At 45.3% G+C, this 576,716-nt stretch overlaps 2 protein-coding genes across 4 annotated transcripts; both read left to right on the top strand.

Moving 5' to 3' along the window:
* The first annotated feature begins 40,870 nt into the window (after window positions 1-40,870).
* Window positions 40,871-290,326, top strand: TFPI (tissue factor pathway inhibitor). 2 transcript variants are annotated; one of them, XM_086955454.1, is made up of 9 exons: window positions 40,871-41,249; window positions 101,070-101,197; window positions 123,079-123,279; window positions 124,774-124,812; window positions 165,885-166,061; window positions 197,604-197,696; window positions 201,104-201,196; window positions 238,926-239,105; window positions 289,166-290,326. In XM_086955454.1, the coding sequence occupies exons 2-9, from the start codon at window positions 101,089-101,091 to the stop codon at window positions 289,243-289,245; spliced, it is 972 nt and encodes a 323-aa protein (XP_086811580.1). In that variant the 5' UTR covers window positions 40,871-41,249; window positions 101,070-101,088; the 3' UTR covers window positions 289,246-290,326. The 2 variants fall into 2 exon arrangements, with proteins under 2 accessions (XP_086811580.1, XP_086811581.1); XM_086955455.1 differs by having other exon boundaries at window positions 40,871-41,262.
* Window positions 290,327-299,746: 9,420 nt separating this feature from the next.
* Window positions 299,747-576,507, top strand: CALCRL (calcitonin receptor like receptor). Of its 2 annotated transcripts, none has more exons than XM_086955451.1 (14): window positions 299,747-299,980; window positions 401,135-401,237; window positions 405,555-405,708; window positions 427,305-427,415; window positions 430,891-431,003; window positions 433,629-433,720; window positions 437,446-437,572; window positions 475,505-475,658; window positions 477,358-477,418; window positions 477,508-477,574; window positions 533,116-533,334; window positions 561,250-561,291; window positions 570,292-574,624; window positions 574,908-576,507. In XM_086955451.1, exons 2-13 carry the CDS (start codon window positions 401,187-401,189, stop codon window positions 570,505-570,507), a joined length of 1,407 nt encoding a protein of 468 aa, XP_086811577.1. In that variant the 5' UTR covers window positions 299,747-299,980; window positions 401,135-401,186; the 3' UTR covers window positions 570,508-574,624; window positions 574,908-576,507. The 2 variants fall into 2 exon arrangements, with proteins under 2 accessions (XP_086811577.1, XP_086811576.1); XM_086955450.1 differs by having other exon boundaries at window positions 299,753-299,980; window positions 401,045-401,237.
* Window positions 576,508-576,716: the final 209 nt, after the last annotated feature.

Raw genomic sequence — 576,716 nt, 5'->3', positions numbered from 1 at the left:
TCATTTGGGATGGGGTAATGTTGGTCTCCACTGGGGCGAGACTAATGTCCATGATGACTGGCTTATCGTCATCCTCCTCTTCTACATCTACCTCCATAACTCTAAGGCTTTCTGGATCCTTCCTTTTCCCTAGCCTTCGCTTGTGGTGTGTCTCACTCTCAGACTGTGATGGGGGCATCAAATTGACATTTAGATCATCAGAAGGGGTGCTTGCAGAAGAACTCGATGGACTAACCCTCCTTTTCCTTGCTGGGGATCTGTAAGACAATAGATCTTCTGAAAGAGTGGCTTGCTCTTCTTCCTGTGCAGGAAGCTCTATATCCTGAACTGCCCCTTCCGCGGGAGCACCAACTACTATTGTGGGTGGTGGTTGCGGCGGTATATAACTGTTACCACGGATTTTTTACAACGCATACCATTACAACGGATACTATTACAACGCAGGTCATTTTACAACGGATACCTTTACATCGCATTACACTACAACGCACATACTATTACAACGCATACCATTACATCGTAAGTATAATTATAGGTAAGTTTATCTTTTTTTATGAACATTGGGTTTTGGGGTACAGGGGTATTTTTAGGTTTTAGGGTTGGGTTTGGGTTTTGGGGTACAGGGGTATTTTTAGGTTTTAGGGCTGGGTTTGGGTTTTGGGGTACAGGGGTATTTTTAGGTTTTAGGGCTGTGTTTGGGTTTTGGGGTACAGGGGTATTTTTAGGTTTTAGGGTTGGGTTTGGGTTTTGGGGTACAGGGGTATTTTTAGGTTTTAGGGTTGGGTTTGGGTTTTGGGGTACAGGGGTACAGGGGTATTTTTAGGTTTTAGGGTTGGGTTTTGGGGTACAGGGGTATTTTTAGGTTTTAGGGCTGGGTTTGGGTTTTGGGGTACAGGGGTATTTTTAGGTTTTAGGGTTGGGTTTGGGTTTTGGGGTACAGGGGTATTTTTAGGTTTTAGGGCTGGGTTTGGGTTTTGGGGTACAGGGGTATTTTTAGGTTTTAGGGCTGGGTTTGGGTTTTGGGGTACAGGGGTATTTTTAGGTTTTAGGGCTGGGTTTGGGTTTTGGGGTACAGGGGTATTTTTAGGTTTTAGGGCTGGGTTTGGGTTTTGGGGTACAGGGGTATTTTTAGGTTTTAGGGTTGGGTGTGGGTTTTGGGGTACAGGGGTATTTTTAGGTTTTAGGGTTGGGTTTGGGTTTTGGGGTACAGGGGTATTTTTAGGTTTTAGGGTTGGGTTTGGGTTTTGGGGTACAGGGGTATTTTTAGGTTTTAGGGTTGGGTTTGGGTTTTGGGGTACAGGGGTATTTTTATGTTTTAGGGTTGGGTTTGGGTTTTGGGGTACTGGGGTATTTTTATGTTTTAGGGCTGGGTTTGAGTTTTGGGGTAGAGGGGCATTTTTAACCTATTTTAACAAATAATAAAATTAAAAATAATTTAATTAATAATTTTAATAAAAAATATATAACAAATAATTAAATTAAATAATACATTAATAAATATTTACATTATATTTTAAAATTATTTATTATTATTATATACTTACCTATACTTACGTTGTAATGGTATGCGTTGTAATAGTATCTGCGTTGTAGTGTTTTGCGTTGTAAAGGTATCCGTTGTAAAATGACTTGCGTTGTAATAAATCCGTTGTAATGGTATGCGTGCTAAAAGTACGCGTTGTAACATCATATATCCGGTTGCGGCTATTGTTGCGGCTGTTGTTGTCCACTTATCTCAGTTTCCTGCATTGATTGGGTACTACTTTGCGATAACGATAAGTCAATTTCAACATCCCTGCTCGCCGGCGTTGTTGTGATTAGACTGACTGCCTCTGCGACAGAAATGGGTTTGGGCCACTTTGCAACACTACAGGCTCTTTTTAGAACTAAGTAGGATCAGTAACCCACCAAGCCCAAAACTTTTCGCCATCGACCTGGCTACCACCAAAGGTACTAGCAAAATATCTCTCTTTGCACAGGTGGCAAGATTCTCGCAGTTGAATGGGAGAGAAGTCGTCACATATTGGCTTTGAAGTATAACGTGTTCCCTATGGTCCTGCAGGAGTCAATCAAAGTGCATAAGCAGCCTTTGAATCAGAGCAACGGGTTCCTCTAACGGTCAATTTTGTCATAGAGTGATTCCTGGAGCATACTGAGGGCCCCTAGAAAAACATGATTGTTTGTATGAGCATTTTATGTATAAATATAAATTTGTAGTACTCTCCACATAACACACTACCTACGGCTTAATTTTCCGATTTTTACCCCAAAAAATGTTTCTATCTCAAGTGGATCATAAGTTATTAAATACTTCACACGGCACATGCCTTTGTGAAAGTTAACTGGTTATATCCACAGTTGATTGCTGCAATTATTCGTATGAAGAGGTTGCACCCAGAGTGGAATAGGCGGGGAAAGGGCCTTAAGAATTTAGATGTAATTTAAACAGGGTGGATAGAATGATTACTTTGTAGGCATTCTTTTTTTTTTGTTTCACTATCAACACAAAGTCATATTCACATCAGTTGTTCACATCACTGACGGAAACGTTAGAAGAATCCCAAAAATCGTGCATCTTTTTTAAGATGTGAAACACTTTTTAATGGAGAAACCTCAATTTTTGCCACAGAATTTAACTTTCCTTTTAATTTAACCCTGCAGCATAATTTGCTTCCGAACTGCTGAGCAGTCATCTAAAATAGGCAATTTTGCCTGCTGTATCAGAGAGGACGCTTCGACTTTGGACTGCTCGGTGGGTGCTCAAAGAGAAGCACTTTGGAGATAAAGGAAGTATACTGAACAGGATCAAGTGCTGGTAGATGCAGTGAGATGTGAAGTGGTCAGGCTCATGAAGTGTTTTCATGAGGTAAGTTATTTTGTGGGTGCCTAGAGTCTTTGAGCTTCACAACTGCTGGATGTTATCATTGCCTGAGCTCAACAAATTTGTGTCAGAACAGTCTTTCATTATACATTTGAGGCCAGTGTTTTCATTGGCCCCTCCTGCCAAATGACAAAGCCCTGCTGATAACTTATCTCAGTGCTAAATCTACTGGTGTAGACCTGAATATTTAGTCTACCTAGAGGCAATTACACAGGGCTTCTTGTGGACTCTCCCCATTGCCGTCCTTTAAGGGCTCAGAATACAAGTCTTTCCTTTGTGAAGAGTGGAACTGGGACACTACACCTGCCAAGCACTTGTATCAGTGTTAGCATATAGTGCATCTCTCAGGCCTGCCATGGCGGAAATCTCTTTAGCTAGCAGAGGATAGGCTGTTCTGTTCTCCAAAGATGGTTTTGTCTAATGGAGCATGGGCTAGCACTGTACAGAAAGATTCAGCCCTCATCAGTGGGATTTCTACCACCCCAGGAATCCAGTGACAAGCAAATGTGCGTTCCAAACCATAAAGCCAATAGTAGCATTGAGTGGAATGCATTCCCATGGAAGCTATCTGAATCTTCCCAATATATCTTCACCAATCCAGACGGATGCGCCTTCTGGTAGGCTTTGACCTAAACACCAAAGAAGTACCCCCGAAAGCAGGTGAGCAGTGGAAGGATACAGGGCGATTCCAGGAAGCGATGCTTGGGCCTTGCTCCAGGAGAAGAACAAATACACTAACAGAAAGTGAAGCCGGTAAGTGCTGACCAAAGAGAAGAAAGGAAATGAGAGTGGAGATGAAGCCAACCAATGTTATGCAATCTGCGTGCTCCATTCCCCCTGTAAGCGCATAAAATGTTTCACAAGCGCCAGCTGTCTCAGGGAAGACAAAAGCAGTCATGTGCTTTATAACTTCGTTTACCTTGGGATCCGAACAAGCCTGCATTTTTTAAAACTGCGTTCATATGTTGGTTTTACTGATAAGGTGTGACTCCCAGCTCTGGAATGCTGCACAGGGTCATTCTTTGTTTCAGCAGGGAAGGAACACAGGTGGTACTTTGACTCAGCCCTGACTGTCAGTTCTTAACATCCTAGTTCATAGACCAAGATAAGCAAAGTCAGTAAAACATTGTCTCAGCATGAGTTACACTGGAGACCTGTGCTCCAGTCAGGAAAGAGGTCTCAATATTTCCAAAGGAGGAAGCCTGTTATTTAGCATAACAAGTTAATACATGTCATTAATCGTAATAAATATTGGGATTTACTTCATTTTCTTTTATATTCCGCCTCACTGCACTCGATGTATCTCTACTCTACTATAAACCACTCCACATTACACTGCTGCACTCAACGCCACTGCAATCTACACTATGTCACTCCACGTCACTGCACTTTATGCCAATGCACTTTACACCATCTACTCATAACAAAAGCACTCTATGCCAAATCACTCTACTCTACCCAACTCTGTTCCACTTTACGTCACTCAATGTGACTCTTTACGCCACTCAAATCTATGCCACTCCATTCTAAGCCATACTCTGTACCCCACTGCTAACATTTAGCCATGCTGAATAGCCGCCATTCTGCTCTACAACATAGCTAAAAGACATTGGCACAGCCAGAAACTCTCACATAGGCAAAATCTATTGACTTTGTCAATCCTTGTTGTTAGACCAGGCATGCTTAGTGTGGTTTTACCCCTAGCTTGTTGCTTCAGACCTCCTGTTTTACTGACTTTGTTTTTTTGCTGGCCTTAGGACTCAGTGCACCTTACCACTGCTAAGCAGTGCTAAACTGTGTGTGCTCTCTTAATACATGGTGATCGTGGCTTATAGCAAATTGGCATATTTAAATTACTTTTAAGTCCCTAGTAAGGTGGCACTACCTGTGCACAAAGCCTGTAAATTAAATGCTACTAATGGGCTGCAGCACTGATTGTGACACCCACTTAAGTGCTACCATTGAAGCCTTTGTGTGCAGTTTTAAACTGCTATTTTTACCTGACTAAATAAGCCTTTTGCCAGGCCCAAACCTTCCTTTTTAATACATATAGATCATCCCTAGGCTCAAAGGGCAGTGTGCAGTGTATTTAAAAAGTTGGACATGCACTTTAAGTTTTACCTGTCCTGGTTGTGAAAAACTCTTAAATTCATTTTTTACTGCTGCAAGGCCTACCTCTCCCATAGGATAGCTTTGGACTTACCCTATTACATTTAATAAGCTGTAATTTCCAAATGGGAGCAGGTAACCAGTTCATGGTCGGTGTCTTTGCAATTGTAATGAAAAATCCTTACTTTGGTGAAGTCGGATTTTAAATTACAATTTCCAAAATGGCACTTTTAGAAAGTTGTCATTTTCCTCTCTTAGCCATTTGGTGCCTGCAGCCTGTCTCTGGGTCACATAACTGGGTGTAGTTGACATTTGGGCTTTGTATATTTCTATTAGACACCAACGAACAATATAGAGCTTAGGTTGCCTGGATGAGCATTCTCTGGCAGGATGGGAGGGGGGAGCTTGGCATAGCCCCTTTTACACTTGAGTAGGCTGGCTCCTGCCTCAACACAAAGGGTTGTAGTTAATCTGGAGCCAGGACAGGAAAAGGCAGGGCACCTGTGCATTTCAGAGGAATACCTCTATGTGTCTATGTTTATGTTTATTTATTTCTATAGTGCTGAATCACCCATGAGGGTATCTCGGCGCTTGGGACTAAACAGCGTAACAGGACCAGAAGTTAAAAGAGATAAGTTTTTAGCATCTTTCTGAATTGGGTCAGATTGGAACAGGCCCGTAGATGTAGCGGCAAATGATTCCAAAACACTGGAGCCAAATAGGAGAATGCTTTGCCTCCACTGCGCTCCTTTTTGATCCTAGGAATAGTGATCAACAGATCCGAGCTGGATCTGAGTTAGCGCGTGGGGGATTAAGGGGCTAATTTACAGGTCAAATATATTGGCCCTAGCCCTCTGAGAGCTTTATGAATGATACATCCTATTTTGAATGTTATTCTTTTTATTACAGGGAGCCAGTGGAGTTGATTCAGGAGAGGTGCTGAGGGCGTTCTGGCTGGTGCGTCGACTGTAAGGCGAGCAGCAGTATTCTGGACTACCTGTAGTCTCTTTATGGCAACCTTGTTGGCTGAGAATAGTAGGGCATTGCAGTAGACTATCCTGCTAAGTACCAAGGCCTGCATCAGCGTTTTCTTGGTTGAGTTGGGAAGAAGGGGGAAGATCCTGCGCAAAAGGCCAAGTATGTAGTAGCAGGACCCCGCCGTGCTGTTAGCATGTGTCTCTAGAGTTAATTTACGGTCGATTCTGACCCCAAGATTTTTGACCGCATCTTTGGGGGTGCTTTTCCACACAATTGGGTACAAATACTGGACATTAGGCACAAACTCTTCAGTACACTTCTGAACCTGTGGATACTCTGCCAGGAAGGAGGACTGCTGTGTTGCTGAAAGGACTATATACTACAAGAAAACCTAGGGGTCTTGGCTATGAGGAAAAGATGAACCTCATATTCGGGGTAACGATATCTGTCCAGTCTATCGAGTACCAAGCACACTTGCTAAAAGAATTAAGCATTCAAACGTTTGACACAGACCAACAGTGATTGTGGGTGAAACCGATAAATGCATATTGGATTCCCATCAAAGTCTTGTTGTGATCAATACTATCATCTGGTCATCCCTCGTGGATGGTGTGTCTCTAGATCATTGAGACGTTTATACCATACCCACGGTCGAAGTTGGGTTCTGACCCACAATCACTCCGGGACCATGTAGACATTGATGAGAAAAGGTGCAGTGCAAAAAACCAAAAGGGAAGTGTTAAAGTGGTGAGTTTTAAAATAGGATAGAGGACAACAAGAGAGAAACTTTAATGGGGATTGGCCTCTTCCTAATTAAAAACAGGAACAGTGCAAATAAGGACAGTTTCAAACAAATAACTGCATAGGGGCTGAAAGGACTGCCACTCTGCTGGGCTGCCTCTCTGAAGAATTGCTTTGATAACCCATAGGACTTCACACTGCAGCCTCGCCGCGCCTTGAAACCGATGCAGTGCTTTTATTGCGCACTGCATCTTTGATAAGACCCTCTCAGTGCTCTGCAAACTAAGATTCGAGGTTGTTCAATGGCCCTTTCTGGGTCCCTGTAGCTGACCTGCGATCAATCGCAATCAGTTTGAACTTGTGAGTTTGTCACAGTCCTGGTGTGACCAGATATCCACAGTTGACGCATTGTGCTTTTGGTGCTATTTTTTACTAAAACCTTTAAAGTTGCATATATCAGGTTCTACTGACTGGACTTTTGTAGTTTTGGTCTTGTTTTATTAATTAAAAATAACTCCACTTTTCTAAAGTAATGTGGGATCCTTTTTGTGTGGCGTTTTTCACTTTATTACTGTTTGAAGTGTTGCACAAATACTTTACAAACTGCCTCTAAGCTAAACCTGACTGCTCTCTGCCAAGCTACCAGAGGGTTGATGTTGTGTACAAGGATTGGGTTTGATTCTTGATCAGGGCTCACACCCCAGTAAACCAACACTCCAATTTCTTACACTTGTTTTTATTTTTGTTGTCGCACTCAATAGGAGTGCATGTTTTTGCAGGCTGTTTTCTCCTTCCCTGTATTTTGACTTGCTCTACTTTGAGGTGGGTGGCATTCCCAAAGTGATGCAGGCATACGACGACCTAAACACCCCAAATTCTGCACTGAATTAAGGTAGAAATAATGATGTCACTCCGTTGTGGCTCCTCACACTAAACAATCAACACGTAGTGGATGTGCATTGGCTCAAAGTCATTAGTGGTACACCTCCCCCACCATCAGCACCTAAAACACGTGCATGCAAGACATTTCTGTGCTCCGAACACCTAGCACATTTTCATTATAAATATGTATAGCCTGTACATGTAAGAGACCCCTGTACTCCCAACACCCAGAATTCTAAATGCATGTTTTCAGGACTACTGGTTTTCTTGGGTATGGAGGCTTGCTGCAGCACCTAGTGTGAAAACCTGAAGAGATAATATGAACTAGGCTGGCTTTAGGGAGATGTGACCACTGTCACTACAATGGACACTGAGCTCCAGGGGCGTTGCATTTTTAAATATTTTTCGGGATTAAAAGCACAGTATTTACTGTTGATTTCTCTGATACTAAAACAAACATTTCCTGCAGCAGGCTCAAATCCATGCAGTCTTTCATATCTAACGAAACAATTATATAGCATATCTTTACAAGTTCCAAACTTCCCCAGTTTGCAAACATGGACCACTTTTATAGCTTTCAAAGTCATAAATAGGGACCACTTTTATTTTTTAGTCCCAGTGCCACCCTGTTCGCATATTTGATCCAACACCAGCTAGGTCTTGTGATTCTCTATGACGTGCCATCTGCCTGTATGCCCATAACTGCACAGTTTACACTTATTGTCTCCAGGATTGTATGCACACAGAGTACCTGGACCAGAAGGAGTGTGAGTCCACTCCAGTGGTAATCACTGAAACTAACCCAAAGAAATTCATAGTTAGAATACAATGAAAATCAAAGCCTTTGCGTGTTTTTATTTATGATTTTGATTTAAGGAAGCGTACCACCAGAACGAAACATAATGAACATGAAAGAACATTTTTCGAAGCATTCTGGTAACAGATATGTCTCGATCAGTCTTGCATCCCTGCTAAACATCTTCCTCTATTAATACATTAAACAATATGTCCAGAATAGTATAATTCCTCTCAGTGGGCTTTACTAAAGGTTTAATTCCTAAGTGACCGATATTCATTATACTAAAAACACACACTGTTTATCTGAACTCAGCCCACAGTACCCATTGTAGGCAGGGCTCGAGTCATGGGTAGACACCATCTACCCATTCTTTTCGGAGGGTAGACAGTCTTCCCTGCTGCAAAGCTGCCCGCGTTCAGCGGAGTGCCACGTTACTTTCCTACTTCTACTACATTTACAGAAATGTGCTGAACTCGTCCCAATGTGATTTTCTGACAATGAAACACTTTCAGCAGTGTCTGTACATTGTCTGTTTTTGTTCAGAGCAGCAACGTGCAGGTGGGTAAGATGCATAACAGATGCTAGCTGGGCCCATAACAAAGGCAAAGTTAAGGGGCTATTTGGCCTCTTTTTGTTAGGTCTCGCCTAGGCTGAGCTTGCGCTGTTTCTTTGAGATAATCGCCTAGGCCGAGCTTGTGCTTCAAGACATGTTTTAGCTAGGATATGGGCTTAAAAAAACGCCCATCTTTTCCATTTGTTACAATTGTTGTCCTTTAGAAAGGCTGAATTTTCATTGGCGAATACACTTAGTAGCCCTTCCTTTGCAATTTTGTATCTTCCCATGAGGACGGTCCCTCTTATAGTGTTCAGGTTATATATACTTAGAGAGAACTTTTTTTTAGTTGGCCTGCCTCTTTGCTGTTAATTATTTTGTTGCTTCATTTGTTTGCCGTCCCTTTATACCTCGCCCTCACCCCTCCCACAACACTGTTTCAGTCACTTCATGTCCCTTAATCTCACTGTACCTCCCCCTCACCCCTCCCACCACCCTTCTGAGGCCACTGCTGTTTTGCTTGTTTTTTTGTTTGGTTCCTTTAGGCATAATTTGCAGTGCAGTGCCCTCGTTTAATATCCCTTTGCAGTCTACCCCCATCTCCCTACAGGCCCTGAGATCGCTATATTAAATTCTCCCTGCATTAAATTGCTTTTAATTATGTAGCACACCTAGCGATGGGCTCTGAGGAAATCCAACAATAATTACACATTATCACAGGATATTGTGTCAACACCATACTCGAACACGGATCCTCAGCTCACTAGTCAGCAGCTCTCACCTTTGCGCCATATCCTTTCCCTATCCATGTTGCAGGGTACAGTACCATATGTGTCCAGAAGAGGTCCCAAGGGACACCTAGTGACAGCCTGTGGTCCTGCACCCTCACAACACTGCCTGTTCTTTCTTCTACATTGGAACACCCAGTTCCTGTTGCCTAAGTGATTTCAGCCACTTGTAATTCTATCTTTGGGTGCTTCGCAACGGGGCCCCATTACTTGATGTGCATCAGCACCATTTTATTTACATCCAGCCCTTAAAATGACACTTGATATAGTCCCCCATGCAGTCTTCTTGTCCAATCCAAGTTTTGGGGCCTTCAGACAGGGCTCCACTATTTGCGGTTTACTGTTACCATTGCATTTACATTCAGCTGTCACGTTGACACTTCAGAGATTTCTGTGTGCAAGCTCTAGGTGTAGTTGTACCTTAGGGGGCCTCCAACGGGTTTCCTGTGTCCACCGTGCGCAGGCTGTTACGTACAGTCACCTGTTTTATTTTATCTTTGGAGGCCCTAATTGCTTAAGGTGCATAGGCATCATTTTATTTATATTCAGCTTATGCACTGACACACTAAATAGTCCCTTGTGTAGTCTCCTTGTTTACTTACACCTTCAGGGGCTTACGATGGGGCTCCGGTATCTGTGGTGCCCGTCACCATTTCACTTACATTCAGCATTCATAATTCCAACATAACTGATGGGAAACTTAAGGCAGTGCCTTCCGTTTCACTGGTTTCACATCCACCCGCCCCCAATTAAAACAAGAAACAAGGAAATGGAAACGTATGCTCAGCTGCATTTTTTTATGTTTATAATTGCATTAAGGATGCAGTACCCTATGTTGCTAATAGAGGTTCCTTTACAACTCCACAGGGACACTCAGTAACAGCCTCTGGTACTGCACCCTTTCCTTTCTTCATGGATTTTCGTTTACTACTAATGCTACTGCTGGGATATTTTTTGGGAGAAAAAAAAACATAATTTGCAATGTCAATAGCTCACACTTTCACTAATGCAATACCTATTGCATTGCAAATGCTTGTTGGCGTATCCTGGCTGGGCGCTATTGGAAGCCTCAAACCTAGATGCAATGGAGGGGAAACAAAGGCATCACTTCATAGGTATTTAAGAGAGAAATACTTTTGACTTTGTTCAGTCCATGTATATAAGAGATATATATGCATGCATTGTAAGAATGTCAGATCTTTTGGTCGCCTCAGTATTTATACAAATATCAATTTAAATACCACTATTTAGTTGTATTTCTTTTATAGCGCTTTAGCACTACAGTAGTGTACATTATCAATAAATCATATGTTTGTACATAAATATAAAGAACGTGTTACATAAGACAGTGAGGGTTACAAGGTGTGCAAGCCACATGTCCTTCATACCTTCCTGTGCTATATTAGTAGGATTACAATTTATGAACTGTTAGTAACAAAAGGATCTCTGTCTTAAAAGCAGTAACCCACTTAGCCATTTACATAAAATAAAAATCTGTCATCTGCCTATTACATAATATGCTTTGCAGGAAACATATTAACCCTCTATGCTACTTCGATTCAAAAGGAGGATTAGGCAAAACACAGATCTCTCCAGCAAATAATTATTATTTCCAGCGATTTTAGCTAGCACACAAAGATCTCTGCAGCAGGTGGCTTAACTCCATGAGATATTTTAAAATGCAGACATTGCAACTAATTAAGCAGAACCGATTTACTGCTACATGTCTCCTTGTTACCAAGTTCTTTGTGGCAGGGTTTATAAAAAAATTAAAGTATAAATTGGGGCTCAGGTTTTGCGTCTGGGTTGAGTCATTATTTTGGCACAACCCCAATACAAAATCTAATTTGTTAAATATTGTAATGCACTCAAATTTACTCATAATAGACCTGCTAAACATATATAAGGTCTTAAGATCTGATGTCCCGTCCTGTGATGTCATGCGTGATGATGTCACATCCATTCTGCCTAACTTTAAAAAAAATCTTTTTATTAATGACAATACTAATATAATACAAACATAATCATACATCTTCATACACGGCATTACAATAATAGAAGGTATATATTGGATTCCACCCAATTCTGTCTTTTCCCTTTGAACTTGTGATTTTATGGTATCTTGCTTATTCTGTAACTTACGTTATGATTCCCTGGTACTAATTCCATTTACCCATACTTGTTACCATTTCCTAGATCAACCCCTCGATTCATATACTGTTTACTCCATCAACATACACCAGTCTAGATCTTTCTTCCATGCTGTAATTGTTGGTACCTCCTGTGCGCCCCATAACTTGGCGATGTTGCGTTAGGATGCTAACATCCCCAACGTCACCCAGGCCCTTGCTTTACTACCTAGGGCAGCGGGTTACCAAATATTTAGGAAGCATAATCCTATCTTATGTTCTATTTGGTTTCCCAGGACTTCCCCTATACATCGGGTCACGCAAACCAGTATCGCTCTATGTGTATACAATCACAAATATGTATGAACATTCCCGCCCTGCAGCATTTTCGGCCAGTTAGAGTATTGTCTATATCCCATTTTTATGAGAGTTGGACATGATAAATATACCCTATGTGGAACTTTGAGTTGCACCAGCTTTAGTCTGGAAGAGATCGCCGCTTCCTGGGGGGACACTAAGGCTTCCTACCAGTCCTTTTCTTCCATAATCCCCATGTGAGTTACCCAGTGTTCGCGCAGCCGCAGGAGGGGATCCGTCATGGTATTAATTAACTTCTGATTGGTCAGTGTAATGGCTTTTTGTGGCATGTGTCCATCAAGGAGACTATCCTCCAGCAGGTTGGATTCTGAAAGGGATTCCACTTTAGGAATAACTGTTCTCAGAGCGTGTCTTATTTGTAAGTATCTAAAGTATTCTTTGTCCACCAATTCGAATTCTTTCTGTAGCTGCGTGAAGGGGACCACATCTCCCTTTTTCCATAGGTCTCTCACCCTTGAGATTCCAATCATATACCATCTATCAAAACCCCTGGTATTTCTGAAAGTGCAGAATCTGTCTGAGTCCCACAATGGGGTCATCTGTGTGGTTTCCCTGTCCCTCCCAAGCTTTTATTTGCAGTATGCCATATACGGACTGCATGATCGGTGGGGACAGTCAAATGTAGTTTTGCTGGGTTTGAATACAGCACTTTAGTACAATCAATGGGAGGAGCCATTGGTCCATATTGTACCCAGGGTCATCGCGGGGTCTATATATGCCTTTGTTTATGACTGCTAGATGGGCTGCCCAATAGTACCTTTGCACATCCTGTAGTCCTATACCACCGTTGTACCAGCCCCTTATCCACTTTTGTGGTGCAATTCTGGGCAGTTTCCCTTCCCACAGAAGTTCTTTCTGTTCCCTTTCAATGGCCCTCAAATAATCGTTCGGTTCGGGTGCGGCATATTTTGCAAAGTATATAGAAAACGCAGCAGAAACATCATCTTAAATAAAGTGGCTCGGTCAGTAAGGACAGGGGAAGAGTTTTCCAATGTTTGACATCGCTTTTTAGTCACTGCAGCGGGGGCAAGAGGTTACATTCATAATATAATGCAGGATGTTTGGTGACATACACCCCCAGGTACTTGAAATTCTCTTGCGCCTCTTCTATCAGATAGTTTTGGGGGTAAGGAGGAGAAACTCCCCCTCAGCACATATATGACTGATTTGTCCCAATTTATGGTATAGCCAGAGTACTTTCCAAAATTGGTAAAGATATGGAGTGCTCTATTTATCAAGCCCCTTTGTGAGGCAAAGTACAACAGTATGTCATCAGCATACAATTAGATGTGATCCTTCAAGCCCTCCGACCATCGTAGGCCCCTCATAATAGGATCTTTCTGTATCCACCACGCCAGCGGCTCCAACATCAGAGCGAAGAGCAGTGGGGATAGGGGACAGCCCTGCCTAGTTCCCCTCTTGAGAGTGAATGTTGGTGATTTTTGGTTATTTACCACCAATTGCGCATGTGGCTTGGCATATAGAAGTTGGATCCAGCTTAAACATTGGGGGCCAAATCCCATTCTTTGGAGTACAGCATACATATATGGCCATTCGATAGTATCAAATTGCATGGTGGTGTCTAAGGACACCACCACTGCATCTTCTTGTAAGGTATCAGTTCTGCTCAGTACTCCGTCTAGACGTCGGAGGTTAAGTGAGGCATTTCCTTCTGGCATGAAGCCTGACTGGTCTGGATGCATGTGTTTGGTGACAACTTGGAGAAGCCGGGTGGCCAGTAACTTTGCCAAGATCCAGACTTCGGCGTTAAAGTAGCGATATTGGTCTGTAAGAGGAACACTTAATTTTAGGTTTGCCACTCTTGTGAATGACCAAATTGGTAGCTAGTCTCTGGTCTGCTGGGAGCTTTCCCTGCTCCTCGCTCTCCAGAAACCTATTGGTGAGGTGGGGCGCTATTTTACTAGGGGCAAGTTTATGCAGTTGGATGGCCAAGCCTTTGGGACCCATCGCCTTTCTGGCTAGTAGGTCTCCTATGGCCCTCTTAACCTCCATGGTGGTGAGCTCACTGTCCAGTGTCTCGAGATCTTCTGGTGAGAGGATTGGTATTGGCATATTCAATAATAGGGACTCTGACTCTTCCTCTGTGGAGACTACGTGGGACTTATAAATCTGCTGAAAATGGCTCGCGTATTCTTCCGCGATCTCCTGTGGGTCTCAAATCTGTCTATCAGAGTCATCAATTAGTTCAACTACCAGCCTGTTGACTTGCTCTCTACGGTCCAGCCAAGCGAATAATTTCCCTGCTTTATCCCCGACCTCATACATTTCACAGCTTGTAGCTCTATGTTGGGCCTGCGCAGCATCTGTGGCTAGATTCTTATATTCCTTCCTCTTTATTTTCAGTAAGTGTTCTTCCTACTCTGAGCTTTCCCTCCTTCACCCTCTTTTGAGCCCTAGGATGTCAGTTTCTAGCCTGGCAATTTGTGCGTTTTCCTCCTTCCGGGTCCCAGCGATCTGAAAGACCACCTGTCCCCTGGCTACTGTTTTAAATGCCTCCCAAAGCGTCAGGACGGAGTCCACCGAGCCTTCATTTTCTTGAAAGTAATGTTCCATTTCTAGTGTCAGTTCATTCTGCCTAACTTGGTTAGTCACTGCCACTTCTTTTCTTTTTTTGGGACTTAAGCGCTGATTGTACCGTTGTATAGTGTCGCAACATAACTGTACTGCGAAGACACTAGTTTGTTTCTAAACAGAGTCACTGGTCACATCCTCCACATTTGGGGCCAAGCATCTCTGACCTTTACCCCCACGCCATCAATATTACCTGCTTGCAGCCGTCCACCCCTCACTGACAACTCCAGTTCTCTGCTCAGGCTGCATCACGTGGTCAATAATGATCTCAAGTAAACGACACTTGGAAGGATAACCATGCAGTTGTTCTTAAAAAACGAAACAATGATGACTGTAATATAGCACCAGGAGTACAGAAAAAGGTGAGCAGGGAGAAAGCGGCGTGTCAGGTCAGCACAAAACGAGAACTATGCACAAAATGGGAAATTAATTGCATCCCCGAAAAGATTTGCAGAAAGTGCTTCGAATGATGTTCGAAGATCATTTATGAGAAGTACAGAAAACACATGTAAATGTACAGACTACAAAAAAAAAGCACTCGAAGTATTTGCACAGGAAATAAAAGGTGGAAGGAAAACAACATGTTTTTTGCACAAAAATAGAGAAAGTGCTCAAAAATAGAATCAACTGCACTAAAAACAAGGGTACGGACAGACAACAGCACTAAACTAAAGACACAACTCCTGTAGTAAATGTGGTGTGCTGAAGTCCTCCAACTATGTTTCTGGAAGTGAGACCTATCTCCTTTAGCCCTACACTTGCAAGGTGTTAGTGGGGGAAAGTCCCAACACCATGGCTGTATGCATCTGCAACAGGGGCGCAACTAGGTCTTAATTTCGGGGGGGGCTAACATGGCAAATGAAGGGGCGTGGCTAATGTTAATCAATGGGGCGGGGCTAAAATGGCAGCTAATCAGGATCGATTAATGCTCAGGTCAAGTGGAGAAAACATGTGATGAATTCTGCATTTGAAACTGGACAACAATTAGAGCACACATTTGCTAGTCAAACAATGGGCATGGGATGCTCTATATTATTCTTTGTTTTGCAGGTAACCTCCTCTAGCTCCAATAGCTCACACTTACAGTAATGCAAAACCTATTGCATTACAAATGCTTGTTTTAAAAAGGCATCAAAGTATAACATATCATATACAGTGATGAAAAACTATTAGGGGGATTGCTGTGAGCTCTACTTCATGCAAAGGATGTTGTTTGACTACAATGAGCATGTAGTCAAACAGCTTGTATGTCTTGTTATGTAACATGGAGGAAGTCTAAAACTGCCACAGAGTTAGAGTTTGGTTCTTTTCAAATGATGGGACAGGTAACATAAGTGGAAACGTTTACAACCTAAGGGCTATGTTTAACATTAGACTTTATTGTAATGATACTGTGGGACTCCAAGCTCGACGATGGGGAAGGTTCAAACATGTGAATCCATGAAACTTCCAATACTGGAGAACTGTCCACACAGAGGCATCTGCATCTGGGACCAAAGGCAGAGATGGTACCCTGTATCAGGACAGTGATACCAATTGAGTCCGCTGCCCTGGGACCAAAGGTTGATCTCAGGAGCTGCATGGGTGACTGCGAGAGTTGCACCAAGGAAAGTGGGAGTTACCAGGTGCTGTGACAGTTTATTGGGCCAAGGGGTGTCTCCCAGCCTTTCAAATTTGCATACAAAGCTTCCAGGAAGGAATCTGTGAAGGATGACAGCATACAGGCAAATCCTGCAGCTGGATCAAGGAGAAACAGGGAGTGTTGAAGCAGCAGCTACTTGCTGTCTGAGAGGGTTAAGATGAATCTGGTTGGTCTGCCATGGAGTCCACTGCCCTTGAAGAAGGGATTGCTGCTGGTGACTGTGTCCTGATGCAACAGGCTGCAAATTCCAGATAAGACTCCTGAGAGGCAAATTATTGTGCAGTGTTGGTGTCTGCTCCTCAAGGAAGTGGACCAATGAAGTAGATTGTGCGGTCACGTACACTTTGGTGCATTGCTCCTCTAGAATCAGGGCAACTTCCAAGCAGGACTGCAACTGAGTTTTCAGACATGGCAGTGCCTCCAAGTGCTTTCGTTTTGTGCCTTCTGTACCTTGGTTGGGTACTGGGTGTGTCTGAGCACTGAGAGGCCTGCCTTCTGCACTGATTGTTGAGAAGAGTTCATCCCAGGAAGCCAGCAATCATTTGCCCAGGACAGAAGTTGGGTTAAACCACAGGGTAGAGGCGGGTCAGGAGAAGGGATTATGCTAGATTAGGATTGCAAGAGAGCCTGCATTTATGAGGAGCGAGGCTCAACTACCCGGCCTTCGGACCATGGAGCGCCAGACCACTGTGACCCCAAATACACACTCAGGGAGTGAGATGGACTCAATGAGGGATATGGAGTCAGTAACTCAGTGCAGTGTGCCTGGGAGGTGCTCTTTGGAGGGACTGGCTCTATCTTTTAGTGCAACACTTGCTTATTGCTGAAAGCATAAGAGGCATAGAAAGAGAACATGAGTCTGCAAGGCGCAAGTGAGAGCCACAAGAAAAAGCTAGAAAGGATAGTGATTGTGGCCCTAACCTCCAGTATAGTAGAGTTTGTGGCCCCCACTGTTTTAGCTTCTAAACTGGAATGAAGGGGGAAATGGGAGAAAAGTAAAAAGAGGAGCAGCAGAAATGTATCTATACAGGTTTGTGATGTTGGAGAGAAATATTAGCAAGTGATATTTTGTGTGTGTGAGAATGAATCCATTTGGTTCCCTAATCCAATTGCCAACATTCCGCCTATTTAGAGACATGGTGTTTCTCTCTCTCTATCTCTCTTCTCCCCCTCTCGCCCCCTCCTCTCTTTCTCTCTCTCTCTCTCTCTCTTTCACTTCTCTCCCTCTCCCCCCACCTCCCTCCCAGATACCTGGACGTGCAACAAATTGATTTAGTGCATTGAAGCCACGTGGATGCTCCAGTACAGATACCAGTGTGCACTGCGACATGTGCACGCAAACATAACTCCACTGCCATCACAGCCTGTAATTAGTTCCTGCGAAAGTCCCTATGCTGACACATTGACACCCGAATACAACCTTAACCAAAGTTAAGATGGGAGATGAGAGAACCTCTTCTTAACACAAACATTCATTTCCAAGCCTAATACCGCACCCATGTCTATTTTCAACATACACAACAATGACATCACTACTGCTCAGCCACAGACCTCATTAGTCGTGTCGGCTTAAGCAGCACACCTCAGTGGAGCGTCAACTCTTTGCCCCTGGCCTTCGGGCTATGCTTAAATTACTCTTGGATGAGACGTCTGTCCCCATTGCATCCACTAACTTGGGCCCCAGCAGCAGAGGAAGGCAGCTGGGTAAAGCACAACTCGCCGCTAGGACACTCTAATCAGATGACAAGAGGTGGGGGCAGGGGGTTCCCTGAAACTGTTCAGAGGCTGGCTGGCTCCGGCTGCTGGGCCTCTCAGAAAGAAAGCATCATGAAAATGATTTTCTCGGCTCCGATGCGCAGCCTTCTTTCACATTTCAGTGCGTGTCAAATTAGCCCGGGCTGGAGAAGACGACGGGGGGGGCTGAAGCCCGGTGAGCCCAATGGGTGTTGCGCGCCTGATCTGCAACCATTTTAAAGAACGGTATTCAATTGTAAGATTGCCTCCTGGTTTTTAGGTCTCGCCTAAGACAGAGCATGTGCTGTCGCTTGAGAGACATTCTGTAACCTTACTCTGGGCTTAGACCCCACCTTTTACTTACCATCGGCTGGCTTCATTGTTTCTTGCATCTCTTTGAATGCACGTACCAGCTTCACTTCCTCTTCATGTGTTTATCACGTGGTGCATCACCCAAGAACTTGTGTACTTTCATTGCTCGTGCTTTACGTGGGAACTATTTTTTACTTTCAGTATAAGTGCTTGCTCCATAGGAGTCCAAATGTTTACAGCCATTTTCCCTTAGTGTTCGAAGTGGGTGGGATCGGTGGGGCATGACGCCCATACTTTTTTGATTAAACAAAAAACGTTCCCCTACTTTTTGTAAAAAGACAACCGTCCCAGGACAGTTAATTTTGATAGATACTGAAGCCATACTGATGATCTGCAGTTGGGAGCACAAGTGGACCGGACTGATACACAGGCACTGCTGGGTAGTGTTGCGGGACTGGCTGAGAATATTTGATTAGTATTGGATATGGTCTAGGAATTGTTGTGTTACTATGTTTAAGGGTGGTATCCTGTGGGCACCCCATGATACATCCGAAGAGTATATCTATGCATTTTGGAGACTTTGCTTGTGCTTTGATGCTAAATGTATGTATGTTTAGGTTTTTCATAATCACCAGCATTGTGTCTATGCTCCAGATATTGAGGCTTAACAACAGTTGCTCTTTACATAACTCGTTACTACCCCTCTAAATTGTGAATATATCTTTTTTTTTGTGAGGATCGGCCCTACGGGGGCAACTCCCTATGTGCGGCTGTTTGTACTTCAGCCCAAGTATATGGACGATGGTATTGTGGGCTGAGATATCCCATGTTTTCAGTATAGTTGTAGGGTATATACAGCTGGGAATCACTTGTCACAGTATTTCTTATTATTGTTATTGTTGATTGATCTTGGCTGATGAGCTGCTGATAGTCACTCTTTACTTGTTAGTTAACATTCAGGGTTGAGTGATGCGGGGAAACGCCTAATGTTCCTGTTATGTGTTTACCTGGGGAAGTTGACTATTGCAGTGCACCAACTAGACTTCTGGTACCCCTGTGGAGAACTCAGTATTCCGAGAAGAAATCGGGAAGTGATGGATGGATATTTTGAGACAAATTGGGGATCAACACCCACCATAGCTAATGAATGGGATGCATTCAAAATAGTGGTGATGGGCCAATTCATCGGTAAAGTGGTTTGAATACGCCACCAACTTAAAATGGAGCTGTCGCAGCAGAAAAAAGTGGTGTCCTGATTGCCCAATAGAGGGTATATGGATACTGCAGCCAGGGCTGAGCTGTTAACTGTGACAAATAGCTGAGCAATAAATGGGATGAATTAGATAGGTTTACGCTTAGGGCATATAGACAGAAAATCTACGGAGATGGGGACAAATCAGGTAGACTTCTAGTATGGTTGTTGCATGGAAAGCTGCCACATCCCCACATATTATAATTTACACAGCTGGACGGCATGAGGGTGTACTCACAGAAGAGTATCAGTGCTACATTGCAACATTAACTAGAGAAGGTATGCAAAAACCCTCTGAGGCTACAGGATCCTATTCCAGCGAATTATCTGGCATTGATCTCAGGCCCGAAATTCACAAATGCACAATTGGAGTAGCATCACGTAGACATTACAAAAGAAGAGCTCCTGCAGCGTTAAAAGATATGCCTCATAAGAAAACGCTGACAATAGACTTTTTACCGCTGGCGTTTTATCAAACATTTGCACATTTACTACCTGAAACACTCATAGAAGTGTATGCAGAAGCAATAGCATTGGGGGTGCTCCTGGATCCAATGCAGGAAGCAATAAGTGTACCGGTGCCCAAGCCACAGAGGGATCACATGGATATGGGGTCATATCTGCCCCTTTGCATGATCAACACTGATGTTACGCACCTGGCTAAGAATCTAGCCAATAGGCCCCACCCTGTGGTGAGAACATTGATGCATAAATAAGAGTGTGACTTTAGCAAAGCACAATCCATACTATTGCTTACCAACTTGCTACACTCTATCCAAAATATGGACATGAACGGTGCCCTGGTGACACTGGATATTGAAAAGGAGTTTGACACAATCAATATGACTGGGTAGGATCATATGTTTACAGTATTGCAGAGGATGAGCTTCATTCCTGTCTTTCAAAAATGGGTTTGACTCCTTTGAATGTAGCCCACAGCTAGGGTGTGCCAGGGTAATGTTGTCGCACCTAAATGGGATACTGAGTGACAAACAACCTTTTTTGTCTTCGCTATTTGCGTTTGAATTGGAACTACTGGCAATTAGGCTCTGGGAGGTGATACTTGAGTAGGTGATCAAAATAGGAAAGGTTACACATATTGATTCAATGTATGCGGGTGGCCAGTTAGTCTGTATAAAAGACCCTTACATATCGCTACATATTCTGTTGGCCATACTAAATACTTTTGGTGCTGTCTTTGGTTTGCATGTCAACTGGGCAAAGACAGTGGAATCCCCTTGGGTAGAGTGATTGGCACTGCACTTGACGCACTCCTGAATATAGACATATGATAGGAAATGGAACAGCCTCCCAACCTAGGTGTGCAGGTGGCTCATACTTCATTGTTGAAGCGCTTCAGCAATATAGATAGAATCATCCAGGGACTGCAGAACTCTATTACCTTTTGGAATACCTGGTGCTTCTGCCCCGTTGCCTATGCCACTTACAAAACACTCTATGTGAGATCCCACAATTTGCATTCAAAGACTGAGATACTCTCCTGATCTCTTTGTTTTGTTACATCTTGATACACTAAACTTAGAAGAAGAAAGAGGTTTGGGGCTCCCCGATTTGGAGCTATACAATATGGCAGTGCAGCTCCAATATGCAGCACCATGATGTAAAGAAGAAAGGACCTGGGAGAAGAGACTATCACATGGATGTTATGAGGAAGTGTTACTCCCAATGTTGATAATGAAGAGGAAGGTAGGGCCAAGTAATTGCTTTAATCAATGAGAGAGAGAGGACTAGATAGGCTAGACCGTATCCCCTGGGTTATATGTATGTATCAATAAGGACTAGCTAAGGTTAAGAGAAGTGGGAGACTCAGAGCAGTACGTCAAATAAGGAGAAACGTTGTTTTCCTAATAAAGCCCTCACCCACTGACCTAGTCGGTGGCATGCTTCATCATCGGGCCCACCGCAGTGGCACCAAATGTGCCCCGGGTGTGCTTCAACACCAGGTGACTGCGGAGCTGGTATGTTGCTGAGTGTGCAGTGAGTTGGGTGAGAAGGGTGAAGTTTAGAAGCTATACAGCTGGTCCCAGTACCCGAGTGCCAAGTAATTACCCTTATCTGGTTCAGAGTACTGCTGCTATATGAAATGTTGCTGTGTGTAGGGTGATCAGGCATTCTCCATTCTCTCTCTCTTTGGAGATGTGATGGCTGCACTCATTTAAGAAAATTGAGCCAGATAGGTCTTTGATTCAGGTGTTGGAGGGAGGGTGCTCCACATTGGTGACCTTTAGCCTGGGGATACGTTTCTATCATTTGAGGCAAGACACCAGTTTGAGATGGGACCAGGACAGTTCCTTCCATATGGAAGGATAGCTAGGACACGAGTGAGAGATCTTGTTGGGTTTTCTGGAGGCTCCTACCACATCAGTAGTACTGACTGAGATTTTTGACTTTGGTCAATCGGCCCATACATTGCCCTAGCTGTATAAGCCGCTGAAGGCTGATGCACAAATTCTTTTTTACCGGTCCCACATATATGATATAATGAGCTGAAGACACTATTGACAAACGGAGGGTGTACTCAGACGCACGGCCATGTTAGTCGATTTCTAGTAATGCTTGGTTTAAGCTTGTACATTTACATTATCTGCATCGTATTTATTTAATCCTCTGAAGCTATCTAGAATTGTTCCAGGTTGATTGCTTGAGTGCGAACAAACTGGGTGCCCCAGATGTGGGGAGGGACGGGCAAAATTTCTGTATATGTCATGGAGTTCTGACCAAGTGAAGTAGTGTGGCTCACTGGTTAGAGGCGGCAGACCCGAGAGCAGAGGACGGCCCGGGACCAGGGTTCGATTCCCGGCGTGGCAGGTTTCTGGACCAGGGTCAGCGGACTCGATAATTCTCTCGCCTCGGTGCCCACTCTGATCAGCGATCACACTCGGCAACTCTGGGCATTAGCTTGCCTCATCTTCACTAACGGCCCCACCAGACCGCCGGGGATGCCTGGTCTCACCCTGGAGATACCCATTAAGGGACCATCTCTCAGGGAAGCCAGGAAGGGTTTCGCAGCGGTCGAAGCGCCTTGGGACCCTACGGGTAAGTAGTGCGCTATATAAATGCCTATACATTTACATTTACATTTACCAATTGTAGGGGCACAGGCAAGATGTAATTGTAGGATTGCAAAACACTGTGGCTCTGCCTCTTGAACTGTCCATCTGACACTGCCTCCTTAATATTATACCTAACCCCAATGGGTAGCAAATTATATATAGGTTTGCTCTACTGGTATTGGTGTTAGCAAAACTCTTTACCACCATTGACTGGCTTAAGCAGCTTAGCCTAACGATGGCTTGTTGGAGGAAGGATCTTTTAGAATGGGCAATTACACAGGACATAAGGATAAAATTAATCAAAACAGATGATAAATTGCATAATGACTTGGAAACCTGGTATGTGATGCTATGTACATTGCTATGTACATTGCAAGGGTTGCATCCGATTGAATTGATTGTGTTGATAAGTCTTGTAAGGAAGGTCCATGCTTTATATTGTTTTGTATTCAATATTTGTCACCATTGTAAATGTTACAAAACTACAAACAAACTTTTTTTTAAAACATGGGTTGTGAACACAGGATCTTGCTATACACAACCGAAGTTAATTTTCATTATAATATAATATTAAACTTGTGTTGTTTCGATAGTGGTTCAGGACTTGCTGGGGAAGAAGTCACTAATGAGACTGTCAAACGCCATATTTTTGCCCAGATTGTATGTGTGCTACTAGCAGAGAAAGGATTAAAAATAATTTCTGATTGTTCAAAATGTCCAGATCTTCCCAAATTTCAAACTGGACAAAAAAGAAACCCAGCTATAATAGTCTTTCCCCTTGGTACATAAATGCTTCCAACCATTCATATTCCATATATTCTCCCACATCATGCTCACTTTTGTTCTTTAGTTTTCTGCATTGTTTGTCAAAGTGTTATAGGTGGCTGTAATTGCATAATATTCAATTTTCACGATCAAGAGGCAATTTTCCTACATTGCATATTCAGTTTGTGCCTCGCCCTGCTTAACATATCATCCAACCATGTCTCAACCAGGATCTGGATATCTCATATCCCAGTCATATTTTTGCAAATGGCAACATTACATCAGATTTCCATACATCTCACACCCTTGATATACCTATTAGGTTGCGCTCCTTAAAACACTTCAGTTCGCTCACCTCTTTTATACCTTCACCGTCCCATAATGCAGTCTGTCTCCTAATCCTGCCCCTCCGCCCCACCACATTTCATTAACAGCAGCCCTCCAGGCTTGTACAGGCACCCCTGTTGAGGAGAGATGGCCAATCAGGCTCCCACCCATAAAATGAAGGAAGCCTTTGTACTCTATTGTCGACCTAGCATCCTTAACAATGGTTCATCCTGGGACAGGATGGTCCGTTCATTGATTTCCTCTAGTTGTGAGGCTAAATAATATGTACATGTATTCTGTAAGTCTCTCCTTGTTTCATACACTCCTCTGCACAATGTGACCAGTGAGATCCCAGGGGCACCCCTTTCCCAATGGATGGTTCATTAAACATCATCCATCCTGCAGAAACGCCTGTCCGGGAACATCAGAGGGTTCCTTCTACAATATGTACTAAAGTTTAGAGAGTTCACTCATTTACAAAAGTACAGCCCCGCCCTGCGGTGATCTCAGCAGCTTCCTCCACAGTATTAGCTCCATGTGAATGTAAATCAACAGCCACTCATGGTTATAACTGCTTGCCCTCTCATCATCTACAGTTATGTAGGTGCCTATCTGAGTTTCAGCCATGATGGGTCGGATGCAGAACTGATTTTTACCAGTTGATCCAGAGAAACTATCATGGGTTTGAGGAGTCTTTGAATTGTTATCAGTATATAGGGTGATGTTAGTATCCCAAATCCAACTTCAACAAGAGCCCCCACTAATGCATCCCACCACATTCTACATTCCCGGATTCCAGCACCCAGCAAACAACATAGAGGATGACCTCTTAAAGTAAGGGGCAGGACATCACCCCATGATCCTTAACGCTTACCAGGTGTGATCCTTACAATAATTTAATCTTAGCACTTTCTTTACAAAAAGGAAGAGACTGACAGATGCCACAATCGTACAGGTATCCCCATCTCACACACACTCATCTTCCAGCGCCTTTTCATGGTCCATGCAGGTCAGCCTCTGCATTAATTCACTAGAGTGACCAGCATTGGCCTTGTGACACTTTCTTATTTCCTCTATGCCAATAGCAATGTTGATAAGTACAGTCGTAACTGCTGCCTTGAATGTTTGCTCCACATCTGCTTGCCAACTCTCTCTTCAAGGTGTGGCTCTGAAAAGGAAAATGCCAGCTGCTCAAACTTTAAGGACTTTAACATGTTATCAGTCTTGCATAACTGTGGTGCCCATGCATGTGTAGTTGCCAGTTAGGTCATATGTCCCAAGCATGCATTGACTTGTTCATATTGATTTAATTTAGTTCAATACAAATAGAAGCTCCTTAAGGAATCCTTATGCTGCTCTGTATCCTTCTCTGCTACACAGACAATGTATATGATATCTGAAAGTATGTATTGCCAAATGTACGTTTATGAGTGGATGAGTGTGAGATTGAGCATATGCATTCATGAATGTATGGCTGAGTGATCACAAGGATGCGGAATGAATGACTTAATTTATCAACAACCCGAATAACATAGCAAATAATAGCAGTTCAGTGAATTACCATTAAATAAAAGTTGCATCTCGTTTCTAATGTGCGTAAAATCAAGATGTGAAGGCACTCCATTCGCACTTGCCTTTTGGATTTTCAATCAGTATGAAATGGTTTCCACAGGTCACCATGCCATGTCATTGTGTCCCTGGATAGTTTGTGGTGCATGGCTTCAGGCCCCATGAAGATGTTAACCCTATTGGCGTTTCCAAAGCTTGTTTTACTTTGTAAGGGGCCAGTAGCAGCTCAGAAAACCTTTGCGTGCAGCCTCGGCACATCCCCATGGGTTCATAACAAATTATAACAAAAACAATTGCAAGATGGCCACCAGTCTGTCCACAATCTTTTTCCTGTGCAGGGGAACAGCTTGTAAGGTTTTTGCTATACTTAAGAAAAAGAAAGTGAGGGTTTAATAAGTCAGTAGCTCGGCAGCCAAGTCCAGACCTATTGACCTTCTCAATGCTTGTTATATGAGGGGTTGAAAAACATTGACTTGGAAATAAGAATTGGCAAGCGAGGAAAAAGCTAGTTGTAATTAGATATAAATAACATAATGGTTAATTATGAGCACCAAATTAAATCACTGGAAACAATAGGTGACCTCTTTCGAGTGCTCATGCTTTTCAACCTCAGCATGATGAAATGCGGAGTCAAGCTTTCACAAATTAGGCTAAACGTTCAGTCTGGAAGTGCCAGACAGGGGAGGGACCTCAACATAAGATTTCCATCTGTTAAACTGTAAATTACGTTCTTATCGATAGACAAAACAACAAACGCATATAATTATATTGATAAAGTAACTTAGCAACAACAAAATGGTGACAAACGAGGCAAGCAAGGATCGCCATGCCAAAAACCTCTGACACTATTACTCTGCGCAGCAGGGCAGAACTTCTCGTTACCTTAAACTTGAAAAGCGGGAGATTTGCGGGCGAAATAGGTTCAAAAGCAGGTAGGTTTCACTTGAAAATACATTAGACTGGATTCACGTTGAAAGAAAACCACGGGAGAAATGGACAATTCAGAGTTAACAAACTGATGATATGACCTTCCGAAAAAAAAGAGTAGTTTGAGGAGACATTCCAAGCCGGAAGATGGCTGCATGGGGGAGCGGAGCCGGAGACAGTGAGTCACCGGAAGACTGTGGTGTGGCCTTGAAATAAAAACGCTGTCGTCCTATTTAGCACAGTTCAACGGACTTTGAGCCTCGTCATACAAAGTGCGCCCCAGGCAACCACTGCTGCCGCCAAAAGTACAGATGTACTCCTGAAAGTCCATTCATCAAAATGGCTGGTAGTAGAGGTGACATCACACACTCTTTGATCCCTGATGACATCAGAGCCTTAACCAGCCTCCTATTTACTACAAGGGTAATGGAACAGGGCGAGCCAACAAATTAACAAGGAGAGTCGAGCCGAGGGTCTGGCTTGGATCTTTGAGCCCCTGCACGAGCCGAGCCCTGAAAACGTTTGCTATATAAATCATGAAACAATCTTCACACGAAACATGATAAAGTCTCTTCAAAGTTCAAAAACGTGTATATTTCTTTAAAATGTGGAAGCGTTAACAATAGAACATCTCTTTATGCACTGAGGTGTTATTAATAGTGATAGAATTCAGACATGAACCATTAGTGAACTAAGAAACAAGATCATTGTCATGTAAACCTTGTACCCCGCCAAGGTTGTTCAAGGGCAACCTTATAGTACTCTTGAATTAAACCCAATACGTTTTTGTACAACTGGTATTTTGAATTCATATAGTTGAAAGTGCTCTCAGACGCGATAATGAAGAAAAAAAAAGGAAATATTTACGTAACATCGCACAATGTAAGCGGGGAAGCCACTATTTATCCAGGTTTTCTGGTTTCAGTTTGTACAAATCAGCCAGTAAATGGGTATCTATTTGTCTTTCCTTATGTTAGGGCTTTGTTTTTACCTCTGCAATTTTCTGCAGTTTTGATTTATAACAGGATTACCAGTTACGTTAGGACACATTCATTGTCAATGGGAGATTAAGTGCTTTGCCTGGAATCACAGGATGATGAGCTGATGCCAAGAGTTGAACTCGGTTCCCCGGTTCCTAGGTGGACAGCTTTGGCCAGAAGTCCACATCCTGGGTAGAGGGAAGGAGGCAAGCAGAAGCCCTATGGAAGCTCAGCTCGTTATGGACTCGAGAATCCAACAGGACCTTGAGCTAAGACAGAGCCTGGCTGCAGGCTCGAGCCTGGCTAGACCTTTCAGTGGCTTGCCCGCCTCAGACAGGAAGGAGTGAAAATGGAGTGAAAACCACATGTAACATAGTCTGGTTCTGTCACAAAGCGCTTAAACGCACTGGTTCCAGGAAAAAAACTGCAAAATAAAAGTCAACTGCAAAATAAAAGTAAATATGGTCTTTTAGAGACCTCTTTACTTCCTCATCCTGTCTTTGCTACCACAAGATCGCACTGGCAAGGGGTGCTACAGGGTGCCAAACAAGATGGCCTGATGTGAAATGACTCCCGATGCTATAAAAATCTGTTATATTTATGCTCTAAATGCCACAATTTGGTGCTGAAATGCAGAGAATAAAGCGTATGGAACTTTGGTAATCCAGTTGCAGCGATATGCACACACTGCTGCTCGACTTGAATGGGGTTTGGCAGCAATCAACACTAACATAGACTCAAACACTCGTTGGCATGATGATATGAAGGAAAGCCTGAACAGAGAGCATGCAGATTAGACGTGGAGAGCGCCGCATTTCTGTCATTGGAGACCATGAAGTGCCGCAGAGCAAGATATGAATAGATCTGCAAACAGAACCAGGTAAAATAAAAGCAAAAAATTAGGGTTTTAAGGACCACTCCCACAGAAGGAACCAACGTATCATGGGTCAATCCACTCTGGGCACGCAGGGCCGGGCCTTCATCGTACAGGTAATGCAATTACCATCTCAAGTCTTGGCTACACCTGCTGTGCTGCTGCCCCGACTTCGCCAATGATCAAGGCCGCCTTCTAATTTCACCTTGCTGGGGTGATGCCCACAGACACTGCAGGGAAGCATCAAATCTGTGTTACACTAATAATACTGCACAAACTCTCATAAGGTTAGGGAAACACCAACATCATCCACGCTGCACTGCACTGCACACAGCCTAGCTCGGCAAACACAAATAAAGGTTGTAGTAGGGACACCCTTTGGGAAGACCATCCAAGTACTTATCTGCACCAGTCGAGATGCATATCTTGATGTACTTTTCTGTTAAACCCGTCGAGCCTTATAACTTCACATGGACCGTCCAAATTGCAGTTTACACACTTTTTGTTTCCTTTAGAGAAAATGTCTTAATTTTATAGTTTTAGCTACAAAAAACCTACCCTAAATGCGGCTAACGGCATGACGTGCTTTCCTCAAAAATGTTCTTTTAATGATTGAGTGGCAATCTGTATTTATGGGTAGCGGTGTTATCCCGGTTGCCCGAATGTAATGATTTTAAATAATCAAACATGAATAAACAAACGAGTTTTGTGGGAATCCCCGAATCAACCCATATGCAGCGCATTGAGGGTTAAATAGAAAATTTGTGGATTCATATCTTCAGATGCAAACAACTATCTGCTGTGCGTATAATAGAAAGGGCCCATGATCACTGTCACCTAGGCGGGTCCAGGGAGCCCCATCACCTCCGGTGATTGTAAAGTTGCTTAAGTATAGAGATGGAGATACACTCCTTTTGGCAAGGGACAAAGAAAATATCACCTACGAGGGTTCGTTCGGCTGTCCCTTTCTTCCCTGATTTCATTCAAGTGTTGTAGGACATGCGCAGGAAGTTTAATCCTACCAAACAAATTATATAAGACCTGGGAATGCAGTGTGGTATGTTATATCCTGCCAGATTGAGACTTGTGTATAAAAGTAAGATCCAAGTGTTTGTGTCCCCAGATGAGACTTCTTCCTTCATAAACAACATGATTTGCCCCACCACAAATGCTCCAGCCAAGAGGCTAGTGTAGATAAATGTGCAATCAAGTTTTCCTTTCCGACAAAGCTTGGCAGTCATGCATAAATGTCCATGATCCTGTCTGTTCTCTCTAAAGTACATTGATCCTTACTGTTGATGTCCAGGCAGCTGGTTTCTATTTCTGTTTGCAATGTAGCTGGAAGGTTGATTACTATAGTTTGGCCAATGTGCTGAGCGCTGACGCCTTACTGGTTGATGTTAAATTGCTTGCACATCGGATTATTATAAACTGCTGAAAGGTTCATTTCCAGAGGTCCAGAACAATTAATGATCTTATTATTTAGGACACTTTAATAGCATTATAGTGATGAGGGTATCCCTGAAAGTTCAATCTCAGGCTTCTGGCAAAATGATCACAGCTGTTGGGAGGGGAAACACTTTGTTTGTGAAGCACACAACGTCTGCCCAGTCAAAACATGTAGTGCTGGCTCAGCATGTAGTCCTGGCTCCCAACATGTGGGTAGGGCCACAACCCCTCTAGAAATGCTCACATAATTGTCTGGCGACAGCTGCACTGTTAAGCCGGACCATAAAAAGGATATGCAGCTGGTGGTGGGCAAGGAGACTGCCAAGCACTATGCAACTATGCTAATATCTATGCAGCCTGGTGTAAAGGTGTGTGTGTGATGTCTCGCATAGATTTTCACTGATAGTATACCCTTCCAGTACAAAACATTTCACATTTTGGGTGTGTGCTGTACAATGCAGCACATATCCCATGTGTGAAATGCTTGAAGAAATAAAACCATTCCTCCACCTTTGCACCACCTCAAGGAGGCGTTATTTTTGTTACTAGACCTGGTCTGACCTTCTTAATAGATTGGCTTGATACCAAATACATGCCTGCATGTGCTGAAACCTCTAAGTGCCACCCATTTAATGCCTCCATGACATAAAGTGGCACACATACCTACATGCGCTAGAAAAAAGGCACATTTCCAGTGTAAAATAACTTCCACTGGAAAGTCAATACCCATTCAAGACTTTGCGCTTCGTTCATGACTTTGTGGTAGCACAGAATCTTGATAGATCTTTCTCTATGTTTGGTGTGTGCATTACAGGGCACCACTAGTACACACTGGGTGTAAGAGTGGAATGCACAAATGGACATGCATTGCCTTGGCACCACACAGTGTGCATGAGACTAAGGCAGGCATGCATGCACGCACAGAGCAGCTCATCACCAACCATACCCACATCGCAGGACACATGCTCAACCCCATCTTCACCTCCAGCGACCAAGTCAGGTACATCCAAAGAGGAAGAGGTGTGGCGCCGCGGCTAGGGCGACTGGCTCCGGAATCTGGGGGTAAACGGTTCGATCACCAGCGGCAGATTAGCCCAGCACCATGTGTCTCTGGGCAATAGCTTGCTTAATCTTCCTGACGGCCCCCAGTGCCATGAGAACCTTACGGGTGATTGTGCGCTTTACAAATGTGGATTATTATCCACACCACACCACTCACTAACACAGCATACACTTCATCATCTCAGGACCACAGCGTACACTTCACAATCTCGGGACCCACCCACCCCGGAACCATGCCGCACAAATCCACACAAAGAGACTGGAAAGAGGTGTCAGGAGGCCATTGGAATGACGGTCTCAACTCACAGACTCTACACACAACCCAATACAAGCAGCTAAGAGCTTCTCCCAGTGGATCACAGACTGTGCCCATGCCATTGCCCCCACCAAGACAGCCACGACCAAAGAACAAAGCAAAAGAGCATGTTTGTTCACCGAGGAACTGCTCCCCTCCAAATGCAACTACTGACAACTTGAAAGGAAGTGGCACATCAGCAAAAACACAGAAGACCACACTGCCTTCAGGTCCGCTCTGAACCAGTACCACTGCCTCCTGAAAGAACCAAGAAGAACGCCCTTGCAGATAGCATCAAAGCTAGCACAAACCACAGCAAAGAACTCTTCGCCATCCTGAAGGAGTTCACCAATCCCGCAGCCACCGCAGCTTGGAGAAAGCGATCAACCAGCAACTCACCCAACACCTAAAAGACTGCAACCTCCAAGGCCCCTCCAAATGATGATTTCGAGCAAACTACAGCACTAAGACAGTCCTGATCCCAGTCAAAGACGACATCAGAGTTCTCCTGGACAGTGGGGAAACAGCAAACCTCCTGGATCTGTCCGACGCGTTTGACACCGTCTCACACCACATCCTGATCAATAGACTCCAGCACACTGGGATTCAAGGAAAAACCTGGCTGTTTAACATCTAAAATCTGAATCTCTCAATGCACTGGATCATCAGCGCCGGGAAACCCTTTGTTGGGTAGCTGTAGCGCTATAAAAGTGAAATAAATAAAAATAAATAATAGATCACCTTGTACCGCACTTGCAGAACCCAACGGATCCACCTCCCACCAGTCACCTCAGAGCACAAGAAGATCATCTGCAGAGTCATCCACGCATTGTCCCTCAGCCCGACCCTCTTCAACATTTACATGATCCCCTGGCCGCTGCCACCAAATCACACAGACTCAACATCATCTACCTACGCCGATGACATACAGTTCACCCTCTCACTGTCCTAAAATCCCTCCACCACTAAAGCTAACTTTTACAGATGCATGATGAGCGTTTCGGATTGGATAAAGGGCAAATGTCTCAAACAACACCGAAAAAATTGAAGTCTTCATCTTTGCAAACAACACCTCACCATGGAACGATGGATGGTGGCCCACAGAGCTCAGCACCCCTCCCACCCTGACAAACCACGCCCGCAACCTCTGCATCATCCTGGATAGCAAGCTATCCGTAGAGAAGCAAGTCAACGCAGTCTCATCCGCCTGCTTCCACACCCTTGGGATGCTCCGCAAGATCTTCAGATGGCTCCCAGCAGACTCCAGAAGGACCGTCACGCAGACCCTCATCACCAGCAGACTGGACTACGGAAACAGGGTCTACGTAGGAATCACTGCATGCCTCCTGAGGAGACTCGAGGCAATACAGAACTCAGCAGCAAGACACATGCTCGACCTCCCCAGAAGGACCCACATCACACCGCATTTCAAGAAACGACATTGTCTCCAAATTCAGAGACAATGCCAGTTCAAGATGCTGACCCATGCCAACAAGGCTCTGAACAGCGAAGGCCCAACATACATCAACAAAGGCCTGACCCTCCACCAACTGACCAGACAACATTGATCAGCTTCCCTCTCCTTCACAGACATCTCACGGATCAGTCTGGCAGCCAAGGCTTGGAACAACCGCCCCCTGCACCTCAGGACTGCACCATCACTCTAGTAATTCAGAAGAGAACTATAGACCTGGATGTTCGAATGATCAAACTACCTCGAAGAACAGCTCCTGCGCCTCGAGACCCTCACCGGTGATTTGCTGCGCTCTGTCAAGGGGGGCTTGGGGGGGGGCAGCCGACCGCAGGGAGGTCCCCACCCCCGGGCTGATTGGGAGGGGCCAGTGGGGGGGGGGTTGTGCCAGAGCGCCAGCCTTGGGCTGGTTTTGGGCTGGTTTTGGGCTCCCTCGGTTCCTACTGAGGGAGCCCAGCTATATATCCCCTTGGCTCCGCCTCCCGGCCACCATTTTAGGTTGAATGACCTGGTGGCCGGGAGCTCATAGTTTAATTGAAAATTTTGAAATTTTCGTGTGGTGTTTTACATTCCGACTTTGTCATGTCTGGCGAGGATTATCGTGTTTTGGAGGCGATCCGCCTCTTGAGCGAAGCGGGACGCCTGGACTTGGTTCTGGGGGATGTGACTGGGCCGTCGCGTCCTCGGCGACAGGCCTCGGCTCGGGTTGCTGCAGTGGTCGCGGCTTGCGCGTCGCCAAAGAAATCCCGCCGGGAAGGGGTAAGTGACAGGGGCCGCCAGCGTGCTAGAAAGGCGGCCCCTGGAAGTATGGCGCATGTGGATTTTGTGGCGGCTGTTCGGCGGGAGGCGGGTTTAGAGGAGGGTGAGGCTTCGGCTCCGCCGCTTCCAGTGGGGCCGCCGCAACGTTCGCTTTCGGTCCCCGCTGCCAGGGGCAAGCGGGCCGTCAAGCGGGGAGGCAGAAAGCGTTCCGCTTCTGTCTCCGTCGGTCAGGCCGAGGAATTGGTGGATGCGGTGACGGCGGTTGGCGCGCATGCGCATTTTGAAGCGAGTGCGCAGCGCGCCAATGTTGAAGATATTTTACCGTCGGCAGTACCGACTGCTGTAGCTTTGGAACGCTCGGTTTTGGGGGCAATTGGTACTAGTCGGGAGGCGGATTTGCCTGTGGCTGGCAGGGGGCTTGGGAGTGACAGAGTGTATACGCCAGCTCGCGTTTCTGGGCCGCTTTTGCCTGAAGGTGTTGAGACTCAGCCTGGACAGTTAAGGGCAGGGGAGGTTTTTGTACCTTATAGTCCCCTGTTGTTTTCCCCCCCTGTATCTGATCGTGGGGAGGTTTATTCAGTGCTCAGTGGTTCTGTGGGGGAGGGGGAATGGGCGCAGGTTGAGAGGAGGGAGAAGGCTGTGTTGCAAGGTCAGGAGACTGGTGTTGGTATGTTGTCTAGCACTGCTGTTGTTTCTGAGTCGAGTGGGGGGTTTATGGATCCTGCGGGGGGAATTGGGGTTTGTCCTTCTGTTCATGGCAGTGGTGATAGGCAGGTGGGTGCTAGGTCTTGGGAGGGTTTGGATGTTTTTCCTTCATGGGCAGAGGGAGTTCGTGATGCAAGCAGGGTTGAGCCCCTCCAGGGGACTGATATGCGGAGTGGTTTTGGGGGCACTTTGAGTTTTCCAGGGTTACCTGTCAGGGGCAGATCGCTTGGGAGGATGGAACAGCCCCGCTCTGATGTTCAGCAGAAGGGGCAGGGTGGACGGGCGTTGGGGTCTGCGTCTAAGATTGTGCAGGAGTTGTTGGACTGGAGTAGTGGTGATGAGGACGTGGATCCTTCCCCTCCTCGTGGGGGGCTGTCGGTTCTCTCAAGGAAGTCTGTTTCTCGGGAGGTTGGTCCGGTGCAGTTTCAGGATTCTAGTTTTTGTATGGCTAGTGGTGTTGGCAGTTTTGGCCGTTCTGGTAGTAAGGGTCCCGGCACATCAGTTCAGCCTTTTTCATTGCAGGTCGGAGAGCGTCGTGGAGAGGCTGACTTGGTAGGGTGGAGTGCGGCCCGCTTGCACCGAGGAGAAGGGAGGGTGGAGCCTGGCGCGGCATACCCCGTACCGGCGAGGGACCCCGGCGCGGTCAACGTAAGCAGGTCAGGCGCGACCTCGTTGGCCCCAACGTCCTCCTCTCTGGATCTCGGCGCGGTCAGCAGAAGCAGGTCGGGCGCGTCCTCGCTGGCCCCAACTTCTCTTTCTACAGGTATAGGTGGGGTTGGCAGAAGCGGACCAGGCGCGTCCTCGCTGGCCCCATTGTCAGGTTCTTTGGATGTCGGCGGGGTTGGCAGAAGCAGGACCGGCGCGTCTTCGCTGGCCCCCAGTGTTTCTTCTCATCAACGAAGGGATTCATCGTTGGTTAAACTGTCTAAAACTGGTCAAAGTCTGGGGGAGTACAGGCGGGTTCAGTCGGCTCCCCCGTCTGAGGTGTCCGTAAGGGCTGGTAAGGCCCAGGTTGGTTTCAGAAGTCCGTCAAAAGTGGTGGCCCCTCCTAGGTTGGAGGAATCTTTGGTTTTGGATTACGATGAGGAGAGCCCTGAGGAGGGCGAGATACGTGCTGAGGGTGCAAGGGGGGGGGCTTTTTCACGCTTCTGATGATGTTTTGCAGGCACCGGTGGTGGTGCGTCCGAGAACTACAGTCTCCAGACCAACCCGGGAGAGCGGCCCCGCGGTGAGGGTTCCTCGGTCAGGCGACGATGTTGGACAGATGACATGGAGAGAGAGGCCGGCCCAACTGCCCTTATTGAATCCAGGTGAGCTTGCTGGCACACGGGACAAGCCGTTGATGGTTTCTGTTGGTACGGGGGGGGATCCTTCTGCAGAGGGTGTGGATCTTAAACTCCACAAGGGTCGTTATGTTAAGGATCAGGGGGTGGGCACGGGTGACGGGGGTGCGGGTTCTAAGGTGGATTCCGGGACTGTTACGGAGCCCGTGGAGGTAGGTAAGGATCCACCACAAAGCAAGGAGCTTAAAATAAAGAAATTGCCTTACATGGGCGTCACAAAACCGTTGGGCGCTCATTTAATGCTGTCCACTAAGGAGAGGATTTGGAAAGGGGAGTACGTGGAATTATTGAAGCTCTTACATAGGGAAGTTAGGTCTAAGGAGGGGTCTAAGGAGGAGGAGTACGAGTTGGCCAAGCGCCCTAAGGTTCCTCTGAATATCGAAAATTGGACTGCGGCATTTCTTATATATGCTAGCGTGTACTGTGAGAAATTCCCGGAGCGCTGTGTGGCCCTGTTTAAGTATATGGACGTGATTAGAAAGGCACAGATTACTGGTAGTGGTTATGCCTGGTCTCAGTACGATGAGGAATTCCGGGCTCGGATGGCTTGGGATCCTGAGGCGAAATGGGGGGAGTTAGATAATGACCTGTGGCAACACACTATGGGGGCATCAGCGGGTGGTAATACTGTTTTCACAGCTAGTGGTTATCCATTACCTTCACGGCCCTTTCAGGGTAAGCCCACTCGGGGAGGGGTGGGTGCAGCTGCGTCAGTTCAACCTGCCGATGGGACCTGTTGGGATTTTAACAGAGGATATTGCCCGAGAGAGTACTGCAAATTTCGACACGAATGCTCCCAATGTGGTAGAACGCACCCACTGTCCAAGTGTTGGGGGCCTCGGGGTACAAGGGGCAGGCAGTGGTCACATCAGTCAGCCAATGCCCCTGCTCCTGCGCAGCAGCCTCAACCTAACAGGGGGGGGAAAAACACTTCTGGGACTGGGCCCAAGGGCTCATACGCCAGTTAATCCTTTTCACTTGGCTGTGGCTCTGAAGGGTTATGGGAATGTTGAGGCTGCTAAGTTGTTGTTGAGTGGTTTTCAGGAGGGTTTTCGTCTTGGTTACACCGGGCCGCGGTTGCGGAGGTGGTCAAAGAATCTTTTGTCAGCAAGTGAACATCCGGAGGTGGTACAAGCCAAATTGGATAAGGAATTGCATGAGGGAAGGATGGCGGGTCCTTTTGATGACTGGCCCTTGGAAAATCTTATTGTCTCCCCAATTGGTGTGGTTCCTAAAAAAGAGCCTGGGCAGTTTCGTTTGATACAGCATTTGTCATGGCCGGAGGGCTCATCAGTTAACGATTTCATTGATGGTGAGGCCGCTTCTGTGTCTTATTCTTCAGTGGATGTGGCCATGGCATTGGTTGTATCTGCCGGCACTGGTGCGGCAATGGCAAAGTGTGACATCAAATCTGCATTTCGTTTATTGCCTGTACATCCTGAGGATTGGGATCTCTTGGGGATTCAATTTCAAGGCAAGTGGTATGTTGATAAGGCTCTTCCAATGGGTTGTTCCATGTCCTGTGCGCTATTTGAGACCTTTAGCACATTTCTCCAATGGTTTTTCACGGACACGTCAGGACACCAGCTTGTGACCCATTACCTAGATGATTTCTTTTTTGTAGGCGCTCCCAACTCCTCGGCATGCCGGAATGCCTTGCGTACATTTCAAACTCTGATGGAATTTTTAGGTGTGCCCTTGGCACCCGAAAAGACAATGGGCCCCTGCGCGACCATGTCCTTTTTGGGGATTGAAATTGACTCTAACATGATGGAGGCACGCTTACCGGTGGATAAAAAAGCAAAAATGTTGGACCTCTTACATGTGATGTTGAACAAGGCAAAGGTGACAGTGAGGGAAATTCAGGTACTGCTAGGCCATCTTAATTTTGCTTGTAGGGTGGTCAGGGCGGGTCGAACTTTTTGCAGGCGTTTGGGTAGAGCTCTGTCGGGTCAGTTTTTACCTCACCATCATGTCCGCTTGTCTGCAGGTGTCAAGGAAGATCTGCGGATGTGGGTAGCCTTTTTACACTCTTTCAATGGCATTCCTTTGTACAGAGAAGAGAATTGGATTTGGGACGTCCAGGTTTTTTCAGATGCTGCAGGCAGTGATGGTTTCGGTCTTTACTGGCAGGGCAGATGGTGTGCTGAACAGTGGCCTGCTGCGTGGAAGAACGGAGGCAGGAGTATTGCCTTCCTTGAGCTTTTCCCGGTGGTGGTGGCGTTGACTCTGTGGGGTCAGGAGTTGGCACACAAAAAAGTGCTGTTTCGCATTGATAACAAGGCTGTAGTGGACGTTATCAATCGGCAGTCGGCCAGGGATGCTCACATCTTGAAGCTTTTGCGAGTCTTTGTGTTGGGGTGCTTGACGTATGACATCAGTTTTAAGGCCTTACACATTCCTGGAGTGGACAATGACATTGCGGATGCTTTGTCTCGTTCACAGTGGGAGAGATTCCATGGGCTAGCCTCGGATGCGGACAGGACGCCGACCCGCATGCCAGAACATCTGTGGACTGTAGGCGAGACAGGGTTTTGCAGTTGGTGGTAGGTTCGCTCGCACTTTCCACTAGGACAGCGTATGAATTGGCATGGAAGGAGTTTTTGGACTCTGGGGCCGACTGGCGTGCTCCGGGCTGGAGACGATCTGAAGATGTGGTACAGTTCATTCTTCGCTTGATAGACAGGGGCCTGACACGTGTGACGATTGCTGGAAAATTGGCTGGTATTGCGTTCATGGGCAAATTACTGTGGGGCTATTCTCCTTCGGCTGGGGAGGTGGGTAAGCGCATGCTGGAGGGCTGGTCTAGGGAGAGGGGTAGGGAACGTTTGGTTCGCCGACCTTTGTCTTGGCAGACGTTAGCCCGAGTTTTGCAGGTTTTGTCCTCAGTTTGTTTGAATGAGTTTGAGGTTTGTCTGTTTTCTACTCTTATGGTTTGGATGTTTTTTGGGGCTTTCAGGGTTTCTGAGTTGCTGGGGTCGAAAGTTGCTCTTGGGGTGGGGTGGGAGAATGTTCGATTTTTGGAGACGGGGTTGCACGTCTGGTTGGCTCGGTCAAAAACCGATCAACACAGCAAAGGGAGGGGCATTTGGCTGGAAGCTTCTTCCCCTTCTGAGACGTGTCCTTTTAGGTGGGCCAGGCGTTTGAGGGACTGTTCGGGGGCCGCCTTGGAGGGCCTTGTTTTCCGACATAGGGATGGTTCCAGGGTGACGGAGTACCAACTGCGCATGGTTTTGCGTAAAGCGCTGCGATTCTTGGGGTTGGATGAGACACAGTATGGTACGCATTCCTTCAGGATTGGAGCAGCAACAGAAGCTCATAACAGGGGTTGGTCGCAGCAGGACATTATGTCTTTAGGGCGTTGGTCCTCCAACTGTTTTAGGCGCTATGTGCGGACTGATCCTGTTGTGGTGCCTGCGGTTGATAATTTTTCTTGAATTTGATGCTGCTTTTCTTTTTCAGGTTCAGTGGCCGGCCCCCGTTCTACTGTCATGACGATCTGGATAGTGGGACATTCCTTCATTAGGCGCGCGGAAGATCAAGCTATAAGAAGCTACTTTGGCTCCACTCTTGGTTTTAATTCTCGCCTTTTTAATGTTGTGTGGAAGGGGAAGGGAGGTATGATTTGGAGGGAGCTTATCCCAGCCTTGAATTCTTGGTTGGTGGGAGGTGTTTGTCCTGACGTGTTGCTCTTGCACCTTGGGGAGAATGACCTTTGTGGAGTGAAGGGAGTGGTTTTATTGCGAGCAATGAAGAGGGATCTTTCTCTTATTCGTCAGCAATGGGCAGGTTGCCATGTTTTGTGGACAGAATTGGTCCCTAGAAGAACCTGGAGGGGTGCGATCAAGCCTAGGGCGGTTGATAAGGCGCGACGGAAGTTGAATCTGGAGGTTTCCCGTTTTTGTAGGGATTTAGGTTTTGGGCGGGTGTCCCATAAGGACATCCGGTATGACAATGTGGAATTCTTTCGCGGCGATGGTGTTCACTTATCTCGTATAGGCATGGATTTATATCTATTGGAATTGCGAGAGGTGCTCTCCAGGTGTTTGAAGATTCAAAATTTCTTGGGTTGAGGTTCTGGTTGGTTGGTCTTGGGGGGCAGAAAGAGAGGAGGGTAATTCCTTTCCCCCTCTTTTCTGGGTGGCGGAATTTGGGCGTTCTTGGTCAGCTGGGACATGAAGGTTGTTGGGTTTTGATAAAGTTGGGCTATGGCTGTAAAGTTTAAATAGTTGTTTAGTGGGGTGGTTACAAGGTTTTGGGCAATGTACGTTGTTGGTGGGTAAATTTTGCAATGTGATGTTTGGCGGTGGGTTGGGATGATATGTAAATGATTATCAGGTTTTGGTATTGTTTGAATTGTAATTATGTTGTGCTGGGTGGGGGCGGGGTTTGTGACGTGTTAGGGGCGGGCCTGACGTTTGGGGTTGTAAGGTAACATCTTATTTAGTGAGGACTAGTTTTGTTAGGCGGTTGCCAGGTTTGTATTGTTGTAAATATGCACCTGTTTCAATAAAAGCGGCCTTTTGCACACTCTCAATTTGGTTTGGTGTCTGCTCACCCCCCCTCACCCCTCCCTCCCAAGGGGGGGTTGGGGGGGGGCAGCCGACCGCAGGGAGGTCCCCACCCCCGGGCTGATTGGGAGGGGCCAGTGGGGGGGGGGTTGTGCCAGAGCGCCAGCCTTGGGCTGGTTTTGGGCTGGTTTTGGGCTCCCTCGGTTCCTACTGAGGGAGCCCAGCTATATATCCCCTTGGCTCCGCCTCCCGGCCACCATTTTAGGTTGAATGACCTGGTGGCCGGGAGCTCATAGTTTAATTGAAAATTTTCCCTCCCTCCCCCCCCTTTTTATCGGTTAGCTCTCTAATTCTTTCAGGTTTTTATTTATTTCTCCATTTGCGTTATTTATTTATTTATATTCATAATTTTGGGTTCTTTTGTCGGAACAGGTGGATATGGGGTAACTCAGAATGTTGTTCATTGTCGCTTGGAACAGGTGCCGTGCGGAATTTGGGCGTTCTTGGTCAGCTGGGACATGAAGGTTGTTGGGTTTTGATAAAGTTGGGCTATGGCTGTAAAGTTTAAATAGTTGTTTCGTGGGGTGGTTACAAGGTTTTGGGCAATGTACGTTGTTGGTGGGTAAATTTTGCAATGTGATGTTTGGCGGTGGGTTGGGATGATATGTAAATGATTATCAGGTTTTGGTATTGTTTGAATTGTAATTATGTTGTGCTGGGTGGGGGCGGGGTTTGTGACGTGTTAGGGGCGGGCCTGACGTTTGGGGTTGTAAGGTAACATCTTATTTAGTGAGGACTAGTTTTGTTAGGCGGTTGCCAGGTTTGTATTGTTGTAAATATGCACCTGTTTCAATAAAAGCGGCCTTTTGCACACTCTCAATTTGGTTTGGTGTCTGCTCACCCCCCCTCACCCCTCCCTCCCAATGTTTGCTAGATTGAGCAGCTGAACCACCCGTTGTACAAAAGGCGAGAGCACGTGTGCGTTCTTTGCACTTGGCACTGTGCATTAGACGAGGGCAGGCGTGCACAAGCAGATCCGTGGCTGTACTGAGTGCACAAGGCAGGGGCACGCCCCCGCAGACGCATGCATCTTCGGTGGTGAGTGGAATTGTAAACAGGAAACCCCTCGTTCACCTATCAGCAGGGCCGAGCCCCGCGCTGCATCACTGGGAGATAATTACTCCTTCGCAGAACATTTTATCAGACTGGCAGGAAAGTTTTACACCCAGCTGGGAGGATCATATTACGTTCCTCTTCCCAGCCCGCCCCGAGGCTTCCTGCCTCTCGGAAAAGGAACACAGCTCCAGCAAGACCTGAATATACCCCGAGAAGTCTGCGGAGAAAATATCTTGGACGCGATTTGGTTTGGTATGTAGTGCATGTGAGTGTTTAATTTGTATTTGTATCACAGTTACAATGTTAAGCTCTCTAAGAAGGTAACGTGCAGAAAAAGTTGCTTTGCACGCGCCTTTGCAACGCGCAACATGTAGGCACGTGTAAATGTTATGCGGACTGCACCATTCATTTAGATTTTGTAATATGCTGAGTGACGTTTTTATAAATCGTTTGGCTAACTATGAGTGAACCGTTAGTGAACGACTCTCGGTAATTGTTGCTCGTCGCGTTGGTTTTTTTCATCTTTCTTCATCTTTCTTGTTAAACTTTTGTCTACTGCAGCTTGAGGTATTTTTTGTTCAAACAAAGGCGGTTCTCGTGAGAGGAATGGCATTTACTAAAAATCCCTGCTGTCTTTTCTTTTAATTTGTTTCTGACAACATAACCTGAAAATATATAAGAACACATAACATCCCTCGCAAACACCACACAGACACCTAAATGTAAGACAATTAGTAGTGTTGAAAAAATAACTATATCTTAATAATGTTTGCTATACATACTTCTTTAGCAACACGCTTAAAAAAAATATTACGTTTATCTGCTATTATGATATAAGACAAATATAAGCACAAAAACATCAAACTTACAATGCTGGTTCAATTTCTCAGCCAAAGAGTCCAATAACTGTGTTGCCATATACATTATTGAAAACGTTGCTTACAAATATGAGGTGGATGCCAGTGGCGTAACGAAACTTGAGCCCCCCCTTTCAAAGTGCATGCAAGCCCCCCCACGATCTGAACCTTGTCCAGAGCTCTCAGTTTAGGGACCTGCCAGTGCCAGAGGGGGCCCCCGGAGTTAGAGGGCACCCCTCGCACCGCAGGGAATGCGGGTGCTTTTGTTACACCACTGGTGGATGCTAGGCGTATTTACACCTGCAATCCAACAAGCCTTCAATGTGCTTCAAATTCCATATTCAACTATACTAATTCACCACTAATCCTATATGGGTTCCGAAGAGGCATACTACTCGCCAGAAAAACGCTTCAACACCCATCAGGGGTAGCAAGTGCTATATGAATGCAAACCTTTCTTCCCCTTTTATCCCGCTGCTATACTTCTCGCTCCTAATAACCGACTAATATCCACCACTGAAATGGCTTCATATTTCACCATATTAATTCACCACTAATCCTTCCTGAATAGCGTGCGTCAGCATCCCATCAGGGGTAACAAGTGCTATATAAATACAAACCTTTGTCCTCCTCTATCCTTCTGCTCTCATTCCAAATCCGAATAACTGACTATCCTATCCACCACTTAAAATGTACTTGCATGTTTCTCTGTACTAATTCAACACTAATCCTCTATGGGTCCCGGAGTAGCGTGCTACTTGCCGAAAAAGTGATTCGACTCCTCGTCAGGGGTAGTAAGCGCTATATAAATGCAATTACAATACAATACAATACTTCTTTTAAATAACGCAAACATGGTACAACCAATCATTGAATACATGCCAGCATCCTAAGACATAGTCTAATTACTGGAGTTGTTCAGTGTCCTTGCTTAACCATACCTTGCAACCCAGGCACTGATGCATTCATTTTGACCTGTCAACACAACCTGGACCTAGTTCACCTTTACCTCTTCGACCCCCTTCTGCCTCTCAGTCCTTACTACCTAGAAAGTGAGTGCCAGTAATAAGTGACACCTTTGCAACTAATGTCAAAATTCAGCAGAATCATTTATGTCCACTCCCAACATAACTCTTCCTCTCCTCTCCATTTTGTATGTCATTTTTGTGGGAAGTAGGTCCTTCCTCGACTTTGAATCATCGCGAGATCAATTCAAGAACCAAATGTTGATAAATAAAAAAAATCGATTAATAAATGATTGATAAGATAAACAATAAGCGATTCTGAGCTAGACTGCATGAGAGTGCAGAGGAATGTATCCAGATATGACAACATAAGTATTGACGTGCGGAGTGTCAGGACGCTAGCCTGGATGCACCAAAATATTTCCACAGACACGTAAATAAAGTAAAAACAACTACACGTTACTAAACTGTAAGAGTGAAACTGAGGAATTTAAAACGAAATTAGTATCTGTCGATCTCAGATGAGGTGGGCGACAGTTGTCAGCGGAACTGGGGTAGAGTATTCTTCAAGTTCAGTTTCCTGTGCAATGGCCTCTTTTATGCCGATCCTTTCTGGTAAGACGCCTACAGTTCTAGATATGTAAGCTGAGACAGCAAGCAGGTGTTTAGAAAATATGTTTTTTTCTAGGCGTTTTGCACTAGCTTATCCGCAGTATAATACTTCACGCTGGGCTACTGCTCTGATCTGTTGGACGGTTACTGCTATTCCCTTTTGAAATATAATTTATTGGCAGTTATTCTCTTTCTGCAAATTCTTTTTAGGGTGGAGCTAATGTGTCTTACTTGAGGGCTCAAGTTACAGCCCTGATACAATTTTGAGATTTTTGGGGTCATATGAACAGCGTTGATCAACATGTGCGCTTGATTCTCCATAATTTTGAGATGGTTGATACCACTAGGCAGGTACCTACTCCTTCATGGAACATTAGCTTGCTTTTAGCAACTATATAGGGTCATGCTTTTAAACTTTCCCCAAAGGTTTAAATACATTTTCTCAGTATATCTGTCTGTTAGGAAGTACCGCTACAGTTCTATTAAAGTTATATGTGATGGTTAATTTATTTTTTAATTGACTTTTTTTTATAGTTAGCACATGGCACCCATGTTTAGGCAGGGGCATTCTTTCCTTTTTTTATCTTAATTTTTGTGACATATGCTTGAAATAAACCTTTTAAAAAATGCTTCAACTTGCTAAGGGCAGATCTACTAACTTTGCCAACGCTTCTTTGTTCTATGGTCAACCCATTTTACTAATTGTTAAATTCAAATAGAAGTAAGGACTATGTTGAGGAAGAGGAATGATAAGGCATTTTCCTATTTACCCTAAAATCCCCACCATGCCTGATAATGTAATCTGTTTCGACCATTTATTTGCTTGTTTCTACAGGGGTAAACATATGCTTGGTCCACACTGTGTTTATCTTCTGAGCTTAGCAAACCGTTTTAGTAATCAGGATTGAGACAAGGAAGAGGCGATCGTGGTGCAACGGATTGTCAGTAAATAGTGAACTCGTTATACAATACCTGAACATATATTTTAAAGGCACAATGTAATCTTTGCCAATAAAAAATGGTAATTCCTTATCTTGTATTGTAAAACTGTTGAAAAGCCAAATTTAAATATCACGTTTATGAAACCATGACTATCTGAATAAGGAAATGCAACATTTGGAAAATAGCTATAACTTTCAACAATTCCTGAATGGTACAAATTAAGAGAAGGAAATAATAGGAAAAGAAAATGGAGTAGCAGAAGTTTATTTTCTTTACTATTAAAACTGTAAGTGGAGTTTCAAGGCAGAAGAGAGGAGGGCGCAAAACTGGTGTGCTGAGACAAAATAAAAGGAAACAGCCAAAGCAGTTGATGGTGGGGAGGGGCACACATTAATTGAACTATAAAAACTAAAAAGAATCAGTCACAATGCCAATAGGTTTGTCTTAAAACCAACACTTCGCCTTCAATAATTGTTTTTTGTGTGTGTATGTATGGTATTGTGGGTGACCAAGTGGATGAAGGCAGCTGAACTTCTCATCATGGCCACAGAACGAGCCTGGCCCCTGACCCTGTAGCCTCCCTTCACCACTGGCAAAATCGTGGCTACCATGAAAACTATCCACTTGGGTCCCCATCTGACAATTACCCCCACCACACCTTCACCAAAGGACTCCTACAGATCAGCAAACTATTAACACTCATCCTTCATGCCTCCTTCAACTCAGCCACATTCCTATACATCTGGAAACATGCCACTGGCATACCCCTGCTGAAGAACCCTCTGGCTGACCCAGCCATGCTCTCCAACTACTGACCCATCTTGCTGTCAATATAGCCGGCCAAGGTCCTAGAGAAGCTAATCAGCTGCCGCCTCACCAACCACCTTAGTAACCACCAGCTCTTCAATGGCAAACAGTCCGGATTCAGGTCCAACCACAATACAGAAATATCACTACCACAAACAACATCTGCATGAACCTTGACAAAGGAGACATGGCAGCCCTCATTCTCTTGCACATCTCTGCAGCATTTGACACTGTCTTACACTCCATTCTCATCAAGTGCCTGCTCGAGATTGGCATCCAAGGACCCACTCTCCAATGGATCTGCTCCTTCTTAAAGGATAGAATGCAAGCTGTCTGCCTGGCACCTTATTTCTAGGATGCCTGCAAACTCATCTGTGGCGTGCCTAAAGGTTAATTTCTCAGCCCCACCCTCTTCCACACATCCATGATACCTGTGGTCAATGTCTTCCGTGCACACTACATCAACATCATCTCCTCCACATACTACATGCAACTCACCCTCTCCCTCTCAGATAAGACTCCCAAAACAAGAAACAAGTTTAATGGCCTGCACATATTTTGGATATCCTGGTAAACGTAGAGGAAGCCAGTCTTTGACATTTTCTCTCAACTATGGTTACCTCAATCCCACTGCCGTCATTCGTGTCCTGAGCTCCAAAGAGCTTGAGGAACACCCCCTGATAACAGTAGTGAGTGCAGAGACACTATGGAGATTCTTGCAGTGGAGGTGCTCAGCTATGTGTTGTGCCAGGTGTCCCAAAGCACATTGCCTGACAGCACGATGAATCACTTCTCTTAGGCCCACATAAGTCCTCCGGTAACCTCTCAACTGCATTCATAGCACAGATGTAAAACATATGTCCTTATGCATTTAGCAAACAACTGCCTTCTCCCTGAGCTTTCAGAAAACACCTCCCTCAGACATCAGCCCACAGACACACTTAACCATCAGCAGATATCTCTACTTACCTCAGCAAATATCTAATTTCACTACCAACATACATGCAACTCAGCATTGATCATTAATCTTTAGCATGAATATAAATATAGCTAAGCCTTCATCATAAACGGTGAATACAAAGATCACTGAAGCTTCAGCATACGTCTCCCCCAACCTTTATCCAACATTTCCCTCAATGATCTGTTCATCTCCATTTAACCTTCAGCACCCATCTACCTGAACCATGAGCAAACACCCTCCTTTAAGCTCATGCTTTACCTATGCTTCAGCACACATAATCCTCAAACCCATAGGACACATGTCACTCAAGACTCAGCACACACCCAAATAACATTTATCAGCCACACATCAATCAGGCTTCTGCAAGCTTTGACACAAGTTTATCGCATGCAGTTACCTGAAACAGTATTTATATCCCTCCACCTCTAACACACACTTACACCAACCTTCAGCACACATGTACCTCAGTGTTAGAACCGGCTGTCTCTAGTTGGCAGAGGTATACACTTCTGACAAATAGGGACACACCTTTTCTAGTCAGGGCAAGGGGATCACACCCGTCGATAACCCCTGCTCACCCCCTTGGTAGCTTGGCAGAGCAGAACAGGCTTATCTCAGAGGCTGTGTGTTAAGCAATTATGACCACGTACAGTAATCCAGTGATTACACTACAAATGGACACGACACAGTAGTATTATAAAAATAAGTATTTTTATATAAGGCTTAGCACAAGACCAAATAACGACAAAACTGTACACAATCGTATTAAATACTCTGGGAAGGGAAAAAGGATAGTTCAAAGGTAGTTTCTTCTTTAGCACAAAAGTCTTTAGTATCAAAGTAAATCTTCTTCTTGGCAATACAGTTCTTAGCAACAGGGTAACCCACACGAGAGCTACACGACGTCGAGGCAAAGTTAATCCAAAGGTTCGGCGTCGACCGCGAGGAGCGCTACGTCGAGCCCGGAGTTACACGGACCCCCAACAACACAGTACCTTTAGGAAAATGAAGCACACGATGATCAGCGGCGTCGAGCAATCCGGCGTCGCGTCTTCGGTGTCGATGAGGCCTCAGCAGGCGTCGTCGATGATGCGGTTGCACAGAGTGAGCAGCGCTCACGGCGTTGAGGGGGCACACAGTTGATGCGATCAGCAGCGGTGCAGACACGAGGTCCTCTGGAGCTAGAGCCGTACTCCCACTCACTGGCGTTGCTGCTGGCGTCGGTCGGGCCCGGCGGCCGGTCGTCGAGGAAGCGGGACACTGGGGCCGTTACCCACTGCGTCGAGCTGGATTCGGCGACGTCCGTCGGCGTCGAGATTGCTGGTTCTTTCAGAGGTGCTGGATTCACGATTCCAGCAAATAGCACTTTAGCAGATGAAGTCCTTTAGCCCTGTGACTTCAGCAGGAGACTGGCACTCTTCCAGTCCTTGGAGATTTTCTTAGCAAGCGTGAGAGTACACACACAGTTCCTCTCTCCTGGTTCCTTGGCAAAAATAAAGAAGCACTGCAGGATTCCCCCCAGCAAACAGCACACTGGCAGAAGGGGTAGGCAAGTCCTTAGATCAGCAGGCCTCTTGTCCTTGGTTACAGGGTTCCTTGTCAGAAGTGATCTGATTTCTTAGTTCAGGGGTCCTTCTCTTATACCCCTTTTCGGCTTTGATCCCTTTGTCCATGCCGGGGACTTTCCCAACATCCTGGGTCTGTTGTGGGTGGAGCCAGGCAGAAGCACCTGGCTTATTCACTGAGTAGGGCTGGGTCCTCAGACGCCCAGCAGGAGGTGGAGCCAGCATTGACACTGGCAGGAGCAGAGCTATCGGCCTCCTGGCAGGAGGTGGAGCCAGCATTGTATCAGGCAGGGCAGGCTATCAACAACTACTCTCCCCCTACTCTCAACGCAAATGTCCCACTCATCCCACACTGACTCATCCAGACCTGTGGAGCCACCCAGCTCCTGTCACACACACGCAAGACCAGCAGAAACCAGAAATGGTTAGACAAGAAAATAGACACTTTCTAAAAGTGCTATTTTCAAACCCAGAGTCCAAAAAAACCATCCACACCAAAGGGTGCGTAATTAAACCCCGAGTTAAGGGATACCAAACTCGACATTGCACCATGCTCCCCGAGCCAGCTAGGATCATAGCATTAATAATCCCGGCGGCCCATTCTAATCAATGGAGAGCAGGCTACCTCGCAATAGTGAAGAACGAAGATGGCGGTAATTCACTATTAGGACATGCTAACTTGGTCAGGCGTGTCCTACCTTATACTTACAATGCACCCTGCCCGCGGGCCTACCATAGGGGTGACTAACATGAAGTCAAGGGAAGGTTTGAGGGGCTGGCAGGTAGGTATACTTGCGCAGCCTGCGTGACAGCACTAGGCTGCACGTGGGTCTCGCAATGACCGACCCGTAGACATTCTTTTACGAGGCCGCTCCTGTGGGTGGCACAACACGTGCTGCAAGCCCACGAGCGGCATTTGTATTTACAAGCCCCGGCACTCCTGGTGCACTAGACTAGGGACTGACAGTAAACCAAATAAGCCAAACATGGATACAATAGATACATTAATTTAACATAGGGAGCACTTGCGCTGTGGCACTGATCAGCAGTGACACCGCGCCCAAAGCATATACCAGCAAAACATCGTAAAACAGTGGAGGCAAACAGAAAAAATGGAGGAGGGACTCAAGCCAATGATGTCAGGTCTAACACGTGTCCCCTCCAGCTGAAATGTGGGGAGAACTACCCTTGACCTAGGGAGTCCTTATCACTAAGGCGGAAAAATCTGGACAGACCATCAGCATTGGCGTGATCGGTACCAGGGCGGTGTTCCACTGTAAAGTCCATCCCCTGTAGGGAAATGGACCACCTCAACAGTTTCGGATTCTCACCCCTCATCTGCATCAACCATCTGAGGGACCTGTGGTCTGTCTGAACCCGGAAGTGAGTCCCAAACAGGTAGGGTCTTAGCTTCTTCAGCGCCCAGACCACAGCAAATGCTTCTCTCTCTATCGCACTCCACCTCGTTTCCCTGGGAAGTAACCTCCTACTGATGAAGGCTACAGGCAAGTCTCGGCCCTCTTCGTTCACCTGAGCTAGAACAGCCCCACGCCATGCTCTGAAGCGTCCGTCTGGACAATAAATTCTTTTGAAAAGTCGGGTGCCTGTAGTATAGGTGCTGTGCACATTGCAGTTTTCAGGGTGTCAAAGGCCGTTTGACAGGCATCAGTCCAGATCACGTTTCGTGGCTGCTTCCTGGAAGTCAGCGAAGTCAAGGGGTGCACAATGTTACCGTAATCCTTGACAAACCTCCTGTAATAACCCGTGAGTCCTAAGAAGGCTCTCACCTGCGTTTGGGTTTTGGGCGGCGCCCAAGCCAGGATGGTATCAATCTTGGGTTGCAGGGGGGCAACCTTGCCGCTCCCTACTTGGTGCCCCAAGTACACCACCGAACCCTGCCCAATCTGGCACTTACTGGCTTTGATTGTGAGGCCTGCTCCGCGCAGGGCCAACAACACTTCCTGGTGGTGGCGCAAGTGTTCCTCCCAGCTGGCGCTGAACACTGCGATGTTGTCCAGGTAGGCGGCACTGAAATCCTCCAGTCCAGCCAAGACCTGGTTGACCAACCTCTGGAAGGTGGCAGGGGCATTCTTCATCCCAAAGGGCATCACCCGGAACTGGTATAGCCCATCTGGTGTGGAGAATGCGGACCTCTCCTTTGCCCCATCAGTCAAGGCGATCTGCCAGTACCCAGACGTTAGATCAAACGTACTAAGGTACCGGGCAGCCCCCAACCGATCTATGAGCTCATCAGCTCTGGGGATGGGGTGCGCGTCAGTCTTCGTGACCGAATTGAGTCCTCGGTAATCCACGCAGAACCGGAGTTCTGGTGAAGCACCAGGCGCTGCAGCCTTCGGGACCAAGACCACTGGGCTGGCCCAAGGACTGCTAGAGGACTCAACCACCCCTAACGCAAACATCTTGGAGACCTCCTCCTTAATGTATGCTCGAACCTTGTCAGTCACCCTGTAAGCCTTGTGCTTCACAGGAGGGCTGTCTCCGGTGTCAACGTCATGGACACACCAATGAGTGACACCCGGAACCAAGGAAAACAGATCCGGGAATTGTCCCAACAGGTGGCGACAATCCTGTTTCTGCTCAAGGGTCAGTGTGTCAGAGAGGACCACACCATCCACTGACCCGTCTTGCTCTTAAGCACACAGGAGGTCAGGAAGAGGCTCACTCTCCTCCTCCGTTCCAGCATCTGTAGCTAGGAGCATGCCCACTTCGGACCTCTCTAAGTGGGGCTTCAAACGGTTGACATGCAGGACCCGCAAGGGGTCCCTGGGAGATTTCAAGTCCACCAAGTAGGTGACATCGCTCTTTTTCTCCACAACCTTAAACGGTCCAGTCCACCTGTCCTTGAGCGCACAAGGTTCCACAGGGGACATGACCCACACTTCCTGACCAGGCTGAAGCTCTACCAGAGTGGCATTCCGGTCGTACCATCGCTTCATCTCCTCCTGGCTGGCCTCCAGATTTGCCTGAGCAAGTTCTCTGAAGCGCCGAGTCTGGTTCCGAAAGGCCAGCATGTAGCTGTATACATCCTGGGGAGGTTTCCTGGGAGATTGCTCCCAGCCTTCCTTGACCAGACTCAAAGGCCCTCTTACCGGGTGACCGTACAAAAGCTCAAAGGGGCTGAACCCTAGAGACTTTTGCGGCACCTCTCGGTAAGCAAACAGCAGGCATGGCAAGAGGACGTCCCATTTCCGCCTCATTGGTTCTTCAAGACCCATGATCATGCCTTTCAGGGTCCGGTTGAATCTCTCAACCAGCCCATTTCCTTGAGGGTGGTAAGGAGTGGTGAACTTGTAGGTTACCCCACACTCCTTCCACAGAGACTTCATATAGTTCGAAATGAAGTTGGTCCTCGGTCTGACACCACCTCTCTGGGGAACCCCATCCGGGAGAAAACACCCATCAGTGCCCGTCCCACCACGGGGGCCGCCACTGTTCGGAGAGGGATGGCTTCCGGGTACCGTGTGGCATGGTCCACCAAGACCAGGATGAACCTGTTGCCCAGGGCTGTCTTGGGGTCCAGGGGCCCAACAATGTCAATACCCACCCGGTCAAAGGGGGTACTGACCACCGGAAAAGGTTGGAGGGGAGCCTTCTGCTTCCTTCCGCTTTTCCCACTTGCCTGGCAAGTGTGACAAGTCTTGCAATGGATGTCTACATCCCTTCGCATCTGAGGCCAATAAAAATGGGTGACAAGCCTGTCATAGGTCTTGTCCTGCCCCGGATGTCCAGCTAACGGAACGTCATGAGCCAAACCCAGTAGGAAGGCTCTGAAGCGCTGGGGTACCACCAGCACACGGGCTGACCCAGGCTCAGCAGCCTTAGGCTCGCTATACAGGAGGTCGTTCTCCCAGTACACAAAATGTGACCCTGACTGATCACCTGAGGATTGGGCTGAGGCCTGCTGCCTCATGCCCACAAGAGAAGGGCACTCCTTCTGTTCCGCACAGAATTCCTCCCTGGAGGGACCACCGTCCTGCTGCCAATGGGTCAGCTCGGGCAGATCTCCCAGTTCGGCAATTTGTTCCCCTGTGGGCTCCAGGGCATCCCCCTCGGGGTCTACCTCCTCCTGGACCACGGGAACTACGGGGGCCGGTTTCCCGCGCCTCCTGCCTCTTCTCTTCACAGCTGGGTCCTGGGCTGTACTTTCAGGCTCCGGGACCCCATCAACACCCTTACTTGCTGTCATCGAACGTGTGGTTGCACACACCCACTCTGGCACGCCCAACATTTTCAAGTGCGCCTCTCTCTCCACCTTCGCCCAAGGGGAGTCTTCTAAATCATTGCCCAGGAGACAATCGACAGGCATGGCGGGCCTCACAGCAACCTGAAGAGTACCTGAAACTCCCCCCCATTCAAAGGAAACCTGAGCTACCTCACACTCTTTCTGGGAGTTGTCAGCAGCTATCACATGGTAGAATGTGTGGGGAACCACCTGCTCTCTGGACACTAAGTGACACTTGACAGCTGTCACACTCGCTCCTGTGTCTCTGAGAGCTTCCACTCTATGGCCATTAATGGTCACCCACTGCCTATATTTACTAGTGTTACTAGGCAGAGGGGGTGGAGGGACCATTTGCATGTCTCCTAGCGAGACCAGGGACATTTCTGCGGGACCCCTCCCACCATGGACAACCATCTCCTCCCCTCCCAGGGCTACACTCGCCAACTGACGGGGGGGGTGCACGCGGCGGTGCATTCGAATCCTTCTTGGGACACTGGGGGTCATTAAACCGGTGTCCCACCTGCCCACAACCGTAGCAGGTTAGGGGGCCCCTATGAACAGGTTTACCCGTCGGGGCCCCTGGCTTCTTCTCAGGGGGAGGCTGGGAACCTTTCCCTTGGTTCCCTTGGGGATTACTTTGGGGCCCTTTCTGAGACTCCTTCTGTTTACCCTTGTCCCCCCCACTCTTCTGCTGGGGACCCTGCCCACCTTTGGCTGAGTCTCCCACTGGACCCTTGTGGACCCTGGTACTGACCCAGCGGTCCGCCTCCTCAGCAAGTTTTCTAGGGTTAGATATCTTGCTATCAATCAGGTGCTGGCGCAGCTCTGGAAAACAGTTATTCGACAAGTGCTCCCAAGCAAAAAAATCATAAAGAGCTTCATAACTTTCCACTTTGCTGCCCTTTACCCAACCATCCATGGCTCTGCAAAAATAAGACACATATTCAACCCACGTCGTACCAGGCAACTTCTTACATTCTCTAAAAGCTTGTCTGTACTTCTCGGGGGTTAAGCCATATCGCAACATTAAAGCATCTTTCATATGAGCATACAACATCCTATCCGCAACAGGCATGTCTAACAGGGTATCTCTCCCCTCATTCACAAAGCGACCCCACAACCCCGCTCCCCAATTCTTCTCAGGGACCTGGTGGGCCAACAATGCTAACTCATATGCTTTAAACCACTGACCAATATCTTCGTTTCTATGATAATCCTTTATCACATCTTTGGGAAAGTAAAACTTACTTTCTGCAGGCCCAGATGGAATGCTGCCACCAGAGGGATTCAATTCTAACTTCTTAGCTTGGATATCCAGCTCCCTCAACCTGGCTTCACGCTCCAAAGCTAACTTCTCTCTTTCAAAATCTAACCTTTTGGTCTCCAAATCAGCTTCCCTTCTACCTCTTGCATTTTTTAACTCCAACTGCCCATTTATCTTTAGCCTTGCCATTTCCATGTTGTATGCTCGCTCCTTCGCCCTTTCTTCTCGTTCTTCAGGGGAAAGACCTTTGGAGGAAACACTGCTTCCGGGAGAGGACTCAGGCCCATTCGCTGGCGCCTCCTCATCCCCTTCCACTGGCGGTACCACCACCGGATCAGTGGGATCTCTGGATTCCAACCAGGCCTCCAAAGCTTTGAGATATTCCTCCTTCAACGAGAGGCCTTTGGTAGGAACTTTAAACTGCTTGCAGAAGGATTTTAGTTTCTTCAAGCCGTAGTCGTTTATCTTCGCTCTGTCGAATTCCTCCACTTCAACAACAACAACAGGGGCAGTGACTTCGTTGTCACTCATGGTCAAAACTGGCAGTGTTCAAAAAATCAAGCTTCAGAAAAGCGGAGGACAAAAATAGGATCCTTCCAAATTAGATTGTGACTGCGTTATGGTCTGCTTTCACTATGTAGCGTACACTAATCACTGCACATGGGTCATAAATGCAAGGTCCAAATCCTCACCGCTGCATCCAATGTTAGAACTGGCTGTCTCTAGTTGGCAGAGGTATACACTTCTGACAAATAGGGACACACCTTTTCTAGTCAGGGCAAGGGGATCACACCCGTCGATAACCCCTGCTCACCCCCTTGGTAGCTTGGCAGAGCAGAACAGGCTTATCTCAGAGGCTGTGTGTTAAGCAATTATGACCACGTACAGTAATCCAGTGATTACACTACAAATGGACACGACACAGTAGTATTATAAAAATAAGTATTTTTATATAAGGCTTAGCACAAGACCAAATAACGACAAAACTGTACACCATCGTAATAAATACTCTGGGAAGGGAAAAAGGATAGTTCAAAGGTAGTTTCTTCTTTAGCACAAAAGTCTTTAGTATCAAAGTAAATCTTCTTCTTGGCAATACAGTTCTTAGCAACAGGGTAACCCACACGGGGGCTACACAACGTCGGGGCAAAGTTAATCCAAAGGTTCGGCGTCGACCGCGAGGAGCGCTACGTCGAGCCCGGAGTCACACGGACCCCCAACAACACAGTACCTTTAGGAAAATGAAGCACACGATTATCAGCGGCGTCGAGCAATCCGGTGTCGCGTCTTCGGTGTCGATCAGGCCTCAGCAGGCGTCGTCGATGATGCGGTTGCACAGAGTGAGCAGCGCTCACGGCGTCGAGGGGGCACACAGTTGATGCGATCAGCAGCGGTGCAGACACGAGGTCCTCTGGAGCTAGAGCCGTACTCCCACTCACTGGCGTTGCTGCTGGCGTCGGTCGGGCCCGGCGGCCGGTCGTCGAGGAAGCGGGACACTGGGGCCGTTACCCACTGCGTCGAGCTGGATTCGGCGACGTCCGTCGGCGTCGAGATTGCTGGTTCTTTCAGAGGTGCTGGATTCACGATTCCAGCAAATAGCACTTTAGCAGATGAAGTCCTTTAGCCCTGTGACTTCAGCAGGAGACTGGCACTCTTCCAGTCCTTGGAGATTTTCTTAGCAAGCGTGAGAGTACAAACACAGTTCCTCTCTCCTGGTTCCTTGGCAAAAATAAAGAAGCACTGCAGGATTCCCCCCAGCAAACAGCACACTGGCAGAAGGGGTAGGCAAGTCCTTAGATCAGCAGGCCTCTTGTCCTTGGTTACAGGGTTCCTTGTCAGAAGTGATCTGATTTCTTAGTTCAGGGGTCCTTCTCTTATACCCCTTTTCGGCTTTGATCCCTTTGTCCATGCCGGGGACTTTCCCAACATCCTGGGTCTGTTGTGGGTGGAGCCAGGCAGAAGCACCTGGCTTATTCACTGAGTAGGGCTGGGTCCTCAGACGCCCAGCCAGAGGTGGAGCCAGCATTGACACTGGCAGGAGCAGAGCTATCGGCCTCCTGGCAGGAGGTGGAGCCAGCATTGTATCAGGCAGGGCAGGCTATCAACAACTACTCTCCCCCTACTCTCAACGCAAATGTCCCACTCGTCCCACACTGACTCATCCAGACCTGTGGAGCCACCCAGCTCCTGTCACACACACGCAAGACCAGCAGAAACCAGAAATGGTTAGACAAGAAAATAGACACTTTCTAAAAGTGCTATTTTCAAACCCAGAGTCCAAAAACCATCCACACCAACGGATGCGTAATTAAACCCCGAGTTCAGGGATACCAAACTCGACATTGCACCATGCTCCCCGAGGCAGCTAGGATCATAGCATTAATAATCCCGGCGGCCCATTCTAATCAATGGAGAGCAGGCTACCTCGCAATAGTGAAGAACGAAGATGGCGGTAATTCACTATTAGGACATGCCAACTTGGTCAGGCGTGTCCTACCTTATACTTACAATGCACCCTGCCCGTGGGCTTACCATAGGGGTGACTAACATGAAGTCAAGGGAAGGTTTGAGGGGCTGGCAGGTAGGTATACTTGCGCAGCCTGCGTGACAGCACTAGGCTGCACGTGGGTCTCGCAATGACCGACCCGTAGACATTCTTTTAAGAGGCCGCTCCTGTGGGTGGCACAACACGTGCTGCAAGCCCACGAGCGGCATTTGTATTTACAAGCTCCGGCACTCCTGGTGCACTAGACTAGGGACTGACAGTAAACCAAATAAACCAAACATGGATACAATAGATACATTAATTTAACATAGGGAGCACTTGCGCTGTGGCACTGATCAGCAGTGACACCGCGCCCAAAGCATATACCAGCAAAACATCGTAAAACAGTGGAGGCAAACAGAAAAAATGGAGGAGGGACTCAAGCCAATGATGTCAGGTCTAACACTCAGCCTTATTCATGCACCTCAATGTAAGCTTCAGCACACGTCCCCTTCAACCACACAACATATAACACACATCCCACTCAACTTTCAGCACCCATCACTATTCTACTCAGTATACACCTCACTCAGGCTTCACAACACACTCTTAAGAACCCTCCATACACACACTTCAAACTTTTTTTTTACATATTTGGCAAACTTCTCAATATACCCACACACAGTCACTCAGGCACGTTACATTCAGGCTTCAGCAGACATTTTTCAAGCTACAGCCCACTTCACATGAAACCCTCATCAGATACCTCTGCACACATCTTCCTCAAGTGTCCACATGTGCACACACTCAACCTTCAGCTCGCTTCTCCCTCAACCAAATGCACACACCCTTTTAAACCTTCAGCAGACATGTTCTAAAGGCATGTCACTCAAACTTGAGCACACCTCCATGTAATCTTTATCATGCCCTCCCTTTTCGCGCAGTGCACATTTTCATTTGGCCTTCAGCACACATCTTCCTCAGACTTCCGCCCACGTTTCCCTCTGCCTGTAGTACCCCCAGGCCTCCATGGTATATCTTGCTTTAAGTGCCCCCGCATCAGGGCTTAATTTGAGCCAGTGGTTGCCACTGGGGCCCAGCAGCACTCATTCTTGGGGGAAGGGAAAAACACCCAAAGTGGAAAAACGGAGGAAGAGAAATATAGAATGACCGGCACAAAGGGAGAAAGCAGGAACTTGCGAGAGTGAGATAAAGGGGAAGGGAGTGTCTTGTAGTGGATTAAAGATGAATAAAGTGCATTAAAGACTACTCAGCTTTGGTATTCCCAACATATGCCTTTTAATAGCACTAGTCGCTGCCTTCTGAGCAGAGCTTTGTGCTCTAGCACTTGTTCTTTTACAAACCAAACCAAACCAAACCAAACCATTTTACAGGATGTCTTCTCATAAGGGGTGGATATACCATTGTGGGTCCAGCTGAGTACTTTTAGTTTGGCAAACCTTTAATTAGCTACTTTAAAGTTGGTGTTTTTTTTATTTGTTTGGAAGGTGAGACCATATCACATATATTAATGATGCTTGAGTGAAAGATCTGTTTTGCATTTTCTTAGAATATAGTGTTGTTTGCTTTTTCAAAGGGACCCAATAGGCGTCAAGCTTTGTCCTAGGTAGTTGATTTTTCACACTAGACATTCATGATTTTTTGTTTTTGTTACCTGCTCAGGCTTGTCTAGTGGTGTACTGCCAATGTGTATGCTGTTAATACAAGTTTACAATTTGGCACGCTCACTGTTTTGGGTTGGTTCCTGACTAGTATCAGGGCATGTGCTTGGCAACTCATTGCTTGCCTCAGGCCTCAGCACTGCCTGTTTGTCATTTTATTTTAAATGCTATGCAGTTTCTTTTATTTTAGAATGTTGACATTCCAAGATTCACAATAATATTGAGCCTATTTAATAAGATGTAAATGCACACAGCAAAACATGATGTATACATAGAGTAAAACCGAAAGTCGGTGTACAACATAGGAATAGGTAAACATAAGGAACTGAGTCACAACTTGTCCTAAACATACTGATAATAGTTAAAGTAAAAAATGCAGCTCCTGTCTGAACACCTGGTGAGCCAGACTACAGGGAGAGAATAGGACATTCTGGAGGCGGGGTTTAGCTAACAGAAATGAGGCTAAAACCCAGAAGGAGAAGGACAGGACAGAAGCTGAAGACTAGCGAAAGTTGAATCGGACGCGGATCGGAATGCTGGACAGAAACCGGCGATGCCTATAGGAGACTAACTGGACAGACTACATAAAGGAGAACAACAAAGGACTAATGAGCACATTTATGAAACTTTGGCGCGGCGCAGCAAGTCATCTTGCTGCGCGCCCCATGGGGAAAGGGCAGGAATGCGGCATATTTAAAGGAATACGGCACATTCCTACCTTTTCACTCACACTGGTGCACTTAGGCAGCCTAGCCCCAACGCAGGCACGCGTGCACCATAGTGCAAGCGTGCCTGTGTTGTAGGCAGGATTGTTTTTGTGCAGAAGGTACACCTTCCTGCACAAAAACAATCCAGGGAGGCAGATTCCTCTATCTATGTGTGCTCCCCTGGGAAGGCGTAAGATTTTGGCACATTCCCAGGTATACAAGTTCTTGTAAATCTCGCAATGCATCAAAATCCATCGGAGATGCGTGGGAATCCCCACCACAATGCCCATGGAATGCCTACCCAGGGCAGAGTGAGGCAACGCAGCGATTTGCGCTGTGTTGCTCTGCTCAAGATTTATGAGTCACTCAGATCCACACAAAGTGGCTTTGCATGGCTTCTTAAATCTGTCTTAGAGGATTGCATCGCACATTATAAATATGCCCCTATCAAAAACGATAGCTTGTAATCTCTGTTATTCTGGAATCCGCCAAGCCTTCCTGTGGAAGAAGAGCGATGGGCGAATCTGTGCATGGCGCCCTAAGCCCCAGAACTCACTGGCAGCCTCAGGTAGTAATTACTAAGATTCGAACATAAACACAAGCAAGGACAAATGGAATGAAACAAGTTGGCATAGGAAAAGCAGATCTGAATCCTAACAAACATGGAATCATCAAAGCATGACAGAATACAAAAAAGCGTGCGGACCAGCCTAACCAACAAACTAGAAAACAAGACAGATGGAGGAAATTGGGAAAGGCAGATAAACAACGGGAGCGGGGCTAGTGAGCATCAGACTAAACAAGGAATTCTATAATACAGGAAATTGCAATACAAACAGCAGAAGCCATGCCAGGAAGTATACAGACTAAAAATGAACTCTGGCGTGTAGAGCAAAGACAGAACTGGTATCTACAGCATCAGAGAACAGGAACAAAGCCAGAGCTGATGTAGCAAAAAGAAGACCCTCTGAAATCATAATCATCAAAGTTTAAAATCATACAAACTGGGAAAAGTCTTTTCAGCAGAGCAGCAGTGTTCACACAGAGTCTCAGAAAGCTGGGCTGTAGATGTAGCTTGCATTTCATGAGAGGAGCACAGGTGCAGGGACAGGGAGGTGAAATCAATTAACCAAGGCACTGGCAGTCAGAGCTCTACCTCCTGAGGGAAACGCTGCACTGGGACTTGAAGAGAGAAAGGCTTAAGGAGCCCGAAGGGATATCAAGGGGAATAGAAAACAGGCGCAGAGTGCAGATCAGAACTGAGACAGAGGAAAATAACCAAATCATATATGTAAGTGACCGAAATTTATGATAACGAACAGGACTCCACCTCCAAGAAATGGTCTCATCAAGAAATAAGGAACATGGGGAAGAAGGTGTCATTATTGTAGTCTGAACACCAGAACTGGAAAGATCAGCCAGGCAAGGTTTGAAGTGTGAATGCATGACCATACTGTATCCTCTTGAGGGCCTCCTGTGCCTGGACAGAAATTGGGCTGAGGTCCTAAATAATGCTTTACAAGTGGGCAATGTAGGGACTGCAATTGTAATTTAGGATATACTTTATTTGCAGAGTGTTGCCCCTCTGAACGTATACGTCAAGTGCTAAGAAAGTAAGGAGCGATACAGCTGCAGGCTTGTAAACCATGTCAGTATCATGTATTGTTGAGGTAGTCATTGTTGTGTAAACTGCATGAAATGGTTTCGGTTTTTGCTAACTGTCCTGTGTAAACTGATTATACATTTATTTTTTGAAAAGCTAAAGCATTCAAGATTGCACTGCGCCTGCCGATTCCCTGCAATTGCCCCAGTGTTATAGACAGATCCTGGTCATGCATCAGTTTCTTCTCCTGAACCCTGGCTGCCTCTTGCTGTGGCACATCTCCCTCAGCCTGTCACTCCTTCGGTGATATCATGCAAAGCATGAGTCCTAGGCAGTAGATCAGTCTGGTGTTGATGTATTATATTTTTGCTCCCTTACATCCATCTTTACCTCTTTATTCTCAATGAGGGCCAACAAACAGTCTTTCCCAAATAATTCTAGCGTTTGAGACCATTAGAGAGAATCTTTTATTCATCAAATAGTAGATCTACTTGCTAAAATTGGGTACACGAGGTGCGTTTTGAGAGATATATACTGCACTGCCAGAGTTGCCTTGTTCTTTTGAGATCACAAGTGTCTCCACTTCAAGAGTTTAGGTTAATATAACCGGGGGCACTCATGTGGAGGTTGTTTGGTTTTCCTGACTCTGCAATGGATGGACTTAAAGTCTGAGGTGCTCCATCAATTCTGATTGAACTCCTGGATTGCGCTATGTCCAAGAACAATCACTATATCGTCATCTGCAAATCCAATAGACAGCAGCTGGGGTGTTTTTTGCTGACACATTGGCTCTGAGAAGCTTTACCTTCATTCCACTATCAAGGGATACTCCAGCGATTACCGCTCGACTTCCAATAGCATAGAGTAACGAAGTCGAAGAAAAAGAAGTTGTTAAACAGATGTAGAGGGCATGAGGTTAATTTTATAATCATGGAGATGTATGGTGAAGTATTATAAGTGTCTTCCTGGCAATATACATATTTTATCCAGTGCCATCATAATGCAGCACATTTCCTGATATTATTTTGGCATATTCCCCTGAAGTTTCCCAGAGAGGACTAAGATAGATGAATAGCAACTCTTCTTAGAGGGCAATAGAAGCGCCTCTCTCCGTCGCGACCAATATAGTCTTATAGCCCGAGGTAGCAAGTTATATCAGCCAGCGTTAAAGACCCGAGTCAAAGGCTTGGGCCTTTAACAAGGGAGCAAGCCTTTAATGCTAGTACAGACCAGTTACGGAGGGCTATAAAGCTATTAGAACATCCCGCCACTAAAGGGCAGAATGTTCTCAGAAATAAAACAAAGAACTCATGGAGCCCAAGGGGATTGAAAAACTCTCAGGCTCCGTGGGTCCTTAGTTTGCAGCAACAGCTGTGAACAACATCATTGGAATGTTGATGATCCGGGCTTCTACCAGCCATTAGAATGCTCTAATGATGCTTAAGGAACAATGCTCGAGGTTGAATGCAAGCGTAGATTCATGGGCACCTCACTACTCAACAAATGTATACTGCCTATAACACCAATACCATTGTTTCATTAACCTCCGGTAACTGAGAAGATATGATGCTGGAGCCCTGTTTATTGACACCAAGCCGGTGCTTCTAAATGATGCAAGAAAGCTCCCTAACTTAGAGCTCACAGCCTTTCAATCAGCTGCAAGCAGCTGACCATCATCCTTTTTAGTGATGTAACTATGCAACCATAACTATCTTTCTTATCTTGTAGCAGACGTCTGGGTGAAAACCTGCTCTGTGCTGCTGCAACTTTTAGGTGTAGTGCTAAATCTATCTTGGTCAAAGCCACCTCTGGTCCTAGGCAAGCTGAGCAAGAGTAACAGGCTGTTCTATGACTGGTTCCTGTAAGTTGCCCCTAAAAAAGAATGTCAACTTTTGCTCACATTCTGGCACATCAGGGAGAGGGGGAAAAGCAAGGAGAGATAGACATGGACTGTCCAAAATGTGCAATGTTATTTTATGTCAATTGTTTTGTAAAACGCATAAATGCCCAAATGCATATTGGCGCTAGGAATCATAGAGCTTACGAAGTTACGTAGGGCAGAAGAAAGGAGTACTGGGATAGGATTGGCTAGTAAAGAGCCTAGTCTTTAGGTTCTTCCTGAACCTGAGCAGAGTGGTCTGTGATTTTAGGTACATAGGGAGGCTGTTCCAGGGTTTAGCTTTACTGCCAATGAAACTCCTGTCACTCCAATTTGCCAGCTTGCATCGAGGAATGATGGTGTTTTTTGCCTGAGACGGAGTTTAGTGGTCTTGTATGGGTGTATCAATGAAGGTGCTTTTTAAAGTATTCTGGTCCAGCGTCATGCATGACTTTGTGGGAGGTGCATAGGGCCTTGAAGGTGAGATGCTTTTTTACAGATAGCCAGTGAAGTTTGTGGAGGGCCAGGGAGGCTCCCCGGAACTGTGGAATCCCAAGCAGCATCCGGGAAGCTACGTTCTGCAGTGTCTGCAGTTTTCTTAGCAGTCTTTGCTGCATGCTGAGATAGAGGGTATTGCAATAGCCGATTTTTGATAGGACTAAGGTAATGACCACAGTTATTTGAAGTTCATGGGGAATGGAAGATTGAATTTTTAAAATTGTTCTAAGAATGTTGAATGTGGAGGAAATGAGCGCATTCACCTACGCTCCGAAAGTCAGTTTGTTGTCAAACAGGACACTCATGTTTTTGACCTTAACCGGAATCAGGAAGGTCCCCATATTCTGTCGCCACAAGATAGGTGACCAAAAGGGGGGATCGTTACCAAAAAGAAAGACCTCGTTTTGCCTGAATTTAACTTCAGCCATTTTTGTTTCATCCATCTTCCTATTTCTTCCATGCATTTGTGAAATCTCCTTGCTGCTTCAAGCATATCACTGTATATTGAGATGATGATTTGAGTGTCATCGAAATATTACACCAGGGAGAAACCATATGATCTAATAAAATTTGCAAGAGGTGTGACGTAAATGTTAAAGAGCATTGGGCTCAGGGATGACCCCTGGGGTACACCACAAGCTAGAGTGACAGTGGCAGGGACATACCTGTTTAGTGAAACAGACTATTTGCTGTCAGAGAGGAATGAACGGAGTGTGGCTAGAGCCATGTCTTTTATGCTTATATTGTTTGGGCGGTTGAGTAAGACCTTATGATTGACTGTATCGATAAGTTAAGAAGGATCAGGGTCGTTTTACCTCCATGTTCGATGCAGGTTCCAATTTCCTCCGTAGCGAAAATTAGAGCTGTTTCCGTACTATGCCTGCTTTTGACACCAAACAGGGATATAGTCTAGGAGATGGTTGTTTTCCAGGAATGAGGTAATTCCCCTAATTATTGCCTTTTCCAACATTTTGGCTGAAAATGGGAGGCGGGATATTGAATGGTAGCTGCTAATTTCGTGGGGGTCGAGTGAAGGTTTTTTCAAAAGGGGTAAAAAGGTTGCAATTTTCCAGATTTTCGGAAAAGATCCCACCGTAAACATCTCTTTAAAGCTCTCTGTGAGGTGGGGTTGGGCAATATTTAACGGCAAAAGTCTCACGGAAATCTTGTGATCACACAGCACAGCCGCTCTTCCATTAAATCATGGGCAGCCTCCTGCAAACTGTCATGCGCATTTAACAGCACTACCTACTATACGAGGAGATGTTTCTGTAGTCATTGTTACTTTTAGAGGGCAGGCCAATGTCTCAGAAATCATTACAGCCTATGAATTTGTCATCTGAAGGCCGAAATGAAACTTTTCCTAGTGTGTGCCCCAAGCGTTTGGTGTGTATGAGGACAACCAGTCTACGTAAAGGAGAGCGTTCAGTATCAGAGTTTATTTATTAGTCTCTCTTTCTACCTTCCAATATTGGGGATACTGCTCAAAACCACTCCAAGGCACTGGGTAAATGAATTAAAGCAGGTCCTACAAGCAGGATATCAGGACTGAGCTCAAAAAGAGAATACTGAACTCAAAAAAGCACATAAGACTTTGCAGCAAAAAACATTTATCCCTAGGTAGTAATGTACTCGTGTAATAAACTAATATTTCTAACACAAATAGTATTGGTAGTAATACAAAACAAGTTAAAATATGCGATAGTACTGAAGATAGGTGGGAGGCTTGGCTATACATAAATGCAATCATGAGCCAGGTAAAAGGAAACTGAAGGAAGAGACCCACATGAACATGCAGTAAAAATAAAGCCTCCAGTAGACACCAACACACACCAGAGCACACTGGAGTCCTTCTTCAAGGAGTTTTACCTCAGAAACAAGACACAGACACAAGAAGCAAATATGCATATTCTCATTACAGGACACCCTCAGCCGCTTCAGTGATTCAGAGTAGTTGATCCTTATGTCATAGTCCAAATCCTAAACCTCTTTAGGGGTGGCTTTGTCAGCTAAATATTTAGATGTGTCAAAGATATGGTTCCTCAACAGTGCGTTTCACACTACTATCTGGGTTGTCCATGCACTGCTGGTGATTTAGCTTTGCTTTAAATAAGCTGTGGTGCTGGCTTGCTTGTCTAACACCTTCCATTAATTAGTCAATTAAATATCGAAAAGAAACATGAAAAACAACATCTGAAAAAAGCCATATTTCTTCTTAATGCAATCTTTCTAATGTTTGCAGCTCTGTAGTTCAAAAAGGATAACCCTTTCAGCATTTACCACAGCCAGAGATTTCAGTAGCGGCTGGCAGGAAATGAGGGTGGAGGGCGAGGGATGGCAGGTGGGCCAAACTAAAAAAAAGAATTGGAAAATTTCGCTTGACCTTTTCTGCGTCTTTCCTACACTTCTCTGTCTCGAAAAGAGTAAGCATCCAGGCTCCCCAGAGCCAATCACAACGCTGCAGTACAGCATTGTGTTTGATCTGAGCACCGAGGATCGGCACTCAGATGGGGACAGGGGCCAGTGCATGTTCCGCATCAAGCTGTGTAATGCAGCCTGGCAGGGAACATGCAAAGTGTACATGACTGTTTGGCCGAACCAAGGCGGCTGGACAAGCAGTCGTGCACACTTGGAGTGTGAAAACCACTCCTTTTTCTGTGACTCCAGACCCGCCTTGCCCAAACCCAGGCCCGAACCGGCCAAAAATAAAATGTTAATAACTTTATTATCATTTAATTTTCCTGCTCAAAGAGCAGTGGGGCGACGCTCCTCCACCTTAATGGAGGAGCCACCCCTGGGATATTTTCAGTTACAGAATCGTCACATACAAATGCCAAGATATTATTGGAAATGTAACAACTGTCTCCTTTTTTAACTTATTTCCAAACCATGACGTTTGTATTCCACCTCCCTTAGAAAGCAGCTAAACATTGGTGCATGTGGTCACACATTCAATGCTCATAAAGAGCTACACCTCTTGTTTTTAATTTTAAATATTTACTATTTTTGTCTTACTGGCATGTAGGAAGCTGGCTCTGTATATACCATACAGTGGAATAGTGTGCACAGAGTCCAGTGGATCCCCAGAGGCTAAAGTAGATAATACCCTACTCTCTTTTGTGGTAGTGTGGTTGAGCAGTCAGGCTCATCAGAGAGTTGTGTTAAGCATTTGTTGTACACACTCAGGCAAGAAATTATGTCACACACTCAAAAGACTGAATCCAGACCAATTGTTTGTGTAAAAAGTTGTTACTTTGTTATTTTCATTTCTAGAACCAGGATTTACTTAGTAGCAGGTAAGTAATACTTTCAATACAATTACATTTTGCAAGATACAGTGTGTATTGGTTTTGTAGAGGCATACAAGTTGCTTTGCAGTCGGAGAAATAGGTTGTAAGCACTTTAAAAATACTTAAAATTACTTTTGAATACTTTTGGTTACTTTAGTTACTTTTCTAGTTTGGCTTGAAACAAACTCCTAAGCATTACAGCACAGCAATAAGCAGGTTAACTTTTGTGAAGACACTAATGCCCACATGCATCAAACTCCCGTTTTGCGATTCAAAATTTGCGATTTTTACCGAATCACAAATAATCGCAAAACGGGATGCATTATTGAAAGTGCATAATATTTGCGATTCGGTAAAAATCGCAATTTTTACCGAATCGCAAATATTATGCGAATTCCAATTTGCGATTTCGCAATTCCCATTGATTCCTATGGGCCAAAAGGCCTATAGGAATCAATGGTAATTGCGAATTCGCAAATTGGAATTCGCAAAATGTTGATGCATTCCATGGGTGCAGGGGGGGGTCCAAAGGACCCCCCCCCCTGCACCCCAGAAATGTATTTTAAAATGGATGTTTCACACACACATGTCCTAAGGACATGTGTGTCTGTAACATGACAGTGTTTAAAATGCTAATTTGAGCATTTTAAACATTTTTCGCAAATTACCACGAGGTTCAACCTCGTGGTAATTTGCACTTGCAATCCATTGCAATCCATTGCAATCTTTAAAATCGCAATTTTTTAAGAATGATGCATTGCATTTAAGGAATCGCAAAATTGCGATTCCTTAAATGCAATCGCATTTTAGAAAATCGCAAAATTAGCGATTTTCAACCCCGATTTTCAACAAAAACAAATGATGCATCTCAAAAAGCATTTTTGGAATCGCAAACGGCCGATTTTAAGGAATCGCACCGTTTGCGACTCCAAAAATGCTTGATGCATGTGGGCATAAGTTACTTTTGTTGCAGTACCATAGGATTGCATGGTGGGTTTTCTCTGAAAAATCTTCTGTGAAGAACTGTCTGGTGATGTCACTGACCATGTCATGAGTGATGTAATATATGAAGTCATCAGCATTGCATTGCGGGCGCGCGAGTTATAGTTAGCTGAAGTAACTATAACGGGGGAATTTCATTGGTTTTATATGAGTAAAATATCCAGCTAACTATAACATGTGTCAAACCTATGGTTTTTTCAGTGAATTTCATAGGTTTTTTAAATGCAACTTCCTAACTATAACGTGTTTAAAACCTATGGTTTTTTCAGTGATATATATATATGTATATATATATATATATATGTATATATATATATATATATAAGGCCATGTAAAGTCACCCTGCGTGACTTGTTATGGCCTTGTAAATATGGGCCCCTTTCACACATTACGCTGCGTGAAAGGGCCGTTCCATGGGTGTTGCTGTGGGTGTTCTCACGCAACATCTATGGAACCTGACACATTCCTAGATTTACAAAGTTTTGTAATGCTGGGAATGAGTCAGAATCCTACGCCTCCCCAGGGGAGGTGTAGGAGTGGCGCAATGAGGAGAAATACTTGTTTACTTCTTGTTTTTTCCTCTTTCTATGTGTGCTGCATAGAAAGAGGAAAATGCTGTCAATTATTGTTTTTGTGCAGGAAGGTGTCCCCTCCTGCCTGGTCCGGCTTTAGCGCTGGTGGCACCCTGTGCTGGTGCCCCCCAATGACCACCGCTGCCATGTATTCCCTCACTACCACCCTTTAACAGTGCCCCTCAAGTATTCTAAACCGCACTCTCTCAGATGCATTTAATTAGTTTTATAGTGCCGCTCAAACCAGTGTAGGGTGTCAGAGCACTTTACATCGTACATACTACACAAAGACAGAGACGTAACTCAGTGTATAGGAAATGTTACGTTAGACAGAGGACTACAAGGTGTAGGAGTCACATGTCATCCATACTGGTAGGCAGTATCGTTTAATAGTGCTTTGTCCGGAGAAGCACAAACTCAGAATTTAAAATGTAACTCCATGGTTGGGGGTTCTCTTTAAAAATCAGAACTGATTTCTATCCAAATGAACCATTTTTCTCACATTGGGATAATGAAAGAGTGGGGAAAATCAGAACACTTTAATCTTTACCTTGCAGTTTGCATGCAGCTCTTTGATGACAGTTAATAGATCACTGTTCCATATTAGGATTCTAACTTATAAACTTCAAGTGACAAAGGATCCCTCTGACAAGCAGTAACCTAGTAACGTATTTCAATTATTTGCTCTTTGTGATCAGCATGGTACATCTTCTTTGCAGCAGGCATTTTAACCCTCTGTGCTACCTTGCCTTGAGCCAAAACGTCCACTACACAAACCTCTGATCTCTCTAAGAAGAACAATAATCACCTGAGTTATTTGGACATTTTTATTGTTGCCTGATAACTGCTGGAGGCCAGGAATGTGGCAGCAGGTGCTTTTAAAATCATAAGATACTTGTAGACAGACGCCCACACCCAAAGTCCGTGCCCAGAATGGTCGCATCAGGCGCACAGCCCTAGAGCCAACCCTGCTTCCTGCACTAAAACAATCATCCCGCAATGCGGGCACCATTGCAACAAGACGCAAGGGTGCATGCGCTGGCGCATGGCAGCCAATTGTGCGCCAGTGCAGGGTAAAGCACACAGATGCTTTGTATTTTTTGTTCATACAATCCATCCCTGTTCTTTTAAAATGACGCAGCTCGGCGCAGCAAAATGGCTTGCGGCGCCATGCTGCCTCATTTTTTAGGTTTTGCTTACGCAGCTTGCAAGTGCTGCTTCGGAGTGACCTTTTGGAATCACTCCGTACTTTTTGGAAAACTCGTGCATGTACTGCACTGTTTCCAATGAGCCCTGGTGTATGTACAACAACCGCGCAGGTCATCGAGGGTTTGGCAGAGTGGGTGGACCGCTGTAAATCGGAGACCAAATGTGTGGTTATTCCTCTCTGTTTAAAGTTGTTAATAATGCTGGGCTTCAATGGTGGAGCCACAGCTGGCTGTGCCCTTGGAAACATCTGGCCTGTCTGCCAGAGGGCCGTCTGTCTTAGTGACAATTGTCCCACCACATTTACGGCAGGGTGGACAATTATATCCATCAATAGATCTCCCCAGCCAGGACCTTCAGGCCAGGCTTGGCGGTCCCGGGCAGGTATATCACTCAATGCCCCCCAAGTACAGGAGGAGAACACCTTGTGTTGCGATGTCATTGAATTTTTGTTTTTAAAGAATAAGCAAGAAAAGCAAAAAAACGTGCTGAGATGACTCACCAAACATGGTACCTGCTTGGCAAAGATTCACTTCTTTCAATGGGGCCTCTTCAGTGATGGCACCACTGAAGGCTGAGAGATGCCTGCTTCAGGGTGCAGGAGCTCTCAAAGTACGGTGGGAATCTACCACCAGGAAGGTGGCGGCCATAGCCTCTCCCGACCTGCCAGCGCGGAGTAACGACAACCATACTTCAAATTACCCCCTCTTGTATTTGCAGAAAACAATTTACTTTTTATTGGAGGATAATTTGTTCGTTTACCAGGATTGATTTTTTTCTATTTGAGATCAAATTGTGCATATTTTGAAAACAAAGCTGATGTTTCAGAAAAGCCAGTGCAAGGCGGCCGGACTGGGATCGCAAACCGGCCCTGGCAATTACATCCGACCAGCCTCCTGGGGGCGTGGGGGGGGGGGGGGCGCCGATTTTGCAGCACTGCTGCAAAACCGGCCCCCAGCAACAAAAACGGCCGTCACCGGTACAAAATCGGCCCCCACCCTTCCAGCCCACCGGGAAACGCTTGGTGCCCGCTACGGCCAGTCTGTCCCTGAAAGGTTTGCTTTTTTGAGAACATAGCACAATGGTATTTGAAGATAAATATACTTTTTTACCTAAAATGAAAGATTATATAACAAAAAATTTGAGTATGTTCAGAAAATGCAAACTAATGTTTCATAAGAAATTGTGCATCTATCCAATCTCCAGCTAATATTTTAATATTAAGTCATCCTCAGTTAACTCCTGGGTCCAGTGGGCACGTGCAGCAACAGTCTTTATTTAATGGCTCATTTTGAGGCATTTCATCAGTAATATAGTTTTTTTTATATTTCTTTTTTATTAAACCAAGGAATCAAAATGAGTGCATAGTACAGAGGGTAAACATTCCCACATAGCATTACATCATATCAATTATAAATGGGGGGATGGCAAAAGAAAGGGGGGGGCGAAATACTTTTACATGCAGTGGTCACAAGGACATAGGTATATCCAAACTAGAGTCAACTGGTGGTACACAAATCTCCTCCCTGTATCGATTCCACGACCCCCAAACAGTTACCCATTTACAAGGTCGGCCTCTTGCCAGGTAGGCAGTCTTCTATCGGAACATATACCAGTCCATGCTCTCTTTCCATTCCTCAAGTGTGAGCGGTCTCTTGGATCCCCACTGTTGTGCTATATTTCGTTTCGCTATCATTTCCCCTAGAGTGGCCCACCTGGTATGTGCTGTGTTTAGATCTGTAGGCTCCCAGATATTAAGGAGACATCTCCTCGCCTCTGGTAGCACCGTCACCTCCAGTACCTCTCGCATAACATCATGTATTGCACTCCAATACTCCACCATATAATGACATTCCCAGAGGATATGGAGGAATGTGCCTACCCGACCACATCCTCGCCTGCACAAACCTTCTTCAGATAGTCCCATCCGGACCAAACGTGGACCAGTGACATAAACCCTATGCAGTATTTTCAACTGAACTAGCCTCAATCGCGCTGGGATCGCTACCTCCCTCGGGGAGGACACAGCCGATTGCCAGTCCTCATCATCTAGTTCAATACCGTCCCATGTCCATTTATCCCTCAACTCTACAAGGATGTCTGCTCTGTGGTTGATCAATTTCCTATAAATCAGGGAAATAGTTCTATCCGGCAAATGCCCATCCAATATTCTATCCTCCAGTGGCGAGGCTTTCGGGTATCTCCTCTTCTGCCGATACCGCCGATTTTAGCGCATGTTGAACTTGTGCATAGTGGAAATACTCGCTCCATTCAACTCGAATTCTGTTTGTAATTCAGCAAATGTCTTATTCCTGCCCTTGACCCAGATATCGCCAATAGTAGCAATCCCTATCAAGTCCCACTTATCGAAGCCCTTCATGTTCCAAAGCTTGCCCAGTCTGTCCGAGCCAAACAGTGGGGTGGCCAGCGTAAGTCAGCCTCTCCATCCCAAAGAGCTAGTGGCGTCGTGCCATATCCGCACCGCTACCTTCGTTGGTCCCGTCAATTTTTTCCCCGCTGACTTGGCATATAAAGCTCTATTATAATTTCCATCAGGGAGCAGCCACCTATCCATCGCATATCCGGGGTCCAAACTCGGCCAATAAGTACCCTGGTTTATGGCAGCCAATTGAGAAGCCCAATAGTATCTCCTGATGTCAAGGAGGGCGATACTACCGTCATACCACGGCAACGTCAATTTAGCCAAGGCAATACGCGGTCTACCCTCCTATAACAGACTGCACTGCACCGCCTCCACCTCTCGGAAATAACTGGCCGGGACTATATCTAATGTATTCTGGATGGCGTAGAGAAAACGAGGCAAGAACATTATCTTAAAGAGGGCCGCCCGCCCCAACAGGGAGAGAGGCTGCTTCCTCCAGCTGTTTACGTCGCTTCTTAATCTAACCAAAGGGGGAAGGAGGTTTCTCTCATATCAGACTGTGGGATCCATTGAAATAAAGATACCCAGATATTTAAACCTATCAGTAGCGATTTGAATCGGACAATTTTGCGGGGGAATCGGGGTGTCACCACTCAGAACAAACAAATAGGATTTCCCCCAATTTATAGTAAGCCCCGAGTTCCTACCGTAGGCAGCCAAAACATCACAGACGACAATTAGGGACTTTCTGGGTGAGGTCAAATAAAGAAGAATGTCATCCGCATATAAAGAGATCCGGTCCTCTAACTGAGGGGACCATCGAATACCCCGAATTGAGGGCTTCCGTCGGATCCAGGCCGCCAAAGGCTCAAGTGCCAGGGAAAATAGAAGGGGAGAGAGCGGAGATCCCTGTCGGGTGCCTCGCCCAAGACAAAATGTTGCTGAAACTCGGTTGTTTGCTACCACCTGCGCAAGAGGTTCAGTATACAACGGACGCACCCAACAAAGAAACTCTGGTCCAAAACCAAACTTAGGCAAGACTGCCCACAAATACAGCCATTCTACCGTGTCAAAGGCCATAGTTACGTCGAGCGATGCTATTATAGCCTGTTCCTTCAGGGTATGAGCTCTGGCCAACACTCTGTGTAACCTGCGAAGATTTAAAGCCGTATTTCTATAGGGGATGAAGCCTGATTGATCCGCATGTATCAGTCCACTAATGACCTTAACAAGCCTGTTAGACAATAGTTTGGCGAGAATCTTAGGCTCCGCATTCAGTAACGAAATAGGCCTATACGAGGCACAGTTGGTTTTTGATTTCCCCTCCTTATGGATAACTACGATAGATGCCACTCTCTGATCATACGGTAATACTCCCTGTTCTTGTGCTGCGACAAACATACCCCTAAGATAGGGGGCAATCTTATCAGGCCTAAGCTTATACAACTCGATCGGGAGTCCGTTAGTGCCCAGTGCCTTAACAGAGTTCAAAGAGCGCACTGCCAGGGCCACTTCATCCACAGTTAGGGCACTGTCCATAAAATCACGGTCTTCCTTAGTCAGGCATGGGAGTTGGATATCTCTCAATAGCAAGTGACAATCCTCCTCTGGCCGCCCCGCGACTGAGGTGTACACTATTTGAAAATATTCCGCAAAACTATCCACTATACCCTTGGGGTCTGTTATTCGCACTCCCTCAGCCGTCTCAAGTTCCGGGACGATCTGCTCTATCTTTCTTATCTAACCAGGCAATAAGCTTCCCGGGCTTATCTCCGACATCATATAACTGGCCCTGCTGCTCTCTACTTAGGGCTCTGGCGCTATTAGTGACTAACGCTCTGTACTCAAGCTGCTTGAGACTCAGGACATGCAGTTTTGCACGGGTCACCTCCTGCTCCAATTCCGCCTCAATACGAGTTATCTCAGATTCTACTTTTACAATTTCTTCGTTCCGATCCTTCTTTGCTCCTGCGATCATTGATAAAGCCTGGCACCTTATGACTACCTTAAAAGCCTCCCAAAGCGAAAGCGGAGATGACACTGATCCCTCATTCTCCTGAAAATAATGCTCCAATGTCCTCAGCAGGTCTGTACGGATTTTAGGATTGCGTATGTACCAGGGATTAATAGGGGCTTTCCTACCACCCCATCCCGAAGTTATATCGAATCTGAACCAGAGTGGCGAATGATCCGATATGCCCCTAGCCAGGTGTGTGGCCTCTGTGATTGAATATGCTTGGGCAGCCGGCACTAAACAGTGATCAATACGTGAAAGACTACCATGGGCACCAGAGTGGAAGGTGTACTGACGTTGGTCCGGATGAAGCAGTCTCCAACCATCGACCAAACCTAATGCATCCATAAATGCAGGAAGCCATCTTTGCGCCCGCCCCGTATCTCTAGGTGGATGCCTATCTATAGTGCCGGAGACCGCAGCATTAAAGTCGCCTCCCAAGATCAATAGACCCCTCGGGAGGTCCAGGAGGACTTTTCCCAAATCTACGAAAGTGGTTGCCTGCAAACCTGGGGGGATGTAGACCGACAACAAGGAGAGGGTGTGCCCCTCCCAGCGACCAGACATCCCTATATATCTGCCCCTATCATCCTCAATAACTGAGTCAATCACAATCGGGAGTGTCTTTCTAATCAGAACCCCCACCCCCCCTGGACCCTAAATTGAATCCCGCAAGCGCCAACAATCAGTACCCCATACTGTGCATCACCTTGCATGAGTTCCCCACAAAATGTGTCTCTTGAAGCAGGACTACATCAGGGGCGTGTCGTTTAAGAAACTGAAGAACCACACTACGTTTAATTTTGTCCCCCAACCCATTTACTCCTGCACCTTGAACATGCTATTATTCTGTACGAAGCCTTGAAATGCAATGCCTATACCAAACAATACAAAAAAATAACAAAAAATGCCACCCCAAACAAATCCCGTTCACCACCCCCTCCCTGCACCCCTGCTCACAGTGTTCAGCCGCCCCCAACTCGCAGTGTGCCTGTCGCCCCATACTCTAACTACTAAACTATCAAAAAGTAACTCTGAGAAGGAGTGCGACCCCCGATTCCCCGCCAAAACACCATACATTTTATCAGACCTGTTCAAACAATTTCTACATCTGACTTGTCTACGAATTCTTTTCAGTCAGATTCCACCCCCCCTACTTGGTGCAACACCGGTTTCAAGTGATTGAGAATGATGTCTTCAACAAAAAGGTCAGCGGCCAGTCCCTCCGCTTTTTCAGGCACTCCAATAATACGCACGTTATTTCTACGGACCCACCCTTCATATTCATCCAACTTGCGACTCGCAACTTCACTTGAGGTTTTGAGATTGCAAACTTCCTGTTGTAACAGAGCCACATCGTCTGTAAGACTGGTTGTCTTGATGTCGAGTGATTTTACCTGTTCAGTGGTCTTTGTGAGGTCCGCTCGGATTAGATTGACCTCTATTGTGACCGCATCAAGCTTATGATCTAGGGACTCCATCTTCTTGCCAAGGGAGGTTTTCACCCCGTCGATCGCGGCCATCACATCCTGTAGCGTAGGCTCTGTTGTAGCGGCCGAATCCCCGCACTCCCACCTTGCGATTTCCCGAAACCAGTTGGCGACCCTCTGGGTTGCATGTAACGATCCAGTTTGTTAGCTTGGGTGTATCTAGCTCCTCTAGCCGTCTTGGATTGTTGTTTTTCGGTTTCAGGTTTTGTCGCTGTTATGGCGGGATTTTTGATCTCTTATCTGATCACTATAGATCTAGATCCCAACTCAGGTCGACTGAACCTTTGTTACCTGTCATAGAGTAAAAAGCAATCCTCTACTAGGTTAAGCAACTCAAGACTTTACACGACTCTGAACAACCACTTACCACAAATAAGTTTTAAAGTTTTATTATAAAGCCAAAGATAACTGGAGATACAAACATCTCAAGATAAGGTTCAAAAGATATACTGGCATCAATACAAACATGAATTCTCTAAATGCTCTTAGGCGACAGAAGAATATCACCAAGACTAATTCAAAGATCAGCAAGTTTGCAAGAATAGACACAAGTTGTAACTTGAGCGTCATTTACAAAAGGGAGAAAAATCCAGATTAGACTGTCCCTACACTAGACTAAGTTACATCCCTACTTAGCAGGATCTTAACCTAAAAAGGTGTCAGCCGTGGTGACTTCCAAGGAAGTTCACTCACTTTCCCTTAGTCTCTGTTGTAAATCTGTGCATCGCAGTTGCCCTCTCTGCCTACCCATCTGCTCTCTAAGGTTCCTCAGGCCATCTGCTATAACTCCACCCAAGGGTGCTGTCCCTAATACAAAATCACAATTACAGTTGAAACGCCCCTCAGAGACGCCCCTCACGTACACCTCTCACGTGGTGTTGGTTCTGGCTTTTTCCATGCTGATACTCCTCTGGGCTTCTCGTTAGCGTTGACCTTGCTTCTCAGGCTCTTCTCGGCACGACGGTACCCCCAGGAAATTCCTGAAGCCTCCTCCAGGCCTGTGCCTGTCTCCCAGAACAGAGCTCTATTCATCACTCTCCTGATTGGAACCCCCTCACACCTCAAAGCAGACACCCATGAATTGGGCCCCAAATTCCGGCCTCCAGCTTATCTCTCAAGTCGTAAAACTTGTGCATGGTCCACAATTTATGCTTAACACGACCTGAATTTTAACTAGCACATGCAGATCAAAAAAACGACTTTATCTCTCCAGGCCTACTAGGATTACATGAAACAGGCCTGTGCACTCTATGAACCATTATTTCTCGGCCTAAAACAGTATTCTAACTTATTACACTCTGATTATAGGAAACACTTCTATAAAACATATATTCAGTCTATGATCGATAATACTTTGAATTATAACAACATTAATCTATTTTATGTGGGAAATGTAAAGGCACGCTTTCTTTCTCAGTGAAATGCCATGAGGCCTACACATTTCTACGTTTGTCAGCATTACATTCTCTTCTGCATCAGCCACATAACATGGAAGTTAATAACATTCTAACGTCTCTAAACATTACTACATTAGTTTTTCACACCAAGATATACATTCTATATTAATTAAACACTCGTGTGTATATGTATATATTTGACACTCTTGTGTGTTCCTTTAACTAAACTCGTGCAACGTGCTTGTAAATATGGTGCACTTCTACATTTTACTCAAATTGGGCTCTCTCATCGCCATTTTGAGAAACAGAGGTGAGCAAAGCAAGGCGCGACGGAGAGCTCACGACGAGGCGCTAGATAATGTGCACAGCTACACTGACCACACTGTATGCGCTCCTGCTCAGTCAGCGCAGTCCTTCATCCGCCGCGTAAACCCGTTCTCCAGGGAGGGGGTGGTAACCAACCAAGCTGCACCAATCACCCAGTATAACTCTTCGACCTGCAATATCCAACTTGATGGCCACTCAGCAGGGTGCCCTCTTGTCTTGACGGCCTTTCATTGAGTGCTCATGGTCCTCAAAGTGAGACATTCGCCACACTTCCGACACCGACCACAGCCGTTTTATTCCCTCCGTCTTCCGTGCCCCAGCTACCACACCTTGTCAACACACACCATGTTGGGGCCCTCCAGATTGTCACAGGCACACCAACTTACAGTCTTGGGCTCCCGGCTCTCCCAGCAACTCCATAGCCCAATGCAGCGGGATTTTTGGAACCTGCGTTGTGGCTGCCATATCACCCGGGCCTCCGATGTGGGCCGCAATGCTCCACACCCCCCCACGGCGTGCACGTCTCCGCCTGTGCGCCCGTTCGTAAAGCACTGCTGGAGGCAGCGGGGGGTGGGGGGGGAGGGAGCAGTCCAGTATACGCTGGGAGCGCGGTCGGGGCTTTCACGGGGCCGAGCCGTGTACTTCCGGTTTCGGCCCCGGTGTTGATGCACTTAGATCGGGGTCTGCTTCCAACCGGGGGCCCTGCTTCAGGGCCTACAGGCCTCGATTTTCAACGTTCTGTTTCTCCAGCTCTCAAGGGCTGATCGGGACGCAGCTTGCAACTCCCGGCACCGCTTCCCTTCGGCGACCGATTTTGATTGACCGATCTCAGGATTTAGTTCAGGATACACCCCGGGGCGGCGGGGGTCTCGGCAGCCCGGGACTCAAGCGGCCATTTTGGACTCTCTTGTAGCTCCTCCCAGTGATATAGTTTTAATGAATGTTCAGAGCATTTAAGATTGATGTAACTTAACTATTGTTTGGTCTCCGAACCTTTAAGGTCTCTAAGCTGAGCTGTAGATGTGCTGTTTGAGACCGTAATATTTGTTGGGCTTGCAAGGTTTCCGTGTGGTCTAAAGCCTAAGATTTAGATCTGTATAAGTTTTCATTTTCCCATTCTGACATAGTAGATTTTCAGTCACATCATATGACTAAAGTCTACTTTCTACTTTGCAAGGGCACGCTTGGAAAATGATCAGAAGTAGAGAGTAGACCTGAAAGAAGATGTCATATACATGTAATAAAAATGGTAGGAGGGAGGCCCTATCAAATTACATATCAATATATTTGAACTGCCTGAAATACTTATGGCTTTGCTGCCAATTTATTTAGGAAAATTGTTCTGAAAAATCAGCTTCTGGCCTTTTTTATCAAAATGTCATTGCATGGTGGGACGCACATTTCAAACAGCTTTGTTTAGGGTTAGCACACTGCGGACGTACTGGAATATATCTTGAATGCCTCTCGAAAATTGTGTGTACAACACTGCATCGCTGGAGCTAATGAGCTTTCCTGAAATTTTCGAGCAGTCTCTGGTAGACTTGAACTTTGTATGTGGGTGGGCATGTGGCATAGAGTTCTAACCTGAGCTAAAACAAGCATTGTCTATTTTTAATTAAGAAAGATGTATAAAAAATAGCAATTCATTACAAATCAGAATCTCTAGTCTATTCCAAGTTTGTCAACGCCCACTAGATCCAACTGCAGCAGGGTCACCACATGTGCCGGAGAGTTTCAGCACATTCGGCAGAGAAACGCGGCAGCCCCAGCTGATGAAGGCAGGGCAAAACACAGCCTACAGCAATGAGTGCCCTCCCCCCACACAAGTAAAGAGGGCAGGACTGCCTGAGGAGGCCCCCAGTAAAGACAGGTATGAAACACAGTAGTCAGTAAGTCAGCTGGCCAGGCACAGCACGCACTATCTCTTTTGCGCCGCACCCTGCTTCCCTTATCCGACCGGCTATGGTCCTGGGGGATACATTGTCACCCTGAAGAACCCCATGTCTCTGATCGGCTGAAGAGGTCAACAAAGACTCTATTTGTGAGGTCCCTTCATTAGGAGCGGCCATTTTAGGTGCTCTATGTGAATAAAATCATCTAACATCACTAGAAACTAAGAGTCACTACCCTTCATACAGAGAGGTGGACTTCTTAAATTGGTCAGCCACTTGCTACTACTTCACAGCCCAGCTGTACGAATCAATAACCAAAACTATCATTCAGTACTATGAAACTATACAAAATGTTATTAGTGAAAACAACACTTCAGCCTCCCCTCTCATGAAAGGCCGCTTCCTATAGACAGATCAGATCCACCTGAACTCTATGGATAATGCAGGAAATCTCCTGGAACCCCAAAAGGCGGGCATCTGGGACTGGTCTGTTTCCAGTTTCGTACCTCATTCTCAGGCCAAGCACTAATACTTGAGCCTCACTGACTAAATCCCAATTTGCAGACATCCCAAGATCCATCACAAACAGGGAACATCCCATACTATCCTCAGCGACAGAGCTCTAACCTAAGTTCCACAAACTACCCTGTCTCAGGCAACATCCCTGAAGAAACTTACAGCTCTTTCCACCAACCTCATACCGACTCCTAGAGAGGTACCCCTCTTATAACTAGGAAGAAGTAAAAAATTACAGGCTACCACAGAACCCCTCACCCCTCACCCCTCTATAACTAAACAACCTTAAACCACGCGGTCTGAACACTTTCTCCATCAACCTTGCAGGTAATCCCGCCAAAACCTTCAAACATATTCTGCTCAAACAACACACTGAAACACTTATAGCAAATTTCTACCACAAGACATCCAAAGGACAACAGAAAACAGATTTCATTTTCTAACCACCCAGCAAAATATACAACTGACCTAGAAAACATCCTACGAATAACAAATACCACCAATATCTCATACTGCCAAAAACTGTTGATTTCTAACTCACTCATTTTCAAAGGCAATGCTACTATTACAATATAACAGAAACGGTAATGGCATCATACAAGCTTATGGTATCAATTTGCGCTCATTTGAATACATATTCCCAATGCTATGCAACTCCATCTCCTACTCCTCTAACAATTCTACCACAGCACAATCTGCTCCCTGGGGCACAATGCAGGAAGCAATGAACACAAGCCACACCAGAAGCTCACACTCCACCACTACGACTTCCTTACACCCTGTCCTTGCGATATGTGCCTCTGTTCCTGCTACCTCTATCTCTCACAACTCAATTCCAACCCATTGCTCTAATGCAGATTGCTCAGTCATCCCAATGTCGTCGGCTAGTACTGTGCCTAGCTCCAACGCCAGTCCAGTCCTCAGCCTATGAACCCCCTGAACAACCGCCCAGGTACCCCTTCCTCATTCCTAACCCCCACCCTCTCACACCAAACAGGTTACCAACCAGAAGTCATCAACGTCCCAACTCACCGCCCCAACCAAACTATACCAAAGAAAGCACAAAGGTGCACTCAGAACACCGAAGAAGAAACATGTGGCAATGAAACTTTCACCCCAATGACCTTCAACCCCCAAGTCCTGAACAACACATACATCATAACGTCAGATCACTCCCCAACATCTCATCACTCTCTCCATCGAACATCATGTACACGATCAACCTAACCGAATGTCTAATTCACATGAAAACACAACTTGTGACACTCTCTCCATTGAACCTCATGCCCACGTATGACATCACTGATTGTCTCAATCACCTGAAAATACAACTCGACATAGTAACACAAGGTGTCAGCAACATTCTTTTGAACCTCAAAACCTACTCTGAAAAAACACAACACTCACACCTCCCCCTACATCACCCGACAACCCCTACAGTGGCCCAAAATCCAGCCGAACATGGCACACAACCTCTCTCAACTAATCCCACAGGCCGAAAAGATCAGGCTTCAAGATCTCCCTGAGTGAAGTGACGGAGCTAGCAAAAATCTATGACCTTACGTCAACTCCGAACCCCCCACCTCCAATATCAAGGTGATCACTAGAATTGGCAGAGCCACTAACCCGCCTAGAGCTGCTAGGCCACCCACTTAGTGATCGAAATACCTAGGGCTCCCATCGTCCAGACGCACTCCAGCAGCAGCAGTATAAACTGTATGCTTGTAAAATGTAGGTCAGCAACCAAACATGCAACAGAGCTGGCAGAAGCCATCCTGTACCACAACATTGACATTGTGTTTTTCACAGAGACATGGCTAAATGAATCCTCCTATCCAAACCTTGATCTTCTATTTCCCCCAGGTTTCTCCATCATTAAGAAAGAAAGGGATGACCTCTGCGGAGGTGGCAAAGTCATCATCCACAAGAACAGCATCATAATTGCAGAAGCGAATTCCCTGTTTTATCCCAGATTTGAATATCTCAGTACCATCTTAACACTAAATGACAAAGTGACAAAATATCACGTCCTCTACCACCCACCTGCAAACATGCTCATCTTTGGTGAACAACTGTCAGATCTGATAATGCAATGCTCTCTCTGTCTAACACCAACAACGTAATACCAGATAACTTCAACCTCCATTGGAATAACAAGAAGGGCACACTAATTCAATCGTTAAACAAACTCTTACTCAGCAAAGATATCACCCAGTACTGCAAAGGGTAAACCTACAACAGAGGTTCAACCTTATATGCCATTATAGCCCAAAAGGAATCAATACGCATAGAAAACATATTTCCAAACTCACCAATGGTCTAGAATTCTCAATCAGATCCCCTTAACTGACCTGGAAGAAAAAATGGCTTATCTACTCCCCCCTCTTACAGATGAGCTCACAATTCAGTATAACACAATGATTAAAACGGCCCTGGACCATATAACCCTCCTGAAATTAAAAAGGGTCAGATACACTCCCTCAAGATCCTGGCTCACCAAAGACATCAAAGCGGAAATAAGACAAGTATGAGCTGCTGATAGACTCCGGAGAACGAGCCCATCCACAACCGACCTCTAGCAGCTCAGAAGAGAATGCATGAAATACAAAAATCATATCATAAAATAAAAAGCTACCTTCTTCCGCAATGCACTAGATAAAGGAGGAAACCGCCCCAAAGAGCTTTTTAACATCATTAGCAACAAACCTCCAAATTACCCAAAGATACTTCCCCAATCTCAAAGGAACATTGTGTCACAACTTGTAATGTTCTTACCAGTTGTGGTGTGTTCTTGAGGGTTCTGGTCTGTCTAAGGTAAGGGCGACCCTTTCTGGTAGCTAAGGTGCTGCCGACAATAAAAATTCAGAGCAGACTGCCTTCCAAAAGGAGTCCCAAAAGGGAAAAACCCCGTAGGGAAAAACCTCTGTTGAAGGCGGGAATGGAACGAAAGGAAAGAACCTACAAATAAGAGAAAACACTAACAAGGAGTGGGGAATAGAAGGCAAGAATTCCAAATAGGAGTGGAAGTTTAAAAGTAATCCAAACTGTAGCAGGAACTATAAACAAAAGTGCGCCAACAGAAAGCTAAAATATGGGCGTGGCCAAGGAAGCCAACCTGGTGGACGCAGTTTAGGAGACCTCGTCCCGCCGTTGCATTATCCGCCTAATTATCCTGCTTCTCCCTCGCCCGGAGACGTCCCGACGGGGTGTCCCGATACCCACGGCGGCTGGCAGGCCCTGTGTGAATTTTGTCCGACTTTGAGGCCCTGGGGGCCGTGGACCGCGACCCGGGGCGAAGTTACCTTCACCGCGACGAGACGCCAGGGACCTCGAGTTTCACGGGTCCCGGCGGCGGCGCGGCCGCGTTGGAGCTGGCAGTGCGCGGACGGCCATGGCCGCCTTCCGCAGACAACAGGCACCGGAGAGCTCCGGAGTGCAGCGACCGGGTGGCAACCCGGGGACGTGGCGGCAGTGCGGCCCTGGCAGCAGAGTGAAGCCGGGGACTAAATTTTGGAGCCTGTAACGCCGATGGCCGAGACACTATCCCCCGGGCGCGACCGTGACGCTGTGAAGATGCCTATGAGGTGAGCGGGCCCGAAGAGTGTGGAGTGGGGACCCCGTGGAGCGGCGGACATTGTGGGGCGGGCAGCACTTGCTCGGCGGTCATACCGGACCGTGGCGGCAATGAAGGGCGGACAAGTGTGGTCCCTACCCCAAAAGAGACAACTGTGAGCCCCGACCCCCCTCCCAGTTACACAGGAGTGTAGAGGGCAGCCCACGCCGGGGCACCGGCCACTGAGGGGGACCCCATGCTAGGCCGCCTTGAATGTATGACTCATTAGGATCGTGGCACCTCACATTCGGCGGTTGAGTCGGACCGCGGCGTAAGCCTGGGGGGATCGTTCATACGTGGTGGGGAGAGTCTACCCGGGACCCTGGCAGCAGAGATTGGCAACAACGATCCAGGGCGTCACAGCAGAGTTGGGGTCCACCGCAATAGGCCCCTGACTGCCGACTGTCGAGGGCAGCAGGGGCCACTAGATGATCCACTGAGCAGGCCCTGAGTTGGAGCCGTACCTACACATAATGCTGGGAGGGGAGCTGAGTGGCACAGTAGGTGTTTGCAGCGGAGGATAGGAGCAGTAAGACGTGGCGGAGAGACACTGAGCGCTATATTGGAAGAGTGGCGGGCAGGCCCTCTGGGCCTTGGAGATCGGGTGAAGCCTTGGTGAGCGGCCCTCCTCCGGTGGTACGGTAACTACTGGGGATACTCAAAGCGGGGCCCGGAGCGGGGATCCCGGCCGCAACCCATCATGACCAGAGGCGGGAGTGGTGGAGGGGCCTCAAAGCAGGGACCCATAGACAAATTCACCCGGCCGAGTGGGGGTGCGGGCGCCTCGGGAAGCCACCAGGCGCCGGGGCCGGACAATGCAGCTCTTATGGCGGCGATTACACAATCCATAGATATGCTGGATGCAAAGATCAGGGCAGTGGGGACAGACGTCACACTACTACGCCAAGACCTGCGAAATGCCATGGCCCGTATCACAGAGGCTGAGACCAGAATATCGGGAGTGGAGGATGATGTGGCGATCTTGAAGAAGTTGGCCAGTATTGAAGGGATCCAGAAGGGCCTTGCACTCCGGGCGGAAGACGCGTAAGGGCGGGCTCGGTGGAACAACTTGAGATTTGTTGGTTTTCCGGAGGGCTGCGAAAAGGGCAAAATGGAGGCCTTCCTGACCCAGTGGTTGGAGGGATGGCTCCCGCTAGAGTCCCTCTCGCGCTGCTTTGTGATTGAGCAGGCACATAGAGCTCTTAGCCAGAAGCCGCCAGTCGGCGCTCGCCCCCGACCGGTGATAGCCAAGCTGCTAAATTACCATGACCGGGACACTATCCTGTGAAAGCACAGGCAAAGGAGCCCCTTATGTGCTACAATCAGAAAATCCTGATATTCCCAGACTACACCAGGCTGGTGCAGTAACAACGGCAGTCCTTTACAGCGGCCAAGGCACACCTGCAAGAGATTAAGATCCCTTATGCCCTGCTCTATCTGGCTCGCCTGCGAGTGGTCTATCAGTCCCGTACCCTCTTCTTTAACACTCCAGAGGAGGTATTCACCTGGACCGATGAGACTGTAAGAATCAGGGTGCACACTCCGCCAGGTCGGGACTCAGATTCATCCTCAGCGACAGCGCCGCCGCGGACCCCCCGACGATCGCGGAGCAAGAGCAACTGGAGATCCCTACCTCGGGGACGCTCTTCCTCCAAGGAGGCAGGGGTTGAGACGGCAGATGCTCCCGACACTCAGATGTCAGATCCGTGAAGGCTCGATATGGACAGATCAGAACTTTGGCGCACAGCTACGAGTGGGATGCTTGAGAAGCCCGGCGATTTCCAGCAGAGGGTTGATGAAGACATCGGGAATCACCATCAGAATTGTTTGGATGGTTATGGGTTTGCTGACATGGGATGTGTGTGGGTGGGGGGGGTGCAGTACTGAGGGCGGACGCATTCCCCGAGTTCAGAGGACTTCATTCCTTAAGGGAGGGTAGGTTAGGGATTGGGTGGGCAGTTAATGGGGATCCATTGGGATAGATGGTCTCCGGCCTCCCGTTGGGGGTCGGCGACAACCTATGCTGCGACAGGTACTTCAAAGGTGCTGAGGTATGGAGGGGGGAGGTTGGGGCATAGAGGGGGAGTTGGGGGGGTACGGGGATTGGAGTTTGGGGGAGGGGGGTGTGGGCCAGGACGAGGGGTTGGGGGGGGGGTTGGGTTCCACTGCACAATGTCGTTCAGATCTTCATTCCTGATGTGTACATGCCCACTATGCCCGTTGTCGGGCCCTGTGATATGCTTGCGCTTAGGTGGTGGTTGATGGTCCCAGATTGATGACCTCTAGGGCCTCTGTGCGAGTTTTGAGCTGGAATGTGCGCGGGATGCGTGACAAGATTAAGAGAGGCGCAGTTCTGAGGTTGGGGAAAAGGGAGAAAGCGGACATTCTGTTTCTGCAGGAGACGCATTTGTTGGGCAACAAAACGCTTAGCCTGAAGTGATACGGCTATGACCAGGTTTACCATGCTGGGTTTGTGAGGGGTTTCTCGGGAGGTGGCCATTTTGGTGCACCGTAGATTGTCCTATGTCCACTCGACACAGTGGATTGATCCACAAGGCCGATATTTGTTTATTAGGGGGATGATTGGTGCAGAGTCACTTGTGGTTGGGAGTGTGTATGCCCCGCCCCCATTACAGTGGTCACTGGTTGAGAAGTTGTTTGCGGTGTGGGCGGAGATTTTTGAGGGACTGGCTGTGGTTGGGGGCGATTGGAATGATGTTATGCATTGCCAAATGGATCGTTGTAGACCCAGGGGTGGGCAAGTTGCTGACCCACCCACTAAACTGGGAAATATGGTGCAGGGTATGGGTTGGGTAGACCCGTGGCGTTATCTACACACACATAGTCGGGAGTATACGTATGTTTCAGCGGTCCATAAATCATTTTCTAGACTTGACTATATCTTTGTCCCCAGTGCAGTGAGAGGGAGAGTTGACTCGGCATCCATATTACCACAGGGGCTATCTGATCACTCTCCGGTCACAGTAGATATTATACTGGATAAGGGGAGACAGCCTTTTCGATGGCGCTTGTCAGCATGGAACCTGCAACAGGAAGACTACCAGAACCATATGGGGGAGGCCATAGGTCACTATTGGGAGGATAATGTTGGCTCAGTGACGGATGTGGTGACGCTCTGGGAAGCCCTAAAGCCCACGCTTTGTGGAGTGGATATCGCCTGGTGTTCGGCAGCCCGTAGGAAGCGTAAGGAGGAATTAGTGAAGGCCGCGGTACCTGTGGAGTTGCTTGAGAATCAATGCGGAGAGGCTCGGGAAGGTAGAGAGGTGGGGCAGCTGCTGTTGGCACAGCAGTCTTATGCCTCCCTGCTGCTCGACGAGGCTAGGCAAGTGTGGTTGGCGACACGAAGCAGAATATATCAATGGGGCGACAAATCGAGTACAATGCTCCATAGACTCAGCCAAAATACCTTTCAGGCGCAGGTCTTAGAGACGAAGCTGGGGCCTTGATCTCGGCCCCAAAGAAACTGGCGGACAGCTTCGCTCAGTATTATGCAGCTCAGTATGCCCAACAGGAGTGTCTTCCTGCGCCGGATATTGATAAATTTAATGCGGACCTCCCACCACGCGCACTCCCGGAAGACGTGCGTGAGCGCCTCGAACTTCCGCTGTCAGCCGAGGAGCTGGGCATGGCTCTCAGGGAGCTTAACACCGGTAAGGTATCGGACTGAGATGAAAACTTGGTCCCGTGTGCCCCTCAATGTCTACGGCAGATCGGCTATTTTCAAAATGGTTGCCTTCCACGCCTACTGTACCAGTTGCAGAACCACCCATATTCGGTCTCACCGCAGTGGTTTCAGCAGGTTAATTCGGCCCTGGGTCAGTTCCTGTAGGTGGGGGGTGCTGTGCGAGTGGCTTTGCGCACCTTTTTTTTGTCCACATACTGCAGATGGCTGGCAACATCTGATATTCTGTCTTACTACCAGGCGTCCCACCTCCTAATTCTGAATGAATGGTGGTATGGGGATACGGGGGACCCGGCGTATGCCCTTGAGAGATACCTCATGGAACCCGCCATGGGGCACACTATCTTATACTCAGCACGGTTGAGGAAGGGGTTGCCCAGGGTCACCCAGGTGGTCTTCCAGATCTGGCGGCAGGCGCTCCGTCGCATGGGATGGTGGGGTAGGCCAACTGAGGAGACCCCGCTCTGGCAGAATGGTCGGCTGCCGGCATTGGCGTCACTGCAGGGCTTTCGAGGCTGGGATTCTATAGGAATCTCCACACTGGGACACGTCCTGAAGGGCACGTCGCTTAAATCCTTTCAGGAGCTCAGCGAGGAGTTTTGCATGCCTCGAACGCAGTTCTTTAGGTACTTGCAATTCCGCCATGCCATTACTCCTACCCTGGAGGGACTGGACTCCTTGCCAGAATTTAGTCTTCATGGGAGACTTGGAAGAAAAGAAAATATCTTGCATCTACCAAACCCTGGTTATACATTGCTCCTCCTCGCTGCAGAACTTGCGGGAATCCTGGGAAAGAGACGTGGAGGAGCTAGAGGAAAAGGATTGGCGGGAAGCCCTCGAAGCCCCAAGAGGAGCGGCTATTGCCATGCGCCTACACTTTATCCAATTCAAGTACCTGCATAGGGCTTACTACACTAGGGAGAGATTGTGGCGGGCTGGTGTGATTGAGTCTCCTGAATGCTTGAGATGCGGTCACAAGGTGGGCACCTTCCTACATACGGTGTGGAGCTGTAGTACTTTGGCTAGATTTTGGACAGGGGTGTGGGATTGCTTATCCGAAGTGTTGGGTTGGGACCTTCCTCGTACTCCCAAACTAGGCCTTCTTCATGTCTTCGAGGGGGTAGGTGGTAATCTATATAAGAGACATCTGTTACTGCTGGGTCTTACTGGCACTAAGAGGGATGTAGCTCAGGCCTGGAAAGACCCCCGGGCTCCTAAGGTTGTGGTGTGGAAAAAGGACCTTGATTTTTGTATGGGGTTGGAGCGTCCAGTTTTTGAAGCCAGGGAAACATTATAAAATATGGAAACAATGGGCGGACTACAGGGGACTATGGCTGGAACCGCCAGTGCTGACAGGAGACACCGCGGGGCTGATGTGATGGGGCCATGGGGGCGACATAGTACACATCGTTTGATGTATGTAACCTTCTTCTTTTTTCTACAGGAGAAGTGGAGAAGTGTGGCTCAGGGGTTAGAGGCGGCAGACCCGGAAGCTGAGATCGGCCCTGGACCAGGGTTCAATTCCCTGCCTCGGCGGGTCTTGGGTTAAAAAAAAAAATCCACGGACTCGATAATTCTCACTCCGGTGCCTTCTCGACTCACGGGTTCACACTCTGCGACTCTGGGCAATAGCTTGCTTAATCTCCACAACGGCGCCTCGCGGCGGGATGCCTGGCTTTCACCTTGTGGATACCTTGCCGGGGTTATCTCACAGGGGAATACCAGGACCGGTTCCCTAAGCAAGCGCTTAGATACCGACCTCGGTCAGTGATTTGCGCTATATAAATACATGTACATGTACATTTACATTTACAGGAACGAAACGGCATTGTGCGGGAGGTGAGGCGGGATCCGGGAGGGGGTGGGTGTTGGCAGAGGGGGTGGGGTAGGCGGGCGGAGGGTTATGGGTTCTATTTTAAGATGCTGTTTAGATCGCTGTTTTAGCCAAGGCATGCTTGTTTGCAGTTCCTCCGGGGTATGGAGTGCTGCATCTTTTGTGCGATCTGTCAATAAAAAGAGTTGTTAAAAAAAAGAAAGCAAAAATACACCAAGCTGGAGCAAAGGTCACCAACGGGAGCGAGAACACACCAGTAGGAGCAAGGAGTGTTGCAATGCACGTCAATGAAGGATTCAGCCCCTTAAATACCCGTAGGCAGGAAGTGATGTAACAGGAAGTGATGTAACATGAAATAGGCAGTTGCCATCTTGGATAGGGAAAAGGAAATGTAAGGAATAGGAAAGGTTCCCATCTTGGAAAAGGTAAAATGAAGAACCTTCCCAAGGCCCTCTGGGAATCAGGACTGGGGACTCATGGGAAGTAGAAGTAACAAGATGTCCACAGGAAAATGTACTGGAAGCCGCAGTGAAATGTGCAAAACAAAAGGTGAGTGAAAATATGCCCCATAGTTGTACTGGAAGCTGCAGATCCCAAATTAGAGCTGCAGTGTTCCTACTGTGTATTAATGAGCATTAACCGGCCGCCGCGTGGTATTGTGGCATACCCCACTAATCATCAGCCTTGAAGAGTGTAACCGAAATGCTGAAACAGCGGGAAGCCATGCACCACTGTGATGCTCCCGAGATGATGGAGGCACGAGTGGGCATCTCAGGCTGCACAACAGCCCGCGAGGATGAAGCAGGCAGCGCCAAGGACAGCTCCATGGGCTGAGCCATGGCCTGCGGTGCAACACATTGCAACAACTTCACCCCATACTTCAACAACCAAATAACAAAAATCAAACTCTCTCTCGACTGCTACACGTGAACTTCCAATAGCAACTTTTCACCCACAACAGGGGTTAACATAGCCCCAGCACACTCCTCAGCCCCTAAAACAAAGACTTCTCCCCCAGGGATGACCGGACCAAACCAGTGCCCAAGGCCCTCCACAGCACCCAAGAGATGGAAGGCATTCAACTCACTCACAGAGAAGAATATCTCCATGGGGATTGCAAGATGCAAACTCTCTTCACACTACGCAGACCCACTTCCAGCTTTCCTGGCAAAAAACCTTAACCACGCCTTAATGCCTCAATGGTCAAAGATAATAAACAGCTCTCTGAGTAACGGGCCCATGCCTTACTGCCTCAAACAAGGCCAAATCTCCCCCCTGCTAAAAGATTCCAGGCGCAGACCCTGAAGACTTCAACAACATCCGGCCTTTTTCCAACCTTCCTTTCCTGGCAAAAATCATCAAGAAATGTGTTTTCTCACAACTTATCCAACACATTGAAACCAATAACCTACTCCATTCATACCAATTGGGTTTCAAGAAGGGATGCAGCATGAAAGCAGCTGTACTAAATATAGCAGATGACATACAAAAATCCCTAGACACAACCAGATGCTGCCTGCTCCTCCTCCTAGACCTATCATTGGCATTCAACATGGTTGATCATAAGCTACTTTTGGAATTCCTGCAACAATCGAATTGGAGCAGAAGACACAGTTCTGAAGTGGTTTACCTAATTTCTGCACAACTGCTCTCAACTAATAAAAATAAACAAATCTACGTCCGATATATCGGCCAGCACCCAAGGTGTACACCAAGGCTCAGTCCTCTCACCGACACTCTTCAACATCGAAATGGAGCCCCTCACCACAATACTCAATATCGCCTACCACCTTTCTGTAAACGACACACAGTTTTACTGGAAATATCCTCCCTGAATGACATATGCCGTCTCAATACCACACTCAGAAAAGTTCAAAACTGACAATCGCACAATCACCTCAAACTTAACCAAGAAAAGATGGAAAGTCTTATTTTGTCCAACCCCGGCCAATCACCACAGATACAAGAATGGCTAAATAACCTGAATGCCCTAAACTGCAAGCTGACTCTGGCAGAGTATGCCAATCACTGGGCATCACCCTAGACTCACTTTTGAACATGCGCACACACATATGGTCCACTTCGAAGTGTGCCTCCTATGACCTAAAATTCCTCAACAAAATCAAACCCTACCTCCCTCCAAATGACCTAAAAACTGCCACTCAAATACTGGTTCTGTCCAGACTAGACTTCAAGAATGCAACCCTCAAAGGCTCACCAAAATCATACCTAGCTACCTTGAGAGGCACTCTAAATGCATTGGCAAGGATGACTACTGGAGCAAAGAAATACGATCACTTCTCCCCCTCACTAATAAATCTAAACTGGCTACCAATCGAAGCACGCTGCTGCTTTAAAACTGCTTGTCTTACCCACAAAGTTCTAAACATTGATATACCAGACTACGTAGCATCTAAATTCACAAAAGCAGGCCAGACGAAAAATCTAAGAAGCTTCAACACACACTCTTTCTCAGTCAAAGCTGGAACTCCCCCCTACTCCATATGAGAACTAATTCCTCCTTCATGAGCTTCAGGAGACAACTAAAATAATTTCACCTAAACCAGCACATTAACCTACTTGGAAATAACTCTTAACACAACCTAGAAACACCCCCTCGTGATAAGCAAATCCCTCCCAATGTCTGTACTATGACTCAACACCGACACTACAATTAGACTATATTGTTATGAACTGATAGTGACTCGACTCTTGGCACCACAACTATACGGTTTTGTGAGTGACTGCAGAGGCAGCTCCTCCATCTGGGCGAAGAAGCGTTGCCTACAGCTTTCTCACAGTGCGAGAAGCAGAAAGATAAAATGGTATTATAAATACCATTTTATGTTTCTGCTTCTCGCACTCCGATAAAGCAGAAGGATTTGGTTGGGGCGGGCGGGTGGTGGTTCCTGCTCTAGGGCAGGGGAGGAGTCGCTTACCCACACTGAGGGCGCTGACTGTTTGGTCGGCCCCAGGGCCGACTATACCAGTCATACGCACTCTGCCTTTTCTTGGAGAAAATGGCCTCCCCATAGATGACTTTGTGGTCGGCATCGCAACCGATCACAACGCTGCCATTGCAGCGTTGTGATAGGCTTAGGGGAGGGGAGGGAGGCTGTCTGCTTCCTGTGAGGAGCAGAGATGACGCGAGACCGGGCCAGGACGGCAAAGGTAAGTTAACTTTTTATTTTTGAATTGAACTCCCCCCATGCAACCCTGTCCCTGCGCGACTCCCCCATCCGCGAGTCATGCCGGCCGGGACTGATTGACTGTTAATGCCTTAACGATGCTGTAAATTGCTCTCATACCCTTGAGTCTTGCCAGTGCTATATGAGATATAAAACTCTTTAAATAAAAAAGAAATAAACGTATAACAAACATCTCTAACCTACACAAAATTATACATTTGTAACATCATTCCCTCATTGTGAATGGATTCCTATCAAGCTATATGTTAGAAATCTGTAAAAGAACTACAATAAATGCTCCAAATATAATTCCCATATGTCTCCGTGGGGAATCAATAGAGGATCCTAGTAGTATTGCCTTCAAATTGATAAAAATAGGAAATACACAAAGTTTACACAATTCTTGAAAGACTTGTTTCCAGTAAATCTGAATTATAATGCAAGTAAAAATGTGTGCAATATCTGCTTGTGTGCTATGGCAGCGTAAGCAGTTGGAGTCAGTACCCCATACAACCTTTTAGGAGTAAAATGTATGTCCTATATCAGTTTCTAATGATGGATTTTGAGACGAGATCCATTCAAAATGTTGTGACTCATGTTTATGGTTTGTTCTATGTCTGAGAGAATTATTGGCTCCATAAGGCTATCTACAATGAATTTTAAATTAAGCTGCTTCACACGCAATAAATGGTAAATTTGATCAAATCAAGATGTAAGTCTGATATCTATATCTTCATTACACATATACTTGCCTCTTTTGAAACAAATTCTACATAAGGGGATGTCACTGCCCTGCTTAAAATTCTGTTATTGATCATACTTCTCTTTGAGTTTGCCACAAGTAGTAGGACTATTTGTAACTCCATGGCCCCCACATAATATACAAGGATCTAACTTTTGCACAAGGTGTTTTTGAAACTGTATAATGTAGGAAAGCTAGATTCAAGGCACACTTAGTTTACTCACAAATATGGTAATCTATCATGCGCAAATTGCTTATTCCTTGCTATATCACATTATGGCATAATCCATCCTTGCGGAGCCTTTCCCATGAATTATATGCACTAACCTGGGCCCTGCAAATTTCCAAAACTTGGGACAGATATTTGAGGATTCAATTTTTATGTCCTTCTCCACACTTTCTTCTTTTTTGTAATCCCCAACCCAGGATTTTTCAAATAATTACAGCTATGTGCATAATGTATGCGAGCGATCTGCACACAATAAAGAAGGTTTCATCACACTGTTCGGTGTACTAATTATTTTAATAACCACATCAATGCTGAGGCAATTCTTCTTAGGTGCTTACATTTTTCAAATCCCATTGTTCATGACGAGCTCAGCTCGTCGTCAGCACACGACCAGTGTACTGCATGACGAGCTGAGCTCGTCATGAGCAGCGAAGGGGTTATCTTGGTTGCCAGTGAGTAAATCACTCACCTGAGCCCAACAAAAAAAGAATATGACTACCTATTGTCTCACATCCTTCTTTCTTTTTTATGACACTTTTATTTTCAAATGATACAATACGAGAGGTATTGTGATCAGATTACGTGGGCAAACACCCCTGTCTTGCCCCATCTTGCATGTCTTATTAAGTATGTAAGCACTATATGAGACCGCGATTCAATATGTGTGATACAGCTGCAGGAATGGAGATGAGCCTGGAACACTGGCTATCAATGACTTTACATTTTTTTTTCTTTTTTTGCATGTTCTTGCTAAATGCCATTGGATACATGCTCCGTATTATTTGCTGTTGAACTGATTGCAGCTGGCCCTCCCACAGGGTTGTAGGCACACTGCTGTGTACATGTATTATTTGCAATAAAGGTCTTAAAAAAAAAAAAAGTATGTAAGCACTATAAACCTGGTCCTGAATAAAGTCACATTGACCTACATGGGCTAACAAGGGTGGCTTAAACATGTAGACCATACCCAGGATGACCACACCCAGGATACTTGGTACCAATTAACTATCACCACTCTTTTTAATATTGTCTGAGAGTCCTCCAAATAAAAATACTTTTGATAAGAGGGATTCACGGGCCAATTTTAATCAGCATTTCATAGTCACTGGATCACCCAAAACAACCAGTTCCTCTGTAATCAGGCGTTGCAGCACTCCCTGGGAGCATTCGACAACCAGGATGGGAACCCAATGATGTAGTATGTCGCCTGCTAGGTTGGTGAGTGAGGGTTCTTTTAAAACACCATGTGAGTTCCAAAACTCTAAAATGCCAAAGAGATGACTATCCCCACATAAACCTATCGGGTTGACCAATTAGATAATTCCAGTAATAATTGTTGAATTGTTGCTGGACAATCTGTATTAGATGCATTTATGCCACAAATCATTACAGAAACTGAATCTGTAAGAATGTGAGCAGTAAGTCATTGTCACTGGAGAAAACATTTAGACATCTACAATTGCCATGTGTGATTTTTAGCAAGTAGGGCAATCACACACTTAAGGGGTTTTCTGGTTTCTAAAGGCTTAGATTTTGAAGCTAGTTGACATAATTTCGCTCTTTCATGCCCCAGATAGATGTGTTTCGTGTAAACAGGGTATCAGAGGCGTTAGAAAAGTAAGTTCTTCCTGTACAATACAGGATTTGGGTGTGGACCAAAGCCCATTGATATTCCATGTTATGATCCTAATACAATTTGAGAGTTATTGTTTAGTCTGTCTAGTCTGGGCCATTATTTAATGTTATTGTGATATTATTGCGCTTGAAATATACATCTTTCTTTTTTTTAATATACAACCCAACCACTCCAGCCACTCCACACCACCGGACAGTCAATACCACCTGCAAATCCATCACTGAAGGGACAAAATACTGTTCCTTTTCCCTGCTAACCACTTATCTCTGAAGAAACAACAGTAATATCTTGCAAGGCCATCCCTTAGTGCCATGTCTATGCCACAAGCCAGGGTAGCTGTGGGGAATAAATGTAGTGCGAAAGAAAAACAAATCTAAAAAAACCTAGAAAGATTAATATAAAACACCCTCAACATGTGTGTGTCTTTAGCTTTAGACAACATGGCAAAGGGTGCAGAAAATTAATTTTTCATTGAGTGTTGATTAACCGTTCTCCAATTTTGTACAATAGGATAGAAATTACACTTGAATCATGTTTAAATCCCTCTAATCACTATCAGAAAGCCCCCCCCCCCATTGGCCCCTGGACCAATACTCCAGCATAATATTAGCAGGCTCCTCAGATGTGAACATTTAAGTGTGTGATTAATGAATAATTTTAAGTCCCGCTAGTTCTTGGAGCTACACCAAAGCAAAGTGTTTGATACTTGGTATCATTTGCCGTACTTGCCGTAATTGTACAACTGTATGGTGACTAAATTCTGACTGCCCCAAAAATGTGTGAGTACCGTCTTTGGCTCGATCTTTAGGCAGGGTAGTCGTGTAGTCTGAAAAAGTAACTGATGAAAACTAACATCCCCTCAATTGATAAGAGTTGCCCTGGGATGCGAATTTGTTTGATTTTCTGTGGATTTCTGAAAGAGAAACTGGCCTGCACCTTAAATTTCATAGTCCATGTCCTACTTCAGTAGATCGGTAAAGGCAAACAAAGCCAATTGGTACAAGATAGCCAGTGGATGAAGTGTTCTACCCATTACCCTGTATTGTGGTGGGCGCAAGCTAAACGTGAATGACACTTTAACAGACCAGTGCATAAAGATGATTGACGGAAAGTCCTTGTATGGGTACGGACATTCCTTGTATGGGTATAAAGTCCATTTATATGTGCATATATATATATATATATGTATTTTTATTATGGCTATTTTTTAAAACAAATTGCTGGCCAAATCTAAAAATGCAACAAAAAAATGTCTTTGTAAGTAATCTTGGTTTCTCCACATAACAGTCATCCTCAGTGTAAACCAGTACTCTCCGTGGCGGTAGAATAATTATTATTTGCATGTATTAGATATATTGATGAACAGAGGAAAAAATAAAAGTAACCTTGCCTTTGAAATACCATCTAGTGCAAGAATATTTCTCTATTCTTAGGGCCTAATTTAATTGTTGGTGGGTGGTCAGTTTCTCTGCGAGGGCTACAGAGCAAACTACTCCGTCACCCTGACGGAGATGTCACCCACCAAAGCAGGCGGTCATTTCTAAAGCATTGTCAGTAACCGTTGTCTCTGTCATGCCATGCCACACCATGGGCCCATCCTGTATGCCATTATGATGTCAAAACAAACCCGAGACATGTACTGTCCTCTATTATCCTCCAACATCCGTTGCGTCTCGGAACACTTTCCAGTGAGGTTCGGACGATGAGGCTATGCTGGAATCGGAGTCAGCGAAGGGCCATGATTAATCGGCCTTAAGCCCCGGAAATACCTTTAACTATGTGCATTGTATTTCCGCATCAATCAATCAATCAGTAAATTTGTATAGCGCGCTACTCACCCGGAGGGTCTCAAGGTGCTTGGGGGAGAGGGGACCGCTACTGCTCGAACAGCCAGGTCTTGAGTTGCTTCCTGAAGGAGAGGTGGTCTTGGGTCAGACGGAGGTGGATGGGGAGGGAGTTCCAAGTCTTGGCTGCCAGGTAGGAGAAGGATCTTCCTCCCATGGTGGTTCTTCGGATGCGTGGAACGGCGGCGAGGGCGTGGCTGGTCGAATGCAGCTGTCGGGTGGGAGTGTAGAAGGTCAGGCGGTTGTTGAGGTACTTGGGACCCAGGTCGTGGAGGTCCTTGTGTGCGTGGGTGAGGAGACGGAACGTGATTCTCTTGCTGACGGGGAGCCAGTGCAGGTCTCTCAGGTGTCCGGAGATGTGGTTGTGTTGGGGGATGTCCAGGATGAGTCGTGCGGAGGCGTTCTGGATGCGTTGGAGTCTTTTCTGGAGTTTGGCTGTGGTTCCGGTGTAGAGGGTGTTGCCGTAGTCCAGTCGGCTGGTGACGAGTGCCTGGGTGACCGTTTTCCTGGTTTCAGTGGGGATCCATCGGAAGATCTTACGGAGCATGCGTAGGATGTTGAAACACGATGATGAGACTGCGTTGACTTTCTGGTCATTCAGAGGGAGGAGTCCAGGATGAAGCCCAGGCTGCGTGCGTGGTCCGTTGGTTTGGGTGCGCTGCCCAGGGCAGGAGGCCACCAGGAGTCATCCCAGGCAGAGGGTGAAGACCCGAGGATGAGGACTTCCGCCTTGTCTGAGTTCAGTTTCAGGCTGCTGTTCTTCATCCATTCGGCTACTTCTTTCATCCCTTCGTGTGGGTTGGTTCTGGCGGTGGCGGGATCGTTCGTGAGGGAGAGGATCAGCTGGGTATCGTCGGCGTAGGAGATGATGTTGAGGTTGTGTTGGCGTGCGATGGTTGCGAGGGGGCTCATGTAGACGTTGAAGAGGGTGGGGCTGAGTGATGATCCTTGTGGTACGCCGCAGATGACTTCGGTGGCCTCGGATCTGAACGGGGGGAGGCGGACTCTCTGGGTTCTTCTGGCGAGGAACAAGATGTTCCACTCCAGTGCCTTCTCTTGGATTCCGACGTTGCTGAGGCGTTGTACTAGGGTGCGGTGGCAGACAGTATCGAACGCTGCGGAGAGGTCCAGGAGGATGAGGGCCGCTGTTTCCCCGTTGTCGAGCAGGGTTCGGATGTCGTCAGTGGCTGCGATGAGGGCGGTCTCGGTGCTGTGGTTGGCTCGGAAGCCGGACTGTGAGTGGTCGAGGGATCCGTTCGCCTCGAGGAAGGCTGCACGCTGTCTGTTGACGGTCTTCTCGATGACTTTGGCCGGAAACGGGAGGAGCGAGACGGGGCGGTAGTTCTTGAGGTCGGTGGGGTCTGCTGAAGGTTTCTTCAAGAGGGCGCTGAGTTCGGCATGCTTCCAGCTCTCTGGGAAGGTGGCAGTGTTGAAGGTGCAGTTGATGATGTCCCGGAGTTGGGGTGCGATGACGGAGTCAGCCTTGTTGAAGATGTAGTGGGGGCATGGGTCGGTTGGTGATCCGGAGTGGATGGTGTTCATCGTGTGGATGGTGTCCTCGGTGCTGACCGGGGTCCAGGCGCGGAGGGTGGTGGTAGGGGGCGTTGGTTCTGAGGTAGGGTGCGTGGTCTGTTTGCCGAAGCTGTTGTGTATGTCTGCGATCTTGCTGTGAAAGAACGAGGCGAGTGAGTCCCAGAGGTCCTGTGAGGGGGTGATGTTGTTGTTTCCGGCGCTGGGGTTGGATAGCTCTTTGACGATGCTGAAGAGTTCCTTGCTGTTGTGTGTGTTGTTGTCTAGTCGATCCTTGAATGCTGACTTCTTGGCGGTGTGGATCAGCTGGTGGTGTTTGTGGGTGGAGCGGTCATGTTTTCTGTGGTTGAGTTTTTTCGCCAGGCTTTCTCGAGGGTACGGCAGTTCTTCTTGGAGTTCATGAGGTCGTCGTTGAACCAGGAGGCTTTCTTGCTTCCGGGCCTGCTGGGATGGTTTTTCAGGGGTGCGAGGTCGTCCGCGCAGTTTGTGATCCACTGTGTGAGGTTGTTGGCTGCTTGGTTGGGGTTCGTTGATCTGGCGGGAGGGTTCTGGTTCAGTGATGTGGTGAGCTGGTCGGTGGTGATCTTGTTCCAGCTCCAGCGGGAAACCTGTTGCAGGAGGTGGTGAATCGTGGTCTTTCTGAAGCTGAAGTGGACGCAGCTGTGGTCTGTCCAGTGGAGTCCGGTGGAGTGGCTGAAGGAGATGTACTTGCTGGATGAGAAGATTGGGTCAAGCATGTGTCCGGCGTAGTGGGTAGGGGTGTTCACCAGTTGCTTGAGTCCGAGGTTGGCGAGGTTGTCCAGCAGGGTGGTGGTGTTGTTGTCATTGTTGTTCTCCAGGTGGAAGTTGAGGTCCCCTAGGAGGATGTAGTCAGCGGAGGCGAGGGCGTGTGGGCTGATGAAGTCTGCGATGTCTTCGCTGAATTGTGTGCGGGGTCCTGGGGGTCTGTAGATGAGGGTGCCTCTGAGTGTGGTCTTGGGGTCGGTGTGTATCTGTAAGTGGGGATGTTCGGCGGCTGTGAGGGTGTTGTCAGAGTTGGTCGTGATGCGGATGGTGTTCTTGTGGACGATGGCGATGCCTCCTCCTGTCTGGTTGACGCGGTCCCTTCGGATGATCTTGTATCCATCCGGGATGGCTATGGCGATGTCGGGCGCTGAGGAGACTTTCATCCAGGTTTCCGTGAGGAAGGCGATGTCCGGAGATGTGGTGTCGAGTAGGTTCCATAGTTCTACGGCGTGTCTGTGGACGGAGCGGGTGTTGAGCAGGATGCACTTCAGGTGGTTGCTGTTGGTGTTCGGTCTAGCGGGTGTGGGTGCGGCGCCGGTTCGGATGCAGGTGAACTTGCAAGATTGGCAGGTGAAGGGTCCGTCCTGGGGTGGCTCGGTGGCAGCCGGAGGTCCGGCCGGTGTTGAGTGCGCTGAGGGTGGCGGCATTGTACGTCCGGCGGGTGGGATGGCATCTGCGGGGGCCAGGGGTTCTGGCGTAGGGCGCGGTCCAGGAGTGGACGGGCGCAGATGGGCTTGCCTTTGGCGCGCCTTCGGCGCACAATCGGCGCGCCCGCTGCACGTACGTGTCGACTCTGCCATAAATGGAGAGTGGGGGGGGCGGAGCGAGGGAGGAGCAGCTGGGAGGGTGAAGCGGGGTGGCGAATGGGAGAGGGTCGATGGAAAACCCGCAGGAGTGGGGGTGGGGCCGCGGGGGAGCAGCGGCAGGGAGCGGGGTGGACCAGCGGGGCCAGAAGCGCTAGGGCAGACGGCGGCAACAGGGGGCAAGGCACAAAAGGGCAACAGACCAAAACAGTACAATTAGGGCAGTACTATGGCAACAGAACAAACAGTACTATCGGGGCAATACTACGGCGAGCACAAATGGGCAACAGGACAAACAGTACAATTAGGGCAGTACTAAGGCAACAGAACAAAACAGTACAATTATGGCAGTACAATTATGGCAGTACTACGGCGATACTACCAACCACAGTGGGGGCACAATCAGGGCAGCGGTACAGCGATTCGAGCGGCGGCGGCAGCAGGGGACCGGGTGACTTCCTGGAGGGGCCACGCGGCGGGTAGAGCGACCGGCACTGACGAGGTCAGGCAGGTCACAGCTCCCCGTCGCACGGCTCCGGCGCTAAGTACTCAATGGGAGGGAGGAGCAGCTGGGAGGTGGGAGCGGGGTGGCGAATGAGAGAGAATCGATGGAAAACCAGCAGGAGTGGGGGCGGGGCCGCGGGGAAACAGCGTCAGGGAGCGGGGTGGACCAGCGGGGCCAGAAGCGCTAGGGCAGACGGCGGGAACAGGGGGCAAGACACAAAAGGGCAACAGACCAAAACAGTACAATTAGGGCAGTACTATGGCAACAGAACAAACAGTACTATTGGGGCAATACTACGGCGAGCACAAATGGGCAACAGGACAAACAGTACAAATAGGGCAGTACTAAGGCAACAGAACAAAACAGTACAATTATGGCAGTACTACGGCGATACTACCAACCCCAGTGGAGGCACAATCAGGGCAGGGGTACAGCGATTCGAGCGGCGGCGGCGGCAGCAGGGGACCGGGTGACTTCCTGGAAGGGCCACGCGGCGGGTAGAGCGACCGGCACTGACGAGGTCATGGAGGGGATTGGGCTGCATTGTTCGAATGGGAGACTAAGGGGTTCAGGATGCTCAGGGATTTGTATGAAGATGGCCGCCTCCTCCCATTTCAAGCTTTGCAGGATAGATATGACCTCCCTTGTGGACATTTTTTGCTTAATTCGGCACTTGTTTCAGCCATACAACTGAACTGGCGGGAGGGGCTATCGGAGCTGCAGACATCCATGGCATGTCAGCATGTTGTAATGGCGACAGTGACCTTTAAGGTAGTTACGTGCTTATATAGACGTATGACTGGTGAGGGGTTGATGCCATTTCGGGAATTGTAGCAGAAGTGGGAATCGGATCTGGGTAAGGAGATTCCTGAGAAATCATGGGCTCAGATAGTTAGGAGTGCGTGGAAAAGCACTAGAAATGCCAATTTCCAACTGGTCCACTTCTTTATACTACACAGGGCGTACCTCACTCCTGCCAAGATAAACAAATATTTCAATACAGATACTGCAAAGTGCCCACGTTGTAACTTAGAGGGGGCGTAGTTCAGTCATATGATGTGGGACTGTCCGCAATTAGGAACGTACTGGGATTAGGTAGTTGCAATGCTATGCAAGAACACAGAAAGGCATATAGCACCTGACATGGGCACCTGCTTGCTCCACTGGTTCCCCCATACACCCAAAACAAAAATCACGAGCACATTTCTAGATTTAGGACTGTTCCTGGCCAAGCGGTACATTACAGCACACTAGAAAGCCGCATGGGGCCCTTGTGTCCTGAGATGGAAAATGAAATTGCTTAAATGGGCAACGAGCGAGAGTACAGTTAGGTTTCAGCTTGCTAGACGAGCAAAGGGGGATAAACCCTTAGAGGCCACGAGGGCCTGGGAAGCCTTAGTGGTTTTATTGCAAGCATCAGAATTGTAATCAGATGAAAATTTGGCAACGAGCACACAGCTTGTTTCACCTTGAGTTAAGTATACATTACTGGACTGTCTGTGATTACAGTAGTAGTATCAGTGCTGTTGAATGGGGGAGCGATGACCCTAGCTGTTTCTAACTTGTTAGTACTATACAATGCTGAATCCTATGTTGAAAAAATGTATTTGAATTGTTGTACTGTGGGACACACCGGGGGTACAGATGGGATAGGAGGGTGGTGGGGAGTGGGTTTGTCCTTTTTATCATGTTTGCTTAAATGTCGCAGAAAAGTCTTTTGGATACTAGCCGGTGATGAATCCTTATTTGTCAGACCAGCTTCCCACTTATTGTCTACGTATAATGTACCTATTATAGGAGACTTTTGTTTATGTTCCCCTTCCTGAGATGGGGAGGGTAGATGGAGCTGTATTTAGCAATTGTTGATGACCAGAAGACTATTGCGGACCTTTGACGCCTGTATCTGATTATGTTTTGTTTGAAAGATTATAAAAAATATATTTTAAAAAAATTATGTCAAAACAACAGAGCCATGCACCAAACTGCGTTCTATTTATTTTTATTTTTTTATATCTCAAAGCTGGATTAAAAAAAAACATTCTAATACCCTCCTCACCATGGGAGTTATCTCCCATGGCAATGGGGGCATTTAGTGTTTTTTTAACTGTTCCTCACTGCCAGGCTTTGCATGGTAGTGATGGACTGTAAAAACCAGCTATATGTCCGCCCATCCTAATTTGGCGGATGGACATATAGCCAATTTTCCTATGGCCCGCACTGTTTTGGAGTAGTCACCGCCATGGCCAAACTATGGCCTGCACGCATTTAAGTTGGGCGGGCGGGCGGACCACTATGTTGGCGGAGAGGGCAAGCTGTCACCATTACCACAGAGGTACCTCTCCATCAACGTATAAATTAGGCCCTACATTTGTTCTAGGTAGACAGCAAGACTGTACAAAAGTATGCATGCCTATTTTGAGATAAAAGATAGACATTGCCAAATCATACCTTTCTCTGCAGTCAACCCCTCTTACATCTTATTGTACTGTTTTTATTTTAGCGCATCAAAGATTAATATAATGAAGATTGTCAGGTTGTCATGGCCCTTCGTACCGTTATTGCTGGCCTATATCTCATGCAGCATGACCGAAAATTTGAAGGAGGAGGAAGAACAGCAAAACAATTCCGGTAAGATTGGTGTGTTGTCTTTGACTGAAAGTATTTCATTTGTATAGCTGAACAAACCAGACTGGTCCCATGAGAGCACTTTTTTTCCAATGCCTGTGACACTGTCATATCAACAGGGCTTTGAGTGACAAAACAAGTTTATGTGTTGATTCAATATTATGTTCAACATTTTTGATATTTACTGCACAACTGCTGTGTTCGATGAGGAGTGAATGTGGAAGTCTGGAAAGAATGTAGCTTTCTGGAAAAGAGGTCACTTTTTTAGTTGAAGAATAATGTGGTAGAAAACTCAGTTTTCAGTGAGACTGAAAAAAGTTGTATTGGAAAAATAAGAGACTCTGTCACAGAGCAAACTTTCCAGGGTGTTCCCCCCCTGAAACCTGTAAGCTCCGTGAGGCAAGACACATGCATACCTTTTTATAGGAGCTTTTAGCATTGATGACATGGAAAAAGGGCACATGTACAATGGCTTTTACACTTTCAAATCGATAAATAAGAGAGTATGTGAATTATAGAACCATTTTTCTTATAAATGAAACACATGTATTGATTAAAAAAACTTTTTCTAAATCGTTAAGTGAATACCAAATCGGTATTTGGAAAGGGAATGCTTTGAGCGTCCCTCCCAACTACCAATTCTTTATGAATCTTGTAGAACAACATTGAAAAGTTACTGACTCCTGAGTTGAGGTGGTAACTCATTGGCAAAGGGGAAGGGGTTTCTTTGGGACCCCTTTTTCTTTCTGAATGGTTGTTCAGAATGTTAGTTCAAAAATAGTAGTTCTCAATTTGATTAGAAATATTGCAATGTCTGAACAGTACATCTGAAGGCCCTTGGAATCTAGTTCAAGTTCAAGTTCGGAAATTTGTATAGCGCACTACTCACCCAGAGGGTCTCAAGGCGCTTGGGGGTGGAGGGTACTCTACTTATCGAATATCCAAGTTTTAAGTTGCTTTCTGAAGGAGAGGTGGTTTTGTACAAGGCGGAGGTGGGTGGGGAGAGAATTCCAGGTTTTGGCCGCTAAGTAGGAGAAGGTTCTTCCCCCCATGGTGGATCTATGGATGCGCGGAATTGCGGCAAGGGCTTGATTGGATGATCGTAGTTGGCGGGTGGGGGTGTAGAAGGACAGTCGTGTGTTGAGGCGTTCGGGTCCTAGGTCGTAGAGGGCTTTGTGTGCGTGGGTGAGGAGACGGAATGTTATTCTCTTGTTGACGGGGAGCCAGTGGAGGTCTTTCAGGTGACCGGAAATGTGAGCTTGACGGGGGATGTCTAGTATGAGTATGGCTAAGGCGTTTGGATGCGTTGGAGTTTTTTCTGTAGTTTGGCTGTGGTTCCAGTGTAGAGGGTGTTTCCGTAGTCCAGTCGGCTTGTGACCAGTGCGTGGGTGACTGTCTTTCGTGTATCGGTGGGGATCCAGCGGAAGATTTTTTTGAGCATGCGTAGGATGTTGAAGCATGAGGATGAGACGGCGTTGACTTGTTTGGTCATCGAGAGGGAGGAGTCCAGGATGAAGCCCAGGTTACGTGCGTGGTCCGTAGGTATGGGTGCGGTTCCCAGGGCTGGTGGCCACCATGAGTCGTCCCAGGCAGAGGGGGATGATCCTAAGATGAGGACTTCCGTTTTGTCCGAGTTCAGTTTTAAACGGCTGTTCTTCATCCACTCGGCTACTTCTGTCATTCCTTTGTGTAAGTTGGTTTTGGCGGTGTTAGGGTCTTGGGTGAGGGAGAGGATCAGCTGGGTGTCGTCTGCATAGGAGATGATGTTGAGGTTGTGTTGGCGTGCGATGGATGCGAGGGGACTCATGTATACGCTGAAGAGGGTGGGACTGAGTGATGATTCTTGTGGTACGCCGCAGATGACTTCGGTGGCCACTGATCTAAAAGGAGGGAGGAGGACTCTCTGGGTTCTTCCGGCGAGGAACAAGATGATCAAGTTCAATGCTTTTCCTTGTATTCCGATGTTGCTGAGGCGTTGTATTAGGGTGCTATGACAGACTGTGTCGAAGGCTGCGGAGAGGTCAAGTAGGATGAGGGCAGCTGTTTCTCCGTTGTCCAGTAGAGTTCGGATGTCGTCTGTTGCTGCGATGAGTGCGGTTTCGGTGCTGTGTTTGGCTCGGAAGCTGGACTGTGAGGGGTCGAGGGATTTGTTGGTTTCGAGGAAGGCGGCGAGCTGACTGTTGACAGCTTTCTCAATCACTTTGGCAGGGAATGGGAGGAGCGATATGGGGCGGTAGTTCTTAAGTTCAGTGGGGTCTGCTGTGGGTTTCTTCAGAAGGGCGCTGAGTTCTGCATGTTTCCAGCTTTCCGGGAAGGTAGCGGAGTTGAGGGAGCAGTTGATGACGTCTCAGAGATGGGGTGCGATGATGGAGTCTGCTTTGTTGAAAATGTGGTGGGGACATGGGTCGGTTGGCGATCATGAGTGGATTGAGTTCATCAGGCGGATGGTGTCTTCAGTGGTGATTGGGTTCCAGGTGAAAAGGTTGTTAGAGGGGGGTGTTGGTTCGGAGGTGGGTGGAGTGGACTGGTCCCCGGGCTGGTTTTCAAAGCTGTTATGTATGTCGGCAATTTTGTTGTAGAAGAAAGAGGCTAGGGAGTCGCAGAGGTCTTGGGAGGGGGTGATGTCGTTGGTGCCGGCGGTGGGGTTGGTAAATTCTTTGACGATATTGAATAGTTCCTTGCTGTTGTGGGCGTTGTTGTCAAGTTGATCCTTGAATGCTGATTTCTTGGTGGATCGGATCAGTTGGTGGTGTTTGCGGGTTGCGTTCTTGAAGGTGGTCAGGTTGTCAGTGGTTGGGTTTTTTCTCCAGGCTTTCTCGAGGGTGCGACATAACTTTTTGGATTTCTTAAGGTCGTCGTTGAACCAGGGGGCTTTTTTGTTACCTTGCTTGATTTGATGGTTTTTCAAGGGTGCTAGTTCGTCTGCGCTGTGGGTGATCCATTGTGTGAGGTTAGTGGCTGCTTGGTTTGGGTCCGATGATTTGGCAGGAAGGTTTTGGTGAAGCGATGTGAAGAGCTGGTCGGTAGCAATTTTGTTCCAGTTTCTTCGGGGAATAGGTTGTGGGGGGTTGTGGGTCGTGGTCTTTTTGTAGTTGAAGTGAACGCAGCTGTGGCCCGTCCAGTGGAGAGCTGTTGTGTGATTGAAGGAGATGTGCTTGCTGGAGGTGAAGATTGGGTCGAGCGTGTGTCCGGCATAGTGGGTGGGGGTATTGACAAGTTGTTCGAGTCCGAGGTTGGCCAGGTTGTCCAGAAGGGTGGTGGTGTTGAAGTCGTTTTTCTTTTCCAGGTGGTAGTTGAGGTCTCCCAGTAGAATGTAGTCCTCGGAGGGGAGGGCGTGTTGGCTGATGAAGTCAGCGATGTTATCGCTGAATTTTGTGCGGGTCCTGGTGGTCTGTAGATGAGGGTGCCTCTGAGTGTGGTCTTGGGGTTGGTGTGGATCTGGAAGTGAAGGTGTTCGGCGGATGTGAGGTTGTCGTCGGAACTGGTCGTGATGCGGATGGTGTTTTTATGGATGATGGCGATGCCTCCTCCTGTTTGGTTGGTGCGGTCCTTTCGGATGATCTTGTAGCCGTCCGGGATGGCTATGGCGATGTCGGGTGCTGATGAGGCGTTCATCCATGTTTCTGTAAGAAAGGTGACATCCGGTGATGTAGTGTCGAGTAGGTTCCAGAGTTCAATGGCGTGTCTGTGGGCCGAGCGGGTGTTGAGCAGGATGCACTTTAGGTGGTTAGTGTCGGGGCTCTTATTGGAGTCTGTGGATTTGGTGTGGGTCCTGATGCAGTCGAACTTGCAGGAGTGGCAGGTGAAGGGTCCATGGGTGTGTCCTGGGGCGGCTTGGTAGCAGTTTGGGAGTCGGCCGGGGTTAAGTGCTGAGAGGGATGCGGCGTCGTACGTTATGCGGGCGGAGTGGGTTTTGCCGGGGCCAGGGGGTCAAGGGGCGCGACCGCTGCACGTGAACGCTGCACGCAAAAGCATCTGTCATATGTGGATGGCGGAGGGGGCGGGGCAAGGGAGGAGCAGCTGGGAGGCGGTAGTAGGGTGGAGAGCCGGGCTGGGAGGCACAACAACAAACAACAAAATGGCAGCGAGCCAAAAGCAAAATCGGACGAGATTGGGGCACGACCTTGTTAAGCGCTATGAACAGGCAGCACAGTCAGGCAACAATATTCTAAGCAGGCAAAGCGAGTGAAACACAATGGCACAGTAAATCTCACAACACGGTCTAGCAGTCAAGCGCTACGATAACCCAATAATCAGCAGTGCGAGCAATGCGAGATATATGGCACTCTGGCAGTATGCGCTACAATAATACAGTATTCAGGCAAGCAATGCGTGGTAGCTGGCAGTCTGGCAGTAAGCGCTACGATACCAGGAGATTGATTGAGCAGGGAGCAGCGAGGGGAGCGACCGCTTCTGAGAGGCTCAGGACGGTCACAGCGCTAGTTGTGGAAGAGCGGAGCCTACACTTTCTGTGGGAGGGAGGAGCAGCTGGGAGGCGGGAGCGGGGTGGAGAGCTGGGCTGGGAGGCACAACAACAAACAACAAAATGGCAGCGAGCCAAAAGCAAAATCGGACGAGATTGAGGCACGACCTTGTTAAGCGCTATGAACAGGCAGCACAGTCAGGCAACAATATTCTAAGCAGGCAAAGCGAGTGAAACACAATGGTACAGTAAATCTCACAACACGTCTAGCAGTCAAGCGCTACGCGTGAAAAATGGATAAAGCATTACCCGACTTTTTAACATTTTTTTTACCAGCCTCTTTTCTTTGGGCCTGTATGAGAAAAAGGAAGGGGGGGACGGCTTGTATCTAAGGGCCATGGAAAAGTTATCCACTACTGCATCTTAGAGAGTGACTCACATAAGGTTGAGGTTAAACGGGCCCCTATATTATATTATCATCCTTTTATTTTATTTTATTTTTTATTCTTATACAAGGGACATGAAGTATTTTATGGACATGAAATTGTTACTTTGTATTTATTCTGTGCTTTTATGATCCTTTTTAAACTGACTGAATAAAGAAATGCATGAATGAATGAATGAATGGATAAAGCACAATGGCTATACATTGATGTAGTCACACTTCTTTTGCTGTATCCCATGAAAAAAATTGAATCAGTGGCACAGGATCACAGACAATACAAGGAAAGATTGTATTGATTCGAACTTGCTGGCAAGTGTGACTTTTTCGATCAATTGCCTGTTCCTAGAATGGGCAGTGGGCTCTGTGCAGTTGACTTTTTCCGGCCACCGCCTGATCACTCCTGATACAGATTCACAATACACCAACAAAAGAAGCTTATATCAAGACCCACTGAGGAATGATACTTAAAATAAGGTCTATAATGAACTCTAGAATAAGAAATGCTTGTAATGGGGGTTGCGTGGGGAGGCGAAGGGAGGCAAAGGGACATAAAGAGAAAAGAAGCATTCTGTAAGGACCTCGACCCGGTGACATTGGGAGCATTGGCTGGTGGAAGGCATTTGGCAAGTAACCTCGGTCTGCAGCGGACTGAATTGCAACCCCCATAATCCAATAATACAAGGTAGCATTAATCTAAATATACTGGTGTAAACAGGATACAATGCCTTGTGAGTAACAGTAGAGTGGCTTACTAGGACATAGAAATGGAGAGGTATGAATGCCCTCAAGGGGTCAAGACTATAGTCCGTAAGTAGAATGTGAAGGTCTGCCTCCAATAGTAGAGATGCCAAGAACCAGGATGACTTGGACTGTTTGAAGTTGGGGCAGGAATTCGGGAGAGCAAAGTTCAATATCTATGGAGGAAAAGGTTAACCTGACCTGGCCTAACCACCCACAAGAATCAAAGTAAAGTAAAACAAAAAAGGGGCAAGAAACACAAATGGCGCAAACTGGGGGCCTCATTTATGAGGTTTTGGTGTTGGGCAGCACTGCAAGGAGTCTTGCTGCACTGCCCTGGGTCAAAATAAAAGGGCAGGAATGCACTGTACTATGAGATACACTGCAATCCTGTCCTTTTCCCCTGTGATGGTGCACAATGGTCAATGCAGATGCCTTTGCGCCATGGTGTTTGCGTTGTGGGGGTGATTATTTTTGTGCAGGAAAGGATGCCTTCCTGCACAAAAACAATCACAAGAGCTGGTTTCCTCTGTCTGTGTGCGCTGCAGAATGCCACACACATAGAAAGAGGGAAAAATGAGGATAAATAAGGATAGTTCTCCTCATTGTGCTTCCTTAATGCCACCCTTAGGGTGGCGAAAGAAGAATATGACACATTCCCAGGTTTACAATTCCTCGTAAATCTTGGGAAGCTTCAGATTGCATGGGTGTTGTGTGTGAACACCCACAATAACAACCATGGAACGCCCCTTTCACGCAGTGTTCTGCGTGAAAGGGAACAAATTTACTGGGCCATGAAAAGCCACGCAAAGTGGCATAACGTGGCCATTTAAATATAATGAGGCACATTGCGCCACCAGATCGCCAAAAAAGTGACATTCCAGCAGTGCAAAAGTACCTCTAAGGGCCTACCCGCACAAAGTACAAAGCAGGCTACAGTGTGACTTGAATTTGCGGCTGTCTCTTTTAAGCTGGGCCATTTAGCCCTCTGTCCATCCTTTCAGGAGGAGGTCACACATCCTCGCACCAAGAGAACGTTTGGCCCCCTTCCTGGGATCATTTCACACCTTCTATCAGGAGGTTTGCAGGCTATCTCAGATGACAAATGCAGTAGTAGTTATTTTTGTTTTTTTAAATTGTTTTATTTGTTTTCTCAACATCATTGACATTATATATTATCCAACAACTAATGAATAGGTTAGCGAGTTCCTCTGTAATATAATGTACACTCACATCACCCTGCTCAAAGTTTTGCCATTCGTGGTTTTCCTCTGCTCTCTGCGTGGTGTCCCATCCAATACTCCTCAGATCCCAATATGATCCAGAACAGAATCTTCATCATCTCCCTGCTGGTGTTTGGCCCTCACCTCCCTCTTACTTCTCTTTCGGTCCCAGCGGGAGCTACTAGTCCTCTCCATTATTCCACTCTGAGTTCTGACTTTGTTGTCTGTACTCCCCCTCTCCTTCCACCTGGGACCTTCTGAGTATTCTGTCTAGGTACTTAAGTCTTCCATCACTTTGTCGTCTTCCTAGTTAAGTGAATGTGTGTCTCCTCCACCAGTGCCTGCTTCTGCGTCTCATGTCTCTGTGCTAGCATTGGAGCAAGCAGCCCCTAATTCCCATCACCTCATGGCCACTCACCTCTTTGCAAATATCAGTGTGAGCTATATAACTATCCAAGCATTTTCTTTCCTTGGGATTTCTTTATTATACCTAGGAGACAGTGTTGTAGTTTGCTATCAAGGGCAATACTTGCTGCTACTCTTACTTGCATCGCAACAGACGTACAGTACTTGGGTACCACACAGCACGACCATGACAGGTGCAGGAGGTACCCTCCATCCTGCAGCACTCGCTGCCGCTTTCCTACCTACATATCTTCTGCTCAACAACTGCTGTAGTTAATCAGAAACTTTTACTAGAACATTGGGGCAAGAAAGTGGTGACTTTCTAAAGTCAGCTTTATATTAGAAGTTACTTTAAATCCAACTTCAGTACTACGTTGGGTTTAATACAACATTTAATTTACATATAGCTCGAAGCACTATGTTTGGTGGTCTTAAATGGAAGTTTGCCATGTTGAGTTGTCAGTTTAAAAGCTGTCCGATTAAGCTGCAGTGACAGAGCTAGATACATGTTTTCGCCTTGTCACTGCAATGGTGGCACAATAAGTCCTGCAGTCTACTTGTGACATTTAATTTACAGGTTATGGTTCTGGGTACCATGTACTTGGGACTTATAAATAAGTTAAATATGCCAATCGGGTATTAGCCAATTGCACATATGTTTTTAGGAGTCAGAGCAAATGCACTGGGGTCTGGTCAGCAGGGCCCAGCACATCAGCCCACAAATGTGGGGGCGGGCGAGGGAGGTGTGATCATGCAAAAAGAGCCCTTTCTTTAAACTTGTAAATTGGGTATGATATTTAGGTGGTTTCAATAAGTGACAAAATGTGGCTTTGGAATTGGGAAACAAAGCAGCATTTTTAGCAGTACTATCAGCAATGGCAATTCCATAGAACATCTTATCCTGGGGTAGATTGGTTAGCGGCATGCTTGGCTATTGCTACCACCCTCGGAAGTTGAAGAGCATCAAGCAAACCATTCTTTATGGGGTTGTGGCAGAGGTGAGAAAACTCCTCTGTATCCATAGTTGCTTGAAAACATGAGCAGTTCCAAATTGATATAAGTGAACCAATAAAAACTGTTACACTTATTTTTAGCTAGACCACTATCTTGAGTAAGGGTATTACATTGAGTAACCGGGACAGAATGTACTTGGGGCAAACATCAACTTTCTACTGATTTATGTAAGGTCCCCACAGTGTTTCCAGTCACTAGATTTCCATCATTATTTCCGGGGCAAGAACCATCAAAATAAAACACAGTACTACAGTTAGGGAAAGATACAACAGTGAGATCAATGTAAGGCGCTGCGAGGGGATGGTAGTTAAAATATAGTTATGGGTTTCCCATCATCGGAGGTAAGGATGTTGGGAACAGCAAGGCAGGTTCAAAAAATATATCCTACTTAAGTATTGTGAGTAGCAGACATTAAATTATTTTTCATATCTTGGCGGTCCTTCCCCAATGGATCCTGGGTGAACCGCCTGCTCCACTTTTGACACTGGGCTCCTTAGCTTCCCTTAAATGGCAGTCATCACCAGTTGTTCCTCCATTGACGATAGGCTCCACCGGTGCTGTTTCGAGGTCTGGTTTCAGCTCCAGCCACATATTCAGCTACATCATTGGCTGGATTTTGCTATATGTCACCTTATCTAATGGGTTGTCTGGCAAGAATTTGTATCAGTCACAGAGGTCTTTGCACTGCACTCGGCTTAAATTAACTCTGGGCACTCAATAAACAAAACTACTCCTTTATGGCACTAAACCCTTTTCAGCAATTGTTTCTCATAATGCATTCCTTTGTGGTCTCCAGCTGTATGTTCTTGGTGTAGGTGGTATCCATGATCCGAAATCTGTAGTCATACAAATTATAGTGAGTACTGTGAGGCTGACCAGAGCATCTGTGGCAATACGGATTCCAATTCTAACACTACTTAGCAAGTCTAATTAGAATCAGTTTAGTACAGAATTGGATCATCAGTTCCTCATCCAACTCCTCTCAACATCTACTGCACATGAAGCTTTATTAGTTGTATTCAGTCTAGCGAAAATAATACTACTGAAAAGTAATGGACTTACACCTGAAAGATCTGTCCCTAGAATAGTATTCTTGGTAGGTTACTTCTTTTGGATAATGTCTACTCATATCCTGCGAGTTGATGACCAGCATTCAGTTTTTTTGTCCTTGTGTGAGAGACATTTATGGTGAAATTCCTTCGTGAGAACAGGATATAGGAGGACCACGTTAGCATCAACATGTGTCTGGTCTGACCAGCAGCTCTCACCGTAGCTCTAACTAGCTAGTCTTTACTGAATGGCTAGTCCATCCTGGCTTTTTGGATGATCTATCATCGTTCAAGCCAGTGACTTCTGTACATTTTGCAAGTCCAATGTGGTAGTTACCTGCCACGCCAGGCACCTAATGTAGGTGCGATGATGTCAACCTGTTAAATTGTCCTTTATTAAGTGCTACATCAATGGTGTTACCACACTCAGAAGTCTGTGAGTCAAAGAAGGAACATGACTTTCCTAACCTCATGCCTGGATTCATGATGCTATACCAAACACCCATTACCTTTACCAGCCAATGGCCTATCAAAGGGCCTGAAAATACCTTTTTGCTGTTTATGAAAGCCCATTCGTGAGTCTCAACGGTCTTTCGACTCACATAGAGCTTTTGTGAATTTGGCTCGCATCGCATATAGGAAGGGGCTGCAATTTGGAAAGGGATGTATCAATGATAGGTGACTGAAGTTGTCACCGCAAACCATTGATCAGATACATACACCCCTCAAAGCAGGTGGAATCTGATTTGTAAAGGGGAAGCTGTCCACATGGGACATGTTACCTTTTGGCCTTGAATGCCTTACATGTCCTCCATCCGTGCATTTTCAACCAATTACAAGAGTTGTAAATTGCAATCTTACTAATTAATATTCACCAGGTAGACCATTTTCAACCCCCATGCAAATGTACAATCTGCAATGTGACTTTGCCTGTCCTCAGCCATCGCCGTAAGTACATAGACTGATTTGCAAATTGCATTCCCCTTTGCACACCAATTGGTGTACACATTGCACATCCCTGGTGTTCCAATGAAAGTAGTACATCAGCCCCCACCTTACCCTTCTGCCTCCATTCTGCATGTCTAGCTGCAGCATGACAGCATTTTGACGTGCTAAAATCACACGTGGCACCTATAAAAGCTGATTTCCTGATTGTGCTGTACATCAGTTGCCAATTTCACAATCTTCTATTCCCCGTTTGCCAGTGAACATTGAATAGCACCTTGCCATTTTGCCTCACCTACTGATACACTGTTGCCTGATTCCTTCAAAAATGCCCTTTGCTCCACTGTGGACGGATGAATCAGAATGCAGGTGTTACCCAGATAAATATTTACAAGCACTCTATGCATACTGCCAGTTGTATGAGTGACTTCACCCTCAGTTCCAGTCAGTCTCCCTTCAAAAATAAGAAAAAGCTATTGTGCATAGAGCTGCATGGAGTACTGAAGATGGAATACTTACCGGATAAAAGCTATACCGAATGACCAACTGGTCAAAACATTCCCCACATGCTTACAGAAGAGCCTTTGTTTCTTAGTCATCTGCCTTCAACAAGCACTCCATCAACTGACTGATCCTATGACAGAGCCAAACACATCAGTACCTGGCTTCTTGCTGAAGTGGCAGCTCAGAAACACACTTCTCTATAAACCATGGCACGGTCAGATGCCAAGAAGTCCTTGTAGAAACAAACGCTGATATATTTTGTTAGGCATATGTTGTCAATTCTTTCTAAAAAGGTGCCACACTAAGAAGGAACAAGCTAATGATGCTTGAGATCAGGGAAGTTCAAGGGAATTCAGCCACACCGATTGAAAGTATAAGACTAGAAGGAGCTCATTCTACAGGTATCATAATATTTAGAACTAGCTGTGGCAAAGCCACCAGGCCTGTCTCGTATGCTCGTGCTCTTTTTATCTCTGGAGTGACAGAGAAGATCTTTACACGACAAATTGTTACATATTGTGTTAAAAAATATAAATGAAATGGCCTTTGGCTCCACCCCGAGTATTATTCATTTCTTACCTCATGTTATTGGCTGTTTGGTGTACTATCCACTTTGTAAAATAGAATAGAATAGAATAGAAGCCATTTATAAAGCGCCTGGTTACTCAAAAACAGAGTGTCCCCGCGCTGAAAACTGCAAAGGAGCCTGGAGGAATGAATACAGGAGAAAACGGACGGGGGCAAGGGGGAGAGAGGGGGATCAGATGCGGGGGAAGAGGAGAGTTTTCAATTATCCTCGAAATCTTGTTTCAGAAGGTTTCATCCGTATCTCGGTGGGGAGTTCGTTCCAGCCCTTGGCAGCCAGGTATCTGAACGAGGAGCCGCCCATCTTGGCTCTGGTTATCTTGGAATCTTGGAGTAATTGAGGCACTGTTCTCCTTTGAAAAGTGCACCTACTCATCTGTTTGTCACTTTGAATCCTTAAATATTTTTTTTAAACTTTGTTTATTGAAGGCAATCAGAAGTACATTACATGATTGAACGACATCTTGTACATTATACGCAAATTTCAGTTCAGCATTATATATAGTTACTTAGGATACATTTCCTATCATCCTCTCCTGTCTACGCAATTCCATTTCCACCGTGGGTGAGACACAAAGATCTCCCCTGTACTTGTTCCAGTGTGACCATTTCCTGTCCCATTTCTTTGGGCAGCCCCTTGCCTTGTAGACCTCTGTCTCTGCCAACACGCATCTGAATTCTTAATCATTTAAATGCGCTGTAAACAGAAAGCAATCCTTTTTGCACCTTTTTTTGATCACTTGCAAAACCAGAAGGGACGGTTTTAATGTGATGAACAGCATTTGTACATGCAACACATATGAACAGCAGTTTGGTGATCATGTGTTTACATGTTTATCTAATGTTTGTTGGTATTCCCCGAGTTTGTGTTGTTGAAAGGCATGTTACCAGCACTGGAAGCTTAGGAATTCAAAAGCACAATTTTAGATGACTGGGGAATAAAACAACACACACAGAGACGGGGACATAGAAAGAGACAGACGGCACAAGCAGTTTCTGCATGTTTGTGCATGCTTGGGTTTGCTTACATTAGCACATTAAAACGAGACCTGTAAGCTTTGTCAATGTTTGTTTCAGTGTGTTTACGGTCTCTGCATTTTACCATTTTCTTCTCTAGTTTGGCCTGGGGAAGGTGTTTAAGGTTAAGATTTTGAAAAAGTTAAAGAAGTGATTTGTTTACACACAATTTAAGAGGTGTGAGAAAGTTTACTACAAAGAGACGTCTCTTTCCCTTTGGTAGGACATACAGTACAGATGTTGCACTAAGAAAAGTTGGTACCCTGAGAGCAGGAGATTTGCAAGTGCCATGCCTTGCTGAATGTACGCATGTGGGGACACTTTGGTCTCGAGCGATGAGAGCAGGTAGTTGGATGGGCCACCGGGGCAGTGAAATGGACCATAGGTAGTCATGGAGGGGTATGGCGGCTAGTGTAGAGTAAATAGTTCTGGGTGGCAGAAAGTAGGGCTGAAAATGTTAGCCTCAAAGGGGGAGCCTAACAGACTCTAAAGGATAGCTAAAAGAGTCCGCAGGCCAGATGAGATGCTCTTCTATGTTGGATATTAGTGCTAACAGCCAGTTAAAGAGATCTCAGGGCAACTGCCTGCAAGCAGGGTGTGAGCACCAACTGATGGTCTGTGAAGGCCAGCTGAGGATCTGTGAGCGGCGGCTGAGGACAGCTCAAGCCTACTCAAGGTAAGGCTATGTATGGTCTCTTGGGACCAGATAAAAGACTCTGATGCCTTTGATGGCCCACAGGGGATTACATATGATTGGTTGAAGGCAATTTAAGGATGTTTTAGAAAAATCTATGGCCCACAGATGGACACTGACAGACTGAGAGCAGAGGCCAAGTGTTGTCTTTGCGCCCCCAGAATAGGTCTGAAAGACAGTCTAAGGGATTAGTGAGAGGTCTTAAGACTGGCAGCGCGTCTCTAAGGGAGCGGTGAAGACTAGCATATGGTTGATTAAGATCTAGCTAGGCATATCATTGGTTTAAACAGAGGTATTTCAGGCTGGTTGACGATCTGTGAGTGCCATAACATGGTCTGTGAGGTATGGTTGAAGTAATATGAAGGTCAACTATGAGCTGCAGAGAATCCTTGGCAAGCTGAGGTCACACTCCATGTCTAATTTCTTACAAGCCCCTTGTCAGTGCTGCTAAATAGCCAGGTTACCAAATACCAAGGCTGGCTACTTTGGATTCCCCCTCATGCCTCTTTTTTCTGCCATCCTACCAGGGGCGGTGGGTGACATTTGACAGCGGTGGGGCGCAAAGAGATTTACATACTGCACCGTAGCGTGCGAGCGTAGCGAGCGCGCCCAAACCCCAAAAGGGGGGTTTGGGGGGGTTACACCCCCCAAGAAAATTTTGAAAAAAAAGAAGAAAAATCGTGCATTTTCAAGCAAATTTGAGAAAGCAGGAAGGTTAATAAAGCAATTGTGAAAGTGCAGTTATGCTTATTCAGTATAACCACAGGATGACCATGCAAGGTTCTACAGCATATTCTAAAGTAGAACAAAACAAAACGCCCACTCTGCGACTTTTCCCACTTTCACTGAGCTATGATGGACTCTCTGCCTTCTTGCACTCTATGGCACCCATGCCCTGTGCACCGTCTACCACTGCGTCACACTCCCCCATGCGCATACCACTCGGTTTGTACTTGTAACCCCATCTTCGAGCCTTCATCCGCTTTTTTTGTTGTTGCAGTTTTTATATAGCGTGAACTCGACCATAAAGGTATTGCAGCGCTTTACATGAACACCAATAACAATACACATCATTTTCGATAAACACGGGGAGATTAAGTAATTTGCCCAGAATCATAGGTTGTTGAGCCGAAGCCGAGACCCAAACCTGATTCCCCAGCTCCAAGGTCGGTAGGACATCCTGTCCCGTCACTCCCTCTGTGCCCTCACTCATTCTATATCTGCCAGGTGCAATATCACACAATCTATGACCTTAAGTTAACCCCTTCTGTCCCAGCACCTTGTCTGCCTCCACCAATGCTGTGCTCGTCTCCCCCATGCTTTAATGACCCCGGTCCGCACGCTAGGATGAGTAGCACCAGATGAGAGCTTCTGAGGAAACGTTTGGCCCCAGCACCTATTCTTTTACAAATTAAGCACTGGATTTGCCAATATCTTCTGCCATGACCCAATGTGTGGAGGTAAGTAAGTGACATGGCACTAATGGCAGCTTTGCTAAACGGAAGTGAGATTGCGTTTGCACACCTTCCCTTTACTCAATATTGTAATTTCTGCTGTGACTGCGACATGATGCGTGCAAATCAGCGCTGTGCTCGCCCTCACACAGCTTTCATAAAGATATAAGAAGAGGGCGCCATTTCTGTCCCCAGCTGCTGCACTGCTGAAATGAGGAACCACTCCTCGTAATTAAACCATACTTTCACATTTTAACCAATGTGATCCATAGTAATCCAATCAGTGTATCCCATCTTCATAATCCATATGTTTCAAAAATTATTTAGTCACTCCAGAGACAGCCAGATGAAACAAGAATGTTGTAATTCGCATTTTCAAATGTCATATGTTGCTCAAGCTTAAACATAGACACGTGCTTTCAACATTCCTTCGAACAAGCCAGCATAAAACCCAATGCATTTTGAACTCTTCATTAGTTCTTCATCAGGGGTACTGAAATAAATTAGCAAGGGCCACGTAAACAAATACCCAAAAATACAAACCATCAGTTACTGTTCATTAAATGATTACAAAATAACACATGTGCCACCTTCTACTGAATTCCCTTCACTCAACCCTCACATTAAGTAAATAAAACCAAATTTTAACATGAAATCCTACCCCACAACCCCTTACATTACAGCCTGCCTGAAATCACACAGTGTTACCTAAGAACCATTGCACCCTTAACTTTCCCTCCCGAGTGTTCATGACAAGAAACAAAGACTGAATACCGATAAAATGCTCTCCCCACACCCCTTGCTGTCCTCTCATTTATGCCAATAAACAGTACATTTTTTACCTTGCTACCGAAGCCGGTGGCTTCAACTACGTGTCTTTATTCTTGTGTAACGTAAACCTGAGCAACGTGAACACCAGCTAATGCCCTCCCTCCTAAGCCGTTCTTAAAGCCTCCTTACACACATTTTCTCAAGGAGTCCTTTATTGAAACCCCGTGATCTCCTGCGTTCTCTGTGTTGTGCTTTCAGAAACTAACATTCCCAACATGCACTAGTGAAGTAATTCTGAATAGTCAATTGCCCTGATTCCCAACAATGTCTCATTGCCAAATCAAATAAGAATCTTGATTAAAAACAATAAACTTGTAATAAACATGACCTAATTATTAACAATCACAGAATGGGTGGTTCTGTGAACCATGACGGTGCCAAAACACAAATGAATCGCTCTGTAATGAACAGTCGAAACAATCCTTCTTGAATCATGAAATATAAGTGATGAAACAAAGTAAACGTGGTCCAAACACAATGTCATCTTAGGCACTTTGCTCGTGATCAAGAGATGTAATGCTGTCTCTGCAGTGAAAATCTTCAAAAATTAGTTTTTCCATTGATAAGTAGACTCATGGGGTGCGACCGCTTTAGGGACAAGTTATTAGTGTTTGCTAAACGGAAGTGAGATTGCATTTACACACCTTCCCTGTACTCAATATTGTAATTTCTGCTGCGACTGCTAACTAATGGCAGCGTTGTCATTCAGTAGGCGTGTGCATTGTGAAAGGATATTCTCCAGGGAAGGGATAAACAGAAGAAGAGGAAACAAAGCCATTGAATAAGAAGGAAATAAGAGTGACAATTAATCCAACCAATGAAAGCAACAGGTGAACTCTAAGCCCACTGTAAGTTGTTAGTATGGTCAAAAAGAGGCCAAAAAGCCATCTTGGGCAAGTTGAATTACGGCCCACTTTATCACTGCTCTATGCTGCCTTTGATAGAAGATTACAAAGTGTGACAAAGTGTGCAAGTTTCACAGAACCTTCTGCTTTGTCAAGGTAATCTAGCATAGTTCTCATCCTAAAGTGTAAAGAATACAAATGTTGTGAACAAGTTCTTTGAAGTGTATCTTGACAATGCTTGTGTCTCACTCAACAAGCTCAAAACGAACCAGTAGCTTGCACAATGGGTAAACTGCCCTTTTCTAAGGCAGTGAGCACTCCTACAGAGGAACAAAAACTGCACAGTTTGTGATTGAGGGTGTTGTATATCGATCCACAACATCAAGCCCCTTGATAAAGCAAAGGTCGATTATTGTGATGCACAGGGAGCTGCTTCCCAGTCCGTCATTGCTGACTCACTGGTTCATTTCCCTGCGTGTGCATTCGGTGCCTCACTTGTCTATGTGTGTGACAAGGGCCTCAAAGGCTCTCTTCCTATCTTCTCATGTATGCAGGTAGTGCCTTCGTTGTTCACTTCCTGCTGTGCTGCAACTGATGTAGTTCCAGTCCGTGCATCAGTGGTTCGTGTCCCATTGTGTGTTCAGTGGTTCACTTACCTGGGTGTGCAATCAGTGCCTCGGTGGTTCGCTTCTACGAATGGGAAGTCAGTCGGTCAGTGGTCCCCACATCAAGGGGCATGATTGTTGCCCTCTGACCCCCCCCCTGTTTGACCCTCAAGCCCCAGCTGTGAGCAGCTTCATCCCTCCACGCCCGCCCGCCCGCCTGCACCAGCTCCCTTCCTGCCCCCGAGCTCCCTCCTACACGCAGCCGCGGTGCGTTGGCAAGAGTCTTTTCACTTCAAAAAATTCAAAACGATTGACATTGTCATTGTTCTTCAAATAACCCTGCACATATCAGCAATATGTCAAGTCAAGTCAAGTCATAGAATTTGTATAGCGCACTACAAACCCAGAGGGTTTCAAGGCGCTTGGGAAGGGGAGGAGGATTACTTGTCAAATATCCATGTTTTAAGTTGCTTTCTGAACGCTAGGTGGTTCTGGGTAAGTCGAAGGTAAGCGGGGAGTGAGTTCCATGTTTTAGCAGCCAGGTATGAAAAGGATCTGCCTCCCATGGTGGTCTTGTTGATGCGAGGTACAATGGCGAGGGCTTGGCTGGAAGAACGTAGTTGGCGGGAAGGGGTGTAGAAGGACAGTCGTGAGTTGAGGCAATCTGGTCCGATGTCGTAGAGTGATTTGTGTGCGTGGGTGAGCAGTCGGAAAGTGATCCTCTTATTGACGGGTAGCCAGTGGAGGTCCGAATTGTCATATTTTCAATCTCTTTTCCTGGCATGGCAAAACCCTATTCAGAACAGTTTTGTCACATGTCTGTTTTCATCTCTTAATTATTATGCGGCAGGCACTCTCTCCTTTGGTATATTGGGAGTGCGGCAGGATACCCAAGCAATTCACATATGAATGATAACGACACAGCTTCCTTTCCCAGTGACTTCCCGCCTATCCCCCTGGCAGGTAAAGTAGCCGTAGGCACTGAAGCTAATCATGAATGTTAAACAATTGGACAGAGAAATCGAGGTTGCAGGCCCATGTAAGCGTTGAGTAAAGGAACAAAACATGGGGTTGGACACGTGAATGGGCCTCTGCTCGAATGCTCAAAATAATCCAAAACACCGTAAAATTACAGCGCAGCCACAGCCAGTTAATCTCTGAACAGAAGTTCAACTTACCTGTTTATACCACGCGTCTGGACTGGAGCACACGAAAGAGACGCTGACCACGACCCTTGACAGGATGTCCAACCCCCACCACACGTGGCATCCAATGATGGATGCTGCGCGGTGGACCAGCCAATCCTGGCGCTGCATGCAGCGCCAGGATTGGCTAGGGGGTCACATTTGCTGCTCGCCCTGTCGCCCTTTGGAAACCCGGGCTGTGGCAGCAAACAAGCACCCCTGGGTCCCGCTGGGGAACTTACAGTGCGCATGCTTGAGAATCTTGCCAACTTTCCCAAGCATGCGCACTGTAAGTTCCCCAGCGGGAGTGTCACTGCGCACTACGGTCTGCTGCAGCCTGAGTGTGGACTGTCACTCAAGCTGCAGCAGGCCACCCCCCCTGCAAAATTCCCGCCGGCGGATTTTATTTAGTAGATACTAGGATTGCGGCCGGCGGCCGCGATGCGGGTCCATTAGTGGCTGGTGGGGCTACGCCCCAATAGACGCACCGCGGCTGCATCCTACTTTTCTAGTCTCTTTATCTCACTCCTGCTGGTTTGTTTCATTCCTGCCTCCTACCTTTGGTATTGTTTTCTGATCTTTCTCTTTCTTTGACACCTATCTCTCTCTTTCTCATGGTCAAAGTCTAATAATGACAAATATTTCCAGTCCTCAGTGATGAGCGCTGGTGGCCCCTACTTGCGTAAATTAAGCACAGTCTGTTTAGCAGTGGACTGAGAGTGAATGAGTACCGGCTAAAGGATCCCCAGATAGTGGAAGTCTTCTGGGGCTTGAATGCCTGTGAAGTGGCGCAGGGGACTGATGGTGGACTTCTGGGAGGTGACAAAGGCACCGGCATTAGGACCCAGAAGCAACGTCCTTAGCAGACGCCTGTCCCCATCTACATTTGCTGTCTGGGGTAGGAACACCCCAGAGTGGGTCCCTGTTCCACCCTCTCTCAGGCACATATTGTCAGGGACAGAAGTGCCCCATTTCAGGTCTTTGTCCCTCATCTGCCCGCCTGCTCTCATGCTTGGCTTTCTCTGCCAATATATTCTGTAGGGTAAGCTTGAATATTTGCTGACGAAGTTGCACCTGTTTTGTGTGTGAGGGAAGCTTGCACTGTTCCTAACTCTGTTGTATCTGTTCTATGTTTTTTGGAAAGCCTGTGCTTATTAGTTTAGCAAAGGTGATCTGGTCCTAATACTGACAGGAACATGGGCCCCCCTCACCTAGTTAAGAAGTTGTACAACCGAAATTGGGGTGCAGTGAGCCCCTCACATCTTTGGGCGCTGGCGCATCTGTGCATGCAGTGCTAATACAAGCTGTGCCCTTACTACTCATGCTGTACCTGTTCTTTGTGTGTGAGGTAAGCTTGAACTGCTGCTGCTGCCTGTTCTGTATACACTGATGGACACACTGAGCCTGATTCACAAAGGGCCTCCGCCAGTGCTTAATTTGAGGGGCTCAGAACTGGCATTTAATCCTGAACACTGGCTCTCATAGCGTAAACTCGACCCAAAGTTATTGGAGCGCCAACTCATTCATTTTTGGTAGGCACTGCAGTTCTGCTTTAGGCGGAGCTTACAGGAGAAGTGGGCTGGTGCAAGCTGCCTCCTGACAACAGCCCAGCACTTTTTTTTTAGGTCGAGCCTAGAGCAGCGCATGCGCTGCTTGCTCGACTTTTAGTAGGGGGTAAAAAAAAGTGCTACCCACAAGCTTTCCCTGGCCTAAAGCTTGCGTGCATGTGCGCGTGAACGTGTGCAGCCGCCATCTGCTTTTCAGAGCCGTCATGGCTCATTAAGTGCTTTCGCACGCAGCCCCTATCTATGCATTCCGCGCGGCCAATGCTTGTTGTAATTTGCGGCCGCGCTTGTTTTAATTGTTTCCTGCCTCCAGTCCTGGTCGTGCACTTCAGTATTTCTTTCTCACCACTCAGTAACAAAGATCTGCACGTTTTGGCCGTCCGTGTTTTTCTAGCTGTACACTTCTGGGTAGTCAAGGGGTGAGTTTTCATTGTTTCCTGCCTCCAGTCCTGTTCGTGCACTTCCTCCCTTTTGGTTTGGAAGTACCATATTCCTACACAGCTGGTGTCCCTCAAGGCATCAACATTACCCTTCGTCTGTTCGATATTTACTGTAGCCTACTAGCTGTCCTCATTATCTCCTTCATCCATAACTTTAGAACACACAACCCACTGAAGCTTGAAAATCGTCAGATCTCGACTGTCGCCCATCAGTAATTGATCCATCAGATCTAGGCATATCACCAATCTACTTAGCCCAAGTGAGAAATTTAGGAGGGATCTAAACGACAGAATAGGATTAAAAAAAAGTTTGTACTTCCATGTGCAGTGGCCTTTATTCTCACACTTCTACCCAGCACCTGGTAGTGCACATCCACCAGTTTGCTGCACCATGTTTGGAACACATCTCTTTATGCGATGCCTCCATATAGAGAAAACTGCGTCAAATACTGTACAATGCTCCAAAAGATCAACCGGTATCGGCTGTTAATTGTAGTGCTTTGTGGTGGTGGTAGGGTTATAAACCACTGTGTAATTTCTGCACTGGAGTGGAGAAGAATTCCGACCCTACTATACTTCCTCCCCACGGTACTTGAACGTTACGTGTTAGTTGTTGACAAAACTAGTATCAGCTTGAGCTTGGCCTTGTCCGTGGGATAAGGAGCGAGCTATTTCATTGTACTGGAACCATACTCCACTCGCACCCTGGCAGAAGGTTGTGTTTGTGTGTTCCATGAAAGAGCGCAATGACACCTGGTTTCATCGTACTGGATTTTTTTGCGTTGCTTTTTTTTGCCAGTGATCAGCAATAATTATCTTTTTGCCAATTATGAACAACATCTGCAAAACCCAAAAGATAAAACTGATTAGCTTTGCCAGCTCTTGATTTTAACAATAGGTTTCACTATTATTGCAAAGTGGTATATGTTTGTCGGCTAGGTAGTTAGGGTTTTCTTAGTCTGAATGGTTTTACAGATGATGCATTGGTACCTTAAAAGGAAAGGGCCATCCAGTGAATATCACACTATAGTTCCCTATCCAAAGCAGGACTCCTCAAGGAAACATTGTTGAATACCTATTGTTGGTGATTGTTGGTAGTGAAGGACTTGGTAAAGATAAATAGTTTTTTCTATACTGATTCCCCCTTTCTTTTTTTCATAAGTATTATGTGAACAACAAGCATTGGCATAGCCAATAGATCTCGCCTTTGTGACCTTATAGGTATTATTATGCAGCACAATATCCTTGGTGCAACAACATCAACTGTTGCATGGCTAAACACTTATAAGGTTCCAAAGGCGAGATTTATTGGCTATGCCAATGCTTGTTTACAAATTAGGCACTGGCCTCGCTCTCGTGGCAGAGGCCCTGCAGTCGTGGGGGAGTTGCTGCAATGTGAATTGTTATTGCGAGGACTCCGCCCTGAGTGCAGAGACTCCCTCACAAGTGCGGGGCCTCCAACATAAGTGCGGAGGCCCTTCAAGCTGTTTCGTAACGAAACTTGAGGGGGGCCCCCCTCCAGCCTCAACAAGGGGCTCTCAGGCCAGGGTACTGTGTTGCGGGGCCCCCAGGAGCTTGGGGCCCCCTGCACAGTAGGGGCTGCAGGGGCCCATGCTATGCCACTGCCTTTGAGAATCAGACCCACTGCATGTAATGTCTGGAGAGGAGGTGCCGAAACATGCGCCATTGAATATCATGTTTGTTCTGCTATCATAGGCTGCTCAACATTCAGCTTAAACCTATCAGCAGGTTAGATCTCCTGGGGGTGTGAAGCAAGCCATTTGTTTGGTTAATACTCACTGATGACTCTACTCAAACAGGTTTGAAGACCAATGCAGTAGCCATATCTGGTGCTTATCCAAACTGCATGGAGCTTGATGTAAAAAATAACTTGAGGAGTTTTTTTCATTTATTGCAGAACCCGACCTGCAGCTTTTGAGACCTGGACATTCCTTCTGCGGCTATAAGAGAGACAGTGGCCCCTGCAAAGCTATATTGGAAAAATTCTATTTTAACATCCGTTCCCTCCAGTGTGAAACATTCGAATATGGAGGCTGTGACGGCAACGAAAACAATTTCGAAACACTGGCAGAGTGTCAAGAAAAGTGTGTTGTAAAAGGTTTGTGTTCTGCTTCATAGCAAATTGAATGCCTTTTCGCCCCTTTTAAAAAAAATAAATATATTGCAACAGTGGGCCAAATTCAGAAAGTTATCTGAACACCTTAGGTCCTAAATAAAGCAAGCTGAGATCCTAAAATCCACATCTTGAACCTTCGATCAGTAATTGTGAAATGTTCCGATCATAAAGTGTACGATGGTGCCAACTCTGCCAGCATGTTTGATTTTACATTGTCATAAATCAAGGGCATCCCAGAGGTGGAGGGAAGAGGTAATCATGCAAAAATGTGTATGTGCATGTATGTGGATATTAATAAACAATTTGCAGATAGGCTGATGATATGGAAACAGACATTTATTACCGTTTGAACGTGCCTTTTCAGGGCGGGAAGGGAAAGGAATAACTGTTATTTGATGTGGGAAAGGAAAAAACATTCCATGCACCAAAGTATATTTTCACATATTTTACTCATGCAGATTTCTCAATATGTGGAAAATCTGCATGAGTGCATGTTTGCAGTTGTGAATGCCCTAGGGGTGTTGGAAGTTGTGAAGCTGGAAACCAGGCTGTCCTGGTACTTGGAGACATGCACATCAAATGTAGAATAATTAAGGCTGCAAGAGCTTGACTGAGTCGCATAGGTCAGACCTATGACCAAAGGTAAAACCTTCTGCCTAAACTAAGTGCTGGGAACGCTGGGGATTTCCACACAAATTGTTAAGGGCTTTTCAGTGTGTACTTTATATTTACGCAACTTCTGTAATTAGTCAAAACAATTGTTATTTGTCTAAACTATGACAACTAATCCACCATCAGAGATCTTTGCTCCACTATTATTGCTGGATAAAATGTTTCTGATTGATCAATAGTTTAGCAAAACCCCCTGCGACCTTTGTCCTTTTTTTTAAATTGCATATATTATTTGGGTACATTTTATATTGAGAACAATCTCTAATCTTGATTTCATTCTTCTGCATATATTTTAATGCAATGAAGGGAACTCTGAGCAACGTACACACATGGATGCATGTCTTCCCCGAGCAGCAGACACTCCCCTTTCCTACAGACATATTTCACATTGTAAATTGGCAGCCAAAGGTTTAGGATCTACATGTCCAATGGATGTATTAAAAAACCAAAGGGTTAGGATATACATGTCTAATGGATATATTAAAAAATGAAAATTGGTGTTGTCCTTGACTATCCTGGGCATTGAGAAAGAGGAATTCCACACATGGGCATAGGTAACTCAGGTCAGTCTTATGGACTTATGTTTTGTTGTGTATATAGCACTCTTGTGCCCTTAAATTATAAATCTATATTCTTGTGGAGTTAATTCCTCTTTACCTTCTTGTTTCCTTAGGAAAAAGAATATTGACACAGATTTATAAATAAGTGTTGACAATCAATTGCAAGGAATGTCTTCTTCTTATTCCAACTGAACATATCATTTTATTTATCAGTAAATGAGGTGTATTTTTCTTTCTTTTACAGATACCCCACCCAAGAAAAGGAGGGGGCAATTTAACCAAGGCAAGTTTGATTCTGTGATGTATAAAATCATTATGTTTTTTTTGGTCGTTGATAAGTGGGAGGCAAGTTTACATACTGAAACATATATCTACCAGTATATTAAAACATGGTAAAAATAGCACAACATTGTTTTTAGGTATGGCTTGGCGACAGCTTTAGGTGTCTCATCAGCTTCATACAATGAAAAAATATCAATAAATAAGTATCCAAATATAAATACATAGAGAGGTTGCAGGTCACTCCTCATCAACAACTGATCTGTTCAGCTGTCATTCACATGTTGCCTCTTCCCACCACAACGTTCAACATGGGTAAATGGGTCAGTCCACTGCAGCCATTGGCTCTTCTGTACTGTGAGTCTCACCTAATCAGATGTGCACACCTTTACCTTGCTACAAAGAAATGCGATTCAGTGCCAGGACAATTGGGCTAATGCTCTACTCTACCACAGATCCTTTATTAACCTTTATTATCTTTTTACTTTTGAAGTCATTTGTATTTGTTTAAATAATTTACTCAGGTTACAGTAATTCAGACAGAATAGTATGTTTTCTTGGCACCAAAAAAAAAAAATGATTTTTGGATGGAGGGATCTTTATCTTGTACAATCATTTTCAGCCACTAGGTACTTGTTTAGCAATAGAGTTAATAAAATGCCCCCCCCCCCCCCCCCCCACTATTGTTACATTAGTATTGTTACAGGCCATTAGCGGTGTATTAATTGACTATAAGCCCACTTGTTAAACTACAAATCATTAGGGAGTTCAACTTGCTGACACCTAATAATTGTATCCTTGTGTTCTTATGATAACTGGCTGAATTCCACGTTGTCATTTACTTCACTCCATTAACAAGGAAGCATCCTCTGATGTATGTTGGAGTGCTTTTCTGATAGATACATGGTACATTAAGATCAGGCATAATCATAGGACAAACATGAGTTGCACTAACTCTTTAGAGTGCAAATGTGCACCGCAAAGGGCCTAGAGAACGAACGCTTTGAATGGTGACAGCAGGTAACAGCGTGCGTGAGATCACTACATTATTTTAGCAGGAGGTTGACATTAGTCGAGCTAATACAAATGACAGAAACACAACGGAGAGGAATCTTCCATTCTGCTGTCCGGAGAGCAGTGTGCAGTTAGTAACATTGCAAAGCCACCAGCGTCGCACAGAACAAACAAGGAAGCAGTCAGTGTTAGATACATTTACTTGCCTTCTTAAATGCATTTCTGACTTAGACGGTGTTTGTTCTGTACAGCGTGGATATGCGATGCTGCACAGCAACATTCACTCCATAGAGAATTAACGTGGGCAAGGGAAATTCGGACACCTATTTGAGAGCAGCATGGACACGAGGACTGATTGATTAAGGGAAGGCGTGAGAGTGCTATTGTCCGGAGTTTTAATAATTCGGTATTTGTGAACCTGCAGTTTCATTTTAGTTACAAAAAGGGTTTCTTTGCAGTAATCAAACTGCTGTTCAGCTCATGAAATCGTTGTATTTACCTTAGAGTTGACACTTTTCAACAGCATCGTATTTGAATAAAATATTTGGTTCATTTGTGGATATGTCTTTTATATTAAAGTAATGGACTTTCTGGTTTTCTTCGAAACTTTGTGGCCTGAATTGCAGGTTACATGCTGAACAACGGTTTGCACAGGGATTGGAATTGCTGGTAATGTAATAATTAACACACCCTCATTGTTTTCTCTAACGGATTCTGGCAGGTTAGACTTACCAAAATGTATTGGGGGAAAAGGCATGAATGAACATGTGCTAAAAATGTTTCTGCATGTTATGGCTTATTTTCAAGGTATAAAATCAAATACAAGGTGTGTACTGTGCATGGTAAATATCTCTAAAACCAAATAAGGGGGTCACTGTTCCACCCAGATGTGTGCTGTGTGATTCACACGCCCAAGATCGGATATAGGGAAGGAAGAGGTAGAGAAAGAGGGTAAAGAGAGGCTAGGTATAGTAAGGACCCTCTGCAAGGAAGCAGGAGGGGACTGGAGGTGGGGGAAGGGGGAGACGTTTATTGTCTCTTGATGCCCTCACACCCCCCGAGGGATGCTTCATCATCGGGCGGTGCTCCTCGTCGGGCCGGCGCTGCAATGCCCTACGGGTCCCCCAAAGGGTCACTTTTTCGGAGATATTTTCAGAGAATAGCCCTATGATGATTGCGTGTGTGCAGGGCCGGACTGGGAACCAAAACCGGCCCTGGCAAAGAGCTCGGCCAGCCCCCCCTCCCCTCCACCCGGGGGGAGGGGGGGCCGGCCGCGCTCTTTGCCAGGGCCGGTTTTCGGCCGATTTTGTTACAGGGCCGTTTTTGCAGCTATGCTGCAAAAACGGCCCTGTAACAAAAACGGCCCCCAGGGCCCCAAACCGGCCCCCACCCGTGCGGCCCACCGGGGGATGGCCCGGTGCCCGAAACGGCCAGTCCGGGCCTGCGTGTGTGTGGGGTGGGTCCTAGTGGGGAGTGGTGGTACAGGTGGTGGTTTAAAAATGGCTAGGGGATACCAGGGAATAGTAGTTTAATTATTTTATGGGTACCCCTGTCATGTTAAAAAACCCGAAGGTTGGGTGTTACCTAGGGTACATTATTACCCACATTGTAACAGAAAGTGTGGTCAGGTCGACATGTTTCGCGCTATCTTGGTCAAATGTGGATAAATATCTCACCATGAGAAAATGGTAGTTACCATGTGTGGTAAATAACCGACCCTTTTCCACCGAAGTTGTAATGAGGACCTAAATCTTTGTCAAAGTTTTCATCAATATGTGTGATCTTTCAGCAAACTTTAAAATATATTTTAAGCTTAAAACATTACATTATTTCTAGTTCTCTTTCATGTATTGTACCTCAAGTATGGATACTTTACTCTGATCCACACTTGTTTATTCTGGGCTTCTTGATACCACTTGTGGAATATGGTCAAGAATGCATGTCAATAAATTAGTCATTACATCAATGGTTACAAGCAATAACTAATATATTTGAGAATATTCTCATGGTGAAGTATATACGCATAAAAAGTATTGCTGTGTAATAAATGCATGTATAATTTTCTGTAAATTCCTGGTGAGTAGAAAATATAATTTCGAGAAATATGCATTATTAAATTTATTATATAGAAAGGGGAAGCCAAAACACTGTTTTATTAATTTGTATCTTAAATAGACATTGAACACATAAGATTCAAGCATACTCTATTCCACCAAGAATTAAAAAACAATTTATTATAATCCTTCCAAGATGTGGTTATTGGATGAAATGAAAAACTGCAATTCGTATATCCAATAGAAAATAGTTATTAACTTAAAATTGTTTTGGTAATGGCAATGAGCCTAGAATAATATTAATAAAAGTTAAATGTTATAACATGGTGCCTACCATCTAGTGCAAGGATATGTTCCCTGTCTATTTCTTGTACTGCAGCGTGTGCTGCAGTACGAAGCCCCCGCCGCAGTACAGCAGATAGGCAGTGCGACCACCTTGGAAGTGGTCGCTTCATAATGAGGTTGACGGGGCCTCCAACAGCATGTCAGACGACCCGTTGTCTCCTTAGTTCCAAAAAAGGCATATGAATTAAATTGTATGAAAAAAATTACAGAACCAAACATAAATTGCTGCCATGTTTGAAAAGCTATTCAGTTTCACTTGAGTAAACACCTGTCTGTTATAAGCCAAATATAAAGTTTGAGAAATTATATCAACTCCACGTAATTTAAATGTTTTAGTCCATGTTGCATTCCACATGTGGGAAGTCTGAGGGGTTATGTAAATGTAATTCCCTTACCTTTTCAACAGCGAATTTGTATTTATTAAATTGAGATTTGTATAATTCTTAATAAAAAGTTGTAGTTTTTGGTGTAAAGGAGCTTCCAATGAAATTATCAAGTTTGAGATTAGCACACAAATCTTGGTCAGTAACTGTATTAATAGGACTGGGATACATTCAGATTGCATTAATTAATAGTTGCTATTTTTTATGTGCGTTACCCAGTAAATTGAAACAATCGTGTATGTTAAAAGTTAAAAACAGTACTGTTAGCATTTAAGTGGTATACCAAATGCCACCTTTGCTTTTCTACTTTTCCAAACAATTCCTTTCCTATTAATCTGAATATTTTAATATAGCATGAAGGTAAAAAGGTATTCAAAAGATTAAGAGAAGACCTTTAAATAGGTATATTTTCCAATATGGAAAGTGAACTTGAACAGCAAAGATCTTCAAATAGAAACCCATCAAGGTGAGGGGAAACCACAATATTCTAACAATGGACAACAGGTTTTTGGGTGCAAAAGTAAAAAATTATGTTATGTACAATCAGGAAATCTGACGCCTCCTTCAGATTTGAATCTTTCTAATTTGGTTAACGCTAAATTGTGGTATTTATTATTCCACAAACAACTTTGATAACGTTTTCTCTAGAGCATTAAAGAAATATTTAGGTGTATATATATATATATATATATATATATATATATATATATATATATATATATATATATATTACCTACTGGCGGTCGCCAGTAGGTAGTTATAGTTAGGATTATTTTCAATACAAAATCTCAACATTCTATTGTGAATAACTTTGGCGCCGGTTGAGGAATCTGCCTGAAAATTTCCTCAAATTTGCCTCGCGGCGTCCTGGTCCTTCCCTGAAAGTTTGGGGGGGATTTGTCTAGCAGGGGCTGAGATAAAAGGGGGGTCCCAAAACGTGTTTTCCCCATGTTAATTTCCATAGGACGGTCGACCTCACTTTTAGCCCGAACGGCTGAATGGATTTCCACCAAACTTGGCAAAATTGTAGGGACTGGTAGCCCGATGTGCCTTTGCTATGTCTCAAGATATGTGCTCCAGTGGATTTTGAGTAATTTAGTTTCCCAAAAATATATATATCAATAAGCGCTCCCCGGTACGTGCACCGGGGCGCTAACCAGCGCGCTACGCGAGTTCGCGCGCGGAAAGCTGATTGGCTCTCGGGTGTCTGTCAACATTCCAAACAGTCCAGAGCGGCCGCCATCTTGTGTCTCGGTGAGATCGAGACACAAGAGGTGGCAAAAACAAAGGGGGAAATGACCATTCAGTGCCGGGACGCCCCTTCGCTGGGGCAGCCGTTGCGCTATATAAGCAGCTGTAACATAACATAACATAACATAACATAAGGGGGCAGAGTAGACCCCCCTGACCCCCTAGGTTTGATGTGGGGGCTATAAAAGGGCCCCGCGGGGCAAAAAAATATATATATTTTTTGATTTGCGCGGGAGGAGCGCCCGGTACGCGCACCGCGGAGCGTACCGGGGAGCGTTCCATGGGGAAAAAAGAATGATAGAGTTTTAAAAAAAGTAGCCTTTTTTTATAATTTGGAGGTAGTTCTAAAAAGAACTGTTTTTTTTCTTCTTTTTGTTGTTTTATATTTTTTTTAATGTTTTTTGAACATTTTGTACTTTTTTCGGCTTTTATGAACTATTTTATATTGTTTTTGTTATTTTTATGGGGAGAAACAAAAAACAGAGAATTGAAAATGGCTCAACTGGAGCAAAAAAAAATCAGGAAAAAAGTAGGGTTTTTGGGGCAATTGTGGTTGTCACCAGCAAGGAGGATGAGCTTTATGCTCTGCTCACCATAGGAGATGGTCTTTCCACAAAAAATACATGTGATCCTGAATTCACCAAACCGTGGTTGTATGCAAGGGATCGTCTCCCTTGTCTCTGGTCCAGATGGAGTGGGTTGCTTTCTTTTGGAGGTGCTGGTTGAAGATTGGGGAGGGTTACTGGCCAGTTCTCTCACCTCTGCGTCAGCATAGTTGTTCGGATGCTTGCGCTGCATGTGCCTAATCATGGTATTATTACCAAATGAATATTTTTTGTTAGGGTTCCCCCTTGAAAGTTCAATGCCACAGATTTGGCAAGTCATCTTTGGCGCATTGACTTTCTTCTTGCCCTCTGGGATAGAAAAAAACTCCCATACAATGTGCTGCCTTGGCCTGTATGGGGTATTGTCTTCTGGCAGCCACCTTCTCCCCTCCTCATCCTCCTCCTCCTCCTCCTCTTCTTCTTGACCACCAATGTGATGTTGTGGTGGTCCTCTTGGTGGTGGTGGTGGTGGTGGTGCAGATGCTCCAGCTGCTGCTGCTACTGTAGCCATTTTAAAGTACAAAATATTTCTCAAAGATCTCCAAACAGGTCTTCCTCAGCCAAAGGACAAAGTCAGAATAAGGAAAAAAGGTGGGGTCTTTCATCATTTGGAGAAAGAAAACTGTCCTGAACCAATAAAAAGTGTTATTTTCAGGTCACATGACCCGACGCGCTTACGCGACGCGAACCGGGGCGCGCCACGAGGCGCATCAGATGCTTACGTTGCGCGATCGTATTCGCTCGAGTACTTCCGGGTGCGCTTATGCCGTGCGTATCACGCGGACGCGGCACGTCACGATGTTTTCGTTCGCGGCAATAGCGCTAACGCGACGCTCACCGGTGCGTGACCCGGGGCGCTCCAGAAAACTGCGCTTTTCAGTGCGCACACCGGGGCACGCACCGGGAGCGCACCAGTGCAAAAAAAAAATTGTATTATATAAATATACAATATAGGATTCATTATAAAAAATATTACATTTCATAGGTTTGAGGCCTTATATATAGTTAGGAATTAGCATTTAAAAAACCTATGAAATTCACTGAAAAAACCATAGGTTTCACACCAGTTATAGTTAGGAATTAGCATTTAAAAAACCTATTAAATTCACTGAAAAAACCATAGGTTTCACACCAGTTATAGTTAGCTGGAAATTTTACTGACATAAAACCATAGAAATTCCAACGTTATAGTTAGTTGGACTCACTATAACAAGCGCGCCTGCAATGCACTGCTGATGACGTCACATTTTGTTGTGTATACATGTATGTGTACCTTTATGTTATTCACTCTATTCACCCCTCTTGTGTGTATAATTGAGATTATTGGGGGTCTGGGGTGGTAGAGTTTAAACTAATTTGACCCTCTCCCCTTCTGTGTGATTGAAAAGGTAAAAGCCTTGACCATTTCTAACGGTTTCCCATTCATAAAAACTTTCCCCTTCACACTAGAATGCGGATTAAAATCATCATTTTAGTATTGGCCACGTTAACTTCTAGGCCCCACGCGGAACAAAACTCTTCAAAAATTCCTAGAGCGCTCTGGGGGCCACTAGGCGTTTTGGAAATAATTAACGTGTCATCCTCGAACATTAAAATTGGAACCTTCAGACCAGCTAAAAAAGGGGCATCAGTGTTTACTGGCAACAGACAATCTACAATACCATTAATATACAATGAGAACAGAGTTGGAGCCATGGCACAACTTTGCCTGACGCCACGCTCAACCGGGAAATCAGCTGTGACTCTACCATGTCCTCCCCACTGGATTTTTGCGTAGTTAGCCTCGTGCAGCCGCATCACCATAGTTAAAATCTCCGCAGAGAGACCTAGTTGCTAGAAGCAATCTGTAGTATAAGAATGGTACCATTTGAGAAACGTACCTAAAATCCTGAGTTTCAATTGAGAATGAAGAAGACTATAGCATTCCACCATGTCAAAGGCAGTAGAAAGATAGATGACAATGAGAATAGAAGATTGTTTATTGTCTAGAGCATGAAGTAGAGTGTTAGAGCCAAGATACAAAATGAAAAGAGATAACTAGATAAGACATAAGCAGCGGAAACACCGTAGGAACTGGTGATGGATCATTGAGCGATGCAGTAGGTCTTACCCTGGATAAATGAGAGTGAAATCCAAATCTCTGGTCACCTGGAATTTCGACCATCTGTGGGAGGGCAAAGGGAATTCAAGAAAGGGAGAACATAATTCACAAAGAGAAGGAGAAATAGCTTTTCTAGAAAGAATAAAGTGGCACAGATGTGGAGAGCTTTGTGTTGTTTGGCAAGAAGCCATTTGAGCAGCAGTGTGTTATTAAAGAGGGCATTCGGGATAAGGAGTGGAAAGCAAACTGCTGTTAAATGTGCCAAATGCACAACAGGAACCACTGTATTGCTCAGAAATGACAGACTGAAAAAAGGGTTCCTTAGCAGTTTTAAGGATGTGAGTTTGTATTTATAATTGTAGGTTGCAGAAAGCAATACGAAATTTAAAAAAAGAGGTAATCTGTTTATTCCATATATATATATTCAAATTGGTAAGCAGTTTTCAGAGAGAGAGATCTCAGGTGAAAACCAAGGCTGAGTAGGTTTAGTAATAGGTCTAAAATATTCAAGAGGGGCTTGAGTATTAAGACAGTTAAAACAGTCAGCAAAAGAAGCTAAAGTGAAACAAGTGCCTTGACCCAGAGGAGATCAAAACAAAATAATACATCCGCCGAGGGTAGAGTATCCCACATTGAGGCTTCTAACTTATCAGGAGACAAGTAGTGCAAGTTATTTCGGAAAAATGTTGGAGATGAAGGTACAGATTCAAAGCGTAGAGACGGAAAGATGTAATGTAATATACAGTCAAGAATTATACTGTGGTGGGAGTAGTAGTAGAACGAAAGCAAGAGTGAAAGAAAACAAGATCCAGAGTAGTGCCAAGAACGTGCATAGATGGAGACATCAGAAGTGAAAGATCAAATGATTCATGGGAATATGTAGAGGGAATAAAGTAGCATTGCCCCATACAGTAGATGAGGTTTGTGATGCAGGGGAGAATAGGTCCAACTGTTGTGAAATAAGTTAGTGGACCAGGTGGGCAATAAATTGTGAGAAAGGCATCTAGAGTTGGATGAGCAAATGCAACAAAATTAAATTCAAATGATAGAATGAGTGGGTAAGTGTGGCTCAATGGTTAGAGCGGCAGACCCTGATGCAGAGGTCTAGCCCGGGACCAGGGTTCAATTCCCCGCCTCGGCGGGTCTTGGGCTCAAAATTCCATGGACCTGATAATTCTCCCCTCGGTGCCTATTCCAATCATGGAGTCCCACACTGCAACTCTGGGCAATAGCTTGCTTAATCTCCACAACGGCCCCCACAACACTCACTCTCACTCTGGGAATTTGCCAGCATAGAGTGGTACTTGAGATAATAATGGTGGCAGGACAGACCTTCATAACAGTCAATCAATCAGACATTTGTGAAGCGCACTAAATACCCGCGAGGGTCTCAAGGCGCTGCGGGGGGGGGGGTGCGCTACAGATCAAACAGCCAGGTCTTGAGTATCCTCCTGAAGGTCAGCAGGTCTTGGGTCTGTCGTAGGCTCAGTGGTAGGGTGTTCCATGTCTTGGCGGCGAGGTGGGAAAAGGATCTCCGACCGGGGGTTGTTCTTTGGATGCGCAGGACGGTGGCGAGTGAGTGGTCGACGGAGCGGAGCTTGCGATTGGGTATGTAGAAGGAGAGCCGTCTGTTGAGGTAGGCTGGGCCAGTTTTGTTGAGTGCCTTGTGTGTGTGGGTGAGGAGCTTGAAGAATATCCTCTTGTTGACGGGGAGCCAGTGCAGGTTTCTCAGGTGAACGGTCATGTGGCCATGGCATGGTACATTGAGGATCAGTCATGCTGAGGCGTTTTGGATGCGTTGTAGTCGTTTGATGAGCTTATTTGAGGCTCCCGCGTAGAGGGCGTTTCCGTAGTCGAGTATGCTGCTGACGAGGGCCTGGGAGACCGTCTTTCTTGTATCTGTCGGATCCATCTGTAGATCTTGCGGAGCATGCGGAGGGTGTTGAAGCAGGAGGAGGAGACGGCATTGACTTGCTTGGTCATTGAGAGCGTTGAGTCGAGGATGATTCCCAGGTTGCGTGCGTTGTCGGTGGGTGTCAAGGCTGCCCTCAGTGCCGTCGGCCAACAGGAGTCGTCCCAGGCTGAAGGGTTGGAGCCTAAAATGAGGACCTCCGTCTTGTCAGTGTTCCGCTTCAGACGGCTGGTCTTCATCCAGTCGGCGACGGCCTTCATTCATTTGTGGAGGTTGGCTTTGGCTGTGATGGGGTCCTTGGTGAGGGAGAAGATCAGCTGAGTGTCGTCGGCGTAGGAGATTATGTTGAGGTCGTGCTGTTGGGCTACGTGTGCGAGCGGGCCATGTAAATGTTGAACAGCGTCTTGCTGAGGGAGGATCCCTGGGGTACGCCGCAGATGATCTCGGAGGCTTTGGAACGGTATGGGAGGAGGCGGACGCTCTGGGTTCTACCGGAGAGGAAGGAGGTGGCCCAATCCAGAGCCTTGTCTGAGATCCCTGCGGCGTGCGCGTAGTGTGCGATGGCAGACGGTGTCGAAGGCGGCAGAGAAGTCTAGAAGGATGAGTGCTATGGTCTTGCCGTTGTCCAGCAGGGTCCTGATGTCGTCGGTAGCGGCAATGAGGGCAGTCTCGGTGCTGTGGTTGCTGCGGTACCCTGACTGGGAAGGGTCCAGGATCTAGCATGTGATATACGCGTTCTCTCGTTTGCATTAATTTCTCATTGAAACTCTCTACTTCATGCTGACGACTACAATGCTTGTTTGAGAGACATAACAGCCCCAGCTCTGGCTAGATAAAGGTTTTTATATGTCACTAACTTTTAGCCATGCTTAACAGCAGCCACACTGGTGTACAACATGGATAAAATCCAATGGTAAAGCCAATAGCTCTTGCGTATTCGAGACCTATTGGCTTTGCCAAATCTTGTTTGTTTTAGGCAAGGGGAGATTAAGCAATTTTCCAGATTCACAGGATTTTGAGGGAATGCCTGACTCGCCACTGGGTCCCCACATCAAAAGTCGGTAGCTCTTGCCATTAGGCCACATCTCCTCCCAGTCCAGTAAGCATGCAGTCTGTAGGATTATGTAGAACAGCAGAGCAAGTGTTGTGTGATTCAGAGACTGACAGCATGTCTGTCCAAACCAGGCTAAGGAGACTGATGAGATGAGTTTCCTTGCTTGACCTAACACGTTGACCGTGTCTTGACGCCTGCCCCTTCTGCTGAAAACAAACGTGTTGATCTGCCGCCTTTTCCTCATTTGTTCCTCTCATTCTTCCTGGCCTCGTTAGCTCCATCTCTTTCCTCAGCAGAAGCTTCCTTCATCTCTCTTCATTTCCCTTCCACACAGTCCCCTTTCCGAAGGCTCCACCTCCCCTTAATATTCTCTATCATCCGCCCTCTTTTTTTACGTGCCCCACCCTTCTCCCCACGACTCCATGTTCTTCTCTGTTCATTTTTTTTCACAGCCTCCTCTCAAGACCCCTTTTCCTGATCCACCTGACCTCACCTTATCTCTCTCTCCCAGGCTATAAAGAGTGCAGGGACGTGCTGCATGGGGGTATCATACGTGTCTGAACACTCTGCATGAGGATATATCCTGCCAGCTGTTTGTCCGGGGTGAACACCTGCTTCGGCCCCATTTAGATGCAGCGGAGAAGTTTTCAAAGTTCTAACGAGGTGTCTGTGACATTAGAATTCGTGGCAGCCGTTAAAGTGAATAAATGTTCCAACACTTCCAAAAAGAGTAAATATGTGTATCACCCCCCTCCCCAAATACCTAAGTGTGCTCCATGCCAGGTGTGAAGATAGGTCTTCTGTAATGAGAACCAGAGACCTTTAAAGGCCTGGGCAAAGTGGGCCCTGGCCCAGGGGCCCCCCTTTTAGAGTCAGCTCTGTTCTGCAGTGTCTTGTCCTGATGGCATTGAATAATTCCTAAACAGAATGTTTTAAATACTGTTTCCTTTAATTTATCTTTAATCTGGTTTATGTGTGAGAGTCTATTACAGACTTTTTGCAGAGAAAAGTTGTTTTTATGTTTCATGTAACATTCGTAAAAAAGTTTCTTTTAGATTAAAGCAGGACCTCGCATATGAGAAATGGGAGGGTGTCACAGAGATTATTCACAGTAATACTGGTGTGTTCCTGCTGTGTTACAATATTGAAAACACGCATCAGTATCACTGACTATTGTATATATAAAACCATTATAAACTTGGACAAGCAAGCCTGCCCTAAAAGGGCATGAAACCGCTGAAACTGATTATACATTCAAAGCTGTCCCAAAAAAGGGCTCCCAAAATACATTTGGCCCAGGGCCCCCAAAATCATTAAATATCCCTGAAGAGAATTTAGCTTTGAAATGCATTGGAGTTAAGGAACCCTTTTCAGGGCCACCCACAATAGCAAAATTATATATTTGAAATGAACATGAGTCGCACGTGTCTGGGGGAAATTCAAAATGAGGGTGACTGGAGAGCTGTGCAGGGCATGTTAAACAAGTAAACACAACAACTCAAAAAGATTCACGCGTCTGCGCGGCTCAGTCCATAATAGCCAGGGTGCAGGGGGGGATGGGTGGCTGGGGCCTCGGGCGGGAGGAAGAGTGCTGCGGAGCTCGTCTCCAGTATAAGTCGCATTTTCAGCCACATCCGCGGCTACTGTTCTGACCTTCGTTCCCACGACTTCTTGAGCTATATTCAAACCGAGAGGAGCGTGGGAATGTGAGCGGGAGCGGCGCGTGCTGAGACGCAGCTTTCTGTGGAAGGCTCTTCATTTGAATTACCCAGCCGGTCCTCGGTCATTGCCCTGGGTGCTGTATACAAATGTCACCCTAGTGGTTTTTGTATGACCCAGTGTCAGTGAGCCACGTAGTACTGCGCGAGGGGGCGGCTCCCTCAGGTCTCAGGCCTAACTCAGCCTAGCTGCTATGAATCATCCTATAACACAACACTTGTTCCCATGGCTCTCATTTCAGCAGTGAGCGATAAGATGTCATGTGCTGTGCTGAAGTGAAGTCACTGTCTGCAGTAAATGCTTATTCATACATTATGACCAACACTGTATTTTGCCTTTGAACAGATACTTCACACAAGATGCAAATAGACTGTTAAACATAGCAATTGCTCCGGGGAGTGTGCAGTGTGTCCCCAGTGAGGAAAACAGTAAAGACAAGTGAAAAGATAGCAAATTAGCAATCGTGTGTTTACCAAAAAGAAACCCAAAATTGTTGTCCAAGGTTGCAGGCAAGCACATACTGACCCTGTATCTGTGCTGACTGAGTCCTGAATATCAACAGGTTTGTTTGTCAATAATGTTGATGGCATTTCCACCCTTTTAACAGCATCAGGGTCTCACCGGGACGGGGTAAGGAGGACACATATGGGAGAACAGCTAGAGTAAGAGCAGGTAAAGGGGCCATGGTCTGCAGGAATATTAGTACAGGAATGGATCTACTTTGTTCCTGGTTTCGGGATCACTAAGGTAATCCGTGATTGGTTGCCAACTATATGGTAGGATACAAAGTGCGCTGGAATGCGGAAAGTGCAACTATATCATGTGAGCACCAAGCTGACAATAAAATGTTTTTCAATACTCATGTGCGTTGACCTAGTAGGATATAATATAAATAAAGATCTGCCGATAACATAAATGAATGAGAGCTAATTGATTGTATTTACTGCTGTACTTACCTGTGAGTAGCTCAAAAGGCTGTTTGGCCAAGTGCAGATCAGTGGGAGGAAGAAAATTAGCTTTCTAGAAATGCCAGCACTAGTCCACGCACACCAGGAGGTATACTGGTACAGCGGTCCAAGTACTGCAAAGACAGGCACCACGACTCACCACGGTGAGGGGAAAAAGATGAGCCACCTTCATCCGTGAGTTCAGGTACGTGCACATCCAGAGGGGTATCGATGAGGCAGTCATTGTAAAGCAAGGACAAGAGCCACGTCTCCTAAGGTGCCAGAATCAGCTGTAGACAGCAGGAAGAGCACAGGAATAATCAACCGTCACTGACCCAGGTTGGGTTCAATCTAGTTTAATGCATGTGTGCTGAAAGATAATAATGCAACAATAAGGTGATGGAAGAAATGCTTGAATTAATCTCAGCCACTGGCAATCACTCAGGCCACATTCCAATCCATTATTTTTCACCTACCATGCCACCTCAGTTTGGACCCAGTCATATGCAAATCAGTCTTGCCTCTGCTCCAATGGGGACAGCCCAGCCCAGCCCAACAGTGAACTGGGACACAAGTGACCCAAGACCGGTTTTGCCCAGATTAAGGCTCATCAGCCAATTATAGCTTGGTTCCAGTGGTACAGTGAGCATGGAACACACGTCTGGGCATATCCATCACACTTAGGGGGTCAATTGCAACAACAAGAAGGGGATGGGTAGAATTCTTGAATACATCTCACCCAGAGGCAGTTGTTTGGGCTGCATCCCAATCCATTGATTTTCACCCACCATACCACTTTATTTTGGACCCAGTCATATGCAAATCAGTATTGAGCCTGCTCCATAATAATTAGGCAATCTCGCAAGTACTGGTGCAGGACAAGATCCAGACACTGAGATCAATAAGGGACCCTTCATGCAGGTTTGATTGCAAAATGGTTGACAGTCCCTTTCGTGCTACCACTCCTATGTTGAACCAATCTTTCCAAAATATTTCTATGTGATGTCCCTTAGACTTCTCAGATAGGACCACCAGTCTCGCATTGTTTCCGCATGAGCGGCCCTCTGCATCTGCAGTGAGATAATTCAAGAACATGATCCTCTCATTCTGTTCTGTGATATTAGCACACTTATCCTCAAAACTGGGATGAAGCGCTGTTATCTTGCCCTCTTTCCCCATGACCTGTTCCACCAGTTTTGCTTGATCTGTCTTTAAAAGATCAAATTTGATGGCCGCTCAGTCAAGTTTGAGTTCATGTGCTTCATGTGATTGCCATATAGGTAACAGGATGATGTAGATCTGACCAGAAAGTGTATGGGTGGGTCCACATCCATTTGAGATGATTCAGACCTAGAATTGTGCTGATCTGGACAATACACTGTAATAGAGCCATTGTCTTATGTGATGGAGATTTCAGAAGTATGGCAACCCAATTATGGTTTAGTTGAGCTACGGATCAGCTGTTCTTGTGTGAAAGTAGCCAGATCCAATTATCAATTGCTATTAATGAGGTAATCCATTTCCTCTGAACTAACATCTAGTATGTTAGGGGCAAGGAATAGCAGGCCCATTCGTATCACTGTTAACAAATTGACCATCAATGTCCACAGAGATTTTGTTAGTTTATTAATTTCATTTTGAAAAAAAGATACCATCTCTATAAAATAGTGCATTATTTACAAATGCAACGAATCATACACATTGCCCCATGGTGGCTGCAAGGCTTTCAGATTCCCTCACTTTGAGTCTTCAAGCAACTTTTCTCTTTTACATTTCTGTAATCCTTTGAAAACACAGCTGTTTGCCCTGTAATATTTGTTGGGCATTTATTGAATATGTTGTCTGTTAGTGTCTCTGAGTTAACCCGCATGTGTGCTTACAAACAATATGTAATATAACCCTTGTTTTCAAGGACAGCACAGAGAAGGACAAATAAAGACTGGAGTCACAAGAAACTAGTTATTGTTAGCAACTAAGAAGTATGAATCTTCTCTCAACTTCTTTCTTTATATGTCCATGTAGGCTAAGGCAGTTCCTATCTCTTCCCAAGGTGACCTTCTAGATGATCCAGTGTCTTGCTTTCTGGACTCTCTACCAGAGACTTGCACTATTGGGCTTAATACTGTTTCTGTGATGTCTCATTCTCTATTTCTGACATCTGTTTGGTGGTTTTTTAGTCTTGGGAGATTTTTGAATCTTCAAACTGAATACCACAAAGCAAAAAAAAGTCCTTGGTATCTGTTTTGATGAAGACTTTTCTCTACTTATCTTAAATGCCCAATGCTTCTATAGGTTCCCTAAATTTTACCTTCAAGGCTGACCGCATAGACCAGGTGCTTTCTTGTGCAACCAGTATCATGGTTTGAAATACTGTGTGGTGGTGTTGCTCAGTACCGTTATTCTTGTCAAGAAAACAATGAAGTTAGTGCAGTTCAAAATATTTGACTCTTTGGAACTACAAGGAGTGCATTCTCCAGCAGCTATAAGACTCTGCCTTTATTGGCCATTTGTTCCATCTTGTTTCTGGCTTTGTACACATATGTGCGACATACATATTCCAGTGCTTGTTTGTCTATAACCTTCGGCCTAAGTTATCTCCATAGTTCAAAAATTAGCATCAGTGGTACGAGATCTTCCACCCACAACAATCCTTGTTGCTTTTCAGTTACTGGTGTGTGGTTAGTTGGAAGATTGCTTTAGTCTCAGTAGGAACAGTGCTACACCAACATATTCTGTAGCACTTAACATCATCTCACAGAGGACGTCCAGACAAGGGTTTTCTCATAGCAAACACTTGGTGGTCTTTGTGAAGACAGAAAATCTAATCAGCAAATTTTGCCCTAAAACTGGCATTCACAAACATGGAATTCTGAACTCAAACACTTTTCCAACTCAAGAACAAACACTTTGTACAAAGGTCCCTGAAGACAGTGTTCTGAATTACTGTGTAGATCAACTGAGCATTGTGATAGTGTTGTAACTTCACCAGCTGGACCCTTCCGCACCCACCCCTCTCCCTCCCTCCTCCTTGGTATGGTCCGCACTGCTCCTGAGAGTGCGAGTTAGAACGTTCACGGTGTGAAAGATTAGCCGCCAAGCTGGAAGCACCTGTTAACATTTAACGAATAAAAATATACGAAGAACCTACCGGGTGTGGTGATTCTTTACTACATTCTTGGCGACGAGGACGTGGAGCTGAGCCAGGGTCAGTTAGGTGCATTCCCCCTGGATGAATTTGATGCTTGTGCGAAGAACTGAAGTGAAATGAGGCTCGCCAAGTGATGAATGAAGATCAATGGTCTATGGTCAGTAATCGGAGCTGAAATCTGGAATTCACCCAGTCTACAACCCGATGTGTTGCCGTTAAGGGACGTGGGGCTAGGAGTGAAGCTGTGAGAGCAAAGGACGCACGAAAAACGGAGGCAATGTTCCGTTCCTGGCATCTATGAGGTGATTTCCCGAACAGCGCCGTGCCCCCTCCGTGTTTCGAAAGGATTTGTGCGCAGGTCGTGAGAAGCAGGGAACATCCTTCAGGGAGAGGACGTCGCAGATCTTGCTCCGAGGAACTGCTGAGTCGACGACAGGAAGTTCCTGTTTCTTAATCCTGGAAAAAGAAAGAGGACTTTGCAGCCTATTTCCCTTTCTGGTGGCCTGTTGGAGAAAAGGAAGAAAGGAGAAAGTTATCTCGGTTTCCCTGTGGTGCCTCCGGGAAACGGTCACGGAGTGGGGAAGCAAGACTCAAGACAATAACAGAGGGATTCATCTAAGCACATGAGGTGAGCTTAAGAATCTGCGTGTGAAAAAAGGAGCTAAATTGACGCTGGTCCGAGGCAGAGCGCTTGGTGATCGTGATTGGAATGAATGACAGCACGGTGAAGCGGAGATCTCCTACTCACAGTATTATCCGAGGCGAGTGAATTATAACATCATAGAATTCTGGAGTTTTCATGTATTATTGGGAGGAAGATCATCCGAAGGAGACCCAAGCTGAATTACACAGAAGCGTAGGGAGCCTTTAAAACACGGTGAGGAGCGTTATGTGGAACACAGTGTTTTAGGAAACTTATTAGACTGAACGGTGGCAGTGCGTACAGCTGTGCGAGGAGACAACTGAGGAACAAAGAGAGTAGCGAACCTTTGTTTGCGTGATTGAAATTAAACTGAGGCAGCACCGTGAGTTGTATAGAGTATCTGTGAAGATCAGGAGAGGCAGTCGATCCCTGTTGCAACGCGCGAAAAGGAACTGAGGCAGCGCTTTGAAACAGCGGGCAGCAGCTGTGTGAGGAGATAAATGAGGAACAAAGAGTGCAGCGAACCTTTGTCTCCGGGATTGAAATTAAACTGAGACAGCAACGTGAGCTGTATGAAATGACGGTGAAGATCAGGGAAGGCAGTCAATCCCTGTTGCAACGCGCGAAAAGGAACTGAGGTAGCGCTTTGAAACAGCGTGCAGCAGCTGTGTGAGGTGATATATGAGGAACAAAGAGTGTAGCGAACCTTTGTTTCCGGGTTTGAAATTAAACTGAGGCAGCAACGTGAGCTGTATGAAGAAACGGTGAAGATCAGGGAAGGCAGTCAATCCCTGTTGCAACGCGCGAAAAGGAGCTGAGGTAGCGCTTTGAAACAGCGTGCAGCAGCTGTGTGAGGTGATATATGAGGAACAAAGAGTGCAGCGAACCTTTGTTAAGCATGGGCGAATTTTGCGAATCTCACGTTCGCGAATTTTGCGGATTTGCGAACTCGCAATTCGCAAAATCCGCAAATTCTCGCGAATTTGCGGATTTTTTTTTTTGGTGTTCGCGTGGGTTTCTGCCAGTTCGCGAGGGTTTTGTACAATTTCGCAAACGCGAACTTACCTGTCGGCTCGCAAGTTTTGCGAACTTGTTGTTTCTACGTGTCCAGCCTGTTTGGGACACTCTTCTTCATCACTGCCACTCTCTGTCACCACTGCCACTCTCTGACTACTCATGCCACTCTCTGGCCCACCCATGCCACCCTCTGTTTCATCACAGCACCCTCTGGTTGTCCAGTCAGTGTACATTATTGTGGCAAAGCAAAGCACACCTTCCCTGCCTCAAGTGACCTGAATTAATTTGGGGCTGATTAATGTGTCACAGAATATTTTTTTAGCTGGCACCTGCTTCCTTAGTGCTTCCTGATTAGTGATCTTTTGTACTTGCTAAGTGCTTTCATTGTTGCAAAATTAGTTACAACACCTGCCCTGCCACAACTGACAATAATGAATTAGGAGCTGATTAATGGATTTGAACTTCCAGCCTGGCTCCTGCTTATCTCCCTTAGCTGTAATTCAGGACCTTTGTGGCATATGTGTAACTATTCTGAGGTTCAGAGCAGGGTCACATAATAGTTGCAAGTAGGCAACTGAACTCTGGAGGGCCCCCTCAGGAAGCACTACAGGAAATGGCTACTAATGATGAGCCTGAACTTTTGAACCTGGTAAGTAGTTTCAGTTTTGCTAAGATCGTATTTCTGCAATTTAGCGCTTATTCGCGGGGCGCGAAGTTGTACTGGGAAGCCGCGAACTCACGCGAACAGTGCGAGCAAAATCCGCTGCTCGCGGATTTGCGGATTTTGCGGGAGATTCGCGAATCTCGCGGATTGCGAATTTACCGAAAATCCGCAAAATCCGCGAGCGAAACGGATTTTCCGCCCATGCTTAACCTTTGTCTCCGTGATTGAAATTAAACTGAGGCAGCACCGTGAGCCGTATGAAGTAACGGAGAGGGTCAGGGAAGGCAGTCAATCCCTGTGCGATAAGGAAATGAGGCAGCGCTTTGAAACAGCGTGCAGCAGCTGTGTGAGGTGATATATGTGGAACAAAGTCTGTTGGGGACCTTGATTTCCGTGTGTGAAATTAAACTGAGGCAGCACCGCGAGCGGTATTAAGCATCGGTGAAGATCAGGGGAGGCAGTTAACTCGTGCCACTCGTGAAACGGAGCTGAGGCAGTGTTTTTAAGCTGTGTGAGGAGATTTCAGAGGAACAAAGGGAGTGTGGCAAACCTCTTGTCCTGTGCTGGAAACCGAACGGAGGCAGCGTGGTGAAGCTGCGTGAGGAAATCTCTGAGGGGCAAGGTGCGCAGTGAACCCTAAGGGGGGAGTCTTACTCAGATTTGAGGAAGAGCATCTCATGTGAGATACGATATCTTTCGAGGATCCTTAACTTGTGGGGGTCAAGGATCAGTAAGCTACAGGAGTTGTGAGCAAAGCATATTAAGGGATTTCAGTGTAGTGCAAGTAACTAGACCTTTCCACCAGAGCCTCGATATAAAAGCACGAAACATAAGGAGGATATTAGGATAAAAGCATAGAGAAGTCATCAGAAGAGGCACTATGGCAAAAATTATCGCATCCTAAGCTATTAACTAAGAAAAAAAAAGGATTGGTACCGCGGATAAGGAGGAGAGGAAGATGGGATGAGAAAAAACGCATAGCATTCGTCATAACCATTTCTGAGGAGAAGGAGGAACCCGTGGTAAAAGAGAAAGGGGAAGAAGAATGGACTAACTGTTGGGAAGGTGGAGAATGGATAGCGAATATTAACAGTGAAGGGAGAGACTGTAAGGACGCAGAAATAAAGGGTCGGCAAAAGGACTTGAATTATGCAAATGTACAAAATAAGCAAGAAAGAAGTGCCAAAGTACAAAGGAGAAAAATATGCCGAGAGAGGGGAGATATCGAAGCGGTGAGAAACAAAAGCGAATCAAAACTGAGGCATACCATCAATAGAGGTGGAGAATTTAAGGGAGCTGTCGCAGATTCTTAGTCGCAAAGTACAGTAATGGACAAATACAGGTGGAAGAGTGATTTGTCTTTAACTATAGGAAATGAAGTGAAAGCAGCAGACGCAGGTGGAAACTTGATATTGAAAGGTAAAGAAGAGACAGAGTGGTATTACATGAAGAGAAGTATGAAATTTAAAGTGAATAAGGCAGAAGAGGTGGTTGCAGTACAGGAAGGGATGGAACGAGGGAAATTAAGTAGAATTAAAAATCCGAAAGGTTCTGAGTCCAAGATAAGGTTGGCTGTAAATAAAAGTAACCCACTTACCAGATTGGAGAATTTGAAGGTCAACACGTATCCATCCTTAGGCCTTGAAGTAAGAAGAAGAAAAGTCTGGAGGAACAAAAAGAAAACAGAAACCGCGATGGTCAAGCGCAAAATAAAGCAGAATATGTCTGAGGAAAAGGATGTTGGAAACAAGATGAGGAAAAACTTTGTGAGAATGGACAGGGAACATGATATTCTGGAAGTAAAGGAGGTGGTTAAGGAGGAAACGTACGGGGTAACACAGTCCACGAGAGTAGTGGACGAACTGTCCAAACCAATCTGCCTCAGGGTTAAGATAGTGTGGAGCTATGCCGCTAGGGTTGTTTACCAACTCAGACCGTATAAGAGATCTGACCTTCACACGAGCCTGGGAAGAGGAAATCGTCAAGGAGGGGGTGAGAATTCACTCAAAAACGGACCAAGCCAGTACCCTAAAGGTCCGGTTGGAAGAGTCTGGTGGCTCCCAGAAGGCTGGGAAGAAGTTGTGTTAGGGTTTACTAAGGACAAGGCCATATTCACAAGGTTGATCCCGGGGGCGAAGTTGGAGGGAAGTCCAGTCCCTGAGGAGGCTTGTACAGGTGGAAGTACGGGAAGCACCGGCACGGCGTACCACAAGAGAAATTATGAGGGACACAACGACAAGGAGACCAATGAGAAGGAAACCGGTCACAGGGGCAGGGTCAGAAGCAGTGAAATATGGTCCAGGAAACTTCCGAAGAAAAAAATATAAATAATAAATATATAAAGGAATAAATTGTTCAAAGGGATCGATGCTTGCCAGCAGGGTGAGGAGGTCTGTGTAACGGAGGACTTGAGCATGTCAGCAGAGTACATTTTGGTCGAGTGGTTCCTGAGGACATTAATTCAGAGTACCATAGGCATCGGTTCCCTTTCCTAACCCTCAACTTAAACCAAACATGGATGTGACACAAGCCAAAGGGACCAGAAAGGAGGGCAAATGTTGTGCTCTCAGTTCGAACAAAAGCATCTTAGTGAACAGAACAGTCACCCACTCCGTGGAAGGGATAAAGCGTGGCTAGGGACCACGTGGAACTATCAACCCTATCTCTCAGCAACTCCACCGCCGGAAGCGGTGGTGATCATCACCTCGATGACGGAAGTAGCCAAATTCAGAAGAGAATTGGGAGGCTGTTACCTTTTCCCGGGATAACTGGATCGCTAAAATAACTAACTTTTGTAGTGCAAGTATCTCCTATCTTACTAGACAGGCGCCTAGTTGGATTTTTTCCCCTTCTTTCAGGGTAATGTGTAAGGAGCTACCTGTCTCCTGTTTTGGGGTTCAAGTCCCAGCGTCTATGTTGTTCTTTATTTGCAAGTTTATGGGGGTCGCCTTACCCTGTCTCCTTTCTTCACCTTTCAGTCCCACCTGCTCTGGTTTCTGGCGTAGTTCTTCCCTCCCCCCTGTTCTCTTTTCTGTTCTCTTTTTGTCTTTTCTCTGGGGTCCTTTCCTCCATTCTCTCCTTCCTTCTCTCCCCCAGCCCGGGGCCCTGGGATCTCCTTCCCTTTGTTCTCCTTAGGGGGGAAGGTGTGTTGTAACTTCACCAGCTGGACCCTTCCGCACCCACCCCTCTCCCTCCCTCCTTCTTGGTATGGTCCGCACTGCTCCTGAGAGTGCGAGTTAGAACGTTCACGGTGTGAAAGATTAGCCGCCAAGCTGGAAGCACCTGTTAACATTTAACGAATAAAAATATACGAAGAACCTACCGGGTGTGGTGATTCTTTACTACAGATAGTCACTAAGAATAACGTATGATCCACAAGTCACAAATAGGTTTATTTTCAATCCCCTTTCTTGGTGGATGTACACCTCTCTCTAGGATGAGAAGCCTGACTGAAGGAATGATAAAGTAAGCCTTGATCGGCAATCAATTGGGGCTGCATCTGGTGTGGTATAATTCACATAGTGTATCGTAACTACTGGTTCATTCATTCTCGTTCTAAGCCAAGCTTGTTAACCTATCCCCTTTCTTAACGTAATTCCCTCCACCTCACCAATTTGATTCTCTGTAGTTAAACTTGAGCTTGTTGGTGCATGAGGGGGCACATCCAGGTATCAGCCTGTAACAAAATACCACCTTACAAAACAGTGATTTTCCTGCCTGCGCTCTTCCAGTCGCCTCCTTCCTTATCTGACCTATCTTTACATGATTCACATCTTCACCATCATTATTCCATCCTGATACAACTATTCCAATATCCTTTGATTGGGATAGCCCAAGTGTTTTATCAGACACTTTCAGCAACTACCTAGTGTTGCAGAACACCTCCTTCTAACAACAAATTACCCAACAACATCTTATCAGAAAACAAATTACCCAACAAACTAAATTGGCTATGCATGGTCAAGAGAATTGAATTCATTGTACTGTGTGTACCTCATATTTATTTATTTATTTGAAGAATATCAGAAACTTCCCATACAGTGGTTCGCATTTTCTCAACTGTAGACATACCCATTCATCATGAAGAGAAGCTATGATGAGCTACTCAACTCAATCTTTAGTTACCATGATTTTAAAAACCCTACTCAGATGCTGCTTCATCTTGTTTCAAGGACCTTCTCAGGGGCTCCATATCACCTGAGCTCTAAGGCCCTGCTTATCTTCCCTTATTTTTGGAAGAAGGTAATAACTCAGTTATTTGAGCTGTAGCCTGTGGCTATTTGTGCTGTATCGCCTGTAGTGTATTGATAATAGGCATGCAAAGACCTTTATGGTTCTGGGTGGACTCTAAAGAGAAATTATGTAATCTGCTGAGAGGTGTTAATGTAAGGTTATTAGAGTTATGACGAAATGCGTGCAGTGTTTGATTGTATTTCGAAGAATAAAGACATATGTTGCAGAGCTCTGTGTGGGGCTCTGTGTGGGGTTTATTTCATTTACCTGCTTCCGGGCTGGGAAGGGAGCTACAACTTGTAACGAGTAGTACGTGCATCAAAGAAACAAAGCTGCTCTCCCTGAGAGTTTGCAACAGTACAGCAAACTGCTTGTGCTTACCACATGCGCCCGAGTCGATGCAAAGCAGTCTGTGGGTGGTGTATGTGGAGTCAAAGCCCTGCTCCTGCCCATACACGGGTATTGAAGAAGTTGAAGGCCCTGCAGAGGAGCACATTCAAGAAGTCTGCCTGAAACCTGCTGGTAAGGCTGCTGGCAAAGATAATGTGCCTTGACCAAACACAGAGCAATTATTCACATCATAGAAAAAGACGAAGGCAATTACAACCATCTACGAGAAACCGAATATTTACTCGCTGTCAAGAGTGAAGAGAGTTCTATACGATCTTTGATCAGGCGTGATGGCCCAGGCTCAAGCTGATGGGGGGCGCAAAGTGCACAGTGGCTTAAACCTGAAGCCACCACCATCATTTGACACAGCAATGAAACAGAACATAGGTGCCAGGTCGGCTGCATAGATCGAAATGTTTAATGACTTCATAGACGAATTAGGAGAAAAAAAAGAACGCAATAACAATCAAATATCTAAAAAGTGCTGCTAGTGATGGAGTAAAAGAAGTGTTAAAGATTGTCTTACAAACTGATGCAACATTGTACGCAAACATAAAAGAAGCATTGGAAGCCAGGTATAATCTGATGACGAATGTCGTCTATGAAAGGTACATCTTCAACCAAACCCGACAACAAATCGGTGAAATGATGGATGAGTTGGTTGAAAGACTTGATGAACTTATGATGAAGAAGCCTTACGCCTCAGAGTCATTGATGGTTGTCTTTCAGACTCCTTAAGTGGACGCATGTTGAAAGAGATACTTCGTTTAGAGAAAATGATTAATAGTTGCAAGGGCAGAAGAATGAGCAGATCGAAAAGCTGCTGATATGGAAGCAGGAAGAGCGCATAATGAATCAGCGTTGGTCATGAAAAGTAAGCCTGAATACAGAACAGATGTGCACAAGTCTCCAAAGAAAGAAAAGTTATGCTTCCCATGTGGGTTTTCATTCCCTCATAAAAGTAAATGTCCAGGAATGGGACAGACATGCAAAGGCTGTGAGAAAGAAAACCACTTTGTAACGGTCTGCAAAGTGAAAGAGAAACTAAATGTGTCACCGCAAGAAAAGAAAATGCGTTCCAGAAGGTTCCAGAAGCATTTTCGCCACTTCCACAAGCCCAAAAGGCAACATCAGTTACAAGAAGTAGAAACAAAACGAAGTTGATCATCATCAAATTCCTCATATAAAGGTTCTTCTACGTCACTATTAAGCGCCAGTGAAAAAGATGGATGTGCAATGATATCTACCAAGGAACCACGTGCTGCTTGTAAAGAAGATCAAAAGTCAAAAGAGAAGCACCAAAAATCTCTTTTGGACACTGTCCTAAAATTACATGAAAGATGAACTGGTGCCCCACAACCCTTCATTATTGACAGTGGTGCATTGATTAATATTATACCAGTAGAGAAGTTTAACAGCTTGTCTCCTGTGCCACTCCTTACCCCATCAAACACGAAGATATACACGTGGGCTGTGTCTAAACCGTTGCAGAGTCAAGGGTCATTGACAGCAACCATGAGAAATTAAAACGACTTCAGTGCAAGCATCGATTCATGTTCTTCAATAAATGTCATCGAGTGCATGCCTATTTCGTGTTTCCACTGCTGCTGACATAGGACTGATATCTCTCAACCACAACATCTGTGCTCAGTCTTAAATTGTGAGTCAGTTCCCGTTGTTGTTTCATGGCCTAGGAAGATTCAAGACAATTAAATTGCAGTTTAATATTAATGAGGACATTCCCCCTGTTGCCCAACAGCACCGTAGAGTCGCTTTCCACTTACAAGCGGCCGTTGAGAAAGAACGAGAAACACTGTTGAAGCCTGACATTATTGAATGGTCCAATAGTCCCATGCTATGGGTTTCGCTTATACTTGTGATGCCAAAAAAGTACAGTGGAGATGCAGTGGGCATTTGTGTTGATATGCGCAGGGCCAACAAAGCAATTGAGAGAGAAAGACATCCTGGTCCCCGCATCGCGGACATGGTCATGCAGCTGAAGGTAGCCAACGTCTTCTCTCGTCTTGACCTGAACAAAGGATGCCATCAACTTGAGCTGGGAGAAAACTGTAGGTACAGTACTTACTACTTTTTTGACTCATCTTGGTTTCTTCATATACAAAGACTGAGTTTTGGGGTATCTTCAGCTGCGGGAATATTGTAGGATGTTATCCCCCAAATAATTGAACCTGTCACACATGCTTTCAATTACAGTAATGACATACTGGTATTTGGCACAACACAAAAGGAGAATGACAAGGCCCTTATGAGAGTGTGCCAATTACCTGCTGATGCAGGTCTCACTTTGATTGAGGCAAGTTATGAGATTCACAAAACCAAACTCAAATTCTTTGTGGCACATTTTCCCGGATGGGGGAATGAATCCTAGCCCAGACAAAGTGCAAACATTGTCATCTACTTGCCAACCACAAGATGTAACCATGCTGCGATCCTTCTCGGGCACGGCAAGTTATTGATCAAGATACATTTGTGACAGTGCTACACTGAGTGCCCCATTGAGAGAATAATAAAGCAAAATGTCCCATTCCAGTAGTCTCCTGAATGGGACTACAGTTTCAAAGACATAAAACATGCAATTTAAAATGAAACTCAAATAGCCTATTTTCGCCCCAAGTTACATACTGAGATCACAGTAGATGGGAGCCTCTTGGGGTTGGGGGCAATCCTTGCTCAACACAATAGCCATCTGAATGCTCTGAGACACATTGTAGTTATGCCAGCGGAAGTCTGACTGAAACAGATGCTTACTTTCAGCCGGAGGAGAATCTCCCTGTAGTGTGGGCCTGTGAACATTTTCATGGGTTTTTATATGGGAAACATTTCACTATCATCTCATACCACCAGGTGTTACTGGCTGTTTTCGGAAACCCCTAAAATGAGATACCCCCTCTTATTGATAGATGGGGGCTGTAACTGAAAAAGTACGACTATGTGAAAGATCAAAACCCTGCAGACTGCTTTTCATGAGTGCCACTACATCGCCATAGTTCACCATCCAAAGGGGCTGAAAAGTATCTCAACTTCATTGTTAGGACTAGCACGCCAGCAGCTCTATCCATCAAACAAATTATTGCTGCTACGAACACAGATAAGGACATGTTCATCCTCAAAGACATCATTACAATGCAATCTTGGAAGAAAAGTGCTCGACCCCTTGCTGATGATGTTGAATTTCAAAAATTCTAAAGTGTACTAGATGAGCTGTCCATCACTTAAGAAGGCATCAGGCTGAGAGGCTTGAGAATCGTCATACCTGTGAGCCCGAGACAGCAAATCATTGAGCTGGCTCATGAAGATCCTCATGGCATTGTAGCCATCAGAGGAGCCCTAAAAGACCAAGGGCCATATGTAGGTAATCCCTATTTACCGATTCTTAAATACCGAATTTGACTGATTCAGTATTTAAAAATCTGTAAATAGTATGTAGGTAAAAATTTGGTAAATTTTACCGATTGGGTAATATTCGGTATTAACAATTCAGTATTTACCAATTCGGTAATTCCCACTTATTCCTATGGACCTGAAGGCCCATAGGAATGAATGGGAAGCCATTCACTAAATACCGAATCGGTAATAGGGGGAACATATTCAAGGGTGGCAGGGTGTCACATTGACACCCTGTTGCACCCCTGAATCGTGCGTGTGTGCACATGTGGCACACATACATGCCCTAAGAGCATGTATGTCTGCCACATGGCACTTTTAAAAAAGCACAAAATTGCTTTTTTAAAGGTTTTCGATATTTACCACCAACTTGTAGTTGGTGGTAAATAACAAATCCTTAAATCAAAAATGCACTCACTTGAGTGCTCCCTACATAGGATTTAAGGATTCGGTAATTTACCGATTCTTTAAATTACCGAATCTGTAAATTACCAAATCCTTAAATCCAGCCACCTACATTGGAAAAAGCTAAATACCGGTCGGTAACGGCAAATTTACAGATTTTCGGCTGTTACCGACCGGTATTAAGCTACCTACATATGGTCCCAAGTGTGGTTCCATCGATTAGATGAACGAGTTGAAAAAGAGCTGAAATCATGACACCTTTGTAACTTTATTCCCCATGGTGACGCTGCATCGATTGACAATGTCTGGCTTTGATGCTCATGCCTGGGAGAGAGTTGCAGTTGGTTTCTTTGGGCTTCTAGGAAATATACATAATTTCATGGTAGTCATTGATGAATATTTGTATTTTCCCTTGGTGAAAGACTTGTCATTGACAACCCATGACAAAGCCATCAAATGGCTTGATAGCGTGGGGCATAGCTGCTATGCTTAAAACTGACAATAGCCTACCTTTCAAAAGCAAAGAATTCAAGGAGTTTCTTGTTTGCCTTTATGACAATTATCAGAAGAGTACACCTCTCTGGCCCCTAGCCAATGGTGTTGTTGAATGATTCATGGGCACGCTCAAGAAGGTAATTTAGCAAGCATCGATAGAGGGAATCGATCTCAACCAAGCCATCTGTCAAGCCCTTCATGCCTATGGAACAGCTCCTCACTCCACTGCTGGTGAGAGTCCTGCCACCTTGCTATTTGGAACCAAACTACCACAACAGACCTCGGATCTATTGATGAGTTTTGTGCCACGGATGCTTCTTGAAAGTCCAAGATGAAAACATATGCTGATCAGAGCTGATGCACCCAGGAAACAGTCTTTGACAAAGGGGACTGGGTAGTGGTCAAACAGAAAAGGAAGCAGAAAACAGACACTTCATCTCATGTCGACCCTTTGAGGGCTGTGGTGTGAAAAAAGACACATGGTGACAATTCATCGTCCCGGAAAGTCCATCCAATGGTACTCATCACACTTTAAAACACTTATCTCAATGTTCCTCAGGTCCTGATATCACGAGCAATATGACCTCGCCTACCTGTCCAGATCAAGCATCTGAACTGACATTACATGAGCAATGTGCCTCTCAACTGTCACATAACATCCGATCTGGCCGATAATGTGCGAGCACCTCGATTACTCATTGAGAAACTATGATGCTAATGCTGTCTGTACTTTTTATTTAACAAAAGGGGAGATGTAGTGTATGCTAGGACCTTTGCGGTACTGGGCTGCCTCTACACAGAAACTACGTAATCTGCGGTGAGGTGTTAAAGTGTGGTTATAAAAGTTATGATGCAATGCATGCAATGTGTGGTTGTATGTTGAAGAATAAAGACGTAAGTTTCAGAGCTCCATTTCATTTGCATGAAGTAGGGCATGATGCTATATTTCCTAAAACATTTCCTCTTGTTACGTGCATTGCTAAGAAGTCATAGTGATGATGATGTGCTCATGCCATAATCTGTCATACGACTGCACAGCACTACATGATGTAACATAACAAACACTTTCAAAAGAATCTTGATCACTGGAGACAGAGCATGATTTTTGAAGTATAATGTTTAACACTGCAATATTTAGTGGTCTTCGTTCACATGTCTAAAATATGTAATGCCCTTTCTAATGGTTACCATACAAGAATCCTTCATTTTCTAATTGGAAAACATTTTTAAAAGGTTATCAGACAGGCTTCAGGCCTATGTAGGTATTCACGCTACATGAGTGCAGATGGCACATAGTACATGGGTACACGTTGATGTATTCAATATTTTTGATGCCTGTTGAGCAATATGCATTGAACTAACAGAGCACTCCATACTGCACCCATCTTGTGAATGACGGTTTACTGTGAGGTGCAGCATGAGTTGTGTTGTACATACTAGGAATTGCCATGACAGGCACTAAGGGCCCGATGTAGGTAAACGGGATTTTCCGATTTCAAAATACCGAGGCGGGCCGAATCGGTATTCTGAAATCGGAAAACGAGATGTAGGAAAAAAATACCGAATGAAAACCGATTCGGTCGGCATCGGTAATGAGATTCGGTACGTTCCGATTCAGCTCGGTCCGAATCGGAAATTACCGAATCGGCCAACAACGAATCGGAAAATACCGAATCGGCTACCACCGAATCGGATATTTCCGATTCGGCGAATACCGATTCGGTAAAAGCCGATTCGGTAAAAACCGAATCGGCAATCATAGACCCATGGCGAAAAAGCCCATAGGAATGCATTGCATGACCCGATTCGGCTTTTACCGAATCGGATAATACCGAATCGGATTTTACCGATTCGGATTTTACCGAATCGGTAAAAGCAGACTCGGCAATAGGCGATTCAGCCAATGAGGTGGCTCCCCCTCCCCCACCCAAACAGGGAGTGGCAACCCTGGCAGGTGCAGCCAATTAAGAAGTTTCTAGAAGTTTCTGGAAAGCCTGCCTGAGCCCAACACACAGTTAGCAGCAGTGGGAGAAGGAGGTTGCAGACTGAGCAGGAGCAGGAGAATATGGCAGATCAGGCAGGAAGCCAGAAGTCCTCCCAAAAGAGGAAGCCCAAATTCACCACCACAGAACTACAGGTGCTGGTTGAGGAGGTGGTGAGGGTGCACCGCCAGCTCTTTGGCAAGCTGTCCCTCAACGTGCCAGACAGCACCAAGAGGAGATTGTGGGCAGACATCGCCCAGAAGGTCAATGCTGCTGGAGTCACCCCCAGGTCCATTGAGGAACTTAAGAAAAGGTTTTATGACCTCCGCAGCCTCACGAAGAGGAAGCTGGCCGACCTCCAAAGGCAGGCTGGACTCACCGGAGGAGGCAAGAACCCGGCGCCACCCCTCACCGAGCTGGAGGAAATTGTCTCCAGCACCATCGAGAGGGAGAGCATCGTAGGGATCGGGACCCTGGACAGCACTGCGATGGCCACAGCTACAGGTAAGAAGCATGCGCATCATGACACACCCTACCAGACACCTCCCCATTAGACACAATGCATAGGCAAACACCAGCACTGTACTGTCACCAACATACAAGAGACAAGCATCATGGTACATGTAGTCAGCAGAAGTTAGCCAAATATGTCAGTGCAGAATCACAAGACAGGAAACAGTGTGACACGGTGTAAGGAGATGCAAGGACATGTGGAATGCCATAATTGTACTGACTGTAATACATCGGCAATCAGTTTACAAATGCTTCTTTGTACCTAGGGGCACCATCAGGCGGCACCACTGTGGCAGCAGAGGGAGCTTCGACATCACATACTGCAGTGGCAGGGCCGAGCACCAGCCAGCCTGGCCAGGAGGAGGAGGATGAGGATGAGGAAGGAGACACCCCAGGGCTTGGAATGGAGGGAGTCCTGGTGATTGATTTCCAGGCAGTGCACTCCCCAGTACTGGCCAGCTCACCCCCCTTGCAATTTTCACCATACAACTCCCCAACAAGGCAGACCATTCCGCCGACAACAGCTCCTGCCACAACCGTGGCCTTGCCACCCGTCCTACCTGTCCTGGGAGCAGGGGCTCCGGGACCGGCCAGCACCACACCACCACCAGTGGCACCCCAGCCCACTCAGCAGGCCGGAGGCAGCAGTGCCAGACGCCGTGCCACCACCACCACCACCACCACCACTGCTGCACCAGCACGGGAGGGCAGTGTGTTCCTGGGCCTGGAGGGCCAGATGGTCAAAATCCAGCGCCAACAGGCCAGATCCACCATGGCCTGCCAACGCCAGCTCCTGCAGCACAACCTGCAGATGGGGGAGTTGGTGAAGGGGTTCCAGGCTGTTGTGGACAGCAACAAGGAGGTGGCAGCAGGGTTGGGCAGGCTGACCACTGCCATCACCCACTCCTCTGCCAGGCAGGAGGAGCATGAGGTTGCGCGCAGGAGGGATGCCCGGGTGCTCAACCGGGCCATGGCCCGCCTTGCAGCGGCGACCGCACAGCTGTGCCATCGTAGCTCAAATCAGGAGTCGGTGCTGAGTCAGCATACGGCTGAGCTGACCAGGGGGATGGCCAGGATCACCACGGCCATGGAGGCCATGTTAATATCAAACGCCGCCTCCAATCCTGCCCTGGACCTGGGTGATGCTGGAGACAGCAGCAGCCGCAGCAGCCCGGCCAGCGCTGCATCAGAGCCAAGGAGGAGCACCAGGCGATCCGCTGATGCTGCAGGCCATTCGGAGGGGGCCGAGGGACACCCCAGTGGGTCTGGAAAGCGGGCCAAAAAATAGGCTGGCAAGGGGGGATGATCAAACCAGAACCCTGGACTTTATTTGTTTTGACAGACTCCATTTTTTGATGCACTTCAGTGATGTAACTGTGGTGCATCACTATTAAAAAGTTTATTTTCCAAGCAACATTTAGCTGTCTTTGCATCTGTACTCAGTCAGAAATAGTTCTCAGTGATCTCCTCACGTCTGTATCTGCCATCACATGGCGTACACACCCCAGCTGGCTGTGTCAGTGGCACAGCTTCGTCGTCGTCATAGTCCTCGTAGTCAGACAACTCCACCTCAGTGCCCTTCTTGACCGCAAGGTTGTGTAACATTGCACATACAGCTATGATCTTGCAGCAGGTGATGGGGGTATACTGCCTTGCACCTCCACTCTTGTGCAGGCATCTGAATCTACTTTTCCAGATGCCAAAGGTCCGTTCAACAACATTCCTGGTGCGTATGTGGGCACGGTTATACCTCCTTTGGCTGGGTGTGGAGGGGTTGAGGTAGGGGGTGAGTATGAATGAGCGGAGGGCATATGCACTGTCGCCTGGAAGAGAAAGGGGTCACATTAGACACATGCATACATGTATTACACCTACCTACTATGTGTTATGGGGGTCTGATGATGTGGCTCACCTAGGAGGTATCCTTCTCCAAAATCGCCAGCCATCAGCCGTGCATATATGCCGCTCTGTTGGAATATATAGGAGTCATGGGTACTCCCTGGAAATTTTGCTACCAGGTCTGTGATGGTGCACTTGGCATTGCAGATCACCTGCACGTTGATGGTGTGTGTCGATTTCCGATTGCGGTATATGTATTCGGTGTCCGCTGGTGGGCAAATCGGAATATGCGTGCCATCTATGCAACCGATGACTTGGGGAAAGTGTGCCATCTGGTAGAAGTCCGCTTTGGTTTGTAGCAGTTCTGCGTGGGTTGCAGGGAATGAGATGTATTGGTCCATCCTGTCTATCATGGCGTCAAGGAATATGTGGAAGAACCTTGACAGGCTGCTCTGGCTCACCCCTCCTGCTGCTGCTACTCCACTTTGATAGCTGCCAGACGCTACCAGGTGTAGGCTGCATAGCACCTGGACGTGCGCAGGGATGGCGTGTGCCCTTGGGGTGTGGTGGTCCAAGTATGGCTTAAGGTCCCTGATGAGCTCAAGTATGGTGTCAGAGTCCAGCCTGTATCTCTGTAGGATCTCAGCCTCAGTGAGCATGAACAGGGTTATCCTCTGTCTGTAGACCTGTTCATTTCGCAGCCATTCCCTCAGTTCTTCCTGCTGTAGCCGTAGCCGCCTCGCAATGACATAGAAAGCTGCCATCCTGCAAGTTGCAATGCATTTTGGGACTGTTTATATGGGTTGGAGTTGGTTACCACCTGATTGCAATCCATGGTAAATACCGAGTGAATTCTACCGATTTTGAGCCGATTTCGGTGTTTCTGTGCCTCCCTACATCTCCCCAACTGTCGGAATCGGGGAATTTCCCGATCGGAGATTCATACGAATCGGCATGTTTTCCGATTCGGATCATGTCCGAATCGGTATTTTTTCCGATTCGGTACATGGACCGAATCGGTGAATTTCCGATTCGGTGTCACTAACGAATCGGTAGTAGGACCGATTCGGTGAATTTCCGATTCGGTGTCACTAACGATTCGGTAGTGGGACCGAATCGGTGATTTTCCGATTCGGTGTCACTAACGAATCGGTAGTGGGACCGAATCGGTGATTTTCCGATTCGGTCTCACTAACGATTCGGTACATGGACCGATTCGGTCTTTGTAACCGAATCGGTGTTTTTCCGATTCGTTACATATCCGATTTTCGGTATGTACGTATCGGATTCTTTCACATTCGGTACACATTCCGAATCGGTTTTCTGTCCGATTCGTTCTGTTTTTGGTTCCCTACATCTCGATGGCTGTTTACCGATCGGTAAGGGCCAAAAATCGGTATTTTCGGCCGATACCGATCGGTAAAGCCCTACCTACATCGGGCCCTTGGACCCAGGGTAGAAATTTGAAAAAATAATTTTATGGGTCATTGTTGGCTAATCTCAAGCTTTTTGGCAACAGGTGTGTGCTAAGCATTGCTGCATCCATGTCAAGGATGTTGCTCTGTCTCCCAATTCAGCACGGGGAGCATGCATAATCTACATTGCATGCATGTCGTTGTGGCAGATATCAATGAGGGATATCACCGTATTAAAAAGATATCATATGTATAACGCAGAAAAACGTATACTAAATATTTTTAAATGTTCACATATACTCTGTAATAATCTTGACCAATTGGTTAATAGTCTTCTTATTCATTGACACATTGACTGTCCTTGGTAGCATTCATACAGCAAGTGAGTAGGTGATAGGTCAACAGCAAATCTTCTCAGATTGCCATTTTTCCATTCAAATTGCATTGATGTATATATCAATGACAAGTGCCAGTGACAGTAATTATACAGTTATTTGTTGTTAATGACATAATATTCACACTTACATTTTGTAATATTACTTGGATGTCATAAAATACCTATATGCAGGTTTTAACAGTTATCTACATGAGGATCTGGAAATATACAGCATGTCTGTCAATAATTAATATAAAAACTGTTTATAAAATATCTCACGACCTATATTTGGATTTCAAACATTATTGATTTATTAATACATTTATTTGTTAGTGATTTATTAATACATCCACATCTTGAACAGCAAGAGTATTTTTAGAAATCTGAGCTGAACTTTGGTATGTTCAGTGCTGTGTGTGCACATGTGTGTGTGGTGCTTATCCCTACAAGTGCCTATCTGTACATGTATCATTATAAATCGGTTACAGTTAATAAGGGGAATGATTTTCCCAAGGGATTGTAACTGGCATCCAATAGACTATAAGAGTCAGATCCTAGAGTTGACACATATCCTAATGTTTTACTTTTTACCCATTATGTATGGCCCCTAAATCATGAAGTAATGGAAGAGCTGTATATAATAAGCCTCTCTTGCCAAAGGTAAAATTATACGTGGCACCTGCCACTTACCCATCCACTGTCTACATTTACCCTTCCCCACATTGTTTGGAAATATAGAAGTGCGGTCCCCGGAAGCTTGTTTCCTTTCCAGTATAAGAATTGGCTTGGTAGTTTGGTCTGCCCTGTTCCCATGATGCACTGGGCCAGGGACAGACTAATTTGCATGTAGCCAGGTTCTGAGCTGGGATGGTGCAGTGAGCTAAAAAAACGGTGATGGATCAAGCCCTGATCTGTTGACTGGGTACGAGTGTTCTGTTTAATCCAGATACTCTGTCCATCACCACCCCATTTTCTGAATCGGTTTGTCCACCATAAGCGTGAAAGGGTATACTCAGATGTGAGTCCCTTGCTCACTGCACCATCAGGATTCAAGCAAGCCAGGCCGAAGACGGCTGTAATGCCAGAAACCGGTCCCCGGAAGCTTGTTTCCTTTCCAGTATAAGAATTGGCTTGGTAGTTTGGTCTGCCCTGTTCCCATGATGCACTGGGCAAGGGACAGACTAATTTGCATATAGCCAGGTTCTGAGCTGGGATGATGCAGTGAGCTAAAAAACGGTGATGGATCAAGCCCTGATCTGTTGACTGGGTACGAGTGTTCTGTTTAATTCAGATACTTTGTCCATCACCACCCCCTTTTCTGACTCTATTTTTATAGTCCTTGTTTGCTCCTGGGAAGTGCTGGTACTAACCCGTTTAATGTATTGCAACAGTGCAGGCACTATCCTTTTCAAATTAAAGACCGCCACGTACTCAGTACAGGACAGTCCCTGCCCATGTAAAGCACTGCTTCCCCATTAAAACATTTTTAAAGGGGCCTTTAATCTGGCTAGAAAGTTGGCAATAAATCTTGGCATGGTCCTTTTATACGCCTAAAAGGCTTTCGACAGGGTGGATTGGGACTTTTTGTGGGCTACACTTGCAGCATTTGGATTCAGAGGGCGATTTAGACAAAGGGTTCAAACTTTGTATGATAAATCTCAAGCAAAACTACTATATACAGGCCACAATCATTACCATTCCCAATTGTAAGAGATACTAGGCAGGGATGTCCTCTTTCTCCCCTGCTGTTTCCTCTGTACATTGTGCCATTCATTCGAGCATTGTAATCCAATCTACAAATGACCCTGCTAATATCGGGAATAACTCAATTTAAGGTAACTGCCTATGCGGATGACATTGCCGTCTTTACTACCGATCAAGCAAAGGCAATAAGTTTAATTGAGGATGAAACAAGTAAATTCAGTAATCTTTCAGGTTATAAACTAAATGTTAAAAAAACACAAGTGCTGTTTAACTTTGGGCCTGAAAGATCGATAGCGGGTGTCTGCTCGATAACCACGTATTTAGGGGGCTGCATTTCGGCACAGATTGAACAGATACTTACTTTGAATTATGAACCCCTGTTGAAAGACACAATGAAGTGACAAAAAAAATTGGCATAAACTTCCAATACGTATAGCAGGGAGGTGTAATATTATAAAAATGAAGGTACTCCCAAAGTTCTTATACTTATTTCGATTCATTCGCCTACGGGTCTCTAACTCCTTTTTTATGGAAACTTGAGGGGCTGCTAGGTAGTTTTATTTGGGGGTATAAAAAAGCCCGACGGGCAATAGATTTATTGAAGCTCCCATATAATCAGGGAGGGCTCGACTTTCCGGATTTAAAAATATATTTTTGGGCAGCATTTGCAAGGCGTATCCGTAGTCTCTTAGATGCCAAATACCCAAATTTCTGTCACCGCTTAGTCTTGGGAACCGACAGCCAAATGTTTTTATATAAAACTAATGACCCAAATTACTTCAAAAAGGTTAGGTTCATGACCATCAGAGATAGTATATATATATGGCGAGCAATGTGTGTTAGATGTATAGTGTAGTTCTTTCTTGATAAGCTTCCTCTATGGGGCAATCCCATACTACCAGAGGTATTCCAAGATACTCTCAGTAAGCACTGGGCCAGGTATGGGATTCAATGTCTGGGGAATCCGTATGATCACAATGATTTTATTACATTCGAGAACCTGCAGCTTCACTACATTTTACCTGGTCAAATGTTTTTTAAGTATCTTCAGATCTGGGATTACTTCTTGAAACACCTAGCCCTAACGACAGTATCTAGCTCAGAGATATGGGATTGCTTGCATACGGAGAAGACAAAATCAGTCATTAGAATTATGTATCAATATATCAGTAATTTTAGACAGAATGGTTGTGAAAGGCTTGCTGCACGATGGAGCAAGGCTTTGGGGATTAATATTACGCCTACAATTATTATTCAAGCACTCTGAACTATTTACAGTTCAGTTCATTCCGTCAGCCTGGAACTACAACAAGGATTTCCACAGTGGCGGGCACATCCTGCATTTATAGCATTGTGGCGGGCGGTGCAGGGAGCACCGCCAGCCACTATGCTATAAATGCATTAAAGCATTTGCATAAACAAAGCGGCAGGCACCGCGTGGTGCCTACCGCTTTGTTTATGCAAATGAAGGGGGGTACCACAGGTACCCCCCTGTGTGCAGCCCCCACCTCTCCTTCACTCTGGGGGCCCGCCGGGGAGCCCCCAGAGTGAAGACCGCATGACTTTCCGTGGCGGCATCACCGAGGAAAGGCATCTACACAAGCCCATCATAATATGGCTGGCGGTGTCTATTAGACACCGCCACCATATTAAACCTTAGTTAGGTGATGAGGCAAGTACTAGGAATAGATCCTCCCCCTACAGTCATTGATATTATGTTGGGATACAAAGAAGAGAGCCAGGGACTAACGCGTTTTATCTAAATTTTAGGAGTGGCAGCCCGATTAACTATGGCTAGTGTCTGGGTCTCTCCTACATCCCCCTTTTAGGCGAATGGTGGGCTACAGTAAGGGAAACTTATAAAATGGAGAAAGCCCTAGCTAGGGCAAGAGGAACTCTCTCCCTGATAAAATTAAGGCTATATGGAGGTACTTGACACTAGATACATAAGATTAAAAGACTAGAATGGGGGAGTGTGTAATATGTAATTTGAAGGGGTGCCTCTAGTACGCAGTAATTAGATGCCTGTCTTAAGCTTATAATATTTTTTTTTCCCTCTCTTAGTTGTGTCATTATTTCAAGAATGCTTATATATGTTCAGTGATGTACCTCTAAGGTGTTTTTTCTTTTTGGAGAGTATAAGATACTTTAAGTATCATTTGTAAATGAAGCTCTCTTGTTCAAAATAAAAATCATTAAAAAAAACATTTTTAAAATCCTGACCTGGTGCCCCATCTTGCAGTCACATCACCTTCCCGTCAACCCATCCCGTCAACCCCCTCTTCCAAATATATGCAAAACACTGGCATCCTACCACCCACCGCTCAGTACCCTGTGCATATACCTTCTTCGTCTTGGCCAAAAACAAATTGTAAAAAAAACCTGGCTTATGGCACCCACCTTTGCCAACCCTCCCTGCTCTCCCTTAATATTCTGGAGAGCCAGCACTGAGATGACGCTGGCAGAGCCAATGGTCAGCGCCGCTTGTTTTCCCACGTCAGCAGGAGTCTTCAGAGTCTGAATTTCTTTGCTGGGGAATATTACATGAACGCCATGACTTAAAATCTGCAAACAACATATAAAGATGCTCTGGGGAGGTGTTCCCAAACTGGTGGAACATACATTACCAAGGGACGCAGGATATGAACATGTATGAATTCTTGCTGCTCCGACGGTAGTGTAGAACAGGTTCCAAAAATGTATAGATTTACAAATAATTTTAAGATCTGGATCTCCAGCTTAGACTGGGGTGTGCTACCAGGGCATGCCAAACATAACCTCTGACTCTAAGCTTTAAATTTGGGTGGGGTAATGCATAGGGTTAGCATACAGCACCTCTAAGCCTTTCATTTATCAATCTGCTGGAGATTGGTTTATTATAAGTTCTAAATATGGATATATCCATCGGTAGCTGCCAAAACTGATATCCTGAATAGGGCAGGATAAGAGAGGAGCCGAATCTCATGGCCACCATACACGTTCACACCTGCTATGGCCACTATATTACCTGCGCTACTTCAACAATGGCCTTGAATGTTGGTTGTGACGTCCTTGACAAGTTCTTGTAGGTTTGAATGGTGAGTAATTGCATCAATCTACAGTGCCAGCATCCTAGGGTGCGTGAGCACAGGAGCCACACATTATGTAGATTAGCTCCACCAGGGCCAGTCTTTACAAAGTCCAATGCAAAAATGACTTCTAAAATGTGCCTAAGTGGAACATCATGAAGTGATGGACCAATGGCAGTCAAGTTTAGAATATGAAGCTCTTTACCTTTTTATTAGTAGTCATGTTATTCCTGTTGATGTTTTATGTCATACATCATCTCCAGTCACTTGAAAAGTGCATGTTAGCTAGAATATGGCACGCAGAAGAGTGTGTCATTCTGTGGCTTGGGACCTAGCTGCAACAAATCTAGACAAACTCTAGTGATGTAGCTTTTCAGAATATATGGAGGGACGGATTAGTGAAACCTGATGACTTCCCATTGCAAAGCATGATGATGGTAATGAATACTTACATCAAACACAATAACAGCTATTTTGACAGTGAGTCGTGAGCAGGATAGTCTTACGGAAGGAGGTAGCATCATAGGTGGGTGGGCTTGTCTTGGACATATCTGAACAACATCTGGAGATAAGAAGACTTTCAAACCTGCCTCTGTGGCTGGAATTCAGAAAGGAGATTAACAGCACCGTCAAGCATATGAAATCAGAGCCGAGGACTGGGAGCCCTATTTTTGTAAATGTTTCATTCCTAACCATACCTCTGTCTATTGAATTGAGAATACAACTGTGACCCATTCCTTTGAGGAAGTCCCATAACTAAAGGAAATTGCTGAAGGACAAGCCTTTAGGCCCATTGGATATTGGGTCAATGTGTTGCATAGTGGCATTTGGATGGCCGAGATGTGGAAATGTACCCAAAAGTGAGCACAGTTGTGGAGGGTCACCCTCTTGTTCACGGGTCCAAAGACTAACTAAAGAGAGATCGGCACTGAAGCTGAAGTAAAACAACAAGGTTATTAATCACTCATGAGCGGGACCACGTCCACACAATACTCTCAAGCATTACAGCAGGAGGTACCCTGAACTCACAAACCATCGTCCTTATATACAATTTTGTTGCAATGTAAGCATATGGACAAAAATGGAAAGAGCAAGTTTAAACACAGGAATACCAATCGGCACACAAGGGCAGATGGATGACCACTTGGTCAGCTAATAGGAAGGGGGAGCAGGAATGCCTTTGACAGCAGTAAACAATCAATAGATAGCCTCTAAAACCAGGTGCACCGGCAGCTACAAACCCCCAGCACGTACATTGCTGAGCCATGTCAAAAGAGGTCAACTAAAATAGATGACACAAGCAGGGAGAAAAGACGAACAGCAGAGGACGAAGGAAACGAAACGGAAGTCACAGCCAAAATGGCTGTTGCTTATGCTAATTCAAAATATTACACGTTTCCACAGAGATGCGAACTCCAAACAAAAAATTGTCTAACCTGAGAGTAGGACTCTGTGTAAACTAGTTTTGGTTGGGATTCAACTAACCTAACATGTTTTCATAGAGGGGGGGTTATGACCCTGAAGGTGTACGACCAGTGGGCAATGCTTTGTCTGGAAGGGTGTCTAGACATGATTGAGCTCAATCCCAGAGAGTTGGCTCTAGAGGTTGCACTTGGAGTGAGCATGGCAAGTGTCCCTTTAGAGTTAACAGAAAGGAAATCGCTGAGCTTGCTTTTGCCGCCTGATTGATAATCATAATATGCCTTGAGGACAATCTGTTGTCCTCAAGGCATATTAATAAGTGCAATACATGGATGCATCTCACTAGTGCCTGGATAACCCTTGGGGTAACAATTCAAGCTATATACACTATTCATCATCATCTGCTTCATCATCATCACCATCGTAAGATTTTCAGTGAAAAAATGTGAGTCAGCCAGTAGATCCACTCACCTTTGGAAATGTTAATTCCCTTCCCATTGTATTAGTCCTCAGATTAGCACAAATCCAGGTGATTTGCCGTTTGATCACACTTTGAATTGAATTCTCAATTGCAGTTACACCTGACTTTTAATTTCAAATGGAACAAATTTTCGAGGACATCATATAATCACATTTTGGGAATTTTCAGCTATGGTTTCTTTCTTGAATTTGTGAGGTATTTCTTGCTCACTTACTGAACACCTTGCAAAGAATGGGTGAGTTCATTTTCTGCTTGTGCATGTAAGTGAATCGTGCATATTTTGACATACTTGCTTTTTATAATATTCTCATTCACTGTGAATCCTGCCCAGTTTTGTCATGAGTGACAGGTGACAAATCGTTTTGTTAGGGCGGGTTCAGGGAGGAGACTTCATGGCCTTCACTGTGGTGGGTATATCAGTCTGCCTGTGCCATGTGTCATTGTATTTTTTCTTCGACACATACAATTACTATTAATTTGTTAAATCCTAGAAACACCATCATTCTGCTTCTTGGAAGACGATCCTGGAATATGCAGAGGATTAATCACTCGTTATTTCTATAACAAAGTGTCAAAGAAATGTGAAATGTTTAAGTACGGAGGATGCCTTGGAAATGCAAACAATTTCAAGACCATTGAAGACTGTCAGATTACCTGTGAAGATCCAAGTAAGTTGTTACTCTTTTACTTTAAAAGTATATTTTCATAGTAATATGTATTTATTTTATTTGATGTCTGAGGAAGTATCAGAATGGGGTCCTGGGGGGGGCGGCCGACCAAAGGGAGGCCTACCCCGCCTGGGGGAATTTGGGGGCCGGGAAAGGAGGGGGGTAGAGATAGCGCCGCCCGGGGACGGGTTTGGGTGTTTTGGTAGCTTTTGGGCTGGGGGCGGGGCTTGGTTGGGCTTCTTTTGGGCTGGGCTTTGGTAACCGGCCGGTCACGTGGCAGAGACACCATTTTCAGTGTGGTGTCTCGGCCGCCGGGCGGGGGGTGGCGGATGGACATTTTTTCTCATGGACATTTGTTCTTCAAATCATCCATCGTCTCAAACGGCACGAGTGGAGAGCCTGCGCAAGAATGGACTTACTGAATGTGTTTAGCGCAAGGGGACATTGCGGGCTTGGGTGAAGCCAGATTTTCCCGGCAGGCTGGACACTCGCTGGTGCAGGGACGGGCCGCGGCAGAAGGTATGCTGGACACATCGCTGGAGGTAGGAGGAGCTCGGGAGAGCAGCATGCGGCTCCACGCGGCCGAGCGGATGGGCCTGTTCCGCCTGGTGCGGGCGGTCAGGCTCCCACGTGGGACTAGGTGAGTCCCAGCTGTCCCTACCCGAAGGGTCCCTACGGCGGCCGGGGTTTATTTTGGGGCAGAGGAGTAAAGACTGATGTGCTTCTTGGGGGGTGGTAATTTTTAGTAGTGCACGCTGGGGGTATGGACGTTGTTGTGAAGTGTTTCACCGTAGGATGAATATATTACTCAAATAAAGGATGTCCACAAGAATATAATTGGTGGTGTAGGGGGTTGGGGGGGCGGGAAGAGACGGGGGGAAGGGGCGCTACGGTACCTGTGAACGCTGTTAAAATGAATTCCGGTCGGCACAGTACTTCATTCAAGGAGAGTCTCTTCGTGTAAGGGGTTAGCTCACGTCTATAGTAACTATTATTGTGACAGGAAATTGGATTTCAGCCGGATATCAGTCAAATATTGAGTATGGTTTTCCAAGAGAAAGCCTGCACCATCGCTCATTTGCAAGACATGCTTACGACATGAGGTAGTAATACACCTACAATGATACAGTGAAGGCGATTTTATTGCGGTCACTCCTAAGATTCGAGTGCTTTCTGAAAGCAATGTAGATATGAAGCGTTTCATGACAGACTCAGCAGTGGGGGGCTCTGCAGGCTGGGCCAGCAGTACCACGTCACCCGTTATTGGAAATATTAGGGGTGACGGAGCTGTGCGTAACCACGCTCTCCACAACCTCCACTATTCCTTCTTAATTGTCTCGAGAGCCCGGAAAGGAAACGCTAGTCTGCTCCGACAGCTTAGCTCGGCATGACCTCGCATTTCTCACAGGGAGCTAATTTAACACTGAAATTGGTTAAATATGGAAATGACACTTGTGAGCACTTTAGCGGAATTCTGGCACAATCCCGCCAGAGTGCTACGACAAGACCCGCTACCCTGAAATTCCCCAACCGAGTCTCACAGTCGAGAAGCTGAGCAAAGGGAAAGTTCAAATGCATCTATATTACAGGGATTGGTATTTCAGCTTTCTTTAAACCTGCAGGGATATTTATTCATGGTAATTGTCTCCAAAGCTGCTTGTCCCAGCTTCTTATAACTGCGAGGTGGCCTGTGTATGATGCGTCAGGGTGGAAGGAGGGAAATGCGCAGAGCGGGTTTAAGGACCCACAAACTATTCATTGGTTCTCAGTAGAAACGATGTTTGCACTCTCGGTACGTGGGATAGAACAGCGTGGTGCTCGGATACAAACAGTGCCCACATTTTATTTTATTATTCATTGGAAATGGGGGGCAGTTATTACTGGCTCACGTTAGGCTGCACATTTCATGGCTACGAGCTTGTGACAATTTTACTCATTCGCAAAACGTGCGTTATGCTTCTGCCTTTGGTAACATGGACCCAGGAAGTGTGTCTATGACCAATTATCTTATAAACAAGGGGAACCATCCAATATGCACTGGTATTGTATGGCATACAAACGACTGACAACATGAACATTATTACACATGATTTTCCAACGGATCAATGGGCCTTTGGCCAGACTATTCGTTGGTCATCAGTACTCTAATCCAGGAATGCACTAGGTTTGACCTACCGTTATCCAGATGGTGAGCCCTCCTTCCAACAGATGGATCACTTTTAGAAACCCTTCTGGCGGTAAAAGGCGGAAAGAGTGCAATAGGCCTTCAGATGTGCAAACCCTAAGCTCCCGCAACATGACCAGAGAGAACTTGTTTTGTGCCCGCCACAAGTATTTTATGATATTTAGGCCAGAGGCTGAGTATAAAATGCGCCCCCCCCTACAATCGCAGAATGTGGTGCACCCCCGGCTCTGGATACTGCATGGCTTCCTGCCCATTCCATTTAAATTTGCCTCCGTCGGGGGCACGATAGTATTACGAGAAGTTTGGTGGGAGGTGACGACAGGTCGCCGCAGTGGCAATAAGCAGTCTTATCCCCAGCGTCCACCTTTGCTTCCTGTGCAAAAGTGTATAGTTGCCTCAGGCTGATGAACACACAGTTGTCAACGTGCCCCCACGGCTTTAGTGGGCCGGGTCCTGCCGGTGCCCAACACTGACAATTCTTGAAGGCAGGTACCGAGACGGGTCCCTGCCGGGCTCAACATTTTCGGCCTAGCTCTCGGAACGGAAAGAAATCTTACCTCTGCAACAGTACACGGTTTTGACATACCTTTTATTGTTTGCAGTTATATATGTAAAACGCGAAGTGCTTTCCCTGAGCGTCTACAAAGACTTATTCATTGATTTGGTAGGCACTGGCGATTAATTGATTCGCTCAGACACACTGTACCTTGAGCTGATGCTGAGACTCAAACCTGCTTCCTGGTCCTCAGAGTTAGTAGCTCTCTAGCCATTACGCCACAACCACTCGCACAGGAACCAAAGCGTTTTCAATAGTATATACAACGAAGCTATGGTGTTATGTATGTAGGTATGTAGTATATTTATCTTATCCAACTAACAACCTTTGGCAAAGCCAATAGTCAGGGCTGGTTGTGGGTGTAGTGTGACTTGTATAATATAAGGGGAGGCAATAACAGAAGCAGCAAAATACCAGTTAAGCTGAGCACATATTGGTATGGATAAGGGGGAGCCAAGTGCAGCGGTGGATTGTCTAGAGTGTCTGGGCGGGCTATGGCGTCTTGGAGGACTACACGTTGCCTGGAGCGGCCTGGGTGAAGGTCTGAGGGGGGAGGGGGGGGCTGGAGTTGTATGTGGGACAAAGGGGGCATTGATAGGGGAGTCGTTCGGGCCTCATTCGGGCTCCGGTGCCGCTTTGTCGCTAACCGGGGGTTCGGAAGGGGGTGGAGTCTACACGTCTCGCAGGGTAGGGGGTTTTTTGCGGAGCGTACTGGATCCTTTTCTTGCGGTTATGGTGAACATGGGGCGTTTTTAGGTGCTGGCTACTTTTTGGGGTGTCGGCCTAGGTGCAGGTTTGAGGGGGCTCGAGCGGGCGGTACGGGCGTTATAGGCGTGAACAGGGACAGCGCCTCGGTTAGGCCGCGGGCATTTCAAGTCGTGCGTGGGTGAGAGGTACGTTCTTTGCAGTGGGCTTTTTCCTGGCGGACAGGCTCTGGGGGTGACGCACTGTGTGGAGGACTTCTTCCTGGGCGCCAGAGAGGACGCACGGTCCCATGTCGGTGTGGTCATTCTCCGTAGTGAGCTCGACTCCATGGTCAGGGAGCACGCCCGCCGGAGGACAGGGGGGTCGCAACGCGCAGGGGGGTCTGACGCGGAACGGTGCCGCAGCCATGTCGGGGGCTGCGGGGTATGGGAGGTGACGGGGGGGTTGGGGGCACTGCAGCAGGGGTTTCTTCGTGGTGGACGGGCTCGTTTGTGGGACACACCATCCGGAGGGCTTCTCTCTGGTGGGACGGCCGGCTTCGGCGGACTGCCTGCAGGCGCTGGGCGGCTTCTCAGGCCTTGTGTTGACAGGGGGGGGGGCCCTGGCCGCCAGAGAGGGGGCACGGCCCCGGTTCAGTGCGGCATGCGTCGTAGGGAGCTCGATTCCGCGGCCTGGAAGCACGCCCCGGGGGTGACGTTGACTGAGGGCATGGCCCTATACATTTAGTGACTGAGGGCATGGCCCTATGCATGGGTGACTGAGGGCATGGCCCTATGCATTGGTGACGGAGGGCATGGCCCTATGCATTGGTGACGGAGGGCATGGCCCTATGCATTGGTAATCGAGGGCATGGCCTGATGCGTTGGTGACGAGGGCAGGGCCCTCTGCTTTGTGCGGGGGCATGGCCCTGTACATTGGGGACGGAGGGCATGGCCCTCTGCATTGGTGACGGAGGGCATGGCCCTATGCATTGGTGACGGAGGGCATGGCCCTATGCATTGGTGTCGGAGGGCATGGCCCTATACATTGGGTACAGAGGGCATGGCCCTATATGTCGGTGACGGAGGGCATGGCCCTATACGTTGGTGACGGAGGGCATGGCCCTATACCTTGGTGACGGAGGGCATGGCCCTATACATTGGTGACCGAGGGCATGTCCCTATACATTGGTGACGGAGGGCATGGCCCTATACGTGGTGGCGGAGGGCATGGCCCTATACGTGGTGGTGGAGGGCATGGCCCTATATGTGGTGACAGAGGGCATGGCCCTATACATTGGGATGGAGGGCATGGCCCTATGGTTAGGGGGGAGGACCTGCCGGCGGCTCGAAGGCATGGACCTGACAGCACTGGGCTTGAGGGAGGTCCGCGGCACGCCATATAGTTAGGGGGTGGTCCTGCCGACTGGGTCATGTGGCACGTCCCGGGTTAAGGGAGGGGGAGTCCTGGGGGGGGTCGAGGACCGTTAGCACGTCCCTCGAGTGGCGGTTCTTCCTAATATATGGGGGAAGAGTAGGAGAACTGTTTGGATTGTCGGGGGGTAGGTCAAGCACAATAAAGTATTTAGCCAGGTGGAGAGGGAAATTGACGTTATGCTAATTGTTACTGTTTGTGGATTGTGGGAATCAGTTGGGGGTGGGGGTGAGTCAGGAAATTACATATTTATGAGGTTTAGATTTTGCGGCGCAGGCCAAGGATGTTTGTGTAGGATGCACCTGCTTCCAATAAAGCGGCCTTTATCACACTTACATTGAGTCTCGGGTCGGTGCTTTTCTCCCCCCCCCCCCCCCCCCCCCTCCCTTTCTCCAATGGGCCCCAATGGGGTCCTGGGGGGGGCGGCCGACCAAAGGGAGGCCTGCCCCGCCCGGGGGAATTTGGGGGCCGGGGAAAGGGGGGGTGTAGAGATGGCGCCGCCCGGGGACGGGTTTGGGTGTTTTGGTAGCTTTTGGGCTGGGGGGCGGGGCTTGGTTGGGCGTCTTTTGGGATGGGCTTTGGTAACCGGCCGGTCACGCGGCAGAGACACCATTTTAAGTGTGGTGTCTCGGCCACCGGGCGGGGGGTGGCGGATGGACATTTTTTCCCCTCCCTCCCTCCCTGGGCCATGTTACGGGGGGGGTGCCCAAGGGCAGGCATTGCTCCTTACGGGGGAGTTCCTTTGCGGGGGAGTTTGGGGAGGACGGGGATTTTGGGCAGTGTTTTGTTGGAGGCTGGTGCAAAAAGGGGGTTTTAGGATTGGGTGGGGGGATTTCGCATGTCGCTGGAGCAGGTGTGGGGTGCATTCTGCATGTAGGGGCGGTTCTTCCTAATATATGGGGGAAGAGTAGGAGAACTGTTTGGATTATCGGGGGTTGGACAAGCACAATAAAGTATTTAGCTAGGTGGAGAGGCAAATTGACGTTATGCTAATTGTTACTGTTTGTGGATTGTGGGAATCAGTTAGGGGAGGGGGTGGGGTGAGTCAGGAAATTACATATTTATGAGGTTTAGATTGTGCGGCGCAGGCCAAGGATGTTTGTGTAGGATGCACCTGCTTCCAATAAAGCGACCTTTATCACACTTACATTGAGTCTCGGGTCGGTGCTTTTCTTCCCCCCCCCTCCCTTTCTCCAATGGGCTCCAAACACTGTAGAGAAATAAGAGGCGGGCGGCATGACAGCCCGCTAGCACACTCTCTGTGGATCATTTTGGCGAATGTGCTGCCACAGGGTCAAAAATGTTTTTTTTTTAAAATACACAAATTAAGCCGAAATCTGGCATGGATCCGGCCCTCCAGGACCGGTTTGGAGACCCCTGAGGGATTTGTTTCTGAAACAGAAAAAAAATCATTTGTCACGAGGCGTTGGGCATTTTCTCCCTGCCCATGGGGCCCAGTGACCTTTTCCCTTTCCAAGTCCTCCATGCATTGCGGTCCCAGTTAGGAAAGGTATTTGTCAAAAGGTCCATCTGTTAATATCAGGAGTCTTCTGATGGATTGGCCCAGTGGTCCTGTGGAAGATGGGTTTCCCTGTCACTGATTTATGATGGCAGAGCCAGCCGAGGCCCAATCTTTGGAAACCTAATTGTTTAGAAGAGTGGGAATTGTTGTCTGTAAGAATATCCTAGTACGAATTATCATCTGACAAATATTGTGTCTAGAGATCATTTACAAAAATATTGTTCAATTAACTGTAGATTTTCTATTATTAATTCCAATGAGGCATTATATTGATAACAATATTTTGGACACAATATCTGTCAGACGATATTTCGGACTCAGGTATTTGGTGCCACATCAGGTAACTGCGGGGCATATTATCAAGAAACAGTGTTAAAATTAAAGCGGCGATAATGGGCTTGATAATATGCCTTTGTGAATTCCCATAGAAGCCCATGTTCTGGTGTCAACATGGGCTTCTATTGGAATTCTCAAGGGTATATTATCAAGCCCATTATCGCCGCTTTAGCTGCACTTTTCTGCCGCTAAAGCGGCGATAATTTTAACGCTGTTCTTGATAATATGCCCCTGCATTGTTAGCGGGCAGGCGCCTGCCAATTTGTGTTGACCCTCCCTCTCTGCCAAACTCCAATGACAGTCGACAGTTTAATTGGCTCTCATTTCTGTAACTGAGTGCCACATCATTGGACGGTCCCTTTGCTCTACCTGTGAAACGTGCACACTGGACCGCCTCTGGTTTGGTATAGAATTGTTTGGCTGCTGTGAGACGTCTGTGTTTATCTGATTCTCAGACATCAGATCGACCCATACATTGTTATCAAAAACTGAGAGATATGTGCCCGAATAGTGCATATATGTATGTTGCTCTTAAAGAACGGCCTGTAAAATATACAGCTTTCTGATCAATATGACCATTCTATTTACAACTGTGCTGCAAATCCAAAATTTGGCGCCATTTCGAAGGTTGCCAAATCTGAACCAAGAGTAAAAGTTGCCATGATACATACAGATTTCCATTATGATCTTATTCGTATTCTGTTTGGCTGGCTTTTGACCAATACAGGAATCAGAATTCTCATGCAAGACCACTTGGATTTAAAACATTCAGGGCTCTATGTACGAACACATTTTCCCATTGATTCATCTGGCCCTCAGCGATTGTTAGCGATGCTACAGTGTCCTCTAGTGGTAGGAAAGTGAAGCTCACATTTGCCATACTCACAAACGGAAAAGCAGATGTAGAAACTGCCAAATAATCAGTGTTAGCATCCTATGAATGAACAAGGAACCATCAGGTGTCAGAGTGCTGTGATTCTCAAGTGATTTCCATGTTTCCTTCATGCAGTACCCACACTCTTTCCCACAACTGTCTTTTACTCCAAATGCATATAATGTACTCACCTTAGTATTGTACTACTGCTCTCTCTATATGTTCAGTCACTGATGACCACACATGTATATATATTTTAAATAACCTGGAGTTAATATTCTGACGCCAAACGCAATGTGTATGGCTCTCAGGTGCTTCGCTCACATATGTACTGTGTCATTTCTGTTCCATTTCGTGCAAGTTCTTGCCATGTTACCGCCCGTTGTAAAGTTCTTGGTCTCTCTTCAGGGTCTAGCAGCACTTTATCAAAAACTCTGAAGTAAACAAATGATAGATAGTACCAGAGCTGCTGACCCGGCCGGGAAACTGTCACCTACAATCTGTGCAATTGTTGATCCGCTGTAAGTGAAGCTAAACACAACGGAAACTGCCCCCTTCATGTTGGAATAGGACACGACGTCGAATTAGACCGCAGCCTCAGGCAACCCGTCTTCAGGTTTTATGCAAATGACTTACCAAACCGGCCAGGACAACCCAATGTCCAAAAACATATAGTGTATGATGGTGTTGTGTTGTGTTGGCGATTTACTTCCAAAATGCTTGTGTATGCAAAAGAACCTATCACCGACCCTTCGAGAAAGGATAGCAGCCAAACGATGGACTCGTCACAGAATCTGACCACCACTTTTATTCTTTTAACAAGATCGCATGGCTGATGGTGTCTAAGCTGTCGACAAGTCAAGCTTACTGACAAACTGGGAGACATCTGTGTTGACATTTGGTGTAAGAAGCTCATTAACAATTGGAGTTAAAAGAGGGGTGGCGATACTTAAACAAAGGGGACTGGTGGATTGTGTAAAGACCGCTGCAGACAAGTGGGGTCGTTGGGTAATTGCTGAATTCAAGGTGGGGCAGCAAGGGTTTACACTTTGTAATGTTTATGGGCCAAACCTGTACGACGCGGAAGTCTTTAACTTTATTAATTTAGAATTGGCACAATGGATTACTCCAGTGTTACTGTGTGCAATATTAATATTGGGGCCGGCCTGGATATTGGATCCAATCCTGTATATTCGGGCAGAAAGAAGTTAGTATACACGGTCCTACGAAGACTGCTTATGGATCATGGCCTCTACGATGTGTGGCACGTAAAGAGGCCGAATGATTCGGAGTTTACATTCTTCTCAGCCCCCCACTCAAAATTTGTGCGACTGGATTACTTCTTTACTACATCCGTATTTTTAACCAAAGCCAAAATACAAATCTACCCTAAATTGGTTTCTGATCATAACCCTATAGTATTAGAATTGGCTTTTGACATGGATGGCAAAATGGAACTTCCACGATGGTCCTTTGAGCGAAAATTGCTATTGGATGAGCAGTATTGTCAGTTTATGTCCAAAACAATTGAGGGATTTTTTGCCATTAACAAGGGTAAGGCAACCCAGGAGGTAGTCTGGGATGGGTTTAAATCTGTGGCCGTGGAGAGACTCTTAGCTTCTCTGTATTTAAGCGCAAACAGTATCTCCTTAAACAACGGCAGGATTTTGATCAGGTTCTGAGGGCGGAAGAGAAGTTAGCAGAGGTTTTAAGGCAAGGAGCAGAGATAGAAGTATGTAATCTGGATCAAAAAGATCTTTCTATTAAAAGGGCTAATGTCTACACCAATATAGCCGATCAAATTGCCGCCAATTATATTCAATATAAGGAAGTGGCATATGAGTTTGGGGAAAAAACAGACAGAATGTTAGCAAAAAGGGCAAGGGAGAAACAGGTGTATAATGATATCCCAAAAATCAAGGATCTGCAGGGGGTTATGCAAGAGACTAAAGAGGGGGTATTAACCGCCTTTCAAGAGTTTTATTAACAACTCTATAGTGAGGAGGTGGATTCGGCTGACCTGGGCGAATATCTAAAGGACGTGATCCCGCTAACTTTATCTGAAGCTCAGCGATCGAATCTACTGACACCCCCAGACTGGGGAGAGATTGAGATAGCAATTTTAGGTCTGGCTCAGTGTAAGGCTATGGGGCCAGATAACATCCCGCTGGAGTTCTATAGAATATTTAGAAACCAGTTAAAAAAAAGAACTAGTGGATGTTTATCAGCAAGCATTTTTGGGGAAGGCCCACGCTCATGGGTGGAAGCTATAATCATTGTTTTCAAAAAGACAGGCAAAAAAGCGGAAGAAATGGGGTCGTATAGGCCAATTTCGTTGCTGAATTCGGACAGTAAAATCTATTTGAAGCTTATTGCCATTCGGTTAAACGATCTAATGCCGGGGCTCGTCTCTATAAGACAACACAGATTTATACAGGGAAGAGGCACCACAGACCATATTAGATGGATAATATCTCTGCTGGATTGGTCACAGGAGACTTGCTCTCCGGCTGGTGTGGCCCTGTTGGAAGCCGAAAAAGCGTTCGACAGGGTCACATGGGCCTTTTTGTGGCCTGTTTTGGGGAAAAAGGGGATCCCTGTGGAATTTGTTAATGCAATACGGAAGCTGTATTCTCAGCCGACCGCTGTTATCCGTGTCTCTGGGACGACGTCGGGGGTAGTGCGGATAGCAAGGGGGACTAGACAGGGTTGTCCCTGCTCGCCCTTGCTGTTCGCACTTTATATTGACCCATTTATTAGAAACCTGGAGAGAAAACCTGCAATTAAACCTGTGCAGTTAAATAACTGGGATTTTAAAGTTTGCGCTTATGCAGATGATATTGCAGTAGTGACCGCTGAGATTAATACGACATTACCCATCATTGTAGAATTAGCGAGGAATTTGGTCGACTATCCGGATACAAACTTAATGTCGACAAAACACAGCTTATCCATTCGGTGGCAGGCCGTCCAGAGAATATAAAGCTAGAAAAGGAGGCCACCTATTTGGGAATAAAGATTACAGCTAAGATTGAAGAAATCATCCCTATTAATTTGGACCCTGTTATAGCATCTTCTAACAAAATATTAGAAAGAGTAAACAATGTGAAGCTTTCACTTTTAAGGCGTAGTAACGTGAAAAAAATGCTTATTTTTCCAAAGTTTTTGTATTTATTTCGTGCTATTCCTTTTCTGATGCCGTCTGGTTACTTTGTTCTTATAGAGAGAATGTGTTCTAGATTTCTCTGGGAGTATTAAAAAGTTGTGTGTTGCCTCGAGAGAGAGAGGGATGGGGTATCCCGAATTTTCAGTTTTATCATTGGATGGCGATACTGCAGCACATGGGTGTTTTAATACTGCCGGAAGATCTATGAAATGCTCTTGGGCGCTGAGGCTAAACAGTGCTTAAATCAGATCATCGAGCCTAGTTATTAAAAAAAAACTAAGTTCAAGATTTTCGATATGGCTTATGTTATATGGAGAACTATAAAAAAGAGACTCCGGTTAGGCGCCAATTTGAATATATATACTTCTCTGCAGAACTGTTCTCTCCTTCCCGAATTATTTCATGATGGTGTGATGCATAGGTGGTCTAATTTAGGGATAAGCAATGTTGGGCATTTGAATATTTAATGAATGCGTATCATATACCTCGTTCTGATTTTTTTAAGTACCTTCAGATACGAAGTTTTTGTGCACAGAAATTATCAAAATCCATGATTGTCTTCGGGAAAATTACGATTTTTGAAGCGATTAAACATCGGCACAAAATAGGGCCCTTATATCAGTTACTTTTGGAAAATGTAGAAGATGATTTAGAGGTTAGAGCTGCTAAATGGCAGAATAAACTGAACGTTCAATGTGTTAACTTGGAGAGAAGCATTTCAATTGCTGGTAAAGTATTGTTGAACGGGCCATTGATAAGTCAGCATTTTATGTCAGTTTTTGAGCTATATTACACACCAGGGAAATTGGCCACATGGAGCTTAGGGCGGGGGACAAATTGTAATCGGTGCAGCCATCCGAATCGCCAATTTGAATAGGAACTTAATGTCAATAGTGGAACTGTTAAGATATTCAGCAATATGTACGGATGTCTATTATTTTTTTTTGCTTTGTTTCTTTTCCATGTGTTTTATTTTCTGTAATATTGCTGGTTTTCTTTTTGCTGCTGCCATAAATATCAATAAAAAAAAAAGAAGCTCGTTAACATTCACCAGTGCCATCTCGACGAAAGACACATTGGCAGTTGTACATAAAGGGTTCCTTATGCAAGTGAGCTCTCGACTGAGCATTATCTGCCTTTAAAATGTCCAAATCTAAGAATGGCCATGTGCAAATAGACGAGCTAAGGAAATGTTGGAAGGGATAGGACCCTTCAGGAAATGGAGGCTCTGAGCCTGGCACAGGGACACCAGCAATCCCAACCCTTGAAGGGACAATCTCCCTCTGAGGGCTGCAAGGTTTACAGTTGTGCAGGAGTCTTCCATTGGAGGTTGTGCAGGAGGGTTCTATCTCTTCTGCTAAAATAGGAACCACGTACAAGCTAACTGATGATAATACACTCACTTACCACTCCTGGGAGGGGCTGTGTTGCAGCACCACAGCCTGGCTCCACCTCGCTGGCTCCCTCTCCGCCATGCAAGTGGTGCTCTGGTCGTTGACTCTGAGCAGTCCATTGCTGCATCCCGGGTACTGTGTTGGAGGGAAGCACTGGGCCTTCAGACAGGACACTTCAGAAGTCGGAATATCTTGAGCTGACAAGACTGGGATTTCTGCTTCTCGAAGAACATTAACTAGTTCCAGAGGAGAGGCCTTATTTTCCTACACTTTAATTCCCTTTTGGAGCTCCTATGTGAAACTCCTTCATGCTTCCCCTCTAACTCGTAAGGCTCAGGTTTATGCACATCTTTAGGCTTGGCCTAGAGATAGCTTTAGTTCTCTAAAAGATTCTGGGACTAAACAAATCACGAATAAGCATTAGCGAAGACCATAAGTCTGGCTTTGATTTACCAATGCTTGTAAAGAGGGATTGACAAATGCTGGTTTCGTGCATTATGTGCACAAATGCTGTCAATCATAAATGCCAACCCCATTGGATTTGCAGGCACTGGGGAAAAAGTAGCCAAAAAGATTGCTTTCTAAACAGAGTGCATGTAGAGGATAAAGAATTTAATGTAACAAAATGTTTGTTTTTACAGAGTTTTATATAGCGCAAACTTGTCCCGAAGGTATCGGGTATCAGAGCGCTTTACATAGCACACATTGAAATAAGTCTGCACTTTTCAGCTGTAAAATGGTCCCTCATGCATTACAATGGAGGCAGTTCTTGGAAGGGGAAACCAAACAGCCAATAGCTTGAAGTAAGAAAGGAATTATCCTCTGAGAGGAGTCAAAGCCCAATCCAGGCTCCCCAGCCAGACCTCAAAGCACACACTTAGCTGGCCTTTGCCTCAGTGCCTCTTCATCTATTAGGCCATTCAGATTTCATTCACATGAGAATTAAACCCACAAAAACACACAGCATGGGGCAAAGGGTCAGCCCACTTTGCCACTGGCTCTCTGTGAGTGATTGCATTTTTTGTTTTCAGATGCATATCTGCATGAAAAGAAGTGTGCTTAAAGGCCATTGCTGGCGGTCCAATTATTTTGCCAATGTTTTTTCATGCGAGTCTTTATCATTTTGTTTTCAGTCTGACATTAGCAGGGGCAGCTCTATCGCTAAGGCAGAGGAGCGTCGCCCCACTGCTCTCATTTCAAGAAAAATAAAATGATAATAACGTTGGTATTATCATTTTATTTTTCATAGGTTCAGGGCTGGGTTAGGGAGGGGTGGGTAATTGATCCGAGGCTGACAGTTTTTCCTTTCGTGTCGAGGTCCTAAAAGCTACTTGGCTTGCTTATAGTTATTGAACAGGGTTTTATTGCTGGGATTCTTTCTTGATAATCGGAGTGCTCGGTTCCTCTCAGATCTTAATTTCCTTGTGGTTTTAGAGATGCAGAATTGAGGGATTTGGTTTCTTGGGCCCCTCCTGATTGGCAGTTCATTGAGGAGGTGGTTTGTAAGGGAAGACCAGCCACTAACAATGTGAGTATTTGAGTCTAGGGATTGATGTAATACGACTCTGCATTTTTCCCTCAAGGAAGGGGCCGTGGAATTTGACCACTTTATACGCTTTAGGTCTTCTGTGTAACTTCCTGAATGGGTATGGGCAAGTTCTTGATGGCGTGGAGTACTGGTGGATAGCGTTATAATTTGTGCCTGGTGGTCACTCTCTCCTTGCGGTGCAATTTGATAACTCTTGATCAAGGGCAGTATTTCTCTACTCCCTAGAGAGAAGTCCAAAAACGAAAAGGATCTGCCATCTGACCGGGTCCAGGCAGGCGGGATGTCGGTGGAGAAGCGCCCATTCAGTAAGGTGAATCCTAAGCTACTAAACTGTGCGACCAAGTAATCGCCCAATGTCGAAAGTTTGTTTCTAGCAGGAATTGACTGGGATGCAAAATGTGAGGGGAGACTTGGGGCGTCTGGTCCTGTGGTATCGGCAAAGTTGCAGAAAAGATTAGTGTTGAAATCGCCTGAGATTATGGTGGGTGTGCTGCCATACTTGCCAAATAAGTCACAGATGGTGTTGATCAGGCAATCCATTTTGGGTTTTTTCTTGGGTGTGGAGGGAGCGATATAAACTTTGAGGATGAGCAGCTGAGGGTCAGTGAGTGAACCTCCCAGAATAGTTCTGGAGAGCCAATCCTCCTCAAATTTAATCTGTTTAATACATTTTGCAAGATATGTTGATACGTAGATCGAAAGACCGCCACTTGGTCTGCCAAACTTGGACTGCCTGGTGGCCGGTATCATAAACTCCAAGAAACCCACTATTGGGATACTTTCTCCTGCCCATGCTTCCTGTAAGATGTCATGTTCTTTTAAAAGGGTCATGGTGACAGAGGATCGTTTTTCCTGCCCGAAACCATTGATGTTCCAGGAGCATATTGTTAGACCATGATTAGTGATGGTTCAATCGGTCCGATTTCTGGATAAAGCCCTCGGCAGCCATTGCCAATCTGCTCCATCAAGGTTTCGCTGATCGGTTGTGGGCTCTGGAATTACTGTTGGTGAGCTGCCTCTTGCGGACCTCAGTATTGAGTAGGGGGCTAAAGTTGTGCTTGCATGTGAGGACATTTCCAAGACTGTAATCATGGGCAGTGGGGTCCAGTATGTGTCCGAGGACACGAAGCAATTTCCTAAAGAATTGCTCTGCACTCTATGCACCCTAAGCTAATAGCCTTGTGGAAAGGATGAATAGGTTAGTGAAAGAGTGTATTGAGACAGCTATTGAAAAGAGAATTCCTTTCAAGGGTGCCTGATGCATTAGGATGGTCAATACTAGTAATCTAGCATGAAACCGTTGCTGTTGCAATGTTTTGGTTTCTGATGGCAACCTTATTAAAAAGTGGGATCGTGCCTTCCCTTGTTATTAAAAAAAGATGAGCGTGAAAGATCAGCCCCTCTAAAATAGTTTGCAGAATTTTAAGCTACAACATTGATGTTTTGAACATCAATATATACCAAAATAGAACCATTCCATTCATTTTAAAGTGTATCCAACTCTGCTGGCAAAACTAACGGCCTCTTCCAAGGAGGCATCTTTGCTTTGCAGTAGTCGTTCTTGTTTTTTGGTATTATTAGTCTGTTTAAAAAGAAGGTTATAAATATCCTCTTCAGTAAAGGCGCCAGTTATTAGTGTTATTTTCCTTGAGTTGGACTATTTTTTGTGTGGTTTCAACACTTCATTAATCACTGATTTTAATGACTTTATAGTAGATAAAGATGAATGTGCTTCAATATTCCGAGAAGAGTAGATAGAAGGTAAAGGCAAGCAAAGCATTGTTCGACAAACTTGTATCCAGAGGCAAATATAATATACAGGTTGTGTATTGATTTAGCAAGTGTAGCAGTATTGCCAATGTAGCCTGGCTACTGGAGTGGGAGTAAGCCTAGTACAACAATGTATGTTTTGTCCCCTTTGAGAGACAATTTGTTAAGGGCTTTCAATATAAAGCTAAGCTGCTACATCACGCAATTTACAACAGATGGAACATGTAGAGCACTGTCTCTTGATTACATTCATTTGAATGTTGAAATTGAGGTGACTAATGGTTGTGACTAGTAAGCTAAGGCAGTCTATTAAAAATCAGGACCAAAATGGAAGCACATGAGGCACTCCATACAAGAGTGAGTGGCTAGGGGCCTCTTGTGATCAGTTCTTCAGTAAAGATGTAATCTCGTCTAGGTCTGTAACCAAGATGTGGTTACCTCGGTCTAAATCCAAATATAGGGCATCATTATGATGCCAGTCGGATTCTCGGCCATAGCGGAAGCGGGACCACCCGACATGGAGTCAGCGATACTGCTCCCCTAATCACAATGTGACCGCAAATTTTATATTTTCTATTGCATCTTGTGCTGCAGCCTGCAGCATTAGCCATAATAGAAAATGTACACTTTAAAAACATACCTGCACCGTGTGGCAGGAACCTCATGGTGCCCGCCACACAGTGCAGGGGTGTGTAGGGGGGCACCATTGGGGCCTTGCAGGCCCCATAGCAGAGGGCTAGGGGGCAATGGGACCCGCTAGGGGCCCCCCAAAGACACTTTCCACCTGACTTTTCATGGCGGGCAAACCTCCACGAAAGGGCTGGTGGAAAAGGACATTGTAATTCCTACGGTGGTGCCCGCGCAGGCACTGCTCATATTCTAGGGATTACTGACCCCCTGATGATCCGACGGGACAGCATCGAACTGTACCTCCACCTGCTGCCTCCGACTGTACGCATTGTAATGCGTCGGTCGGACCACAACAGCAGATGGCGGTTAGACAGCGTCCAATGAGCCATCGGATATGGTCCGACCGCCATCAGAATAACCCCCCTAAGTATGATAAGATCTTTTTGTATTCTTTCTTTATATCTAGAAATGGCATTCAAATCGATAATGATTCCACCAAAGCGGGTGGGGTTTGGGCTACAAGTCAGATTTTATGAGGTTGTGCTTCATGACTTAGGCAGTAATGTAGTAGAACAATAACAATTCCCTAGTGGGTAGGGGTTGAGTAATCCATGATGCTGGGACGGTCAAGTCATGCATTCTGCTCTTTCCTTATGCTTGTATTGAATAGGACATTATGGGCCAGATGTAGATTGCCAAATATCGGTCGGTAACGGCCGATTTCGGCCGTTACCGACCGGTATTTGGGATTTAACATGTAGGGGGACCTCATACTTAAAGAATCGGTATATTTACTGATTCGGTAAATTTACAGATTCGGTAAAATACCGAATCGGTAAATATACCGATTCTGTAAATCCATATGTAGGTAGCACTGTAATCAGTGCCACAGGCCCTTACCGAATCGTTATTTACCATGGAATACTATTCCATGGTAAATAACGAATTCCAGTGTACATGCACATCTGTACATGTACACCTGTGCCATGTGGCACACAGACATGCCCTAAGGGCATGTATGTGTGTCACATGGCACACAAGCCAGAAACAGGGGTGAAACAGGGTGTCAAAGTGACACCCTGTCCCCCTTGTAAAATCTGTAAATTTACTGATTCAGTAATTACCAAATCAGTATTTGCTATGGAATCCTATGGGCTTCAAGGCCCATAGGAGTCAATGGCAAATACAGATTCGTTACCGAATTGGTAATTACCGAATCTTACCGATTCAGTATTTTTACCGAATATTTTACCTACATAGCAATTACCGAACAGTAAATACCGAATCGGTAAAATTCGGTATTTACCATTCGGTAATTTGCTATTACCTACATCTGGGTCTATATCTATTAGGAACTAAGTCAATAGCGGTGCCTAGGTCTGAATCCTGCTGGCATGGTCAAGGCATAACAAGACCAGAGCTCTTGAGCCCAGGACATCTAAAAGAAAAGCCCTGTTGAGGAAAGTGGTTAGAGGTCTGTAGACTGTGACCTATAAATGGACGATAGCTTGTTTTACAGTGTTGCTGTATTGCACTATAGATGCATTTTGCTGTCTTGGGATTTTCTGAGATTTAATTGATTCCAGTAATCAATAAAGACTAGTGAAATGTTTATTCTAGCCCAAACCAATCAATCAATCAGGAGTTTGTTAAAGCGCAACTACTCACCCGTAAGGGTCTCAAGGCGCTAGGGGTGGGGGGAGGTGCAGGTTCCATTCCATCAAGGAGGGGGTCTGTCGAAGAGCCAGGTTTTGAGGTTTCTTGCGAAGATGGGGAGCGATGTTGTCTGTCTGAGGTGGAGCGGAAGGGCGTTCCATGCTTTGGCCGCGAGGAAGGAGTTGGAGCGGCCTCCCGATCTGGCCTTTCTGGTGCGGGGGACCTCGGCGTAGGAGAGCTGGGCTGATCGTAGGGTCCTTTGGGGTGCGTGGAATTTGAGCCGGCTGTTCAGGTATGCTGGTCCGGTGCCGTGGAGGTCCTTGTGTGCGTGGGTGAGCTTCTTAAAGGTGATTCTCGCCTCGACGGGGAGCCAGTGGAGTGTGCGCAGGTGCTGGGAGATGTGGCAGTGTTTTAGCAGGTTGAGGACCAGTCTTGCGGCGGCGTTCTGGATGTTCTGTAGCTTGCGGATGAGGTTTTTGTTTATTCTGGTGTAGAGTGCGTTGCCGTAGTCGAGTCTGCTGGTGACCAGGGCGTGAGTGACTGTCTTTCGGTGTTCAAGGGGGATCCATTTGAAGGTCTTACGAAGGAGGCGGAGGGTGTGGAAGCAGGAAGATGAGACAGAGTTGATCTGGCGGTCCATTTTGAGCTCGGAGTCCAGGATGATTCCCAGGTTGCGTGCGTGGTCTGTGGGAAGTTACAAAGGAAAAGTTATGGTTGAACTACAGTGTTTAATGAAATTGCCATCTCTCTCAAATGAAGTACTTATTCGACAGACAATGACCAGGTCAAATTAATTATTTATTTAACTTTCCCCTCATCATAAATCCCCCCCACTCCCCATTGGGCTCCACCACTCCTACATGCACGGGCCATGGCTCATCAACAGAGGGAGTCTACGCTCATGAGCAACAGGAATAATGCAAGATAGGGAAAGACGTTTTGTTACTACAAAGAGTGAGAAAAACTAGCCCCAAGTTGGCATGATTCCACTAGAAGCTAGATCAGGAACAGTACACCCCATATGAGACCTATTACCTAACAGGTGCCTTGGCACTAGGGGTAAAGGGATCTGAATCATGCAGAACCTGTCCGCCAAGGGTTCCATTTTTATTTCTATTTTTAATAATTCTGTTTTTATTATTGAAGTGTAGCGGTCACATCTATACAGAAACACATTAGCCCCAGTAGCGCAGTTCTGGGGAGTTGAATTTCGCACATCAGCACTCTATACATAGCGAGACATTATTACTATTATTATTACTGTGATGTTGGATCGTCAAGGGAGGGAAGAACAGGGGGGGTAACATGCATTTCCACAATATACATTCCATCTGCTCCAAACAGCCATCCACTTTTGGGGGCACCCACGTGCTACATAGATAGTTTTTTCCCTGACCATACACCAATCTGTGTCCACCTTCCAGGCTGCTAGTGTAGGTGGTGCTTTCGCTCCCCATAAACCAGATATGTTTCTTTTGGCCACCATTTGCCCCAAAGTTGCTCGTAGCTTACCCTTACTGTTGAGGTCTGTGGGTTCCCACACGCTCAAGAGACACCTCTTGGCTTCGGGCCTGATCACAGCTGCCAAAACTGTACTCATGCACTCGTGCACCTTCCTCCAATATTCCCGAATACACCTGCACTCCCATATAATGTGTAGAAAGGAGCCCTCTAGCCCACATTGCCTCCTGCATAGCACATCCTTTACCCTACCCATGTGTACCAGTTGGGGTCCAGAGACATAGATTCTGTGAAGAATTTTAAGTTGAGCCAGGCAAAGTCTGGATGAAATTGCGCCCTCCCGTGGGGAGACAACCGCTTCCTGCCATTCCTCATCGTCCAGTTCTAGCCCATCCCTCTCCCTTCGCTCCCGAAGGGGTACTAGCGGATCTGGAGTGTTGATGAGTTTTTTATAATTGAGGGAGATGACCTTGTCTGGCAGGTAGCCGTCAAGCAGTCTGTCCTCCAATGGAGAGGATTCTGGTGGGGAGGACCCCTCTGGAAGGTTAGATTGGAGGGAGTGTTGGACTTGTAAGTATCTGATTTATTCTGTGTCAGCTAACTGATGTGTTGCTGAAGTGAGGCAAATGAGATCACCTTACCTTCCCCCCAGATGTCACCTATTTGCAACAACCCAATAAGGTCCCATTTATCAAACCATTTTGTCCTCCCAAGGGAGCCTAGTTGGTCCGCGTCCCATAATGGAGTGACTAGTGTGAGTTTGTGGTCCCATCCTAGTCTACGATTTACTATGTGCCAGAGTTGGACAGAGTGTTTTGTGAGTCCCGTTAACTAATATCTGTTGGGTCTGGAGTAGAGTGCTTTGTTAAAGTTCACCCCAGGGAGTAGCCATCTGTACATCCTGTATCCAGGGTCGTCATCGAGACGATATGTGCATTGATTCACAGCTGCCAGATGGGCCCACGGTAGTATTTTTTATATCTGGGAGCCCTATGCCTCCATTGTACCACCCAAGCGTGAGTTTGTGTAATGCTATACGTGGTCTACCGTCCCACAGCAGGTCCCTTTAGATGCTCTCAATTTCACTGAAGAACCTAGTCGGAACCAGGTCTGGGGGGTTTTGCAGGACATACAGGAAGCGCGGAAAGGACATCATTTTGAGGAGTGCCGCTCTTCCCAACAGTGACAACGGCAGCGCCTTCCAGATCGTGGCATCTCGCTTTAATCTTTGTAGTGGATGGAGAAGATTACGTTCATAGCAAAGTTTAGTATCAGATGTAATAAAAATGCCCAAGTATTTAAACCCCTCTGGTGCAACTTGTATGGTGAGGAGGGAGGGTCCCCATGAAGAACATAGAGCAACAACTTACTCCAGTTAATTCTATACCCAGAATTTTCCCCAAAGCTTGTGCAAATATCAAGAATGATATGGAGTGACTTTTGAGGAAAGGCGAGATATAAGAGAATGGCGTCTGCATACAAGAAGATGCGGTCCTCCCAACCCTCCACCCACTTGAGTCCCTGAATTGGCTGGGTCTTTACGTATCCAGGCCGCCAACGGTCCGAGAGAGAGAGAGCTAAGGGCAAGAGTGGACAGCCCTGCCGGGTCCTCCGGCTAAGGATGAATGTATCAGATTTCTTGTTGTTAACTACCACCTGTGCCAGTGGGTCTGAATAAAGGAGCTCTACCCACCCAAATAAATTGGGGCCGAAGCCCAACTTTTTGAGAACCGCGAATAGGTACGGGCATGCGAGTGTGTCGAACGCCATGGTGGCGTAAAGCCGGATTGATCGGGGTGTACCAATTTGCATATAACCTGATTTAGCCGGCCTGCCAATAACAGAGCTAGAATATTGGGTTCCGCGTTCAAAAGGGAAATGGGCATATAGGATGAGCATTTGTCTCTTGGTTTCCCTTCCTTGTGTATGATGACTAACGTTGCTATTCGTTGATCGTGTGGGAGTTGGCCACAGTCTCTACTCTCCTCAAACATGTTTTTGAGGTGTGGGGCCAATTTGTCAGGTTTGAGCTTGTACAGCTCGAATTGCAGTCCATTTGGACCCAGGGCTTTCCCTGGTTGGAGGTTCCTAATCGCCAGTGCTATTTCATCAGTCGTTAGGGCGCTGTCTAATGTTTGCCGTTCTTCGACTGTGAGGGTAGGCAGAGCGATGTCTGCGAGGAGTGCCGTTGAGTCCTCTTCCGGCAAGTCTTAGCCGCTCTGGTAAACCCTTTTGTAGTGGTCTGCGAGCTCGTTAACTATGTCCTGGGGGTCTGTTAACACCACGCCAAAGCTATTCTTTAGTTCCGGGACCAGCCTTTGCGCTCTCTCTTTCCGGTCTAACCAAGCAATTAATTTTCCCGCTTTGTCTCCCTGGTCATACAGTCTGTCATTCCTATCTCTCGCCAGAGTTTTGGCCATGTCTGTTGCAACAGCTTTATACTCCATTTTTTTCAATTGTAATTGATAAAGAGTATCCTCTGCATCCCCTCCATCCACTTCTTCCTCCAGGCGGAGGAGATCGAGCTCAATGCGAGCCATGTCCTTGAACTTTTCCTTACTCGACCCGGCAATGGCCGACAATGCTTGTCCCCTGATTACTTTCTTAAAAGCCTCCCAGAGAGTCGTGGAAGAGCCAACCGAACCTTCATTTTCCTGAGAGTAGTGGTCGAGAGCTTTTGTGAGTGTGGTTTTTACTATGGGAATGTGGAGTTAAGGGGTACTACACTACCCACCTTCTTGTTGCTCTTTGTCAAGTGTGTCCATATCGGCTAGTGGTCCGAAATTCCTCTTGTCATATGTCTGATTTTGCACACTGTCATCATCTGTGACACAGGCATGAACATGTAGTCTATTCTGGAGAAGGTGCAGTATGATCCTGAGTAGAATGTGTATTGCTTGCTTTCTGGGTCGTGTGCTCCCCAGAAGTCCGTGAGGCCTAGTGCCTCCAGGAAGTTTGTGAGCCAGCTGCTCACAGTGCCAATGTCTCGGGCGGATATCAGTCAAGGTGGCCTGACACAACTGAGTTGAAGTCCCCTCCCTCCATCAAGTGACCCTCCGGAAACAAGAGCATGACAGTTCCTAGGTCCTTAAAGGTCTGATTCTGCAGGCCCTGTGATACATAAACTACTATCACCGTAAGGGTGCGTACCTCCCATTGTCCCGAGACCGCCCATTAGCGTTGGCCCAGGCATGTTGTATGCTAAACGGCAAGGTTTGTTTGAGGAGAATGCCAACCCCTCTAGAACCTGGCGTGAAACCGTAGTGTGCCACAAGTTTGTACCCCCATCTATTCAATGCCTTACAGATGTTTCCAACTAGGTGCGTCTTCTGGAGCAGTGCTATGTCCGTAGCATGCCGTTTTATGTAATTCAGGCTACATTACATGTTATAGCTTTTTTTTTTAAATAACATAAACTTTATTGCTTACAGATTTAGATGCAGAATAGTTTGTGCATGCTTGCTTGTCTCCCAAGACAGCAAAGACAATGATAGAAGAGTTTACCATATTGGCAGGTGTGTGCTTAAAACCAATAAAGGGAAAAGGATTCAGAGTTAAAGTGACAGTGCAAATGAGTGATAGGTGTTTCATTTTTGTTATAGATGAGTCCAATGTGGGAAATTAAGATGCCCTGATGAGAGCCCACAGTGACACCAGTGAGGCTTGAAACGCGTCGACAATTAGCTATTAATCTAGCTGGATGTGTTAAAGGATCAAGCTAAAAAAATACAATTGATGCTTTATAAATACATAGAAGAAAGTTGTATTGAAGGGTTAAAAAACGTTTTCATCATATGTGAACAAAAAATTGAGTATTTGTTCCACATTCAAGTCAAGTCAAGTCAAAGAATTTATATAGCGCACTACATACCCAGAGGGTCTCAAGGCGCTTAGGGAGGGGGGGAGGATTACTTGTCAAATATCCACGTTTTAAGTTGCTTTCTGAATGCTAGGTGGTTCTGGGTAAGGCGAAGGTAAGTGGGGAGTGAGTTCCATGTTTTAGCAGCCAGGTATGAGAAGGATCTGCCTCCCATGGTGGTCTTGTTGATGCGAGGTACAGTGGCGAGGGCTTGGCTGGAAGAACGTAGTTGGCGGGAGGGGGTGTAGAAGGACAGTCGTGAGTTGAGGCATTCTGGTCCGATGTTGTAGAGTGATTTGTGTGCGTGGGTTAGCAGTCGGAAAGTGATCCTCTTATTGACGGGTAGCCAGTGGAGGTCTTTCAGGTGACCAGAGATGTGTTCGTTGCGCGGGATGTCTAATACGATCCTGGCTGAGGCGTTTTGGATTCGTTGGAGTTTCTTCTGGAGTTTAGCGGTAGTGCCTGCGTAGAGGGTGTTTCCGTAGTCCAGTCGGCTCGTGACCAGAGCATGGGTGACTGTTTTTCTGGTTTCGGTGGGGATCCAGCGAAATGTTTTTTTGAGCATGCGAAGAATGTTGAAGCAGGATGAGGATACGGCGCTGACTTGTCTGTTCATTGAGAGTGAAGAATCCAGGATAACGCCTAGGTTCCGTGCGTGGTCTGTCGGGATGGGTGCTTTTCCAAGGGCTTCCGGCCACCAAGAGTCGTCCCATGCAGAGGGGGAAGTACCTAAGATGAGGACTTCTGTTTTATCTGAGTTCAGTTTCAGACGGCTGTGTTTCATCCATTCAGCAACTTCTTTCATTCCTTCGTGTAGGTTAGTTTTGGCGGTGCTGGGGTCATTGGTGAGAGAAAGGATCAGTTGAGTGTCATCCGCGTAAGAGATGATGTTGAGGTTGTGTTGGCGGGCGATGGTCGCGAGGGGGCTCATGTATACGTTGAAGAGGGTGGGACTGAGTGAGGATCCTTGTGGTACGCCACAGATGACTTCAGTGGCCTCGGACTTGAATGGTGGAAGGCGGACTCTCTGGGTTCTTCCGGTGAGGAACGAGGTGATCCATTCAAGAGCTTTTCCTTGTATTCCGATGTTTCTGAGGCGTTGTAAAAGGGTGCTGTGGCAGACTGTGTCGAAGGCTGCAGAGAGGTCGAGGAGGATGAGGGCGACTGTGTCTCCATTGTCCAGTAGAGTTCGAATGTCGTCTGTTGCTGCGATGAGGGCGGTCTCAGTGCTGTGTTTTGCTCGGAAGCCAGATTGTGAGGAGTCGAGGGATTTGTTGGCTTCGAGGAAAGCGGCGAGCTGGTTGTTGACAGCTTTTTCGATTACTTTGGCCGGGAATGGAAGGAGCGAAATGGGGCGGTAATTTTTGAGTTCGGTGGGGTCCGCTGTGGGTTTTTTCAGAAGGGCGGTGAGTTCAGCGTGTTTCCAGCTTTCCGGGAAGGTGGCGGAGTTGAAGGAGCAGTTGATGACGTCTCGGAGGTGCGGTGCTATGACGGAGTCTGCTTTGTTGAAGATGTGGTGAGGACATGGGTCTGTGGGGGATCCTGAGTGGATGGAGTTCATCAGGCGGATGGTGTCCTCAGTGGAGATTGGGTTCCAGTCGTTAAGGGTGTTCAAGGGGGGAGAATGTTCAGCATATGGTTGGGTGGGTTGGTCTCCGGGTTGGTTGTCGAAGCTGTTGTGGATGTCTGCGATTTTGTTGTGGAAGAATGAGGCTAGGGAGTCGCAGAGGGCTTGAGAGGGGGTGATGTCGTTGGAGTTGGCCGAGGGATTGGTAAATTCCTTGACGATGTTGAAAAGTTCCTTGCTGTTGTGGGCGTTGTTGTCAAGTCGATCCTTGAATGCTGTTTTCTTGGCCTTTCGGATTAGTTGGTGGTGTGTGCGGGTGGCGTTTTTGAAGGCGTCCTTGGTGCTAGTGGTTGGGTCTTTTTTCCAGGCCTTTTCAAGGGAGCGGCAGAGTTTCTTGGACTTCTTAAGATCATCGTTGAACCATGAGGCCTTCTTGCTGCCAGGTTTGCTTTGACGTTTTTTCAGTGGTGCTAAGGTGTCGGCGGTGTTGGATAACCATAGGGTGAAGTTGGCGGCGGCTTGGTTTGGGTTAGAAGACTTGGCTGGGGTGTTTAGAAGGAGCGATGAGGAGATCTGGTCGATGGTGATTTTGTTCCAGTTTCTTTGCAGAGTTGGTTGGAGGTGGTTGGTGGGTTTCGGCTTGTTGTAGGTGAAGTGAACGCAGCTGTGGTCAGTCCAGAGGAGATCTGTAGTGTGGCTGAAGGAGACATGATTGCTGGAGGTGAAGATGGGGTCGAGTGTGTGACCTGCGATGTGGGTGGGGGCAGTGACCAGTTGTTTAAGTCCGAGGTTGGCGAGGTTGTCCAAGAGGGTGGTGGTGTTGCGATCGTTGATCTTTTCAAGGTGAAAGTTGAGGTCTCCCAGAAGGATGTAGTCTTTGGAGGGGAGCGCGTGTGGAGTGATGAAGTCCGTGATGTCTTCACTGAATTTTGCGCGGGGTCCTGGTGGTCTGTAGAGGAGGGTGCCTCTGAGTGTGGACTTGGGGTCGATGTGGATCTGGAAGTGAAGGTGTTCGGGTTTGTTTTGATGTGGTCTTATTGTGAAAAGTATCGTAAAAGTCTTACATATTGGTCAAAATATGTTTTTGTTGTACATATAAGTGTAAATTGTGTTATATGTAAATGTATGTAGGATATGTCAAAAACTTGTTGTGTTTCTACGTGAAGGCCAAAGTCCTTTTGAAAAAAATGAGAATTTAAAAAAACAGGGTGAATAAATAACCCATTCACGGAAAGAATATAGCGTGGTCTTTTAATTCATTGTTTAAAGTATATAAGTAGGCCCTACTTGGTTCATGTCTGTTGGGCCTATCCCCCCTTGTTTTGTAACTGTTTTATGTACTGGAGCACAATAGCCCGTTTTACATTATCCCCTAGCCCATTGACGTTCCGACTAAGGATCTTAAGGCTCTTGTCCCAGTGCCTACTCATTGGTGAGAAGGAGGTATGTGCTGAGCGCTCATGATGTGCAAATCAGTCCTAACAGAGACGTGACCATCGATTACCATCCCAACAACACCCCTCCCAGAACCCAAATGAACAAGTAACTGAAATCATCAGTGAAACTTTCCCATTAACCATTCCCCCCCTCCCTGCTACCCTTCTGCGTAGGTTTGAAACTACGCACATCCCCAACTAGCAGAACGCCTGTCGCCCAAAAACAGATAACTAAGTTAGGGGTTACCAAGCGTCATCTCCTGATAACTCTGCATGGCGCCCTTCCAGCCCAGTGCTTGAAAGAAAACCTGTTGCAGCCCAACGGCAGGTCTACATAGATATATGTCATGAGAGATACAGTTATCACCCTGCCATCTTCAGTGATATACATTACGTGACATAGCAATCAGTCCCAAAATCAGATGACTGTAGCGATGAGCTCAATTTCGGTGCGACTCAGAGTTCACTGGGCTCAGTGATTGGGATCGTCTAGAGTGTCGGTCGTGCAGGTCCAATGCCTCTCTTCCGCAGGAGGATCCCGGTGAGCCCATGTCCAGTTTGTCTTTCTGTGGTCGTGTCTCAACCAGCCAGGCTTGTACTTCAGATGGATTTGTAAAAAACTAGGATCTACCATCACCGATGATTTTAAGCTTTGCTGGAAAGAACATAATATATTTAATGCCCCTATCTCTTAGGGCTTGTTTCACTCCATCGAAGGTGCACCTTTCTTGTTGCACCTTTAAAGTAAAGTCCGGGAGGAACCTCACTATTCTCAAACGGGAGCTTGCCATGTTGTCGTGCTACCTGGTGGATGGAGTCTCAGTCTCTATAATTTAGGAGTCTGGCTATGATCGTTCTGGGGGGACTCCAGGTTTTGGCGGTGGGACCAGTGCCCTGTGAGCCCTTTCCACCTCAAAGAAGGTAGAGAGTCGTTTGGGCTTTAGGCGAGTTGTTATCAAGTCCTCAAGGAAGCGATCCATGCCTGAGCCCTCTGGGACCCCCACCACGCGGATATTGTTCCGGTGGGCCCGCCCCTCTTGATCCTCCAGCCTCAATGCAACTTGGCAAAGTTGATGGACCAGCTGCTGAACTTTTTCTTCCAGCTTACGCGTGGCAGTTTGAAGCTCGACAATTTTTGTTTCCATTGTGGTGACCCGTTACGAGGTTTTATTCATATCGGCTCTGAGAAGGTTCCTTTCAATTGAAACTTTATCAATTTTGGCCTCAGGCATCGTTCCCAATCCCTGAATGGCCGTCATGATGGAGCTGAGTGATCAACAATTGCGCTGAATAAAAGATATTTAAAAAAAAAAAAAAAAAATGATGGAGCTGAGTGATGCTTCCTGGGTGTCGGCCTGGCTGCCTATGGCGCCCTCCTCTGAGGATGAGTGCTGTGGGATGGTATACTTATCCGGTTTGTTTGATTGCACCGTTGGGGCCCCTTTCAGTTTCATTGCTGTTAACTCCTAGATTCAGGACCTACTGCATACGACGTGTCTCCAATGTAGCCCAGTTGCGCACCACCACTCCCAACCGGCACTGGTCACCCAGACAGATCGTCCCCAATAAGCAGTGGGGCCCACCACGGGTCTGCCTCGCACCAGGTCTGTAAGTCCAGTGTGAGGTACCAGGAGGGGGGTGATGACACTGTGCCCCGCTGGCTGAATCCACAGGCGGTCCACCCCCAGTCTCAGCTGCCCACCGCCGTTCAAACAGTGCCTCAAGATGCAGGGGTCTATGAGCCAGGTCATAGTCCCACCAGCCAGAGTTTAAATGTACCAAAGACGAGTGGGCAGAAGACGTCCAGGCGTAGCCGCACTCACTAGCGCTGCAGAGGGCCACGCCTTACACATGTACCGACAGCGCAGGATGTACACGGTCCAAGTGAGAGGGGGCCCCCCTTCGCCCCGCCCTTTCAGGCTCGGTTGTAGTCTTGTACACCTCAGGTCCAGTATTACACACTTGCACAGTTCTGTACCATAAAGAAGGTATGGTCCACTAGCAAAGAATTACCATATCGCTGCTGCTCGACAGCACTCCAATCCACCGACCTCACTGTGGGGGCAGGTGGAGACTGTAATGTATAAGAACCTCCGCCGCCACTGGAGTCCACAATGCGACGGCGGCAAGAGGCAATTTCCAAATGCCTATGCACGGGCGCCAGCCCCCTCCGCAGCCCGTCCAGCATGTGGGGAGATCCGGGTAGAGGAGGGGGAGTCCCCCAGTCAGGCCCTCAGCTTGGGCGCGGCATGTGAGGCAGGAGCTTTGTCGCTGCGCCCCCACCCGGCTCTTCAGATCTTACCGGGCGGGCTAAGCAGCATGGCTCTAGGTCTCCGGGGAGCATTTCAGATGTCTACAGACACGCAGGCTGTGGTCCCCTCCACTCGCAGGCCAGAAAAGTGCGCAGTCCGGACGCGGCCTGTACGAGTCCCGCCCAGCTGCTCCGAGGAACATCCTTATAGTGTGGGAGCTGCAGCTCCTCGTTGTCCTGCTATGGCCGTGCAAGACCGTACGGCCAGACTTCGGCACCCAGCGGGAGTACTTGGTGCCCCACGCCCCCGCTGATGATTTTAGGGCTGCAAGCACAGGATTAAGAGCAGACATCTCAGTCCTTCTTCGCAGCCCCGACTGAGCTCTCTCTTTACGCAGCCATCTTGGCTGACACCAGGCCACGCCCCCAAAGGATTCAATTATTGATTCTAAAGCCAAGTTTTAGTAACTTCCTGAAAGACGATATGTTGTCTGTAGCAGGAAGAGCGGAAGGAAGGCTATTCCAGAGGCGAGAAGCCTGACTGGAGAAGACTGTGCCACCTTCCTTCACTTTTTTAAACTTCGGGAGGCAGAGCAAATTAGCTTTGGCTGAGCGCACGGCACAACTTGGACGGTGATATACAAACTTGCCTTGGATGTAGCGAAGCCCAGCTTGATGTATAGCTTTGTAGACCAGGCGTACTGACTTGAACAGCCCTCGTTTTTAGGTCTCGCCTATGCAGCGCACCAGCGCTGCTTTGGAGTGACCTCTTGCAATCGCTCAGGACTTTTTGTGAATCTCGTGCATGTACTGCACTGTTCCCAATGAGCTCTTGTGCATGTGTGGTGTTTATCTTGCGGGAGCGAGCAGCAGTGCCATCTGTTTGCAATTATCACGCCCGACACTGCTCGTTCCCGTAAGGTAAACGCTGTAGCGGGCAGCGCTTGTTTACAAATTAGGCACTGGTGCTCGCTATAATTCTCTGGCCAATGTAAACTGCTGCTTTCAGGAGACGTCATTTCCGTGGCTGAGTTGAGTTGACGTGCCATGAATGCTGCCGTCTCACTGACCACGTCATAGCAGCGTTTGAATGCCTGACTGAGCTAGGCTTCTTGGGTCACTCATTGACAAAGTAGTCGAAGCACTCCTAGGCTTTGGACACGCACCAGTTCTTTTTTTATCGCAGTTGCTTCATTCCTCCTGTCTGAACAAAGTGCCATCCTTTCCATTTTGTTAAGACTGATGCACGCCCTCCTGCTTAGTTTCTCCCGTGCCCTCCCAGCACTCTACAGACCCACCCAGGCTCAGTCTTCCTCTTACCTTTATGCAGCAATTGTGGTCTTTTGACCCCTTCCAGCCTCAGCTCTTCACGGACCGAGCCACTTTGCTGCCTCTGGGCTTTTCCAAGCCCCTCTGCTAATGTCTGCTGCAACCTGAGCCCCCCTGCTACCACAGTAGTCCTGTAGTTCTGTGCTCTGTTGCCCCATCCATCGCCGCCTCAGGGTCCCTTTTGCACCCTGGAATACCCTAGCGCAGCTGCCATGAGCCCCCTGCAGGTACGTCAAGTACGTTATACTACACTTCGTTGGCATCAGGGAAATGCCCCATTTGCACCATCACGCACAATACCCGGGCCTCTGCGCATTCTGCAGCCTTGCCAACGTGTGGCGTTTCTGTTAAACAGCTTCCTATCATAAAGTAAACCGCTTATGGGTGCAGTATGAATCGATTTATAGAGTGCCAACAAGTCTGAAGCAAGGCGCTGTAGATAAATATCAACACTTAGTAGACGCAGTTTCATGTGAGCAGTTTCATAAGCAACATTGCAAAGTGTATATGTTGGATTGCATCTTTCTTTGATGATATATAACCCACCCTAACTGCTAACGCAGTATCTGCGAATCACGAGATTGTCCTGATGCACGTGTGATCTACTCTAGGCAGGAACTGTTAGTTTTGGCAAACATGTTTTCAAAACTTCCCACTGTCCCATCGTTTGTAATCCCCCTACCCTCACATCGTTGCTTTTAATTCCTCTTATCGTCCCACTGTTGCTTTCAGTTCTCTCCCAGCCTCCCGTCATTGCTTTCAATTCACCCCCACCCTCCCATTGTTGCTTTTTATTTCCAAATGTCACCTAGGAAGAAGTGTGCAGCAGAGGCAAGCATGTATTCTTGAATCACACTGCATGGCCCAGTCTGTAGTAATTGTATTCACTCCATAGCAGCACATGGTCCAGGATGATGTGCTGCATGGCTAAACAGGTATAAGGTCCCAAAGGCGAGACCTATTGGCTATGCCAATGCTTGTTTAGAGATAACTAGTGGAGCAGATTCAGTGGTTCTGTGGCTGAGGATTATGAGGGGCAAGTGGTCCATTGCCCTTACACAACCGCTCTTCACCAGCTGACACCGGTTAGGCAGAGGGCCTGAAAACCTGAATACTCACTGTCAATCACCCCGCAGAGACAACCCACTACATACGCAATAGGCTGGAGGGTGTCAAGACCCACCCCCTTTAAGATTACCTCGTGATCGTAACTCACACCCTCAAACACTACCTATCCAAACCAATGCGTCTCATTAGCAATTATCCCCCAGCGGAGAACCTCCTTTGGATGAATAACAATTACAAGTCCAATATCTGCACAAAGTCCCAGGAGGCCAAGTATTTGACGAGTGCTGGACACTATACAATTACCCAGTAACATAACAAGACATGTTTTTCCATCAACTTTGCAAGTATTGATCTGTTCTGCTGAGTAAGTGTCTTCTTGGTATAACTTGTATTTGTCAAGCACACATTCACCCTTGGGTCTCTTGAGGCTGAAATAACAGATTTTTATTGTTGCCTAATGCAATGGTTCTTTTGATTGACCACGGAAGGATGCAAGGCTGGATAGACTAGATTTGAACCTGTGACCACCAGGCCAAGCATAATCATGAAGTAGATGCATTAGTACACTGTGCCACCGGACCCTCCTCTCCGTCTTCCTTTTCTTCCTTCTTCCTTTTCTTAAGAATAAATACTTCTACTAATAATGATCATGATAAAAAATTACGAAACATAAAAAAATAATACTGATTGAATAATTACAATAATAATATGATTATTGTTATGATTACAAAATATTTATTTTACGTTATGGTATCTAATTAAATTACCTCGTGAGAAGTGAAACATCTAATTGTGGCTTTTTTCCTCTGTGTAAGTACCTTCAGTTTCAAACGTCCATGAGGAAAAAACTGAAACATTAAGCTACAGCCTAACATTTGAGGTGCCAGCTGTGTCAACCAGAAGTACAGGTAATGCTTGCATTTTCGTTCCTTGGTGTATTGGAGTAACAATATTGTAATTTCCCCAAAATTGTTTTAGACTTCATAAACCTATAACATTACGCTCTATGTTTTCGGTATCCTGCCCATATTTCTTGACATCATAAACTTATAACAGTACACTGTATGTTTCACTATCCATCCACCTCTCCCCTAAGCTTCTTCCCTGCTTCACTGCATATGTTTAACCATATCTGCTCAGAATACTTTGCAGCATGTAGATGCACACCATCCTGGATGCTCTGTTTGTAGACAGCACTGATGGTACCTTTCTTGTACAATGCCTGTAGATTACAACAATGCAACTTGTCTTTCATGCATTGGTATTAATGCACCACATGCATGTCACACGAGTTCACATGCATGTTTACAGACAACACCAACACCCCTTCCCAATATGAGTCATGACTGTGCTAGTAGCTAGTAACAAATGCTGCACACTTAGCCCGCCATATGGTAAGCAGTGTCAGCTCTATGTCATATCAAGGCTTACTACTGGGGATTCAACATAATGATAGAAAATTCTTAGTGGGAAATTGTCATTTCAGCACATTGGTTGAGTTTGGGAATGGTATACCATGCTGGCAGTTGGAGCATTATTGCAGTACACAGCACTCTTTATTTTTAGGTCGAGCTGGGGCAACGCATGGGCTGCTCTGCGAACCATGCTGTATTGGAGTATACACTTGAAACCCCACCCACTCTCCAGCCATATTTGTCATTAGCTTGTGTCATTGTCTTTCGTAAATGCTGGCCTCTGATTCGTTAAAAGGCTTGATAGTACCTAATACCCCAATGTCTTCATTTGTTACCTCCCAGAGGACTGGTCCTGTACTAGGGTTGTTACATGGTACTTCTTGTTTACTTAGTGAGCATTATTTTCTTTAATGGTTTCTCCTACTGCGGGCACTTCCTGTTTTCCTGCAACATTCAGCATGCCATGCGCTCTTTCACAGGGCGCTTTTCCCCCAAAAAATATTTGTTTGTCAACTTGACAAACAAATGCTTTTTTGGGTAAAAGCACCCCATACCTTGCTTTCACTTTAATGCAGCCACGTCTGAAGAAAGGGGTGTGGCCTCTAGTGAAAGCACAGTATAGGGCGCTTGTAAACAACAAGCATTTGTAATAGGTCTCGCATTTTAGAAACTTTAACCTATTGGTATTGTAAATGACAATGCCTTTTATTGATGTAGGTTTTTCTAAACACAAATAAAAGGCATTGTCATTTACAATGCCAATAGCTCAAAGTCTCGCAATTGCGATACCTATTACATTGCAAATGATTGTTTTTATTAGAGTGCGTGTGCCACATCTACTTTTTGTATTCAAACACAAAGGCAGTTTTTTGCCTTTATCCACTCTTACTCTTACTCTGCCCTAGAAGCTAGCTTACAGCTTTATGCGTTATATACATACATTTTTTTTTTTGCAAATCACAAACATACTGAAACTCGTGAGCTCGGGAGAAAGGTGCCTATTACAGAATACACAATGGTAACCACGTGGTCTCAATTTGTTTTTAAATTTGCGATTATACTATCCACTAATTGTATTTTTCTTTTTTGTGCCTTTTTCACGCCTCGGGCAGCTATGTACCCCTTTCTGGCCTTGAACCTGTCGTGCTCAACCTGCTACGCACCCTGCCCCCCTGCAACGGGGTTCAGGCATGCGCGGAGGAGCCTAGCCGCAGGCCTCACACCCAAAGCCCCTGCATATGCACTCAGTACTGCACTGCGTAATGGACATGCAAGCTTTCAGCCCTTTGTAGCCGGCACTGGATGGAGGCCCATTGCCAGCTCCCTTAACACAGAACTACATATGAAGTAAATTGTTAACATTCCTTTCAAGACTTCAGGGCACAACGGCACGATACTTCTGATACTTTGAGGAATACACTGAGGGAACTTTACCTCTGAATTTTAGGCTGACTTATATAATAAACATATTGCGTTCATTTAATTCCACAACTGTTTGTGAGAAATGGGACAACAGTGCTTTCCTTCTCAGTAGGCAGAGCAAAATAAGTTATTATACCAAGCATGCCATCTTTTGAGATGAAATGACCTGTTCATGGTGTACAGCCGTGTTCCCCTGCCCTGAGTGCTCAACGGCAAGTTTCTGGTATCATGTTCTTTGACATGCCAATCTATTGTGTGTTTACCAAGGCAGTTGCCTGTGCCTTGACATGGGTGATGGCCTGTGACCTGGAGGGCCCCTACGCTTGCCCTCGTTTCACTGACAGTGGACAATATATTTGTTTAGTATACAGAGCTGTGGTGGCAGTATATAGTGTTTTCTGAATCCGTTGTTGTCGTCAGGCCTTTTTAGGTCTCGCCTAACAACACGCATGTGCTGTTACTGCGAGGGGTATTGTATGTAGTTGCATCCTAATTGGCCACCATACGTCGGACATCCCTTTGTTTTACTTTTCTGAGGCACGGACAAGGTACTAATTAATTTAGTTTGATTTGTGTCCCTCCCGCTAATGGTGCTGTATTTCAGCCTCTATTAACACTTTGTTTTTATCATTTAAGTCACGTTATTTTTATCATTTCTGATCAGCATTTAATTATTTATTTCCACACGCATTGGCATTGCTTTTGCTTCGGCATAGTATTGCTGTACTTGTGCTTCAGATAACTTATTTTCAGCCATAACTTTTTAATGCATAAAAAAAAAATCATACGCACTAGCATTGCTTCACTATCTTTTTTTAGTTTCAGATCGCATTTTTCTTTCCGCCCGTCTTGGCATCTACAAAACACATTGCCAAAGCCAATGGCCCTCCAAAGGCGAGATCTATTGGCTTTGCTAATGCTTGTTATTTGTGCAACTAGAGTGGAGGCATACTGGTCCACTTGTGTAAAGTTTTGCTTCTATGCACTTAACCGAGATCCTTGTGCTAACATTTCAGGCGTGTTATGTGTTTGCATTTATGTGGCTTGTGGATACAACAGGTCGATTGTTACTCACTTCATCATTAGAAACTATTCATCACAACCCAAGTGCCAGCTCGAGCAGCCAAGGTGCATTATGGGAAACACTGACAAGTTCAATAATACCTTTCCCTCTCCACGGCAAGGTGTTTAATGTGGAGGTTATTCAAATTTTCTGAGACAGTGTCAAAAGCATATCCTTCTTTGTGAACAACAACCAAACAGCCATGAGCAAGGGTTGACGTTTTAATGTCTTTGCAATTCCTTATATGTTTTGCCGGCATTTATTGCATTAGAATGCGTGTTTGTGGTGCCAGCATTCTTGTGTCTGTAAATTTGTAACTGCAATAGATATGCATTTCTATTTGTATTATTTTCACTTAGTGTATTGTCTTCTGCATAGAACATTATATCATTTTCGTTGTCTCTCTTTATGTAAGATCCTCCGGTTTTGATTGGCCAGGAAGAAAGGACTGAAGTAATAAACCACAGCCTAACAGTTGACATGCCGGCTGCATCGGCAAGACGTGCAGGTAATGTATACATTTCTGGTATATAAAGGGGAAGTCCTACCCGACACTGCCGCCATCTTTCTCCCTTTTTAGGTCGAGCCTGTCAATGCGCTTGCGCATTGAGCTTGCAAGAGATATTGGGGCTTAACTAGAGCTTAACCATCGGTGATTGCATGCAGTGCCCGTGAAAAAAGCGCGTGCACTTCAAAGCCACCAGCCTCCCTCCCACAGGCATCTGAAGCTGTGCGCTCTGCCTCAGGCATTTCTCCTCCCCTAATTATTCACGGCAGGCCGGCCGTACTTTCACTTTCATGGCCGCCAGGTCGTGTCTCGCATTTCTCCTCCCCCTACTCCCCTCCCCACAGCAATGCCAAGAGTTTGTTTAATAAAGCAACTGCTCCAACTCGAACTTTTCTTTCCTTTTTGATTTAGCGTTGTATTAAAGCTCTGACAACCGGCATGAAAGTGCGCATTTAAATGCCAGCTACGAGATTTGTTTTCACCTTACAGCTCGCTGTACATCTATTTATCCTTTCTGGTAAAAGCTGCCACTATTTCAATCTGTTGCCAGTATGAAATGTCCCTCGCGCTTTAATCCTTGCGCCATGTTTACTTTTAAAATTGAAGGCTCGTGCTCTCCTTCACGCTTCACTACACGCAGCGTGTTTGCTTTGGATTAGAAGGCTCGAGCTGGCCTTCGCGTATCACTGCACACAATGTGTTTACATTTGATTATCAGGCATAGGCTCCCCTTTGCGCTTCACTGCGCATTGAGTGTTTACTCTTAATTAGAAGGCTCGAGCTGCCCTTTGCATTTCCCTGCTCGCGCTATGTTTGGCTTTGGAAAAAATGCAGTTTGGACACAATTAACTCGCCACTCCTCAGAGATTATCTCGATTAAAATACTTCAACAAATATGTATTTCACACATTGGAAGACAATTCTTTTGATATGACAACCAAGCCAATATTTATGCCTTTAACTTTACACACAATGATTTTTGAGTGTTTAACTTCTGCCTTTCTGCAAGTTTGCTTAAACAGTCTGCTCAATATACTTTACACACAATGATTTTTGAGCGTTTAACTTCTGCCTTTCTGCAAATTTGCTTAAACAGTCTGCTCAATATTTTCTAACCACTGCTCTTTCTGTTGCTTTAATTAAACAATTCAGGCCCGATTTGCTTAACCAATTCTGCTCAATATTGTATATATTTAAAGATTGAAAAAATGAATCCTTTCACGTTTTACTGATGCAATATGATTTCTTCCACACTTTATTTGGCTCCAGCTTTATTTAAGTACTTGCTCACGTCACGACTTGACAAATCAATTAAATATCGTGAGTGAATAAATTAATCACAAGTCTCTTTAAAATACAACAGCCATTGTAATTTGTAATATCAATACATCTAAGTCACGTAAATACAAAACATGTTGCATTACAAATGCTATAGGTGTCACATTTGCGAAAGTTATAACTATTGGCATTGTAAATGACAAAGCTATTAATTTAGCTTTTTTCAAAACCAACACATAAATAAAAAAAATTGTCATTTACAAGACCAATAGCTCAAACTTTCCTAATGCGAGACCTATTGCATTGCAAATGCTTGTTGAAATTCTCTGCCCCATTCCAAGTGGAAGAGAGGTACATGCCACTTGCTATTCTGGCCCCAGAGCATTAGTGTAGCCTTTTTCTGAAACGTGTATGCTCTCAGCTAGTACTTTTGGAATCTGGCTGCTAATCACTGTTACGGTTTTGAGCTGACAGGAGACAAAGTGGTCTGATAACACAGTTGAAATGTTACAATTCGATGGAGAAAATACAAATAAACTCTATATGTAACACCCATAGGAACTTGAAATGTTTTGTAGTCCACTCCCACACTTCTTGGGCCATAACTTCAAGGGAAGTGCTTCGAGCTTGGGGTTTTTACAGCCCCTAATAAATGTGTTCTTCAGTAAATAGTTTTGCACAAGTGCTCCCAGTTTGGGATGGTTCGGACTCAGTCGGATTTCACCTTGATTTGTAAATACACACAGAGACGAAAAACCTTTCTCACTCTTTCCCTCCCCCACATCTGTTTTAAAGGTCTTCGAGGAGGTTGGTTGTTTTACTAAACACTGTATTTCCACTCACATAGTAGTCTAAGAATGCGCACTCCTCTCCCTCTGTGCTTCACCTCAAGCCCCCCTCATGTTCTGCTTGTCACATTATTGTATATTAATGTATATTAACTGGATTTGCTAATGTGATTGTTGGAAAATCCGAAGGCCACGCCCCAACAGTCATTCTGACCAAGAGATAGCCCTGCACACATTATGCCTTCTATGCTCTTTATTCACAGGCATCAACACTTAGGGCCTGATTTAAAGTTTGGCATCGGGTTACTATGTCACAAATGTGACAGATATCCCGTCCACCTTTTAAAAGGCGCGTGGGATAATGCACTTGTAATGGCGTGGGCGGGTTATCCAATATGACGGAGTGACCCGTCTGCTAAACTCTAAGTCAGTCCCAACATCCATTGCTTTTTCTAATAAACAAAATCCATTTAAGCCTGGATGGACTGCACAGCCGCCCACCAGAGCTAGTGCAATCACAAAAGAGAGCTGCAAAGAGCAGTATAGAGGGAGGGGTTATGACTCCACTCCATGTTGATATTCTTCTTTGTGGGCAATTAATGTGGCTGTTATTATATTACTTTGGTTATATATTAGTTACATTTTAGTGTCTGTGAAGGTGGTGCAGTACATACCGTAACATTCCTCATGTTTGGTACAGGGAGGTGATAGTGCAATGGTGAAATAGCTTGTTATACTGCATTAGTGAGCAGCAGGAGGGACGGGACAAAGCAGATGGTCTCCTTGGGAACTTTTGTGCTAAAGATGGCTGCCATGTTGAAACATAATGATGTGGCCATGTCACCAAGTTTCTTTTTAGCTTTAGGCAGTTCCAAGGCATGAATGTATTGCTAATTTAGTTGTGGAGCACTGTCTTTCACATTGGCTCACTGTTTTCGCAGCAAGTCTTTCTCAATGCGTAAGAGGCGCGCTGCTTTAAGCAAAGCGTTTTTCCGGGTAACATTGAGTTGGCTGATATATAATGCCATTTATGGTTTTAACTCTCATAAACATAAACTATTTGACTGCCATTTATATTCACATTGTAACTGATGGTAAGTAACCTACCAATAAATTACAAAGAAAACATCTCTATTTTATACACATGAAACATCTGTAAAGTAATGACATTTAAAACTGAGAGTCGCATCCCTACCAGGTTATTTTGTATTAATGCCTCTGAAATTGTGGCAGTAATTGGCTCACATAGGCCATAGGACAGAGTCCCCATTGTCGAAATGCATGTCTAAGACACCTGGGGCAGACCCAAAGGATCATACATGTTTAAATGTGTTAACAAGCAAATCAGTCATGGAATTTATATTCCTCACACAGCCATGCGGATCTCTTCACAGATAAAGCCCTTATGATCTCAGTGGTGGCTTATGACATTTCAAAGTGGTGAGGCGTAAAAGCTGGGATGAATTTAACATAGTGAGGCTGTTCAACATAAGGACGTTCAGCCAATGCATCATTCACCCAATTAACCCCCAATTTATTCCAATCATGTTTCCATCTTCCTCTGGATTCATCCGTTCATCCTTCGTTCTAGACACTCTCCTTCTTATTCACTCAGATACCTACCCAACCATCTAGGTATCCATTTACTATAAAATCATCCATTCATTTGTCCATCATATGGAGTATTCACCCATTCAACCTTGTATACATCTACTCATTCTAATGACCACACTCTCCTGTAACTCTTCTGCCCTCCCCCCAATCTATGTATCCTTTCACCACTGGAGAATCACCAGAGCATCCAGCCATCCCCAGGCGATCTCCCATCCATCTATGTATCTCTCTATCCATTCATCTTTCCACAAACCAAACAAGGTAGCCTCAAGTAATCTACACATGCTCTCCCATCAAAAAATCTACTCAGCCTACTATATAGAAAATTAAGGGCTAGATGGATAGTATTTACCGATTCGTAAATACCGAATTTTAACGATTTGGTATGTACGAATCGGTAAATGCTATGTACTCAAATAATTTAAAGAAAATATCCATACACCTACGCATTTCACAGACCAGTCACTGAGTGTGGAAACCATCTGTGGTGCCATTCAAGTTCCAGTTATCTAAAAAGAAAACATATTCAGTTGTTCTTAGCGCGCCACCTCGCCGCTTGTTCGAACAAGATCAGCGTGGCGGCTTGAAAAGCATTTTCTCAATCTTTTTCGAAATACAGGCGAGTGATATTTGTGCCTCGAGGATATTAGACTACGCATAATTTACAGGAAGAGGCCCTTGAGCCGCTTAGTATTTTATGCCGTGTTATGCGCTTTGTAAATAACCCGCACTGGAGTGAGGTGCAATCTATACGCTGTAACATTGGCCTTTGATCTCTGTTCACAGAGTTTATATATATTTAATTTGAAACTGAACAGTAGCAATGAGCCTGTCCTGGTGAAATTGATCATTAGCAACGAGCCTGTCCAAGTCGCAGTCACTGTAGATGCTGGCCCGGGGTCCCTAAATCATGTAAGTGCGTGAGGTGGCATCATATGTACAGGTCCCTCTCGCGGCCTGGATGACTCCGAGGGTACGCGGGGGTGGGGGTCGGGGGTAATTAAATACAATAAAAACAAATAAACTAAACTTACCAGGATGAGGCATCTCCTCTGCCGGCGGCGCGTCCCGCGTCACATCACGTCTCCGAGTCCAACATGACAAATCATAGGACTGGATGCGACTGGGGGCGGTAGCCTGCCATTTGACAGGGCATGAGGCGACTGTACATCACAGCCCAAGCAGGAGCCTATCTGCAGACTCCTGCACTACACTAGGCATGCACAGCATGCCTAATGTAATGCCAATGGAGTGGCAGTGCTAAATAAAAAGCGCCCCTCGCAGATGCGCAGTAGGAGTCCACTTCTCTGGACTCCTTCTGCTTATTTATTTATTTATTTATTTATTTTTAGTATTTATAGAGCGCTGCATTTACCCATGGGCGTCTTGGCGCTGATAAACCATTTATTTGAGTACGGAAATGTGAGGTGAACCAGTTAATAAAGACAGAAGTGGAGGATGAAATGATTATTGAGTGAACAGCCAAGTTTTGAGGAGTTTACGGAACTGAAGGAGCGTGGCGCTTTGTCTGGTGTTAAGAGGCAGGGTGTTCCAAAGTCTGGGGGCCGCCACCAAAAAGCGTCGGTCACCCCAGGTGACTGTTTTGGTGCGGGGGACGACCAGTTGATAAAGAGTAGCTGATCGTAGAGCTCTGGTGGGTTTGTAATGTTGTAGTTGATCTTTTAGGAAGTGTGGTCCTTGATTGTTAACTGCTTTGAACACAATGCAGAGGGATTTGAAATGAATTCTTTTTTGTACAGTGAGCCAATGAAAATCCTTTATGTTTTTGGAGATGGATTCAAACTTTGTCTTGCCAGAGAGCAGACGAGCTGCCGCGTTTTGTATCGTCTGGAGTTTTGTAATAACTCTAGTTTGAGCATTAAGGAATAGCCCATTGCAATAGTCCAAGGATGAGAGGACAAGGGCAGTGACAAGTGTCTTGATGGCAGAATCAGGGAGAAAAGGGCGTATTTTCCGGATCATTTTTAATTTCAGGTGTGCCGTCGACACGTTTTATTGGCGTGCTCCATGAAGATTAGACCATCATCGAAGATGACTCCGAGGTTCCTAACCTTCGTAGTAGGAGTTGGAGGGGTACCGAAGGTCTCTGGCCACCAACTAGTAGGCCAGGCTGGTAGGAGTGGTCCAAAGATGAGTACCTCGGTTTTTTCCGAATTTAGCTTTAGGCAGTTGGTAGCCATCCATTCTCCTATATCTAGGAGTCCTTTCTTAAATTTTTCAGCTACTTGCTCTCCATCCCCTTTGATTGCCAACACTAGTTGGGTGTCGTCGGCGTAAGAGGTTAGGCTCATCCCATGTGCTTTGATGGTCTTAGCAAGGTCCGACACATAGATGTTAAAAAGTGTTGGACTCAGGGATGAGCCTTGAGGAACTCCACAAGGAGCAGAGAGTTGGGCTGATTGAAAAGGTCCCAGAATGACAGCCTGCGTTCTTTTGGCTAGGAAGGACGCAATTAAGTCTTTGGCAGTGTGACAAATGCCAAATCCCTGGACACGGTCGACCAAGGTGTTGTGGTCGACCGTGTCGAAGGCCGCCGATAAATCTAGCAGAACCAGGATGGCAGTGCCACCCTGGTCCCTGATTACCCTGATATCATCGGCGGCTTTGATCAGGGCTGTCTCTGTCCCATGGTGTTTCCTGAACCCAAACTGCGTGTTGTCAAGGAGCTGATGTTTTTCAATAAACTCGGAAATCTGGGGGTTCATGATTTTTTCGATCACCTTCGCCATGAAGGGGAGGCTTGCAATGGGGCGATAGTTTTTTAACTCACTTTTGTCCAGGGAGGGTTTTTTTTAACAGAGGTTTTAGTAAGGTGTTTTTGAGGGGATCCGGGTAATTGCCTGACAAGAGAATTGAATTGCAAACCTGCGTGAGTGCCGGTAGGATAGAATCCATTACCGGTCGGAGTACGGAGAGAGGGCAGGGGCCCAGAGGTGATCCTGATTTAATAGTGGATAGTGTATTTTTTATTTGGTCCGGAGTGACCGGTTGGAAGCTGAGGAACGTATTGGCTGGAGAAGAGGTAGTGGATGTGATTGTACTTAGAGGTGATTTGGTGGAGAAAGCCTGGTAGATATCGTCTACTTTGGTGAAGAAAAAGGAGGCGAGAGAATCACACAAAAGTTGCGACGGAGGGGGAGTAAGATCGGGGGAATGACCTGATAGTACTTTAGTGATTTGAAATAGTTGTTTGCTAGAATTCTTAGCTTTCTCAATTTGATCACTATAGTATTCTTTTTTTGCTTTCGCTATCATGGCTTTGTAAAGTGCCAGGGCTTCCTTGTAGACTACTTTACTGGCTGTGTCATAGTCTTTTCTCCAAGTTCTTTCCTTACTACGATTAGTCTGTTTTTGTGCCCTTAGTTTATCATTGTACCAGGGGGCAGTAGGTTTGGCTCTATTTCTGGAATGTTCTTTGGAAGGGGCTGATTGGTATGTAGCCTGGCCCAGCCAGTCGTAGAATTGCTGGAGCGCTAGGTTGGGATCTGAAACGAACATAGGACGGGTTTGTTCCAGTATAAGTTTCAGATCATCATGATTTATGTTTTTCCAGTCTTTAAAAGATTGTTTGGGCATGGGTCGTGGATTGGTACTGCAAAGATTATTAATGGCTATATTTGCAAAAATTGCAAAGTGGTCAGTCCAAGGCATAGGCAAAATGTTGGTAATTTGCAGGCCTTCTAGGTTAGAAAAGATGGGGTCCAGAATGTGGCCTGCTTGATGAGTGGAGGATGTAACAATTTGTTTTAGCCCTAGGGTATCTAGATCAGAGATAAGGGCAGCGGAGTCAGTAAGGTGGCCAAGATCTAAGTGAAAGTTTAGGTCACCTAGAACCGTAAAGGTACTTTCCGTGGCTACGGATTCCATCATGGTGTTAATGCTGGATAGGAAGGCTGTCTTGGATCCTGGAGGGCGATATATTAGTATTCCCTTGAAATTAAACAAAGGGGAAACGTTGATGGCAAATTGCATGGCCTCACAAGAAGTGGATGGAATGGAGGTCGTTCTGACGGGATATGAATCTCTGGCAATTATGGCCAGCCCGCCCCCTCTTTGTTTGGGCCTATCCTGACAGTAAGCTTTATATCCCTCTGGAACTGCGATGACTAGGTCTGGCTGTGAAGTATCGTCAGTCCAAGTTTCGGTGATAAACAGTATATCTAATTTAAAATCAATTATAAGATCAAAAATTTCCTGCCTATGCTTACCGAGCGAGCGCGCATTTATGAGGGCTATGGAGGTGGCAGCTCCCACATCGTGTTTAGTTATAGTGCCGTTAATGTTAGGGAGTATTAGTGGAATAGTGTCATTACAGTGAGGGCAGGAAGTGGCGGAATCCTTGTGGATCTCTGAGGGTTTGATGTTTAAGCAATTGGCCATGATAAGTGGCCGAAGCGCATGTAGATTTTGGCTGGAGTACTTTTTATAGGCTCCTGACAGTTTTTGGGCAGGGGTTGTGGCCCTGGGCCCGGTCCCGGCGCGGACGGGCGCAGACGGGCTTGCCTCTGGCGCGCCTCTGGCGCGCCGCCGTCGCGCCCGCTGCGCCTGCCCGCTGTGCGGACGGGATGTGCCTTCAGTTTTATGCATCCGGGGGGGGGCGGAAAGGCGGGAGGGCTGAATTGACTGGAGCGCAGCCCTTACCTCCTCAAGATGGCGGGTGAGGTAGGACAGGTCACGTGACCGCGACCGACTAGGGCAGCGCTGTTGGGTATTATTACAGCAGTCGCGCTTTGCACCGCGCGTTTGTCACAGAAGGTGAGAGCACTTTTTTATCCACCCAAAATGTATTTAAAAATACACAGATCAAGTCAATGTCCTATGCGCGGACAAACACAGCTGAGCGAACGTTTTAAAAATCAAAGAATAGTAGGAGAGTCCCCCGGCTTCCGCCTCAGGGGAGAGCAGTTAAAAATAAATGGTTTTGCCTGTGAAAAGAGAACGCCCCTCAAGTAATCTAAGAGGGCGGGAGGGCTGGATTGACTGGAGCGCAGCCCTTACCTCCTCAAGATGGCGGGTGAGGTAGGACAGGTCACGTGACCGCGACCGACTAGGGCAGCGCTGTTGGGTATTATTACAGCAGTCGCGCTTTGCACCGCGCGTTCGTCACAGAAGGTGAGAGCACTTTTTTATCCACCCAAAATGTATTTAAAAATACACAGATCAAGTCAATGTCCTATGCGCGGACAAACACAGCTGAGCGAACGTTTTAAAAATCAAAGAATAGTAGGAGAGTCCCCCGGCTTCCGCCTCAGGGGAGAGCAGTTAAAAATAAATAAATAAATAAATAAATATAAAATATAAAATTTTAAAATATAAAAATAAATAAATAAAACTGCTCTCGCCTGTGTGCATGCACTGTGCGTTATTGTTGAATGACGCATGCGCACTTGAGGCTGTGAAGCAGCTGCCAGCAAGGCCGAAAATGTAAACAGATGAATGAATTGCGCCTGCTTCCATTTCTTGCTGCCTGTCAACGTTACAGTTTGTCTTGTTGATTGTGACAATCCCCAATGGACCAGCGGCTACTGTAGGATCTACTCTTTTCAGGTTCTAACCATGGTAAAGAGAAGTATGATTACAGCCATCCTACGCCCGCAGGCCTCAAGCAATCATTGTAAGCAAGAAATGTTGAGTAATCCCAGTCAGAAATCAACTCTGTGACCTACAAATTGCACGCAAATAGTGTAACTAAGCTAACTCTATAGTTTACACAGACAACAAAAACCACTGCATCTTGTCAGGATAAAGCCACACCTGCTTAGCAAAGATGAGAGCAAACATTGTCCAACATCTGGCACCTGAAAGGTAATTGAACAATAAATACATGGTACAGAACTTCAGAACATAATCCATAAGCAACAGTCTTAAAAAAAAATATATTAGAAGAACCCTAATTCAAAGACAACAACTCTATCCATCATGAGCAAAACACCCATCAGTTAGAATAGCAAGCCCATTACCTATGTTGAGAAGCATTGCCTTGTGCAGCTATCTGGCATCTGGCCATGGTGTTGCACCACCTAAGAACAACTCCACCTAAACGGATATTGAAAACAGAGGTGGAAGAACAGCAAGACCCAACTTTCTAAAAACAAGCCACGTCATACCCACAGCTGCAGGCCCTTATTTATAGACGTAAAGCAGAAGGTGTGGAGAACACAGCGTCCATTCACAGTCTCTGCCCAGTACCTATAATGTTATAAGAGATTAAAACTATCCCCATCCCGCATAAAAGAGAGATTGACCCCTCTGGGTGGTAGTGAAATTCAAGAAAGACCAACCAGTTTACATCATACTTATGCTCATAATACTGAACAACTTCCAACAACAACTGAAGCATGCTTTCCAGCTCCTGAGAAAATGGTGATAAGAAATTAACTAGTACAGAACTGCTTATAGATGCATGTAAGAAAATTGAAAGCGGGGTTAATATGAAGAATGTTGTTATACTGTTACTGCTTAGCCTGGGTGACTGTGTGTGAGAATGTTGGTGAGTGAAATGTTCGTGAGTGTGACTGTCAGTTGGTGATGGGCTGAGCAGCAATAAGGCTGCTCCTGGTGGGGTTCTCCCTCGTAACATCTACTTAATAAATACACTTGAAGATACTACGTGGAATGGACTCCATTTTATTTATTTGCACCGGCGTATGCCAATATTTTCATGCAACAGTATGAAGAAACTAACATTTTATCAAAGGATGACTGGAAAGAAAATAGTAAACTCATCATTCGATTTATAGATGGCATATTCATAATTTGGAAAAATTCCGGAGACAAGTTAGAAAATGCACTCAAAGAGATAATCAACATTGATGAACGAATTCAACTGACTTGGGAAATTTCAGATAAAATGGTTTCGTTTTTGGACGTTAAGGTAAGCATCACGATGAAAGGATTGGAAACAGAGATTTACAGAAAACCTACAGATAAGAACAATACTTTACATTTTTCAAGCTTTCATCAAAATTCATTAAAATTACATCTTCCACTTTCACAAATGACTAGAGTTAAATGGATAACATCAGATAATGATAAGGCAACTACAGAAATTAATGAGATGGGTTTACGTTTCTTAAACAAAGGATATCCAACACACATAGTGGAGGAAGCAAAAAGAAAGGTTCAGAACATCCAAAGAGTTGATTTACTAAAGTCTAATATAAGAACTGATGAAAACAGGATAGTGGCTGTGTCCAAATATTCAACAACCAGCAATGAATTAAAAAAATTATAATTAGACACTGGTCTATTCTAAATTTGGAACCAGATTTCAATGGTATCTTTTCAAAACCACCACTTTTTGCTTACACTCGAGGGAAAAACTTGGGAGAGATTTTGAAACAGAAGACGGATAACATCAAAACACACAAAGGGACAAGACCCTGTCTAACTTGCGGGAACTGCAATAATATTATCAAGGGAAACTTCATTAATCATCCAATGAAGGGGAATGAAATCAAGCTTAAGGTCACTGCAACTTGTGACACATCAAATGTAATTTATTTACTTAAATGTCCGTGTGGGAAACCATATGTTGGAAAGACACAAAGAAAAATCAAAACAAGATTGACAGAACACAAATCGAACATCAGGACAAAAAATATCAAATCATCTGTAGCAACTCATTTTATGGAAGCACACCACGGCATTTCTCAATTGAAATTTTTAATATTAGAGTGTGTTGAATTTAGAGAAGGAAGAGACAATAATAAATACTTGTTGCAGCGTGAAAATTACTGGATTCAAAAATTATGTTCAAGCAAGCCCCATGGGCTAAATGACAGAATTGAATTTGCATGTTATTTATCATGAACTTTATAATTTTGACTTTTTTTGCCTCCCTTGACATGTCTTGTGTTACATGCCTGCGATTTTATAATCATGTGACATTAAACTCAAAAATGATGATATCGTGTATTTTGTATAATGCAACTTTATTTAGACTTGTAACATATTCACACATCAGTTTGGTAAAGGTCTATAGTCAAGTGAAAAAACAAAAATTATGAACCACACATTATTATAAACGCCATACGTGACTATTGAATAAACTCATCACCCACTTGTACATTAATATTGATTTATATACTTTTATTTAGTCATGAAAAAATTCTTTTTTTGATTTTTAGAGATACTTTTTTTCATCATTTCATGATTTATAAATTTTATGATTTGATTTATAGTAAAACTGATTTGTAGTTCATAGACATATACATTTAAGAACCATTCACATAAAAAAGTGAGACATAAGACCAGACAGGTGATATATGCAATACGGCAGGGTGATTCACAACGCGCGTTTCGGCCAGTTGGCCTTCCTCAGGTGGCTGTTTATTGCAATAACGTGTATATCCAACCTATATGCTGGCAGGTGGATTTGCTAGATGTCACCATTCAATAGATATGGGTAGAGCTAATTTAAGTAGGAAAACGGCGAAACGTCCTTACGCGGTTTGAAAATAGTAAATTGTAGTATCTGAGATATTATTCCTTATAGATACTACGAACTTCCAGATGAGAGATGGGATTTCTAGCGCAGTTTCAGATGAGCGGTAGGGTTTGTTGCGCAATTAAAACAGGATCGGATATTTAATTAAGTTCCTTGACGGCGCGCTTGTCACGAATCACAGGATATGATGTGTAACTGGTATCAGAGTGTATTCCTAAGCAATCGATAATCAGTCCACCGAGAGTCAGGGTTCTTGGGTCTTGTTACATCTCCATATTCTTAACGTTTGTCGGTAGTGACCAGCTATGACTCCCGGTCTCGATGCAGAGCGGCGGATCCCCGACCGGCGACTTGATGAATGGTGACATCTGGCAAAACATATTCACACATCCCATTGAAGTACACACGGCGGATTTTTTCGGGTCATATTTTCGGGTCATTTTGATAACTTTGCTCGATCGGTGGTCCCCCTATATTTCCCGGAACTTTTATGATTACTGGGAATTATACTGTATTTTGTAGCACCGTTTCGAGTTAGCAGTGGTTACCTTTCGTTTCACGAGGAGAGTCTGTTGTCTATATTCATTGCATCACATGATGGTTATATTAACCAATGAGAGCAAAGGTGAGATTTAACACGAAAACACGGCTAGCGTGCGGTTGATGGAGAACGTAAGAACATGGATTATTGAATACTTGGCGATATACATGGAGTAAGGTCAGTGTTATTGACAGAGAGGCATTGAGAATATGTTGTTTTTTTAAAAGTGGCTATGAGACTAACTTGGGATGTCTGTTTTCAGATTGCGAGGTATACATCGCGAATAGTCTTATCATGTAAGTGTTTGTTTTTGCTGAACACCGGATTATCTTGTTCACGTCGTTTTCACGCATGCTCACATTAGTTTTTTCACTTATACACTCACGGTATGATTTTACAGCACAATTCGAATGCACTATGAGCATCATTAACAGTACATGTTACCTTGACTATCAATACATATGCTTTTACTACTAGTACATATTTTTTTCTTCTGAATTTGCAGTGCTACTCCCTGAGGAAGGGCGTCATAATGCCCGAAATGGATAGGAGTTATGGATTAATGCAATGATAATCCATTCGATATGATGTTTCTGAAAAGTTAAGAAAAATTATGAAAATAACAGATAAAATTCATGAGAATAAAAGTCATTGCATGATCAAGATACCCTGGAGTGGAATCCTTGTTTTTAATAAAAAGGAGATTGATAGAGTGCCTTTTGGGATGCAACTAATGATTCATTGGGAGCATGATTAGGCTCCATTTTATTTGCAACATATTTTGGTGACGATTCTAAGGAAAGGATCTGCATCTGCAACTTCAGTGGACTGCTACTATAAACATTAAAGAAACTACAAGATAAAATTATTTATTTTGGAATGGAAGCTGTGTATTTTGAGCTTACTGGCACCCCTGAAACCCACCAGTGACCACTCCATCAGTCGCCCGAATCCCTTAGTGCCAGTTCCATTTGGACTTTCTTTCCCTTCTCTTCTGCCTGCTGTGTTGAAAGATTTGTTCCCAACTCAACTCAAAAGTTCCAGTTCCTGCTTCACTTTATGTCTACCGGCCTTGCTGTCTTGGATGAGCTGGGGGGGAGTCTTCAGATGGTAATTGAAGTGTTGTGCGCTTACGTTGGTTCTGTGCAGAGTGTTTTCTACACATCACACCCCATTTTTGCTTGGGGGGATTCTTCTGCTATCTGGCATCTGGACATGGTGTCACACCGCCTAAGAACAACTCCACCTAAACGGATATTGAAAACAGATGTGGAAGAACAGCAAGACCCAACTTTCTAAAAACAAGCCACGCCATACACACAGCTGCAGGCCCTCATTTATAGACGTAAGAAGGTGTGGAGAACACAGCAGCCATTCACAGGCTCTGCCCCAGTATAAGAGCACCTATGATGTAACTATCCCCACCCCACATAAAAGAGAGATTGACCCCTCTGGGTGGTAGTGAAAATTAAGGAAGAACAACCAGTTTACATCATACTTCTGCTCATAATACTGAACAACTTCCAACAACAACTGAAGCACGCTTTCCAGCTCCTGAGAAAATGGTGATAAGAAATTAACTAGGACCGAATTCTCAGTAGCACACACCAGAAGTGTTTATAGATGCATGCACGAAACTAGAAAGCAGGGATAATATGAAGAATGTTGTTAAACTGTTTCTGCTTAGCCTGGGTGACTGTGTGTGAGAATGTTGGTGAGTGGAATGTTCGTGAGTGTGACTGTCAGTTGGTGATGGGCTGAGCAGCAGTAAGGCTGCTCCTGGTGGGGTTCTCCCTTGTAACATCTACTTAATAAATCAACTTGAAGATACTACATGGTATGAACTCCTTTTTATTTACAACATATTTTGGCGACGATTTTAAGGAAAGGATCTGCATGTGCAACTTCAGTGGACTGCTACTATGAACATTAAAGAAACTGATACAGCGCCTGAATTACACATAGCGCCTGGTATCGTTAGGATTTCATTATTAATATTGTTCATTGACCTTGCATTGCGGCGATTTTTAAAACAGCCTAAAAGTGTTTGTGTGTTTTCTGTGCTACTTTACCTCTGCTCGCACTCCGGCTGTGCCCCGGTTTCGATTTCGGCCATTTGGTTGTGGTGTTTACTTGTGGCCCGTGTCTCCTCCCCGCTCCCGCCTCCCTGCCGACCCTCCCACCCACTGGTAGAGTAAACTCGCCCGTCCTCTTTCTCTTTGTGACCGTCTGGACCTGCTCCATAGCGGTCGCTCTCTGCCTAACCTACCTACGCCTCGATCCTTGCTGACCTCATCGCCTGCCTGCCCTGATACAGCGCTGCCTGCCCTGATACAGCGCTGCCTGCCCCGATACAGCGCTGCCTGCCCCAATACAGCGCTGCCTGCCCTGATACAGCGCCTGAATTGCACATAGCGCCTGGTATCGTTAGGATTTCATTTTTTTTATTATTAATCATTGACCTTGCATTGCGGCGATTTTTAAAACAGCCTAAAAGTGTTTGTGTGTTTTCTGTGCTACTTTACCTCTGCTCGCACTCCGGCTGTGCCCCGGTTTCGATTTCGACCATTTGGTTGTGGTGTTTACTTGTGGCCCGTGTCTCCTCCCCGCTCCCGCCTCCCTGCCGACCCTCCCACCCACTGGTAGAGTAAACTCGCCCGTCCTCTTTCTCTTTGTGACCGTCTGGACCTGCTCCATAGCGGTCGCTCCCTCGCTCTCTGCCTAACCTACCTACGCCTTGATCCTTGCTGACCTCATCGCCTGCCTGCCCTGATACAGCGCTGCCTGCCCTGATACAGTGCTGCCTGCCCTGATACAGCGCTGCCTGCCCCGATACAGCGCTGCCTGCCCTGATACAGCGCCTGAATTGCACATAGCGCCTGGTATCGTTAGGATTTCATTTTTTATTATTGATCATTGACCTTGCATTGCGGCGATTTTTAAAACAGCCTAAAAGTGTTTGTGTGTTTTCTGTGCTACTTTACCTCTGCTCGCACTCCGGCTGTGCCCCGGTTTAGATTTCGGCCATTTGGTTGTGGTGTTTACTTGTGGCCCGTGTCTCCTCCCCGCTCCCGCCTCCCTGCCGACCCTCCCACACTCTGCCCCCCTCCACTCTCCATTTAGGACAGATGAACCAACGCGCAGCGTCCACGCGCCGCGGCCGCGCCGAAGGTGCGCCAAAGGTAAGCCCGTCTACGCCCGTCCGCGCCTGGACCGCGCCCAGCGCCAGACCCCCTGGTCCCCGCTCCACCCACCCCTCCAGCATTACATACGACGCCTCCACCCTCTTAGCACTTAACCCCGGCCGACTCCCTAACTGCGCCCAAGCAGCACCAGGACACACCCATGGACCCTTCACCTGCCACCCCTGCAAATTCTCCTGCATCAAGACCCACACCAAACCTACGAACACCAAACAGAGATCCAACACCAACCACCTTAAATGCATCCTTCTCAACACCCGGTCGGTTCACAAACACGCCATCGACCTTTGGAATCTACTAGACACCTCTTCTCCGGACATCGCCTTCATAACAGAAACCTGGATGAATGCCTCTTCTGCTCCAGACATCACCATAGCCATCCCGGACGGCTACAAGATCATCCGTAAGGACCGCACCATCCAAACAGGAGGAGGCATCGCCATCGTCCACAAGAACACCATACGCGTCTCAACTGGCTCAGAAGACAACCTCGCGATCGCCGAACACCTTCACTTCCAGATTCACACCGACCCCAAGACCACACTCAGAGGCACCCTCCTCTACAGGCCACCAGGACCCCGTACAAAATTCAGCGACATCATCACTGACTTCATCACCCCACACACCCTCCCCTCGGAAGAATACATTCTACTGGGAGACCTCAATTTCCATCTGGAAAAGAGCAACGACAGTAACACTACCACCCTTCTGGACAATCTCGCCAGTCTCGGACTCAAACAACTTGTCAACATCCCCACACATTGCGCAGGACACACACTCGACCCTATCTTCACTTCCAGCAAGCACATCTCCTTCACTCACACCACACCCCTCCACTGGACGGACCACAGTTGCGTCCACTTCACTTACAACAAGACCACGATCCACAACCACCCTCAACCAACTTTGCGAAGAAATTGGAACAAAATCACCATCGACCAGATCTCCTCATCGCTTCTTCAAAAACCACCTGCCTATTCAACGAACCCTAACCAAGCCGCTATCAACCTCACACAATGGCTAACCCAAACCGCCGACAAACTAGCCCCCTGAAAAAACATCAAATCAAGCAAGGAAGCAGGAACGCCCCCTGGTTCAACGATGACCTCAAGAAATCCAAGAAGCTATGTCGCTCCCTTGAAAAAACTTGGAAAAAAGACCCAAACACTATCACCCAAACCGCCTTCAAAAACGCCACCCGCAAACACCACCAACTAATCCGAACAGCCAAGAAATCAGCACTCAAAGACCGACTAGACAACAACGCTCGCAACAGCAAGGAACTTTTCAACATCATCAAAGAATTCACCAACCCCACCGCCAGCTCAAACGACATCACCCCCTCTCAAGTCCTCCGCGACTCCCTCGCCTCATTCTTCCATGCCAAAATCGCCGACATTCATAACAGCTTTGACAACCAACCTGTAAACCAGTCCACCCCCACTCACCTCCGAACCTGTACCTCCTCCGAACAACCTTTTCGACTGGAACCTAATCACCACAGAAGACACCATTCACCTGATGAACTCCATCCACTCAGGATCCCCTACAGACCCATGCCCCCATCACATCTTCAACAAAGCAAACTCCGTTATCGCACCCCATCTCCGAGACGTCATCAACTGCTCCTTCAACTCCGCCACATTCCCAGAAAGCTGGAAACACACCGAACTCAGCGCCCTTCTGAAGAAACCTACAGCTGACCCCTCCGAACTCAAAAACTACCGCCCCATCTCGCTCCTCCCATTCCCTGCCAAAGTCATTGAGAAAGCCGTCAACAATCAACTCGCCGCCTTCCTCGAAACCAACAAATCGCTCGATTCCTCACAGTCTGGCTTCCGAGCCAAACACAGCACCGAGACCGCCCTCATCACAGCAACAGACGACATCCGAACTCTACTGGACAACGGAGACACAGTCGCCCTCATCCTCCTTGACCTCTCTGCAGCCTTCGACACAGTCTTCCATAGCACCCTGATACAACGCCTCAGAAACATCGGGATTCAAGGAAAAGCATTGGACTGGATCATCTCGTTCCTCGCTGGAAGAACTCAGAGAGTCCGCCTCCCCCCTTTCAAGTCAGAGGCCTCCGAAGTCATCTGCGGCGTCCTGCAAGGATCATCACTCAGCCCCACCCTCTTCAACGTCTACATGAGCCCCCTCGCAACCATCGCACGGAAACACAACCTCAACATCATCTCCTAGCTGATGACACTCAGCTGATCCTCTCACTCACCAAAGACCCAATCACCGCCAAAACCAACCTACATGAAGGGATGAAAGAAGTAGCCGAGTGGATGAAGCACAGCCGTCTGAAACTGAACTCAGGCAAAACGGAAGTCCTCATCTTAGGTACATCCCCTTCCGCCTGGGACGACTCTTAGTGGCCAACCGCCTTAGGAACAGCCCCTATACCGACAGACCACGCACGGAACCTGGGCATCATCCTGGACTCCTCACTCTCGATGACCAGACAAGTCAACGCCGTCTCATCATCATGCTTCAACATCCTACGCATGCTCAAAAAAACATTTCGCTGGATCCCCACCGAAACAAGAAAAACGGTCACCCACGCTCTGATTACTAGCCATCTGGACTACGGAAACACCCTTTACGCCGGTACCACCGCAAAACTGCAGAAAAAACTCCAACGCATCCAAAATGCTTCAGCCAGACTCATACTAGACATCCCTCGTAAAGACCACATCTCCGGTCACCTGAAAGACCTGCACTGGCTCCCCGTCAACAAAAGGATAACTTTCCGTCTCCTCACCCACGCACACAAAGCCCTCTACGAACTCGGACCGGATTGCCTCAACACGCGCCTTTCTTTCTACACCTCCACCCGCCAGCTGCGTTTGTCCAACCAAGCCTTCGCCGCCGTCCCGCGCATCCACAAAGCCACCATGGGGGGAAGATCCTTCTCCTACTTAGCAGCCAAAACCTGGAATTCCCTCCCCACCCACCTCCGCCTCACTCAAAACCACCTAGCCTTCAGAAAACAGCTTAAAACCTGGATATTCGATAAGTAAACCTCCCCACCTTCCTCAAGCGCCTTGAGACCCTCTGGGTATGCAGTGCGCTATATAAATTATGACTTGACTTGACTTGACTAGTGCCAGTTTCATTTGGACTTTCTTTCCCTTCTCTTCTGCCTGCTGTGTTGAAAGATTTGTTCCCAACTTAACTCAAAAGTTCCAGTTCCTGCTTCACGTTATGTCTCCCGGCCTTGCTGTCTTGGATGAGCTGTCCTTGTCCTCCTACATTGAGACAGTGCTTCTCGTAAGTGGGGTTTCCCAGAGGAGTAACTGGCTCCTGCATCCTTACATTACTACCATGTTACCCAGTGACCTACTTTGCCCGGTGACCGTCATGAAGGGAGAAAACCACCGTTCCTGCTTGTGAATACTGGCTAATTTACAAGCGGTGTCACCTGGCATCAGGAATTGTCTACTTTGCTTTTACGGCTACAAGCAGTGTTTTCTGGACTATTCTGCACCGTCAAATAGGAGTTTCTACTGGCCACATTGGGAATTTTGTGATGGTGGGCATCTTATCAGGCGTGTTGGCATTTTTGGTGAGTTTGCGGCATGAATACTCTGTGCTGTCCATGCTTGCGCTTTACAGACTTTGAGCTTATTTGCATTCAGTGTCAGCTCCGTATGATGCCAGGAATCGGAGCTACCGCACTGCACTTAAACGCGCGACTTCCTACCATTTTTTTTAAGTTGGTGCAACTGTCAAACTTGCCTCGAGACTTAGGCGCGTATGCATGGTGTCGCGCGTTGTTCCTGAGTGCTCCTCAGTCACGTCTTTTCGGCATGCAACTTTCCTTCAGAAGCTTTGCAGCACACTGTTGCCATGAGCCATCCGGTGTGGTGTCTCCAATGCATGCCTCCATTTTGTGTTTGGAGCGTTTTACCATGCTATTTCCTGTTTCTAGCATCTCACACATTCTGCCAACCGTGTTGTGTGTTCTTTAATAAAGTTAATTGTGTCCAATTTTTTTTTCTTGTCAATGGCAACGTCTGTCTGCCTTCATCTGCGCCTCAGCTTTCCCTCTCTCCTTCGTATGGATACATTTTTGCATTGTGGAACAGTCAATATTTTGAAATTTCCTCGAGTGTCTCATACAGATATACTACCTATTTACCTTACTACTTGTTGGTGTAGTGTTGTACACTTTTACATGTTCTGTGTGGAGCACCTTTTCCACACATCACAACCCAACTTTATGTTTGGGTGGAGTTTCTGATTTATCTGTTCATGTTCCGTGTGGAGCACCTTTTCCACGTGTCACAACCCAGTTTTCAGTTTGGGTGGAGTTTATGGTTGATGATCGCTGTGACTTTTACGGGATCTGTGTAGAGTTGCTTCTACACATCATACCCCATTTTTGCTTGGGGGGAGTCTTCAGATGTTGTGTGAATTGTTGTGTGCTTACGTTGGTTCTGTGTAGAGTGTTTTCTACACATCACACCCATGTTTGCTTGGGGGAAGGCTTCATATGTTGAGTGAAGTGTTGTGCGCTTACGTAGGTTCTGTGTAGAGTGTTTTCTAGATCATACCCCGTCTTCAGTTGGGGGAAGTACAATTGTTGTTCTTGATGTTCCGTGTGGAGTCCTTTTCACACATCTCACCCCAACTTTTGTTGTTGGGGCAAGTCGTAGTTATTCTTCCTGTCCCGTGTAGTGTCCCTTCCACACATTCCACCCTAACTTGTGTTGTTGGGGGAAGGGCTTCTTTCTCTATTGGTCCGTTTTCTTTCACACGGTTGTTGTTGGTTCTCTTGTGCTTCTTATGTTTGTCTGACCAGCTTGCACGACCCAGCTACTTCCGTTGGTTTGTAGTCTGTGGTGTGGGAGTATTTGGGTTGTTTTTGCGCTAGAAAGGAGGATTGTGTGCATGAGTATTTGTACTTGTATTACTGTTTCTCCTTTCCTACTTCATTTTTTTCTGCACTTCATCTTTAATTGTTCATGCTATGTTTCAGAAAGTAGTCATCTTATGTATTTCTTGCGACTTTTCTAATGGTTTTTGGGAGTTCCTTATTTTCCTTTATAAAGAAAGGGGGTCTGTTATACTGCTGCTGCTCAGCCTGGGTGACTGTGTGTGAGAATGTTGCTGAATGGAATGTTCGTGAGTGTGACTGTCAGTTGGTGATGGGCTGAGCAGCAGTAAGGCTGCTCCTGGTGGGGTTCTCCCTTGTAACATCTATTTAACCCCTCCCCTGCTGGTGACGGAACCACTTCGTCATCAGCTGCGGTCGCGCTGTGCTGATGACGGAGCGGTTCCGTCACGGCCCGCTCGGCACGCCTGCGCAGCGCGGATTCCGCGCCTCCGCTGAGCCTTCTATTGAGCGGGCGGGGCCGTGACGGAACCGCTCCGTCATGAGCACAGCGCAACCGCGGCTGGTGATGGAGCGGTTCCGTCACCAGCACAGGACCGCCGTGCGGCCCCCCGCCCCCTTAGCACTGCGGAGGAATAGCCGCCACAGTGAAGGGGTTAATAAATCAACTTGCAGATACTACATGGAATGGACTACATTTTATTCATAACATATGTGATGGGGATTTAACCTGCACAGCAAGGTCATTGTTTCATCTTGTTATAAATAGTAACAAGGCCCTGTATACTGAACATTGGTTTTGGCCTACACATATGTTTTAGTTAAGGATAATGTAAGTGAAGAAGTCCTGAGGGCAAGGACAGAATGGAGAAGCAACCCTCACATTAATAGCTTGACTAATGCTAACTAATAAAAGGAGTAGGGGAATCTAACTCTGGTAAACACCATTCAACTGGCATAGCACAGCTAGTTATTATTGTTGTAAATCACTGTTTACATGTTTGGAGAGTTAGGTAGGTGGATCTTTTATTTTTTTGTTTTGATTTGCTGCTTCTCATTGTCTATATGTTCATTCAGGTCTTTGTATAGATGGGTGTTTTTAAGTCTCATCTGGACAACTCTTGCGGTGTCTCTTTTAGACATGTTGCATATACTTTGTGGGCTTCAGCCTGCCCATAGGCTTCCCATCCGCTGGCTCCATCACCGCTCTCATATTCTTTCTCCCCATTTGTCCATGGCATGCATGAGTCTTGCCTCTTTCTGTGTTTTCGCCCTCCTGAGAGCAGTGACCAAGTACTATATCAATCCACTGGTCACAATTTTATCATCTGTTTTATTAACTACTTTTTTATTTGTCTAAGAACAGTTCACGCGGGCCCTTGTGTTTCACTCCCAGCTTTTCTATAAAACGAGTGATGTGGTGGTGTCCCCGAGTGATGTGGTGGTGTCCCTGAGTGATGTGGTGGTGTCCCTTAGTGATGTGGTGGTGCACCTGAGTGATGTGGTGGTGTCCCGAGTGATGTGGTGGTGTCCCCGAGTGATGTGGTGGTGTTCCTGAGTGATGTGGTGGTGTCCCTGAGTGATGTGGTGGTGTTCCTGAGTAATGTGGTGGTGTCCCTGAGTGATTTGGTGGTGTTCCTGAATGATATGGTGGTGTCCCTGAGTGATGTGGTGGTGTCCCTGAGTGATGTGGTGGTGCCCCTGAGTGGTGCCCCTGAGTGATGTGGTGGTGTCCCTGAGTGATGTGGTGGTGTCCCTGAGTGATGTGGTGGTGTCGCTGAGTGATGTGGTGGTGTTCCTGAGTGATGTGGTGGTGTTCCTGAGTGATGTGGTGGTGTCCCTGAGTGATGTGGTGGTGTTCCTGAGTGATGTGGTGGTGCCCTTGAGTGATGTGGTGGTGTCCCTGAGTGATGTGGTGGTATCCCTGAGTGATGTGGTGGTGTCTGTGAGTGATGTGGTGGTGTCCCTGAGTGATATGGTAGTGCCCCTGAGTGATGTGGTGGTGTCTGTGAGTGATGTGGTGGTGTCCCTGAGTGATGTGGTGGTGCCCCTGAGTGATGTTGTGCTGTTCCTGAGTGATGTGGTGGTGTTCCTGAGTGATGTGGTGATGTCCCTGAGTCATGTGGTCGTGCCCGTGAGTGGTGCCCCTGAGTGATGTGGTGGTGCCCCTGAGTGATGTGGTGGTGCCCCTGAGTGATGTGGTGGTGTCCCTGAGTGATGTGGTGGTGTCCCTGAGTGATGTGGTGGTGCCCCTGAGTGGTGCCCCTGAGTGATGTGGTGGTGTCCCTGAGTGATGTGGTGGTGTCCCTGAGTGATGTGGTGGTGTCGCTGAGTGATGTGGTGGTGTCCCTGAGTGATGTGGTGGTGTTCCTGAGTGATGTGGTGGTGTCCCTGAGTGATGTGGTGGTGTTCCTGAGTGATGTGGTGGTGCCCTTGAGTGATGTGGTGGTGTCCCTGAGTGATGTGGTGGTATCCCTGAGTGATGTGGTGGTGTCTGTGAGTGATGTGGTGGTGTCGCTGAGTGATGTGGTGGTGTTCCTGAGTGATGTGGTGGTGTTCCTGAGTGATGTGGTGGTGTTCCTGAGTGATGTGGTGGTGTCCCTGAGTGATGTGGTGGTGTTCCTGAGTGATGTGGTGGTGCCCTTGAGTGATGTGGTGGTGTCCCTGAGTGATGTGGTGGTATCCCTGAGTGATGTGGTGGTGTCTGTGAGTGATGTGGTGGTGTCCCTGAGTGATGTGGTAGTGCCCCTGAGTGATGTGGTGGTGTCTGTGAGTGATGTGGTGGTGTCCCTGAGTGGTGTGGTGGTGCCCCTGAGTGATGTTGTGCTGTTCCTGAGTGATGTGGTGGTGTCCCTGAGTGATGTGGTGGTGTCCCTGAGTCATGTGGTCGTGCCCGTGAGTGGTGCCCCTGAGTGATGTGGTGGTGCCCCTGAGTGATGTGGTGGTGCCCCTGAGTGATGTGGTGGTGTCCCTGAGTGATGTGGTGCAGCACCACAGAGACTGAAGCTAAGAACACGCAGGGTTGAGTGCTACAAAGCACGTTCAGTTTCAAAGCACAGAATGATGGAGCCGGGAAAAAGCAAAGGGAAACAAGAAAACACAGGGAGAGTATATAATGATTGAGGCAGTGAGGGCTGGGGCTTGGACAGCAGCAGGGTCGAGAAGGCACTGAATGGGAGAACACGGAAAACACCCAGGGGCAAGGTGGGAAGATGCTAGCACACAAGCAAAGCAAGCTCTCAGCATTGCTGTAGCAAGGGTGCGGGGGAGCAGGAGCACATTCCTTTGAAGTCTGATGCAGGGGCGGGAGAGCGGCAGCCTATGAAGTCTGATTGGGGGAGCGGCAGCCTTTGAAGTCTGATGCGAGGTACAGACAAATGGTGGTGTGTGACGTGGCTGGTTTGTGTACGCGCATAGGTCACATGAACTGTGTCTAATCTGCCGTTTTGGTAGACTGTTCTTTTCCCCTTACTATTGGCTCAGGCGAGACCTAAAAAGGCCTGTAAATCTTGCCTTATCTCATCATATTTGCCGTTCTCCAAGTACACTTGTTCTGTCCCCCAGGCCCCTCTCCCTGGTTTCCACCTGCTCCACAGCCATACAAGAATGGCTTGTGACCGATCTACAGTTTTGGAAACACTGGTCTAAACGATAATGACTTATCTATTATGCATGTATAATAAATTACACAGTAACATCCGAGAACATCAAACTTGCAAGTAAGATGTTAACGGTGTTAACGGTGTTGTAGTTTCAGTTTGATTCAATACTCAGTCTGAGTGACAGGCTATTATCAGTAGAAGGCAGAGATGCTTTAAAGCATGGGCAAAATGGGTCTTGGCTCAGGGCCCCAGCCTTTTAGGGGGGGCCCCTGATTCGCCTTGCTTGTTCTGCAGAGAATCTTTTCCTGATGACCTTGAATAATTCCTAAACTGATTGTTTTAAATACCATTTTCCGTTGATTTATTTTTAGCGTGAGTGATGTATAGGAGTCTTTTACTGACATTTTGCAGAGAAAAGTTTGCTTTTCAAAACCATGCAACATCTATAACAAAAGCTTGCTTTTAATCAAAAAAAGTCCTCAAATTTAAGAAATGGGTGGGGGGTCACAAAGAATATTTGCAATAATATTAGTGAGCTGTTGCTGCATTATAATACTGATAAAACACATCACTATCCCTGAATATTAGATGTAAACAGATGTATAATTTGGACCAGTCTGGGCAAAGAGAGAATGCAAGAGCTGAAACCGAATTATAAATTCAAAGCTTGGCCAAACAGGGAGCCCCAAATTTGTTTGGCCCAAAGCCCCGAAATTCTTAAGCGGTAGAAGGAACATGTAATACGCACCCCCTCCTCGCCCCCCATTCCCACCCCTTCCGAACCCCCTCCACCCTTCCTTTTCTTCTCGCGTGCACAAATACAGGGTGCTTACCAAAGATGCCCTTCCTCCCTGAAATACCATCACAATTTGTTTTTAAAAAAGAATCGCCAAGACGTAAATCATTCAAAAAGAAGCTTGACATGGTGGTGTTTCCACCTGTCTTCTTGCACAACTGCTTATATTTTTAAACAATTAAAAATAATGCTGTTTGTTTTTGGAAAAAAATTAATCTACTGCTTCACTATTGAACTACTATCTCAAAACAGTTTACGCAGTGAAGCCTTTGCATGTCAACGAGCCTCCGTGAGAAAATAACACCAGAAGTTTGCGATTTTAATGTGCAGAACGGATTTTTTCGGCTGGGTGGCTCCCTCTAGTGTCGCACAATACGATGCGCATCTGAAACCAAATGATGCTTTGAGATGAAAGCTAGACGTTACAGTGTGCGCGTTATCGGGAATCGTTTTAACATGCTGAGAAGATATAGGTGAAGTCTACGACTGCAGGGTTATCAACAAGCTAAAATCTGCAGCATGCGCTAAACCTACTCCGATATCTCAGCAAAGGCCAATCCTAAAAATATATTTTTCAATTTTTTTGCATGTCCCCAGTCACAAACAATTTATTGAGAGCCTATTTCCGAATAACCTTTAATAAATGGTCTCCGAAAACGTGCCTTTTGCATCGTGTTTTTTTCAGTTGAAATTGAGGGAAGCTCCTTAAAAAATTTTTTTTTAAAATAGACGCCCGTTGTGGAATGAAGAGGGTAAGTCTGTTGCTCGGGTCTTCAAAGGCAGTGAACCCATTATAGTTTTATTTGGAAAGATTACCTCGTGGAATATGGCTGGGAAAACTAAGAATAAAATGATTGAAGCTACCATAAATCACCCTGACATCTTGGTTCTACAGGAAACTTGGGCAACAAAATCTTTCTTCCAGAAAGGCTATTACGTTTATGATATTCCTGCAAAAGTAGCTAACCGGGGCCATGCAAAGGGTGGTCTGGCAATCCTACTAAGGGAGGAATACTTATGGGCTCAAGAGATCGTCGAGACCAACTCCGATAATCTCCAGTGCATTAAGGTATCTCTAAAAACACACATCACAGCCCTACAAAAGGCAATCCTGCTCTTTAATGTATATGCCCCTCTTGGCACTAATCAAGATGCCCTATTCGCGGATATTATGGAAATAATCTCTCAGACAATAGAAGATCGATTACATCTACCATATATAATCATGGGCGATCTCAATGGTAAAATCTCTAACTCCGAAATTATAAAGTGGGTAAACCTATATAAAGAAGAATCACTGGAAATATCCATTCCAAAATTTCCCAAAGGAATAAGCTCAGATAAAAGAGGTAAATTGCTATTATCATTACTGCCAAATCTAAACGGGACAATTTTGAATGGTAATGTGGAAGGAGATACACCGGTATCGTATACTAGACGAGGAAATGGAACCTTTTCAATTATCGACTACATAATCTGCGGTATGGAATTATTGGAGACAGTTACGTATTTGCATTCCAGCTTCATCGATGAGAGTGATCACTCACTTTTACATCTATCCACTCATTGGATGGCCAACCCTTCCCCTACAAGCCAGATCATATTTTATAATAGCACAATCCTGGTAAAAGCTGATCAGAGGCGGATTTTCTGGAATTCATCGACCATGGACAATATATCCGCACTGATTATACATACTCAACTTCTAATAAAAACATATTCAGATGATCCAATAACAAATTTTGAATACATAATCAACAAACTTAAAAGTGCTCTTCTAGATAAGTTACAACAGGTCTCATCAGTAAATAACAAAAAGAACAACAAAAACAAAAGCTGGAATTCAACTACTGCGGAAATGCTCAATAAACTCATACGGGCTCAATACTTGAATTTTTCCCCATCAACTCAGGCAGAAATCAATAGACTAAAAAATCAACTAAGAAGAGAGAAGCACAGTTATAAAAGAACACTGCGAGACCGTAATTGGGTTGATATTCAAATAGCCGCAAAAAAATATAATCAGCGAAAATATTGGTCCCTTATTGCCAAAATAACTGGAACAAAAAAGAAACTTCAAGCCGTTCCGGTTCCACCTCATGACTGGGAAAATTATTTGACTGATCTATATAAGGCAAACCCAACCAATTCTGAAGAAAAGGTCGTCGATAACATAATGGAAAAGAATAAGTCCCCGATTACAAAAACCTCGGCATTCTCTATAGAAATGCATATTCGAAAAGCAAGAAGCACCGGTGCCTCAGGCCCTGACCAAATACCTATCAAGGTCCTGCAAGCAGACCCCAGGGAGTGGAGTCAGACGCTAGCACCCCTCTTTAATTACATCTTTAAAACCAGGAAAATACCAAAGTCATGGCAGGGGAGCATCATTATCCCTATTTATAAAAAGGGGAACAAAAACATAGCCGGCAACTACCGCCAAATAGCACTGATGGATGCTACAGGGAAAATCTTTGCCGCAGAGGTACTGGATCGATTGAAAGACTGGGCTTTCTCGCTGGGTCTAATACCCATGTTTCAAGCAGGTTTTAGACCTAATCATTCTGTCACTGATAATATTTCAATTCTCCAGACCATTCTTGACAAATATGTAGTACGGAAATCTCAGTCTGTATACGCAGCATTTATAGACTATTCTACCGCTTTTGATCGTGTCGATAGACCAACATTATGGAACAAACTAAGGAGACTAGGAATACCGGAACAACTGCTGCAGATTATAGTTAATCTCCATACCAATACCTGGTGTCAAGTGCAAATGGGGTGTGAAAAGGTTTGACTAAAACAATTAAAACGGCTAACGGACTCAAACAAGGGTGCCTTCTAGCTCCGATACTATTCTCATTATACCTCAGTGACCTGCCATATCATCTACAACAAGGTTCAAGTCTGCCTCCAAAAATCGCTGCACAAAGTATACATGCCCTGTTATACGCTGACGACGTTGTGATGTTGGACCTTACTCCCTTTGGATTACAAAAGCTCCTAGATATCTTGCATAAATATTCAAAGGATAATTTCCTAATTCCAAATTTAATGAAAACAAAAGTTGTTTCCTTTTCTGGCAGGAAACAAAGTGCTAAGTATTGTTGGAGGCTAGGCGGAGGAATAGTAGAAGAGGTGGACGAATACACCTATCTCGGTAGGATCTTCTCAAAAAATCTAAAAAATACAAACCAGATAATCAACTTAAAAAGGAAATCTGATCTACATGCCGGGGCCCTCTCCAGACTCTACTCTGCTACAGGGAACAGGCATTTCTCTTCACTGCTAAAAATATACAGAGTAAAGATCCCCCCTGTTTTATCCTACGCTACGGAGCATATCCCTATAAAACAGTTGGCTTATATGGACCAAAAAGAAGGAAAAATCCTGAAAAAAATCATGAAGGTCTCAGAATCCACCCCGGTCCAAGCTCTAAGACTAGAATTTTCAATTACAAGTTCCTATGCTACAGCTGTTGCTAATGTTATCAGGTGGGCCTATAATCTCCTTCACGCAAAAGAAGGATCACTACGATCCCTGCTTAAAATCGAGACTTTTGAACTAGATGCCTCAAAGCAAACATTCTTCGAGAATATGACTGTGGTATTCCAAATTGCCAAAATTAGTACGGATATTTTGCTCACCTGGTCAGCCTCGCAACTGAAACTTTTCTTAAAATGTTTTACTCCTAAACTGAGTTTTGAACTTGACTTTGCACACTGTAACAAATTATCTACTTACAAACTATTCGTTGAAACATTGGAGTACAAGCATGTACAGCCATACATAGGGTTTTCCCTCACACATGGTGCAAGGAGGGCAATTACAATGCTGAGATTAGGTATCCTACCTGTGTTAACCTTTACATCAAGATGGTCACCCGGTGGATCCCCATTATGTACTCTTTGTCAAGGGGGTGACCAGAACATCTAGCACCTCTTATTTGCATGTCCTAGCTCTAATGTAGTAAAAGCACGGTCAAGATATCTTGATCCTATATACCGTAAATGTAGAATTTCATCGGTAAAGGAACTACAATTAGTGTGCAAACAACCACCTAATGAACTTGTATGTTATAATTTCTATAAATTTTTAAAATCCTTTTTAACATTGTATTAATTTGTAATGAACTTTCACTTTGTAAATTGTTTTATATTATATTTGTGGTCCTCAGTTGAGTACCGAAACAAATAAAAACTTTTTGACTTTTGACTTGACTTTTTTGACTTATTTGGAAAGATGAAGCGGGTCATTTTTGGTCATTTTTTTCTAATAATAAAGAACAATAGTTTTTTTCACAAGTATGGATTGGAATTCGGTTTGAAAAATACAAATCTTTGGTAGTAGAATGTTCTCGGAGTCAGCAGTTTCTACAGAAATAATTCAGCAGGAACCTCATCTCACTGTTGGGGGGGGGGGGGGGGGAAGGAGAGAGTGGAGGAGCAGAGTCAGAGACATAGAGATAAGAAAGTATATGAAAGCTTCCATCTACCAAAACTTCACTTCGAGGCGCCGCAAATAAAAGTTTTTGTCAGTCTGGTTTGCAGGTTTCTTTTCAGCTCGGAAGAAGCTGTTCAAATCTATATGATTCGGGTTCTTCAAAGGCTCCCCTGCCCTTTGTTGCATTTTCCTGGAGATGGAGGTCAGCGTCAATACATTGTGGTTTGAACCAATTTAAGTATTTTTCGATCCAGAAGCCAAGACTAACTAGAGATACTTTCAGCTGTTTAAGGGTCTCTATGACACTTTCTATCCATTTGAGGGATATCTGAGATACAACGGAATGATTTGTTATTGTTCCCTCGAGGAGAAGACACGAAGTAATGTCACTTACATAACTTAACATATAATTAATGTCTCCCTCTCTCTGTCTGTCAGTCTCCCTCTCTCTGTCAGTCTCTCTCTCAGTCAGTAAGACTCTCTCTGTCAGTCCCTCTCTCAGTCAGTCAGTCTCTCTCTCTCTCTCTCTCTCTCTCTCTCTGTCAGTCTCTCTCTCAGTCAGTCTCTCTCCCTGTCAGTCCCCCTCTCTGTCGGTCTCTCTCTCTCAGTTTCTCTCTCTCAGTCTCTCTCTGTCAGTCTTCCAGAAAGTCTCTCTCTCTCTCCTCTGTCAGTCTCTCTTAGTCAGTCATTCTCTCTCTCTCACAGTCATCCAGTCTCTCTCAGTGAGTCAGTCTCTCTCTCTCTCTCTCTCTCAGTCAGTGACTCTCTCTGTCAGTCAGTCTCTCTCTGTCAGTCTCTCTTTCTCTCAGTCAGGCTCTCTCTTTCTGTCGGTCAGTCTCTCTCTCTCTCTCTGTCGGTCAGTCTCTCTTTCTCTGTCAGTCTCTCTCAGTCAGTCAGTCTCTCAGGCTCTCTCTCTCCTAGTCTCTCTCTCTGAGTCAGTCAGTCTTTCTCAGTCAGTCATTCCCTCACTCTCAGTCAGTCTTCCAGACAGTCTCTCTCTCTCCCTCTGTCAGTCTCTCTCAGTCAGTCATTCTCTCTCTCTCGCAGTCAGCCAGTCTCTCTCAGTGAGTCTCTCTCTCTCTCTCAGTCAGTCTCTCTCTGTCAGTCTCTCCCTCTGTCAGTCAATCTCTCTCTGTCAGTCTCTCTCTCTCTCAGTCAGTCTCTCTCTCTCTCAGTCAGTCTCTCTCTGTCGGTCAGTCTCTCTTTCTCTGTCAGTCTCCCAGTCTCTCTGAATCTCAGTCAGTCAGCCTCTGCCTCTCTCTGTCAGCCCCTCTCTCTCTCAGTCAGTCAGCCTCTCTCTTTCAGTCAGTATCTCTCTACCTCAGTCAGTCAGTCTCTGTCAGTAAGCCAGTCTTTCTCTCTGTCAGCCAGGCTCTCTCTCTCTCTCTCTGTCAGTCTCTCAGCCAGTCAGTCTCTCAGTCAGTCAGTATTCAGTCTCTGAGTCAGTCAGTCTCTCTACTCTCTCTCCACTCTCTCTCCACTCTCTCCATACCCTCTCTCTCCACTCTCTATCTCTCTACTCTGTCCTCTCTATCTCCACTGTCTCACTCTCTCTCCACTGTCTCTCTCTCCACTGTCTCTCTCTCTTTCCACTCTCTCTCCCCAACCTCTCCACTCTCTCTCCACTGTCTCTCTCTTTCCAATCTCTCCCCAACCCCTCCACTCTCTCTCCACTGTCTCTCCCTCTTTCCGCTCTCTCTCTCCAACCTCTCCACTCTCTCCCTCCACTCTCTCTCCACTCTGTCTCCACTCTCTCTCTCCACTCTCTCTCTCCACTCTCTCTCTTCACTCTCTCTTCTCTCTCTCTCCACTCTCTCTCCACTCTCTCTCCACTCTCTCGCTCTCCATTCTCTCACTCTCCACTCTCTCGTTCTCCACTCTCTTTCCAATCTCTCTACTGTCTCCCTCCATTCTCTCTCCACTCTCTCTCCATTCTCTCTCTCCACTCTCTCTTTCCTCTCTCTCTCTCCACTTTCTCTCTCCACTCTGTCTCCACTCTCTCGCCACTCTCTGTCTCCACTCTCTCCCCACTCTCTCGCTCTCCACTCTCTGTCTCCACTCTCTCTCTCCACTCTCTCGCTGTCCACTCTCTCACTCTCTACTATCTCGCTCTCCACTCTCTCGCTCTCCACTCTCTCTCTCTCCACTCTCGCCACTCTCTCTCCACTCTCTCTTCACTATCTCTCTCCACTCTCTCTCTCTCTCTCCACTCTCTCTCTCTCCACTCTCTCTCTCTCCACTCTCGCTCTCCACTCTCGCTCTCCACTCACTCTTTCTCGCCACTCACTCTCTTTCCAATCTCTCTACTCTTTTCACTCTCTCTCTCTCTCCACTCTCTCTCTCCAATGTCTCCCTCCACTTTCTCTCCACTCTCTCTCCACTCTCTCTCCAGTCTCTTGCCACTCTCTCTCCACTCTCTCTTTCCACTCTCTCTCTCCACTCACTCTCTCTCTCCACTCTCTCTCTCCACTCGCTCTCTCCAATTTCTTCACTCTCTCCACTCTCTCTTTCCACTCTCTGACCACTCTCTGTCTCCACTCTCTCTCTCTCTTTCCATTCACTTTCTCCACTCTCTCTCTCTCCAAGCTGTCCACTCTCTCTCCACTCTCTCTCTCCATTGTCTGTTGGGACAGAAAACAAGGTGTATTGCTCTACCGTGGCACATTACTTTTAATAAGTCCAAATAAGACGATCAAGACCCAAGACGTCTTCAACAAATATAGCAATTTTTTGCCATAAGACTCACTCAACCCTCTTTGCAGCGCAGCACCCTTTCCTTGTTATCGGTCCTTGTTGAGAGTTACTTGTGTCAACAAATATATAAGAAAGTGGGAACAAGCACCCGACCCCAGGCATCCAGAACAGTCAGTCACCTTCACACTATAATGTCCCCGCCTCTCATCTGCAACCAGAGCAACACAAACACAACTTGGCACACTGAGCTCAATTACTAAACACGCCTGACTGAGGGCAGACACAAAGTAGTGTGCCTTCTAACAAGTGTGCTCTTACCAGAGGGCACCATGTTGCTGCCTCGTCCCTTCTCCCTTCTCAAATGAGCGTTGCCCTGGAGAATGCTGTCTCTGCCACTGCCCCCCCCCCCCCTCCCGCACCCCCACCCACATCCTCTTTCCAGCTCGTGGCTCTGAATCTGACTGAAGAGGAACAATGTAAGTTGAAACATTGTTTCTCTTCTGTCCTGGGTCAGAGCGGAGGGGCTCAGAGCAGGCTGCAGACAGCCTGCACCTGCTTCAGAGCCTCTCACGCATAGATCTGATCTCCACCGAGGAGCTGAGGGGCCCCCTTCACCTACTCAGGGCTGAAAGGCCCCTCGCACTGCGGGGGCTGCGGGGGTGTTTGTTACGCCCCTGATGCGAGACCTATTGCATTGCAAATGCTTGTCTGTAGCTTTTGTGTTCAGGTAGTGCTTGCTGTTTGGAAGCCTTTGCCATTTCTAAAGCCATAGTGCTATTCACTAATCGCCTTTGGATGTTCACATTTATTTTGCTTTGCTTGATTTGCTTTTTGTTATATCAATTTAAAGCTCTATGTCTGCAACTTTAGTGGCCATTTCAATGGAAAATGTGCTGTCTATAAATCACAGTGCGCTACCACACAATATTTTAGTTGCGTTAAAGAAACTGCCTGCCTCATGTCCATTAAAGGTAGGTGGGCCACGAGCATTTGTCCTTCAGGAAATTGGGTCGGTGTTCCAAAAGGTTTGGGATGCTCTGCTTTAGTTGATTCTAGCTGCTTCCTTAAACTCGTCTATAACGTCATTATTAATAATTGATTATTGGTGTCTAGTTTTCTATATCGACTTCAGATTATTTTTCTAACCAGTACAATTTCTCGTTCTCCCTTTTCTGGCTATATGTATTCCAATGCCAAAAACCCATGTGGAGTAAACATATGCAGCAGAAAATACTTTTTCCCAGAAAGGACATGTATTTTAAAAGTTATTACAACGACAGCACACGATACTCAGGTTCAATCTGCCATGTACGCTGCATCCTCTCCCCACTTTCAAGATTAGCAGTTGTTTCTGTTTTCGGCGGCGCTAACAAGAGAAATGGACTGGTGCAAGCTGCCTGCTGACGACAGCCCCGGCACTTATGCTTTTTTTACAAATAAACCACTGTAGTTAGTCCAAGCCTGGGGTCCCATAATCATAAGGATCGTATTGTTTAAGGTTCTGAAATCTTCTTGCTCAAGATGAATATTGGCCTTTTTCTGTGAAATAAAAAACATTCTTAACCAGTAAACTGGGATTTTCACTTCGACTGAAATTCTGAATGTGCATCTAACAGACTATATTGATACTTTCGGGCGCTTCGTGTCCTGTGTCCATGAGTGCGGAGTCTAGGATGTGCCTGAGATCACAATACATGTGCAACGTCCTCCAGAGGTTGTGAGAGGCGGGTGCGCTCTGGCTCTAAGGCCTCCTTCGATGCGGCGGCTCCCTAAGGTACCACACGACCAGGAACAAGAGCCCCATGCGCCCCGTCTGGTGCAGCCATCGAGCACGAGCATGTTCACTACAACTAAATGTACCACTGAAGCATCCATTTCAAATGTAATCAGTGCAAAAGAGAACGAAAACCAAAATAACAGCTGTGCAATAGTTATTCTTTCAAATTTGCCTCAAAAACACCGGGTTCATTCAAATTCTAGCACCATTCTGACATTCTCTCTGGTAGCACCTACCCCCCTCCCTGAATTTAGCCCACTCACCCGAGGATGAATACCCTCCCTGCGGAGAGCGAGAATGAGTGCAAACAAGCAGTCTCACCCTCCGTAGCAGTGGTGGGCAACCACGGGGTGGCATATTTGAGACTTGGGTGCACGGCCGCCAAACTTCCCCTGGGCCAGTATCGCCGATCCATTGTGCGGTGTCCTGAGGTCCTGGCCGAGGCTGAGGTGCTCCTGGGCAGGGGGTCTGCTGAGGGGAGGGGGGCAGGCAGAGCCCGAGGACGGGGCTGAGACACTGCAGGGCACGGGACGGTGAGAAGTGAGTGCGAGCTCCCTTAGAGGGACCAGGAACTGTGCAGGTGGGAGATTGGGAGCGGCTTTATCCCGTCACTCCTCATACCGAGAGGATTCTGCTGTCAGCGAGAGGTTGTCGATCAAATCCTGCGCTTCTTCTGCTGGTGAAGGTGAGGCTCAGATCGAAGTGAGCAGCACGGGAGGGGTGAGAGCAGAGCAGCTCTGGCCTATCGACAAGCCCACCCTACATCAGTCAGCCCCCAGCAACCACAGGCCAACTGCATGCCCGCACCGGCAGGAGGGGCGCCCACTCAGCCTGAAAAGCAATCGCTCGCCATAGCGCTGTTTATATTTGCATCCCGCTTTCACTTTCAGTGAAAGCGAAAGCGTGATGCAAAAATAAACAAGCGGCGCCCTGTCTCCTTTTGGGAGGCCCATCAGGTCTGGATCTCAGAGGCTTGTTTACATAACACACCTCTGAGATAAGAAATTGCTTCATGACAGCCGTGAAGTAGGAGACCAAGTCCAGATGGGCCGTCCCAAAAGGACAAAGGGCGGTAACACAGAAGCCTCATTTTCAATAGGAAGCCACCATTTGCAATAAATGGTGATGCTACCCAATGAAAATGAGGGGCAGGGCTTCAAGCCCCCTTCTGAAATATACTCACCCACAATATGTCTCCCAGACACGTGCAGTGCATGCGCGCTGCAACGCAGGTCTGCGAGACCTAAAAAGCAAGTATGTTCATAATTTGAGAACATTTTCGGTTCACTCCTGTGCTTCTAGCCTTCATAAGAGCTTCCTAAGATACTCTTCCAAGGACAGTTATTAACAATCAGCATAAAAATACATCTGTGTGCCAGTAGAGGTTCTCATTATATATAACCTGCAAGGTATGCTTTAGAAGCAGGAAAAAGCCATCTACGACTTTCATCCTTCATATGTCTATAAAATATGCACCATTTCATTCGGTGACTTTAATACACTTTGGAGATAGGGTGTTATATAGTTTTTATTGCACCAACGTAGTCTCACATCCTGTTAGCAGTTTCCCTCTTTTCCGTTACCTACTCCCTTGTGTAGATCTCCATTCAACCCGACAATATTTACTCATGCTTGCAGGTTGGTGCTGAAAAGGAATGTGCGGTTTCTTGTAAGCTAACTTAAAAATATTATGTTTGCAGCTTTGAAACTTCGTTGAACTTTGGTGATCTTTTTATTCTTAAAACAACTTAAAAAAGGAGCAAAAGTCCAGATTCCAACCTGAAACTCAACATGCAGAAATGTTTAGGAACTAGTGGTAGTAACTGAAGTATTAGTAAGAAATATGGGAAGTTAAGAGGACTTTTGCAACTTTTCACACCACTGATTTAAGCTAAGAAATCTATCCAGTTTGCTGTATGTGTTATGCACTGTAAAGCTCTATAATGAATTATATATAGTGCATTATATTAATTAGCACTTGTAATGTGGTGGACGGGATCCATCATGTTTGTGACAGAGTAACTCGAACTGCAAATCAGGCCTAAAGTCATCAATAGTTAACAATGCTGATTTTTAAAAGTGTTTTTTGGTTATATTGCTCAAGGGCATTACAACGCTTTACAACAGAACCAGATTATGTTACCCTTTTGTAGGTTGAAGCCTACCAGATAGCAGAGCTGCCTGGTTTGTTAAAGACATCTTGGAAACATTCATGAAGCTGACCTAGGAATGAATTCCGCCTGTTGCTTACAATTGGTTTTGTCGATTGTAATTCACATTTCTGGCTTTCTATTTGCTGGCTTTATTTGCTTTAGGCTGTCCAGTTTGAGTTTGTCATTCCCAGTGCCCAAACCTTATTTACTGTATTCTTCCATGAACTTGCTTACTTTAAACAGGCCTTTAAATTATGTTCCTATCTTGTCACATTTGCTGTGCACTCAAAAGAGAGAGGTTAGATGTCAATCCTTCTCTTCCGAGAGAGCTTGGTGTTTACTTTTCTTTCTCTGATGTCAAACTGAGAGATTTAATGGGAGAATCCTGCTGAGTACCCATGTATGGTGTAGTTTTTTTTATCACACAAAAAAGAAATGAACTGTGCTGTTGTTTCTGGATATATCAGAATTAGTGTAAATGAAGCACTTTTTTTGTATTTCTGAAGTGTGATGGAAACATATATTTGAAAAAATCAAAACACATCAGTACACTAGGTGATGACATTTGCACACATAGTTTGTGTGCAGTAAAACGGTTTTGGTGCAAGTGAAATGGTCATTTCAATTGGAAATGTGTTGTCTCTAACAGTAGTGTGCTATCACACAATGCATATTCCACACTACGCTACTCCACTCTACTATATGCCCTTCCACTCTATACCTCGCAGCTCCATTCTATGACACTCCACTCTATTACATGCCACTCCACTGTACGCCCCTCCACTCTAAGACACACTACGACATGCAATGTGACTCCACGCCATTCCAATCTATGTCACTCACTTAACTTAAGGATACAACACACCACTCCACTCCACTCTATGCCTTTCCACTCCACACCACTTACCCCACTCCACCTTACGCCACTCCATGTGACCCCACTACACTCCAATCTATCCCACTCCACTCCAATCTACACCACACCACTACAATATACCATACCCACTACAATCTACCCCACTCCAATCTACCTCACCACAATTTACCCACCCAACGCCAACCCTACCAATCTACCCCTTACCTTTGTACCCCACTTTACCCCCCATTCCACTCTACCCAATCTACCCCACCCCACTCCATACCATTAACGTTTAGCCATGCGTGCAGCAGCTGGTGTACATAATGGCTTAAACACATTGCCAAAGCATCCTTGTGTAATGTAATTGGTGCTCATATAAAGTGCTCCAATACCTTTGGTTGGAGTTTGCGCTTTATAAAACTGCAAAACAATAAAAAATAGCCATTAGCTCTCGCATAGGCAAGACGTATTTGCTTTGCCAATGCTTGTTTCTTTTTACCCAAAATGCAGTAATATAATGCATACTTGGTTGTATCAATGCAAAAATATGTTTAATTGCCACCTCCAGAAATGCTCGGTCGATATGATGTGCTTTAAAGTAACATTGCGTGATATATGCTTTTAAAGTTTCCATGTGGCATCTGATTTACATTTTCTAGATTTTCAAGGCCGTCTTATATGTCAGAAACCAATTGACAAAGGCAACTGCAAAGCAAACGAGAGAAGATTCTATTACCATACTTATTTGAGAAAATGTCTTCCATTCTTATACAGTGGATGTGGTGGGAATGAAAACAATTTTATGTCTAAGAAATCATGCATTAAGACCTGCAAGAAAGGTATGGAAATTATATCGCTGAATCCTCAAAATATGTATTTGTGCTTTATGTTTTTTGCGTCATTGATTAAAAAGGTCATTTCAGACAATTTGTCCAATGTACTTTAATACTTATATTTGTAATGTTGGTACGCCCAGAGTAAGCGGCTCAGAAGCCTCTTGAAAACTGCTCTTGGGCAATGATTCTTGAGGAACAGCAACTCAGGTGAATGATTCAGGGGGAAAAGAAAGTCATGGGTAGCAGTATTGTGGGTGGGGCACGGTTGAGGAGTTAGAATTCTATGAGTAGAAAACCTGAGTGCTTTCATTCATGCTGAGTAGCATCATCAGGTAGTAATTTATGAAGAACAAAGCTTTGGGGCAACACATTAGCTAAATCATTCATACAAAACAAAATCTTGGTGCAATAATTAAATGTGTTGGGAAGAGCCATGGAGTAAGTACTGATGAAAAAATGCACATTAGAGTAGTTGCTAATGGAGAGGAGCCCTAGGGTTGTTTTTAACAGGTTGATAAAGAGGGTAGTAACTATACATGGGAACACCATCTCTGTGTGTCGGAGGTAGAAATTGCAAGTTCCAAGACCACCGGGCAGCAACATCTGAGGATTTGTGACACCATATCAATGTGTCACTTAACATATAGTAAACAGTGAGACTGGTTAAGAATGAGGTATTCCAAATTATGACACAAGATGCACAGATATTAAAAGGGATGTTATAGGGATACGAAAAATGGATTTACAAATGAAAGCCACTGAGGGGTCAGTCATCGAAAATGGTATATGGAATTAACGTAGAACTGAAGGGAAAGAATGAACAATCAAAGGCTATCATCTGAAAGGATCAGACGTTATCACAATGTAAGATGTGGAAAGGGTATTTAAATCCTGCAATTGAATACTGATTTTGGGGACAATTCAATATATTTTGGTGGAACTGAAAAACTATATTCAAAAAGACACTTGAAGAAACATACCTCATAGTGACATCATGTAACCATTATCTTGACCTTGCTTTTCATTATCCTTGGAGAGTGTTGTCTTCACTGTGCAACTTGATCAATTTACATATTTCAAAATTAATCAAACAAAGGGTTCCATGGATGGTTCTAAGGAGTGTAATTTCTAAAATGAGCAAAGATTCCTTGAAACAGAGTGTTTACATAATGAGCAATACCTCAATGAATATGATTTCCCTATTAATGCTGTTCTATCATATTTTGGTTTACATGATGCCATTAACTTTCTTCTATTTCCTGGATTCGTATCTGGAATTGCTCCTGTGCTCCGTGTAAAAATATAGACAGATGACATTTATTGCTAAATAGAAAATGCAACAACATAAAGCTGAAGGGGAAGAGAGAGAGAGAAATGAAAATTGAGGGTGGGAGAAGAATTCCGCTCTGCCGGCAGGCCTTATGGAGTTTTGCCCACTCAGCACTCACCTGGAGTTTCGCAAAACTCTCCATATTGATGCAGAGTTTTTCTCTCTCGCAATGCTCACCGACATTCAGTTGGTAAGCGTGAAGCAATGTATGCTAGACCTCCTCGCGGTGAGATTTCTCAATGCGAACGTTTGCGGCAGATCGCGAGCCCTGCTTTGAGAAATCTGCTGCTCGCATTAAGGAATCTGCCACTCGAGTAGAATATCTACTCGAGTGGCGGAAAGAAGAAGCACCCTATGGTGTGATGCTTAGTGCTGTTCGTGCTAATATTACAGCACCAGACAAACTGCTGGTGCTAAAAATCGGCACGAGAAGTGAAACGTACCACACTCTACCGTCTGGGGAACTCCGTGTAGCGTGGCTGAGTTTTTTGGGCACTTCGCGGAGTTCAGCATGGAAGAACTCTACGAACTCTGCCCAGGCCTAAATATTTTGCCTACATGCATTTTGTTGTTCATTAACAAATCAACAGATATTCTGTGGGATAGTAACTCACAAAAGAAAATCTAATCAGTGCATTTCAAATAACAATATATATGCATCGTGCATTTTCCTGATTTTACTATTTGCATTATTGGTAGCAAGTATCATTGTCTTATTTAGAGAAGTAGATGTAACATATGCAAAGGTGTGGCAAGTAATTTCATACAAAATTATTTTCTGGTCAGTCACAACTCCAGCCCTCGGACCTCTCTGTTAATGGAGCTTGCCACACTTACTGCAGGTCACTGTGTAGTCCGCGATTGACACACTGTCCAAATGTTCTAACATCTGCTTTAAAATGTATTCTGATTTAATAGCCCTGGCAATTAATCACAGAATCATTTTTTGCTGGGCGACAATGTAATATCCAACAAAAATTGATATCTGTCTCTTTGACCAGCTGTAAATTCCCTTGCATCAATATAAATTAAGTTCAGTACTGTAGTTCAGGTGGTAAAACCAAGTCAGCTTTTCCATCAGAAATACTCTAACTTGTGTTGTACTGCCAGTGCCATGCTGTCAGAAGCATTGTCCTCTTAAAGGTGGATATTCCAATGCCAAACATATTTATAGTCTCGACTACACAGAGCATGCGCTGTCTCAAAGAGACGTGTGGGCTTCAGCCCGCCCATAGGCTTCGAATTTGCTTGCTCCATTATCGCTATCAAATTCTTTGTCCCTGTTTGCCCATGGCATGAATGTGTCATGCCTCTTGCCTCCCCTAGAGCGTAGGCCAAGTACTTGTGTCCATCCACTGCTCCCGGTTTTTAGCTACTTTTTTCTTTGTCTTGGAGCATTCCATACGAGTGTTCGTGTTTTCACGCGCTCCATCCTCCATCTACTGTTTAATTTAATGCAGTCTTATGTAGCATGAACAACCCTCAAATGTATTATTGGAGATCTTTCAGTTACTTTACACAAGGATACATTAATGTTCAAGGCATATGAGCTGCAGATTACACACTGTGCATAGATGAGCACCTAGTGTTGGGCCTGGATGTTTGCAGTTTGTTTTTGTTCTAGAAAGTCTTTGGAAGTCACAGGATAGGTGCCTCCTCCTTTGGACCATAGTGCGCATGGGCATCGGCTCCATCCCCAAGATTTTGAAGTCGAGGACATCACTCCAGCACAAAGGGTCGTAAGTAAGAACGTCGACCCCCAACCCTTTCTCGACACATCCCAAAAAGGCTTCACTCACACCCTCGAGTGCACACCGAGACACTGCATCGGCTCGGCTAAGAAGCCCAATAAGCCTTCAGGCGATTCGGGACCGAGTCAGCCTGCCCACGGTGCCGGCGCACATCTACCGGCACTGAAAAAGATACCATAGTCGGCATCAAAACAATTGGCTCTAAAACCTAGTGTTAGCTCCTCGGCACCGAAACCACACTCCGACCCAAGCAGACCCGTTATGGAGCCGAAAAAATAATCGGATCCGAAAACCCCATCGGAACCGAAAAAACCAATGGAGCCGAAAAAAATATCGGAGCCGAAAAAGGCACATACTTCCCCGGCTAAAGACCCTGCTAAACAACAAGCTTCAAAGCCAAAAGAAGCTCACAGCTCCGTGCCACAAAAGCCCTCGGCACCAAAAGATTTGCCTCCTGCAGAGGGACTTATTTCATCCAGACCCTGCACAAAAGACTCTTGTTAAAGATCCAAACACTGGTCGACTAACACTTAGTTCAAAGAAACGACCACTGGACACGCCTACACCTGTTCCTCATCCAAAGAAGAAGGACATTGATACCTCTCCTCTAAGGATTCTCTCTCCTCCTCCTCCCTCTCCTCCTCCACATATACCATCACCTCTTCCTACCCTACCTCATCACTCCCCTACACCTTCTCCCATAGCAGATGATGACAACAGAGATGATAGCTCTGATGACACAGGGGGTGGTGCAGATAGCGAGCCACCAGATCCGTCTATTCCTCCAGGCTTATCTGACCCTTGGAGTGATTATAACTAGGGCTCCCGTTTTTATGGTATTTTTTTGTTTTTTTTATTTTGATTATAGAGATGCACTACCTTCTGTTCTGCTTTTTGCTAACAAATATAGGTGAATTCTAAATTTAAACTCAAATTATTCAGCGTGCTGCATGGGTGACACGTATTTTTTTGCCATTTCTGTCTGTATTTATCCATATTTATTTTTTTGGGCATTTTTTCTGTATTTATCCGCATTTATTTTAGCCACAAGCAAAAGACGCCGCTACAGCTAGTATTTTTCAGCATGTATTTAAATTGACAATGCACACCAGCGCCCCATTATTATTGGTCAACACAATACATTCATCTGAAAACCTTGCCATTGTAGTACAAGCACATGTGCATTTCAAGAGATTTTGCGGACATTGAGGCTCTTCTAATAGAATTTACTCCATAGTAGTTCTCGAGAGATACACATAATGTAAATAGGTCAGTGGGTTACTGCTTTTTTTAGTGACCCATTGTTACTTGCAGTTAATAAGTATAAATATTAACATAGAACCGTGAGCTATTAACTGTCACGTAAGAGCTGTATGCAAATTGCAAGGTATAAGTTAGATCGTTATGGTTTTTCTTCCAGTCTTTGATTATCCTAATGTGGCAAAAAAGGGTTCATTTGGGTAGAAATCAATTCTGATTAATAAAGAAACTCCCCAACCATGGTATTATGTTTTAAATTCTGAGTTTGTTTCTCCAGACCAATCACTGTTAAACTATGGTGTGTACTAGTATGGTTGTCATGTGACTCCTACACCTTGTAGTCCTTTGTTGCAAAATAGGATATTTTGCCTTTCATGTTTGAACTACTCTTGTGGAAAAAGGGAGGAGAATTGCTGATGACAGAAACTCCATGGCTGGGAGACAAATGGCTTGCAATTCCACTTTTAAGGATATTTAGGACATTCTATGATTTGAAATGCATCCCACTTTGTGAATGTATTTTAATTTCAATAACTCATATAAACTTACATAAAGTGACAAAACTGCTCGTGCATAGTTAAGCCATTTAAACAGGTGCTGCTACAAATCTGCAGGCCAAGACTTTCCCGGCAAGATGCTGGTGAGACTGTGAAGTGCCAGCCTTATGGCAGATAATTAGGGCTACATGTGCCACTGGAAATTAATGAGACTCGGGAAAAATGTGCCTTTGGAAGCATGCTGAAAAGGCATGTCATGGGGAAGCCTGGAAAATATTTCATTCTGGGACAGGTTAGAATACAGGCTGTGCGATGTTTTATACCCACAACTGAATAGCAGAACTCGTAATTCACTCGTTTTCAAGGGCGAACAGCTGAAGGAGACACACAGAATCATGGCTCTCGAGTCGGTGTGACCCCTATCCCACTCACCCCCCCCGCCGAGTTGTTAACCTCATGGTAAGTAGGCAATCAATCATGTAATGGCGCGACGGTGGGCTCTTTCCCTCCACCCTGCTATAAACTATTATGCTTTTCTGTTCTATTTTCGCAGGTACTCATCTTATGCTGCATCGGAGAGGGCACAAGGGGGGCATGGAACAGGGCGCTGCAGCCAAACTGCGTAGGCAAGAGAAGCATTCATGACCAGCTAGTGGAAAAGTAAACTAGTATGACAGCATAGCACAGCTGGATAATGCGCCTGTAGCAGCGATCTGCCTTTGACATTCAGGTCGCTGGTTTCAACCTCTGAGAGATAGCTCAGTGTGTAAGATACCTGTTCCTGCCAGAGAGATGAGTATGCTCCTTGGGAGTGGCTGCTTCCAATCCTTGTCATTTATTCCATGGGTGTTAATGTGCTTGCCTCAGTGAAGCGCGCACCTGCTGATCCGAGTGTAGGCCTCAGCAAGCCATCTCAGATGGTTGAACACCTGCAGCAGCAAATCGTGTGTCTAGCAGTGGGCTAGGCACACCATTTGACAAGTAAGTCTGACTCCCTGCGTCAGAGTTTAGAGCTTTAGAGTTTTAGACTGACTTTGACAAGACACCCATGTGAAGCTGGGGCATCAGCGTGGTGAGACACTCAGAGTCACTGTCTCAGTGCATGAGGTACACCCTTGGAGCCGTGGCCTCAGTGTGGTAAAGCACACTCCACTCTGGGAGCCGCTCCCTATCAGCCTGCTTCGCTAAGTTGTGGGAATGGCTCTTCAAGGACAGTGCTATATCTGTCTTGGGCATCCTTACCCTTTGGGAAGTCAAGTCGGTAGGGTCCATCAATTGCCCCACATGCCCAAGTAGTTCAAATTCGTCGACCCCTCTTGTTGATCGGGCAAGTCTATATTGATCTCCTCCAGACAAGAGTTTAGGGAGCCTGCCGCAAACTGTTCAGTGCAATTTGTAGGTCGCGGGTTCAAATTTCAGGGCATATGGCGGAGTTAATAATATAAGTCTGCTTTCCTTTCAAATATATTTTGCCCCTTACAGTTCAGATGAACGCATGTCCTAAGAATGGCGGTGAGTTATGCGGAACTTTCCAACTAAAGAAATGCGAGGATTAATTTAGAGGCAAAATCAATGTGTTCCAGCGTTTAGCTCTCAGCGGCCAGAGATAAAACACACAGCTCATTGTACTCTGCTGATTTGCACTGGAAATAAATATACTATGTAACATGGCCTCAGCAAAACTGCTGCTGCAGGTGTTCAACCGTCTGAGATGACTTACTGGGGCCTGTGGCATTCAACACACACGGTAATTAAGAAAATCAAGGACAACAACCTCCACCTCCCCCTCACCCACATAACGACGGAGAATACGATCCTCTGCTGCTGCCGGGACATACGGGGGGGGGGGCAGGGGAAATCCTCTTACCTTTCCAGGAGAAACGGTGGTGGGCTGGTGCAGAGCTTGAGTGGCAAGCCCCAGAGATGCCCAACGTCAAGGGAAGGGCCGGTGCAGGTACACAAGCGGATGGTGGCAGGAAGGCGTCTTCAAACCGGGCAGGGAAAGAAGAAATTCAGTCAGGTGAGACCCCAAATAAAGGTAAAAAGTTATGAGGGTGAGGCCGGAGGTGTTGGCACGCCCACACATTTAGCTTGATTCCGATGAGGATTGGCTCAGGGGAACGGCCGTCCCTGAAAGGCCCTGTGCCAATAGGTCCACATGAGGGCGCTAAAAGACCGTGATTGGAAGGGATTAAAATGAATTCCCAGGGGCGTGCAAAGGAAACAGCGTGCAGCGGCAGCGCGGCAACATTTGCCATTGTTTTGCCGTTTCTAAATATATATACAGACAAAGAAAATATAGATTTCCGTCTGTATTTATATGTAAATATCCGTAAAAACAGAAAAGCCCTAAATATAACACTCCAGACGTCCCTAATGTCCCCCAAGACGACATATATCTCTCTAGCCTTTCCCCACCAGAAGACACTATGGTTTTTAATTAACTAGTACATAGGGCTGCACAATACCATGGGGTTGACCTACATACTGACCCTGTGGAAGAAGACTTCCTAATGGATACCTTTGACAATTCACAAAGGTCCGCCTCAATTTTACCCATGCCTAAGGGAGTTACTGAGTATGCTCCAGAAGTCTTCAAAGACCCAGTTAGAACTCGGGTCATCAACCCACGAATAGAGATGAAATATAAAGCTGCCCCTTCAGATCCAGCATATATTAAAGGCCCAGCACCATTAGACTCTCTTGTGGTCCCTAATGCACGCAAAAGAGCAAATTCACAAACATCAGGTGAAGCTCCCCCACCAGATAAAGAGTCTAAGCTCCTTGACGCATCCGGTAAAAGAACTGCATCACAGGCAGCAAACATGTGGCGTATTGCCAGTACACAAGCATTACTGGCAAGATACGACAGTGCACATTATGATGAATTAGAGTAATTAATACAGCACCTCCCTGATAAGTATAAAAACAGGGCAAATGAGCTTATACAGGAGGGTAAAAATATCACAAATACATCTATTCGTTGTGCACTCCATGCAGCAGACACTGCCTCCAGAGCAATTAATACCAGTGTTCTGTTGCAGAGACACGCATGGCTACTGTCAAGAATTCCCTCCCCCTAGGGAAAACCGCCGTATCCAGCGCGCCGCAATCGGCGCGGACTACAGATCCCATAAGGCTTAGCGGGACACGCGATTATGCAACTCTGGATATCACGCTTGCATAACGCCGTAGGACCGCCTATATGAGGAGGAGACTGAAAGGACGCTGCGTCGGATATTCGGATTCTTTACCGACGTACCTGCAGCTGAGTGCTTCTCATCCGGAACGTTGCGGCTAACGAGGAACTATTGGAGAACGGAGGTAAGATTGGAGCTTACGCTCTCTGCCCCGTGTCTTCAAACCCATCCTAAGAACCGGAAACACTGCTGGGTTGTGCTATCGACTCGGACGAGTCAGCGCGGTTCGGAGCAGGGTCCCGACGGATGCTGGTGGGAGCGGACGCTCTCAGCCCCGTCAGCTGTTCTGCAACTACGAGCCTGGTCAAACAGAGGTTGGTGCGAGCAGAAGCTCCCAGCCCCGTACTTTGTTTATATTTGCCATTACGCTGAGACGCACACCGGGAGGTGTTTGCCGCGTCTCAGAAAAGAGTTCAGAAGAGGAAGGAGGTGCGATCGAGCGGCTGCTCTCGGCCCCACTCTTACTTATTTTTTATTTATTTATGTCATTTTTTAAAGCGCACTTCAACCCTACGGGTTGAAGTGCAGAATGGGGGAAGTGGGCAGATTACTCTTGGGGCAGTTAGACTTTGGGGAAGAGCCATGTCTTTACCTTTTTGCGGAAAGACATCAGTTTGTTTGTTTTCCTGATTGCAATAGGGAGGCTATTCCAGAGGTGGGCTGCTGCTATGCTAAAGGCTCTGCCACCGTGAGTAGCTTTCCTGATCCTAGGTATAGTAATGAGATTAGTGGATGAGGAGCGGAGGGTCCGTGTGGGCTCATACCATTTGAATTTGTTTTGTAGAGGTTTGGGACCCAGACCATGGGCTGCCTTAAAGACAGTGCATAGAGATTTAAAAAGGATCCTCTGATGCACGGGCAGCCAGTGTAGCTCGGCCAGTGCTAGAGTGGTAGAGGATCGTCGTCCTCGAGAGAGTGCCATTTTCGCTGCTGCCGCCTGGATGCTCTGGAGTCTGGAAATCAAATATGCAGGAGATTCCAGTAGCAGAGCGTTACAATAGTCCAGGCGACTAAGAATAGTGCTCCTGACTACGGTTGCTCTAGCCTGTGCTGGGAGGAGGGGCAGCAGCTTTCGAAGGCCCCGAATTAGGGCGAAGCAGCTGCTCACCTGTTTGTTGACGTTGGTCTCCAGATTCAGGTTGTCGTTAAAGCTGACCCCCAGATTCCGCACCGTTTTTACTGGTGTCAATGGCTCACCTGAATCCAAGGGCCAAAAGTCAACAGGCAGGTTCCTGGCAATTCTTCCCACTTTGCAATGCATTATCTCAGTTTTGCCGCTGTTAAACTGTAGTGAGTTACTTTTTAGCCAAGTTGCCATTTCCAACATGCAGGTGTGGAATGTCTCAAGTGATTCTGCATGGGCACCATCAAGAGAGATCATCAGCTGCGTGTCATCCACATAGTTGATCACGCTAATGCCGTGAGCCTTAATGATGCCCATTAGGGGTTGCATATAGATATTAAAGAGGATCGGACTGATCGCAGACCCCTGTGGAACCTCATGTGGAACTATGGCAAACTCAGACTGGTATGGAGGGAGTGCCACTGCCTGCCATCTATCTGTTAGGTAAGAACGAAGCCAGTCAAACGCCGCTCCCTCTACTCCAAAGGTTTTCAGCCTTGTCAGCAGGATGTCATGACTCACCGTGTCGAACGCGGCAGACAGGTCCAGCAGGATTAGAATTGCTGATTCTCCACTGTCAGCCCTCATTCGTACGTTGTCCAGGACCATCAGCAAACCCAAATTGCTCCTCTTCAAGGATGTTATTTGTTTCCAGGAAGAGGGACAGTGACCTACTGACCAGCCGTTCCAAGATCTTAATTGGATACGGCAGGAGCGAGATGGGTCGGTAGTTTTTGTGGCAACTGGGGTCCAAATTCGATTTCTTTAGCAGGGGTGTGACCACTGCCTGTTTCCATTCTCTCGGTACAATACCTGTACCGAGGGATTGATCGCATAGCTGACGGAGTACAGGGAAGAATTCAGCCCCAAATTCCTTTACTACTTTGTGGGGTAGAGGATCCAATGGGGATCCAGATGTTATGTTAAGGGCTGTTTGTGCAAACTCTTGTTCTGCAGGAGTATCGAATTTGTCCAGAATAGCCTTTGGCATTAGGTGTCCCTCCATTCCTTCTGTCTTCTTCCCATTCTCCATGCTGCTCTTGTGCTGCGCTAGGGAAGTGGGGGCATCCTCCATGCTCTCTATTTAGTAATTTTTTCCTGAAAGAAGGAGGCCAAACCATCACATAATTCCTGTGAAGCTTTGATATTGCTGTTGGCACACTCAAGATGGGACAATTCTTTTACTATCCTAAAGATGTCATGTGATTTATTGGAGCTTTTTAGGATAATGGCTGCAAAATATCCTGCTTTGGCTGTAGCAATCTCTTTCTTGTACTTAGTTATCGTCATTCTCCAGAGTGGTCTATTCTGTTCTGTGTAATCTTTTCTCCATTGCCTTTTCGCCTTTTTACAAACTTTTTTAGGTCTTTCAGTGTTTCCGTATACCAGGGCGCGGAAGGGTTGCCTCTTTTCCTGATTACTTTCAGCGGTGCCATGTGATCAAGTTTCCTGGTTACATGATCACAGAGTGAGCGATAATTCGTGGTAATATCGTTCTCTGGATTAAACAGGGGTTGTAGCTGAAAGAGGTCAGTTTCCCTATCCCCTTTCCTTTTTAGTAGTCCTTTCCAGTCACAGCTAATAAAGGTTCTGACCTGTATGTTTGCCTGTCCTATATCAACGAGAGTGTGGATATTAAATGTTATAAGATAATGATCTGACCATCCCACTGGTTGGATTTTTCCCATGGCTATAAGATCTTCTTCAGCGAAGATTAGGTCTAGAATGTTTCCTTCCCTATGTGTGGGAGTAGTTACCCATTGTTTTAGACCTAGGTTGGCACAGGATTGTATGATGTTATAGAAGGCTGTGTCTAGTTTGCCGTTGGTCCATAGATTAAAATCTCCCAGTACTAGTAATCCGCTATGGGTGAGTGTCAAGTTGTGAATGACAGCGATCAATTCCTGCTGTTGCGTGACATTAATGGACCCTGGTGGCCTGTAGCAGATTAGGCCAGTGAGGCAGTGACCTGAGTCATGTTTAATCGATATCCCAAGAAACTCAGCACAGGAGACCTTATCTATGTCCAACATAGCGATGTTCAATTCTTCCCTGAAGATGATTCCAGTTCCTCCCCCTCGTTCCTTAGGCCTTGGGTTGTGGAGAATCTTATATCCCACTGGGGATGCCGGACCCAGCTCTAGCTCTAATCCGGCCACCGTCCATGTTTCAGTTAGAAACAGGATATACAGGTTGCTGGATTCGATCAGCAGCTGTATCTCAGTGGCATGTTTGGGAAGGGACCTAACATTTAGTAAGCCGCTTCTCAACTCTCCCTTGGGACTATGTCCTTGTTCTGAATGGGGTGTCTTGCCTGGCAGGATGTGGCTGTTGACTGAGGCCTGATCAGATTTTGATAATAGGTCGAGTGGGAGGGGGTTTATATGTGGCAGACACACTAGACAATTTGGGCAGTAGCTGTTATCCTTAGATGTTATATTGGGTGCTAGTCGTGGGCAGGTAGCCTTACCGGCCAGTGGATCAAGCGTTGTCAGTGTCTCCCTACTATATCTGTAAATCACCCTGTCTAGAGTGGATCGGGCAGGGGGGGTGGCCCTGAGTCTGGGTCGAGCGTGGACGGGCGCAGACAGGCTTGCCTTTGGCGTGCCGCCGGCGCGCCGCCGGCACGCCCGCTGCGCCCGCCTGCTGCGCGGACGTGGCATGGTGACGCATTGTTGGCTTTGGTTTTCAGTGTTTGGGCACAGAAGACGCACACCAGCGGCTGCTCCCTGTCCTCCAGTCAGAACTTGTGGTAGAGAGCCCGGCTGGGTGACTCCCATGTCCCTCAAGACCCCCACACTGCCACCAAGACTAGGCGACCCATCACAGCTGTTGAGCGGCATTGTCAGCCGCTATTTAGCACAGTGCCCTCCGTTGGAGTACATCGGGACCGGTGTACATGCGGAGGACGGTGAGAACCTCCGGTGCTGTGATTGGGTATTGTATATTGACTGGAGTTTCCAGCCTCTTTTTTGAGTTGCTTTCTTTGTATTACCTTACCCTCGCCATTAAATATCCTTTATTTATCTGGTTGTCTTGTGCTCTGTGGGTGTCTGTCCCCGATCCCGGGACCGCCAGGTCGTTACAGCTACGCATTTCAGAATTCAAACCTGAAGTCCAAAGTGCCATACTCAATCAGCCCTTTGATGAGCGACACTTATTTGGACCTAATATGGACGTATCCCTTGAAAAGATAAAAAAGGATACAGATACAGCCAAATCTATGGGAACCTTGCAGTTGCATGCTCCCAGACGCTCTTTTCGCCACTCATTTTACAGGGGCACCTCCAGGGGATACTCTTCAGACACACCCTCTACTTCTTACAAAGCCCCCACACAATCCACCTATAGTAGGGGCTACCAAAGAGGCGGTTACAGAAGTAACAACAATAAAGCCAGAGGTAAAAACAACAATTCCCGCTCTGCCTCTACCCCTGCCCAATGACTTCCCTCCCCTTCCCTCACTGCATTCCACTCCAGTCGGGGGGAAGGCTACAACAATACCTGCCAGCCTGGAAAAACATCATGTCAGACAGGTGGGTGCAACAAATAATTCAGTCAGGTTACTGTCTTAAACTAACACCTATCCCCCAAAACATACCACCCAAACAGCGTCCAATGTCACAAGAACATTTGATACTGCTCAGACAGGAGGTAATATCCCTCCTGCAGAAAAATGCAACAGAAATAGTTCCACTGCATCAGCAGAACAAATGAGTATACTTCCTCTATTTTCTAATTCCAAAGAAGGACGGATCTCTGAGGCATATTCTAGACCTCAGACCCCTAAACCTGTACATACAATCAGACCACTTTCATATGGTCACACTCCAGCAGGTTCTTCCACTCCATTTACAAAATGACTTTCTTGCCACTATAGATCTCAAAGACGCCTACTTCCACATTCCTATCCACACAGCGCACAGAAAATATCTCAGATTTGTATTAGACGGGCAGCACTACCAATTCAAAGTACTCCCATTCGGAGTCACAACAGCACCAAGAGTGTTTACCAAGTGCCTAGCAGTAGTAGCAGTACATCTAAGAGGACAACATATTCACGTCTTCCCATATCTAGACGACTGGCTCATATAAGCCAGCTCATACATTCAGTGTGTACAACACACTCACACTACAATTCAACTACTCCACAACTTGGGATTTATAGTAAATAACACCAAGTCCCATCTGCAACCGCCCCATGTACAACAATATCTCGGTGCCGCAATAAACACCGAATTAGCACTAGCCTATCCCTCTCCAGCCAGGATAACAAGTGTACAAACTCTCCTAACAAAGTTCAAATCGCAACACTCTCTTCCAGCTCGAGTGTTCATGCAGCTCATAGGAATGATGGCTTCTTGCATATTCCTAGTACCTCATGCAAGACTACAAATGCGTCCATTTCAAGAGTGCTTAGCACGCCAATGGAAACAGGCTCACGGTCAACTAACAAACCTAGTGTTGGTAAACAGTCGGACTCATCACTCTCTGCAATGGTGGAGCACCAAAAACCTTTCAAAAGGCCGACCGTTCCTAGAGCTAGTTCCTCAAATAGTCATAATAGCGTACGCATCGCTCTCCGGCTGGGGAGCTCACCTACTGCATCACACCATGCAAGGCAGGTGGACACCACAACAAAAGTTACTCCACATCAACCACCTGGAAGTTACTAGCTGTATTTCTAGCCCTAAAAGCATTCCAAAAGCAAGTATCAGGCAAAGCTGTCTTAGTCCGCACAGACAATATGACAGCCATGGACTACATAAACAGACAAGGGGGAACACACTCTCTACCGCTCTCTCAGTTAGCGCAGCAGATATGGAGATGGGCTAAACCACTAAAAATCTTTTTCTTAGCCCAATATTTTCCATGAGTACAAAACACCATAGCAGATCTGCTAAGTCGACAGACACAGCAGATCCACGAATGGGAACTTCGTCCACAAGTTCTTCAACTGTTCTTTCAACTGTGGTGACAACCACAAATAGATCTCTTTGCTACCCACGAAAACGCAAAATGGCCAAGCTTCGCTGGGAGATATCCACACCAGTTGTCCAAAGGCAATGCGATATGGATGAACTAGTCCGGCAAATTTGCATACGCTTTTCCACCTCTCCCACTACTTCCATTAGTGGTATGCAAATTACAGCAACATTCCCTAACACTCATTCTAGTTGCTCCAACTTGGGCCAGACAACCGTGGTACACCACGCTGCTGCAACTTTCTGGGGTACCACACCAAAAACTATATCTATCTCCACGCCTATTAACGTAGAACCATGGAGAGATCAGACACCCGGACCCAGCTCAGCTCAACCTAGCGATCTGGCTCCTGAAGTCATAGAGTTTGGTTACCTTAACCTCCATCCAGACTGTATGAACGTTATTAAAGAAGCTAGACGTCCCAACACTAGAGCATGTTATGCAGCCAAGTGGAAACGATTTATAATATACTGTCAAAACAACCACATCAATCCACATCAATGCTTTAGATGTGTCTATTCAACACATCATAGGATACCTATTGCTCCTTCAAAAGTGTAATTTAGCGTACACGTCTATCAGACTGCACCTTGCTGCCATTGCAGCATACCTACAAAATAGACAACATCTATCTCTCTTTAGAGTGCCTGCCATAAAGGCTTTTATGGAAGGACTCAAAAGAATAATCCCTCCCAGAACACCACCTTCACCAGTGTGGAACTTAAACAGTGTTCTCACACGGTTAATGGGACCTCCGCTTGAGCGGTTACATAAATGTGAATTGCAATTCCTAACTTGCAAAGTAGCTTTCCTAGTAGCTATTACTTCTCTCAGAAGAGTTAGTGAACTACAAGCATTCACCATTCAAGAACCCTTTCTGCAAATGCACCATAATAAAGTGGTTCTCTGTACTAATCCTAAATTCCTTCCAAAAGTCATTTCAACCTCCCATCTAAATCAATCTGTTGAGCTGCCCGTATTTTTCTCGCAGCCACAAACAGTCGCAGAAAGAGCTCTTCACACCTTAGAAGTCAAAAGAGCATTGCTTTACTACATTGAAAGGACGCAAACTTTTCATAAGACAAAACAACCTTTTTTGTCTTTTTCACCACCACATAAAGGTAACCCCATATCAAAATCTGGGCTAGCTAGGTGGATTGTCAAATGCATAAAATGTGTTACCACAAAGCTAAACGTACGTTCTCTATTCCTCCTAAAGCCCATTCTACTAGAAAAATTGGGGCATTTTAGGGAACATTCCCCTAGACGACATATGCAAAGCAGCTACATGGTCTATACCGCACACATTCATAAAACACTATTGTGTAGATGTGCAAATTAAACAACAAGCTACTGTGGGTCAAGCTGTACTAAAAACCCTGTATCAAACTACTGCAACAGATACTGGTGGTTGCCACTAAATGTGGGTACTGCTATACAATCTATGTACAGTGTGTAATCTGCAGCTCATATGCCTCGAATGGAAAATGCTACTTACCAGTATGCATCTGTCCTTGGCATGTAGAGCTCCAGAGTTACACACGCCCACCCGTCTCCCCGGCTACCTTTATCTGTTCCAGTATTATCTTAATTAGATACAAATTACATGGACATCCTTACTTTTCTTGAAAAGCTCCATCACTTCCCTAATGGCGAAAAACAATCTGGGGATGGAGCCGATGCCCATGCGCACTATGATCCAAAGGAGGAGTCACCTATCCTGTGACTTCCAAAGAGTTTCTTGAACAAAAACAAACTGCAAACATCCGGGCCCAACACTAGGTGGCCATCTATGCACAGTGCGTAACTCTGCAGCTCTACATGCCAAGAACAGATGCATACTGGTAAGTAGCATTTTCCTTTTGTAGGCATAGGGAGATTAAGTGATTTGACAAGAATCACAGGATGTTGAGCTGATGCCAAGACTTGAAGCTGGTTTCCCAGAGCCATAGTCGTCAGCTTTGCCCTAATGCCGCTTCCCCCACCTCCTGATTGGCACTACGAGTTTCCGACTTTGCAGTGCAGCTGGAAGTAAGAAGAGCATCCTGTTGGGCAGTTCTGTTAATTCCCTTAGAGGTAAGATGGTATACCCCATTACAGGACCTCTCTAGATTTGTTGCTCTGGAGGTGTATGGCTTATATGCGAGCCCGCCAATACTGTAGAAGCACAATCATTGGAATTGCTTGTATTTTGAAGATATAACATGTGAATTTGTTATAGTCAAAAGTAACGACGGAAGTGCTAGAGTCCGGGTGACAGGTACAGCTAGTAATAGTTGTTTCCTGCACCCACTTTTTTCTTTCAAATCGTTAATTTTGCAAGCATTGGGAGTCTGGCCTAGGTTTCTTGCACCACAGTATACTGCAACTGCCGTTATCGAGACATGGCCAGACAGGGTAGGCAACCTCTGCTGTCTCCAGTGTGTTCTGTATAAACAGTGCTGGGGTGCAGTTTTTACTTGGCCTGACTGTATGTGACCCCACCTCCCCACTTCACCCACCGCATATCCGCATCCCACCTTTAAGTGGTGGCTACCAGAAGAGTCGTAGAGCCTGTGTTGGCATAGCCAGGTGCAGTGCCTTGATCTTGTACACTGATTTTTCTCCATCCATATTGTATCTGTGTTGCATGCTCGTGCTCTCTACCCTTAATATATACAGTGACTCCTGTCAAGTCATTACTAGATACTTGCCTGTCCAAAACCTTCATATTTAGTTACTTAGCATTGCCTAATTTCCCCTTATTTTTGATGATGTTTGTGCTTCACTAACACATTTTAAATGCTCATGTGAAAAGTGCACAGAGCATCTAAGCCAACTGAATGCTAGCTGCATGATGCCACGGAGTGATACTAAAACGTGATTTCTACTTGGAAGATGTGAGTTGACGTTTAGCTCTCCTTGCTGATCGTGCAACTCCCCATTGTTTACTGCATTTCAGTATTTTTAGTAACTTTTTAACCTAGTGTATCTTTCTGCCTCTGCAGAAGCACTGAAATGGAAACCGTGCTCCCTCTGTTGCTCACAAAACTATTGAATGTGGCTGATAGTTTAATATGGCTGCCTTCATACCCTTGCACCAAATTGTAGCCCAAAACAAGCCCAAACCTCGGAGCAGTCTCTGCACTGCTCCATTCCCCAAATTATCCTGGCTGCGCCCCAATACCCCATTTTGGTTTATTGCCTTCTGCCTGGGAGGATTCCAAGATCCTGGCTGTAAGAGCGAATCACCTGCAAGAGACAGTGTTGGTGAAACCAACTCTGGGAAGCTGCCTTTTTTGGTCTCGACTAGCGTAGGCTGTGCACATGGGCAGTCTCGCTGGCGAGATTTAATTACTCTGAGTAGCGAGGGTAAACCCCGCCCCTCTTCTACATTGGCTGGCCTTCTAAACGGCGGCCAGCCATTGTAGAAGAGGTCTCAGTTACGTCATTCTCTTGCTCTAAGCCCCGTCTTTTTCGGATTGGGGCGTGTGTTTTAGGTTTGTTCTACCCTCTTCTCCATTGGCTGGAATGGTAAACAAGTCAAAAACACGCCCGTTGTTTACATTCCAGCCATTGGAGAAGAGGGGAGAAAGAAAATCACGCCCCCAGTCTGAAAAGGACGGGGCTTAGAGCAAATGGCGAGCGCTTGTTTACAACTGGAAAAAATAAGTTGAGTACGAGCGTCCCTTCTTTTCACGAGCAGCTAATTACCACTTTAAACCATAGTATAAATCATACAAGCAGATGTGCTACTTGCGTCAGAGCCTCAGCTGTGCCCCGTCCCGGGGAGACCTGTGTGTGTGGCTCTGTGTGTGTGGGGCTCTATGTGTGTGTGGCTCTGTGTGTGTGTGGCTCTGTGTGTGTGTGTGTATGTGGCTCTGTGTGTGTGTATTTGGCTCTGTGTGTGTGTGTATGTGGCTCTGTGTGTGTGTGTGTATGTGGCTCTGTGTGTGTGTGTGTGTGTGTGTGTGACTCTCTGTGTGTGTGTGGCTCTGTATGTGTGTGTGTGGCTCTGTGTGTGTGTGGCTCTGTGTGTGTGTGTGGGGCTCTGTGTGTGTGTCTCTGTGTGTGTGTGTGGCTCTGTGTGTGTGTGTGTCTCTGTGTGTGTGTGTGGCTCTGTGTGTGTTGTGGCTCTGTGTGTGGGTGGCTCTGTGTGTGGCTGGCTCTGTGTGTGTGTGTGGCTGGCTCTGTGTGTGTGTGTTTAGCTGGCTCTGTGTGTGTGTGGCTGGCTCTGTGTGTGTGTGTGTGTGTGGCTCTGTGTTGCTCTGTGTGTGTGTGTGGCTCTGTGTGGCTCTGTGTGTGGCTCTGTGTGTGTATGGCTGTGTGTGGCTGTGTGTGGCTGGCTGTGTGTTTCTGGCTGTGTGTGGCTCTCTGTGTGTGTGTGGCTCTGTGTGTGTATGTGGCTCTGTGTGTGTGTGTGTGTGGCTCTGTGTGTGTGTGTGTGTGATTCTCTGTGTGTGTGTGGCTCTGTGTGTGTGTGTGGCTGTGTGTGTGTGGCTCTGTGTGTGTGTGTTTGGCTCTGTGTGTGTGGCTCTGTGTGTGTGTGTGTGGCTCTGTGTGTGTGGTTCTGTGTGTGTGTGTGGCTCTGTGTGTGTGGCTCTGTGTGCATGTGTGGCTCTGTGTGTGTGTGTGGCTGTGTGTGTGTGGCTCTGTGTGTGTGTGTCTGTGTGTGTGTGGCTCTGTGAGTGTGTGTGTGGCTCAGTGTGTGGCTGTGTGTGTGTGGCTCTGTGTGTGTGTGGCTGGCTCTGTATTTGTGGCTGGCTCTGTGTGTGTGTGTAGCTGGCTCTGTGTGTGAGTGTGGCTGGCTGTGTGTGGCTGGCTGTGTGTGTGTGGCTGTGTGTGTGTGGCTCTGTGTGTGTGTGTGTGTGTGTGTGTGTGGTTCTGTGTGTGTGTGTGACTGTGTGTGTGTGTGGCTCTGTGTGTGTATGGCAGTGTGTGGCTGGCTCTGTGTCTGTGGCTCTGTGTGTGGCTGTGTGTGTGTGTGGCTCTGTGTGTGTGTGTGTGTGTGTGTGTGTGTGTGTGTGTGTGTGTAGCTCTGTGTGTGTGTGGCTCTGTGTGTGTGGCTCTGTGTGTGTGTGTGGCTCCGTGTGTGTATGTGGCTCTGTGTGTGTGTGTGGTTCTGTGTGTGTTTGTGTGATTCTGTGTGTGTGTGTGTGGCTCTGTGTGTGTGTGTGTGCGACCCTGTGTGTGTGTGTGACTCTGTGTGTGTGTGTGTGTGTGGCTTGGCTCTGTGTGTGTGTGTGGCTGACTCTGTGTGTGTGGCTGGCTCTGTGTGTGTGTTGCTGGCTCTGTGTGTGTGTGTGTGGCTGGCTCTGTGTGTGTGTGTGGCTGGCTCTGTGTGTGTGTGTGTGTGGTTCTGTGGGGCTCTGTGTGTATGTGGCTCTGTATGTGTGTGGCTGGCTGTGTGTGACTGGCTGTGTGTGGCTGGCTCTGGTGTGTGGCACTATGTGTGTGGCTCTGTGTGTGTGGCTCTGTGTCTGTGTGTGTGGGTGCAAATGCAATAGGTCTCGCATTGACGAGAGATTACGCTATTGGCACTACAATGCCATTTATTTATCTGTTTTCAAAACCAACACATAAATAAAAATGTTGTCATTTACAATGCCAATAGCTCCAACTTTTGCAAAGGCGAGACCGTTGCATTGTAAATGCTTGTTCATTTTATTTGGCCGAAAACCTACAGACTTGTCTTAGTTAAGCATGTCGAACTTTGTTTTAGAAGAAACATTTTCTCAGGCTATAGCAATGCCTGTTTTCTTGAAATGCGCCCTGATATTGTTTTACAGACGCATATTCTGAAAGGTTAGCATTGACAGGTTTTTCACGCAGGACGACTCAGGTTTGTATTATTGTCATAAATTTAGCATCATCATTATTTGCGAATAGTGTATGGCTGACTCTTTTGGATCACATGCCCTCTAGACTGCATGGTGCCGCATTGTCTCTGTGATTAGTGGGATTATGACGTGCTTTATTGGGTCACATGATGCAGTACTCAGCAGTAAATGGTAAATGGGCGTAGCATGGTTGTTGCTGTGCTCATCTTTTGCTCCACTCTGGATTCCATTCAGCTAGTTAAATACGTCACTTGGCACAACGGTCATAAAGAGATGAAACTGCGATCTGAATCAAACTGTGCCCAGTTTAAGAGTTTGACAGGTTTACTGACATTTAGAGGTTGGTTTGCCCGCTCCCTTCAGGCGATTCAATTATTATGTCTTTTTATTTGGCGACCGCTTTCTATTAACCTTTTAATTCGTGTCCTCCAGGACTTCATCATGCTTCGTTTATAAAGATGAATTTCTTGATTAATGATTCGGTGAACAAATAAGAGAGTAATTAGAAACAGGCTGTTATCATTAATTTCTATACAAATATTGATTTTAAATACCTCATTAAATCCTAAGAAGATATTACAATTGGTAGTTTCTATTACATTTTTCAGTTGAATTCTTTATTTAAAATTTACTTTTCCACCTAAGTCAAAACATCATTGATGTAGCCATTCATGCAGGCTTTGTGTTATATCCGCCCCTACATACTTTGGATGAAGATATTGTGCATATGAATGCTGCATTATGTCAAGGTTGCCTGGGCAGCACCAGGCCAGAGGGAATTAAACGCACACGTCATGCAAGCCACTCTTCGCGCACCCAGAGGTATAAATAAGTGTTGGTTCCTGACCTGTGTGTTTAGTGCTTACTGTGGGCTGGCATCCTCTTCAATCTCAATTGCTTGCTTCTTATTCTGCGGCTTACGTACATCAATTCCATGGATAATAGTTTTTTTTAAAGATCCTTTAGATCAGATGACTTCCACTGCTTACATTCAGGGAACTACTTTTTAGGTATTAACTTGACATAAAGTTCATAATACTCCATCCTGTTCAGGCCTAGAACTTTTTCCCTTACTATTAGAATCATTGACATGTCTGCCTTTGACACAGATGTCGTCTTTCCTTATCTTTCCAAGAACCCCAGTAAGTGTCAATTCATTGAGACAACGACATCGATAAGATACCTGATGCAACATCACTCTGGGATAAGGGCCATGTTAAATCTATTTCAAGGTCAGACAAGAACGGGAACATAAACAGTGTAGTCTGAGTTGATGTATTTTTAACATATTTTCTTATAATAATGCATCTAAGATTAGCATCTTGATGTACATAGCTTATGTCAGGCATTCCTAACATTATGTCAGAAATTACAGTGTCAGATAAAATACAGTGTAAAAGGCCTGACACTTGACCACCTGTCAGGAAAGGCCCTTCACCTCAAATTAATACTGCCAGGGAAGATGTTGATTGCCAGAGTACCAGAATGCTGCTGCATTGTGCTTTATGTTGATTCCCATCCAAGTCCGGGAGTGGACGAGCTGATGCAACGCGTGTTTTCCTTTTGCATGGAACACAGTCTCACCTGACTTCTGATAACCACCACGTTTGGCTGTAACATGATTTGATTCTTTCTAAGAAACTCTAGATCCAGGTTGTGCTACTTCATACTCCTAATGTAGCACATTGAAGTAGGCTTTAGGGTGTTAGGTTGTTAGATGACATTTTAACTATGATGGAATTTTTTAATTTCATTCTCATTGTTCGTAACATGCTTTGTGCTGTTCTAATTATATTTGCATACTTATTTTAGATGTATTAATCGATAGCTTGAGACTGTTGTAATAAATGCTTTTAAGTTAAAGTTCCTTTTCTTAGTGGTGTTTGTGTGTGTGATATTGTAAAGAACGAAATAGGTTTGTTTCCAATTACCACTGTGTTCCTGGATCCCTGTTAAAGGACTTGTAGTAATCCAAAAGCATTGACGCCTACAACTATGGGGCATATTACAAGCCCCTATTGCCACCACAACGTCACTTTTTTGGATGTGGTAGCGATAGGGGCTTCACCTTATTTTCAAGGTGGCATTTAGCCACTTAACGTGGCTTAACTTTCCCTTGTAGATAAGGCACCCCTTCATGCTATCCTTAGCGGGTAATGGGTGATGTGGCTGGTGTTTCACCACAACACTCATTGATTTTGACGTAGCCCTATATTTACAAGGGTGGCGTAAATATGGGACAGTGCCAAAAATTAAGACCAAGGACAACCAGGATGTACCCTGGTGAAACAAGGATAAATGTTTCATTTGTACCATTTTTGCTGTTTCCAAGTGTAATTGTTGGACCCGGCCTCGTGGCGTGGTCCTCGCAGATCTCCGCTGCCCCAGATCTACGGGTGGAGCTGACTCCCGTCCACCCAGAACTGTATATGACACTCCTAGACGGGACCTGAGACGATCCCCAGACCGCGTGCCTGCACCCGTGCACGTGACCATCAGACTCCATGTTTGGCCACCCCGGCCAGCCGGCCGCCTTCTTTCCTTTCGGCAGCCCCTGACCTCTCCTGGCTGCAGCTGGGCCGGCACGCCCAGATCTACCCGGGGGGTGAACGACTCCTCAAGTACCCGAAACCAAGACGTCCATCCCACCTCAGGCCCCCTTCCGAGGAACTGGTTTCCCTCACACCTCTGAACTATCCATGGGGGCTGGTTTCGATTGCACCTTGGGCCTCCTAGTGAGCTGGCTCCAGGCCCTGATGGGCGTCTGGGATTCCCTGGGCGCATGGTCCAAAGCATCAAAGAACCAACCGCCCAGACGATCAGGCGCCTGGCCCTCGGACCTCCGGCCCCCTGCCTCTGAGGGTCCGGACATCAAAGAGCTCCAGTACTATAAGACAGCCTGCCTTCCATCTAGTCGGCAGTTGTATCTTGGACAAGAAAGCCCTGCTGATCCGATCGCGGCTGACCTTGAGGAGAACAGACTCTGAACCATCGGAGCCCTGCTGACGCTGTTGCGGCCCACTCTCGAGAAACAAGATCTGAACCATCGGAGCCCTGCTGACGCTGTCGCGGCTCCAACTACTTATGAGTACGACAGAGTACTCCTGCCCAAGCCCTGCTGACCTCGTCGCGGCTTGACGAACTCTCTGGTCCGGCTGGACCATCGACGCTACTCTCACGATCATCTTGAACTAGAAGTGAGTAGGACAGCAAGTCCCATCGCCAACCCTCGTACCCCCCAGTTCGAGGATTGAGAACTGTGCGCAGGGTGCGTGGCATGCCAGCTGGCATCCTAAGACTGTCCCGCTTCCCCGATCCCTCGTTACGAGACTTTCGCGATCCCTCGATCGCTGTGTATTGCTCCCTACTTTAAATCTTGATAAAGTCTTTCTTGATAAAGAATCACGGTGTGGTGTCCGTTCATAAGTGTGGTGTGTCGACAGTGTGTACGATCAGTCCTCCCCGGCGGGGACTCCCCCTCGATAAGACTCGGCAGTAATTGTGGGAGAGGAGGTTCCAGGCGGTTAGGAGAGTCCTCTTGACCCCTGGGGTCACCGCCTTCCAACATTGGTGGCAGCGACGCGATACAAACCTACGTCTGAAGATCGTACCACTGACACACTACCTGAACACACCCGCAGCAAACGCACAAGAAAAGAGCGACCATGACGACTACAGAATCTGGTGTGAAAACAACCTTCGACAAAGACCTCCTGGAAGATTACACGCACAGAGAGCTGAAGCAGTTCTGCAAAGAACTGAATATCTCGAGTACCGGACTAAGCACCAAAGATGATTTCCAGAAAGCGCTAACCGCATGGGTAGAGTCCTGAGCACCCCTCCCCCCGACCGAAGACGACGAGGGAGGGAGGCCACGGACCGAACCCGGTACTCCGGCCGGTGAGAGAATCCAGCAACCGACCCGGAGCTCAGCAACCGGGAGAGAGCGGTCATCGGAGGAGATGGCCGATCGAGAACGTGACCGAAGCCATGAGCTCGAACTGGCGCGCCTCAAATTGGAGGGCGAACTCAAACTCGCAGAAAAGAAGTTGGCGGTGGAACAGTTGCGACTCCAAGGAGAACTAGAGGAGAAGAAGCTCCAGAGGGAGCATGAAGGACGGAAACTTCAGCTCAAGCACGAGCGCAGCCTCAAGGAAATCGAACTAAAAGCCAGAAAAGAAGCAGCCGGATCACCGGGCCTTGGGGAGCAGGTGGTCCCCAAAGAAACGAAGGTACATATCCCCAAGGACGTTGTAAAGGAGTTCTACAAAGGAGACGACATCCAGCAATGGTTCAAAGCATACGAGGTGGCCATGTCCGCTCACCGGGTCCCGGAGAAGGACTGGGGGGCCGGCTTATGGAGCCGCTTCCTCAGCGAGGGGAGAGACACCCTGCTGGACCTACCGACGGCACACATGAACGCCTACCCACACATGAAAGACGCTCTCTTATTCCGCTACGGCCTAACGCCAGAAATGTATCGCCAGCGGTTTAGGGAGTGCAAGAAGATTCCTGGCACCACATAGGTGGACTATGTGAACTACTACACCCGGGCCCTAGATGGGTGGATCAAGGGCAGCAATGTGACCACCTTCGAGGGCCTAGTCGACCTAGTAGCTTACGAGCACCTGTCCGCAAATTGCTTTGTGGAACTAAGACAGCATCTCCTGGACAGCAAGCTCGCCAACCCACGGAAACTGGCGTGGAAGCCGATCGATGGGTGGCCACCCGAGTCCAGAAGGCGCCCGGAGGAGACCCCCCACGGAACGAACAAGGATCTTCCCGCCAGCGGGGTGGGAGAGGTCGGGGCAAGCAGCAGAATTCCCAGTCAGGGCCTCAGCGTAGTCCCCCCAGGAACCAGACCCCGCGCTCTCCTCCCGTGACGAGAGCCGCCCTGAGTGCAGGACCCCCGGGGCTACGCCCCAACTCCACGTGCTACAAGTGTCAGCAACCCGGGCACTATGCCGGTGACCCCCGATGTCCCCTGACCCCGAAACCCACCCCCACTGGGTCCTCCACTAGACAGATATCCTCAGTAGCCTTAGAAGGGGAGGAGATAGAAGAACAGGGAGAGTGGGAACCCGCAGCCATGGTCCTAGCTTCCCTGGGGAATAGTGAGATGATCCCCGGAGATTATCTGCCCGACAACACCGAAAAGTACAGCCAAACAGTGAAGGTTAACGGGCGCAGCATAGGAGCCCTTCGGGATACAGGAGCCAGCATCACGTCTGTTAGGTACACGCTGGTACCTGAGTCAATGATCATCCCCCACACCTCCTGTCGGGTGATAGCAGCCGATAATTCTGTCCGCACCTGCAGGATAGCCCAGGTCCCGTTTGAGTGGGAGGGGGTCTCGGGCGATCTGCGGGTCGCAGTCCGCACCACGGATATGCCTGTAGACTGCCTCCTGGGGAATGACCTCGAGAGTTCCCAGTGGAAAGAGGTAGAGAGAAGGACCCATTTAGCCATGTTAGGCCTGCCCCAATGGGCCTGTGTGAGCACCCGAGCCATGACCGCCAGAATGCCCAACCCCGAGAACGAAGAGCCTGAGTTCCCCAGTTCGGCCCCTGATGTCCCCGAGGGCGGCGAGCACCCTACGGTCCTTGACCAGCCCTCCCTCTAAGAAAACGCATCGGACGAAGGTCCCCTCGGACCAGCTGTCGAACCAGTCCCGACCCTAGCAGATCTCCCCGAGTTGGCCCAGTGGCGCCAAGAGGGAGGACCGTCCCGAGAGGAGTTCTGCCAGGAGCAGACCTCCTGCGCTGCCCTAGAGGGGCTCCGGCGACAGGCCGCAGCCCAGGCCGCTGGAGACCAGTCCGGCTCCCACTACCTTTACTGGGAAAACGGCCTACTCTACAGTGAACAGAAGACCGCCGAACTAGGGTCAGCCCGTGTGCTGGTGGTACCCCTACGTTTCCGCGGACTCCTCCTCAACCGGCCCACGATGTGCCCCTGGCGGGACATCTGGGCCAAGATAAGACCTTCCAACGCCTAGTGACCCATTTCTACTGGCCCCACATGCGGGCTGATGTGGAACACCACTGCAAGTCCTGCCCCACGTGTCAGGCTAGCGGCAAAAGCGGAGGCAAGCGCAAGGCTCCCCTCCAGCCCTTTCCAGTTGTCAGTACCCCCTTTGAGAGGGTGGGGATCGACATCGTCGGACCTCTGGACCCCAGGACCTCCTTAGGCCACCGGTTCATTCTGGTTCTGGTCGATCACGCCACCCGATACCCCGAAGCCATCCCCCCCGGACCGTGACGGCCCCAGTCGTGGGCCGGGCCCTCATGGGGATCTTCTCCCGGGTGGGATTCCCCCGAGAAGTGGTAAGCGATCGAGGCACAAACTTCATATCTCGGTACATGAAGTCCCTCTGGCAACAGTGTGGGGTGTCATACCGGTTCACCACCCCCTACCATCCCCATGGCAACGGCCTGGTTGAGCGGTTCAACCGCACCCTGAAAGGGATGATCATGGGTCTGGAGGAGCCCTTGCGACGCAAGTGGGACGTCCTCCTACCCTGTCTCCTGTTCGCCTACCGAGAGGTACCCCAGAAATCCTTGGGGTTTAGCCCTTTCGAGCTGCTCTATGGGCACCCCGTCCGGGGTCCCCTCAGCCTGGTCAAGGAAGGCTGGGAGGCCGCCCCTCCGAGCACACCCCCTGACGTATTCTCCTACGTCCTGGCCCTCCGGAACCAGGCGCAGAAGTTTTGCGAACTGGCCGAGGCCAACCTGGAAGCCAGCCAAGAGGAGATGAAACGCTGGTACGACCAGAATGCCACTCTGGTCGAGTTTCAACCTGGTCAACAGGTTTGGGTCATGTCCCCAGTGGAACCTTGTGCCTTGCAGGACAAGTGGACTGGACCCTTTAAGGTGATAGAGCGCAAGAGCCAGGTCACCTACCTTGTTGATACGAAATCAGCCAGGAACGCCCTGAAAGTGCTACACGTGAACCGGCTCAAACCCCATTTTGTGCGGTCTGAGTTGGGGTTACTCCTTGCCACCGACGACGGAGAGGAAGAGGAAACGGACCCTCTACCCGACCTCCTGTGTGCCAAGGATCAAGATGGCTCCGTAGAGGGAGTGAGTCTCTCCTCCTCCCTCACCCCCGTACAGCGTGAGGAATGTCGCCACTTGCTGGGACAATTCTCAGACCTCTTCTCCCTCACTCCCGGCGTCACCAGTTGGTGCGTCCACGACGTGGACACCGGGGACAGTCCTCCGGTACGGCACAGAGCCTACCGAGTCCCAGACCGAGTCCGAGCCTGCATCAAGGCTGAGGTCGACAAAATGTTGGACCTAGGAGTGGTGGAAGCCTCCGACAGCCCATGGGCTAGTCCCGTGGTCCTGGTTCCGAAGGCAGCCGCCCCCGGCACCGTTCCTGAGCTGAGGTTCTGCGTAGACTACCGCGGACTCAACGCAGTCACCCGAACCGACGCACACCCCATCCCCCGAGCCGACGAACTGATTGACCGCCTAGGATCGGCTCAGTACCTTAGTACCTTCGATCTCACCAGTGGCTACTGGCAGATCGGCCTCACGGAGAGGGCCCAAGAAAGGTCTGCTTTCTCCACTCCGGATGGCCATTTCCACTTCCGAGTCATGCCCTTCGGCATGAAAAACGCCCCCGCCACCTTTCAGCGACTGGTCAATCAGGTCCTGGCTGGGTTGGAAGGTTTCAGTGCAGCCTACCTAGACGACATTGCGGTGTTCAGTGCTCACTGGCCCGAGCACCTACACCACCTCTGGGAGGTGTTGGACGCCCTGCGTCGAGCCGGGCCCACCATTAAAGCTAGTAAATGCCAAATAGGGCAAAGCTCAGTGGTATACCTAGGGCACCAGGTCGGCAGCGGCCTCGTGGCCCCCCTCCAACCCAAGATAGACGCCATCAATGCCTGGGAGACCCCCACGACCCAGACCGAGGTGCAGGCTTTCCTAGGGCTCACAGGGTACTACCGCAGATTCATCAAGGGGTACGGTAGTATTGTAGGCCCCCTCACCGAGTTGACAGCCAAGGCCAACCCCAAGAAGGTCATCTGGACCCCTGCCTGTCAGAAGGCCTTCGAAGCATTGAAAGAGGCCATGTGCACCGCTCCAGTACTACAGGCCCCTGACTACTCCCGAGAGTTCGTGGTTCAGACCGACGCCTCCGAACATGGCATCGGGCCGTGCTCTCCCAAGTGGACGACAAGGGTATTGATCATCCGGTGGCCTTCATCAGCCGGAGACTACTACCCCGGGAGCAGAGATGGAGCACCATCGAACGAGAGGCCTTCGCAGTGGTCTGGGCCTTGAAGAAAGTGAGGCCCTACCTGTTCGGGACCCACTTCCGGGTCCAGACCGACCACCGTCCTCTCCGGTGGCTCATGCAAATGAGAGGGGAGAACCCTAAACTGCTACGCTGGTCCATCTCCCTCCAAGGGATGGATTTTACTGTGGAACACAGGCCTGGTGCCGACCACGCCAACGCCGACGGCCTGTCCCGCTTCTTCCGCCTCAGCGAAGAGAACCCCCAAGAGGATGGGTAGTTCTCCTCGTCTTTCAGCTGGAGGGGACGCATGTTGGACCCGGCCTCGTGGCGTGGTCCTCGCAGATCTCCGCAGCCCCAGATCTACGGACGGAGCTGACTCCCGTCCACCCAGAACTGTATATGACACTCCTACACGGGACCTGAGACGATCCCCAGACCGCGTGCCTGCACCCGTGCACGTGACCATCAGACTCCATGTTTGGCCACCCCGGCCAGCCGGCCGCCTTCTTTCCTTTCGGCAGCCCCTGGCCTCTCCTGGCTGCAGCTGGGCCGGCGCGCCCAGATCTACCCGGGGGGTGAACGACTCCTCAAGTACCCGAAACCAAGACGTCCATCCCACCTCCGGCCCCCTTCCGAGGAACTGGTTTCCCTCACACCTCTGAACTATCCATGGGGGCTGGTTTCGATTGCACCTTGGGCCTCCTAGTGAGCTGGCTCCAGGCCCTGATGGGCGTCTGGGATTCCCTGGGCGCATGGTCCAAAGCATCAAAGAACCAACCGCCCAGACGATCAGGCGCCTGGCCCTCGGAAATCCGGCCCCCTGCCTCTGAGGGTCCGGACATCAAAGAGCTCCAGTACTATAAGACAGCCTGCCTTCCATCTAGTCGGCAGTTGTATCTTGGACAAGAAAGCCCTGCTGATCCGATCGCGGCTGACCTTGAGGAGAACAGACTCTGACTCACTGAGCCCTGCTGACGTCGTCGCGGCTCCCCCTCAAATCTACGGAACTGAACCATCGGAGCCCTGCTGACGCTGTCGCGGCCCACTCTCGAGAACAAGACCTGAACGATCGGAGCCCTGCTGACGCTGTCGCGGCCCACTCTCGAGAAACAAGATCTGAACCATCGGAGCCCTGCTGACGCTGTTGCGGCTCCAACTGCTTATGAGTACGACAGAGTACTCCTGCCCAAGCCCTGCTGACCTCGTCGCGGCTTGACGAACTCTCTGGTCCGGCTGGACCATCGACGCTACTCTCACGATCATCTTGAACCAGAAGTGAGTAGGACAGCAAGTCCCATCGCCAACCCTCGTACCCCCCAGTTCGAGGATTGAGAACTGTGCGCAGGGTGCGTGGCGTGCCAGCTGGCATCCTAAGACTGTCCCGCTTCCCCGATCCCTCGTTACGAGACTTTTGCGATCCCTCGATCGCTGTGTATAGCTCCCTACTTTTAATCTTGATAAAGTCTTTCTTGATAAAGAATCACGGTGTGGTGTCCGTTCATAAGTGTGGTGTGTCGACAGTGTGTACGATCAGTCCTCCCCGGCGGGGACTCCCCCTCGATAAGACTCGGCAGTAATTGTGGGAGAGGAGGTTCCAGGCGGTTAGGAGAGTCCTCTTGACCCCTGGGGTCACCGCCTTCCAACAGTAATGAATTGTGCAGCACACATAAAAACAGCTAAACGCCATTGGTTGTTTATGTGCAGGAAGGTCTCCCTTCTTGCACATAAACAATCATTAAAAAAAAATGACGATTTGCTACTCTTATGTGTACTACATTAAGCAGCACACATAGAAGTTACAAAACTCCATTGAAAGATTGTTTATGTGCAGGAACGGGCCTTTCCTTCACATAAACAATCTTCCCCTGCACCGCAGACACCCTTGCACTGTGGTGCAAGGGTGCCTGCTTTAGCGAAAGGCAGCTACATTTAGTGCCAACACAGGGGGAAACACAGGTGCTGCACCATATTGTTGTAAATATAGTGCAGCCCTGCGTTTCAGAAGTGGCGGTGTGCGACTTTAAGCCAAGAAGGCTAAGGCCGTGCTCCATTACTTCCATTGTAAATATGCCCAAATGTATTGGGTGGGGTTTTTCAGGCCTACAATGACCTGATTTTCACATTAAAGCATTGGTGCATTGAACTAAGATAAATTGTGTCACCCGTGGGTGTGAAAACAAACCTTATAGAGCTACGCCAAAGTCTTAGTTTACGCAGCAGCCTGAGACTGTGAATGCCTGTTGCTTGCAAGACATTTTGATAGCTTACAGTGGGCTTTGAGCCTGCACATCCCTTAAGATTGGTTGGCCTACACTTTTGCTTCATTTGTTTGTCCTTCCCCTGTGCATTACTGGTTTCCTTACACTCTTTCTTTTTCAGGCACTCCTTTTTTCTTTTTGTTTAAGTACTCGATTAGAGTATTTTTTTCCCCTAGAAGTCTCCCTCATGTACTCTTTCCCATCCACTGCACTCATGTTGCTGTTGTTCTGCCAACGTGCTTTTTGGCCGCCCTCGTGTGCTATCTCCTTGCACCTTGTGATACTTTTTCACTCATGTGGTTCTTCCCCTGAGCGGTTCCACATTGCGTACTCTGATATGTTTGCTCTCCGACCCACCCGTGCTCTCCGTCCTCTTCTGCTCCCACATGCTCCCTGCTGCCTACCCATGCCCTCAGTGTTGATTTTCGTACTCTAACCCCCTGTATTGATGGGCTCCCCACACCCTCAATGCGGCATGGCTCATTTCACCCTATCCTCCATATTGCTTGCTCCCCAACTGGCATATCTTTTTTCTTGTTTTTGATTACTGATCCAATGTGGATCAGCAAACAAAATGAAAAAAAAAACACTTACGTCGTTCTGTAAGTGTGCCATGCATGCACCTACAAAATGAAGTCCTGTCATGTCATAGTTCTTGCTTTTTTTTAAAGGAATACCTCACAGCATCCCTGAAAAAGCCAATGGTCCAAAAGGTGAGACTTATTGGCTTTGCCAATGCTTATTTGCGCTAACTTTTTACTAAAAGCACTGTGCTGTTTATGTGCTTTCAAGCAGCTCTTGTTCCTCTCAGCGTTTTAGAGGAAACCTATACAGTGTTATCTACTGCAGATAAGATACATTGAAATTAACCAGCAATAGAAATAGTGGAGGTTAGCCTATCAGTTCTAACAATAAGTTGTTCCATTCATGTTGATCCAGTGAAAGCATTTTTACAGATTTACTACTCTTACTCACTACTCTAACCATACTGGGCCCTTTATGATTAGTTAACTCTCATCACTGTACTTTACCTCAGAGGCGATGGCCTTCTGATGGATCTTTCTCTGCCCGATAGTGAGTGGTGGGAAACCATTAACAGGCAGCCAACTCACAAATTCGAGATAAGGTTCAAATACACCATTGAAGAATGACGACCCACCAGACCAAAGCAATGCTGTATCAGGATATCAGCACAGTTTCAGTGGGCCAAGGGGATTCTTTGTGCTGAACACCATAAACTATTTGAAAGGGTGAAGACAGCGGAGTCGTACATAGCAGAATTGACTAAAGCGCAAGCTGCGGTGTCGCACCAGGTCGCAGATCTCACATCCAGAGTAGACACACTTGAGCGCAGAGTGGAAGATGTGGAGGGCTGCAACAGAAGGAATAACATATGCGTAGTGGGACTGCCTGAAAAGGTGGACGAGGGAGACATGTTTGGCTACCTCAAGACAAGGCTTCAAACTGAAGTCAAACCAGAGGAGTTGTCCCAATACTACACGTTGGAGGAAGCACAGTGGGTACCAGAAAGGACCCGGGAGCAGGCCGCCCTCCATCTCTAGTGGTGACCCGACTGCTGCCTTACAAAGATAGGTACCTGCTACTGCACAAGGCACGACAGCTGGCCCGTTTACCGTGAACAATAGCAAGGGTCTCCATATTCCCGGAGCTTCAACGGAGGAGGGCATCATATCTGGAGGTGAAAAAGGCCCTGCACAATGAGGACTCAATACTCACTAATGTTCCCCCCAACTCCGAATCCTACTTGATGGCCAGTCCCATTTTTGTGAAAATCCAAAATGGTGTGGGATTGGATAGAGGTGTATAGAACTGGTAAACTGGTCCAGGGAGGTGGACAACCTCAGAGACACCGAGGTGGAGACAACAGGAAAAGACCCAGGAGAAGACCCTGGCGAGAGCAGTCAAAAAAGCCCAATCCCTCTGAGACAGAGAAGAGACGGCGCTACAGGCAGTGGCCAAGATCATGCACAGTGCTGAGACTTTGTCTGAAGGAGTCTCTGGCTCGGGTCAGGGAATGGGAGGTTTGGAGTCCGAGGCCAATGAAGATAGTAGTGTGGTGCTGCCAAAGGTTACCTGCCCTGGAACTGCTGATGACATTATTTAACCAATGTATTTAAAGGTGGCAGCTCTCAGCTGAGAACGCTGAGGAATCATGTCCTGTTGACTATATGGATGCTGTCCTGGCACAGACCATGTATCTAGGTTGATACGAACAGGGCAAGATACCAACCTTGATTTACAGGGCCCGACGGATGGGTCCCAAGTTGGTGTTCGCCCTAGACTGGTGGTTAGTGACTTGGGTGAAAATTGGGTGATCGACCATTGTCGAGGCGCTTTGGGCTCAGGGAGTTATAAGGTATGGAAAGTTGTTTTACTATGTGCTAATGTTTTTCCCCCAGAAGAATAAGGGTTGTTGCCGAAATGGGGGGGATACATAGGAGGGTTGAGGAGAGCTGGACCATTTCTCACTGCTATTAAATATGGCAGCTTCAACAGGTATTATAAATTCATCACATGGAATATAAGCGGATTGGGATCAATGGCCAAGGGGCACAGTATCTATAACTATTTGAAGAGGAGAGCGCTCCAGATTGCCATGTTTCAAGAAACTAATCTCTTGCAGAGCAAAGCCCAATAACTACGGTGGAGAGGGCAATTGTACTTGACAAACTATTCGGGATGCGCTAGAGGCGCCCTAATATGGGTTCGACCAGGGGTCCCCCTAGAAATCGCAAGCACCAAGATTGATAAAGAAGGGAGATATGTACTGATTACCGGGAAGCTAAGTGGTAGAGACATTACCATTGGTAGTATTTATGCCCCAAACCATGACAAAATGACTTTTTTTACAAGGGCTTTCGGCCCAGCTGGCTGGTCCCTGGAGCTATGATATTGGGAGGTGACTTTAACTGCCTGATGAATGTAGCGCAAGACTGCTCTCATCCCCCCTCTCTGGCACCCAACCGCACTGCACATCAATGGGTTTCCAAGAGTGGAATCATCACTGGGGACTGGTTAATACATGGAGAGTACAGCATGCCACAGATATGGAAAATTCCTTCTTTTCCCCCCTACATCAGTTACATAGTAGGCTTCACGCATTCCTTAGTTCCGCAGAAATTAAGGAGACAACTACTCACAATGAATATCTGGGACACACCTTTTTGGATCTTATCCCGTTGTTAATATTTAGCCGGCCTTTGGGAACCAGGTCCCCGATCCCCTTGTGGAGGTTCATAGTTGAGACTCTAGAAGACAGCCCCTTTAAGAAATCTCTCGACTCCTGTATAGAGACTTATTTCGCCACAAATGCACCCTCCCCCTATACGTAGCTGATGGAATGGGAGGCTTTTAAAGTTGTGATCCGGGGCCACTGCCTGAGTTAGACTGTTTGGGTGCAGAGAGTACTCTGCAGGGAAATAGATGCTCTTGAGGAGGCGTCTACACGTGCTTGACAACAAACATGGCGCAGATGAGAAAACATCAGCGGCCCTTTCCAATGCTATGTCCCTGCACAACAAAGCGTTGGAGCGTTGGGGCTTTTGCGAAGATTCAGCTATAGAAGTTACCTTGCGAGGGTGCATGATGAAGAGGGCAGAACAGGGAGACTATTAGCAAGATTGATTAAAGCAGAACTATGAGGTTCCCAAATAACACATGTTGGTAACTCCACAGGCATAATCCTACATGAACCAGGGAGCAGTCAATGACCTGTTCCGGGAGTATTTTGAAATAACTTATACTGCCCCACCCCCAGTCCCCCATGATATCATAAGAGAATTTCTGGTGCCTTTAGGGCTGGCAACCTTAGACAGGCACCACCGAGAACTATTGGGAGAACCAATGACACTACCAGAGAAACGTCAAGCCATTGCATCCATGGCCACAGGTAAAATGCCGGGCCGGATGGTCTCCCTGCTGAATTTTATTCAGCGTTTGCCTCCAGATTAGCACCCCACCTGGAGACCCTATATGCTGGGTCCTTACTGTTGGAACATCTTCAAGACTCTACGCACAGCACTATAGTGATCCCGCTCCCTAAAGCACCAACTCCAGGAGCCCAAGAGGCAGACTGCAGGTCATCATCCATGCTTAATATGGATTTTAAGATCTTAAGCAAGGTTCTGCCACTGAGACTACTCTCACATATGCCCACATTAATACACACAGACCAGAAAGGGATTATCTCCTCCTGAAATACCTCCTACAACCTGAGGAGACTCTATTTGGTATTGTACTACCCTGTGGTGCAAATATATGATCAGGCCGCACACTCCTATCAATAGATATAGAAAAGGCTTTTTACAAGGTTAGCCTGAGCTCCCTATTTGAATGCATGGACAGAATGGGTTCGGGTGAGGGCTGGATTAAATGGGTCAAAATACTTTATGCTCTCCCAACTGCGAGAGTCAAGACAGGTGGGACAATATCTGCCTAATATGAGATTTCACAGGTCACTCTGTCAGGGTGCCCACTGTCGCCAGTATTGTTTGCCCTGGCAATGGAACCACTGGCTGACCTGTTTCATCAGGGGGGACTGGGATGGGGCTGCCACTTAAGGGACGACAACATGCTATTTCCCTGTATGCTATTTACCTTCTGGTTTACCTACAAGACGCTGTGACTTGATCTGATACTGCTCTGTCGCCTCCTAGACAGATTTGCTATTCTGCCGGGACTGAGAGTTAATACGTCTAAAATCTACCTCTTTCCAGTATCGTCACCCTTGACAAGACCCCCAACACCTCCAGATGACCTTAATTTGGCCCAAACCATGTTCAAGTACTTTGAAGGTATACATATATATTATTTCCTGGCTGATATATGAGAGGGTAACCTGGATATAGAGCGGCGGTCACTTAGATCCTGTGTAGCATATTGAATCTCCCTGAAACTGCCCATAATGGTGCGTATCTCATTGACCAAAATGGTCATGCTACCCCGACTACTGTATTACTGTATTACTTGAAAATCTCCCACTTGTATTGCCCAGAGGTTTGTTTGCCCCCCTGGAATCTTTAGTACGATACTTATTATGGGGAGATGATTGCAGAAGGGTTGCCTTGGCGACATTATCTTGCCCGATGCGTAGTGGAGGGCTGGGGGTAGCCAACTTTGAATTCTATTACCTAGACTCCCAGTGGTTAGCCTAGTAGCGGGCAGGAGCTAATGTAGAAGGAACGTTTTTGACTGGGGGTGGAGAGCACCCCAGTCCCCTACGGGAAACATCCTTTACATCGCATGCAATATATCACATGCCATTACAATGCGATCATTACAACGACCTTGTTGTTACATCGCAAACCATTACAACGCAAGTCGTTCCAAAGACTTGCTGGTGGGGGCAGCAGGTGTTGGATTTAAAATCCAACACCTTTTCTACTGTTGCAAAGACTGGAGTTGGAATAGTAAATTATACTATTCCAACATCCAGCTCCCCATACAGCAAGTCGTTGTAACGGTATGCAATGTAACAACTCGGTAGTTGTAACAACCGCGTTGTAATGGCATGCGATGATTTGCATGCGTTGTCACATGCCATATTCGTCCCGTACTGATCAAATTCCTGGATCACAAAGGAGTGACCCCTATTGATTAATATTGCAAACCATGGCACTGCAGCGCTGGAAAAGGAGCATATCCAGACTAACCAACAACACTAACTACACGCCACTGCTGCCCTTGGTGGGCCTGTCGCATGCAAACCCACGCCAGATAGTTACTCATGAACAGTTAACAGAATGAACAGGGGTGGGCTTAAAGACAGCGGGAGACTGTTATCAGGAAAAAATACTGATCCCCATTGAAGAATTGGTGGAACAATACTGGCTGCCACTGGGTCAGTTTTTAAAGTGTGAGGCTTTGGCCTGTACTTTTGGTGACCTATGGGGTGGAGACATGGAAGAACCAGAAGCACATCCTCTACTACATACACACACTGCTCTCCATGGGAACAGCTAACCATCAAGTGAAGTGGTTTTACATGGCCCTAGTTTTGACATCCCTACTGCCACTACCTAAAATCAGTGGTCATTGGGAACAAGCCCTAAATTGACAACTTACAGACAGAGACTGGAGGAAAGTTGTGGCTCCACCTAAGGCAATATTCCGCAGTTTGAGTTGAAATACATTCAGATGAATTACATAGACATGACCTACCTGACCCCAACAAGGTTGTGAATGATACATGGCGGAGAGGTACGCAAGTGCCCGAGGTGTGAGCAACAGAATGTAGATTTTATTCATATGGTTTTGTTTTGCCCGACATTGCATCCGTTTTGGACTGAGGTGGTGATGTTGACTAGGGCAGCTCTTGAGAGACCACTGGATAGCTCTGTGGAGGTGTGCCTACTGGGCCTATTCCCCTGCCCACCGAAACGGAAGGTAGAGAATACAATTATAGACCTGGCCATGACAAGAGGCGGGTGGCGATGACCTGGAAAGCCAGAACGGGACCACAGATTGAGACCTGGAAATGAGACATCACAAGCTTCGAGGAAGCGGAGGAAAGAGCACTCTCCAGGGAAGAGGCACGAAGGTTACATAGGCGACCTATAGCGGATCAATGGAGGGAACTGGTGCTGGCCTGGGAAAGGCGATTATCAAAAAGCAGTGAAATTGAGCAGGAGGGCGATTCAAGGACGCCTGACAGAACACCAGTAACCATATAGGAAATAGCAAAAACATTTGACATACCCCCAACGCGAGGAGATGCATAGCGACCTGTACATCATTGACAAACTCCAAATGGTCACTATTAATAATTAAAGAAGGCAATGCCTCATCTCCCACAGGCCCTAGAACCCACCTTCCCTTCCCCCACCCCCAAAACAACACCAGTATAGAACCGAGATACCCAACTGAGGAAATAGGTTTAGCACACCTTAAAATTTTTGTTCTCATAATTTTTCTTAGTTTGTTGCTAATTTCTGTACATCTTTGTGGTTATATAAGTCAAAATAGAATGTAGGCTTTAATGAACCAGTAATATACAAACAGTACAGGGAGCAACTCACCCTAGTCGGAATATCTTACGTTGTGGGTATCAATCGAACATTGATGCTGAGAAGCGAACTTTGAATACCTAATTGTTGCCATGTAAACATGGAAACTACTATAACAATGTAATCAGGCATAATGATTGTTGTGAAAAAACTTTGTATGGCTATGGATATGTACTAGAAATACCAATAAACAAATGTAAAAAAAAAGTTCAAATACACCACTCTCAATATCATGCTGTAGAAATAAAGTATTGCAATGGATAGACCCAACCGCCTGAAGAAGTTCAGTCTAATCAGGATTATACACACTAAGAGTTCTGCAGTCACAACACAGAATAAAAGCAGCAGAGCTTGATGTTCTGAAAACTATCTATAAGTCTCCCTATTATGCATTTAAAATCACTGTTTTTTTTTTTTGTTTGTTTTTTGAAAACCTTTATTTAGCACTGTGCACAAAACAAATACGGGCCTACAACCATCCGGCCGGCCTCGACACTTCTGAAGCTTGGTAGCAAAGTATACGTCCACTCGGTGGCACGTCAGCACGTAAAAGCATACGACCTCTGTTACAGTAAATCCACGTGCACCGAGTGTCAGGAGATAGTAAGGTTAATTTTAAAATAATTTTATATATAAGGAGATACAGAAGCTAGAACGGATCAGTGTACAGTACAGACGATCATGTGATAAATGGGTAACATCCAGCAGGAGAGTCCACTAACAGTAAACATATCTAAAATGGCGGCACGAAACTAGAATACCAGGATAATGAAACGCAGCGAAGTGTGCCTCCTAGCCGCTACCCTCCTAACACCAGTCCCACCCACTGACCCTAGAAAAAGCACGTAAGAAAGAAGAACGGAATAAAGAAAAAGAAGGCCCATAGAAACAAAAAACGTACCGAAGAAGACCCCCCACCCTACACCGAAGAAGACCCCCCACCCTACACGCATGCCGAGGCTATGGCCTACCCCCCCCCCTAGCAGTGTGTCTGTCGCCCCAGAAGAACCCGAAATGTAGAAGTAAGGAAAGAAGAAAGGAAAAAGGACCATAAAATCACGGTTGAACCCAGGGAGAAAAAGAAGAGTGCACTACCCTACTACTCCCAGGAAAAGGAAAAGCGGGGAGGAGCCCACCCAACAACCGAACTCCCGGACTCCCGCGCCGCCAGTGCATCCTGCGCCATGTACAACACAATATCAAAAAACTGTAAACCCGGTGGTCCCGAATCGATAACACCCAGTACCTCAGCACAGCACAAGTACTCCCCCCGGGGGACGAAGTAAACATCAGGAGAAATCACAGCGACATGTAGCAAAACAACAGGACATTAAAAACTACTCAGCCAATATTGCAAAATGTGCGTCAGTCCAGGTCCCCGCCAGCCGATCCAACCAAAGCGACAACGGGCATACCATCACCCCTGTCCGGACCGGCAGATGTGGTTCAGGCCTGTCCATTGCTGCGAGTCACCTTCAACCAGGACAAAGAGACAAGATGGCCGCTCTCGAGGAAAGGGGACAATGAAGACGTATCGTGCCGCAGGGTCCCAAACACAGCAGTAACATGCCACAGAAGCTCCAGCGATAGGTGCAGCTAGGGTACCATCTGGCAAGGGAAGTGAAAAGCTGGGTCTCGATAGGTAGCTCGTAGGCAAAGTTATAGCGTTCAAAGTGAAGGGTGTCTCCGCAACTGTATCCTTGTCGATGGGTAGACACGTTACATTGTAGCCAGGAGAACGCCTCACCGCCGTCCCTTCGCTCTGCAACATTGTTTCCCCTCCAGGAGAAAACATGGGCGGCGGGGGATCTTCCAGCCGGGATCGTCCCGTGTCAAACAGTGCCTCATCGAGTCTCCGGGCCAGCGCCCGGCCAGTGCTCCGCATTGCCACTTTTAACGCCACGAGGGCGGCCAAGACATCCCCACGGGTCGGGTCTCTCTATGTCAAGCGTCGGTCCGCACTATCCCGCTGCTCCATCGGTACTGCAATCAGCTCAGGGGCACATGGGCACGCAGGCACTGTAAATCCAGGGTCAGCCAGCGTCTCGGCAAGAAGAGCAGGCGCCATGTTCATCTCCACTGCAGGCAATTAGTGGCGAGACAGAAGCGACCACGTATGCCAGAGATGCAAGGGTGTAGTCACCGGGGGAGTTCCGTGCACCACTCGGAGACAGCACAGGGCGAGAGCGCTCCACAGTTACCGTGAGGACCGGCCGTCCGCTGCGGGAAGACGCATCAAAATGGAGTCCGCCCGCTTCTCTTCAGGGTGGCGGAGGAGAGCTAGTCTTAGGGGGCTCCAGCGTCGTCCATGCCACCGTCAGCGCGAGGGGGAGTCCGACCCGGATGTAAGGGTCCGACTCCGGTCGCACAGCCAGCGCTTTCACCCCCGCGGTCATCAGCGGTAGTCCAGCTCATCTCCCCGTCCACATCCCTCGGCGTCCAGCGGCGGCCATCTACACAGGGACCAGGGGAAGCGCCGGAGGTCGAAGAAAACACCGAGTCTGCTGCCAAACCCGCCGGTAAAGGTGTCAGGAGAACGCCAGTCGCTTCAGTGCCGGTATTCCACGGCGGTAGAGCGGCGCAGGTCAGGAGAATTGATCAGGATTATCAAAGGAAGCCAGACGGTTCACGGAGCCGGGAGCTCAAGCGTCTGTCCCGTCACGCCATCTTGGCTCCTCCCCCTTTTCTTAAAATCACTGTTAAATAGCACAGCTTAAAGAAAGAACATCAGTGCACAATTACAGACTGATACAAATGTGTATAATTTGATTATTGTACATTTTTAAAATATATTATACATGATATGTATTACTTCCTGGACTTACCTTATTATAGGTTTTTATCAAACTATATAAATTTTAAATGTATGCATAATGTACAAATGTAAGGAAATGTTTTTAAATTGTATTTAAAATGTGCTTTTATGGTTTTTTATATCAAAAATCGAATAAAGCTATCTTTGAATTGAATTGAATTGATTATTGTATTAATGACCCAAAATAAATGTATATAAGTATCATTTTAAACGTTTCAGTCAAGAATCTTACAACATCTAAAATGAAATAACACCTTTATTTGAAGTTTCTAATCCAAAAGAAAATAGTTACAAAGTTACAGATTCCTACCAGAAGGATCTTTCTTTTCCTCTTAACACCATTCAAAACGTTCTAAAGCAAAGAGCTAAGGAATCAACCAAAAAAAGCAAACCAAGGGCCAGTCCATATTCATGGGCTAAAAGGAAAAATGGCACAAATCTGGTTTTTCACTAGACAGTCCAAGAAAGTTCAGCAGGCAAGATCGTTGGCAACGTGCGAAAAGAATGGGTCAAAAAAATCAGGTTGTCAGCAAAAAGGATTTTAGTCAGTCTGCTAAAAGCAAACAAAAGGAGATGATGGACGGAGTGCTGAAACGATTCAGACGCTCACCCCAGTCACAGGGTTGAATCCATCATCAGACCCTGTGCTTCATGGGAACAGTCCAGCCCGAACTGCCAAGCCATGTCTTTCCTGGACCAGAAACAAGCATCCTGGGACTGGTTTCGGGGTAACACCCCTCATCTGCCATGCTAGCTTGAATCCAGTGGCAAAGTTAGCAAGAGACCAACGTCTGGACATACCCTGCCAACTTACAGTGAACAAACCAAACACAAGGAGATGATGGACAGAGTGCTGAAACTTTTCAAAACCTCACCCCCAGTCACAGGTCTGGGCTAAAAGCAGCAGCATGAGCATAGGTAGTCCAAAGGTAAGAGCCAAGAGGATGGTTCTTAAATCATAGAAAAGCATGTGGCCCTCTCACAAAAAGGGAGCAAGATCGTGTGTCCCTGGCCCTTTGTTGTGGTCTCTTCCTTTATAGTCTTTATGATGCTTCATATGGCCAGTCGTCATACCATAATGGTCAAACCATCATGTGGGCATTTATGTGATAATGAGGTACAAATTGTGATAATCAAGCTGGGTTTCCCATTCTTGCCCATGACTGTCCTTTCCATCCTTACAGGTTAGTCGACAAAAGAAATGAACATGCTGTTAGTACAGAGGTTGAGTTCTCACCAATTCACTCCACAGTGAACACTAGAAAAATGTGCTCAGTTGTGCAAAATGTTGCATATGCAGAACAGATAAAGCAACATTTGAAGAAATGTGAAAAGTCCATTGTATTAGGCTATGAAATAATGCAGCTTAGGAAAGAATATGAATGAATGCATTTAAAGCTAACATTTCTTTTAAAATGAAATAAACTCCTAATTACAATCAAGCATAATGAAATAAATGAAACATTTCATATAAAAAAATAATGGTAATACGGTTCAGTGTGTTAAGTCATAGAACTGACCAAAGTTAAGTATTGCTTACTTTCACAAATTTCAACATTCATGCATGGAAATCAATCTTAAAATTCATTTTACTGAAACCGTTTTAAGATATTTATGATCCTAATAATGTCTAGTATCCCTGCTGAAAAGATCAGCTATGCAACTATTTCTCATACGTATTTGCGCCACTTTCTCTTCATGATGCATTCCAATGAAAGGCAATAGAAATATTAAGTCAAATCATTAGAAATGCATTATTTTGTTAGTAGAATCATTTAAAATAATCTGGGCGGCTGGAGGAATTAGTCAGAGGATCTTCTTGAGCCACTTGAGAACAGAGAAGCAGGTGGCCATGGCCGTGGACACTTGAAGCTTCAGCGTGAGATTGTCAATAATAAAGCAGAGATTCTAAATATGGTCCTGCTGTTGTCTCTGTTTTTAGATTAGCCTTGGGCAAACTCCACCCTCCAGGTCTACACCCACGCTGACGACACCCTCAACACCGCCGAACACCTACACTTCTGGATCCACACTGATCCCAACACCACCCTCAGAGGAACACTCGTCTACAGACCCCCCGGACCACGGGCTCTGTTCAGCGATTCCATCGCCGACCTCGCCAGCACCCACGCACTCGCCTCCACGGACTACATCCTCCTCGGGGACCTGAACTTTTACCTTGAGAACAACATCGACGCCAACTCTGCCACCCTGATCGACAATCTCGCCAACCTCAGCCTCCGACAACTCGTCACTGAACCCACCCACACCCCCGGCCAAACGCTGGACCCCGTCTTCTCCACTGGCACCCACGTCGCCTTCAACCACACCACCGAACTCCACTGGACCGACCGCCGCTGCATCCACTTCACCTTCAAGAAACCAACAACGCACCACCGCACCCAACAGCTGCCCCACCGCTGCTGGAGGAAAGTCATTGAGGATCAACTGACCTCCAGCCTCGCCCAGAACCCTCCCACCGGCCCCACTGACCCAGACGCCGCCGCCCGCAACTTCAGACAGTGGATAGACGACTGCGCCAACACTCTCCCCCCGCTCAAGATTCCCTCAAACAACCACTACACACTCCAACAAAAAAGCCGCCTGGTTCACCGAAGAGCTTCAGACCTCCAAACTTAGCTGCCGGAAACTGGAGAAGAAATGGCTCCACGACCACACACCGGACATCCACGCGTCCCACAAGGACGCCACCCGCAGACATCACCAACTCATCAGAACAGCCAAGAGATCTTCCTTCAAAGCCCGCCTGAACAACAACGCACACGACAGCAAAGAGCTCTTCAGCATAGTGAAGGAACTCTTCAACCCCAGCTCCAACACCAATGACATCCCTCCCGACTGCAGCAGACCCCACCCCGAACACCACCTGCACCAACCCGCTGACCTCCTGGTCCCACGTCAACGTCGACAAGACTCTCAAGGTCATGAACTCCATCACCCTGGATCACCATCGGACCCCTGCCCACACCACGTATTCAACAAAGCAGATGCTACCATCGCACCCCAACTACGGAAGATCATCAACATCTCCTTCGACACAGCGACTTTCCCGGAAAGCTGGAAGGACGCCGAAATCAATCCCCTCCTCAAGAAGCCCATGGCGGACCCCAAGAACTTCAAGTACTTCCGGCTCATCTCCCTGCTCCCATTCCCGGTGAAGGCCATTGAGAAGATCGTCAACTCGCAACTGACCCGATACGTCGAGGACAAAAACACCCTAGACCCATCCCAGTCCGGATTCAGACAAAACCACAGCACCGAGACAGCCCTCATCGCCACCACAGGCGACATCAGGCGCCAACTAGACAACAGCGAAACTTCAGCCCTCATCCTCCTGGACCTGCCAGCTGCCTTGGACACGGTCTGCCACCGCACACTAAGGACACGCCTCCAAGAAGCCAGAATCCAGGAGAAGGCCCTGGACTGGACCACGTCCTTTCTCTCCGCAGGACCCAGAGAGTCCGCCTCCCACTCTTCTGATCCGAAGCCACTGACATCATCTGCGGCATACCCCAGGGCTCATCCCTCAGCCCGACCCTGTTCAACGTATACATGACCCCCCTCGTACAAGTGGCCCGCCAACACGACCTGAACATCATCTCTTACGCAGACGACACCCAGCTCATCCTCTCCCTCACCAAGGACCCGCACACCGCCAAACCCAACCTCCACGAGGGAATGAATGCCGTCGCCGAGTGAATGAGGAGCAGCCGCCTGAAACTGAACTCAGACAAGGCAGAGGTCCTCATCCTCGGCCCCACCCCCTCCGCCCGGGACCACACTGGGAATAGCACCAACACCCATGGACCACGCACGCAACCTAGGATTCATCCTCGACTCCTCCCTCTCCATGTCGAAGCAGGTCAACGCCGTCTCCTCCTCCTGCTACAATACCCTGCGCATGCTTCGCAGGATCTACAAGTGGATCCCAACCGAAATCAGAAGAACGGTGACCCAAGCTCTCGTCAGCAGCAGGCTGGACTACGGCAACGCACTCTACGCAGGAATCCCGACCAAACACCTACGACGACTGCAACGCATCCAAAACTCCTCCGCTCGCCTGATCCTCAACATCCCTCTGCACAGCCACATCACCTCCCACCTAAAAGACCTGCACTGGCTCCCGTCAACAAGAGGATCACCTTCAAGCTCCTCACCCACGCACACAAAGCACTCCACAACACCGAACCAGCATACCTGAACAGCAGACTCAACTTCCACACCCCCGCCCGCCAGCTCCGCTCCGCCTGCCTCCCCCTCGCCGCCGTCCCGCGCATCCAACGAACGACCTCTGGCGGCAGATCCTTCTCCTTCCTCGCCGCTAAGACCTGGAACACCCTCCCCACCCATCTGCGGCTGACCCAAGACCTGCTCACCTTCAGAAGGCTCCTCAAGACCTGGCTTTTCGAGCAGTAGCAGCACCCCCTCCCCTCAGCGCCTTGAGACCCTCACGGTAGGTTGTGCGCTTTACAAGTTTACTGATTGATTTATTGATTGATTCATCCAAAATAATTCTGATTTGTGTGTCTGCTCTTCAGTAAACCTGTGAATCCTACTTATCTTTTCCAATCTCACCATTTTGAAAGACCTTTTTACCCCTGTTCATTTAGCCTTCTTGTCTCTGATTTTCTTAATTGTTGATTCCAAATATTCTTGGTCTGCTGGGATGAATTGGTATCATCAGTTTCTTCAAATGCATGGATGTCACCTCGTGCTCCTATTCCTCGGTATATACTTAATGCTAGGCTCCATTTTTAAGATCGAAGCCTATCAGACAACACAGATATCTGGTTGCAAAGACATATTGGGGACATGGTAACGCTGACCTAGAAATGCATTCCGCCCATTGCTCACCCTTGGCGTTGCAATTTGTCACTCACATTTGCTTGCCTTCTCTTTGTGGGCTTTATTTGTTTAAGGCTGTCCAGCTTGTGTTAGTCTGCCCATGGAGCCTAGCCTCTTTACCACCTCCCTGATTGGCTCCTTTTATTCTTCCACCACTACTCACATTTTATAAACCTTTTTAAAACTTTTTTTGTGAAGCACTCCATGAGAGAGCACATTCTACAGCTGTCTCACCTTTCATACTTCTCCCCACCCTGTGCTTCTCCCCCATTTGTCTCTTTTGTTAACATAAAATAGGGGCATTGTTTCTGAGTGTTTATCAGATGTGATTATTTTAAGCTGCTTATTATTTTTGGCTTATGTGAGGAGTTTGTGGATACTATAGTCAATTTTACCGGAAGATGTTTTGGGTTTTTTCTCAGTTTTTTAGGCATATTTTGTATGCGTAAAAGTGTATGTTTTGTTTAGAAGTTGCTTTGCAGGGGTGCTTCACCAGCTGCCACAACATGTCTTCTAATGGGATGTCATGAGCTGTCATTTTGTTTTTACAACTGCTAAGATTTGTAGGTCATTTATCCCCATGAGGAGAGCATGGTGTTATCTTTATACCATGCCAAATGATCCCTGGTCCATTTGCTCCTTATTCACTGGCTTGAAGCAGCAGTAAAGTATATAAATTGTCCAAATGTTTTCTATTTCTACTTATGTCTTCTAAAGTTCTTAATGCTTGCAATGAAATTTGTCCCTCTAACAAAAAAGAAAGCACAAGAAAGAAATCTACAAGTACTTTGCAGTGATTAACAGTTCAATTTCGTTTTCTGTTGGGATGCCTTTCTGTTTGATGTTTACGTATGGGGAGCAAGCACTCCTTTGATCACTTGAAATGCGCTTTGAATATACAAAACTTTATCATAAGTTGGATAACTTAGCTACTTTTGTTTATTGATTGGTAAGTTAATCATGTGAGTGTTGCCCCACCACATTTAATACAATAAACATATAAATGCATATTGTTTTATTTTCATTATGATTACATCTTTCCTGATGCACAAACCATTGCCCATGTGCTTTTTTTATCTGAAGATCAGAATAGATAAAGCTCTTTCCTAGTTGGCTTTAGACCCTTCTTGTAGGGGAGAGCATGTATTGTTTTTTCAAATGCTCATGTACCTCTTAATAAACCCCACATGAAATGGATTATTAGGAATCCTGTGTAAAATAGTACATGTGTAGGCACCTGATGATGTACGCAGCAGCAGCAGCTCAAGGTTCACATCTGCCTCTTGTCCCTATGCATATTTACTATTGTCTTGGGATAGCATTCTTCTTGCACAGATTTGCATCCTTGACCTTATTATGTAGGCATAGTCACAACAGACTACAGGTTCGAAATAATGCTTTTGGGAGATTTGTTGGGCAAATTACTGCCAATGTTAATAGCCTTTGTTATTTTTGTTTTTTAAGGGAGAGCATTTTTTCACAATTGTTCTTTATCGTTGATATGTGTTTCTTTTCCATTATTTATTTTCGTTACTTGAACTGTGTGTATGTATACACACACACACACACATAAATGATCCCGTGATCAAGGTCCAAGTAACTGGACCGAAACGCATTGGGCATGGCAATACCCTTTTTGTACAAATACATTTTTATAATCTGAATCCCGAGAGTGTGCGGGTTTTTTTTATCGCCTCAGCGGTTATTGGAAGAATTGTTACCGGCATGGCCCTGCCAGAAGAACACGCACCGCCTCTAACAAGCAGCTTCTAAGAAGCAGCGCCTGCGCCAACTCTGGGCTGAATACGGTGAGTATATATATATATATATATATATATATATATATATATATATGTATATACATATATATATATATATATACGCATATTTACATATTTATATATATGTTATATATATTCACTACCTATGGGTTTTTTCAGTGAATTTCGAAGGTTTTTTAAATGCTAATTTCTAACTATAACGTCCCTAAAACCTATGGTTTTTTCAGGGAATTTCTAAGGTTTTTTAAATGCTAATTACTAACTATAATGTCCCTGAAACCTATGGTTTTTTTCTGTGAATTTCTAAGGTTTTTTAAATGCTAATTTTTAACTATAACATAGTAGTCAAGTTTGCAGAGTGGTGGAGAAAGGTGAACGTGATCTCCGAACACCTCTTAGCAACCCCACTGTGTGGGATTTACTGGAGGTAACAGGAGGAGTAGTTAGCCACCAACGTCAACCTTGGGGACCAACTGCCACTCCTATTAGCTCCTGTAAGTACCACACAGCAGGATTGCTAACTTCTCATAACAGGCCACGCCCCCTTTCTCCACCACTCTGAAGACGCGCCTCCTGGCGTGTTCGGTGTTGGGGGATTAAGTCTCCTTGAAACCTGAGGGTACCTAGGGGCAAAGTTGCCCACCAGGTACCTCCTGTAAGCGCCACAGAGCTGGATTGAAAAGAGGTGATCTGAGGCCCAGCCCCTTTTTACACCACTCTGCAAACGTGCCTCATCGCGCACTGCTGCTCGGAGGATGAATTCCACTTGTGTCCTGAGGTCCTCAGGACACAAGAGGACCTCATCACCCCACCTTTCATTTTCGACGGGGTTCATATATTTAAAAAAAATGTTTTTTTAGGTCTGTGGGGGTCAGGGTGTTTGTACCCTGCCCCCTTTACTTCTTTTTAATGTTTCACTCACTTTTTTCCTTCTCCCTCGGTACCGAGTCACAAGATGGCTGCCAATACTTCAGTTTTGAAGTGTTGGCAGCCAATCAGAGGCAAGCTCGTGCTCAGGAGGGCTCAGCCAATCAGATCTCACAATTCTCAAATATCGATATCTGTAAATCTTTAAATATCTCAAAAACTACTGAATGGTTTTACACCATTTAAGATAAGAGTGCTTTCTGGACCAAGAGCTTACCTTGCTGACAATGACATTTGATGCATTTATTCAGACTAAGAGCTGATTAATACGCTTCTTTGCACTTTAGTAATGTACTTATTTATTTTACCACGTTTGCACTAGGTTTTACATTAGTTTTAAATGATATAAAACAATTTGTTTTAGGTAGCACTTCACTTTTTTTAGGGTAACACTATATTATCATGGAATTTTCAAGTCTGGCATGATTGTAATTTTAATAGTCTAACTATTATTAGGGTCCAGGATAACTTTTCCTTAAATGGAGTAGGATAAAGTCATGGCAAATCGATTATTACATAACAATAGCATTGCGACTTTGCACAGTTAAAAATCATTATTACTATGTTCTTAAATCTATATTTATACATGGTTTTAACTTTGGAATTTTATCCTCAGTTTGTGACAAAAAGAATATAATATATCTTATTATATATCTTTTTAAACACACATATATATTTATTTTTTTATTATATATAAGTGAATATTTATTATCCCATTGTTATTAATTCTAAAATCAAGTATTTTACTGTGATATTGAAAATAATGGTATGTAAAGCGAATAACCAATGATAGAAAACAGACTACAATAACATAATGTGCCATTATGACGATAAGTATGTTTTTGGTGTTCATCAATCACGTGGTGTAGAAATGCAAATTTAAAAATGGCGAATGGCTTCCTTTGTGTCAGTGTGATCAAGGACTGGTGAAGTCTGAAACGCGTCTCTGAGGAGAAATAAAAACATCTGAGCCATACCTTCCCGTGGTCCGTGTCTCTCTTACCCTTCGCGGGGAAAGCCTGAGAGTCGTTTGCCAGTGAGCTGGGTAAACATACAGAGATAGAATGGGAAATGTTCTTCATAATTTACTGATTCAAGATAAAGAACAGGGCACAGCAAAGGTCGGAAAGCTAGAGGCAGCTGTACAAGAAAGAAAGGAAGGAATTGAAATACACAGGATTTCACCAGAGGAATAGGGTAGCAGAGCAGTAATAAAAGGCCTAAGTACAGAAGATAAAGCAAGAGAACTGAAGAATAAGAAACTATAGGCACTAGGAACTAAAATGTGAATGTCACTATGCGCTAAAGTACTCATGATATTGTGAGGGATGTACAAGAAAGAAAGGCAAACAAATGCAACAGGAGTAACACAATGGGTAGAGGCAGAAATCAGGAGTATGAAGACTGCAGTACAGAAATATAAATAAAGAGGTTCTGGGTTACTAAAATTGCCTCAACTGGGCAGGCTAACAGAAGTTACTAATCGATTTAAAGCTAGCAACTTTCCTTTGCTTATTGTTATCAATAAAGATTTAGAAGTAAACAAAAAGGAAAACCTGCAAAAAGATAAACCTGTGATAGAGCTCACACGCAGATCACTGTGGAACATTGTATGCTCAGTGGCATAGAATAGAAAACACATTTAAATGGAATTAATTGTGTAGTAATCAGCAAATAATTGTGAAATATTCTGACTAGTTTAAACTTCAAACAACAAAATTGGTGACATGCTCTTGAAGTATGATCAGGAATTATTTCACTATTTTAATCTTTATGAAGTTATCACATATTAATTTTCAAGTCATCCTCAAATCACAAGAAAAGGATCAGATACTAATGGATGCAACAAAGGTGTGAATAGATGGATAGATAAATGTTTCCAGCCTGCACTGGGCCTCTGACAGTCCTCATGTCTTGCATTTTAGTCATTAAATGTTTAACTTGAAAATAGGCCTTCATATCTACCTTGAATATGTTAGTTCTCTTGTGAAACATGATGGAAATATATCTTGTGCCCGGTGAAGACCTCTCCTTAAATCTGGACAAGTGAGCATTGGATGGATTCAACGAGAAAATGACTAGCAGAGTAGTTTTGGGCAGATGTATTTGAACAAGTTAAACTATTTTTGTCGCTAGTCCGAAATAATGTCTAATACTACTTTTTTGTTCCTCATTTAGATTCAGTGAAACTCAGAAGGAAAAAAAAGAAGCAATCTTTAAAACCATCTTCTGAAGCGGCAGTCGTTGAATCAGCTTGAGTGTATTATTCGCTATACCAACTTTCTACATTTAGTGTGTGGGGAACTGCATAATTCTTAAAACCTTTAAAACCTGTTCAATGAATATCCATTATTTTAAATAGAATTGGTCTCGTTTGGAAATCCTTTGCTTCTAACCTATTACAGTGAAAGATGTATTTAGTTCAGTTTATAATTGAATGACTTCAACCTTGTAACAAAGCCGTTTTGTAACGTCTTTCAACCCCTTACATTGTATATCCAGTCACATAACCTCCCTGGTGCCAAGAGCACTGTGCAATTCAAAAACAGAATTTAGCTTAAGCTCTAGCTTATATAAAGAGACTTTGAAAAGCTCTCCTGTGAATCCGCACAGAACAAGTACCACAAAGCATTGAAACAACACTAAAGGTTTTCAAAGGGGAAGGCAAAAGTAGTGGAAACAAGTCAGAAGGAACACTTCTAATATTGGTTTTTCTCTCCTTTGAAATGATATTCAATTTATGTGGTTAATTTGAGTAATGTAGAGAATGGACCTAAATATAAATCATAAAACAAACAACAAAGACATGTCTAGTATATGTCCTGGAAATATTTTTTTTTAATTAAGGGGTTGGCAGCTAGTTAAGGGAGGAAGTCAGTAGTAACCATGTAGGCACTACAGATCTGATAGTAACTAAAGATCTGGTAATAAGTCACTTAACTCAGGTTTTTTCATTACATACAGGGCCATTAAGTTGGCATAAATTTGGGAGTTGTAAGATATTTTAGACCTTTGACAGTGAGAGCACCATGATACCTCTAATAAAGATATCCTCTCTTGCCCACTATGGTTTTTCAAACGGATGTGGATAGTGATGTGTAAGAAAATACTGTTCAAGATGTGAAAACTGTCTGTAAACCGCAAATGGAAATGCTTAAATGTATGTGCCACAGTATATTAAGTGGAACTGAGTTTACTGTATATAACTATTAGAATCTGATCATAAGATGCACTGAAAACGATCGCCTGAAGCCGGAATAAGTGCTGACATATTTCAAGTTCTAATCACTTGTGAATAACCCCTAATATTTTTTTACATTTTAATAAAGGTTGGTGTACCATATCGATTTGTGTGGGCAGCAGTGTGTAATTTTCATGGCCTACCTGAACCATAAACCAATGTATTTAAAACTATGTTTCTAGCTTAAATTATTGTCAGTTGTGAGCCCAGAGTGTGAAACGTAAAGATTAATGGTGAAATAGAGATATAGGGGCTTATTTATGAGCCCTTGCGTCACTTTTGCGCCACAGTTGCGTTAATTTTTGTGGAGCACCGGCGGCATAAACACATGTGCCATGTTGCGCCCTATTTACAAAGTGGCGCAACTAGACAGATGGGTCACTTTGGAAACCTCTGCGCTGCATTATATCTGCGTCAGGTATAATGTATTCAGGGTGGGCGTTCCCCTGCATCAAAGCCTTGTGTGCCACTTCTAGGACGCCATTGCGTGAAAACATTACGCCTGTCTCATAGCAGGCATAAATCTGACACAGACCCTTTCACATTGGGCCTGCCCCAGGTGAAAGGACACAATGATGCATCTCTTTTTAGACACACCCCAGCAGTGCGCCACTTTTCCGTATACAGATTTGTCAATAATACTGACGTATTTGGAACTCCTTGCGACATGAGGCACCGTACTTTAAATACTGTGCATCTGTGGTGTTGCAACGAGGGTGCACTGAGAAGTGTCACATCGCTGCTTTGTCGCAGCGATGCAACAATTTTCATTACGGCGGCCCATAGATTCCACGTTGTGACAGAGGGAGTACGTTTTTCTTGAATACCATGAAACGGACCTAGCGAATACGTTTTTCGAGAATACCATGAAACATCTATGAAAAACTACTGCATAGATAGGGAAGATTAAGCTCCCGTCCCTCTAGTCACATGTTAGATACCAAAAAACAAATCATCCACCACTTTTGTACAGACTGGTTATGTATAGCCCATAAGGGCAACAGTAGGATACAGAGAACAGTGAAGGTAAAAAGCTACACAAAATGGAGGCACCGCTCAGATAGATTGGGGTTTTTAATTTATTGAGATATTTGCTACAATTCATTAATATTTAAGAGTTATAAACGTGTTTTATCTGAGGATAAATTAGGTGAGTTATGCCCAGAAATATTTTTATTTTTCCAATATAAAACTGTTTATTTAGAGTATCACCCCCTGACCATTCAGTAGCTACCCTGGCAGCTTAGAGAAGATCTGCACTTGCTTTCCTTTGAACAAGTTGAGATCAGTGTGTAAGCAGCGGAGCAACAAAGAATGGAATCTGGCTGCTAAACAAACTTTGATGGTTGTCTACTGCTGCAGCGTTAGGTCAGCTATCAATGAGGGTGAACATTGCAGAAGAAACACGGCCATGTCTTATCCAAAGATGCAGATTGAATAAAAGACGGAAGTGCAATGCAATCGACATTCAGTGGATTCCTGGTCAATGAAAATTAATGAGTGCAGGTCTTGTTGAGTCTGCAACAACCAAGCAAGATTTAAGCCAATGCTCTCTACTAACAACAGTGGCTCGTGGCATCTGCTTTGCCCTTGTAATAAAGTCAAGCATGCACTAAAAGAAGCTTTTCAGAAAAAAAATTTAAAACTATTCCTCAGTGCTTAGGGGTGCTGCCCTAACTCTGACTCCAAGACTCCAAACTTTTCAAACATCACCTTTACCTTTTCTTTCTTTGGCTTTTCTTCAACCTTCAATATACACAGGTAGTACTCTGATGCTGTTCAGCAGCACATAGTAACCTATATAACCTCCAGTACAATAAAATACTATGTGACACACTCTTCCTAAGTTTGAAGAAACCTTACAAGAGGCCAATTAATTGTGATACGCCCATCTTCTGATAGAGACTACAAGCCGCAGACTCCTCACCTTTTTAATATTCTTCAGGAATCGGACTGGATCTGAAAAAAATTTCAGCAGCGCCTATAGGTGACGCCATGTGGCTCCACACAGGCGCTATTCCGCTCCGGAAATAACATGCAAACAGTATGGCATTTCCTTTATGTTCACACCACTAATAACAGATCAGGAGCGACCTCTTGTCTCTAACACAATTCACTCAAATTTTTTTCTGTGTGCAAGTTAAATATCACCTCCCAAAAATGACAGGTTTTAAGCTCTGTAATCAAATGTCAGTGACAGATTCTGGTCAGATTTGCCTGGGGTCCAGGCACGACTCTAATAAGGCTTGCAGTGACTGAGCGTTGATGAACCCATATGCACAGCGAGACCGCTCGGCAAACCTCTATGGGCCTCATTTATGAGGCCTGTAGGGGCACTTTTGCACCGCCGGAACGTCACTTTTTTGACGTTCCTGTGGCGCTGTGTGGCGTGGTATATTTACAAGGCCACGTAAAGCCACTTAACGTGGCTTTTCATGGCCTTGTAAATATGTGCCCCTTTCATGCAGAACATTGCTTGAAAGGGGCGTTCCATGGCTGTTGCTCTGAATGTTGTCACGTAACACCCAGGGAAACTGAAGCATTTCCAGATTTACGAGAAATCGTAAATGTGGGAATGCGTCAGATTCTAACGCCACCCCAAGGGTGGCGTTATCGAGGCGCAACGAGGAGAAAAGTTTTAATTTCTCCATGTTTTCCTTTTTCTATGTGGGGTGCATTCTGCAGCACATATGGAAAGAGGAAATCGCCTGAACTAATTGATTTTGTGCAGGAAGGTGTCCCTTTGTACCACAAAATCATTCAGCCCCGCAATGCATGCACCCTTGCACTATGGTGCGAGGGGGCCAGCTTTGGCGCATGACAGCCCATTCTGCACCAGCGCAGGGGAAAAGGGCAGGAAATGCACTGTATCTTATAGATACGGCGAATTCCTGCCCTTTTCTTTGGATACAGGGCAGTGCAGCAAGATTCCTTGTGGCACTGCTTTGCGCCAAAACCTCATAAATGAGGCACTATGTTGCTAAGTAGCGGAAGACTCTGCAGCAAGACCAATCTAAGTGCTGCAGTCAACCCCAGTCCCTATCACATTTCAATTCTAGAAGCCGTACAAGTCATTCCCAAAGTGAAGAAACATAAAAAAAATCTAAGCCAGGCTTGCTTCTTTCCTGTCACTCACATATTTGTGCAAAGTAACAAGGGAGTTGCCATGACGTTCGATCTCTCTCACAAAGTCAGTCAATGTAGGAGCTCATCCTAAAACAAGTCCCAGCACAACCATAGTTTCTGGTGCTTTCTGCAACACTAAGAAAGATCAAAGAGTTCCAAAAGGCCATGCTCTGGATCTTTACCAACTACCTCTGATATGCCTGTGGGCTTCTAGTAGCCGAGAGGCACTCCATATGGGATACCGCTGGTAGGTTCGCCCTCAACACCAGTTGGACCCTCTGAATCCACCACTGGGACTCCTACAGCTCCTGCACCAACTCTGCCTTTGGCGTCATGCTCAACACTGGTTCCCACAGCCTTGACGCCACAGCCAACTCCTCCGAGGATGCCAGAGGACGAGGATCCCATTGTTCTGTCTGACTCTTAAGTCCGCACCATTACGAACTAGCTGAAGCAAGACCTCCATAGCGTGACTTACCAACTCCACCAGGAAGAATACATATGTTGCATACTCTATTTGGTACGGGTTTGAACATCAACTATGATGTGGGTGATGAGATAGGCCAGCCATAACTGGAAGAATATTGGTGTGATGACATTCAAGAAGACAGTGGCCTTAACACTTCCCCTGAGTTGGGACTCCTCTCACCCCTATGCCCTGCCACTGAAGAGAGTAGAACTTTTACAGTGTTCTCGACCTCCCGCTTCCCACCTTAGAGGTTAAAACCAATTTCTTTGCGGAAATGCTCCAGTCAGGGCCCTTACTACTCTTCTTAGATGACTGGGCCAAACCTTGCTCTGGCCCCCAGTCACACGCCAGATTGCAAGATGCCACTGCCCTGCCTTGGGCCACTTGCACCCCTTCCCAGAAAGCTTAGTAGTGCACCAGTTAGACATATCCAACTTTCTTTCCAACTGCTACCCCCAATAGGGAGTCGAAACGAGCAGAGACCTTTGGGTAGAAAGTATTTTCTTTCACCAGCTTTGGCCTCAGATCCCTGAATGCCAGTTCCCTGCAGGTACATTATTCCCATGCTCTTTGGGATTCGGTGGCTCAAGTCCTCCCAAATGTCCCGAAAGATCCCTGTTCCAACCCATACCAAATAGGAGTGTCATGACACAGCCCAATTCACAATTCATTGTGCCTTGGATACCATCAATTCCATCGGAAGAACCATTGGAACCAGGGTTTCCATATGTGGCCATGCTCGGCTACAATTAATGGGGTTCTCAGGTGAAGTTCAGTCACCCCTATGAACCTACCCTTTAGCTGGACTTTCCTCTTTTGAGGCAATTCAGATTCCTCTCTTGAGCGGTTCAAAGAGAGCAGTTCCACAGCACGCCATTTGGGCTTATCTGTCCCACCTCTCTGGCCACAGCAGCCCATCTGTTCTTTTCACAGTTTCAACTGAGATACGCCATACCACCAGCCACTTCAACCCAAGTAAAGTGGCCAGCCATTTCGTGGCCGAGGCTGTGACAACCACTGGCCCACAGTCAGGGTCAGTGAGTGAATCAGCCTACTGCTGACCTCCTCCGCACATTCCCACCTGCAATACTTTATGAGCATGCCCTTAGTGAAGCACAGCACCGGTTGAAGGCAGGATTCAACGATTCTTGCTGTATTGGCATGCCATAACAGCAGACAGGTGGGTCCTGCAGATTGTCTGAATGGGTACACTTTACCTTTCACAGCCACTTCACTGCACCTTCCGTTGTCCCTGGATCGACTGACAGAGGACCATCTGTCCATTTTGTGCCAAAAAGTGCAAGCCATTTTGGCCAAGGGGGCTATTGAGAGGTTGTCTGCATGAGAAGTGGGTGATGGTTGTTATTTTGCTACTTTCTGGTGCTAAAGAAGGACGAAAGCCTTTGTCCTGTCTAGAGCTGTGCCACCTCAATGCCTTCCTCCCACTGGAAAAATTCAAAATTCTTACACTAGCCCAAATGTTGTCTGCCTCATCCGTGGAGACAAGCTGGGAGCACTGACACTACAGAATGTGTATTTCCATACTCCTGTCCTGTGGGTCTATCACCACTAACTGAGGGGCATATTATCAAGGACAGGCGATACATTATCGCCGCTTTTATCGGCAGGAAACTGCCGATAAAGCGGCGATAATGGCCTTGATATTATGCTCTATGCATTCCAATCGAAGCCCATGTTGGATGTGTTCACATCTAACATGGGCTTCGATTGGAATTCATAGAGCATATTATCAAGGCCATTATCGCCGCTTTATCAGCAGTTTTCTGCCGATAAAAGCGGCGATAATGTATCGCCTGTCCTTGATAATATGCCCCTGAGTTTTTTTGTTGCTGTGCTACCCTTTAGTCTCACCTGTGCTCCTTGATGTTCACAAAAGGGATGGCTGTGGTACATCACAGCTTCAGATGGCAGGGGTTCCAGTCTTCCTCCTAATTTAACAACTGATAGTTAAAAGCAGGATCATGCCAGGCAGCTCGTAGCCACCCGCAGACAATGGCGAACCTTCCTGTCATCTTTGGGGTTCACCATCAACATGCTGAAGTCACACCTGACTCATTCTCATACTCTCCCCATCATCAGGGCCATTCTGGACACAGTCCAATTTAATGCCTTTCCCCAGAAAACCTGGCTGATGAGGGGTGAAACCCCGAAACCAGTCCCAGGGTGCTTGTTTCCAGTCCAGGGAGGACCTGGCCTGACAGTTCAGCTGGACAGTTCCCATAAGGAGCAGGGTCCACACTGACAGGGTGGCATCGTAAGAAAAAGAACAATGGATTAAATCCATATCTCTTGACTGGGGTTGAGTGATTGAAAAGTTTTAACACTCCGTCCATCATCTTTTTGTGTTTGCTATTTCCCATATATAACAGTTTATTCTATGGGCATCCTGGGATAGATTAAAGAATAAAAGGGTGGGATGTCTCAGGGGAATCAATGTCTCATAAATCAACTGGTCAATATATTTCCTCTGGATGTTATTGCCTTAAAAGACCATCCATTTTTCATCAGGAGCTTCTAGTTCCCCAATATTCTTCTTGGGTTCGTAATATTCATTTAACCACATTCCTTTTTTTTTAATCTGTTTTATTGAGTTTATTCAGTTTTTTGCCAGTTTGCGTACATACGCGATGTCGCTTCCATAACAGGTACATAATAGTGTGAGAGACAGAAGAAGGGCAAGAGAGAGCACGCTGGAAGAAGGAATAAGGAGAGGGAGTGTAAAAGGGAAGAAGATGCGAGAAGGATGGAGATAGGACAAACAGACACAATGGGGAATTAGAGACCTAAAAGCAAAGGCGCAACTATCTTCAGTGCAGCAGGTCCTGTGTTCTTTTTTTTTTTAAAGTGCCAGCAAACACTACCGGTTGCAGCTGCGCGGACTCAGAGAGACTACTCTATGGGGGCCAGGCGATTCCAGCGATATTCAGAGTGGAGCTGCAGGGGCGCTAAGAAGAGGCGAACAAAGCCTCATTAACATGTAAATGGTCTTTTAAAGACCTGTGAAGTACTGGGGTGCTGCTTTGTGTGTGCCTGGGAAGCTGTCTCAGCCCGGGCTGACACACACGGGATGAGGTGTCAGAGGGTGACAGAGGACAGCAGGGACTGAGAGCCGGTTGAGGTGATGAAGGGCAGCAGGGAGTGAGAGCCGGGTGACATGGCAGAGGGTGACAGAGGGCAGCAGGGAGTGAGAGCCGAGTGAGGTGACAGAGGGCAGCAGGGAGTGAGAGACGGGTGAGGTGAGACAGACAGAGACAGAGACAAATAAAAACATACAGAGACAGAGCCAGATAGAGGCAGAGCCGGAGACTGATAGAGACATGGGCAGACAGAGCTAAATAGAGGCAGAGACAGGGACAGACAGAGACAGATGGAGGCAGAGACAGGTAGAGACAGGTAGAGACAGACAGCAATAGAGACAGAGAGAGAGACAAAGAGAGAGCGAGACAAGAGATAGAGGCAGGGACAGATTGAGGCAGAGACAGACCAAGACAGACAGAGACAGAGAGACGGAGAGGGAGACAGAGGGAGGGAGACAGGGACAGATAGAGGCAGAGACAGGAACAGGAACGGACAATTAGAGGCAGAGACAGACAGAAAGGCAGAATGACAGAGAGATGGAGAGGGGCAAGGAGGCGGACAGGGAGGCGGACAGGAAGACGGAGAGGGAGATGGTGGGAGACAGAGGGAGGCAGAGGGATGGAAAGAGAGACAGAGGGTGACAGCGGGGGAGAGGGAAGGAGAGAGAGGGAGACAGAGAGGCAGACAGAGAAAGAGGGAGATGTAGGGAGTCAGGGGGAGACAGAGTGAGGGAGATGTAGACAGACAGATGGAGGGAGACGGAGGGAGACAGAGGGAGGGAGACAGAGGGAGGGAGAGAGGGAGACAGAGAGAGAGGGAGACAGAGGGAGACGGAGAAAATGGGGAGACGGAGGGAGACAGAAGGAGGGAGACAGAGGGAGGGAGATGGAGGGAGACAGCAGGAGGGAGACAGAGAGAGGGGGGCAGAGTGGGAGGGAGACAGAGAGAGGGAGGGAGACAGTGGGATGGAGACAGAGGGAGGGAGACAGAGAGAGAGAGACAGGAGGAGAGAGACGGAGAGAGGGAGACACAGAGAGAGGGAGACACAGAGAGGGTGGCAGCCAGAGGGAGACAGACAGAGGGAGGGGGAGAGAGGGAAGGAGACAGAGAGGGAAAAGGAGGGAGACAGAGAGAGAGGGAGGAAGACAGAGAAAGAGAGGGAGGCAGAGTGAGTGAGACAGAGGAAGACAGAGAGAGAGGGAGGAAGAGCGCGATAGAGAGAGGGAGGGAGTCAGAGAGAGAGAGGGAGGGAGAGAGAGGGAGGGGGAGGGGGAGAGAAAGAGAGAGAGAGAGAGAGAGATGTGTGTATGCTGGGTCTGATGGCTCAGTGGATGAAGGCGTACGCTGCAGGGGCCTGTGTTCAACCTCATGGTCACAGGTTTATTTTGGGTCTAGCCTCTCCCCCTCACTCACTGACCCCGCCCCCACCTGTGCGGCCCTCGGACACAAACCACTCTGTAAATTTGGCCCCGAGAGAAAGTTTGTGAGTACCCATGCTACAGAACAATACACCAACCAGACTAGGGTGGATAGAATTAAACATATACCAGGTGAGCAGCAGCCAGCACAGGCAGCGTCGGATTGGTAATGCGGGCCATCAGGCAATGCCAGAGGGGCCGGTATCCGAATTCCAGCTGTGGGCTGCTTTTTGAGTAGCCTGGGGGGGCAGATTTGGGCAGTTTCTGCAGTGTTTGGATGCCGCCAGCGCCCCAGTGGATGCCTGAGTGGCCTTTCTGGAGGCAGATGGGCGCCCAATACCTCATTGTTATCAACAGGCAGAGATGGCACTCCCGTTCTCTCACTGGGCAGGCCGATTAATATATGCATATGGAGTGGGGTGGGGGCCTGAGCAGAAGTGGCCTCACTTGTTTTCAGGTGAGTTTCACCAGTGTAAACTAATCCGTGCATTTTTTTTAAATCCCCCCACCCCCCTTTATAAAAGTGTTATGCGGAAAGGCAATGTGCAAATGTGGGCCACTTTTTTTTAGCCTGCCCGGGCCGATTTTTGTGTTGCAATCCAACCCTGAGCACAGGTGGCAACGAGAAAAACCCCTGCCGCGCGCACCACAGACAAACCTTAACCACTTCACCCTGGATAGTCACACAGGTTATTCTGGAAAGTCCCAAGAGCTTCTCCCCATATAAACTGATATTTGGGTCACAATTACCTCGTTGGATACCCACAATGTATGACTCTGCCGCTGTGCCGCAGACCGCAGACTCTACCCGAGGTCAAGTATATGGCCAAAGCTGCATTATCCAATACAGTAACAAAACAACAGCCGTTGTAGTGATCTCAGTAGGTAACACCTCACGCAGTACTTTAAAGGACCAGGTACTTACAGATACGGAGTACCATCACCTCTTGAAGGGGAGAGTATCTGCACTTCGTAGCAATACTTTCAATAACCTAGTAGTACCAGCACCACTCAGGGGCACCCGGGTACTCCGGGATATAGTGAGTACCTACACTTTTAGATTCCCATTTCAAGCACAGACAGGCACCGGGTGCTGCTTTGATAACCCGGTTTCCAAACCAATTAGAACAGGCATTCGCTGCCTGTCATGGGAATACACCGTGACGTGCTTTTATCGACGTAATTAAAAATTGCAGCAGCTGTTTATTGGGCGAAGGTGAAACGGGGGGCTCTGCTATGTGCGTCACAGGAGAGTCGCGCGCTGTGCGCTGCCAGAGACCCTTCCTCTCCAGGAACAGGCGCGCGCCGGGTGGGTGCGCTGGAGAGTGTAATCTAACCCTGGATGCAGGCGGGCCGGAGTGATGTAACAGGAAGCGCGGATGCTTCCTTGCTGCGGATCTGCCAGCAGCAGTTCTGATTGCACTCACGCCGAAACCTTTCTCCATGGCAGGCGGACGGAGCCGGCCGCGGATTGATCGCCTGCTTCTCAGCACTGGATTGCTGCCAGCCAGCAGGATCGGATGACCGCCCTCCCTCCGCTTTGCTTGGAAAAAAAGAAGACTATTTTCTAGGGTTTCCACCTCGGACACGCTTTTAATTTCACTCGTTTCCACAGACTTGCAAGGAGAGAACCCCAGCTGGTAAGACAGGCGCGAGGACGCATTCATGTTTTCTATTTTGAATAATACACGCGGCGCATTATTTCCTGGGGCACTAGAGCTCGACATTGGCGGACCCGTGCTATCGAAGCATGCCCGCAATGTACGAAGGCTCCCCGGTAACAGGACTTGGTGTGACAGGGTGGGTGAGTGATGGGAGCGGGGATGCTCATGTCTTGTAACATTGCACATCAGGTTGGCCGTGCGGGTTTCCTTTCAAGTGCCTAATTGTACCGGATTAGCTGAATACAATGTTATCTGGTTCGCGGGCAGCCTAATTAGGAAGCTCGGCTGCACTCAGCTCGCAGGCGGGCAGGAAATGTTATTGTGTGTGCAGTTGCAGGCAGAGAGACTCAACCATGTCTCTCGCGATTGTTTACTTTAGCCCTGGAAGCTGCTTTCCTCAGCAGCATTCTGCTTTCTCTCTCACACTTACAATTACTTAAACGGCGCGCGGCTCACTTCACAGGCCTGCGCGCGCTGTGTGGCTTTAGTCAGCAGACACAGCTGGGAAGAAGTAATTTGTTTTTGTTGACAGGTATGACAGTTTGATGACGTGATACCAATGCAAGAGGGCAGCCTTCTTCCTGCCCCCCACCCCCCTCCCCATTATATCTGTATATTTCCGAGATGCCTGCATACACTGCCCAGTTATTCTAAATATAGCGGTGTCAAGGGGAAGGCGATGCAACGGGCGCACTCCGCTGTGACTTTCTCGGAGCTTCCTTCCAACAGCTGGATCCGGCCTGGAAGGGCACTGGTGGGAAGTGGCAGGGCGGCGGAGGAAGGGGCCCCGTGAAGGAAGGGTCATTGCAGTTATATAAAGCAGGACACGTTTGAATCTCCTCGCAACCGGATCCATTTTGAAGTAAACACGCGGGGTTTACCTGCCAAGTGGCCCCATGCCATCATGCGTGTGCCTTCAGCCAGTTCTGCCTTTTTAACCAGCTACATCTGCATACTGCATATATTCAGACTTTCCCGTGTCAATGCCGCAAGCAACAATTAAAAGCGGCAGACAGCTGGCTGAAAAACCACGAGTGGCTCAAGGTGTCACACATGACAAAGTGACACTTGGCAGCCATCACAACATCTCCCTACCGGCAGTCTGCAGTAACCAGGGCCACAAATTGTGGATTAGTGCTATTTCCCACAAACTCTACAATCTGCTGCATAAATTGCAGATTTTACAAAAAAAGTTTGTTTTGCCTCAAACCGAGCAAAAGTTACTAAACATAAAGGACCACGCGCCGTTCCGTGCAATGGCACACAGATAGCATGGGTTAACGGGTCCCCATTCAGTTGCTGATTGTTATATTCAGGTGTCAAACTGGTACTACTGAGAGTTTTGCCCAGACAGTCTGAATAGTTGTTTAAATGACAAAACGATTAACGTGCATTTTCTTACCACATAATTGTGTGAACGCTGCTACATAATTTTGTCCTTTACTTCCAGTGGCCCTAAAATTAAACCGCAGATTGCAATGAATTATGAAACAATGCAAAACTGTAAACGAGGTATCCCTGTAAAACGAGGGCACCTGATAACCCATCGGGGCTGGGACACGGTAACCCCTTCATTTACATTTGTCAGAGAGAGGTCCGAAGTTCTGGGAGGTGTGGTACTCGTATCAAACCTAGAAGTGCCAGAATACAGTGGAAACGGAAATGACTGTAGACAACCAGACAAGACCAGCTGGGAAGTTGTCCTGTACCACGCACAAGACAGCTTGAAACAGATTATTTTTTCTCGTGAAGGCACATGAAAAGTAATTTTTCAAAGCCGTACTACTTATCGTTTGTGACCTAGGCTTCTTATTTCTATGTACTAGTGCGAACCGTGTTTCAAATAAAGCGTATTTTGATATATATTTAACAATTTAATTGTGTTCTCAGCTTACTCCTTACCGCCTGAGAGTAGTTTAACGAGCTGTTTTCCATCTCATTCTGCTGTTTGTTTTTCCTTTGGCAAGCGTTTGGCAGGAGTATCGTTCCAGTGTTGCAATTTCCCATTGATGTTTCTAGTTCGTCTATCTTTTAAAATTAAACCTTTTTTGCTTTTTTGAAGAAGTTGTTTAAGGTGAACTTTCTTACTGTCATAGTTTATGTACTTACTTACCCCATTAACATGTTTTTCACAAACACGGTAGAAGCAGTGTGAATATTTCCACCAAATAGTTCTGCCTTTGAAAGCAACAAGTGAAATACTCGTGCACGAACTAGCAGAAAGCTTTGGGAACAGAACAGAACTTTGTTTTATTTGCAACCCGTGGAAGTAAGAGGTATTATGGTGACAGCAGAATCTGTAGCGTGATTTTTGAAACTGTGCCTTTAAATAACTGCGTAGTCAGGGAGTGCTAATTCTTTTGCATGTACATAAATAAACAGGACAAGGGTACAATGTCAGAAAGGGAGGGTAAGGACTGATTTTAGCTCTAGAAATGCGCTGTTGTCCTACAAAGGCTGTATAAACATGAAAACTCATGCACAACTAATTTACTCTGTGAGAATAGGTTCCAATTGTGTTAGCGTAATACTGACTATGTGGAACCTGGAACACTTCATTGCTCTACAATAAATTTACAACCTATTATTATTTTTTTATTATGAGGAGTAGGTATGGAATGGGTAGAGTAAAAGTTTAGGTCTTCTAGTTGTGCATGCTAACGGATGCCTCCTGTGCATGTCGAGCTGCCTTTCAGCCCTTGGAAATGCAAAAGCATTGCTTCAACATTCTTTTGATGTCCACTCCTCTGCCCAAGAGATCAAAGTCCTCATATCCCTGCCTTATTGCCCCTTCCACCCTCAGACGGGCGTAACTTCCAGTGCTTTGACCTAGTGGCAATGTGGTGGATCACTAACTGGATTACTTTTATTCCCCGACAGGAAACACACATTTGGTGGGGTATGACCCTAAAGGAGGCCTGTGATTTATTTGAAATTCGCACACATTCAACACTTTAAAACCGTACCTTTCCAAAACGAGGGTATCCATTGCATTTAGCTTTAGTTTCCTGGACAGTCATGAAACATCTGCACTGGTGATATCTCTTGCAACAGAGGTACTGTGGCACATGAGCGAAGTACAGAAGGAGTTGGGGAATGACTGGAACAGGAAGTCATCTCCTTACCTGAAAGCTCATCTGTTCCTTGACCATCAGAGCTTGTCTCATTATCAAGGGTATTGTGTTTAGCCGGGCCCACACACTCCCTTAGTGGGTATCTTATCCCTTCTAATATTGTGAGATGGAGCATCATTCTGGGCGCTGTTAGTAGTGGTGCCATCCATCTTAGTAGGCAGAGAAGACTACAATCCCCTTACCGTGGTATAATTGGTTTTAGGGATGGACAACTGTGTAAGTGACATAGCCATGAATTTCAACAAATGCCCTTTTGTTGTACAGCTTTTATTGGCCGATATACTGCATGTGTTAACATTTGTGCACAAATGTACACAGTTCAATTGACCATTAGATAACCAGTGAAGATTTCACGATCTTTAGAATGACAATTAATTCGCAGTGTTAATATGAATTTGTACTGAACCAATTAGAATTGTTGTTTCCTTTTGTATTTTTCTTCTTCAATTCTAATATCTTGTGCTGTTGTGTTGAGAAATTATCTATTTTTACCTTTCTGTGGAAGGTTTGCAACACAAAATAAGTAACTACAAGAGCCACATATGCATGATGACTGTAACTTAACAAGAGTAATCAGGTTTCTTATGTAAGGTGTACTGCAACCAAACGACCTCTGCAGTTCTTAAGGTTTTTTGGTGACATAAAAATTTGATCTCATTATCCTCTAGTCTGCTTAACATAGTGAATGACGTCAGACAAACCAGATTATCCTGTACCCCTGACTGACAAAAGTGAGTTAAACATATAACTGTTAGTTGCAGAGACACAAATATTATTCCAGAATATACCTGCTGTGGAGTACTTATCCCCTTGTATGAGCCTCAGACAAAATTGAGATAACCCATATCTATGATGATATGGGATGCACAGGGGTCATTTACAAAATGAGGTTCCAGGAGATTCGACCATTCAATACTCAATAAAGGATATATGTAGAGGAAATGGTAACCCAGATAAATGAATATTATTCTTATTCACCATGCCGGAACATGCTAAGACACATTTCATATGGGATGCCTTTAAGGCAGCAACAAGGGGAAAAGCTATGGCAATCAAAGCAGAACTACTTTGTAATTGGTCCTAACAAAAGACAAACTAGAGGCAGAAGTCAAAACGGGAGAACAGCTACACACAGAAAAGAAAACATGATCCCTAGTGTGAGAGATGTCTCAATCAAGTGGACTGATGGAACGGTTCGAAACAGCCCGCTTGTGACTGAAGCAACACTTCTAAGGGGGGATTAATAAGGACAAAAGAGTGCTATTTGCTACATTAAGGTGAACCAAAGCTCACACCAGAATCCCCATTATTGGGTTTTTTGATGGAACGTAAATGTATCCCCATTGAGGATTTTGTGTCCTAATACAGAAACTTATATGGAAGTGAAATCACCGACGGAGCTGCTATATTTGACTTCCTGCAAAATATAACTCTACACTAATTACCTCAACAGGGTAGGAAAGAACTACAAAGAGAAAGCACCACTGAGGAAGTGAAAAGGTAATTTACAGTTTGCCTGCAAAAGAGTCACCAGGCCAAGATGGCCTAACGAATACATTTTACAACACATTTAAATCACTTCTTGTCCCTCAACTGGTGCATTTATACACCATTTTAAGTGAAACTGGCAGATGGACAGATTCAATGGAGGAGGCAAACATTACCATGATAAATAAAACATGTACACCAAAATATTAGTGTGCCTCGTATCAGCCTATATCTTTATTAAATGCAAACCTAAGTATCTTATCAAAAATACTAGCAGATTGACTTTAAAAACACGTGCCCAGTTTAGTGTATCCCAATCAATCTGTATTTATGAAAAATAGCCAGACTTTTGACAATATTAGGAGGGCTCTCAACCTGATCAAAAAAGCCAGCAGAAGAAATATCGCAATGGTACTACTGGCTATACATACAGAGAAGGCCTTCGATCGTGTGGGGTGGACCTTCCTGTGGGGCGTACTGACAAAAATGGGATTTGACCCAATGGTACAAAAGTATGTCTAGGCAAGCTATGCTGATCCGAAGACAAGGCCGGTAACAAATGCAGAGAGCTTAACATGCTTTTCTGTCTCAGTGGCAGTAGGCAGGAGTGCCTCTTGTCTCTGATGTTGCCTTATCAGTAGACTGAACAGACAGCTTCCATGCATACAGGAAGTTAGTTTAGGAATATATCACATAAAATAAAATTATTTGTGGATGATATTCTGCTGACATTATCTGGTTCACAGAATGATGCCCCTAATGTCATTCCTCAACTAGAAAATGTTGGGGGCAGTATCGGGATAGAAAATAAACCCTAATAAATCTGAAGTATTGAGCATTAAAATTAGTAAGTGGACAAAAAGTGTTCCCGGAATAGCATTACCTTTTAGGCAAAAAAAAGAGTATTAGATCTCTGGGAATGCATGTTATGCCAACACTATAAGGCCTATATAGAGCAAACTACTCTATTCTCATGAGAGAAATAACAAATGATTTGCAAAGGTGGAACCTTCTTTATTTGTCGTAGCTAGGGCGAATTGCCACACTCCAAATGAACAGCCTCACTAGGTTTGGTATTATTTCCAAGCACTTTCTGAGTTGATGGGGCATGATTCAGGGACGGAAACATTGTAAAAGGTTTGAATGGAATAACCACAAACCAAGAATCGTGTGAGCTCTGCTCCGGAGTACTGGGATGGCGCAGGGCCTAGGCAGCCAGATAGAAATGCTCACAACTGAGAATATTTCTCTCAGACTAACAGAAAATCATTGGCTACATGTTGCTTCTGAGGAGAGCTCTGTAGGACTTGACATGGGTACCCAAACACAGCAGACACAAAGTAGCATTTTTTTTCAGACATCACTCACGGACATCTGCAAGAAACACAGGGATAACTTCAATTCCTTTACCTTCTACCCCGCTACACAACAATCCTGACTTCACACCGGCCCTTTAGGGAACACAGTTTGCCTACTAACAAAAGGAGCTCTTGGGAATGTTGAGAGACATCTTAAACCAAGATATAACACCTTTTGAGACATGAAAGAGACAGTTAGGATGGGGTAAAGGAAGAGCTTGAAATACATGCAGCTTCACTACTGCGCATTCAATCCTGGTGGGGCAGAGATTTAACACTGTTTGAAAACCTATTGCCCAGTTATGTATTCACTAAAAGCTTGATTTCTAATATTTGTTTTGGTCTAAAATATTCCAAGGACATCCTGACTGGCCAGTCATAAAACAACGGGAGAATGATACAGGAAAGGAAATAGGAACGAGATATTGGGAAAAATTATGACGAGACATACCCAAGCGTGCAGGGGAGGGTAAACATGGTGCAAAACATATATAACTCGTATATGACCCCATAGAAATTAAGCAACTTTACCCTTAAAAAGAATGTAAATGCTGGAGTATGAGGGCTGGAAGGTTTATTAATTTAGATCTAGTGCCCATGTTTTCATATTGAGACAAAGTGGACGGAGATCTTGAGGCATATCAGGGGGGTTGGGGCCCGCCGCTACGGCAATATCCTGCAGTAGCAACGTCGGGAATGCGGCCCAAGCGTTGGCGGCCATATTGAGAAAGGTTTGGTCACACATTGTTTCTCTGTTTTTTGAAGCGAAAAAATTAATTGCCCTGAAATGGAAGAAGACAACACACCGCACATCAAGCACTGGTCAAGGGGGCGTGGCTTGGATGCCGAGGAGGTAGGCAGCGTGAGCTCGGAGCTCCGTGCCCGATCCCGGAAAATATCCTGAATATCTGATCGGACCCCGATGTAACCAGTATCATCCGGTACTGGAAGGCACTGCGGAGGGCCCGGGGCCCACGGAAGACGACACCGAGCCATTCCACAGCGATATTTTGGCTTTGAAAGTTGGACCCAGGCAAGAAGTCGCGGACCCCAAAATGGCGGCGAGGGCATGAGACTCTGAAGCGACGGAGACATCTGCCTGGAGACCTGCTAAGGACTGCTCCCTGGTGACACAGGGGTGTTGACGGCTGCATCGCGCCTCTCCCCCCAGGTGCTGAGTGGACCTTGGGCGCGCCCTCGGGCGGAGACTGGGGACTCCCCCTGGTAGGGGCGACGACAGTGCGATAGTGGCCCAGCGACGAGAACCCTGGGCCCCTGGCACGACTGGCGCCGGCCGGGCTGCGGTCATTCAGTGTTTCCTGCGTTTTGGAGATAACTTCGGACCCGGGAGCCCTGCTGTAGGGTGGAACCCAACGGCAAACGGAGGACGTCCAGGACAGTACCCGAAGGCCACCGAACGAGCCGGCCCAGATGGGGAAGACGAAAGGGAAGGGAGATGGCGCGACCGATACTGAGGCCGCGGAGGGAGCGGAGCGAGACCAAGCAGCATTGCAGCGGATGCAGGATCGTATCCTGGAGGCCATCGCCACCACAAAGGACGCCCTGCAGCAGGATATAGCTCAGGTGGCGACGGGTTTGGGCCTCCTGAAGGCCGACCATGACAAACTTAAGGACAGGGTGAAGTCCGTGGAGACCACGGTTAAAGAATTAGCCCCGGGCCAAGCCACAATGAAGGCCCAGATAGCGGACGTGATGGACCGTCTGAAGGTGCTAGAAAGGAGGGCCGAAGATGCGGAAAACCGAAACAGGCGCAACAACGTTCGCCTAGTGGGCCTGCCGGAAAAAATCGAAGGCGACGACATGGTGGGCTACCTTGATAATTGGTTGCGGACGGAGGTGGCACCGGAAGGATTGTCCCCCTTCTTCTCCCTGGAGCGGGCACATAGAGTTCCAGCGCGCCCGCCAGCCTTGGGCCTTCCTCCTCGCCCAGTGGTGTTTAAGTTGCTCCACTACCGGGACAGAGACTGGCTCCTACAGAGGGCGAGAGAAGCGGGGCCATTTCAAGTGGATAACAACAGAGTCACCATGTTCCCGGACTATACATTTGAGACGCAGCGGCTCCGGGCAAACTTTCTGTCCCTCAAACGGGAGCTCCGCCAGGAAGGCATCAAGTACTCCCTGTTGTTCCCTGCCAAGCTAAGAGTGGTGGTGGATGAGAAAACATTATTCTTCACGACCTCCGCGGACGCTTGGGACTGGTGGGACACTTATAAAGCGGGTACGGATGGTGCTAAGGCCAGGGAGGAGGAGGCTAAGGTGGCGCAACCGGTCAGGCAATCCCAACGGATCAGGAGGAACCGCAAGAGGACCGGAAAACCATCGGTGTCGCAGACGGAGGCGGAGAGGCAGGCGGCACTGCAGGCGGTAGTGGACTTATCTAGGACCGCCAGGAGTCGGTCCGGGAAGGGCACGGAATCGGAAGACCCGGGCACGGGCTCAGAGACTGGACAGTCGGAATTTGGTGGAGCCCGGGGCCCTATTGTGACGCCGCAGACTTCGGGGGAGATACTGGAGGCGTGTTGAACTGAACTGGTGGAGTGAACTCGTTGGTTGGACACCGGGGCACTGGGCCCGCAGCAATGGAACGTTATTGATCGAGGTTTTGGGGAGCTGTAAGGTGGGGATTGTGGGATGGAGTGCACGGGGCTGATTTGTTTTGAGGTTACATTGCATTGAGCCACGCCTTACTGGCCCCTAAGGTCACCGCAGTGGGGACTGCGACAATTGCCGCCTTTCCTTGAGGGGTGGTCGGGAGTGTTGGTTTGGATGGGGGTACTTCCAGTTACGGGGGGGCCTGTCCTGGGGGGGTGGGAGATGCGAGCAGTTGGGGTTGCTCGGGGGGTAGTTGTTGTTGGAGGGGTTCAGCTTCCTGTTTGGAGAGGGTGGGTGGGTGGACCCGTGGTCGCGGGACTTATGCGGACATTGTTCTTTGCTCTTTGGTCCGGTTGTGTAGGGGGGGATGGCTAGTACTGGGGTGCTGAAATGTGTGACCTGGAATGTGCGGGGTATGCAGTCCATGACGCGCAGACATAAAGTCCAGGCGTACCTCAAACGTAGGGGGGTTCATATAGCTTTCCTGCAGGAGACGCATCTTAACAAGCAGGAGGGGGCTGCTCTGCAGAGGCGCTGGAGAGGGCAGTTATTTTACACGACATTTTCGGCTTTTGCAAGGGGGGCACTGATTTGGATACGGGCGGGGGTCCCCTTCCAGGTCTCGAAGTCAGTGGTGGACCCGGAGGGCAGATATGTAGCGGTGGAGGGGAGGCTGAGAGGCAGGGTGATATCTCTCTGCAATGTGTATGCTCCTAATGTAGACCTACCCGCCTTCTTGTCTACCATCTCGGGCAAACTGGCGGGTTATTTGGCAGGACCGGTCCTTTTGGGGGGGGACTTCAACTCGGTTGAGGATGTGTTACTAGATAGATCCCATCCCCCGCTGCGCGCGTCCCCAGTGCATAGGGTCGCTAAGCGTAGGTTGGAATGGCAGGAAAGCTGGGCCCTCACGGATGCATGGAGGGCGTTGCACCCCACCACTAGGGACTATTCCTTTCACTCGCACCTACATGACCTGCACGTGAGGCTGGATGCGTTTCTTTGCTCGGCGTGTGTGCTCCCCGCGGTGGGAGGGGTGGAATACTTGGCCAGGACGCTATCGGACCACAACCCTTTGTTGTTATCTCTGGACTGGATGGTGACTGTTAACTGCGTGCCAACATGGCGCCTGCAACCTGACACCCTGGATGACTTGTTGTTCAGGGAGGCCCTGGGTGAGCGCATTGAGAGATATTTTGAGGTGAACAGTGGCTCGGCCTCCACTAGGGCGGTCGAATGGGATGCGTTTAAGGTGGTGGTACGGGGACACTGTATTGGACACACGGCAGGGGCTCGGAAAACACTGCCGGATGACTTAGATAAGGCTGAGACGCGGCTGAGGGACCTAGAGAAGAGGCGCCCGAATCACCCTGAGTTGCAGGAGGGGCTTAGCGGGGCACGGGAGGGGCTGGCGGTAGAGCTAGAGCGGCTGCGCAGTTTTGATCACAAGGAGTACATGGCAAGGGCGCATGCGGAAGGTGATAAGGCGGGGTCGATGCTGGCTTGGCTTGCTAACCCCGTCCGGAGGGGTGTGCCGATCATGGGGATCCAGGAGCCAGGGGAGGAGCCCTGCCACACTCAACCCGGGATCCTGAATAAGTTTCGTGCTTATTATGAGGGGCTCTATGAGAGTGGTGGAACGGGAGGGGCGGACGAGCTTGAAGAGTTTTTGGACGGGTTACAGTTGCCGCGAGTGGAGGACTCGGAGGCGGAAGAGCTAGGTCGGCCCATCTCTCTTGGGGAAATAGGTTGTGCTGTAAAGCAGATGGCTAGAAATAAGACCCCGGGACTCGACGGACTGCCAATCGAATTTTATGGTAAATACCTAGAGCACCTTGCCCCACGGCTGCGCGAGGTGTACAACGAGGCACAGGCGAAGGGCCGACTCCCGGGCTCCATGTGCGAGGCCCTCATGATCCCGCTCCTGAAACCGGACAGAGAGAGTGCGGCTCTGTCCTCGTATCGTCCGTTGTCTATGTTGACGACGGACTACAAGATCCTCAGTAAAATTTTGGCCAACAGACTGCTGGTGCACATGACAAGCCTGGTTCACGGTGACCAGTGTGGTTTCATACCAACACGCAACACCACTCATAACATTCGTAGGCTCACGAGACTGATGCGTGCGGACTGGCCTGACGCCGTCTCCCCATTTGTCCTCTCCATTGATATTGAGAAGGCATTTGACAGCCTTGAATGGGGGTACTTGTATGAGGTGATGCGTTGCTTCGGGCTGGGGGACGGATATATAAACTGGACCAAGGTCCTGTACACCGAGGCGGTAGCGAGGGTTCGGGTGGGCACACTGATCTCGGGACAATACCCGATTAAACGTGGCACTAGACAGGGTTGTTCCCTATCCCCGCTCCTATTCGCGCTGGCGATGGAACCCTTCGCGGCGGAAACCAGACTGGGCCGCCACTACGCAGGCTTATCATTTAGGGGGAGACCGCAATTCATATCCCTGTACGCAGATGACCTGCTGATGTTTTTGGCCGATGCGGGCCCCGAACTTCAGGGGGCGCGGCAGCTACTGGGGCAGTTCGGCCGGTTGTCGGGCCTGAGGGTCAACTGGCCTAAATCCTGTCTGTTCCCCCTGAGGCCGGGTGAACCGTGCCCGCTCACTGCTCAGGAACTCCGGTGGGAGCCGCGTTGCCTGCACTATTTGGGGGTCTATGTTTACCACACCCCGTCCGACCTCCTGGATGGCAATATCACTCGCTGCATCAACGCTCTGCGGGGGTCCATGGACTTCTGGGCAACTCTGCCGTTGTCCCTGGCGGGTAGAATCTCCCTGCTTAAGATGATAGCCCTGCCCAGGCTTTTGTACTATTTTAGGACGCTCCCGGTGTAGGTCCCGAGTTCTGTTTTCAAACGCCTAAGGTCATTGGTCATAGCCTTTTTGTGGGGCACGGGAAGGAGGCGCATAGCGCTCGACACCCTGTTGCGCCCCAAAGATGATGGAGGGATGGCGGTGCCGGATTTTGAAGGATACTACTTGGCCGCGCAGCTGCAGACCTTTACTCAGGAGGTGGCGAGGGTGTATAGAGGCCCCGAGGACGCGAGGATGGAAGGTACCCCGCGTCATGTGCTGGCGTATATTACGCTGCACCAGAAGCTCCGGGTGGGAGACCTGACGGCCGAGGAGCAGACGTTCCGGCTTTGCTGGGACCGGGCCCGTAAGCGGGCGGGTGTCCGCTTTATGTATGCCCCCGAAATTCCGCTGGGGATGGTCACCGCCCTCCCGCATGGAGGCGACTGGTCGCGCTTACTAGGATGGGAGGAGGCGGGAATACAAATGTTGGGTGACCTTTACGAAGATGGGGTTTTGCTGCCGTTCCAGGGCCTGCAGGAGCGATTTGACCTTCCGAGGGGCGACTACTTGCTGCACGCAGCAGTCACAGGCGCCATGCAAGCTCACTGGGGGGAAGGGCTGCAGGAGCCAGGCACCTCGATGGCCTGCCAGTACACCATGATGGCGGCGGGAACCTTTAAGGCTGTCACGTGCTTGTACGCTAGGATGCAGCGGGAGGCCTTGCAGCCTTTGGCGGCCCTGAAGGCCAAGTGGGAGCTGGACCTTCAGGTGGAGATACCAGACACGACCTGGGGCCAGTTGCTAAGGCGGGCACGGAAGAGCTCGAGAAATGCCAGGTTTCAATTGATTCATTTCTATATCATCCACAGGGCATACCTCACCCCCGGGAAAATCCAACAGTATTTTGGGGCGACCGACGCTGCCTGCCCCAGATGTAATACAGTTGGGGCGGATTTGTGCCATATGCTGTGGGATTGCCCCTCTCTAGGAGACTATTGGCAGGAAGTTGGGCGGGCCCTTAATGTTGCGACGGATAGGGATATCCAGTTTACCAAAGCGGTTGGTGTCCTCCATTGGTTCCCGCACACGCCTAGGAACAAGATGACTAGTAAATTTATGGACTTGGGGCTTATTCTGGCCAAGCGGGAGATCACAAGGAACTGGAAGTCCAAAGCGGGGCCCACGTATAAAAGATGGTATGGGGAATGCCTGAGATGGGCCGCGTGTGAAAGTACCTTACGGTACCAGATGGCATGGAGGTTGAATGATGAGAAAGCTCTGGAAAGGGCGACTGCATGGGAAGTGATGGTGCAGGCGCTCTGGGATGTGAACGATGAGGGGCAGGATGGCGAGAGCGAACTGGACGGGGCGGACCCCATCACTACACAGGAGAACACACCTTAGTGAAAGATTACTTCCTCCTGCATCACACCGGACACTTTTACACTGTTAGTCCAGCGCAGAGCGACCACGGGGGAGGGTGGGTAGGAGGCTGCTTTGGAGGGATGTTGGGGTACCGAAATTTGGGGAGGGGGAGGGGTGAAAACCGCAAAAGCAACCCAGGGTTATTTGCTTAAGGAAGCGATCAGGCATTGTAAGGAGCTACAAGAACTGGGCAGGGATGAGGTCAACCGCGTCAAGGCTGAGATGACCCCCCGAATGGAGATCGACTGGAGCATACTAAGCCTGTACATGTTGTATTATAACTGATAATTATATTGTCTGTACATTTATATTGGTGATGCAATAAAAATGATGTTAAAAAAAAAAAATAAAAATCAAGCACTGGTCAAAAAGATGGCAGCGCCTAATGGCAATGGCAATGATGACATGAAGATAAACATGAACACAAAGATATGAAAGTCAAAAGTTCAGTCATATTTGGAAACCTTTGATGGACTACTTTCAAAGAAAATCCCCGAATTTTGTCATGCCCTTGATACTTATATTTCTTAGAATAGACTGGGAACCAGAATATGGTCAAAACTGCACCAGATGCTAAAGATAGGGCAGGCTGTCTGTTGAGAAAAGGGACTCAAGATTCCAGTCAACTAAAGGCCAGTGTAACTCTTTGGGTCAAATCGTCACACATATGTGTGGGGAAGGAGGGGAACACCAGTAATAATGGTAGGATCTGCTACAGATGTAATTAGGGAATAATGGTGTTATGAGTTAAACTCAAACATCTGTCAAAAAAGTGTTGGCAACTGAGCATATATTCATGATGCTTGAGTTAGCACTAGCCAGTTATTTATGCCTAGTTGTCCTATATCACCGGGGGCAATCCCTTATGCTTTTCGGACTCCTAGGTTGGCACACAGTTGATGTTTAATATGATTGGCACTATTTAATCAAAAAAGATTCCCTTTGGGTTTCTTAATGATTCTCACACCTCTTTCTTACTCTTCTCACATTCTCACTCATTACTTAAAATATACCTCCAGTATCACTAAAATAGGACCTCAAAAATTTTTGGGGGAAAAACCGTTATGCATTATTCATACAAAACATTTAATCTGTTCTAAAAATCAATCAATATGTGCAAATTATTATAGGATCAAGGCTGCCCTCATATCCTGCATAAAACTATTTTCATCAAAACAATAACCATTAAAACACGTTCTTCTACAATAAAGGAAAAGGTTATTCTCACTACATTTTCCACAAAGAAAAGTGGAATAATAAAGAATTTTATAAAATGCTCACAGAATTAGCTGAAATGCACAGAAGCTGCATACCCCATTACTCAAGAAGTTTGTTACAAACTGGCAATCCTTACACAATTACAAAACTAAAGCAAACATATTGGATTCTTATTTAATCTAGACCCCAGGGAAATTTGAATTACATTTTAAATTAAATTTTCAGTCCACAAGTGGCACTGGAGAATTTTGGCACCTCTGCGTTACTCTTTTAATTCCACAATCTCAGCGTGGCAGATTTAATTTTCCTGTTTGAGTAACTTGATAACAATCGGAACAATGCAGGCTTCTGAATGTGAGGTGGCTAGTGCAAGTGAGATTTGACGTCACGTAGCTCGATTTCCAGTAGCTAGGAGGAATTCCAGTGATATTTTAAGAACGCGGGCCGTCACAGTCTGAGAGCTACTTCCCGAGTAGATTGTCTACTTGAGTTGCAGGAAAATCATCTTGAAAATAGCATGGTGCCATTGAGCTAATTTTTCAGGGCTGAACGTGCTAGTGGGGCTAAAATCGGAGCGAGAGCAGCGTGACGCCATTGGCAGAACACAGAGGAATCTTGCTGAGTTATTGTGTAACTCCACGTGATTCCACATAGTGAAATTCTGGCCAGGCCTAATTTAAACAAAAAAAAAAGCTACATCCGCAATCCGCTCCCTCCAGAGAAAAGGCAAGCACAGCCCATACACTTCTTTAAAGAGCTATTATCAACGGAATTTTAGGATCTTGTTAATTAATCAAAGAACTTTATTTTGGTTATTTGAACCATAAAAGTGCACAGTACACATTTTCAAAGCACCTATAAGCATAATAAAGTCTTAAAATTGAAAGTTAAAACAGTGGAATTAGTATAAGATTAACTTAAGATCTAGATTCATCACGTAAAACTAGAATGTCTTCTTACTAAGACTAAAACCTCAAGAAAAGACCTAAAATGGTGAGGTAAAAACTAGTCCGCTAAGCCATCTTGGAAGTTTAGGGATTACAAATTAGGGTATCTTATGTGACTAGATAACCTAAAGGACATAAAGTGCACAGTGCAAATGCAGTTGTAATTTAAAATAATTTTTAGATGACTAATTCTATAAACATATGTACATTATAAAAATATCAATAGGATACGTATAACATTTCATTGTTAGATAGCCGGTATATATAAAAAAAATACATACAATAAGACACCGCATAAAAAAACAATTCTCAACATCTTAAAATCACCCTAAACAGACAGTAGGCTGCGCTTGTGTAATCTCGCTGGCGAGATCTTATGATCTTGAGGGAGATTCACTAGCGGGCTTTTACACCCCACCCCTCTTTCCCATTGGCCGGCGTCACCGTTTATGCTAAACGGTGGTCGGCCATTGGGAAAGAGCTCTGTCTGATTTACTCTTTTCTCTCTTTCTGCCGTCTCACTTGGACTGGCTGCCCTGACTTAATGCTGGTATAAAAGGTTTGTTATCTTTATGGGGAGAAACAGATGGCCTCATAAAAGAAGATCATACACCTTTTACGCCAGAAGGAAAGCAGCAAGCTAAAGCCGTCCAAGTAGGACGGCAGAAAAAGAGAAACGCCTGCGGGTGGCGGTGGGCCTGGAAAATATCAGCTTCTTCTGCTGTGGCCTCCCTTCCACCCGATTCAATAACTGACAACACACATTTGTAATACCTCCAGGTTTTATCCAGTATGTCTCTGACCAACTCTCCCAGCGCAACAGTTTCTTTTATGATGGAACAAGTAGTTTTGAGTAAATCGAACACATTTTACACACTGCATTGGACCCGCCGGAATTATACAATTCGCAACCGTTGCACGACCGCAGACCAGTTGCATCCCACTCCACAGACCCCACCACCTGTACAAGCCCCCTTTCACCTCACCTGCCCCTCCAGTTGCACAGGTCGCTGGAGTGCTGGCCGGCGGTGCCCAGCAGGAGCCGCAGGGTCAGCGCGCACAGCAGCACCGCGCCTCACATCTTCTGCCGCTGACGGGCTTCGTGGTGTTTTACCACCAAGGGGGTCACGCACCGCAAGACCAGACGCTCCTGAGATCCTGTGCACAGGGAGCCGGGCAGCCCCGTGCACTGCCCATCACTGGGCAGCCGGCAGGCTTCCCACCTCTGCGCGCCATCCTGTCACTCCGGGCTCTACCAGTAGCCCAAAGTTGCCCCCCTGATCCAAAGCTCCACTCCGGATCTTCTCGCTCCACCTTAGGTCCGGCCGCTCCACTTCAGAACGCAAGGTACCCTGGAGGGTATTGGTGTCCACCCTATAATGTATCACCTACTCCGCGCGCGCCGGGAACCCGTACACTACGGGGTCTGTGGCTGGTATCGACCTGACTACGATGAAGCTCTCACTGGCCCTGGCGGTGCTGCTGATGGCTTGTATATCCCTCAGCTGGGCGCACCAAGGTATGCCCTCCGCCCTTTCCTCCCACCTCCGACTGCTGTGCAGAGGTAGAGTTCGTAGCGCTGCATGCCCGTGTGTGGAGTCACAGCATCGTACACTGATCGTATGGCAGCGCTGTGATGAGGGAAGCGCTCCGTGTTTGGGGTGGGTGTAAATTGTGAGTTGTGTGGAACACTTCAGAAATAATTAGCAAAGCAAATGGCTTTAACTTAACCAAAGGCAAGACCTGTTGCATTTTCAATGCTTGTTTCTTGAGCTGTAAGATTTTACACCGATAATTTGCCACGGAGTAGCAAATTGGCAAGGATGGCATAATTTGCAGGTGCAAAAGATGCAGGGCTGCATTGTTTTAAATTCAGGTTGCGTAAAATGGATACAATATAGCAGCTCCTCAAAATCTTTAAAAAGATTCAAAAAACAGAGTCTGTAAAGTGCTCTGAGTCGATATATTATCACAAGGGCATTCAGGTAAACATTTGGACCAGTCATTTTAGTCTGGTAATGTCACTAGACGGTGAAAAATGCCCAATCTAAATTGGGTCATGACAAACCTATGCTGGGTGCTTTGGACAAACATTAGGTATGGTTGCAGGGAAATGGTAACCACGGATAATTAGTTCCTAAGTACACTAGGTTTAATTAGTTCGACAGTCGGCATTGCTTCCTCAAACATCATAAGACATATCTTGCTTAGTTCTCTCCTTGATATAGACTGCAAAGTTTCAGGGATTTTAAAACGTCTGGGTGCCCCAAATCAAAAGAAATCTGTTTCACTTTTTTGAGCCATGGTATTTGATGCAATGCAGTCAGGTTAATGCAGTCCATGACCACCTTGAAATTGAGAAGAATGTCAGGTCTAGGCAACACTTTGTGCCACAGAAGAATAGGCTGCGACAGTGTTGTAGGCCAGATACGACATACCCCAACTCCGAGAGGCAAACTTGGGAGGGGCAGCTAATCTTGGACCTTCTCAAAGTGAGCAAGCCAGCAGGCTGCCCCTCTGACCCTTGTCTGCCTCAAATATTTAAAAACATTCTATCAACTTCTTTAGCTATCTCAGTCTGAACACTCTTCAGCAACTCCTTAACAACAGGAGTTTTCCCAGAAGACTTAAAAACTGTATACATATGCCCATTATTAACCCCTTCGCTGCTGATGACGAGCTCAGCTCGTCATCAGCCACGGTGGTCGTGTGCGGATGACGAGCTGAGCTCGTCATCTAACGCGGCTTTTCGAAAAAAGCTGCACAGCGGAAAAATAACCGCCGCAGCGATGCGGTTAAAAACCCTAAGCTCTACAATCAAAAGATTGACTACTACAGACGCGCAGCAAACAGATGATTTCTGAGAACTTATAGAAAGAGCAGCTTTTACCCAAATGTCACAATTCATTGAAGGCAATTCCATACTTTTGGACTTCCAAAGTGGATTCAGTTCTGGAAGAGGCACTGACTTGTCCCTAATCTTAATAAAATACAGTACACCAGAACGGGGTTGATGCTCTTCTTCTCTTGGACCTTTCTGCAGACTTGGATCATGACTTGCGCTCCATATTTTCAATTTTTACTATTTTTTTCAGATAAATACAGACAGAAAACACTGTGTTTCCTGCCTGTATTTATTTTTAAAAGTGGAAAAGTACAGATAACTTGGCTTCTTTTGAGTGACTCTCCATGATGAGATTTATGACTTTCAGGCCAATAGCTGTACATATAGGCAACATGGCCAATAGCTGTACATTTTGGCAACATGCAGAGTTACAAAGCTGAATGAGATTTAAAATAATTACTGCATATCTCAGCATGTATATGTGCTATTATGCTCGTTTTTTTCATGTGGGTTTTTTATTTGATTGTTTTGGCGGTGTAATGTGCTAAAAACGAACAGGCATCAAAGTATGTGTGCAGGTTTGTCTGTTACATAAATGCGGAAATATTCAAGTTATCACCTCATCCGTTTACAACACATAAAATAAATATGGATAAATACCAATAAGAAGGGCAAAAAAGAAATATGGATAAATACAAATAAATCTTTTTCAAAAATGCATACCTGAAAACTGGGAGCTCTAATCATGGCAAACTAATCCAAAGACTTGAGGTGGCTGGAATAGAGGGCACAGCTCTTGCTTGGATCGCATTGTACCTACACAATAGATCAAATATTGTACATACTCTTCCATTCTCTTTTAAGCCATCCAGCATTGAAGCAGGAGCCCCTCAAGGCTCAATCATCTCACCCATGTTTTTCAACTTCTATATGGAAGCATTACCAGATCTGATCAATGGCTTTGACTTCACCTGCTATAACTACGCAGATGACCTGCAGTTGCTTCTGAAATGCAAAACCCAAAGGACATTAGAGCATCGAAAATCTTCAGTTCCCTCCAGGCCATTGGCCAATGGATGGCATGGAGCCACCTCAATTTGAATGCCTCTAAAACAAACAAAAAACCTGTGGCAAATGGAAAATATATGATCATTTCTGCGCCTGGCCTGACGATCTAAGACCACTGCCAAAAATATCTAAGGAGGTAAGAAAACTCAGGATTACCATGCACGCCAAGCTGCAAATGATTACATAAGTGGATAAGGTAGCCAAATCAAACTTTTTCCCAATGAAAACACTGCAACGCATTTGCCAGCACCTAGGATTCCCTCACACGGTTCAAGCTGCCATCTCTCTTGTCGTAGATAAACTGGATTTCGCTAACGATCTGTATCACGGCTCAACTTTGTCAACCATCAGAAGATTACAGAGAATCCGAATGCTGTGGCTAGACTACTCCTACATGTAAAGACACAGTCACACATCTTCCCCTGCCTTGAGCGCCCTACACTGGTTTACGGTTGCCAGAACATCCACCTTCAAGCTGCTTTTTATCACACACACACAGCAATCCATGGCAAAGGATCACACTTCATCAGAAAGAAAATTGGGGCAGTGCTTCCGTTAGGGTGTTGACACGTTGCCCCACTTATATTTCAGCCCCATGTCTACCAAATTAAATGTACTATAGTCTATTAGGCAGCTGGCAACTCAGGGCAAATATTTAATTTTAAGTGCTTCAGCCGCAGGCAGCATGTGCAATTGTCTGTAACTGAGGGTTCAATCGTGGTCCAGGAGAAGTGGTCTCCTGAGGGGCTGGGGCTTTTAAGTGCAACAATATTGCCAGTATGAGTATTGCCAGTGAGTCAGACACGCACCCGTCCAACATGCTCATTAGGCTTCTCACAGTCACGCCAACGGTGCACATTACTAAGCTAGGGGTGACTAAGGCCATAGCTTCTAGTCTCAGTAACGAGCAGTGAAGCTTCCTACCCCTGGCAATCCTATTGCTGCTGCAACAGCAGGAGCAACGTCAGGCTTGGCTTACAGCTGCTTCACTGTTACTAGGTTTAGTTTAGTTTAGTTTATGACATTTGTTGAGCGCTTGGTTGCACAGAGAACAGTGCGTCCCCGCGCTGACGAACCTACCTACAACTCTTCAGCTTAGCTCACAGAGGGGAAGCATAGGAACAAGGGAGAACTATACTGAGTTTATCATGGGAAAAAGATGGGTTTTCAGCCTCTGTCTGAACCTGGTTTCAGACGGCTCCATCCTCAGTTCAATAGGCAGATTATTCCATTCGTTGCTAGGGACCTCTGAACTCTGCAATGTGCCCATGACGTGAGACAGCATGGGGATGGAAGGAGGCTGTTTTACTCTCCACCCCTGGCCTTTTTGTGCAGCACACAACAGGCATTGGTTACAATCTTAAATCCTCCTGCGGCACACATTTGACTTAAGACCTCAGGGCTTCAGTTCAGTTTCCACTTCTCACAGGTACATTTTATTAAATTAGTTGGTGACCGATGAGTGTGACCCACGTGGAAGTGCTAGTTGAGTTAACACAATCAGTAAAGGTTTTAAAAAAAAATATTTTTATTAAACAACCTCGACATAAAGGTACAGTTTCACTTAAGTCAATCATAGGAAGTACAATGAAATCAAAATACATACAGGTACAATAGGATAATGCTTTGGAAATCATGGGGAGGGGGTATCATCACATTCAAAGGTACAGGGAGGAGTACATATGTTGCCACAGTATTCATTCCAGGGGGCCCAGATCTTTGACCATTTTCGGGGGGCAGCCCCGAGCAATGTACACTGTCTTTTCCCTCATCATACACCAATCGAGGTCTTTCTTCCAATCGGTGACTGTGGGTGCATGTGATGCTCCTAGAGTTGAGCAATGTTTCTCTTGGCGACCATGCAGCCCAGTGTAACCCATTGTGTGGCATGTGTGTTAAGGTCAGTTGGTTTCCAGATGTTGAGGAGGCTTCTAGGGGCTTCTAGCTTAATTTCAATCTCCAGTGTCTCACTCATTATTTTGTGTATCTTGTGCCAATATTCCTGGATTGGCTCGCAGTGCCATATTATGTGCATGAACGTACCCATTTGGGTGCGCCCCCTCCTGCAAGACCCATCTGCCGGACCACCCATATGCGTCAGTTGAGGACCTGCTATGTAAATTCTGTGTAGGATCTTTAACTGCACCAGGCGGAGTTGTCCCGGGATAGCAACAGTTTTGGGGGAAGAGACCGCCTCCTGCCAGCTTTCATCATCTAACTTGATACCATCTCCAGCCCAATTTTCTCGTAGGGACATCAGGGTATCATCCATGTTATTGATGAGTTTTCTGTAAGTCATGGAGATAGCTTTTTCGGGTAATGACTGTCTAGGAGCCTTTCCTCTAGTGGGGAAGATTCTGGTGGGGAGGAGTTGTGGGGCAATACTGTTTGCAATGCGTGCTGGACTTGCAGGTAGCGAAAACGCTCAGAATCCGCCATAGCGTACTGACTTTGGAGGGTGTCAAAGGGCTTCACGCCATCTTTGTCCCAGAAGTCCCTAATGTGGGAAATACCAATTAGATCCCATTTGTCAAAGCCTTTGGAGTTTCCCGGGTCCCTTATATTTTGCGAGTCCCAGAGAGGTGTGGCAAGAGTCAATCTGTTGTTCCAGCCTAGGTATTTAGTTGCTGAATGCCAGACATTAACTGTGATTGGTAGGACCAGTACGTGGGTATCTGTTTGGTTTGGAATACAGGGCTCGGGTGTAAATCCTATTTGTCCATATTGAACCCCGTGTCGTTGGGCCGGCCATAGGTGCTGTGATTTATTGCAATAAGGTGTTCTGCCCAGTAGTATTTTTTGATGTTAGGCAATCCAATTCCCCAGTCGTACCATCTGAGCATAAGTTTTTGCAAAGCAATGCGCGGTCTCCCACTCCAAAGAAGGTCCCGCTGGAGCCCTTCTATTTCTTTAAAATACAAGTTTGGGACAGGATCGGCTGAGTTTTGCAGGACATAGAGGAAGCGGGGAAGGGACATCATTTTAAAAAGGGCCTCCTTGCCCAGTAGAGAGAGTGGTAGTGATTTCCAGTTTGGAATGTCCTGTTTGAGTCTCTTAATGGGGGAGCAAGGTTACGGGCATATCGGAGTGAGCAATCAAGAGAAATGAATATGGCAAGATATTTAAAGCCTTCCCTGAGACTATCAGAATGGGACAGTCTCGGGGTAACGGGGAATGGCCCCCACAAAGGACATATAGTAGAGATTTCTGTCAGTTGATACGAAACCCGGAGTATCTGCCAAAAATGGCTAGGATGTCGAATACGGCAATAAGGGATCTCTTGGGGGATGTGTGGTACAGAAGGATGTCGTCCGCATATAATGAAATGCGGTCTTCCCAGCCACCCGACCACCGTATTCCACAGACCATCACGTCCCTAGGGATCCATGCCAGAAGAGGCTCGAGGGCCAAAGCAAATAGCAGGGGAGAGAGGGGGCATCCCTGACGAGTTCCTCGGCTAAGGGTCAAGGTCTCTGAATTTTTGTTGTTTACAACTACTTGAGCCATAGGAGTGCTGTATAGCAAGCGCACCCACGGGCTGAAACCCGGCCAAAATCCCAATTTTGTGAGCACAGCAAATAGATAGAGCCATTCAGTTGTATCAAAAGCCATAGTGAGGTCAAGGGTGACTATGATTGCATCCTCCCGCATGGTCGGCACCATGCCCAAGACCCCGTGCACTCTGCCCAGATTCAGGGCGGTGTTCCTCCTCGGCATAAATCCCGATTGATCAGGGTGTACTAATTCTCATATTACCTTAGTCTGCCTATTTGCAAGCACTTTGGCTAGGATCTTAGGTTCTGCGTTAAGCAATGAAATAGGGCGGTCTGTCTTGGATTTCCCTTCCTTGTGGATTGTGACAATGGTTGCAATTCTGTGGTCCAGAGACAGTGATCCCAGGTCAAGGCTATCTTCAAACATAGATTTTAGATATGAGGCTAATTTATCTGGACTGAGCTTGTATAGCTCGACCGGGATTCAATATGATAGATCTCTTGTTCTACATCAGAGATGTCTTTTAATTTGTCTTTTTTGATCCCGCTATTAGGGAAAGAGCTTGGCCCCGGACCACAGTTTTGAAGGCTTCCCACGATATTTGCGGTGAGGCAACGGTGTGTTTGTTCTCTAAGAAGTAGTTGTCAATGGATTTAATCAGGTCTTTGCGTATTTTTGGGTTTTTGAGGTACCAAGGATTGATTGGGGCAACGTGCCCTACTTGTGAGTGGTCCAGGACTATATGGACCCATAGGGAGGAATGGTCGGAGATACCCCTGGCCAGATGTCGTATCTCCTGGATGTTTGCAACTTGTGGAGCTGGGACAATTATGTAGTCCAAGCGGGAGAGGCTGTTATGCGCCCCGGAGTGAAAAGTGTGCTGGACCTTATCAGGATTATGTGCTCTCCACCCGTCTACCAACCCCATCGCCTCCAAGAATCTAGAAAAGTAGTGTGCAGTGTGAGGGATTGTGTGAGGGGGGTGTCTGTGTAGTGAGCCCAATATTATTGAATTGAAGTTGCGCCAAGCTCTAAGTGCCCATCCGGTGGCTCTAGCAGTACAGCGCTAAGGTCGGCAAATGTTGCGGCTTGTAACCCTGGAGGTGCATATATCGACATGAAAGTAATGGTTCGGCCCTCCCAGGAGCCCGTGATTACGACATATCTGCCACGGGCATCCAAATAGGTGGATGCCATTGACAGGGGGAATTACTTTTTTTGCATGATGCCCACCCCCCTGTAGTTTGACACAAAACTTGCGTGCGCTATCATTGAGTAGCCCCATCTATGCATAGCCTTGCATGTGTTACCTACAAGATGAGTTTCCGGAAGCAATATAATGTCCGGTGATAATCCCCTGATATGTTGCAATACTACACATCTCTTAATTTTGTCCACCAGCCCGTTAACGTTCCAATCTTAAGATTTTAACTTCCTTGTTGCACTGCACACCCATTGACTTATATGCGGAGTATTGTAGTTTTGTTTGTTACAGACAGGGACTGTACCATCGAGGTAATCCAAAAAATAACAAATAAGACAACACAATCCCTCCCAACAACCCCCCACCCGACTCAGAACTGCCCATGATACTCAAATGCAGAGTGCCTGTCGCCCAACAATGTACTAAAAGAAGAAAATGGGCCCCGATGAACCTCCTTCCTACCGTTACTGAGTTACAAGTGCATTATTTAATTGCGAGTCAGAATACAGACTGAACAGTACTTCAATACTTTAGCTTACAGTTCGAAGTCTTCAAGTAACAAGAGACCGTAAATGATGTTCAACATGTGGAAAGAGCAGGCAGTCTGTAGCGATCAAGAGTTTGTCCAATGAAGAAGGGTTGTCCATTTCAGTGGTCGTTAGGGCTCCTCTCTGGGGATGTCTTCCAGCTGTCCATCCAGTCGGATGCCACCTCTGTTACATCAAAGAAGTGAGTTTTCCCATCGGTCTCGACTCGCAGACGCGCAGGGAAGAGCATGGCGTATTTAAGACCTTTTTCACGCAGGAAGGAGCATCAACGCATCTGCACCGCCTGAGTAAAGTCGGGAAAGAAGGCGATTTCTGAGTTGTCAATCGTAAGCGGAGGAGCAACTCTGGCAGCCTGCAGATTTATATCTCTGTCTCTATAGTTTAGCAACCGGGCCAATATCGGACGGGGGGACTCCCGGTTTAGGGCGACTCCCAGGTACTCTGTGTGCTCTTTCAACAACGAATAGCTTTGGTTGCAACTTCACCGTGATTAGGTGTTTGATGAAGAGGTCAGTAGCAGGACCCTCCGATTTCCCTGGCACACCGAGAATGCAGATGTTATTGCGTCTTGAGCGGTGCACAGACAAAATATCGACTCCAAAATATCGAATGGACAAAATATCGAGTCAAAAATATCGACAATAATAAAATATCGAGTACAAAAATATTGTTGATCAAAATATCGAATAAAATAATGTTAAAAAAATATCGAGTACAAAAATATCGACTTAAAAAAATTGACAAGACAAAATATCCATAAATACTTAAAGTAAAAAATATCGATAATATGTAGAAAAAAGGTTAAAAAATAAATAAATTATTAATAGTAATATAAATTGTAGTTAATGTTTAGGAGTGGGATGTTGGGTTAATAGGGGATAAGGGTGGGGAGTAATTTAATAATAATTAATTAATGAATATATGTTTGTAAATATTTTTAATTAATAATGAATTGGTAATTAATTAATATTAATTAGTTAATTAATTAATATAATTTTGTACACATTTTTAATTAGTAATTAATTGGTAATTAAATAATATTAATTAGTTAATTACATTAATTAGAGTAATTTATTTATATATTTAATTTTTAGTTATTGCTAATTAATTAATTGGGAAAAAATAATATTAATTATTAAATTACATTAATTACAGCTAATGTGCTAATATATTTACTTTATTGTTATTGTTAATTAATAATTAATTGGTATAATAATATTAATTAATTTTGGGTAATGGAGTATTTTTAGGGTTCAGGGTCAGTTTTCAGTTTTTGGGTAAAGGGGTATTTTTAGGGTTCAGGGTCAGTTTTCAGTTTTTGGGTAAAGGGGTATTTTTAGGGTTCAGGGTCAGTTTTCAGTTCTTGGGTAAAGGGGTATTTTTTGGGTTCAGGGTCAGTTTTCAGTTTTGGGGTAAAGGGGTATTTTTAGGGTTCAGGGTCAGTTTTGGGTTTTTGGGTAAAGGGGTATTTTTAGGGTTCAGGGTCAGTTTTCCCTACTGTTGCACCCACTGGAGTGGGAATAGTAATTTTAACCCCTACGCTATCCAATGATTTCCCTACGCTTGCACTCTTTGGAGTGGGAATAGTATTTTTTACACTTCTGGTATCGTACGGTAATATAATAGTATCTTATTTAATTATAGTATGTTACTATATATATATATATATTTTAACAAATAAGTTTGTAAAAAATTACTTTTATTATTTTCATTTATTATTTAATTATTATAAGTTAATTTAAGTATTTTTAAGTATATTTTAGTAATTAAATTTGAATATTAATTTAATTTAACACTGTTTTTAATAAAGTCGATATTTTTTACAACTATATTATTGTTAACGATATTTTGTACTCGATATTTTTGTACTTACCTGTTTGTAGATACAAACTCGATATTTTGACTGGCGATATTTTGTCCACGATATTTTTGCAAGTCGATATTTTGTCCCTCGATATTATTTCAGTGATCCGTCTTGAGCATCCCTCATAGTCCTCCAGCTTGTCGTCTGTGAGTTTGCGGAATGCTTGTAGGTCCCTGATGTCCGTCTGTAGTTGCGAAGTGTCTTCCACAAGGCTGGTGGTGGTGCTTTTCAGCTGCTTGACTGTCTCCCTATATTTCGTGAGATCAGCCCTGATTAGAGTCACCTCAGAGGATAGAGTGTCTATGGAAGTGCACACTCCAATGATGGCTGCCATTAGGTCCTTCATTGTGGGTTCCATAGGATCGTGTTCTGCCCCACTCTGTTGTTATTCGTCAAGTCCTTTTCGATTGGGTAGGTCCACCTTTGGACGAGTGTAGCGGTCCAGCCTGCTCTGCTGGGACGTTTTTGCACCCTTTGCTTTGGACATGATGGGGGCTTAGTCTGCACCTAAGGCTAGCTGCGCACTGCTTGGTAGGTTCGTCTGGGTCAGACCCACCAGAGTGCAAATGCGGTACCCCGAGTAACAGCCACTTGATGGGGGGCGCTTGAGATGAGGATTGCAAGCCAGCGATGGGCCCAACAAAGTCGCAATGATTCAGGAGCGCCTTCTTCTTACTTATGGTTAAAGGCCCTTCCTGGGCCTCTTTATGTTATAATCAATTGTCCGCTCAGTGTAGGACCAGTGATTAGAGGTCAGTCAGCCAAGAAGAGCACGGGTTAACGATGTCTATGGGTCTGGGGCCGTTCACAATACCAGCAAACCTTGCACTGGGGGTCAGCTGCCACTTCAGTGTGTCAAATGGGGAGCACAGTGCCTCAATAAGGTTCTGCTGCGATGGGTGCTGCTGCATCCGGCCTTGATTTGTGCAGCCGTGGGCCCCCCAAACGACGAGTGTTACAGCCTCCAAGTCCAGGCCTGTATTTTGTTGCAGGCTGTAGGGCTGAGTGCGGCTGTCTCTATGGCCCGTATAAGTACCTCCCCGTAGATGGCCTGTGGCAGCTCCCCGATCTGGCCCCTGGGGTCCGGACCTGCCACAGCAGGTCCAGCACGTAGTTTCAGGTTGTGGGCCAAGGTGCAGCAGTGCAGCGTCTCTGAATGCGGGTGGCCGCCGAGTGTCTTGGTCCATGGCCCTTCCAAGGTTGGGGGAGGGGAATTTGCCGGCACACAAACCGCCAGGGACGGCAGGCGCACTCACTCGATTCCCCGGCTTCCTCAGTGCTAGAGGCCTCAAATGCCGGATGGGAAATTTCCGCCCCAACGTCTGTTCCATATCGGGGTTGCGGGAAGAAGCACCGCTGCTCCTCCGGTGTAAGAATCTGACACCAGCGGATACGGATTAGTATGACGGATCGGCGGGGTAGGAAAGGGGGCCTCAGAGAAACTCTAGCAGGCAGCCATGCTGGTTCGCTGCGAAGCCACGCTCCCAGTTAAGGTTTTAATGTGTGATGATCAGGAATGATCAAAACCTCCATTGACAAAGACTTCAGCTGAGCTAACTGCAGTGCTGAAGTATATAATCATCTTTGAGGAGGCCGAGGCTGGCATATGCACTTTTTTGTGGTAATCTCTTGTAGTACCGCAGCGGTGTCATGCGACAGGCCTTGGGTCTTGCTGCTGTGTTGGAGGTGTGGCCAGCGTTTCCAAGACTTGTCTTCACACTTAACTGCAAACTGCAATACTTTGCAGACTGAAACTGCAGTATGTTGGAGGAGGCCGAGGCTGGTGGTATAATGCCACGGACTGGTATTGGGTATTTGCGTCATAGCAGCAGCAGGCACTCCTTTTTGTCAGTGGATATCACTTTGGGCCTGATTCTGATGCGGTTAGGAAGGCCTCCTAACGGCATTTTCTCCTTCCAAATCGGATCAGGAACGTGTCTTCCTGACCAAGGGCCCAATTATGATGCGGTTAGGAACATATGCTCCCATTGAAGTCAATGGGAGCCCAACCAAATTGTATCTGGAAGCATCCGGATGCATTGTACTCCGTCGGTTGGACTCTCCCGATCCGAGTGGGTCGGAAACCATTTCCAAACCACTTCGGTCGTGAAGCTTTCTAACCCGCATCAGAATTGCTTTATTCTCTTTAGCAGCACAGATTTAATATCACTGAATGTGTTTTTCCTCACAGCAAGACAGCACCTCATGGTTTTACCTTCTGGTCAGGCCTCCCACCCATCACGCTGCTCCTGATTCGCAACCATCTCTTTCTCTCTCTATTTCTGAAAGGACTTGAATCTGCGTTACGCTGACAATCTCCCTGCCTAAAACTGTTTCCATTGGTCTCCCATGAACTGCACAGTTTTCGAGCACCTCCTCAGGACCAGTCCTATCTGTAGCACTCTGAGCGCATTGTTGGCCATTGTACATCTCGTTCTGCTGGTGCTCTCCAGTCAGGTGGCAATCGGCTCCTCTCACACATAATCTTTAAGGAGGCTGAGGCTGGCCTATGTATTTTTCACTAAAGTTCACCAACACATGTATGTCATGTTTTCTTGTGGCATATGTTGGCCGCAGTTTGTTCAGCATTACATGTATAACGTACTTTTGGTTAAAGTACCGTGGTCATAACCACTTGACCAGACCATGAACTGATGTCCCAGGATGTCATCAATCATTTTGACAAGCTCATAAATCATAGACTTGACAGATCATCAACCAATCCCTTCTCCGTCATAAATCATTTTGACAGGCTCATAAATCACGTGACAGGCCATAAATCACAACGTCTGACAGGCCATAAATCATTTCTGACATATCCCAATAACGTTCTGTTATCTGTCTACCATACTTGTGACATCTCTTAGTTTGTTCAGGCCATCGTACATGCAGTTTTATGGGGTAATAACATTCCCAGTTGGTTTTCACGCTGCTTGGGTGTAGGGGTAGCCTCTTCCTGGAGTTAGGTGCCAACTCGCTACCTTATTTGTCCATTTTTGTGCCCTGCCATTCGGCGAGTTTGGGCTGCGAGTGCTATCTCAGCTTGCTCCCCCCTTCCGGCCTGCTCACCTGCCGTAAGGGATCCCAAGGTGAGTGGCCTTCCTCCTGCACACCGCCCAGCGGGTGTGTCTCCTTACCAACAAATGTACCCCTTCTTAGCCGCCTCGCCTGCCATCCATCACTGCGACAATGCTGTTGCTCCTCGGTGTGGGTGGGTGGGTCTCAAACGTTTGTTCAGCGCACAGCCCCAGCTTCTAACAGTGACCTGTGCTGGGCTAGCGGTGCACTTATAGCCCCCACATTGTTCCCTTCTGGTGTGGAGTGCCGCGCCGTCCCACCATTGAGGGGGAGAATGCCATCATGGACCTGGCTTCCCATTGACCAGGTATTTTTGTGCCACCTTTGGTGCACACTGTTTCCTGGGGGCTGGGTAGAACCCTCCCTTGTTGGGCGCACTAAGCCATCCAAACCGGTTTTCCAGGGTCCCCGGCAGCCGTAATCGCGGCGGCCACGAAACCCCCTACGGGGGCGGCCTAAGCTAAAAAGTATGTGTAACCTCGCCGGTGCCAAATATTGTTTTGGTCTTTCTACTCATTAGAAAGACAAAAGCAGTATTTAGTGCCGGCGGGGGTTACTGTGAAGCTCCGGCGTCCGCTTCCTCGGGATCGTGCTGATGCTCTATGGGGGCCCACCTCTGAACCACCCCAAGTCTGGAAACATAAAAGGACTCGCAGACTTTTGAGGTGATTGAGCGGGGGAAGGAAAGGGTAGGGACAGCAGGGAAGAAGATCTGTGAAGGAGACAATAAAACACCATAAGTTCCTTCACAAGCCCTGTTTTACATCACAATTATTTCTTCTGTAAACTACCCCTACCTGAAATAAAGAAATAAAGAACTGTAACATCAGAAGAGAGCAGAGGGTGATGGCAGGATTTGACTACGTCTATGCAAAGGAGAAAACAACCAAACCTACACCGTTATAGACAAGACATATACAATGGCTTACATCACCACAACTCTGTAACATACACCCTATGATCTATGTCGAGCAGACACCTACCAGGGCATTCTTTCTATGTTTCCTATAGCCAGGATCTGCCCTCTTCGTAAGCGCTATCTCCAGATGACTCTTGGAAGAAAAGAAATCCAAAGCAACATAAACTACGTGAAGAGTTTCCAAACGACTCTTAGAATGCTATCTAAAGAATAGGTTACTTCTGTTCATAGTCTTTTAGACATTTCTCTTGAATATTCTTTTCTTTGATAGCAACAGTTTGAAACCATGTCAATATAAACAATGTGCTGTTACTATCCAGGTATTCCTTCATAACTGAATTGTGCTGACAAAATAATTTCCCTGCACAAAAACCAGGAAACTAGGTTTCATCCAACAGGGACATGTAGAATTCCGAGGCTCGACAAAGCACTTCTACTCCCCTGCAGTAGACAGTAGAAAGCTTGCCTCGACCAACAGGGGAGTTTTGTTTCAGACTAAGCAGAGTTCTCACCCCTCTCGTTGACGGCTGGTGGTGTGTGTGCCCGGTGAAAGCATGCACTGACGTCTGGTCGTGTTTGTGCCTGGTGGAAGCGTGCACTGATGGCTGGTGGTGTGTGTACCTGGTGGAAGCGTGCACTTATGGCTGGTGGTGTGTGTGCCTGGTGGGAGCGTGCACTGACGGCTGGTGGTGTATGCCTGGTGGAAGTGTGCACTGTCGCGTGTGGTGTGTGCCTGGTGGAAGCGTGCACTGACGGCTGGTGGTGTATGTGCCCAGTAAAAGCGTGAACTGACGGCTGGTGGTGTGTCTGCCTGGTGGAAGCGTGCACTGACGGCTGGTGGTATGTGTGCATGGTGGATGTGTGCACGGCGGCTGGTGGTGTGTGTGACTGGTGGAAGCGTGCACTGAAGGCTGGTGGTGTGTGCCTGGTGGAAGCGTTCACCGTCGGCTGATAGTGTGTGACGGCTGGTAGTGTGTGTGCCTGGTGAAAGTGTGCACTGATGGCTGGTGGTGTGTGTGCCTGGTGAAAGCGTGTTCTGACGGCTGGTGGTGTGTGTGCCTGGTGAAACATGTACTGACGGCTGGTGGTGTTTGTGCCCGGTGAAAGCGTGCACCGATGGCTGGTGGTGTGTATGCCTGGTGAAAGCGTGCACTGATGCCTGGTGGTGTGTGTGCCCCTGATGAAAGCGCGCACTGACGGCTGGTGGTGTGTGTGCCTGGTGAAAGCGTGTTCTGACGGCTGGTGGTGTGTGTGCCTGGTGAAAGCATGTACTGACAGCTGGTGGTGTTTGTGCCCGGTGAAAGCGTGCACCGATGGCTGGTGGTGTGTATGCCTGGTGAAAGCGTGCACTGATGGCTGGTGGTGTATGTGCCTGGTGGAAGGGTGCACCGATGGCTGGGGCTGTGTGTGTGCCTGGTGAAAGCGTGCCCTAACGGCTAGTGGTCTGTTTGCCTGGTGGGAGGGTGCACTGACGGCTGGCAGAAATAGCAGGTAGCCGGAGAACCAACACCGGTGGTTCCACAAGCTCCCCTCACCGCAAGGAAACGCGCATCTCATCCAACAGGGAATCCCAACACTGCCACAATGCAGACGGCACCGTGGGAGAAGGCAGGATAGGCGGACGGTCCGAAGATGCGGGAACCCCACACTCACCGTCCACGAAACAGGCAGGAACTCGAGACGCGGAGACTGTAGGCTGGAAGAAAGAAAGAATAATCAGCAGCGTTCACCAGTCGTGGCCAGTATTATTCTTCCGGGACGCGACGTCAGTATCACGTGATACGTGACTCGGGTAGAATCATGGGAGTTGTAGTTTTCAGGTCCGTCGTACCGTAGCTGGTTGTACGAAGGGCAGAGAGAGTGGCCCACCGGGACCCTGACAGTTAAGCACACTTTTTGGTGCTAATCTCTAGTAACTCAGCAGCGCCACAAGCCATGTTCTGGAGATGGGCCTTGCTGCTCTGGTTGTGTTTCCAAGACTTCACTTCACACTTAATTGCAAATTGCAGTATGTTGGAGGAGGCCGAGGCTGGTGGTACAGGGTATCTGAAGTAATCAAAGGAAGCTATCATAGCAGCATCAGGCGCGTATAAAATACTGTATGGAGTTTCTGAGTGTGCAGGAAGGTTGGCGCTTGTGCTGGTAGCGGTTAGTGTAAAATATAGAGGAGAGATATTGGACGGTGCTACAAGTCAAAGGAGACCCCAATGAACCTCTGCAGAGAGTGGCCAGAGACCACTCCGTCAAAGCGATACAAAGAAAGTCCTGTGCACACGTTCTGTTACGTCAATTGTTAGAAGCCCTTAGTAAAGAAAACTCAGTAATAATTAAATGAAACAAGGTAGACCCATAGGTATGGTTCCTTTTCAAAAGGTAGTGTATTGGCTCCTCCTTGCTGGAAGAGTGACTTCAATGAAAAAACAAACAAACAGCCGACACGTGTTTCGTCAAGTGAGCACTAGGCCCGTGACTCTTCAGGGCTGTGTCAATCCAATGATGTGGGGTTCATGTTGCCGGTGATAATTCCGACCCGGCATTCACGGGTTAGTGGGGATGTACCATGTCAAATATTCCTAGTACAGGGCGAAGAAAGACCGCTGCGGCCGTTTCTACGGCGATCTCGGTTTCATGCCTAGGAATGAGACGAGTCATTTTCCTCGTAGCCGGCGCCTTATGCTTTTACTCTCTGGTCAAGTCTCTGCTCCTGATTCGCATCTGTTTCTCTCTCTCTCTCTCTCTATTTCTGAGAGGGCTCAAATCAACGCTGGCAATTCCCCAGAATCTTAATTAAATGACAAGGGCTCAAAATGCTTTGCAGATCAGGTTACAATGTTTTAAAATGTATTTACTTGGCCTTGATAATTATAATTTTTAGGACTATTTGTAATATCCATGTAATCGCTGCAGGATATTTGCCAAAGATATGTTGGTTTACAAGGTATGCTGTTTAAAATGGTCTTTAAGAGAGAAGTCAGTGATGTATCAGCTTGAACAATAGCTGCATCATTTGTAATATTTGTAAATGATACAGCTGTTGATGATGTGGGGGACCAGCAAGGGGAGCTAATGAAGTTCCATCATCAGGATGGGGGTGATGTTATCATATTTCTTCATCCCCTGAATGAGACATACAGTGCCTTGTAGGATGCCCTACTGCCTTTTAATGGTTATTCCTTGCTGTCTCGTTGTGTCAAGTCTGACAAATCACAATTGCTTGTATTTCCTCATTATATTTAATTTGTAAATGTATATTAATAAATAAGGAAATCTGTGAGGTACTCAGCATTGTTATCTCAAAGCCTGTTATGAAGTTCTGTGGTCATACTGAATAAGCAGCTACCTATATCATTATCATAGGAAACCTCTGTATTGATGTCATAACTACACTTTCACAGTTACCTTATTAACCTTACTTTCTCAAATTTGCTTGAAAATGCACCATTTGCCCACTCTTTTTTCCAAGTTTTCTTAGGGGGAAAACACCCCCAAACCACCCTTATAACAGTTGGGATGGCTCGTTATGCTCGCTCACCACAGGCCACTCATCCCGAACTTTTAAGTGTCACCACTTTCAAATGTCACCAGCCGCCACTGGGAGAAAATCAACAAATCCTTAAAGCAATGGAACCTTTCTCGAGAATACCTCCCCACCTCAACATTCCAACATACAAGAAAAAAACAAGGTTGGAACATGTTTCTCTGTTCAAGCAGCAAAATTATGTAATTCACTAGCCACACACATAAAATCCACTGACAACCATCATAGCTTTAGAAGATTAGTCAAGTACTGACTCTTTCTTCCTATGACGACTATACTCACAAGACAACAGTGTATCACAATTGTATTCTTGGACATGGCAAACTACGCTCCTCACGCAGAGAGATTGAGTTGTTGTTTACATTTGTCATTGTACATTGAACTATGCTTCTTTTATAAGTCAATACATTTATATGAGTGGAAAATTTATTCTACACCACAAGATACCTGTGTTCATTAGACAATGTCATAATTGCTCCTCCTGTGCACATATATGTGCTTATATATAGTGGAGTCCATGCTTGCTACTAAAATGTTAAGAAATATCATGAAAACATTTGCATACTTCACCCCAAGATAAATGTGCACATTATACCATGCATATATTGCTGCTTCTATGCACATAGGAATATTTATTTAGAGGGGTTTTCTCCATCCAATAAAACTTCAACAAATGTAATGGGCACATGAATATGTATAATTTACTACTTCCCTTTTAAATCCATTCTCATAATCCCCATCTGGATGAGAACTCATGTGAAAACAGGCATATTTCATCCTTGTTTGACCTCCTCAAAGAAATGCAGTTCCAGTTCTTTTAGCCTAACACATTTGAACATGTAGCTGGGAATATCTTTCACTTGGAGATATTCATTCTCTTACACAGCAATGAAGTGAAAGATTGAAATGCATTGATTTTCACTAAATGCTGGAAGAAAGAATGTAATCTAGCAATTCAATTGGGGCTAAAGTGTGTGGAATGGAATGGAATACCATCAAGAGAACTTTCCAGCTACTAGAACAAGCATTCATATATTCACATAGACAATAGGTCTCGCATTTGGGACCTTATAAGTGTTTAGGCATGCAACAGTTGGTGTTGTTGCACCAAGGATATTCTGCTGCATAACTAAATACTTATCAGCCCAAAAAGCGAGACCTATTGGCTTGTTTGTTGCTGTTTTGTTTAAGTTGCCAGATCTACAATAGCTGGTCAGGGTTTTTTCTTAACAGTTCTTTGCATCAAATGAACTTGTTTTCATTGCTCTGAATGTGTGCCCTGTGAAAGTATGCACCGATGGCTGGTTGTGTGTGTGCCTGGTGGAAGAATGCACTGATGTCTGGTGGTGTGTGTGCCTGGTGGAAGCGTGCACTGATGGCTGGTGGTGTATGTGCCTTGTGGAAACGTGCACTGACAGCTGGTGGTGTGTGTGTCTAGTGGAAGCATGCACCGACAGCTGGTGGTGTGTGTTTGCTTGGTGAAAGTGTGCACTGAAGGCTGGTGGTGTGTGTGCTTGGTGAAAACTTGCACTGATGGCTGGTGGTGTCTGTGCCTGGTGGAAGCGTGCACTGACGGCTGGTGGTGTGTGTGCCTGGTGAAAGTGTGCACTGATGGCTGGTGGTGTGTGCCTGGTGGAAGCGTGTACTGACGGCTGGTGGTGTGTGTGCCTGGTGGAAGAGTACACTGACGCCTGGTGATGTGTGTGCCTGGTGGAAGCATGCACTGACCGCTGGTGGTGTGTGTTCCCGGTGAAAGCGAACACTGGCGGCTGGTGGTGTGTGTGCCCGGTGAAAGCATGCACTGACGTCTGGTGGTGTGTGTGCCTGGTGGAAGCGTGCACTGATGGCTGGTGGTGTGTGTACCTGGTGGAAGCGTGCACTTATGGCTGGTGGTGAGTGTGCCTGGTGGAAGCGTGCACTGACGGCTGGTGGTGTGTGCCTGGTGGAAGCGTGCACTGACGCTTGTGGTGTGTGCCTGGTGGAAGCGTGCACTGATGGCTGGTGGTGTATGTGCCATGTAAAAGTGTGCACTGACGGCTGGTGGTGTGTGTGCCTGGTGGAAGCGTGCACTGATGGCTGGTGGTGTGTGTGCCTGGTGGAAGCGTGCACTGCGGCTGGTGGTGTGTGTGACTGGTGGAAGCGTGCACTGAAGGCTGGTGGTGTATGTGTGCCTGGTGAAAGCATGCACTGATGGCTGGTGGTGCTCGTTCCCTGGTGAAAGCGTGCACCGACGGCTGGTGGTGTATGTGTGCCTGGCGAAAGCGTGCACTGACGGCTGGTGGTGTGTGCCTGGTGGAAGCATGCACCGACGGCTGGCAGTGTGTGACGGCTGGTAGTGTGTGTGCCTGATGAAAGTGTGCACTGATGGCTGGTGGTGTGTGTGCCCGGTGAAAGCGTGTTCTGACGGCTGGTGGTGTGTTTGCCTGGTGGAAGCATGCACTGACGGCTGGTGGTGTGTGTGCCTGGTGAAAGCGTGTACTGATGGCTGGTGGTGTATGCACCTGGTGGAAGCAGGAGCATTCACAGTGATGGAAGACACAAATGAAACTGACGAAGAGGAGAGGGAGGAGGGGGAGAAGGGAGGGGGAATGTGAGCAGAGGAGCATAATTCACAGCTTGAAGACACAAATAAAGCTGACCAGGAGGGAGGGGGAAAGGGGGGGTAGTGCAAGCAGAGGAGCCTGATTGCAGCAATAAAAACACAGATGGCAGCTGTGCACGTGCAAGGTGTAGGCCAGCAAAAGCCTCTGGTGGTACTTCTAAAAGCCACTCGAAGGACCAGCGCATGCGCTGTCTCAGGCGAGCCTAAAAAGGGATCTCAGGCACTTACATCCATCACTCTTTACGTTTTACAGTGAGCTTCCCTACGACAGTAGAGTATGCTCTTTTGTGGGTGCCTAAATATTTACAACAAGGGGTGGTGAGGGACAGAGTCTCTGAATTAAGCAGAAAGCTCTCACCCAGTCAAGAGATCAGGGCTAGATCCAACACCGTTTTTTAGCTCACTGCACCATCCCAGTTTCAGAACCTGGCTGTATGCAAATTAGTCTGTTCCTGTCCCAGTGCATGATGGGAACAGGGCAAACCAAACTACAAAAGCCAATTCTTACACTGGGAAGGAAACAAGCTCCCGGGGACCGGTTTCTGGCATTACAGCCGTCTTCGGCCCGGTTTGCTTGAATCCTGATGGTGCAATGAGCAAGGGTCTCACATCTGAGAATACCCTTCCACGCTTAGGGTGGACAAAAATATTTACAACAAGGGGTGGTGAGGGACAGAGTCTCTGAATTAAGCAGAAAGCTCTCACCCAGTCAAGAGATCAGGGCTAGATCCAACACCGTTTTTTAGCTCACTGCACCATCCCAGTTTCAGAACCTGGCTGTATGCAAATTAGTCTGTTCCTGTCCCAGTGCATGATGGGAACAGGGCAAACCAAACTACAAAAGCCAATTCTTACACTGGGAAGGAAACAAGCTCCCGGGGACCGGTTTCTGGCATTACAGCCGTCTTCGGCCCGGTTTGCTTGAATCCTGATGGTGCAATGAGCAAGGGTCTCACATCTGAGAATACCCTTCCACGCTTAGGGTGGACAAAAATATTTACAACAAGGGGTGGTGAGGGACAGAGTCTCTGAATTAAGCAGAAAGCTCTCACCCAGTCAAGAGATCAGGGCTAGATCCAACACCGTTTTTTAGCTCACTGCACCATCCCAGTTTCAGAACCTGGCTGTATGCAAATTAGTCTGTTCCTGTCCCAGTGCATGATGGGAACAGGGCAAACCAAACTACAAAAGCCAATTCTTACACTGGGAAGGAAACAAGCTCCCGGGGACCGGTTTCTGGCATTACAGCCGTCTTCGGCCCGGTTTGCTTGAATCCTGATGGTGCAATGAGCAAGGGTCTCACATCTGAGAATACCCTTCCACGCTTAGGGTGGACAAAAATATTTACAACAAGGGGTGGTGAGGGACAGAGTCTCTGAATTAAGCAGAAAGCTCTCACCCAGTCAAGAGATCAGGGCTAGATCCAACACCGTTTTTTAGCTCACTGCACCATCCCAGTTTCAGAACCTGGCTGTATGCAAATTAGTCTGTTCCTGTCCCAGTGCATGATGGGAACAGGGCAAACCAAACTACAAAAGCCAATTCTTACACTGGGAAGGAAACAAGCTCCCGGGGACCGGTTTCTGGCATTACAGCCGTCTTCGGCCCGGTTTGCTTGAATCCTGATGGTGCAATGAGCAAGGGTCTCACATCTGAGAATACCCTTCCACGCTTAGGGTGGACAAAAATATTTACAACAAGGGGTGGTGAGGGACAGAGTCTCTGAATTAAGCAGAAAGCTCTCACCCAGTCAAGAGATCAGGGCTAGATCCAACACCGTTTTTTAGCTCACTGCACCATCCCAGTTTCAGAACCTGGCTGTATGCAAATTAGTCTGTTCCTGTCCCAGTGCATGATGGGAACAGGGCAAACCAAACTACAAAAGCCAATTCTTACACTGGGAAGGAAACAAGCTCCCGGGGACCGGTTTCTGGCATTACAGCCGTCTTCGGCCCGGTTTGCTTGAATCCTGATGGTGCAATGAGCAAGGGTCTCACATCTGAGAATACCCTTCCACGCTTAGGGTGGACAAAAATATTTACAACAAGGGGTGGTGAGGGACAGAGTCTCTGAATTAAGCAGAAAGCTCTCACCCAGTCAAGAGATCAGGGCTAGATCCAACACCGTTTTTTAGCTCACTGCACCATCCCAGTTTCAGAACCTGGCTGTATGCAAATTAGTCTGTTCCTGTCCCAGTGCATGATGGGAACAGGGCAAACCAAACTACAAAAGCCAATTCTTACACTGGGAAGGAAACAAGCTCCCGGGGACCGGTTTCTGGCATTACAGCCGTCTTCGGCCCGGTTTGCTTGAATCCTGATGGTGCAATGAGCAAGGGTCTCACATCTGAGAATACCCTTCCACGCTTAGGGTGGACAAAAATATTTACAACAAGGGGTGGTGAGGGACAGAGTCTCTGAATTAAGCAGAAAGCTCTCACCCAGTCAAGAGATCAGGGCTAGATCCAACACCGTTTTTTAGCTCACTGCACCATCCCAGTTTCAGAACCTGGCTGTATGCAAATTAGTCTGTTCCTGTCCCAGTGCATGATGGGAACAGGGCAAACCAAACTACAAAAGCCAATTCTTACACTGGGAAGGAAACAAGCTCCCGGGGACCGGTTTCTGGCATTACAGCCGTCTTCGGCCCGGTTTGCTTGAATCCTGATGGTGCAATGAGCAAGGGTCTCACATCTGAGAATACCCTTCCACGCTTAGGGTGGACAAAAATATTTACAACAAGGGGTGGTGAGGGACAGAGTCTCTGAATTAAGCAGAAAGCTCTCACCCAGTCAAGAGATCAGGGCTAGATCCAACACCGTTTTTTAGCTCACTGCACCATCCCAGTTTCAGAACCTGGCTGTATGCAAATTAGTCTGTTCCTGTCCCAGTGCATGATGGGAACAGGGCAAACCAAACTACAAAAGCCAATTCTTACACTGGGAAGGAAACAAGCTCCCGGGGACCGGTTTCTGGCATTACAGCCGTCTTCGGCCCGGTTTGCTTGAATCCTGATGGTGCAATGAGCAAGGGTCTCACATCTGAGAATACCCTTCCACGCTTAGGGTGGACAAAAATATTTACAACAAGGGGTGGTGAGGGACAGAGTCTCTGAATTAAGCAGAAAGCTCTCACCCAGTCAAGAGATCAGGGCTAGATCCAACACCGTTTTTTAGCTCACTGCACCATCCCAGTTTCAGAACCTGGCTGTATGCAAATTAGTCTGTTCCTGTCCCAGTGCATGATGGGAACAGGGCAAACCAAACTACAAAAGCCAATTCTTACACTGGGAAGGAAACAAGCTCCCGGGGACCGGTTTCTGGCATTACAGCCGTCTTCGGCCCGGTTTGCTTGAATCCTGATGGTGCAATGAGCAAGGGTCTCACATCTGAGAATACCCTTCCACGCTTAGGGTGGACAAAAATATTTACAACAAGGGGTGGTGAGGGACAGAGTCTCTGAATTAAGCAGAAAGCTCTCACCCAGTCAAGAGATCAGGGCTAGATCCAACACCGTTTTTTAGCTCACTGCACCATCCCAGTTTCAGAACCTGGCTGTATGCAAATTAGTCTGTTCCTGTCCCAGTGCATGATGGGAACAGGGCAAACCAAACTACAAAAGCCAATTCTTACACTGGGAAGGAAACAAGCTCCCGGGGACCGGTTTCTGGCATTACAGCCGTCTTCGGCCCGGTTTGCTTGAATCCTGATGGTGCAATGAGCAAGGGTCTCACATCTGAGAATACCCTTCCACGCTTAGGGTGGACAAAAATATTTACAACAAGGGGTGGTGAGGGACAGAGTCTCTGAATTAAGCAGAAAGCTCTCACCCAGTCAAGAGATCAGGGCTAGATCCAACACCGTTTTTTAGCTCACTGCACCATCCCAGTTTCAGAACCTGGCTGTATGCAAATTAGTCTGTTCCTGTCCCAGTGCATGATGGGAACAGGGCAAACCAAACTACAAAAGCCAATTCTTACACTGGGAAGGAAACAAGCTCCCGGGGACCGGTTTCTGGCATTACAGCCGTCTTCGGCCCGGTTTGCTTGAATCCTGATGGTGCAATGAGCAAGGGTCTCACATCTGAGAATACCCTTCCACGCTTAGGGTGGACAAAAATATTTACAACAAGGGGTGGTGAGGGACAGAGTCTCTGAATTAAGCAGAAAGCTCTCACCCAGTCAAGAGATCAGGGCTAGATCCAACACCGTTTTTTAGCTCACTGCACCATCCCAGTTTCAGAACCTGGCTGTATGCAAATTAGTCTGTTCCTGTCCCAGTGCATGATGGGAACAGGGCAAACCAAACTACAAAAGCCAATTCTTACACTGGGAAGGAAACAAGCTCCCGGGGACCGGTTTCTGGCATTACAGCCGTCTTCGGCCCGGTTTGCTTGAATCCTGATGGTGCAATGAGCAAGGGTCTCACATCTGAGAATACCCTTCCACGCTTAGGGTGGACAAAAATATTTACAACAAGGGGTGGTGAGGGACAGAGTCTCTGAATTAAGCAGAAAGCTCTCACCCAGTCAAGAGATCAGGGCTAGATCCAACACCGTTTTTTAGCTCACTGCACCATCCCAGTTTCAGAACCTGGCTGTATGCAAATTAGTCTGTTCCTGTCCCAGTGCATGATGGGAACAGGGCAAACCAAACTACAAAAGCCAATTCTTACACTGGGAAGGAAACAAGCTCCCGGGGACCGGTTTCTGGCATTACAGCCGTCTTCGGCCCGGTTTGCTTGAATCCTGATGGTGCAATGAGCAAGGGTCTCACATCTGAGAATACCCTTCCACGCTTAGGGTGGACAAAAATATTTACAACAAGGGGTGGTGAGGGACAGAGTCTCTGAATTAAGCAGAAAGCTCTCACCCAGTCAAGAGATCAGGGCTAGATCCAACACCGTTTTTTAGCTCACTGCACCATCCCAGTTTCAGAACCTGGCTGTATGCAAATTAGTCTGTTCCTGTCCCAGTGCATGATGGGAACAGGGCAAACCAAACTACAAAAGCCAATTCTTACACTGGGAAGGAAACAAGCTCCCGGGGACCGGTTTCTGGCATTACAGCCGTCTTCGGCCCGGTTTGCTTGAATCCTGATGGTGCAATGAGCAAGGGTCTCACATCTGAGAATACCCTTCCACGCTTAGGGTGGACAAAAATATTTACAACAAGGGGTGGTGAGGGACAGAGTCTCTGAATTAAGCAGAAAGCTCTCACCCAGTCAAGAGATCAGGGCTAGATCCAACACCGTTTTTTAGCTCACTGCACCATCCCAGTTTCAGAACCTGGCTGTATGCAAATTAGTCTGTTCCTGTCCCAGTGCATGATGGGAACAGGGCAAACCAAACTACAAAAGCCAATTCTTACACTGGGAAGGAAACAAGCTCCCGGGGACCGGTTTCTGGCATTACAGCCGTCTTCGGCCCGGTTTGCTTGAATCCTGATGGTGCAATGAGCAAGGGTCTCACATCTGAGAATACCCTTCCACGCTTAGGGTGGACAAAAATATTTACAACAAGGGGTGGTGAGGGACAGAGTCTCTGAATTAAGCAGAAAGCTCTCACCCAGTCAAGAGATCAGGGCTAGATCCAACACCGTTTTTTAGCTCACTGCACCATCCCAGTTTCAGAACCTGGCTGTATGCAAATTAGTCTGTTCCTGTCCCAGTGCATGATGGGAACAGGGCAAACCAAACTACAAAAGCCAATTCTTACACTGGGAAGGAAACAAGCTCCCGGGGACCGGTTTCTGGCATTACAGCCGTCTTCGGCCCGGTTTGCTTGAATCCTGATGGTGCAATGAGCAAGGGTCTCACATCTGAGAATACCCTTCCACGCTTAGGGTGGACAAAAATATTTACAACAAGGGGTGGTGAGGGACAGAGTCTCTGAATTAAGCAGAAAGCTCTCACCCAGTCAAGAGATCAGGGCTAGATCCAACACCGTTTTTTAGCTCACTGCACCATCCCAGTTTCAGAACCTGGCTGTATGCAAATTAGTCTGTTCCTGTCCCAGTGCATGATGGGAACAGGGCAAACCAAACTACAAAAGCCAATTCTTACACTGGGAAGGAAACAAGCTCCCGGGGACCGGTTTCTGGCATTACAGCCGTCTTCGGCCCGGTTTGCTTGAATCCTGATGGTGCAATGAGCAAGGGTCTCACATCTGAGAATACCCTTCCACGCTTAGGGTGGACAAAAATATTTACAACAAGGGGTGGTGAGGGACAGAGTCTCTGAATTAAGCAGAAAGCTCTCACCCAGTCAAGAGATCAGGGCTAGATCCAACACCGTTTTTTAGCTCACTGCACCAAGCCCTGATCTTTGGACTGGGTAAGAGTGGTCTGCTCAATTCAGACACTCTGTTCATCACCACCCCCTTTTGTAAATCGATTTTGGCCACTATAGGTGTGGCAGGGTATACTCAGACATGAGTCCCTTTCTCACTGCTCCATCAGGATTCAAGCAAGCCGGGCCGAAGAGGCTGAAATGCCAGAAACCGGTCCCCGGTAGCTTGTCTCCTTTCTGGTAAAGAATTGGCTTGGTAGTTTAGTCTGCCCTGTTCCCATGATGCACTGGGCCAGGGACAGACTGATTTGCATATAGCCAGATTCTGAGCTGGGATGGGGCAGTGAGATAAATAACGGTGATGGATCAAGCCCTGATCTTTGGACTGGGTAAGAGTGGTCTGCTCAATTCAGACACTCTGTTCATCACCACCCCCTTTTGTAAATCGATTTTGGCCACTATAGGTGTGGCAGGGTATACTCAGACATGAGTCCCTTTCTCACTGCTCCATCAGGATTCAAGCAAGCCGGGCCGAAGAGGCTGAAATGCCAGAAACCGGTCCCCGGTAGCTTGTCTCCTTTCTGGTAAAGAATTGGCTTGGTAGTTTAGTCTGCCCTGTTCCCATGATGCACTGGGCCAGGGACAGACTGATTTGCATATAGCCAGATTCTGAGCTGGGATGGGGCAGTGAGATAAATAACGGTGATGGATCAAGCCCTGATCTTTGGACTGGGTAAGAGTGGTCTGCTCAATTCAGACACTCTGTTCATCACCACCCCCTTTTGTAAATCGATTTTGGCCACTATAGGTGTGGCAGGGTATACTCAGACATGAGTCCCTTTCTCACTGCTCCATCAGGATTCAAGCAAGCCGGGCCGAAGAGGCTGAAATGCCAGAAACCGGTCCCCGGTAGCTTGTCTCCTTTCTGGTAAAGAATTGGCTTGGTAGTTTAGTCTGCCCTGTTCCCATGATGCACTGGGCCAGGGACAGACTGATTTGCATATAGCCAGATTCTGAGCTGGGATGGGGCAGTGAGATAAATAACGGTGATGGATCAAGCCCTGATCTTTGGACTGGGTAAGAGTGGTCTGCTCAATTCAGACACTCTGTTCATCACCACCCCCTTTTGTAAATCGATTTTGGCCACTATAGGTGTGGCAGGGTATACTCAGACATGAGTCCCTTTCTCACTGCTCCATCAGGATTCAAGCAAGCCGGGCCGAAGAGGCTGAAATGCCAGAAACCGGTCCCCGGTAGCTTGTCTCCTTTCTGGTAAAGAATTGGCTTGGTAGTTTAGTCTGCCCTGTTCCCATGATGCACTGGGCCAGGGACAGACTGATTTGCATATAGCCAGATTCTGAGCTGGGATGGGGCAGTGAGATAAATAACGGTGATGGATCAAGCCCTGATCTTTGGACTGGGTAAGAGTGGTCTGCTCAATTCAGACACTCTGTTCATCACCACCCCCTTTTGTAAATCCCTTTTGTGGGTGCCTAGCATGCCGAGCAGAAGAATCAAAGCTGCACCTCTTTGATTAGGCTCAATAATGCTCTTTTAAGTTTGTGCATGTTCCTGAATAAAGGTGACCTGGCCCAGAAATTCTGACCAGATCTCTCCTTTTGGAATGTGTTCAAGATGGAAGCTTTAATATAATGCCGTCCAGAAAATCGCTTACATTAGCTCAAGCATATGTCTCCATCAGTTATCGGTGCCCTTTTTTGGAAGGTGGACAGTATGGCCAGATGTGAGTTTTGAGATTGCTTTGCATAGCCACTCAAGCTGCACCAAACTGATAATCCCAAATAAGGCTTACATTCATCTTGGTGTTCTTGTACTCCTGTGTACAAAGCATAAAAATGCATTTACACCTAGATGTTCCTTTTCTAAAGTGGTCACGATGAGTGCTCAGTGCTCGAAATCGGTCTAGTCTAGCAGAATTCCACTTGTTAAGAACTATTGGCTACGGCATTCCATTCAGCATATTTTAGTGTCCTCCTATGAAGGCATCTATAAACAGTGTTCACCCACAAGGCTTTAGTGCTTGATTTAGAGTTAGGTTGAGGGCTCCTCTGTCACATTATTGACGTAGTACCCAGCCACCAAACTTTTAATCATGCCTAAATTGGGCCCTAAGTCTTCCATGGCCTTTTCCTGATCCTGAGTAATGTTGAGTCTTAAGCATTGTATAGATCTGTCAAACTTTCTATAGGATTATGTGATCTTCACAAGAGCCACACGGTGTACCTTGATTCTGCCCCTGAAGTCCTGTATTGCTTTACCTAGACCAGTACTGCACTCTTAATATGGCAACATTGCGTATTACTCTTTTATGCCCACACTTCCACCCACCATATAAATGTAATTTTTAACCACCGTTATGGAGCTGTACCAACGCTTACTGGCACATTTTGAAACAGCTGGGGCCTCATTTATGAAAAGTGACGCATCGCTGCGAGAAAACAGCGATGCGTCACTTTTCACTGCGCACTCCTTGCGACACTAATGATGCGTCATATTTAATGTATGACGCATCATGTCGCAAGGACTTACAGATACGTCAGTATTTCTGACGTATCTGTAAGCGCAAAAGTGACGCATTGCTGGAGTGTGTCACAAAAGTGACGCAACTCCAGCAATGCGTCCTTTCACATGGGGAAAGCCCCATGTGAAAGGGCTTGCGCCAGTCTTACGCCTGCTGTGAGGCAGGCGCAAGATTTTGACGCAACAGCGTCCTAAAAGTGACGCAGTGAAATCTCATAGATTTCACTGCGTCACTATTACGAGGCTTTTTGCGGGGGAACGCCCCCTCTGCATACATTATACCTGACGCAGGTATAATGTGGCGCAGGGGTTTAAAAAGTGACGCATCTACCTAGATGCGTCACTTTTTAAATATGGCACAACAAGGCGCATATTTTACGCCGCTGGTGCGTCACAAAAAGTGACGCACCGGCGGCGCAAAACTGACGCAAGGCCTCATAAATAAGGGCCCTAGTGTATAAATGTCAGCTCCATATTTTATGAAGTGGGTTAAATGGTAAATTTTACAGCAGAGTTTTCCAAATATTGTTCAAACATTCATTGTCCTAGGCTAAACTGCTCCTGCACTCTTCCAACTACTTTTGCAAATTCAGTTCTAAAGGCCACCAGGCTCAGTGACATGGCTTCCAAATTCTGCTAATTGCTCCACGCTGTAAAACATGTTATCATTCTAACCCAAAATGTACAACCCTAACTATGTCATTGGCTGACCTGCTTAATTCTGCAACTGAAGTATTCTGCATATAGAATACCGGAAAATATACGCGTGCTGCGTTTCCCTAGTACTATTCAATTCAAGAATACCCACAAACAGATGCTTTTGCCCTGGAGGTGGTAGAGCGCTCAGAACATGACCGGGAGAAGTGCCAAAGTGAACTGCTCTTGCTGCCTGTGCACACCTCCCTCCAAGACCAACATAACCCGATCTGAGGCCGAGGCAGTTAGGGCAGGTGGTAGCTGAAACCCAATAGTCCAGGGCAGGAAATTACAAGAAGTACCCTTAATCCTGGCATCCTCATTTTGGCATGTGGTACAGAACCACCACGAATGCCACTTCAGGGTCAATAAAAGGCTGCATTTATAAATAGCATTTGACAACTGAACAGCCTACTGAGGCAGACTAATGCCACAACCAACCTTTAATACAATGTCCCACTGCACTCGCACCAGCACAAATCCCCCCAGTAGCGCATATTCTTGCATTATTGTCAGACTGCCTGTTAACTAAATCTGTCTAAACTAAGCCCATCTTTTCTTTTGGACAACCACCCCCAAGAAAAACCTTATCAATCAATATTATTCCAAGCCCGTTTCCACTGCAGTGGCCACTCCTCCATGTACCACCATCCATCCCAGTAGAAGATAAGCCCTGGATCCCAATGATTTTTAAATGCTTCAGTCAGCCAATGGAGCAGGTCCTCACTCTTCTACATGGATAACCAATTGAATCCACTCAAGAACTATTTAAGAACTTCTAATTCACATTTACTCTTTTTCCCGTTTTTAGGTCAAGCCTGCTACAGCGCATGTGTTACATGCGCTCACGCTTGTGAGACTACTGTTTACAATAAAGGGCTTGCCATTCGTTGGCTTCAGTGTCACTCTTCAATGCTGCTTCCTAATTTGCCAGCATAGGCTAAATGTCACTTCTGTGCCTTTCCGAGGAGTATGAACAAGCACAGATTGATTCAACTTAATTATTGCCCGTCTGCTGCTTGCGATGTGTTTAGGGTACTATTTCTTCATCCCACTCGCCCTACCCCATCTGCTGCACATGCCCTCCTCCCCTACACCTCCGACATTTTGCTTTCTTCATTGCCCCTCCCCCACTATCTGTTATTGCTGCTCCCTCCCACCCCCCTGCACTTCCATTGTGCTGCTTCCCCCACCAAAAGTTTTTAAAACACATTGCACAGCTCCAAGGGCTGCTGTACGACATTGCTTAAAAAAAGCGCTATGATGCAGCACTGACTGCGTCATAGGGCCTTTTTTTCTTGAATTTAGCCATGTTGCACAGCAGCACCTCTGCGTTCCTTGGCATAGGAAGCCCAAGTATGGTATTATTAGAGTTAGTAAACTTCCTCCTGCAATAGGCCACATGGTCATTCCACAATCCATCGGATGTGAATACCAAACCAAGGTATGGGAAAGTGCAAGTGCTCAAATTGATTTGAATTTAAAACTATCGATGAATTAAAATGCTTCTTAGACCCAAACGCCATTAAAAAAGATTTTTTTAAATTGGTGCATAAGTCTAGGGCTACAAAGCCATGAACCAGAACGCGTAAAGCTTTTGGAGTGCGCCCCACCAATACTACATCGTCAGCATATAACAATGCAGGGATTTTATTAACATTAATAAGTGGGACATCCTGGGTTAGAGAAACTAAAGACTTATTTAAATTGTTAATATATAAAATAAATGGGAAGGGGGCCAGGACACAAACCTGCCTGACCCCCCCCTGCCAACTTCAGAGGCTTTGGAGACCTTGCTGTCCCTGCTAATGTGTACCCTGGAGTGTAGATCTTTATGCAAATAAGCTAAAAAAGAGACCAGTGACTCCTCCAGTCCATAATGTAAAAGAGTTGACCACAGCCGGGATCTATTAACAAAGTCAAACGCTGACGTGAGATCCATAAATGCCAGGTATACAGGTGTTTTCTTGGCTATATTATATTTGCTGATAATCAGATTGAGGTTACGGCATTGTTCCACAGTGCTGACTTTACTCCTAAACCCCAACTGACATGGATGTAAAACCTGGCATTCTTCAGCCCACAACGTAATGATATTATATAGTACCCTCCCTAAAATTTTCAGAGTATTGTCAATCAGGGAGATCGGCCTGTAGCAACTTGGGTTCGACCGGCCCCCCTTCTTAAAAATTGGTACTATAATACTGTAGGACCAAGTTTGAAGTATAGGCGAGTTAGGTTGTTAAAGACATTTAAAAGTAGTGGCGCCCAAAAGTCGGGGTAACTTTTAATAAGGTCAATAAGGAGGCCATCAGGAACGGGGCCTTTACATCCCAGACTCTGAGTAATTGCCTCCTCGACTTCAGATAATTCAATCCGGATCCCAGTGATTGGAGTATGCTCCTCAATGGCGAGACGGGGGTCTGGGGCAGCATAGAGCTTACTAAAGTGAGCCTCCCAGGACTCACTAGTGATATTGCAACTAATTGACGACACTGGGTTTCCCAGAGATCTCATGCCTTTAACGGCCTGCCAAAATCCTTGCCATTTTTTAGAGTGTTTGCCCGAACGAGATTGTCCCAGTGGTCTTTAATAATCTCCTCTTTTCTGACTGTGATAGCTCTCTTGTAACTCATCCTAAGCGATGTAACGAGGGAGCTATCTCTAGGTTTGCTTGCAAGCGCCCTCTGAAGAGCTCTATTAGCTGCAGAGCAATCCGCATTAAACCAACCTGGGTCTGAGTTCGTTTTCTTGTTGGGCTTTGACAATAAGAATTGAATACCAATGCAAAGCTCTAAAAAGGCACCAACCACCTCCAGGTTACACTCTCTAAATGTCAGACAAGTGTCGATCAAATCAGGGTAAGATCTTGCCATCCTTTCAAATACTACTACTTTATTATCTACGCCACGCCACACCAGTCGAAGGTTATCAGCAGTGGGTGTTAAATCACTAGCACCGTGTGCATTGTGGTAAATTGGTCTGTGTGTAAAGCTCAGGGTCATGTTAATCCGATTATGGTCCCCCTGAACTATGGGGATTACCTCTGCCTTTAACACATAATTTACTAAACAGGTAGTTATGAAAATATAGTCAATGGTAGAGGCTGAGCCCCTTCCTCTATAGGTGGGTTCTATGCGATCATCCCTAGAGGGCACAGCTGCGATCTCCATAGCGTTTAAGAAGTTATTAGAGCTTATAAGATTCACTAGTTGGTCTCCTCTCTGGCACAACAGACCCGTATAAATAGATTGGATGGCTGAGTAGATACCCTTTGGAATTTTAACATTAAAGTCATCGCCTAAACATATACCCTTGGCTTTGTTGTCACAATTAACAATTTGTAATTTAGAAATAAATTTAAACAACTCGGTAAAGTTCATATTAGGGACAGTTTTAAAATCCTCATTATAGAAATTAATTAAATAAAGTGAGGCTCCCTGTCTATAAATGGTAGCCTGAAATTTATCACTGTTAGTACGCAGAGCTCTAGTACGACCACCTGCCCTAATATTAATCCATGTTGAGAGGCCACCAGCAAGCCTATCTGATTCAGGGATAGGGGATAAGGTATTAAAACATTCAAACCTCTCCATAAACAGCTCCCGGGTTGCCCAAGTCTCTTGGAGCATTACAATATCTTGGCTGTTGATTAACTCCTGCCAGTCTGGTAAATTTAATTTAGATGCCAAACCCGCAACATTCCAGCTCAATATTTTAAGTGACGAGTCTACATTCCTTGTGGTCGGAATGTCGGGTTTACGGGGCTGGGAACAAGTGCGAGGGGATACTAGTTCTGCTACCTCAGTTAATACTTGATTCATCGGTGGAATGGGCAGTCAATCCTGGCAATCCAAACCTGATAGGGGTATAAATCTATTGAGGGTTAGGAAGGGATAAGGCGTGTTAGAGCGGGATGCTTCTAGTGCGGGCTTATAAAAGTAGTCAAATGGCAAGGCCCAAATACTAGTGATGAGATCAGCCCGCTCCATCTGTGGCGATAATATAGCTTTTGAGAAAGTATGTGATCCCTGTGCACTCGTAATTTACCTTTTTAAAACACACAAAAATATCACAGTTTAAACACTGCGCTCTGGTCGTCGCACAAAGTCAGGTCGTGCCTTTCAAAAATTATAACAAGTGTTGAGGGTAGAGTCATCTATCCTCGAAGCTGAGCGCAAAATTAACTTAGAAACATCATGGTTTCTTATCCATAGTTTATCAATTTATTTATCCAGTTTTAAATTTTCAACAGAAGATTAATCCATCATATGTCAACATAACTTCTTTGTGTGCATAATGATGTTCTTATGTCACAATGTTGATGTTACAATATCTTTTTAGTTCACCCAATGCATTTCGGGTCATATACATCTGATCCTTCGTCAGGGGTCTGAAATAAGGGACAAACAGGACCATATTAGTCACTCCTTAACAATATAAAATACTGAAAATAAACATAATTCATATCTGGTGAAGTGACGTGCAATTCAAACGTGTCTGCTGTTCACAGAAAATATACCCAAAGATTAACCAAAGTGAATCGAGACATGCTGCAAAACAATATCCAACATATGTTACCTACACTATGCGCGCTAAATCAACAGAACTCAAAGGTGTGTACAAACTCCAGACGGGAGCAATGTATGTGTAATTAAAGACCCAAAATGATTTACCAAGAGAAATAATCATGATAGTTCGCATAGATCAACTTACGAAAAAACGGACGCCTCCGCGCCTCGGAGAGTTTCAGTGCTATCGAGTCCCTTGTACAAACAAGTATATTATTGGTTAAGCGTGTGTCATGTGATCGCGAGTTAAACCAATGGACACCCGAGTGTTTCAAAAGGCCCCCACCATGTGACCTGAGTATAATGGTATCAAAACAAAGCGCTACGGGCAATCTATATAACGGGTGACTCTTGCAGTAATACATAGTAAGATCGATAACAACATAGTGCAAAATAAAATAACAAAGTCATCATGAGGAAAATGTGCACATGTACTGAACCTGAATACATTCAAGTTTGGAATAATATACTGAATTCATCAAATTGAAATGCGGGGATCAGAGTTATTCACAAGTCAATGAAATATATATCAAAAAGTCATAAATAGCAAGAATTCTGCTCTTAGTCTTTGTTTCACCGGGTCCATGTCTTGGCGTGGCGAGATGGTCTCAAGAACCATGAATTTTAATTGTGAAATTTGATGTCCAGCTTCTTTCCAGTGGCATGCTACAGAATATTTAGAGTTAACAAGCCTAATGTTACTTTTGTGTTCTGTAATGCGAACTTTAATTTTTCGTTCAGTCTGTCCAACGTAAATTTTGCCACATGGGCATTTAATAGCGTAAATGCAGTTCGAGGTGTGGCATAACTCAATAGGATATCTTTTAGTAGGATGCATGATGATTGTACCAGTTATTACGTTATTACAGTGGATGCAGTTCAAACATTTTAACATTCCTTTCCATTTGTGTTTCTCCTTTTTAGGCGTGTTCAGTAGTTCTTTGAGATTTTTGGATCTTTGGAAAGCAAATGTTACCTTTTCACTGTATAGGTTGTTCAACTCAGATTCAGTTTGAATGAGATGCCAATGTTTGTTAATGATGCGTTTGATTTGACATGATTCCGTTGAGTATTTCATCACACACACAGTTTTTTGTTTGATCCTTTTGACCTTAGACTCAAGTAACTTTTCTCTATTGGTTTTGTTCACTTTATCCAAGGCATTCTGCAAGACATCTGAAGGATAGCCTCTCTTTTCATACTTCCTGGTTTGTGACTGCAATGAAATTTATAAATCCTCTATGTTGGACGTAATCCTTTTGAGTCTGATATATTGTGACGTGGGAAGATGTTTTTTGAGGGCATCAGGATGAAAGCTTTGAAATAACAAGCTCGCATTGCGATCAGTGGGTTTCTGAAAGACTTTGGTTTTAATGCCATAGTTGGTCAACATTATTTGTATATCCAAAAATGCAATTGTTTCATTGGAACTAGTATGTGTAAACTGAATTCTCGGGTTATGCGAATTTAATGATACAATAATCCTTTCCAGTTGTTCCTTAGGTCCTCGCCAAATCAGAAAGATATCATCGATGAAACGTTTAAACATGATTAATCCTTTGATCTAATTTCTGTTGCTCAAGATGTACTCTGTCTCGAATTTGTTCATGAAAATGTTTGCGTATGAGGGGGCCCCCCCAAAACCCATAGATGTACCATTTGATTGGTTATAGAATTTTCCATTCCATTCTAAATAGCTATGGTATAATGAAAATTGCATTAATTCCAAAATCAAAATTTGTTGGTACTCTTCCAGATCACTATTCAATAGACGCCATTCTAGTGCTTCAATGTCCTCTTTGTGAGGGATGGATGTATACAACGCGATAACGTCGATGGTGCATAACCAATATACCTCTCCTGGTTGTAGAATTACAGTTTTCAACATGTTCAAAAATGCCGTGGTATCCTTGATGTATGTCTCACTGGTTTGGACTAGGGGTTGTAAGAACTTATCAATAAATTTACCAATAGGTTCCGAGATGGACCCGCACGCCGAAACAATGGGTCTAAATGGCGGGTTGGTAAGGCTTTTGTGGATCTTCGGCAACATATATAGCTGCGGTCTTCTTGGAAATTTCAAATTGAAAAATGCGTAAGTTTTTTGACTGATCCATTTCATTGACAATGCATGATCTAGTATGTGTTGCAGGACCTGTTGGTATTCTCGTGTAGGATCCCCTTCTAATTGAAGATAAATGTCATGGTTATTCACATGGTTGTTGACACTACTGTTGTAAAATTCAGTGTCCATGACAATAAGGGCGCCGCCCTTATCTGCTTTTTGGAAAGTGAGGCTTTTATCTTGACTCAAGTTCTTAAGTGTATTCCACTCTTTAGATGTTAAATTACTTTTTTTAGGTTTCTTGAAAGAAATTCTTTGTACTTCTGACATCACTGTTCTTTCGAATGCTTCGAATGCTTCGATTGTTCTGTGCGATGTAGGTGCACAAAATGTACTTGGCGGTTTGAAATCTTGATCCCATGTTGATGGTGTTTGTGTTTGATCCATATCTTTAAAGAAATACCTAAGTTTCAAATTTCTTAAGAATTTAAACAGTGCAACTTCGGTCTCTCCAATATTTGATCTGTAAGTCGGTACAAATGTTATCCCTTTATTTAAGAGATCGATGTGTGACTTGGTTAGTTGTTTGGATGAGATGTTTATTACTAGGCTGTTTTCTGCATCTGGCTCCTGGTCCTTTTGGCTACCTCCTCTTCGGTTTCTTTTCGCCCTTCTGATTCTTTGTCTATTATCGGTGGAGCATTTGATGCCGGACTTATGTCTAAAAAAGACGGTTGTTGTGAACTGGTTTGACTCGTTGATGGTTTAGCTATCTGTTTGGTGATAGTGCTGACAAGTGGTCTTGTTTGTGCAATGTCTGAATCCGACACAACGCTTTCCTGTGAAGATGTTGTTTCAGGTTCACGAGTAGGTTGCTGTGATTGCTGTGGTTGCCATTTTTTCTGGTTATAGATTTCTGCCCAAGTATATACTTCTTCGAGCTTGTAGTCCAAAGTATCACGTCGGTACTTGCGTACCTTTCTTTCATTACCTCTTTAGCGTATCGGTCTAACTTTTGATTGATATCTTCCAGTGTTTTGTCAAGATCAGGAATTTTGTTCATTTCTGTTTTTAGAGTATTTATTTCTTCCTCAATCTCTAAAAGCACCTTAGATAGTTCCTCCACAATCAATAGGATGAGATCCAGAGAACATTTGTTTAATATTTGGTACAATTTCTCGAGAAATTTCTTACTGTTCTTACATAACATTGGCGTGAGAGCTATCCTGAGTCCCCAGGGAATTCTCTGATTTTTGTGTTAGTGAATGAGCATGGTTGCGTGCAATCTTTGATTTATTTCCTTCTTACTTATGTATTCAAACTGTGTCAGTAATTGTGCTTTGGTTGTTTTCTGAGGAGTGATTCGTCTGGTCTCCTGTATGAGCCCATAGATTTCTTGAGCTGCCTCTGCTGTGTAGCCTAAGGTTTCAGCTTTGTTATAAGTTAGGAGTGCTATGTCATCAAGCTGCATGTTTCAAGTTGCGGTGCAGTCAGGGATAGGATTGACTGAAGTAAACAATTGAGAAAGTATAGCTTTTGCCACAGACGGCCTGCGAAAATTAATGACTATACAGTCCCCCTTGATGGATTTTGGGGATATGCCCAGCCATCCTACTCTCCGTACCATGATAATGTTCTCAATCAGTGATGGCCTAAATCTTTTATGTTTGGACAGCCAGTCCACACTCTTACAGCGTAATTGTTCCCAAGATTCTGTCTGATATGATCTTAAAGTGGGACACCTGCTAAAACTACAACATAAGGACACGCCTCTGGGGGTAGGTTTAATACCTCCCTATTACCCCCGGAATATGACAGACAAATAGGATCAGTAGCACCCTCTTGTGGTGTGTTATCCACAGCATTACTATTAAGTGAAGCAGCAGGAGGATTGCTAAAAGATAACTTGGTGTTTATCAGGTTTCCATCAGTGATTGTGTTTATATCATCCCTCACTGTATTCCTATTTGCACCTCTAATGCCCCCCATTTCAAAACACGAGCGAATTTTATTGCACGTGACACAAACGTTGGCGCCTGAATTCAAATTATTTGGATCATTCGGGGTCTGTTGACGAATACAGGTGTTATTAGGGGGCAAATTTAACATGGTTGGCTTTCCTGCGCCAATAGATTCAGGCGCATTAGGGTCTACTCGGGAGACAATATTAGGGGCACAGGCAAGACAGAAGACACAACAGGCAGGCGATCCCTCAAGAGAGGCAAGAAAACTATCAAGAACACACTTAACTCGATCGGTGATGGTATCCATAATATAGCTCATGGCCACTTCGCTACTGCTACTGCCAATACTGATAGTAAAAAACTGATCAGTCTCAGTCTGAGTTCCAATAGAACAATAGAGGGGGTAAGTGTCTGAAGCGTGCACCTGAGCCTCAACTGTTGTAAGGTTGGAAGATAGACGAATCCAAGAGTTCAATATTGTGCGGGTAGAACAGGGATGTATTGGTTGCTTCCTCTTGGCACTTACTATCTTAGCTCACTTCCTCTTACGTTTTGACCCAGTAGGTGCAACAGTAGTTGCTGCAGTATCTGATACAGGGGCATTGGCTACAATAGTACCTCTAGATTCCTCACAAGCAGAAGTTGGAATGTCAGAGTCACTCACATTTGCATTGATAGCTTCAATTGTCAGGATCAGGGGTTGGAGTGATGACCCTAGGCCAAGAGAGAGACGCCTCTCAGTCAGTTCAATTTCGTTGCTGACAATGCTGACTGCTCTTTCCAACATTCCAACACTCTTCTTTGGGTGTGACACAGAGCCAGACTGGCGGACCTGGTGGCCTATTAATATGTTCCCTCCTTCTTGTTCCTCCCAAATCGCCAAGAATTTGGGGGTCAAGATGGATAAGGGGTTAACGTTGAAATCCCAGATCCTCGGGGTGTCGGGCACTTGCTTCGGCATCCTTAGGATGCTGCGGAGGTTTCTCCCCTTGCTGTCTGAGGAGCATAGGAAACTGACAGTGCAGGCTCTCATCGGGTCCAGGTTAGATTATTCTAACATTCTTTACCTGGGCCTGCCTGAGTATCTGCTGCAGCGGCTCCAAGTGGTGCAAAACGCTGCCGCGAGAGCAATTTTTGGTTTAAATAGACGGGCCAGTGCTGCGGCCCTGTTGAAAACCTTGCATTGGCTCCCAATACGGAAGCGGATCGCCTTTAAGGCTTTGACTCTGGCCTATAAGACCCTTCACGGGGTGGGAGCTAAATATCTTCAAAAGAGACTGGCCTTCTATCATCCGACTCGCGCTTTGAGGTCGGAATCCCTGCTCTTGGCGGTTGTCCCGCGTGTGAAGAGAGCTCGCCTGGGAGCCCGCTCTTTTGGACTACTGGCTCCACAGTTGTGGAACTCTCTGCCACTCACTTTGCGGGAAGCTACTAGCCTACTTGCCTTTAGAAAAGGCCTTAAAACCTGGCTGTTTGCCCAGTAGCCCGTTTCTTGTGTATTTGCCCGGTTGACCTTCTGTCCTTTTTCTGTTACAGTGTTATGTTATTTTGTTGCAGCATTCCTTCTCCTAAAGCGCCGGGACACTCTTTTTGAGTAGCCGTGCGCTATACAAAAGAATAAATAACATAACATAACATAACATAACATAACATAACATAACAATGCTTGTTGCAGCAGGTCTGAATCCCGGTTTTCCCACCCCCTTCTCCATAATCGCTTTTGACACACAAGTCTGTTGGGTATGAACAAATGTCCTTAGCTCACCTTGGAAGGGTTGCGATCCGCAATTACCAGATGAAAGGGAGATGGCCCAATCCGGTCTCTGACGGGCGCAGATGGGCCTGCCCTTGGCCCAGGCGGGCATTTATGTATATGCATAAATTACGGGAGAAGAGCCCGTCCTGCACTTACCTGTAATCGTCAGCCTCTGAGGAAGAAGGAAACTTTGAAACGCGTCAGGCTGCCGAAAATTCAGCTGTTTGATTTTACCAACTAACGTTTCCTTCCATACCAATAAAGGCTCATGCAAGCACAGTGATGTCTCGAGCACTGCTTTACTGAGGGGCACCTTTGGAGCAGAATCTATAAGGCGGCTGTCCTACTGCCTAAGCATGCACCACCCCTTCGGCGGATGCCACGGAACTTGGCAATTACCGAGTTTCACATGTGGAGCCTCACAAGGATTAAGGATGGAAGCGTCGGCTGGGGCTCACGTAAGGGCTTTGGTACAGCCATTGTGAGTGCAGCCATTTGGGGATTGAATTTCGGGACTCGAACTCCCAGCATGCTATGCACTGTCTCATATGAGCGTTCCAATCCATGGGCGTGCCATATGCATAAATTACGGGAGAAGAGCTGTCAGCTGAAATCGTCAGCCTCTGAGGAAGAAGGAAACTTTGAAACGAGTCAGGATGCCGAAAATTCAGCTGTTTGATTTTACCAACTGACGTTTCCCTCCATACCAATAAAGGCTCATGCAAGCACAGTGATGTCTCGAGCTCTGCTTTACTGAGGGGCACCTTTGGAGCAGAATATATATATTTTTTTAAATATGTATATACATATATATATATATATATATATGTATATATATATATATATATAAAAAAATATTCAAGGTACGTTGATGTGGAGTTACGAATAGTAAGTCATTATTTATTTCCCTTTATGCACTTAGCTTTAAATATTCTGTCTTCGATATTCTGGTGCAATAAAAAAATTCTGGGGGTTGATATTTAGCATCACTACCGTTTTTTATTATGTATTTTTTTAAAAACATTAGGCTACTAACACAGCTAAAGCTGTTTCTAAGGCCAAAACTAAAACGCGGGCGTTCCGCCACTGAAATACTCTCATCTCCTCCTCCCTTCTTTATTTTGTAGGAAAAGGGATATAGACCCAATGTGGGGCAAATGCTGTTTTCTACGGTGCACTACTTTTTTCTTATAATTCTTAGTAGTTATAACATTTAAATTGAGCAGTAAAAAGAGTTAATTAATCTATATTTCAGACGGATTTGGACAGATCTCAGTAACAGGCAGTGGTTGATGTTACATTGGTGCAAGCCCATACTACACGCAGTCATTTATTTTTTCTCTATTTTTGACGAGGTAGTGTTTTTAGGTTTTCTTTTAGCATTAACATTTTGTACCTTTTGAGTGTCAATATTTTGACTCTATTAGCACTACTGCCAACGACGTCTGCCCGGTTCCTAAACCTGACAGTGATTTCTGCATTGTTGGCTCCCTGGTGTAAAAGAAGACTACTGTTGTCTATAGGAACGCACAAAGATGCTTTTCAGATGAGCGCCATTAAAATAGTTTGTTTCCTGCTCCACATCAGGAATTTTGTTATTTTACTTTGGGTTTGGTCTGATGTCAAATCCCTTGAGGCTGCCTTAGTTGAAGTGTATGAAAAAAACTGCATTCATGGAAAGCCTCTCTTTTCGCCTGCCCAAAACAAAAACAAAAAATCCCAGGAAAGAAAAAGCCCGTATTCAGCCGAGATCAGTAGGAGATGTTGAAATATTTCTCTAGAAACTGTCTGCAAAGAGTAATGTTTGGAGCAACTGATACTTGTGCAAGAGCGGTAGCAACACCAGACAGTGCCTACCTTGTTGTCTAAACACTTACACAATTTCCAGTTGATAATAGAGAGTAGGTGTGAAGGAGACAAAGTCAGAAAACAAATTTCAGGGGGTAAAACAACCCCACTTAAGTCCTCTTCAGAAATGTCAACTTATTTACAAACGGAACAATAAGTTACCTACATACTGGTAATGTTGAGATCTTTGGAAACACCGGGCACCTGTTTATTTTGAACCGAAATTTCCATGTGAAAATCGAGGACAAAAGACAGAATTACCTGGAAAATCAAACCTCTAATTACCCCTTCTCCTGAGTATTCCTCATTTGCTAGTGGACCCTCAGGGTTCAACTTGTAATAGGCTTGGTTGTCCCCCGGCTGGAGTTTCTGTTGCCCCGGGTATAGGTTAATCTGAAGGGGTAAGGAAATACCATCCAATTTCCTGGGCCAGTCATAATGGGGGCGTAAGTGATCTTGACACGGTTGATGCGTGTGCAGCCTGTTTGTCCAGACCGAGATGCGTCTATCATGTGCTGAGAAAACCTATCAGCACTGTGAGGCTTACTAAGGCACGGAGAGGCCTGACACTCAAGTAAGCCAGAGTTTTGCTCCTTTTAAATATTGCTGCCTCCTTTCATTACAGGAACTAATAGTGAATGCTATTTCAAGTAGGCCTCTGGCTCCAAGTCAGGTTTTGATTTGCGTCAGCTGGATAAACAATATCTCCTTAAAGGCAATAAACTGCTTACTATTCCGGTAATTGGGGTGATGCCAAGGTTTTCTGTTAAGAAGAGGGAGAGATAAAGGAAGTATTTTTGTGGAATAAAGTTTTGTGGCCATTACAATACAAACCAGAGATGTCATTAGAGGCAACCAAGAGCGTTAGCCTCTCCCCCGGCTTGCTGTTTGATATCCCTGGCACTGTGCTAACTATTTCCTGTTCTCACTGATCATAATGGTAGCAACAGGAATAGAAAATTAGCTGGGGCTCCGGTTATCCTGTTTACTTTCTTACTTTCCATGCCTTGCCTTTCTTCTTGTATCTTATCAACAACTAGGAGGCTGTTGATGGGTGAAGGGTGGGACAAAGGTTCAACCCTCTGATACAGTTAGGGATCAAACAGTGTGTGCTATCAGTTTAGCTATCTGTGTCAATTTGGTAAATTGACTTGCTTGGTGAGAGCAACTGGTCAGAAACCCCTCTCTTTTTTTTCAATCAGTTTTATTAAGTTTTCAATTTTCCAACAACTATACCAACATACATATTATAAAATGCGTGTCAGTGCTGCAGGTTCTTGCTGCGTATTGTCTTGTGAACTAAGGACTCGGATTATAATGTAACAAGGACAACTCAAAACATAGCAGGTCATGTACGATAGAGTCAGAGCTTTCCTCTGGTTCCCCCGCTTGGTGCATCCAGTGTGTCAGAAGCCCCCCTTAAAATAAAAAATCTTACCATATTCTGATTCGATCTGATGTGGTAGGAAATGTTCTTTGGAAGTCCAACGGCAGAGAAAAATGATTAAAATATGTTCTCTATTGCGTCACGGCTCAAGATGACAAATCTTTTTGGCTATGTGGAACAAACGTGTACCAGGGCTCTGAGGCCTTGCAGGTGGCAATAGGGAAGACCTATCGATTGTGACCAAATAGATGGAAATATGTGCAAGCCTTTGGATGGTCATTGCTTTGTGGCTCCATGCACCGTCCTGGATTACACATCAAGCTTCTGCACTAGGCCCAGTGAGAAGCTATAGAAACGGTGTCTGTGAACCCACTTTGTTGAAGCCTTCGGATTCAGCAGGGTCCATAGACCACAGATCTGAGAATGGTGGCATATACCACCGGTTTGAGATGGAGGACTTGGCATGCTTTCAGGTTTATTGACTCTAGGAAGTGCCAGGATGCCTGAGTAGTTAACTGACTGTGCTTTACAAGTGAACTTATAAAATATACAAATATATATATATATATATATTAATAAGCCATTGTTTTCCCGCTTTTGGTACAAAGCTGGTCAAATAGTGCTCGCCTTCTGTGATTTCTTAAAGCGGAACATGGATATAAATAAATTGCTTACCTTGAAAGTGTGATAAATTGGTTTGCATTTTACCTCCATTTATTTCTTTATAGAGTTATTTTTTGGTTCTGTGTACGCAAATTAAAAGCTTTGTAAGGGGCCTTTGTACTGAGCTGTCTGCTTTGCGTGAGTACAGCCACACCTTAAATGACAAATACCACTGATATATTTGTCCTTTGCTCACCCCTCCATAATGGTATGTTGCCATGGTCAGTGATGGACGCAACGAGCCACATGCCAAAAGTAAAAGCAAAGCCATTAGAAGTGGTGAAGTTTTTAAACATCTATTTTCATCAATATTGCATAGTCCTTGAAAGCGCTGGCCATAATTCAAATAATTTTTTCAGACAGTCGTAGACCAAGAGGTGCTTGTTTGGAAGATGTATGGAGTCTGCACTGTATGGAATAACCCTGTGGACAGACACGTTCTCCAGAGTAAAGTCGACCAAGTCTTGTCCACACGCGTTGTAAAGAGCTTCCTTGCGGTTTTAAGGTTCTCTGCTTTTCTGCCATGAGTTAACCTAGGTGGGATTGCTATGGGGAAAATGCTATAATGTTTTGGGCTGGTTATCAAAAATGTATCCTAGACTTTAGAAGTCTAATGATATTATCAGATTCCTCTTCATTAACATAGCGCTTGCATTCAACTTAAGTAACCATAAACTCCTTTTACATGCATAAATAAAATTAATTTTGCTTACTGATCTGTAACGGATTTTAGAATTACATGAATTGTTTCCTTATTCTGAGCATAGAAATAGAAAAAATACAAAATCAGTGTAAAGTAGGCAAAGCATTAAAACAAATCCTAGTTCTGCTATGATTATAGCATTTGTGAAGAAACCACATTGACGGTCTCCTTTGAGCTAAATTCTAGAACTGAAACTTTTCAGTCCAATTCTGAGTAGGCTGCGAGGAACCGAAGCGTCTTCAGTTTTCTCTTAAGTCAGTTTCCCTCTGTATCCATGAAGCAGAGGCAGTTCTAAATACTGTTGTGCCAGTGATGGAAAGCTTGTACCAGCCCAACTGGATTCTCATGATCTCATGGATACTATAGAAGGAGAGCATTAAGTCATGCCAATAATTGCAAAGGGGTGTAATGGGTAGTTCGTGTTTATGGAAGTGAGCGCTCCTGTAGTAAAATGCCTGGGGAATAATGCAAAACACATTATTGTCTTTCATAGGGTCACAGGGAACAAGTGCATTAAGCACACGTTTGGTCCAATATTGTCTCTCCATAAGAGCAGGCGAGCTACTAAATTATGTAGTCATGGAGGGTAAGTAGGGTCGGCTTTAGCGCTGGTGGCGCCCAGTGCGACAATCACTTTTGGTGCCCCCAACACCCCATGACCGCCTCCTCATATTCTCTCACTACCACCGGGCAAAAGTGTCCCTCATCTCTCCAATCATAAGATATTGCTAAACACAGTGCTCCCCGTGAGGTTAGGGCCCCCCTCCACAAGGCGGCGCCCAGTGCTGCCTCACTGGTCGCAGGGCCCTAAAGCCGGCCTTGTGAGTAAGCAAATACTGAAACAATTTAAGGTAGGTTGCTGGGCCCGGGAGGTCTAGAGAACTTCCTGCTAGTGAGATGGGAGGCTCCTGGAGGAGGACTGGGAGCTGCAAAAAGATACTTAAACAGGATATTAGAGCTGAAGTCAATTCCAAATCGTACTCTCATCTTTAGCACTGACTTAAAAATAATATCCTGGAATGTGGCCGGTATAAAAAATAGTCCAGAAAAATTACAATACTTGCACACACTAGAAGCTAATATGATTTGTCTCCAAGAGACCTGGTGTGATGTGAAATTTTTGGGGGGCAAGGATTACTATTCACTAGATGGTAGAACCACTCCCTCTAGGAGAGGCCATGCTAAGGGTGGAGTGGCTTGCTTGTTATCTAACAAGATCCAATGGAATTTTGAACACTATCTAGATCCTAGTAATCTTTTCCAAGCAATAACACTGCGCAATGTCGTTAATGACAACTCATGTAAATTAGTTATAGTGATAAATGTTTATATTCCTCCAGAAACTTGTTATAACGTAGGCCTAAAGAAGGTTTTCTCCTATATAAAGAAAGTACTCGATTCGGAACCTTCTCCCCATATAATTTTACTAGGGGATTTTAATTGTAAAATCTCTAATTGTAGTTTGGAGCTCTTTAGAAATGCGTTTAAGGAAGAGTCTCTACAGATACCCCTAGCCATCTTTCCGGGCAATATAAAAACTAATAGGAGAGGGAAATTATTTCTGGAAGAATTGTCAGAAGTAGATGGTGTTATAGTTAATGGAAGAATGACCTCTGATACCCCAGCAAATTTTACTCATAAGTCCATTACTAGTGAATCCATCCTTGATTATGTGGTAGTGGGAAGTTCTTCTTTTTTCATCTTGAAAGACCTGTTGGTCTCCAATACCATATTCAGTGATCACAAGGTACTTACTATTACAGTAAATGTGAATCCACCGTTATCGGACCCGTGGTAATTAAACAGCGAATCAGTAAGTTTTGGAGATAAATCTGGAAGATGCTATTGGAATTTCAGGGCTATTAAGGGGTTGGCAAGTATCCTAGAGGCTACTGTGGAGAATTTGATTTATTGGAAGGGCTCTGAACTTATATGTTTTTGCTGATTTTATGAATAGAGTAACTTCCATTGCAAAAAATCATATCCCATAAGTAACATTAAAACAACTCCCAGTTGTCTTCGGCACCTCAATATCGAAATAAATAAATTAGTACGGGAACAATACTTGATCTATACTCCTGAAAGATACCACAGAATAGTTTTATTAAGAAGAAGGAGGAGCAGGGTGAAGGCCAAATTAAAACGTGAGGGTGAAGATTCCTTATGGGTGAAATTACGGGAAGCAGCTAGTAAGGGTTTAGCTAGGACATTCTGGTCACTTATTGGGGAAGGCTGTGGCCAAAGATCTAGACCATTACCAATTCCAATCGAAGAACAAACCTGGGTTGGGTATATTGTGAATTTATATGCTAGCAATGGACTTGTGCTTGAATATGGTGGAACATATGTGGATAGCCCCAAATATGAACCTCCATCTCAAAAGGACATTGAACTTGCTATTAAGGGCTTGCTTTCCTCTGGAGCAATGGGCCCGGATGAGCTTCCCATCTCAGTCATAAAACAGAATAGTGAGATGTGGAGCAAAATTATCTTCCCGGTTTTTAACTTATGTTTTTCCCGTAAATTGGTTCTTCACTCCTGGAGAGGGAGCATATTGGTTCCCCTTCATAAGAAGGGAAAACGGGATGCTCCAAACAATTACCGTCAAGTTGCCGTTTTGGATGCCATAGGTAAGGTTTTTGCAAAATGTCTACTTGAGCGGATTAATGATTGGGTGGTTAAGGAGGAAATCTTGCCCCTTGAGCAGACGGGTTTTAGGCAAAGGCATGGCACCTTGGACAATTTGACGGCATTGCAGATCATAAGTGAAAAATACATCAAGGTCCGAGGAGGAAGAGTCTATGGAGCCTTCATAGACTTCTCCCCAGCTTTTGACAAAGTAGATCGATCTTTGCTGTGGAGGAAGCTATCGGACCTGGGTATGCCGTCTATCCTCTTGGAGTTAGTTCAGGCTCTTTACTCTAATACCTGGTGTAGAATCTTGCTAGGTGGAGAAAGAGGACTGTCCCAAGTAATCCCTTCTGCTAATGGGCTAAAACAAGGTTGTTTATTGGCCCCTTTATTATTTTCCCTTTATATATCCGATCTCCCTCATGTCTTGTTCACAAGTGAAGGAATTGCTCCTACCCTGGGGGGTTCATCAATTGTTTGTCTGTTATATGCAGATGATATATTAATTCTGGATTTAACACCAAAAGGATTAAACAATGGTCTGCAGGCCCTTTATGAATATGCTGAGGCACATTATTTGAAGATAAACATGTCAAAAAGTAAAGTAATGTGCATGACGGGAAGGAAAAAACCAATATATGTGAACTTTCCTTGGTTTGTAGGAGGACAAAGATTAGAAGTGGTAAAATCTTATGTCTTCCTCGGAAAAATTATTGTTGGTAATCTAAGTGAAAAAGTTCACATAGCAAATAAAACCCGGAAAGCAATTGTTCAAGGAAAAAGTTTATTCTCCCTTTACAATTCGACAGGTAAAAGACACTTTGCTATTTTGTTAGAAGTTTACCGCGCTAAAATTCCAGCATTGTTACTATATGGTATTGAACTATTGTATATAAGTAATTGTTTTTTTTTAAATACTACGGAAGGCAACATTCTCAGGCATCTAATCACAGTTAATACATCATGCTCTACAGCTGCCCTTAGGTTGGAATTTGGCCTGCGTAGCAGCTGGGTCCAGGGCCTAGCAGGGATATTGCGTGGGGTCTTTAACCTTGCAAGGGGAGAAGCCGGCACATTAAGACACCTTATTCAAAAAGAACTGTTAGGAACTTTCAAAGAGCATTCTTTAATTGTGAAAAATTTCAGAACTGCAGTTGATCTTTTACAACTTGATGAATCAGTTTTGTTTACCTTATCTGCATATCAACTGAAATCTACCTTGAAGCTGGAATCTTGGGAATTAAGCTTTAAGATGGATAGGGAAGTCCGTACTATGAAGAAAGATGTCCCCATGGTTACTGATACCTACCTAATAAAAAAAGCGCAACCTTATGTTACCTGGAATCTCCCCCATGGTGTACGCAGATTTCTATTTCTATTAAGGCAGGATTTACTTCCTTTGAATATATTATTGTTCAGATGGTTCGGCTCCTCAGCTAGGTGTAATCTCTGTAATGTTTCCACTCAGGATATCAGCCATGTGCTCTTTGTATGCCCTGCTTTAATTCCTTATAGGCGCAAATGGCTGAGACCAATTTGTCTTCAATTAGGTATTCTCACAGCCCCTGCACTATTAGATTCCATCTACAATCGCCTTAATGAAATGTTCTGTTATAAAATGTTTAACTTCTTCAAAAGCTTTTTAAAAATATACTAGAGGGTTTTTAAATGTTTATTCTCTTTTGTAATTTTAATATGTCATTGTATTGAAAATGTATTTGTTTCCGTTGCCTTTTTATGTGGATCTCATTTGAGTTCCAAATCATAAATAAATAAACTTGAAACTTGATATTAGAGCTGAAGTTTGTGACTACACACATTGTTTCTGAATCAGATCATTGTTTGTATTGGCAAGGATTCTGTATTAAAATGTGTGCAGCTAGGGTGAGTGGGGGGAGTTTGGGGATATTTCATATATGTCTCGTATTGCAGTTGCAATGATGTTGTATAAGTATTGCTACACTGTAGTCTTGATGCAAAATGGTGATCCTTTGAAAATCAGTAAAGACTATATAAAAACAAAAAGGAGCAAAAAATCAAGATAGGTATCAATTGCGTAATCCAGACAACTGAAAGCTAATACTATAATTGCATTAATATTGAATGGATAAGATAAGTGGGGAATCAATCTCTAGAGGTATTATAGATTGTAGTAACCAACCGTTAATCCTGCTGTGAGTATGGATTATTTGCCCTGAGCAAACAGGGCTGCACTGTTCTTGATTTCTGTGACTGTAAGAGAGCACCGACCCTACATCTTTGGCAAAATAAAGTGTGCCAGGTGTGTCCACCAGCATAACTTCGGTTTTGATGGAATTCAAATCAAGTTATTTTTGGCCCAGTGAATTGGCAGTGGCCCACATAACATTAGCCAGAGCTTAAGTTGACAAATAACTGAGTGTCATCAGTTTAGCTGTAAACTGAGAATCCAAACCGCTCAATTGGCGGAAGCAAAGGTAGAAAGTAAGCATTAAAAAGGTAGAAGATAAACATTAAAGGCGGAAGAGGAGGCCTTTCGAGTGTCACAAGCTTGTAAAGTAAGTATGCCCAATGTTGTACATAGCTTTTCCCTTTCTGTCCTCTCCCTGCCTGCGCTGGCTCCAACCTTCTAGACTGCTTACATGGTTCTCTCTGTGTCACCATCTGCCATTCCATTCTGTGGCAGTTACTTCCTGGCCAGATGAGGAAACGGTCCTGTTACTTTTCTGTCTGCTGTATTAAACTGCTTACCTGCCACCTTACCGGATTTGGAGTCTTCATTCCTTTACAACATTTTGGCGACTTCTGGACGGGAGCATCTGGCCAAATTTTATTCACAGCCTAAGAAAAGACGAGCAAAACAGTGATCCGTTCCTCGACGAACCCACGAGTGTCAGCGCTTTGAATCCTCGACGACTTCTTCTCCTGCAACTGTCGGATGTCGAGATTTTCCAGTTGTAACATCCTGTTTCAGCGTTTTTGCCTTTTTCCTTCGTGGTTGCTACTGACAGCGTCACCTGACAACCAAGCCTAAGGTGCGTAGCAACGGAATCCAACGTCGCATTTGTGTCTCTTGCGTAGCCATAGCAACTGCCTCGCTAATTACTGCAACCGCGAGCAGTGTCTCGTGTCTGGACTGCGCATTAGCGCATCGCGTACCTGCTAGAACACAGAACTTCCGGACGCTACGCGTTGTCTACGCAAGGTCATTAACGTGACCTTCGTGACGACATACGCTGGCGGCCATCTTTGTTCTCTTCCGCAGTCCGACGCGAACAGTTCTTCACTGGAGTGATTACACGAACATATTTTAAAGTCGTTGGCACGCAACAGTTTTACAACACAAGTAAGCACGTTATTTACTGTCACTTATTGATTACTTTTAACGCTAGAAAGTGTAGCGCTGAGCCTATTTGGTGGACAAAGTCTCCAGTTCAAGGAAACGAATTTTTTTTTGTACATGAACTGTACTTACTCTGAGACAATTTTTTTCAAAAGTTGTGACTTCTTGCAATTACATTTACGTGTTACACTGAATCCTCAGTACCCCGTGGTCAGTATTCATATTGGTTTTTTAGGTGCAAGACTATAATGGCGCAATCTATAAATATTGCCCTTCCTCCTCAATTCCTGAGTGAACCTGGCAATCCTTCCACCCCTTGGGAGGACTGGGTCATTATGTTTAATGACTACATTGAAGCCTTGGATGGGGAGGGTTTCTCTGCCAAAAGAAAGAAAGCCATCTTGATGACCACATTAGGCAAAGAAGGGCAAAGACTTTTTAAATATTTACCTCAGGTTCTTTCTGCCACATCACAACCTTTGGACGAATTCGAAGAAGCTATTGCCAGACTGGAGAACAGATTTGGAAGGGAAGAAAACCTAATTCTTCAACGGTATAGGTTTTACAAAAACAAACAACTTGAGGGCGAAAGTATAGATGACTTTGTTGCTCGCCTTCGTGAGTTGTCGGTCAAATGCAACTTTGGCCAAATGGCTGACGAGCATATTAGAGACCAATTAGTTGTACAGGTCAACAATAGAAAAATCCAGGAGCGCTTGTGGGCCGCGAAGAACCCCACTCTCAAAGTAGCAATCGAACTTGCTAAAGTGGTTGAGGAGAGTGAGAAATGTATTAAGGAGTTATCAAAATGTGGTTCTGACACCAAAGTTGCTGAAATATCTCATAAAATGGTTAATAGCGATATCAGTGATGATGAAGCTGCTGCTGTTGCGATTGTTAGAAAGAAAGGTTATGTATTACAAAAGAAAAATATGTCTCAACAGTCGTTCAGTAGACCACAGTCGCAGCCTGGTAGCAAGTTTGTATCCAAAATGTGCTCTAGATGTGGGAGTTATTCTCATTCTTCCGATGCAAAATTTTGTTTCGCTAATAACAAAGAATGTTTAAAATGTGGTAAAATAGGCCATTTCGCAAAAGTATGTAAGAATAGAACCAATCAGAGAGTTACTGTAGTGTGTGATTACAATGAGCTGAAGCGTGATGTCAACAAAATACTAATTTTGTATGATTCGGTGTGTGCATGTGATGAGAAGAGAGAGCGTATTATTAAAGCAAAGTTCTTGATTGATGGGAAAAATGTCGACTTGATGGTTGACACTGGGTCCAAGTGGACTATCATTCCCTCGTCTATGTTACATGAGGTTTGGGGTAATAAGTATTTGGAAGTGTGTGATATCTTTCCATCCGGATACCAGGGTGAAAAAATCAACCTCCTTGGTTACTTTAATGCGATGATTGTTTTCAAGAACAGGTCAACCCGGGGCAAGATTTATGTGTCTGTGGATGGTCCCGCAATACTGGGTCGTTCTCATCAGTACGATCTACACATAATTGTTAATCCCAGAGCTGATGAACCTGTTCTTGTTGTGGATGATGGTTACATCGATGACATACTTGCCAGTCATAGTCAGGTTTTTCGTGAGGAACTGGGTGAGCTACAAGGGTACACACACAGGATACTGTTAAAGGAGGGCAGTATTCCTGTACAGCACAAAGCGCGGCGTGTTCCTTTTGCCTTGCGGGTTGAGGTTAAGGCTGTTCTAGATGAGATGTTACAGGGAGGTATCATCGAACCGATTGAAGCTTCCCCATGGGTTTCTCCCGTAGTTATCTCACAGAAACCGGACAACAAGATTCGTTTCTGTGTAGACCTACGCTCTTTGAATAAATGTGTGGTGGCCGATGTATTCCCTTTACCTAATATAGGCGAATTGGTTTCCACCCTTAAGGGAGCTAGGTTTTTCAGCAAGCTAGACCTTAAGCACGCCTATCACCAGATTCGTCTGGATGATAGCTCAAAACATCTTACAGCTTTTATCACGGGCGAGGGAACTTTCCAGTTTACCCGCTTACCCTTTGGTCTAATCTCCGCTGCCAGTGTTTTCCAGCGCATGGTTTCTGAAGTGTTCAAGGGGCTAGATAAAATTATCTTTTTCCAAGATGACATTCTCATCTTTGGCAATACCTTGGAGGAGCACAATGATGTTTTACGCAGTGCTTTAGGTAGAATTGTAGATGCTGGTCTCACGTTGCGCCGAGAAAAATGTGCGTTTTTGGTTGAAGAGGTTGAATATCTGGGTTTCTGTCTCTCTGCTGAGGGTGTAAGGCCTAAGAAAAATCTCTTAGAAGCAATTGAGCTGGCACCTCCTCCTGTAGATAAAGAACAACTCAGGTCCTTCATGGGACTAATTGAGTTCTATTCTAAGTTTGTCAAGGATTTTTCCTCGAAGACTGCTCCCTTAAGATTTTTATTAAAGAAAGGAGTCAAGTTCTCTTGGACGAGTGAGCAAGAGTCTTGTTTTAACTGCATCAAATCTGAACTTAAGTCCTCAGGTGTTCTCACTCCTTTTGACATTAGACGTTCTTCTGTTCTGATGGTCGACGCAAGTGGTGTTGGTCTTGGAGCTGTTCTTCTTCAGAAACATGAGTGCGGTGAAAAGACTATTGCTTTTGCCTCAAGGCCTCTGTCGACCTCTGAGGTCAACTATTCTGTTATCGAGCGAGAAGCTCTTGCGGCTGCTTGGGGGGTTAACTACTTTAGAACATATCTGTGGGGTTCTCGGTTTGTTCTTCGCACGGATCACAAACCCCTCGTGAATGTTTTAGCACCCGGTGGTACAGGTAAGGGCTCCCCTAGATTGGCCAGGTTAGCTTCTCGCCTTCAGGATTACCAGTTTGAGGTCGAATTTGTTCACGGTTGGAGGAATGTACAAGCTGACTGTTTATCGCGTCTCCCGGTTTCTTCCCCTAACCCCGGGGATTCCTTGAGTGAACAGTGTGATGACAAAGCTGTTGCCTCCTTACATGATGTTGTGTCTTTGTGTGAGAGTTCCTTTTCAGCTGAGGAGTGGTCCAAGGGCATGGATGAAGATCATGTTTTGAAAGCTGTAGTTAATCTTGTTCTCAAGGGGGCGAGAAGAGAAAGTACCTTAGAACCAGCTGTCAGACCCTTTCTTAAAGTTGTTAATGAGTTGTCTGTGTTCGGGAAAAACGTACTGATGAGAGGTGATCGCTATGTTCCTCCAAGCTCTTTGAGGGGAAAGATTCTCAGTTTAGCTCATGAGGGTCATTTGGGCCAAACTCTTACTCAGCGGCGCGTAAAGGAAAATTTTTGGTGGCCCTCAATCGACAGTGATGCTGTAGACTGTGTAGTCAAATGCTCCTTGTGCATGGAAGGGGAGAAGCGTCTCAAAGTTATTGGTTCCCAATCTGTTGGCAGCATTTCCTTTAAAAGCTTGCCTTGGCATACGATATGCTTGGATTTCATTGGCCCTATGTGCGAATTACCATTAAATCAACGTTTTGCGGTGGTTGTTGTTGACTGCTTTTCCAAGTGGTTGACTGTACGTTTCATGAAGGAGATTACAACTGACTCCACTATTCTTTTTCTCAAGTCTGTTTTTATGAATGAGGGTTATCCTTCAGTTCTAATTACGGATAACGGCACCCAGCTCACCTCTACCAAAATGGCCAGTTTCTTGCGTGAATGTGGTATATCTCATCACCGCACCTGTCTTTATAATCCTGAAAGCAATGGTCTGTGTGAAAGGGTCAATCGACTGCTCAAGGGTGTGATACAAATGTCAGTTGCTAGCGGGTGTTTTTCTGATGAGCGTGTACAAGAGCTGGTTTGGGCATACCGCTCAACGCCCCATGGGCAAGCTGAAAAATCCCCTTTTGAACTGATGCGTGGTCGTTCCCCTGTGTCCAGGCTAACTCCTTCCTGGTTGAGGGATGATGGTAAGCTTTCTTCTCCTTTAAATGCTTCCCCTCTTCCCATATCCACTGGTGATTTGGTCAAGGTTAAGCCGGGTCGCTGCTCTAAGGGCCTCTCTAAGTTCAGTGGTCCCTTCCGGGTTAAGAAAGCTTTTCCCCATTTTGTTCTACTTGAGAATGGTGCTAAGTGGAACTACAGAAGGGTTGCCTTATATCAGAAAGAGGTCTCAAATGCCCCGGATTCCAATCTTAACTCTTCTGAGACAGGCTGCAGTGGCTATATGTTGTCTGCTCGACGGGATTCTGATTTGCGTGGTTCTCCTGCTGTACGGGGGGAGGTGGGTGGTGGTGATGCTCCCTCATCTGTGTGTGATGATGTGCTTGGGAGTTCTGATACTACCTCTGGTGTTCCTTCTTCCAATGTCTGCTCAAGGTGTCCACGTTCCCGCCATCCTCCAGCTTACTTGAGTGACTATGTTCAATAATGGTTGTTACTGTTATTTTGCTCTTTCTTCCTCTTGTTTTCGTTTTGTATCCAAAGGGGGGAGATGTGTTGTACATAGCTTTTCCCTTTCTGTCCTCTCCCTGCCTGCCCTGGCTCCAACCTTCTAGACTGCTTACATGGTTCTCTCTGTGTCACCATCTGCCATTCCATTCTGTGGCAGTTACTTCCTGGCCAGATGAGGAAACGGTCCTGTTACTTTTCTGTCTGCTGTATTAAACTGCTTACCTGCCACCTTACCGGATTTGGAGTCTTCATTCCTTTACAACACCCAAACAATATGCACCTGTTTAGAGCCATACAAATGTACTTGCCCCTCGGATTTCATCAAGGTAACCGTGAATGTTTGTGCTCAGCTGGTGGGAGCATCATGCCAGTATTGAAGGCCTGGATTTTTTTGGATGTCATAATGCCCCTTGGAGATATAGATTAAAAGATATGAGCAGTTCACTGGAATAATGAGTTTTTTATGGATGGTGTTTTGTGTCAGTGTGCCGATCTTGTGTCCCTTATTGAGGTCGAGGGGCTGTCCTTGGGCGCACCCCAGGGAGCCCATAGCGGGGGTTTGCACTGAGCTATGTGACTGAAAAGAGACAGAAGAGAAATGACGCATGCAGAGTATGCATCCCTGCATGAGTCACTGTGCATCATTGGGGGCGGTAACTGCACACACGGGTCATGGACTCGATGTTACAAATACAGAAAAGAAGTCTTGAAGTGGTGTGCGAATAATTTATGGCACATGAGTGCAGAATGTGTATGCCCAGTCACTTGCGCGAGATCAGAGTATGAGCAAGTCATTGAATCGTGATTGAGAGGGCGGGAGTTTGGCCTGTAGTTGAAAGTGCCCAGTGCCTCTTTGTGCCCGCAAAAGTGGGGACGCCATGTTGTTTTCATCCTTCCAGTGTGCCAGTTGTTGAAGGTGAACCTGCGTCATGTGAGCAGGTTGCATAATTTTTCAAGCAATCCCCTCCCATGACGTTTATAGCAGCGGTTGTTCGTGTTTGCCACAGTATCCCTTCGGCCTCTAAACTTTCCTTTACTTTTGTCCCATCCTCCCATTTCTGTGCTAGCTGGAGGCAGGGGAAGCTGCGGTGTCATGGGAGGAGGTGTGGACATGGGGGCAAGTCTAATGCCAAGGAGCCCCCACGTATTCCCAAAGTTAAAGGTGCCTGTGAACCGTTGCCTGCATAAGTGTCAGTGTGTGGGTTACTGCTGCCCTCCAGCAATCAATACCATTCTAGAATGCTGGTCTTGCAGAAGTTGCCGTACCATCCCCTTCACCAGTAGCAATGGTTGTCAGGTGTCATTAAGAATTAGAACTCATTCTTTGGAGACCTTGCTGACTCGCAAGGGACCGACTGCAGCAATACTTGTGTCTTTACTGGCTCTTCTTGGCTCGCGCGTCTGTCGCCTGCGGGTGAAAGTAATAGTAGTAACATCGTGTTTAAAGGTGAGCACTAGTAGCATTGTGTTTAAAGGTTTATGAGGGGTGCTTCTGTGGCCTGCTCACCTCATAGAACCCATTTGCAGCATTTGTGTTTGCTATCCTGTTGATTTTGTGAAGACACTTCTGGCATCCAAGATGGTTTCTTCGTTTTTGAAGCTAGGGAAACATTTATATCACACAATGAAGTGTAGGCTAGCATCGGATGTATGACGGTACGACGCGGGCTATTACCACGCGTACCGTTACAACGTGTGTTCTACAACGCAAGTCGTTACCACGACTTGCGCTGTAGGGTGCGGACTTGGGAATAGTTTAATTTACTATTCCAACACCAGTCCCCGTGGCTAGTTGGGAAGTTGTTGGAATAGTAAATTAACTATTCCTTGTCCTTGAGCTCCCTCCAGCGCAAGTCGTGGCTACGACTTGCGTTGTAAGAGACGTGTCGTAATGGTAGCGCGGCGTAACATCGTAAAGGATGTTCCCCCTAGCATCAGGTATCAACTAGAAGTTGAGACTGGAGTACGCCCTGCACATGTGATATTGATGGTAACTATGGTGAAGGTAAGTTGTCGAAGTCTCTCTGTGCATGTTGTATCTGCTGTGATGCCCAGGGGGGTAACTGGTATGTCACATGGATCTTGAATGCATTGGCAACTTGCCATACACACTTGGAGATACATAGTTGTAAAGTGGCTATTTTGGACCACAGGTATCAAGAGTTTTTGCATTGACAAATGGGTCGATTCTCAGAATCGGCCTGTTTGCGAGCGCAAAACATGCTTTGGACACGTATCAAACCCTATTTTGCGATCCGATATTTGGAGGGGGCGTGTTTAGGGCGTCCCTTCCAAATACCGAATCCTAACGGTATGTATGAATGTTTAGTGTCTGTGAATGTGGTAGCAACACATTCGCATTTTACCACTTACTACAAGTAGGTGGTAACCCATTTGCAAATGGGAAGGGGTCCCCAAGAGACCCCTTCCCCTTTGGGAATGGCAGCGAAAATGTTTTTTCAGAGCAAGCAGTGGTCACACAGACAGACCACTGCCTGCTCTTAAAAAAGGAAAAGAAATCTTTTCATTTTTAAAAGCAGCTCGTTTTTCTTCAAGGAAAGCGGGCTGCATTTATAAAAAAAAGTTTGCTTTATTTAAAAGCAATTACGGACATGGTGGTCCGCTGACCCCAGAAGGCCACCATCCCCGTGAATTTAGCGATTCCAAGGGGGGGTCGCAAATTGCGACCTACCTCATTAATATTCATGAGGTAGTCATTTGCGACACCCTAGAAATCGAAGAGTGTCTTCAACACACTTTTATACATGCCGTTTTGCAATTTCCTAATTGCGAATCACAAGTATTCGCAATTAGGGAATCGCAAACGGTTACTTGATGCATCTGGCCCCAACTTTCTAGTTACTCTGTGTAGCGTGCAAAGAAGACTGGCTGCCGTGGTCACAGACATGACGTAAAAAGTCTGTTAACATAGTAAGTATGTAGTGAGAGATCCGCAAGGAAAAGCTGCTGAAAGATCCAGGAGAGCCAAGGCATCTTGTGTACCTTTGTTAAGTAACATGCAAATGTAGTTGGTTGCAATGAGAACAGGTTTCTTGCTAAAAACTGACTGCATTTTCCATAGATTTTGAGCATAGTTGCTGCCTGACCCTTCAGTGTAGACAAAAGTGGCCCTGGGAGGATAGCGTCACTGAGGAACAAGGTTGGTTTTCAGTACCTCTACAGAGAACCTCCCTTTTTAACTCTAAAAGGATGACATTTAGCAACAATATCCCTCGGTTAGGTTAGGCATGTTCAAGTTTGGGGAATACTCTGCGCATGCCCTGCAGTTTCACAGATTCGGTGTCCGTATCAAACAGTTGTGAACATATTTGTAATTTGGCCCTCAATAGCGCCACCATTTGTCATGATTGCTCCTTATGGTCTTCATGTCTCAGAGCCACAATTGACAATTGCTTTTTAAAACATTTTACGTTTAGACTTTTTTATAGCACACTTTATTGATTTTTTCAGCAAATATCAGAAGTTGTAATGTACTAATCCCACAACAATGACACGGTATTCCTTGAGTCCCATTCCCCCTCCTCCGTATCCCAGACGATGCATCTAAATTTGCATGGCAGTAGGTGGCTGCAACCCTGAACCCTTATTCGCCCAGGTCTCATTTCCAAAAAGGGACCCATAAGGACGAGTCTCTTTGGTGATGTCCCTGTAGTTCACCCATGTGCTCCGCTCCTTTGTCTGCTTTTGGGGGCATCCTCTGACCTGCTGGAGTAGTTGCTCCCTAGTCATGCACCAATCCATTCCCTTTTTCCATTCCGCGATCAGTGGTGGGACATCTCATTTCCACTGTTGCGCTATGTTTCACTTATTATTATTATTATAATAAGCGATTTATAAAGTGCATGGCTACCCATAAAAGGGTTTTTCAGTGCTAAGCTCATTGTGATACCTGTGCCATACCTATTCACTTTCAGAGGACTTAATGAGCTAGGTTTTTAATAGTTTATGAAAAACTGAAAGCGAACGACATTCTCTCAAAGTCAGGGGCAGAGAGTTCCAGAGCTTAGGACCCAAGTAGAAGAACGCTCGGCCTCCCTGATGGGATTTCCTTACTCTGGGATTACTGCTAGTTCAAGATTGCTTGAGCACAAGGACCTGTTCGGTGTATATTCTAACACCAAGGATCACACCAAGGATCTGAGATAAATGGGCCCAGAGTTTGAGAGGCATTTATTCATGTAGCATAAAGCTTTGAATTAAACTCTGCATTTCATTGGCAGCTAGTGTGGATCCTGGAGCAGGCTCGCTGTAGAGGTAAATGTAGGTGGATTAAATAGAAGATAGGCGGCAGCATTTTGCACTATTTGCAGCCACTCAAGCAAAGATTGTACTTTGTCTAGATAGAGGATATTTCCATAATCCAACCTGGAAATGACCAAGGCCTGGATAACAGTTCTCTAGGCTGAGGCAGGGAGACAACACCATTTTCCTAGCCATCTGAGAATACCAAGACAGGTGGCAGCAATTTTAGTAATCCGATGACTAAATAGTCAGCCTGTCATCAATCCATTCATTAATGACCATTAACTGAGATGCTGCACAATATGATGGGTCCAGTAGGATGAGGATGAGGCCTGCGTTATGCCCCTGATCCTGTCCTAGCATAAGAGTGGATAAAAGTACATCTTAATCACTGTCACTGAGATCTGGCTAGTGCACCATGCAAAGCCTCCTCCTGTACAAATCATTGACAATATTCTATCTACTCTTCAACTTCACAGAACAAGACTTAAATATGTAACTCGGTGATCAATCATGAATATCTTGCTGGCGCAGCGCTTCCCCATCGGGACCCCCTGCGACCATCACAATGCACACTGCCCTGGCCAGACAGGCCTTTTATTCCACTGGGCATTTCCCCGGTGGACTGGAGCTCATGGAGGCCGGCTTTGAAAGGCCATGGACCCACTCCCGGTGCCCCTGTCATTTTTCCCTGATCCCCGAGGTTAATTGGTGCAGGCGGGGTGAAATTTAAGGGAGAGAGAAAAAGGGATAGAGGAGGAAGGCAGAGAGAAAATGGATCAGAGCGGGAGAAGAAAGAGAGAGAGAAAAAAAGATAGCGCAAGGAGATGAAGGGAGCACGCACGGCTGGGTCAAGCATTTTTGTCAGGGCTGTTCATGTTTCCCCAGTCTGGCCCTGAATGAAAAATGCTTTCTCCTGCTGTGCCCACCGTCTCCCGTGCTGTGTTATTTAGAATGCATTATTCATGGACTCCATTTGGTTTTTATGGCCCAGACCACTCTCGTGAAAATACAAAAATTAATAGAAGTAGACGGTACCGGTCATCCTCTTACTGTCCCCAAGAGGGAGGCGCCACAGTGTCCTTAGCCCCAGCCCTTTAAAGGCTCCAGCTAAGATCTAGTTTTGTTCATTTGCTGGAATAGCGGCTCACTTTTCTTTTCAGAGCATGACTATCAGCATGCAGCAGATTTATTTTGAATGTTTATCGAAGAGAGTCGTCTACTGTGAAACCGGAAGCGTGAGGGTTTCAGAGAACAGCAGGGACAGGAAGTCCATACGCAGAGCCTTTTCTTATTTTAACTTTTAGATTTTGGCAAACACGGCGCCAAAAAATGGTGCCCGCCTTGTCTACTGAGATTTGCATGTTGTTGCTGTAGGGCAAAGTTTTTATTGAAGTTGTACTTGCCTTATCTGCCTTTGCAGACTCTAGCACTCCTTTCTCGTTGTCGCCTCCCTTCTCTTGCTTCCTGTAAAATTACTTCATTCTTCCTGTGCTTGTTGAGTTTGCCGTCACTTTACAAGGGTCCGATTACTAAGCTTTAACAGTGGCTTGGCAGTATTTATAAAGTGTTCTTCGGAGTCTTTTTAGGCACAGGACCCAATAAGAGGGTCAGTAGTTTAAATAATCGCCACTGGTATCGCATGGGACCTTTGGGTTCGGAGACTGAATCCTGGCGAGGCTAACCTAACTTTGTAAACCATTAAGATGGATAGTTGTCAAGCTGGCAGGAGTTCTCAGGGATGCCATAAAACGCGCAGGGCTCATCGAGGCCTTAAAGAAATATGATCATATCAACTCCATCCTGATGGATCTTCATGGGCTCCCCTTGTCGATTCCTCCATCTTCAAGACCAGCTCCATGATTTAGAAAGCCATTCCAACCAGCACCCCCGCTTATCAGCACTCAGAACGCCCACAGCTAAGGACACAATGAGACTGCAGACAAAGAAGTGTAAAGAAAAAACAGAAGGCAGCAGAATTTTTTTTATCTATGCACCCAGTATATGGAACAACATTTCTGTGCCCCTAAGGACCACCCTATCGTTGCTCCAATTTAGGAAAGGGTTGAAGACGCACCTCTTTAAAGAACAGTCCATCTCAATGCATTAATCATCCACAACTCTGCTTCCACTTCTATTACTCGTTGGCTTAATGCTCACCTTTAATCCTCTACAGCTCCTTGCTGCCTGTTGGCTAGTTTTGATTTATAGGCATACCGCACACATTGATACATACATACATACCAACATTAAACATGTTATAGTGATGCAGTCGTAGTCATTGTGATTTAATTATTGTCTAGTTATAACTTTATCTATATGAAGGAGTCAGAAATGGGGACTCCCTTATTAAAACTCTAGGGCATATTACCAAGCAATAGCGATAATTATCGCTATTGCTTGGTTAGCGACAAAAATTTACTGATGAGCTGCGGCGATTTTTACCGCAAATAAACCTTGGTATTACTAAGGTTTATCGCAAATGCGATAAAAATCGCCGCAATGCATGAATATCGCTAAAAAGTCAGCGATATTCATGCATTACCGAGCTAATGCTCTTAGCCATGTTATCCACCTTCCATTGGATAACATGGCTAAGAACTGCTCAGGGCAGGTGTTAGGTTTTGGAGATATTCGCGCTTAGCGCGAATATCTCCAAAAGTTAGTAATAGGAGATAGCGATATTAGCGACTGTTTTCAGTCACTAACATCTTGGCACGCCCACTTTGCATGTCATTAGTGATAAATATCACTGACATGCAAAGTGGGGCCCAAGATGATCGCTATCTCCTACTAGCTGTCGCTAACTGGTGTTAGCGACAGCTAGGTAATAGGGAGATAATTTTATCTCCGCTTTCTTGGCTTTTAAAGCCAAAAAAGCGGAGATAAACCCCCTTGATAATATGCCCCTCTATCTTTAAATCTGTTACAAAGGCATTTTTGGAGCTTTAGAATTTTGACCATGTGACCACTGTAATTGTTGACTAGTTTGGCTATGGCTGTTAATCGTTAAGAATGTTGGGTGTTTCAATGTGGCGGGGTACCTTTTTTTCATTCTTTTACCAACATATGTAAAATGAGAAGCAGAAAACACACAACTGCTCAGCAGCACCTCTTAACATTTGTGAAATGTGCTTTGTTTTAATCTTGCCTTTGTTGATCTGTGGATCTGCTTTCATTCAAAGCACCAAAATGACTATCTGGTTGTTTTTGGGAACTTCAGTAATCTTCTGGATGTCTGCTTCCTGGAGGGATAGCCAAAACAAATAGTGAGGTGGGTCCTGTGAACTGAATTAGGGGCAACGCGGATTTAAATTCTGGATCCTTACTTGGATTGAGAAAGATAATTTGTGCATGCGCTGGTTACTGGTGGACAATCCAAACTGTTGATGTAGGTTTAGTGGGACATTCCATAAATTGCTAATCATGACTTGTTGGACCATAATGGAAACTGTTAATGTGGGAAAGCTGGGGAACTGTGGTAATTTCTAACGTTTGCATATTGAAGCATCATGAAAAGTGGAGCAATTATTCCAGTAGTGTGCCAACACTGGGAAATGTACTGCTCTATGGAGTTTTTTTAATATAGTTCTGCTATGTTGCAAGTCAAAATTTTTCCCCTATCCCCCCCTCGTTTAGATTCTGCACATCTTTTTGAGCTGTGCATCTAGTCAGTTGATCCGCAGATTTGGTAAAACAGGGCAGGAGTTTCACCAACCCTCCCCTGGACATATCTCACAAAGATGGACTAGTGTGAAGTCTACCTCAAATTTGGCAGAACGTCAGCAGGGTACTGTGAGGTTTGTCTCTATATGAGGCGCTGAAACTTTATTTATGGAAATAGAATCCTATAGAAAGGACCTTATTGGCAGAATTTTGCTATACCTTACTCCCTCCCTGGTTTGACTACTCTGCTTGGCTAGAACTACCCCTGGATGCTATATGAGAATGTATTAGTTCATGGCGATTTAAGTACCTAGGGTGAGCTTCCTTAACCCGTTGCCTGCTGATGACGGAACCGCTCCGTCATCAGCTGCGGTGGCGCTGTGCTGATGACGGAGCGGTTCCGTCATGGCCCGCTCGGCCCTCCCACAGGTAGTCCCTCCCCTGGCCGGTGAGTGGTGGACGCGGGAGGGGCGCCCCATCGGTGTCGGCTGGAGCTTGTCGGGTGGGACTAAGGCGCTGCCCCGCTCATGCTCCCCTGCGGTCACGGATGTCGGCATAGGGACACCTAAAAATGTACACCCTCAAAAATATTACCTTAGCTGCACCCCGACAGTTTGATAAATCAGAGATGGTGCTAAATCTTTATTTCATGAGGCAATGTGTCCCTGAAATAAAGCACCTCCCAACACGTCACAAATGCAGTCAATTGAGTAGTGGTTCACTCAATTATTGCGTTCTAGACCAGGAATACAAATGTAAAGCTATATTACAAAAATTCAAAAGCTGCAGTAGAGAAATCATAAATGCAAATGTACAAAGTTAGTGCCATGAAGGTTCTCAGTGAACAGGATATTCAGAATAAGGGCAAAACCAAAATAATTCTACATCTCAAATGAGTAAAGTCAAAGAGAAATGAGGCAGCATCCCTAGTAGCATCGGAAAAGTCTCAGAATGGCTCTGGCTCACCCTCAAAATCAGGGGTGTATATACACAGTTTCAGCATAGAATCTCATAAAGTTTAGCACACTCATCATGGTTTGTGCAAAATTATCACCTTCACAGCAAATCAGAGCACAACTTTATAAAAAGTCATATTGCCTTAGCATCTAAGCACTGTCCCACTACATGAATATAGATTCTGCCCACTGTATGCTAATGTAATATGGAGGTGACAGGACAAACTAGTTAAATGAACAACAGCAAGCTATTATGAATGAATAGGGTACAGTGAGCTAGCGGAAGGTCCTTGGAAAAGAAACTTTATTGTGACTTTCCTGGAAAGTTTTCATCAAAAAAACATAAATAGAACTAAACAAGACTGCTTGATTGTGTGCTGCAGCAATAATGAACAGTGAAATGTGTAGAGGAGACATCTATTTTGAACAATACGGCGACAGGGCCTAAATTGAGGCCAAGTTAACATGAGCCGCAAAAACGTTAGCACATCAGAGCAAAGTAATTTGAAGCACACTAGCACCATGCCAATGTGTACACATGCAATCACTCTACATGTTGTTAATAACAAACAAAAATATAAAATGCAAAGTTTGAATGATTGATGCTATAGAAGGTGACAGAGAGGTCCCGTTGAATCACGATTTCATGCCACCTTCATCAATCTTTGTTCGCAAATTGCTGGTGGCCAAAGTAACATCACCTTTGCGTGCATGCCGGGTCTAGCGCCGGCTTGAGCTGGATGCAGAAGATAGTTACATTCAATATTATTCTGTAGTTGTTTAGTGACCACTCCCTCAAAAGGCTCGGAGATGCTTGGAAGGGAAAAATGAGCCTAGGCTTGGCCATTTCATTTAAATCCAAGCACAGATTTTTTTTTGAGCAAGTCAACAAGAACAAACGTTACGTAGGCGATGGTGGCACTTGTGCAAGTAGCAAAGGCAAACAGCATGTGAGAAGTTGCAAACGGTGTGTTACAAGAGAAAAATGGTGGGTGCATGTTACAAAAGTGTACTAAGCACAGGTACAATGATAATGCTGCAACAAATTGCAAATACTCCACAGGGACTTAAGAGAGGCATGCCTGTGACTTGTTCACTCGATATATAAGTGCAGGCACTGTAACATTACCAGATGTCTTTGTCTGTCCCTGTGCTTACCCAAATAACAAATTGATTAGCACTAATTTTATTTCTTACAGCACTACTCTTCCCAATGCAGGATGGCAGAGCGCTTTAAGTAATATGACATTATACATGGACAATAAATTGCGTAAGTGGGTAATTAAAGCAGTATACATGATGTGTTACATGAGACAGCGAGGGTTACTAGGTACAGGAGTCGCATATCCTTCATAGTCCACGGTGCTATATTAGAGGGATTCCAGTTTGTGAGCTGCAAGTAACAAGCTACAACAAATACTAATCCGTCATCGGCACGCTACATGATGTGCTTTCACTGGAAGCATTAACCTTATGCCAGCGATATCCCTAACAATGTGTGATGCCTATTGTGCTAGCACAATGCATGTAAGATAGTCATCGTGTTAATCAGCGTTCGATTGGCGTCCACATGAAGGGTGGTAGCCATAGGCATGTTGGACTATTACGACTGTAGAAACTGTGCCCATCTATTTCTCCCATATCCGTGTTTCCCAATATCCTGCTAGCACCAGCCATATTAGATGAACATCGGAATTTGCTTCAAACTTGGAAATGGATCTAGCAACAATGCCACATTTAAACCAGGAATCTGGAAAGGCAATTGACAGTTAAAATGTATCTGCCAGGCCGTGCTCTAACCATTCCAAGTAATGATCTTGCATTGATTGCCAGGACATTTACTGTCATAATTATTACAGCAACTGTGCTCAAGCAGCAAGTAAATAATTTTGACTACAGGGTAACTTTCATAATCCCTTCACTTTGCTTGGTCGAATATCATTGGTTCCCATTAGCATCAGATACAATAATGCAATAGTCACTTGCCGATCCCCCGTGCACCAATTCCGGATGAAAACAGCAAACGCATTGCACATTAAGCAAAAACTAGGAAGGTGAACAAACATGATGCTTTGAATTAACAGCCTTAAGTTCACAGAGTGAGAAAAGTTAAGTATTTAGACCTCAGGCAAACAAGGAACGGCTTCTGGAACAGAGCCAGAAAGCGATTTGCTGGGTGTTAAATTTCAAATCGGGGAACCAGAAATAATTACACCCCCTGGAGTAACTGTACCCCCAATTACTTGGAGGTAGGCGACGGGAATGACGGGTTAAAGCTACTCAAACACGCAAGGGTGTTAGGAGGAATGCCACTTTAGGTGTCAGGGAAATAACCCTGGCTTACAGGCTGAAGCTATTGCTTAATAGTGAGACAAGATGTCTTGAAAGAAGAAAATTAGAGACATAGTAGGGAATCATTTCAAGTTAGAGGAAGATTCCCGAAAGATAAGACACGTGCGTGGGAATTACTACGTTAACAATATCCGGGAATAGGTGGGGAGCGGGCGAGCTCCTGTGGTTTGAGGTTGTCCCTCGCAGGGCTAGATCACTGGTAACGGTAGAACATTCCCGCAAAGAGGCAACAGATCCATGCAGAAGTTCATGGGAAGAGAGGCCCGGGTTTCATTAGGCAAGTAGCAACAATACAAGAGAAAACTGAAGGGTACCATGATAAGACAGGGTGCACTGTCTAGATTGGGAGTGGACATATTCCTCCTGGACGTACAAGAGGCACTAAACAGCAACGGGAAGTATCTAAGTAGGTGGGGGGGGGCTCTGTCATCGACGGGGGCCTCCTCCAGAGCTGTGGCGGAGTACAGGGCGATCTGGAAGCAGACGGGTACAGTAAGGGTACCTCTGCGGCAGAAGGGTACAGTAAGGGTACCTCTGCCTGGCACAGTAAGGGTGCCTGAGCCAAGGACCAGGAGCCGAAGGAGGTTCCGGGAAACCGCGACGGCGCCCCGTTAGTCCTTCGGGCGGTTGGGGGGCCTGAACCGACCGGGGGTGTGCCACACCGCTCCGCCCTGACAGGGGGGGGCGGGAGTATAACGAAGTTGGTAATGTGCTGCACCGTCAGAGCATAGACTCGCCATGCAAGATGGCTCCGCAGGCATGCGGGACAGCGAGGGGCTGCCGCTTTGGATCGCCCGTAAGATGACCCACCTTAAAACGTCATACGTGTGTTGTATGAAATAAACCTGCAGCAGTTCTTTCCCATAAATATGTCTCCAGAGTTTCATTGGGTAGGAATGGTGTATATGTACAAGTGGGCGGGAGTGAATGGTGGTGTGGGCACTATGAGATGGGGCAACTTAGTAGTGGGGAATCTAGGCATGGCGGAGAGAGCAGAGCTATTACAAAATGCTGATATCGCCTGGTCACTTCCAGCGGTCGACTAACAAGGTACTCCTTTGGAAGGGGTTATGGCTTGCTTTTGTGCAGATTCAAAAGACTGGGAAATAGTGTTTTTTAGTTCGAGCCTGGGCAGCGCATGCACTGATCTGCTAGGCATGCTGTATTAAAGTATGGACTTGAAGCCCTGCCCACTCTCCGCCCATATTTTTCATTGGCTTGTGTTATTGTCCTTTGCAAATGTTGTTTCTGATTTGTTGATAGTCTTATTAGTCCCTCCTTATTAACTCCCTTTACTTTGTTGTTACCTCCCATGAGGTCTGGCCCTCTTACATGTGTCCTTACTCTGGAGCTTTCATTAGCAGCTCGGGAGCACTATTTAGATGATGTTTTGCTGAAGCAAGCAGGACATGCGGCTTGCTAAACACGTACTTTTTTTTAACAATTGTACTTGTTTAATCCGAGCGGCACGTCGTGCTTTCCTCGCTGCTCTACTTATCTTGCTCTCACCCTCTTGATTTCATTGGCTTAGTCCGCAACCCCGAAACGCCCACTGCAGGACGATGCCATGTGCAGCCGCATCAGCACTCATGCTTTAAAAGAAAATAAAGTGTGTACGCGTTTGAAATACATACCGCAACAAAAGTGTGCATGTTTAAAATACATACTGCATCTAAGCAGAGCAACTGCGTTTTTCTTTTTGTTTCCCTGCTTCATTGCGGTATGTATTTTAAAAGTGCACACTTTTGTTGCGATATCTATTTTAAATGGACACACACTTTTTAATTTCTTTTGTTGCTCTTTATTGTTAGGATAATCCAATTGCTGTTCGAATCATGGTGTCGTGGGTGGGGTTAGCCACTGTGAGGTCACAGAACGCCATAGAAGCTGCAAACACACGTAGAACTGAAAGCTGTAAAGGAGAGAGGAGCTGTTTGCAAGGCACCCTTGAGGGGTTAGTGTATGGATTGTGTGATGTCACACATCAATCTATACCTCTGTTGTTCACTTCCCACTACAAATGCATGCCCCCTCACACCCCGAACTCACGCTACATGTGCCCTGCCCCCTTGTCGATCTGTAGCCACCTTTGTCCACTCTTGTTTTTACAAGGTTATTTGTGCATAGAAATTGCATGCATGTGAAGGCTTTTATTGCTTCATGCCACTGTCCGCTCAGTCATGGAGGCTTTCTCGAACGAGGACTGCTCAAATTGCAAGAAATTGCATTAACACTTTCCAACGGGTTCCTTACCGACAGGACAGCATACTGCCGCGCTGAACATGTTTTGGTCTGGGATTTTTTTAAATGAATGCTTTTAGATAGTAAGGCATATGTTGGACATCCCTAACTTAGGACCTAATTACAAGTTCGGCTGTGAACACGTGGTGGTGGTGCAGCCACCGCCGCACCTGCGGTCCGACCCCCAATGCACCGGGTATTCTGGATTTGGCAGTAGGACTGTCACAGGACCGCTGCAACCCCTGGGGATCCACGATCCCATGGCGGTGTTGCAGCTGTCAGAGGCCACAATATGCTGGTGGTGCCGATGTGGCACCGCCAAGCATATTACGAGTTGCCTCACTGCAACCCTATCCACGGCGGTGAGCCCACCATGGAAAGGGTGGCCCTGAGGTAACTCAGTAGGCCCTTATAGTGCCTACTGTTACCTCTGTGCAGGGTTGTGCATGCAGGGGGGCACATGTTGTGTCCCCCCTGCCTGTTTGCATCCCCAGTTCCTGCACCAGAAGAAATGCACAACATGGTGCATTTTTCACTGTGCAGGAACATGCTGCTGTGCTGCCTTTCTGTGGCTCTCCTTTGAGCCTTATATAGGCACAACCGTGGGGCCACCGCAGCAGGACCACCTGACAGGATTAAACTCTAAATCCGGCGGCCAGTCTGACTATGGGTTTGGTGCTCTCGCAGCGGGGTGTTGGCGTGGCAGCCCACTGCGAGACCGCTAAACGCATATTGAAGCCCTTGGAGTAAAACACAGCTACAATAAGGTGCAGTGTTGCCAAGGTTTACTGATCTTGCTTGCTGCTATGTCAAAAAGAGTATGTGTACACCTATACGTGACACCCACTCATCCTCCTATATTCTCCAGGTTTTAAAGTGCCTTGTCTTAAAGTGTGCCCTCATATTAGTGGCTCTAGCTTGTCGCTGTACAACAGCAGCACCCAAACATCTTAGCTAAGTGGTACTCAATTACTTTTACTTTATGTATATCCTGGGTCCCCCTTCCTGTATGCCCCCCGCCCCATTTGGTGAAGACTCATCAATACTTGGAGAGAGGGGCTACACAGTGTCATCTCTCTTGCTGCCGCCTGCCCTTCACCTCTTTTCTGTCTTTTTTATGTCCTATGAGTGAACCAGGCATATTTTGATATAACATTGAAGTGTTCACCGGTCTGGTCTCAACATCATTACAGTGTTGTCATTAAAGTGTTGAATGTGATCATGCCATGGGACATTTGTTGAAACCTACAAAATGCAACTATATATGGTTAAGTACAGTGCTTAAATTATAAAAATATAAGTGCCAGGGGCCTTCTTAGGAGGTCACTCCAGCTTACATCTCCCATTCCCCCTGCCAGTGCAGCCAATGACAGTACCTACACAAGTACTAACAATGGCACTCATACAAGTGACAATTCAGACTATTCCAGGTCACCCAAAACTAAAACAATTGGCCGGGGATGCATGTGTATTAATGTATCTTGAATTATTAAACACTATGATTGTGCTCTTCTCAAAATTAGACAGACAGCGCCACCATGTGATGGACTGTAATTTGTGCCGGTTTTGGGACATTAAGTGCGGGAGCCGAGCACTGGAAACCACTGGCTCAAATTAAGCACTGGTTAAGTGTCTTTCATTTTAGAACACCACCTGCTGCAGGAAAAAGTCAAAAAGAAACTTGCCACTGGTCAATTTTGTTTTTAACCCTGAAGATGAATTTTGATTTGGAATTGAGGTCATCTGCATAGCTGTTTGCAGGAAATTTTTCCAGAAGTGGGAGATCAAAACATAGAGCTTTTTTTGCTTCTGCATCCCACAGTAGTCGCAAACTCTTACTCCAACCCATTGCTTCCTGTCAATTCAATGTCCACGTGGTTCCACGTGAAGAAACCAAGATGAAAATATTAAGCCCTGAGGGCCTATTACAGATACATGCACTGTTCCTGTTTGCGCCACGGCGAACCTTTGAGCAGGTGCACAGGGTACAAACAGGGAACGTGTATCCTATTATGTTCAATATGCTGCCCTTAGGGCAGCTGCGATCATTCAATGCTTGCAGGGCAGCTCATTCAAGAGAAATACGGAGCAGCAGTTTGAAAGCTGCTTTGTGTTTCTTTGTGCATGCATCAACCCAGTTCCACTTTTAAGAGGAATCAGAGATTGCTTTACAGGCAGGTGCAGTGGGTGAGGGCCGGCTTTGAGCCCCTGGGGGCCGATTTTGTTACAGGGCGGTTTTTGCAGCATAGGTGCAAAATCGGCCCTAGCAAAGTGCTCGGCGGCACCTCCAACCCCCTGAGTGGGGAGGGAGGGCCGGCCAAGCACTTTGCCAGGGTCGGTTTTGGTTCCCAGTCCGGCCCTGGTGACTGTACCCACCTGCAAGGGGGAAGTCTGGGTAGTCCATGGGACACGATTTAATCCATTCAGAGGGCTGACTGTGGGAGGTGCAGTGAAAATGTGCCACTTTTTTGTGGCATGCTTTCAGTGCACCTCCTAAAGGCATGTTTGCCTCTGTGCCCACGCTAGTAATGCAGTGCGGATGCAGAGGCAAATACATTCCCTCATTTGCATGGGGGCAAATCCCATGCAAATGATGGACCGGCCCATAATGAAAGTGCTGGCCCTATATGTGTGCCAGCACTATCTGTAATACAGAAGGAGCAATACAATAGTCTGCAGCCCCTTCTTTAATACCAAAGTTCCCCGGCTAGCACAAAACAGGCACAAACGCTCTTTGCTCCCCACTTCTGTAATACGGTCCCTGGTCTATATATTCCTGGGATTCATCAGATCATTGAAGCAACTAATTACTTGAAGGACATAGCTTTGCGATGGTCCAGTCATCATTTCTCGATTTGCTTTAAGAGTGTTGCGTTAAAATATGAACTTACACCTCTAAGGCTCGAAGGTACTGAGGGGTTTTATGGTCACAGACCTGCACCTTGCAAAATCACCGGGTTTGCTGCTGTAAAATCGCTTTTTCTTATATACTAACTTATATACTAACCCCATTTTTCCAATTCGCAAAATGGGATTTGTTTCCCAGATAGAAACCTGAATTTGGATTTGGCGTGAAAGGGATGTTGCTTCCAAAGGGCGATATTATATAGTCACAAACCATTGACAAGCTAGTGACTCCCAAGTTGGGGTGAATCCCAATTAGACACCTTTCCTTTCGTGAATCAGGGTGCCAGCCTCAGAGGACAGGTATGAGGGTCGTAGTAATCTAGGAGACCACTTCCTGCTCCTAATAAAGTTTGAAGTGAAAAAGGTTTCCGTTTTCCAAACTGTCCAGATTTCTTTAAAGTACACAACTTTAAAAACAAGCATTTACAATGCAATGGTCTCGGCATTGTTAAAGTTAGAGCTATTGGCATTGCTCATGACATTATTTTTATTTATGTTTTTGTTTTTAAAACATAAATAAATGACATTGTCATTTACAATGCTAATAGCTCTAACTTTTGCAATGCCGAGACCGTTGCATTGTAAATGCTTGTAATTAGAGTGTGTGAAGCCTCTAGGAGCGCAGCCCATCCTGGAAATGGGCCTGCTCGGGAAATCCTAATTACTGGAGGATTAGAGGCTTGAGCGCTAACAGCGCCAAAGCCTGTGCCTGTACAACCAGCCTATAACTCCAGCAGCCAGGCTCGATCATTACAGAGATCGAAGGGATACACCGAGCAAGATCTGTCGATCGATAAAGAACAACGTCCGGCACCCGAGAACTCTAATAACTTGAGACGGATTGATTCGGGCATCTTTAGTATGCTACAAGCAACATGTTGGGCCACATGCTGCACTGCACGTCGGTGCGCAATGCAAACCTTCGAGTCATGTTGTGCACCGCTGCGATGCACGGAGCAGTCCTCGCTGTTCATGTGCCCCAAGCTCCTCACAGCTTGCACAGGCACTCTGAACTCCTCTCGCTTGCTAATATTAGTCCTGGTATGTCTTAAAGACAGAATGCCCCAATTATTTTTCTGTGTCACTGCGAGGCAGCGGTATAGCAAGCGAGAATGCTGTGATGCATCATAATAAAGGGAGAGCCTCGAGGCTACACGAAGGGAATAAAGGCATCAACTGTTAATGTACCGAAACTACTCACAGTAGGCATATGTGCTTTATTCTCTCCCTGGCTGCACACGAGGATGTGGAGTAATGGCCAGAGCTGTTGACTTTGAGGTTTGAGTCTCGGCGTCGGCTCAACATCCTTTGATTCTGGCCAAATAATCTCCCCGTGTCTACCAATATATGAATGTGTCCTTGTGTAATGTAACTGCGGCTCATGTAAAGCGCTCCAATACCCCGCTATATAAAATGGCCACAAAAGCTGTACACCACTCTAACAGACTGTGTGCTGTCTAAGATCCTGGAATGCCCTTGTAGCTCAAGTCCCCCAGGAGTTGCTGTTTCCATTTCGGCAGGGATGCAGGGTCGAGGCATTGTCGTACCCTGCTGCGACCTGGAACAAAGGCCCCTGGTTCTCGGAACGCAATCGCTGGGACAGAGCTGCGCTGGGATGGAGACAGCATTTTCACGGAGAGCAGAGGGACTCGCTATGATCACTGGTCATTTGCCTGCTGGGCCACGAAGTAAGCGCTTGATGCCGGGCAGCGCTGCAAACATACCGGGAGACCCGGGTCCATCCAGGCGGGTCCTACTACTTTACACACTTCGCATTGGAAAAACAAGAGGAGGAGCCGAAGAAAGAAAACAAACACTTACATCATCCTCGCGCGCTCCGTGGACGGCCGCAGCCCCGGGTCTGCCGCGGCCGGTCCTGCAGTAAGGGGCACGGCGTATGCGTAAACCCGAAACCTTCCATGGGGCACGGAGCATGTGCAAGCAGCGGGAGGTATAGCTAGCGTCTCAGCTTCCGAGGAGGACAGCGCGTTCGCGCGCGCGTGGCCTGCGCAAATCGCCTTGCGCGCGGCCAGGACTGTCCTCCTCGGAAGCTGAGCCGTTAACATTAGATCTCTGGCTAGAGCGAGCTTCGCTCGCTTCTAGCCGAGACCTAAAAAAGCTTCGGGGCGTGCGTATCTTTTCTGTGTGTTTTAGCTACCCAAGGCTAGGAGGAGGGGTGGGGGCTGGCTTGAGGAGGGAGGGGGCTGGTGAACCTGTTGAACTGCAGAGTTTGAAACTAGAGAGCACCAAAGCAAGCCGAGTCCGGCTCTCAATCCGGATCAAAGGTGGTTTTCGGGTAGAAACCCCTCTCTTCGGGACCACACAGAGGTAAGGACACCGGCGCCTGCGGCTCTTAATAAAATATGTATTCGGGCATGTACAGCTAAGCTGTTAGGATGTTTTCCGCTCTCGGTGGTTGGCGTGGTTTGGTCCATTCAGAAGGAATTTGGTTCTCTAGTTGTTTTTAAATTTTTTTTTTCAACTCACCATGGACTTTGTTTGCTCGGTACAAATGGCGGTGGGCTGTGTTTGCTCTGGTGCGTAGCTGGGACAAGTCAGATTTGGTTGGTGTGGTTGGTACCAGGTTCGTGTCTCGGTAATGACGCTGAACATCCTGTGATTCATGGCAAATCACTTCATCACCCCTTGCCTCCCGCTTTCGTGCCCTTTTGGTGAGTCTAGGACATGCATGCCAATATTTTAAAACTAGGAAGAGGAACATTTTGGAGAAAAAAATCGAGACTGATAAATCATTTTTAGACTAGAGAGAGTCGGTAAACAAGTTCTAACCTGTTTGGAGGGTCACCGGAGACAAGTTTGATAAAGAATGTACAGATCACTAACGACAAATCCTGAGTGCTGTGTTTTAGTCTGTACCTGTATGTCCAGTCCTAAAGCGTGTTTGAGTTGCGAAAATGGCAAGCGCTGCCCAGAATCGTTCTCCTTTGTTTGGAGAGAACTGGCGTTGAAAGGCGTACTTCTGTCTCTAGCCTCCCTTTCGCCATTTCGTATCAAACAGTCCGACTATATATGTGCTAAAATCCTCTTGGGCTTGGTATATTCTGGCATTGCAGAGATCGTAGATATTTTGTTTTTATTTTTTAATTGTATGCCCACGCATAGCTGCGAACTTTCAAAGGCCCATGTGTGATGTGCTGCTCCAATCCAGTTTTTTCTTTGAATTATGGGACTTCTAGTCCTGCTTAATAATGGGTTAAACAAGACCTCAAGTCCCAGATTTTAGGGGAAATAAAGTGGACAGGAGCTGGACATTAGGCATAGAAATGTGAACGTTGGCATGGCAGTTATGTCCACCGTGACGAGAGGGAGGTAAACATACCCCCTAAGAAGCTTTTGGATTTACAGATAGCCCCTCCCCATTTGCTTCAGTTAATGACCTGTGCCAGGAGGCGGGGTCTGCTCAGTATACAGGAAGTACCCCCTACCTACTTGTAGGCACTTCCTGAACAACAGACAGACTGTTCCGTTTTCTTCGTAGAAAGCCGACCCCAACAGAGGCCTTTGTGTATTTTGGTCGCTAAAAGGGACCGCAGGCTGTTGCACTCTGACAGTATTGTGCTGTCATTTTCGATCGTACCTAGTGCGTTTTGGGTGCTGTAGTTTTGATTCTGATAACGATTTGCAGCAGAAAGGCACAGGTCTGAAATGCTTTCCTGGTGGATAAAGTCGTCTTAAGGAGATAATGTATGTGTTTTTAAAACTGTAGGTGGCGCTCGAGACTCACAGCCCCAGTCCCCCATAAGGAAGAAGCCTCAGATGTCCTGGCCACAAGGGTCAGGCAGCTGTAGTCCGGAGGCGCGTCGTTCTAGGTCACAAAGGCTGGTCCTGTCCGGTTTTAGATTTTTCGAGTGCTTTTCAGGAGGGACAAGTTGCAGCTTTTCCGTGGGGGCAGTGCTCCATGCCTCTAGGGGGAGGCTGGGGAATAAGGCTAAAGGTCGCCAGAGGCATTCTGTCCTGTCAAGGGCGAGGGGGGGGGTATATTTGCTGGTCCCATGGGCCTTACTTCTCAAGTCTCGGGAGAGAAGCGAACGTACTTGGGTTGTCGCGATCTGACAAGCCATACTTTTAGTCGCTATTAAATCTGTCCCGGAAAACTCCGGTGGCCTCACTGCCGCCCTTTGCTCACACAGCAGCCCGTGCTCGCCTTGTTATGACTCACCCCGGCTGTCTCTTTATTCCTTCTTTGCGGTCATATGACTGGGACAAACATGGCCACGCGATGTGAGGAGGAGCTGAAGAAAGAAAACAAACACTTACATCGCCCTCGCGCGCTCCGTGGACGGCCGCAGCCCCGGGTCTGCCGCAGCCGGTCCTGCAGTAAGGGGCACGGCGCATGCGTAAGCCCAAAACCTTCCATGGGGCATGCGCAAGCAGCGGGAGGTATAGCTAGCGTCTCAGCTTCCGAGGAGGACAGCGCGTTCGCTCGCGCGTGGCCGGCGCAAATCGCCTTGCGCGCGGCCAGGACTGTCCTCCTTGGAAGCTGAGCCGCTAACAATAGATCTCTGGCGAGAGCGAGCTTCGCTCGCTTCTAGCCGAGACCTAAAAAGTTTCCGTTTTGGAATACAGTCGCAGGGACAGTGGTCTACGTCCCATGCAGGCCACCGTCCTTGTGATTGTAGCCCATCACAGGGGGTCACACAGTTAGAGCTGCCTAGTGAATATTGATGTCAGGTTGTTCTGCGACGCACAGCGTTTCCCTACTTTATGCACTGGCCTATTAGTACTTATATTAGTTTGCAAAATCTGATTTGATTTGCAAAATGTCTGTGTGCATATTTTGAGACCGCTTTTTGCAACTTAAATCTTAGGACAATGGCTTTCAATGATTACAGAATGGGGCAGAAATGTAGTGCCAAATATGCTAAGTGGGGTATCATCCTCTTTTTATATTACTCTCAAGAAATTATTTCTGCTGAGAAGGCCTGGCCAGCACATAGCAAGATTGCTCAAGGACCTGCCTTAAAGTCCTCAAGATTTATTGGAGTGATTAGCACAGACTGGATGACACTTAATGGCACCATATTCCTTGAAATTTGTCTTGCATTATCAAAGCTTCTTCCGTACGTTGGGTATAGTGGTCATGTACCCACATGAAGAGGCATAATTGGACAGTTGAAGCCCTGTGGGTGAGATGTGCTGCAGCTTTGAATGTGAGCTTGTGAAGGTGGTTGACTTTTAGTGCAGCAGGGTAACTATGCCTTTCTGCCATTGCTTGATTCACTCTCTTGTGAGTGGTTGATGAAGGAAGCTAAGTTGCTCACTAGCTTCATATACACAGTGGTCACAGATTGAGAGATGGCTTGCAATCCTGTCAGGTGGTTGCGCTTGCTGCCAACTCAGGATGGACGGAGAAATATGTGATGAAAGTAGCTTAGGCATTTCTGGGCTGCTAGCCCTCACCTGATAGTAATTTGAGTTGAGGCAATGGAGCTTGATGATCTACTTCTGTTGGCTCCTTCCAATTTCTGGGATCTGCAGATGGCCCTTCGAAATCCAATAGAGTGTTGGTGCACTAGACGCATAAAGTAAGATCATATGAAAAAAACTTATTTTTGGTAGCTGATGATAATAAATATATTTCTTAATTTGCCTTTCCAATTCAAATCTTTAAAATGTAAGAAACATTAAAGTTTCATGACTTTGTCTCCTCATATTTCAGCACAATTGAAATTAAACCGAGTTTACTCTTACTATGACCGACACAGGTTGTTTTAGGCTGTTGTTCGAGAATCGGGACATTCAGCAAATATCAACATCCTCATCGGCATCAATGACACACAGTAAAATAATGTTAAGGCAAGTCATTACACTCACTCCTACAGTACTGTTACAAGTATGCTTTGTTCTACTCTTCTCCATATATATTGTGACCCTATACTGAGTACAAATTACATAACGGAATATTAGGACTCAAAGTAGGTGCACAGATGACAAAGGGGTGTATAATGAAGTATTACAATTGTATATTAACATATGCAATGCATTTTACTGATAGACACAAGTGGCTTCTAAAGTACTGGGGCAAAATGTTTTAGAGTATCTATGATTCATTCTAAAGTGACATTTAATGACCATTCGCAGGAGTTCAACTTGCATCAGGAGAAACATTTTGGGGCTGTAATTGTCCTGAAAGACTTGTATGTGTGTGTCGTCTCTTGGGAGCAACTTGGACAGTGAAAATTCTGTAAGTAATATTTTGTAGGGTGCCAAAGTCCTGATGAAGGTGGTTTACATTCTCTTTCAGCATTATGTTAGACCATGGTTAAACATACAAATGTCAGATTGAGGGCCCTCCCTCCCTAAACTCATTCAGTGATTATAACTGTACCTCATCCACACCAAGTGAGTGGTTGACTTTAATCCTCTAGCAGCTTACAACTGTACCAAACACATCTCTACCACTGTTTATTGTAAATGTAAATGTATGTGTAAATGTATTTGAGCTTATATAGCGCACAGCTACCCACAAAGGGTTTCCCGGCGCTTGCTTAGGGAACCCGTCCTGGTATTCCCCTGTGAGATAACCCCGGCAGGGTATCCACAAGGTGAAAGCCAGGCATCCCGCCGCAAGGAGCCGTTGTGGAGATTAAGCAAGCTATTGCCCAGAGTCACAGAGTGTGAACCCGTGAGTCGAGAAGGCACCGGAGCGAGAATTATCGAGTCCGTGGAATTTTTGAGCCCAAGACCCGCCGAGGCGGGGAATTGAACCCTGGTCCAGGGCCGATCTCAGCTTCCGGGTCTGCCGCCTCTAACCCCTGAGCCACACTTCTCCACTTTATTGATCCCCAAGATTCTTTTTTTCCATGAAGTACTGAAATGAAGGTATACAAGCAGATTGCTGCCTAAGCCCCTTTATTGTATTTCAAGACTATACTATCAGATAACATCATTCCTTTATAGGGACAGTCTATGTTAGATTTTGTCGAGTATAATAAGTTAAACTCAACATTAAGGGAAAGAGTGCAACATAATTATAAACTCTAACGTTCATTATACTTTTACCATGATTCCTCAACAACCTGAACAAGGCCTTTGGTGAAACATTTCAAAAGCTATTTCCGAATTTAATTGAAAAGAAAATTCCTTGCTTTTGAAAAGGAAAACTTTGTGTACATTTAGACACAGGGGTGATTACAGATAGAAAAGCAAGCAAGTTCATTTTCTGGCTTTTCTAATATTGTGATCATGCTATCGGTTTAATTGTTCTTGGTGTACCAACAGTGGATGAAGTTGCAATGTAAACCAATAACAGAATCATAACAGACTATACAAATTGTTGGCAAGAGGCACACATTGTTAGGGGTTGATCTGTACATCCTTCAGGCTTCCCTGTGGATCAAGTGAAACTGTGAAATAAGGGGACAAGACAATTGTATGGCATTTATGGTAACTGAGAGGGATAAAATACAAGTGTAAATTTACTACTTGTAACTTTTCATGTGTAGGCAGAGATCTCCACCGCTGGAGTGGAGAATTCCCTATAGTAAAGTATCCGGAAAAGTTTAAAAGTTTAATACAGTTTAAATAAATATAAAAGCGACTTCAAGTATATGTCAATGCCGATTAATTTAATATATTTCATTTAAATGCTCAAACAAATGTTACATTACAGCTAACCTGATTTTAGCTAAATATTTAAATTAATTTAAATATATTAATTTAAATATTTTGATAGATTTCTTTAAAAAACACCTAAAGTAAAATGCTTATATTTATTTATTATGTATTACATCTATTACGATATTTTTAGAATTAGTTTAAATGAATGTAAATAATGTAAACAAAAAAATATTTTTTTCTAAATTAAAATTTTTCTTAAAAAACTTTCAAATGAACAAATAATTGTTTTTAATTGAGATATTATGATATTTTTAAATGCATTTATTTTAACATTATTTTCCTTGAAGTAGTTAAGTCCCTGCCTCCTTTAATATCTAAGAGAAGGTGCTGCATTTCCAGTTGATGCCATGTGTAATGCTGGAATTCCGTCCTGGCCTAACTGAAGTACATTTTCAATTGTTTTGTGTCTTTTCTGGCTTCAGAAGTGCAGTTTTTGTATAGCAGTGGTCTTACTCTTTGTAACTGCGTCTTACTCCTCTTTAAACCACTGTCATTTAGTAGTAGGTCTTCCCCATTTTCTTGCCTCTCCCTCCTATTCCTCCCACATATACGCCCAAAAGCTAGCCGTACGTGGAGGGAAGGTCTCCCTACAGATAACATAGACGAGGAAGAGGGGGAGGCCTCAGCATGTGGATATATGAATAGCATTTTGTAGTATGTGAGTACTGTAGTGTTACTGAGCAGACTACAAAATGCTTTTTATATGAATATGCTGCATAGAATCTTGAGGAACTTATACAGGTTTAGTGTTTGTAACTCTATTCATGTTCAATGCTGATTCACCATAAGATTTATTGGTTGGTATTGGACCTCCGCCAAGCATATTGTGGCGTCAGGTCTGCAGTACCACCGCTGGGGATGGCATATCCCTGGCAGTTGCAGTGGGTCCGTCACTGTCCTACCACCGCACTTGTAATGCGGTGGTCAGACCACTGGCGCGGTGGTCCACAAACGCCACCACACCTCCAACACGGGATCGGCGGGCCAACTCATAATCAGGTCCTTAATCTCCCAGTGTCTGCAATAGGAATGTGTCCTTGTGTAAAGTAACTGATGCTGATGTAAAACACTCCAACACCTTCAGGTCGAGTTCGCTCTTTATAAAAATCTTCACCAAAAAATGAATACACTAGCAGACAGTAGGGGAGAAAGGGGAAGGGTCTGCATGCAAAGCGTGGCAAACTGACGCAGTAAGTAAACAATGAAAGAAAATGTCTCTGCCAAGCACGATATTTGTAGTGAGTGAGTTCACACCAAAGCCTTAAGTAGAACAAAAGGTGCAAGATGAAACTAACAGGTAAAATAAGCACTAAATTGACAGTAAACCATCAAACTAAAAACTGTTACTATTGTTTGATTTGAGCTTCTTGCCACTTCTAATAAATTCTATCAGGAAGCAAAACAGCATCTCCGTAGGTTTTGGATAAGACGTCATGCATCAGGAACATGCTTTTCTCCCATGGTATTTACTATACTTCCCTTTCCATATCCCCCCCTCCAGCTATTAAAGGGCCTGTAATGTTAAACAAGGAATCAAAAGAGATGTTCCAGCTACATTGCTACTGATGTACGAGATAAGCAGCGAGGGAATGGGTGGGAGGAGCATCTGGTAGCAACGACCGGCGCCGAAGTTGAACAAATGCCAACACATAAGTACGGTGGCCATCGATTGGGTGCTACACTAAGTGGGAAGTGCTCCAAAAACCAGAAGCATGTGCAAGTCAAAAGAACATTGTGCAAAGCATGTGTGTGCCACAACAAACACTTGAGAGCAGTGCTTGATTACACTGGAGTCCTGCGGCTGTGAATCTCGTGCCGTGCTATGTGGGAAGTGATCAGTGTGAATGTAAAAAAAAAAGTTCCAAAGACAGGACATACAATAGCACGAGTGTAAGAGGACAAGTCCTTGGGGTGATTCATGAGAGTCAGCCATTAAGAACAAAGGTGGGACAAGCAGGAACAATTATCAATTAGGAGTAATGGACACTGACAAAATCCAATCAGAAACTGGAGGCTAGCTGTAATCACAAAGAGTGAATACAGCATGTTGAGAGTCAGCGCATTCACTGCCTAGGGGTGACGTAAAAAAGGGCTTTCGGCTCAACCATCCATTGGCTGACATGATTGGATGAATGGCCTGATTATGAGTTTGGTGGTGTGGGAGCAGGCCTCTTTCGCTGTCAATCGGTGGATTTGGACCGCTCTCCCTTTGGTGTGTGTTGTCCAGTCTGTGGTTCCCTCTCGTCCGATTCTGTACGTTCTACTAGTTTTGTTGCTGTTTCTTGGGCCGCCTTTCGAAGTGTTTCAATGGTAGAATTTGCAGGGCGGCTGCTTGGTCTTCCCCTCATACCTTCATGTGTAATTCCCGGCTTGAGGTTGGGGGTCGTGCTTCTGCTACCTTTGCCTCTTTGGTTCTGGACTCGGTGGTTTCTTGAGATATGTGTCTCTCTCCGTTGTTGTCTCTGTAGTTTTTGTTGTACTGCCTTCCGTGTGTGGGCTGTCGTTCCTATCCATGAAGCTGATATTGCTTTGGTATCTGCTCATTAGTAATTACTGTGGCGAGGAAGACGGACAAGGAAGACGGACGAGGGTAATGCCCTGGATACTTATCTGTAATTTTCATTACTCCGAGTCCTAGTCTTCCTCGCCACAGTATAGTTTCCCTTCCCTCCGGCCCTCTGTTGACGCTTCATGTATACAGCTTTGGTTTGCAGGTCGTGGTGTGGATCTTGTGTTCTTTTATGTGATTTGTGGTTGCCACTGGGGTCCATATTGGAGGGATAAGGATACTAGTATGATAACTTTTGCTTGGAGTTTCTGTGGGAGCAGAATCCTCATTAGTAATTACTGAGGCGAGGAAGACAGACGAGGAGGTAATGCAGTAGTCTAGCCTAGAGGTTACTAGGGCTGCTCTAACAGTTTTCCTTGCTGTAGCTGGGAGAAGGTCAAAAAACATTTTCAGGGATTTGATCAGCTGGAAACACTTCCCAGTCACTGATAGTGCTTGTGGACGGAAGGATAGATTAGAGTCGAATTTTACCCCGAGATTGTTTACTACCTCCACTGTGTTGGGTGGAGGGGGGTATTTGGCAGTCACCAGTGACTGGGGGTAAAGTGTTGGCTTTGCCTAGGAGCATGATTTCTATCTTTTCTGTATTACGCTTCAAGTGGTTGTGCTTCATCCAGTGTATAACCTCTGTGAGACAATGTTGGAAGAGTGTTTGTCTAATGCTAGAATCACTTGAGTGTCATCTGCATATGAGGTGGTTTCGATGTTAAATGATGATATCAATTGTATGAGGGGGCCATGTAGATGTTAAACAGCACAGGGCTTAATATAGAGCTCTGCTGGACACCTGTACACAGTGGTTTCATGGCTGACTGGTAGTGACTAAGTGTGAGTACTTGTTGACCGCCTGTCAAGAATGATTTGGGCCAGGCTAGAGCCAAATGGGAAATGCCACACGCATTAAGGCGATGAAGCAAGATCTCATGGAATCTCATGGGAGATGGTATCAAACGCAGCTGATGAATCTAACTAAATCAGTACTGTATCAATGATGCTGTCTGAGCGTTCTCACTTATGACCTCCGAATCTAGAGAACATTTTGAGCCCCAGCCTGCCATTCATTTCCTCGATTCATCTCTGAGAAAGGCCAGCCCACTGGAGGCCATATTGACTTCAAAAACCAGCCAGCCAGTAGGAAACTTACGAGGTCCTGGTGATGGAACTAACTGCTCCCCCAGCACATCTAGTGTTCAAAATAACCTCTCACTTACAAGCCTCATTCCATACAGCTCAACACCGTCTTTCTGGTGAGCGCAACCACACCCTCTAGCTCTTAACTATAAAATTCAGGCCCAAAATGTGGAGAACCTGTTCCAGTTCTATATACCTGATCACTCTTATATGTATCATGACGCCACCTTTCCCTGCAATTTTGAAATACTAACCCTGGCAGTGTCATATCTGCCTTCGATTATTATGAAAATTCCTATACCCCCACCTATGAACCCCAGCCTCAGCTGGGACTGCCCTGCGAAACTCTCGTAAAATATATGGTAAGGCATTGGTACAGCTGGGAATGTAGGTCCTGAGGGTACACAAGCTACTGTAAAACAGAGGTTCAGTTTCAGAGGAGAACACACCAACTACCAGAAGCAGATCTTCACTGTTCCACAAACAGCCATGGCCTAGTCCATACTCAAAAGCCAATTATGTCCGCATCATGTAGACAATCCCAAGAATGTACAGGGGAAGCCCCAAAATGCCACATCTGTAGTACAAGGAGCACCTTCAGGTGGTAGACACAGACAGAAAGGGTCCAGTGGGAGAGAGGCTCTCTGATCATAGAGCACAGAGGATGTGCACCAGCAATCCTGCACCACAAAAAAGGTGTAATACACAGGAAAAGATTCTAGTCATTCGACCCAAGCAAGCACCTACCAAATTAGGAGAAGCGGTCTCTGCACAGGAATAATTTCCCCTCGGTGAAATAAAAAATTAAATGTGCATCTGCACAGGGGAATTCATTCCTTGCACAGGGTAATCCATTCCTTCAGTGTGACGTTCTCCATAATCAGTACTAAGAGATTACATTCTCAACAAGGAAATTACGTTTTCTCAGGGACTTTACAAGGAAACCTGCATACACAACTTTCCAGGCAGATTCCTTGAGGAGTTAATTGATTCAAAATAATAGTACATCTAAATATGGATGTAACTGTAATGGGACTATTCACAAAGGTAACTTACACTTGTGAGTACTGTTCACAAATAAGTTTACTCTCACACTTTGAGTAGCCTTTCTCTATTTGGCTTTTCACAAACAATTACACAAAAGGGTAGACTTTATACATCTCCACCCCCTCAAAATATGGAGAGTAGCCAAATTTACAAGTGTAAGTTACAAATGCCAAAAACAAACAGTAGTAAGTCCAGCACCACACATGGCCAACCATAGATACTGCAGCACACTCCCATCGAAAATAATGGAGATAAACTAAAAATAAACACCCATATGCAATTTATTAGCAAAATATATAAACAAAGTATTTATTATTTAACTACAAAATATGTCATCAATCTTTTTTGAATTTGAAAAATAATGAAAGTTTTATTAAAATATGATTACATTATTTTGTAATTAATTATATGCAGCACTTCCAATAATTATTCATGCATATCAAAAACATTACATTTTTTTGTTTTAGGTGGAAATCTATTTCTTAAATTAAACCGGAGAAAAATTATTGTAATTTCATATAATTAAATTAATTTAGTTTATCATTCATTATTTAAATTAAATTGATATATTTTGGCTGTAATAACTTTAGAAGTGCAGTTTGTGAATAGCAATGTGCTTACTCTTTTGGTGGTGGGTGAACGTCCGTCCCTAAACCCCTCCTTAACCCCATTCCTAAAACTCCCAAAACCCCCAGTAATGCTTGCCTAATCCCCTGCCTTTTAATTGTATCTCAATTTTCCAGCCACTTCCCTCTGGCTCTCCCAAACTCACTACTTAAATGTATACTTACATGTGTACAGAATCCACACTCTTGGCAGAGATGTCCGCACTGAAAAAGATAGGCGAGGTGGAAGTGGAACCACTGCAGACAAGTCTGTGAATTGCATTTTGTAGTATGTTTTGTAGCACTTTTGTACAACAAAGCATACTACACAGTGCAGTTTGTAAATAGGCCCCTAAATATCTATGTGTAGCAAGCCTAGTTTTTTTTGCAAACTGGCCTCTCTGAGGTAAAGAAAAAAGTTAAATGGAACCAGTTGCCTATGTGTTTCTACATCAGGTTTGTGTAACCTATCAAAAAGCACTGTCACTCCCTTGAACCATTTTTTTGTCTCAACTTGTGCAGAAGCCGCTATTGTAAAATGTACATATTTTAACATTATAACATATGTAGAGGACACAGAACATCATAATATACCGTATTTATTAATTGTTGAATTTATTGGAACGTCATAACTTCAAGAAAGCTTTTTGCACTCTCTTTCCTCAGATTTCATCTATCAGACAATCAGGTTTGGTAGCAGAGTGAGGTCCAAATCGCTACATCGCCAATGTTTATTTCTTGTTTCCTCCCCACCAGCGTGTTCTTTACTTTGGTTTGAAAAGAAAACCCAAGAGTACCCGAAGTAACCATGGAAAGAATCTCGATTCTGCACCTTTTGCTTCTCAGTTCTTCTCTGTCGGTGAGTGGTTGTATTTTGTTTCTGCATGAGCATTAACCAACAGAACTTTGTAAACAATACATCTGAGGTGTGAAATGAAACTTTCCTTTGACTTACTCTTACATTTGCTTACAATTTGAGGTGTTTTCTATAGTGCCAGTATGCCAACTTGCAGGCACTTGACAGCAGTATTCTCTGCAGACTAACTGACATAGTTGTGGTGATATTAATGTCGGGGTGTACATGATATCAAGTAACAACAATTGAAGTCCCATCGGCAATAACACATGTTAAGGATATTGCCAATGATAGTCCCAATGGATTTAGACTTTAGTAAGGATAATACCAAAGATAGTTCTATCGGTCTCATCGCCATTAGTCGTTGGTAAGGATATTACCATAGATAGTTCCATCTGCATTAGCCGTGGTAAGGATATGACAGAAGATAGTCATAATGGCATTATCCCTTGGTAAGAATATTGCTAATCATAGCCCCATCTGCATTAGAGCTTGGTAAGGATATTACCAAAGATAGCCCCATCTGCATTAGACCTTGGTAAGGATATTACCAAAGATAGCCCCATCGGCATTAGACCATGGTAAGGATATTACCAAAGGTCGTCCCATCTGCATTAGACCTTGGTAAGGATATTACTGAAGACAGTCCCATCGGCATTAGCTTTTGGGAAGAATATTACCAGGGCTGGACTGGCTACCGGGCAGTTTGGAATGCGGCTGAGCTGCTGGAAGATTTTACTGCAGTGGGGGCTGATTTCGTACGTGGAGACCTGCGTGTACTTCGAAATAATGAAAACAAAACGAATTTCGTTTAGTACACGCAGGTCCCCATCAACGAAATTAACCCCCGCTCAGCAGCATTCAAAACTGCCCGGTAGCCAGTCCGGCCCTGAATATTACCAATCACAGTCCCATCGGCATTATACCTTGGTTAGGATACTACCAATTATAGCTTCATCTGCACCTTCATCTACCTTTCCAGTTGGAAAGGGTATTGCCTAATATCTGGAATGGTGAGTAGTGCAGTGTACCATAACTAGTTGGATTCCAGCTGTCTGGAGTTACAGAGTCTCTGCATGTCACATTTCTTTTGTAAGTTTTGCTGAAAAGTTCAATTTTTGAAAGTTCAGTTGTCTTGGCCCATCATTTTCAAGATTTTCTTTAGGGCATGGGAGGTTTGTGTCTGTTTATTATATATATATATTATATAGTATATTATAGGCCAGAAGAGTGCATATTCCTGTTTAACCGTTTAAATTAGTGGTATGGTAAACACTAGATTTCATTGCAGTGCATTTGCTCACTGCATACTATTGTTAGTCTGTGTTCTATCCTGAGGCCCAATGCACATTCACTTTTGCACATCAATATAGGACGTCGGCCTCCATTACGAGTTGGTCGGAGGGTTCTGTTTATTGCATTTGTTAAATAGTCTTGGGTTTGGAATTTAACTGTTGCAATAGATAGCACATTACAAGTTTTCTTCGTGCAGATTTGTGTGCTTTCTGCACAAAAATCCGCACCTGACATTTACCAAGAGAAAACTGTGAGGGATTCTGACCCACTCGTCATTGCATCACCTCTGCACACAGGTGTTTGCCCAGGTGTCACAGTGTATCAAGGTACCCGTGACTGATTCCTTAGTGCAAAAATATGTTACTAAACAGGAATTTTCTTGCAATATAGCTACGTACAGCTGAACATCTTCAATAGTGGTATAGTTTACCCCAATGAAGTCAGTGTTAGGAATGGCAAAGAGGAGGTTGCCAATGGAGATGCCCTGTAAAATGTAAGAAAGACCCAAAGACTGGTGGGTTAGAGTAAGTGTTCTCTTGGTGAAGATAGGAAAGGGACATGCGGTGGAAGAGAATACGCTTCAACACAGGAGAAAAGATGTTCTCTCTTACTAAAAAAATAAAGAAAATGTAATTATAAAAATGCACACTTCTGCAATATTTGGGCAGTTTATCCACCTACTTGACAATCTCCCTGATTAAATGTAGACAAAGAGGAGTTCTTCTGAAAATCCACAGCTTTCATGGATTTCTATATATAGACCTTGCATTATGTTTTTAAATCTCATAAGTGCCAACAAGTTACTACAAGCATAGGTGTATAAAAAGGAGGGAGGAGACTCAGTTAATATTAAAAGTTTATTTAATCCAAGTCAACATCCGCCTCCTTGCTCTTCCTGGCCAAGGAAAAGGGCGCATCAATTGACCGAACTCCAAAGTAAACATTCTTTAGGCAAACAAAACAGGGCAGATATGAACGACAACCTTACTCGAGTCAGAGCTCAATGGTGCATGAGGCGTCACCCGATCGCAAAATGACTGCAACTCTTTCACCTTGAATGAAATCAAAGATTAAACAAAAACCTCAAAACAAGGAGGATGGGGAATCTGTCTCAGCACGGCCCTTTTCATGATTAAAGTGCTGTTAACCAACTTGCTCATACACCGATCATGATTCCCAGCAAGTCTTACACAGTCCTACTCATACTGCATCCTCCATTGGGTGAATCTGAACCTCCATCACCCTAGTGACCGAACTGATGATTCTCATGTAACATTAACGTGGCCCACTACCCTCTTGCCTACTCACTTTTACCCCCAATCCCTACTTTGTACCTTGATAGCAAACAAACAAACACGATTACAGCTGTCAAAAGTAGCTTTCTCATTATTTTTCTGTTTATGCACATTAGCAACTGCAGACAAATACAATTCCTTCTAATAATCCTACCACAGTGCTTATTCACTCGTCCTTGAAAAGTCTGAAAATAGGTGTTCTTCTTTATAACATTTCAAATGTAGAAATGCTATTGTACTATGTGTCACACAGTGGTACGCCCACATCTTACTCTAATAATTAGCCTTCAAAGACCATGCGTCATGCTAATGCTTTTTCATAAATCTTATTCCCTCTCAAACAGACAATTCCTCTTCGGACAATAGAGCATAACCCTCTTTTGTGGATAAAGGTGCTATACACACAACCAATAGCACATGTGAGGACCGAGAAATATGTCTCTGACAAGATATTACTCCAGAGAGTACGCTGCAGGGGTGCCCTTTGGCCCTCCTGCTGTTTGCCCTGGCGATGGTGCCTGTGGCGTGTCTGCTCTGTCTGGTGATGCATGGCGAGGGGATCCCTGTGGGCTTGATAGTTCATGTTGTGTCTCTCTATGCTGATAACGCAATGATATATCTGCATCAGCGGGCCACCTCCGTCCAGATTCCCCTGAGTCTGGATGGTGAGACCCTTTGCGCAGATATCTCGAAACATGATTGTTGACCATTGACGAGACAGCGGATGTAATATGTTGTCTGACTTATAACCCGCAGTCCACTTTATCATCATGCAGGACGTGTTTGAGGATTTAGGGCTGGGACTCGGACAGGTTCTCCAGTACACAAAAAATGTAGCCATGGCCAGAGAGCTATGGCCCCTGTTTGTCCAAAGCCCCTAAACCCATACAAACAATGGTCACTATGCTATATATGGTAGAGGGTGGAAGCTAATCACGCATTTGTATTTGGTTGTGTGGCCTGATAAGCCGGTGGCACCACTGAAGGTTGAAGACGCTTGGCAGCAGTTTTTCGATGACCTTAATACAGCTAAGGAATGAGCCAGAATATATGGTGAAGTGTAGGAGGTGTCAATCAATGCAAACTTTAAGCTTATACAGTATAGTATCATACTTATTACTAATTTTTCCCCTAACAGCTGCATGCTATATATCCAGCAAGGGGCCTGTGTTGTGTGCTATGCAAGATGGTAAGGGGAGACTTGCCCTATTATTACAAAATGTTGGGTAAAGATGTTAGAACAGCTCAACAGGGCTACAGGCTGGATGGTCTCTTGAATGATTAAACAATGCCAATTGGGTTTGGTCACCGAAAAGAAAAAAAATAAATTGAATAGAAAATTCATAATGCTTGGCTTGGCCCTAGCTCAGAGACATATTGCCATTAGATGGCTGTGTCTGCTGCCCCGATAAAGGAATGGCAACATGATTTAATGGAAAGGGCGGGAGCGGAGGAGGTACATACGAGAAAGGTGAGGTGTGATGAGAAACTGGCTGCATCTCAAATGCCATTACCAGATTGAGAAACTATAATGACATATTGCTTGCTATATTAAATCTCTGACAGCAAACTGTTTCTGGTGTGGGTGTAAAACTAATGAAGTATTAGAAATGTGTTCTAAATATTCAGTGTTGCCCATCCTGCAGTTCTAGTACCTTCCTTTGTTCAGTATTGAGACATATTGAGTAGAGACCGTAATGGTGATTTGTTTTAACACTTCTGTGCCCAGATCTTGGTCTCAGCCATACCGGAACCTGAGGGATCACAAATGGTGTCCGAAGAGGATAGCTTCATTCACTTGACGGTCACTCGCAGTAAGGTCATGACAGCTCAGTTTGAGTGCTATCAAAAGATTATGCATGAACCTGCTAAGATAAATACAGGTAAGAAACAGAGATTCCGCATTTCATCTATCTAGTAATATGTACAAGTGCTGCATGAATAAATAATTCATACCACAAATTAGAATTGGTGTGTTATGCCTCTTCTATGTGAACTGGCTCCCTTCCTTATTTTTAGGAATAAATCCTAAATCTCGCAAGTGGAATAATGTATTATTCATGTTTTAACTTACTGTAAAGACATGGGGCCCACTGATACTAATGTGAAATACACCTAGGCAGGGAAATACATGCTGTTAGATTCCTAGGGCTACTTCAACAACAAAACTAAAACATGATTATTTAAATAATAGTAGTGGCACTAGGAATAGAAAAATCCAAAAAATGTTTATTATGGAATAAATGTGTTAACATTTAAAGCTTCATGTTGTTACAGAAAAATGGCTATTTACAAGACTCACTAGTTACAATCACTCATCCATTCATGCATACCTTACTCTAGGGTTTTTTACACATTGTCAGCATATTGTATTGATTGAATGGCTGACCAGAATACAACACATAATGATAATTGAAACGTAGAATCTCAAGGATTAATATACTAGTAGGGTGCTGAGACTTCTTGGAAACCACCCTACTAGTACATTAATCCATGAGATTCTAAAAAACCCGAGAGTAAGGTATGCATGAATGGATGAGTGATTGTAACTAGTGAGTCTTGTAAATAGCCATTTTTCTGTAAAAACCTGAACATGAAGCTTTAAATGTTTATAAATGTGGCCTGCTGTAACGGGGCTATCTTTCACCCCAAAAGTGCATTATGTAATTTGTGTTGTCCTCGAGGGGGGCAGATGGGGGGTTATCTGTGACGTGTGACTTGCTACCAATGAATTTTGTTTGTGCTAAATGTTTGAATAAAAATTTGATTATAAAAAAAATGTTATAAATGTATTACATAATAAAAAAATATGTATTTTACTATTCCTAGTGTCACTACTAATATTTAAATAATCATATTTTAGTTTTGTTGTTGAAGTTATTCACATTTGAACGCCAATTCTTTGGTTGCATCCGATTACCAGCATTTTAGGGAAGCATTAATGACATAATTGAGATTACTCAGTTGAGCCAGCCACGCTCTCAGAGCCTTCCTTTTTGTATAATTGTATTTTATGAATTGTATTTAATTATATTAGCTCCCATATCATTAACACGGATATCACATTGTGAACGGGGAACACTTGTCTCAGATGTGTATGGCAACTGGGAAGCATACATTGTGGTGCAGGAGGACCCTAAGCTGCAGTGGCACGAGACCCAGGCTGGCTGTATCACAACAAGCAATGCAAGGGAAAGTAGCCTATGGCGTATCAGCCTGCAAGGCAGGGCCCATCCTGACTAACAAAAAAATAAAGAAACAAGGAGGCATATTATCAAGACCGGCGATAAAATAGCAGCCCGAATTCTGGTGTTAACCTGGGCTGCCATGGGAATTCACAAGAGCATATTACAAAGCCCATTATCGCCGCTTTAGCGGCAGTTTCCTGCGGCTAAAGTGGTGATCATTTTATCGCCGTTCTTGATAATATGCCCCTCTATTCGTTTCTAGATATGCATGCACAAGAGAACTGCAAAACTACTCCTCCGCCAAGAACAGCCACCAACGTTTGCAAATGTGAACTAAAGAAAACAAGGAAGGGAACTTAACTAGATGCAGAGCAGCATCTGTCTCGTTGCCTTCCTCATGGGAAACTGGCAAACATGACTTCGGGTGAGGGGTCAGATATTTATATCTCAAGGCTAGGGGTGGGGCCAAACATTTTGTTTAATTTAAAGGGCTGGCACAGTTGCCTGTTTCCTGCAAATGGCTCCCTTCTATAAAATAAGGAGCACGACCAGGAAGAGGGACAACGTGTTAGTGCGAATGAGCTCGACCCTTCAATGGCTGGCAGCCAAACATGGCATTCTAGCTGAATCTGTTCTTCACGGCACAGTGGATCACGTCAATCAATGCAGCAGTCTGATTGTACACACACACATAATCAGTCCCCTATGCTCACACCCCATAATGTTTGAATTCACAGAAATGGTATGGGATAAATCACTTGTGGTCAAGGAAAAATCCATGTTGGGCAAGATGCAATCCAGCTGTTTTTATCACACAGGCCACAATTAGGTACATGCACATAAAATACAATATTAACATGCACAAAAAATACAACATTAACACAGTGAAAATAGCATATTACTATGTAGTAGTTAGAATATGGTTTTAGGGAGTGCCCCCAAAGAATGTATTCGTTGCCAGGGATGTTATTTCAGCATATCTAATCTGACCCAAACCGCAGGTTTCAATGTGTCAGAGTGTTTACACACGTGCAATGGGCTACCTGCAGACTTCACTAGATAAGGTAAAAAAAAAAAAACTTTTGTTATTTGATTTTACACTAGCTGTGTAGCAACAAGTCAATTTATTAATAAGATCTCACAAATATTATGTAAAGCTCCCATGAAAAGTTGACTGCTTACTTTCCAAACAATACCTGAAAGGATTCACTTGTGGTGCATTATGGCTCGTTGTACTCTGCAGTTTAGTAAGAGCCGCACCCGTCCGGCCTTGCTGGTGATTCCACCTCACTGGGAAATGGACAATGTGGGTCGTTGAAAGGTTAGTTGGTTGTTATGTGCCTCCTGTCGAGTTAGTACAATGTTTTCCTCCCGTTGATAGGAGTGTTTAGCTCCACTGTTGTAAGGATGCACCAAAGACAGTAAAGATGTGATGGTTTTAAAGATTTTGACCATATATGCCCACTTTAAAAATAACACTGCTTATTGAAAGCACCCAAGGGTGAAAACATCGCTAATTTCCACAGTATACCTGGATATTACTGAAAGCCTTCCCCCCCCTCCCCCCCTAATTCTGGATATCACTCCCTTTCTAATCCCTCTGGCCACTGGGGTATACAACTGTTACAACAAAGTTTTTACAACGCCCTACCCTTACAACGCAGGCATTACCACGCATACCATTACAACGCATTGCGCTGGGGGGCGCTCTAGGATAGGGAATAAGTATAATTTTATATCCAACACCTTCCCTAGTGTCCACGGGGACTGGAGTTGGAATATAAAATTATACTTACCACTATCCAGCACCTCTAAGCGCTATGCGTTGTAACGGTATTCGTTGTAAATACCGTGTTGTAACGGTATGCGTGGTAAAAGTATGCGTTGTAACGACATACATCCGGGCACTGGTGGGGCTCTTGAATGTTTATTACATGGCTTTAATGGGGATGTCTGGGATCCTGTTCATTCAATGCATGAAGAAAGTGAACAAGTAGATGCATCTTCAAAATTGTGCTTGGGACAACCGTCAATGATCAGCAAATGATTATAAAGTTTACTGATCCAATCGAATACCGAAAACAAACACAGATGAAAGAAACTTTTGAAAACAATAACTTATTTACAACACCCTACAACACACAAGAGTTCACATCTCCTGACCTTAATTATTCGGGCATTGTGAACTTTATTGTTTTTATTAAAATCATATTGCAACTCTTTACGATTAAAATTATCGGATTAGTTAAAATACATTATCCATATTTGGCTAACAATTTAGAACTATTAATACATTAAAACAAGACTGAAGATTAAACTCCCCCGGAGCTAAAAGACAGCAATTGTTCCAATCAATATAATGGCTGATTAAAGTCAGTCTTTTATAAATGGTCTGCTATATTAAGATACTTGATACAGGTGACAGGTTTATTACTCTCATTGCTGAGGTCTTCCTTAAAATTACCCGTTCAGGATTCTAGCAGTGATTGATGCCTTTGCAAAGGCTGTTTTTGGTGACTCTCTAAAATTTCGTAATATAGCTGATGATACAATTACTTCTTGCAAAAGCAAATTGTATAGTCCTGTAAGAGTCTTTGTTGAAAATTAAGCACAAGACTTTTTCTGAGCCCAGGTCACAGAGGCTCTTTTGCTAGGAAATTCAATTTTTTGAGCCCTCAAATTCGAAGACGTGAATGTATAATATTGCCATCATTCTCTCATACATACTTAACAGTACACATAGTTAAATGTTGAATTTACACCAGCCATTTGTTGCCTCAGATACTGTTTGTAGATACCATCTGTTGGACAACATGTAGCCTGCTTCAGTTACACCTACCACCTGTCTGCTGAATGCATGCAACCAAATCTTATTTTTACAGACTCAATATTGATTGTGCTAATAAATGCCTTCCTGCTAGTCCAGAGGTGATGACCTCTCTTTTTTTAATCTTTTTCAGTTCAAGATAAATTTTATTTGATAATAAAAAGGAAATAACAAGGTGTCAACACAGGATATCGTAAAAGTATACAACGTTAAAAAACTGCAATATATAAAGCAAGCATAGAATTGCAAATAGTAATAAAAGCAAAATCTGGACATGAAAATTCAAAGAAAGAAAAAAGAAAAGGAATAATAAACAGTGGTTATAAAAGCATGAAAATACCTGAAGGAAATTGAAAAGCAATATAATGTAAAAAGAAAAATGGAATGCATTGAGCAATTAAGGAGGTTTAGGAACTTCTTGTTGTGAGGGGAGTGGAGCAAACTTGCGAGCAGCACAAGAATCTAAATAAAGCGTGACAGGAAACCAAAAGTCCATACGTTTTGTAGCCATGTTAGCCGGGAAAACAAAGGCAGTATCAAGTCTATGATTGTGACAAACGTTGAACCACCACGCCTTAAAAGAAATTTTGGAAAAATCTTTCCAGTTTACCGTTATCTGCTGGAACGCAGCAGCCAACAGCAAATCAATAATTTGAGGTTTCAGTTCAACATCACTCCAACAGGGGGAAAGGCTTCCTAAGAAAATGTTAGCATCAGAAAAGGGAATGCATGTATGATAGATTACATTAATTTGAGCCCAAACCTGCAACCAAAAATCATGAACAGAGGCGCATGAGAATAACATGTGAAATAATGTTGCATGCGAGGAGGAGCAAGACCAACATGTATGAGGGGTATTCGGAAAACGTTTATGAAGAGCAGAGGGTGTATAGAGAAGCCTGTTATAAATGAAAAACAAGGATTGCGTCAAAGTGGCTGCCCTCGATGATTTACGAATTTTGTTCCATATTTTATCCCATAGTGAGATTGGCCAAGAGATGGAGAAATCCTGCTCCCAGCACTCTTCTACTTTGGATTTAGGCCTGATAGAATCAGTAGTGTGAAGATATGCATAAATGGAAGAGGCCTTAGGAGTAGTGCGTAAAAAAGCATGAAATAGAGTGGTGGAGTTAGGAGTAACGGGAGAGAAGGGTAGCCGAGACAGTCGAGTGTAAACTGCTATAGCGGCGTCTTTGAGCAGGTGGTAGTTGCGGGAGGAGGAGGCAGGTAAACCATAAAGGGAACGAAGAGTAGCAAAAGGTAAAAAAGAGGAGTGGGAAAAAAGTTGGGAGATCCATAGCAACCCCTTGTGATGCCACGTCTTCCAAAAGAAGGGTTTGTTGCGAATAAGGAGGGTGGTATTATGCCAGATAGTAGAAGAGAGGAAGTCAGCAAGCGTAGAGGGAGGGGGATGTGAGGAAGAAAGGAGCAATTTAGTGGTGAATTTGTGAATGGGGGTAGAGATAGAGGAGGGTTTACGTGAGAAGGAGAGATACTCAGAAAACGAGAAGGGGGAGAGAAGAAGGCGTTCGAATTTAGTCCAAAGAGGGCATCTATCACTTGGATCTTGCAACCAGAAGGAAGCTTGCCGTAACAAAAACGCCCTATGGTAAGCAGGAAAATCTGGGAAGTTAACTCCGCCCTCTGCTTTAGGCCGAATCAGTCGAGCAAGTGACATTCTGGATTTTTTCTTATTCCAAAGAAAGGATGCCAAAATAGAATTGATTTTTTAAAAAAATGTAGAAGGAATGGACACTGGAATATTAGAAATGGTATAGAGGACTATGGGAGATAACATCATTTTAATAGTGTCCAGACCTCCCCACCAGGATAAATAGAGGGGGTGCCATTTGGAAGTTAAATCTACTAATTTTTGAGTGCATTTAGCTAAACAGAGGGAGACAGTGTCTGGAATGGAAGAAGTAATATGTAGGCCAAGGTATTTAATATGAGAGGATTTCCATGTGAAGTGTGAGGCGGCAAAATCAGGTTTAAATGTAAATTTTGTCAGGGGTAGGATCTCACACTTATCATTATTAAGTTTGTAACCCGATATGTGAGAGTAATCGTGCACCTCAGCAAGGAAAGCAGGAATTGAATCAGTGGGATTAGAAATAGAAAGAAGGATGTCATCCGCATAGGCGGCCAACTTAACCTGGGACCCCGAAATTTGAAAACCCTGTATATGGGGGTTCTGACGAAGTTTGGAAAGGAAGGGTTCTAAAGCTAAATTAAATAAAAAGGGAGATAAAGGGCACCCTTGACGAACACCTCTTTTCAGGTCAAAGAAGGAGGAGATTTGACCATTGGCACAGACCGCTGCACGCGGATTTGAATAAAGTAAGGAAATCAAGGAGATAAATTTAGGACCAAAGCCAAACCATTGGAGAGTATGGAATAGATAAGTCCATTCAACTCTACCAAACGCCTTCTCAGCGTCCAGGGTGATCGCTGCAAGAGAGTGTTGTGAATGGCGAGATTGAGTTAAAACATTAAATAATAGTCTGGTGTTGTCAGTAATGAAACGACCCTTGACGAAGCCTGACTGTTCCTCACCCAAAAGATCAGGGAGAAGAAGGTCCAGGCGTGCCGCAAGAGACTTTGCAAATATTTTATAATCAATATTAACCAAAGAAATTGGTCTATAATTTTTACAGTGTTGAGGATCCTTTCCCTCCTTGGGTATCAGACATATGTGTGCGTCAGAGAAGGAGCCTGAGGAGGCACCTGAGGTGAGGAAAGCATCAATAAGGGAGTGTAATTTTGGAATGAGAAGTTTCGAGAAATGGAGGAAAAATTCAACAGTGAAGCCATCCGGGCCAGGGGCCTTATCTTTTTGGAGACTCTGAAGCGCTGTGAGTAATTCCTGTTGGGAAATGTTAAACTCCAGATGAGAGAGATCTAGGGGAAAATGGGATGGTTTCTGTATGGTGGAGAAAAAGCGGTCCAAAGACTGAGAAGAGGGCTGGGTTTCAGAAGTATATAAGGTGTTGTAAAAAGCAGAAAATTCGGCAAGAATATCCACATCTTTATGCTTAAGAACAGAATGTGTGTCGTAAATTGACTCAATATTCAACTTGTTATGTTTTACCTTCAAATAATTTGCTAAGATCTTCCCAGCCTTATTCTTGCCTCCATAAAACTTTGCACTCGATTTCAGCAAATATAAAGACGCATCTTCCGTAGACTTCTTATTGAATTTCATTTTGGCGTTAACCAGGGCTACTAAACTGTCTTGCGAACGGGAAGTAAAATAAGAATGCTCCAATTTTTTAATATCTAGGAGAAGATCTGTTGTAACTTTACGGGCAATTTTTCGCTTCTTCGCCACAAAGCCAATTATAAAATCCCTTGCCGCAGCCTTAAAGGCGTCCCAAATGGTGTGCTCGGGAATGGATGGAGTATTATTAAGCAGGAAAAATTCATCTTAAAATGCCGTGAAAGAAGCGGTGAATTTGGGGTCCAGAAGAAGGGCGTTATTAAAGCGCCAACGTTTGGGTCCAACTGATTTGGGAATAATGTCAAGCTGAACCAAAGTGAGAGCATGATCCGAAAGTAGAATCGGACCAATTTCTGCATGAGTAAGGGTTTGGGCAATGTTGTGGGTAACAAAAATGTAATCAATTCGGGATTGGGAGTGGTGGCAAGGAGAGTAAAAGGTATATTCCCGTGTATCTGGGTTACCCAGCCGCCATTCATCGATGAGCTTGTGTTGAGAAACAGCCTGGGTGAAAAGTTTATGGGATTTGTTAGGAATAAAGTGGGCCTTAGAATGTCTATCCAAAAAGGGGTCAAGAGGCTGATTACAGTCTCCTGCTAGGATAAAATTATCGTCAATAAATCTGGTGACATGGTGAGAAAAAGTATGCCAAAAGGTAGGATCACCAGTAGTAGGGGCATAGACATTCAGAAGTGAAATTGGAACATTCTTAATGGATAGCCTAACGTATGCCCAGCGGCCCGAATCGTCTGATTCCTGAGCAAGCAATGAATGTGACAAGTTCTTGTGACATAAAATAGCTACTCCATTACGTTTACCATCCCCCGGAGAATAATAAACATCGCCCACCCATCCTCTCTTCAATTTAACAGATTCTTCATCAGACAAATGGGTTTCTTGCAAAAAAGCAACATCAACATTTAAACGGGCCAAATGCGAAAAGATTCTCTGCCTTTTGATAGGAGAGTTTATGCCCTTAACATTCCAAGTAATTACTTTTAACGACATATTTGAAGAGATAAGAGGAAATTATCGAAAGGGAAAACAGAAGAGAAGAGTCCAGAAAAAAAAGAAAGCGGAAAAAAATAGAGAAGTATTAGGGAAGCAAACAGAGAAAACAAAATATAAAATGTAGAGCCGATAGCCCCGAAAGAGTAAAAAGTGGGTGAGAAGAGGACGGAGAAGAGAAGAAGGAAGGAGCATAGATGGAGCATATAAAAGTATTGAGAGAAAGTAATGATGAAAAACAAGCGAGGAAATAGGTAAAGTGGAGGAGTAGAAGTGATAAAATAATGACATGATAAAGGGAAAAACAGGAAAGTTAATGGCAACAAGAAAAAAAAAGACACCTTGTAACAGAGGGGAGCCAGATAAAAAACCGAGGTCAAGAAAATGAGGAAAATGTCAGACAACGAGGGGAGGAAGGAAAACATACTTACGGAGGGCTAAACTGGGGAGGGATGACCAAAAGGGAAAGGAGACGAGGAGGTAAAGCTGAGGGGGGAACGCCAACTGGAGGAGGCAGGACAACTGATGTAAACGAACCGTCAAACCGAAGGGGAGACAACAGTGAACTGTAAAACCTGTGGGGGAGAAGAGAAAATATTAGAAAGAACATGAGGAAAAGAAGACAATGAAAAAATGCTATAGGAGGAACAAAACATGAAACAGAAACAACAAAACAAAAGATCAACAGATGGAATCATAAGAGATCCAATAACAGCGAGAAGGGTTACATATATAAGGGGTATATCAACAGGACAAGCTGAAGTAGAGATGCCATCAACACCGAACGTGTTGATAGATTAATCCAGACCAAATCATGAGAGTCAAGGAGGAAAAGCCGATGAGGAGCTGGAAAGATCCATATCCGGCTTCTGACATGCATTCAGAAAGCTCCGAAGGCGAACAGGATCCTCATAGGTCGTCGTTTTGTTATTGTAGGTGACTCTGAAAAGACAGGTGTGAAAAAGGCCATATCTAGCACCAATAGAGCGAAGCTCCGGACGCATATCCAGGAAAGCTTTACGTCGTGTGGCTGTGGCTTTGGCGTAGTCCTGCGCGAAGAAGAGTGTAGATCCTGACCACGTGAGGCGAGGGGAAGCACGGGCTGCTGAGAGGACCTTAAGAAGATCAGTGTATTCCAGAAAGTACATGATGACACCTCTTGGTCTTGGAGAGGCAGCAGTAGTAGAAGAGATACGACCGAGCCTGTGCGCTCGCTGAATATTGAGTGTGGTACCTTCAGGCAGGTGCAGAAGCTTAGGCAGGAAAGATTTAAAGAAAGCAACAGGGTCATTCCCCTCACAATTCTCCGCCAGGCCGTAGATCCGAAGATTATTGCGGCGATTACGATTTTCAAGCTCCTCAACTTGCTTCTGTAGAGAGGATATCTGCGACTGCATGTGCGTCACCTTGGAGGACGATTCCTGGAGGGAAGAGACAGTGCGCTCCACATTCGTCACTCTTGTATCCATTTGTGTCCAATTATCTGTGAGGATCTGCAGCTTGGAGTTAGTGTCTTCCATGAAGGGTCGTAGAGCGCGTATCTCCTCCAACAGCAATTCCATAGATACCTCAGAGGTAGAGCCCGTCGGTGATGGAGGACCCTTTTTAAGACGCTTTATCGTAGTTTTCCCAAGAGAGCGAACAGGGCGTTCTGCACTAGACTGCGACATTTGGAGGACAGTGTCCTGTGAAGCTTCCAAGCGTGCCAAAGCAGAGAAGATTTTTGAGTTCTTAATGAAGACACGTCGTGGAGGCTTGGAAACACGACCACTTGTACTTTTTTCCATATGAAGGGAGCCAACACTGAGTGAGAAGCGAAGGAAAAATCCAGCAGCCTGGATACAGTGCACCTCAAACGCAAATAATAGTGTCTATGTGTCAGAAATAGCCATTTCCTGGGATCAAAAGGTTAGTGCAGAGAACCGGAGGTCCAACTGGTGAAGCCCAACAGTCAATTAGACAAGAAATGGCTAAGGTGGCTGTTCGTTGAAGTAAATGCGCAATTAGCACAAAAAACTAAAAAAGCAGGTTGGAGCCCAGACAGAGGAAGAGCAAAAAAGGTGTGGCATGCCTGTCAGGGAGAGAGCATAGAGTCCTTCCGCAGTTGAGCTGTGTGAGGAGAAAGCTCACGGAAAGTAAAATGGCCGCCAAAGTTGCAGCATTTATGAAAAAGCCAGTGGGAGCAGAGAGGAACAGGTCAGGAGCAATTAAATGAGAAAAATAGTGAAATTAGCTCACCACGAGCATGTCTATAGGCAGGCGGCATCCCAGGAAGGCAGCAGTTTCATGAGACCAGTAGCGCGTCAGACGCGCGTCTTGCAGACAAAATGGCGGGCGCAGCCGACCGGGAGCCGCGGCCGCACAGGAACTTGCTGAGGGAGACGGGAAAATGCCGAAATGTGCACTACCGGCAGCGCTGGCATACGTCCCTCATGTTCTGACGCAGGAATCTTCTCCCAAAATGCGGCTAGGTGGATGAAAAGCAGATGAATCTCCCGTCCGGTGCGGAGCGCTCACATCAGAGCTGCCGTCCGTGCCGGGCGCTAAGCCACGCCCCCTTTTTTTAATCTTTAATCTTGCAAGATATAATGTTACTTTTCCTCTTCCACCACACACTGACTCAATGCACTTTTGTGGTGTTTAGTACTATAATACGGTCTCTGCGCTCTGGCCACACCCATTCCATGTTCTATTTTTTCCCTTCTGTCTCCATGGTTTTTGTACAAAATATTGAGTTATAAATATAGGGATACAAAAATATCAGAAAAAAATATTGTGATCGAAAAATATCATGATGCAGAAATATTGTTGTCAAGAATATACATTTTTTCAGGTAAGTAATATCGTTGTTAAGAATATCATTGTTGTTAATATCGTTTTCAATAATATAGTTGTAAAAAAGATAGATTTTAATGATCTTAATGTGTTTTAGTCCACATATTAATTGCATGTGTAATATTGTTTGTATAATTCTTAATAATATTTTCAAATATAGTTTGTAATTTTACGTGATTTATAATTTTTGTATGTAATTGCTAATAATAATTAATAGTGTTGTAGTGGGTTGCTAGGTTTGAAGGGGTATAAGGTGGGAAGTTAATTAAGTAATAATTCATTAACTATTAATGTATTTTTAATAATTTAATTGAATATTAGTTATGTACATTTTTTAATAATTCAGTTTTTTAGTTCTATTTTGGATGTGGGTTGCTGGGTTTGTGGAAGTATAGGGTGGGCAGATAATTAACTTATAATTAACAATTAAATAATAATGCATTAATTCTTTAATTGATTATTATGTAAATTGTGTAATAATTATATTTTTTAGTTATATTAGGTGTGGGGTGCTCGTTCTGAGGGTATAGGGTAGGAAGTAATAATGAACAATTAATAATTTATTAATAGTGTAATTGATTATTAATTATATAAATTGTGTAATAACGTTATATTTCAGCTATATTTTTGATGTGGGTTGTAGGGCTATGGGATGGGAAGTTAAGTAAGTAATAATTATCAATTATTTATTAATATTTAATTGATAATTATTTATGTACATTATAAAATACTGATTTATTTGAATTATATTTAATTGTGGGTTGGTAGATTTGTAGGGCTATAGACTGGGACATTAAGCAATAATGAATAAATAATTATTAAATAATTAGTTTATTGATTATCAACTATGTAAATTGGGTTATACTTATTTATTTTAGTTATATTAAAGTGTGGTCTGCTAGTTTTGTAGGGGTATAGTGTGGGAAATTAACTAAGTAATAAATAAAACAATTGAATCGATTTTTATTTATTAAATTGTATAATAATCATGTCAATTGTTTTTTTATTTTAAATATATATATATATTTTTGGGGTTAATTAATAATATTCATATTAAGAGTTTTATATTTGTTTTAAATTAATTGGGTTATTCAAATATGTTATGTGTTTGAAGTGAAGTATTTTCCCTACTGTCGCTTAGACTAGAGTGGGAATAGTAAATGTAAACCCTCTGAAGTCCATTGCTTTCCCTACTTTAGCACTGACTGGAGTAGAAATAGTACATTTAATACCTCCGAAGTCCAAAGCTTTCCCTACTGTTGCATAGACTGGAGTGGAAATAGTAAATCTTACCTCTTCAAAGTACAAAGCTTTCCTACTGTTGCACAGACTGGAGTGGGAATTGTAAATCTTACCCCTCAGAAGTCCAACATTTTCCCTACTGTTGCACAGAGTGGAGTGGGTATAATAAATCTTACCATCTGCAGTCCAACATTTTCCCTCGTGCTGCACAGACTGGAGTGGAAATGGTAAATCTTACCCCTTCAAAGTGCAACGCTTTTTCTATTGTCAATCGATCAATCAATCAATCAGTATTTGTAAAGCGCGCTACTCACCCATGCAGGTCTTAAGGCGCTGTGGCGCGAGGGTGAGAGGGGGGGCTTGGGCAGCAGATCCGTTCAGCCGAAGAGCCAGGTCTTGAGAGTCTTTCTGAAGGTGTTCAGGGAGGGGTGTGCCTAATGTCTGCCGGGAGTTCGTTCTATGTTTTGGCCGCGATGTGGGAGAAAGATCTCCTGCCTGTTCTGGCTCTGTATATGCGTGGGGTTTCGGCCACTGCGAGGTTGGTAGACCGGAGGTTCCTTTTGGGTACGTAGAAGTTGATTCTGTCATTGAGGTATTCGGGTCCAGTGTTGTGCAGGCATTTGTAGGCGTGGGTTAGGATTTTGAAGGTGACTCTTTTCTCCACTGGGAGCCAGTGGATCCTACGTAGGTAAGGGCTGATGTGTTAATGACGGGGGATGCCAAGGATGAGTCTGGCAGCGGTGTTCTGTACCATCTGGAGTTTGTGGAGTAGGGACTTGTTGATGCTGGCGTAGAATGTGTTTCCATAGTCCCGTCTGCTGGTGATGAGTGTGTGGGTGGCTGTCTTTCTTGACTCAGGGGGGATCCACTTGAAAGTCTTGCGGAGTATTCGTAGGGTGTTGATGCAGCTGAAGGTGATGGAGTTGACCTGTCGGTTCATGGTGAGGGAAGAGTCGAGTACAATACTGAGGTTTTTGGCATGGTCTGAGGGGGTCGGTGGACTTCCGAGGGCAGATGGCCACCAGGTATTGTCCCATGCCGAGGGGGTGGTTCCAAGGACTTCTGTCTTCTCAGCGTTGAGCTTAAGGCAGCTGTTGGACATCCAGATTGCTACTTCCTGCATCCCTTTTTGGAAGTTAAGTCTGACGGTGGTGGGGTCTTTGGTGAGGGAGAGGATAAGCTGGGTGTCGTCGGCATAGGATATGATGTTGAGGCTGTGTTGTCGGACGATGGCTGCGAGGGGGGCCATGTAGACGTTGAAGAGGGTTGGGCACAGTGATGACCCCTGTGGGACCCCGCATGTGATGATCATGGGATCGGACTGGAAGTATGGCAGTCTGACTCTTTGGCTTCTTCCGGTGAGGAATGATCGGATCTAGCCTAGGGCTGTTCCTGTATGACGCCGTTATGTAGTCTGGTGATGATTGTACGGTGGGAGATGGTGTTGAAGGCTGCTGATAGATCGAGTAGGATGAGGGCAGCGAGTGCCTTTGGTCCAGGAGGATGTGGATGTCATCTGTGGTGGTGAGTAGGGCGGTCTCGGTGCTGTGGTTGCTCCGGAATCTGGATTAGGACAGGTCGAGGACGGCGGTGTCTTCGATGAATAGTGTTAGTTCCTTGTTGACTGTGTTTTCTGCAACTTTGGCTGCGAAGGGGAGGAGCGAGATGGGCCGGTAGTTCTTGAGGTCGGTGGGGTCGGCTGTGGGCTCCCTGACACAGACTGGAGTGGTAACAGCACATTAAATCCCTTCAAAGTCCAATGGTTTCACTACAGTTGCACAGACTGTAGTGGGAATAGTAACTCTTACCCCTCGGAAGCTCAACACTTTCTTTACTGTTGCATAGACTGGAGTTGGAATAGTAAATCTAACCTCTCCGAAGTCCAACACTTTCCTTACTATTCTACTGTTTGGAGTGAGATCAGTAAATTTAAACACTGTGAAGTCAAATACATTCCCTACTGTTGCACAGCCCTGGATGTGGAATAGTAAATCATACCCCTCCTAAATCCAATACTGTACTTTTTTTTTTTTAAACCTTTATTTCGGAACAAGCTCATACATCATATCACATACAGATTGGTTACATGCAGATAAGATACATCACATTTGGCTGTCAATGAATGAAATTCAACCTCAAAGCGGGCATGTCTCGCAAAGAAATATTTAGACGTGGCTAGGCCGTACATTGAATGCATATTGTTCATTAGGGCACATTTCACAGTTGGCAATCATGTCACCATACATTCTATAACATAGCCTAATGCACATGTCATAACATCGGGTAACATCGATGATGCTTGCCACACAGCTACATCATTGGCAGTTCTCAGAGCGTCAGAAGGACAGGGCAACTGTTGACATTAATCCACATTCATCCACAAATCCCTTTTGATCGTTCCCTCTTACAAGAGGAAGCGTCTCGGAGGCAGCTGTTTTGACCATCTCGCAGCTGGTTTTTGAAACTCTCTCCCCCTGCATCTGAAACTGAATGATAACATCCTCAGTTTCAGACAATCCCTGAAAACATGGCTCTTCTCTCAGGCGCATTGCTGAGCGGCCTATTCTCTACTGTGACTGATGTGCTATGTTCCCTCCTACAGCGCCATGAAGCCCCCGGGCGTACGAGCGCTCAATAAATACATGCTAACATTAACATTAACCTGTTTGGAGTGGCGACAGTAAATGTAACTCCTCCGAAAGCCTACGCTTGAGAGTGAGAATAGTGAGAATAGTATAGCTATTAGTGCCAGACTCCAATAACTTTCATATTGTTTAAATATATCTAATAATAATATTTGGTTTGAAATTTTTGTAATATTTTTAGTAAATGTCTTTTTTGGGATTTGAATTTCTTTATATTTTATTTGGTTATTTATTTAATGTTTTGCTATTGATTTGTTGATATTTTGCATGTTTCATATATATATATATATATATATATATATATATATATATATATATATATATATATATATATATATATATATATATATACATATATATATATATATATATATACGTGTGTGTGTGTTTATATAAGTTTATATATATATATAGAATTCAATATTATTTAAATGCATTTAAGTTCCATCATATCAACGTTATAGATTAAAATATTAAAGATTTATTATTTTAAACTATACATATATTAACCCATTTAGTGCTTCTGTCGGCCATTGGACGTCGCGCGAGCTACCTCCCTGGTGCTGCGCACGTCCAACGGCCGACGCGGCCCCACCCGTTTCTTCGAACGTTCAGCACTGGCGCTGAACGTTCGAAGGAGTTAAGGCGTTAAAAAGCAATATTTTTGTATGTTTTTAACGATATTAGTGTGAAACGATATTAATTTTTTTCATATTTTAGCACTTACCATTATAAGCATAGGAACACAATATTTTTGTAAACAAAATTTTTGACACAATATTTTAGTAAAAAAATGTTGTTTTAGATATTCTGTCAGTGATCTGTCTCCATGCTCTCTTTCGTCTCCTTGAAATCCCTTCATTAATTGCAGGAATAAAATGAAGCAACCTACACATATAAACTCCACACCTCCCAGTGCCTGTTACTTCCGTCTACCAGTCATATAATTTTCCCCACCTTAGCTTACACTCTTCTAATATGTTGATTAACTCTCTAGTCTCTTTGTAGTCCTCAGCATGCTGCACCACTGCAACAGCTACTCCCCCCCCCATACTTCTGCAACGTGTAGCGCAAGTCTTCGTTGCAGTTCTCAAAAAAGTACACAGCAGCACTACCCCTCAAGCTGCTGCACCAGAGTCTTTGGATATGCCGAGAAAATTACATTGTTTACTGTTTGGGTTCTCACACTCCCCTGGTACCAAGGTCATGTTAAGACCATTTGCTACCAGTTGCCCAATTGTGACCATTGGTGATGGAGCAATACAGCCTTTATATAACGCCAACTTTGCACTTTACCTAGACCCTCTCCTTTCAATGCCAAGCTGCACACATCACAAATCCAGCATCACTTACTACTCATGATCCACACGGGGTCAAGATTCCGGTCATTTATCTTCCACCGCCTCGGATCTGCCGGCTCCCCTGTGCACTTTTAAAATGGCCTCATGCATCATCTTCTTTAAATAGGAATGCATCCTTCTCTACTAACAAGCTCACTTTATCGACCCTAATTGTGAGTTTTGTAATCAACTGTTACTGTCTCATTCGTCTCATTTACCTCAAGCTCTTGTCTTTGTTGTCATTCAGATCGACGTTATTACAATACGTATAACTTTATGTACCTCACATTACCAGGTTTTGTGCCTATGAGGGCCAACAAAGACTCAAAGGTCGCACTTTGTAATTCAGTGACTACATTCTGCAGACAGCCGCTGTGTGATATACTTCCCTCTGGCTCATGTGCATAAGCCCTATATATGTTCATTAGTGAGTTTATGTACCACATTGATTCCATATTCAGTCACATGCTTTTCATATAACTTGATTCAAAAAAGGGGGTGGTGATGGACAGAGTTTCTGAATTAAGCAGAATACTCCTACCCAGTCAACAGATCAGGGCTTGATCCATCACCGTTTTTTAGCTCACTGCACCATCCCAGCTCAGGACCTGGCTACATGCAAATTAGTCTGTCCCTGTCCCAGTGCATCATGGGAACAGGGCAAACCAAACTACCAAGCCAATTCTTTCACTGGGAAGGAAACAAGCTTCCGGGGACCGGTTTCTGGCATTACAGCCGTCATCGGCCCGGCTTGCTTGAATCCTGATGGTGCAATGAGCAAGAGACTCACATCTGAGTATACCCTTCCACGCTTATGGTGGACAAAACGATTCAGAAAAGGGGGTGGTGATGGACAGAGTTTCTGAATTAAGCAGAATACTCCTACCCAGTCAACAGATCAGGGCTTGATCCATCACCGTTTTTTAGCTCACTGCACCATCCCAGCTCAGAACCTGGCTACATGCAAATTAGTCTGTCCCTGTCCCAGTGCATCATGGGAACAGGGCAAACCAAACTACCAAGCCAATTCTTTCACTGGGAAGGAAACAAGCTTACGGGGACCGGTTTCTGGCATTACAGCCGTGATCGGCCCGGCTTGCTTGAATCCTGATGGTGCAATGAGCAAGGGACTCACATCTGAGTATACCATTCCACGCTTATGGTGGACAAAACGATTCAGAAAAGGGGGTGGTGATGGACAGAGTTTCTGAATTAAGCAGAATACTCCTACCCAGTCAACAGATCAGGGCTTGATCCATCACCGTTTTTTAGCTCACTGCACCATCCCAGCTCAGAACCTGGCTACATGCAAATTAGTCTGTCCCTGTCCCAGTGCATCATGGGAACAGGGCAAACCAAACTACCAAGCTAATTCTTTCACTGGGAAGGAAACAAGCTTCCGGGGACCGGTTTCTGGCATTACAGCCGTCATCGGCCCGGCTTGCTTGAATCCTGATGGTGCAATGAGCAAGGGACTCACATCTGAGTATACCCTTCCACGCTTATGGTGGACAAAACGATTCAGAAAAGGGGGTGGTGATGGACAGAGTTTCTGAATTAAGCAGAATACTCCTACCCAGTCAACAGATCAGGGCTTGATCCATCACCGTTTTTTAGCTCACTGCACCATCCCAGCTCAGAACCTGGCTACATGCAAATTAGTTTGTCCCTGTCCCAGTGCATCATGGGAACAGGGCAAACCAAACTACCAAGCCAATTCTTTCACTGGGAAGGAAACAAGCTTCCGGGGACCGGTTTCTGGCATTACAGCCGTCATCGGCCCGGCTTGCTTGAATCCTGATGGTGCAATGAGCAAGGGACTCTGATCTGAGTATACCCTTCCACGCTTATGGTGGACAAAACGATTCAGAAAAGGGGGTGGTGATGGACAGAGTTTCTGAATTAAGCAGAATACTCCTACCTAGTCAACAGATCAGGGCTTGATCCATCACCGTTTTTTAGCTCACTGCACCATCCCAGCTCAGAACCTGGCTACATGCAAATTAGTCTGTCCTGTCCCAGTGCATCATGGGAACAGGGCAAACCAAACTACCAAGCCAATTCTTTCACTGGGAAGGAAACACGCTTCCGGGGACCGGTTTCTGGCATTACAGCCGTCATCGGCCCGGCTTGCTTGAATCCTGATGGTGCAATGAGCAAGGGACTCACATCTGAGTATACCCTTCCACGCTTATGGTGGACAAAACGATTCAGAAAAGGGGGTGGTGATGGACAGAGTTTCTGAATTAAGCAGAATACTCCTACCCAGTCAACAGATCAGGGCTTGATCCATCACCGTTTTTTAGCTCACTGCACCATCCCAGCTCAGAACCTGGCTACATGCAAATTAGTCTGTCCCTGTCCCAGTGCATCATGGGAACAGGGCAAACCAAACTACCAAGCCAATTCTTTCACTGGGAAGGAAACAAGCTTCCAGGGACCGGTTTCTGGCATTACAGCCGTCATCGGCCCGGCTTGCTTGAATCCTGATGGTGCAATGAGCAAGAGACTCACATCTGAGTATACCCTTCCACGCTTATGGTGGACAAAACGATTCAGAAAAGGGGGTGGTGATGGACAGAGTTTCTGAATTAAGCAGAATACTCCTACCCAGTCAACAGATCAGGGCTAGATCCATCACCGTTTTTTAGCTCACTGCACCATCCCAGCTCAGAACCTGGCTACATGCAAATTAGTCTGTCCCTGTCCCAGTGCATCATGGGAACAGGGCAAACCAAACTACCAAGCCAATTCTTTCACTGGGAAGGAAACCCGGTTCCGGGGACCGGTTTCTGGCATTACAGCCGTCATCGGCCCGGCTTGCTTGAATCCTGATGGTGCAATGAGCAAGGGACTCACATCTGAGTATACCCTTCCACGCTTATGGTGGACAAAACGATTCAGAAAAGGGGTTGGTGATGGACAGAGTTTCTGAATTAAGCAGAATACTCCTACCCAGTCAACAGATCAGGGCTTGATCCATCACCGTTTTTTAGCTCACTGCACCATCCCAGCTCAGAACCTGGCTACATGCAAATTAGTCTGTCCCTGTCCCAGTGCATCATGGGAACAGGGCAAACCAAACTACCAAGCCAATTCTTTCACTGGGAAGGAAACAAGCTTCCGGGGACCGGTTTCTGGCATTACAGCCGTCATCGGCCCGGCTTGCTTGAATCCTGATGGTGCAATGAGCAAGGGACTCACATCTGAGTATACCCTTCCACGCTTATGGTGGACAAAACGATTCAGAAAAGGGGGTGGTGATGGACAGAGTTTCTGAATTAAGCAGAATACTCCTACCCAGTCAACAGATCAGGGCTTGATCCATCACCGTTTTTTAGCTCACTGCACCATCCCAGCTCAGAACCTGGCTACATGCAAATTAGTTTGTCCCTGTCCCAGTGCATCATGGGAACAGGGCAAACCAAACTACCAAGCCAATTCTTTCACTGGGAAGGAAACAAGCTTCCGGGACCGGTTTCTGGCATTACAGCCGTCATCGGCCCGGCTTGCTTGAATCCTGATGGTGCAATGAGCAAGGGACTCACATCTGAGTATACCCTTCCACGCTTATGGTGGACAAAACGGTTCAGAAAAGGGGGTGGTGAAGGACAGAGTTTCTGAATTAAGCAGAATACTCCTACCCAGTCAACAGATCAGGGCTTGATCCATCACCGTTTTTTAGCTCACTGCACCATATCATGGGGTTCTAAACTTCTAGTAGCCTTTGGGTTTATTCTACTAAAGGAGCCTTTCACTTGCAGAGGCTCATATCCTCGTGTACTGCTGGTTACTGTATTTAAAAAAAGAAGTGACCTTTTGCTTACTCTTGCAATGTCCAGCCACGATTACGACTGTAGAACGGAACCTTTTGTGTACACTGATGAGATGCTTACATCAGAACAGAAGCTGTCTGCAAATATGACTCAATGCCTCAAGCAAAGAAACCAAAATATTGAAAAGGGGAATGTGTTGTCATCCCGCACAGAGTTGATTTTAACATAAGGTTACCAGGTGGCTCCATGTCAACAAGGAAGTGGTGTTCTTATCCTGAGTTTTTGTATAACAATGTAAAGCATTGTGGGAGTTGTAGTCCTGGTGCTCTTCACTTGACCCAATTGAAAATTCACACCTGAAATCAATGCTTTTTCAAATGAAAGCCTAAGAGTGAGGCATACTTGGTACCACTGAGTCATCTGGTAACTATTTTAACATGTTATCCAAAGAGCTCAGTTACTTCTAGAACTTTGCACCCAAATACATACAGGAGTCTGTAACTCTGAGTTTTTTTCTTGCGATTGAAGTCATTAGCTGAGATTTTCCTTTAACGCTAAGGCTATGCGTCCCTACCAGCAGCTACAAGGCAAGGGTTAACACAAGAAACAGTTTCTAGTTGAGTGGGTATTTCATGACAGTAGCAGCTCAGATTCATTAGCAAAGGTTCCTGCTGCTCAGAAACTGATTGGAGGGATATTTGCACGGGTGGGACTTCCTTTGCAGCTAAAGATTGCACAGCAGTTCCTAGGCTTGTGACTGTGACTTCTTTGTTGGGTTCCAAGTGTCAAGGAGGCAAATAATTCTTTATTCATGTGCCTCTGAGGAATTTTCTTAAGGATGGCTGATGTTAAGTTATTCCGCGGAATGGCTACCAATAGTACTCAGGTATGTGAAGAGTCCACATCACCTCGACTATGGCGGTCTTTGACTTTCCAAGCATGTGATTTAGGTGTGGGGGGGGGGGGGTGTGAAGGGGGTTCATTTTTTTTGATTGCATTAGTGTCCATGGTTCTGTAACCGCACCACTAAAGGTACTCCACTGTTCCATCTATTGAACCAGTGAAGATGATTTCTCAAATACCCACAAAACTACAGCAGCTTTGTCAGGAGATCTGCAATGACTAAACAAAGCAAAGCCATCATTTGCAAGAGAAAGCACGCAAGAAAGCAGCCAAAAGTTAGTAATAATGTTTCTTTTCAAATAGTTAAGGAACGTCGACTCAGTGACGGGAAAAGTAGCCAAAACATAATTGTACCAGAACAGATCATGGGAGAAAGAAAACCATTGTGCAAGTAATGTTGACCCTGTGTGATACTCTACAAAGGTGGCTGCAACATTATTATGGGGAAAGCAAAGTAATATTAGTCTTTCTACTTCTTCCTATAAACATCTCCAGGTCCTTTTTGCAATAGAACCTGGGATGGCTGGCTGTGCTGGGATGATGTTACTGCGGCAACCGTATCAGTGCAGAGATGCCCAGACTACTTTCAGGACTTTGACCCATCAGGTAAACATATACACAATTCACCTGTCCGTTTTGTGGTTGATATTTTTGAATCATCTAGCACCACTGCCTTCTAGCACACTTGTCATGTTTCTGAAATAACATATTTTGTAGTATTCTCCCAGAGGTAAGAGCATTTACCACTCCTGAAATTCATGGGGATTGGCAAGTGAAGCCAAGTTGAAGATTTCTAACCAGTTAAGGCATTTACAGTGGAGCAGTTGAAGACCTGTGATGACAGGAGTAGCATGATTGCTATAGCTGGCGATGCAGAGAGCGAATGTGGTGCTTAATTTATGGCACTGGTTACAGATGAGGGGCATGGCAATCGATTCAGGGGCCTCTGATTTATTTTCCATAATCAGATTTTGACCCAGAGGAAGGGAGAGAAAGCAGAAAATGGTGAAAGATGAACGAAGAGAGACAGGGAAAAAGTCAGCAGGGAAAAGGACGGATGCAAAAGGACTTGCAAGTGTGAGATCAATAGATAGGGAGTGCAGGGTGATGGAAGAAAGAGACATCCGGTGGAATCAAAATTAGGCAGCTTTCGATGACCCCGCGACAGGCACTAAGGAAATCTTTGGGCATCTGTCTTCATTTATGTTTAACAAATTAAGTGCAGAGTAACAGAGTATGTGCAGAGCAACAAAGAGCACGAAGTGAGTTGGGGTGAAGAATCTACGAAAGTAAAGACGAGACTTTTAAAATCACACCCTTGGACTGAAAGGACTGAGGGGAACAGTAGTGGATGAGAGCTTGCACTGCACTAAATGCTGCCTACCAAGAAAACAAAGGCATTTGGAAGGAGAAGCACTGGAAGCCGGGTTTGAGTACGAAGAGCTGGAGATACATAGCTTGCTGCAGTGTTTAGAAAAACCCAGCAATATTGGCCTTTCTTATTTTTACTAAAGAGAGCGTCCTTTGCTGTTTACATTTTTGTCACTTACTTTTATTTCAAAACTGGAATCGTGACAGCAACCGTATTAAAAATAAATAGTGCATGAGGTACCTATATGGTGGAAAAAGAAAGAAAATAAGAAATGATGAGAGCTGAACAGAGAAACCAAGCAAGAGAGAGGATAAAGAAATGGGAATTACTATTCGTATCTAGGGTGGTAGAGGCTTCTACACCAAAGTGGTGATATTCACCATTAGAGGAGCTTGAATCGCTGCCTGTCAAAGCTAGTTAAAATTTTGTAAACAATTGTTAGCATTAGGAATGTGAAGGTGGTTAGCACATAATATGATTTCTTTCATATTGGGGCTACATCCTCTCATGTTGGGGACACTATACCCACTTCTATTTTAAAGCCGAATATTTCATGTCAGTCTTTTATAGAGATAAATCCATAAGACTGTCACTCTAGTTTGGGTGGATGTTCTGCAACCATATGTAGCAATGTTTGTGGTGCCAATGGTGGTTCCTGCGGTGTCTTCTCCTTTGGCATGTCTGCTCTCGAAGGTACTGTCCTTTGGTCAGTTACACAGCTAGAGATGGGAATGCGAAATGTGTCATTTGCAGATTTTCTGTTACCGCCTTCCTCTCATCAATTTCATATATCTCCAGACACTAATGTTCTTAGGCGACCTAGTTTGGAGTACATTGACTGACCGCTTGGTATCCAGAATATGGTAGATATATTATTAAGGAGAGACCAGAAGTTTGGGCTCAGGAGAACAGTACCGCCATGTGCCCAGAGAAATCCTCAACTGATTGGTGTATGTTATTGGGGAGCAGTGTTTCCACACTGCTCTGATTACTGCTGTGACTGACTTCTACTGTCCTCCATACGTTATGGAAAGGTGGCACTCTGAATGAAGAAGCAAATGGCATAGAAGGGCCCATCTGCAAAGCAGAGATGTGCACAGTCATGTATGTGAGTAAGGGATTGCCTGGACTATCCATCAGTGACTCTGTGGTGCTAGTATCAACAGGGCAGGTATTATGAGGGTTACGTATATCGATGCAAGACTATGGAAGTTTAAGTTACCCTTCAGGGGTTTGATGTTTTTGTACTTTGCATGGAGCATGTGGGTTGCTTGCACCATTCAACAGTATGTTCAGCCCCACGGCGAGACTTATGAAGACTCTCAGAACTTGGGCAATTTTGTATTAGCCACATTATAGGAATTCTATGCCTTATGTAGATGGAAGGCTTATTCCCTAATTAATGACTATCCTATAACCACTTACATCTGTGAAGAGTTAAAAATGGCAAGAATGCAAGAATGTGATGAGTAGGATCGGCTTTCAAAGAAAAGAAAGAAATTGTAGTTGCTCATAGTTATACAACTATTGCTTTAACAAATATGTTTAGCAATGTTGGACTGTCGGAGTATATCTCATTAGGTCATGAATGACCTACAGACATGAAGGTAGTGTCCCCCATCCATTTTGTTTTCTTATTGAGCTGTCATGCTGCAAATGACATCCTGATTTACCATTACTGTCTTATTTTTACAGTGGTAACATTGAGGGAGACAATTCTAAAACAAATCAGCAGAATAATATGGACATTACTGCAACACGTTTAAACTGTTTGCATTGATTTTTTACATGTTGAAATGCTTGAGTTAGCCGTTATGGGACCTTTGGAATACTCACGTGACCAATCTTCTTTTCAGTGCACCATGCACTCAGCTGTTCCTCTTTCTCCCATCCGGTGTACTGAGAGCCTCTAATGTGAATTTCATTGTTTGTATTAAATGTTCAAGATTCACTTAGCTTGATGGTGTCCTGTTTGCAAATGTTGCCGAATGTGTTCTCTTGTGCTCCTAATGTTCTTTACTGCAGGATGGCGCTTAAATGTATTAATATGAGGGCCATTTCCTCTACTGAATAGAGATGTTGGCGTAGTTATGAATGCATTATTATTTTCCATGCAGTATTCAATATGGGATTTTAAATTAGAAGTGGGTCAGGAGTTACCTGTACCATGTGATGCGTTTTCTGTTTAATAATTGGTTACGTAACTTTCTTCTCACACCATAGTAATTGTGCGGTTCCTTTGCCTAGAACTATAGAAAAATCCATGATTTGATGTGCTAACCAGGTCTTCCTCAGGCCCTTTTAGAGAGCAGACTCCATGTTAGTCTGTTTATCAATCTGCACTTAAAATCATTTCCATGCCTGTCTTCTCCTGCCTATACTGAGCAGTCCCTAAGACATATTGTTCTTTTCTTTGGTATCTTCCTTTGTGCTGGACTATATTCTAAAAAGGCTTTCAACTGGTTCTGGTTATGAAAACGGAAATGGCTTATATTTAACAGGCTAATTAACTAATTGTCTGCTAACTCCTGCAGTGTTCATAATTTGGCAGTCATATGTACCATAAACATACACATCCAACGCTTTATTCATTTCATGAATAAGATGACATCTAATTGTTCAGTTGAAGCTCTGGTGTTGTTGTGCACTCTTATTTGTGTTCCTACTAATGACCCTTTTCACTCTTCTTTCCCATCTTTGTTCTAATAGAAAAAGTGACAAAGATATGCGACAACAGTGGGAACTGGTTTCGACATCCCGACAGTAACAGAACATGGACAAATTACACCCTGTGTAACGCATACACACAAGAAAAAGCAAAAGTATGACATTATTGCATTTTAACCTTTTAATGTTGTTTCAATTCACAAAAAGAATTAAAACGTTCTCTACGCGCCGGAAAGCCAGTTACCATTGGTTACAAGAATATTTGTGTGGCAATAATTATGGCTTTTTAGGTAGTGAACCCAAATTTGAGACATTTATTAAAGACCTTGGTAAGCCAACTGGTGATAATTACTGCATTCTACAAAAGCCTCGGCATACTTTTATGGCAGTGGACGATAGTGCCTAAGACTTAGCTGTAGCAGTGAATGACAAATATTGGGTAGGATCCATGCCCCCCACATCCAAGAAATGTTGTTCTTCCAAACTTTTGAACTTTCTATCTGAACTATACACTGCTCAGACGTAACCCGGGGCAATGTGTGGCACTTTATGAAACTGATACTTGAATTAGAAACTTGCAAAGATTCCTGGTAAAGAGACTTCACTGTGAGAGAAAGAGACTAGTTTCAAAGTAGTCCCATAGACTTTTATTTGAGCCACTTACTATACTTTGTGTCATATGTTATTCTGTCATTTAGCCACAGCTGCATGAATTCTTGAAATCAAGTAAAAACTACCAGCTTCGAATTTACAACCTAATTAATGACAAGGGTTTGATGGTGTGATACTTGCGTGGGTGTGGTTTGCAGCAACTGTATTCGTTTTAATTATTTAGTTTACCAAATGGCCTTGTATGTCATTGCACCTCATATTCATTGTTCTGTCCTGTTTTTCTGAATTCTTCCCTGAGTTCAGAATTCCTTACTTTTTAAGCCCATAGTTCGTATGGTTTCATTGGTTTCTTTGTATTTTCGTTAACTTAAATTATACATAAAAATATAAATAAATGTATTCAAGTTAGAAGTGTTGCTAATGGCTCAGGCCTTTATCGCTCACCCCAGGATTCACATTTGTGACCAACTTAGAACTGTTGGTGCTGAGTGTATTTTTACCCATACAAAGTTTGCTTTGTGTAGATAATATTTCATTCATTTTTTGCAAAATGGGGGCAAACGTACAAAACTCCCGTATGATCTAATTCTGCAATTCAAAAAATCACAGGCTTTTGAAAGAGTATGTTGCAATGTACGAAAGTAATTTTGTGGGTCACAAAATGGCTTTTGCAACCCATTACGAATAGCAAATTGGATAGAGGCATGAAAGAGATGTCCTCCTGTGTGCAATTCAGAATGAAATGTATCAATCGTTTGATCATGAAAATATGGTCACAAAATATTGATCAATTACTGACACCCCTTTGATGGTAATTGATACGCAAAAGGGAAGCTGTCCCACTAGGACAACTTCCCCGTTGAGTATTGTGTCAGATGGCCTCTGGGGGACTGACAGTGGTTCAGGGAACAACTTCTTGCCTGTCTCTTCTATTGTTGTGTCCCTGCATTTCAACATTTTTCCATTTGAGGTACACAGGCTGCATTAAAAGAACATGTTGACATCCAGGGGACGTGAATTGAGGGGAATGGAGGATTTTCAGTGTCTGCAGTCATTTGGTAGAGGTCATAAAATGCCTTCTGTTTCACTAATAAGAATGAGACAGGAGGTTTTGTAACCTTCTGCAAATGTACATGTGGGCATGCTACTGATGAGTACACCACTTGCATCACAAAATGAAGCTCACTTTCTCAGTGTACAAATAGCACACACAGGTTTGAGAACCGTGTTTTGTACAAAGAGCCCATCGTTATTTACCATAATACTTTGTTTCATATTAAATAAGTATAGATATCTGAATAATATGCCCAGTATTGTAAATAAGATAATCCTCAGAGACCAGATGATGAGTAGATATATTCATTAGATTTACTGATAAGTTAATAACATCAATATCCATTGGAAGATGGTAACTCCAAGTGATGCCCCACCAGGAGCAGCCTCTGCCCTGCTCAGCCAGCACACACCAACTGACACTCCACAGCTCACCAAGCACCCAACATTCCATGACATCATCATACATCCAACAATCTAGACATTTTCAGGCACACCAACACTCACACTGGCTGAGCAGTAGAGAAGAGAACCACAGAGAAGGGAAATGCAGCATTAGATTATAACACATCCCCCTCCCTAAGCTATGTAGATACTACTGTTGTTCCACTTTCGTGAAAACAATATTTATTGTACACTTCTGTTTTGCCTCATTTATTATTATGTTTAACTATCTGGGCCTATAAATACATTTTCTTTTTTTGAATATTAGTCTCTAATAAACGCTATTCACATAACTGAGCAGTAGGTATGCTATTCCAGCATGGCAATTCAATTGATGTATTGTGGTCAAGATATTTCTGTAGACTATATACACCTCTCATGTTCTATGTTAAAAAGCAGAGGTTGCGTAGTTGGAAATGCCATTTGCAAGAGTTAAATTAGCCAAACTTTCTTTGAATTAAGATGGGGATTTTGCCCACAAAAATTGATTAATTGTGTTGAATTTTAGAGCAGAAATAGCTGTGTGAATAAAGATATTAAATATAAATTTGTCCTTCTGGGTCGTCTATTTAAGGGGAGAAGAATATGTGGGGACAATTAGTGGGGCAGTTAAACAATTTGTTTAAATATATAAGTGATATGTTTTTCCCTGTCAATTTATTGTTTTGCAGACAGCTCACAACCTGTTCTATTTGGCCATTATTGGACATGGGTTGTCGATTGCATCTCTTCTGATTTCCCTTGGCATCTTCTTTTACTTCAAGTAAGAAAGTCTAATTTAAGATCATTATAGTTGCTAACCAGTAATCACGCTCTGATTGCTTCCAGATACTACATTAGCAATTGTAATAGCAACTGATATTAATATACCTCTGGATGAGATGTAGTTTAACATTGAGTCGCATGTTGTTAGTGTTTCTTCCTTTATGGACAACTGCATCCCATTTACTTTAGTACTTCTAAGTTGTTTCTTTTCTGCACATATCTTCTAGCAGAAATCAACATCTGTCTCAGTTTAGGGCACTTTAGGATGGTATCAACATGGTAATTCTATGGAAATTCGCAGTAGCTTTTCATAGGATGTAGGATTATTATTATTATTTTATTTTAGGTCTAGTATAGTCATAAGATAATTTTCTCCTCTAGTTTCTGATCCTACTACTCCAATGGACCAACACGATTCTTACTTGCTAGGGGTTTAGAGAAAGTGCTTTGCAGAACTTGGTGCTGAAGGTCCCAAGGACATTTTGCACAGTGTCTACCAAGTGCAGCTCATTATATAAAAGATTTGATCTCAGAATAAAACGTTCTACCTTGCAATTAGGCTGACTGGTAGACTGTGGTTCTACTATGAGTATTAAAACTTAAAAAGTGCCAAACACTGAAAAGGATCCTGCTGATTGGGGCTCCTTCTCATCTTCCCCAAAATGATGGAGAACAAAGGTCTACTAGAAATGTTTGCCTGTTCAATGGAGTTTCACTACTGCATCGGATCCTTTACCTTTTTCCCATTCTTAAATACTTTACCAAATGTTAAGGTAATGCCACAATCTCCATGGATCAATTGCAGTCTGTAGAGCTGTTTAAAGTCATGAGATATAGCAATCGATTATTACTTAAACTCTAACAAATCAAACAAAAAAGAAGATAAAATACCAATACTGCACCTTTTAAGAATAGAGGTGTAGCAAAGGAAGGTCCCTTTGTTTTTTTGTAAAATGACACCTTGCTTCTGTAGATTTTGATGCATTTCTTCTGAGTGTGTCCATTTCACCCCACTAATGAGTGTTTGCCAGCTACCTCTATTCATGCGATGCTGCTAGTCCACTGAAAAGGGGTCTTAAGAACACCTTGCAAGAAGACCTGCTTCAATACACCTTACCTCCTACTTTTGTTAGGGCCGTATATTTTTACTATACATACAGTACATAGGCTGATTTACAATGACAAGGATGAAAGCATGACTTGACTCAGATGTTGTATCTCTTGGCTAGGGTCCATTTATGTCACCAAAATACTACACTCTTCCAGACTAACTCACTTTGGGTTAATTCGTTGACTGAAAGGACTCTGGAGCTGCTGACAGCTGCAGGAATAAAGGTGGCCGGTAACTTCAGTGTATCACTAAGGTAGCTATAGTCCAAGGCATGGTCCATTACTAGATTGGAAATCTGTTAATGAGCTCTGTCGTCAAGATAGGTAAATATCCTAGATGCTGAAAATGTATTTTTGGATTATTGAATATCATCTGTGCACTTGAGTTATCCATGGTCATAGAAAGTGAAGGCACTTGTTGGTAGCTGGAACGGAGTGGTGATTGGTGTAGACTCGCCAGTACAGTAATGACTAACAGGAGGGGGCTTTCAGGTGCCCAAACTGTGTCTGATGGTAGGATTGAGGGTCTTTTTGAAATACTAAAGGAAAGCTTTGCTCGCAGATTCAGTAGGAGGAAGTTCCAGAACAAGGGAGCAAGGATAGTAAAACCACTGAATCTGGACATAGGACATGGAGTTTGATAGCGACTATGAGGTGCTGGGTCTCTGAGCTTAGAGAGGGGTCTGGATTTTAGCTAAATAAGTTCCTAGTGCTGTAGGAAATTGGTACATAATAAACTGCTTTGAAACCCACGCTATTAAATTAAGACAGCCTGGGGTGGTAGGAGAAAATGGAAATAATTTGGAGTAGATTGAAGATTCATGGTTTTTATTTGCCCCCAATATTCAAGGATTGTTTGAGTTTTCAGTGCTTTCTCACTATTTACAATTTGACAGGAGGTACAGCAACAACATATCACCTGAAAATAGCAGGGTGGTCGAAGAGTGGAGGTGGCAAAGAATTGAAGTGTGCTAAAACCACCTTCATCACAGTCATCAGGAATACCTCATATCTATTAATGATATTAATTCTTATGCAAGTCAATAGTAAATGCAGACTGAAGCTATTAAATCCTGAAAATAAATCTATTCCTTTCTTTTTATGAGAAGCGGATTGTAGTTGTGCTGTAATGGTTCACTATACAACTGAGACATGCTTCCAATGAAACAAGGGCACAAGAAATGAAAATGATTTGCAATATTTCATACAATTTGCTCAAACACATCTCTACTGATGTCCTGTGGCTAAATTGCAGACTTCAACATCATTCTTACCCTCCTACTACTCTTATCGCATTCCTTTACCTGGTTAATGCAAATGGGCAAACAGATTCTACAAAATGTGTATGTCAGAGTGAATGTGGCCAGTTGTGTGGACATTATTCTTATGGGTATGAGGGGAAGTGCAAAGGACACGATTACTTGTTGTGTGATACTGAGGGTGTACATTCTCCGCATCTGCAAATAATGTTCTGCTTGGTTATGAGTTAATCACTCATGGAACAGGGAATAACCTCAGATCTCTCCTCACTTGGTGGAATTCTGCACGTTGTTTCCTTTTCCATGGGGATTAATGCATTTCCACCTTTTCTAAACATGTGGTAATTGTGAGCTGGGAGCCTGGTGCAGACTAGTGGTAGGGAGGATGGAAGAGGGAAGGAAAGACAATAGCAGGGGCAGCATTTTAAGCTGCCCTTGTGCCTTGGAAGGAGGTTCCGGTGGGGGCCAAGGAATGGGGCCAGGTTGCATTGCAGTCCATTCCAAAGGTGACTTCATCAGCCGAATTTTCTGATGGTTAAAATCTGGTCAGTTGTTCCCACACCTGGTAAATCTGGCCACAGTAACAATGGCCCATAATAATGATTGAGCGGAGTGGAATTCCATGTGAGTTCCAATCCGCTTTAACTGTAATCGGGCTATAGCGTATGTTTGTAACTCTTGTGCTTTACATCATACTTTGGTGCCTGCTGGAACAAATAAATAATCATTGCAGTGTAGGAAGAAATATTGAGATGTTCAAGAAATGCTTGAATTTTCTCTTTACAATTATATAAAACCTTTGTATTAACCAACATACTGGACAAAAGGGTAAATGCACTATTTGGTCCAGTTTAAAAAAGGAATTCAGCAAGACAACCTCTTGGAAGCTGTATGCCTGCACGCTGTGCTAGCTGAGAGAGTTTGAGTGTGCTTCAGAGTTATCCTATTAAGTGACCTATATAGTGACCTTAGTTGAAGAAGATTTGGGTGATGAAAGGAATTCATTTGTCCAGTGGTCCAAAGGTGTACCATGGAGGGGACTGTGTACAATAATCACGCTTATTTAGAACTAAAGTTATGATTAGGGACTGAGGTAATCAGCTTAGAATACAAATGGGTATTTTTCTCTGCAAGTCATATAATGGAGAATATAAATATATTGACTGGTTGTATTGGGCTGATTGCACAAAACTAAGATGACCTATTACTTATCTAACATTGGTATATTTTAGTTTTTGCAGGTATTGCTGTTAATATACCAAACCATGGGTAATAAACAATGTGTGTGTTTATCATTTCTAAAAAGCAGTATGTTAGTGGACTTGCACTAATCTTATGTGGTTTCTTCCCTTAGGACTTTGAGCTGCCAGAGGATTACCCTACATAAAAATTTGTTTTTCTCTTTTGTTTGCAACTCCATTGTTACAATCATTGGACTTACAGCAGTGGCCAACAATCCAGCACTAGTTGCCACCAACCCAGTAAGTGCCACTCATATGAGCTGTATTGTTGCAGCAGTTTGCAGTGTTCAATATTTGATAGATTTGTGCCACATTGGGTTTGCCACATTATCGTAGAGGGTGAACAAGTGCAAGACTATTCTATGGCTCTCTCTACTCTAGAAGGGGTTGTAGTGCTAGGCATTTTAAGGCTCTTCACACTGGGGTGTCTGCACAGCTGAGCCTTAAATGGCCAGTGGTACAGAAATATTGTCCAACTTTCCCTGGAGGCAGAGAATAAGGCTTTTCCAGGTATGCTTTAGATTATAGTGTTGACCGGGTGTGCCATTGGGAACACTCGATTAATGCACCCTAACCATGGGATATTTTACTGACATAGCTGCAGCTACAACAATATTCACAACTTGTCTGTGTCACCATATTGTTCCATTAGTGAATGATAGGTGAAACATTGGAGAAAGGGAATATATACAAAAGGGTTACATTCAGAGGTGAGCCATCTTGTACCTGTGGATTGACGGATGGTCATGGACCTTGAGATATTTTGTGATCTCAAAGTTTTTACAAATAATTTGTTTCATGAGCATTGAAGAAGTAACAACACATTTGTGTTCAGTGTGATTAAACTATTCAATTATTTCACCTATAAATGCACACACATTTGCCATTGCAGGACCCCATAATGCGATGTATATATGGGAAAGAGGCATATTCTCTCACCCCTTAAGGGGTTTTAGTCCAATCTGTGTACATAATTAAAATAGAAGTAATCACTCTATTCAGAACTCTAGCATTAGTAGGCAATTACATCTTCATTAACTCTCTTGAATAGGTATGCAGATCATCCCTGGCATTTGGATGGCAGAATTTTTGCTAAACTTACATTAGTGTTATGTGGTTATACTTTTTTTGTCTCAGAGACACCCTAATTCATCTTATCCATTCCTATCCTTGACCTAAAGCCAGAACCAACTGCAACTTACACCGTGGGACATCTTACACTTTAGGATGTTTACCATTATTCTACGATGATTCTTTGTGTCACTTTACTCGTAAAATCACCACAGGTCAACAGTGTAGCAGGATAATGTAGATGCAGCTGGTGTTGTACATAACGTCAATTCTTTTGTTAGATGGCGAGAAGGGCTGTGACCTCATAGTTTGGGTGAATCTTTTTGTATTTTAGAGAAATATGGGTTTTTCTGAGCTATCATGGGGTTTATACAAACATTGTATAACAGCGCTGAGGCAAAGCTGATTATTAATACATCAGAGGGAGGGACATTCAATGTTCACCAGGGGGCTGCAGAGGAATGCCTCCTTTCCGAAGTCCTGTTTGCCTTTGCATTGAACCTTTGGCTATAGCTAGTCAAAAAGATGGCATTATTCAGTCACCTCATCACAGATGGACTAGATTAAATCTTATGCAGATGATATAAGGTTGATCCTAGATCCCAAAAAGGAAATGCAAAATATCGTTTTTTAAATCTTCTCAGTGTTTCAGACCTTTGGAGAATATATAATTATGTAATTTTCACGTAGAAAGTTTAATTCTTCAATTACAGTGGTTGTGTGCATACTAAACCCAAAAAATATTTGGGGGTTAAATGTACAGAAAAGTTGAGGATCTCTGTAATTTGAATTATAGACTCTTTTTATCAAAAGTAAAAGCACTGCTAGTAAGATGGAAGTCCCTACTACTTACCTTATTAGGTAGAGTGGCTTTGATATAAATAGCAGTTATTCCACTGTTATTTTTTTATCAGCCGTACCATGTCTCCCATATCCAACATTTATTTAAGGAGACCAAATCTTTGATTCCATCTTGTATATGGTGAGAATAAAACCCCAGACTGGCACTAAGCAGTTTATACAGATGTTTGGAGGAAGGTGACCTGGCACTTACCAATTTGAAAACATATTACTATGTGCATTTTGTACAAAATGCATTTGCTTTCAGAAGGGTACATCAATTTTCTGTATAGTTTAAAAATGATCTGAAACGAGAATGCTATAGTAGATATTTTAACATTGACTAAATCCCCCAACGTCCCCTAAGAAGGTTGACATCAAACACTACAATGGCAGTTTAAAAGAAAAGCCCAGTTTTACAAAAGCTATTCTGCTCTAAGTATTAATTCAGCAACTCGCCTGGACGATCTGGGAGGGGCAAAAGGGGATGGAATAAATCAGGCTACTAAAACCTACCATAACAAGGTGGAGGGCTATCAGCTTTATGAAGCTGACAGATTTTATAGCAGGCGATAGATGGAAAACCAGCTCCGAAATTGAGAGTGCAGTTACCAACGATAAACACTGGCTACAAGGATGATTTAAATCCTTACGCTCTGTGTTAAAAACAATAGATACTACTATGGTATTCAAACAAGGAACGTGTCATGAATTTCGGAAGAGTGGGCAAAAGAGGAGGGCACCATAACCTAAGAAATATGGGGTAAAATAAGTTCAATAAATGTTTCAAGGCATAGAGGAGCTAATTTCTGTTGAATACTGTTCTATTCAAAGTGGTTATTTAATCAAACTCCACAGTTCTAAAATAAGATCAACCCGCAGTATTTGGGCAATCGTTTTAGAATCTATGGACATTGTAAGCTGTTCCCACACAATATGGCGTTGCACTAAATTGAGCAATTTTGCGGTTTTCATTTTTTTTTCAGTATTTAAAAACCTATTTGCAGATTCAAATCTTTCCTAACCCTATGCTGGTATTATTGTGGTATTATACTGTGTGAGAGATATCATAAAGACATCAAAAATGTATTTATAGCTACCAGTATGGGTCTGCAACGTTGCTGCATTGAATACCATCTAGTAGTGAATAGCAGAAAACCTAACCAATAGAGACCTTAACATTGAAGCATCTTAGCCCCTACTTTATTTACTTTATTTAATCTTTGTCTCAAATATTGCTAAAGCATTAGCCAGTAATAATTGGGGGGACCTCGCTGCAAATGCTCATGTATGGAGACAACACTGTGATTCCACCCATATGGGTCCGCAACAAACCCTAAGCAGGACTAGAACACTACTGCATTAAAAACCATCAAGTAGTAAATCATCGAATATCTAACCAGCTCTTCCTAAAAACATAAAATCCACGGAACCAAAAACTATTTAACAATGATCGGATAGCATTGGCTAACTCATATACACATATACCTGAGGGTCTGGTTTCAGAGCACAGGAAGCTATAAAACAGCAGGCAGATCTCAAAGTTAAAATAGTCAATAACATGTCTGGTCCCTCAAGTACTCACCGGCTTGATGTTGTAAAAGCAAAATATATGACTTTGCTAGCTCATCACTGTGAGGGTCTCCCTGCTCACGATTACCTGGATGGACCCAATTTATTTTATTTAGGCAACTTTTTGTTCTGCTGTCAACTACTTCGGAGACCTACCTTTTCCTGTAGTTTAACCTAATTGAATAATCTCTCCAGCAAGCCGTCCTTTTTTTAGCTTCAGGTACAGATGAAAGAAATCGGAGCAGAGCACTTTACAATCGTACTTGTGGACAGAATTGAAGGATAGCTCACTGAATAACAAATGGTAAAAAATGGTCAACCACAACTCGCTAGAGCTCCTTCAAATGCTGAAGATTCAAAACTCCCCCTGTCCCCGCTGTAATTTAAAGCTATTTTAACCCCTTTTATTTTGCTCATTTGCATCGCGCTCTGTGCTTCATTCACTGTGCAATTAACAGCGTGTACCATAGCTTCTCCTACTATAATCGCGCTTTGAAGCTCATGTTCGTGCAGCTCTTTTGAAACTTTATTTTGCTCATTTGCATAATCGCGCTTTGAAGCTCATGTTCGTGCAGCGCTTTTGAAACGTTATTTTGCTCATTTGCATCGCGCTCTGTGCTTCATTCACTGTGCAATTAACAGCGTGTACCGTAGCTTCTCCTACTATAATCGCGCTTTGAAGCTCATTATCGTGTAGCGCTTTGGAAGCCTAATTCTGCTTATTTGCTTCGCGCTCTGTGTTTATCGCTTTGACATCATTGTTGTGTAACGCTTTCAAGGTTGGCTGTTATGTGAATAGCGCTTTAGGTGTAAATAATTTGTTGGATTTAGGAGCCTTTGATTGCTTGCTGGCGAGCATTGTGCTGTGCCCTCGCTGTTTTCACTTTCATTTCTGCCCTCCATTTTGTTGTTGTGCTATCCCCTGGCCTGCCTCCCCGCTCCCGCCTCCCAGCTGACCCTCCCACGCTCCGCCCCCTCCACCATCCATTTAAGTCAGATGGTCCCTCGTGCAGCGTCCACACGCTGCGGCCGCGCCAAAGGTGCGCCAAAGGTAAGCCCGTCTACGCCCGTCCGCGCCAAGACCGCGCCCAGCGCCAGACCCCCTGGTCCCCGCAAACCCCACCCCTCCCGCATCACATACAATGCAGCTACCCTCTCAGCCCTTAATCCCGGCCGATCACCAAACTGCTACCAAGCCGAATCTGGACGCACCCATGGACCATTCGCCTGCCACTCCTGCAAGTACAACTGCACTAAGGAACCCACCACACCCTCAGACTCCAAACCGCGCTCCGAGCCCAACCATCTGAAGTGCATCCTGCTCAACACTCGCTCGGTCCACAGTAACGCCATCGAACTATGGAACCTACTTGACACCACAACGCCGGACATCGCCTTTCTCACAGAAACCTGGATGAACACATCTTCAGCACCCGACATCGCCATAGCCATTCCGGACGGCTACAAGATCATCCGAAAAGATCGCACCACCAAACAAACAGGAGGAGGCATCGCCATCGTCCATAAGAACACCATCCGCATCTCTACCAGCTCCGACGATAACCTCGCTACCGCCAAACACCTCCACTTCCAGATCCACACCGACCCGAAGTCCACACTCAGAGGCACCCTCATCTATAGACCACCAGGACCCCGCGCACAATTCTGCGAAGACATCACTGAATTCATCACCCCACACGCCCTCCCCTCCGAGGACTACATCCTGCTAGGAGACATCAACTTCCACCTAGAAAAGAACAATGACAGCAACACCACCACCCTTCTGGACAACCTCGCCAATCTCGGACTCAAACAACTTGTCAACACCCCCACTCACAACGCAGGACACACGCTCGACCCAATCTTCACCTCCAGCAAGCATATCTCCTTCGACCACACCACAGCCCACCAATGGACAGACCACAGCTGCGTTCACTTCAGCTACAAAAAGACTACAACCCACAACCTCCCTCAACCAATTCCACGCAGAAACTGGAACAAAATTACAACCGACCAACTCTGCACATCACTGCAACAAAACCTCCCTGCAAAATCATCGGACCCAAACCTTGCAGCAACCAACCTCACACAATGGATCACCCTCAGCGCTGATGAATTAGCACCCTTGAAAAAACAGCAATCCAAACAAATCAACAATAAAGCCCCTTGGTTTAATGAGGACCTCAAAAACTCCAAGAAGACCTGCCGCACCCTCGAGAAAGCCTGGAAAAAAGACCGAACCTCTGACAACCAGGCAGCCTTCAAGAACGCCATCCGCAAACACCACCAACTGATCCGATCCACCAAGAAATCAGCACTCAAAGACCGACTCGACAACAACGCCCAAAACAGCAAGGAACTATTCAACATTGTCAAAGAATTCACCAACCCCCCCACCGGCACGAACGATATCACCCCCTCCCAAGACCTCTGCGACTCCTTAGCCTCATTCTTCCACAACAAAATCGCAGACATACATAACAGCTACGCAAATGAGACCGGAATCCAAGCCCCACCACCCTCACCTGAACTTAAACACCCCCCTAACAACCTCTGCGCCTGGAACCCAATCTCCACTGAAGAAACCATCCGTCTGATGAACTCCATCCACTCAGGATCACCAACCGACCCATGTCCCCACTACATTTTCAACAAAGCAGACTCCGTTATCGCACCCCATCTCCGAGATGTCATCAACTGCTCCCTAAACGCTGCCACCTTCCCAGAAAGCTGGAAACACGCCGAACTCAGCGCCCTCCTGAAGAAACCCACCCTCTGCCTCGCTGCCTGCCTCGCTGCCGGTTGACTCTGCTGTCGTTTGTTTTGTTTTTGTTTTGTTCTCCATTTGTGCTTGTTTAATTAGTTTTTCTTGCCCGTGTTAGCGTTTTTGATATCCATTTGTGCCTGTATTTTGTCAGTTTGTGCCCGTATTAGCGTTCTCCTTCCTGTTTGCCCGCCTACCTCGCCGCCCTCCGTCTTCCCTCCCCGCTCCCCGCTTCCCGCCACCACCGCTGACCCCGCCCCTTTTTCCTTCTGTTCCCTCCCCGCTCCCGCCTCCCAGCTGCTCCGCTCACCCGCGCACTTCGCCTTATATGGCGACCGTGCGAATGCGCAGCGGTCACGCGCAGCGGGCGCGCCGATTGTGCGCCGAAGGCGCGCCAAAGGTAAGCCCGTCTGCGCCCGTCCGCGACCGGATCGCGACCAGCGCCAGGACCCCTGGCCCACGAAGACCCCGACCGACCCGCCTGACGTACTCCGCCGCCACCCTCATCGCACTCAACACCGGCCGACTCCCAGAATGCCACCAAGCCTCACCACGACGCACCCACGGACCTTTCAGCTGCCACGCCTGCAAATTCACCTGCACCCGGACCTGCCTCACACCAGCACCCGCCAAGTCGAACACCAGCAGCACCCACCTCAAGTGCATCCTGCTCAACACCCGCTCCGTCCACAGACACGCCATCGAACTCTGGAACCTCCTAGACGCCACAGCCCCTGACGTCGCCTTCCTCACGGAGACCTGGATGAACGCCTCTTCAGCTCCCGACATCGCCATCGCTATCCCAGAGGGCTACAAGATCGTCCGGAGGGACCGCAATGCCAACGAGATGGGAGGAGGCATCGCCATCATCCACAGGAACACCATCCGTCTCACGACCAGCACCGACAACACCCTGACCACCTCCGAACACCTGCATTTCCAGATCCACACCGACCCGAACACCACCCTCAGAGGCACCCTGATCTACCGACCCCCGGGACCACGCACACAATTCAGCGAGGACATCGCCGACTTCGTCAGCCCGCATGCCCTCCCCTCCGCTGACTACATCCTCCTGGGGGACCTCAACTTCCACCTGGAGAACAACAACGACCGCAACACCAGCTCCCTGCTCGACAACCTCGCCAATCTTGGACTCAAGCAGCTGGTGTCCACCCCCACCCACCTCGCCGGACACACACTCGACGCAGTCTTCTCTTCCAGCCCAGACATCGACTTCAGCCACGCCACAGAGCTTCAATGGACGGACCACAGCTGCGTCCACTTCACCTTCAAGAGAACGACGACCCACCACCACCAGCAACAGGCCGCCCGCAGAAGCTGGAACAAGATCACAGCAGACCAGCTCGCCACCTCCCTGAGCCAGCACCCTCCTGCCAGCTCAGCGAACCCCAGCCAGGCTGCCGACAACCTCACGAAGTGGATCAGCATCTGCGCGGACGAGCTCGCCCCGCTAAGGACCCCGCCCAGCAGACCCGGCAGCAAGAAAGCCCCGTGGTTCACCGACGAACTCAAGAGCTCCAAGAAGAACTGCCGAGCCCTCGAGAAAGTCTGGAGAAGGGAACCTACACCGGACAACAGGATCACCTTCAAGCTGGCCACCCGGAAGCACCACCAGCTGATCCGCGCCGCCAAGAAAACTGCATTCAAGGACCGGTTGGACAACAACGCACACAACTGCAAGGAACTCTTCAACATCGTGAAAGAGCTATCCAACCCCAGCGCAGGAAACAACGACATCACCCCCATCGCAAGACCTCTGCAACTCCCTCGCTTCATACTTCCACAACAAGATCGCGGACATACACAACAGCTTCAACAACCAACCAACGCACACCATGACCGAACAATCACCCCCCACCACCACCCTCCACGCCTGGACCCCAATCAGCACCGAAGACACCATCCGCACGATGAACTCCATCCACTCCGGATCACCGACCGACCCCTGCCCTCACCACGTCTTCAACAAGGCCGACGCTGTCATCGCACCCCACCTGCGAGACATCATCAACACATCCTTCGACACCGCCACCTTCCCTGAGAGCTGGAAGCACGCCGAACTCAGCGCTCTACTCAAGAAACCCACAGCGGACCCCACCGAACTCAAGAATTACCGCCCCATCTCGCTCCTCCCGTTTCCAGCCAAAGTCATTGAGAAGACCGTCAACAAGCAGATGGCCGCCTTCCTCGAGACGAATGGATCCCTCGACCCCTCACAGTCCGGCTTCCGAGCCAATCACAGCACCGAGACCGCCCTCATCGCCGCCACCGATGACATCCGAGCCCTGATGGACAACGGAGAAACAGCGGCCCTCATCCTCCTAGACCTCTCCGCGGCATTCGACACTGCCTGCCACCGCACCCTAGTACAGCGCCTCAGCAATGTCGGAATCCCAGACAAGGCGCTGGAATGGATCATCTCCTTCCTCGACGGAAGAACACAGAGAGTCCGCCTTCCACCGTACAAGTCAGAGGCCTCCGAAGTCATCTGCGGCGTCCCTCAAGGATCCTCTCTGAGCCCCACCCTCTTCAACGTCTACATGAGCCCCCTCGCGGCCATCGCACGCCAACACAACCTCAGCATAATCTCCTACGCCGACGACACCCAGCTGATCCTCTCCCTGACCAACGACCCAGCCACCGCCAGAGACAACCTGCACGAAGGGATGAAAGAGGTAGCCGAGTGGATGACGACCAGCCGCCTGAAACTGAACTCTGACAAGACGGAGGTCCTCATCCTGGGCTCTTCACCCTCCGCCTGGGTCGACTCCTGGTGGCCTCCCGCCCTGGGCACCGCACCCAAACCAACAGACCATGCACGCAACCTGGGCTTCATCCTGGACTCCTCCCTCTCCATGACCAGGCAAGTCAACAACGTCTCCTTGGCGTGCTTCAACATCCTACGCATGCTACGGAAGATCTTCTGGTGGATCCCCACCGAGACCAGGAAGACCGTCACCCAGGCCCTCGTCACTAGCCGACTGGACTACGGCAACGCCCTCTACGCCGGTACCACCGCCAAGCTCCAGAAGAGACTCCTGCGGATCCAGAACGCCTCTGCCAGACTCATCCTCGACATCCCACGAACCAGCCACATCTCCGGACATCTGAGAGACCTTCACTGGCTCCCCGTCAACAAAAGAATCACCTTCCGCCTCCTCACCCACGCACACAAAGCCCTACACGACCAAGGCCCGAGCTACCTCAACAGCCGAATCAACTTCTACGCTCCCAAACGCCACCTCCGATCAGCCAACCACGCCCTCGCCGCCGTCCCCCGCATCCGAAGAGCGACTACAGGAGGAAGGTCCTTCTCCTACCTGGCCGCCAAGACCTGGAACTCCCTCCCGACCGACCTGCGCCTGACCCAAGACCACCTCGCCTTCAGGAAGAAGCTGAAGACCTGGCTGTTCGAGCAGTAGCGGCACCCCCCCTCCCCAGCGCCTTGAGACCCTACGGGTATGTAGTGCGCTCTATAAATGTCATTGATTGATTGATTGACAGCAGACCCCACCGAACTCAAGAATTACCGCCCCATCTCACTCCTTCCTTTCCCTGCCAAAGTCATCGAGAAAGCCATCAACAATCAGCTCGCCGCCTTCCTCGAATCCAACAAATCCCTCGACCCTTCACAATCCGGCTTCCGAGCCAAACACAGCACGGAGACCGCCCTCATCGCAGCAACTGACGACATTCGGACACTACTGGACAATGGAGAAACAACCGCACTCATCCTACTTGACCTCTCCGCAGCATTTGACACAGTCTGCCATACCACCCTTATCAAACGCCTTAGCAACGTCGGGATACAAGGTAAAGCACTAGACTGGATAGTCTCGTTCCTCGCCGGAAGACCTCAGAGAGTCCGCCTCCCCCCCTTCAGATCAGAGGCCACCGAAGTCATCTGTGGTGTACCACAAGGATCTTCACTCAGCCCCACCCTCTTCAACGTATACATGACTCCCCTCGCATCCATTGCACGCAAACACAACCTCAACATCATCTCCTACGCAGACGACACACAGCTCATCCTCTCCCTCACCAACGATCCCAGTACCGCCAAAACCAACCTACACGAAGGAATGAAAGAAGTAGCCGAATGGAGGAAAGACAGCCGTCTAAAACTGAACTCGGACAAAACTGAAGTCCTCATCTTAGGCTCATCCCCCTCCGCCTGGGACGATTCTTGGTGGCCACCGGCACTGGGAATTGCACCCACACCTGCTGACCACGCACGCAACCTGGGTTTCATCCTAGACTCCTCCCTCTCAATGACCAGACAAGCCAACGCAGTCATCTCATCTTGCTTCAACATCTTACGCATGCTAACAAAATCTTCCGCTGGATCCCCACCGAAACAAGAAAAACGGTCACCCATGCACTGGTTACCAGCCGACTGGACTACGGAAACACCCTATACGCCGGAACCACCACCAAACTCCAGAAAAGATTCCAACGCATCCAAAACGCCTCAACCAGACTTATACTGGACCTCCCCCGCCGAGCTCACATCTCCGGGCACCTGAAAGACCTCCACTGGCTTCCCGTCAACAAGAGAATAACGTTCCGCCTCCTTACCCACGCACACAAAGCCCTCTACGACCTAGGACCCGACTGCCTCAACACACGCCTGTCCTTTTACGCCCCCCGCCAACTGCGATCATCCACACAAGCCCTCGCCGCAATCCCACGCATCCATAAATCCACCATGGGAGGAAGATCCTTCTCCTACTTAGCGGCCAAAACCTGGAACTCTCTCCCCACCCATCTCCGCATTACCCAGAACCACCTCACCTTCAGAAAACAACTAAAAACTTGGATATTCGACAAATAAACTTCCCCTTCCCCCAAGCGCCTTGAGACCCTCTGGGTATATACGGCGCTATACAAATTTCAAACTTGAACTTGAACTTGAACTGTTCCCCGGCAACCTTCAGCACTACTTAACTGAAGCAGGGACATTTTAAGGAGTTTGGGGGCCCTGGGCAAATTTAATTTTGGGGGCCCCTGTTCGGAACAGTTTTGAATTTATGGTCCACATTCAGCTCTTTCATCCCCTGTTTGGCCAAGTCATTGACAGCGCACAAGCACACTCATCCAAATTCTAAAGGTGTTTACATCTAATATTCAGGGATAATGAAGCGTGTTTTCAATATTGTAACACAGCAGCAGCTCACTAATATTACTGCAAATAATCTCTGTTGCTACCCTCCCATTTCTCATATGTCAGAACCAGTTTTGATCTAAAAGAAATATTTTTGTGGATGTTGCATGAAACATAACACAACATTTCTCTGCAAAATGTCTGCAATAGACTCTCACACATCACCCCCATTAAAAAGATATTAAAGGAAAATGGTATTTAAACAATCTGTTTAAATATTATTCAAGGTCATCAGGGCAAGACTCTCTGCAGAACAGAGTTGCCTCTATCAGTCTGAAAGCCTGGGGCCCTGGACCAGAGCCCACGTAGCCCATGCCTTAAAATGTCTCTGAACTGAAGCAGTACTGTCAAATCTGAAAAGGTCGGAATATTGTCAGGCTTATATTTGGCCTGTTTGATATTGGTGATATCAAACAAGAATGGACAGACATTAGTTAGAAAGGCCATCGGAGGCCTTATCAGTTTAAAATTTTTTCAAAAGTCTTAGATCTGTTCGAGCCATTTTTCTAACGCCATCATTCCGCCGTTTAGGCATTAGTCTTGGCGATCTAGAAATCAAAGAATATTTTAATCCTACAGATATGCAGCTAGCCAGCAGCTTTGTCAAGTTTTCAAAATATTTTAAAATACATTAAAATCCTCCTCTATACCCACAATTAATATCTACATCTCCCATTTATAAAGTGCCTCTGTGCTGATAGCTCAACAGTGTAAACCACTTAGAAGCTTTATTGCCGGAAGTGGACACCATTCTTGGGTGAAAATGTTTGCTTTTATGTTTAGAAATAAATTGCGTTTTTAACTGTTACTGTATTGTCCCCTAATTAGTATTATTTTATTTTATTTACTGTTTCGACTGACAGCCTTACAATATATTAAAAAACAAAAACATGCAATATAAGGACAATTCAATAACAACATGGGCACATCAATCTATCAATAAATTCATTTAAAAAAAAAAAAATACAAGCCGGTAAGGTGCCAGAAAAGTGTCCTTTCGTCAAAGGCATACATCCTGAAAAGAAGAGCATGTTTGAATTCTTCAACCGCAGTAAAGTGCAATTACAATGGGAAAAGTACATACTACTGTCAGAGGCTACCTCTTAAATATAAACAGATCGCTTGCACAAGTTCTAATTATTAACACTCTAGAAGTCAGAGAGTGATACCTCCGAGGCACACCAAAAATATTCAAACGAACACAAATTTGGATAGCTTGTGCGCAGCCAAACCAATGAATTAATGAAAAAAAAGAGAAACATAAAAAGTTAAGAATTTCTTTTTTTCCAGTTGTAAACAGTTTTTCCCCCACCTAAGAAGTAAAAGTGCAGTGCGATGTAATAGTGCAAAATTATTTGCCTCATACATACAATTATATGTTCCCTAATTAGTGTTTTAATACTTTTTTGTGTATGCCCATTATGGTTTGTAAAACAATGTTAGTAGCTATGCAATAAAAATTTCTTCTTCATCTATGAGGTCCAAATACAACTTTTCCTTAAGGGCTCTGATCCAAACCTGCTTTAAATTTCATGGGGTTACTTATGAGCCAACTGAGCATTTAACAACATTTGCACTAATGGTGGCAGACATTCATACAATTCTTTTTTTGCATTTGTAATTACATTTTAAATAACAATTGAGTACAAATGTGTATTGGAATGTGTGTTAGAAAAACAGTGACAACATTCATAGTTATCAACCGCTACCACCAGGGATATCCTCCAGCATGCTGTGTAAACACAATGAGAGTTCTTGTACTAAACTAAAATCCACAAGTATTTAAAATCCCCGGCAAGGGAAAGGAGAACCATTTCGCATCATCCAGGTACAGCAGCCATGTAGGTGACTTGGTGTGACGTACCAATCCATATGTTATCCGTGCACCATGTCAGGTAGTGGATGAGGTAGCTGGGGCATAACGATAAGTATTCCACTATCGTAGAGCAGGAGTACCCTTGGTTGAGGATTGGGGAGTGTCTCCTCAAAAGTTAGATACTGATAAAACATCTGGACTACGCCATGATGAGCCCCATCATTGGAGTTTCTGGTATGACAGCAGTGGGGCTCCACTGGCAAAGTGTCATCCTTAACATCAGTTTTCAGGGAGCGTAACATGTCATCCCAGTCATCAGCAATGGGGCGTTGCCTTAGTTTTTTTTTTTACTCTACCCTTCTAAGGGCTCTACTCTGGTTCAACCCATTTTAAGATAGCTTGTTGGGAGACCCACATGGAGTGTTCAAGCCTTTCTTCTCTGTGTTATTGGCACATTTGGCTAGAAGTAGGCCAAGCTCTAAGAAACAAGCAGCTAACATATTCTTCTTGATTCTTTTGAAAAGGCCCAAGGTGCCAACCTCCCAGCTGCTCAAATTAGAGCAGCCAGTAGTGGCAGTAAGTTAGTCGCTAACTGTAGACTAATAGTCCGTTAAAGAAGAGCCTTCCCACAGCATATGTTGGAGATCTGCTGAAGGAGCATTGCAGAAGGGACATAGGGCATTTGAATCAGGGAAAATTATGGAGGTTTTGTCAGGAGTTGGGTTCGTTCTTTGAAGGATGTTAAATTGCATGTATTTGAATTTGGCATTGCAGGGTACTGCGTGTTGATGTGCCATGGCCTTGCCCCACTCCTTATCACGAAGCACTTTGCCTAGCTTAGTCTCCCATGTCTCCGGTAAGCCCTTTAAATATATTTGTGTTTGTTCTCCTAGAGCCTTATTAATCCAGTTCTTCTTCTCACACTACCCATTATGATTATGAATAATGTTTGGTTAAGGGCATGGACTTGAGGCTATGCTGCAAAGATGTTCCATTTAGTCCGAAGAGTATTTTTGGGGGGAAATGTATCTTTATTTTCCAATTGAACAATTAGCACAATACGGTTCTTACATAGTGCATCTGCAAAAGTCGATCGCATACAGTTAGTCCGAAGAGTATTAAACAAAACTCTGAGCGTCAAGAATTCGCCCGCTGTGGGGCATTGCTAGCTGAGCATCTTGGCAGACCCATTTACATAAGGTGCCTTCTGCAGTCCATCTAATCCGTCAGTATACGACTTTAAATATGCACTCCAAGCCTTGTGACTGATGGTATTAAGTCATTGGGACTTTGCTCAGAGAGTATAAAAGATCCGAATGAAGGGAAAAAGAGCTCGGCTGGATGGTGAGGCCCAGCCCCAGGAGAGACGCGTGTGGTGTGCCGCTAGTCGCAGATAGGCCTAGCCGGTGGGAAACACCGTAACAGATAGACACACACCTGGGCTGCTGGACTGAACAGTCCATCTAGCAGACATGGGGTCGCCTGAGACTAGCAAGAGTCCAAGTTGGCCATGTTGCTACTCCGCCCGAACCAAAGGGCGACAGGCCTCCCAGAGAGGAGTCACAGGTAAGTTGAATGCCGCCCAGTCCAGTGCGATTGTATCAAACCCACAATAGTTGATCTTGGCAAAGCTGGCCCATAAGGCTGCTTGCACAAGTGAAGAGCTGGCAGAGCTTTATGTTGGAAGTGGAAGAACGAGAAGGCCCCGGTCCACACACAGACTTAGTCTTGCTCAAACTAAGATGGCCTAAGGGGACGGGTGTAAAAAAGAAATGCATTAATAGTGATCCCCCAGCCCAGAAGAATCTCTTGGGGTACCCATATGGTGACTGAGCCTTCGACCTCACAAAGAGACACATACTAATAAAGACTGCATCTGCCGCAATTATCTGCCCAAGAAGAGTCTTAACTTGGAGTTGGCATGGGCGCATGCTGCAGTAGAAGATAACAAGTTAGCCTTGGAAAAGACATAGACTTCATGAATGAATGAAGGCTTGCGTAGAGCCCAATAAGATCTGTTCAAAAGGGGAGCTGAGCTGGGGGACGAAGTTGGCCCACTGGGCTTAAGGATTTCTGGGAGAGGGGAGCAACTTACGTGAAGAGCCCAGTTCAGGCACAGGTATGTTGAAGGGCCATACTACCAGTGGGTGAGAGCCTTGAACATGGCATTGGACTGGGGGCACAAATCCACCAATGACTGCAAAGGCGGTATATGCCTAGACACCAGAGAAACCAACACTCTGTACCACAGGGTACAATAGCCATGAAGAAGGTGTGCAGTGGGTGAAGATTTCCTCCTGGACTGTTCTCCACAAGATAGGGAAAGATGGTACTCAGCCACAGTGCCAAATCAAATAAACAACTTTTCAATGGCAGAGCTCCAGGAAGATAGGAGCAGAATTGCACTGGCTAATGGCTGAGACTGGTTAGACACCGAACCCCATTCAATTGCAACATTGGAAACTACCCTGGTTTTATAGGTCATCTAGGCTAAGCACTCAGCCCTGTAAACCTGAATAGGAGAAGTGGGATTTGATGTAACTTTCCTATGGCAAGATCTGCATACTATAGTTTGTAGAGTAAGAGAAATGGAACAAAGAATATCAAATCTAAAGACGCATATGATCAAACTCAAATATCGCTACAATGACTAGCAACAACCACAACCACGCTTGCAGGCCAGAATGAAGATGTGGAAGGCTGCAACCTTCCCATGAGAAGGGGGTCCCCACATCCTCAGCAGCGATTCAAAGGAAAATCACATCAGATCAGTAGACTGCTCTTAGCAGATTCCCTACTGGTAACATAAAAAATCTGGAGGAGTTTTATTTAGAGACACAAGTCGTAGGAGATCTTGAAATGGAGATTGATGCGGAAGAGACTTGTAGGGTCCACAACAACCAATCATTAAAAGGATGACAATTCTGTGCCACCAGGTGGAAGAGGAAGACTCACTATAAAAGGAAGAAGCTGTATGACATGTAACAAGGGAATAAACTTTAGAAAACTAAGGTTACATAGTTATAGGGTGGGGGGCACTAGAACTTTCTCGAGTTGGGGAGGTGGGTAGTTTTCAAATCCGTAGACCGGAACATTAGGGACAGGAGAGGCAGTGGGTGACAGTTAAATTGAACACTTGGAGTTGTTTATATTCATTCCATACCAGACCATGTCGCAGCAGATGTGGATACACTGGGTTTGAAGCCGAGGCAACATTACATTGGGATGTGATTATGAAATCTCCAGACAAAGATGGGCCTGGAACTGATGCATTTAAGATTATATGATGAAATATCAATGGGTTAGCTAATAAATTTAAAAGAGGAGTGGTGGTGTAATAGATCTACAGGCTGGACACAGACTTAGTGCTATTGCAAGAAACTCACCTGATGGTTGCCACTTGTAAATGTCTCAACAGGGGACAACATATAACTTTGGCGCTCATAGGATTTTCAAGGGGCTCTAGAAGGGCAGCCATTTTGATAAGAAAGAAACACCATTTTCAGGTTGTGGGGTAGCCGTTCATCCATGGTTCTAGATGTATATGCACCACCCAAATTTCAGAAAAAGGTTTTTGATAAATTTGACCTTATATGACTAGAAACAGACCCCATTTACATATAATGGTAGGCGATTTTAATAATGTAATGGATTGGAGATAGGATGCTGTCTCCTATAGCGTCCCCAAGGATACTAATAGGCCAAGCATAATTTACCCATGCAATGGGCCTGGAGGATAGTTGGAGATGTAAGCATCCCTCTGACAGGCAATTCTTATTTGGGGGGGGGGGGGGAGGGGTACAGGTCTTTCTCCTGCCTATACTACATGTTCATTTCAATGGACGGGACAGTAATTATTAGCAAGGCGGAATATTTTGCCAGAGGCATTTCTCATCACTCTCCTCTCAAGATTATACTGGTTCAGAAGAGGGTATGTGAGAAGCAGGTATGGAGGCTAGATGCTTAGTATTCACAAAACAAGGAAATGATTAGAGGGCTCCAAGTTCATTCCACGTTATATTTCACAGAGAATATGGGTAGGGTAGACTCAGCCACAATATTGTGGAAAGCATATAAAGCTTTTTGGCCCCAACTTCTATAAAAGGGTAACATTGCTTTATGGAGCATCAATTGTATCTGTGAGGGTAAATAGAGTGCTCGCGCAACCACTTAAGCTCAAATGTGGCACTAGGAAGGAATGCCCGCTTTCTCCCCTGGTTTTTGCCCTCTGTATAGAACATCTGGCCTGTTTGGTTAGACTAAAAGTGGATATAATAGGATTGCTCTAAATTGTAGTAGCACTTGAAAAAATCTCACTTAACGTGGTAGCATTTTACTCTGCTGACAAGTCTCAGAATGTTGATCCCGACTACCCTGTTGGTGTTTCAGTGTTTCCAGAAAGGCTCAGGATATCAAATTATTAGGAATACATCTGCATTGTATAAGATAAGCGACTGGGAAAGGTTAGAGGATTCAAGATATAACATAACCTGAACCTAAAGATAAGTTCAAACATCTGGGATTTGAAATAACGATGAAGAAATGTATCTGTTTGGCCGAAAACCTAAAAGTGGTCATACAAGGCTTCCAGGTAGAGTTGGCGAGGTGGTAGAAACTGCCATTATCGCTGATTGGAAAAACCTCAATCGCCAAAGTTGTCACACTTCTGAAATTGCTGTACGCGCTGTAAAATACTCCTCTTGTGATTGCTTACTCTTACCTTGACAGGATTAGGAACATTGTACACGCACTCCTGTGAGATAGAGGCACTCCCAAGATTGCTATACAGATACTGTGCAGGTCGGTTTGTATTGGCAGGATAGCGCTCCTAGACATAAGGGCATATTACTTAGCCTCCTAACTCCAGACTGTTAATGAGTGGAATTCTGCCCTGTGAAATGACCTGATACTACCATTGGAGGGAATACAAATAGAGACTTTGACATTTGCCTAGTATTTATATGTGGAGATAAATCAGAAGACATTGTTAGAACCCACTGAACGAACCTTAATAGTTGGGATAAGGCCACAAAATATTTTGGCTGGCAAGGGAAGATAACGATTGATATACCATTATAGAAAGGGAACATGTTGAGGGACTAAAGGGTGAGTACCAGCTGGCACACATAAAGAATTATTAATACTGTTGCCCTTTGGAAGGCAAGATACTAAGGAAAAGATACCCAACAAAACTGTAAAATGGATATACCAAACACTCATCAATAATGTGCCTGACATCCTAGAGAAAGTCAGGAAGTTGCGGAGTGGGATGTTTGACCGTTGGATGTACGACATTACAATGCGGGCTTTTACACCGCGTGCCGTTACAACGCTGTTTTTACAACGCAAGTCGTTACAACAACTTGCGCTGTAAGGGCTGGATAGTGGAATAGTTTAATTTTCTATTCCAACTCCAGCCCACGTTACAGTAGGGAAGGTGTTGGAATAGAAAATTAACTATTCCCTATCCAATAGCGCCCTCCAGCGCAAGTCGTCGTAACGACTTGCTTTGTAAAGGCAGCGTCGTAATAGCAGCGCGGGGTAATGCCCGCGTTGTTAAGGATGTTTCCCTTGACCGTTAGAACATATCGGTTGATAAGCTGCTTTTATGCACCCCAGAGAGGTACCTATAAAAAGGAGACTGAGATTAAACCATGTTGAGTAAAAATCTGCATTGGGCTATGATGATGATATGTAACACAGTGAATGTAAATTCTGTTATGCTGAGAAAGGAAAAAAGTAATTAAAAAAAAAAGGTTTGGCCCATATGAATGTTATACTCTTCTAAATGTTTGTCAAAGGTGAGTGGATGGCTGTTTTGGAACAGATTGCTCGTTATAATGAGGCCCGCTGAACAGTAGAAACGTAGCCAAAAATAGGTTGGGAATCATCACTATTTTGGACAAAGCAATGTGGCCCTCCATTAAGGAGATCGTGATCCGAGTGGAAGATATTTATCACCAGGTAGGGGAAAGATGTGCCTCCCAGTTGAGTACTCCATTACCTATAAAAAGCAGTACAGCAGTAGGTTCCAGGTGGAAAGCAAGCAGAAAGACTTGGAGCCCGGAGGCCTTACCTAAATTCCTGGAGGACATGGATTATGTCACTATGATCCGTGTTTATATCCCTAACATAGATTAGCATATCCTTTCCATACAGCAATATTGCATGGGTTTTGTGTGCTGAAGTAATGCCCCAGTTGCTCAAGTCATGATTCATGAGTCATGATTCAATACTCCATGGCAATAGCGAAATGTTCCCCTGTGGATTTTAAAGGAGGTAGCAATGAGCTTGCCAACTTAAAACCCTAGCTGTCAGTGCTGCATAAAGTAGCCTAATCAGGGCTAGTACTTAATTTGAGCCGGCACTTAATCATCAACACTGGCACATTTTTATGAGCGCCACTTAAGGACACATTAATTTACTGAAAGATTAATTGATTTGCCCAGAATCACAGGATGTTGAGCCGACACCGAGAATCAAGCTTGGTACCCCAGCTCCGAAGTCTGCAGCTCTGGCCATTACACTACATCATCTCCCCACTTTCATGGTTAGCAGTTGGTTCTGTGTTAGACGGTGCTAACTGGAAAAATGGGCTGGTGCAAGGTTCAAGGTGCCTCCTGACGAGAGCCGTGGCACTTATTTTTTTAACAAATTAACCACTGATCAGGACAATTATTTGCTCTCCAAATCCGAATTTAGTCAACAGCGTAACCAGATAGCCACAGTCCAGTGTGCTGAATGTTTTTTCCTGGCTGAGGACAGGCAGGCCGGACAGGAACAAATCACTGAAGCCTTCTCCATCATTTTGAAGGGTCGCCTAATATTTAGGGAAGCTCTTCTTCCTGGGACAAAGCCGTTTTGATCAGGGTAGACTAAGTCCGGACGTACCTGCAGTATTCACCCAGCTAAGATTTTCCTGAAAATGTTGTAATCTGTATCGAGAATTGCCAGTGATGTATATGAAGAAGTATTTTTTGGGTCGCACCATGGCTTAAGTATAGAAAATAGCAAAGTCTCTCTGAGGGATGAGGTTAATCTTCCATGCTTAACTCCAGCCTTATACAACAGTGCCAGTTTTGGCACTATTAATTCAGAGTATGCCTGATAAAAGTCTACTGGGAATCTACCAGAGCCCAGCTTTTGCCCATGTCATGCATGGCCTCCCTGATTTCATGAGCTATTAAGGGAGCATCCATCTCACCTCTTAATTCATTGGGGACTAAGGGTGGTGTCAGGTAGACTACAAATTCCTCCACCATGGGTTCAGGGCTAATGCTAGAATCTCCATATAGTGCACACTAGTACTCGTAAAAAGCTGCAAGGATTTCACTTTGTGTGCGTATGGTAACATCCGGCGCTATGTTGAGTGTGCAGAGCTGAGAATACTACTGTTTGCTTTTAATTAGCCACGCTAGCAGTCTACTCACTTTATACCCATCACTGTGCTTTCTGGCTGTATATGCAGAGTGATCTATACTGCTGAGTTGTTCAAGCAGTGCAGCCTTAAGCTCATCTCTCAGGGTGGTTTCTAATATTGCTTGTCCTTCCTTTCTGAATAGGGAGTTCTCAACAGCAGACAGTTCCCTTTTGAGTGTTTTGCCTGCTCCCACTGTGGCATGGATACAACATCCTCTGATCACTAAATTCTATGTGCCCCACTTCACTGACTGAAAAAAATAGTGCCATGGCCTCTTCTGTAAGTAGTTGTGTATCCTCTCAGATAAGGTGCTGCCCTCCAACATAGAGCACTGCAACCGCCAGGCCGGTGTAGGAGGGAGAACTCCCCTCCCGTCCAGTCCAATTAATGGGTTATAATCAAAGAAGGTTCCTCCAATATAGTTAGCTAGGGTAAGAAGGGGACAGATGGAGTCTCAGCATGCAATTTGATTGAGGCGGACATGATAATCATGTGGCAACAAATAAATTAAACTTAGACCCCAGCTCTTACCCTCTTGTCACCTTTCTCGTCCAATAGAGAGCAAGTTGTAACATTCAAAGTCTTCGTATCTCAGCCCTTCACCCTTCCATGTGGTTTGCCGCAGGGGGCTTCTTTAAGCACTACCCTGTTCAATTTGTTTATCACACCATTGACTAAACTTATTAAATCATGCGGTTTCTCTGTTATATCTTATGCAGATGATACCCAAATTGTGATCTTGGTTTAGGATAACCCCGACCGCTCATTCCACAATGGCATGGGAAAAACTAGCCAGTGGATGAATGCAAACTGGCCTTTTTCATTTTTACCTTCTAAAAAAATAAAAGAAAATGTAACCCTACATTCCTAAAATACTGCACAAACAGTCATTACTGTACTAATCCAATCAAAATTGGACTACTGTAACGGATTGTTCCTCAACATGCAACAAAAGCCACTATCGCAACTGCAAACATTGCAAAATGCAGCAGCATGTCTGGTATTCGGGCTACCCAAATATCGCTCAGCTGCCATTGCAGCTAACAACTTACACTGGCTACCCATAAAAAAAGAATTGCCTTCAAAGCTTTGTGCACTGCCATTAAGGCCCTCTACAACATCGGACCTGAATATCTAATTCAGTACATTCTCACCAGACCGTTACGATCTATGGCTGCAAAAATGTTGTAGTACCCAAATTCAGGAAATCTTGTTGGGGAGGCAGACGTTTCATGGTTTGTACTGCAAAACTGTGGAACTCTCTCCCCCCTCGATCTGAAAGAATTAACCAATCTTTTACATTTTAGGAAAGCTCTTAAAACATGGCTTTTTTTTTACCCATTAAGTCCCTTATATTTTAAACTCCTCTGCAGGGACATCTTAAGGATTTCGGGGTCCCTGGGCCAAACATATTTTGGGGGCCCCTGTTCGTAACAGCTTTTGAATTTTTTGATCCAATTTCAGCTCTTTCATGCCCTCTTTGGCCAGGTCACTGAAGTGTACAGGCAAAGTCGTCCACATTTTAAATGTATTTACTCCTAATATTCGGGTACACTAATGTGTGATTTCATCATAATACAGCAGCATCTCACTAATATGATTGCAAATAATCTTTGTGATCCACTGCCGTTTCTCATATGTGAGGTCCTGTTTTGATCTTAAATAAACTTTTTTTCATGGATGTTGCATGGTGTTAAAAAACAAAAATTTATTTTCCAAATGTCTGCACTGGACTCCAATACATCACCCACATTAAAAATAAATTAAAGGAAAACAGTATGTAAATAAAATCTGGTAAGAATTATTAGAGGTCATCAAGGCAAGAACTATATCAGGAGGCTCCCTAAAAGGCTGGGGGCTCTCGGCCAGGGCCCACTTTGCCCATGCTTTAAAACAGGGGTCTCCAAACCGGTCCTGGAGGGCCGGATCCATGCCAGATTTTTAAAATTACTACGTGTATCTCAATGGGGATATCCAAAAAATCTGGCATGGATCCGGCCCTCCAGGACCGGTTTGGAGACCCCTGCTTTAAAACGTCTCTGCTCCTCTTAAGCATATCTTCGGTTCAATGGTTCCTTGCAAGGCAACGCTAAGACACCCTCGGGTATCGAAGGACTCTACAAAATTAATTAACATAAGATAACATTGCTTCAGACAGAGACCAATGCACTAGCAGCGGGATATTCCTATGGCATTATGTGTCATCGATCCTTGATGGCAGAAAGGGTGAGGTCTGTCAAGCCTAATGTCTAGAACGCAATTAACGTTTCCACCCAGAATCGAGGGTCTACAAACCAAGTGGAGAACTTCTCAGACCGTTTACTTAAGAAAGTGTTTTGCTTTGAGTTTAGTGCATAGATGCTCCCGAACAGTACAGGGTCACCATCTAGAATTCCATTTCGTATCTATAGTTGTTGTGAGTGGTTTTAAGGGGTCCACCATTCTTACCCAGATCAGACCTGTCCTCTACAGTGTTTTTAAAGTATTTCCCCTTTAGCCACAGTGATATGAGGCTCTTGAAGTAGTGCAATATGGCCCCCCCTCCGTGAAATGAGAGAATCAATCTTATACATCTTGCTAGTAGTTTGCATGACTCTAATATTCCAGGTAAGACAAGATGAGAAGTGTGGCTCACCGGTTAGAGGAGGCAGACCCGGAAGCAGAGGTCAGACCCGGGACCAGGGTTCAATCCCCAACGCGGCAGGGTCTTGAGCTCAAAATGTCCACGGACTCGATATTTCTCGCCTCGGTGCCTACTTGAATCATGGGTTCACACTCTGCAACTCTGGGCAATACTTGCTTAATCTCTACTACGAACCCACCGCGATGGGATGCCTGGCTTTCACCTTGGAGATGCCCAGTAGGGGTTATCACGCAGGGAAAAAGCCAGGACGGGTTCCCAAAGCAAGGGCCTTGAGACCTTACGGTGAAAGGCGCTATATAAGAACATATGATTTACGATGTATTTATTTATGAGGATAGCTGGTTGCAGCATGAAGGTATTTGGTGAAATATTCATCCCTGTTAGCCAACCCTCCCTGCCAGCAGTGCGTTTATGAAGTAGGTGCTGTTGTGTCAATGGAGCAGTCAGAAGCCAAAAAGTGTGGTCATTCCCAGCCTGAGAGCGTTACAACTGTAACTTCAATACATAGGGCAGGGGGAAATGGCCTCTCGTCCAAGCTTTCTTATGAACCTAGTCAAGATTATGTGGGGCTGTGGAATGCAGCTCGCATGTCGCAGAGTCCTACCTATGCCTGGGTGAAATGTAAATTCGTGTAATTTGTGTAATTTCACATTACGTTTGTTATGTGCAATATCGAAAATTACTCAGTTATGGCACACCGTATAATTATGCACCATTCATGGCAACCATTTACAGCGAATACATGGAAGAACAGGGGACAACAGTTTTTTTTTTTGCAATTTTGTAGCTCACAATGTGTCCTAACAAAAATTGATGGTAGAATGCATTTCATGTTAAAATATAGTTGAAATGATGGATTTGCATTTCACAGAATTGTGCATAATTTCTCTTAATATTTCTGAAATTTCACTTAATTACGTGAAAGCACATTGCACAAATTTCACACAGCCCCTGCCCAGGTGTGCCAATGCAGTTACTTATCAGAGCCATCAAAACTGTTGGATAATAATGCAGGTGGAAAGAGACTAATTGAACAGATCTAGATGTCATGCTCAACACTAAAGAGGAAAAGGATGAACCAGGGAGGGGGGAAGGAGGCGGCGCCCCATTGTCAGCGTGTGAAGTGTTAGAGGAATATGCCTCATGAAGATGTCAAACGTACAAAGTGGTACAGGTAGCACAAAACAATCAACATTAAAAGAAATATGAGGACAAGAAATGTGTCATTTGCCCTGCAGGCCAGTAGTTAGGCCCTGCTGAAGTGGAGAACTTCTAGCAGCTAGTTAAACAATGGTGCAATGAAGCCTGTAAGAATGCTAAACAGATGTTCTATATTATGTTGTCAGCAGTTTGTGGAGTCGTGCCAGAAAGAAACTGAGCACAATGGATATATTTCTGTGATGCAGAGAGTTTGCTGCTGGAGGATTTGTGTGAGCTGTATCAGTGGCCTCCGCTGTGTCTTTGAATGATGCCACCAGCAGCAGTGCCAATTGTGTGCCATCTTGGGCTTGTTTTTTCGACAGGTTCGCAAGACAGCTTAGTTGTGTGTCACAGTTCTACCTGGATTTTTTGCCTTTGTGTTATTTCCATTTCCTAGAAGCATATGCTTGCAACAAAGTCCCCCATTGTGTTGCCCAGTACCAGGTCCCATTCTGTAAAGAAAAAAAATAAATATGAGGTGAGCCCTGATATGATCTTGAGTTCATCTGGAATAATTTTATGCCCATGTCTTTCAATATTTGCTTCAATCCTGTGTAGGAGGCCCTCTGATTTTTTTTTAGGTTGAGCCTGTCAATGCGCTTGCGCATTGAGCTTGCGAGAGATATTGGGGCTTAATCACAGCTTAACCATCGGGCGATTTGATGCTGTGCCCATGAAAAGCCAGCTCAATGCGCAAGCGCATTGACCTAAAAAGCGCGTGCACATCAAAGCCACCAGCCTCCCTCCCACAGGCATCCCCCAGCGTGCGCTGTGCCTCAGGCATTTCTCCTCCCCTAATTTATTCACTGCCCACGGCTTTCACCTTAACGGCCGCCAGGCCGTCTCTCACCTCACGCTTATCACACCCCCTCCTCTCTCTAGTACGCTATGCGCTTGCGCATTGAGCTTGTTTCTACATGGAAGACTTCGCATCCAACTAAATAAATCTCTTGGTACCTGCTGCCCTTACGTAAGCAGGAAACTCCTGAATAAAATTATAGCTAGCCCCAATGCTGATCTGACTACTCGTGCCCAGTGTCTGCTCAGCCTTTGTACTGTGTGGATTCTACATGCAATACATTTTCAGAACCCAGCGATTCATCCAATCATTTATTCACTGGATCTGTGCCTTTGACCCTGCACAGTAATCTGGTGTTTGGCTTTGTGCTATACAAATACCAGGTACACTTATTGAGCTGTTTGCTAATCTCAAGTAAATTGTTTTTATTCTACTTTGAGGGACGTAAAAGCGAAACTGCATGATATCTGGCTATTAACTCTGTGAAAATGCCCTCATTGTTTAAATAAAAAACACAAGATTGCTCGACTAGAAATGTTTTTTTATTTTGCTGTTAAAAGTAAGATTTGAAAAAAAAAGAAAAACGCAAGAGCAACTATTATTTTGCCGCGCGGCGCCAATGCTTGTTTTTATTATTACTGAGGCTTTTTAAACCGTGTTCCAGCTCTCCTTCAGCGCCTCCTCTCCGCCCCCTTCCCTGCTGCTATTTTACACCAGGTTTTCACTCTGCCTTCAATTACGGCTTTGTTTCCTTCTCTTCAGAGAGTTTCTCACAGCTTTGATGTTCTCAGTGGGCTGTGTCTCGACATTTGGCTAACTCCAGCTTGTCTTGTTTGTAAAGCAATCTTGCGTAGCCATTTGTTTGCAGGATTTGTTGGCTGTAATAAGCAAACCTTAGCAAGCGTATCAGAAGGAATTATTTTGAGGGAGAAATTCCTTTTAACAATTATTTATAATAAGGGCAGATTAGAACTGCAGGTTAGTATCTCACAACATCCTTGGAAAAAAAATATATTCTAATGTATGGGACTTTTTAAGTCTCTGCTTTGGGGAGGGCCAGAACTTCAACAACGTAGGTGCAGAATACAGAACCAGTTGTACAGCACCTCCTAGTGCCCACATTTCTCACAGCCTTAGTTTATTCATTTCGGAAGTGAAAATCACCCCAATATCCCTCCCGCTCTCGCTATCTCTCTCTCTCCCCCTCTCTTCCTCACTCTTTCCCTTTCTTTCCTCTCCTCTCTCTTTCTCCCTCTCTATCTCTTTCTCTCTCTCCCCTCTGTCTCTTTCTCTCCTCCCTCTCTATCTATCTCCTTTCTCTTTCTGTCTCTCCCGTGCTCTCTTGCTCTCTCTCTCACTCATTCACTCTCTCCTCTATTTCTATCATTCTCTGTCTCTTTTCGAAACCTCTCTCTCTTTCTCTCTCTAGCTCTCTTTCTCTCACTCCCTCTCCCTCTCTTTATCACTCTTCCCTCTCACACTCCACTCTGTGCCACGTAATAACGCGCCACATAGTTGCACTCTTCTCAATACGACATAAATACACCACACATAATACCACCTCTACTACCCCTCTACTATCACTCTAACTTTACTCTACCTCTATTCTACCCCTCTACCTCTCTTCTACCCCTCTACCTCTACTCTACCTCTACTCTACCTCTCTACCCCTCTTCTACCCCTCTACTACCCCTCTACTACCCCTATAGTCCTCTTTTACACCTCTATTACCCCACTACCTCCCCTCTACCTCTCTTCTACCCCTCTACTCTACCTCTCTACCCCTCTACTACCCCTTTTCTACACCTCTACCACCCATCTACTACCCCTCTACCTTTCTTCTACCCCTCTACCTCTACTCTACCTCTCTACCCCCTTCTACCATACTACCCCTCTACCATACTACCCCTCTACTACACCTCTATTACCCCCCTACTACCACTCTACCCCTCTACTACCCCTCTACCTCCCCTCTACCTCTCTTCTACCTCTCTTCTACCCCTCCATCCTTCCATCCCCCCACTACATCATCCATCCATCCATCCATCCCCCACTCCATCCATCCATCCCCCCACTCCATCCATCCATCCCACTCCATCCATCCATCCATCCCCCCACTCCATCCATCCATCCCGCACTCCATCCATCCATCCATTCCCCCGACTCCATCCATCCCTCCCCCGCCCCACACTCCATCCCTCCCCCGCCCCACACTCAATCCCTCCCCCGCCCCACACTCCATCCCTCGCCCACACTCCATCCCTCGCCCACACTCCATCCCTCGCCCTCTTGCCCTGGCTCTATCTCTCACCCTGCCTTTATCTCTCGCCCTCCCTCTATCTATCTTTTGCCCTCCCTCTATCTATCTATCGCCCTCACTATCCATCGCATCACCACAGCATCACTCAGGTGCACCACAACATCACTATGCGCCACCACAGCATCACTCGTCGCCGCCATTCAACAACTGATTCAAATATGTTGTCTCAATGTTTCAAACTTTATTACAAATGTCACAATTTTTTTTTAATATTTCACTTCTGTTCTTGTATTTTCATCACAATACAATACACTAAACATTATCTTCCAAAAAGTTATTTGCAAAAGTTTAAGCTATTGCCATTATAAATTACAATAACTATTATTTAAGTATTAATTATTGAAAAAAATACAACCCATTGTTATTTTTAATATTAATACATCTAAGTCATGTAAATACAACACATATTGCATTACAAATGCTATAGGTGTCACGTTTGCAAAAGTTAACACTATTGGCATTGTAAATGACAAAGTTATTAATTTCGCTATTTTCAAAACAAAAACATAAATACAAAACTTGTCATTTACAATACTAATACCTCTAACTTTACTAATGCGAGACCTATTGCATTGCAAATGCTTGTTTAAAACAGATTTTATTAAGTTTTCATAAGATGCTCATACTTTTCTCATACATAATCATACACAATACAGTGACCTTGCAATATTTGTCTGACAGTTGTGCCCATAGCATGACTTTGCCTCGCCTTGCCTAACCTTGTTTAGTCCAACAGTCTGTTCAACACAAGGAGTGAGGCCTTTTCTATAGCAAGAGTCATATCCCAGTTGACCTGAGGTACAGTCCTGTAGGGCTGAATCGTGTTGCTCCTTGCTTATGCAAGCACTGTCAGCATCTATGCTTCAGAGCAGAGAACAATGAGCATCACCCCTCCCCCCTCAACTCAACTCCCCACCCAGGCCCCTCCCCCTCCTGACCCTACCTCCCCCCTCCCCTCAGATATGTTGCTTTTCCTAACAGCACGCTTATTGCTCCTTATGTGTTCCGCACACTCCATTCGAGTCTTATGACAGTAGCCCACATCTCTTCTGAGAGGACGCATCCACCTCCGCGATCTCCCCACCCATTCTCTCTCACCCCGCTACCTGTTGTTGCACTCTAGTAAAGAGGGCGCTCACAGCCGGAGAGATCAGTCATCATCGTCAGTTGGGTTTTTGAGCAGATCCACTATCGTCACCCAGGCTCTCGCCGAGTCCCACAATTTGTCATTGTCAGTCCTCCGAGCCAGTTGAAGCCAGAGTGTCCCCTCGCAGTCCGCCCAGTTTATAAAGTCTCGTAGCCAGCGTGCAACACTGGGGGCCGTGACCGTCTTCCAGTGGCTAGTGATTTCACGCTTGGCTAGAACCAACCCCAAGTCCAGGAACCTACTGGTGGTTTTGTTGCGGGAAGTGTGTGGAAACCAGTGTACAGGCACACCCCTGGAGTATGCTGCAAGTCCCTCTCCGTCACCTCTGTCAATTTGGCCAGTACCTCTCCCCAATATCCCTGAAGCAATGGACAATCCCAGAACATGTGCATGAATGCTGCACCTTCCAGGTCTGCATCATGGGCAGGTAGCGTGGGAGCCAAAGAAGTCATTAATTTTGTGAAGCGTGAGATACGCCCGATGAAACACGCCCGATGAAACACATAGAATTGGATACGTTGAAATCTCGCGTTTCGGGAACACTTTCAGGCCCGTTCCATTAGCAATTCCCACGGTTTATCCTCTATAGGCGTTCCCAGGTCAGTTTCCCACTTAGCACGCAGTTCCTCTAGAGGAGTCCACAAACCCTGCGCCATCCTTTGCCGAATTATCAACCCCAATATCAGCAACCCCAATATCAGCAACCACAACAATATCAGTACAACCAACAGTATCCACCTCAAGATCAATACCCTTCGAACCAAACATATCAACCTCAGGGCCCTTACCAACCTCAATTCCAGGACAATCAACAGAATACGGAGAGATATCTGGAAACAAGAAATGCAAGGTATTGGAGACAATGAATACAATACCTATATTCAATTTGAGTAATCAAGACACTGACTCAGCTACTATTGCATTACTTTCGAAAGGTCTCTCGTTTGTCCCACACTCTGGTCTGAATAAATTCGAACTATTCAACGATATGATAAGTTTTTTTCGCAAAATACGCTTAAAAAACTTTTTTTCACATCAAGGAAATGAGTTACCAGAACTAAATAGATCTGGTTTATCCCTGAAATCGACCTTTACCCCTTCTCTGGACCAAGTTGACCCAGAAATAGGGATTTTTGAAAAAATTGTGACCTCCAAATTGCAAAACATCACTAAGCATATACCGCATACCCCCTATAATATATCCATTGATGAACACAATGCTTTGTTACAGTTGAAAGAATCAACCCAAACTATTGTGAAAAGCTGTGATAAGGGAGGTGGTATAGCCATCTTTGACACGACAAACTATATCGAAAAAATGGAAAATATGCTTAGTGATACAAAATACTATCTAAAAATCACCAAAGATCCAACCAGTATAATTAAAAACAAGATCACTAAACTAACTTCTAAAGCCTTAGGAAAAGGAGATATCTGTCAAAAGGAATATGACTACATGAATATAGGAAACCCGAAAATGGCTAGTATATATGGAATCCCAAAAGTTCACAAAGATGAACAGGACCCTCCGCTACGCCCTATAGTTACAACCATCGGAAGTGTAACAGAACCTATATCTAAGTATATAGATGCCATTCTACGTCCCCACATAGAAAAAATACCAGGTCACATTAAAGATACTAGAAATGTGATCACCCAACTTGAAGGCACCTCCTTTAACGCTCATCGTCAATGGATGGTGACATTGGATGTAGAAAGCCTCTACTCCAATATACCTTGCATTGGTGCAATGGAAGCCACTAAGTGGTTTGTAGAGGCATATAATATCGATTGCAATATGTCATTTATCTTGGACTGTCTTCAAATCATTCTAGACAACAATATCTTTGAATTTGCCGGGCAACTTTATAAACAGATCAGAGGAGTTAGTATGGGTGCTTCCTGTGCTCCGACGATCGCTAACATTTATGTTGCCCTTTTTGAGGAAAAATTTGTTTTCAATGAGGTGGCCCCATTTTTTGAATCGGTTTTTTATTGGTCACGTTTCATTGACGACATCATTTTTGTTTGGGACGACAATGAGGATGTTTTGGAAGAATTTGTTTTGTGGCTGAATGTTTGCGACCCAAACTTGAAATTTTCAGAGAAAAAAAGCAACTCAGAGATTGAATTCCTAGATCTGAGCATCAAACATGATGATGGGAAGTTAATTATGGATCTTTTTACTAAGCCAACAGCACGCAATACTCTCCTTCATTATAGTAGCTTCCACCCCTTGTCTCAAAAAGACAGCATTCCCTTCAGCCAATTTTTGAGGCTAAGGAGAAATTGTACTAAGTTAATAGACTATGATCAGAAGGCTGCTATAATGAAGGAGAAGTTTCTGGAACGTGGTTACCCCAACAAATTAATACGCGACTCCTTTAAAAGAGCCAGGTATTATGATCGCCAACACCTTCTCACAGGTACAAACACTAAGCGGGATGCTAGCTTGGTGTTTGTAACCAGGCATTCCATGTTGAATAAACAAATTCAACAAATTCTGTATGCAAACTGGCATATCCTGAATGTCAACAAAAGTAGTACTGAAAGCATAAGCAAACCCCTTTTCGCATACAAAAAAAACAAAAATATCAAAGATATAATTGTCAGATCAAGGATGCCTACTCAGAAGGCTTTGAGTCAAAGAAACATAGTCACTGGGGCTCCAGTGACTGGCAACCATAGATGTGGTACCTGTAAAATCTGTCCACAAGCAATTGAAACTACCAAATTTACTTTCAATAATACATCTATTCCCCTACCAACTATGACAAATTGTAAAACTACGAATATTGTCTATCTTTTAATTTGTCCTTGTAATAAAGGATATGTGGGTGAATCGTCACGCTCTGTAAATACTAGGATCACAGAACACAAATCAGCAATACGTACGCAAAAGTTAACTGCCCCCTTAGTACCACACTATATGGAGAAGGACCATAAACCTGATGACATCCGTTGGATAGTCCTAGAAAAAATCGTGGCAAAAGCTGGCACTAATACAGACAAAATCCGTCGCAAACGTGAAGTTTTCTGGATATTTACTCTGGACACGGTTAAATCAGGCCTGAATTCTGAAATTCCGTGGCATCAAGCTATACTTTAATATCACCATCTGAACATAGGATTAAATAAAAATGAGATATGTGACTTTAACTCTATACCAAAATATTGTATACACACCCATCTAACAAATGAAATAATTAATATGTGAAGTCTTTTATTGAGAACATGGCTATATCTTACACCCAAGGGATACATGACTCTATATTTGTAGAAAACTTTATAATAGAGGAAATATACTATTATCTAATTTTCATTATTTCATCTAACTATAAAATATAACTAGTCTAACAATATATACAAGTCTTTATTTACTAATTCTAACTCCTAAAAATATAATATCCCTAAACGATATATATATATCGACCTCCATAATTGTCTTGGATTCGTGAAACCGGAATCCACATCAGTTTAAAGCCTCTTCGATTTAAAACTTCGCATTAGTCTGCTGTCTATCTCCGTGTAAACAAATGGAATCCTTGTCCCGTTCGGGCTACGTCATTCAGCTGCGCCCGGAGTAATTGGACACAGCTGTCAGCTCTGTAACGCGAGTAAACGAACGCGCGCTTTTCCAAATAAAAAGCACGTATTCGCCCAGTCCGTTTAGATCGCGGACATCGGAAGCACCAGCATAACAGAACCCCCGATAGAACGCTTTGGCACCGGAAGTGTAAGGTAGGTTCTGAGTTCGCTAAGCAGAACGTGCTAGCTAATGTAGAAACGGTTTTTGTAAAAAAGGTTAAACTCACATTGGTACGTTGATTTTAATCCTGCCTCCATTCTGTATTCCATTTACCAGAGGCAAATATCCCAAGCAAGTACAGCTGAAAGCGCCACTAAATTAAGGTAAAGACATCAACATGCCCTACCTGGGCAACACTAAATAGCATTATTTAAATATGGTAACATAGAATTGTCTCTCATTTTATGTCCCCCTAGATTCAGAATAAAAATACAGAAAGTGTCTTAAAAGCTTGTACCTCTCCGGTAGCTCACAGTGCGGAAAAAAATATATACTTCAGAAATGCCAGATTTTTAAGGTATGCGCTTATGCAGTACAAAACTTGTGTTTAAAAGATCAATACTACCCAGTGGGTATAGTAGATAAACACACCAAGATAACGTTAAAACATAGTAGAAAGCTAGGACTTGTCTTTTTTATAAAATCTCTATCTACTTGTACATTACGTGCTTCTAAGTAGTAAATAAAAAAATATTAGTAAGATTTAAATAACATAGAATATATAAAGGCACCAAGTTATTAAAATTTCAATCTCATAAAAAGATTTTCAAATAGTAACCCCTTTTTTTGTTCTCGCTGAAATTTAGAACCAGTCCTGTAAATTAAGGATTCCAAAGCTTCACAATTACCCTTTAAATACACGATGTGATTTGATGGACATTAAAACCACGTGGCAGGAGTAAATAAGGTATTTCTTTATAGATTAGAGAACCTTATTCCTTTGGTTAAAAAATAATACATAGCTGAATTAGAACTCAAATGGGTACATATCTATTTTTCAGAATACCCAACATTGAATTAACGATAAATCTGACATCACAAGAAGCAAAAACGTTGATACGTCATCCTGTCTTTTGTTGTGTAAGTAGATATAGTCCTTACTTCCTTTCACTGACATCCCTAATCCTCATCTTTTTATCTCATTAGTTAGGTTTCCTGTATGTTAATTATTTAAGGCCTTATTTCTTTGTATTAATATCTATACTTATTATTTAAACTCTCTTTTGTTGTTCTACCTTTCTGTTTATGAAATTCTAATGCCTAATATAGAGCTGTTGGTACAAAAACCCTAAGAAGACTATCAAAAACTAGAACTGTAAATAAAATAGAAACACTTGAAGTGCCGATTTCTTTACTAGTTAGTAATGCATACTGTTAATACTGATGTATCTGGAGAGCATGAAAACTAGATAGTCTGGCGTTTATTATAAATTTGGAGGTTTTAGTAAAAAGCTAGAAAAGGATCATAGTTTCTTACAGCAACGTCAATAGACCCGCTAAATATAGAAATAGAAACTGAGTTGTAAATAACTGTAATATAGTAGTGTGTCTGAATTGTAAATATATTTAAAATGTTTTTTGTTCTTGTCTTTTCTGTTTAGGTTTTATCACTATTTTTTGATTTATGTTTAATATACGATTGACGGTCACCTGACGAAGGCCTCAGGCCGAAACGCGCGTAGTTCCACTCAACCGCTTTGCCTTCATCAAATTACCAACAACTGAATATTTTCGTATATCACGGGGTTTAATGTATATATGTGATTGTGTTTGTGTAAATGTCTTTGTTTTCACTTATTAACACTTTTTGATAACCTGGGAATACACATCAAATTTTTATCTCAAATGTAAACAATGAATGAAAAAAGTGAATGAATCCTGTACAAAAGATATAAATAACAAACAAAATATACTAAAAACAAATAATATATAATAAATTAAAGGATTTTTCGTATAAATTTTTGTTTCAGCACACATTTATTTGATTGCTCTAAAGGGTCTATTATTGTGTTTAGATTCTATTTTAGGGAGTATCAATTCCTTTAGAGTTTAGCTACACCGTCTTTCTCTACATACCATCCTCCGATATAAACACGTAACCGCCTTGATCTTACCTGCGGAGGTGACCACATATTGGCAAGGGAGGAAGACCCGTGGTTCCGCCAACCCTTTTTTCCAGTGCTTGCGCACAGCGGCCGTCACGCACGCGTGTAAGAGAAAGTCCTGAGCTGGTAGTTCGTGCCTCTGCATGAGATCTTGAAATGGTAGAGGTGTACCATCTTCATACAGATCTCCAATGGAGGAGATCCCCAGCTCCTCCTATTCATGTAGCCGCTGCCACTCCCCTACGTGGGGGAGCTCCAAGCAGAACCACACCGGAATCTCGGGGGCATACGCCGGGCTCCCTTTAATGCGTCGCAGAGCCCTATACCAACATTGCCTCAAGACCCAGAGCTCCCTGGACATCTCCCTTTCACGCACCAGAAGCTGTAGCTATATGCTGATGACCTAGTTATCCTGGACTAAACAGAAATAGGACTTCAAAGGAAACTAAATATTTTTTAAAAGCTACTGTGATAGGAAAATTCTGACTGTAAATATGGAAAAAACTAAGGTTTTATGTTTTGGAAAGAGTAAGAAGAACTTTAATTGGTTTTCGGGTAATGATAAACTTGAAGCAGTCAAGGAATATAGATATCTAGGCCTCTGGTTTGATAGTGCGCTAAAATGGCGCACCCATTTTGAGGCCCAAAGAGCCAAAGCTTTTTCATCCACATGTGAATTGAAAAGGTTTAAAAAAGAATATGGTGACATGACTCATAAACCAATGTTAAAGGCATTTGGAGCAATGATTCCCCCCCAAGTATTGTATGGGGCTGAGGTGTTATACTTGAGCGGTAAACATGAGTGGGACCAGGAAGAGGGAAAAATCTTTTAAATGCTATCGTCCTTACCAAACTGTACTATGGTTCAAGCAATAAGAATGGAGCTAGGGCTAACCTCATGGACCGTACAATCCGAAAGAGCCCTGGTAAGATTTTGGAAGCGCCAAGACCCAGGAGTGACACTAAAGGTCTCACAATGGTGTAGAGATGAGATCCAAATAAGTAATCTTGTCTGGGCAAAGGATGTGAGTAAAACTCTCCAGAAAGCAACAGGGCGTCTTAATGTGAAATTCTCCCAGGACGCCTTGATAGCCGATTTTACTAAGAAGAGCCAGTCGCTCTCCAGGGCGCAGGACCTAGCTTAAATGTCAGAGAAAAAATCAGTCCAGTGGTTAAAAAAGTCATGGGTTAACGATGGCTGGTTCCCGTATTTGGACATACTGTCCAACCAAGTTCTGAGATATGCAATTCTTAGAACCCGGGTTGGGGTTAACCCTTGGAAGATAGATGGAAAATTAAAGTCTGCACTGATTGGCCCAGAAGGTAACTGTAACTGTGAGCGTGGCCCAAAACATGATATGCTGCATATTTTACCTGATTGCTTATTTGTACACGATATAAGGAAATTGTTTTTACGTCCTATATTTCTATCACATAAGATAACCTCACGTGCCCAGGCGATCTGCCTACTTACCGATATGCCCACGTCAGAAATTGCAATTGGACTGGGTTTAAAAGAATTTTGAAGGGAGATTTTGAAGGAGGGGCACTGATTTTTTTAAAGTTATTTTAAAGTTTTTATAAAATGCAAATTTTTAATTTTATTCTTTTAGCGATTATTAGATTTCTGTAAAACTAGGGTGCATTGTATGTTGCGTTTCTGAGGGTGCCACCCTCTTTTAACTTTCCAATAACAAGCATTGAATTTTATCTATTTTAGATGTTGTAGAATTTTGTCTGTTCGTACTCCTCTTGATCCTGATTGTGTGTGTTCTGTACTGTTTAAAAGACCAAGGTCTAAATAAACAAGTTTTTCTCTCTCACTCTCTCTCTCTCTCTCTGGTGATGTTATTAAATGGTGCCCGTATTGTTTCTCTTATTTTCGCATAACGGTGGCCAAAGGTGTGTTCACAATGGATTGTATCTTTCATTTTGCCATCCCGCATACAACACCTCCGTGTTTTTTTAAATGACCCATCAACCATTTCTTATTTACCTTTCTTTGTTGTATTTTCATCCTCGTGCAGTCCTGTGATTGTCGCGCTTCCGATTCGTCTTCCTCTCGGGATTCCGTAGTTCTTTGAGTTGGTTGATCTATTTTTTGATTCTTCCGCTATGTGTTTGGTCAGGGGTACACTATCCGCCTATCGTTCTATTTGGATGTATGACGTTACAACGCCTGCCTTTACAACACGGTTTTTACATCGCATACCTTTACAACTCTTAGCGCTTAGAGGTGCTGGATAGTGAGAAGTTTAATTTTCTATTCCAACTCCAGTCCCCGTGGACACTAGGGAAGGTGTTGGATAGAAAATTAAACTTATTCCCTATCCTAGAGCGCCCCCAGCGCAATGCGTTGTAATGGTTTGCTTTGTAATGACCGCGTTGTAATGGTAGTGCGTTGTAAAGGTTGTTTACCTTCTATTTGGCTCAAATCTCGCGATATTTCGATCTTCCATTCAGTTTTGCATGACATGTCCCCTTTTTTTTGCCTGACTTCCGTTAAGTCCGTTGCTGTGATAACTTTAATTTTTTGGTTGTTTTTATTTATTAAGATATTCAAAATGTATATATTTCCAAATTTTGTGTTTATGCACATTTTTATATTGTCTCCAATTAATGCTTGAATGTGCTTAGCCTGCATTGTTTTTTTTTTTTTAAAGTTTTTGAAAACCTTTATTGTGCTTCAAAGCAAAACAAATATTAGCCTGCATTGTTGTTACCTTAGATGTGCCTCATAGATCAGTGCACTATTGGCTTCACATGGCGTCTCAGTTGCAGTTTCTTGATGTCGTCTTGCTTACTTGGGGACTTGTGGTGTTCTTGCCTGGCGTATCTTAATTTTTTGCCTATCTTCCGGTGGCATTTCAGTTGCAGTTTCTTGATATCGTCTTGCTTACTCAGGGACTTCTGATGTTCTTGCCTGACGTGTCTTCATTTTTTGCCTGTCTTCCGGTACTTCTTTGACTCTGTTGTCCTATTCATTCATTGATTCTTATCCGCAGTCCTTCTGGTTCACTATAATATTTTATAAGTTGTTGAAGTTCAGATTCTGCAGGTAGTTGCTCAACCTTTAAAGGTAGGACTTGCTTCTTGAGATTGCAAGTATGAGATTGCAAGAATGAGAGTTTCAGACCACTCCCTTCTTACTGTATTGGCTTTCCAAGAACTAATTTGACTCATGTCATCCAACCATGCCCAGGGAGGACTAGTCAGAAGGTCTCCTGTTATTAAACATGCTACTGGAAGTAATAAACATCTGCACAACATGCTAACCCCACCATGTCTCATACAACGCAGGATACAGTAGCAAATACAATTATCTTAAAAAGACCACATTGGAGATTGGGTACCCTTTGCCGCTCAGCTGTAACCATCACACTGTCCCAGTGATGTTAGCTGTATACCTCAACTGTTGACTCCAGGGCACAGGGGGGTCACTTATAATGGTATCAGGACCTGCACAGTAGTCTTCCCTCTAGCAATTGATTTGATTTGTGAAACAACAATCTACATCCTGTAAGAATGCTTGGTTGTATTATGGTCTTTAAATGTGACTAGAGACAGTCGGCAGCTCTGCATTACATAGAGCTCAAAATTAATAAATCAAATATTGCCTTGCTCATTCCAGCAGTCTATATTAAAAATACCATAAATACAATTGTAAATATCTATTATTTTCTTTATTTCCTTTCAGGTCAGCTGTAAAATAGCTCAGTTTATTCACCTCTACCTGATGGGATGCAACTACTTTTGGATGTTGTGTGAAGGCATCTACTTGCACACTCTTATTGTGGTGGCTGTGTTTGCTGAGAAACAACACTTGATATGGTATTATCTCCTTGGATGGGGTATGTATATTCATTTAATATGTCTTCTGGACTGATAAAGGGGAACATTGAGGAAAAAACACTCCTACCTTCCAGCACCCTCTTCACACCGGTACCACTTTTTTAATTACTGGCGACTTTACGAGAAGAAAAGGCATTTTTAAGTTTCCTGATGATCATTCATAGCTGGCCAATGGTCTTTGGCGTCTGACTCGCTGAGGCCCTCCCACCCATTTTGTCAAATTCACGTCCCTAGGTGAAGACACTGTAAGATGAGGTTTAGCAGAGGAAAGGGCTAAAAAGAGCCCAGATGTCTTCCAGCTCCACTTTACTCCAACATCACTCCTGGGTCTACACTTATACTGAGAGGAACAGGCGTGAGTAGCTTCTTGCAGACCCATCAGCTGTGAGGGCAGATTTAATGGGGATTTTGAAGTTCATTTTCATCTTCTCTGGACCTCCGGAGATGAGATAATGGATCCCCCAAAAATTAGGCAGATGGGTGACGGGAAAAATGTTGTAATGAATCATTTCGAAGCGAAATTATATTCTCAAAAGTGATGTTTCTCTTGTGTGTATTTTGTTCATATGTTACATTTTTGAGAACTGGCCAGCAGAGCAAAAAGGACCAGACACTCTGAAATGGCTTCAAATACTGCTTTCACGAGGAGCACCCTAGGAATCTTTTACATACCTCCCCTCCTTTTGTCAACTGCATGCTGTACATTTCGGTATCTTCACCGCATTTTCTGAAATTATCTGAATATGTGTTTGATTATTAGGCAATTCTCTGTTTGCATTTATTCTGTGTTTTGAGTGTTAGTTTTTCCTCATTCATGTGCTATGAATAATGGAGTATATTCCAAGATAGGGGGGGGGGGGCGCTGTTGAGCCAAGATCTTTGGAGTTGATTTAGCTCTGATATGGGAGGGCAATGACAATTCAATGAGTCAGCGGCTCACGTCTGTCCTTGACAACTTGACTTAAGCTCCCAGGCCATGCAGGAAAAAACACAGAATACGAGTAGTGTTAATCGTCCAAGTTTCACTTCAGTCCTCTATTTATAGCTTTCTCCATCAACCCTTTTAATTTCTTTAGGCCATTACTGTGCCACAATGAACCTTTTCATGCCTTGTGATGTCTGGAGCTGATAACTCGTTAATGTTTGTTCATACGTACAACAAAACTCAACTGGCCAGATTCACAAAGGTTAGCCGTACACTTTTGTGTAAATTTAAGGTTTTTTATTTGGTAATCACAACAAACTATGAGCTAATTATAAGTTTGTGATTGTAGAGACTCTGCAACCAGGGCGGAGAACAGCACCCCAAAAGACTTGCCCTATCTTTTTATGTGCAGAGTTCTCCGCCCCAACTGCAGTGTTCATAAACTTACTATTAACTCTGAGTTTGTGAATACCAAAAACAACCATAATCTTACACAAATGTGTAAGTTTAGATTTATGAATCAGGCCCTGCTCCTGCATTGATTTCAGGATTTTAGCTCAAAATGGTTGTACTTTGATTCATGCCACATGCGCCTCATGACACGTTTACATCCTGAAAATTATTTTATAACTTGCAAAATTGAAATATTTTAATTCTGCGAATGATTTTCTTCACTATATGCCTTGTCTATGGCAAAACATGAAGCTTTTATTGTTTCATTGACTGAATTCATGTAAGTGCAAGTTGCAACATGCATTTTATTTACTTTTTAGGATTCCCATTGATTCCTGCCTGCATACATTCTGTTGCCAGAAGTTTATATTACAATGACAAGTAAGTGTGCCTCAATTTCTAAATCTAATTGTATAATATATATTATTAAGTCACGATATTCAACTTATGTCTCCTATTTGTGTTCACAGTTGCTGGATCAGCTCTGACACACATTTGCTGTATATAATCCACGGTCCCATATGTGCAGCGTTATTGGTATGTTGAGTTATTTGTTACCTTTCTATCTGGTCATACTTATATTGGTGGCTTGAAATGACATGTGATTGTATACAGAGCTGTAGGCAGTTGTTGAATTTGTTAATTTTAACAAAAAGGAAATAGTGGAGTTATTAAATAACTAAGAGAATGGCCTGAAAGACTTTTTTAAATTGTTAGGAACATTGTGATTGTAGATTTGAGGTGTGTTTGTCTGTGTAAAGGCATACTGTTTTAAACACAAATGATTTGCACGTTTATAAGAAGAATTATCTGCAGGCTCCAGATATATGCTAATAACGTTGCTGCCTTTTCACTAATCTTCACAAAACTTTCCAAAAAGACATGTTAAGCCACCTCAGCTCCATCTTAGAAAGATTCAGGGATATCTCTCACGCTAGGGACTAGAAAAAGAGGAGGTGTCTAAATGCATTTTTCTGATGCAATTTTCCATATGAATTTTAAGGAGAAAGCTCGAGCTTCACTCAGAAAATCCTGCTTTTGGAGATTTGGTGTAAACCTGTTTAGCCGTTTTTGAGAAATGAAGGTTCAAAAGTTAGTGCTATCTGGATGTACTCTTGGGGTATCACAAATTAACAAAAAAATAGAGCCATCTGATTGGTAAAGAGGGTTTTTTCCCTGTTGGCCACGGCAGTACTGTACCAAGGAATCTGATTGGCTTGCCAGAATATCAACAAAAATGTTGCAGCCGCCATTAAAGACACAGGTGTGGGTACTTCTCCCCCCGAGGCCAAATCTTTTTTTTTGTGCCACTCGATCCAGCGTGGCCCTTCTTGTTCTCCTGAGTACTGCAGTAATGCCGAAACAAATTAGACTGGGTTTCATCTCGGGATGGGCATCCTAACTAATTTGACAGTATTAGTCCTGAAAAAAAGAAAAGCTCAGAAACGTAAAAGCCCCTTGCATGCCTGTTTTGTTGACCTGAAAGCCACTTTTGATCGAATAGACAGGCCAAAACTATGGTCAAAACTTGCAGCTTGGAGGTTCTCAGAGCAACTATTGAAAGCAATTCAACACCTTCACACGGATACCTGGATTAGGATACAAATAGGAAACAGAACAATGGTCTGCCACAAGTTCCAGAAAATACTTTAAACAGGGATGTGCGCTCGACCCAGCGTCGTTCAACCTCTTCGTGGTGGATGTCACCCAAGACTAGGACCAGGACCAGACAAACGCTTAGGCACCCATTTTAGGAGGGAAACCATTGATGAGTGTGATACATGCTGATGACAATGTTCTTCTCAGTAGAACCAAGGTATGTCTACAAAGGCTGTTGCACGAATTATGTAACTACACTCTAGCCAATAATCTGGAAATCAACCTTGCAAAGACAAAGGAGTTAGCATTCAGTAAAAGATCTAAGAAAGTAGGACCCTGCCATCTAAATAACTACAGACTAATTCAAGAGCAAGGCTGCAAGTATCTGGGAGTGATAACTGATACAAACAGCACTTTTTTACGACATAAGGAACAAATTAAAGTGAAGGCAAGGTCACTCCTTGCAGCTTTTTTATCCTTCCAGAAGAGGATTGGAGGCTATGTGCTCCTCTCCATACTGGAGGCTATTACAATGAAGCCTCTACCTACCATAGCCTATGGCTGCAAAGCACTTTGCGGCCGAGAATCTGAATGGCTCGAGTCTTAAACATTAACACCTAAAGGCCGCTCTTTCGACCTCCCTGGAATGCCTCACCAGCATAAATCAGGTTGGAGTTTGGCCTTGTGAGGCAAAAAATGCAAAACAAGAGCCTTTGTCAAACTCTGTCACGCATTGAGAACAGCCAAGGAAGACTCACTAGTTCAAAGGCTCTGGATTGAATTGTATACTAACATGGGCCCACAAAGTGACTATCTACTGTCTGTTATAGGGTCCCAACAAATAAACGAACTGTGGGAACTTCCAACCTCATTTGAAGTCTTTAGGAAACGTATTAACAAAATTACTTGTGATCTTTTGCTTTTGGAGGATAAAAGCGTCTTCTAAAAGAGTGGCCACTCATGCATAACCTTCCATTCCTAAAAGACTCTAGCGCAACAGGAATACCTAAGTTCTAGTTACTTTACTCACTCCACAAAAAAAGTGGAAGTAATGTGTCTGCGTTTGGGTGAATTCCCAACTTTGGACCGTTGTCCGAAATAACTTGCAAAAGGAACTAATAAATCCTGCAGAGGCTGTAATGAAGATCTTTCAACTATTAACCAATTATTTGCTATGTATTCCCGGCAGAGTGTCAACATTTCTTACAACAGTCTTTCAACTCAGTGGGAGTGCGAATTTGCCAATAGGCATTTAAAACCTGTTTTAATGGGGACAATACAAGATTAAATCTTCATACGATTGGATTTTGGACCCAAGTCGTAAAAAAACTGCAACGTAAGCTATATGAAACTTATGACCTCCACATATGTTGTTGCCAGCTCCGGTTTAAAGAGTAATATTTCTTGACAAGTCTTTAAGACCCCTTTCCAAATGCACTTTGGGCCAGATGTATCAAAAGAGCATTTTGCGATTCTCAAATAGGAATTTTTACTGAATCGGTGTTTGGGATATGACTCAAGGCCCATGGGTGTGAATGGTTTTGCATTAGCTAATTTGCGATTACTTTATTGGTAATCACAAATTAGCAAATGCAAAGCAAAGGGTGCCCGGGGGCCTAAGGCCCCCCTGAAGCACCTCCAAAATTTTAATTGTGCACATGTAAAGCGCGCACATGCCCTGTGGGCATTTGTGTGCAACATGGCACTTTGAAAAAATGCATTTTTCGAAGTTCGCACATGGTTACCATCCACTTGAAGTTGATGGTAATTAGCGTTTCCTAAGTGCGCAGTTCACATTTAGGAAAGGCTTCTTACTCTTACATGTGCATTAGGGATTCGCAAATTGTGATTCCCTGTTTGCATTTGCAATTTTGGTAAATTGCGACTATCTCAAATGTGAACTCCGACTTTCATACATAACAAAAGGTCTTTCTGCATTCGCAAATGACCAAATTTTCAATTTGCACCATCTGCGGAATGCAAAATACTTTCATTCATCTGTCCATTTATGTCTTATGTGTAAACTTTTTGTTAGGACCAGTACCACGATAATAACTCTTAAGATATCTTTTTAATTGTAATTTAAAGGCAAACTTTTATTGTGTTATTTGTACATGCAATGTTTTTTTTAACTAAGCTTATCTAATAACATTTTGATTTGTAGCTAAAATTATTGTAAAATATTAGGGGGAGGTGTCCATCGTGGGTGGTTAGTGACCTTGGAGGGTTAGCCAGCAGTGGGTCACTGGCCATCAGTGGTTGGTTGTGCGCATGTGAAGGATTTCGCACAGGGCCTGGCTTTTGGCCATGCCTGGTGGTGGACTGGCCTCACATGGGGGGGTTGGGAGAGTGGCTGACCACTGGCCAGACCAGGCATCCAACCTTCTAGTGTGCACAGTAAAAAGGTATTCTTAGTGAGGGAGATGGGTGAATAGGATTTTTTTTTTAAAAGAGAAATTCACTGAAACTCTAAAGGTTGAATGATGTTATAGTTAGGTATGGTAATAATATGTAACTTTATGTTTAAAAAAAACTAGAAATTCACAGAAAAAAAATAAAAGCTTAAAGTGATGCTATAGTTAGGCCTTGAATTGATATAAAAACTATAATTTTAACCCCCCAAAAAACACTTAAATCCACCATGTATAGTATACTGAGCACACCTGCCCTGCACTGCTTATGACCTCACATAGGTCACACGTTAAATGAAATAATTGATGGTTTTGGCATTGAACAAATTCTAAATACTGTAGGTGTGAACAATTTTCTTTCCACCTTTATGGGATTACCCACTTAAATACTTCACATGAACCACAACTGTAAGTGACAAGGTTGACAGGAATTCATTTACCAAGTTAATGACACTTTTTTAGGCACTGTGGACTACACTCCGTAGTTTAGTCAGATACACTACAAACGTTCCTGAGATGGGCACAGTGGCATACAACCTTAGAGCCATAGTTATAAAGCCAGTGAGAGATTTATAAAGCTAGTGAGAGATAAAGCACTTCTAAGAGGAGCACCCATGCATTCTACATTATTCAACAATCTTCAATGCCTCAACATATTCAGTGAAGTTCTGGAAATAAACATTCACTCCGGAAAATGCCCCCCGTTGTGGATTATCTTATGTGAACAAAAGGGTTAGCCTTCCTCAGAGATTTTTGGGAACAGGATTTTGCTTTAAGCCTCAACCTACTTTTAAACATGGGTCTGCAACCCACATTAGGAGCGCTGAACCTTTGTCTTGTTTAACAGGGATTGTACCCAAAAATGCGACACAGAACTTTCAACATAGACAATTATGCTGATGTCCAGGGCTTTTGCTATTTCCATGCTATTGATCCATACATGAACACTCATTTCTGCATATGACAATGATGTTATCAGTGATGCTATCATTAATGTCATTTAACATATCATGCGTTATGTAATATGTGCAGTCTTAGCAGTAAATGGTGGGGCACAAGTTATAGGTAGCTCGGTGAACTATAACTGGTGGATTTCAGAGATTTTGAGGTTTTCAAACAATAGTTTTTATATTATTTCAAGGTCTAACTATACCGTCACCTGAACCCTTGAGAGAGAGAGATATCTCTCTCTCTCTCTCTCTATATATATATATATATATATATATATATATATATATATATATATATATATATATATATATATATCTTTCTCTCTCTCTCTCTATTACCTACTGGCGGTCGCCAGTAGGTAGTTATAGTTAGGATTTTTTTCAATGTTAAATCTCAAAATTCTATTTGGAATAACTTTGGCACCGGTTGACGAATCTGCCTGAAAATTTCCTGAAAATGGCCTCGTCGAGCTCGGGTCCTTACTTGAAAGTTTGGGGGGGATACGTCAAGCGGGGGCCGAGATAAAAGGGGGGTCCCAAAACGCGTTTTCCCCATGTAAATTTCCATAGGGCGGTCGATTTCACTTTTAGCCCGAACGGCTGAATGGATTTCCAGCAAACTTGGCAAAATTGAAGGGACTGGTAGCCCGATGTGCCTTTGCTATGTCTCAAGATATGTGCTGCAGTGGATTTTGAGTAATTTAGGTTCAAAAAAATATATATATCTATAGGCGCTCTCCGGTGCGCGCACCGGAGTGCGCTCCAGGCGCGACACGCGACTTGCGCGCAGGAAGCTGATTGGCTCTTGGGTGTCTGTAAACATTCTAAACAGTCTGGAGCGGCCGCCATCTTGTGTCTCGGTAAAATCGAGACACAAGGGGTTTGAAAAAAAAAGGGGCAAATGACCATAAGGGGGAAGAGTAGACCCCCTCTGACCCCCTAGTTTTGATGTAGGGGCTAAAATAGGGTCCTGCAGGGCATTACATTTTTTATTTTTTTTTTCGTTTTGCGCGGGGGAAGCGCATGGTACGCGCACCGGCGAAGCACGGGGAAAATCCAGGACCATATTTATGAAGGCCTTGCGCTGCTAGTTTTGCGCCTCATGTGCGTCAATTTTTGTGACGCACCAGCGGTGTAAAAAAATGCGCATTGTTATGCAATATTTAAAAAGTGACGCATCTATCTAGATGCGTCACTTTTTAAATATAGTGCAACGAGGCACATTTTTTTACACTGCTGTTGTGATGCGTCACTTTTCTGTGCGCACTCCTTATGACATTCCAGATGTGTCATATTTAATGTATGACGAATCATGTTGCAAGGAGTTACAGATACATCAGTATTTCTGACATATCTGTAAACATAAAAGTGATGCGAGGCAGGTGCAAGATTTTGACGCACCAGCATCCTAAAAGTGACGCAGAGTGACACACACTCGACGCAGTCTTCTCTTCCAGCACAGACATCGACTTCAGCCACGCCACAGAGCTTCAATGGACGGACCACAGCTGCATCCACTTCACCTTCAAGAGAACGACGACCCACCACCACCAGCAACAGGCCGCCCGCAGAAGCTGGAACAAGATCACAGCAGACCAGCTCGCCACCTCCCTGAGCCAGCACCCTCCTGCCAGCTCAGCGAACCCCAGCCAGGCCGCCGTCAACCTCACGAAGTGGATCAGCATCTGCGCGGACGAGCTCGCCCCGCTGAGGACCCCGCCCAGCAGACCCGGAAGCAAGAAAGCCCCATGGTTCACCGACGAACTCAAGAGCTCCAAGAAGAACTGCAGAGCCCTCGAGAAAGTCTGGAGAAGGGAACCTACACCGGACAACAGGACCTCCTTCAAGCTTGCCACCCGGAAGCACCACCAGCTTATCCGCGCCGCCAAGAAAACAGCATTCAAGGAACGGTTGGACAACAACGCACACAACTGCAAGGAACTCTTCAACATCGTGAAAGAGCTCTCCAACCCCAGCGCAGGAAACAACGACATCACCCCATCACAAGACCTCTGCAACTCCCTCGCTTCATACTTCCACAACAAGATCACGGACATACACAACAGCTTCAACAACCAACCAACGCACACCATGACCGAACAATCACCCCCCACCACCACCCTCCACGCCTGGACCCCGATCAGCACCGAAGACACCATCCGCACGATGAACTCCATCCACTCCGGATCACCGACCGACCCCTGCCCTCACCACGTTTTCAACAAGGCCGACGCTGTCATCGCACCCCACCTGCGAGACATCATCAACATATCATTCGACACCGCCACCTTCCCTGAGAGCTGGAAACACGCCGAACTCAGCGCCTTACTCAAGAAACCAACAGCGGACCCCACCGAACTCAAGAACTACCGCCCCATCTCGCTCCTCCCGTTTCCAGCCAAAGTCATCGAGAAGACCGTCAACAAGCAGATGGCCGCCTTCCTCGAGACGAACGGATCCCTCGACCCCTCACAGTCCGGCTTCCGAGCCAATCACAGCACCGAGACCGCCCTCATCGCCGCCACCGATGACATCCGAGCCCTGATGGACAATGGAGAAACAGCGGCCCTCATCCTCCTAGACCTCTCCGCGGCATTCGACACGGTCTGCCACCGCACCCTAGTACAGCGCCTCAGTAACATCGGAATCCAGGACAAGGCGCTGGAATGGATCATCTCCTTCCTCGACGGAAGGACACAGAGAGTCCGCCTACCACCATACAAATCAGAAGCCTCCGAAGTCATCTGCGGCGTCCCTCAAGGATCATCTCTGAGCCCCACCCTCTTCAACGTCTACATGAGCCCCCTCGCGGCCATCGTACGCAAACACAACCTCAGCATTATCTCCTACGCCGACGACACCCAGCTGATCCTCTCCCTGACCAACGACCCCGCCTCCGCCAGAGCCAACCTGCACGAAGGGATGAAAGAGGTAGCCGAGTGGATGACGACCAGCCGCCTGAAACTGAACTCTGACAAGACGGAGGTCCTCATCCTGGGCTCTTCCCCCTCCGCCTGGGACGACTCCTGGTGGCCTCCAGCCCTGGGCACCGCACCCAAACCAACAGACCATGCACGCAACCTGGGCTTCATCCTGGACTCCTCCCTCTCCATGACCAGGCAAGTCAACAACGTCTCCTCGGCGTGCTTCAACATCCTACGCATGCTACGGAAGATCTTCCGGTGGATCCCCACTGAGACCAGGAAGACCGTCACCCAGGCCCTCGTCACCAGCCGGCTGGACTACGGCAACGCCCTCTACGCCGGTACCACCGCCAAGCTCCAGAAGAGACTCCAGAGGATCCAGAACGCCTCAGCCAGACTCATCCTCGACATCCCACGAACCAGCCACATCACCGGACACCTGAGAGACCTTCACTGGCTCCCCGTCAACAAAAGAATCACCTTCCGCCTCCTCACCCACGCACACAAAGCCCTACACGACCAAGGCCCGAGCTACCTCAACAGCCGGATCAACTTCTACGCTCCCAAACGCCACCTCCGATCAGCCAACCACGCCCTCGCCGCCGTCCCCCGCATCCGAAGAGCGACTACAGGAGGAAGGTCCTTCTCCTACCTGGCCGCCAAGACCTGGAACTCCCTCCCTCCCGACCTGCGCCTGACCCAAGACCACCTCTCCTTCAGGAAGAAGCTGAAGACCTGGCTGTTCGAGCAGTAGCGGCACCCCCCCCCCCCCACCCCCCCCCCCCCCCCCCAGCGCCTTGAGACCCTACGGGTATGTAGCGCGCTCTATAAGTGTCACTGATTGATTGATTGATAGAAATCTTATAGATTTCAGTACGTCGTTATTACCAAGCTTTTTGCGGGGGAATGCCCCCTTTGCATACATTATACCTGACGCAGATATAATGTGGCGCAGAGTTTTAAAAAGTGACCCATGTACCTAGATGCGTCACTTTTTAAAAATAGCGTCAGGTATAATGCATGCAGAGGGGGTGTTCTCCCGCAAAAAGCTTTGTAATAGCGACGCAGTGAAATCTTTGAGATTTCACTGCGTCACTTTTAGGATGCTGTTGCGTCAAAATCTTGTGCCTGCTTTACAGCAGGTGTTAGACTGACGCAAGCCCTTTCACATGGTGCTTTTTCCATGTGAAAGGACACATTACTGGAGTTGCGTCACTTTTGTGACGCACTCCAGCAATGCGTTACTTGGAATGTCATAAGGAGTGCGCACAGAAAAGTGACGCATCGCACCAGTGGTGTAAAAAAATGTGCCTCGTTGCGTTATATTTAAAAAGTGACGTATCTAGGTAAATGGGTCACTTTTTAAAATCAAGCGCCACATTATATCTGCGTGAGGTATAATGCATGCAGAGGGGGTGTTCCCCCGCAAAAAGCTTTGTAATAGCGACGCAGTGAAATGTTTGAGATTTCACTGCGTCACTTTTAGGATGCTGTTGCATCCTTTAAATATAGTGCAACGAGGCACATTTTATTACACTGCTGGTGTGATGCGTCACTTTTCTGTGCGCACTCCTTATGACATTCCAGATGTGTCATATTTAATGTATGACGAATCATGTTGCAAGGAGTTACAGATACGTCAGTATTTCTCACATATCTGTAAACATGAAAGTGACACGAGGCAGGCGCAAGATTTTGACGCAACAGCATCCTAAAAGTGACGCAGAGAAATCTCATAGATTTCAGTACGTCGTTATTACCAAGCTTTTTGCGAGGGATTGCCCCCTCTGCATACATTATACCTGATGCAGATATAATGTGGCGCAGAGTTTTAAAAAGTGACCCATGTACCTAGATGCGTCACTTTTTAAAAATAGTGTCAGGTATAATGCATGCAGAGGGGGTGTTCCCCTGCAAAAAGCTTGGTAATAATGACGCAGTGCGTCTTTTTTAGGATGCTGTTGCGCCAAAATCTTGCGCCTGCTTCACAACAAACCTTTCACATGGTGCTTTTTCCATGTGAAAGGACACATTACTGGAGTTGCGTCACTTTTGTGACGCACTCCAGCAATGCGTTACTTTTGTGTTTACAGATACGTCAGAAATACTGACATATCTGTAACTCCTTGCGAATTGATTAGTCATATATTAAATATGACATATCTGGAATGTCATAAGGAGTGCGTCCAGAAAAGTGGCGCATCGCTGTTTTCACGTAGCGATGCGTCACTTTTCAGAAATGAGGCCTCCAGTTTATTCACTGTGTCATAACTTTCTTTTCTAACACTCACCTTCTTTCATTCCTCCTACTTCACTTCCTTTCACCTCTCATACCTTTCTGTTCTTTCTTACTCATTCTCCTTTCAATTATCAATGCACTATATTTCACTTACTCTTTATTTTTTTAAGAATATAGCTCTTTGATGAGAATTGGAGGTCGTTCTGAAAAGAACTTTTGGTTTTCTTCTTTTAACTGAACAGGAACAAAAACAGGGAATGGAAACTGCTCAACAGGAGCAAAAAGAAAAGAAAAAAATTAGGGGTGGGAAGGGCAGCGATGGTTCTCCAATGCTCGAACCATGAGCAGGACACTTTGCTCCCCATAGGTGAGGAGTTGATTGCAGTATCTGCATTTGACGACCCCATGGTTAAATGCAGGTTGTATGTTTGCCACCTGCTCCTGCGATTGCTCTCTCCCAGAAGAAGTTGCTCCTCCTGTTGATGTAGAGGCCCCATCTCTGGGAACCTCTTGTGCCAGAGCCCTGACACTTTCCCGGGCAAAATTCTGGGGGTGCCTCCTCTCCACATGGCGAATCATGGTGAAGTTGCCAAAAGAATACTTTTTTGGGGGGTTACCCCGTGACAGGACCTGTTTGCAGATCCTGCACTCTACTTTTGGTGCATTCACCTTTTTCTGGTCTGCTGGAAACTTAAAAAATTTCCAGATGAAATGTTCTTTGACCTTCGGCTGAGGAGGCTCTTCATCAATGAAATCATTGGAGTCATCTTCACTGCTGGATGGTCTGGCAGCCATGATTAATCAAGAAATATGCAACAGCAAAAAAGGCAGGTCTTTCAGTCACAAAAGTGAAAGAAGAAGTGAAGGAAATGGGTGGGGATTTCATTCATTGTAAAAAAAAACTGTTAGCAACCAATGAAAAGTGTTATTTTAGGGTCACATGACCCGACGCGTTTACGCTGCGCGCGCCGGAGCACTTCCGGTGCGTTTACGCAGCGCGATCGTAGGCGCTTCCGGGGCGCAAACGTGGCGCGATCGTAGGCGCTTTTGCATGCGTTTATGCGCCGCGAACGTAGGCGCTTCCGAGGGCACTTACGTTGCGCGCCGAAGTGACGTCATCAAACTTTTACAGAAATGCATAATCATTTTCCTTATTAAAAAAAACTAATTTTATTTGTATGGTACGAAATGTTTTGCATTATTATTAACTTTTCATTCATATTTTTTTTCACGAACGACAGTTGCGCTCTGGGTGCGCTTTCAGATGAGCTCACGGAAAAGCTTACCGGAGAGCTTAGCTGAAAGCTTCCCGGAGCGCGCACCCAGAGCGCAAAAGAAAAAAATTATATAAAAAAAACATGAATACTTTAAAAAAAACAGCAAATTGTAAAAAAAAAAAAAAAGGTTAGAAACTCGATATACAAAGGAATTAGCATTTAAAAAACCTATGAAATTCACTGAAAAAACCATAGGTTTCACACCAGTTATAGTTAGGAATTAGCATTTAAAAAACCTATTAAATTCACTGAAAAAACCATAGGTTTCACACCAGTTATAGTTAGCTGGAAATTTTACTGATATAAAACCATAGAAATTCTTACGTTATAGTTAGATGGACTCACTATAACTTGCGCGTGCAATGCACTGCTGATGATGTCTTATTAAGCCAGTTAACCAATCAATTTTTAAAAACCATCCATTTAGACACTTATTTAAACATTTATTCTTCCATCAACTTTTACATATACATATATAAAATATATTTATTTTTCAGAAAGACACACATTCACTGGATGGTGTCATCAGTGATGTCATGAGTGATGTCACTGACCATGTCATGAGTGATGTAATATGTGATGTCATCAGCAGTGCATTGCACGCGCAAGTTATAGTGAGTCCATCTAACTATAACGTGGGAATTTCAATGGTTTTATATCAGTAAAATTTCCAGCTAACTATAACTGGTGTGAAACCTATGGTTTTTTCAGTGAATATATATATATATATATATATATATATATAGAGAGAGAGAGAGAGAGAGAGATACTTTTTAAAACCATTGCATAGAACATGAATAATTTACCCAATCAAAATACAAGTAATAAAAGAGTGTCACTGTAGCATTGGCCCCAAAGAGAGACAATAACTGAAAGTTACTTAAGCTTACAGACTTAGAAATTCCCCCAAAATAATATTGTTAAGGTTATGTTGAATGTTATACATTCAACACAGTCCATGAATGCACAAAACACACTGCGCCAGTTAGGAGTTAGTCCCACTTAGACGGCAGCTGATCACAGGTTTGTTGAATTTTCTAATGCCAGAGAGATTAGGCCTCAGTAGTCAATGGCAGTCTAAATCCAACTTTGGACAAATGCACATAATGTGGACTAATATTTCTACTGTCTACCACAAAATCAGTGTGCCCTGCGACTGATTTCTCCCTGCCAGTTACTATTACATTTCTGCAGTAGGAATAGAAAATCTAAACTTGGTGAAGTTCAGCTTCTTAGCCAACGGCTGTAATATATTGGATTATTATTTGGGGTGGGTGACTACTGACCGCAAGGAAAAATCATAAAGCTCAATAGGGGGAGCCCTCAAAGTCACTAACTTAACCTGAGCTCAATCCCTTTGCAGCTATAACATAAAGCAGACCGGCTTAACTGTGTAAACTGTTATGCAGTGCCAAAACAATAGTAATATCGAAATGCTAATTCATAGAACTGCCGTACTCACAGTGGCGGTCCGACCACCACCACACTGTGGGCCTTCCCATAATATGATGAGTGTGGCAGTTGGACCGCCCAGGACCGTTGCATCCACCTGTGATCTAGGATTCTGCGTTCACGCAGCTGTCAGAGGCAGGATTATGCTGGTGGGGCTGCAGTGGCACCACCGAGCATATTCTGGGTTTCCTTTCCACTGGCCTTTTCATGGCAGTGAGCCCGCCATAAAACTGGAGGCCGAGAGGCAACTTAGGGGTCCCTAACAGGGCCCCCTGCTGCACCCGAGGGTGCCTGCCTGGGGGGAAGGGAGGGCACATGCACATGATGTGCCCCCTGGAATTGCACTCCCTTTCTTAGATGATGAACAGCATGCCCAAATTAACTAAATCTGTAGTGCGAATTACTATTTTCTGTGCATGTTAAAACTCTCCCTACTTTTCCTCCCAACAGAGACACCTGCTTCAATTTCATTGGCACTTGTGATTTCTAAACTGTCCTATTGTAATAATCTATATTTGGGAGTGCCAATTTCCAACAGATCAAAATTTCTAAAATGTCAGAGTCTCGTTTTGCATTGCAGTAAATTGAGAAAAAAACAGGAAAATTTAAAGTTTTGGTCCACCATCCCAGGCACTGAAGTGCACTTATTTTTAGATAGATATACAAATGTGATCAGGCAAAATGCCACCACACAAAGACCAAGGCAGCCGATGAATGAAATGGTCTTCCTATTGCTCCTTGTGTATGCTACAGTCGGTGGAAGCAAAATGTGAATAACTGTAACAGACTAGTCAGACCCCACATGATATTGCAACATAGATTAGCAAATTTTTGTCGGACAAAAACTAATTTAGTGGCATAATCAACATTTTGTGGCTTTCAGCTGCAATTTGTTTTGCTACAGTAACACACTGCTTCTTGGTTAAACCTGTCTGCTCTGTGACACAGCTTCCAGGAGATTGAGCTCAGGTATAGTTAGTTATTTTAAGGGTTCCCGATGACAAGTATTAGGATATTAGTTGAGGTGGGTCCTTCCCCCCTCATCGAATACTCCAATTTTCTTACAGTGGTGTTTTGAGTGGCATGATGGGGATAGTGTTTTGGGTGGTTGTGTGGTGGAGAGAGCACTGCTGCCTTCTGTGTGTGAGAGGGGACCGGGGCCCGCTGCTGCCCCCACTTTGTTTTGGGTTACTATAGGGTGAACGGCCTTGGGTGGGGGAGTGGTGACTGGGGTGCGCTACAGGCCCAACTTACTTTTGGGCATTTGGTTGTGGGGTTGAAGGGGGACCAGTGCCTTGAGTGGTATGATGGTGTGGGTAGAGTGGCTCGTTTAGGTGAAGGGCCTGCTGTCTTTTTAAGGGGAGTGGGCACGTGGCCCCTCTCCCTCGGACATTTTCTGCCCCGGGGCCCAATCCCACTGAGCCTGATGTCTCTTTGAGGGGGTCATTCAACCCCCCAGCTGGTTTTTCGTGCCCTACAATAACTATAACTCGCACCCCTGCCATGCACATTTTTCTCATCAATAATTTTATATCAATTGTTGCAGTGAGAGACAGGGGCTAGCTCCCAGCAAGCACTTACTACAATAGCACTACCCTGAGCGACAATATCTCAGCTACCTGATATATCGGTAGATACTGAACCAACACTCGCTTTAATAATGCAGTTTCTAAAAGATCAAAGAATGGAAGCACAAGGTCATTATATGCAGGCTAAGGCAGATACAGATAAGATGCAGCAGATATTACAGCTGATGTCAATCAAAGTCGGGGCCTCACCAGCGATGTATCAGGCCTCCAACAGAGAGTTGGAGAAACGGAGCAAATGGCAAACCTTACAGACACTCTGGTTCAGAAACAGGCTACACAGATTTCAACTATTCAGCTTAAACTCGAGGATTTGGAAAATCACCAGCGCCGTCACAACCTGCGAAGATTTGGTATTCCTGATGGAGCGGACCCCAGGGCCTTTCTTGTACGGTTATTTCAGAAGGCTTTCCCTGGTTTATCCAATTGGGACTGGGACTCACAGCTGCAAAGAGTACATAGGCTCCTGACTGGTAAAAATAATCCAGAAGACCGATACCCTCACCCGCTTTTAATTGTTTTGGGAAATTTTCTGCTCAGGCAGGCGGTTGCCCTTAAAGCTCGACCTAATACACCTATGACTGTGGAGTCAGTTCCTTTTTTCCTAGTTCAGACTTTTGTAAAACTACCATTGACAGGCTCCGGCAGCTCCGTCAGCTAATTGACCCGCTTAAGGCTCTTGGGGCGCAAGTTTACTTACAAGAACCAGCACGTTTGAAGGTCTTCAAAGATGGACGGTCTCATTTCTTTATTGATGATCATGATGTCAAGTCAGCAATTGCTAAATGGCAAACGGAAGCTGCCCAGAAGCTCTAATAAGATGTATCTGTTCTACTGAAAATGCGTGGCTTCCTAATCCTTTTTTTTTAGGGGTTTGCATTGTTCTTAAAACTTGATACTGGATTTGGGGTTGCGAATCTTGTTTTACTGGTACTCTTTAAAAAAACTAAACGTATGATATGACAGCTAGGCCTATTGGATTAGTTTAAAATGATATTTCTTTTTTCTTTTTTTTCTTCTACTTAGGGTGTGTGCTGGGATTTGGGGTGGCTACTGTAGTGGGTGTGGCTCTGTAGTGCTGCCCATGCAGCGGCAGCAGGTTAAAGGAAGGATTCCTCTTTCAAGTAACAGGGAGTATTTCAAGGGTCTCTCGGGTCAGAGGGAGGTCTGGATGAGGTGTGGGGTGGGGAGGCAAAAAAGTAACATTATTAGGGTAAAATGTAGCTATGATAAGGGACTATTAACAAGTCATCTGGCTTTGATTGTTTTCTTAGATTTGTTAGTGTTAATCTTTATTTGTAACGGTATGTTGATAAGGAATGTAATTTAGTATGGCTAAAATTAAGTGTATGGCATGGAATGTGGCCAGGCTTAATAGTGCAAATAAGCGTCAATTGGTACAGGAGGAGTTAAAATTGTATCAACCTCATATAGTCTTAATTACTGAAACCCATCCGGCCTATAAAGATCACCATTTGTTAAAGCACTTGGGATATGAAACTATTGCTAGCACTTCTCAAACAATATCTATGAAAGGTACTGCTATATTAAAAGATAATACGTTTTTTTGTAAACACGTTAAGACAATGGCTGATCCAAAGGGTCGTTGGGAATTGGCCCCAATAGAAATCCGTGGCAACAAGTATGTATTTGGCTCAATATTTGTACCAAATATTGACGACCCCGGCATATTTGATTTTCTTAATTTAGAATTGTTGAACTGGGATGGGGAACGTTTGATAATGGGGGATTTTAACTGTGTCATGGATTATAACATTGACTCCACAAAAAAAAGGGGTACTAGTAGAATGCGAAAGGTCAGGGGAGCAATACTTGAAATGGCCAGACTACAATTTTTGCAGGATGCCTGGAGGCAAACATATCCACTCATTCCAGGGTATACTTATTACTCGGCCCGCATACATTTTATTCTAGAATCGACATGGCCTCGGTCTCCGACAGTTTAATTTTGGATTTAGATATTGTAATATACACTCAGGTGACATCAGACCATAATCTCATTTTGCTATCTTTTATGGCTAACCATGAAGGCAAAAACGTCAGACCATTTTCTTTTCCTAGATATCTGCTTACTGATAGTGAGTACGTTTACAGTATGAAGCAACAATTAGAGGCTTTTTTTTTAGGATAATGTAGGGACAGCTTCCCCATTGATCGTCTGGTATAGTATGAAAGCTTTTTTAGAGGCATGACCCAATAATACATCTGACAGCAAAACAAGCAAAGAAAAAGTGATATGGAGTAATTGGTCATGGTCTTACAAGATAGGGAAAAACAACATGTGGATGCCGTAATACAACATCAACCAGATCAGGATCAGCTGTTTCTTTCCTTATTAGATGCAAGAATAGTAGTGAAAACATTTCTCAGGGAAAAAATAGCGGCTAGGTATAATAAGTACCGTCTGTAACAATATGAATATGGTGAACATATTGGTAAAATCTTTGCTTTTCAAACGGCAGAAACGAAAGCTCAAGCTAAAGTCAACGCTATAAAGAGTGCAGATGGTACTATACATAATCCCACTTCAGCCATTTTGGAACAGTTTTCACTTTTCTATCAGAAACTTTACTCATCTACTTCTATAATTAATAAGGAGGATATCATACATTATATAACAGAGAGTAATCTTCCGGTATTGAATGAGGATGAAGTAGTATCATTAGATAATACGGTATCGTTAGAAGAAATAGGACTAGCTATCTCAGCATTACCTTCAGGCAAAGATGCAGGGGTAGATTCACTACCTATAGAATTTCATAAGGTTTTCAAAAGTACTTTGCTTATACCATTTAGCACAGTTATTCAATTTGTTGGTAGGGGCATTAGGACGCCGGAGTCATGAAATATGACCCAGGTCTGCGAGCGGATGTATCAGTGACTGTATGGGTGTGTGAGTGGCTGTATGGATGTATGACTGGGTGTATGAGTGGCTGTATGAGTGTATAACTGGGTATGTGAGTGGTTTTCTGTGTCTCTAACTGGGTGAGTGAGTGCCTGTGTGGGTATGTGAGTGGTTTTCTGAGTCTCTGAGAGCTTTTGAGTGGAATGTGTGAGTGGTTGTGTGGGTGTGTAAGTGGGCATATGAGTGTGTGGCAGATGGATGTATGAGTGGGTGTGTATGTGGCTATGTAGGTCTCTGAGTGGTGCGTGAGTAGCTGTATAGGCATGTCAGTGGTTTTTCAGTATGGGTGTATGAGAGGGTGTGTTAGTGGCTATGTGGGTGTGTACATGGCTGTGTGAGCGAGTGTATGAGTGCCTGTGTGGAGATTATATTTATATATATATTTTTGGTCACTCCCCACTGAGCGCGATGTTTTAGCGGCCGTCTTGCCACTGAGTCTGCACCCCTAGGCAAGCTGGGGGCCACTGAGCTCATATGCAAGGGGCTCTGAATGTGGGGCAAAGGACGTGGATTTTAACAGCCATACTTTCCAGAGGCTCATGTGAGAGCCTGACATTTGCATTTATTTTGAAAGCGCATCCATTCAGGGAAAAGAAAGGACTTCACCACCCACAAAGCAACGCATTGCATCATTCAGAGTAGCCAATCAGTGGCATGCGATAGTGTTTAAAAGTGAAGGTGATTACCAATATTCGCTTTCTGACTGCATCATCTTTTGAAAAAGAGAAACTCCTCGAAACCCGTCAGGACTGCAGTTGAATGCTTTGAATTGCTGGCAAGTGTTGCTGTTTGACCAAAGATAAAGGCTGTTGGGGGCAGCTATCCTTTGTCTGAGTGCGACTCGCATGTTTTGGTATATATATACATATATATATATACTTACTTTGTTCAGCTCCTAATTTAGTATTTTTTTCCGTCATCTATGCATTTTCTAACCATTATCTCCTAAAGAAAATATCAGCACCTTAATTTATTAACTAGCAAAAATAAAGGGACCCCCTCAAAAATTAATGTTGGTCAGGGAAAAGAGGGGAATGAGTAAACACAAGAATATGGGATTTCCCTCATTGACCATAGCACTTTACTGAAGAAATGTATCACAATCCATTTTAAAGTACATTTGTGACAGCCATTAAATAGTACATTCTACATTTCGTTTTCTCAAAACATTTCTTTTTATTTCATTTTTATAAGAAACAATGTTTTGTTTATATATTTATTTCATTCATTATCTAAATCAAAAAGTGTTTCTTTTATCATTTTGCCATATTCCGTCACAAATATAATATATACATAGATCACAAGAATTTACTTATCAAAAATACCTGACTTAGATTGAATATACAATAAAAAACAACCACAGACAACAGAAAACACATGCCCCTGGATACAAGACAATCACTCAACAAACATACCATCCATCCATACTCTCATCAAATCCATTCACTCTATATCTGTACACGAGCGAGTTATATGTGACAAAGAAAAATCTCTGCCCATAGTTAAATCTCAAGAGATGACATGAGATTCCGCACAAGGTCGACGCGCGTTTCGGTGGCAAAACCACCTTCCTCAGGACCTTTACAGAAATATGCTTGCACTGCACAGGGACCTAAAAAGATATAAAATGAATGTCATAGATGTGCAGTACTTACATAGGCAAAAAACTGAGTATAAATAACTGCCATAACCCAACATTGACCTTCAAGGATGACTGAACAACATGCATACATCCTTCAAGCATGATCATTATAGAAGCATCCTAGGTAAAGAAGATTTGCAGTATTTTCATGCTAAAGAAGGAAAAAGAAACCCAAAAGTCAAAAAAGAGAGAAAGAGAATTTCCTATGTCAGATAGTGCTAGACACGAAAGTTACAATAAAGGAACACCATCACCAAACACACAAAGAAGACCAATTGACCGCCTTCTGTAACCAAAAAGATTATCTACACCTACTCTGCCCATTATATACTTCTATTGCACTTACTCGTACACACAACGGACCAGGTTCCTAATTTTCAAGTAGGCAAAACAGCACTATAAATGATGGAATCCAATTGTCAAAGAGAATCCTTTCCAAGAAACCTATAACCAGAAATGTAACAGATGTAATTTATTAACACCTTGTCCATGAAAGGGCACTTTTGGAGCTTATTGTCCAAAGTAGCTTCTATTTTGTTTTTGGTAATGTTTTAGAACAATCATCCTTTAGGCACCTCATAGATGCGTGTGATTTGCATTAGATGAAAACGTTCTCTCATTTCAATGTGTGATAACATTTATTGTATCTGTTTTTTTTTATATAGCCCTCCAGCAGTTAGGAGGCTGCTTTGTTCCATTAGATCGCCCAGAATATTATGTTAATTCTGGGGGAAGCGTGGCTTGGAGCCCAAGCCTAATTACAGCTTTCTCCTAAGCTCCGGACAGCTAGCCGTGATTTCCTTAGGAGGGAGCCCATCCACCGCAGACTCCGCAGGTCCCTCTTAGCGGGTCCTGCTCTGCCAACAAGGAAAGCCGAGGTGGCCTTTTCATCGATGCCTATCGGCGAGCCTCAGTGGTAAATCAGATCTGTTGCACCAACGCACTCTGTTCAACTTGGTGGCACAATGCTTCTTTGTCTCTGCCAGAGCGAAACTGACTCTCCGCTGAGCACTGTTACTGGGATTTTGATGGCTGACCCGGCGCCCTTTCTCAAGCAGTAGGACTTCCACAAGCCCTAGGTCACCTCTGCAGACTGTGCCACAACGGAGGTACTGGGCAAATGCTAAAGGTAGGTCACTTGTTTTCCACTAGGCACTTGAATAAAGGGCCACTTACATTGTAGTGCTGAGCACTCAACCTTCACTATTAGGTGATGCCATCACTGAACTTGGCATTTATACTCCTCGCCTTTCCTGCTCGTCTATGTGGTTGGTGCTACCCTATGACTCCAATTAACAGAGTAATCTGAACATTTTTGATGCCCAGAATTAAGAACTTCTTCAGCTGTGTATTGGTCTACCCATTGGTCATTTGTGAGGTCACCTCCTGGACATAATAGCTGAGTGAGCTTGCAGTCTATCGGACATCAGTTCCTGGGTGCCAGCCTGGCTGCTGACCGTTCTAAAATGTGTGGGTATATCCTTTCCACACTGCACTTCGCTTGCCCTGGATGCTGTTGCCGGTCTATCTCCTTACAACTTCCTGCAGTGGCTGTATGGAATCATCACTTCATGTCCTGCTGCCTACAATTTTTAAAGCAACGTGCTTGGCTCGTGCTCCCACATCAGTTTTGACTGCCTCTCCTAATCTCATTTTGGTCCTCATTCCTACTATAGTGGAGTTTAAAGAACATAGGGGCGGTAAAGTCATTAAGGATAAAGATCCTAAAGGCAATCTACAAAGAGCGAAGCAAGCTCCTCATCTACCAGAGTCTCATGGGAAAGATAAGCCAAACAGTGCATCGACTTTGGATATTGTCTCCAAGAAGCTTAACTCTGTGCAAGACATCCCCCAAAGTACAACAACAAATACGAACCTGCTGCAGTTAATAGTCGCAGCCAACAGGAAGGACTTGTGAGCATCTCCAATTGTGAAAGCACGATTGAATGCCTGGAAGATTTCAACAACCTTCAATCAAAGAAAATGTAAAAAACTGACAACAATATTGCTACTCTTTGGAGAGATATTACTGAATTATAAGACAGAAATACACGGAGCAACCTCAGAGTTTTTGGCCAGCCCGAAGATTTTTATAAGGATGCCCCTAACCCCAATGCTTTCATTACAGATTTGATTCCTAAGGCTTTGGTTATATTGTTTGCCCATGAGTTTGAGATTGAAAGACTTCACAGAGTCCCGTTCTACAAACCCAAGAACGCTGAACATCCAAGACCCTTTATCTTTAGCCCCTAAGGCATCAACATACAGAGCTAACTTTAACTCCTATGCGTAAGAATAGATTCTTTATGTGAAGAGGCTCAAAGATCTCTATTTCTCAAGACAATTCAAAAGACACAGTGGCACGAACGAAAGGCTTCCTAAATCCTAGGAAGAGACAACTTGACAAGTTTATGCAATACTCCTTTATATGCCCTTCCAAGTTTAAAATCTTCTACATTGGCAAAAACCTGATCTTCATGAAACTGGCAGACTTGGAGGCCATCATGGATAATAAATCAGAGACTAGGATAGAGGAAGTCCTCGTATCACCCAGACCTCCTACTTGATCTGCTACTTCCTTGACCTCTTGCTGCCATCCTTTTTCCCAAAGTCTTTTGTAAAATGCTTATCAAAGGTTCAACGTGATGTGACACCCGGTTACCCAGCTGAGCAGTCCGTCATAAATGCTTTCCATGGTTTATTCATTGGCCCTTTCAGAGGGTCTTAATTCCAGGTGCGAGCTAGCTTATACTTAATACAAGTATTTAGTGATCATTAACGTATTTACTCTCCTGGTTTTCGCTATGATATGTGAATCACCCAAGGTACCTTGTTCATTAACATCATTATTTCACAGTTTTTTTCTCTAATAATACAATGGGTTATCATGCACCTGGCTGATCTTTGTGCATGTTATACATTGTTCATTGATCTGTATCCTCATGCATTGCTGTTAACATGCTGTTTCGCTGCCCCCCAGCATAAATAAGTACACGCAATCCCCGTTATCTCCGTTGGTCACATTTGTATGCATGCTTGGTACTTACCCCTTACAGGTCGTGGGTGGAATGGTTTTTCTATTTCACTTAGATTATTGTCAACCAATGGCATTTTTTCCTCTAATAGACCATGCCCGACCGCGTTTGGCAAGTTTTATGGATATACACAGGCCGTCACTGTGCCTTGATCACACTTTTCTTCACCTCCACAAACAACCTACATACACAAACAACGGAACCTTACTGCATCCTTTCGATAACCTCGAGCCGGCAACCCCACCCCCCTCATCTTGCTTGGGCCTCTCTATGACCCGAAAGTACCTCTCTATTCCACTTTATGAGCACGACCTGTTGTTTCTGGTGGTTTTTACGCTTTTTTTATTTTATTATTTGTTTTATTAGTTTTGGTGTGTCTTCCGTGAGGAGAGTGGGTCTGCTGCTTCTTTACACACTTGGGTATGCCCACTTCTTGTTGCTCCCTGAAACATATACCCTGCCAATCAAAATCAAGCTATGTGGCATGAGGACTATCCCTCCTCTGGCCCACGAACATGCATGTGTCTCTGACATTCACACACTATTCCATATCGTAAACACAAGATATTGCTGCCCTCCATATGGCCTTCATAAAGGCAATCTCCCTGAATGCGAAGGTCCTTAATCATCCTGTGAAATGATGAAAAATATGCAACTAGTGTCATTGATCTTGCTGGAGACATAGTCTTCCTTCAAGAAACAAAAATTGGATATAGGCAGACATTCTTAATGCGAACGGGTTGGGTCAATGATTTAACCTGCTCTGCAGTGGCTCTGAAAAAGAACGGGCTCCTAACTTTATCTAAATCATCAGGTCTTTCCATCCTAACCTCGGAACATGATAACGAGTGAAGATGGCTAAATATGTGTCTACAGCACGGTGACTTTGTAGTTTACACAGTTAACATTCATGTGCCCAACGGTGATGCACCACAATTTTGGTCTGCACTTACATCTGAACTCTTTCTTCCCCCTTTCGGCTTGCATGGTTTGTGGAGGAGATTTTAATCTTCTGATGGACCTTATTATTGATGGTGGCTCACTATTTAAATTGACCTCCCAGATCTCATAAAACTATGTAGGATTTCTGTTTTGCCTTATGTCTTGAGGATGTATAGAGATTACATAACCTGACGGGTGGAGATTTTACCTTCTTTTCCTCACCTCACCAAAGCTTTATACAGAAGTGTCTTCCTTCTGATAGACGCTTCCCTTTTACAACACTCCTCTTTCTACTCTATTGAACCAATTATCATCTCTGACCATGCATCCACCACGTTCTACCTAACTTGTAGCCTTCCCTTCCCTAAGACCAGAATGTGGCACATGAACAGGGACATCATTGAAGACCCAATGGTTTTATCAGCCTTGGCTCAGAATATCAAACTTTTTTTTCTAGGGAATGCCAGCTCCGTTTATTTCCCAATTACCTTATGGGATTCTCTAAAATTCTCAGTTAGAGGCCATATCATCGGGGATAATGTACGTCGAAACAATGTGTTCTCAGAATAGATGGAGCACCTCTCTAAAGAAACCAACGTCAAGAAGCCATCTTTGGGAACTCTAAAAATCCAGATAATGAGACATTGAAGAAACTGAAATGTGAGTATAAGTCTCTTCTAAGTAAACTAGCCTTAAACGGGACACACCTTATCTCCCCTCCTGTTCTTAATTTCCATCGACCCACTAATTTGCAATTCCCCTGACATCAAGGACTTTACGACCTCAAATAACTGCTTTAAAACGGAAGCCTTTGCCAACCACATCTTAATGTCTTCTGAAGAATTAGACTTGGACCTCTCTGCCATCATAAATATTATACAAACCTTTTCTGAGTTATCAAGCAACACACTGAATAAAGATAAAACTGAGATTTTACCTCTGAAACCACTTTGTCTCCCATCTTCTATTATTGGTACCGATCTGCATTTGCAATTTAATTTCCCCAAATACTTAGGCATATGGTTTAGTAGGAACTGTATCGGTTACATATACTGAACACCAGACCATCTTCAAAATTAAAACCAGCCTCCGTCTAGGTCTCTAAAACATATTTCTTGGCGGGGTAGACCCATAAAGTTGATGGTCACTCCTGTAGTTAGCTTTCTCTCTGGCATACTTCCATTACACCCGTCAAAATCTATTTTTTTACTATAGATAAGATCAACTCTGAATTCCTGTTTTGCAAAAGAAAGCTAGAATCTCGTTAAAGAAATTGTGCCTCCTCAAGCCTGAAGGGGCATGTAATTTTCCTGAGTGGTTCTAATACCAAAAAACGTTTATTGATACCCAGGGAGCAAAATGGTTCTAAACGATCCCTCTTCATCTCCTCCTTGGCTTTATCATTGAGTGTGACCTTTATCCCCCCTTTCCCATTCAAGTCATATTTTTCATGGATAGACTTCCAATACCACATTCAAAATCCATCATGCTTACTACGGTTAACGCCTTCAAGATGATAGCCAAAAAACTATCACGTCCTATTCAGAAACCAGTTCTACTCTCCTCCCCGTACCCTTGGGCCAAAGTGGTTCGGAAAAGGCGTTGCTCTTGTTAAAGACCTGTGCCATGATGGCTATGTAGGAAGGTGGAATCTTACTGCATGGTTACTCCCATTTTTTGCCTGGTGTTTTGCTGGTTTTCGACTTAGTTGGACTGGGATCCTGCTATTCAGGGCCCTAGTCTATCTGCTTTCTCTATAAAATGGATTCCATGTACTTTAGATACATACCAAATTGGCTACTGGGTCACCATTGTGAGTCCCTGTATATGGTACCTTAGGTACCCAGGGCATAGGTACCCCAGAGGCCTACCACGGGCTGAAACATGTATTATGCCACCCCTGGATAGCCTTCCAAACTGTAAATGTAAAATGTAAATGTACATGTATTTATATAGCGCAAATCACCGACCCGGTATCTAAGCGCTTTCTTAGGGAACCCGTCCTGGTATTCCCCTGTGAGATAACCCCGGCAGGGTATCCACAAGGTGAAAGCCAGGCATCCCACCACAATGGGCCATTGTGGAGATTAAGCAAGCTATTGCCCAGAGTCGCAGAGTGTGAACCCATGAATCAAGTAGGGACCGGAGCGAGAATTGTCGAGTCTGTGGACATTTCCGGACTCAAGACCCGCCGAGCCGGGAATTGAACCCTGGTCCCAGGCTGACCTCTGCTTCCAGGTCTGCCTCCTCTAACCAGTGAGCCACACTTCTCCACTGACACCACAGGTCTGGACTTGCAGCCTGGGTAAGGTGGCGTAAGCACCCCTTACTTACATATAGTAAACCTATATCTACCTTTACATAGAGACACTTAGTAACCTATAAGTTACTCCTAAGGCAGGTCTTGCCAATCCTGAAGGCAGAGTGCTTGGTTTTGTGTGAGAGGGTGCCCTAGCACGAGCTGAGCCCTCTGCAGCTTTCGTAACCGTCTCCTTATAGCTGTCCTATAATATATCCATACCTTATACTTTTAAGTGCATTATAATCCTCGCGGTTAATGCTAACTTTGGTTTGGCTTTATCAAAACATGTCGTGTTTGGTGTCAAACACTTAGGAATACTACCCTCCGCCAGTTCTAGCGGCGGGAGTAGCATTCCACCCTTTTAGAGGGAGAAGACATGTACACACTGGTATACCCGGTTAAAGTTAAACATAGTACCAGCATCACAAAATGGATGCTGCCACTGACACGAGTCTGCCCTCCTGCTGCTGGACGAAACTCTGGCAGGGGAGGCCTGGACAATAGGTTTCCTGTCCAGGGAGGTGCTAGCACCTCCCCAGACAGGCGTTAGTGTATTGGGGCAGGGTGAGTTGCATTAAGTGATTGCTTTTCAGACACTGCCTGGGGCATACAAGGTGCTCCATGCATTTCCCAGTTCAAACCGGTTGCTGCAGCATTTCTTCGCAGCTCTCAATTCGAATCGACGACAAAACCCGACACCAAAAGACACCTATGCACCCGGCTTCCCTGGGTGAGGTAACACGAGTACTCCAGTGTTCCCATGGGTCTTGACTCTCGAAGAGTCCTAGTCTAAAAGGGTTTCATCGTAGTTCACCCCTAGGTGTCCTTATTCTTTAAAATTGTAACTTGTTCATTCTCCATAGGAAGTCAATGGTTATCCGCAGCTGTGTTTAGACACTGCACGCGTCCCCGGTGGGCCTCCTGCGTCCCTACCGTGGGTGGTTCCTGGTTGCCCCAGCGGTTCTACAGGCCATAGGCCTGCTTTCTATCCCTCACGTGGTTCTTATACCACTATTTTAGTATATGGTTTGTGAGGCCCCTAGGGCAAAACGTATACTGTGCAAATTATTGTATGCTAATTAAGTTCCTTGTATTGTACTTTTACCTCTGACCTCATAAAGAGTCCAGAGGGGCTGTGTTTAGATAGCATACATAAATATTTGATATATACCTTGTGTGGTGTGCTTTCATTTGATCACTCAAGAGATTATAACTGGTAAAACAGCTTGCTTAACTCGCCTCTAAGTCTTAGCATGAAGGCTGCTCTTCACAGCTACCATTAGGATAGCTTTCTATAAGGTTGACTTTACAACCTACCATCAATAAGGGTCGTTTGGACTGGTGCAATATGCCCACTTGAATTGTGGACATCATATACCTAACCCAACTTCTCAGAGGCTATACCATGTTGTTCGCCTCCCTACAACATAATAATAATAATAATCCACATTTGTAAAGCGCAAACAATCACCCGTAAGGGTCTCCAGGCGCTGGGGGCCGTCGGGAAGATTAAGCAAGCTATTGCCCAAAGTCACATGGGGCTGGGCTAATCTGTAGCCGGCGCCAGGAATCGAACCGTGATCCTCAGATTCCAGTGTCAGTCGCCCTGGCCACGGCGCCACACCTCTCCACCATACATTTGGCCTCCCAAATCTATAACTCTACGACTTTCTGAAAATTAAATCTACCAAACTAGGCACTTTGGGACCCCCATCTCTTTCACTCCTACTCGCACAATGGTCGACTCATGGTCACACTGCCTCCGCAATTTATAAATTCCTACAAAAACACACATTCAAATTCATCTTTCACATTGTATGCGAAGTGGGCCTCTCAATCGCACAACTCAGGACAAGCCCCATTACCACCAGAACAATGGGGCAAAATATTTATTTTGGCTTGCACGCATAAACTGGTCCCCTCGCTTTCACAGACCCAATTGTTTGCAAGCCACCTTCTGTGTTGGTCCCCTGACAAACTACGCAAATTAAACCTGACTCAATCCAATACATGATGGCCTTGCAAAGAAGCCTGTGGAGACATGGAACGCATATTCTTTAAGTGCAAATAGCTCTCCCCCTACTGGTTGCACATTAACAACCAGCTAAACTGCATCTTCAAAATAAATCTTTCTTTTGACTTTCCCCTAACAACATTAGGCCTCCATTAGGCCTCCATGCAGCCTCACCCAGTTTGCACTTATCAGAAACTGACACTGCTCTCCTTGATCCGTTATTGTATATTGCTACTAAAGTTATCTTCTTAGACTGGAAATCTCTTAACATAGTCTCATATCATATTTTGTGGACATGAGTGGCATACTTACATCATAATATAAATCTATAAGCCATCCTATTATTTCTCGGAAGATCTGGCACACACTTGATCTTTAGTAACAAGAGCCTCCCGAGTCTATGTCTCACCTACGCTCTGTAGAGTGATACGGTCTGCCTCCTCCCCCTTCCTTTATGACCCCCCCCCCTTAATTTATTTTTCCCCTTACCATGCTACTGTCCAACCTATTTTTACAGTGATCTGGTGTTTCCCACATAACTATGTAACTTCCTCTTTCTGTTTGCTTCTTCTGTTTTTGGGTCAGTTATTATGCTGCACACTGCTCTCCCAGGTCCACTGATTTTGCTGTATGCATAGTACCATTAATCAGAAGTACTGTACAGATTTCAGTGTGTGTATCCTAAGCTTGGCCCCTTTGTTTCTCTTATATGATTCGTTTATTATTGTTTCTCTTTTGGCCTTAAAAATCCAATAAAATTGACTGAACAAAAATAAAAGATATTATGTTGGTTTCGACTGGCATCAACAAAACATTTGCACTGCCTGCCAAGTCTGGTTGAATGCTTAGCAGCTGGATACACCATCTGTCTGACAGGAATGAATGGAGCAGGGCCCCCTGCTGACGAGATGCACATGGTGTTGGGAAGGGGACTGAAATTAACCCTGTGAAAACGGAACCGGACATCTTTCGCATAAAATGTCTCCTTCTGTAATGTAACTGGCAGGGGCGTACCTTCAGGTGTGGTGTCTGGGGTGTGACCCCCCCCCCTTCCCAAATAAATTCATTATTGGCTTGAGATTTGGGTCTGGGGGCCCTGAGTCGGGTGTCCCATCCTTTTGTTGGTTCTTGCTTGACTAAAAGGGTTTAACTTGTTATTTTTCTTTTTTGATCAGGAACTTAGACATGGGCCCACCTACTGCAAATCAATATTGAACTTGTTCCTCATGGGAACAGTGTATTCCAAACCTTGACCATCCCTCCACCCTTCAATTTATTTATTTATTTATTTAGCAACTTGTAAAGCGCCTGGTGACCCGGGGGCATCCCCGCGCTATAAAGATTAAATCCTGCTGAGGGGGATAGGGGCGAAGGGTTTATTTAGGAAACAGAAGGGTTTTAAGTTTTTTCCTGAACGTCAGGTAACTGGGCTCCAGTCTGAGGGATCGTGGGAGGGAGTTCCATCCGGTGGACGCCTTTACAGAGAAACGTCGACCTCCGGTGCGTGTCCTCTTAAATCAATATACTGCTTTTTTGTCTGGAAATTTACGATTCACCCCCCCCCCGAATCTCACTGACTAAATTATGCCCCTGGTAACTTGTGCTCATGTACAGCGCTCCAATACCTTCGGGTCGAGTCTGTGCTAAATAAAGGGAAAAATAAAGGAAAACAATTCTAATTTTGCAGGCACTGTTATAAACATTAAAGGCGTTTTACAAAAGTGCATATTTCAATATCCCTATATTCTGAGTGGGGGTCTGATCATTGGATGAAGAGAGTTGACCCCAAGGACCTCCAAGTATGCATAATGGTGTTATTTATTTAGGATTTTTTTTCATTAAATTATAGTGCCAACACCACTGAAACGTCGCTTGGACACACTTAGTGATGTGTTTGAACAAAAGAGTCACCTCTATACTGTGATAGTTCCTTACAAGGGATCTTAAATAAAAACGTGTTAACAATAAGGAGTAAATCAAGACAGTAGCATAGTTCAAATTCTGAATGTGGCCCATATCAATTCATATTGTTGGGCATGACTGCTGTTGTGTGTTTTTTTACCCCTTCGCTGCGGGGCTAATTCCCCCGCGGTGCGGGGGGGAGGGAGGTTGCGTGCGGCGCCGCGGTGCTCGTGACAAGCTCAACTCGTCACGCTGCACAGTGGAGCTGTGCTCATGACAAGCTGAGCTCATCACGACTCCGCCCACTCAATGGAGCGCCCCACACAGGAGGGGAATTATCCCCGCGTGGGCGTTCCCGGGCGATTGTGACGAGCTCAGCTCCTCATGAGCACAGCTTCACTGTGCCTCATGATGAGCTGAGCTCGTCATGAGCGTCAAAGGAGTTAACTCTCTTTTTGTGATTCTTCCTGTGAGTTATCAATACATTTTATCTTTCTGTTAGGCACTAGATTTTAGGGACTTCAATATTTGTGATGTCCTTATTGTCAAGGTCATATGGCATCACCTTCTGGAATTCAGGGTGAAAGGTCATATGTTTTCACTATCTGTGATGCCAATGAGGTCAAAGTGTGTTTATTTATTTCCGGTACCCTTGGAATTTTGGTGATTTGAAGTCTGTAGAAGTTATCAACCTACTTCCAGAGAAAGTCATACAAAAACGCCAAAAGACTCCTGGTCCTCAATGGCTCAATGTAATCACCCTTCAGAACAGATCAAATTGACCTCTAAACCAAAAGACCAGCTCTTAATATCAAAACACTACCCAGTGAAGCAGCTGTTGAAACATAACAAAAAGAGCCCAATTGGCAAGAAACACATGACACTGCTAGGGAAAAGCCACAAGACATCAAACCAACTACAAAGTAAGATTGGCTTAAAAGCCAGCTATGATCCTAACTCTCAAATATAAAATATGTTGAAGGTGGTTAAGCCTAACAAACTACCAAAGGGTGTCAAAACAAAACAAGGAAGTCAAAGGGTGTGAAACTGGAAAAAACATCGTTGTACAACATTGAGAGAAAAGAAAGACTCTAGAATCAGTGATAGGTTTTTGTTGAAAAAGAAGTAGGCTTAGAAGGACAACATAAATCTACAGAAGACACTGATAACAGCAAACAAAGGGCAAAATATAGGCATATTGCTCCAAACATAATAGAGGAGTTTGGAGGAGAAAGTAATAACATATATAGATGAGCAGGAAATCGAACACCCAGGCAATGTAGAGGATGACTCTCACTTCTAGGCAAATTATATTATATGGCAAGATGAAGTACAGATTCAACTCTGAACGAGGTAGAATTAGTTCAGTTATATTAGATTGATGTGCCTTCATCAAGGGATAACTTCTTGGACCATCAATTGATGATCATTTGGAAAGAATGAAATAAGCCAATGAAACAGTTGGAGCAATGGTAGCCCAATAGTAAAGAAGTGGCTTTAAACGAGGTGTGCCCAGTGCTAGAAGAGGACAAATGAGACAGCCATTGATGGCATTACTTTCAATCTAAAGGACAGTGACAGCAAAACATGAAACCAAGCCAGACCTTTAGTGGCAAAGGCAGAGGAAGAAGCAACTCAAGAGTCTCTCAACCCCAAATAAATTACTGTTTGTTTGTTCGTGCTTGACATTACCGCTATATAATCGCTAGATAATCTGCATAATAGTGTGCCCAGATGGCTGGATAGGGATGGTGTTAAACTCAAAAATAGATGAGGAAATGTGCCTCTTACAAAAAGATTCAAACAATATAGGAAAAATACATTCAGTAAGCAAAAGGACTCAGAAAGGGAGTTTGAGATCAGTAATTTGGAAGAAACAATGAAGGTTTATTAAAATAATACCGCACAATACAGAAGTCATAAATATAGCTCAGTTCAATATATCAATCTTAAAATAAAAGAAATCTATTTCTATAAAGGCTCTCAGCAACAGAGATAAATGAAATAATTAGCAAAATCTGGTAAACAGCCTAACTCCCAAATGTGTAGCAAAATTATAGCAGCATCCTACTAGAGACCCTTTTGCAATCCAAAAAGATCTGGATCAAACCCAAATTTCGTGGTATTTTTTAGCAAATTTCACCAGCAATGAAATTGTACAGTGCACTTTGGATGAGCAAATATATCTATTCTTTAACAAACCACAGTGCAGTAATTTAAAATGTCACATACACCCACTATGTTAACACTAGGCTATTAAATGAATATTGATTCACCCCTTCAAACCTAATTTCATCAGAGGTAACTGAACAAATATGTTACACTATACAAGGGAAAGTATCCTCCTTAGAGTGCATGCCAGAAGAGTCTTGAATGAAGCAAAGGCTTCTCCAGGGTTCTTCGCGTACTACATTTAATTACTAAATAAACAGTCGATATCTTATTGCGTGCTGTGTCAAAACATGAGAAATAAGCACACAGCGATTTATAGGAAACAGCAGCAGCTATCTTTTTGAAGATGGAAATGAGGACTATTAGAGGCCTCGTAAAGCAATAGGCCAGAAATACACATTTCTAAACATCTAAGTGTTCCTTTTTTAATTAAAATTGATTAATGTTACTTGAACCATGTTAATATGTGTATATGATTATAATCAGAAAATAACAACAACTGCAGCATCACTGCATCGCCCCCAAAACATGTGTAGCGGGTAGGATAAAAGAGTACCTTGCAAAATGGCAGCCCATAACTACAGGCAATTTGGTGATAGATTCAATAAGGTTTGGTTAATATGAGGAATTATTATTTTTAAAACTAATCTAACTGTAAAAACAAATAATCAAAATTACAAGAAAGATCTCACCACCCTTCTACTAAATAAGGTAAAGGAAAAACTTGCAAAGGAGGCAATAGATGTGCTTATTCAAGACAGACAAGGTGGTATACGGAGTGTATTTCTTAATCCCCAAATAGACTTAAGACCTATACTAGATTTAGGATTTCTAAACATAGTTATAAAAATCTAAACTAAACTTTTAAATTACAATTTTACAACAAGTCATACCACTATTGGGAAAGACGACTTTCTGCCAACTGCCAACACGAAGGATGTGCACTTCTACATACCAATGCATTATGCTTACAGGAAGTACCTCAGGTTTGTAATGCTAAACGTTTGTTATCAGTTCAAAGTACCACCTTTTCAAAAATAATTTGCACCAAGAGCTTTTACAAAATATTTGGCTGTAGTAAGAGCATACCTGAAATGCCAAGCCAATCACCTATATATGCACAGGTAGAATATTAGCTGCCGAAGGGAAGCACCTTTAGACTATAACATGATAGTATTCAAAAAGTGTTATAATTATATCGCCTTGGCTCCACTGACACCACAGCCCGCATCGTCAGATTTGGAAGTACCGCCCCACGGCTAATACATCGATTTTGCGTATAGCTAACCAAAAAATGACAGTGACAGATTAACACACACAGCCACATGGTCAACTCATGGCGAGAATGTTTTTGTTTCCTTTCCCTATAAAACTGGCGCTCTCTGATTGGTGAGACCATACACTCCAATACAGTATTTCCGAGTGGAGTGAATACCACGACAATTATTAACGTTATCTGCGAACCTAGGAGATCTTATCGACTGCGAATCCAAAGACTATCCCCAGTTTAAGACATTGGTGCATGAATACAGACTTCCTGAAGAAGGCTTACGCCGAAACGCGTTGAAGAAGGAATGCACTTCTGTATTTTTTTATAATAATTGATTCAATTGTTTATTATCTCACCGTTTGTACATGTATTGTCATTTTTATATGTAGTAAATTACAATTATAATGAATTAAGAAAAATAATTTTCATTAAAAAAAGATGTCATAAAAATAAAATATCATAATAGATTAACACAATCAAAGAGTGTCTCTAGTCATTAGTTGTTAGTTTTCTCTCCCCTTTTCAAACAGGCACATAACCCGGTGCACATTTGCTCCCCTTTTACCCCATATGCTGTTTCCTTGCCAGGGTTCATCCTATTAGGCAGGGGCCCCATTCTTTCAAAATTTGTTTCCTTTCATTCCATCGCAGCATGCTTATGTTATAAAATGCTATTTAGTACACATATGACTATGCTTTATTCTAGTATGTATATGTATAATCTGACTCTTCAGCACGATACTGGCAAAAACTAATAAAATGTAATCTTAAAAAAAGTGTTAGAATTATTGTACCAACTTGGTTTCAGAGTAAAATGAAAAGAAGGTATTGCTACCCCTGATAAAATCAAAATGCTCTTGGGAGCAAATCTAATATGCAAATTGCATTGGCAAAACCGATGTAAAAGAAAAATGACACCAATAAAAATCTAATTCTCGTCTACAAGGTGCCACAGTCTCTGACAGTGAGGACAGTTATGAAATTATTGGCAATGATGGTGTTGAAATCATACAATAAAGTATGAAATATAAAAGTAGAGTTTACTGCAGCACGGGCAGTCAGGTCCAAACAGTGCAGTGGCAAGTCTTCAACTGTCCACATTAAAACGATGCTAATCCTAACTAACTCCACTGGAATGTGGAACTTATTTAAGAAACAACATGTTTCATGCCATGGCTCACGCAGGAGCTCATGCATAGGCATGCGGACAGGTTTGATACTTAAAGGAATACACACTATAATTAAAGGAAGATGTAACAGATGGCATCCTGCCTCAGTCTCGTCCCTCTAGACCACTTCAGGGACGGTTCAATAGTCAGTGGGCACAAGGTAAAAGGAATGGATGGGTCTAGCGGTTGTTTCAGGCAATTAAGAAAGGAGCTAAAAGAGTGGAGTCTGAGCGATAGGGCAAAAGGAAGACGTTTCAAACATTGAGTCTCAACAATCACAATAAATGCTTCACTTACAAGTTAGGGAGCACATCTCAAACATTTGAGTATCAGAGAACAGTGGTCCCCAAAAGAGGCTTTAAAGCGCATTAAGCCTACTGGCACAATACATATGTCAGTGGCAATAGAAAGAGACATCAATCAGGTAACCCATCATGTTCTAAGAAAACAAAACATGCAAGCAGATTATTAAGCAGACAAATAGGCAAGTGACACGAACGAGAATTAGAACAGTCCATGCTATTGTTTATAAATCTAGTGTGTGGAAGCTAAGCCCAGATTTCTTTGCACTGAAACCAAACAAAAAAAATGCCAAAACCTTTCATCCAAACTCATGCCCCAACAATACCTAGGCTGTGCATTTCTTGGTGAGCTAGGACAGCATCTTTGCTTACTTTGTCCCCCAACACGACTGATAATAGCAATTCTCAGCACGTCTCAAATATCCAGGATGAAAATTATTTTAGTTACACCACTGTTGCCAAGAGAAACGTCGTTTTCACACTTGGTGGCTGAACGGTTTAACAGTGACCACAGCCATGCTGAAAGGGGAAAAGATTTATTATTGAGGACTAAAACTTCTGAAGTTAGCTGCATGGCTTCTGTGTTCACAGAACTGCATTATTTTTAATTGCACAAACAGTGCATGGTATCGTTCTAATAGAAAAAGCTGTGTGTTGAAATGGCCATGGTTTCTGGACTTGCACAGTAGAAACAACTTTACAGAATATCTGATATTAGAAAGGGCCATAGTGAAATATCCAATGTGTCTATTGGAATGTAAATTTAGCTATGCTTCATTGAGGGTATATTCATAAGCTATAACTGCATATGCTAAAGTGATGAATAAAAGACAGATTTTCTCAATACCCATCTTTTAAAAGGTTCCTCGAAGTGGCTAAATGGTTGTATCTAGGGTTTCCAATTGTCAGTGTTTATTTTTTTTGCAAATTTCAGTTGATATTTTCAAGTGTTTTCCCAACTTCTAAAATCTTTTTTTTGTTTTAATGTTTACAGCTTTGGCGCCACAAATATTTGTCCATTACAGTGTTTGTGCGGAGTCTACAAAATAAATTCCTAGATAATGTGTTTATTTTAGCAGGAGAATCTCAAACATAAGATGACGTACATAGGGGTTTTCTCTTGCTTATTTAATAAATTACTTAAATGCACAAAGATCATGGCAAAATATATTTTCTGATTTCTTTTTTGTGCACCTCAATAGGTTTTACTCACTGCTGCCAGTGGCATAAATCAAAATGATGCCCCCCACAATCCCACAGAATGTGATGAGAGCCCCTGACTACCATATCTCACATATATTCTTTGGCCTTGAACAAAATGGGTCCCGAGAAGGCTTGAGGGTCCCCCTGCGTTGCAGGGGCTGCAGGTGGGTGTGTTACACCACTGCTGCTGCCGATGCTTATGCTGTATGTTATATACAGTATTTACTGCAGCACAGGCAGCAGTAGATAATATTTAATGGCGTTTTTTTTGGCCTGTTTACTAGTCAGTATTCTTAGAAAACGTTTAGCCTCAAAAATTGACATTTCCGAACAGGTGACCAAAAGGTAAATTATTGACTGAGAAAATGGTAGGTGAGCAAATCACCACATGACATGGAAAAACCCTAAAGTGTACAAAAAAGTGATGGCTGGAAGGTGGAATCTCACCACTGCTAATTACCCGGGCCACATCCTCGTACATCATTAATTACCAGTGGCTGAGACAAATTCAAACATTCCATCCATCACTTTTTTGTATACTTTTGAAAACAAATTGGCATTCATGGGTAATGTTTCGCTTAATGCCATAGGTGCAGCAGTTAGATAGTTATTAAAACATACTTTTACCAAACACCATATTGTTCTGCTTCAGAAAGAAGCTCAAGTAGGTCAGACAATACTAAAACACTTGTTTGCTACTACTCTTCAAACCGTCCTCCACCGGGGATAATACTGCTACATAAACTAAGCATAGCGTGTGAATATAAAAGAGGTTCATGCTGCAAAATGAAACGTGTTAGTTACCTGTACTAATAGTTTTTCATCTAGATTCATGTGACCCACCCAACCGGAATTACTGTAAAAGACATACAAAGAATTAAATATGGTGATTGTGTATTTGTGCATTGTGAAATTTTTACGGTCAATGTGATAACAAGTCATCATGATTTTGTCTATGGTCGGCATAATAGCGTTTGAAAACAAGATACAATTCTGTACTGAAATTATAGATGCACAGCATAAAGCTGCAAAATTGTTGTTGAGGTAAGTAACCCATTTAATTTCCGATATTCGCATAACCCTCCTTTGGATAGCCGTTTAAAAGTCACCAGCCGGATAAATCCATTTTGATAAATCCTGAGCAGCATGCAGCTTCCTTTGTTCGGTTGGCCAGCTCCTTATCCAAGTCTCTTTTTTCATAAAAATTTGCTGAAGATGAGGCAGCTCTTTTAGCAATTTAGTGCCCACCCATGGAGTCAATAATCTCTTGCACTGCTACAGATAAAACAATTCCTATCTTTCAACAAGGCTCATAAGTCTTTTCTTTCTTTGTTAACTCTTCATTATGTGCTTTCCATGATGATTAATTGCAACGGCCTTAATCATTAATCATAATGCCTCTTAGTGCCAACAAGTGATTCTAGCAATAGTTGCACTCCATAAGAAGCAAACTGCAACCCAATTTAGACCCTCACAGACAATCCGCTGGTTCACCAGAGGGTTGAGACCATGGATTCCACACCCCCCGGCGGAGGTCCCTCCTACCGCTTTAGAAATCCCTTCCTGCCTGGGAGGGATCTCTGTGCTGCAAAGGTAGCCACCATCGTTCCTGTAACAGCATTGAAGTTTTGGTAAGTGAGCGTCATGTTTCAAGTGTACCTATTTGAAAAAAAGTTGTTTCAACAAAAAACACATCCTCAACCCCACAGCAGAAGTTTCTCTTCTCCAAACAAAAAACAAACGGCTCCTGCACAAGGGAGGCATTCTGCATTTTCTCTGCCTGCGTCTGCCGCACATTGCATTGTGGACACTGGCAAGGAAAATGAGTGACATTAATGCCGCCCACAATAGAAGCAAAAGGTGACCCACTAATGGGCCTCAACATCAGAGGTCTACACTGCTGGGCCTATCAGTCTTTTTTAGTGTAAATATGGCGCTTCACCCAACCCTACAGTACAGTACCCGTCAATTTGTCAGAGAACTGACAGTCTATGGCAGTGCTCTCAGTCCCTCGTTTACTAAACAGTTTACTAAACAGTGGCACGTTTCCCAAAACCACGGGTTACAGCTCACAGAAAATTCCCCTGAAGAAGGACACAAGCCCGAAATTCATCGGGGACATATTTTCAATGTGGTGACCTGTTAAAACCCTTTGATACCTGTCAAAACGTTTTTACCATCTTTGGAGTGTATAAACATTGATGGAATACTTAAAAAAATAATTTCATATGACGTAATATGAAAGAATAAATTCAGGAATAAATTCTGATGTTACAACCTTAGTTGGAATTTTTTTTAAACTATTTTCATCGCTTGGGAGAGCTTTAGATTCAAACCCTTTCTGGGGAAGGGTACTCTTGTAAGCTTTCAGTTCCTCACCTCTATGAACAGGAGGTGATCATCTTTAGCACCCTACCTCTTTTAGATTTGGGAAGAAAATTCACCTGACCATTTACCCAGGAGTGTGACGGTACCTCCAGACTCTAAATTAGGTTAATGGTGTTGCCAAACATGGTTAATGTTTAGTGTTAGTGTTGCACTAAACATAGGGTTCAGGTTATGGGTTAGAGGGAGTTTGGGTTATGGTGAATAACACCATTTTGTAGTAGTGGAATTTGTTTTAGCAGGTTTGTTGTTCCAGAGAAAGTAATGCTAATTAAAATATTTGTTTTAGGGGTTTGTTGCAGACAGATTATCTGAAACAATCTCTCTAATGGGAAATCTAGTGTCTGCTCAGATTTAATAAACACACATTGCATCCAAAAGGTTAGCCCGTACAGACCACATGTTTGACAAATTCAACTCATACCTAAGGTGCAAGGTACCTTCCCTGGGGTTCATGCTCTTACACAATATAGGAATAATCATTCGAACTGGAGGCCATACACAGAACACAATCTGGCAACTGGCGTCCTGGGCACCTGTGGCTCCTGTTAGAGTTTTTTGCCTTTGAAATCAGTTTTCTTTAGAAATCTCAGTGCAAAATAATTCGTATAGTGCAACATATACATTTCTATTGTAGTATTCATTAATAAGAGTACACATATCACAGTTATGAACACAATAATAAATCTTACATTGTAACGTAAAAGCAATACTATACTTTAAAAAGTACCCTATAAATATAAACGTGAGGCAGAAATGAGGCCAGGTTACTTTAGAGGCACCGCAATCAGAAAAGGGCTATTAAGTATCCCAGACAGCATGAAATTGTATCAAGTTGCTATTACCCTTGAACTAGATATTCCCCATTGCTGCATGATTCCAGTACATTAGGATATTTTTTCTTGCTATTAAGGCTCTGTTAATCAATTTCCTTTAGATATGGTTACCGGGGGGCGTGGCCAAGATGGCGGGCTGAGAGGTCGCACTTGCCGAGAGCTCCCGGACCCCTGAATCCCTGCACCGCTTGTAACCGCTGATTCCCCCCGGATCACGCGGCGACTGAGCCTGGTGCCCACGGTGGAGGTGTGGTGCGACTGCTGAGCCCGGTTTGCGCCGTCGGGGGTGAGATCCTGACCGGTGAAGCTCGGATCGGGGCCCGCTGAATGGCCCGTGTGCGAGCTGGAAGCCGCGAGTCTCCCGACCCTCGGAGCGAGACGGAGCGCCCAGCCGCCTGTGTGTGAAGCCCGCAGCGGTGCATGACCTGTCGGAGTGGGAGTCAGCAGCGGCTTCGCGAAAGGCTCGGAGTTGTCCGACGGCGGTTGTGCGGAACGGAGCAGAGCGGAGGTGAAGAGCGGAGGCGGAGTCGACATCGCCTCACTACGCCAGCCCGTGGATTGAAGAGGCCCGCTGGGAGAGGCCGCTCCGGCCGGTTGTCTGAGCGGAGCAGCGGAACGGGGCTCCCGGGGCAGATCTCCCCCTGAGGCTACGGCCCCCGGCGACCATCGCACCGTGACTTTGCCCACTGGCCGGATTTTGGGTCCCGGATCGGAGACGGAGAGGGGTTCTCCATATTGGGCGTTGGCCCCTCGACATCACAGAGCGGCCATTTTGTGGTCTCCGGCCGGGCAGCTCGGCCTTCCTGGTGCTCTTTACGTGGCGCTGCCCCCGGCTGGCATATAGATGCTTTCTTTGCCCTCAACGTCCTCTACTCAGCTGCAATGTCGAACGCTAGAGGACAGCGACGGGGCGACCGAACCTTGCCGGACATGCTGGGACGCGGCGCCCTACGCAGCAGTGGAACCCAACCCGCCACGACCTCCCCGGCCCCGACCAGGGGTGCAGATGGCGGAGAACCCCCGGTGACGAGATCATTTCTCGAATCACTCTTTAGCTCCCTTCGGGAGGACTTTCAAACACTCAAGCGTGGGGTGGCCGGGGAGGTCCGCGAATTAAGGAGAGAGATGGACTCCCTGGGAGAACGTGTGAACACAGTGGAGGAAGCGGGTCACTCCAGGGATGAAGAGATCACCCATCTGCAGCAGGAGGTCCTGCGACTGCGGGAGCAACAGATTCAGCTACAGGCCCACGCCGAGGACCTTGAAAATCGGTCCAGGCGGAACAACATACGGGTCCGCGGTGTGCCGTCCGGTGAGGAGGGTGAAGACGTGACTGCTTATCTGGTGGCCCTCTTTCGTGCGATCCTGGGAGAGTCGGAGGACTTTCGGATCCGCATAGACCGAGCACATCGGGTGGGCCGCCCCCGCAGAGCTACGGCGCCCGCCCCGGACATTCTGGCCTTCCTCCCGGACTTTCCCTTGAAGGAGCGAATCCTCCGAGAAGCACAAGGGCAGCAATCTTTCCGATTCCGGGACCACCCTGTGACCCTGTTTCAGGACTTATCTACAGTCACGTTGCAGAAAAGGAAATCATTCAAGATCGCCACTGACTTCCTCCGGGAACAAGGGACACAGTACTCTTGGGGGCACCCCTTCCGTCTGATATTCCGATGGAACGGTGTTTTGCATCAGCTTCGGTCCCTCCAGGATGTCTGCGCGGTGTTGGGCCTCACAGCATCGGATACAGATACCCCGGCTCCGCAGCGGAGGCGAAGCACTCGTGACGGATGGCAGCAAGCTGGAGGGGGGACCTCTCCTCCGTCGGAGCGTCCGGGCTCGCCCGTGATCAGGGCGGACATGGCGGCCGCCATCCAGGAGGCCTCCAGAGTGGCGGCGAACGGCGAAGTGGCCCTGACGGCCTGAACTCACTCCGGGGGGAGTCTACTTTAGCTTATTCCTCTTGCAGGTGCGGGGATCCGGGGGGTGGGCTGGGAGGAATGGCGAGTGCTGGAGGAGGTGGCTGGACGTCCACTAGACTGATTTACCACGGCCCTGCCCGTTACGGGCCGGACTGGGACAATGTCTTTTTTGAAAAGTTTGAGTAGCAGGGGATGGGGTTGGGTCAGGCGGGCAGATGTTTTGATTCTGGGGACTAGAGGGGGGGCCAGTTGCGGGGGGTGGTGTAGGTTTGGTTGTGTGGGGACAAGGGGGTTTTTTCCAGTTGTGGGGTGTTGGGGTTCGGGGACTGTACTGTGCCAGTGGACGGTTCAAAGTTGCTCTGTTTTGAGGCCTCGAGCGGTGCCTTCTGTGTTTGCCTGCGGGGCTTTGCCTCTTGACATGTGCTCCATTGATCCCCCTCCTTGATGGCTCTTAAGGTGCTTACTCTCAATGTGAAAAGGCTGAATAATCCGGTTAAGAGGCGGGCAGTGTTATCCTTGTTAGAAAGCTCACAAGCGGATATCTGTCTGTTGCAGGAGACCCATTTGCTGGCTAAGGACTGCTCGAGGATGTGTACCCCTAAGTTCCCCACGCAGCTGTTCTCCTCTAGCGCCTCCAAGACGGCAGGGGTGGTGATCTTGTTTTCTAGGGGGTTCAGGGGAGAGGTCGTATGCAAGGTAGCAGAACAGAAAGGAAGACTTCTGGTGTACAGGATCAAGATGGGGGGTTTAGCACTGACTGTTGGCACCATCTACTGCCCCAATGATCACCAGGACCAATTCTTACACAGGGCTTTGGAGGACGTGGCATCCACCTCTGATAGGCACATAGTGTTGGGGGGTGATTTGAACCTGGTTTTCGATGCGGCGATGGACAGGTCTGTGCAGCGGCGCCACCAGTTGGGTGAGCTTTCGGGCTCGATCCGAGCTCGACTTGAGGAGCTGGATCTGCATGACCTGTGGCGCCACCTCCACCCCACCACTCGCGCATACTCTTACTTCTCACACGCCCATAGATCTTATGCGCGATTAGATCATCTCCTTGTGTCGGGCCCAATGCTCCCTTTGGCTTCGAGTGTGGACATGGGGGTCCTCTCTCTTTCTGACCACGCCCCGGTGGAGGGCGCTTTCACTCTGCCACCGGCGGTTCGGCCGAGAGGGGTCTGGCGGCTCCGGGACACGCTTTTGCACAGGCGGTCGGTGGTGGATCAGATCCGGGCGGCCATTTTGGATTTTCAGACCATAAATGATACTGGGGATACTTCTCGTGCGACACAGTGGGCAGCCCTGAAGGCGGTGCTCCGAGGCGAATTTATAGCGATTTCCTCGGCAGAGAATAGGGACCGACAGCTCAAGAGAGATGAGCTCACCCAGCAGGTGAGGGAGCTGGAGCAGGTTCATCACAGGACAGGGGCCCCCAGGGTGTGGAGGCAGCTGAAGGCGGCACGGAAACTCCTGGCGGCCCTTGACACGGACCGGGCGGAGTATGCGATGCTTCGCCTGAAACACAAATATTATACAGGGGGCGATCGGTGTGGGCGGCTCCTGGCTAATAAACTTAGGGTGCAACACCAGCAGCACCGTGTGAAGGAACTGGTGGACCCGACCGGTGGTAGGGTCACGGCTGATGAGCAAATAGCAGACGTCTTTCGCAGCTTTTATGCTGACCTCTACACCGGGGAGGCCCCCCTCGGCCCGGGCTGAGATGGCCTATCTGGACTCGGTCCCGCTCCCGTCGTTGTCTCAGGAGCAGGCTCAGTACCTGGAGCGTGACATCCGTATAGAGGAGGTGATCACGGCGATATCCCGGCTTAAATTGGGCAAGGCCCCGGGTCCGGATGGCTTTATCCCGCTGTTCTATAAAACCTTCTGTCAGGAACTGGCGCCTCTACTGACCCGCCTTTTTAACTCCTTCGCAGAACCGGGAGCCATCCCCTCCGAATTTCTCCAGGCCACGGTTTCCGTGATTCCGAAGCCGGGTAAGGACAGGACCGCCTGTGGGTCCTACCGTCCCATTTCGCTACTGAACACAGATTTGAAAGTGTTCACCAGTATATTAGCCGCACGCCTGGCGTTGCACCTCCCGGGCGTGGTTGACTCGGACCAAGCGGGCTTCGTGCCCGGTAGGCAAACAGTAGATAACACAAAGAGGGTGACGCATATCCTCGAGAAGGCTTCCAGGATCCCTGGGGAGAGGATGCTCCTGTCCATAGACGCGGAGAAGGCTTTCGACAGGGTGCACTGGCCCTACCTAGAGAAGGTCCTGAGCAAATTCGGGATTGGGGAGAAGTTCCGTCATCTGATCTTCAATTGTTACCGGTTCTCCTCTGCGGTAGTCCGGGTGAACGGCGGCAGCTCTCGACCCTTCCCCATTGAGCGGGGTACGAGACAGGGGTGCCCTCTCTCCCCTCTGCTCTTTGCCCTGTACATGGAGCCCTTTGCTCAGAGGGTCAGGCAGAACCCCGACATTGTCGGTGTCAAGATGGGTGAATTCCATCATGCGATCAGCCTGTACGCGGATGATGTAATTCTGATGCTGGATGACCCGCGGAGATCGCTGCCGGCCTGTGTAGAGGAACTGAACTTATTCGCCGACGTGGCGGGCTTCAAGGTGAACCTGGGGAAGTCGGCCGCCCTTGACATTTCGCTTACTAACGCCACTAGAGCGGAACTACAGAGGCTTTACCCTCTGAACTGGTCCAGGGACCGGATCCCGTACTTGGGGATCCTATTGGCGCCCTCCCTCCCGGAGATGGTCACGGCCAATTACGCGGCGCTGGGCGCGAAAATCAGGGAGGAATTGGGCCGGTGGGATAAGGGCACGCTGTCGTTGCTGGGTAGGGTGGCCGCGGTGAAGATGACTCTCCTGCCTCAGGTGCTTTACCTCTTCAGAGCGTTGCCGCTCCAGCCCCCCGCGGGGTGGCTTGCGGAGACACAGGCTGCCATCGCGCGGTTCGTGTGGCAGGGCCGCAGGCCGAGGATCAAGAGAAGCATCGCTATGCTGTCACCGGAATCCGGGGGGCTGGGGATACCGGACTTGCGGAAATATTTCCAGGCCGCTCAGCTCCGCTATCTAGTGGAATGGAGCCGGTGGGAGTCTGATAAGCACTGGCTGTTCCAGGACCAGGCGGTGGCGGGAAGGACGCTGCAGGAAGTACCATTCTTGAAGCGGGCCCATCGACCCCCCAATCTCTATGCGTCTCTGGTAACGCGGGTCCCGCTCCGGACGTGGGACTCGGTGGCTGCCAGGTGCGAGCTTACCACCTTCCCCTCTCCCTTTACGCCGCTCATTGGCAACCCGGACTTCGGCCCCGGGATGAAGCAGGGCGCTTATGAGCGTTGGCGGGTGGCCCGCTGCTGCACTCTGTATCACTTGTATTGCCCTGAGGGGGTTGTCCCCTTCCCGGACCTGAGGAGGGATTATGGCCTCCTGGAAACGGAGCGCATGCGATACATGCAGGCGCGCCACTGGGCATTACAACCCCAAGTGCGCGACGCGGCACACCGGGAAATCACGGCGTATGAGCGTTGGTTAATTACTCGCACATCGGACGCTAAACTGATCTCAGACCTGTATAAAATGCTGCAGCCCCCCTCCTTTCATATTCACAACCCCGGTCGGGAACGTTGGGAGCGTGAGCTCGGGCGCGTGTTGAGCCATACAGAATGGGAACACATCTCCTTCCGACCGCGTCACTCGGCCTACCACACGGGTCTTACGGAGACCTTCACTAAAATCTCGACCTACTGGTACCGTACTCCGGAGAAACTGCACGAGATGGACAGGGCAATACCAGGGACGTGCTGGCGCAACTGTGGCAATACTGGTACACTAACACACGTACTATGGGAATGTCCCCTGTTGGCTCCTTACTGGGAAGAGGTTTTGGGCGAGGTAGACAAATGCTTTGGGATAGAACTGCCTAGATTCCCGGCCTATGTTCTGCTAGGGTTGCCGAATGGGCTGATGTATCCCCTTAGATCTAAGAGAGGTAGACAGATCGCAATTGCGCTGGGGTCAGCGGTGCAGAATATTCTCATACACTGGCGCACTACCACACTTCCCTCTGTAGTTGGTTGGCTGCACAGATTATGGCATGTCCTTGGAATGGAGAAGATGTCCTTAGTAGCCTTGGGGGATACTGATACTTTTGGGGAACTGTGGGAGCCCTTTCACAGCCTGTTATGTTCCGAGTTTCGGGAGATCACCTGCCCTAGATACCTTAGGTTGTTAAGGCTGACACCGCCACCGGACCCGCCTGCTTGATTGGGTGGGGTCGGTACTGTATAGCGGGGATTTTCGGAGAGTTGCATGTAGCGGAGACTGTAGATATTGGCACAGTACAGGGGGTGGGTTAGGGTTCGGTAGTTGGGGGTTCTGTTTGGTTGGGTAGGTTCTTGGAGCGGGGTTGCTTCCCCTCCCTTCACCCCCCCCTTTTTCCCCTTCCCCTCTTCCCCTCCCCCCCCCCTTTTTTCTTTTCTTTTTTTCTCCCGTTCTTTCTTGGTCCCCCCTCCCCTGATTTTCTTTCCTCCCCCCCATCCTGTCCCTCCCTCCCTTTCTGTCCCCCCCCCCCCCCTCGTTGTTTGTATGTGACCACAGGTGGGAAAGCTATGCTCCCGAGTCGGATGGGGCCTCTTACGAAATTGTAATTGCATTACTGTACTTGCTGTACAATGCGCACTGCTGTGCGGTTCCTGTGGTTTACTTGTTCCTTGCCCCTTTGTGTCCTACCCCACTCTGCTTCAATAAAATACTTTAAACCTAAATATGGTTACCGAGGAGCTCGGTTTTTAACTTCCGGGTGCTGTGTGCAATATAAGTGGATGGATAGACTGACAGGCAGATAACCAGACAGATAGATAGACAAAAAACTTTTTTTCCGGTTTAATCACATTTACCCTTTTAAATACAGTGTCCCAGAACTGCCATAGTAGTGGGAAACATATATATGAGTCTGGGGTCATGCATTTTCAGTATTGGTTATTGTAGGATATAAAGTATACAATTTCACTGGTGGCCAATAGAAGCATCACATTATTCTTTGCAGTATAAACTTTAGTGTACCATTAACTTTATTTACCCCATTACCCCAACACAATATCACTGCCAAAGCCCTTAAGTAATTTCCTGACTAGTTTCAATTCTGAAATTGAAACACTGTTTATTACAAGAGGATTCGTTTGGTCTGTAAAGGGCCTCATTTTCCTAAGCATTCGATGCAGAGAGTGGACGATTTTAATTCTGTTGTGGAGATTGTTGATTAGAGCCCCTTATTAATAAAGCTGCATTCTGTGGCAAATAAGTGAAGTGTAAAGTATTTTGAACGCTCGTTTTCTATGCGGATTGCCCGCTCTCTATGTTCAGGGGGATGTAGGGTTCTCTCTGACTGTAAATTTACGGCACATCAGTGTCAAAGCCCAGAAGCGAGATGATCTGCTAATTTCATCTTTACCAATGGAGGGAGAGATAGAGACATTGTACAGACACCGAGGTGATGTTCAATAAGCTACACAGTATCGAGCATATTATCTCATGTTTTCCCATCACCGGGCGATTTCATAACCTTTGGAAACATTTACTGTCATCTATTTGCACAGATTGAAGATGGTACAGAAAGTGCCTGTGGAGCAAAGCAGATGATGACGCCAGAGAGGCCCAGGCAAATCGAACAGAGGACAACATAGGTCATTCAGGACTGCAGTGAAGTGCAGACAGATGTAGGGATGTACAAAATGAGTTTACACAGTGTCACAATAAAAACCCAGGAAGACAATTAGGTTAAGCAGGTACACAAATAAGCTTCAGAACTGAAGCCTTGGAGCATATTACCCAGAGGTCTACCCAGAATGAGGGAGATCTGGAAATTAAAGTATGTAGGACATGAAATGGGGTCGACTTGTACTGAATAATGCAAAACGAGATCAGACACGCCAACAAATGAAAGAGACTGAAAATGAGGACCGCAATGAGGTTGCAGGCACACCTGCATCGCAGTTTGTATGAGACCTAGCTGAAGTCATTTGATGATATGGAATTGGCAGTTTCATGCTTCATAGAAAACATCTCACACCAGTGGATTTTACTCTGGAACTACATAATGGCAGTCCTCCTATAGACAGAAGGGCATTTAATTTCTTATGTCACCTACATATATAAACAATAGGTAAAATGACTAAATGCAAGCCATCCATATTAGAAAATGATGCCTGCCTAGGGTTGCTGAAACTTCACACAAGCTTTCCTCTCTACAGGTAACTGAAGTGCAGACCTTTAGGGTAGATACTGTAAACCACCTGTGCCTTTCTACTCAGCACTTTATTTGCTTTGATTTGACAGCACGTGAGGCTGCGTTGTACTTGTAGTCACACTGGTACAGGCAACCTATCCTTAAATTGGACATTTGGGCAAATGGGTTTGCTTTTCTGTAAACCAAGTATGTAAATGTGTGATGATAATGGCTTCTGCTTTTCCTTAAGTTGAGCATCTTATCTTAGGATATTGCATTCTTGGGGATCTTGACAAAGAGTCAGGATAGCCCGCATGTTTCCCACAGCTGTCATCCCCAGTGACTAAGAGGGAGATTTACTTAGATTTTACGCCACGGTTTGCATCACAAATAGGGCACAAATCGTGGCAAAATCTTTTTCTCTGATTTACTTACTAGCGCTAAACATGTTTAGTGCTGGAAATAATGTGAAAGTACCGCAAAGCAGCGCATAGCATTACTTAGCACCAAGAGGGCATACCATGGGTGGAGGATGGGTGTTCCCATGCAACCACCCAAGGTTTCTGATGCAAAACCCTATTTTCTCAATAAAGTAGACTGGGTTTAGCGTCAGAAAACAGTGTGCTTTTGGTGTAGTGTGCAATGAAGGAGAAATGCTTTAATTTCTCCTTCCTTTTCAGACTTTTGTACATGTGCTGTACTTTACAACAACCACACAAAGAGGGAAAATGGTTTAAGTCAGTTTATGTGTAGTATTTTGTACTGGAAGGGTATCCTTCAAGTACAGAAGGGTACACTTCCAATACAAAACCTATGCTAGATTCACAGAGACACCCTTGCACTATGGCGCAAAGGTGTCTCCTTGGCGCACAGCAGCTGATTTCAGCGCCGGCGCTAGGGAAAGAGGAGGAGAGTGCCATATTTTTGTAAATACTGATCTCTCCTCCTCTTTACTTTTCATGCAGCGCTACATTTGCGGCTGCTGTGCTACATGAGTGAATGGTAAATCTGGTTCTAAAAGTATTAACATAGTTGTTCTTTTGAAGTCTCATCCAAAGATGTCCTAACGGCTAGGGTGGTTGACCTCGAATCTGGGGAACCGAGTTCGAGTCTCGGCAATGAAGCTAAACATCCTGTGATTCTGGGCAAATCACTTAATCTCCCCGTGAATGTGTCCTCATGTAACGCAACTGGTGCTATGTAAAGCGCTCTGATACCCGATAATGTGTCATGTTCGCACTATATAAAACAACAGTTCTAGTCTCTGCTTTATTCAAAATGATACTATAAAATTCAAGGGTCCAATTCACAGAACTAACTTAAGACAAAATCCTAAACTTACTACCATGTTGGTATTCACAGAAGGCACTTACTCATTGTGGTATTCACAGAAGGCACTCACTCATTTCAGTATTAACAGAAGTTAGGAGTCCTAACTTTAGGACTCCTAAATGCCTTCTGTGAATACTGAAAGTCTTAAAGTTAGGATTTTTCTCAGTTTAGGAGTAGTAAAGTTAGGACTCCTAACTTTAGGACTCCTAACTTTACTACTCCTAACCTGAGAAAAATCCTAACTGTAAGGCTTTCGGTATTCTCAGAAGGCATTTAGGAGTCCTAAAGTTAGGACTCCTAACTTCTGTGAATACGGAAATGAGTAAGTGCCTTCTGTGAATACCAAAATGGTAGTAAGTTTAGGATTTTGTCTTAACCTCATGCGCGATAGCGGAATTCCGCTCGTACGCTGAGATTTTTAAAAGCGCATGTTACGTGACGAGCTGGGCTTGTCATCAGCGTGCGAGGAGGCTACGCCATGACGAGCCCAGCTCGTCATCAGCGTGGAAGGGGTTAAATTAGTTCTGTGAATCGAGCCACAAGTGTCTTCTTTTTGTATTATTTTGCTAGGCAAAAGATTGGTGACCCATACCAGTCACTGGGATCAATTTGTATCCTAAAGAAAGCAACAACCTTTCATAACATTTCATAACATTCTTAATGTTATTGCAAGAGAAAGCTCTGAATGGAAACCGGTTTCTGCAGAGCATCACTGAAAAGTGAAAACTCAATGATTTGTCTTCATGTAGTGAGCTTCACAAATGAGAGTGGATCTGGAAAGACCCACAGCGGAGTGGGGAAAGTTCCAAGAATTCTATTGGCTGCAGAATGCCAGCGGCCTGGGAAGACGCCCAGAACCTGTTCGTGCAAGCCACAGATCTTGCTGGAGGAAAATTCAGAGGAGACATTTTCTCTCACGTAGGAAGGAATTGGAAAATAAACTGCTTTCACTCCCTTCAGAATTTCTTATCTAGATGCCTGCAATTTGAGTAACCACGTAATTAGAACTAAGTCTCCTCATTTACACTGAAAAGGGGAAACCCTGTCTTCTTAATATGTATTGTTACCAGTTTCTAGGGTGGCGCTTGAAACATGTAACTGTTGCATCTGACATTTGGTAAAAAATTATTTGTTTACAATTCATATACTTGTTCGGAATAAAGTGGCAAAAGCAGCCATTTTGGAACTGCTTTGCAGGTCTAATTTGTGGAATTGCAATGAGTTATATATCATAACTATGAAGGTTTGTAAACGAGGAGTGAGGTAATTATGAAACTAATGAATGAATGAGTTATAGGACCATGCCTTGCTATAAATCTTGCACATAAAACACAATCCTGTTTAAAGACTATGTAAAGCTTGATGTTCTATCACCCATTAGGTCAGGAGCTACAAGTGGTTGAGTCCATGGCCCAACACCTATGAGTTAAGACAATCCTTTCAATCAAAACTATATACTAATACATAATTATTACAGTAAGGGAGGACACAGTTCACTTAATTACCACAATAAGGTGAAAGAGTTATATTAGTAACAGTCCCCCAAGACAGTACTTTAATTAATAAGTTAATTTCCTTTAGTAACAGTCTTTCTGGTGCATACTCTTAAAAGCTTTTCCACAGCCATTGTTGTGTGCCAGCAAATGACCCCATCATCCTCTATCAAAACTCCATCTATCTCTGATGTGAAGACATAGAGTCATATGTGGCCACTACCTGCACAAGATTGTGTCAGTTTAATCACCAATGAATTCGCACCCTCGGAGTTCAAGCATTACCAGTAGATAGATGCCCCAGAAAGAGAGTCACTGAATGTAAGTGACTAATTCTTCAGAGGGATACTTCTAATTGCAGGCTCCTAACCTTGTGAATAGATGACAGAACAATACCACTCAAATGGAGTTTACAACTGGGTGTCCTACAATACTGAGCAAAATGTCCCTTTTCAGCAAACTTTAGAATCAATAAAGTGTTGACTGGTGAAAGTACTGTGAGATGCGCACAAGGCTGCCTGGCAGATGTCCAGTTTTCGGAACTACATAAAACAGTACTTGCAACGTTGTTGTCTGGTGGACTGAGGCCTAAGGCCCTCAGGATGGTCCTTTTTAGACAAAGCATAACAATTTTTGATGCAGAAGGCAATCCATTGGTATAAGAGCCCCTTCTGGACTACTTCACATCGAGAACTCAACAACCAGTTGATTATCGGTACAGTACTCCTTACCAATATAAAATCTAAGAGCACTCTTAGGGTCCAACTGGTAAAGCTGCTTCTCCTCCTTCTTGGGTGGAGGAGAAACAAACACGTTGAGTGTGATGGACGGCCTCATATGAACAGTGACGCCACCTTTGGCAAAACGTTTGCCAGATCCTAAGCACTTGTTCTCAGGCAAAACAATGATATACAGGGGTTTAACTGGCAAAGCCTTCAGCACTCTGATAGAGGAAAAGAAAACTTGTTTTTAGGATCAGGAGCCTTAGAGTACAGCTGTGAAGAGCCTCGAGGAGAGCCCATATCAAGTAAGACGAGACTAGGGTAGGGTCCCTATGCGTTATAATGAAGGGAGCAGGGGGAAACAAGCATAAGCCCCTTTAAGAAACACATCACAACAGGTGACTTAAATTAAGAGGGATGATTCAGTAATTGAAGCAAAGCCGAAAGAGCTGCCAAACCTGAATTGCACCCACAAAATCATTTCCGGGCTAAACCCTGGACACCAGCACATCCTCGTCTCTAGAGGGTCAGCTTGCTTTTCCTGTCACCAACATTCAGTTTTCATCCAACAACCAAAGTACACTGACTTAGTAGAAGGCCACTTCCTCTGATGGAAGATCAAAGTCTCTCCTTGGGTTCTATTAAATCTCTACACACAGAGTTGCAGATTGTAGAGGTTTGGGTGAAATAACCCTGCTCTGTTGCTGAGACAGCAGATCCTTCTGAAGAGACATCCCAAGTTCAAACACATGCTCAGATTGTAGAGTTCTGAGTACCACAGCCTCTGAATACAGCCAGGGGCTGTATTAGATCTGATCTCCTTCAGGACCCGCGGAGATGACCAGAGCTGAAAGGCATAGAGTAAGCCAGAGTCCCACCAAAAAAGAAACGAGTTTCCCAGGGAACCTTGAAGAGAAATCTCCAGGGCACCAAAGGCCATAGCATTTATGTTTCTGGGCACATAGACTAAATCTGCAGGGATGATGTCCCACCAGGTGAAGATATCTTGAACCACCTCTGGGTGCAGACTCATCTTGTGGTGGGCAAGATGATACTTGCTGAGCTCATCTGCTCTGAAATGGAAGGATCCTGGCAGGTGATTGACTGTGAGATAAATCCTATGTAAAGCCAGCCACTGCTTCAGAGCCTCCAGAAAAAGAGCACAAGACCCACACACACATATTTCTTTTAGTGAAAATATGGTGGTTGTGATGTCCATCAATAACTGGACCACCTTGCTCTTGATGAAAAGGAGGACGGCTTTCAGGGTACAACAACTAACCTAGAGCTCCTGAAGACTGTTATGAAGACGTTTTTCCCTGGGAGCAGAGGCCTTTGATCTCTACCTCACCCAGGGATTCTACCCAGCCAGAGATGGCTCATCTGTCATTACTGTGAGCTCCAGATGTGACAAAGAGAGCAGCCAGCCACAGGGCAGGCTTTAGGGCAGTCCGACTGGTGCGGCCGCACTGGGCGCAGAACTGTGGAGGGGGTGCCGACCTCAGTAGGGGCGCTGTATTTAGCAATATCTCATGATTAGAGAGATAAGGGACACTTTTGCCCGTTGGTAATGAGAGATTTCCGAGGAGGCGGTCATGGGACTTGGGGGGGTGCCAAAGTGATTGTCACGCCGGGTGCCACCAGCGCTAAAGCCGGCTCTGGCCTGCTACATGTGATATTGGGGGGACACAGGATCCTGAATTGCTTCATGATAAAAGCAGATGTTGACCAAAAAGTACCCCGCTGTTGGGTCCATTGGAAGCAAAGGTTCCACTGGATGACCTGCATCTGCCAACGGGCATGCAGCACTAGCAGGATGCATGAAGCTAGGAGCCATGGAAGCCTCAGAATCACCAATGCCAGAAACAATGTTTATTCACAATACATCGGGATCATAGCCTGAATGCAATCGTGAATAGGCCTTCAATGCCACTATGCCCATCATGTCACGTATAATGGGAATCTTTTGCACAAGCCAAAGGTGGAATTTTGGCGCAGTCACCGAGAATCCCAGGGAGGACGGTAACAACGCAATCATCTGAAGGTAGTCCAAGACCACTCGAAGTCCGCTTGCCTTTAGCAGCCAGTCACTGAGGTACACGAATACAAATGTTCAGGAATACACATATTCAACCTTCAAAGATAACCTACAACCACCAAAATGATCTTTGTGAACAGTTCAAGGGATAAATTAGGGATGAATGTAGGATTGTGAATTTATAAGGGACCGACACCACTGCAAAGAGGAGGTTCTTATTGTGGAACTTCATTACCAGCGAAGACACAACATGGTCCTCTGGGTCCAATGCCAACTAGACCTAGGCAGGCCTCAATATGTTGAATTTCTCCTTCCAGAGGATACAGTTCAAGATATTGAGGTTTAAAATTAGACTTGGTCCCACATTCTTCGTGGGCACAAGAAAGTAGCAAGACTAACACTCTGTGCCTCGTTTGACCTCAGGCAGAAGCTTGATCTTGAAATTGGCTAGCAACATCTGCACTTCTAGAGAGAAAATATCGCATGGATTGCTGACTATTTGACAACAACTGTTTGAACATGTGGAGGAGCATCCAAAAAGGGAAGGTTACTGCAGCTGGGGGGGTGCCCGCATGGGAACAATTAGCAGGGCCTGGGGCAATGGAATTGAAGTGCGGTCCAGCTCTGCATTACAGGGTCAGTCAGTGCCGTGAAGCACCAACTGGAGTGCTGACGGATTTGTGGGTGCAAAGGTGTGTCAGAGGGGCCCCTCTTCCTGGAGCAAAAGCGTTGAGACAGCAAAGAACTGCTGTTGGGCTTCTTGTGCTGTACCTTTGACTTGTCACTCTATATTGCTTTGGACTTTGGTATGACATGTCTTCCACTTATTTTTCACTTACATAATCATGTAATTGCATATTGTGCTCTGTAGCACACTGTCCTGATAATTGTTGTTGAATAAATGTCTGTTAGCATGGATTGTGACTTTTGGAGTAAGCCACATTTATGAATGGCTTTGGTGAACCAATGTTTATTGTATCTAGATCCCACACTGTAGTATCTGTTTTGCTATTACACGGTTCTTCCTCCTCTGCAGCTAGATTTGATGAGCAGTGCATCCCTCTCCTATTTGCTAAGCATTCCTGAGGGACAGCAAGTTAATCAATCTTACATTGGCTTAGAAAACATGACCACTGGACTGGGCATACCAAGACATTGGTCGTAAACAGCTTTTAAGCCAGAGGTGATAACGAGCAGTGGCAGCTGGCATGTAAGGAGGGTAGAGGGGCAGGATGGAAACAAAATTAGTTATTAACAAATCAAATTAAAAAATACACTTACCTTCAATCCTGGCACAAGTCCTCCTCGCTCGGGACCAGGCAGGCAAGCAGGTTCCAATGCAGCATGAGCAGGAAGCTGCAGTCAAGCAGTCCTGGTGCTGTTTTCATGCAGCATTAAAGCAGCACCAGGATTGGAAGGAGCGGCCTCTCTCGCCGCTCCCGAGGGCACTGGATCCCTATGCGGTCTCTAACCCAGCTGGGTTAGCAGGTTTAAAGTAAGCATGTCTGGCTGGCCATTGTAAGACTGCAGGCCAAAAAGACATGCGTAGCTTAAACCTAAGTTTCCTACCTATCACTGCTTTCTGCTGCTGCCTGACTGGGAGCAGCAGAAACCAGACAGCCCCGCCTCTCGTCCTGATGCTCAGCTCAGGACGGGGCTTGGAAAAATAAAATGGTAATACATTAAGTTTATTACCATTTTATTTTTCCATATTTGGAGGCAGTTCGGTTGGTGTGCGACACTCCACCTTAACAGAGGAGCTGCCCGTGATAACGAAAATACCTGCCTTCTGTGCTCCACAATAAAGACTATCATGTTCTCAACATTATTGTATTTGAATCTATTTGTCTCCTGACTTCCTATTTGTTAAAATCACTATTCAGGCGCTCAGTTATTTAAACAAACCTCTGCGGCTTTAGCACTAATATAGGCTAATTATCTAAAGAGGACCTCCATGGCCTCTGGTACGAAAGTGGAGGAGATATAGGAACATAAAGCGTTGAAAAAATATGGACTGAGAAAAGCCGCATCACAGTATCTGGCTGACTGATAGTCCTAGGAGTAAACATCAACAAGGGAAGTCATGACTTACCCACCCTGTGTCAATAGTTCACTCATTTGAATGGTTATGCTTTTAATAACCTATACAGTAAAACATGGCGCCTTAAGCTTGGTTCCTTCAAGGTACAATGATTTGCTTCCACCTTGAGTAATGTAGATGCTCACACCAATGTACCAGGTTCCATGGTATTGCTTCCAGTATAATCCATTCAAGCTTTATTTCAGTACCAAGTAAGGAAACCCAGCTCTTGGCTTTCACGATGCTAAAGGAACAAACACTGCTTTGTCAAGAGATGCCAAATCCTCCTGTCAGCCTTCTGCCACAGGGACACATTGACCCTTACTTGGCCCTAGAGATGTTATGCAATATGCAAAAGAAATGATTTGCAGGCTAAATTTGATGACATCATCTCCGCAAATATAACCAAGCCATGCCTAGTTTGCACTTTTATCAAATACCTCACATTCAGGGACCAGTCCCATATTGGGGACAACCGTCATCGAAGGGTAAGCCAGTAACAACTTAAGAGGCAAGTCACTGTCACAGCTTCTACTTTTATCGACCAAGAATATGTATGCCCTCAGTTATCCCACGCTCTCCATGCCAACAGATGTGTTAATCAGCTTGGACTAGTTTCCTTAAATTGCATTTCTATCTACACTGTAGCACAACCATCTCAGAAGGATGCACCAGTTCCTTCTGCTGTCAGGGGCAAACCACAGGTCCCCACAGCCTCTAGTTGGAGGGGGAGACCCCACACTTCAGAGGGCCCCTACTCAAACTAAAGTCAAGAAATGTTAGTGAGATATTGAGTTTCAGGGCCCCTTCCTGAGATTCTGCAGGCGCCAATCCTCTGGCGTTACACCTCTGACCATTCTTTGGATAGAAACACTGACAAAGTATAACGTCACTGGCTGGAATGCTGATCCCATGGTTGTATATTTGATCCTCCTGGAACCATGGCTTTGGTTGCATGTATACAAATGTAAGTTTAAATTGGATGTCTAATGGCCTGAGTGCTCCTGGCTATTACCTGATTGTGTTGCTGATTTTATGCGTGTTACTGTTATAATGTTTTTTTTATTTATTTCTTTATAACAGTTTTAAGGTACACTTCACATATTTAAACAGTTATATCTCACAGACAACTCTGAACAACAGGCAGTACAGTCCCCGGTCAGCAGCAATGTATCCAATTTGGGTTGTCTCTTAAGTATTTACCGAACCGACAATTAGTATGATCATTGTCATTAGTAATCATATAAACTTATAACTGAACACCCCCCTCCCAACTCTCCTCCTACTATTATAATGTTTTATTAGAACATCAGAATGTTGAGAGCTCCTTTAAAGAAAATGTAATAGCTCAGGGCCTATAATGGCAGAGACATGTCACCGGCTCCGAATGTTTTTATTGGTTTTTCTCCATTTGTATTTTAAAACACTCTACCCTCAGTGGGTGGAATGTTCTAATAACTTTATATCGCTTATGTCTCAGGCTCTATTGGCTGTTAATGGCCCTCTCCCTTGTTATAGGCCCTCTACTGTGGTTCGGGCTTATAACTCAGGTTCATGGTCTTTTACAGCTGGTAGAGCCCTCCGCTGTGAGATATATTGTACCGTGATCGGTGGGGTAGTTTGTATGCAGTTTATACCCTATGATTATGTTTAATTTCAAACTGTACTAAATGATATTAAAAGAGAAGGTATAATATTTTCTCTTTTTCAGGTTAATCTGTTTTTCCTCTTAAATATTGTTCGAGTTCTCATAACCAAATTGAAAGTCACACACCAAGCAGAATCAAATCTGTACATGAAAGCTGTAAGAGCCACTCTGATCCTCGTGCCACTTCTTGGCATCCAGTTTGTGTTGTTTCCGTGGGGACCAGAAGGAAGGATTGCAGAAGAAGTGTATGGCTACGTGATGCATATATTTACTCATTATCAGGTAACCAACATCATATTAATCTGATTTATTTCTTAAATGTTTAATGGGTTGAGTGTCCCTAATTCCAATAAATGTGGATTGACATATTTAATTTTAATAGTGTATTATTTTAGCCCCAGTCTGAGAGCTGTATGTAACAAAAACCCTTATAAAATCATGGACTAATAATGAAGAAACTTAAAAAACGAACATGAAAGCTAATACAGGTGACATAAATTAAATATAACAAAAATAATACTAAGAAAACATGAAAAATGTATGCTAAACAAAACATCAAGCAGTACATATGTTTGTAGCTCTGTAATAAAGATATATATAAGGAAATCAAATGTATGCAACTTTCAATGAAAAAACCTTGGTAAAAGCGAAATGCAATTGAGTATTCAGAAAACAAAGAAAACAGTTGTTAAAAATAGCCATTCTCTTTTTATTATACTTTGATTGGATTTTAACATTATATTTCACAAGCATAAACATCTTGTCAAGAAGTGCTACATACAATATAAATAAACACAAACGCTGTAGATGCGGGCTGAAGCAGCGCTATACCTGGTCATCATCACGCCCTAGAGTCTCAAAAATAGCCTCGCGTACATCGGGCCTTCTCAGTAAGTAAAGCAAACACAAGGAGATGATGGACGGAGTGCTGAAACTCACCTCCAGTCACAGATCTGAGTTTAATCCATCATAGTTGGGGGCGCTAGAGGGCGCCGGACAAGATGGCCGCACTTGCGTGAGGCTCTGTCAGGACCACACAATATTCGCCCATTAATCCTGCTTACTTAGCAACCTGCACCCTGTAATTGAGCTGGGTGGGCCCCGCTGACATCGGGGGCCTGCTGCATACCCTTTGGCCGGAATCTGAGGCTGTCCTGAGCGCGATTGGAGAGGAGCGCTGCGAGCCGGGAACCTGCCGCCTGCAGCGCTCGCACCTCGTGAACCCGGATTGCCGCTGCTGGATGACTTGGGCACCCGCTGGATCCTGACGCTGCCGGCCGGCGGAGACGGGGACTGGGACCGGCGGAAGCGGAGTCGTCCCTCGGTGTGTCCCCGGAGAGGCGCCGGAGCAGAGAGCAGCCTGAACCCGGCTCCGCCGGAGTTGGTGAGTGGGGCGGGGCGCTACGCAAGCCCGGGGCTGCGGAGGTGGCGCTGGGCCTGCCGAGGCCGCGCCGCGTGTGCCGATTTCGGTGGGGGCAGGGGGAGGGGGCAGGCGGAGCAGTAAAGCGGAGAGGGGCCACCACTGAATGCAGCGCCTGCACCCTGGACAACAAATGGGCGCTAGTTTGACCGCCTCTACACTGATACCTCCCATAGCCATGATAGATGCTTGAGAGATCTATGGGGAGCCCGCCCATTCACTTTTTCACGCTGCAGGCTTAAGGCTATCGGTCCCTGAGTGGGGTGCTGCGGCCAGCTGCTCTGGAGGGGAGCGTTGAGAGTACCTAGACTCGATTGGGGTACTGGTTCCTGTTGGGAGTGGTGACCTTGCCTGAATTTCGGACAGGTACTTTACAGTGGGCTGACGCTGCGGAGCCCGCCTGACAGTTGCAACGGACCCACTCGGCTGGCACGTCGGAACTGCTAGCTGGTATACTTGATAGTGCTGAGTGCTCTGCAACCATGGGCCGAACAGACAGGAGCCAGCCGAAAATCACATTCGAGGCAAAGAAAACTGCACTCTCGTCCTCCCAGGCTCAGGTGGACGCTGACCAGGGGGGGGCCGTGGGGGGCGCCCCGAATCTGGAATCCACGTTAGTGGCCATGCAGAAAACCCTACAATCCATCGAGGGCACCATGGAGTCAGTCAATCACCGTCTCGATCAAATGGCGACGCAATTTGACCGCCAAAATGAGCGCATGGGGGAGGTGGAGCAGAGAGTGTCTGCCACAGAGGACGGCCTGGCCACTGTCTCATCTAAAGTATTCAGCATGGAGAGGGTGCTGGCGGTCATACAGGCGAAGAACGAGGAGTTGGAAGGGAGGTCCAGGAGGAACAACGTAAGGGTCACGGGCCTGCCGGAATCCACGAATGTAGGACGCATGGAGGACTATATGGAGAGGATGCTCATTGACATATTTGGAGCAGATCAGTTGTCTAGAGTCTTTATAGTGGAGCGCGCCCATCGTTCGCTGGCCAAACGTCCGCCACCTGGGGCGCCGCCGCGGCCGATAGTAGCCAGAATTCTGAACTATAGGGACAGGGACACTATACTTCGGCTCGCCAGGGAGAAGGGGACCATCGACTATCAGGGCAACAGGCTAGAGTTCTACCCCGACTTCACCATGGCGGTGCAAACAGCCCGTAAAGAATTCGCCCCGGTGAAACAACTGCTGAGGGCTAATGACGTTGCATACGCCATGTTGTATCCTGCGCGCCTGAGGATAGGGCCACCGTCGGACAACAAGATCTTCTCCTCCCCCAAAGCAGCAATGGACTACGCTAAAAAATTGAAAAAGCGCGCCAAGGAACCGGACGGGAGACATGTGGCTGAAGATGAGGGGCTGGAAGAGGCCGCATGAGCTGTGTTTGGACTGATTGACTGCGACAGGGGCGCTGCTGCGGGGCGCTGTGCTGAGCTCTCCCCTGTGGTCTTTCATCTGCTTATTTTCTAACAATGTTGAGCGACCCACTGAGGCCTGGAGAATTTCAGAGCGAGAACATGTACATTGCGGAATGAGGAAGGAGCCGGCGAGTGGCATTTTTACATTTGCTGTGGGCTTACGGTTTGCTGGCTCTGTCCCCACTGCACAAGATTGAAAGCTTTATCGGGCGGTGGGCACGGGGGGGGGCCGGTACTGGGGCCGCCTGTGCTCTGGGTTATGTTTATAGCGCTGCTGGTTGTGGACAAGTCCGGGTTTTTTTTTGACAACGTACTGCAAATGTTTGAATTACCATTGGGTGTTTTGCTTACGACATCGGGGTTGCAAGGTTGGAGGTGTTCTTATTTAGAGTGGTCCACGCTCCCGTCACTTCTTGGCGGGGGAAGTGTGCCTCTACGCCCCCCGATATGGGAGATCCCCACACACTGTTGGTTGACTTGTTGAGGGTTGTGCGGTGTTGGGGTTTGGGATGGCTTTGGCAAATTGGGTGCGCTGAAGTGGGTGGTGGGATGGGGGACGGGGTTTTGAGGGATGTTGGGGGATTGTTTTCTTTTCTGGTCCGGGATGAGGGATCTGTGATGCTGGTAATGCGTGTTCGACTCCATTGGTTGGGGGTCGGCCTTCTAAATGAAGATATTCCTGTTGTTCGTGGGATGCGGGGTGCAGAGGTGAGGGCCTCGGGGTGGACAGGGGGGCTGCTCTACTGGCTTTTGGGAGGCTTACAGAACGGGAGACATGGATAGGGGGGGTAAGATCACATGCGTAACTTGGAATGTACGGGGTCTTAATAGGCCGCAAAAGACAAGACAAATGCTTGCGTTTCTGAATCGACATGGCGCACAAGTGGTGTTCCTGCAGGAAACACACCTTCAGGGCAGGGCGGCTGAAATGGTGGGCAGACAATGGGCGGGGGTGCGCTTGGCCACTACGTACTCTTCCTATGCACGGGGGGTGATGATTTTGATTAAGAGAAATATACCCTTTGAAGTGGTCCATGAGGAAATAGACCAGGAAGGAAGGTTTATTATTGTGCAGGGCAAATTATGTGGTACGCTAATTACTTTGCTTAATGTGTATGGTCCAAATATTGACGATCCTGATTTCTATGTTATGCTCTGGAACAAACTTTATATGCTCGCTCCGTCAGCTATTTTATGCGGGGGGGATTGGAATGTCACGCTGGATTCGGAGCTGGACAAGAAACATGATAGGCCTGTTGTGCACAAGAGGGCGGCGGAAGCGGTGAGAGAGGGTATGGCTGGGCTGCACTTGCTGGATGTATGGAGACTGCGAAATCCGACTGCGCGAGTGGGTACTTGTTACACATCGGCACACGACACGTGGTCTAGACTGGACTTCTGGCTGGCGACTAGGGATGTGAGTGGATGGGTGGTGGACGCTGCTCATTTGCCTCGCACTATTTCAGATCATGCACCTACTACACTGGTATTGCGGATCCCATCGCATGCTCCGCCCCCTTTCACTTGGAGACTCTCCCCCGGGATGCTGACCGATCAGGTGCTTTCCGAACGCCTGGGGCAGATAGTGGAGGATTTCTTTGTTAATAACGTGGGATCTGTTGAAGATATAGGTACGGTGTGGGAGGCCTTTAAGGTGACGGTGAGAGGTGCATGTATAGGTTTAAGATCGGGGGTGCTCACGTCTATCAGAGACTCCATGTCCAGGCTAGAAAGGGAGTTATCATCACTTGAGCGACGGTTGGAAGAGGGTGCGGAGGGCACGATACTTGCAGATATCAGGCTGAAGGTCACTGAGTACAATGAGTTGGCGGAGCAAGAGGTGAAATTCATGGCTAAACATGCTACTGCTAGATATTATGGAGAAGGGGGCAGGCCGGGAAAGGGACTAGCGGATCGCATCAGAGAGCCGTGGGCGCGTCACTGCACGGTGCACGAGATCGAGGACCAAGGGGAAGTAGTGACAAATACTGAAGGCATCTTGGCTTGCTTCTCGAAGCATTATGCGCAACTCTATGAGCGAAGGGACACGGCTGATGAGGAGGAGGTGAACCGTTACTTAGAGGGTGTTGCCTTGGTGTGGCTCTCCAGAGGTCAGCAAGAATTCCTGATGCACCATATTACGGAAGCTGAGTTTAGGGATGCTATTGCGGCACTTCCGAATGGGAAGGCAGCCGGAACGGATGGCCTACCCTCCGAATTTTATAAAAAATATGCTGATATCCTGATTCCGCAGCTGGCGCAGGTCTTGGAAGAAGCGCTTGAGCGCGGGCGACTCCCGGCGACCATGAGAGAGGCGCTCTTGGTGGCACTGCCCAAACCTGGGAAACCACCAGATAAATGCGATTCCTATCGTCCCCTATCGCTTATGAACACTGATGTCAAGATCATTGCCAAAGTCTTGGCTACAAGACTGCGTCTCCTCCTGCCGGTCATGGTACTACCGGACCAATCGGGATTCATCCCTCTCAGGTCCACGTCGCATAATCTGCGGACCCTTTTTGCCGTATTACACCTGCTTAAGCCGGACCTCCCTGCAGCTGCAGTCCTGTTGGATGCGGCTAAGGCCTTTGATTCGGTGGCATGGAAATATATGATAACTGTCCTTCACCGGATGGGGGTGCTTTTTTTCTTCACTTCCCTTATTGCTCTATTGTACACTGCGCCGACTGCGAGAGTCAGGGTCAACGGGCATGTCTCCTCGTCGTTCCCGATCCAGAGGGGGACAAGGCAGGGGTGTCCTCTATCACCGCTCCTATTTGCCATCATGATGGAACCTTTGGCCTGTATTCTGCGGCAAAGATACGCGGAAGCAACGTTAAAATTCCCCCTCAGAACGCTGGCTGTGTCGATGTATGCGGACGACATGGTCCTGTATGTGAGAGACCCGGGGCTTCATCTCGAAAATATGCTCCGCGAATTCATTAAGTTTGGTCGGCACTCCGGGTTGACTATCAACTGGGACAAATCGGTGATACTCCCACTCACGGATGCGACTAGCCAGATACCGCTGGAATTCCCTCTGGAGTGGGCAACGGAGTCAGTTCGCTATCTGGGCGTCTGGGTACATAGGGATTGCCAGGAGGTCATAAGGGCTAACTACGGGGTCGCCATATCTAAGTTGGAGGATCAGGTGGCGAGATGGACTCGGCTCCCTCTAACGCTGGCCGATCGCACCTCTTTAATTAAAATGGTGGTTCTACCGAAGTTTCTTTATCTATTCGTAAATATCCCTGTACAGTTAAAGTCGCACTTTTTTGCGAGACTGAAGTCTCTTCTGATCTCGCTCACCTGGGCCGGCAAGAAACCACGTGTGACTTGGGACGTCATGATCAAGCCGCATGCACTGGGTGGGTTCGCCTTACCGGACATGAAGCTGTACTATCTATGCGCGCAAGCGCAATTTGCTAGTTATTGGATACAGGCTCCGCCGTATACACCACATGTGGCGCTTGAAGCTAGTGCAGTCTTGCCGTATCCGCTTAGAGCGATGATAACTAACAAACATTCGATATTTGAGAAAGGGGAGATCGATACTGTGCGGCGCACAGCATCCGCCTGGGAGGAACTTGGTAGACGAGCTGCCAGATTGCCGCTATATGCCCCGGCTATGCCTCTGTTGTACCACTCAGATATTTCAGTGACCAGTGAACCCGGGGGATTGCAGGTTTTGAGGGAAGCTGGAGTTCAGACCATGGGGGATCTCTTCCCAGGGGCGTCCTTTCTTTCTTTACAAGACATGACAGCAGGCCCCACCAACGCAACTATGGCTACCTTTGTTTATGCACGATTGAGGGCAGCAGTACGAGATTTGTTTCCATCATATCCGGCGGAACCGGCGACACTTGGGGCATTACAGCTGCTCTACACAGCCAAAGATAGAACTAAATTACTCTCTAGACTTTATAAGGCTGCGCAGGAGGATGAGGGAGGAGGGGCGGTCTTGGCCAGGGCGCGCTGGGATAGGAGTTTACCAGACCCTCTGAGCGATGATGAATGGGAAGAATGCTGTAGCATGACTGGGGGGTGCGTGATTAATGGCAATTTTCGCCTTCTGCACTTTAAATTTCTGCACCAATGGTATTACACACCGGTCCAGCTGGTCAGATATGGGCTCCGGTCTGGTGCCCAATGTGTTCGATGTGGAGCTGACGACGCCGATTTTATACACCTGGCATGGGGTTGTCCGCGTGTGTATGACTTTTGGAAGGAGGTGACCGAAAGGCTGACTGTTATGATCTCTAGCGAGGTACAATTGGATGTGCGTCTCTGCCTCTTGGGCATCGCTTCTGGGGTGCCAGCCCAATCGAGACGGCTTGTGGCCCTGGCTTTGCAGTTGGCTAAAAGAAGAGTTGCGGTTGGATGGGGGGGGAGACGGGCGCCTGATGTACAGCTGTGGCTGAAAGACATGGCCTACTGTAGAGACCAATTGCACTGCTATTATGAGGGGCTGCCAGAGAGATCTCGTCCGAAGGATGTGTGGGAGCCGTTACGCTCTACGTGCTGTCATTGGATGATTCTGATAGCGAAAGGAGTGAGACAGTTGAGTTGCCGAGGGGGGTCCAGGAGTCTGCTTGAATGCGGCCGCACTCTGTGTGAGACGTCCCAGCTATGTGGGAGGTATGCCTAGTAATGCCCCCTGGGGCTCTCGCCTTTGCCCTGAGAAAAGTCGGGAACTTGCTGGCCTTTGTTGCTCCGTACTACTGTGAGAGCTGAAACAGAAACTGTGAGATATTGCCCAACTCATTTGTATACTTTTTGTACCCTGCTGAACCGGTTGACATATGTTCCACACACTGACTTGATTTGGTATCTTCGTTAGGACCAGGATGGAGAGGGGAGGGAGGGTGTTGGGGTTGGATGTTGGTTACCTTTAGTTCTACAAAATGGAAAAAGACCGAGATCACATAAGGGCTATACGGCCGGAATTGATAGTGCACCTTGGACAACGTTTCTGGAACATGTGTGGTGCCTTCACGGGCTTAGCATACACTGAATATGCGTTTGAACTGAACTGACATGATGTATTGCTTGCCCTGTCTAATCTGTGGTGCTCTGATTGCGGCCGGCCCAATCAGTGGGTTGTAGGCACACCGCTGTGTAACTGTATAATGTACAATAAAGGTCTACCAAAAAAAAAAAAAAAAAAAAAAAAAAAAAATCCATCATAGTTCTTTAGCTCACTTCCCCACCCCAGTTCAGACCCATTCATATGCAAATCATTCTTTACCCTGATCCTTATGGTAATAATCCAGCCCAAACTGCCAAGCCAGATCTTCCCTAGACTGGAAACAAGCATCCCTCAAAACCCACATCCTTAATTCTCCCCCACACCTCACTTGCTAGAATCAAGGGCAAAAGTCAATCAAAAGCTGCATTAGGTTATATTACCCACACTTCCTTGCATAGGCTTCCCAATTGTAGCTTTAACTTTTTCCACAATGATAAAACTCCAGGGCAACCTTATGTACCTCATGGGCAATACTCTATAGCAAAATTATTTTGTGTTTAACAAACCCTAACCAATATGCAACACCTCTGGAAAAGTTTCACTTCAATTCTTCATCTCGCTTCCCACTCTCCCTGCATTTATGCACAAATCCAGATCTGAATGTCTGGGATCCAATGTGATTCTAAGATCTCGTTGTGGCCAAACTAACATTACAGTCTGGGTTCAGCTACTTGTTGCCAGTAAAATTAGGATGAGCACAACACATTTAATCTGGTCAGTGTTATTGTTTATTGGAGAGTGTAGTGCTACAGCGTCTCAACTCACAAAGGACCAACCAGAAACTGCCTGACCTAGAATACCAGAACTTCACCAGATATAAACAACAAACCAAAGCCTGCTCTTAAAAAAATGAAAAAAGAAAGCTTTTGATTTTTTAAATGTAACCGTTAAGGAAAATGGTCTGCATTTTAAAACTAAAGATTGCTTTATTTAAAAGCAATCACGGACATGGTTGTCTGCTGACCCCAACAGGCCACCATGCCCTTGATTTTACCGATTCCTAATGGGTCGCAAATAGCGACCTTCCTCATTAATATTCACGAGGTAGGTCGATTTGCGACCCCCTTGGAATCGCTAAATGAAACTCATGAAGTTTCATACATTACGAATAGTGATTACCTAATTGCGATTTACAGAAAATTGCAATTAGGTAATCACTATTCCTAATATTGATACATGTGGCCCATTGTCCTTAAAATAAGGTACATTCAAATAGTTTTGTTCTAGCAATATGAAGGCAGTGTGAAACACAGTTTACATGCCCTCCAAACTCATGCAACAGCGCTAACAATTGAACAGTATACCAAGATCTGTCAATGCAAAGAACATTTTAGACCTGTTTCAATAAAGGCAACGAACTATGGACCCTTTGAGATGCTTTCACAGTATGATTATGAAGCAACAATTAGTGAAGTAAGAAGTACTTTACTTTAGTAAAATAAAAAGCCAAGAGATGTGGCCAGATCCACCAAAGTGGATACACTGCTACCTTTGGTCAGAAGTCTAAGCCTGTTCTAAAAGGACCTTTCATTCAGCCTTTAATAACAGTCACAATATGCCTTAAGTAATGGAAATACATTTCAAGCCACATTATGCGTCATTAGTAGACTGGAGACCCCCTACCCAGCCATCAAATCCCTCTCTGTCTCTGTAGTTTATAGGATTCGAGATAGACCCATGGGGTAGAATGCTCGGCTCAGGCAAGGATGGTGTCCTTGACAAACCTATCGCCCTGTGCTCTGAAATCCAGAATGTAAACATGTCCAGAACTCCTTCATAAAATCCATGTATAGTAAATATGAATAATTGTGCCCCACTTCTGCTGTGTTCGATGCTGCTCAGTGGTCCTGTAGCAGACAGAAGACAGAGCCTTCTTCATCTTCATGCTGCAAGTCATCTATCGCCTAAAGAGTAGCATTTTCTATGCTAAATTCAGAGAACATTAAGATTATTTAAGGCGTAAATAACTGTACCTTTCTAGGTGAGTTTAAAGTTGCAGTGCAGATGCCATCTCCATGACCTGGCATAGGTAAGCAAATAATAGTTAGAGTTCCTGAGAATTGATGAATCAAGATTTTGATTTTACATATGAGAGATTATTAATTCAGTCTTGTTTTGAGAATGAAACATTCACCTTGGAGTGGCTCGGTTTACACTTAGCCATAATGATTACAAAACGTGAGCAGATAATCCTTAAATAACTTGGAAGGTAAGGTCAACTGAGCCCACCGGCAGGGACGAGCACACACTGCTTATTAGAAAGAGACAAAGATCTGCAAATAACATTGAAGCCATAACTGTAATGTAATGACCATCGTGTATGCACCAGGACGCTCAAACGCCGCAAGGCACCACCATGTCGTGCCTGTGTCTCTGCCCCACTGCTGCCGCTGCCGATGGTTCGCCGCTGGTGTGCCCCTGGTGACTGTGTTGCGCTTTCCACTGTACTGCTAATCTGTTTTCTCCACTTGGCATTTGTATTTTGTATTTTTTGGTTTTCTGTTCTTAAGCGTTCCTTTTTGCGCCCCTGCCCTCTGTGCCCCCCGCTCCCCGCCTCCTGCCGCCGCTGCTCCCCTGCGGCCCGCCCCCTTTTGCCTTTTGTGTCCCGTGCCCTCGCCCATAGGCCGCCCGCTCCCGCCTCCCAGCTGCTCCTCCCTCCCACTTCGCCTCTTATGGAGGACGCCGCGCAGAAAGGCAAGCCCGTCTGCGCCCGTCGACGCCTGTACCACGCCCAGCGCTAGAACCCCTGCACCCTGCGCCCCCCGCAACGCCAGAATGCGCTACGACTCCAGCACCCTCTACGCACTCAACCCCGGACGATACCATCCCTGCTGCCAGGCCATTCCGTAGCACACACAAGGGCCTTTAACCTGCCGGAACTGCAGATACACCAGCATCCAGCCTGCCAAACCACCAACCAGAGAACCCAACCACCTCCGATGCATCCTCCTCAACACCCACTCCGCTCGCAAGCACGCCATCGAACTCTGGGACCTCCTAGACTCCACCGCTCCTGACGTCGCCTTCCTGATGGAGACCTGGCTGAACGCCACCTCAGCACCAGACATCGCCATAGCCATCCCTCAGGACTACAAGATCTCCCGCAGAGACCGCGCCAATGGAGTTGGAGGGGGAATCGCCATCGTCCACAAAGACACCCTCAGAGTCGCGACCAACACCGACGACACCCTCAGCACCGCCGAGCACATGCACTTTCAGATTCACACCGACCCCAACACGACCCTCAGAGGAACACTCGTCTACAGACCACCCGGACCACGACCACAGTTCAGCGACACCACCGCCGACCACGTCAGCACCCACGCCATCGCCTCCACGGACTACATCCTCCTCGGGGGCCTGAACTTCCACCTCGAGAACAACAACGACGCCAACTCCACCGCCCTGATCGACAATCTCGCCAACCTCAGACTCAAACAGCTCGTGACAACACCCACCCATGCCGCTGGACACACGCTGGACCCCATCTTCTCTGCAAGCCTCCACGTCTCCTTCAACCACACCACTGTTCCCCACTGGACCGACCACCGATGCGTTCACCTCACCTTCAGGAAACCCACCACCGCATCCAACAGCTGCCACGCCGCTGCTGGGGCAAGGTCACCAAGGATCAACTGATCACCATTCTCGCCCTGAGACCACCCGCCGACCCCATCGACCCCGACTCCGCCGCTACCAACCTTAAACTGTGGATCAACGACTGCGCCAACACCCTCGCCCCTCCCAAGATCTCCATAAACAACCACACCAACAAGAATGCAACCTGGTTTACCGAAGACCTGCGGACCTCCAAGCACATCTGTCAGAAGCTAGAGAAGAAATGGCTCCGCAACCGTTCACCAGACAGCCTCACAGCCTACAAGAACACCACCCGCAGACACCACCAACTCATCAGGACCGCCAAAAGGAACGCCTTCAAGGACCGCCTAGACAACAACGCACACAACACCAAAGAGCTCTTCAGCATCGTGAAAGAACTCTCCAACCCCAGCTCCAACACCAACGACATTCCACCATCACAAGACCTGTGTGACTCCCTGGCCACCTTCTTTCACTGCAAGATCACTGACATCCACGACAGCTTCAACAGCGACACCCCCGCACCCACCACCAAGACCACCATCCCCGCGACCTCCACCCACACCAGTCGCCTGACCGCCTGGTCCAACGTCAGCGACGAAGACACCATCAAAACCATGAACTCCATCCACTCCAGATCCCCATCCGACCCGTGCCCTCACCACGTTTTCAACATTGCCAGCACAACCATCGTACCCCACCTCCGGAAAACAATCAACATCTCTTTTGAGACAGCATCCTTCCCGGAAAGCTGGAAACACGCCGAGATCAACGCCCTACTGAAGAAACCCAAGGCGAACCCCAAAGACCTCAAGAACTTCTGGCCCATCTCCCTGCTTCCGTTCCCGGCAAAAGTGACAGAGAAGATTGTCAACAAACAGCTAACCCACTACCTCAAAGACAACAACATCCTGGACCCCTCCCAAACCGGCTTCCGCAGCAACCACAGCACTGAGACCGCCCTCATCACCGCCACCGACGACATCAGGATCATGATGGACAAAGGAGAAACAGCCGCCCTCATTCTCCTGGACCTGTCAGCTGCCTTGGACACGGTCTGCCACCGCACCCTATCAGCGCGCCTCCATGACGCCGGAATTCAAGAGAAGGCGCTGGACTGGACCACATCCTTCCTCTCCGGCAGAACCCAGAGTGTCAGCCTCCCACCCTTACGCTAAAAAACCAGCGAGATCATCTGCGGCGCCCCACAAGGATCCTCCCTCAGCCCAACACCGTTCAAGATCTACATGGCACCTCTCGCCCTAGTCGCACGACAACACAACTGCAACATCATCTGCTACGCCGACGACACCCAGCTGATCATATCCCTCACCGAAGACCCCCTCACCGCCAAAGCCAACCTTCACAGAGGAATGAAGCCCGTCGCCGACTGGATGAAAGAGAGCAGACTGAAGCTGAATTTAGACAAGACGGAGATCCTCATCCTCGGACCCACCCCATCAGCCTGGGACGACTCCTGGTGGCCCACATCGCTTGGCACAGCCCCAGAACCCACCGACCACGCACGCAACCTGGGATTCATCCTTGACTCCACCCTTTCCATGACCAAGCAAGTCAACGCAGTCTCTGCATCCTGCTTCAACACCCTCCGGATGCTCCGCAGGATCTTCAAATGGATCCCTTCCGACACTAGCAAAACCGTCACCCAGGCCCTCATCACCGTCAGACTCAACTACGGGAACGCCCTCTACTCAGGAACAACAACCAAGCTCCTGAGACGACTACAACGAATCCAGAACGCCTCGGCACGACTGATCCTCGACGTCCCCTGACACAGCCACATCACACCCCACCTGAGAAGCCTACACTGGCTCCCCGTCAACAAGAGAATCACCTTCAAATTCCTCACTCAGGCACACAAAGCACTACACAACACCGGACCAACATACCTCAACAACCGACTCAGCTTCCACACCCCGACCCGCAACCTCCGCTCTGCGACCCTCGCCCTCGCCACAGTTCCTCGTATCCGGAGAACCGCCGGCGGCGGCAGATCCTTCTCCTACCTTGCCGCCAAGACCAAGACCTGGCTCTTCGATCAGTAGCAGCCCCCCTTATCCTAGGGATAAGTGTGCATGCCAATATTTTAGAAGAGGTAAGTTGGAAAAAAAAAATCAGGGATAATATATTTCCACAAGCCCAACTCCCCCCCCCCCCGCCTCCCCCCTTGACTTCTAATGAAGCAGAAGCAATTTTAGGCAGGAGGTAGCCAAAATAAAGCCATTTTTGGCATCAAGAAAGGGATTCATGTCTATTGGCATGTATGGATAAGATATCCTGACTTCTCTGGAAAGGACAGTTTAACTTCAGTTCTCAGGATTTATTGAAAAGACTAGTGTTGGCAGTGGGAAACAGCTTTAAAGGGATGTCCACCAAGGTAGAGGAAGCAGTTGGCGTATCCTGCTATGCTTAATTTTCTATGACGTCAAAAAACATATATTGTGCATTTTGCTTTGTTGACTGCTTCAGTAGTGTTAGTGTTGTATGCTATTTGCGTGCTTCTTGGCATGCGAGCATTGCATGCGAGCATCTTAGAACTTGGAATGTCCTTGTGGGGGTTCTCCGTTAAGGTTCTCGTTGAGTCAGTTGAAGGCTGACTCTCCGTGGTTGTTAAGCTGTTCCTGACATCTGCAATTAAATCCTTTTCCTGGAACCAACTTTGTTTGCGGACCTCATTACTTTCCAACATAATTGGCGACAGTGGGAGTACTGTTCCAGGAGAGTTAAAATCTACATCATGATACAGCGTTCACTTCGAAGAAGTAAGGATTTTTTAAGTTATTTAACTTGTGCCCTGATAGCACCGGCGGCTGTTTTACCAGTTGTGCCTCGATTGCACCAGCGGCTGTTTAAAAAATACTATTTTACTTCAATCGTTCCTTACTTTCGAAATAATTTTAGTGTGGAATGCTACTGCGGCAGTAAATTTCTTAATCGTGCACTTGCTTGCACCTGCGGCAGTTACGGGTTATTTCAGACGATTTTCTTGAAATTACCATGTTAATGTAACCAAGATTTTATTATTGACGGTTACTCACTGTTTCAAATTGCCTCGTGAACTTCGTCATCTTCTCCTTTGTGTGTGTCAGAATCTTCGGAGCATTCCTCGATCATATCCACGATCATCATTATTGGAGTGCATTCTGGGTACACAAAGCATTGTGGGAGTGACATCATCACGTTTCTCCACGTTTCCGGCCATTTTGGATTGGGGAGTTTCACGAGTCACTGTTTAACATCACGATTTTTGACTATTTTCCTTCTGTTTAAAGATTATACTTCTCAACCTTCAAACGCTATTTCTCTTAAAGCATTCCACAGCGATGCACACGCTTTTTAGTGTGTATGTTCCTCACTAATTTTTTTTTTTTTTTAATATACAATTAGTAATTAGTAATTTAGCAAAATTTTATTTTCTTGATCATATTTACAAGGTGTTAAAAAATAATCTTCTTTGAGGTTAGTCATGTCCAATATCATGGTTCCTCCTCATTTCTTACCTGTTGCTGGGGATCCTAAAATGGATTGGGATTTTTGGTATCCCATGTTTTTAGCATATGTAAACGTTTTAGAAGAAGATGGTTGCTCGTCTAAAAGGAAATTAGATCTTTTACGTTTGTCTTTAGGTGGTCAAGGCATTAAAGAGTTATCAGATTTGCCTCCCTTAGAAGACTCTGACTCTGAATCCGATGTGTTTGAAATTGCTGTCAAGCAACTTACCATTAGATTTGGAAAAAAAGTTAATACTGTCATGGAGCGTTTTAAATTTTACTCAAGAGCTCAAAAAGATAACGAATCTATTGAGAACTACATATCTGCTTTGCGTGCTTTAGCTGGATCCTGCGCATTCGACACTATCAACTATGAACAGGTTCTTAGGGATCAAATAATGATGAAGACTAAAAGCAAGAAAATACAAGAAAGATTGTGGCTAGGAACTGAAACTTCACTTAAAGCTGTTGTTAATATAGCAAAAGGTATCGAACAATCTGAAATGTTTGTGACTGAAATAAGAGGTAAAAGTCAAGGTTTGTCTGTCAAGATACAAGAGTCTATACCTGAAGTTTCAATTATCAAAAGTCAAGCTGTCCAAAAGAAAACTGCTTTTCCTAACTTCAAAAAAGATGGTTTTACGAAGGAAAACAAGTTTGGTAACAGACGCACATTCATAATATGTTATAGATGTGGAAGTTTTGACCATGTGGGGAATTTTAAAAGTTGTCCTGCCTTAAATAAGATTTGTGTAAAATGTAAAAAGTCTGGACATTTTCGGAAAATGTGTCGTTCGTCTCAAAAAGTCAATTGTATTTCTTTTGATGAAGAGGAGTCAGTAGACAAATTTAGTGAATTCAACTGTATTTCATGTATTTCCTCTGATAACTGTAAAAGTTTCCCTTCTAGTTTATTTTACGTTGATGGTAAGGAAATTTCCATGTTAGTGGATTCCTGTGCTTGGTACTCTATAATTGGAAAAGATGTTTTTGAAGAGTTATGGCCTAATAGGGAATTTCTAAGTCCTGATATCAAACCTGGTAGTTATACTGGGCATAAAATTGAACTTATTGGTTTCTTTAGGGCCAAAGTAAGCTTTAAATACAGGTCCACTGAAGCTAAAATCTACATTGCTCGTAAAGGGGAGTCTATTTTAGGATGGCCTCATCAAAAAGAGATGGGTATCAAACTAGATCCTAATGCGTCACCTCCTGTATACATTGATCCCAATTTTTCACCACCAGTTTTTGTTGTAACCCATAGCAATGGTGAATTTGTTGATAATATAAAAAATATTTTTCCCAGTATTTTTGAGGAAAAATTAGGAGAATATGCCAATTTAAACACAAAATCATTCTTAAAGATGATGCAGTACCTGTTAGACATAAAGTTAGAAACGTACCTCTAGCCTATCGGGATAAATTAGAAGATATCCTCAATAATTTAGTCAAATCCAAAATCATTGAACCTATCGAATGTTCCCCCTGGGTTTCTCCCTTTGTTCTTTCCCTTAAAGCTAATGGCGAACTCCGCTTATGTGTGGATCTTCGCAGTTTAAATAAGGAAATTTGGACTGACATGCATCCTTAACCAAAGATTAATGAACTTATTTCTACTCTATCTGGTGCTTGTGTATTCTCAACTTTGGACCTTGCTAGCGCATACCATCAAGTTGTACTACAAGAGGAATCCAGGAATTTGACAGCTTTTGTCACACCTGAGGGTATGTTTCGCTATTTGCGCATGCCATTTGGTCTTGCGAGTGCTGCATCTGTCTTTCAACGTTTAATGAAAGAAATGTTGGATGGTTGCAAAGGGGCTATTGCCTTTCAAGATGACATTCTTGTCTTTGGCAGTGATGTTGTGCAACATGATGAGAATCTGAAAGCCGTTTTGGGAAGCATTCAATCAAAAGGGTTAACACTAAAGTTCTCTAAGTGTAAATTCAGACAACAGAAAGTTGAGTATTTGGGGCACGAAATTTCTAAAGAGGGTATTAAACCCAAGTTTGGTCATATTGCTAGCATTTCCAAAGCTCCTGCTCCTATTAATAAGGATCAACTGTTCTCCTTTCTAGGTTTAACTGAATACTTTAGCAAATTTGTAAAGAATTACGCTTCTAAAGTGTCTTCTCTTCGAATTTTACTTAAAGAAAATGCAAAATTGAGGGAATTAAACCCAAGTTTGATCATATTGCTAGCATTTCCAAAGCTCCTGCTCCTATTAATAAGGATCAACTGTTCTCCTTTCTAGGTTTAACTGAATACTTTAGCAAATTTGTAAAGAATTACACTTCTAAAGTGTCTTCTCTTCGAATTTTACTTAAAAAAAATGCAAAATTTTCATGGTGTGATGAACAACAATTGCAATTTGATGAGTTAAAAAAGGAAATTTGTTCCGCTCCTTTTTTAAAACCATTTGTCGTGGGCAAAGAATGTATTGTTTCTGTTGATGCAAGTAACACTGGATATGGGGCAGTTCTTATGCAGAAAGGTATTGGTGAAGAAAGCATTGTTTCTTATGCCTCAAGAACGTTGAAGGGCGCTGAATATAATTATTCAACAATTGAGAAAGAATTGTTGGCATGTACCTGGGCGGCCCAGCATTTCCGACAATTTTTGTGGGGTACTAAATTTGTACTTAGAACCGATCACAAGCCCCTTGTGAACATGCTAGCTGCGGGTGGAGGAAGGATTTCAACAGCTCGTTTGGCTAGGCTAGCAGCCAAACTACAAGAATATCAATGCATTGTGGAGTATATTCCTGGTAGACTTAATGTGCATGCTGATTGCATGTCTAGGTTGGCCCTACCTCATCAGGGTGATGAAATTTCTGATGAATGTGATGTAGTTTATACCATGAAGGACATAAATGTGAATGAGATGGAGATGATTTCTGAAGATGTTTGGGTGAAAGCTATGTCTGAAGATGATACTCTTGGTCTTGTTGTTACCTATCTGAGGTGTGGTTGGCCTGAAGAAAGGAAATTGTCAGGTGATTTGGGTTCCTTTTTCAAGGTCAAAGATGAACTTATGTGTTCTCACAATATTATTACCAGATGTGACAAAATTATCCCTCCTTTTTCTGTCAGGGAAAATTTAATTAGGATTGCTCATGAAGGTTATATGGGCATGTCGACCACTAAGAGGCGGTTGCGGGAATACTACTGGTGGCCTTCAATGGACGCTGTTGTTGATAGATGGGTCAGGAATTGTCCTCCTTGTTCCAACAGTGATAAAACTGTTAAACCTTTATCTACACCTGTTACTCCTATTGAGTTTTCAGAGGGGCCCTGGAGAAGATTAGGGATTGATATCATCGGTCCTTTGAGTTTATCTGGTAGTAAAGAGGTTTATGGTTTAGTCTTAATTGACTATTTTTCGAAATGGCCGGCGGTCAAAATTGTGGAGAGGATTACTTCTAGTCAAGTCATTGACTTTCTTAATAACATTTTTAGCCGTGAAGGTCTTCCTTCTGAAATAATTTCTGATAATGGCACACAGTTCATCAGTTGTGAGATTGAATCATTTTTTAAAGAGCATGGTATTACTCACAAGAGGGTTTCCAATTACAATCCTCATTACTTTCCAACAGTTAGTCTAGCTGTTGTCTATGGTATTTTTGTCCTGTGCGAAAATCCTGAATGTAGGGGGACTCAGGTGAACCTAGAATTGGACAAGCTGTGTTGATGCCTATGTGGACCTGTAATGACTGAGGATAGTCAGGTTAGGAATGGTTTTCTTAAGCAAGAGTGTGACAATATCTTCTTTAAGTGCAGCTGGAGCAATTCATTATTTGAAGGTATGATGTACTGGATGAGCAAGGTTGGGGCCAAAATGCCTACACGTACTTCGAGGATTTTTGGCCTAGAAGATGGTGTGCTGGGAGAGGAGCTGTTGTGGAGACTTCTGAGATCCGTGGTAAGGTTGAGGGTAATAGCATGGGGGAAAAGGTTGGTGCAGTTGCTTCGTTATTTCCGATGGGTCTTATTTATGGTGTTTTAGCGAGAGTTTCTGTTCTGTAGATTGTTGCCAAAAATGTTGAATGATTTTTTTGTTCACGGTGGAATTGTTGGGTTTAATTTATGCTTTGGAGTAGGCAGATAAGGTCTGGAACTTCAATCTCAATGTTTCAGATAGGGCCTTTAAGAGCCTATGTTTTTGTTAGTCTACTTAATGACTTTGGGGAAAGTAGTCATTTTTGCAGTGAAGATGGCTATGTGAGGATTTTTAGACGGCTTTGGTTTGTTGTAGATTAGATGCATTTGGTGACAGCCTCCATTTTGATTTGGTTCTTTGCTGTTTCTGGGCTCCCTCTATGTTTCTGAATGCTATCCAAGAGGTTGAGGACCAAAGGCAGCAACAGGATTTCCCACGAAACACAAGATAGTCATCCCATCCACCTTTCCAACACATTAACAGGCTGGGGATGGTAGTGTTCCTGAAAGCAGAGCTGCAGCCAGGTCCACTTAAGAAAACAATCATCTGGCAGTCTTGATGCTGATGTATGTTGCATATGACCAGGTAACCAGTTTAGAGCCAGAAAATTCAGAGGGAATACCTCAAATCTGGTCCCATCCCCTTCAAAACAGTCTGACGTGTTACCTAAGCCCGACTGTCATGGACAGGAAAGAAAATGTCTGTGGCAGACTGAAAGCAAACAATACAGTGCATTACGGACATTCTGAATGTTTTCCCTGAAAATGTACACCTTTTCTGGGGTACATTTCCAGAACCCACATTAGGTCTGTGGTTGGTGGCAGAAGGGAAATTAGTCACAGGGGTGGCAAGTGGGAGGTGTCATGGAGGCGAAAATGTGTCACCAGGGGTAGGTCACGGAAGGGAGAAGGGCATGGGAGCCCTAGTTAGCAAGGACTGGGGTTAATGAGGGGGCTGAGGCAACCACAGTGCCTTCATGAGGGACGTGGGCAAAATGTGGTAGTCGTTAATGCGTTTATGTGCAGATCTGTTTTCTCCTAAACTGACGAACTTTGGTCACTCTGCGGGTGTCTAAATGAGGCCCTTGATCCCGCTGTTTAGAGTGGGACTATTATAAATCCGATCCTGTTTCACTCTCATGCAAAATCAGCTTGGCACCTCACTGAACTAGTGTCTTCAATTACTTTTGTCATGAAAGGCCTTGACGTTTGTTATGCATGGAAGTATTTAGACTTTAAAAAAAGCAAACCTCTTTGCATGGGCTACCTCCATTACAATGTCCCTGTAGCTGTGGAGGTAGGTGATCAAGAAGAATAGTTATCTGTTCATGGGCGTACTGTGCAAAATAGAGTAATAATCACTATCTCGTTTTGAAAGATCAGATTGAGCTTTTAGGTCGTAACTAGCGGCACCACGCATGCAATGCTTGGTCTGCGAGACTGCTGTAGTAGAGTATGGAAGAGAAGCCACACCCACTCTCCTCCCATATTTTTAATTGGCTTGCGTCCTTGTCTTTCGTAAATTCTGCCTTCGGATTCATCAATAGGCTTGTTCGTCCCTCCTTAGTATGGCCTTGTCTTCATTTGTACCTTCCCATGGCGACTGTCCCCTTTACTCGGGTTGTTTCATGGGACATGTTATTTAGTCTGTAAGCACTATTTAATTTATTGAGTTTCTTTTACTGCAGGCCAGATATGTGCTGCTTCAGCTGAAACTGTTTGTGTTTTTTTAAGCAGCACGGCCGCTCCCATAACACAGTGCCTGCTTTCAATCACTTTAACCCGCCATTATTTTGTGTCTGTTTCAAACCCCCACCCCCCCAAGTAAAGTTGATTTAGAAATGATTAGCTGATTAAGTCATGTGAATTCCAGGAAGCACATAATCCTGTGCTAATGGGCTGAAGCTGACTACAGCACATCTGTGTTACATGTCATCTGTGCTAAAGCCACCTGACGGGTTGTTTTCAAAAGCCAGTTTTATTAACAGCAACACCACCACCAATACCACCAACATCACCACCAATGCCAGTACAACCACCAATACCACCACTAATACCACCACCACCGTCAATACCATCACCACTACCACCATCACCGATACCACTCCCACCACCACCACCAATGCCATTGCAACCACCAATACCACCACTACCACCAATACAACCACCACCACTACCACCGCCAATTCCACCATCAATACCACCACCTCCACCCCCAATACCACCATGTAAGATCCTGAGTTGATACCACACACCACCAATACCACCCCCACCAATGCCACCAATTCCCCCATCACCAATTCCATCACCAATACCACCACCAATACCCCACCACCAGTACCACCACCACCAATACCAGTACCGCCACCAATACCACCACCACCACCAATACCAGTACCACCAATACGTCCACCAATACCACCACCAATACCAGTACCACCATCAATACCAATACCACCACCTATACCGCCACCACCAATACCACCACCTCCACCATTACCACCACCACCAATGCCACCACCACCTATACCACCGCCACCACCACCAATACCACTACCACCAATACCAGGACCTCAGCGCCTTTCGCTCACTGGTAATAACAGGGGCACTGTAGGAGGCCAGGGCTACAGCCGAGACCATCCCTCTCTCCCTCCATTCCTGCCATAAAGCACAGCCCGCCCTGCACCAGGAGGTGAAGCCAGGGCCCTACTACAGCTGGAGTGTTTTTTATTAGGCCAAAGATAGCGATGACATTACGCAGTGCCACACTGCACGCTCAAATCATGGCGCGGGCAGGAAATAGCCCCCTGCTCTTCCTCCTGAACCACAACAATGTAATCGCAGAGCAAAAGGTGTTGGAGCGCTTTGTTAGTGTTTATAGCTCGGATCATATGTAACTTCCACTTCACACTTTGTGTCTGTGTATTTTACACCACTTACACATCTTCTTCACTGCACTATTTATCACTACTTTGAAGACGTCGCAGGCTCGTCTCTTCCTCTGATATTTACAATCTGATAAGTGGTCAAGAAGGCCCTTTATTACAATGCAATAGGTCTCGCATTTGCGAAAGTTTAAGCTTTTAGTTTTGTAAATAACAATGCTTTTTATTTATGTTTTAAAACCCAAAACATAAATAAAAGGCATTGTCATTTACATTGCCAATAGCTCAAACTCTTGTGAATGCGAGACCTATTGCAGTGCATATGTTTGTTATCTATTGAAGCTGCATCCTGGGCCTAGCGGTGTTGTCCCAGATTTTGAGTTGTTTCATGCACAATGAGACAAGAGTCTTTGGGAAGTTTCCTACAGGTTGAAATCTCTAAACAATAGGTGATTGTTAATGTTCACAGTAACTATGGAATTGATAATTAGTGTTAAAAATGTGGATGTATTGACTCGTGGCCTGAAGCAGAAAATTATGTGGATGGGTTCTTCAGAGCTGTTTTAGGCCGAGTTTGGAGAATGTGCAGTACTTTCAGTTGTGGTTTGGCGAAGTTGATGTTTTTTTTATTTGATGATAATAGCGTCTCTTCCACTCCAGCTGTATTTGTCCTCTGACAGGATATCAAATGTACCTGCAACCAGATGTGGAACGCTTCTCTTTTGATGAGACAGGCAGCATTATGTTCACTGTTTTGTGTTCGATCCGGCCTGCTGACCTGATCACATAATGTTTATTTATTTGTAAAGTACACACAACTTCGATCATGTTGCTGCTGAATAACCACTAAAAAATGAAAGGATGAGTGGACCCGTTGTGGTTAGAACCTGGAATGGTTGCATTAGTCCACTGAGACAACAGAACCCCACATAGCTGAGCAGGGTGCCTTTTGGATCGATTGTCTATTAGTTGCTTGTGTTTGTGGTGATTAGACTTTGCCACTCCAGGGGTTTCCGGTAGATAGAATGAGACAAGTTTGTCCTTTTGAAGGAGTAGGGATGTTTCAGAATAAATCAGAACATTCATGCTGAATACGCGAGTGAACTGTAAGGTGTGAAATGCCCGGTTACTCACCGGTAATATCCATAACTCCCGAGTCCTGGTCTCCCCGTCCCATTCCTTACAAGTGAGCAGCTAGTCTGCTCCCCAGAACCCCTAGCCTAGCTGAGCTGTTTGCACTTCCCCCAATATGGCGCCACCAATCCGGTGAGGATAAAGGGAGAAGTGCGTCATAGAACATCCTGAGAATACCAAAGAAAACCAGAACGAAACAGACAATCACCCAAAGAAAACCCAAACCAGGGAGGGAAGGAAGGGCTCAGGAATGGGACGGGGAGACCAGGACTGGATATTACCGGTGAGTAACCGGGCATTACCTCCTCGTCCTGTCTCCCCGTCCCATTCCTTACAAGTGAGCCCATACCCAAGCACACGGTGATTGTAAGAAAAAAATAGACCAAAAAGTGTGAGGAAAACAGGTCCATTTGAATCAAACAGAAAACAGTACATATCACAAAACATGTACCGCAGACAGGACACGAGCCCCAAAGGCAGCAGAGGCCGCCATCCCCAACCGAAGTCGACAATGGGAAACAAAATAACGGGGAGAAGCCCACGGGGCAGCATTGCAAAAGACCCTCAACAAGGCCCCCTTGAACATGGCCCAGGAGGAAGACACGTCCCGAGGCGACCGACCCAGAACAGAAGAAGGCAGAGGACAGTGGGCAGAATCGTAAGCAGAAACCACAGCGCCCCCGACCCAATGAGACAAGGTGGACAAAGAAGGCCGAAGCCTCAGCCCCGAGAGGCCACAAGGTACAAATAGGGAATCCACCGTACGGAAACCAGCCGTATGCACCAAGCGGACGCGGAGAGCCCACCGCATATCCAATGAATGGAGGAGCACCCCCTCAGGAGAGGCAGGAGCCGGAAAAAAACACCGGGAGAATAATATCCTCCAGACAGTGAAAAGAAGACACCACCTTAGGAAGAAAGAACCGACTCGGATGGAGAACGACCCCACCAACGCAAAAGCGCAAAAAAGGGGGCGGGGGGAGCCATCAGCGCCCCAAGCACGCCAACCCTCCACCCACAAGTAAAGGCCACCAGGAAAACAACCTCAGTAGAAAGGAAATCCAGGGCCACGGAGTCCAAAGGCCGAAAGGAGGACCCGTCAAAGCTTGGAGAACCAAGGGAAGACCCCAAGGAGGCACAGGAGAACGAGACAGGACGCTGCAGCAAGAGACACCGCAGAAGGCGAGCCACCAAGGGGGAGACAGAGGAAACAGAGGAACCCCGAAAAGCAAGGATGGCAGCCCATCGGGCCCGCGGGGAAGAAACCGCCAGCCCCAAGACGAAACCATCCTGCAAGAAGCCCAACACCTGCACGGCCACACAGGAGGCAGAAGAGAGACCCCTCACAAGACACCAGGAGGAGAAATACACCCAGTGATGGCCATACGACATCAAGGCGGAGGACGCCTAGAAAGTTGGAGACAACGGGCAACCTCAACCGAGCAACCCAGACCCAGCAAACGCAACCACCCAAGCGCCAAACCCCCAGTCGGAGGCGACGCAGGGAGGCAACCCCGAGAAGAGGAGCCCGCAGCGAGGAGGGAGACAGGGGAAACCTCCAACGAGGGCAAACAGAAAAGGCCAGCAGAAGGGGGAACCAAGACTGCCCAGACCATACCGGAACCACCAGGAGAACCTCCGCCCGAACCCATCGAACCTTCCTGAGGACCCTCGGAAATAAGGCAAACGGAGGGAAGGCAAACAGCAGACCCCTCGACCAAGGAATCGAGAAAGCCACGGTAGCCCACGCTAATGCAGAGGGAACCATGCCGCAAAAACCGAGGAAGAAAGGCGGACATCACTGAGGTTAAAAGATCCAGCCAAGGAAGGCGGAACCGGAGGACAATCAGAACGAACAGATCCGGGGACAGACAGAGGGACACCAAGGAGGGGAAAACCCTGCCAAAGAATCCGCAGGCCCATACACCAACCCCGGAAGATAGACCGCCATCAGAGACAAGAGAGACAACTCTGCTCGGCCCAAAGGACGAACTCCCGGGAAAGGAGAAACCGAGCACGATACATGCCCCCCTGGCGAATCACACAAGAACGAACCACCTGAGTGACCGTCTGCACAGAGACCGTCCGACCCCGAAGGAGAGGAGCCAACCAAAGAGGAGCCAACCAAACCGTCCCAACTCCTTCCAGTCCGAGGACCGGAGGGACTCAAAACAGGACCACCGACCCAGAGCCCCGGAGGCACCCAGAACGGCACCCCACCCCAAAGCACAGGAATCCGTGGACAACACGACCACAGACTGAGGAGGAAGGAGATCGAACCCCGGGAAAGAGAGAGAGGGGACAACCACCACCGGAAATCCACCCGAACCCCCGGAGTGACAGGGATCAGAGTCTCGTAGTCCAAGGAGGCAGGATCCCAGTGCGACAGAACATGACGCTACAGGGGGTACAGATGTATCCTGGCCCAAGGAAGGAGATGCAAAGTGGACGCCAACTCCCCCAACTCTGTAACCAGAGACGGGCATACACCCGGGACTGGGACAGAAGCCAGGAAAGGTGATGAAACAAAGACAACTAGCGCCCCTGTGAGAGAAAAACCATGGCCACGCGGAAGAGAGCCCCCAGGAACTTCAGGGACTGGGAGGGCACCAGGGAGGACATCCTGTGGGAGAGAAGGAACCCAAAGGAACCTAGCAGAAGACACACCTGATCCACATCCGACAGAGCCAGTGAAAAAGAAGGAGAGACAAACAACCAGCCATCCAGGTATGGAAATACCAGCAAACCCCTGGAATGAAGGAAACCCACCAGAGGGGCCAAGAGCCCGGTGAACACCCCGGGCGCCGAAGAAAAGCCGAAAAGGAGCACCCAGAACTGACAGTGTAGGGCCCCCACAGCAAATCGGAGAAAACGCCGGACATCCGGGTGGACAGGAACGCGCAAACACGCATCCATCAGATCCAGGGACGCCAGGAAGCCCCCCCGGCAGGACCAGAGGCAGGATGGGCTGGAGCGTCACCATCCCGAACGGACGGTGGACAACGAAGCGAAAGACCCGCTTCAGATCCAAAACAGGACGAAGATCCAAAGTGTCTTTCTTGGAGACTAGAAAGAGAATTGAACAGCAACCCCTGCCCAACTCCAGAGGAGGAACCAACCAACTGTCACAGCCTGAGGGAACCCAGTAGCAAAACCCTCAAGAGGGTAACGCCTGGACAGGAAACGAGGAAAAGCAGACACGTCCACCTCCCACCAATCGTGAGACAGCACATTGCGTACCGCCCCGTGCAAAGGAAAGGAGCCAGTAGGAGGAGAGAAGTCCAAATTGGACCGCACATGGGTGAACAGTCCAGCGAGCTCAGCACCCTGAACAAATCGACCACGCACACCCTCATCATCATCAGGACCAATGCTAGAAGCAAGGAACCTCTCAACTGCGTCGAAACACAGGATTGAACCAGGGACCGTCAGATCTTCAGTCTAACGCTCTCCCAACCGTCATCTCCAAAGAGACACGAGGCACCATGGAAGGAGGCTCAGCCGCGTCTCCAGTCAGGAAAGCAGCAGCCACAGCCTCATCAAAAATGAGGCGCAGGGCAACAAGAGGGGCAGCAGAGGAAGAAGCCTCGGAATCCAAGCCAGCAACCAGCTGAGTCCAAAACACCAATAACAGGCAGAAGCAAGGACAAAAACCAGCCAGGAAGGACCCCAAATAAAGGACACGAAGTCCCGAGGACACGAAGTCCCATGAGAGCTGTAAAATTGGGCTGGTACACAAGGCACAGGCAGCAACCAAATTCGCCCCCAAAAGCATCGTGTAAACACGAGCGCCGCGCCTCCACACACCGAAAACCCCAGCCCGCTAAAGCAGGGCACATGGGGAATCCAGAAAACCACCCAGAAAAGGCAGCTGAAGCTAGCCGAGCAACCAGGTAAGAGCGGACAAAGTAAAACGGCCGCTAACGCGAACCGCGTGAGAAAAGGCAGACCGCCGGCAGAGGCAGCGCGGGGGGAACAAACAGCAAGAAACAAGGGGCGGCCGCTAAAGCAGGCTGCCCAACAAGAAGTAAAAACAAAAAGGAACTCACCAGAAGACGAGGCAAACTCCTAACAGCACAGCACAGCCAGGCAACGGGAACTGGTGCAGAAAAAAAAGAACAGGATGTGCAAACAGCTCAGCTAGGCTAGGGGTTCTGTGGAGCAGACTAGCTGCTCACTTGTAAGGAATGGGACGGGGAGACAGGACGAGGAGGTAATGGAACTGAGTAGAAGATCAGCGGAATGAGTGAGGACTCCATTGGGTGAGTGACGATGCAAGTGTAAGAGCATGCATGAAGTTGTTGACTTAAGTGCAGCGAATTGGGTGATTTTTAAGTGAGAGGAGAAAGTGCTAGTGGTGTGTGTGGGAGCGAGGGGAGATGCCTTGATTGAATTTGGTGTGTGCCGGAGCAAGTCCTGTCCTGGAGGAAGTGACATTGTTGTTGGGGAAGTGAGGAGGAAGTCACGTTGTTGGGGAAGTGAAGGTGAGTGTTGGAGAAAGTGATGTAAGTGGAATTGATGTTTTTTTATGTTTGTGTGTTTGTGCATGGATTTGGTGAGTGTTGCTTTGAATAAGGCTCATTAAGAGTGTTTGGGTTGAGTATTGGGATAGGGAAGTGAGGGAACAGTGGGAAACGCAATAAGTTAGGAAGCAAAGGAGCAATGACAACTCCTTTGAGAGCGCGGTCATCCAGAGGCAGGCAAAATAATTCTGCTCATGCCATGCCAAGCTGTGCCGTGGTGATAGAAGGGCAAGAAAGTCAGACTATCACTGCAACAGATATAGGAGTGCACAGGTTTCACACTCTTCACTCCACATGCACTGAGCTGAGCTCTGTTGTCAAGGCAGGGTATGGGAAAAGCTATAAGTGACATCATGGCTGTGGGCCCAGTTCTGAGTGAGAAAGTGATAGCTGGCTTTGCTTGAAAAGACGCACAGGAGGGCAGGACATTAGCGCTAAAACATAGCATTTGCTTTAATCTCCTTGTGGCTACTTGCATAAGCGTTCTTCTGCAAGTCATATTGGTTAATAATGCTGTGTGCTATGTCAACCTCTTTCAGGTGGGCCATGTTCCTTTCATTGCATCATTCCTCCCTTAGAAAATGCCATGTGACCTAAACTCATCTGCTTTTGAAAATCTCTTTATATTTCTCGGCATATTATTTTGAGAGCACCTTCCAGTTCTTTTGCAAGGTACTCTTTTAAAATGTTATTAAAGCTAATCCCTTAATCATGTTTTCTTTTTTCTCGACAGGGGCTGTTAGTGGCTACAATCTTTTGCTATTTTAATGGAGAGGTAAGAGTAATCAACTTGTGGTCTAACTGTGTAACATAGCATTATTAAAAGATGGCATATAATCCAATTTGTTCATCAGTGCCTCCGCCGAACACATAAAAGACAATTAAAGCTTGGGCTTACCATATTTCAGATTGATGTGAAACCAGGGAACACTATCTTAACAGGGAATCAGTACAGATTCTCAGTAGTCTCAGTAGATAAATTGAGCTTTCTCACTAAAATGGCAATTTCAGTGTTCCAGGCTGTGGGTGGTTGCTTCTGCAAACCTCTTGGAGCAGTAAGCCGCCTTCTCATAGAAAATATGTTGCCTATATAAACAAAGATGGCATTTTGAGTTAAGCTTATCTCCCTTCCTGTAATGCGACTTCCATTTGTGTTTTAGTTGGCATTTGACAAGGTTGGCTTGTGATGGCTGAAGTGAGAACCAGGGGACGGCAAGGACTTTGCACTTAGAACAGGCTGAACCATATGAGGCAAGGGGATGAAAAGTAGTCAGTAAACAGTTATTGAAAATGTTCCTTATTTGACGTCTTGTTTATGTGAATCCTACTTAAAGATTAAGGGCCATTTTTGGGGGGCATGATGAAAATACCTGAGGAGAAAATTTCTTCCAGGGGCATATATGTTGATTAAGCAAAATTAAAGTAATCGATAGTGGTCCATCTATTTCAACTGTCATGCAGGTAAATCAGTCTGTTCTTTTTTTCATCCTGATCCTGCATTAAAACGCAAATCACTTTTTAAGGCATGCTACTAGCAAAAAACAACCCGCAAGAAGGACCATCTTTCTCTGACATCCAAAACCCCAAACATTTTTAGCTTACCACTGCAGGTGACAACTTGCTGGAAATCTACTCTGTGGAAAGTCCAATAGACGATGCTGAAAGAGATCCTTGATACCTACCCAGACCTGACTCTTCTTTCACTGTCATGCGTGTATGCCTTGTGCAATGGCTCCGCAGATAGGCCAGTATCTGTATCTCTGTTAGAAAAGGATACATTTTATTCAGCCAGCTAATGTCCGCAATATTTTGGAAAATCAGTTTCATCCTATAAATTGTGCTAACAGTTCACTTGCTTGGGTTGACACATCTTTTATAGTCCACTGTGTGCAACCTCAAGAAAATCAAAGATTTGATTGAGATGGGTGTTAGGTATTACATATTGCCCCATTCCACTAAATTCATAACACAATGAAGCCCAGAATGCACCCAGTTTCAGGAACCACCAAGTATCTATGTCTCTTCTCAAATAGGAGACATTCAGGGGTGTTTAGGGTTACTAAAATAGCATAGCTGGTAATATTACTGAAAATTTAAATTTCGGATTAGCTTACCATAAGCTTACATGTAAAACTTAAAACATGGTTGAGGTGAGGACATTCCGATCATTTTGCTTGTGGCTAGCAATTTACAAGTTACCTTGGGTCAACTTTCCCCAAGAAAATTGGTATGTGTGTATGTGGTATTTCTATGGTGCGCCCCTAGCCAAAAAAGAGCATTGTATGAGGTCAAAGGTAAGCATACAGTCAATGAGTGATAGGAGAGGCAGCTGGGCTCTAGGAGCAGTCATATTGAGCTACTGTATTGTGAAGTAGTGTTCTTTTCTTTAAAGAGGTGTATCATCACCTTTTTTATAAATTGAAGAAGAGTTGGGACAGTCCTGATGGATACTGGCGTGTTGTTTCACATCTTTGGTGCACAGATGGAAAAGACATGCTCCATTGTGTCTTTTCTTTTGTACATTTTAGTCTCCAATCTGATGATGTTCTGGCTCTGGGTGAGCCCAGAACCACTAGAGGCGGTCAGCCTGTTTGCAAGATATACAGGGGTGCTGGACATGATGGATTTGTAAATGAGGCAGCTGGTTTGGAAGATGGTGTGGGTTGGCAACTTGGGCTAATCGAGGTCCATCAGAATAATGAATAAGGCCCTAGATAAGATGTACAGAGGCATGCAGTAAGACCTTAAGGGGGCTGAGTCTGTGAGGTCGTGGAGCAGAGTGTTACTGCCATCCAGTTGCAAGAGTACGAGAGCTTGAAAAGTAGTTCTGAAGTCACTTTCTGGAACAAATAATGTCTCTTTCTTTAAAAGACAACACTGGTTACCATGTCATTTTTATGTTTTGGGGCATTGTGTTAACTGATTGATTGTCTGTAATTTTATTAAGTTGCTACTCAAGAATGGGTGGCCTGGTGCGGAACTGAAAGAAAGCAACACTGATAATGTCTTACTGCAAAAATGAGTGCAGAAACAAACAAGCATTTACAATGCAATGGTCTAGGCTTTGTTAAAGTCAGAGCTATTTGCATTGCAAATGGCATTTTCTTCATTTTTTTAATTTTAAAACATAAATAAATGGTATTTTCATTTACAATGGCAATAGGTGAACATTAGAGAGTGGTAGAGAGTATTATCGGACACAGAGCCAGCCACACACACACACCACCACACACACAGACAGAGCCACAGATACACACAGAGCCACACACACAGACACACACACAGAGCCAAACATACAGAGCCGCACACACACACAGACAGAGCCACACACAGAGGGAAAAGGAAGCAGGGAATCAGAGGCACAAAAACCGGATCACAAGCAGGGAACAAGAGGCACAAAAACCAGATCACAAGCAGGGAACCAGAGGCACAAAAACCAGATCACAAGCAGGCACAAAAACCAGATCACAAGCAGGGAACCAGAGGCACGAAAAACAAACAGTGAACAAAGGCACAAAACCGGATCACAAGCAGGGAACCAGAGGCACGAAAAACAAGCAGGGAACCAGAGGCACGAAAAACAAGCAGGGAACCAGAGGCACGAAAACAGGATCACAAGCAGGGAAGCAGAGGCACGAAAACCGGATCACAAGCAGGAAACCAGAGGCACGAAAAACAAGCAGGGAACAAAGTCACAAAAACCGGATCACAAGCAGGTTACAGAGGCAGGAAAAACAAGCAGGTTACAGAGGCACAAAAAACAAGCAGGTTACAGAGGCACGAAAAACAAACAGGGAACAAAGGCACAAAACTGGATCACAAGCGGGGAAACAGAGGCACGAAAAACGGATCACAAGCAGGTTACAGAGGCACGAAAAACGACCAGGTTACAGAGGCATGAAAAACAAACAGGGAAACAGAGGCACGAAAACCGGATCACAAGCAGGGAAACAGAGGCACAAAAACCGGATCACAAGCAGGGAAACAGAGGCACGAAAAACGGATCAAAAGCAGGGAAACAGAGACACGAAAAATGGATCACAAGCAGGGAAACAGGGGCACGAAAAACGGATCACAAGCAGGGAAACAGGGGCACAAAAAACTCATCAAAAGCAGGGAAACAGGGGCACGAAAAAAAAGCAGGGAAACAGGGGCACGAAAAACAAGCAGGGAACAGAGTCACGAAAAACAAGCAGGTTTCAGAGGCACAAAAAACAAGCAGGGAACAAAGGCACAAAAACCGGATCACAAGCAGGGAACAGAGGCACGAAAACCGGATAACAAGCAGGGAACAGAGGCATGAAAACCGGATCACAAGCAGTGAAACAGGGGCACGAAAAACCGGATCACAAGCAGGGAAACAGGGGCACGAAAAACTGATCACAAGCAGGAAACAGGGGCATGAAAAACTCCTCACAAGCAGGGAAACAGGGGCATGAAAAACGGATCACAAGCAGGGAAACAGGGGCACGAAAAATGGATCACAAGCAGGGAAGCAGGGGCACGAAAAACAAGCAGAGAACAGAGTCACGAAAAACAAGCAGGTTTCAGAGGCACAAAAAACAAGCAGGGAAAAAGGCACAAAAACCGGATCACAAGCAGGGAACAGAGGCACGAAAACCGGATAACAAGCAGGGAACAGAGGCACGAAAACCGGATCACAAGCAGGGAAACAGGGGCACGAAAAACCGGATCACAAGCAGGGAAAAAGAGGCACGAAAAACAGATCACAAGCAGGGAACAGAGGCATGAAAAATGGATCACAAGCAGGGAAACAGGGGCACGAAAAACAAGCAGGGAACAGAGTCACGAAAAACAAGCATGTTTCAGAGGCACAAAAAACAAGCAGGGAACAAAGGCACAAAACGGTATCACAAGCAGGGAAACAGAGGCACGAAAAACGGATCACAAGCAGGTTACAGAGGCACGAAAAACAAACAGGTTACAGAGGCATGATAAACAAACAGGGAAAAAAGCCACAAAAACTGGATCACAAGCAGGGAACAGAGGCACAAAAACCAGATGACAAGCAGGGAACAGAGGCACGAAAACCCGATCACAAGCAGGGAACAGAGGCACAAAAACCGGATCACAAGCAGGGAAGGGGCACCAGGTGCGGGTCGGATGGGGCAGGCCACGTAGAAGCAACATTAACATTGCACCCCAAAGTCTGTAGCGTATGCAAAGCTCCCGCTCCGGCCCCCACCTTACCTGAGTCCCTCTGCAGGCTGGAAGAGCTCTCGGCGGGCAGACTTGTTTTTCTCAGACGGCATGCGCGGCTGTTTCACCGCTGCCTCAGAGAGGTGAGCTCCGGAGTCCGAGGGGCCTAAGAGGTGCCCGGCAGTGGGTGCTGTGTCTGGTGGGAGGTACAGTGGGACCGGGGACGGCAGGCAGCAGAGCCGCGGATCCCGGCGCTGGGAAGGAGCAGAGCCGCGGGTCCTACGGCTGGGAGTAGGAGGAAGCTCATACCCGGCAGCCGAGATGGGAGGGAGCTCGGCAAAAACCTCGGAGCTGGGTTGGGAGGAAGGTCGGCTACGGGAAGGCTTAACAAGCGCCACCACGTTTATCCGAGGCGAAGCAGGAAAAAAGCACCGCCATTTTGCGTGTGTTTATTCCTCTCCTCTTCCTATTGGCTGGAATGTAAAATTCCAGCCAATGGGAAGAGGAGAGAAAGAACCTAAAAACACCCCCCCGAATCCGGGCTTGAACGGAGTGATGCCCCTCTCCTCCAATGGCTGGCCTCCATTTAGGAAGCCAGCAATGGAGAAGAGGGGCTGTTTGAAGCCCCCATACTGAAAAACAAAATTTCTCGCCAGTGAGACTGTGCAAGCGCAGCCTATGCAGGCCGAGACCTAAAAAGCTTTCAGATGTTTTCTAAAGCTCCGATAGGAAGGGAAAGATCAAAGTGATAAGGGAAGTTTATTCAAGAGTGCACTGATCATAAACTGAAAAGAATGGTCATCCAATCTGGCCTTAATAACTTGTGGTATTTTGAGATCTTGCGGAAGACTATCTCAGAGGACATCAAGGAGCATAGCTCAGAAACATGTCTAAAATATATTGCGGGCCTTTCTCAATCATGGCCTTTAAGAAAAAGTAGAGGGCCAGATGCACAAAGTACTGGTCGCAATGTGCAGCCAGTATTTTTGTGACCAGAGATTACATATCAAAAGCCCTTTTTGCATACACAAATGGCCCAATTCTGTGAATTAGACCTTTTGCAATTGCAAAAAGCCTTTGTAATCTGGCCAATATAGCTTTAGACATGCATCATTTGTTAATGGAGAAGCAGTGAAAAACCTTGAGATGATGATGAAATAAGCTCATATTTTGTAACTTTTAAAAAGGTGGGCAGGTGCACTTTGAAATACTCACTTCCACAGATTGTAGCCTGTGTAGTACAGTACTGACTGAGACAGTCAATGGTTGTAGACGAATCCAGCAGGATCAGAATTGCATTCTTAGAGAGTCTAAACAAAATCTGATTTCAGTGTAGAAACCAACACTGGTTCAGTATGTTACCCTTGTCTGAAACCAAGTTGATGACTGCCGTAAGCATTCAAATCTTTTAAATAGAAGGAAAGCTCCTTGTTAGTTTGTGCCTCCAAAATCTTTGCAGGTACTGAAGTAATTAAATTAGTTGATAGTTAGACATCACATGGTGGGGCAGAAACCATGCCTGCTAGCTTGCCCCAGACACTATTCCCAACTTAAGTAAGGCATTAAGCAATGTTGGTAGAACTTGAACAACAGCTAGGGCTGGATGTCTGAGGGATTATGCTGAACATCCCGATTTAATAGATATCTAAACCATTCAATACTTTTGGTTAGGGCCTCAGAAGAATCTAAAAGAGTATGTTGTTTAAAAGGCTGCCTCAATTTTCAATTGTATCCAAAATAATTGGATAAATCATTGCATAGTTGTTGTGATGGGGTACTTGTGTTTTGACAGCAGTCTGGATTAGTGAGGGACTTTAAGATGAGAAATGTTTCCTTGGGCTTATTGGCTCATTTATGTATTTGCAAATATAATATAATTCAGTCATCCTGACTAGTTTCCTATATAGTCCATCAAGAATTTTGCATAAATTGCCTTATCCACAGAAGCATACGTCCGTTTACGTTTGAGTTGTCTATTGTCACTCTTTTTCTTCCTCAAATCATCTGCAAATTAAGGACCCAAAGGCCGGGTTCAATTAGATATTTTGATTCTTAATGGAAGAGTAGAGAAAAATGTGGAGAAGACCAAAGCATTATATTCTTCAAGAGATACATTAATGTCTGTAGACGTAGAGGTAAGTATGTTGGCAGGTGTGACTAACAGTGACTCTAATGTAGAGGTAGAATTGAGATTATGCCCGGCTTTACTAGGATGAATATTAACATGCTGCTTAATGGTTGGCTTTGCCCGATCTATGTAAAAAATCGAAATCACTGCAAAATGATCGGTTCCTACTAATGGACTGGCTAAGCTCTTCGTAATCACTTGTTAAGGCCCAAAAAGATGATTCTAGGTGGGTTTTAGTTTCAAGTAGGTGCTGACATACAGGTCTGGATGAGGTGCAGGCAGTGTTTGATGCATTGGAAACCTTGAGCAGAGAGACTTTAAAGTTGTGTATTGTTGGTATATTCCTGAATGATGATGTTGTTATCTTTGAGTACAACCCCAATGGGCTCCGTTTATGGGTTGAAGATGACAGGGTACAGTATGGAACCATTGGGGACAACATAAGTGGTGGTGGAGATCTTTTGGAAACTAGGAACTGGTGTAGGTTGGAAAGGATGGAGGAGAATGAGTGAACAACATTGCTAGGGAATCCTTTTTGAGACTCTAGGGTGTGGATAATGGTGTTATTGTTGACTGTTATTAAGGCAGCTGAAGGTCCAGCACTATCAGGATGCAGGGGCCATCTTCTTCTATGTTCAGGAGATCTACAATGTGTAAGGTAGTGGTTTGTAAGTTCAGCATGATGGAAAGCCAGATTCATATTCATACTGGGTAATGGTTAGCATTGATGTAATATTAGAGTTGAGCGTAGGCTGCATTTTCTATGATCTCATGATAAAGGGTATGTAAGCGGAGGCTGGTAGTTCGATTGCATTTGCATGGATGTTCTTACAGTTTTCCAAAAAAGTGTTAAAATCATTTAGAAGGCTGTTGGCATCGTACATGGGGTTGGCAGGGCAAGAGATGAGGTCAAGCATTAGGTTGTCCATGGGATAGTTTTGAAGGATCTGAAGGTTTGGTCTTTTATACCAAGGTTTGGTCTTTCGTACTAATGTATAAATGTTTGACAAGCGCAACGTTTTTTCAAATTAAACTTCTAAATGGTAAGCTTGTTGTCTATGCTACACCATTCTTTTGTCTCTCTTATTGTCTCAAAGAGGAACACCATTATGAGATCTTTTTTGAGCTTAAGTAAATATTGCTACCTCAATTTTTACTACATAACCCAACGGTGATAGAACAAGCACTTAGTAAACCCACTGGGGCAGGAACATGCGTGCTAAATCTGTTTATTAAGTTTCTTTACCAGCTGGAAACTGAATACTGCTGAAAATTGGGAAATTGTAATGGTAGTTGCCCACTCATTGTCTTGATGATAAAATCCTTTTCCCACTGGGTTGCTTGATGGACCAGAATGAATATTGAAGGTGGACAGAGCGCTATGCCCATGACCATGGGATTCAGTTCTGTGTCTGGACTTTATGCGGTGGGGTGCATTCTCCTCAAGTCTGACTGTGCGGCTGCAGGCTGGCTAGTGATGGTGAACCAGTGTTAGGTCACCTTTACAAAATGAGGATCTGTGGTAGCAATTGATATAAGTGGCCCGTGGGGGACGAAACACAGCGAACTGTTGAGGTGGCATTCTGCTTGGCCCATGAAAAAAGTCTGGATGTACCTTGAAGCGGGGCTCATGGGAGTGAGGGTGAATCAGAGAGATCCCTTTTCTCCCTAACAACAGATCGGACCTCTGAGTGGAACAGATACAGATTCATGCAACTTGACTCTGCCATGCCTTTTTGGAGGGACTACATCTTTATGCTTGGTGGTTGTTTTTGGCTTATTATACATGACCCAATAGGTGTGTTCCTGAAAGCTGAGGTGTGAATTAGGTTTTGGGTTTCAGAATAGGGATATGCGGTCGGGGGCAAGAAGGGATTAATAGGGCTGGGTTCTATACAGCGGATGGTCCTCTTTTGTCTTACTACCTTCCCCTTACTTCTTTTTTTTGCTCTTCGTGGAAGCTGAGAAAATTGTATGCATTGTAATGCGCTGTGAGTTGTTTATATAGTATAATAGCTAAGGGTGCTATATTTTGGAGGTAATATCTATGTTCCAGTTACCTAGTGACGAAGGTCCTATAAATGCAGTATTGTCTTCTTGCCATGGTCAACATGAATAAAAAACAATTGAACCTAAAATTAAACGAGTCAAGTCAGGTAATGAAGAACTCAAATTTGATAAAAGATACCGTATTCAATAGGTTGTGTCCAAGGAATAAATGTTGCCAAACCACAGTATTTATTATTCACTTATTTCTAAAACACATTGCTCTTAAGGTACAGGGTGTCTTTGCACTAAACATGCAAGTACAGAAATCACAGAACCTGATCAGTAAAAAGCCTAATCAGTAGAAACTCTGATTTTCAATTGCCTGTCAATACCTAGATGATTTTCAGTAATTCTTAAATCATGTGTAAGGATATTGAATTCAATTAGTTTGCATTTCTGTATACAAAGGCATATTTAATTTATTTTTTGTTTTGGTAGGTACAGGCTATTTTGAAGAGACACTGGAATCAGTACAAAGTTCAATTTGGAAACAGCTTTGCACACTCAGATGGTCTACGTTCTGCCTCTTATACAGTGTCATCAATCAGTGAAGTTCAGACGTACATCTATACCCATGACTCTAACAATGAACAACTGAATGGTAAAAGTTGCCATGACATGGAAAATTTAAAATCTGATAAACTATATGCATGATAGAGTTTTAGGTTTCCTCTAACTTTTGTATACCTGAAAATACAGCGTGTCTTGTTTATTTGCAGACAGCACAAGATTTTAAATGAACTTTGCCTCTTCAGTTTCTACTGTGTAGACAAAGTCGGCATATATTTCGTATGAAGCAACATAATTATGTGTATGGAGGTGTTCACTATTATGTATTGTAGTTCACATTATTTGTCTGTGCTAACATATGTTAAGTCTATTTTTATCATATATAATTATAATGTAACATTTCATGTATATGTGTAAACTGCAGTTGTGATTGCTGGTTGCCAAATTTGTAACAGATTGATTAATCTAGTATTGAACTATTCACACTGAGTGTTATATGCTTTAACTTGACCAGTATCTTCATTGAGATTTCTAGAAACACTGGGCTAAATGACAAACTGCTCCGTGCTAATTTGCATTGGAGTTCAATATAGTATCTTATCGAATATTGCTGGTGTGTTCTTTAGCACTCTCTTTAATTTGTGCTGAAGGAAATTGAATAAAATAATTCAAATTCCACAGCCAGGCACTTTTACTTAGTGATGCCCCTTGTTTGTGATGGGTTCTGGTCTTGCCAAATGTGAGTTGTTGAGCTAGCGATGATTGAAATGGTTTGGTGATCTATCACTGCCAGGGCTGGTGGCATATATATAATAGTCAACAGAACCAAAAAATTTAATCTTGTCTTATAAATTAACTAAGGGTGAGGATAGGTTATCTGTGGTAATCGGGTATTGACTTAAGTGCCTGAAATATATCTAATATGTGTGCGCGTAAACAATTGTTCTAAAATTGCAACCATGCAATATGTATTTTCTTACACACAGTAAACCTAGCAGCAGCTTTGGAACCCTTAGCATTAATATTCCGAATTGTGCCACATATCATGCAAAGGGCTCAGGTGTGAGGAATGGAGGGTCGGATTTTACCCTTTAATTAAAGTCCTTAATTTCTTACCATGTGTATTTACATGCAACATAACAACAGGGATAAAAGCTATGTATTTTTATTTATATATGTATTTGTGCTATATTGGTGGCTATAAATGTGCCACATTTATCTGTATAAATTCCACATGCAGTGTATTTGTATCAGAAATAATCCAGTCAATGCTTGTTCCTTTTTGTTTAATTTTCAGTTTTAATTGCATTACTCTGGTGAATTTACCGTCTTACTTTTTATGGTGCGACAGGCAACATGTTTCATGTATGTAGCACCCATTCATAATTCATAAATAACCTACACCTTTTTCTGAGTCCGGTTTTATTCAAAGAATACCTAAAATTAGACTCTAGGTACCCTCAAAATGGTTCATGAAAATCCTCCTTAATTGTTACACTCCTCATCCTGCACAGATGGGGAGATAAATGCACTTACATTTACCCGCTTGACTTCTGGGGTACCTACGCATGCCAATGACAAATATTGTATCCAATGTTTGCCCTTGCTCTGGGTAAACATTGTAGCTTATGTCATTGAAATATCATAAAGAAGATCTGGGGACACTTTATAACGTATACAGATGAATAGCACAGCCACAGACAGAATTTACTTAGCACATGATAAAATAGAGACCTATCCAGTCCAAATTTATGACAGATGTGAATCTGGTGTGTACCTCATCTACTTCTCATCCTTCAGTGCTGCTTCAGCATTTTTTTTTTTCTACCTGAGCACTTTTTTCTAAGGCACCAATGGTCATCATCTTAGTTCTCAGAATGGTATCCTATATTGGGTTTCTGTGTTCTGTCCTTTTCTTCCCTTGTGCTTTTAAATTCCTGCTCATATGGGTCTCTGATGTCCATTCGTTGTAAAACCAGCCTCAAATACAGACGACTACTTCTTGACTGGATCGCAGGCCCAGAATAATCACCCACTTCCATTCAAATATAAAGTAGAAGTACTTTGTCCCATCACATATGTTACGAACCTATTTCCAAGCTGTCCCATCAATAAGTAAATGGGTCTACCTGGTGATACCCTACGTTGTTACTGTGTTGACTAGTCTTCAAAACTATTTTTAAATGTGAGTTGGACACCTTTCCTTCCACCCTACGAAAATATCAAGTTATTCTGTGTGCCTAGAACTAAAAGATCAGGATTTCTTGGCAATCTTGTCTGTCAAGCATTATTGCTTACTTTGCTTGGGACACATAAGTATTGAACTACAGGATTCCCAGGTAAATAACCCAAAATGTTTCGGATAGCATTCAACAGGATAGTGCGTAAAGTGTTTTAAAAATGATAATAATAATAAGATAAGTACTGTGCTCCTAAGTTTGACTCAGGAGCCTGCTGCCAAATGCTGTCTTGCTTGCACCTCATGCCTCTTTGTACCGCCACGCTACACTTCAAGCTTCTTTACCTGACTTTAGAAAGGTTTTTTTTCGTCACTTTTTACTCATTTTGTATCTTTTCCTACCTTTCTCTTCATTCTTTATCCTCCCATTTCTGCCCATATATTTTATTTGCGGTGGGTGAAATTCTGATGAAAAGGAGTTTTGGCTCCAAACATGAATGTCGATGTCCATCACCATACCCAGATGTTCAAGTTGAAGTCTGGATAGTATCATATAACTGTTTTTGCTTTGAGTTTGAATAGGTCATGAAGAGGCATTTTCAAAGTTGCCAGTTCTCAGATCTGCACAGAATTTTAAGAAACGTTTTTCTATAAAAATGCTTAATGGAGACATTAATTTCACCAGACCTTATATCACACCATTTTAATTTCTGGGCTACGACAAGTTTAGCCTCCTCATGTGTCTGGCATTACCATGAGTTGTAGGACTTCTGAAACCTACAAACAGAGTTACTGGAAAGCATCATATACTATATACCGTGAAAGTGATTATTATGGAGACAGAAGTTCACTTTCTCCATCTTTCGATCTGTCTCTTTTCCCTGTTATTTTTTTTAGTCAACTGGTGAGATTACCAGAAGATGGTACTTTACCTCTGGCCTCCACAACATGCCACTAAGCTGGCATCCTCCCAGTGAAATAAAATGCATTTAGGTGGTTTTACCATACAATAGTATCCTGCTCAAACTATGAGCTTGTGCAGTAAACTCGTTTTTAGGAAAAACGAGGAGTAAAAAAGAAAATATAGCTTAAACCATGCCAGAATTAATAGCCTAATTATTTAAAGTCGAATGTGATATTATTTCTAGCTAATCAATTTGTAAACATTTTTATTTTGTCTTAATTTAATTTATAACACACTTTTTAAATAGGAATTGAAAGGTAAATTAAATTAATAATTTAACCGCCCAGAATGCTAGAAATAACTAAGAAAATACTATGTGGAATTCATTTTTTTCCTTCTCCTCTTTTAAAACCAGAGCTGCAGGGACAGGAAGCAGAATAGGGGAGGCAAGACACAAAACATAGAATGGTCAAATGAAGATAAAGGTGAGGCTGGCGATGGGGATGAAGAACACTGAATAGGGAATGTGCTAGGCGGAGACAGTATAGGGCTCATGCATTTAGGAAGTGAACAGACTAGCAAAAGAATAAGCACAAAAAGTAAGGGCAGCAAAGTATGCAATACTTACTTTAAGCCAGTGGTTGCATGTGGGGCACACCAGCACTCATTTTAGGGGATCATCACATATTTTTCCTATCCAGAGCAAGAAAATCATACCTGCAAGAGTGAGTCAAAGAGGTAGGGAGTGTTTGGAGGTGAATGAAAGAGGCAAGAGGTGGACTTAAGACAACACAGCCTTGGTATTTGGCACCCTGAACTTCAATAGTGCCGGACGCAGGCTTCTGAGCAAATATGTCAGAATCCTGCTCTTATTCTTTTCCAGTTTAAGTACTGAAAGTACAGTGTTGTGTGCTTGAGGTGGGAAATAACTTAAAACCTTTACTTAGAAAATGTTATAGAGGGTATTGGCCAGGGTAGGAGGTTTGAGGAGTTTCTTATCTGGGGAAAACCACAAAGGGGAGAGAGAACTGACAATTACATGACTTTCGGCATGATTGCCATGTGTCCGCTTTAAATCGGAGAATGTAATCCTTAATGAAGATTTTAAGTACAGGATGTGCCAGCTTAGGTTTTATAATGTAGTGTTTTTGTCAACAATAAAGACCCCTTAACCCTTTGTATGCTGATGACGGAACCGCTCCGTCATCAGCTGCGGGTGCGCTGTGCTGATGACGGAGCGGTTCCGTCATGGCCCAGCCGCCGCGCCTGCGCGGCGCTGATTTCGCGCCTGCGCGGGCGTTCTAATGAGCGGGGCGGGTCATGACGGAACCGCTCCGTCACCAGCATAGCTCAACCGCGGCTGGTGACGGAGCGGCTCTGTCACCAGCATGTGGCCGCCGCGCGGCCGCCCCGCCCCTTTAGCGCTGCGGCGGAATAGCCGCCACAGCGAAGGGGTTAAAGTTTCAAGGTATGCACTTCTTTAAGCAAAAATCAATACAGAAACTCCATTTCCTTACTGTCTACTCAGAGTGTGTGTGACAATGCTTCAATGCCACATTAAAGGACTAGACATACTCTTCACCAAGGTAATGAAGGAAGGATTTGAATAATTCTAACTTACTAAATCACATATATGCAGACCACGAAGAGAGTCTCAAATGAAAATCAAATCATTAAGGGCCCATTCTCAACTTGTCTGTACACTTCTGGCTCCCAGAAAAAATTAGTTTTATGCTATTGTGTGTCCATTGATCTAGTTGGCAAAAGAGGTCCAACCGTTGATGCTGTTGGTGAAATTGCCATATTTAAGAAGATTAAAGCTTTTTCCACTTGGATCATTTGTCCAAACTACATGCAAAAAATAGAAATATGTGCAGGATAACCATTGCAAGTGCCTTTATCCTTGTTTCTTTCAAGCAAGTCTTTAAAGTAAATTTCCTTCTTGAGCATTGAGATATCAGTGATCCCTAATTACAGTTATAGTTTTCTTTTACAACATATTCTTCTACTTCTTTGAAGCTTCGGACTTCTCTTCCTGCTGTGCTTAGTTTCTGTCATGCTAATCATCAAAACTACTGTCATTATCCACATCTCTTTCACTGATGTGGCTCCATCTTCTGCAGACCTACCAAATGGAAAACTCCATTACAGCTTCATTTTATAGGTTGCCTCTCCACATCAGATTCTTATCACATGGTCATCCCTGTCTTCCTTATATCCAGGTTGGTCTGTCGGAGTTACTTCCTTGTGTCAATCGAGCCTTATCGAAATGATCCCCTACAGAAATTTTAATCTGCTTGCTGCCAAACGTTGTAGCACACAACACAAGCTAAGTAATTAGAAAAAAATGGCCACTAGACAAAACCTATGGACATGCCTTCTAGGAAAATTATCCACTTAATCAAAACCTATTCGTTCTGAATTCACATTACAATCCTCGCCACTGATGTTTTTATTTATGTCAGCATATGACATCACTGACAAAACAACCTAATGGTACCTGAAAACAGGAATCAACTGAAACATTTTTCTTTGTACACTTGAAAAGACCTTTTCTAGTAAAGCCTTTGAATGTATCTCACTGTACCTAGACTACCCTTTTAAAATACCACTTCACATGCTCATGTGACCCCCTAGAAGGCATACAGCATGTTAAAAGCTTTTGATATTATACCTTAATGTGTCCTATAGTGAATTTAACTGTCCAATTAATGTCGTCATTGCTGTATTTATATTTGATTTCTTTCTTCTGATGCAGATTGTTGCCATGTTTGAGTGTTTTTTCTTATAAACCTTCCCAATGTATTACTGTATGTAGACCTACATACACACATATATGTATGTATTGTTCAAATGTGACTTACTTTTGAAATGTATGACTAATATAACTTTTGAATTCACAACAACTAGTTTGTGTTTGAGGACTCCTTGCTTTGCATTTTCCAAGTGTATCCGTTTTTTTAGTTGATGTTTTCTTACAAATGCCTCTTTTTATCGAATCTGTATAAAGCTGATATATTACAGTAATTTGAAATAAAAATAAAAAGTAAAATCAAATAAATGTCTGTCAACTTACCGCATGATTTGTGTGAACAACATTGTTGTAGCACATGGTGAGACAGGTAAGTTATGTATCAGACACTAATCAGCTGGAGTTGTAAAGAAGTTAAAATTACTAAACTTTTAATAAAACTGCTTTATTAGCTCTGAATTGTGATGAGATCAGAGTTTTAGATAGTTACCGATATATTACATTGCTTTAAATATATC

The sequence above is a fragment of the Lissotriton vulgaris genome, chromosome 2_1, assembly GCF_964263255.1.
Source record: "Lissotriton vulgaris chromosome 2_1, aLisVul1.2, whole genome shotgun sequence".
In the NCBI taxonomy this organism is placed as follows: domain Eukaryota; kingdom Metazoa; phylum Chordata; class Amphibia; order Caudata; family Salamandridae; genus Lissotriton; species Lissotriton vulgaris.
This window is presented reverse-complemented; position numbering and strand designations above follow the sequence as displayed.

Bases quoted from the DNA above. Each gene is read 5' to 3' on its own strand.
- TFPI (XM_086955454.1), top strand. From the start codon at position 101,089: ATGAAGATTGTCAGGTTGTCATGGCCCTTCGTACCGTTATTGCTGGCC. The intron at 124,813-165,884 runs GCAAGTTTGATT...GTTAAATCCTAG, and splicing joins GAGGGGGCAATTTAACCAAG to AAACACCATCATTCTGCTTC. The intron at 239,106-289,165 runs GTATGGAAATTA...TTCCTCATTTAG, and splicing joins CATTAAGACCTGCAAGAAAG to ATTCAGTGAAACTCAGAAGG.
- CALCRL (XM_086955451.1), top strand. From the start codon at position 401,187: ATGGAAAGAATCTCGATTCTGCACCTTTTGCTTCTCAGTTCTTCTCTG. The intron at 475,659-477,357 runs GTATGTATATTC...TTTACTTTTTAG, and splicing joins GTATTATCTCCTTGGATGGG to GATTCCCATTGATTCCTGCC. The intron at 477,575-533,115 runs GTATGTTGAGTT...TCTCTTTTTCAG, and splicing joins CCATATGTGCAGCGTTATTG to GTTAATCTGTTTTTCCTCTT.